Source organism: Bacillus rossius, chromosome 14, assembly GCF_032445375.1.
Source record: "Bacillus rossius redtenbacheri isolate Brsri chromosome 14, Brsri_v3, whole genome shotgun sequence".
Taxonomy (NCBI): domain Eukaryota; kingdom Metazoa; phylum Arthropoda; class Insecta; order Phasmatodea; family Bacillidae; genus Bacillus; species Bacillus rossius.
In genome coordinates, this window is record NC_086341.1 from 2,858,261 (window position 1) to 3,345,066 (window position 486,806).

Here is a 486,806-nt window from a genome sequence, read left to right on the forward strand (position 1 = left end):
AAGTGTCCAATGAAAAAAAGCATGTTGTGACTGACCTAACCTAACCTAACCTAACCCTTCGATTTTTTTAATTTCAATTTTTGAGAGAAATCCGAAGTTGCACGAACGTGGTAGGGAACCGAAACTACGTGAGTTGTAGGCTACCGCCCTCTAGATCCGCCCCTGCGAACAACCACAAACGACATGAACATAACGTTTATAGCCCGCGTATTTTTTACCACCTCCCACACTGTCATGCATGCCTAATAAATATCACAGTCAAAGTTACTCGCCTTGGCCGACACCTCTCGCCGTTATGTTCGCCTGGTAGATCGGGCAGCGAGAGGTCTCTTCAACCCCTGGAATACTCCCTCACGCCCCTTCAGATAATCTCAAATCAACTCGACGAGTCGACGGTAGGTGGTGGTGACGGCTGGAGTCGCATTTTTCTCCTCTTGTATTAGGAGATCATGATTTCGAAAGAGGTTCCTGCCAAGCGTCTACCATAAGCATCAAGTTTATATACAGCAACGACAAGCAGTCATGGAAAAAAACATATTATTTGAATATAAATTATTTAATCGATTCACGTGAGAAAAACGTATGAAAACTCACTTTCTTTCCTGTTATACGTGCCTTAGTTGCTCCTGATATCTTGAATTTTGTTCCATCCCATAATATGTTTCAGTTTATTCTCTCCGTAAATCTGAGATATTATTAATAATAATTGATGAATACATTTTATAAAATAGTGTACCATAAATCTTCATAATTTTAGACGCAGATGATTAGAGCATTATAAATTAATTATACCAATTGCAGTTTCTTAACAGTTTATTTAAAATAAAATTTACGAATGTAATGTGATAGCCAAATAATAGTCATTAAATTAACTTAATAAAAAATAAATACGGCATTCATACTGGGTGTAAAATACCTGAACCAAATATTACAATATTTGCCTCGACCCAGTGCTGAGCATAACGGAAAATGTTTAGTTTATAGGTTGGCATACGTGAACAACCTTACTATCGTATATACGTAGAGAGTCTTTCCAGTGCTACGAATCATAAAAACCGCATAAACACTGTTGAAACCAATATGGCGTCTTACAGTTCCCAACTCTCCAACTTAATATTTGAAAATTACAGTGTGGAGGACATTTCTTGAATTATATTATTTGCACCTTATCATGTAATAAGAATATATAGTTGAGAATGGAATCACAACTGAATAAAACTTACCAAATATAAGACGGCATGGTGTAAGGAGAAAGGAAAAAATGTATTTGTTAAGAGATAATAAATTTTATATCATTTAACATATTTTGTTTTAGGAGATGTCACTAGATAGCACAAATTTATTCCGGACAACGACGTAGATCGTTACTCCCATCTAACAACACATTTAAACTGTAATATTTTGTTTGCATATGTAAACTAGGTATTAAAATAAAATTTGCAATAAAATACTTATGATTAGACAATAATGTGCCGTGTTAATTTTTATTCATTTAAAGTGCATTAAAATTAAATAATAGGCCCTTGAATGTAGCAACTAATTGTACAATATTTAACACACTAAAATATGAACAAATGCAAAGTAAAAAAGTACAACATAATAGGTTTTTTTTGGAAACATTACAAGTAGGCTACAAATGGAGCACTTGATAGCGAAAGTGAACTCAAACAAATTGGATTGTTTCCAGGCACCAACTCAAAATTTTTTCTTTCCAATATATGGTGGTCGTAAAAGCAAATGCTTCATCAATAAATATATGGGTGTTTTCAATATGGCGTCTTAACTATTACGTAATGTCTTCAACAGCTGTTCAAAATTTATGTTTCGTAACTAAGGTGTGCACCCTCTACTCAAAGTGCTTTAGAGTGAAGTAACGTTTGATTGTAAACAATATTGTAAACATGACGGATTTTAGAAATTGGTTACTTTGTAAGAGTGCCGAAAATATGGGCACGATTACTTTACGTGGGGTGTATTCTAAGTATGCCTAAGGCGACCGCTTATCCGCCAAGGTTGTATTTCATATTCAACTGCTAACATAACCTATACGTTACAGTTATATAAGTATTTGCAAAAAGTCCATGAGTTACCATTAGATTCGTTAAGAATCTTTGCAAATTGAGTAATTTAGGAGCATTTTATTAACTTAATGTAAAATTAAAATTTTTTTTTTCTGATTTTGGGCGCTGCTAATGTTTTCAATCATAATGCAAAATTACGTTTTTAAATCCTCTCGCTCTCTCTCTGCCGGTAAAATTCTAGTTAAGCGGCTTTTCTGTAACATAAATATATAATACATTTTCTACAATAATATTTTAAAACACTACATACACTTGTCGGTTTTCCCTGAAGAGAATATTTCAAAATTCCAACTTTCTGAGAACTAAGTAGGGATGCGGCCGCTGGCATTTTGTTCTTTCATTGCGAAGCCAATCCTCATACATAAATTATGTGTATGTTTTGTATTTGGATTTTGTGACTCGGTGGAAGGCAAAAAAGTATGTGTGTTTCATGAACTTGAGAGCCGCCCGGATATGAGTCCCTACTCTACGTCCAAACCCAATCTGAAACCTTGTCAGGGATTTTTTTTTAGCAGTATGAAGGTGTGGAGCACCAATGTGTTACAGGCAATACCACATAACCTGACGTATCAAAGGAATTATTACATTTGATACACGTAAAAAATTTCCTTTTTGTACGTCAGGTTCCATATGCTCACTTAGCATGTGAGAGGCACCATGATCTATACCCGGTGTCGCCAAGGTTTTTAATTTTTGTAATTTACGATGATTTTAGAAAGGGACACTATTGGAATAGTAAATCAATATGCCTCCGTATTGCTAAAAATCATTCCTGTCGAGGGTCGATGCTTAGGTTTGACTGCACAGCAGGGACTCATTTACTCGGGCGACTGCTGCCAACCAAGAAACATACTTATCATATTTTTACCTTTTATTTACCGTGTCTTACAGAGAATATTATAAACGTTATGTACTATACGAAAAGGCGAGATGTATTGCATAGAAAAAATTTGAAACATTTTGGCTCCATTGAATGTGTGAAAATGTTAGATCAATCCTTTTGGAATATTCAAAAACTATTTTCTACAAATGTTTTACAGGATGTGCCAGAATTTCATGGGCTGTATTATAAGTTATCATAATGTATCAGCAATAAGCTGATGCATTAAGATCCTTAATTTCTATGTATGTACCCATGTAAAGTTGCATTTTCGCGAGAATTCCTTCACTACTGTTTTCCATGAGCCCGTAGTCTAAGCTGAAATGTATCACATACCCGCAATATTCTGGTTTCTGTTGTGAGACTGAAGAAAAAAAACAGTCTACCTACAGTGTTTTATCCCTAAATATAAACATTTAGTTCATTCATAACTCAGCAGGTAGAGAAGTGTTTGAGAAGCAGATTGCCACAGGTTTGCTATTATTATTGTGGTTGGAGGAATATAGAAATTTAGGAACACAATTTTGTGAGATAATTGAGAAACAAAAGCAGCAACCAACTAAACAAAGTTTATTAAGTAAATTTGTATATTTTCAGAAAACCTTTTCGATTTCAAGTTACCGTAGTTTTAAATTTAGTTAGCATTGTAGAAACGATACTTAACCTAAATAGATTTATTCTAGTGTGTTATATTGTATTCTTTGAAGATTGGAGTGGAAGGAAAGGGTAAAATGACGTAGATAAGTAAAGTATATTAAATTGTTAATAAGTCACTATACAAAACTATTAGTGAGTTTAATCGCAAAAGCTTCTTGACTAATAGAATTTGCTGCCAAGTCTCAGAAATATAAATTCATCTCAGCATCACGGATTGTATGTCGCCAGTGGCAGTGTGACTCGCATGTCTTCCCTCGTGGCAGGTCTGGGTTTAGGCCCAGACGGGTAATCCCCGGAACTTGGTGAGTGGAAGACATAGTCGCTGCCTTTGAAATTCCTAGAGGAATTCCTATTCTTCCCACCTCTGCTTTACAACCATCTCATATCGCTTGGTCGGCTCCGAGGGCAGGCCCGGGGGGGGGGGGGGGGGGGTGACACGCTGGTCCCTAAAGGCAGCTGGCTCCGGCTTGCGCTATCCTCCCAGGACTCTGAGTTGCGACCCCGCGTGGCGGGAGATTTATTATCGTCTTTCAACTGTGCCTATTGGATCCTTGTTACTTCCAATTGCTTTCTGAATTATTCATATATGATTAAATAATAATGTATGTTGGTATGTATGACTTTGATGATATCTGACACCGTTTGACCAATCACCATGAAAGTTGGCACATCAATTTTTTTTTTTTTTTTCGTGGAGAAGGTTTTTGTGCTATACATTTTTTTTGGTAACTCTCTACTAGACTGCGCTGCAGCGCATCAACTCCCTTCTGTGTCGTTCAACCGATTGCCATGGGTATATTCATTTCATTGACAGGAAATCGTAGGTCATAGACATACAAGCAGTGAGTGTGTGAAATTTCTCTGTGTCCGCCGTACGGTCATACAGTAAGGTTTGGAAACTTCCTATCTTTCTCCTTCACAAGACCAGTATGCTTGGTGGAGCTCTTGGCGGCTAGCGAACTAATGGAGCTAATAGCAGTTTAGTTTAGAACTTTGTCAGTAAGTGGCCTGGGCAACGCCGGGCACTGCAGCTAGTATACATTAAACAATGAGAGTTATAATTAGGGACCGGAAAAATTCGCGGGTTCAATGACCTGTAGGATGAACTCCATAGTTCTACGTACACTCGGTCAAATGCCACCCACACATTGGTTGCTGTCTTGTGAGACGTCCCAACGTAGCAACCTGTGATTCGATACAGTTTTGGTTGGGTGTTTCTCATTGGCCCAGAGTGATCCAGGTGAGTTGTGAGCCAATAGCAGAGGCAGCAACTGAGGTATAACTATTTGTATTTTAGCCTATCGCGAAATGAATTCGCGAATTTTTCCGGTCTCTAGTTATAATTGGTCGGTGAAAGCTCTCCTGAAGCTCACTCGAGCTGTGGGTGCTTGTCACGCAACACCACAAGGGGCGTGCCTGCGATGGCGGGTGTGTTGCAGCAAACTAAAGCAGTGGGAGAAGGAGCGGCGGGAGCGACTGAACGCTTGTTTCCGGGACCTGGCGAGCGCGCTGCCCGGCCACGACCCGGCGGTGACGCTCAGCAAGGTGCAGATCCTGCAGCGGGCGGCCGAGTGCATCCGGGCGCTTCGCGGCGAGAACCAGACGCTGGTGGACTCCGGCGCGGGCGACGCTGGCGGTGAGTTGCGCCCGTCCCGGTGGCGCCTGCTCCACTCCTCCCGTCCCGGTGGCGCCGGCTCCACTCCTCCGGTCCCGGTGGCGCCTGCTCCACTCCTCCGGTCCCGGTGGCGCCTGCTCCACTCCTCCGGTCCCGGTGGCGCCTGCTCCACTCCTCCGGTCCCGGTGGCGCCTGCTCCACTCCTCCGGTCCCGGTGGCGCCTGCTCCACTCCTCCGGTCCCGGTGGCGCCTGCTCCGCTCCTCCGGTCCCGGTGGCGCCTGCTCCGCTCCTCCGGTCCCGGTGGCGCCGGCTCCACTCCTCCGGTCCCGGTGGCGCCTGCTCCACTCCTCCGGTCCCGGTGGCGCCTGCTCCACTCCTCCGGTCCCGGTGGCGCCGGCTCCACTCCTCCGGTCCCGGTGGCGCCTGCTCCACTCCTCCGGTCCCGGTGGCGCCTGCTCCACTCCTCCGGTCCCGGTGGCGCCTGCTCCACTCCTCCGGTCCCGGTGGCGCCTGCTCCACTCTTCCGGTCCCGGTGGCGCCTGCTCCACTCTTCCGGTCCCGGTGGCGCCTGCTCCACTCCTCCGGTCCCGGTGGCGCCTGCTCCACTCCTCCGGTCCCGGTGGCGCCTGCTCCACTCCTCCGGTCCCGGTGGCGCCTGCTCCACTCCTCCGGTCCCGGTGGCGCCTGCTCCACTCCTCCGGTCCCGGTGGCGCCTGCTCCACTCCTCCGGTCCCGGTGGCGCCTGCTCAACTCCTCCGGTTCTGGTGGCGCCTGCTCCACTCCTCCAGTCTGGGTGCCGAAAAGTCTGTCGGTTCCATCCTTGTTTGCAATTAAGAACAATGTTTTATCTGTAGTTTGAAACATCTCAGTTGAATTTCCTTCACTTTACGGTTGAGGAACCCAAAAAAAAAAAAAATTGTGACTGTCTCCGTAAGTAAATAGGCTGTAATGTGGATTTATCTTGCAACTCAAATTTTCATTTGGCGGTCAGTCAGGCAAAATAGAGCCTTTATTTTTCACCCCTATGGAAGTGAAATTTCAAAATTGGAAGTTCTATCAAATTGGATTATTTTAGTTTTATGTCAAGTGAGGCTCTGCGCTGTCCAGAACCGCACAGGTTTTTTGATCTCACAAATAACACTTTCGGCTTGATCGGCAGTATTGTTGCTTGTCACATTTGATTGGAGCTTCGCTCGGTCGCACTTGTGCGGAGCTGAGAGACCGCAGCCAAGCATACGTGCGCGCGCCGTGTTGCAGCACGGCAGCTGCAGGCCCTGAGGCTGCGCTCGGACGGGCTCTTGCGCCGAGTGGAGCAGCTGGCGGGGCTGCTGCGAGATGCGGGCATCGCCGTCCCCTCGGCCGTCCCCGGCCGCGCCGAGCCGTTCCGCGAGCGCCAGCTCAAGTGGGACGGCAAGATCCGGCCCGAGGACGCCCCACTGCTCCAGGAGAGGGCCAAGAATAGTGAGTGCGCACTTTGTCTTCACTTCCGTACTTCCGTACTCCCGTACTTCCGTACTCCCGTACTCCCGTACTCCCCTACTCCCGTACTTCCGTACTCCCGTACTCCCGTACTACCGTACTTCCGTACTTCCATACTTCCATAGCCAGCGTACACGTTCTACCTGACCCTCTCAGATTTCAACTAATTTTTTTGTTTATGGTTTACCTGCGCGAAGCAAATGGAAAAATACTATTCCTTTAGATTTCTTAAGTGAGTGTTTTTTTTCCTTCAATTAATTTACAAAATTTATATTATAGAAAAAATATTTGTAATTTGGGAATGGTTGACGTTGGAAAAGCTCAAATTGGTCCCATTTTAAAGTTTTTTTAAATTTTTAATGGGCTCTCTAATGATATACAACTCTGTAGGGGTTGATTCATTAAAAAATACAAAAAAATTATGGAAGATTTTAAATTGGGTTTTTTCAAAAAAATTAAAGTTTTAAGAATTTTAAAAAATTCCCAACAATAAACAAACAAATAATTGAAATCTAATAGTGTCAGTTTGAATTTAAATTAAAACTGTGTTGATTTGACTTTTAACGACCCACTGACTCCATTCACTTTGTTGGAAAATTGTGGTCCCAATAAGCGGTTCAACTGTTATATCAGTCCCGAGACTATCGATGTGATGCTGTGTACAGATGTAACCAGGGGTGTAAATCCGTAGGATTCTCAAGGGGGCGGCCCATGGAAATTCGCAAGGGAAGCGAGAGATGTAAGAGTTTTTCACTTGGGATTTAACCGACACAAGTCATCTCTGGATAAGGTGCTTGCAGGTTGTATACTGTATAGTTTTGTATGTTATATATGCATGCAAGAAGCAGAAAACTTTAAAATATACTGACATGGCCGTGGCCTAACTGCCCTTATGCTAAGCGGGGGTTCGTGTCGATACATGTACTGAGATTAATTTGTGGGCGCCACCGTGCGAGGGGCACGGACCCGGGAGAGACTCTTTCAGGGCCGTGACGTCGCCCATGTGAGGCGTGATTTTAACCCCCTAAAGCCAATCCTACACTCGCTACTTGCCCGCTCTCAGCGTCGGGCACGCTCTTCACCTACGCAGTGGGCTCTTACGGCGTCCCACACGCCGTCACACTCAGGATGTTCAAATAAACAAATACAAATAAAATCGTATGCCCTGGTTTATTAATTGCTACTTCGCCTACACCTTTGATTATATCACACAACGCCTGCGGCACGAATCGGTTCACGTGGTGCGACCTGACCATGTGGTCACACTCTACAATTAGGCAATTAGCATAAAAAGGACCATAGTGGTCACACATACAATTAGGTAATTAGCATAAAAAGGACCACATGGTCACACTCTACAATTAGGTAATTAGCATAAAAAGGACCATAGTGGTCACACATACAATTATTTACAGTCCCCCCGACCGAGAGAAGCCCCGAGGAATTACAAACGAAAGATTCAAGATGATTAAGATTTAACAGAATTACGTAGCAGTGCAGGCAAGCGGTGAGGTCCCCGGGGTGCTGATGCGTCTGCTCTCGGTCGGTGCTGGCGAAGGACTGGGCTGAGCTCAGGGCTCCGCTATCCTAACATGGCGCCTTCGTGCCGAACCAATTACCGTTATACCTATTTACGATTACGCGCCACAGGAAGCGACAGGTAAAACATGGAACACTCTTAGTAATTATATTACACCTAATGCATGATAAAAACTATTAACTAAAATTACAACAATTTATTATTAACGGTAACCAGTCAGGCTTCGGTTCGCCTCGTGCATGTTCGGTACGTCTTTTCGTTGTTTATCCCTTAACTAAATATTAATTACTTAAAGTACATAATAAACACTCCCGGCCGATCTGCCGTCACACGCCACTTGGGGAAAATTAGAATTACAATGTTTATCTGTAGTTAAAGGCGTGTGGTGCACTGCTGCTACAGCGCCCTCTTGATGTCCGTGGCGCGCTATTCAAACACAACCACCCGACGGAGCGACTGCCACTACGGGAAGTGGGACGGGGGGTGAGGGGAAAGGTGGCGGAGGCTGACCAAGCTTCTGGGGCGCAGGCCCGGTCGACGTTAATACAGAAAGTAGTTTTGACTTTTACGTTTATCAACCCTGTATCACTGTCACGCACAAGGGGCCCCCCCTCACAGAGGGGCTTCTTAATTCCAGGTGCCCTTGCCCCCTTGCCCCCTCCTCCCCTCCTCCTGGGATCTATCCCCATGGATGCAACCAAGCAGCTAATAACTCCTTACTTTCCACTGACTGCTGACAAAGTGGTTTTTAGATGGTATGGTCATCACATTCTTGTATTTTTCGATAAATTACGTAAGAGATAATGTGTTACTAAATCACAGCACACCAAGGCGTACAGAATTCAAAGAGATTTTTTTTTTTGGCGTGGTGGTCACAGAGCGAGGGATATCCATTTTAAAAATAATCAAGTTACATTTTAGTTTCTTGGTCTTGTAAATTGTAGCAAACAATTAAATTTTAGTTGTGGTCCTGTTTCCTGATAATGCCAGTTTTCTAATTCTAAACTCAAAAATTTAAGTTTTGAAGAAATAGATACAAATCCAAGATGGAGTGGACTGGTCCACCTTAAGAGAGAATCTTTGGATGCTGGACGTCTGTCTGTATGAGGTGGATCAGCTGAATTGAAACGGACTTGCAGTAGTGCTGAAAGTTTGCTTGGACTTGAAAAGAGCAAACTTCCCCAAACAACTACACCAGGGGTGAAAAAACAGAATAAATGGTATTGATATTTAAAAATATGATATTAAGAATTTTTAAATCCAACAAATATGAGTAAGTGTTCCATGCAAAACTCTTTTAGTAAATAAAATGGAGTATGTAATTTTTCATGTAGAGTAATTATATTTATGTTTTTAGAATATTTAAGCGTTTATGAAACAATATCTAACATTCTCATAATATTTTTTTTAGTTTCAATGAAGTTTTGTCCCGCAGAAAAACTGGAAAACAAGAAGGTCCAGAAGTGGAAGAAAAAATCGGCATGCGACAGTCCCAGCACAGCTGTCGAGTCGAAGCAGGTGAGGACCAAAGGTTCGGCGCAGAGGCGAAAAATGTCCGGGAAATCGAGCACCTCGCGCTGCCCGTCCAAAGCCGACCGAATCCAGCCGCCGAGGAAGCAGGGCGGCCTTTGCGCGAGGGACGAGAATGCCCCGCCCACCTCCGCTGCGAGGGGGGGTGGCACGGTCGTCTGCACCGCGTCGGTCGCAAGCATTCCGGCCGACGTCGGGGCCTCGGGCGCCAGCCGCGGCAAGATGGTGGTGTCGGTCACCAGCTCCAACCTGCTGGCTGCCCCGGTGGCGAGTCCCGGCGTGGCGGCGCGTCCGGGCCCCACTCTGGTGCCCGGGACCATCATATTCACCAGCGGCAGCATCGTTCCCGTCCTGCCCGCCATCACGGGCCCCGCTCCCTACCTCGTCAGCGCCGACCACCGCCCGCCCGTCGTGGTGGTGCAGAAGAACGCCCCACAACCCACCCACAAGAGGGGCAAGACCTTCCCGCTGCTCATACCCAAGAGGAGGACGGACGCAGCGAGGGCGAAGTTCCCCAACAAGGTTGCCATCTCCGCCTCGGCCTCGAGCTTCCTGCCCCTGCAGGCACCGTCGCAGAGTGTCGCGGTGGTGGACGCACCTATGCCGCAGACAAACGCTGCTCGTGCGGCCTCCAGCAACGAGAAGCCTGCGGGGAGCATGAAGCGACGCCAGGTTCCCGCGACGCCGAAGGCTGCTCACAAGCGGGACGAATCGGTCAAAAAACGTGCTGATAGCAATGTTGACACAAGACAAGTATTAGAGACTTGTCAATCTGCTGATTGTGTCATGGCTAGTAAGAGCTCGGGGATTTCTGAGATTCTGGCAGCAAAGTCAGCTGAGCGAGATGAAAAAGCCATAGTAGCCTCTACGACACAGTCTGTCATAAATGATTCAAAAGTAACGAAAAATCCGAAGGAAAACGGGAAGAGAAGGAACGTACAAAAGTGTTCACGCCAAAATGTACACAACAGAAAAACCAAGAAGAGAATTTGTAAAGAAAATGCAAATGATGTCAAAGTTGAAAGCAAAAAGATGAGGTTTTCTGAGATGTCGGCTACTTGTGGGGAAAGTTCTGAAACTGTAAATGTTAAGCCAGCAAGGAGTGACAAAGTACCAGAGTCTGGTATAGCATTAGTTTCCGCTACTGATGCAGAAAAGATCATGTCTACCTCCAGCACAACACTTCCACACGTAGATAGCGGTAGCACGGTGTCCTCTGATAAGGTCAGTGATTCACTTCAATCATATTTCGACTCTGCAGAGTCAGAGAAATTGTCGCAGGTCGCTGGACAGCACGTCTGTATCCAAGATAGTATCGCTCTATCTGACAGTACCAGGGCACTTGGAAACACTGACTTGACCAGAGACCTTACAGAGACCAGTGTTAACGTTGTCTGTAATGTGGCTCAAGACGTCCACAATGGTGGCAGTCCTACAGTTAAAACTCCCTCTTCTGATACTCTGGTCAAAGCATCAATCAATTCTGAGGATCAAGCATTTTGTGAGGTAAACTCAGCAAGCAGTGCGATTCCCAGTCGTGTAGATATTGAGTTGCAAGAAAAGTTGAGTGTAATACCTGAGAACAGTGCAAATATTAGCCAGGTTGACTCGTCAAAAGATGAGCCAAACTCTAATGTTAGGGACAGCACACTAGAAATCTCAGAGGAATCACTTTCTGTTTGTGAGAGAGATGTAAATAGCAAACCACGTCATCATCTTGGCATAAATGACAGCTCAGTGATGCAGGGACAAAGCTACAGTACTCAAAGTCCCTCACATTCTCAGAAAGCACTTGACCAAGTGAATACAGCAGAGAACTGTTGTAAAGTGTCAACACAAAGTGAACCAGTTCTGTTTGATTCAGTAGCGGCACAAGAACAACCACAGTCTGCTCAGAATAGCAGCACTTCCTCAGGCGTGTCTTCTGGTCCGTCGTTAGGGTCTGTCTCGTCAGAAGGGCTGCAAAACAAAGTGTGTGTTGATGGGGTAGCTAAGAAAAATACATTTGCTACTTATACAATTGATGCATTGTGCAAAACCTCAGTTTCCGGAAGATCGGACACAAAGTCTGTTGAAAAAGATAGTCTTAAATGTGATTTAGTGTCGTCAGAAACCAAGATGACTTGTAACAGCGGTGTGGAAGGAAATGATTTGGTTGTAAATTCTGGTGCTAGGTTTATGGAATTCACTGAAAGCGTTACTGCAAGTAAACCTGATGGTGAAAGTGAACAAGAGCTTAAGGATAAAAACTTTCCTTCTAACGTCAGTGATAATCTTGCAAGATATTGGGACAATGCGTCTACATCACAGAACTCGTCTAGTTATGTAGTCGATGGTTTGTCTCAGCAAATGGTGCCTTCAGGTAAAGAAGGATCAGTATTTTCATCGGTAGACACAAACTTCCAGTCAGCCAGTTCCTGTGCAACGTTTGGAAGTAAAAGCTGTTCCGCACCCAACGAATCTAACAGTGATCCTGCGATGAATGAGCAGGACAATTTCGGAGAAAACCAACTGCTCAGCTCGAACAATCCCAAGCTGATGGAACAGACTCCAGACTGCAAGAAAGAAGTGTGCGTAAGCGAAGATTCCAAAGGAGGGTTCGTGGTAACTAGTTCAAGCATTGAACCACAGTCTGATGCCACCCAGAATTGCAGTGTTAGTGTGGCCTTGACAGACCAGGGACGAGACCGGCAGGTCCTTCCGGTGGCTGGGAAAAGTGCTCGTGATGATAGCAAGCCTGATGCGGCAAGTCCATCCGCAGAAGGAAAGGCACTCGGTCTCCGTACCGATGCAAGCGATTGTCTACCTGGTGCTTCCCCCAGCAATGTTCCTAGGACAGGGGAGGAGCTCTTGCAACCACCACGATGTTCAGCACTAGCGTCAGAGAAGTTGTATGGTGAACCATTGCATGTCAACTCGAGAGTTCCTGTTTGTGATACGTTGCACGTTGGCGTAGCAGCTTCCTACACGAACAGCAGTTCTGTGAGAGAGCATGTTGCTTTCACGCAGGTGCCAGACTTGAACGTGCGCTCGGAAATGCTTTCTCCTGCTGTGGGCCCGGCAGGAAGCGCTGCGTGCACTTCAACTCGCCATGGTGTTAGTCAAAACTCTTTAATTTCAAAACACATCGTCACAAGCGGTGTCAACACACATTCAGATTCTGGCTCCCAGTTGACGTTCTCCACGATCGACGGAAGGTGCAGGTCGTCGCTGCAGCACAGGCACGAGCCGCTAGCTTCGACAGCTGCGACAGCTGCGACAGCTGCGACGTTGACCTCGGTCGTTGACTCATCCTCTCAAAGCCAGACCCTGGCCTGCCCAGCAAGTGGCAACAAGTGCACCGTCCCGTCGCAACAGCAGAATGACACAGCTGCATCTGCTCAGACTTCTGTAGAAGCAGTCCACGCTTCTCAGCTACGGCCTCTCACGCCGTGTGCAGCGAGGAACATTTGCACTTTGTCTCCCCTTAAGCAGCAGGAGTCGGTGGTTTCACATCTTCCCTCGCTTACGTCTGTTCACACGCTTCCTCAGACACAGCCGTACGTAACGTGTGCGGTCAGCAGCGACATGCGTTACTCGTCATCGCAGCAGAAACTGGGCTCTGGAGTTTCAGCTACAATTCCTGCCGTGCCGGTTCACGCATTTGACCAGGCCGAGGCACAAGCGTCATTCTCTGTCGGTGGTGACAAGTCATCACCACAACAGAAACACGAACCAGTTGTTTCAATATCGCATACATTCACACCAATTCACACACAGTCGCTGACACAGCAACACGTGACTTTTTCAAATAGTGACAAGTTTGTGCCGACATTACAACAGAAGTACGAGTCTACAGCTTCAACATCTAATTCATTCACACCAGTTAACACGTTCGCCCAACTGCAACCACCGCAGCCAAATGTTAGGTTTTCTAGCGGTATATCAGTACAGCAGAGACATGAAGCATCTACATTCATGCCAATGCACAACACAATTCAAACACCTTCCAGTGTTAACAGTACCACCAGTAATTTGGCTTATTCCGAAAGAGAATTCTCAGCATCCACATTCACACCCGTTTCACAGATATTGTCCGACATTCGAACCCAGTCATCTGCATTTCCGAATGTGAACTGTACTTCAGCTAGCCACTCATGGCTTCCTACATCAGGTAATGATAAAAGTTGGTTTTCTATGAGCAAACTACCAAACTCGGTTTCTGTAGCACATCGAAAAACAGACATCACCAAAGAGACACCATCATCATCTGCTAACCTTTCTCTTCAAACAAACGAGTTTCCAAGCGACATTTTTGCATCTTTGCAAGTCCCATCTGGGGGACAGCATCCAGAATCAATTTCTCCAACAGCTGCTTTTCTGTTGGCTTTCCCGTTGGTGTCGAGCTCTAAAGTGTCGGACATGATCGATCCACAGGACGTAGATTGTGACAGTTTACACGGAGCATCATCTCTGCTCCAGATTGGCAACATCGATCACTATTCTGCTACCAAGAAAGATGCGTCCACAGTGTCATCTTCCTCGCAGCCTACAAACATTCAACCACCTGCGCTGAAGTATCCGTTGTCCGGCAAGGGTCGAGCTGGTGTTAATGTTGCAGAAACAGGTGACAAATGTTTCACCGACCGAGAGTTCTACCTTCCAAATCAGCCTTTGTTTGATCAAAATCACAAACAAAATATGGGGACTAAGAATGCAGCTGTGATGAAAAGCCCCATCATTTCCACCTCTGTTAGTAGTAACATGTCTGAAATGTGTGGTAGGCAGAACATTGTGAACCGAAGTGTTGGCACCCAGTTTAAATTGACTGACATGGGTGGAGCTAAATCTGTCATGTCCAGCGCCGTTTCAAAACAGTGCACACCGTCATCATTTCAGACGTCTTATAGCTCTGCAGTTTCTTCGGTTGCAAATGCAGTTTCAGTGACTTCGAGTCACAGGGCGAATGCATCAGCCGCTAGTGGTCGAGCAGACCTGAAACCAAACACATCTTTTGGTTCTCATCCTGTTTTCCCCAGCGCGGGGATGCCTTACGTGGCACCAGCGAGCTCACTTCCAGTTCAGTTTCACTCTCAAGACAAATCCAGAAACAATCATGGGGAAACGCCTTTTACCATCACCGGCAAGGAACAGAGTTTTGGAATCTCCGTTGATATGTCTGATTTGAAGTGGGGCCAACACAAGAGTCATAACTTCGAGAAGCAGAATACTGCCGGATCATTCAGCACCAGTAAACCTGACAGTTTTCTTAAAGATAGGATGTTGCAGGGGCATTCGTCAGTCAGCAGTTCAGAAACTGGGGACCTAAACTTGTACAAAGCTAACCTGTCTTTGCACAATAATGAGACCTTCAAGTATGAGCCATCGCAGGCGTGTTCCACCGCAACATCGATTCCTAATGCCGGCCAGGGTGTCCCTTCCTTGGTGAGCAACCCCCCGTACAACCAGAGCGTGTTTCCCGGGTATGGGTACGGGTCAGTTTCGTCACACTCTAGCGTGCCTTCTTACAGCGGGAATCAGGGGGTGCTGGGGGTGGTCTCCAGCTCGGGAAGTGTTGGTGTCCTCCCGTGGACCACGTCGGTGTCCGGTGTCGGGCACTGCAGCGGGGCAAGCACGTCGCAGAACGTCGTGGGGACGTTACATCATCACCCTCCCGCCTCGCAGTTCACGATGCCGCAAACCACTGCCATCACCGCCAACTGCCACAACCACTACGGGGCCAACCCGAACTATCTGCCGTCCAGTAAACACGCAGCTGTCACTAGTGTCGGACAAGGGACAGTTGGCAGCAATGCGAAAAATCTGGAAGGTGTTTCCACCAAGTTAACCAATTCTTTTGGTAGCAAATTTGTGAAAAGTTGCGAGCAGAAAGGGCTGGACAGCAGACACCAACAGGCGATGAGTCACGAGATGGGGATGTTCAGTTCTGGCCCAGACACATCGGTCATGAACTCTGAAACCACGGACACTTTCAAGTTCCCGCTGCTGCCCGACCAGCCCCCGGGGTACCAACAACACCCGCACCGTCCGCCGGTCAACTGGATGACCACGCCAGCCGTCACGACCAACCAGAGCAAACAGGCGTTCGGCATGTGTTCCTCAGAGGTGCCCAGCTCCTCGCAGCTTGACAGTCAACCCGCAAGGAGCAGCTCTTATTTCACGATGGCCAACCTGGACCCCACAGTCTTCACCCAGAGCACGTCTTCGTGTTACGGGAACACCGCACTGCCTCAGAACCTCCCGAGCCAGGCGAAGACCTCGTCAGAGAAGCAGCAAAACACATCTGCAGCCATTTCCTTTGCTAACGAAGCACCGAGCGATTCCGGTAGATCGGCCCTGCATAATTCCGGAATGCATGCTTCGCAGATTCAACAAAATGAATTCTATGCTGCACCGTGGACTCAAATAAAGCCACCTTTCCAAACTGAAACCGTCTCGGCAGATGTGAACAATTTATTTGTCCCTTGCACACTGCCAACTTTAGTCGGCGATTTGGCTCTGGGTACGGGCTGTGTATTGAGTACTGTGGAAGAGAACAATGCTGGTAAACCTTTCAGTAATTCAGATTTTAATGAGATTGGACAGCCTGCCAAAGAACAAAAACTAGAGATAAACAGGAGACAGATGAAGAACAGACAGGGTACCAAGGACACAGATCGTAAAAGCAAAGCTAACATTGACTGCAGCCACGAATTTGCCAGCGTCTCGCATGCGGGAGTGAGTAGTGTTGGTAGCTCCTTCTTGTCAGTGAGTCAGCTTGTGGATCCTTCCAAGTCTGCAGCAGACACTTCCGGATGTCACGCATCCATGCGAGGATTCAGTACAAGCAACGGCAGCCAGACCCTCTCGAGCGGGAAACATTTGCATCACCAAAATGCGAGTGCATGTGTTAAAAGAGAATCTCGTCCCCAAAGCACCCTCAGTGGCAAGGACGAGTCGAAGAAGATCGAGCATTCGTACAATTTGGCAGGCAACATGACGTACCATGTCGAAGAGTTGCAGCAGTCACTACCGTCACATGAGGCGAAGCGAGAAAATTCTAAAAGCGATGAGACGTCAGCTCGTAATACTTTGAGGCCTGCCACAGTGGATAATTTTCACTGGCTTTCTGCCGAAACTAGCTCGAGGAAGTCCAGAGCTGGTGGCCCTGACTTCAAAACGCAACTCGGCACCTATTCAGCAGAAGCGTTGATAGGAATCAGTCAAAATACTTCTGTAAATGTCAACGCCTCCCTTGGCTCTTCGCACAAAGTGATATCGCTGCCGCCACCGGTTGTGTCCGACAGGTTCGTTAACCAAAATAGTTACGTCAGTACTCACACTCAGAGGAAAGTGCAGTACGACAACAGTACCCTTCTCCCTGGCAGTTACATGCGACCTCTCAACCTGCCCATGTCCCAGAACTTCATCACGCAGCCTTCGTCTGTTGCCAGTCAGCAGGGTCAGCCGTCTGCCGCACTGCGATACCCCTTGGCGAGCGTGCCAGAGCCGCAAGTTTCGAGGCAGAAGATTGGGGGCGTCCGTCCAGCATCGTATTTTGCTGCCGGGGCGGACATCTCGCACGCCAACACAGTTCCCCCAGCGTACGTCCCGGACGTCGCAGGTAGCAGTTGCGAACACAAGGCGCCGGGCGAAAACAAACCCGTCTCCTTCCCCTCGTTCTTGTATTCAAAAGAGTCGAGCCCTCCCCGGAACGTGAAACAGAGTTTCACGTACTCTCACGCATCGTCTTCCGCCTCCGTCAACCAGCATTCTGGCCACGTGCGCTCGAAAACAGAGACTTCCAGTGCAGGCAGCAGCGAGGTCGGAGCGGATAAAACGACGAGTGCTCACGGCAGCGGCCGACAGGGCGGGGGCGGGATGATGCCGTCGCAGAACATCGCCGGCGGGAACTGCGCGCTGGGGAAGCAGCGCGGGAGGAGACGTGCGCCGGACGCAGCGTCCGTGTCGAGCGTCGGCAACCTGGTGGACCTGGGGTACCTCGGCATGCCCCCGGGGATAGGCTCGCCGATGCTGGGCGAGGAGGGCATGTACTTCCACGGCGGGCCGCCCGCCCTGTACCCGGGCATCCCCAACGCCCAGGGACCCTTCTACCCGCCCCCTCGTGCCGCCTTCGCCCCCAGCAGCGCGGCCGCCGCGTCGCCCAGCGCCGCCAACTCCGGAGGCACCACGCTGGCCAACTTCAACCTCAGCACCATATTCCCCGAGATCATGGACAAGGTAAGCAATATCTGTGTGTGTGAAACGTGTGTGCAAAGGTGGGAGAGAGTTAGCTGAAGAATTAATTTTGGTATTGATATGTACCTAAATTAAATCATAAATACTACTAAACTATCAAATATTATTTACAAACAATTGAGGTTTTTATTGCATTTGGTATTTAAGATGTAACTAAGCTAATGATAGCATATATATAAAAAAAATTAATAAGCAGAGCCCTAATAGACCACCGATAATGTGTTACCTGATTCTCCAGGCAACATTTATAATAACTGGCCATGCATTAGAAATAAGTATGTAGTTGAAACATAATTTTTTTTTAATAAACTTTTGGTTAGTACCATAAATTTATTATTAAATTAAAATTAATAAATATCCTAAAACAAAAGCAAGCTTAATTATGTACCCTATGCTGGAATAGGGAGTAGGGAAGGCTGATTGGTGTACGTTAAAAAAAGATAAGCTTTGGGATCACAATTCAATACTGAAAGATGTTCATGTGATCCACAAAGACATGCAAACATTCAATACGTAGCAGCAATAAGAAAGTTACTTAAGTCAAGCAAACATTATGATGCGCACAGCAACCAATAATCGGGTATAATAAACTGGAGGCTAATGCAATGTGGTGAAAACCTAGCATCAGAAAAAGATAAATATTACGTTGCCATTGCAAATATAGATAACAAGATAAATACTTCTAGGCGTTCCAGTTTAACGTTCAACATTCAATGCTGCAATATTCCCCGTAAAAAAGGTGACATTAAGTGAAGGGCCTTAAACACAAAATATAAGTGTTAGCAAATACAAATAAATACAGGGAATATGTTAACGAATATTGTTATAACTTATAAATATAATGAGCAAGAGTATACGACAGTCTCGGCCACAAGGGGCAAAAGTATCAAAAGATCCCACAAACAGTAACGTGAGCAAGTAACAGTAAAAATACTAGATTCATGTCTTAGATCATACTAGGGAAGAAAACCCTATTAACAAAAATTATGAGCCTCTTCGGGCGCTGCGTGGAGGCTGATCGTGGCAAAGTAGAAACACCTGTGTTTCCGTACCATGTGCGTCTCTGCCTGAGGATGGGAGCAGATAGCAGTTCCCGAAACGTCGCTTGTTTCTGTTTTGGTAAAACTATTGTGTTGTTTGTCTTTTCGTTTTGTCGTGTTTTTGTCTCGTTTCAACCGTTGTGCTGAATTATTTTGGGTTCAATATTTTTGTGTTGTCATCATTTGTGGGTTTTTTTTGTTCTCTTAGTACATTTTTCTTTGTTTTTCTTTGTTTGTTGACCATATTCCTGTTTCGGAATATTTTGTGGTGTTCATATCCTTGTTGACAACAGCAATTGTTTGCTTAATTTTGTATGTTTTTGTCTTTTTTGGGTAGGTATTTTTATTTATTTATTTTATTTATTAGTTTTTCTTCAACAGAAAAAGTTCTTAGCAATGGCGTATGTCCAAAAACTTACATCAAGTCAGAAACAATACAAGAGCGAGCAACAGTTAAACCAAACTAAATTTTGAGGTGACTGGCCGAAACAATTCAGGCAAAACAGAAATAAAAATTTTATTTACATGAGTAGGTGTGGCCACTGCATACCAACGAAACACAACGAAGAACATACTTTTGCCATGACTCACTGTCACACCCTCACACTGCAGCACAGGAAGTTATTAACTGTACTTCAGAATGAGAGTGAGCCAAATGACTCAAGCATATTTAAAGAACTAAAGCGCAACCAAAGCGGATGCACCAATCACAAAAAAAAAGGAGGGGAGGCGGTCAGCAGGGAGAGGAGAAAATACCCTAAAATTAAAAATGCGCGAGGAAAAGTCGATATTCTTCCATTCTTTTGTGCTAACCCGGTGCAACATTCTCTTGTTTACTCACAGTTAACCAGCAGATACTTAAATAATTGTAAAGATTTGCCTTTGAAAATACATGTTGATTGACATGATCTGGCTTGATAGTCATAAAAAAAAAAAAACAAAGCAAGTATTTGAAAAATAAATCTGTGCTGAATATCAGCCTATATCTGATACCAGTGTTCGGCGGAGGTGAAATTCTGTAAGATTTCTTGGGGAAAGGGGGGGGGGTGGCCTTGCTCGGTCGCCCTCTTGGGGATTACTACCGTGGTATTGGTTATAGAAACAGTCCTAGTGATGAGTGATATGCAGAGTGCTGTTTTAGGCATGGGCGTCGCAAGGATATATTTTTTGGGGGGGGACTGAAATTGATTTAGTTGTTGAGGAGTATCCATCCCCTGGGAAAAAAGCAGGGGGTGGGTGGGTGGGGTGTCCTTCCCCGGGAAAATTTGGGGTTTGAAGGTGCAAAAGAGTGGTTTTTAGGCATTTTTCTTTCCTAAATATTCTAATTATAGTTGGTTGCAATATATAATTTATTTTTTATAAAAAATATTTTCAGAGAACAAATTTGTAAAAATACAGTGCTCACATTACCACAATTGGACTAAATGCACCATGCGCAAATGGGTTATATCACAGAAATCATATTAATAATATAACTACGAAACTAAATATATTATTGGAGGGGATGAAATTGAAGACTTATTATTGGGGGGGACATGTCCCCCCCGTCCCCCCCGGTTGCGACGCCCATGGTTTTAGGCTAGCCTGACCTCGAAGTACAGTCGTGCGGTTGTTTGCCAAAACTCGACCATGCCGGTACACTCCTGTTTGCAGCAGGCTTCATCAGTGTCCGCTGCAGCGTTCCCCTTCAAGCAGCCTGCCCGGCAGCCGCTGATGGGAGCGTGTGCCGCTGGCACGCCAGGCTTCCCGCGCGCCCCGCCGACCAACATCAACGCCTTCCCACACGCCAACACTGCAGCAGCCAGGCCCCAGTGGCTGTAGCGCGCGTCGCGAGACCGGCAACTGATGATGGGAGCGCTCCTCAGTCAACATCCACGCCTAACCTCACGTGAACACCGCTGCGACCAAGTCCCAGTGGCTATAAGCACGCGTCGAGAAAGACCAGCTTGTTGATGCTGTACTCTTACCGTCGTACACCTTCGTGTGGGTCCGTACCGCTGTGAATAGCCGTGTGTTGCCGAGATGAGCAGGAGATATCGTGAAACGCGAGACCGGGGCGTAGCAAGGATTTTACTCCGAGGAGGGGTATTTTTGACAGTCGCCCAAAATTCATAGTAGTCATGATATTTTAGACCAATATTTTAATATGGCATCCTAAAGCCAGTGATACTTCACACATGGGCCTATCTAGGGCAAACATGAACCAAAAAAACAAAGTATTTGAAGAGTTACTACAAAATCGAAGATTATTGATGTTCCAACCATGGAATGTTACGGAGGTTACACCCCAACTAACCCTTTTTCCTCTCTGGGGCAGAGATGCAAATTGGTGTTTGTGTGTGTGTGCGCGCCTCTAGGAACGGTATTCCAAGTCGTATTTGTATAGTAGCGAATAAGCACTGCCTTGTTGGAGTACAACCATAACCTAACTCGCTGTATTCCAGAACGTGTCCGAACCGAATCCCAGTACGGGAACAGATCTGCAATCGTTTTAATAAACGGTGCCCTGCGCGAGGCTACGAACTGGTTCCATGCGCATTCTAGCGGACGTTTCGCAGCCATCGATACAGTTTCTACAGAAATATTTCCAGAGATAGTAGCACCATCCAACAAAAATAGAATGGCCATTCTAATATCAAGTACTTTTAAAGTTGTGGTTATTTCTTGTCATGACCATTAAAGTGTACATCCCTTGATGATCAGAAAAATGACTTACGTACAAATTAATGGTGCCAGACATGGGCCCGCCATCTGGAAGAAAAAATGAGTTCTGCACAAGCGTGGAATTTGGGCAACAGATCGCCAACGGATCGGACACCGAAATCAGTTCCGTAGAAATGAGGTACTGGCCGTGTCCATTCGTGCGTTAGGAGTACGTTTATGGTACAGGTGTAGCATATTTAACACCGAAACCTTAACTTTTGTCTCTTGGAATACCGGTGTACGTCTCCCAGTGTTGCCATTGTTAACTCCTGCCGACTCTCAGGTGAAGTTTAACATAATTTTGGGAAAACGTTTGGAACGTCATATTGTAGGTTCCAACAACTTATATAAGGGCTGTGCTACTTGTCACACTTTTGCATGGACACGTCATTCTTTTTAATTTGGCGGACTGATAGTTTTATAAAGGAGTGTTTCACAGCTAGTCATTTGCAGAAGTGTGAAATAGAAGATGGGGAACCAGTTATTTCGCACTTTATTCTCCCTGCAGGGTCTGGAGTCCGAACAGTGAAGTGTAGAAGAGAGAATGCTCTCTACCCGTTTGCTTTACTTTGTGATGTGGTCTTACGACATATGCCGCACGGTGTTAAAACAAGTGTGTATTGCAGGCTTTCACGGCCTTAATCTTGGCTCTGAGTGGGTTCTCGGCTTCGGAGATGCTTCCTGCAATGCAGCACTACCACCGCAGCCAAGATAGTTCGTTAGTTAAAACTGATCCCTCGACGGTAGTGCCGTGTCTGTGTGCAGAACCAAGTTCCGTCTCGCGTCTCCTTTGAAGGTGCATGTTTACTCTCCAGTGTTCATTGCTGGAGATGTTGTGCCATCTCGCCTGCTGGAAACTATGGATAGTTTATTTATGATGGGTAACATCTGGGAATCCTTCTTTTTCACAGAGAAGAGAGCCAAACGCCCGATCGTGCATCTTCAGGTTTTTTTTTTCCATTGTAAATAAATATGGCGGTGTTGAGAAAAGGATACTAATGGTCAATTAGGTTAGGTTAGCTACATTATAAATATGTACTTTAAAACATTGTGGACGGTTGATTTGGTTAGGATAGCTACATTAAAGATACTGTGAAATCAGGTAAACTTCGGGTTTGGCTCTCTCGTCTGTGAAATGTAGGCCAGTAACATCTTAGCTCTCGGTGTATGTAATTCTGTGCATGCGACGGAAGTATTTGAATGGAAATGTGCAATGGTGCTGCCATCCGTGGTTTGTAGAACGTAACCTCAGATTACAAGACCTACGGTGAGCAAGTTTATTTTGTTTAATGCTGCAAAGTATTCGCTGATAGATGCAAGACTTGAGGATGTGTAAAGTAAAGACTGATATTGGACCAGTTGGATGCTAGACAAATGTTAAATAAAGCTCCTTTTGCCAGTGATCGAAGGTTTATATAGCTTGGGTAGGAAAGTTTCATCGAAACTTCGAAAGTATGACAACGTAGCAGCAATGACCTGTACAATTGTTATAAAATATTTGTTGAGTGGTTTTGTCTACATCAATACTGCCAATAGTCTTTGTTTCACAATGCAAATAACTTTGTGTTGACCAGTGCTGAACCACGCGCTGAACAAGCGTTAACAGATTTTTTTGTAAATTTTTTTTGTAAATTACTGTAAATAAGGTAACATCAAATGTTTAATTTTGCAATTGTACATCCATTTATTTGAAGTTGTATTTTGATGTGTTTTTTGGTACCTGAGCATTAAACAATGCAACAATGAAGTATTTACTATCAAATTAATTTTTTATTGAAATTACCCTCACAGTGTGTATTGAAATAAGAGACAAGTTGCAGTACAAACTCGGAGTTCACTAGATGTGTGATTGTCCAAAAAATAATGTACATATGTACTGATGTGTGCTAATATTTTCCTTAAGGCCCCCGTCTACACGGGCGCGCACAGGGTGTGCAGAGCTTCAGGAAAAATAATGTGAATTCAAAACTACTCAAGATATCCGAGAGGGGTCTATTTACGAAAAGTATTCGAGTCCACTGAGGGCCGAAAAGTACTTTTGATTTAGGGTTTAGAAGAGTTAAAATGGCTAAAACGCATGTTTTCAAAGTAATTTTTAGGTGTGAAACAACCAGTACAGATTTTTGAAAGCACTTAAGGGACTTGCATTATAACTTTATCTTTATTTCTCGGCCATATAATGATACGTTAGCCGCTCAAATTTCACAGTTATCCCGTGACGACGAGAAGACTGCGCGCCAGTCCAGAGGAGACACCGCGCTGGAAGCACCAGCGAGCGTCGCGCTTATCATCCCGCCTCGCCGACACACATACACCCCTGACGAGGCGGGCCCCTTAAGGCAGTCGCTGTGTGTTGCCCAGACTAGACCACACAGATGGCATAACTTGCCTGAATGGGACACCCAAACCCAACACTTCTAGCAGAGACGTCAGGGGTAACCTGGCCAGCGGAAACCTCTGCCTACTCTACCGGCAAACCACAAAGCCCTTTACAACATATTGTCTCATACTGTCTCAACAATTCACTCGACAAAGTCACAGTAGGTTCTGGGAACAAGTTATCCTTACTGTACTCGCTCTGAACCTTTAAGCCTATCAGCCGGCAGTTAGTCTGCAACATCCAATCACATCACGTCCTTGAAGTCGCCTTGAATTGTGAGCTGTCTCGTGTTTTTACTGCACAGTTTGGATTTATTCGCCTAAAGCATACTCAACAACTTTCGAAATACTAAATCCAGTAAAATTAAAAAAAGAACAAAAAGTTTAATCATTTTACATCAAGTTTAGAAACATTCATAAATTTATTTAGCTCAAAATTTAGTTTCATTGATTTTCAGGAACATCAAAACTGAATATTTGCAAGAAAATAATTTCCAGTTTCATAATACTAAATCCAAATAAATAACAAAAAACTTAATAACAAGTAATTTATTATGATATCAAATGTCAGTTTACATAGGTACACATTACATACAAAGTGTAAAATTATGTATTTAGTGCTAATTGTCCAAAGTAATTAATACTATACAGTTTGATATCACTGCCAATAAACTATTTACTATTTTACTCTTATTAAATAGAATTTTTTTTATAAACAATGGTACATATTTGCAATATTGGTAAAACACCAGGCACTTAAATATTATTTCTGTAAACATGACCAATTTACAATCAATATTTCTAAGTTTTTTATACTTTTTATTACAAACTTATTCATCCAGATTACAATTACCATTCTTTAATAAAATGTATCACCCCCCTTCCCATATTTATTTTACTTTATGTGGAGAAACATTATATTTTGTGCAATTAACTTGAAAAGTATTATTCAATTTTATTTATTTGAGATCATACCCACATCTTTACTATTCTCAATTATTATCTTTTGTTCAATAAATAATACTAATAATTTCTCTTTCTGTAGCAAATTAGAAGTTTAACTTCTGTCGCGCGTGGACTCAACGCACACACATTTTTAATTTTAAAATGCTCTTGAGTAAATCATTAAGCACAGTGATTGACTGCACAGAAATAAAACTCTAGTACTAACCATCATCAGACAACATTAGAGCAACACACCGTTTTACAGATATTTATAAAAGACTAGTAGTATGATATTGTAGATTTACAATTACAGATTACAATAAAACCAAATAAAAAATTAGCAAAATCACTTTCAGTCGCTGATGATCCAGTTTATTGAGCTTTTGTCCACAATAAATATATAACACAATAATGCAAGCAAGAAAAGCATTATTAAAGTTATAGCATCTTGAGGGGCAGGGGGGAATACATACAAAGTGGTAAAAAACTTACGCACTAATTATCAGCGAAAAACTTGTCCGATAGCTCCCAATATCGATGGTTGCGACTGACTAATAAACAACTTCGGTGTAGTACTATATAATTCAATAACAAACAGAACCTCAAGTTCCATACCCTGTACAGCAATGGCACTATTTTTTAATTAAAACAAAACAGCCTTTTAGTTAATTAGGTAACATAAACTACTGTTAACCCTTATTTCTCAGAAGAGTCGGGAAAAAAATCACAATAGCGTAAATAATGGTTGAGGAACTTTGGTAATGGAGGAACGTCTGATACTTATGAATTTTTTTTGTATGTCATTTGAGCGAGAATGATGCGCATACTCATGATTTAAATGCCTACTTCACTTCCCAAATGTATATAACAGTTTGCCTTTAATAAGAAATTAACAATTTTCATAATGCAGTATGTCCTGCTAAAACATTTGTCTTCTACAGTGTTGTTGTACAACAACTTTGTTCAGTTTTGGAGACACAAATTTACATAATGCCAACCCATCTGCCCTGTAACATGAACTAAACATGTAAGCATACAATTTCAACCTCTCCTCTTTTGTTCATTGGCATAAGAAGTTACACTGCCTCTCTGTCCGGCCCCAGAATTTCTTCTTTTAATTATTCTCATCAGCACAGTGAGCACTCACGGAGCTTCAAACCTCATCTGTTGCAGATTCCAGAACCTGACAGCATTTCGTTCTTCCATCCGAGACGTTTTCACGTTTGATATTTCGCGGTGAAACTTCAGTTGCTTAATACGGCATGCAGTTTTTCTGTGCAATCATGACCATAAGGGTTCTACCGAATAAAAACGGAAACATACATCACACCAGACAGGCTGTTGCAACCGCCATTTCTCCGGACAGAAGGTGTGTGTGTTAACATCTACAGCCACAAGAGATCGAGAAAATATTCACATGTTTGGTTTATTTTTTTTGTCAGATGACTATTATTCGGGGCAAGATTATTTAGTGAACTGCAATAAAACCGAAACAACACCGAAAAGTATGCCAAAACACAGAAATTAAAGTAAACCCACCCTTTTAGCACTGAAATGCAAGTTATTACATGGAATTAAGTTACTTAACCAAAATTTATTAAAATCATAACAAAATGATCTTTTAATGTTTGAAATTCAAGGAATGTCTTTCTGCTGGACTAAAATTGTACCAAAAATGGTTTCATTGTATATCTCTCAGTAAATCACCTTTAAAACAAATGCTCGCTAATCTATTTTTATTGTTCTGAATTTATCTGTTTTAGACCAATTTATTATAAATTATAAATATAAATTGTTTGGCTAGCTCTTGCATAGTCAACTTTTTTTTTTTTTAATGTACTTTTAATGAACAGTTTTTGTTTAATGAATAACTTTACCTAACAAAAAAAAAATTTTTCCTCATAATCGTTGCACCCCTACTTTTCAAACTTGATTTTAGTATAAAATGTGTGAAAATTATGCAAGAAAACACGGTACTAATATCTGCAGTTCCTACAACACTATTTTCTTTGCAGAGGATCCCCTTATCCTTCAACAAAAGACCAACTAAAGTAATTATACTAATAATATACATATATAAAAATATATTTTTAATTTTTTATTTAATAATTGTACCATGCCTACAAACAGCAAATGATTAGCCTTAATTGTTTGGCACCACATTGATACAATAAATAAACACACAAAGACAAAAAAAAACAATCCAAACAAGGTTACATAAAACAAAAACTGACATAAACAGCAAAGAACAGTACACAAATCAGCCAAAATTAAAACTATACAAAAAAAATAAGGCAAAGTATAAAAAATAAAAAGAAGCTAGAATAGTGAATTAATGTGATCTATTAATTTCTTAAGAGATAATTTTTTATTTATTAAAGGAATTAAACTGTTATACGTACTTATTAAAATTTTTTGACTATCCTATAAACTTTGTTATTTGATTAATTTAATGAACATAACAAAGGTTGATATAGACAGTTAAAGGAATGTATTTTAATACCTGTACTTTCAAGAAGATGATTAGAGGTTAGGTTATTTTAATAACTTTTCTTTATAAATATCTAAAATATCTCTTCTAGACAACAGGGTGTCAAGACGTGAGTGTAAATCTACATTATTATAAAAATTCATATTTTGACGTACAATCTTTATTTATTTATAATTTTTTTTTTTTTTTTTCAATTTTGTCTCTGTCAGTTTTGCCAATTGTATTCCATATCATTGATCCATATTCGAGTTTAGTTCTAATTAATGATATATAAATACTGAGACAGGAATCAATATTAGAAGCACTGAATGTAATAAATTTAATGAGAGCAAGAGTTATATTCACATCAGTAAAATTTTGAATATGATAATGAAATAGTAATTTACAGTCTATCAAAATCCCAAAATCTCTAATAACATTATCTTTCTTTATAGTTTAATTTAACTTTTTGTAATTTAAAATAATAGGATGGTATTTTCTAGTGTAAGTTATGGTAGTTAGCTTATTGTAGTTGAGTTCCAATAAATTAGCATTATATCATCTGACAATTGAATTTATGACTCTCTACAGTAAGTGACAGTCACTAACAGAGGTAATAGAGTTAGAAATTTTGAGGTCATCTGCAAATAGAACATCTGAAGAACGGCCGAGTTCATTAGTGACAGCATTAATGAAAATAATACAGGAAAGCACCAGTACAACGAACTTCAGTTAAACGAACACTTCACTTAACCGAACTCATTGTTTGGTCCCGCCAAAAACGTATATAATAACCTTGAATTTTATTTCATCTTAACGAATTTTACGACGGTCCGTTTCTTCCTGAAACAAAAATATTCACTTGAACGAACAACCTTGAGGCAAATTTTGAAAAAAATTACCATCCAAAAACTTGTACTTTATTTTTAATTTTCTTATTCAAACGTAACAGCGTGTACGTAAACAAAAACAATAACGGAACTAGTATGTGTGCGCATGTACTGTCGACATGAGTAGATTAATTCTCGTGTTTTGAAATAATAATGGGATGGTATTACGTCCGTTGTACGATACAAATAGTACATATTCTCGGACTTTTCGTTTGTTGGCTACTTACATCACGATAATTTTTGTACGGTACTTTGGCTAACCTGTGCTGTTTTAATTTATTTCTTGAAATTCATTTTTTTCACCATATTGTTTTTGTCGTGTCTACAGACGTGAAATTTTTTTCCTTTTTTCAATAGTGTTGTGTTCTTCAGTGCCGGTTGTGGGAAGCCTACAACTCACGTAGTTTCGGTTCCCTGCAAGAATTTCCGAAGATTTCCGAAGTTTTGCGTTTCGGTATTAACGCCACTTCAGCCGCTAAATCAATGAAAACAAGCATGTTGTGACTAACCTAACCCAACCCTTCGATTTTTTTAATTTCAATTTTTGAGTGAAATCCAAAGTTGCACGAACGTGGTAGGAAACCGAAACTACGTGAGTTGTAGGCTACCGGCCGGTTGTAGAAATGAAGCGTGTATCTGGGGGATAAAAAAAAGAACGCAATTCTTCAAAACTTTCGACCTAAGACCTAACTATTCAAAAGAATGGCCATGCTTGTCTTCAAATGTTTTGGAACACCACGCGTTTTGTAATGTATGCACGTTTGACTTTTCGATTGCACATGGTGGAAGGGATGACTGTAGAGGGCACATTGAATTAAAGAAACAGGCGGAACATTTTATAGTTATGACGAGCAATAAATCCATATCGTAGTTTTTTCGCTACATCTGAAAAAACGAAAGTAACGAACGCAGAGTTATTGTTTTCAAGTTCTTTTGTTTGTCTTCTGTTGTTTGTTTATAAGACAGTTCTTATCCAACCAGGATAAAAGAAGCAAATAAAAATATAATTGTTCAAAAGTATAACTTTGAATACTTTGAATTGAAGGTTGAAAATTTCCTGTAAAATTAATGACATTTCTTACATATTCAGATGATTGTATTGTTCAAATAGTTTTTTTCTTCGATTCATTAATTTTCATTGTATTCATATACATAGGCCTACATTTTTAATTTTTTTTGCATATTATTGTCCTTTGTTTTCTCTTGTGTGTGTCATAATTCCTCAGGAAAAATTTATTGTGCATGATTTACGCGTACTTTTTTAATATAATTGTCATTACTGATGGGTGTGATTTGAGGTTGGCAGCTCTGCCTACAATGTGTCTCCTGACCATAGACAAAGCATCAGCAGAGAGTATGTGAACAGGTTCTTCAAGCGGCCATAGACTAATGACTGAGATACTGAACCTTAAAACACTTAAGGTGTTTCATGTGTTTATCGATATAGTACATATTTATAACAATGCTTATGTTTCAGTATAAAGAACTTCAGTATAACAAACTTAACTATTTTTTGGTCCCTTCATGTTCTTTATAGTGAAGCTTTCCTGTAAGTAGAAAGGGAGACAAGAGTTCCATCTTGAGGTTCACCTGAGCAAGCAAAAAATAAATCTGAAATAAAATAGTTAATTGAAATAAAACTTTCCATTCTTTAAGTTACTAGAAAACCAGATTAGATATTTATCAGTTAACCCGAAGTTGGATAGTTTACAAAGTAATATGTTGTAGTTAACAGTATCAAAATACTTTTGCCAGATCAAAATAGTAACAAGAATCCACCTGACTACGAGAAATATCTTTAGCATAAATAGGATTTAGAAAAGTTAGCAAATTAGTAATGGTAGTTTGGCCACTTCGAAAGCCATGTTGACCGTTAGAAATTTTTTTTTGACACTGAATTCAAGATATATGTAAATAATTTTTATCAAACACTTTAGCAAATGTGTTTAAAATTAATATAGGCCTATAATTACAAACATTAAATTTTCTACCTTTCTTGATAAGGAACAATTACCACAAAATCACAGTATGTCATTATAATATCATTTAGAGATGATACTCTCGTATATGGCCAGTCATTACAGAGCTACATTCTCAAAAATAAACATTAAATCCCAGTTGGGGCAAACTTCACTAACAAAATATGTCTTAAAACACGGGCCAAGACCATTTCATAAAGCTGTGGTTATTTGAGTGGGGGTTGTTAAAACAGTTAATTTTCTTTTTGTAGATCATCTTGGATAATGTCAAAATGTAATTTATACTAGGAATACTCAAATTTAGCTATTAAGCTCATTATTGTTTTTGTGTAACAAAGCCGGCCTTCATTAAACTTATCTATCAAATGAAATGAAGCTTGATGATTCAAAAAACGATTTTCAGAAGTGAACGTACCTTTATAGGACTATAACATTTATATTGAGTGACACAGCTTATAAAAAATATTATTTTATATAATATATAAAAATCTAAAGAGAACTTCAGACACATTAACCTAATGGAACAAGGACTACGTTACTTAATTATTCACACACACTTTTTCAAGAAAATGAACATCTCTCCACAAAATGGCTATGATTTTCTCTGGCAGTAAAAAAGTGTGAATGTCCGGTTAGAAAAAAAAATTTAATTTTCTTTCCGGGAACAGGCCACGTGTCTTCCCCTGTGCTTTGGCGTAGTGATGAGTGTCGACAGACAAGCGTCCCGCGCACGGGAACTCACGCCGCGCTGCTCAGAGGTTCACACGCCCAGGCGCGCGGCACCACATAGTCCCACGCAGTGTCCTGCCACAAGTCACAGCGCTCGTCACAACCTGCAGTCTTGAAAGCACTCACAGAAAAAATTATCACCATACACAGTCAAATAGCGTATATTCTGGGCAGGGCCGCAACTAGAGTCTCTGGCACCCGGGGCATGAATGGATTCATGCCCCCCCCCCCACCCCCCCTCTTTTTTTGCTCATACCAAACCGATAAAGCGGGAGGTCTGGGGGCCCTCCCACGGAAAAATGGTGCTATTTAAGCATTTTCCATACCTACATGTAACAGTTTCTGTGCTACTGTAACTTCCATGCATGAACCCACTATGTCCATAAAGTAGTCTGTATGATCACTAGACTTGTTTATCAAATATGTTGAGACGTAATATTGTAAATCAGATTAGACATTCCTGGCATGCAAGTTAAAAAACGTTTTACCAGTTACCAGTTGTAGTAGGAATTACAATGCAAGCGATTTCGGCGCCCCCACAGCTTTGCGCCCGGGGCGTATGCCCCGCTTGCCAACCCCCCCTCCCCTCCCCCCCTCTGATTCTGGGAGTATGACACAAGTGTACTGCAGTTTTTGAAGTTTAAAACTGCAAATCGTGTTACTTGTTACAGTACGTCACTGTTGCATGAAAAACCACACACCTGGCAGTAGTACTTATGCTGCTGTTGCGTGAAGGAGTATGGTGAAGAGCTAAATTTAGAATTAATTAATTAGCTAAAGCGCCTAAATCGCACCCTTGTAGCTATGCTTAAAACCTCAAGAGTGTTAATGTCCTGTTTACAGTGTAACATACACTCCAAGTCCTAGATTAACGGACTGGTAACGTTTTTTGGAAATTTACCGTTAAGCAAATAGTCAGTTGATTAAATCAAGTTTCCCTGTAAGGAACAATTTTAATGTCCCAGGTTACATTCCTAGACCTTAAAAAAAAAAGTTAAACATGCAAAGTAAAAACTTTACAGCCGATTAGGGACATGCCGGGCAGCGTGACGGGAAGACGGAATGATGCGTCGCAGCACAGCCAAAAAATTTGAAACCTCGTCAGCTTCGGTAAATATGCTTCAGAATCAATATTAAAACTTTTTTTTAAAAAATACAGGTTGGAACTTCGTATAGCAATTAAAATGACATTATTTTGAAGAAGTATTAAGAAAAAATTTATTGCACAGATACTGAATAAAGCACCACATTTTCATAAATAAAGACAATTTTATGAAAATCAAATTGAAAGACAACTACCACCATACCAATAGCTATACTATTTCAAACAGAACTGTACACACACCGTTTCACAGTGTGTGTATGACAATGTATGAAACACCATCTGCGAAGAAAAAAAAATGTGTTCAAACTCTGTCATACCGGAGTATGACATTTCCCCCCCTCAAATTACAATCACTGAGGATTTTTCCATGAATATTCCATGTTTTAAAGGGAATGCCCTGATTTTCCCTAACCAATTTCAACGTCCCTGACTTTCCACAATTTGGACACGCCTAAAAGAAGCGCGAAATCGCGATGCCTCGACGGCGTACTGACCAAAGTCCGCTTGCAGTTGATGCGGGCGTACCACTCGATGCAGTAGGCGGTGACGATGATGCCGTTGCCAGAGAACATCATCAGCCAGACCAGCAGGTTTCCCCCGCCTGCCACGTCTCTCGGCATGAACACCATGCCCGCTGCAACACGAGCGACCAATCAACAAACAATATTCTGCTCTTTCCTCAATAGCTATTCGCTTCCTTCACTGCGCAACTATTTCCGATCGACGCCCAAGTGTTCAGCACAAGTTTATATTTCACCATCCTGCATGTCAACAGCAGCTTTCAGGGATAGTTTACCTCGCTCCTACATGCAGGTAGAAATAAAAGGGGTCGTCCTACATGCAGGCAGAAATGACAGGGGTCGTCCTATATGCAGGCAGAAATGACAGGGGTCGTCCTACATGCAGGTAGAAATAAAAGGGGTCGTCCTAAATGCAGGCAGAAATGACAGGGGTCGTCCTACATGCAGGCAGAAATGAAAGGGGTCGTCCTACATGCAGGCAGAAATGAAAGGGGTCATCCTACATGCAGGTAGAAATAAAAGGGGTCGTCCTACACGCAGGCAGAAATGACAGGGGTCGTCCTACACGCAGGTGGAAATAAAAGGGGTCATCCTACATGCAGGCAAAAATGAAAGGGGTCGTCCTACACGCAGGCAGAAATGAAAGGGGTCGTCCTACATGCAGGCGGAAGTGAAAGGGGTCGTCCTACACGCAGGCGGAAGTGAAAGGGGTCGTCCTACACGCAGGCGGAAGTGAAAGGGGTCGTCCTACACGCAGGCGGAAGTGAAAGGGGTCGTCCTACACGCAGGCGGAAGTGAAAGGGGTCGTCCTACACGCAGGCGGAAGTGAAAGGGGTCGTCCTACACGCAGGCAGAAGTGAAAGGGGTCGTCCTACACGCAGGCGGAAGTGAAAGGGGTCGTCCTACACGCAGGCAGAAGTGAAAGGGGTCGTCCTACACGCAGGCAGAAGTGAAAGGGGTCGTCCTACACGCAGGCGGAAGTGAAAGGGGTCGTCCTACATGCAGGCGGAAATGAAAGGGGTCGTCCTACACGCAGGCAGAAGTGAAAGGGGTCGTCCTACACGCAGGCAGAAGTGAAAGGGGTCGTCCTACACGCAGGCGGAAGTGAAAGGGGTCGTCCTACACGCAGGCGGAAGTGAAAGGGGTCGTCCTACACGCAGGCGGAAATGAAAGGGGTCGTCCTATACGCAGGCGGAAGTGAAAGGGGTCGTCCTACACGCAGGCGGAAGTGAAAGGGGTCGTCCTACACGCAGGCGGAAGTGAAAGGGGTCGTCCTACACGCAGGCGGAAGTGAAAGGGGTCGTCCTACACGCAGGCAGAAGTGAAAGGGGTCGTCCTACACGCAGGCGGAAGTGAAAGGGGTCGTCCTACACGCAGGCGGAAGTGAAAGGGGTCGTCCTACACGCAGGCAGAAGGGAAAGGGGTCATCCTACACGCAGGCGGAAGTTAAAGGGGTCGTCCTACACGCAGGCAGAAGTGAAAGGGGTCGTCCTAAACGCAGGCAGAAATGAAAGGGGTCATCCTACATGCAGGTAGAAATAAAAGGGGTCGTCCTACACGCAGGCAGAAATGACAGGGGTCGTCCTACACGCAGGTGGAAATAAAAGGGGTCATCCTACATGCAGGCAAAAATGAAAGGGGTCGTCCTACACGCAGGCAGAAATGAAAGGGGTCGTCCTACATGCAGGCGGAAGTGAAAGGGGTCGTCCTACACGCAGGCGGAAGTGAAAGGGGTCGTCCTACACGCAGGCGGAAGTGAAAGGGGTCGTCCTACACGCAGGCGGAAGTGAAAGGGGTCGTCCTACATGCAGGCGGAAGTGAAAGGGGTCGTCCTACACGCAGGCAGAAGTGAAAGGGGTCGTCCTACACGCAGGCAGAAGTGAAAGGGGTCGTCCTACACGCAGGCGGAAGTGAAAGGGGTCGTCCTACATGCAGGCGGAAATGAAAGGGGTCGTCCTACACGCAGGCAGAAGTGAAAGGGGTCGTCCTACACGCAGGCGGAAGTGAAAGGGGTCGTCCTACACGCAGGCAGAAGTGAAAGGGGTCGTCCTACACGCAGGCGGAAATGAAAGGGGTCGTCCTACACGCAGGCGGAAGTGAAAGGGGTCGTCCTACACGCAGGCGGAAGTGAAAGGGGTCGTCCTACACGCAGGCGGAAGTGAAAGGGGTCGTCCTACACGCAGGCGGAAGTGAAAGGGGTCGTCCTACACGCAGGCAGAAGTGAAAGGGGTCGTCCTACACGCAGGCAGAAGTGAAAGGGGTCGTCCTACACGCAGGCAGAAGTGAAAGGGGTCATCCTACACGCAGGCGGAAGTGAAAGGGGTCGTCCTACACGCAGGCAGAAGTGAAAGGGGTCGTCCTACACGCAGGCAGAAGTGAAAGGGGTCGTCCTACACGCAGGCAGAAGTGAAAGGGGTCGTCCTACACGCAGGCGGAAGTGAAAGGGGTCGTCCTACATGCAGACAGAAGTGAAAGGGGTCGTCCTACACGCAGGCAGAAGTGAAAGGGGTCGTCATACACGCAGGCGGAAGTGAAAGGGGTCGTCCTACACGCAGGCAGAAGTGAAAGGGGTCGTCCTACACGCAGGCGGAAGTGAAAGGGGTCGTCCTACACGCAGGCGGAAATGAAAGAGGTCGCCCTACACGCAGGCGGAAATGAAAGAGGTCGTCCTACACGCAGGCAGAAATGAAAGGGGTCGTCCTACATGCAGGCGGAAGTGAAAGGGGTCGTCCTACATGCAGGTGGAAATGAAAGAGGTCGTCCTACACGCAGGCGGAAGTGAAAGGGGTCGTCCTACACGCAGGCGGAAGTGAAAGGGGTCGTCCTACACGCAGGCGGAAGTGAAAGGGGTCATCCTACATGCAGGCAGAAGTGAAAGGGGTCGTCCTACACGCAGGCGGAAGTGAAAGGGGTCGTCCTACACGCAAGCAGAAGTGAAAGGGGTCGTCCTACACGCAGGCGGAAGTGAAAGGGGTCATCCTACACGCAGGTGGAAATGAAAGAGGTCGTCCTACACGCAGGCGGAAGTGAAAGGGGTCGTCCTACACGCAGGCGGAAGTGAAAGGGGTCGTCCTACACGCAGGCAGAAGTGAAAGGGGTCGTCCTACACGCAGGCAGAAGTGAAAGGGGTCGTCCTACACGCAGGCGGAAGTGAAAGGGGTCGTCCTACACGCAGGCAGAAGTGAAAGGGGTCGTCCTACACGCAGGCAGAAGTGAAAGAGGTCGTCCTACACGCAGGCGGAAGTGAAAGGGGTCGTCCTACATGCAGGCGGAAATGAAAGGGGTCGTCCTACACGCAGGCAGAAGTGAAAGGGGTCGTCCTACACGCAGGCAGAAGTGAAAGGGGTCGTCCTACACGCAGGCGGAAGTGAAAGGGGTCGTCCTACATGCAGGCGGAAATGAAAGGGGTCGTCCTACACGCAGGCAGAAGTGAAAGGGGTCGTCCTACACGCAGGCAGAAGTGAAAGGGGTCGTCCTACACGCAGGCGGAAGTGAAAGGGGTCGTCCTACACGCAGGCGGAAGTGAAAGGGGTCGTCCTACACGCAGGCGGAAATGAAAGGGGTCGTCCTATACGCAGGCGGAAGTGAAAGGGGTCGTCCTACACGCAGGCGGAAGTGAAAGGGGTCGTCCTACACGCAGGCGGAAGTGAAAGGGGTCGTCCTACACGCAGGCGGAAGTGAAAGGGGTCGTCCTACACGCAGGCAGAAGTGAAAGGGGTCGTCCTACACGCAGGCGGAAGTGAAAGGGGTCGTCCTACACGCAGGCAGAAGTGAAAGGGGTCGTCCTACACGCAGGCGGAAGTGAAAGGGGTCGTCCTACACGCAGGCGGAAGTGAAAGGGGTCGTCCTACACGCAGGCAGAAGTGAAAGGGGTAATCCTACACGCAGGCGGAAGTGAAAGGGGTCGTCCTACACGCAGGCAGAAGTGAAAGGGGTCGTCCTAAACGCAGGCAGAAATGAAAGGGGTCATCCTACATGCAGGTAGAAATAAAAGGGGTCGTCCTACACGCAGGCAGAAATGACAGGGGTCGTCCTACACGCAGGTGGAAATAAAAGGGGTCATCCTACATGCAGGCAAAAATGAAAGGGGTCGTCCTACACGCAGGCAGAAATGAAAGGGGTCGTCCTACATGCAGGCGGAAGTGAAAGGGGTCGTCCTACACGCAGGCGGAAGTGAAAGGGGTCGTCCTACACGCAGGCGGAAGTGAAAGGGGTCGTCCTACACGCAGGCGGAAGTGAAAGGGGTCGTCCTACATGCAGGCGGAAGTGAAAGGGGTCGTCCTACACGCAGGCAGAAGTGAAAGGGGTCGTCCTACACGCAGGCAGAAGTGAAAGGGGTCGTCCTACATGCAGGCGGAAGTGAAAGGGGTCGTCCTACATGCAGGCGGAAATGAAAGGGGTCGTCCTACACGCAGGCGGAAGTGAAAGGGGTCGTCCTACACGCAGGCGGAAGTGAAAGGGGTCGTCCTACATGCAGGCGGAAATGAAAGGGGTCGTCCTACACGCAGGCGGAAGTGAAAGGGGTCGTCCTACACGCAGGCGGAAGTGAAAGGGGTCGTCCTACACGCAGGCGGAAGTGAAAGGGGTCGTCCTACACGCAGGCGGAAGTGAAAGGGGTCGTCCTACACGCAGGCAGAAGTGAAAGGGGTCGTCCTACACGCAGGCAGAAGTGAAAGGGGTCGTCCTACACGCAGGCAGAAGTGAAAGGGGTCATCCTACACGCAGGCGGAAGTGAAAGGGGTCGTCCTACACGCAGGCAGAAGTGAAAGGGGTCGTCCTACACGCAGGCAGAAGTGAAAGGGGTCGTCCTACACGCAGGCAGAAGTGAAAGGGGTCGTCCTACACGCAGGCGGAAGTGAAAGGGGTCGTCCTACACGCAGGCAGAAGTGAAAGGGGTCGTCCTACACGCAGGCAGAAGTGAAAGGGGTCGTCATACACGCAGGCGGAAGTGAAAGGGGTCGTCCTACACGCAGGCAGAAGTGAAAGGGGTCGTCCTACACGCAGGCGTAAATGAAAGAGGTCGCCCTACACGCAGGCGGAAATGAAAGAGGTCGTCCTACACTCAGGCAGAAATGAAAGGGGTCGTCCTACACGCAGGCGGAAGTGAAAGGGGTCGTCCTACATGCAGGTGGAAATGAAAGAGGTCGTCCTACACGCAGGCGGAAGTGAAAGGGGTCGTCCTACACGCAGGCGGAAATGAAAGAAGTCGTCCTACACGCAGGCGGAAGTGAAAGGGGTCGTCCTACACGCAGGCGGAAGTGAAAGGGGTCATCCTACACGCAGGCAGAAGTGAAAGGGGTCGTCCTACACGCAGGCGGAAGTGAAAGGGGTCGTCCTACACGCAGGCAGAAGTGAAAGGGGTCGTCCTACACGCAGGCGGAAGTGAAAGGGGTCATCCTACACGCAGGCAGAAGTGAAAGGGGTCGTCCTACACGCAGGCGGAAGTGAAAGGGGTCGTCCTACACGCAGGCGGAAGTGAAAGGGGTCGTCCTACACGCAGGCAGAAGTGAAAGGGGTCGTCCTACACGCAGGTGGAAATGAAAGAGGTCGTCCTACACGCAGGCGGAAGTGAAAGGGGTCGTCCTAAACGCAGGCGGAAGTGAAAGGGGTCGTCCTACACGCAGGCAGAAGTGAAAGGGGTCGTCCTACACGCAGGCGGAAGTGAAAGGGGTCGTCCTACACGCAGGCAGAAGTGAAAGGGGTCGTCCTACACGCAGGCAGAAGTGAAAGAGGTCGTCCTACACGCAGGCAGAAGTGAAAGGGGTCGTCCTACACGCAGGCGGAAGTGAAAGGGGTCGTCCTACACGCAGGCGGAAGTGAAAGGGGTCGTCCTACACGCAGGTGGAAATGAAAGAGGTCGTCCTACACGCAGGCGGAAGTGAAAGGGGTCGTCCTACACGCAGGTGGAAATGAAAGAGGTCGTCCTACACGCAGGCGGAAGTGAAAGGGGTCGTCCTACACGCAGGCGGAAGTGAAAGGGGTCGTCCTACACGCAGGCAGAAGTGAAAGGGGTCGTCCTACACGCAGGCGGAAGTGAAAGGGGTCATCCTACACGCAGGCAGAAGTGAAAGGGGTCGTCCTACACGCAGGCGGAAGTGAAAGGGGTCGTCCTACGAGCAGGCAGAAGTGAAAGGGGTCGTCCTACACGCAGGCGGAAGTGAAAGGGGTCGTCCTACACGCAGGCGGAAGTGAAAGGGGTCATCCTACACGCAGGCAGAAGTGAAAGGGGTCGTCCTACACGCAGGCGGAAGTGAAAGGGGTCGTCCTACACGCAGGCGGAAGTGAAAGGGGTCGTCCTACACGCAGGCAGAAGTGAAAGGGGTCGTCCTACACGCAGGCAGAAGTGAAAGGGGTCGTCCTACACGCAGGTGGAAATGAAAGAGGTCGTCCTACACGCAGGCGGAAGTGAAAGGGGTCGTCCTACGAGCAGGCAGAAGTGAAAGGGGCCGTCCCGCGTCCGGGCCGGGGAGGGGAGACTCACTGCCGAAGCCGGCGAAGGCGAGCAGCAGCGCGGGGCAGAGGAAGCGGAAGGTGAGCGCCAGGATGTACTCGTGCACGAGCGCGGACACCAGGAACACGCCCACCGTGGGCAGCGCGCCGCCCCGCGCCCCTAGGAGCGCACGCAGGTCCCGGTACAGGTACGTGTGCAGCCAGTCGTGCACCACGATGTTCCACGTGCGGAAGTAGTCCGCGTACGAGGTGCAGTTCCACCAGTCCTGCCAACACACGCCTGCCGGTTACAACTGCAGTCACACACACAACAAAGAAAATACTGTGTTTGCTCGCGTAAAGGCCCCGCCCGCGTATACGCCCCCCTCCTTGTTTTGTAAACATTTTTGAGAAAAAATTTAAAAACGTGTTTTTCTGGGTTTATCTGAGGGCAGGGCAGCTTGGCATGCATCAAACGGTAAGCCATGTATTGTGAGCGGCGGGAGGTGATTTTGTAAGCGGCAGTGATACAGAGACTGGTAATATAGTTTGTCCACTCTCAGTAGGACTGTCGTGAGGTGTGACAGACGTACGCAGTTAGTCGTATCTCAAATGACATAAAGATAAAGAAAGCTGGACTCGCGCACCTGTGTTGATGTGCAGTGTTGTCAGAGAAGAAGGGAAGTGAAGGAGGAAGGGAAGTGGATGGGGCAGGTACCAACGTAGTCAGCAAGCGCTGCTGGCCGACAGTCCTTTGTCTGGTTGGCTGTCTAGCTGGCAGGAGGGAGGTTAAGCCACACCTCTGCCTCTCTCCCTCCCTCCTGCCACGTTGCTGCCTCCCCCACCCTCCCTCATTAGAACAAAGATGCACGACTTGCCAGTCGTTCCGCCAGCTGTTTCATTTAATCAAAATTTAATTGGCATTTAAATAAGTTGTGGCGGTATTTCATTTTGCTTTTATTAAATGTTATTTTTTCAAACATGAAAAAAAGAAAAATTGATTTTTTCCTCCAAATTCGCATATAGGCCCCCTCCCCTTTTTGGAGTCGAAAATTTGGAAAAAAAAGGAAGGGGGGGGGGGGGGGCCTTTACGCGAGTAAATACGGTACATATATTTAAACACTATTTGCAAGTATCTTCCACTGCCACTTTCATCAGTGTGAGTTTATTTGCCTGCCAGCAACAGAAAAAGGGAAAACAAAGAACAAAAGCTGTCATTCACAAAGCAGACACATAAGGTAAAGAATGTGGAAATATATGAAGAGAGCAGGGAGGTTGTATATAGAAATAGTGTGTTATGGATATACATATACACACAGTCATGAGGACTGCCGAAGTGAAAACTTTTTTGCAATTTTTACGAAAAAACATCACACAAAAAATTTGTTTCATCACGTTAGTAAAATAACTCCTAAATTACTATAAAATACGCATTGCATAGTAATTGTAGGTATTAAAAAAATAAATAATGATGTTCTTAATTTTTAGGTTATGCATATAGCTACAGACTCCGTTTTCTTCGTTATTCAAACTATATACCTTTACGAGAATATTAATATATTTTATACTCAACTTTTTTACCGCACAGTAATCGTATACTTACAGGAAAGCACCAGTACAACGAACTTCAGTTAAACGAACACTTCACTTAACCGAACTCATTGTTTGGTCCCGCCAAAAACGTATATAATAACCTTGAATTTTATTTCATCTTAACGAATTTTACGACTGTCTGTTTTTTCCTGAAACAAAAATATTCACTTGAACGAACAAACTTGAGGCAAATTTTGAAAAAAATTACCATCCAAAAACTTGTACTTTATTTTTAATTTTCTTATTCAAACGTAACAGCGTGTACGTAAACAAAAACATAACCTACTACAGAGCTGCCAACCATCACGGATTTTCTGTAATTATTACGGATTTAACACCGAATTACGGAATTACGGAACATCGCTGGTTTATTACGGAAACAAGGCTTTGTGCTGCACGGTAACGGAAAAAATTCCGTTTCTGCTGCGCTGTTTCGTGAACGCAGTTCGAATACATCACGTGTTTGCGCATGTAGCATGTACTGTCGAAATAAGTAGATAATTCTCGTGTTTTGAAATAATAATGGGATGGTATTACGTCCGTTGTACGATACAACTAGTACATATTCTCTGACTTTTCGTTTGTTGGCTACTTACATCACGATAATGTTTGTACGGTACTTTGGCTAACCTGTGTTGTTTTAATTTATTTTTTGATAGTCATTTTTTTTTTCATCATAGTGTTTTTGTCGTGTCTACAGACGTGAAATTTTTTACGTTTTTCAATAGTGTTGTGTTCTTCAGTGCTGGTTGTAGAAATGAAGCGTGTGACAAAACAAAAGTGTATCTGGGGGAGAAATAAAAGAACGCAATTCTTCAAAACTTTCGACCTAAGACCTAACTATTCAAAAGAATGGCCATGCTTGTCTTCAAATGTTTTGGAACACCACGCTATTTTAATGTATGCACGTGTGACTTTTCGATTGCACATGGTGGAAGGGATGACTGTAGACGGCATATTGAATCAAAGAAACATGCGGATCTTTTTATAGTCATGAAGAGCAATAAATCCATATCATAGTTTTTTCGCTACATCTGAAGAAACGAAAGTAACGAACGCAGAGTTATTGTTTACAAGTTCTTTTGTTTGTCTTCTGTTGTTTGTTTATAAGACAGTTCTTATCCAACCAGGATAAAAGAAGCAAATAAAAAGACAGTTGTTCAAAAGTATAACTTTGAATACTTTGAATTGCAAGGTTGAAAATGATTGTATAGTTTAAATAGTTTTTTTTTTCTTTGATTCATTAATTTTCATTGTATTCTTATACATAGGCCTATATTTTTCATTTTTTTTTTGCATATTCTTGTCCTTGTTTTATCTTGTGTGTGTCATAATTCCTCAGGAAAAATTTATCTTGCATGATTTACGCATACTTTTTCATATAATTGTCATTACCGATGGGTGTGATTTGAGGTTGGCAGCTCTGCCTACAACGTGTCTACTGACCATAGATAAAGCATCAGCAGAGAGTATGTGAACAGGTTCTTCAAGCGGCCATAGACTAATGACAGATACTGAACCTTAGTACACTTAAGGTGTTTCATGTTTTTATCGGTATACATATTTATAACAATGGTTATGTTTCAGTATAAAGAACTTCAGTATAACAAACTCAACTATTTTTTGGTCCCTTCATGTTCTTTATAGTGAAGCTTTCCTGTAACGATTTAAAAGCGCAATAAGGAACAGGTATAGTGTTATCGTTAACACGTCACGTGACCATGTCGGTGATGACTTGCGTGAATTTACTCCCTATCCAAACCTTCCCATAGGAGTTTTCACCTCAGAAACAACTGGAAAAGGGCATCGCAGTGCATGCCGGGCAGTAGCTGATGTGGAGACCGGTTCAACTGCTCAACACTAATGTGAATCCGAGCAGGGCCGGTGCAAGGAATATTGGCGCTCTAGGCGAAAAACATTAATCCCCCCCCCCCCGCCCATAGCCCGGATACCCCAAAAAAAAAATTTCCTTGCCTCAAAATACATCACCGTAAGCCTAAGATTTTGTCAACAATCAAATGTAAGCAGGCTTGTTTTTTTTTTTTTTTTTTTACTTTTTTTACTTATTACAAAACATAAGCAGGTCACTGTGGACTTTAAATAATTACTTATATCAATATGAACATTCCAAACTGTTACAAAAATCCATTTTCATCTAGTTTCAATAATCGTTAAACGTATTGTATGAGCTGTTGTGTGTCGTGCTGCGCCGCCCCCAGCTACTTGGCGCCCTGGGCGGCCGCCTGGTTCGCCCGTGCGGACGCGCCGGCCCTGAGAACCGGGGCACGAGTGCGAGCGCACCTTGTAGAACATGCGGTCGGCGAAGCGCAGGGCCTCCGCCGCGGCGTTGAGCCAGCAGTGCAGCAGGCAGTAGAAGCCGCACAGGAAGACCACGGTGGCGGGCACCATCGCGCCGAAGGCCCACACCAGCAGCGTCTCCGCCGACACCGGCCGGCGCCCGAACCGCCCGAACGTGGGCACGAAGCAGTGCTTGAAGATGAACCAGACGTAGAACACCACGCCGAGCATGTCGAGCAGGTGGCGTGCCACCTTGCGCCAGTCCGTGCTTTCCGTCCTGCGAGAACACACACGCCACACACGCCATTTCACAGTCGGCACGGGTCTGGGAGGCGCGGAAACAGTGTGTTTCTAATGGCTTGAGACCCGGAAATTTCGCGGATTCATTTACTCGCAAGCTAGAATGCAAAACCTTCACACTCTCGCCCTGTGTCCATGATTGGCCCGCAGTTGTCTGGACACGCCCCCTCTACGACCGTGAGCCAACGGTGCCCAGCTGGGAGAGAAGTGAGCGAATCAGGTGGCGCCAAATAACAAGGATAGAAATATTCTCGCTAAGAAATCAACCAAATGGGGAAAGTAAACATGGGTCGAGCACGCCCACAACTTTGAATTCTATCCTGAGGCCAGAGGTATCCGCAAAATTTCCGGGTCTCTACTAATGGCTAGAGACCTGCAAAATTCGCGGTTTCGACGGCCTTCAGGACAGACTGACTGTACGCACCCCTGTGCGCTCGGGCAAATAAACGCAAGTTCGTCGGCTTGCCGACTTGTGAGTCGTCTCAGCTGGTTTTGTCTGCGTGATTCGATTCTTCTTTGGTCGAGGGTTTATGACTGGTCGAGATTCATCCAGGTGAACAGTAAGCCAATAGCAAAATCATCTAAGAGGTATATGTGTGTGTATTGAATTCTAGCCTATCACCGAATGAATCCGCGAATTTTGCAGGTCTCTACTAATGGCTCACGGCTGGGGCCAAGACTACGTGGTGAATTGCGATAAAAAACGAAATAACTCCGGAACACATGTCATAACTCCGTATAACACAAAATGCAAGTTAAATCACGGAACTAAGTAACATTTAACCAAAAATTAATTAAAATCATAAAACAAAAAAAAATATATTTTAATTTCTTAAAATCAAACATAGTCATTATTTCCAGATAAAATTTGTACCAAAGTGAATGGGTCAGAAAAATTAATTACATTTTTTTTTATTGTGCCTTTCTTACTGAATCACTTTCAAACCACAAATGCTCACTAATTTAATTTTTTTATTGTTCGGAATGCATCAGTTTTAGAACAATTTAAAACCCAATTTATTTCACCGAAAAAAAGGCAGCATATAAATTTTACTACTACTTTGCTGGAGTTAGTATTACAAAACTTATGGCATGTTTCACACCAACATTATTACATTTCAGACAGCATTGCTGAAAACACATGCCAGGTTTTTTCACAGAAAATATTATTATTTTTTTTTTATAATTTCTTTAGTATGTCAAGAATTGCACACTTACTGTAAACATTAATATTATTTGATTTTCTCACACGGTGGTTGGCCGGTTCTTGCACGCTCGGCTCAGGCGGAACGTGACAATGAATCATGCTTTTTCGTGCGTGCAGCCGGCGTTCATTGATTTATAAGATGTTATCACGTCAAAAAAAAATTCCAAAAATGTATAAATATATACATAATGTCCATAAAAGAATGTCCAGTTATAAATTTTAATAGTATCAGCTGTAAGAATTGTAGAATTTTGCTTCAAAGTCACAATTAAAGAGTAACTCAAAACAGTTTTAGATAAGCGCATGCGCAAATACTGCTTTGTTGTTCTCTCGCTTGCAGAAATTATGTAAAATGGGAACTCCTTAGCGTAAAACATTTTGTGCTCTGCAATTTTCTACGAGTCAATCTGTAATTTAAGGATGGTGCCTCTCCACATTGGGATCTCTTTGTACGATAGTGGTTGAACGTTAAAGTCCCTGACCGTTTGATTGGTCGTAATGGTCGAGATGACAAGAGCTCTATTTCGCTGACTTCCACATTCCCCTTACTAACATAAAGACATGCAATTTATCCTTTGGGGCTTTATAAAAAGATTGTGTACACATTCCGGCGCTACCTAATGATTTGCCAGGGTTGAGACACAGAATTGAAGAGGCTATTGCTTCCGTTACTCCGGACTCGTTAACCAAAGTGTGGGGAGAATGGGACTTTAGGTTGGATGTGTGCCGTGTAACTAAAGGTGCACATATTGAACATATGTCAGAAAAACTAGGTTAGTTTACCTTCAATCTGATGTAAAATTTGTTGCAAATACTCTAAATTAAACTGTTATGATGTACTAACGAAAATGGGACATTCTTTTATGGATAGAGACCGGAAAAATTCACGTTTTCGATGTCCTCTAGGATAGACTCCACAACCCCCTACACACTCGGGCAAATGCCACCTGCTCATTGGCTACTGACTCGTGACACCTGTCGACTGGGATGCTTGCGATTCGATACTTTTTTGGTTGAAGGTTTTCCATTGGCTCAAAGTCCTTCAGATAAACTGTAAGCCAATCACAGAAGCAATATAAAGGTACAGTTGTTTGGATTCTAGAATATCGTGAAATGAATCCGCAAATTTTTCCGGTCTCTATTTATGCAACATCATATGTTTAATTAATCCAAAGATGTGAGCTTATGGAGTTGAAAGCAGTTCGCTCTCGGGCGTACCTGGGGTAGCTGTCACGGTAGACGAGCGTCGGGGCGAACAGGAAGTACAGGTAGCAGGAGAAGGGCGGGCAGGGGGAGGCGTCGGGATCCGCGTGGGGCTTGAACGCCAGCGCGCGCGGCGCGTTGCCTCGCACGAACGCGTACATCTTCATCAGCATCCGCACCTGCGGGCATCACACGACACGTCCTCCGCACTGGGTCCAGCCGGGGGCACCCGGCCGCTAGCACAGACACACCAACACTTGCGCTTTGATGATGCTTACTTCCCAGGTATTACGTTATACAGGGTGTTCGTGAAAGACCACACTTTTTTTTTTTGGATCAGAGAGAGAATATATTTCTAAGACAGGAAGTGGAAGTCTTTGCCGATTTTTGATCTGACCCATAGGTAATTAGTAATTAATTAAAATAGTTAACCAATGATGAGCACGCTCTGAGAGAGAGAGAAAGAAAGAGAGAAAGAAAGAGAGAGAGAAAGAGAGAGAGAAAGAGAGAAAGAGAGAAAGAGAGAGAAGAGAGAAAGAGAGAGAGAGAGAGAGAGAGAGAGAAAGAGAGAGAGAAAGAAGCGCGAGGTACTACTGCTTACTGTCTCTCACGGCGCGCCTAGAGTATAAGGGGGCAAGCAGCAGTAAGCGAGCAATGTGTGTGAGTGTGTGTGTGAGTAAATGTATGTGCATATTCTTTAATTCTTAAACAAATTAGATTTTAACTTCCTGCTAAAATAATTGAAAACTTTATTTGATCATTGTAACTAAAAATGTTTTCTCTTCTTTCTCTTAGAGCGCGCTCATCATTGGTTAACTATTTTAATTAATTACTAATTACCTATGGTTCAGATAAAATATCGGCAAAGACTTTCTGTCTCAGAAATTTATTCTCTATCTGATCAAAAAAAAAAAAAAGTGCCGTCTTTCACGGACACCTATATAATTTATTATCGTACAAATGGCAGGCACAACTGGCTGACGATTTATTACAAGAAGATAATTTTCCGAGTCCTGTGTCTCCAGGTTTTGACGAGTACAAAATATTGACATGCAATGAGAAGTTTATGTACCGTCGAATTATAAGGACTACTCCAGAGGTCTTTCATGATGCTTAGTCATGATGTCCCAATGGATCAACTCACTTCATCACACTCAAAACACATTGTGCTCAGTGTGCAAGCATCACAAACATTCCTGTAGGCGCTCTACTTTACACTACCTTGTATTTGCTCTAGAAAAATACTTCCAAAAACACAATATCACTGTTTGAAAACACACACATTTTAACTAAAAAAAAAACTGCCTGAATTATTAGTTATGCAACAGATGGTCAGTTATAGTACTACATGTTAACTTCTTGCAAAATGGATAACATTTCAACTGACGTTTGGTATAAAGTTTGGTTATTACTTCACAGATGAACGCAGAGCAAGTATTCCCAGTCACAGTCTGGGAAACACTGGGCACAGCTATCGAAAGCTTCACGCCATAAAATGTCAAGATCTTTGCAACCTTTCAACCAATGTACAATTTCTATCACCGTTCAAATTCACAAAGACCAAACACAAAATAAATCTTATAGCTTCCAGGGACGCAAATATTTAGGATTCGCAAGCGTAGCCCGCATAAATTTACAAAGAAGGTTGGTGAAGGGGGGAGGGGGCACACAGACCGAGAGTTTTGCACGGGGGTTTTAACAGACACAAGTCATCTCTGGACAGGGTGCTTGTATGTTGAATACTGTGTGTATGTTCGCCTATGTACAAGCAATAAACAGAAAATTTTAAAACAGACAGAAAATTTTCCATAAAATGTTAATGTTTATCAACCCCGTTTCACGGTCATGATTTTGCAAGTGCAAGCGGGCACCCCCTCAGTGATTCCAGGAGGGGCCCTTGGCAACCCTCTTCCCGGGGGGTTGTGCCCATGTTCACAAGTTATATACGTAAAAACAGAATCAAAAACGAAAATGAAAATTTAAAATATAAAAATTTATGTCAGTTGGAACAAAACCCATGTTTTTTATTTTTAAACATCCTGACACAAATTGGGTAAATGTATAATATTTTATTAAAAAGTGTGAAGAGAGAGCGAGTGGATTACCACTATAATCAGAAGAGTTGGGATGGAAGAGAAAGAGTGGAAGGGAGAGGAGGTAAGGGAGAGGAGGTAAGGGAGAGAGGGGAAGGAAGAGGGTGGAAGGGAGAGGGTGGAAAGGAGAGGGGGAGAGAGGGTGGAAGGGAAAGGGGGAAGGATGAGGGTGGAAAGGAGAGGGGGAGAGAGGGTGGAAGGGAAAGGGGGAAGGGAGAGGGTGGAAGGGAGAGGGGGAAGAAAGAGGAGGAAGGGAGAGGGGGAAGGGAGGGGGGGAGGGAGAGGGAGGAAGGGAGAGGGGGAAGGATAGGGTGGAAGGGAGAGAGGGGAAGGGAGAGGGTGGAAGGGAGAGAGGGGTAGGGAGATGGGGGAGGGGAGAGGGGGGAGGGGGGGAGGGAGAGGGGGAAGGGAGATGGGGGAAGGGAGAGGGTGGAAGGGAGAGGGGGGAAGGGAGGGGGGAGGGAGAGGGGGGAGGGAGAGGGGGGAGGGGAGAGGGGGAAGGGAGATGGGGGAGGGGAGAGGGTGGAAGGGAGAGGGGAGATGAGTGGACGCACCTGCTCCGTGAGGACCACGAAGCTGAGGGCGGGGCGCAGCTCCCAGAGCAGCAGGAAGCGCACGGACAACCACACGAACAGTGCCACGTACAGCAGGAACACCACCAGCCAGCCGTGGTCCCAGCACTTCTGCGCCGCCGCTGCCAACACACACACACACGTCACACGGCCGTCGCACGGCTTGGATAGAAGGAACAGAAGAGAGTTTACTAGCGGTATTCATGTATAAAAATTTTTTAGCCTCCATTAATGATTTTGATAATTTCTCATACTAAAGATAAATGAAAGAAAAATAAATAAGTTACATGAAATTTTAAAGTGCCTAAAAATTTCATTTAGTTTATATAAAAATACTGTACTATGAAAAATACTAATAATTCAAATAAAGCATCATAAAACCATCCAATTTCTAGGATAACTTACATGTAAGATGGCCATTAAGTAAGGATGCCTTACATAACATGATCGTCTCAACTATAGGGCAACATCGAATAAAGAAATACTTTGTTTCCAAGAAGGTTCATTCAAATACAGACAACTGCTTACTAGTGATGTGCACCATTGCATTTCATACATGCAATAACAGTAAGCGGAAACTACACTACACTGCAGATACTATATTGTGCTCAGGCCATATTTCTGTACAAGCAAGAGAGGTTTTTTTATTGTCCGCCACTTGCAGAGATCACCAAGCCTTATACTATTACCGCGGGGGGGGGGGGGGGGGGGAAGTAATGGTTTTCTCCAGTGACGAGGTGGAAAAACAGTTGACAGCCAAGGTTAACTTTAGGTACATGTTGTGGAAAACAACGAACTGTCACAGCTGATACATACCTTGCGTAAATATTACTCTATGTGAAGCTGCATTTCATTGCAAAACACAAATTTTTATCATTGACTAGCTGCCCGACCCGGCTTCGCACGGTTGTATCAATGGGGGGAAAAAATGAGACCAAATCTCTTATTTACAGATATAACAAATTAAATAAAATTATAATTAATTAATTTTGACAAAAACTTAATACAACTATACACGCAACGTTGTCATGGAGACTAAGTACCCACTGTTTCCCGGGCTTAAACACCAATCAACATTGATAATCAGTTTATTTATTATTAATTATAAATTATTAAGACCATTAATCGAAATAAAAACTATCCTATCTCTAAAGTTGGAAAAAAATTACACATAAACGCCAATTTTCATCGAAATCGGTTGACTTGGCGAAGAGTTCACTGGAAACAAACATCAGGACACTGGATTTATATATATATATTAAGATTTTCTTTTCTGAAGCTACACATGAAATGCATTCAAATGGAAAAATATTTTGTGACTTTTGAGACTCTTGGGGGATGCAGCTACCCTGAAAGAGAGGAGAGACTCACAACCGGGGGGTAGAGACGCCCGCCGGCCAGCCCACGCCCTGAAGCCCGGGTACACAGCCATGGAGGCCAGCGTCATGGCGGACCAGATACACGCCCCCTTGTCCAGCTTCGAGAAGTTCCAGCTGATCAGCTCAAACTCCAGGTTCACCCTGCGACAACACATACACACACACACACACAACTACCAACAGCAGCACCAAACTGTAATAATAAAAAAAAAATTCTTGTACTATAGTTATGTTCTGTCCAAGTTAAAATTAAGAGTAAATTGTCACAAAGTAAAGAGTTCAAATTTGATCAAATATGAAGTTCGGTAAATCTAAATAAAGTCCTGAAATCAATTCAGTTAAATTGTTTGATGTGAAGACAGTCAACTTGCAGTAACCTTCATTATTATCTGATCTCTAGAAGACATGCCTCGTCTGGGATATTTTTCCGTTACTCCTTCCATCATGGCTTCATTGATGGCCTTGCCCAAGTGGCAAAAAAAATATCAATAGGTAATCCTTCAAACATTACATCGCCACAACACAATAAAAAAAAAAAGTCTGCATGCCAATGTATATGTCTGAAAGAATTGAAAAAAAAAAAAAAAAAAAATTATATTTACAACCTTGCTCTTAAGTTATAGTTTAACAAGGATATATACTATATAATATAGTTGGAGAATGAATTTGGTCTGCATGCCCGAATCTTAGACACAAGTATAAAAAATATATCGTCGGACTCGCATGACTCATCATTAGGTGCTCGTCATACAGCAAGCGGTGACATTGCCGCAATATACGCGTGTCTCTGTGGTAAGCAGGAGCGAAGACGTGGGATGTGAGTGCGATGCCAACTCATGCACAGACGCCAGAAGCCGGTCGCACGGACCAGGAGGAGCCGGGAGGCGCGACTCACGTGCCGGTGGCGACCAGCTCGCGGGCGGCCGTGTGCACCAGCACGGCGATGAGCACCGCGCAGAAGATGTTGTAGATGGTGCGCACGTGCTTCACCTCGAACAGGTCCGTGAGCAGCGAGCTCCTGGGGGCGAAGTGCTTCTCCGACGCCGGCCCGCCCCCCTTGCTGCGCACGCAAACACACACACACACACACACACGCTACCAGGACGCACGGCACGACTGCGTGTGCGCAACTCGCAGGAACTCATTCGCCACGGCAGTGTGAGCAGTCAACTAGGCCTTTTCTGACATCCAAGTTTATATATAAAAAAAAAAAAAACACAGATTCAGATTTTTTCTGAAGATACATTTCAAAATTGAGACTAACGTACCTTTATTTTTACACTTCACCTCCAGCTTTTTGGACAAGGAAATTTTTATTAAAATACTGTCATCCTTGTTAAAAAATTCACTAGATAGAAGCACCATCAGTTACACATATCTGTTCCCTTACAAAATTACTCGACTACCAAATGCCATGTACCGAAAGCTGAGATGTTAGACATCAAAAAAAAACTTTAAACTAAGCTAAGTGTCCTCATGATGCCGACAACAAAGTAGTCTGGAAGAGACCAAACGCGTGTTTCCCTCTGACAAAGCAGGCTGAGTGCCCCCTCATGCAAGAGGACGAGGATGGCGCGCGGGAAGATGTCGGAAGCGTGTTTAACTCGATGACGTGCGATGAAGACGCTGGAAAGGAGAGAGAGAGAGAGAGAGAGAGAGAGCGACACTCACACCCTGTTCCTGTACTTGGGGCTGTCATGGCTGTCGTGACTGTGGTAGCTGTCGTGGGCGGGCAGCCCCGCCCTCCCCACGTCGGCCAGGAACTGGCCGGTGACCCGCGACAGCGACGCCTCCAGTTGCTCCAGCGCGCTCGCCTGGAGAGCCTGCACACGCGCACGGCGTACTGACTGCGACAAGTCCCCCCGCGCCTCACGAGGCGAATACTGCCGTGCAGTGGCATAGCCAGGATTTGTGTATGGGGGGGTGTTAAGAAGCATGGGGCCCCCCTCCCCCGTATTAAAGCTGGGGGGTCCGGGGGTCCTCCCCCGGGAAAATTTGGATTTTAAGGTGTAAAATAGTGCTGTTTTAGCAGTTTTCGGTACTTAAATTTAAATATTGTAATGGTAAAAATTTTATTAATTTTAATATGAAATTTGTTTGAGCGACGAATAAGAAATTAATTAAAGATTTGGTGCTAAGGAAGGGGGGGCGGGGGGGGGGCGGGGGGTAAAACCCCTAAAAACCCCCCCTGGCTACGCCCCTGGTGCCATGCATTCCAATGAACTGGACTAACTTCTGGAAACTATATTACACAAATTGAACTTAAACGAAGCCTGGTACGCAAGCATTCTGATAGCAAACCTAACACGATACACATCATTCCATATCTTTGTACCTTGAGATTTTTTAAATAAAACATCTTTTTTGCTAATTTATTAACCGTACCTAAGTAAACAATAAATGATCACATCAGTGCAATCGGCAATGTTTGTGAGTTTCATTTCAGGTTTTGGTGGGGACAGAACCACTTTACCCACTCGTTTCCTTTATTCTTTCAATTTTTTTTGGTGGGAATGATAGATTTATATTAATATTTAAGAAGGGATTATCCCCCAACCCCTCCCCTTGAGTATGCCCCTGACTGCAATGCACACTATTTAATGGAGTTCAGTTTGCAAACCCAATGACTTTTTGATTTCATCCAAGTAATATATTTTTTTAAGTATTTTATAAGTATATTTATAGTGAGGAAGAAATTCTCGGAACTGGTTTCAACATCGATTCATTAAATGTGTGTGTGTGACAAGAACTAATCAAACATCCATGGACTTACCTGGATATTTTTCTTTAACGTTTCCAGAGGCATTTCAGCGTGCCGAGCTGCCTCTCCGTTGGTCTCCGGAGGTGCGCTCATTTCTGCAACCAGCAAGTCAGTTTGGCGCAAGTTACGCCACGACAAGAACGTCCGGACTCTCTCCGAGCGCCTCCGCACTCTCTCCGAGCGCCTCCGCACTCTCTCCGAGCGCCTCCGCACTCTCTCCGCGCGCCTCCGCACTCTCTTCACTGCTCAAAGTCACAGCTCCGAGGAAACGTTGCAACTACCGTCGTGGATGGAGGACTGCATGCTTCGTACCCTCTTACTGAATTAAAAAAAATATATTAATGAACTTTTAAGGACACCTTTGCTTTATAACCTTTGTCACTATCAATATATATATAACAATTTGCAATATCACAAATATCAGTTCTTACAGATAAGCCCTTATTGTCCAGAATTATCTCTGGAACACATATCTAACCAAAGCAGTGTATCTCTGAAATTTGTAGCCCTAAACTTTACTCTGGCCACTAATTACATTTACTTAACATGTTCAAAGTAAGACAGCAAAATGCTCCTTTTTTAAGTTTAAAGGTGAAATATCAAATATGGAAAACCAATTCATAAGTTTTTTATTACATAAAATGTAAACACATGGTCCGAAATTCACCGTTTCTAATGCGCAAAGTGTTGTTTGCAGCCAAGTAAGAAACAAAAGAACATTAAAATACCCGCATTTGTACATTACTTGTACGCTACCAGCATTTATTAAGGAGAATTTAGGGATACTTAGTGAAAATGAAGGACTTTTAAGGACACTACTTATTTAATTAAAAAGATGAATTAAGGACTTTTTAAGAATATTAAGGAGGCATATACCCTGGACTAACTTTCTCATTACACATTTCAAGCAGAGACCAGTAAAAAAAAAGCAGGGAAAGGGTAAACCCCATAATGCAGTACAAAACACTAAAACACCAAAGAAATAGAAGGATGAAAACACGGCATCGCCAAAATTTAAAAAAAAAAAAAAAAAAAATCAGGGGAAAAGTCACAAGGGGCTGTATGTATAGTAGCACAGAAGCCATTGCAGTTCTAGTGTCAAGGAAGAAAACAGTTCTCCTCAGGGCAACAATGAAACAGGGAGCGACAGAGAGACAGACGTGTCAGGGCAAATGTTATCATTTGCCCTTCACATCTGACCTTCCATCAGCCTCGGAGCTTCCCTATCAACACACTCTCTGTCACATCTCCAATACAATGCTTCAATCTTCCACGCCAATCCTATTAACAGTTGACTTCAGATCAATAAAAACAATCAAATCTTTTTATGAAGGTTTATTGTTTCAATGTATAGAAACTTTCCAACGCCGATGTGAGAAAATTATACTAAGAGGAATAAAACTGGATTTGAGTATGAATTTTTGCCCGGGCAAAATTTTTATTTTTATTTTTTTATTTTACTTCTTTATGCATGTATTGAAAAAATGATTTAAATGAATTTTTATGATGTGTGCACCCTGCAACAAAATTTTCACACGATGGAAAAAAAATACTACATACAAATAAAATTAAGTGTGTTTTTAAATTGATTGATATTGGAAACTGGTCAAATTATATAAGTGAGGTTATGTTCCTGTATGTATAATTTATTTGCATTAAGAATTATTTCATTATTATTTAATAAATAATTAAAATTAATAAATTAGAATAAATAGCATATTTATTGATTTGATTTATTAATTAAATATTTTTATTTGATTGAATTTATACCTACTTTACTAACCGTATTTATATCACTCGATTACCTTTATTATTTAATTTCTATTATTTACATACAAAATTAGTTGGGTTTTATTACGCCAAGTAAGTACAACTTCTAAGTACACGCACCCATTTGTTGACGTGACAACGTCTAATAAATTGATGAATGCCGGCTGCACGCACAAAAAAGTGTCCCGTTATGCACATTGTCCCATTTCACTGTGTCCCATTACGCTCATTTTATATTGCTCTTTGCTAACCTGAACCTCCTAGCATTGTGACCGAGTCCGTGGCGTAATTCTGTTTTCATGCATTTCATTGTAACATTTTCATTGCTCTTTGCTAACCCGTTCCTCCTAGCATTGCTGCAGAGTCCGTGGCGCAAATATATTATTTTTGACTGCATCTTGGTGTTGGGTAAGCCATTTTCCTTCACATCATCCTTGAAACAGTCCCATTCGTTTCCTACTTTTCCTATCATCGTCCTATCCTTAACAGAATAACACAGATTGGAAGAAGTTAAATAGCAAACATGTATAAAAGTTATAGTTAAAATAATTTCTTTGTTAAAGTAATAAACATATTTGAATTAATGAGTGCAAATAAAAGTAAATTTATAAATTAAATTGTAGATTTCATTTCACTCCTTCTTCGTATCCATACAAAATAGTGATAATTCAATAAAAATGATTCAATTTTATTCATAACAGTATGCGATCATTTCATCAATATTTTGTTATGACGTTGTCATGTTTAATAACTATCGTCCGTAAACCGACTTTACAGACAACCAATTTTTTTCTCTAATTTTTTCAAACATTAACAACATAATATATAAATGTTGTCACACTTAACAACTACCATAAATTAAAATTAAATAATGGACAGTGTCGGACTAATATAAAATCCAGTGCAGAAAAAGTAATTGCCGAGTTGCTTTCATTTTATCACAGGACTTTACTTCCTCGTCCTCTGAGTGGAATGAATGTCACCTGACGTATATGATAACTTTCATTTTTCTACAGATATGTGATTTCTTACTCTCGAGTTCATCGTTAGGTTCCAAACAGAAAATAAATGTACTTGGATAATTTTGTAGGGTAGACATCAATTTGCATTAATGTTTAACTTTTAAGTATCGACATCAACAGGGCTGGCTCAAGGCCCGGGCAGGCCAGGACTCCGTCCCGAGATTAGCGACTAGCGAAGCCCCGAGTCGGCCCTTTACATTCATATTTTCCTGGTTTGTCCAGTTTTCTGTGAAAAAATATGAACACTAACGGGCAAGAACGTTTTCATGATTTGGTATTAGGAAAAGTTTCAAAGTTTTTATTGCCTCATATGATGACGTGACTTCATAGGAATTTTTTCGATAGTCTTTCTTTAAAACCAGCCTGAGCAAACCCACTGTCAAAAATTTTAGTTCACTCAGGTTAGCTTAAATTTGAAAAAAAAAAAAGTTAACTTTTCAAATTTTATAGAGAAATTTTACGCCCCCTTTACGCTACCCCCTTCTTCCCCCCCAGGGCCACCAATAAGGTCCTTCTCCAAAATATTGTGCCTTGCAGGGCCCAGGGCTCTGCAGAGTTGTGGTTTTAAACAATGAAAAGATTGGAAGAAATGTTTACATTTGTTGTCATTGTATTATTCTCTTTATGACTTTTCCAATATTTATTTTATTTATTTACAATTGTGAAATGCACACCAACATCCCTTACTGAGGGTGCTAGTTTGTACACGATGAATACAAAGAACAACAACATTGGTAAAAGAATTATAACACCAAATACAAGCACAATAAAAAACACAAACACGACAAATAAACAAATGACACTGACACAAATAAACAGTCTAACAACCAAACAAATAGGACAAACCTTGGAACAAAACTAAAGGTTGTTTTTAAATGGTGTTCAATCTGGTACATAGTACTTACATTTATTTGCTACGACACTACTTTGAACACATCTAAATCTTTCTTGGAAGGGGCCATGGAGTCCCCCACCCCCACCAGGGCAGTCAAGAGAGGGGGAACAGCATGAGAAATTGGGTTGGGGGGGGGGGGACCAATATCCCTGGGCCTGGGGATATTTTGGGTTTACTTTACTGTGACAGGACGAAATTTACGAGTCTAGAGTAGTATATAGTGTATACACACACACACACACACACACACACATATATATATATATATATGTATAATATGTTGTTTTTGTGGGGTTTGAAAAGTTGTACATTAAATAATAGGGAAGTGATACGATAAAATTGTTTATCCCCGAACCATCAGTTTCTCATGATGGCCTAACCAATTATGAAATTTGCACTTAAATAATTTTCTTTAATTCATGTATCTTTTGACTATAAAGTCATCGTAATGATTTGACGTGTTCATTCTGGCCTCTTCCTGGATAAAAGAATAGTTATCAACAAAAAAATATATATCATACAAGCAAATGTAAGCTTTATAACTTGTAAATACTTATGTTGTGTAGTGACAGTTAAACAACGAACAAGTTGTCAGAAGGAGCGAACAAGAATGGACTAAGTCGCGGGTTGTTGTTTCACGGTGAAATCACCTACACAAATGCATACACATGTGGCTTTTACCAAACACAAGATTGCAACGTAAACTTACCTTTATTTCTATAGATTATTCTACAGCTGTCATTTTCAAGAAGCTCTGAGTTATTTCCAGCGCTATATTCACGTAGCATGGCCTGCAAGTACACGCGCACTCGATGACCCGGCTGCTCAACAACTGATATGATAAGAAATGTACCACAATTCCCGACTTGCACGGAAGGTCACCTCCCTGAACCATTACTGTTGAGCGCTCGGTGTCCGTGTTGTTATCACAAAGTGTTTAAGTGGTCACGTGACTCAGTCCTGCTCGCGTCTACACGAGTACCTTGCTTTGTTAGGTGCGCAATTATACTTCCTTTTATCATACAGAATAATAGTGTTGGCTAAAATGTATTTATATGCCATTAAAAAACGTACTATCATCTGTACGACAAAAATAGATTATTGCCATAAAGCCGAGAAAGATATTTTTTTTTTTAAATTTTAAATGTTCGTTATTTTTAGCTGTTTTGAATCTGCATTTTGTTTGCTGTGTATTTATTTGGCAATGTTAGGTAAAAAATATATATATATTTATTTTCGTTAGGCGAATCATAAACTTTATTACGAAATTTAAAAATAGGTCGTTTTCCGAAGGTAGATTAGTTTTCCAATTATTGAAATGATTACACAAAACAAAAAGGTTTTGTAGGAGTAGCTCAGCTGAAAGATAACACATTTTTATAAGTTTCCATCGCGAATGGGTATGGTTATTGAGTCAACACGGCGATGCTGAAGTAATTACGACATGTAGGCAGAGTAGGTATTAAAATCATAGTAAAAAAAGTAGAAAAAATACATTTAATAATTATGCTATTTTCTTTTACGCAATATTTTTGTACGCGGTGACTTCTACAGTCCGCTATATTTTGTTGATATCATCCTTAGGTACAAATAGTTAAATTTTCTCCCCAAAAGGCATTTTTCTAAATAATTATTGGGCAATTATTTAACTTAAGTTTAAAACATCTAGTAAACAATAATAATACTCATCCCTCAAGGTTTATGCACGATGGAATAAAAATTCCCATCAGACCAAGAGTACCAACTGTCCCTCCCTCGTTGATTTATGCCCGGCTGCCAAACTGCTCTAGGTAGAGAAGGGTTCGGCCAGATTGGCCCGGGAGGAACCAGCTCGAATACGTAATTATTCAAAGCCTGTTTAGCAGAATGTCTGTTTTACTAGCACAGGGACTCTTTACATGGGGCTGGCCCGGCTCCGCCTGCGACAGTCTGAAGCTTTGCGCGGCAACGCGAGTATTGTTCACCTACTCCACCACTGACGCACTGTCCTGCACAAACTATATGCAACACTGAAAATCTAACTCTAAACCCATATATATGTACAAACTAAGCGGGAAAGAGAGATGATTGTTCCTTGGTAAAGCGTGCAGTCCTATCATCCTCTCCCCATCCCATGCTAATGTGCCGGTAATTCGCAGTCTATCCTGTCGCTGTCCGCGTGCGCGATTGGCCCGTGCCTGCTGCTTGACCTATTGAGATAACGACACGCTGCCCGACCGAGCTCGCTCCCAGACCAGGACACTGCCCCCAGCAGTGGTGTAGCCAGGATTTGTGTATGGGGGGTGTTAAGAAGCATGACCCCCCCTCCCCCCCGTATCAAAGCAGGGGGTCCGGGGGTCCTCCCCCGGGAAAATTTGGATTTTAAGGTGTAAAATAGTGTTATTTTAGCAGTTTTTGGTACTTTAATTTAAATATTGCAAAGGTAAAATTTTTATTAATTTTAATATGAAATTTGTTTGAGTGATGAATAAGAAATTAATTAAAGATTTGGTGCTAAGGAACCCCTAAACCCCCCTCTCCTGGCCACCAGTAGTCTGGAAAGCCATTGCCGCTCCCCACGTCACAGCGCCGGCGTCCACTTACGCGCTGCCCGCCTCGGCATCCTGCGTGGCACATCTGTCCGCCGTGAAGGCCTGTCGGCGACTTACTCTATGGCCGCTCCAAGCTCCGCTGTAGGTACAGTCTTCCTAAGTTATTGTCTATGTCCTTGGTTTTGAAACTTCGGTAGAGACAATATCTAAATTTAGTTTGCCGTCTTTAATGTCAGCATTATTATGCTATAAAACATCGTTTACCGCGACAAGTGTGAGTACCTGTTAGCTGTCTGTAGCATGAGGAGTGTACTCACCTTTGCAGAACCCATGGAGTGACCGCGCCGTTTCAGGAAAGTTTTCTTCTCAAATATTTTTGGCAGGTGAAATTCACTTCTTTAAAAAAACAGCTTAAGAAACTAACGTAATGTGACCTAAATTTTATATTGTTCGGACTGCAACCTCTAAATTACTTACTTTAATTAAATTAATATTTAAACAAGGTTTTATATTTACAGATTGTGCATTAAATGTCAATTAAAACTTAAGATTTTATTGAACTTGGGTCCTTGGAGGCATTCTCTACTAGTTTCATTTGTGGTAAATTCTTTGTTAGTAAGAGTAAGAAATAGATGGTCTTAAAGGATGAGCTGGCATTTGAATGCCAATTGCGTGGTAATTCTTGAGAGGATGCCAAGGTGGCCATGTTGTGCAAAACATTGCTAACACCCCTTCAAAGTAATGTCCCTTTTGTTAGTGATGATGTAAAAACCTGTAACCCTAATGACGAGTTTAATGTTTGTGCCATTAAGATTCTTTTGTTACAAGAACTGGTTTCCATTCTGAATGACGAAAAGTTTGCAGTAACACTGCCCAGATGCAAAACCCTGTTTGCGACATTTGGACAGACGTGTCCTCCAGTGTTTGCTTCAGTTGCTGTTACCTCAGTTTTCGGAGGTACAAATTGGCTCATTACAGAACATTATAGTAGAAATAAGAAATTGTTTGAAGTCGTTAATAGTTCGGAAACTGAGTTTTCCCTTTTGCGTGACTTGATGCCTGTAACCTCTGTGTTTGAAGTTTGTGACTAACTTTCTGCGCTGGTGTTGCCCACTTCCACATCTCAAAATCCAATCCTTGTACCTGTTCCAGGTCCTTCTAAAGTGAATTTTCACACTGTGCCCAATTTTTCGTATTGTGCTGTTTCCTTGCCTAACCTAGCCAACATAACCTAAACTAAGTCAAACCAATACACGAGTTTGTATCCTCATGTTGTTTTTAGTTCACCGTCAGGTATGCCACAAGCAGTAGAGTAGGCCTACTCCAAATTTTATCTTCCCAATGTTTTTGGCCAGCTTACTCATCCTTTTGAAAAGATGCTAAAAGATTTCCCGGTCACTGATGGTCTACATGTACCAAAATGTTTAGATTTCCTCAAACTTACTGTTAAATTGCGGCAAAACAACACTATTCAAAAAAACACAACTGTCAGAGGTTATTTATTTTTGAATTTTACCGCATGTGCTTTCGTTCTCAGAATGTCGAATTTGCTGACCATCACAGAAATATGCAATCCACTCATTTTTCAGATAATCAGCAGCCTAAATATTTTTCTAATTCATGTAATACAACACAATTTAACTTTAACTATGATAATCGCAAGCCATCCTGGCAAAAACAGCCCAAGACGTCAGGAAATTTGGATAGTTCCCCTCAAGGTACATTTTGCTAATTTTGTAAATGAAACAATCATGTTGTCAGTAATTGCAGAATTTTACAGCAATAAATGCCCTATGCAGGGACTCAAAGTGAGGGGTTTTCCCTGGAAACCTAACAAGTAACTCACAATATAGTGCTCAGTTTCTTCAACAAATCAAATCCACTCTTTGCTTTCAAAAATATTTTGAAATTCAAACTCCCTGGAACATTTAAAACAAGTAACGGAAAGTCAGGACGAAATTCCAACCAGTGTCTTACATCATATGATCTTTGTTAAGAATGTAAAAAGAGTATTGAATAACACCAAACTATAAAGAATCTAGCAGAATATTATTTAGAGAGTAACAATGCATTTTATAAGCTTCTAAATGATTCCATGCACAAAGTTTGGGATAAAATTATGTTAGCGAGTTGGAGAGCCGATTTGAATACTCTTCTGTTCAGAATTAGTGAATCTCTCTGTAGTACACGATACCCTTTTGGTTAGTCCTGATAGAAATTTTTAGCTGGCTGTTGAAAGCATGGTATTACCTTGTGTCCTACTGCAATTTCCTCCCCTACACTCATGTGAATAGTTGTGAATTTAACATTTTTCTTATCAAAATACTTTAAATTTTGTGACGAGTCTGTTGTGTTGTTTATGTCTTCCATTTTTTTAAAAAAAACTAACTCGCTATGGAATTTTTCATTGACATTACCCTTTTATCTAGATTGACCTGTCATTTTCACCATAATTGGTAGTGGGGTTTATCAGTAATACCTCACATTGTGAGCTTGCAAGTCCTTTCTTTAGAACCTTTGGTTTCGGTTAGTTCTTCCCTACATTTTAATTTAACTCTATCTTCAGTACACATTCCCAAATTTAATTATAATCTGCATTTTCTCAACTTAGTTTATTTATTTATTTAGCAAAATGGACACCACATTTTAAATTTTGGTATATATGTTTTTTGTAATTTGTATTTGCCATAAATTTATATGAATTTTCATTGTATGCAATGTCATGACACTATATTATAATAATTGTAACTTCACTGCAACATCAGTGTAGCTAATTTTGTTATTTACGAATTATCTTCAAACTATTTTTATCCAAACTCAAGAATTCTATGGCCAAAGAACTTTACAAAATGTTTTATTGTTAAGAAAACATCTAAATAATAGATTTTTTGTTTGGGTTCATATAATAATCGTTTCTTTGCGGAAGCGCCTTGCACTGTAGGTTGTATCTATGTCCTTCTTGGCAAGGTCAGAACGACCTTCTTGTAACCTCGCCATGATGTAGTTTCTCAGTTTGGTTCACAGTCTTTAATTTCAGCATTATTACGCTATAAAACATTGTTTACCGCCGCAAGTGCGGTCCCTGTTACCGGCCACGCAGTTAACTACGTGAATACATATTAGCTGTCTGGAGTATGGGAAGTGTCCTCACCTTCCATGCATTAGCTAGTTCATGTCATACAATTTTTTTATGGAATTCCAATTTAAAATCACACTAAAAACAGTGTGTACTTTGTGCACGTGTTATAACTTATCACTTAACTAATTCTGCATGCAAATTATTAATAGAAATAAAATAGTAAATAGTCTGTGAATTTTTTATCTTTATTTCATGACAAACAGTACAAAATTGTAATGGTGTTATGTCCAAAAAAACTGCATTAAATCATAAACAAATAAATGTTTTTAATGATCGTACTAGTATTTAATATCAATGACTAAAATACATTATTTAAAAGCACATATACAGTATAATTTTTATTTGTTTGCAGTATTTTTTTTCATCCCGTGAAAATTTAGTTGCATGCTGTGCGTGCATATTAAAGATTCACTCATACTTTAGGCATTATTGCAAAAATATTACTTAAAAAACTAATATTCACACACTCGCACTACTGACAAAAGTGGCACCAGAAAATCTCTTTCACGTGCCGTATAAAGTTAATAATTTATTTTCAAGTGTCGTGTATTTGAATTGTAATTTCGACAAAATTATGTCATTATAAAAAGTATGTGGTTGCATTAGGTTCAGAGTTACATTATTTTTGGGTAAATACAATGTCAATAGTTAATCCATTCATCTGAACAAAAAAAAAAAAAAAGTATTATCGAACAGGACTGCAGGGGCATAATACAGTGAAACCTCTATTTAACAAATCTCAAGGGACCAAAATTTGTTGTGTTTGTTGTAAAGGGGTTTGTTAAATGGAGGTTTTGCACGATATATTTCTAGTCATCATAAAGCTTCACATAAATGGCTAGAACTGTCTTTCTGACTGTTTAATACAATATGAGGAATTAAACATGAAAAAGTACATAGAATACACTTGTTTAATGGCCAACCATTTGATGCTTCGAAATTATCAATTCCCATCCCCAGTGCTTCCTGGCATGCCTTTGTTGATGTTTGATGCCCTAGCCTCCATTAACCAGTCTAAATCATCATTCTTACATACTTTTACACGTTTTCGATTTATCCCCGGTTGAATAATATGGTCGAAAGTGTAGACGCCGGGATGTCGAAACGTTTAGCTATATAATTTTTTTTACAACTTCATCAACTGCATTTAAAATTTCTTATTTTATTTTAACGTCAATCTGTTGCCGCTTTTTAGGATTAGAATTCATTTTGCAGTAGTAACGTGTTGATTTCTGTAACTACGTGTGGAATAAATAAACAACAGTGAAAACTGAAAAAAAATGGGAATTGTACTACACCATAGTTAAAAATATTTGCGTGTGCGCATCTTTAACCATAGAAACGCAAAATATACTAGTTGTTCGTCTTGCCAGAGCGATGGTACGAGAGGTTTCCGCCACTAGCACTAACTGTACCCGCCATTTTGAACAAAGTGTGGCATGTATACACGACGTGTGTTATCCATGATGATTTGTTTATTTATTGTCTTCCGCGATGGTGCATATTATTTTAAGGTTATACGCACGAATTTTTAAGCAGTGAATGAAAAAAAAAAATTAGTAGATGTCTTGTAGGAGATATTTATTTTTGCGTGTTTTTCAAAAGCAGCAGTTCGTTGTAAAGGGAATTTCACTATTTCAGAACAAATAAAATTCGGTATTTAGAGGTTAAAACAGCATTGATCTTATGGCGGTTCGGCGGGACCAAAATTTTATTTCGTTGTATGGGGTTTTTCGTTAAATAGAATATTCGTTAATGGAGGTTTTACTGTATGAATCTTTGACACAAGTAACAACCTATCCTTAAACACGTACACAACAGATAAATAAAACCAGAGGAAACAATTCACAGTGGATCATGTATTTCAACACAACAAATCATACATTGAATGCCCAATACTACACACAACTTTGTGCGAGCACCAGGAATGTTAAAGTTTGTAAGATTTTGCCGAAATAAATCACACCACTGTAGCATATAAAGAATACAAAAAAATACCGCAGTGAATAATTAAAAACTCAAACACGGGGACTCGAGGCGAGTCCGTCGCTAGTCTCCCTTGGCCTTGGTGTCCTCCCGGAAGTGCAGGAAGACGAAGCTGAAGAGGAACACGCCCAGCATCATGCTGAACGCGCTCATGTAGTACGGGTACGCACTCGGGATGAAGCGCTCGTACTCAGTGTGCTTCAGCGGCCGCACCGACACCTGCGACCACACATTCGACTGGGAACTCCCTCTCGGACAAGCCACGTACCCCTTCGCCTCGGGCAATCTTTCTGTTTACTTCGTCGCCTTCACCACTATCGAGCGGTAATTTCTAATTTGTTATATCGCGCAAGACCTCCGGAAAATAATTGTTAATGAACAAAAATAACTTAGTTTGTGAGTTAAATTCTTACAAATGAGCACATACTGTCCATAATTATTTCTGGAAAACATACCAAACCCAAGCATAGTGTACCGTGTTTTATCGCATAATCGTCGCACATTTTAAACTAAAATCAAGTTTGAAAAGTAGGGGTGCGACGTTTAAGCCGAAAAAAAATGCTATGGAAAGTATGTTTGTCAAAAAAAGTTGAGTATGCAAAAGCATGCCAAACAATTAAAATTAATAAGTCATGCAACAAAAACCTTTCTTAAACTTGAAATAGAAAAACAAAATCTGTGACCCGAATGTGAGCACACACCACAAAAGAGTGCGGGACATCAGATGCAGTTAACTCTGCACTCGACAGATCGCGCGTTGCATGCGATCGGTGAGATATCAATATTGATATTCGACTACTTGCGCACGCCCTATACAGGAAGCAACATAACTAAACATGAATGATGCAAACTAACGCTAGCTACATTTTTGTAAGCAGTACACCACAGCGATACAGACAAACAGATGGAGGTTATAACATTTAAAAACATATTTAAAAGAAAATTTACACATCAGTCAACTTCGTATTTCCGTTAACTAAACAATTAAGTGTTAATGTCCGAATAAATATTAGATTTCTACTTTAAAATACATAATTTTATACGGAAAGAATACCTACACAGAGCGCTCGGAATCCAATAGCAGGACCAAAAACATCACGCGACGTTTACGCGAGAGGTTTTTCTATCCAAATTTTGACGTTATTAAAATATTGGTCCGACGATTATGCGATAAAACGTGGTATGTATTGCTACACTTTGTAACATTTCACTTTTCGGCCACAATTCACTACTGTCAAGTGCAGCTGCTGAAGAAAGAAATTACTACAGTAAAACCTCAGTATAACAAACTTGAAGGGATTGATTTCGGGTGTGTTTGTTATAGTGAGGTTTCTTTATAACGAAGTGAATTCTAAACTAAAAGTGATATGTATACAAAAAATAAATTAAAAAGAATTGAATTTACGACGCTAAGGGCCGCTTGCAGAGTAAGAAAGTAAATCCAAGCCAAAACTTTGACCATTAAATGAAATGGAGAAATACTTTATTTTCCATCAAAATGACAACTATGCAAGCCTGTATAATTTTTTTAAACTAAGACAAACATTTTTGCTGCCCTAACCAACACCATAGGCTACAGAATTTTTATTTTTGTGCTAAAATATATTGCATTCTTTTTTAATCCATTATTGTAAACAAAAAATAATTATAAAACCAAAGATGCTAAAATTCGTCGTAATCATCGCATATGGTTTTGTCCATCCATAACCTAATTTGTATGTAAACAAAAGTATATCATCAAAGCTAACCTCCAAACAATAAAATACACTAAGTAGAATTTATTTTACCACAATTAGAAAACAACTCGTAGACTCCCACGAATTTTAGATAAGTAAAACCTCCACAGAATCTAAAATAAATATCGGCATTCATGTCAAAACAAACGAACAAACGAACCATAGATAACGTATTTCCACAGAAACAGATGTACTTTTGTAGGTGGGATTTGTGACAAATTTTCTTGGCGAAGTTCGGAAAATCGATTAATCGAAGTGAATTTTTTTTCCCGCTAGTGGTGGTGCAATGTGTTTGCTTCGAAGTGCGATTCAGTACGTCAATAGTTCTATGGTCAAAGTCAGCCAATATAAGATGCGGGAATATTTGTGTTTGTTTACCGAAACGTAATATTAACGAAGCAAATTGTATAAATATGAAAATTCTAAGGAAATTTTTTGAAAATTTTTAATTGTTATATGGCGTTTTGGTGGGACCAAACAACTGATTCGTTATAATGAGGATTTCGTTATAAAGGAGTTCGTTGTAAGAGGTTTTTCTGTACATTCCAAGATATAAAAAACATTTTGGTATTGAAACTAGTATCATGTGTAGGGGCAGGCAATTTTCGCGAAAAAACCCGAACGTCTATTAGACTGCAACAAGGTATACCCGCACCAGCGGTTTCTTCCCTGTGATTGGCGGCCGTCTGCGAGAGGTCGTCACCTTGTTTTACCGAGCCACTCAGGACGCGTTTGATTCCGCACTGACTTCATGTGATTGGTGTTGTCACAATCGACATGTACCTGAAAGAAACTCGCCCAGTCACGAAACACATACAATGCTACAGTGTTTTAACTTTCAGCTGGTCTGGGAATTTTTTCGCGAAATATGTATGGCCCTAGTCATGTGTTGTAAATCTGTGACGATAACGTGAGGCAAAAACGTCACTAATAACGTTACAAACTCCTAAATTTTCGTCACTTTTTTGTGGATTCTACTCTTCACTGTTTTTTCTGGGGTCCCTAATGATCACAGCAGGTAGATGGCATACCTGGGTGGTGCTGAAGAGGCGGGTGTAGCCTATCCTGTTGTAGTCGACCTTGAACTGGTAGACGCCGTACACGTCCGGGATCTTGAAGCGCGCCTCGTACTTGCCGCCCGGCTTGCGCTGCAGCGTCGTGCGCACGAACGGGTCGATGCGCACAAACTCCAACTGCACGTCGTCAGCGCTGTACGGCACCCACTTGCCGCCCGACAGCATCTCTATCTCGACGGTGTACACCTGCGCAGAGGACCACCAGCCTGGCTCGCGCAAGGCCGCGACTCCAACGCATCACACCAGCCGGTCAGATCACCCAAGTAAAAAGATTCTCCAATTTTTTTAGACAGCCGCAACATGTACTTTCTCTGTATCCATGCCACCAAAATCTCTTCTGTTACTACACTGTTAGAAATTAAAGACAAATTTTTATGGACTTTCTGATGAGGAATTCAACTCAAGTATCTGAATCTTTGTTGAAACTACGCCGTACTTGGAGTTTCTATTTACGAGTTTCGTTCCAAACGAATGTGGGCAAAATAAATGTGTTCTTACTTCAGACCTAACCAAGTTTTGAAGCTTTCGTTAATATACCTTTGGATTCGTGTCAAAAGTAAGTTAAATCGTTGCCCGTAAATTCAAGTTTATGAAGATGCCTGGATAATTTGTAACCAGCATTCTTCGTAGATTGCGGCGATTTTTAACAGTGTAACCCTGCCCAAAACTTGATAGAGAAAATCAAAATATTTTATTCACAAATTCAACACGAAGTCTTAAAAATAAAGGCATTTAAGAAAGAAAAGAAAGAAAGAAAAAACACTGAAATGTAAAACCAAATTATGGCAGTCACTATTACAACTCTATTGCTGAAACAAGAAAACCTAAATAAAACAGCAGCTGGGCGAGAGCGGTGGTAGGGTGCAGGTTCGGGACACGCCTTGTGATTGGCCGCTTGGTTTAGTTAGTCGCTGTGGCCGCGCAGTGTGTCGTACAGCGGTAAAATCCCCTGTAAAGAGCAGCGGTCTGCCGACCCCTGGTCTAACCAACGCAGACTCTGCGCTACTTCGTTCAGTGTGTTCGGTAATCTGGCACTGATTTCAGCCGAACTTATACAGCGGGTCTGCAAGCATTAGCACCTCTGGTTTAACAAATTATCATTGTGATATAAGTGTCCTCATGCAACCACATTAAAACTTAATAATGTAGCGGGCTTGAATTATTTAGTTAATTTTCTAACCGTTTTTCACTCTGGAACTAGTTTCTTGTGGGCACAGGTTGGGTCACTTTGATGCTCGGGTGTGGGCCTTTGCTGAGCTGGAAAGAATGATGGGTCGTGCTAACGTGGCATGATGAAGCCACAGTGTGGCCAGCAGTGCCAGGTTAACATGTACACCAGCCCCTCAAAGTAACGCTGTTCGATTAGCGCTGTTTTGGAGTAAAGACGCCAATTAATTAGGACATTATTTGAAGTAGCGCGGTCATATATTCTAAGTAGCGCTCTTTCTCGTCCACATAATTTATTTTATTTTCATACGTGCACAATGTAACAAACAAAATGCAACAAATTAAAAATAAGACGGCACTTGTGTAACATAAACATTATGACGAAAAAAAAAAAATTACCTTTTTATGTAATGGTTATTCACTTCCATCGCATATTTTTAAAGCCTAATTAAAATTGCACAGTAAATAATATTTCGTAAATACATTTTCCGATGCCAACGTGTGTGTTTAGCTAATGTTTATACATACTACGCCGTCTTGCAACTCAGTAGCAGCTCTAGTGAGAAATGTCGGAAGCTTTCGGTGCTAGTTCACATCTTGCATGACAGGCTGCGCTGACTCCTAGTCGTGCGTACACAAAGTTACATTTTTTTTTAGAATCGATTTCAATATAAACTAATTACGCTATTGTTTTAAGATAGCATTTTGTTAATAGAAACGTAAAATTTTTTCTTCTCTATTCTGAAACATTCAAACAGAGTTTATGTTAAAAATACTATTATTTTTAACTAAAAATGTGACGTATACACATGCTTCGTAAGGGAATATGAGGTTAATACGCTATGTACAGTTCAATTATGCCGCCTGTGATTTAAATATAGTTTTATTTTAGGTTATTTGAACTTTAAATGCAATTTATACATTTATATATTTCGTAAATTGTATTTAGATGTGTTAACAGTACATAAATACGTACATTTAAACGAAATAAATGTCATATAAGGAATAGTAAACAAACGGATTTCAGTGGCTGGAGAACCAATTATTATGAATAACATGCACTCTTATGGCAAAAACGTATTTGATTAGCGCTGTTTTGATTAGTGCTCTATTTTCCTGGAACGAATTAGAGCGTTACTTCGAGGGGCTGGTGTACTTTTTTTTTACATTCTTAATAGGCAAAGTTACCCATTAAAATTTTTTTGCCACACAATACCGCTCCAGCTACATAATGAGATGTGAAGCAGATGTGCTACCAAGGGGCTTAGTGACTTGTTTGTAGACGGATTATAGTAGAGTGAGTGGGGTGCTGTTAAGTCATATTAAACATATAAACACCATTCATGAAGATACACTAGTGTGACTGGAAATAGTGTCAGGATTAACTCTTTGAAGGGCAGAAATTTTGATCGAAAAAATACCTGTGAAGGGCGGAAATGGCGAGCAAAAAAATACCTGACAGGGGCAGAGAAAAAAAAATTCACGAATTAATTTCAACTGACTTATATTTAAATATTTATTACTTTTTATGTATACTACTGTGAAACATTCTTAAAATAACTTGTAAACAATCATAATCTATGATCATGAAAAGTGGTTAGACAACTAACCACAGCCCCACTAGGCAATCAAATGTAACAAACAGTACAGTAATGTTTTGTTTATAACCAACACTTTTCCAAGTAACTTTATCCTTCCATAACAGTTAAGCTATTTACTGTGATAACTTCTAAAACATTCCTTTCCTGCTCTAAGGCATAGGGGCACTTTACATACAGTGCACATCCACACAGTACGAACTGGTTTCTTCCTAGAACTGCAGACTGCACATCTCCTTGATGTTGAATGAACCGGTTGGTGCCCGCTGCTTTCATGGCGAATACTCTTGTCTACAAATGGTTTATGTGTCTTGATTGCGACTGGAGACATTCCTTTGCTTCCAGATGGAGTGGATGCTATCACAGCAACTATTCTTGGAGCTAGCAACCCTTTGTAAACCTCCCGACGAAAATCTTTGTTTGTAAATTGTTCTACAGGAAGTTCCTTGTGCATTATAAATGCGTTCGTAACACAACAGTCGATGAAATGAAAAAACAACCTCATCCACCACTTCTTACTTTTCCTGTTGATCGCATAATCTGATTTGAGTCTATCAAAGTTATCGACAAAATTCATGTGTGAGTTGTAGTCTTTCAAAACCTGAGGGCACTTGATGGTTGTTACAGTTCCATCTTTCATTTTGCGGTTGACAGAAGAAACATCCAGTGGATCATGGCATGTTGAAATCAAGTTCACTGCCTTGTTGTCCTTCCATCTGTACACAGCCACTCCATCTTCACTAACACGACAATCAAATTCACCCCTTTCAAGTTGTTTCTCATCCTTCAGTGCAGGTAGGTGTTTTCTTCTAGGGTTTATTGTTCCACACGCATATATTTCACTTTTTGACTTCAGGTTGCTGAACAGATCATAAGAAGAAAAATAATTGTCCATGAAAACAATGTGATGACAACCTTCGAGACCACTTAACAAATTTTGAACAACTTTTGCACCTAACCCTACTTCTGTTGCCCCTAATGTCTTTCCTGTGTAAATGTCAAACTTCAAATTGTAGGATGACTCATCGCACAACATCCATGACTTATAGCCCCGTTTTATAGGCTTATCTCGCATATACTGCTTGAGGGACGACCGCCCCTTGAACTTTACCATCGACTCATCAACTGCCAGTTTCTGGTGAGGTTGGTAACATTCAAAAAATTTTTTCGAAAGATGATCCAGCAAAGGCCGAAGCTTGTATAATTTGTCATAGCTTACACTATTTCTGTCTGGAGCTACGGTGTTGTCATTTAGATGCAGATGGCTCAAAAGGAAGCTAAATCTTTTCACAGTCATTAGTTTAGAAATGTAATTCTCACCGAGGTCAGGTTCAGAACTCCAATAGTCTCTATAGCTTGGTTTTTTGGTTATGCCCATGTATAAATTTATCCCAATAAATGTCCTGATTTCACATGCATCAGTAGGGACAAATTGTTTTCCTGTTTGGGTAGCATAAAGGTTTGTCTGAAATACAATATGGTTGATAAGCGTTTCATCAAAATACTCACAAAAGAGGTCCAATGGCTTGATATTTGCTTTGTTCTTTATTCTTGCTGCTACACCACTTTCTTTTGTGAAGGGAGGCACTGGAAGAACACGAGTATCTTGGGTCCATGTAACTGCGAAGCTGGATGAAGCTGTACGAGAGAGTACTTTAGAAACATTTGGCACATCACTGTCACTTTGTTCAGATTCACTGCTGCTTGACACTGTGTTGAAAACTTTTTCTTTGTTCAAATTCTTATTTATGTAAGTAGGATCAGATGAACTGTCATCGGAGTCTATGACACTATCTTCTTCTGAAGGTATTTCTTCAAACAGTAAACGGTAAATTTCATCCTCCGATAAACCTTTTTGCCGAGGCATATTAGATCTGTTATTTATGCTGAAGTTCTGGGAGGGCAGTGGTTAGCAGCACTAACCACATGCAAATACGCTGTCTGGAATAGAAACGAACATTTGTAAGTGCCCAAATACTATTAAAACATTTATATAAACACATTAAATATAAAAGCAAACACTTACCACACATATAATAGTAAAATTCCTAGTAAAAAGCACTATAATACGTAGCAACGCAAGAAACAATGGCGAGTCTGAGTAAAGTGGTGGCTCGAGTAATAAACAGGACATATAAATGTGGCGCGGTACTGTTCCTGCCATCTGTTGGGTCGCAGGACAACTACAACGTGTGGTTAGAGAGAATCGCCGCGACCCGTAAAAGGGAGCACACGAAAATAATGTGGTTAGAGGAAGTAACCACCGCCCACATAACGACTTTATTTTTGTGGTTAGCTACAGTAACCACCACCCATAAAACAGTATCATATTGGTGGTTAGTTGAGGTGACCCGCACCCTTCAAAGAGTTAACCTAAAACAGAGGTCAGAGTTTTAAGAAACAGAACCAAACCAAGAACTAAGGGGAAGAGGGAGCTGAGTCAAAACACTGATAATGCACAAATATAAAAAATTCACGGCAGACTTTTTTTTTTTTAAATCTATGACGAGGCTCTAATTTAAATCATGCCTTAAGAGGCCACTCCAGTGTTTCAGGGGCACTACGCAACCCGCGTTAACCTCATAAGATTCAATGTTATTTTCATTTTGCTTATAACTAATTAACTAATATAGATTTTGAAATGATGCTTGCTTGATATGTAAGACAACGATGCTCTTATCAAAGCCCCTTTCTTCAAAAACGTGCATAAATTATGGTTTTATACTAATCTTTACTAATATGCATAAGTGTGTTGTCTAGGTTTGAACCATAATTTATGCACGTTTTTGAAGAAAGGGGCTTTGATAAGAGCATCGTCGTCTTACACATCAAACAAGCATCATTTCGAAATCTATATTAGTTAATAAGTTATAAGCAAAATGAAAATAACATTTAATCTTATGAGGTTAACACGGGTTGCGTGGTGCCCCTGAAACACTGGAGTGGCCTCTTAATTCCCTTGATTGTTACTTAAAATCCCTCGTAAGTGCAGGACAACTCACCACGTCCTCCATGATGGTGTAGGCCTGGGGCGGGGCGGCTTCCCCCGCCCGGTGGTGCGACACGGACCTGACGCGCAGCACGCCGTGCTCCTTGAAGACCCACTGGCTGAGAGCGGTCGCCACCGGCTGGTTGCCCGACACCCCGTGCCGCTTGCCGCCCTGCAAGCACGGCCGCCGTCACCCTGTGCTCCCCCCACGGCCCCCCCCCCGAGATCCCCCAGACACACCCGGGCTCACCAGGGCCTTCTGCACGGGCGACGTGAAGGCCTCGTCCGAGAAGAAGTAGAGCGAGCCGGAGAACACGACGCGGGCGTTGTTCCGGGCCTGCAGCGCGGCTATCAGCAGCGTGTTCTTGCCGACCGCGTGCGGGAACTGGAACACGCGTCACTCCGGCTGCAATATTCCTCGTGAAACGCACACATACAACATGAAATGTGAAAAACTCATAAACCGAATTTTACACCCCACTACCTGCAACATTCATCGGGATAATTTGAAGTGTTTGTAAATGCGCAACTGAACAGCCGTAGCCTCAGCCGGGCACGATCGCGACGCGTCACGACATGAAGCCACGAAATTTAATTACAACAGTATAATAATGAACAAAAATGATTTCAATGATGCTTGAAATAACTATACACAAGTTTGCACCACACTACAAATAATGAATTCCAGCAAACATCTCCACAACAGCTGATAATATAAGTTAGTTTCAAAAACCCAACATACCAGTAGCAGTAAAAAAAAATTATTACGAAAATTAACCGTTGAAGAATACAAAAATAATTTCAACAGCACTTCAGTTGAAACACTGTACAATTATAATGTAAGCAAAATGGCAATATATATTTAGTTGAACTTGATGTAAGTTTTTGGACATACGCTTGGCAATGGCGTATGTCCAAAAACTTACATCAAGTCATGCACTCCCATTGCACAAATCTTTCAAAGATAATAGTTAGTTGAACGTATATCCTAAAAAGTTTCAAGTTTTCTATTGAACTACACGAGGCTTGTCTGTATTCGAAGCAGTCTCGCACCACCGAGGTCATCTCGGTTGTGGACCCGGGGGAAGGGACGCTCACCTCCTTGACGGGCTCGTCCGGGACGTAGGAGTAGGCGGAGCTGTCAGCCGTCAGCACCTGCAGCACCAGGGGGTTGTCCCGGTCCGCCACCAGGCCCGTGCCCTGGTACAGCAGCGGGGGCACAGTCCTGGGCCCCGCTATTACCGGCGCGTCTATCAGCTGGGACGGCTCCGCCACTATCAGCGTGTGCTGCGACCAGGGTCATCGGGGTACTCTCAACGTCCAGCCCGACTTTCGAGCTCGAAAAAATTTAGAGTACTTCACCGTTTGCACTAGGAATATAATGAAACACTCGTGAAACAGATTTAATACAAATCTCGAGTAAATAGGATTACGTACCTGGTAATCGTGAAGCTAGTACAATACAGTTCAGTAGAAAATGTGATTAGTTCCTGCAGAACTGATTAAAAAGGTATTTGTTACAATTTTAAGTACAATCTAAGTACTTACGTATTTCACAACACATGAAACAATTATTTTCCTGCCGTTTCATTACTATACATACTATATTTATGATTTTTATTCTTGCTTGGACATATATTTGTGTTCATTTACCGCATTGTCATCATAATTTTGTTTACTTTGATCTATACAAAAACAGAACAAAATATAACGATTATGCAAACACCATAGGCCTACTCTAAATTTTGTAGAACTCGCTACAGTAACAACAATAGTAGTGAAATCTCTTTTTCAAAAACATAATTGGCATGAAAATGAAACCACAGAGACTTGTCTCCAGCGATACTGAGTCCGAACGAGGGCGCGACATGCAAAACGTAACGCTGCTCTCCGGGTTCGGAGCTCACCTTGCCCAGGTCGCTGACGTCGTAGTTGAGATGGTCGATGACAGACGCCCCCTCCTCGTCCACCTCGAAGCCCACCTCCGAGGCCAGCTCCCGCAGAATGTCCCCGGAGCTGGAGCTCCCGGCCACCAGCACGTTGCCTGCGCACGCACAAGCCTGCCGTCACACGGCATCCCGCGGCCGTCCAGTGGGGCGGATCCTAGGTACTAGGTACCGGGCGACATCTCGGGGGACAGACGTGAACCCGGTCCGAGGACATCATCGTGACTGAGGGTCGGCATCAAGTCTCCTCAACACAAGTCAACGCTTGGAGACCCGAGGACTATCAACAACTTAAAACACCTTTCAAGACAATTACATCAACATTTAAAATATCTGTCAAAAGGAATTCAATCTTAAATAAGAATAAGTTTTCCAGAATACAGATCTGTGATGAAATATCTGAGTATTTCATTAAAAAAAAAAAAGTAAAATGTAATAGAACAAGCATAACAAAATAATATAATCTCAATTTTTTTTGAAGCAATTTCTTTTAGATGGAATTAAATAGCAAAGTTGGAAACAAACACCATATTTGCATTGCATGCATAAATCATAAATCCTGTGATGGTGGCTTATTCTCAGAACTTCATTAAGTATTAAGTATAAATATCACCTCCTCCATCGATGAACTCAGTTATGGTTTCCACGCTGACGGCTCCTCCGAACTCTTCCACAGACGGGGCGAAAATTACGAGATGCTCGTACAGGAACTCTCCGTACTTTGAGAGCAACAGATTGGCATCGTCAGCAGACTTGAAAGTAAGCGTGTATCCTCGTTCTAAAACATTAAGTAGAAGAAGTATGTCAACAAACTTATCATTCTGATGATGCCACACACAAAATATTATTACGAAATTAAACTAACATTATTACTCACAGCATGAAAACACTTGTTGTAAATGGAAACTAACTGGAAAAAAAATATGTATGTTATTATTCTTAATAGTTATTATTGCTGCTAATGGGTAAAAACCCCGGTGGCAAGAATTACCTCTACTTTCCTATTACTCTTCTCTCCTGAACTCAGCCACACTATAGCCAATACATACTCCTAATCCAACACATTCCAACACCCTATCGTTCTTTTAACCATAGCATTTTTTACCCCTTTCTGTATTTCTTCATTCCTTAAAGACCTTGATGTTCTACGTCCTACTTCTAAGCTCCCCATCGCAAGATTGTTGTCAGGTGTCCTTTCAAAGATAGTTTTTTTACGATCGCTGATGTTCAAGATAATGATAGATGACTGCGGCGAGGAACAAAATGCAGGAGGGAATTGAACACCACCATTCACAGGATATAGGTTCTTGCAATATTATTAGGATAAAACAATACCATTTTTTTTTTAAGTTTTTTTTTTTTGGTAGTTCTAAAACAGTCTCTCTCTTATAAAAAAAAATTTACATATTTTTCTTTCTTTCAGAAAAGTTATTCTATAATTCCATTAATGGTATTGTGATTCTTAAGGTAGTTTACCAGTAGTACACAGTTTCATTAAGTAGTTAGGTTGTAACATCGTGAGAAAAATTGATTAGCTACATTAAAAATACAATGTGACATTGTGTTAACAGTAAGTTATACGAAAAAAAAAATCAAAATAATCATTTAGAAAAATTATAAGTGTGATGTAGGGTCAGATACAGAAATACATAAAGTTTTCAAACAAAGAAAAACTGTGTATAACATAATCGTACGTACAGGTAAAACTTAAAAATTAGTACACGTCACCGGCTACACGTACTCAAGTGGTAAGCAGACAAATGACCGTCTAATTACGTTTTATTACCTACCTTGTAATGATTTGAAGAACATAGAATGAGTTTCTCTGATGGCTAGGTTGTCTAACAAAACTAAAGTATTGCCACCAGCGTTAATTAATAAAACATTATTTAATATTAAAGTTACCACACTCCATGATACACACCACAACGTTTCCATTTTGAAATGCATAGAATTGGAGCAAAGGGAGACCTAAGATTCACATCAAGTTCTGCCATTCCCGATTACATCCGAATATTCACCTTCGGCCAACTTCGGGATTTGTTTTTATTTTTGTGCAGGAAAATTAATTCCAATATTAAAAATGGTCGGTTAGGTTAACTACATTAAAACACTTTAAAACACTATGGATGGTTAGTTAGGTTATTATAGCTATATTAAAATTAACAGAGAAATATAAATATATATATAAATAGACCCGAGGTTGGCCGAAGGTGAATATTCGGGTGTGTTCGAGCAGAGTAAGAACTTGATGGACATATTAGGCTTCCTTAAAAACCCATTAGTACATTTATAATAAAACAGACCGGAGTAAATTGAACTCCAGTAGGAAACATACTACAACTCTTATACATAAATTTATTGCTTATTGTTTTATCAATTTTTTTTAAAAGTTTGATTTGCAAGGTTCAATTTACGCAAATAAATCAGAACGATATATAATTTTTAGAACATTGTTAGGAAAGAAGTTTCTCTATGTAGGGCATTATTGTATTGGATTGGTCAAATGCGCCTAGGTCATGATGCGCTTGCCTTTCAGCTGGCTGGTTTAATTTTTTGTGTTTGTGTGGGTTATGTAAACTTTATTTTATTTTAGGTCGAAATGAATGATGTACAACAAATGTTATATTTAACGTTTTATATTTTATCAGTTCATATGCTGCATGGAATTTCGAAATGTTCCACATTATGGAAACTGAACACAGAAGAAGGGAAAATTGTAAGCACGAATCAGTTTCCGAACTTGGTTTCTCTTCCCGGAATGAATTTAGAGCACCAAAGTTTGGAAGACGAAATATTTGATATTATTACTTCGACTGTGCATCACGGAAAGTCGTGGACGAAAAGGAGCTCAGATGATTATTGTACGGATTGTCAATCGCCAAATTATAACGACCAGTGAGTGCTCATTTTTTTGAATTATGTTAAACTCGCAATTGGGCTTTCACCTGGTGGCAAGGAGTCCTCCCATTTTTCTCACATTCCCCCTCCCTTTTTAGACGTGTCCTGTTATCCCTTACATCTCACGCCCAGCATTTCTTCCTCCAGCCCATTCCAATCTCTCCCTGTCCTCACTTGGAAAGCATGCCTCCCATTTTCCACTCGCCTGCATTCCTTATGAAGCTACCACTTGAGACCTCTCTTCCCTCGATATCTACCTCTGTGCACCTTAGTTCCCAGTTTCAGCTACCCTATCACTTTATCACCTTATACAGTGTGACCAAGCTTTCCATCCTTCTTATCCCTTGTAATGCTTCCCACCTCAACTTGAACATTACAGCTTCCTCACTTGTCCTTCCCTTCTCCACCATGTAGCCATCACCCACCTCGCTGCTCTATGCTTCATTTGTTTTCTCCTAGTACAAGTTGGTAATTATCAGGCGTCGCGGCTTTTTACAACGGAAAGAATAAAATTGGAAAACGTGGTTTTCACACACTTCATACTTTCCTAAATTTACTCTTATGGGAAGGTTTCTTAATTCCTATTAGTTTGTAATAAAAAAAAATAGTTTATAGCTTATATACTATGCCAGGATCAGATGTCGTGGCTTCGGGGAATGAAAAGTAAATAGAAACGGAAAATGTTATTTTCAAGTACTAAAAACATCCCTAAATTTACCCTGAAAACATGGTTTCTTAATTCCTACTGGTTCGTGAAAAATGACAGTTTAAAGTTTACATTGCAATACCTGTGTTTTCACATTGCCACGACCAGTCATTGTTTACCAACAATCGTGAATCTCTTTGTTTAGCACAACTGTAGCCAACTATGGAGAATTAAAAATACACTAATTCTTCTGTTTCATATTTTGAAGTTTAATCTTAGATCCTGAAGGCATGATCCTGTGGTGGAACGTGATGCTTGCCGTTTTAATTCAGTACGTCCAAAGATTGTGTACCTACATATAAAAAAATATTGTCAGATAATGGTGAATTATGATCGTAAGTCGAATAAAAAGGATTGTTTTTGAAACCTACAATCACAATTATTTCTGATTTCTCGATTTATTTTAAGTGCGAGATCTTTCGACGTACGACGAGTTGTGCCCGGCAGGCAAGGCCCCGCGAACAAGACGGGGGCCGGGGCCGACGACCGCCCCGAGGGGGAGCCCCCGGAGCCGGACGGCAGCGAAGAGTCCCTGGACTGCGGCAGGCCCGCCAACTTCACCTACTACGACAGCCTGGTGGGGGTGGCCAACAGGCAGAGCCACCCGCGGGTGCCCGAGCCCCACGCGGCCCTGCTCTTCAGGAAGAAGGGCTCCAAGTCCTCGGAGCTGGATGTCGACCTGCTGGAGCGGAGGCTTAAGAAGACCAAGAGAGAGGTGAGGGCTGCAGCCGTGGGATGTGCCTTAAGAACGTAGCGATGGTAGCGGTGCGTAGTGGAGCGACAGCCCAGGTGAAACTTGGAAAAAGACTCGAAGGGGAGAAGGGAAACACATTTATTCTGAAAAAATTTACTGTCGACATTTCCTACGCGCGAAACAGGGGTTGTCACGGTCAGGAATCAGATGCAGGTTACAACGATGGAAGGTCAACGGTGTTGACCCCTGTACCACCATGGTAATGCAAATCTGTTGTCATTAATTAGTCCAGAATTAATTATAATTGGGTTGAAAGGATCATCATCAAATGCTTCCTTCATGCCTGCTACCAGGACAGCAAATAAAATGACTACATCTTCCTCTATCCCTTTTACCATTCCTCCTTCACTTTGTTCCAATCTTCTCCTCTCTCCTGCACTCCAACTATCTGCTCTTTCCACCGCCTCCTTGGGGCCTTCTTCCTGTGTACTTCAACTCCATCGTTTTCCTGGGCAGCCTGTCTTTTTTTCCACTCCCTGTAAGGGTAATGGCATTTATTCATTATTAGTTTCTGGCGATCCTGTTTGAATTCTATACAGTTTTGTGTTCAGTGTTGTGACCAATAGGAGCCTCCGCCCTGAGGCAGGTCGATGCCAGGTCGACTGTAGCGTTAGTTAGCATAGTGGGTCTGAATGTCTCGAACCTGAACTGTGCAAGTATGCTCTCAAGGCGTTTGGTTACGCATCTCTTCGATAATGAGGTAATTAGACACGGACACACACGTTAGAAGTCAGAGCAGTTGCGAAGGAAGCTTAACTATAAAAAAAAACTGTTGATAAAAGAATTTATGAATACACTGTTTCTGTATTTTTTTTCTGTATTTAGTTTTTAAACTGTATTTTCAGGAGATTGAAAATTGTTAAAATGTGTTTTCAGAGTAATTATTAGGCATGAAATATCCGGTACAGAATCGTCAAAGCACACGAGGGATTTGCATTACACATTTTATCTCCATTTCTCTACCGTATAATATTTCGTTTGACTTTCGTAGTTGCCCTATGCATGATAAGAAGACTTCTCCTTGTGCTGATAGGTGATACCGTGCTAGAAGCATCAGCGAGCATCGCACTTATCGTCCCGCCTCACTAACACTATGCAGGAGTCTGAAGGAACCATCTCAACATATGTGTGGAGTGAGTTTGGAATACCATGAAAAATTGAATTTGGTGATGGATGGACTGCTTTGGAACGTGTATCCTCTCTACAGCCAGTCCAGCATTTTACGTTTACGTCATCCTGCTTTGTAACGCTCTTTTGCTCCTCGGAGGAAATTAACAACGAACCACTGAAATCACTTCTGCAAAGCTGTCCGGAACTTTGACCCGCCATCAGGCTGAACGCATCACTGCGGCAATCGGCGACAGAGTTCACGCCTCGACAAAGCCCCTACCCTCTTGTTGCTGCTGTCACCACTTGACACTCATTCCTCACGATAAGGTGATAACTGATAAGGCATTCCTAAAGATTAGGTGAGTAGGCATTCCTCTCGATAAGGCAATAAGGCATTCATCAGGGTAAGGTGATAATGCATTCCTCTCAGTAAGGTAATAAAGACCATAAGGCATTCTTCATAATAAGGTGATAAGGCATTCATCATAATAAGGTGATAAGGCATTCCTCACGATAAGGTAAAAAGGCAATATTCACAATAAGGCTAAAATGCATTTCTTATGATAAGATGATAATATATTCCTCTCGGTAAGGTGATAAAGGCTATAAGGCATTCCTCATAATACGGTGATAAGGCATTCCTTACGATAAGATGAAAAAGCAATATTCACGATAAGGCCAAAATGCATTCCTTATGATAAGGTGATAAGGCATTCCTCTCGGTAAGGGGAAAAGGCGTGCTGTTTCCTCCCCCAACGCACATGCATTGCAGTGGTGTGTGTGGTGTCTGATGACATCACCGTGGAAGAGACGCTCAGCCCGAGCTCGCCGCTGGCTGACCGGTTGCTCCTGACGGGAGGTGTGGCGTGCCAGCGTGCCGTGCGAGCCGTGCCGTGCCGTGTGGTTGCAGAAGCCCAAGTCGGTGCAGCTGTACAACCAGCTGGGCAACTTCTGGAGGATCAAGGGCAACGCTCACAAGTCCATCGAGTGCTTCAGGCGGGCCCTGGCGGTGTCCCCTCACAACGCAGAAGTGAGTCATCGCAGTTCATCTGGGTCATTTATTTATTTTATTTATTTATTTATTAATATTGTAACATGCCCACCAACAGCCGAGGGCTTTAGCGGTGGGCACGACACATATATACAAGGACAACAAATAAACAATACAAACAAACAAGTACACACACAATTTTTACATTCCCCGATTTTAAACTGACATCCATTTTGTACCACTTTTTTGGGTTATGAAAGATGCATAGTTGTGCTGAATACAAGCATAAATTATTTGAAACGGAAGTAAAGCTTTTAATACCGTGATTTTTTTTTAAAAAAAGCTTAGAGATAGTATGTCCTAAATTTCTGTTTTATCTTTGTTATTGTGTTGTGTTATATTTTATTTAGTTATAAATTGTGTCATGCACACACAAATAGTCTTAAGACTCTAGGAGAGTGCATACATAGAGAAAAAAAAATTACAAACCATAGAAATGGTACAAACACACAGACCCAAAATAACCCCCTTCTACCATAAATGGTTGAAAGATAACATAAGTAATAAAAAATAAAGACAGTAAAAACAGTGTATAACAAACACTAGACAACACACAAAAGGACAGTACGAACACAAAATAAATTTCTTAAGGCTGGTGTTGCAAGTATTCATTTAATCTGACCTAGTTCTGAGCAGTGTCTAAACGTAAATGTGATGTTACGTCGCAGAGGAAGGAAAACCCTGCAGCGAGGTTTCCTCGGCCACAGTGAAGCCGATGGACAGACAGTTGAGACGGCAGCAGGGTGTCCACAGTTAGTACTTTCGTACTAGATCCAGTACTTTTTATAAGTTTTTTTAGTGGTCTGGTACATTTACGCTCAGATCTAGTACTTTTTTCTTTAATATAATAATATTACAGTAACTCCAATATGTTTTATTATTAAGCGTAATTATTTTTAAAAACTATGGAATGTATATGTGTGTGTGGTGTGACATTTAAATTAGAGCATTGTAATGTCATGATAACTTCCTAAATTGTTAAAACCATAAAAAATTATAATTTAGTATGCACTTTTTTTTTAAATCTAGTACTTTTTTCTCGCCTAAGTTGGTACGAAATATTTTTTTCCTTGTGGACACCCTGGGCGGCAGGTTGCGAGTGTAAGTGCGGCGGGGGGGTGGGATCGCAGGTGCTCCTGAACCTGGCCAGGGTGCTGTTCAACCTGCAGTACCTGGACGACGCCATCTACCTCACCCGGCGCTCCCTGGAGGTGCAGCCGCCCGACAAGAGTGCCTGGCAGCAGTACTTCACCCTCGGGCAGATATTCAAGGTGGCTCTTCCCCTGTCTCTCTCCCCGTGCTCGTGAGCCCAGACGGCAGTCCTTGAAGTGCTTCCCGTCAGTGGCGTAGCCAGGATTTGTGTTTGGGAGGGTGTTAAGAAGCATGCCCCCCCCCTTCCAGTATTAAAGCGGGGGGTCCGGGGGTCCTCCCCCAGGAAAATTTGGATTTTTAAGGTGTAAAATGGTGCTATTTTAGCAGTTTTCGGTACCTAAATTTAAATATTGTAATGGTAAAATATTTTAATTAATTTTAATATGTAATTTGTTTGAGTGATGAATAAGAAATTAATTAAAGATTTGGTGCTAGGGGGGGGGGGGGAGTTTGAACCCCTAAAAACCCCCCCTGGTTACGCCCCTGCTTCCCATTCAGTCTGGAAATCATAGTCATATATCACCTAAGCCCGCATGCTTGGAAGACTTGTTTTTGTCTGATTTTATAGATATTATCTTTTAAAGATTTTGTGCAATGGGAGTGCACGACTTGATGTAAGCTTTTGGACATACGCCATTGCCAAGCACATGTATGTCTGTAGAAGAAAACTTTCTTCTACAGACGTACATGTGCTTAGCAATAGTGTATGTCCAAAAGCTTACATCAAGTGATTTTATGGATGTCGAGGTTTTTATTTTTTTGTCAATTACTTATCAACAAGCATGCATAACTTCCTTTCCGAATCGAGTGCTCCGTGTCTGCTTCTTCTACATGGCTGACATTTGGTAGAACATTCCTATAATTGTGACGGGGCAGATGCTGGTTTTTGTCGATGCCCTTGACGTAAATACCGTGCTGCCGCTATTGTGATACCCACGCAGTGTAATAAAAGTACTTGACATTTATTGGTACTCGCACAGTTGAGACCATGCCAGTAGTTATTCTCGTAACATTATGTGCTCACAGTAAGTAGCCCAATAACGACAAAACACTTGAAATCAGAAGTAGACTCTCTGATAATAAAAATATTTAAATTTCAAACAATGCCTCAATAACAGTGGATAAAAATGGGGAAAAATAAATTATTAGTGCTATAATTGTTGCATTACTGAACAAAAATAATATGTTAGGTACTTAAAATTTGTGTTAGGATTTTTTTAAAATTATCATTCTGTTTTCGAACTTGTAAAATGGTGTATTCAAAATGTCAGTCACGTGTACAACTTACTTATAAAGTACGTATGGCGAGGAGAATAATGGTAGAACCGTCCAGCCAAGAAGAGAAGAGCTGTTAGCGGGAGGTGTCGCAACTCAGTAGCTGATGCTGCTAGCTTGTGGAGGAGCGGGTCTCGTTGCCCTCGGAGGCTACAGCTGAGAGCTCGGCTCCGGAAACAGTCGGCGCTGTCTCGTGTGCGTCACTTATGCCACTCTTAAGTAACGTAGTTCGCTGCGTAACCCTCTGTAGAGGACGTGACTGATGGAACTGGTGATGTCTTTGGAATGCGTAACTAGGGGAGTCATCTCACAGTATGGTACTGGTATTACCTGCTCCTCCACTGTACCTCTGGCTGAACGAGAGATAGGTTAGTGATACGCACTGTACAGTAAAATACACATAGGCTTGAACTATGTAATGAGCATGCACTAGGCTTTCATTCAAGGTAAAACAGTGTGATTTTGAATATATGAATATAATAAGTACAAAGCATTTTTAGTTTCGATTGTTTGAAAAAAGGACCACAGTGCATAATGAAATGTCATGAGTAAAGACCTGGCAACAAGCGAGCTTCGGTAGTTGGTGAATTGTTGGCCACAAATGTGGCACTTTATTATGTAGCTGGCGCTATCTATAAAGCAGCACAAACATTGCTAGATTTATGATTTAGTTTTCAAACTTAAGCTTTTGATGGATAAAACTACATTTTCCTTATACTTTTGTATGTACATATATCAATTATTTACATAAGTGAATGAAACTTGCATAGAAGGATGATAATAAAAATCATTAAGTCGTTTTTAGCATAATAAACGACGATTGAATATCATTTATATATCCACGACACCTGCTGTGATTAAATTCAAATAACCACTTCAAGATGGAATGTCATAAACAGGGTTGGAAAAAAACCAGGTTTTTTTTATTACATTAGTTATTTTGGTTCTCAGCATGTTCAATTCCAAGCCATACAACATCCCGCTTTCTTCCACGCATGTCGAACCAGAAAAGATATAAAAACAAAGAACTGAAGTCCGGCAAATATGCTCATCTGACATGGACTTAACCACAGAAAGGGTATTTCCCCACAGAACGAGGATTTCCCCACAGAATAGGAATTATATATATATATATATTAATTTTACAGGAGGAATTTGACTGGATGTGATTTATATCTTGATTTTTTTTTGTTCCTGTAAATCACAAGAAACATTAATGAACAAACTTTTGTTGTTGTTGTTAGAGTGGAAATATACGTTTCAGAAAAAAATATATATTCTATTTAAAAAAACACACAAAAAACATTTTTTTTTAAGTAGTGTAAACCATGTTTTGAACTAGCCGACCCTGGTCGCGAGCACGTCGGCGGGCCAGGCCCAGGAGGGTGTCGGGTGTCGTGTGTCGGCAGGCGTACGGCCACCAGCAGGAGGCGGCGCTGCACCTGAGGCACGCCCTCGCGCTCAAGCCGGACTTTGAGCCGGCCGCCGAGGCCCTCAAGGACGTGTCCTCCGTCGCGGACACCACCATCCACGTCTACACCGTGCTGATCATCGTCTGCCTGGTGAGCCTCGCCGGCACGCGCCATCCGGCAGGAGTCCTTCCGCGGACGTGGGAACGGAAGTCGCAAGGGAACGGAAACGTTTCACTGCGGTTAGGATGGCACAAGTCTGAGTTCGCGAAGCCAGGGGGGAAAACGTTAATATGTATTAACTGTATAAATGACTTTTAACGAGATGGGCAGCGTTTCAATAAAAATTTCCTCGTCGGAAATCAGGTCCGAAGCCGGATTTTGGTATTTTTCCAAGCCTTTTTTCGCTTTTATCTGAGCTGTTTGATTTTTTGACGTGATAACGTCTTATAAATCGATGAACGCCGGCTGCACGCACGAAAAATTGTCACGTTCCGCCTGAGCCGAGCGTGCAAGAACCGGCCAACCACAGTGCGAGAAAATCTTCTACAATATCAAACAGGTCAAGGCGGGCTGTTTAACTAATTGTTCGTGATTATATTTAAACAAATTATTTAAATTATATTTGTAAAAACTGTAAATAATATTTGAAAATTAAAAAGTATGCAATTTTTCATCAATGTTTTCTTATGACGTTATCGCGTAAGATTATCGTCCTTAAACCGACTTTACAGATAACTCCCTTTTTTTAATTCAAAATTTTTCTCTGCGAATTTAATGATTTGATAGTAGACATAAGCTGCTCTGGCAGCAAATTCTAACAGCAGGTGCGGAAACTACATGTAATTCGCGTCAAGAATTTGTGACTATTTATCACGCTCTGCATTATTTTAAAGAATTCTATGTCAAATTTTGTCAGTGTTTCATATTATAGGTGTATTTTCAACATGACAATACATGAATTTGCTCATTACCGAGGTTAGATGTTGCACATGTCTGGCGAGAACTGAAAGACTTTCTCACTTTTTTAATAAAACTATTTATTCATAAATTTAATTTATTCATAAAAGGTTTTTAAATCTAAATACATATGGTTCCCAGATAACAGGTTTGTAAAGTATTTATTTATTTACATATTTGTGAGTAGACACCTGAAAACGTTTGGTAAGGATAAGCTCAAAAAAAAAAAAAAAAAAAATGTGTTGCTTTGAAGTAAAATCATGATTGTGTTCATATTTTATATGAATTCCTACACATAGGATGTTTATGTTTGATGTGTTCGGCTGGCACACGTAGCTAAGAAATTATGTTCAAAGTATTCAGTAGTATGAAAAGTGAAAAAGGTAATTGTGGATTTTAAAGTTATGGCAGGCACTTTCATTTTTCAATGATATCGGCAGAATATTAACAAGCTTATCGTGAATCTGCGGAAACGCCGATTCAACTAAATATCGGCAAAACTGGCTTCTGCAGATTGGTATCAGCACAGCAGTAAGGAGACTGAGGGGAGGGAGTGAAGTGTTCCAAGCGACTGCCACGAGAGGGCGTAGCAGGGCAGTAACTGGTCCTTGCACGCAGGTGCGCGGGACGGAGAAGGTCTGGAGGCATGGGTTGTCCTGGGAGCAGGACTGTTCTCCGTCCGAGGACGTGGGTTACGTAGGGACGAGATTTCATGGACAATTTTTATTTTTCAAACAGGACATTCCGGTGTTATTGTTTTTATTTTTTTATTTATATATATTCATTAAATTTATTCATTAAAAATATTCATATTTGTTCGTTAACAAAACTGAAATATTCCTTAATACTTATTCTTCCAAAACAGTCTTACTTTGATTGAAAACTGGTGCACTTATATGTACAGTAAAATCATTATTCATTAGTAGTAAGCATGTCTAGAACAGAACCACTCTGGAAAAAAAAAAAAAAAAATCGGAAATTTTTGTGTGTTTGAAACGTGTGCCCTTCATTAATGTAAAAACGTGTTGCTAATGTTACATGCAAGATCAAACAATGAAATTTTTTTTTTCCAAATCCATTGGTCACACATTTTAGTACCAAATTCGTGCAAAATAAATTACATTCAATGATTTAACGATTATAAAACATTAATTTTTGTCAAAAGGCTGATTGATTTAATGTTATTTTTTTGTTAAATTTTGGTGGCATATGGTGTATTAGGGTTATATGTTATATTGGCATGCTTTGCAGTGTTATTTAGTTTTTATCGCAATGCACTGATGGGTGCACCAATGTGAGCGGCTGTGCAGCACATACAGCCAATGAGCAGGCGGCATGGTGTCAGCGTGTGAGCTGACAGGGCGAGTGATGGGAAGCACGAACGGGCTGACGCCCAAGGAAAAAAACTGTCAGGCCACAAGGCCTGGAGGAAAGAAATTGAAGTTCCCCCAAAATACCAATATTACTTTTGAATAAATGAACAGTAAAAATTTATATAACTCAAATAATATTTAAACTCCAGTAAATAAAAATATATATTAGTGTCAGAAATGAATTTGAGTGCCACAGTTTCAAACACGTGTCAGTTCTTTATGGTGGAGTTGCGCAGTTGAAGAATCAACATCAGTCCTTTCAGCCTGCGTGTCACTCTCCTGTCACAAGTTAAGGGCTGCGACGTGTGTGTACAGAATGTGCTTGGCTCATGGATTTTACTGACCTGTCGTACAGCACGCCAGTGTTTCGATTGGTGACGGTTGTACTCAGGGCCAATGCTAGGTAAATTGGCGCCCTAGGCGAAAGACCTTAATTTCCCCCCCCCCCCCCCTCTTTGGACAGGAAACCCCCAAAAAAATTTTCCTTGCCTCAAAATACATAATGTAAGCCTAAGTTTTTTTCAACAATCAAATGTTAGCATGCTTTTTTTTTTTTTTTTTAAACTTTTTTTACTAATTACAAATCATAAACAGGTCACCATTGACTTTAAATAATTACTTATATCAATATAAACATTCCAAACTGTTTCAAAAAATCCATTTTCATCCAGTTTCAATAATCGTTAAACATATGATATGAGCTGTTATGTGTCGTGCTGCGCCGCCCCCGGCTACTTGGCGCCCTGGGCGGTCGCCTGGTTCGCCTGTGTGGACGCGCCGGCCCTGTTTGTACTCGGGACGGTGGTGGGGGGATAGTTACGTAGTCTGTTGCAGTCGTAACTTCGGCAAGGGCGGAGATGATGTCGGAAGCGAAGGACGGACAGTGAATGCGCCGTGCCGTGGGATGGTCGGAGTGCCGAGTGTAACCAGGGGTGTGCTCCTCGGGGCTGCCGGTAGGCGCTGGGGGTGCTGCTGATAGTCCTGTCCTCGACGGACCCGGCGCTGGAGCCCGGCTGCTGCGAGGCCAGGACCCAGCGCCACTCGAGCCGCGCCGCGGCCGTGCGCGGCCTGAAGCCGGGCGTCTCCCCGCGCGCGCGGCGCTGCGCCGGGGGCGTGTCTGCCATCTGCGGCTGAGGCGCGCGCCGGGACGAGACCACGCGACGGCACTGAGCCGACACCCGCAGTGCGAGCTGCACCCATAGGCGTAGCTGTGTTCATAATGTTGGGGGGGGACAAATAATGGTTTTGAGATGTCACGTAAACCCATTCCCCCTCCTACTGAGACGGGGGGGTTGTCCGGGGGGGTCCTCCACTGGAAAAATTTTGATTTTAAAAGTGCAAAACAGCGCTTTTCAAGCGGTTTTTCGTATCCAACCATCGGATACGTCTATGTTAAAATTATTATTATTATTGTTTCCGTAAGATGAAATTTGATGAGTGAAGAAATCACAAATAAAGTTGGGCAGAATAATATTATAAAATAAAAAAAATATCACGGTCTAGAAAGTTGGGGGGGGGACAGTCCCCTCCGGCCCCCAAAAAGTTCAGGGGGACCCGGCCCCCCTGTCCCCCCCGGTTCCTACGCCCCCGGGTTGTACCGTGGAATTAAGTAGCAGTTAACCAGAACTCAGTTCAGTTTTAATGTTTAAGATTCAAGGAAATTTATTTTTCATTCAAGAAAATTGTACCAAAATTTATATGGATCAGAAAAATTTAATTGAATTTATTTTTATCCTGAATGCATTTGCTTTAGAGCAATTTAATAAGAATTATTTTACCGTTAAAAAACGATGCATAAAATTTTGACCCGTATTTTGGTGGAATAGGTAAGTATTACAAAACAGCTTATATAAAAATAAAAAAACAATAACACCAAAATCCTCTTGTTTTAAAAACTTAAGTTGGACTGAAAATGAAACCTTAAAGAATCTTGTCTCTACTAATAATGTAGTCATACCACTCCACGCAAGCCATGCATGTATCTTTTACAAGTGTTACAAGTGTATGGTTAGTACAATAGACCCGCCAAGTTAAATAAAATAGTTCTGGCTGTGTTGGAGGGCTAACATGTAAAAAGTTTTGGCATTCTTTATATAAGTAGAGACAAGATTTTATGGTGTAATGAAAAAGCCAATTTTTTTCATTAAAAAATAATGGATTTTGTCTTTATCATCACTAAATTAATTAAAAAATTAAATTGCAATGTTAAAAGCCTTGGGACGTTTCTCTATAGGTCTTTTTAGTCATGTCTGTAGGATAACAGCTATAGACTACTTAATCTATACATAGAATGTAATTTTTTTAATACTTTGTACATAACAGTTTAGGTTATTAAATTAAATGTTTTTATTAGACAAAATGAGGTATTTGAGGTGAATTTTGCTGTATTGTGTTTTGCCTAGCATTTCAGTTATGCGGTTTGTAGACTTCCATTTGGGTGTTATTTTCATAAGTGAAACTTCTTTGGCCACATTGTGGGTAAAATTTCAAGGCCGAATTTTAATGCAACGTTTTCATGAAACATTGTGGAACATTTCTGATGCGAAAAGGACAGAGAATAGGTACTCATCCAAAGAGATATAGAGAGAGCACTGTGCAATATACGTAGCAGGGCTCATTTTCATTCTCCTTCTCTTCCTTTGTGCGATGATTTGTTCCCCTCCCAAAAAAAGAAAATATAGTACCGAGAGAGATAGAGAACTAAAGAGTAAGCCAGTGTGTGCGCATGCGCTTGTTTCAGAAAATAGATATAAGTATTCTATACAGTCAGCTGTGAATGCTTTGAATTTTATCAGCACGCTCGCGTTCCTCCTCGTTCAACCAGCAGCGTAGAGCGCGCTGTTGCGACAGTCCCTGCATTTCCCTCGTAGACAGCGCTACTGGTCCATATTTCAATCAGAGATTTGGCGTGTTCCAAATTGCAGAATTGTTTGAAGGAACATGAACACGCACAGTTTTTTCTTTGTGGTATATTTCAGCAGCAAGTAATATTTATTTAGTAAATGGTCTTGTTTTTCTCCTCTGCCACTGTACACCTTATGAATTATGATATACTTAAGTCAAGGTTTTAATCGCCAAAAACGTCTCGCCTCCATCATGTGCACCGAGTTACACACTTTTTTTTCCTTCAATGAGACATGAATGGTTGACATGTGAATATTTCTGTTATATCATAAAATTTGTACAATAGCATGTATTTATATATTTTTTATGGTAAGCATTGTAAATGAGAGGGTGCCATTTCGTTTTATTTAAATACTATTTGACCGAGGTTTGTTGAGTAGTGACCTTCTGTAGATTTAATACACAGTTTCACTAACTATAAATTTATTTTTAGTGTCAGGGAAGTCAGGCGAATGTGTAACTGACCTTGGACTGTAAAGTGTGTGTACATGCATGTGCTAAACAGTTACTGAGCGTGAATCGGATGCTGGCGTCTGTCCTAAAATTGCTGCAGCCGCTGTTCTCTCCTACTCTTTACAAGTAGTTCAGCACTAACAGATTGTGCCCAATAGGGATACGTGGAAAGTTCACGAATTCAGGCAACCTGTTCATAAATAAAGCGTGTTGATTTTATAAGGTGATATCTAGTGCATGGAATTGTTTCTCTATGAACCTGAGTGCTTTAATATTGTAATTACATCTTATGTATTATTTTAAAAATGACTATATAAAAAATATGATAAAAGAAACAAAGTTTGTGGTTGTTAAATTTTAGTGAAATTTTTAAAGCAAAAACTGTTGTGCACTAGACAAGATGAGTTTATAGTGTAGATAACTTGGTAATTAAATAAAGGCCAGTATGAAAAAAAAAAATAAAGCTACGAGTTGTATGATCAGCGTTAAATGATAAACAAATTGGATTTGAATACATGTGTTAACGAAGAAAGCATCAATGATCAGTTCACTTTCAAAAGATCAAACTGTGTGGATAATTTACCTGAAACTTTTTTCAGTCAATCTTTGAAAGAAAGAAAGAAAAAAAAAAAAAAAAAAAAGAGGATTCAATACACACTCCTTGAGTTACATGGCAAATGTTGAAGTGGTATTCACTCTCGTCCCACACTTTATGCAGTGTGTCTGAAGGACTCTGTCGCTGTGATACGCTGGCCCCACAGAAAGAAATCACACGGTCTGGTGATCGTAGTGGCCATGTTTGTTTAGGTGTTCCCTTTGTGTTGCACAACAGTTGAACTCCCTTTCAGCCAACTGAAGCAAGCACCAACTTTTCTGCTGCTTGTAGCAGAGGCAACCAGTGTACTGATCATTTGTGCTCACCTTGTATATAGTGTCCTTGACCCCCTAGCAGTTCCAGTTGTGAGAGTCAACCAGTGCCCGTGGAAGTATGTAGGGTTCACTTCTGCTCGTCATGCCTTAAGGCTGTCCCCTGTATACCATCTTGGGCTCTTTATCGAATGGTTAGGAGACAAGTCGTATGCATCCCTCAGCTTCTAGTGACCGAAGAAGCAGGACAACACTGTAAAGAGGAGTATCTTCACCCTCCCATGTTCATTGCAACATTCTTTTGCTTTGACAGTTTTTTTTAAACCATAATTCTTCTAATTGGCACTTTGTTTAAAAAAAAAAAAGGCCAAGGCCACTACTGACCAAAGTGGCACCAGAAAAAAAAAAAAAGTATTTTCTTAATATCTGTGAGCTTTACTATTAATTTCTACTGCAACAAAGAAAAATATTTCAGTAAACTCATCAAAAAGTTTGTTGCATTATATTCAGCGTTTCATTAATTTACAGTATTGGTCCGAAAATAGGCCGACCTTTTTTGCCTGTTTTTTCAACCTTGAAATCTAGTTGGCCTATAATGGAGCACTAGACAAAATAGTACAATTTTAAACATACATTTCAAAGAGAATCACTTATCGCATAAAAATGTTATCAGATATACAATTCATTGACCTAAAATTACGCTGTACTTACGTGGTAAGTAAGTGGAGTAATTTTGCCATCTTAGAAATTTAGTAAACACACTTAACCCTAATCCTAATGTATAAAATTTTAAGTTCACAGATAGCACATACATAGCTTTTAAAGGCTCGGTCTGGTTATTTTTGAACTGTATTTAACAGGCTGCGGTAATTTTATTGGCTTGTAAAATGTGTTTACAGTAAACAATTAGTAAAAACAGCAATTTTGCGGTAAGGATTTACCATAGTATGCTTTATTTACTCTTCTACCGCAGGAGAATCAAAATGGCACCAGTGTTGGCAACTTGTAGTTGCAACACGAATAAACAAATCCCGGTACATACCAAGAACAATAAAACCTATTTGCAATATTAGATGTTTTATGGTCGATTCATACACATTTTACATGAAACCATTTTGGGTTGTTTACGTCAAAATTAAACGTACCGGACACCGGTAAATGTTTTTACGTCACAATTTCTATGAATTCAGAAAATGTAGCCATTGCCGTGTAAAATGTTGTCACCACTACAAAACAATGTGAAGATAAATGGAAACACAGCTCAAATATTTTGGTAAGTAAGAATAACACATTTTGTCAGTTCAATAAATACTAACTTAGTTGAAGTGTAAAGGTGGGTCTACACTATATAACAAAAACATGTTATATTTGTAACATGTTATACAACAAGTTATACAACTTGTTTCATAACATGTTACATAACAAGTTATATAATAAGTTATATAACAAGTAATACAACTTGTTTCATAACATGTTACATGTTTTTAAATATGTATACCAGTGTGGACAAACGGCCAACATGTTATACAACAAGTTATTTAACTTCCTTTGATCTTTACCGACACTGCATGGGAAACATATAACTTGTTTTATAACACTTATTTTGTTATAAAACATGGTGTTATATAACATTTTTCTTCACGTTTTCATAACAAGTTATATAACTTTGTTGTGTAACTTGTAATATAATTTTCATTCTTTTCATTTTGTAACATGTTGTATAACTTTGTAATATAACATTTTATAACTTGTTTTGTTACACAGTGTAGACCCACCTTTACTGTGGTAATATGCTGCTGATAATCATTTTAGTTAGTTAAAATTAATTTTTCCCTGATTTTGAGTGTGCTGTAGAAGGGGTCGGCCTATTTTTGGACCAATACGGTAGTGTAAATACGGAAGTGACTCATCTGTGAGTAAAGAATGTCTAAGGTCTGTATGGGTGGTTGAAAGCTTGAAACATGTGAAGTACATATAGCAGATGTAGGATTTGTTGCTCACAAGGAGACATGAGGGAGGGGAGGGGTTTGCATTTAGCAAGTCTGGGTATACACAACTTCAACAATATCCAGTCCTTTTCACAACTATATAATGTACATATTTACTAAAAAGAAAACAGTGTTAACATCATAAATAATGGAAATTCTACATGTACAACATTAAATAACTTTTCACATATATCATTACAGAGTTGCATAAACAGAGATAACATTCTTAATAAAGTCAATTCTTCGACATTAGTATATGCTGTCGGTAAACCATTACAAAATATTTCAACTGCCCGTAGTCTCACACACACAAACACGCGCTACACTAAACACGCTTAAAGGAAAAAAAATGAACCTGGAATGATTTCTGTATAAGTATTTCAACACATTACGCTTTGGCATAACAATGAACAGTACAGTCTCATCACTCAGCTGCTTTGGGTATTTTTGCCAGTAGAGATGACGAATCACAAGCTATCTGGTGTCACTGCTAAAGCCCACGGGCAGAGTAGAGTTGTTCCGTCAGACACCAACAACTTGGTGAGTTTCAACTCTCCTCTTTGACAACCACCAACAAACTTAGCTCTTTTTCCCCCCGTTTTGAGCTGCATAAAAAAACTGTCATATACTTTTTCAACCACTAATATTAGCACAGTTAAGATTGTCGTGTTAAAATGAGTTATGGTTAGAGACAAGATTTTATGGTTTTATTTTTAAGACGATTTCATAATCAAAACAGGAGATTTCAATGTTACATTTATGTAATGTTTTTATTAATTAAAAAAAAGTTATATGATTCAAATATGAAACTTAAATTTTTTTAAATAATTATTTCACCATAATATTCTTATTTTGATTGACACCTGAAGCATTTGTATCAGAACTACTCAGAAGAATAAATCTGAAAATATTTGTGTGTTTGAAACATGTGCATCATTAATGTGAAAACATGTTACTGATGCTAGTGATGCAAGATACAAAACAATATTATATTAATTTTTTCCCCAATCCATTTAGGTCATACAATCTGCTACAAAATTCATGATAGTTAAATTTTTGTGATTTAACATTTGGCAAATTGCCAATTGATTTCATGTTTTCAGTTACATTTCGGTGCAAAATGGTGCTTTAACTTGCATTTTGCTGTTACATGTTGTACTGGCATGCTCTGCTGTGTTATTTCGGTTCCATCACAATTCACCATAAAATCTTGCCCCTAGTTAAGATAAATAATTTGAGAGTACAACAAAACTGTAGAAACCATCTAGAAAGAACAATATGAAAAAGCTAAGGGTAGGTGTCGAAACAGCTTCGGTTAACATCTTGCTAATGTAAATACACACTGTTTCCTACAAAATGAGGCGTTTCGGCAGCTGTGCCAGAGGAATGTAACCTTGTGTGGCTGGCCGTAACAACTCCGGACTTGTCTCGCTCTCTCTCACAAACTCCCTTAACAAGAAACCAGTGCAAACTGCGTTCGAAGCGGCACGATCGGAGCCACTCCGCTCCTTCATATCGCTCGAGTCATTAAATGGAAGGCGTTATCGTTTGAAGAAAAACTGAAAATAATATCTGAAGTTGATGCGGATCCACTGGTAACGAGTGAATAACGGTAAAAAAAACAAACTTTGGAATGCCGCCTTTTACTTTGAACGAAATCATGACGAAGCATGACCAACTTTTGGCCACTAGCGTTTCGTCAAACGTGCAAAAGTGTTTGCCAACGAACAATTTTTTTTTAACCACTAGTACCAGTTGCGACAAGGCTTTACCAAAACGACAGACAACAGAACTTGGCAACACATCTATTTCCTGAAGTCGAGGTGTTGCAGCAAGTTCTAACAGCAGCTGAATAGGTACTATCACTACTGACCAACTTCGCGTAGCCAACACGCCTAAGGCGATAGTATGTGGCATTGAACACCTGTGATACACGCAATGGTGGTGAAACAAATTATGCAGCATTTTTTTTCGGGTGTCACGACTCGACGTGATCAGCGGATGAAGCAGTTTGTGCTGACACAAGCCAAGTACAAACGGATCAGACACGTGCCCCAGTCTTGCGGAGGTCCGTGCTGCTTGTGAAACTTCGCCGGAACGACACAGCAACACAACTGAGGATGCAAAGACTCAAACACAACAGAAACAACACCAAACTGGTCCGTGCTCGCACACACTACGTACCGACCACAAGCACTACCCACTAGGACTACAGTTAACTGTTCGTGACGCGGGACGAGAGCTAACGAGGACAGTCACAAACACATCGCAAACGTTGGTACACCTGGGGCCGGCCTCAGAACTGCACCCAGCTCGAGTTGGCTGCAGTGTCGGCTGGCGCACTGCAACACAAATCGTAACACACCGAGTGCTCAACTCAAAACAACTCTCCAAAAGTATTTACAATTTACACTATACTAATCACTACGTTAAGGGATTAAATTTGCCACACTTTGTACTAGCCGAATTACTGCACTATTTGCGCCCACAACACAAGTAAAAAATTTGTTTAATTACGATATCTTTATGAGCTCTTAACCATGACAAACTTAAAACTAACATTTCTATGCCAACACCAGTATCAAAGTAAACTTTTCCCCTCACATATTTTATATCATTTATTTCTGCACCTTCAAACATTACATTTACATTAAAACTAAACTATATTTTGGGCATTCCTGAGATTAAATAAACAAAAATACAATTTTAACTTTAGATAACAAGCACCATGCATGTGTACACACACATATATAAAACTTGTGCATATATACATAGTATGTGCATATGAAGATTTTATGTTGGAAAGTACTGTAAAACAAAAAAATAAAAAATTGTTCCTATTAGTCCAGCGAGTTGAGGTGCTACAAAGGAAACTCATTACAAAGTACATTGTGCTTCGCTTAAAAGAATTTTTCACTACAAGATGTTAAGCTCTGTCGTCTCGACCATTACGACCAAACTAACGGTTAGGGACTTTGACATTCAACCACTCTCGTAGAAAGAGATTCCAATGGGGAGGAACTCCATCCTGGTGCCGTTTTACACATGACAACAGTTCAGTGCTGTATGAAAGCGGGCACACGAACGAGCTTCACCTGAGCTGGGCCTCGACGCCGGCGAAGTCGCCCCAGGACTCGGCCGCGGGGGGCTGGTGGGCGGGCGACGACGAGGGCGTGGCCTTGCTGGGGGCGGGGGGCCCCGCCAGCCTCCCAGCGCCCGGGGGAGGGGGCAGCAGTCCCCCGGCCTGCGCGGGGCCTTTCGCCCGCGGCTTGCTGGCCACCTCGCTGCCGTCCTTCTTCTGTCAACACACGCACGGGGGCGTTGCCACAACGCCGAAATACCATAACACAGAATGTCAAAATTGACCACAACGCCGAAATACCATAACGCTGAATGTCAAAATTGACCACAACGCCGAAATACCATAACGCCGAAATACCATAACGCCAAATGTCAAAATTGACCACAACGCCGAAATACCACAACACAGAATGTCCAAATTGACCACAACGCCGAAATACCATATCGCCGAATGTAAAAATTGACCACAACGCCGAAATACCATAACGCCGAATGTCAAAATTGACCACAACGCCGAAATACCATAATGCCGAATGTCAAAATTGACCACAACGCCGAAATACCATAACACCGAATGTCAAAATTGACCACAACACCGAAATACCATAACGCCGAATGTCAAAATTGACCACAACGCCGAAATACCATAACGCCGAATGTCAAAATTGACCACAACGCCGACAGCTAGAAAACTGCTGTGTACCACAATGCCTAAATAACTGAATGAATTTGTGTGTGTTTCTTAAATGTACCTTAACGCCGAAATACCACAATCAAACCTAACCTTACCTAACCTAGCGTAATATAACCTAACCTAACTTAACCTATCCTAGTCTAACCTAACCTAGTCTAACCTAACCTACCCCTTGTGGCAGTCCTACAATGACATTTTTCGGCATTAGTGTATTTCGGCGTTGTTGTACACAGCAGTTTTCTAGCTGTCGGCGTTGTGGTCAATTTGGCATTTCGGCGTCGTGGTGCGTCCCCACAGGCACGTTACACTCGTTCTGCACATCACCCAACACACCAGAGACTTCATGCAATCACAAGAATACAGAAAGCAGTCACTTAAAAATTTTGCGTCTAAAATGTTCCTTCTCGTGGCTAAGAAGCCTAGTATAGAATGTTGGCCTGAAGTATAATTAGTAAATTTTTTTGGTTAATATAATTGATTAATTTTTAGTTTGTAATTTGTGAATTTCGACAATTTTGGAATTACTTAAGTTGTTCCCCAAATAGTGGTGTTATATTCTAATTTGGATCTTACCAAGGAAATATAAAGACACAAGACTGAGTTGGTACCTATTAGATGGAAAATATGTAGTGTTTTTGAACGAAGCAAGTGTTCTATTGGCATTGGCTGTTATGGAATCAATGTGATGATTAAAAAGTAATTTGGAATGTATGATACCAAGGTCTTTTACCAATTTTATCTTGGTATGAGTATGATTTACAAATTAAAAATTAAAATTAATGGTGTGAAATTTTCTGGTAAATGCCATAATAGTTAAGGTTGACTAGATTCAGTTTGCACCAAGCAGCAATAGCATTTATGTCAATCTGGAATAAATAACAATCCTGGCAGAATGATATTTTTCTATGAATATTTAAGTCATCAGCAAACAAAGGACCTTGAGAATTTTTAATTACCTATACACTATCATGAATAAAAATGTTAACTAGTAAAGGCGATAATGTACCACCTTGTGGGACACCCGAACAAGCTACACGTCCGACCGAATTAAAATTATTGATTGAAACAAAAAAAGTCCATTCTTTGAGGTAACTATCAAATAAATTTACGTATTCATCAGTTAATCCGAACTTATAATTTTTCAAGTAATTTATTGTGGTTAATTGTATTGAATGCTTTAGCAAGGTCAAAATAACAAGTGTCAACTTGATCTCTGGTTATTACTTCTGGAAAAATTTGATTTAAAAAGGAAAGAAGTCTGGTTGTAGTTGATTTTCCGTTATGGAAACGATGTTGGTTATCAGAAAGCTTATTTTTTTTATAATTGAAGCTAAGATTATTATTGATTTTATCAAATACCTTGCATAAAATTCTTGCCTTATACAGTTATACACAGGAAAATATGGCATCATCCACTAAACACTATAAATAAACATGCATTATGGGTAAATAATTTGCATAAAGGAAAAAAAATGAGAAAAACATAACAATAGATATTCAAATATGTAACATCAGAAATGTTAGAAAATTGAGGACAACACAACATAACACCAAGCAATTCGAAAATCATCTAAATTGCAAGGGTATACTAGTTACAATTTTACTATCCCAGTAAATAGCAAAAGGAACAGTTTACCAGTATTTAAAAAAAAAAAAAAAAAAAAAAAAAACCACAGTAAAAACAAATTTATATTTCCTACTCTATGAAGGAATTCTTTAGTTTGATAGAAAATAGAGAAGTAGAACTATAGTTTAGTTGGCATTTATTTTATGTTATAGTATCTGTTACATATATTGTTCAATGTGCTAAAATTTCTTTTGTGAAAAAAGTTACCTAGAGTTAAATTTTTCTAAGCATGTTCTATGCATTGTAATTTAAGGAGGTAAACATGTTCGTAATTTTTTTTTTAATTATGTAAATAGCAGGGCCATCGAGAGGAAGGGGGTGGGGGTGTGTGTTAGTTTCAAGATTTGTAATGCTTGGGTGTGCCCTGATAGGACAATAATCACAAATCTACAGTTAACATAATCTATAATATATCTTAAAAGTTATGCAACATGTGCACATAACAATTTAATCGGCACATGCTGAAAGGGCCTCAGTCCCAGCAACCCAGTTTTGAGAAAAACTAATAAATCAGTCTCTAAGCAAACCTTTTAGCGTAAATTAAGAATTTCCCTGGTTAACATTAGCCTACCCGTGCGTGTGACTCAATCCCTTTTAGAATACATAGTTGAAGCTATCCTATAACATGCGATTCTCATGCTTAACTCACTTTGCCATTTTTTTCTGTGACCGAGGCCATTTTAGCATGTGCCAACTCAATTACAGTTATGTAGGGAGTTTTTTTTATTGACGTGACGTCTTATAAATCAATGAACGCCGGCTGCACGCGCGAAAAATTGTAACGTTCCGCCCGAGCCGAGCGTGCAAAAACCGGCCAATCCACCGTGCGAGAAAATCTTCTGTAATATCAAAACAGGTTAAGGGGCCCGCCTCGTCAGGGGTGTATGTGTGTTAGTGAGGCGGGATGATAAGCGCGACGCTCGCTGGTATTTCCAGCGCGGTATAGCCTCTAAGCGCAAGGCTTTGAACTGGCGCGCAGTCTTCTCGTCGTCACAGGATAACTGTGAAATTTGAGCGGTGACCGTAACATTATATGGCGGAGAAATGAAGATAAACATGTTATGCAAGCCCCTTAAGTGCTTTCAAGAATCTGTACTGATTGTTTTATGCCTAAAAATTACTCTGGAAACACGCATTTTAAGCATTTTAACGCTTCTAAAAATACAGTTTAAAAACTTAATCCGAAATTAAAAGTACTTTTCGGCCCTCAACAAACTCTTAAATGCTATTCGTAAATAGGCCCCACTAGGATATCTTGAGTAGTTTTGAAATCGCGTTGTTTTTCCTGAAGCTCTGCACACCGTATGTGTGCCCAGGTAGGCGGGCCCCTTAAGGCGCGGACTTTTTTAACTAATTGTTCGTGATTTTTATTTAAACAAATTATTTTAATTAAATTTGCAAAAAACTGTAAACTTTATTTGAAAAATTAAAAAAGTATGCAATGTTTTCTTATGACGTTATCACCACGTAAACCGACCTTACAGACAACCCCCCCCGGGTCCACGGGCTGGGGCGATGGCTCACCGTGATCTTCATGTTGATCTTGATGGTCTCGCCCTCCTTGAAGCGCAGGTCCAGCCCCTGCTTGGGACCCTCCTCCTTCTCCTTCTCGATCTCCTCCGACTTCTTGAGCCACTTGAAGTGGTCCTGCAGCGCCACGTTCAGGTCGAAGCTGTCCGAGCGGTCCGAGAAGCCCACCCCGATGAAGGCGGACCTGCCTGCGGGACAGAGCACCCTCCGTCTCACGGGACACCAAGTCCGTTCATCATTCAATACAGTTGGCGTCCTTTCCCTTATTTGCACGTTTCTCTCCACGTACCCAGAGCACCTGCCATCTCCAGCGACTTGTGTGTGTGTGACACATTTCTCATCAAATACAGTTGGCATGTCTGCTACCCCTAGATTATTTATTTTTATTTTAGCTTTGTAAGCCCGGAACGTTTTATTTAATCATTGGTATTTTTTATGTTTAATTTAGTTTTGTTTCTAATTTTCAAATATTTTAATTGGCCATTAGAGGCGGGCCGAAAGCCATCGTGTTAGTCAGCTTTAGAAAGTTTTGTATTAATTAATTAAGATTTTTAAAATTTGTTTTACTATTAGTAGTTTTATTTATTGCCTGGTTTATTTCAGTATTACGTCAAGTATTTTGAATTGGCATTTTAGACATTATAAATGGACTTTAGTTCCTCGAGTCGCCGCTAGAAATGCAACAGCGCTCGTGCGGACGAGGCGGGAAGTTGGTTTTCCGCGGCCGTGGAGGCCGGTCGGCCTGGCTCCGGTTGTCATGGCGTCACGACGTGTATGCAGTGTGCAGTACTTATTTTTTGGCAAAAGGCGTAAACTTTTAAATTTAACAAGCATGAAGCTTGGTGGATTGGACTGGGAAGTTATCAGTGGTATTGATTTTTTGAAGAAGCTACGTTTTTGTGATGTACGAGGGCGATGCACGCCACACACCGCTCAGCTGTCCGTCCCATTTGGCCGGTTGGGCGTGACCTTCACCGCAAACGGACGTTTGCTTGAGCATTTGCAAGTTTATGCAAATATACGGTAAACGCTTTTCAGAAGAGGATACATATCGAGTAAGTGCCCCTTGCATGTTTTTGGCACAGGTGTGGGAAATATACGTACATTTTTTTTCAAGTTGACTTGTAATGTTGCGACAGTCTCAACCTTAAATGTAAAAAGAACTTAAAAGTGATTTTTAAAGTTTACCAGTGGAAACAGGTATTCTTGTTGCGTTTAATAAGCCTTCCCAACTTTAGTGTGCACAGACCTTTTTAAATGGAATCACACGGCCGTGTACTTGAACTGGAACTTATATATATATTTTTGGTGTTCTGTAATAATAATATACCAGGCTTAATTTTAAGAAATATATTTTTAGTAGGCTTTTGTAACATGTTTATATTGCCGGAGCTGGAATTTACTTCACATGGGAGCTCCCGACGTATTTATTTGTAAATTTAATATTTTAGTTAAGTTTTGCTTGACCCCAGCAAAGGTTTGAAAATGTTCCTAATTATTTTTTTTGGTAACGTATTTAATCTTTAAATTTTATGCTCAAATATTTTATAGTTGTATAAATGTACGTTCCGGATAGGGAATAAAGGAAATCTATTGTAGGAGGTAATGATATTTATATGGAGTGTGGCAACGCAGTTGGACTAAATATAATCTCATCTGCTATATAAGGAAATTATGTATTGCCTGATACGTTATTGTAATTGGATCAACTTATTTATGCGACGTGCTTTACGTATTGTAATGTTTTTCTCAGAACACGTCATCAAAGTTAATAATTTTTTTTAAGGAAAATAAATTTTAGATGCTTATCTTTATTTCGGTTGTAGTTTTTCTTATCTGTACCAAACTGACCCTCTCTCTTATTTTCTGCTGTAAAGAATTTTTTAAAGCTTTTGAATTAATTTTGATATTAACATTTAGTAATATTTTCTTTAAGTCTGCCCCCCCATTCTGATTTGTGGGTTTTAGACGTGGTTTTGGCTCTGGAACTGTTAGTATTTTAGGCAGAGAAATTTTTCTGCATTTAGATAATTTTTGTTTATACACGTTAGTACCCAGCTGGGGGCGGGTATTGTGACCTTTGGCTGAAAGTGATGAGCAAAAGTTACACCATTTCCCTGATTTACACGTTTTGCTCTATGTACTGGCACAGATCACACATCTACGTACCATTATATCTGAAGTGCAATTTTTTTTACATACATTCCAACCAAAACTTTTAAAATTAAAACATCTATTATCTTGAAAAATACTTTTTTTTTTCTAAAAAAAAAAGTTTAATAATAGTGTAAAGAATCAAAAAGCCAATTTTTATTACTACTGAAGAGACCTGAGAATAAATAAGAGTTAAAACAAATCGAAAACTTGCGCCCCTGAAAAAGTCAGAGGTACGGAAATGTAACATAGCATAGTAACTGTAAACTAATAGACAAAGCTTAAGATATCAGAGATACAATAAAGTTAGACCACGACATGCAAGTTGTGATCCTTATATTCACAGAATCACAAATGCATAATTTTTAAGGTGAAATTGAAGAATGGTGGCTTTTCTGAAGAAGATATAAAAATTCAGAATCTGCAACACCCTAATTCCAAGAGAGCGAGCGGAGAGAATGCCTGCAACTCCTTCAACCTGGTTTCAAATATTGACCCACAGTTAAGGCCGGTGTACATTCGCAACGGCACACACACAGCACAGACACGCGCTAAGTTTATGCTAAATAATTCAAGTTTTAATTTTATTACAAGATTCTGTTGCGTGCATCCACAGCATTTACTTCTATGTTTCTCAAGTCTTTCAAATGTAGAAGCAATGGCTATTAGTGATGAAGAAAGTTGCATTTGATTTGGAAATACACCATTTATAAAGGTATCCCATTAGATAGCTTATGCAGTGAAGCAGCCATCACCATGTTGTGCTTTGAATATTTAAAATTTAGCTGCATACACATTTACAAAGCGTGAAAATAGTAAATAGAAACAATAGAAAAACAATTATTTTGGCGCTCTATTTACTATGCTCTGATAAATAGGTACTTTAGAAATCAGTAGTCAGATATTGGACACCTCAATTGTAGAAAGGCTGTTTTCCGTGCGACAATGTGACGTCATTCACGTGAGGACAATTGACAGGTTAGGACTATTGTGGACGGGTCTTTATGATGTGCATATTTTTGAATTTGATATTGTAATGCAATGTTTAATAAATAATGACTTTAAAAAAAAATACGTGCCTTTTTACTGTGCATCCAAACCCAAGCGTCCACCCTTGACAGGAATTTTTTTAGCAGTATGGAGGCATGATGCACATAAGCTGTTGTATAAAATCAATTGTCATTGCGTGTATCAAACGTAATAATTCCTTTTATACGTCAGGTTATGTGCTATTGCATGTAACAAGTCGGCGGTTTGTTTGCACAGTAGAGAGACACCTAATTTTTTTTAAAAGTTGTTATTTAGGTTACATTTTGTTAAAATATCCAAATCAAAAATATATATGTTCTTACATATGGAAAACCACAGGATTGGCAATACAATTAAAGCACAACATGGAAACCCCCACTTCACTGCGACAGCTATCTAATGTGACCTACAAACTGTAATCCCACAGAAACCAGTAGAACTAAGAATCGCTGTTTAGTGTTCGAAAAAGGTATTTCCCGAATTTTATTATTTTATTTAAGAAAAAGCCGCGACACGAGAATATTACCTAAAGGCATTAATGCAAATATTTCAAAACAAATAGAAAATTTTATGACTTCCAAAATATCTAAACTTGGTGTTAACTGGTTGGTAGAAATTACAACTTGATCGGTAAATATGTAGTTGGGCGGTATTTGCGAAAAAAAAAGTTTAAAATCCGAAAATACTTTTATTCTATGCTCTTTATCTTCCTCTTTTCATTTAACCCGGCGGAGATAAGAAATTCCAAATACTTTAGGAGATATCGCTGTTCTTATTTTGCAATACAAGACCTGTGCAATAATTCGACCGTCACATTTTTTTATTTTGCCGTGTGTTCGTGAATGCTTAATTAATTAAAGTGGTCGATTAGGTCAGGTCAGTTACATTATAAATACTTTCAAACTAAGCAGACATTAAAAATAATGTGAATTAATTTTAATGGTTGTTTAGTTTTAAAGTATTTATAACGTAACTGACCTGACCAAACAAACCGGGACAAAGGATGAACAGTAGGAACTCACGTATTTTTTTTTTTTACTTATTACTTGCGCAACAATATCCAAATAACAAATAAAACATTAAAATTTGAAATGTTAAAAACTCACATAAGTTAGAGGCGGGTACAATTCCTTTGCCATTAGTAGAAAATGATATAGTCATTCGCGAATAAAAAAAAATTCATACTCGTAAACAAGAAACAATTGTGCAAGCCGCATGAATGCACAGGTATTGTGATGGAAATGAGGAAGTTAAAGAGCATAGAATAAAAGTATTTTCGGAATTTTAATTTTTTTTTTTAACAAATATCGCCCAAATATGAAAATTAAAAAATTTGATATCTACTAAAGTATTTGGAATTTCTTATCTCTGCCGGGTTTAATGAAAAGAGGAAGTAAAAGAGCATATAATAAAAGTATTTTCATATTTTTAACATTTTTTTTCGCAAATACCACCCAACTACATATTTACCCTTGATCTTTTGTTCATCAAGAACAATCTATGCACTGACTTTAAATGGTGAACAAAAGGTTAACAAAGAGTGGCTATTCCAAAAAAAAATTTTTTTTTCCTGACAAACATTTGCTAAAGATTCTGCAAACGAAAGTTTTACAATCTTTACAACAATTTCAGGCATTAAATCTGACCTAATCCAACCAACCTTTAATCACTAGTTATTATTATTATTATTAATAGCTTTTCTTCCCACAAGGTAATACCCAGTATTTTAAATGTTGCTAACCTAATTCTGTTTCACAGAATTTCAGAAGTAATTAACTAACCTAACCATCCACTGAAACTGACAGTAATACTTTAAAGGATAGGCTTTATGAATGTAGGGGTGGTAATGACATCAGCCCCACCATGTTGATGGCATCAATAGTATGATGGTATCGTAATGTATATTAGTCCCGAATATCCTTTCACGACTAGTCTCTCACAGAATGGAGTTCTGAAATAAAAGGTTTCTCCGGTTAAGGTTGTAATGGTACATAAAGGTCACATCTTTACTGATCAGAAACAGATATTTTAATGTTGTAAGTGTATTAAAAAAACACCCTTTGCAAAATAATTACGCAACGATTTCAGTACTCAAAAGTTCCCGTGAAAGAATTCTAATACATATTTCCAAAAAAAGCCTCCACTTTCAGCAGTTACCAGTATATTCATTAAATTTATACAACTAATAACGACTACAAACTAATATGTACCATTGTCATCTTGAATCCTTAAAACAAAATAACGAGAAGAATCTGTAACAGATTCAACGGCCACCCCTGGATATGTGTCAATCGGGCATTTCGCGAACAGCTCGCCGGAGTTCTTGTCCTCCAGTTTTATAACACAGTCCTTTCCCTTGGCGACCAACCGCATCCTGCCCGTCCAATGGGGGTCCGCCAAGTTCCAGTCGGCTGCCCTGCGAACACACACAATTCATTCCGTGTGCGAGTTCAGCGTGAAAGTACAAAGAGCTCCAGCTAAGCTAATGGATGGACGGAAGTTCGGTTGCGTCTGTACGTGATAACTCTCTCGTGATAGGCCCAGCTATCACAATCCGCCCACGCAAGACAGCTGCTGCGTTATCGGGCATAACTGTCACCACAGCCCCTCAAACCCGACAATCTCTTTATGGTTACCAGCCACTTCCACGTCACACGATTTATGCGTTCACTAACATGAAATCTACCTACCTGTAGCCCCTGTTTGTTGTACGTGGAGGAATTTTAAACACAAAAACTTCAGATTTCACTAATAACACACTCTCGTATTCAGCCATCTTTAAACTAAATGTTATTCTTCTTCTTTACATATACGACACGACCTTGGCTTCTTGTCATATGGCAAGAATCGTCAAATTCTCTGAACACATCGAAAGGTCTTTGGGCTGGTGAATCCGGGGATGGCCACGTCTGCACGTGAATCGATTGACACAATTTTTCTTTTTAGCTAATGGTCTGCGCCATGTTGGAAAGACAACAAAAGCATTGGCTGAAGTGAAGCATTTTGATTGTGAAAACGATTTTAAATTACTGTGTTTCATGAAAGTGACCATGTTTAAAGAAAGAGATTTAAATTCATACTTACTAAAAATCATCATAGGTATATGAGGCCAATCACCATTTCCATAAAGTTTTGGGGGCGACAATATGTCGATAGCGAGGGAAAAAAGGAACTTCAACTATGGATTAGCAAACCGTATCCTGACACTTCCTAACATCATGGTTAAGTCCTACATATTCTTGTCACAAACATGTCCTGGAGCACGTATTTTACAATGCACGTTGATTGCAAGTTTGTGAGGAGTTAATGAGTATGCCAGGCGCCAGCTGAGAGCGTACTCCGAGGAGATCACGCCAGTAACGAACCACTCCCCACCCATTGTGCGAGTAGGGGACCAGGTATTCGCACGTGTACACCCGCTATCAGCTGCCCCCCGCAACTACTGCACTGGGGTAGCCCCACTGTGGGGAGGTCCCTACACCTTACAACGGGGGTTAGGTAGGACCACCTACTTGGTACGCCTAGGAGGCAGAAGAGTGAATAAGGTGCACCGGGACGACCTGTGGCTCGCCACCTTACCAGAGGAGAGGATCCCGGGGGAAGAGACCCCGCCGACCCCTGACGCTGACTCGACGCGAGAGGAAAACAGCGAACCGGACCAGACCCCGGCCCGACGCCGACCCAGGCAGGGACAAGCCCGCTCAAGCACCTTCACAAACGCGGCAGTAACCGCTGCGGAACCAAGCACTGACGATTCCTCAAGGACACCGTACACGGAGAAGGGACACAGAGAAGTGAGTGCGGAGGCACCCAGCAGGCTGACAAGTGGGGTAGGGAGTTACCACAGCCAACTGGCAGACGCCACCCATCCTGTCCACGAAGATGGACCCGAGGATGAGTCAGGACAACACCCACGCCGACACAGACACCAGCCAGGCCCCTCTGGAGGAATGTGTACTGGCAACCCCTCAAGGGTAAATCGACTCACCAGCGAACAGCTCCACAAGAGATCAAGGTGCGGCACGACATGGCGAACCACAGGCAACAATGGCATGGCAGGACAGGGGTTCGAGCCTCTTAAACACCCTACCTCGACAACTTCCACAATGTAGCGACACATGGGCGCTGACAATAACAGAGGTGTCACATACCCCAGGGGAGTTTGAAGCGAACGACGACTCCGGCCCGACACCATTGATAACAGGGCCAGATGAGGGTGACCAGAAGGTACCCGAGCACTCAACACACGACCTGCCCGGCATTCCGGAGCGGGAAAGAAGACAGTACCAGTCAACACCGCAACAACGCCCAACGGAAGGAGGAGCCTTCATGCATGTACACCCTGACCTGAAAGAAGCCCCAGGCGGACGACCCCAACGAGCCCACAGACCTCCAGGGTACCTGGCAGACTACGAACTGGGAGCAGAATGCCGGACCTATCAGCTTCAGCCACCAAGCACACCACCAGAGTAGACCTGTTGCCGGAGCTAGGGGTGCCACCATGCGGCGGGGCCAATCGCGGGTAACGCCGGGCTTCTCCAGGGGGGCCGTTTGTCGTCGTCCCGCCGAAGGCCGTAAAGCCCGGCCTCCACCCGCCAGTACTGAACCCTGCTAGCAGAACGCACCCCTAGCCCACCCCCATGCACGGAGATGTGGAGATGATCGGAAGTTCTCCTCTGCCCTTCGCCGCGTAAACCCGTGCTTCACGAGAGCTGCGGCCATGCCATCGTGAACCATATACGCAGCCGCGGATGGGACAGAGTGAGCGTGCGAGTAGTGAATGTGCAAGTAGTGAACAGTGACTCCAGTGAACCAGTGCTTGGTGAGTATTGTTTTCCTGCCGACATAAGCAAAACCACCCATTCACCGCTAGTTGTGGTCCGTACATGTGCACCACCGCCGACGACCCTAGTGGGACACGCGGGGGCGAAACACGCACGACCCACAACGACGAGCTAGCCTGGCGCCTTCCGGGAACACTCAAGCCATAATTCCCCACTAGGATCCACCGGGTCTCGTGCTCTAGACTGCAGGTGACGGCAAGCAGGTTAGAATGGTTTAGTCAAATATAAACAAATCTCCGCCATGTAGGTATGTGAAAATCAGAAAATATGGAGGAAAAAGTGTTTTACGTCAGACTGCCAGTGCTTCATCTATATTCTTTCCTCTAGTATCACCCACTTAAAACACACAACATGTACCCGTATGTAGTTACACTCTATGCCACCAGGTTCGCTGATTTTACTTTTCTTGCGTATTTTACAATTTTTACCAATGTCCCATATTCTCACTATTACAATATTTAAATTTAGTATTATCGAAGTTCTTATTCATTAGATTTTCGTGTTATTTTTAATTAACAACAGGCCAGTCATAAACTCTGATAAACTCAAATATGTTTTTCATATCTGATATCGACGTATAATTGGTAATTTTATCGCTCAATTGTCAAAAATGAACTAGGTTATTTTTATCAGTTGATTGTTAACAAGGGAAAAGAGAATTTTATTTCGGTGGAAGCTGTTGGAAGCATTGTCACCAATTTGTATTTTGTAGGAAGTTTAAATTCTGTTTTGCTTTATATATTTATTTAAATAAATAGGTTAATAAAAATGTGATATTAACATGTTTGTTTTGATATTGTTATATGAAAATTTAATGAGGATTTGATGATAAAAACTAATCTATGTATGCAATAAACCGCGCAAGCAAAATGACTCTGCAAAATTTATCACAGGAGTCGCGAGGGCATGTGAGCAAGGGGTATATGGTTCATGGGTAATGAGAGATTTTTTTGATTGTTTACCTTCATATTTTTTTATGTACCTCATTTGTATTTTGATTTTTCTTTTTCTGTAGCGATCTATTGGATGCCACTCTAGAGGCTGTTCGAGTTGTGACCTTATTTATCTTTATTCGCTGTAAAATAAAATGGGTAAAATCGGCCTGCTTGTGTTGACAAATCCATTGAAAATCACTAGACTATTACCTTCTATCTGCGAGCATGTCAGAGGGACGTTGTACGTCCAGTACTTGCCGCTAGGGTGTGGCAAGAAACTGTCTTACCCGCAGTCCTTGGAGGACAATGTCAAGATACTACATTATAGTAGTGTAATTAACGAAGTATACAGTCACACTGCTACACTTCAAGATCTAGATGTTCGGGTTTTAATGCATTCCTTAAAGCATCCAGAGTCAGGAAACATTCGTACGAAAAAGCCTATTGAAGTTGTAATATTTGATCAAGTTTTCTCGAAGGATGAAATTAATAGGTTTGTAAAAGATTGTGTGTCAACTTCAACTGTTGATTGCAATGTTGTCACGAATGAATTGAACTCTACGCTATTACCTTCTGCGTTAAATTTTGAATCAACGGAAGACTTCAAAACCTACGATAACGTAGTTCTGGGTGGTACGTTTGACGGGCTTCATAATGGCCACAAAATATTGCTGAGTGAAGCAGTTTTGAGATGTAACAAGAGGATAACAGTTGGCGTGACAGATATGGCTATGATCAAGTCTAAGGTACTCTGGGAGTTGATAGAACCGTGCAGCCAGCGAATCAGTTCGGTTGAAGATTTCCTGCAAGATGTTGACCCCAGCCTCCACTACAGTGTTGTTCCCATCGATGATCCATTTGGGCCAACTAAGGAAGACCCTTCATTTGAGGTGAGGTATGTTGGGTAAACGTTCCGTCCCACGTATTCAAGTTGACTCCTTGGACCTGTATGCATCATTGAATTTAATTAACTACATATTATGTTTGCAATTGGACTTTCACCCGGTGGCCTTTTCACTCACTTCTCCCCCTCCCCTCCCTCATCTTTCCCTAGAATTCTCTTCAGATCCTTTGCATCTTTCACCCCTAGCATCTCTTCATCCAGCCCATTCCACTCCCTTACTGTTCTGCCAAGAAAAGTGTTCCAACCCATTTCCGTTCGCCTCCAGTCCCTCTGGAGCTTCCTCCCGTGATCTCTCTGCCCTTCATGCCCACCTCTGTGTATCCTCGTCCCTAGCCACCTCTCTCCCTTTATCACCTTATACAGTCTTACTAACCTTTCCACCCTTCACCTCCCTTGTAATGTGTTCCACCCTAGCTCATTAATCATCTCAGTCGGACTATGCCTTATCAAACTATTCCCCTCTTGCGGTTCCCTTTTCTACCACTTACATGTTGCTTTAATGTTTTAATTTAATACGCCGAAGAATCAGTCTCATTAGAAGTTCTAGGAATAAATATTTTATCAATAGAATGATACGTCATGAAAGGGTGAATGGTGGAATGATAGATTTGCTGGGTAACAGAAAAAAAAATGTAAGTATGGCGTATGTGTTGGACTGGTGGAATAGTGTAATTGTCAAGTTGTTGAAGTAACTAAGTATAAAAACTTCATTTCCTATCGCAAGCCAAAGTACGAGAACACTGGGAGTGTTCACTAAAGGTGGGATTCCTTTGACGCGGCCGGTGACTTTGACCGCGATTGCAGTCGCAGGTTGCCGGGACGGTGTGTTTCATCTGAAACGACCGATGACCGCCATTCGTCAGCGTTTCAGGTGCGTTTCCATTTGTGATAGCATGAATGACACTTAATAATAAATAATAGTTTAAAAAACTACTAAAACACGCTTTATATAGAAAATAAATTTTAATAAATTTGAATTAAAAATAGTGTAAATTTTTTTTATAAATATAAATTAATAATAGTGTAAATAAGAAAATAATGTATTTTATTTAAAAAAAAGTGTGGGGTGCTTTTTAAGATAATATCGAAATGATAAATCCTTCTACTCATATCTGTCAATAAAATATTTATATGTATTGACATCATGTACCCCATGCTTTTTTTTAAATAAAATACATTATTTTCTTATTTACACTATTATTAATTTATATTTATAAAAAAAAATTTACAGTATTCTTAATTCAAATTTATTAAAATTTATTTTCTACTTTTTAGTTTGGTTTATTTATAAAAGTGTTTTTTTTCCCCCTCAATTTCTTCCAGGTAAAAATCCTTAAACTGTAAGTTTTTCTCTCTATCCAAATATGTTTTTTGATATATCATCTGTCAAACTTATCCATATTTTCCGTGTTTGATGTCTTTTATTTAATTTTTACTGACCTTGGCATAGTTTGGAGTATTTGTAACTGCTTGGTGTAGATTTGCAGGTTGGTGTTCGAGTGGAATATCAAAAACCTGCCTATCAGGTGTAGCTATTGAGGTTATGCATATGGTGTTTGATTTCCCATCTGCTGTTGGTTTCACAGCAAAATCGAACCTCAATTTTTCCATGTTTCGTGAAATATTTGCAGAAAATGATGTTTTATAATAATGTTTCACTCTTGGTTAATTGGTAAAATGAAACAAAGACGTAATTGTTTCTGTATTTAACTCTAGAAACAACATTTAAAGCCCTTATTTCAGGGTTTTTTTCCTTCATATTTTTACAAATATAGATAATATTCTCTTCAAGAAAGTATATTGTTCACAATAATCATAACCCACTCTCACTTTTCATGTAATTAAATGTCACAATATTTAGTAGGCTTTGTTTATATCGCGCCAAAGACAAACTGAAAGAAAAGAGTTCGCACATATGCGAAATGGTTTTCTTTACATATATAAATTGTTTCATTTTACCAATAAATTGACAAAAATTTTATTTTGCAAATAAATTAATGGAATAATCTTATCAAATTAGTGTATTGTCATCGGTCCTCGATCAATCTACAAAGTTTCAATGAAATCTGGCCGTTTAAAGTGGGTCAAAATCGCTCCCAAAGGAGTCGGTTACAAACATACAAACAAACATACAAACAAACATACATACAAACAAACATACAGGTGAAGCTAATATAAAGCGTGTAAAAAAACAGATTACTTATAATATGCCTGTTGGAGGAAGAAGACAGCGATGTGTAAAAAAACAGATTACTTATAATATGCCTGTTGAAGGAAGAAGACAGCGATATTTTGTTTACGAAAATGTCGGCCATTTTTCACGAAAGAATGAAAGACAATAATTAGCGTTAGTGAAAGATGACTTGAAGAAAAACTCAACCAATTGTATCCCATACCCAATGACATCAGCCGGAAAGCGGGTTTTGACACTCGGGTATGTAATTAATTTATCACGAGTAAAATTACAATCAATAAATAATTAAAGATAAACATTTTATTCAAAGCAAGGATAGGAAAAATTATAAAAATATATTAAAAAATTAACTGATTGAAGAGTATTACTTATATAATTGCGTTACAACAATTACTGTGTCGATGCATTCAAAAATATCATGTTGCCATTCGACAGTAAACAGTAATGACACACAAGAATACATGTCCACTTGTCGGTGCGACCGCGACCAGACTGCTCCCAGGAGCAGCGTGGTTGGTCGCACTGCACTGCCGCAGGTCGAATACGCCTCGAAGGAATATGACATGTTAAGAACTATTCTGTCGAATACAGTCGCCTGGTCGCAGTCACGTCAAAGGAATTCGACCTTAATTTTGCACGAGCTTTCAGTGAATGCTCCCTGGCATGTTCCCAGGGTACCAGAATATTTTTTTTTTCGACTCTTGCGTGTTGTTGCTTGCCCGTAGAGGGGTTACACACTACACAAGACACCGCGATGTGTGTGGGGCGCAGATGATCGTGGTGAGCGCGGAGACGCAGAGGGGCGGGCTGAAGGTGAACGAGCTGAGAGCGCGGCTCGGCCTGCCGCGGCTCGACGTGCACACGGTGCAGCTGCTGGAGACGGACCGTCCGGCCGAGGAGGAGGAGGAGAAGAAGCTGAGCTCCAGCAACCGCCGGCTGAGGCTGCTCGGCACGCGCCTCAGGACGCCGCCCGTGAGTGCCCCTCCTCCAGGGCGGCGTTCCCCAGCTTCCGGCTCTCAGCGCCGCGTCTTTTGGAGCCCGTCTAGAATAGTCCGAACCTGTGCGTGGTCCGTGTACTTACCCGAATGTGAGTGATGTCACATTGCCTCACCGAAAACTACCCTGTCCACAATTGCGATGTCCGATGTCCGAATGTATTGATATATAAAGTTGTCACCAGAGCGCAGTAAATGTGCCAAACCAAATGATTTTGTTTATTGTTTTGATGCTTTGTAGTTTGAGATTGAACTTATGAAAGTTATGTAAGTTACAAGTGACTAACAACACTTTCCATTTCCTTCCATAACAAAAAACAAACACCACGTTTACAAACGGAAACCGGAAATTCAAATATCGTGAGTGTTCTGTTCTTTTCCTTTGTCGGAAGTACACAGGTTGGGACAAAAAGTTCAAATTGACGAATGTCTTACGGACCAGGCAGGTTCGGACCTTCGCCCACTTGACGCGTGACGTCAGAGGGTCACGTGGACCAATCAGCGACGAGTGTCCTTCGGACACAGTTTAGGACATTGCTAGTGTAGACGGGCCATTAGAAACACGTCATTCCAGCCAGTTATTCAATTTTTTTAAAAATCAGCACTTTGATGAAAAACATAGTGAGCGAGTCTTTCAGCTCAGGCCAGAGACGTGCAACGTCTAACCTCTGTAACGAGCCAAGTCATTTGTACTCATGTTGCAAATACACTTATGATACTAAACTCCGACACCAAATTTAACGTAGAATTCTTTAAAATAATGCATAGCGTGATAAATATATACCCCGAATTGTGTTTTCAACTACATTTCTGGACGCTAATCTCGCGTAGTTTCTGCACCCGCCACAGGAACAGCCATGGTGACTATTGAGTCATTGATTTGCAGAGTGAAATTATAAACTGTTTAATGAAATGACTCCAATGCAAGCTAAAAAGGACTTGAAAAAAAAAACTAAACCCTGGCTTTGAACCTGATTTTGTGCAAGGAATTCTATTAAAAGTATGCCCATGTTAAAAATTCATTAAACAGTTAATAATATAAAGTTTCCCTTTGGCTTTGTGAACTTTGGTTCGCGCCATACACAATAGGTAGCAGCACCGTCTGCTACACGTTTTCGTTCCTTTACTTCCGTCGTATTCATGGGAAAACTCCCACCAAATGCCGTATACCTTAAAGCTGAGATGTTAAAGTCATCTGTTATAAGTAGAGACCTGCAAAATTCGCGGATTCATTCGGTGATAGGCTAGAATTCAAACACATATACCTCTTAGATAATTTTGCTATTGGCTTACTGTTCATCTGGACGAATCTCAACCAGTTATAAACCCCCAACCAAAGAAGGATCGAATCACAGACAAACCAGCTGAGACGACTTACAAGTGGGCAGCCAATGAACTTGCGTTATTTTCCCGAGTGTACAGGGGTATGTGCAGTCTATCCTGAAGGCCATCTAAATAGCGAATTTTGCAGGTCTCTAGTTATAAGGAAGTAAAACATAAAGCAGAAGTATCACCATTGATTTAAATACCAGAGTATAATATATAGGTTTGTTACTTTGGTTTTGTAGATTAGATAGCATAACTTGGGTATATAACGTAACTGGGACAAAAATTTGAACCAGTAAAAAAAAAAATTTGCAAGGAAACTCTTTATACCAGAGATTGAAATGATCCTATACATGATGCGAATGGATATGAAAGGATGTGGGCAGTTTTGTTTGTTTGTTTGGATTCACGTCGCACGCTTGTGCACAGAAGCCTATGTTGGGATCACGGCGGGCTCAGAACCACTTGGGTACCAGCTCGGGCTCACAGCCAGTGTGTGTGTCCTATCCGTAGGGACACCTGTATTTCGCGATTTCACTTCGTGTCAAGGTATTTCACAAAAACACTGTAGCTTCTTTCTAAGGGTCATGGCGAATTGTGAGGGTGCATCAGTACGGTGACCACATTCTCATCGGCCCCGGTCAAGAGCGGGACGACACCTCTCACCGACCTCAGCCAATAACCACAGGAGGAAAGCTACAGTATTTTGTGAAATACCTTGACACGAAATGTATTCGCGAAATAAGGCGTCCCTAGGCACGGTGTAGTCCGTAAGGGGGCGTGCAAGGTCTCGGTGGCGCAGTGGAGTCGTGTTGCAGCCGCGACCAGACCTGCCCGCCCGGCCGTACGTGGTGGGGCTGACGGGCGGCATCGCGAGCGGCAAGTCGTCGCTGAGCGGTCACCTGCGGGCGCTGGGGGCAGGCGTGGTGGAGTGCGACGCCCTCGCGCACGGCCTGTACGCGCCCGGCCGGCCGCTGCACGGTGCCCTGGCGGCAGCGTTCGGCCGCGGCGTCCTGGGGCCGGGCGGCGAGGTGGACCGCAAGGCCCTGGGAGCAGTCGTGTTCCGGGACCAGGTGAGCGCAGCGAGGGGTCCGGACCCGCCGACTTGTACGATCCTGCCGTGATTCGTACGGGTGATTGCGATTCTTACGTTTTTTTACGGGGGAGCGGCATCAATTTTACGCGTTACGTTTCTCTGCCGGCCTGAAATCCTACATCGACTCACCGGGTTAGCGTTTTCAATCTCGTGCCGTAAAATAGTGTACTTGCATCGGTAAATACCACGTATACAGTTTTTTGTACCGTTTTTTAGTTAAGAACAGTGCTGTAAATGTCGAGTACAGTACCGCAGTTTTGTGATGGTTTTTACGGCGAGAAGAAAGGAAGTGCCGATTTTTAACGTGCTGCAAGATTGTTTCGACCGCATTTTAGTGGTAACACAACTGGTGCGTGTAACCGACGTGAAATGCCGCGACCTGTTTACGTAACTTTTCGGAAAAATTTTAAAATCTCGCTGATGAGCAGCTTTGCGAGTCGGCAGGTCTGTGGGGTGGCGACGCGGGGCGCGTGTCCCCAGGGGCAGCTGGCGCGGCTGAACGTGCTGGTGTGGCCCGAGCTGAGGACGGCGGCGCGGCGGCGGGCGGAGGAGCTGAGCGGCGCGGGGCACCGCGTGGTTGTGGTGGAGGCCGCGGTGCTGCTACAGGCGGGCTGGGAGGCCGACTGCCACGAGGTGTGGGGCTGCATCGTGTCCCCGGAGGAGGTGGGTGGCCCTGCCGTGCACATTGTTACTTTTGAATATATATACTGTATAGAAGTCGCGAGTGGATAGGATTTACTCTACGTTTTTCAGGAGCGCATGATGAGCAGCTTGGGAACTTCACCGCTGCATTGCGCTGCCGTAACGCCCCGTATCGTCTTAAGTTGTTATTTGCACGTTAAGAGTGCAGCACTGTCGCCCGCTGTCATTCCCCTGCACCCCCTCACCTATCATTCACTGCAGCTCAAGGTCGTTCAACGGGAGGGGAAGGAGTGTTTGAAGAGTTCGACACTTGCCCGCTAGGGACCACCACAAGTCGATGCCCTAGAGATGGTGGCGATTGCAGCGGTGAATTAACCAACTACCTCAAAACCGTATTAGAAATTTTAACCTGGGCTGGCGACTTCTATACAGTATATATATTCAAAGTTATTACTAAACATATCTTTAAAACTGAGAACCATCAAGTATAAATAATGCATAGAGACCGGAAAAATTCGCGGATTCATTTCGCGATAGTCTAGAATCCAAAAACGTTTGCCTTTATACCGCATCAGTGATTGGGCCACAGTTTATCTGAATGACACTCGGGCCAATGAAAAACCTTCAACTAAAGAAGTATTGAATCACTAGCGTCCCAGCTAAACAGGTGTCACGAGTCAGTAGCCAATGAGCTGGTGTAATTTCCCCGCGTGCATAGAGGATCATGGAGTCTGTCCTACAGGTCATTGAAATCGCGAATTTTTCCGGTCCCTAATAATGCATGTTGTTATTGCCCTATAAATATATATCTTTTTATGTTAACGGCTTGTCGACAGCAAGTGATAGTCATAGCAGATCATATTGGCAAGGAATCGGCTTTGTACTGAAATAATGAACCATTCCAGTATTTACCTAGAGTAATGGAAAACATAATCAGGATGGCCATACAGTAATTTTAACCTGGTTCCTCTGGAAGACAATTCCAATTATTTTTTGTTTGTATTGTGGCCTTTACTAATTAATACAAAACCTATTGAAAAATAATGTTTATTTAGTAAAAATTAAGAATATATTCTTGTAAATAAATTTAAATAAGATTTACTAAAATACTAGTATTTTTAATTATTTTTCAATCAGATTGTTATAATACTGAATATCACCAAACTCAAAATGCATCAGTGCATAAAGGATGTGTTTAGCTTTCAAAAGTAATTAAAAACACAAATTTTAGAAGGTGTATGGAAAGTACTTTATAAATAGCAAATAGTTTTTTGTGAATACTACTGGAAATAGAGTCCTTTATCGTAACTGTTGCATGTTTCTAACTTAAATTTGTAAAATCTGCATAAATAAATAAAATCCAATGAAATTTATTTGCACTTCTACTTTAAGGGGAAATTTTCCAATAAAAATGTGATGAGTACTTTATAGAGATTTATTTGTATATATTTTTGTTAGGTAGAATTACGAAATAAATGGAATATAATTACTATGTTTACCTCTTTTTTATTATATGATACAGTATGTCCATAAAAGAATGTCCCAATTTCAATGATATATTATAAAAGTTTAAATTGAACTATTAACAAATCATACATTAAAATTTATGGTAAACTAACCTAGTTTTTCTTTCAAATGTTCAATATGTGCACCTTTAATTAATTTTCACACATCCAACCTAAGGTCCCATTCTTCCCACACTTGGATTAATGAGTCCAGAGTAATGGAAGCAATAGCCTCTTCAATTCTGTGTCTCAACCCTGGCAAATCATTAGGTAGACACGATCTTCTATAAAGCCCCAAAGGCAAAAAATTGCATGGCGTTGTGTCAGGGGAAGGTGGAGGCCAGCGGAAAAGAGTTCTGTTGTCTCGACCATTACAACGTCAGGGACTGGATGTTCAACCACTTTTGCACATAGAGATTCCAATGTGGAGGGGCTCCATCCTATTGCCAACTAAAGTTTAAGGGTTCATATTCTACTAGTTGGGGAAAGATTCAATTTTTCAGCATATCCAGATAAGCAAATGAGAAAACCACAAAGCAGTACTCTCGCACGCGCTTATCTAAGACTGTTAGAGTTATTGTGACCATGAACCAACACTACAACGCTTACATTTGATGCTATTAAAATTCATAAGTGGGACATTCTTTTATGGACATACTGTATTTGAAAGAGTAATTATAGTAAACTAGCGACCCGCCCCGGCTTCGCACGGGTGCAATGCTGATACTAAATATACTAATTATAAATACAGTTAACTCCCTATTATCCGCGGGCGGATGATCCGCGGTGCGCATGCTACGAAAAAATACAGCACATATGTAATTCTGTATTTTATTACAAGTGAGCAAATTTGAACTCTACTGACGAGTGTATTGTGTGAAGTATACAGTAAAACGCCACAGGCCTTCTCGGAAATCACTCAGTAAGCTGGCATGCGTTGTTATTTTTGTTTCTGTCGCACTTTGTTTCTAGTCTTATAGTTGAACACTTTTATGTTTACATTATTGAAATGTATTGTATGTTAATTACTCAGTAAAATACAAAAAATTTAGCATCATTTAAAATTTTTTACTTTAATTGTAACTTTTATTGTACATAAATGTTTAGATTTTTAAGTTGAAATTAATGTTTCCATTTTGGTTTCCCATTTTCGGCTCTTTTGCGGATTATTTGCTATTTTCACTATCCGCGGTGGCCCTGCCACTTAATTTCGCGCATAATCGGGAGTTTAGGTACTGTATAGACTAAAAAGTAAAAACAAAAGATACCTATTCTATTCAGTTCTTTTTTGAACTTAAATACCTTACCTTAAACTACGATTTTCGATAATTAAATAAAAAAATATTTTACTTACTATTCGTTCGACTTAAAACAAAAGATAATCAACTATTAATCAACAACATGATCCATCTCGTAGGGTTCAGCCAGCATTTGCAATGCAAGCGCAAAAAAAAAAAGTTTTATTTACGACATCATATTAAAAACCTCTAAAATTATCAATGTTTCTGTATTATATTATGCATGTATTATACATATAAACCTTCCTCTTGAATCACTCTATCTATTTAAAAAAAAAGCGTCAAAATCCTTTGCGTAGTTTTAAAGATCTAAGCATACATAGGGACAGACCAGGGGCGCAATAACAGGGGGGGGGGGGGGGGGGGTAGATATTTTGCACCCCTCCTCCTCTGAAACCTTGAAATGGGGGCAAAGAAAGTGCTGTGTAATCAATTTTTAGATAATAAAACTGCTTAAATAGCACCATTTTCCACCTTGAAATACAAATATTCCCGGGGGAGGTCCCCCGGACCCCCTGCTTCAATAGGGGGGATCGATGATTCTTTATAAAAAGGTATGTTGCCCCCCCCCCCCCCCTTTTGAAAATTTAGTTGTTGTGCCCCTGGGACAGACAGACGGCGAGAAGCGACTTTGTTTTATAATATGTAGTGATATTTGATCTGCAGTCCGCTGAGACACCCTCGTACTCTTGTCGCGTGGCGCTGACGGGTCCTGTGAGTTGTGAGTGTTGAGTGTTGTTTGTGGGGTCGCAGGCAGTGCGCCGGCTGAGGGAGCGTGACGGCCTGACGGAGGAGGAGGCGTGCCGGAGGCTGGCTGCACAGCCGAGCAACACGGAGGTGGTGGCACGCTCGCACGTGGTGTTCAGCCCCGCCTGGTCCGTGGCCTTCACGCGAACACAGGCGCAGCGGGCCTGGGCGCAGCTGCTCCGAGAGCAGCCGTCCCTCGCTAGCCCGCCTCCCGGGGGGAGAACAACAACAACACAACAGTAGAAGAAACGTTAAAACGTTAAAAAAGGAAAGGAAAATATCTGTCCGAATTCTGCTGGAAAGTCGGGGAACATTGTTACGAGCGGGGAAAGCTGGTTCGGTTAATCAACGATGTTCCCACGACTAATGGCATAGTTGGGGAAGGGGAAGAGGGGTAGCGAGAAGGCGCGTAGCGGTAACGAAGGGATGCGCGCTATTTGCCAAGCGCGCAGTCTCCCTCGTGACAATATTATTTGAAATCTGGGGGGGAAAGACTTTTTATAAATCTTGTTCAGTAGAGACAAGATTTTATGATTTTATTTTCAGGCCAATTTCCTTTTTAAAACGGAATGTTTTCCGTTTTTTTTTTATATGAAGTGTGCTGATTAAAAATGACACCATATTACTGAACAAATATGATACTTAAATGTTCCACGGTACTGATTTATTTCCAAAACAGTGTTGTCGTTTAGACTGATACGGGATGCACTTTTTTCAATATAATGATTGGTAATACGCTTATCTAATTTTTGGAATAAATAAATTAAATCTGTTGAAGTATTTCTTTTTTTGAAAAATTGTCTAAGGTCATTATGTAAAAATGTGCAACTAATTACAGTTGCAAGATTTAAAAAAAAAGTAAACTTTTCCAAGTTCTTTTTATTAAATTGTGGTACAAAGTCATGCTAAATAAATTTTTTTAATATAATATTTAAAAGTTTAGGTATTCTGTCATTACAGTTAAGTGTTAATTGAAAATGCTGATAAGTTTCATGATTTTAATTGCATTTCTGTGCTTTGTGGTGTATGGACATGCTTTTCGGTTTTATCGTAGTTCACCGTTTATCCTTGTCCCTACCAGGGACGTCGGAACGTTTTCATGAGTGGGGGGGCAAAAAGATGTATCACACTTACCTCAGACCTAGAGCGGGGGGGTCCGGAGGCCCTCCCCTGGAAAAATTTGGAATTTTAGATGCAAAATTGTGCTATTTAATGAGTTACCGAACCACAATATTAAATATACCATTCCAAGAATTTGATGACGTAGTATGTATTAAATACTACTCTGACAGTAGATGCAGTACAATTTAAATAAAATACCATCTAGGAATTTGCAATCATTTTACAGTATATTGACATTCATAAATTTGATTTTATAATCAATGTGATCACCAATGCAACGTTTGTAACTACTGGTTGAGAACAATACTACTAGGACCAAACATTTATTCTGGGAAAAGGAGGGGGGGCGAAATGCTACTCTCGCCCCCCCATGCACAACAGCACGGGGGCGACTCGCCCCTGCTCCCCCCCACCCCCCTGTTTCGACGTCCCTGGTCCCTACTTATAAGTGGATTACAAACAAAAACCTACAATTTTTTTTAAGATTGTACTGAGGAAATATATTTAAAAATGAGGTATACTAAAATTACATATAGTAATGATACTACAGACTTTGAAAAGGTTAGTAAATGAAAACCCAAAAAAATAAATGTGTCGGAGGTATCAGGGGTGGAAAAGCCACTATGTTCAACATGATGGCTGCCCTGTGGTCAGTTTAAGTTTATTTTTGTTGTGTTTTTTAATATCCCTGTCTTGAAATATGTACCACTATTGTTATATATTTATTTTATTGTATTGATTACCACTGTGGCTATTTAAAAGGAGTATTGACATTGTGATGATGATTTTAGGACTTAATGCTAAATCTGTCTGTTGCAACTACAGTGGTGGGTACATAGTATTCATATCGTAAGGGTGTTATTTTTTAAAAACAATCATTACTGTGTGTGCTCAAATAGAAGACTGTCTCCCATGCAATAATAATAGTGCCAAAAACTTTGCTTTGTTCCCAACTGTTCCTGAAAGGCACTTTGATATTTTGTGTAAATTTTATTTTATGCTGTTTTATTGTATGTGAATTTGGGAAAAACAGTTCCAAGCGAGGGGTGAAATGTGTAATTATTTTTCAGTTAAGGCACGGGTAACAATAATTTAAGACGGTTTCGGTTCAAGTTTATCTGTGTTTGTGGATACTTGGGGAAAGTGTGTCATATAATTGTTGCATGCAGAATAGAAAAATAGTTGTTTATACAGAGAAGTTTGTAAACTACATTGTGAAGGTTGATTGTTTTTAATTTTACTGTACTAACATATAAAATAGGTCAATTTTACCATTTGAAATATTCCAAATGCAATGGGAAAAATAATTGTATAACATTTATTTTATGTTTTTATGGGTATTAATTACCTGATGTTACTGTTTCTAAGATGTTACGTTACTGATGATTGTTATGTGCCGCCCTTAGAACTATCATGTAAGGCTGTGGTAATAAATAATTTTAATTATTGTTACATAAAGCAAGCATGTTTCATTTTGTTTAATTTTAATCTTCTGGAAAGAGTGCTCAGAGCACTTGTTTCCTGCCATAGGCAATCCGGGTTCAATTCCCGGTTTGATCAAACGTAGTTTTTCCGCAGGTGGCAGACATGGTAGATGCCGTGGGTTGATTGGTTTTGTCGAGGCACTTGTCTCATACCTTCCATCTATCTCCAACGACTAGAGGTTCGTAAAAATGATTTTATTAATTACAAAAGAAATCCTCACTTAAATAACACCTCTGAAAATCTTAGACGTGAAAATAAAGGTGTTGCAGTAAAACCATATATATATGTTAGTAAAATATTACATATAATAAAATTGATGAGTACGCTCTGAAAAGGTAATTATGCAGCACTCATGAATGTTGGGTATAGTATGTCTATGGTGGGAGCAGATATCTATTGTTATTGAATGGCTCAGTTACTTTGACTTATAATGTTCGTGTAGGGATTTGTTTATTGTTGTTCGTTACAGATTTGTATTTCTTTATCATGTGGGGTTTTAGATACTGTTTATCATGTAGAAATTTATAAATAATATTGTTCATGTGGAGTTGTATACACTTTACAACTGGTAATTAGGTATGTATGTGTTTTATATACATTCTAAGGTTTTGTGTATGTCTGTGTGTATGTGTATACAAACATGCACGTAGATACACACACACACACACGTGTCATGAGATATGTAGGTCAGGTCCGTTGCTGACTCTGCAAGGCTACGCCTCGCGTTATCATTACTCAAGGCCGCAGGAACCGGCAGAGGACGTGCTTCGTGTTATCATTTAGCAGTTCAACATTATTCAGCAGTTGACAGTCTAGGTTTCAGAACAAAAATAATGTTGTGGTGATAGTTTAACTTTAATCCTCAATCTTGTCTAAATTGTTTTTTAATACATTGTTTTAACTGCTTAAACAAAGAAAGTTTTAAATTGAATGAGGAAGATTTTTTTGTTTCGCTTTGTGATAAAGAAGTGCTATGGTTCATCTTCAACTATTGCAGCGAAAACATGGCGAAACATTATACACAGGAGACTTTTTTTTTGGAAGTTGGAAATAAAATTAAGTGCAAACATTGTAATAAATTTTGATGTGCATTTTTTCGCACTTTATATTTGATTTTTTAAACACAGGCTTTAGAGTCGAATTTTGGTTTTTTTTTTTGTCCCTAAAGACTAACAATTTTGCTGTTTTGGCGCTAATTGAAGTTGTTTTTGGTGTTATATCGCGATTTGTGAAATTTCCTTGTGCCTACCGATGACCTCGGTGTTTATAATGATCTCTCGGAAAGGGTTGGGTTGTTGGGGTGCAGGAGCGGAAGGTAAAGTGGAGGGGGAAAACAGGCGATGACCCTGCCGCGAAGACGAGATGAGACGAGACGAGACCCTGTGTTGCTCCCGACGAGCTGGCTAATTAATATGCCGTCTTAATTAGCAGTGGCGCGCGCTGATCAGTCAACAGTGCCAGGCGCTGTGCGTCAGCCTGCAAGTAATACTCTCAGTAGTTGACGTGGAGTCGTGCAAGAGAGAGAGAAAGTCACGATTATTAACGTTTACTAGCAACACGCAATCCTGTTGGACGTTATAATTGGATGGATTTCCTTTCTCCCCCTACCCCTTCCCCTTCCAAGCGTGTTGCTGGCCCGGGAGGGGGGGGGGAGGGGGGTGGTGGTTAATGAGAGAGAGTGCAAGGAAAATCTTTATATTTATTTATTGTTTTTCTTACGACCAAGCTCTGAAAATAATTTGTACAGTTCTAAAGCAACGAAACAGGCTTTTAGTAATTTTTCCAAAAAACATCCTTTGTTCAGGAGTTTGTTGATAGGGAGCCGAGACCCTCTGTATATAACATGGATGCCAACCTTGCTTGGACTTCAATGGAGATGAAACCTTGTTTGGCGATTCATCTGCATTTACCTTCCGTAATGACAGTTTCTTTTTCAGAGAAGGGCATACCTACAGCTGAAACCCGCTCCCCACCTTCATTATTTTTCCCAGGACAGCTGCAGTAAATGCTTGGTTTTAATAATTTAATTAATTTGTTACTTTATGGTGATGTTTGGGCTGAATATATATTGGTGCACCATTTTCTGTGTTGTTTTCTTTTGGGGCTACAGCCTTGCCCCGATTTACAAATCGGCGAAGCGGGAATTTTGCCAGAGCGCCAGTTTTAGAGGAGGGATGATTTGATGCGGAAAAAATAATTTTTTTGATGCTCAAAAATGTTAGGTGTTAGACCAAATACTTTAGAAATAGCTTTTAAACTAGTTTAAAATATACTGTATACTATAACTTGTGTTTTACTATGGTAGTTATTACAGTCGTGTAAAACTGCAACAACCAAGTATCTAATTTCTTTGGTTTTAATGCTAATTATAAATTGTCAAAAGAAGCCCTGGGAAAAAAAAAAATCATCTGTTTTTATGACCAAGTGTGATGTTTTTTCGTTGGTTTCGTGTGGCGGTTTTGTATTCTTAGCATAATTTATAAACCTGGTCAAAGTAGCTGTGTCGCCAGACATGGATAAACAAGAGAGGACAGACAAGGCTTATGCCCTGGGACCCACATTTGGGGTGGAGGGGGGGAGTGGCAGAGTAATTTTTACTATAGATCAGGGGTTCTCAACATTTTAGCAACTGCATACCATCTGACATTTTTAGAAACATAGGTGTACCACTAGGCCTACTTAATATTTTAGTTTCAGATATTAATAAATAAGCTATGGTTATTTTTTTTTTTAATTTAGGAAGAAAAATAAAATGTCTATTGGAAACTGGCAGTTTTACTTATAACACAACTCTGAAAACAAGCAATTATATACATTAATTCAAATTGAACAAAATTGCAAACAAAAAAAATTTAGACAATTATTTCAGATTGTGTCAAAAAATCAAGATTTATATATAAAAAAAAATTTAGCGGGAAAGTTATTTGTTTGTCCATGGAACTTAACTTGACAGCATTTGATTGCGTACCACCTGCAACATTGCCATGAACCACTTACCACCGGTTGACAGACCCTGCTATAGATATTTACTTGAATATTGTAGTGTTGTTATAAAAAACAACAATGTTAGAGGACAGATGAACTGAATTATTATTATTATTTATTTTTTATTATTATTATTATTATTATTGAAAGATACATACGTGTATATTGTCATAATTATATTAAAATAATATGTATTTTTGCATATTACATAGTTGCGATGTAGGTATTTTAAAAAAAGACTGAAAATAAATCAATTTTTTTACCATTTAAGTTGAATCAAAAATATTTGGTGTATTGGAATTAATGTGTGGTGGTGATATGATGCGTTCTCGGGAAAGGTTTTGGTTTGTTTGGTTTGAAAAAAAAAAACTGCCAAGATGAGTTCTATTGCGGGTGGAAACTAGTCCAGTTACGTTTCTGGTGCCAGATAGCGCCGCATAATTGTTGTTACTACTGTAGCTCACATGCTACACGCGCTCATACACGATTAAACTGTTGCTGCATAAAAAAAAAAGCCCTACGGCACGCATCCAAGTTAAGCAGGACCAGATGTAAAGCGACACGGCGCGACGACTTCGTAAAGTATTTTAATTACGTTATTTCTTCCCAAATTCTTGAAATCAAGTTTTCGGGAAACTCCTCCGAAGATGCATTTTTATAAAATAGGTCTTTCCTGTATTGAACTGCGTCCATCTCCATGCTCAAAAATTAAAAAAGAAAGAAGAAAAAAAGCCGTTAACTAGCCGGTTATAAAAACACCACGGCATGCTTTTGTTGACAATATAATTAAACTCGCGCATGCGCAGAACGCTGCAGCCACCAGACGGTCTGCTCGCGAGTCGCGACAAGTTGGAGCAGTCGCGTCGCCTCCTTTCCGGTCGCCACAGTTTTGTAGCGTCGTACCGCGTCTGATCCCGTGTGCGTCGCTCTTGTGTTGATACGTGAAGGTCAACTGCCGTCAGACAAAGTGTCACGTGGGGTCGTGCCCCGTTCAGTGCGCGCCCAGCAGTTAGGCCCCGTTCAACAACGGCACGAAAACGGTAGCGGATCTTCCGGAACATTCCACCGTCGCGTCTGCTGCTTCCACAATGCAAGGGAACGCGACATCTGACAACCAAGGAGTTCGAATTTCAAGGTAAGATACAATTAATTTAATTTTAAAAATAAATATATTATGCTACCAGATTATGACAGAAATTACATAAACTACTAAGTAACAATAGAACACTATATATTCTTGTACTTGAAACTTTTTTTTTACGTATTTAGAACTTAAACAAACATGGCTGCCGCCACAGCCGAGTCGCACGGAGCAACAATTACTACCGAGCTAGTCCATGCTGGTCCGTCTCCGTTTCCGCGCCATTGTTGAACGAGCCTTAGGAGAGGGGGAGGTTGGGCGTGGCCAAACAGAATTGCACGTGTCGATTCAAAGTGTCCTGACGAGAGTTCAGTCTGCCTCCCGGGGCAGGCACCGAGGACGTTAAGAAAGATTTTGAAACAATTTGAAGATGTGAACATATTAAAAAAAAAAAAAAAAACTGGTCGGTGATTGCTAGAGACCGGAAAAATTCACGATTTCAATGACTTGTAGGTTATACTCCATGATCCTCTATGCACGCGGGAAAATTACATCTCATTGGCTTACTGACTCGTGACACCTGTTAAACTGGGACGCCAGTGATTCTATGCATCGTTTGTTGAAGGTTTTTCCATTGGCCGAGTGTCATTCTGATTAACTGTGGCCCAATCACTGATGCGGTAAAAGGGCAAACGTTTTAGGATACTAGACTATCACGAAATGAATCCGCGATTTTTTTTCCGGTCTCTAGTGATTGCGATACACCAAAGGGCACCACACACTGGCGAGCCACTAGTGCGTGGGATATCACTAGAGACCGGAAAAATTCGCGAGTTCATTTCGCAATAGGCTAAAATACAAATAGTTATACCTCAATGCAACCTCTGTTATTGGCTCACAACTCACCTGGATGACTCTGGGCCAATGAGAAACACCCAGCCAAAGCTGTATCGAATCACAGGCTGCTACGTTGGGACGTCTCACAACACAGCAGCCAATGAGTGGGTGACATTTGACCGAGTGTGCGTAGAACTATGGAGTTCATCCTGCAGGTCATTGAACCCGCGAATTTTTCCGGTCCCTAGATATCACGGGCCAAGCCAGGTCCCGCACTTCTACCTGTCCGGCTCGGCTCGGCTCGGCTCGGCTCGGCTCGGCTCGTCTCGTGTATGGCGCATGGACGCATCGGGCTCGTGCCTCGACACGTGTCAGCTGCTGAGCTGACGCGAAGCCAGTTGGGCGCGCATGTTCGCGAACCATTGCTGACTCAAAAATATTCACGAGCCCTGATTTTTAGACAGCAAAATTATCGAGGAGTACCCGCGTCTGTGGCATGTTCTGAGTGCGGACTGTTCCCAAAAGGTTAAAGAGGCTTTAATAGTCATGAGGGCTATCATTCCTAATAAAATTAAAAAAAGCCGTATAAGTGAATCTCTCCCTGGTTAGTAACCAATTCTTTGCGCACGTTTCCCTTTTCTTCCGCTCGTTGTTCATAGATGCACCAAACTTATCTAACACCGTTACCGCCGCTGCAGCTTGCTTCGAAAGACTCATCTCGCAGCTTCGGTTGTGAGCCATACCCGTACAAGTGTGTGGTGAAAGATCGTCGAATTCGGCTCGGCGGAAGACTGCCTCGCGATGGCTCGTTTGTGTCCGTACACGAAGACAATACTGCTTCAAGTATTTTAAAACGTGCCGTAATTGGTGCAAAGCTTCTTTTTTTTCTAACATCCGATGGGCTTTATAAAAAGACATTTACATAACATAATAATTTTATTGCCAAAAGTTAAGCAGGTTCTTACTTATTTTTCTACATAATCGTCAAGGGCCAGCGCCTGGATACCCCACTATTCGCACATCTTGCGGTAAGTCTGGACACGGGAGCTAGTGCGCCTCCCTACTAGGCCACCCGCCTCACAGCGGCGTCATGAGGGGGAGTGAGAGAGCCAGGCGCTGGCCCTGTATCTCTATTCACTGGCGGCTGACTTCTTGGAAGAAGGCATGGAGAAGCTTGTGTCACAATACGACAAATGCCTCAACCATTTTGCCAATTATGTAGAGAAATAAGTAAGACCCTGCTGAACTTTTGGTAGTAAAGTTATTATGTGATTTTAATTTTTCTTTTCTATATAGCCCATCGGAGGTTGAAAAAAAAACCCAGCTATTTTATGTATTTTTTAAACAAAATCATTGAGCGATTGGCTTGATAACTATGTGTTAAAAACAATTAAAATAAAAACAATAATATAAAATCTTTAAAAATTTTTTTTCTCAAGCAAAATCATTACTTAAATTTCTATGTGTGAACTGAGTTTTTGTGTGACAATCGATTTTCTTTTAAGATATAATTTATAAAGAAAACTTACAAATAAACAATGATGATAAAATGGTTGTTCTGGACCTCCTCCTTTACAAAATCCTGGCTACGGCACTGCACAGAACCAGTACCTCAGTGCAGACGGACATCTTGAAAGACTGTAGCCACGCAGACGGTTGTGTGATTTTATTAATTAGCTGTAACGTATTGCCAGGCTAGCAAACACTATTTTAAGACTCCAAGTTTAATGAATAACCTGTTACAAGCATGCTACCTTAAAGGTTGGATAACTTTTACCTCAAGCAGTTCTCTGAAAGCCGCTTACTTTGTTGCCGAACAAGAAGCGAAGTTCGTTGGTTTTTGAAAGTAGTGGCTACCGCAGAAGACAGCGCGGCGCGTAATTCGATCCTCTTTTAACACAAACATTGTCACCGAAGTTTCCTCGCGATAAATAAGAGCTGGTGCAAAGAATGCGGCCCGCTAATTACCGGCGGGAAGTTAGTTCGGGAAAGAGAAGCGCCGCTCTAATTATTAATTAAACGTCGGCCAGGGGAAAGAGTTGCGGTGCGGAAGCCTCGCCGCGAGGTGCAACAAAATGGCGCAGGCGCGCTGCAGCGCATTCTGGCGAGCGACGCCGTAACTTGATGTGGCGTCTAGCCCGGTGATGGGGGAGGGGGGGGGGAAGGGGAACCGGGGGATCGAAGTTCTCGAAGCGGCCGCCAGAGTCGCTGATTGCGCCCCCCCCCCGCGCGCGCCCCGGGCACCCGGGTGAGTCATTATCCGCTCCCCAGAGGGGAAGAGAAGTTTCGCAAACGAGGCCAGACTTTCGGGAGCGGCGCGGCAACTTTGCGGACGCTAATTTCGAACTTAAACTTTGTTCCGTGCCGTCGCAGGAGCGACGCAGGCTGTTCGACCTCCTCCCCACCTCCCCACCCCCGCGCCGTAATGCATCCAGTTGCTTTGGGAAGCCGCCGGCTACAGCGAGGCGCAGACGTCACACGCTGTCTTAATTGAACTGACGCCTCGCCCCTCTGATCACTAAACACACACACACACACACACATTTCCACACGGCTCACAGAGACTCTGCGCCGCACGTTTTCTGAAATGTAGCGTCACGTCACTGAAGCACTGCAATGTTTCCGCAACATGAAATGTGTCTGATTTTTTTTTTTTTTGCTATCATTGTTAAGGTTATGTCACGTTCCAGGTAGCTAATTATTTTATTTTTACGTTTAAAACGGTTAAATTTGTAGACGTTTTTTGTGTGGCTAAACTTGAACAAAATTTAAAAAAATATATATTTTTTTTATATACAGTGCATAATTTTTGCATGATTAGCAGGCAAATTTGAATTTTTTACATTATGGTGTATTATGGATAAGGAGAACCAAATTGAATGAATAACTAAAAAATTTTGGTTTTAAAGGTAATTCTGGTGGCTTCTGCGTGGTATGCTTTACAATTATTTCAGAAAAAATTTATTAATTTTACTTACTCTTAAAAAACATAAATATGCTGATTATTTTCAAAGGCCTGGTAAAATTAATTAATCGTGGGTAACAAACAAATTAAGATTGAGTGTAAATACAAAAAGAAAATGACGCCCTTAATTACGCAATTAATTAAAACTACATGTAAAAGAATACTTGAGACTTAGGGCGTCTCATTAAAAAATGAAATTTACAGTGTGCATACGTGCTTCAAGTCTACATTGTCATCCAACGAACACGTGACATGATTACTGCTCTACCTAACACAGACTCTGAAAAGTACAGTTTGTCCATAAAAGAATGTCCCTATTATACATTTTAATAGTATCAACTGTAAGCGTTGGAAAGTGTTGGCTCAAGGTCACAATTAAATACTAACTCAAACAGTTTTGGATAAGCGCATGTGCGAATACTGCTTTGTTTTTTTCTCGCTTGCAGCGCCACCTATGTTGAGGGAGAAACTTTAAACTTTATTTGGCAACGAGATGGAACTCCTCCCCATTGGAATATCTTTGTACGAGTCTCGCTGAGCGGTTTAACGTCCAAGTCCCTAACCCCTGAGACGATCAAGCTCTTTTTTCACCTGACATTACGCCACGCGATTTTTTTTTTTTCCTTTGGGGCTTTATAAAAGATCGTGTCTGCGTTCCGGCGCTACCTAATGGTTTGCCAGAGTTGAGACACAGAATGGAAGAGGCTATTGCTTCCATTACTCCGGACATGTTAACCGAAGTGTGGGAAGAACTGGACTTAAGGTTGGATGTGTGCCGTATAACTGAAGGTGCGAATTTTGAACATTTGTACGCAAAACTAGGTTAGTTTACCTTCAATTTGATTTATGATTTGTTGTAAATAGTATAAATTAAAATGTTATAATGTACCGTTGAAACTGGGACATTTCCTTTACGGACATCCTGTACTTAAGCCAGCTTCCATCACTGTCCGAAGCAGTGTACGTTCAATGTTCCCCGCTCCCCGTCTCTTATAATTATTGTAATCTCTCAAAAGAGAGTGAGACTACGTGTTTTATATTTATTCGAGTTGACGTCTTGGATTCCGAACGAGCGTAGTTCTGTACAAATGTTTAAATGGCGGATAAATGAATAATGGTTTAACTTGGGGTGAACTTCGACTGGCATGGGGGTCGTTATCAACTGTGTGTACTTTTCACGGGCAGTTCTGAGCGATCCAACATGCCTGCAGCATGTTGTTTTGACTGTTTTAAACTGTTTTAAAGACGCCGGGAACACCTCAACATCGATCCCCGAATACTTCACGAGTGCTTGTCACGTTAATTTGTACACTCTAAAATACACTTGTCACCTCGATGAAAAATAATCAATTTTCAAAAAATAAATTAACCAAAAATATAACCATTTTTTAAAAATTAATATTGAAAAATCTGAACATTATAACAAATTTATTCGCAATATTTGACCCATCAACAAAAAATTATTAACATAAAAAGCAATTATTAAGAACAATAATCGGATTAAGAATAATACATATATATTTTTTAATAATAAATAATTAGAGACCGGAAAAATTCGCGGATTCATTTCGTGATAGTCTAGAATCCAAAAACGTTTGCCTTTTTACTGCATCAGTGATTGGGTCACAGTTTATCTGAATGATACTCGGCCAATGAAAAACCTTTAACAAAAGAAGTATCGAACCACGACCATCCCCGGTCTCTATAAATAATGATTGTAGCATTCAAGATGGTATAGACAAAAAAAATTACACCCACGAAGGTATCTACCTGCCCTTCCAATTTATTTATCTGGTCGGTCATGAATCAGTAACCTGGTTTCAGACGAAACCTGCGAGGCTATGCTTGTAAGTAGCCTGTGTGCGTCCAACACACAGCCTGCACGAGACACATACCGACACAAGACGTGACACTGGTTCCGCGGTGGCCGCTGTCTTCGGTCGACGGACTCTGGGTTCAAATCCCGGTCAAGGCGCGGACACAGGTGGAATTCTTGGTTATCGTTTAGTGCGACTTGTGAGCCACCCCCCGATACGCCTGCCAGAGAGCCCGGTGAAAAGAAAATAAATAAATAAATAAAGCCGTTTTATGATAACTCCGCCCGTTGCTTTCACGCAAGTGGTTGCTTATTTTTTCTCTTTATTCGCGATTGGCAAGTTTCGCATAGGCTACGTCTGTCCTAGACAGAATCAGGTGGAAACTAACTGGTGTTTGATGTTTGTGATTGGCGCAGTAATTGCCTCTGCTGATCGCGAAGCAAAATAAATGAAAAAAGAAAAAAAAAGAAGCAGTTCGTAGCAGCTTCGCTGATCAAACACGTCGAGCGCTGGATGCATAGAGAGCACTGGAACAGTCACGTCACTGAATGCTTTTACCTCTGACTACCTCAAACTCAAACTAAGTCCGCGGATCTTGATCCAGCCGTATTCCTCTTAAGGGGTATTGAGCCCTAAATTAAAAGTGCTCAGATTAAGCTCTTGTTACATAAAATTGTTCCTCACATTAAAAATGTGAGTTCCCGTAACAAAGAATTTTTTTTAATTATTGTATTTTTTTGAACTTTTTAATTTAAATAGAATCATGATTTGCAGAAACTCCAGCATGTCACAAGTACAATATTTTTTTTTTCAAATACCTTGTTTTTTTTTTAAATTAATGATAAAGTATGTGAAATGCTATGAGGTATTTTTATTTTAATTGGTGCTTTAAAAATGCAAAATATTAAGTTTTAATTTCCAATGCGATTACATTGTTTTTAAAGTTGAGCTTTAACAACTTCAACAATCAATTAAAATGATTTACGTATCAAACAGATGTTTTCCTTACAAATAAATTTCCTTTTTTTTCATTTGACACATTTCTGCTTCTCACACTAAGGTTCTATCTAGGTCACTGTTTTAATGAACACCTCGCTTTCGATCCGCAAATGGTTCACGAATGCTTGTCACGTTAATTTGGACACTCTAAAATACACTTTTGGTATCGTTCTTAAACATGTGATTGTAGGATAAATTTAACGTAAAATATGGTATCACTCCAAACAGATTTTTAAAAAGTGAAATGCATATAAAGTGTGCTTATCTTTGCGTGATAAATAATTTATCATACAATTGTAGAGGTTAATTAGTTCCATTAACTCTCAAAAAGAATTACGCTGTAATCCCTGAGGTATCCATATCTTATAGCACAAATAAAATGTCAAAAATCACAAATTAATATTTAAAAAAATAAAACTTTTTTTATCTTCTTGGCACCTCAACAAAAAATAAATAAATTTTCAAAAATAAATTAACCAAAAAATAAAACAAATTTCAAAAATAAACAATGAAATATCTGATTTAATTTGTTTCTTAATTTGACTATTAGTACATTTAGAATTTTCTAAGGCCATAAAATAGTGCCTTTTGACAGTATATTTACAGTTGTATGCATTCTGAATGAAATAAATAATAAGTTCTAAATATTATTTATTATTTAACAGGAGGAAAAAATTGAGCAGCCGATCACTATGAATAACAAAGGATTCCATTAATTATGTACAATGGTCAAACGGAGCCACGTAACATTAAATTACATTTAAAAATTTGATGACAAAAATAGTAGAATACAGGACGGCGTCTTTCGGTTGCATTCGCTAAGAAGTGAGAATTTATTAGTTTCAGATGATGCTATTGACGAAAGACAACAGAGTATATGTATTTCCAAATTTCTCATTCCAAATTTTAGTTTACAAAATAAATATTTTAAAGTATGTATTAAAATGTTTTATTGAAACTTTCGGGCTCTTTGGGTATATCTGGCAACAGAGCACACCAAAAACAAGGACAGCGCTATTAGCTAGAGATCAGAAAAATTGGCGATTTCAGTGACCTGTAGGATAGACTCCATGATCCTCTATGCACTCGGGCAAATTGCACCTGCTCATTGGCTACTGACTCGTGACACTTGTTAATTGGGATGCTAGTGATTCGATACTTCTTAAGTTGAAGTTGGCCCAGAGTAAACCCTGGCCCAATCACTGAAGCAGCAAAAAGGGCAAACATATTTGGATTCTAGCCTATCGCGAAATGAATACGTGAATTTTTCAGGTCTCTGCTAATAGTTAGGGACTTGAAAAATTCGCGGGTTCAATGACCTCCAGGCTAGACTCCAATATCCTCTACACACTCGGACAAACGTCGCCTGTTCATTGGCTGCTGACTTGTGAGGCGTCTCAATTGGGAGACTGGTGATTCGATACTGCTTTGACTGAGGGTCTATAATTGGCCCACAAACCTCCAGGTTAACAGCGAACCAATGGCAGAAGTGGCATTAAAATACAATTATTTGCATTCTAGCATATCGCGAAATGAATCCGCAAATTTTTCCGGTCTCTACTAATAGCGTATAATCATTGGACAGAGAGAGTAAATGGTCATTAATCTGCACAATGCAAACTAAGGCTGGGACCCGCTCTACGAGGCGGTTCACTTGGCTTCTGTGGCAGGAGGTTGTTTAGGCGTGGTGGACGGACTAGCTTCTCAGAGGAGGCAGGCGTCCAGGAAGTGGCTCCGACGTGCCTCGTTTCCGGTCCAGACTTCCGGCGCGACCCAGCCAATCGCAGTGCGGCCAACACAACCGCCTGCCCGACGGCTGGCGGCTACACGACAGCTCTTCGTCTGGATCCGAGAACTCCACATGACTAGAGACCTGAAAAATTCGCAGGTTCATTTCGTGTTTTGCTAAAATTCAAATAATTATACCTTAGTGCTGCTTTCTGCAATTGGTTTACTGTTAATCTGGAGGACTGAGGGCCAATTAGAGACCCTCACTGATAGAAGTGTCGAATCACAGGCCACCCAGTCGAGACGTCTCACAAGTCAGCAGCCAATGAACAGTTGGCATTTGCCCGAGTGTGTAGAGGATATTGGAGTCTATCCTGAAGGTCATTGAACCCGCGAATTTTTCCGGTCTCTACACATGACAGGCCAGATATGTGTGTGTATATATATTTAATTTCATCACTCGAGGAGTTCAAATAAGACAATAACGTACATACTGGTCCTGGAATACACAATGTCCATAACAGAATGTCCCAGTCATAAATTTTAATAGTATTAACTGCAAGCGTTGTAGAGTTTTGATTCAATATCACGATTAAAGAGTAACTCAAACCGTTTCAGACTAGCGCATGCGCTTGTGCTGCTTTGTTGTTTTCTCGCTCGCAGCGCCACCCACGCTACATGGCGACTCCTGAGCGTAAAGCGTTTTGTGTTCTGGAATTTGCTAAGAGTGAACACCATTCGATATTTTCCTTTGGGGCTTCATAAAAGATCGTGTCTACGTTCCACCGCTAACTAATGATTTGCCAGAGTTGAGACACAGAATTGAAGAGGCTATTGCTTCCGTTATTCCCGATTTGTTAACCAAAGTGTGTGAAAAATTATACACGCGGGAAAATTACATCTGCTCATTGGCTTGCTGACTCGTGACACCTGTTTAACTGGGACGTTAATGATTCGATACTTCTTTTGTTGAAGGTTTTTTTTTTACATTGGCCGAGTGTCATTCAGATAAACTGTGGACCAATCACTGATGCGGTAAAAAGGGCAAACGTTTTTTGGATTATAGACTATCGCGAAATGAATCCGCGAATTTTTACGGTCTCTATTAATGACTAGGGGTACGGACTTTTCACGGATTCGTTTGGCGTCAGGCTAAAATTCTAAATACTATGTTTGCTCTTTCATAATCGGGACGTTCTGATTCGCTTACTTCCCTGCAAGCCTTACATCATTGGCTCACGGTCACAGATGGGTGTGTCCAGGGCCGGTGCAAGGTAAATTGGCGCCTTAGGTGAAAAACCTTAATGCCCCCCCCCCCCCCCGGGCCAGACACCCAAAAAAAATTGTCCTTGCCTCAAAATACATCACGTAAGCCTAAGATTTTGTCAACAATCAAATGTAAGCAGCTTGTGTTTTTTTTTTTTTTTTTAACTTATTACAAATCATAAACAGGTCACCGTGGACTTTAAATAATTACTTATATCAATATAAACATTCCAGACTGTTACAAAAATCCATTTTCATCTAGTTTCAATAATCGTTAAACATATTATATCAGCTGCTATGTGTCGTGCTGCGCCGCCCCCAGCTACTTGGCGCCCTGGGCGGTCGCCTAGTTCGCCTGTACGGACGCGCCGGCCCTGGGTGTGTCCAAATAACTGCGGTCCAATCATGAACACAGTTCTAGAGTATAGAGACATGCATTCTAGCTTGCGACCAAATGAATCCGCGGAAAGACGCAGTGCTTGTCCCGGGGGGGGGCTCGGAGGTCGGCCACCCCGGGACCGCACGGCAGACCACGTGGCCGAACCAGCGAGACCGTTGCTGGCAGAGGCGACCGAGGGGCTTTACTGCCGCCGCCCGCCTGCATGCGTATGTCCTGCTGAGCGTCGGCGTTCCTGGGGCGACTCGCCGCACCCCGGACCAGTCCTGCCAACTGCCTGCGCTCCCGTCGCCTCAGCGACACACGTCAGGCGGTCCGACTACAGACGAGGCGGCCGTGTGTTTACAAATGTGTCAGCTGTACCTGCATTGGAGGTTAAATAAGAAAAAAAAAAAAGAAGACGTGAACTCATATCATTACAAGATAACCTGCAAAATTCGCGGATTCATTTTGCGATAGGCTAGAATCCAAATACGTTTGCACCTTTTGCTGTTTCAGTGATTGGGCCACGGTTTACCTGAAGGACTCTGAGCCAATTAAAAACCTTCATACATAGAAGTATCGAATCACGGAACATCCTAGTTAACAGTACTTATACGTCAGTAGCCAATGAGAAGGCGTAATTTGCCCGAGTGCATAGAATATTATGGAGTCTAGGTCATTGAAATCGTGAATTTTTCAGGTATCTAATCATTACATTTGTATTATGAAGATTCGTTTTGAACTTCATAACATATTAACCAGTAATACATATTTTGATCTGATTTTCTTCCGAACGGCTTAACTACAGTCGTTAATAAAGGAAGGCCAGAACAGCTGATACAAATACAAACAAAAGTTCGCCATGTTGGTATGTGAAAATCACTAAATCAGAAAAAAAGTGGGGGAAAAATCGGTCTCACGTCTGACGGCTAATCATCCAATCTGTAATTTTTTCCTGATATTTTCCTAGTGAATCTCGTGGCGGCCCCGCGAACTAACGGCACTAGTAGTAGTGGAACCCATCATGAACACTGAGTGAAATGGGAGTTTCGTATAAAATATATTATTCGTAATTACGTCTAAATTATTGAAACTTTTTCCCGTATTACTATTTTTTTTCATTCGCTTGGTAAATAAAATAACCAATCTGTACCAATGCCTTTTTTTTTTCCCTCAGAATTTGTTAGTTAAGTTGAAGTGAAGTTTCGGGAATATGTTTTAGAGAATTATCAAGTCAGGGTCGCGACGCAGTAATGACAGAAGAGTGTTGAGTGTGCAGGAGGCAGGGCAGCTGATACAACACCGCCCGTCTGGCCGACAGACGGCGCAGCTAGGGACAGATCAACCAGCCATACACAAGACCACAGAGCAAGGAAGGTAAAAGAGTGGCAACTCAGTGCTATAACTAACGTTTTTTTATTTTATCGGGAAATCCAGCGAACTGTGCGGTATTTATAACCAACCTAACAAACTAAAAGTCGTTAACTTTTCGAAAGAAAATGTTGGCAACCTTGATTTTTTTTTGTGGTCGTTCGTTGCTTGGAAATATCCGCCGTAAATGTTTCAAGATCATCTATTTCCCAACACGGAACAACAGAAACACTTAAACATAACTTTAGTTTCAATTGCGAAAAAAAAAAAATACACACTAGCACACGTATGTACAGGTGCACACGGCTGCCATGCTTATTTCGTTGCTACCAAGATAATTCAACACTGTCAAGAATTATTCCAAAGTATAATAGTTTGGAATTGTAATCAATGCGCCATTCCGTTAATACACCATTCCATAAATTCTGAACAAACAAATTTTGTAAAAATAACTTTTTGTTTTTAAATATTTAAAACATTATGTTTAAGGAATGTTTATGTTTTCTTTATTTTTAAACATAATTTTTTTTAGCGGCTATGTTCCGCGTGTACAGTTGCGCCCCTCTGTCGCCAGTTACACGGACAAGGTCGTGACGAGGACTGTACATCGACGGCCAGTGGCTGGATTTGTGGAGGTGACTGTCCCTGGTGCGGCGTGGAGGGGGAATTGGGGGGGGGGGGGGACATGGCATACAAGCTTAGCTGCTCGCTCCCTTTCCAAAATTGGCGCCTTAAAAACACAAAGCCTAAAAATAGCTAAATATCGTACAACTTTTTTTAATCAAAGTATTTTATTTTTATCACACTATGCTTACTTTCCGCGCGGTTGAACCCGCCGACTATTTGAGTGGCTAAACTGTCACAAAATGAAAAATATATAAATATTTCCCATACGTTTTGCATAATTAACTGGAAGAGTTGCATTTTTAATTTTTTGTGCAGTATGGATAAGGAGTATGAAATGTGTTACACAATTGGAACTTTCTTTTTAGGTTTTAAGCTCAATTTTTACTTGCTGCTATGTGATATTGTTTAAATTATTTCAGAAATAAAATATGTATTTATTTTTTACATGGCCTATAGAGATCGTCAGAAATTTTTATGATCTTGAAATAATTTAAAATCATAACCACGCAGCAGCAACCAGCACTGCCTTTAAACCACAAAAATTTCAGTTATTTCTCTTGTTCATACTGTACAAAAATGTAAAAAATTCAACTTCGTCAGCTAATTATGCAAAAAAAGTATATTCAACACACACACACACACACAGTTGAAGTTCGGCCACTCAGAAGGTCTGCAAGTTGAACCGTGTTGAACATAAAAAAAAATACTGACCTGGAACGGATCGTTACCACAACGCCGAAATACCACAACGCCGAACGTACAATAACGCCGAATACCATACCGCCGAATGCCAAATTGACCGCACCGCCGACAGCTAGAAAACTGCTGTGTACCACAACGCCGAAATAACAACTGAATGAATTTGTGCGTGTTTCTCAAATGTACCTTAACGCCGAAATACCACAATCAAACCTAACCTTACCTAACCTAACATAACCTAGCGTAATATAACCTAACCTAACCTAGCCTATCCTAGCCTAGCCTAACCTAACCTAACCTAGTCTAACCTAACCTAGTCTAACCTAACCTAACCTTTGTGGCAATCCTGCAATGACATTTTTCAGCGTTAATGTATTTTGGTGTTGTGGTAATTCGGCGTTGTGGTACACAGCAGTTTTCTCGCTGTCGGCGTTGTAGTCAATTTGGCATTCGGCGTTATGGTTTTCGGCGTTATTGTACGTTCGGCGTTGTGGAGCGTCCCCTGCGACGAGACACGCACCGAGTTCCCGCTTGTTTGCCGTCGATCAGCGGATATTCCGACAGAACAAACAGCAGGGTAAATTGTTAGCAGACGCAGGTCCCTCGTGCGTTGCTCCGGATGGTAGGGGGCAGAAAAAGGGACGGATGGTTGACGAAGAGGGGGGAGGGGATACGCACAACACGTGAGCGGAACGCGGGCAGAAACAGAATCGCAAAGAGGAAATGAAGTGTAAGTAAACGATACGTTACAAACACACGAGAGGCTAGAACAAACACGAAGCGAAACGAGAGGGTGAAAAAAAAAATCCGCTGTCGGGGTATTCCCCTCGGGGTAGCTTTTCAAACAGCTGTCCGCCACTCAGAGCCGTAATTAAAGCTTTCTAACTGCGGTGGCTAGGCGTGCCGTTGTTCTGGGAAGGGGGGGGGGGGAAGTTTGTGGTGTGTCCGGTGATCCTCTCCCGAGAAATTTAAAAAAAAAAACTTTTAATTGTTAGTTTTTTTATAAAACCTTTTTCAGACTGTTTTCACCACAAATCACAAAATAATAGCTAACATTCTCTATTTACCCTAAAAGATCCATTGTTAATTATTTTAATTAACAGTCAATACATTTTATTTTCCTGCGCTAAATAAGACTCAATTAATAATGAATATAAAAAAAATATGCCGTGCTTGCGAAATTTTATTTTACAGTTGTTTGTAAACTATTGATGTTTTTACTTGGAAATGGTGTGGCTTAATACTTAGTTGGACAGTTCAGGGGCGGCAACTGCCACCCCTGGCCACCCCTGGCCACCCCTGGCCACCCCCTGGCCACCCCTGGCCACCCCTAGTACTGCTGACGGGGCACAGAACACGCAGTCTTACAGAGGCACAGCCACCAGCGAAAAGCCGTCCCTCCCCCTTTACAACAACTTCAACAAGCGCGGTAACATTAACAAGCAACACTTGTTGAACCTACTTTAAGGTTTGTGAACCTCGAATTAAAATCCCAGAGAATAGGCTACCTCAAATATTCACCTCGAAACCGAATCTCTAGGTGTCTAAGGTCAAAAAAATAAAAGAATATACAAAAAAAAATATTAACTATGTTGTTGAAACATTCAACCCTTTAAATGTTTATTTCACAAACTATGTTTCCAGAATTTTATTTAATTACTTGCTAAAAATGCAATATCTTGGGGAATAAGTAACACGATATATATGAAGGAAAAATGTTTACCTAGAAAACTTAAGAGTTTATCAGTGTTGAATTTTTTTTAATTACTTAATTTCTCTATTATTTTTCTTCGAATATTTTCCCTCGAATATCGAATTCTAAGGATTTTATGGTATTTGAAGATTTTATTAGCCCATCTCTATTTGTAAATTAATTGTTATTGTGTTGTCATGATATTTAATTTGTATGTACATCACGTTATTTTTTTTATAATTCCATCATGTCACATAGAATTCTACGTGGGATATACATGAGCTACACATGACAATTAAAAACTGGAAAAATTCGCGATCTTAATGACGCTCGTATAAACTCCACAGTCCTCTACACATTCATGTGAATGTCACCTGTTCATTGGCTGCTGACTTGTGCGACGTCTCAACCGGTAGCAGGCACTAGGCTGAAAGTCATTTGACAGAAATTTCTGTCTAGTGCCTTTCGGCCTAATACCTTTTGGTCTAGTGCCTTTCGACTTAATGCTTTTCGGTCTAGTGCCTTTCGGCTAAATTACTTTTAGCTTAGTGCATTTAGGCTTAGTGCCTTTCGGTCTAGTGCCTTTCGACTTAATGCTTTTCTGTTTAGTGCCTTTCGGCTAAATTACTTTCAGCTTATTGCATTTAGGCTTAGTGCCTTTCGGTCTAGTGACTTCCGGCTGAATGACTTTCGGCCTAGTGCCTTTCGACTTAATGCTTTTCGGTCTAGTGCATTTCGGCTAAATGACTTTCAGCCTAGTGATTTTCGGTCTACTGCTGCGTCCCCGTCTTAACTGGGTAGCCTGTGATTCGACACTTCTCTGGTTGAGCGTATCTCATTAGCTCTGGGTCTGGGCCAAGGGACCCCTAATAACAGGAGCAGGAGTGTCAGCCCATGTCGCGAAGTGAATTCGCGAATGTGTCAGGTGCCTGACGAGTGATGACTAGAGACCGGAAAAAATTCGCGTATTCATTTCACGATATGCTAGACTCCAAACAACTGTACCTTTATATTGCTTCTGCGATTGGCTTACAGTTTATCTGAAGGACTTTGAGCCAATGGAAAACCTTCAACCTAAAAAAAAAAAAGTATCGAATCGCAAGCGTCCCAGTTGACAGGTGTCACGAGTCAGTAGCCAATGAGCAAGTGGCATTTGCCTGAGTGTGTAGGGGATTGTGGAGTCTATCCTAGAGGCCATCGAAAGCGCGAATTTTTCCAGTCTCTGCTGATGACGGTCGACCAGCGTGGCCCGTGGAGGGTTGGGGGGGGGGGGGGTGTGACGTCAGTTGCTGCGCCCCAGCTGTGTCACCCGGGTCTTGTTTGAGGAGCTGTGCCCCTCGCAGCAGCCGGCAGGGCCACCAACTGTAGCGGCTGAAACCACTACCGAGGGACACCACCATCAGGCAAGTGTCCGGGATCCTTTCTGAGTTTTTAAGTTTTATATTTCATTTCCTTTTTTTTTTTAATTGACTAAAATTCACCCAATTAAACAGGAAAAATTATCACTCACAAAAGCAAGCTTGTATGTTTATTTATTTATTTAATTACATCTCTCTGTTGACCCCTATACATGTATGTAATACAATTGGGGTATAGAGAACGTCAAAAATTGCACATATATAAGTTATAACAAAGATTACAAATTGATAAAAACAAATACGACATATTAACAAATCATAATCACGATACAAACATGATACAAAAAAGACAACATACTACACCATATTGAATAACAACTACCTATATAATATAAATGATTTTTAAAAGAACTACATGAATTAAAATATTCATTGATATTATAAAAACAATTCTTATATAATAATTTCTATACATTAACCTTAAAATGCGTGAGTGCATCTAGTCAGTTTAATCTACGTGCGGTATTTTGACTAGTGTAAACATTTTAAACATTGTAACAACTGACATATCAATAAAAATAACTTAAGAAACATTACATAAGTTTTTTATAAGGTTTAACTACAAGCTAAAGTATAACATTGTTTCAGTTTCTCCTGCTTTATTCTCAGCCGGTTTCAAAAATAAACAAATAAAATTTGATCCTGTTAATTTAACTGGTAGAAACATTAGAAGATGTCAATTAATAGCGTGTTTAGAAAATATTTATAAATGCTGCAGTACAAGATTACAAAAAATTAAGTATAGTAAGATACATATTTACATAAGGGTTTTTAATGTTAATTGGCGTTGTTACATTTTTATGCATTATTTGTCGAATCGGGTGCATTCGAAAATTTAAATATTTTAGTACTTCTGATACATAGATAGAGACCGGAAAAATTCGTGGATTCATTTCACGATATACTAGAATCCAAACTAATGTACATTTATATTGCTTCTATGATTGGCTTACAGTTTATCTGATGGACTTTTAGCCAATGGGAAACCTTCAACCAAAAAAGTAGGGAATCGCAAGCGTCCCAGTTGACAAGTGTCACGAGTTAATAGCCAATGAGCTAGTGGCATTTGCCTGAGTATGTAGAGGGTTGTGGAGTCTATCCTAGAGGTCATCGAAAGCACGAATTATTCCAGCTCTATACATAGGTGATGCATATGTGTATATTTGTCCCCTCAGCTGTGGTAGAGAGCTCCCGAAGCATCGGACAAGCGCACAGACACGTCAACACTTCCACGAGCACACTTGGACCATCTGCATACAAAGTGATGCAGTGTGAAAAATAAATTACAGAAACAACAGAAAATCCGACGGAGAGCCATCAACGTTCAAGGGAAGGATTTAAATACAAATGATCGATTCCTCTTGCTGATACGTAGAGACCTGAAAAATTCGCGGGTTCAATAACCTTCAGGATAGACTCCAATATCCTCTAGACACTCGGGCAAATGCCAACTGTTCATTGGCTGCTGACTTGTGAGTCGTCTCGACTGGGTGGTCTGTGATTCGACACTTCTATGAGTGAGGGTCTCTAATTGGACCTCAGTTCTCCAGATTAACAGTGAACCAATTACAGAAGCAGCACTACGGTATAATTATTTGAATTTTAGCAAAACACGAAATGAACCCGCGAATTTTTCAGGTCTCTACTGATATGGCGCTGCAATTTTTTTTTGTAAGTGGACCAGAAAATTTCACGTTTGTATATTTGTACATTTACAAGAAAACTACTGTATCACTATAAAATAGTGTTCGAAGTAATACTGAGTTCGGATTCTTACCCGGGCATCATTTTTGCTTTGTGTTATCCCAGTACCGACAATTGTTAAAATTTTTTTTTAGACCGTTCCCTGAATAGATTTCCAGAGTTAATGCGTACTTTGATTGATAAGCATAATAAAACAAAATAAAGTCAAATTAATGAATATTTGAATATCTTTCTCAAGGTTAAAAAAAATATATGCTTGAACGAAACATGAGTTAAAATATAAAATCACGTGGAATTTTTTTTTAAGAAATTCTCAGTATTATATCGAGAAACGTATTTAGTGCATACACAAATAACCATAGCTATATCTTGTACAAAGTTAAAATATATTTCATGTAGTGTTACCAACTTTTCTTTGGCAACTAGTTTCGAAAGGAATCTCATTTAAAAGTAGAGAAAATATTTTTTTCTGCGTGAGGTTGGTAACACGTCTTCACGGCGGGACGGTGGCGAGGATGCAGAACTCGGTAATCCACATCTTGGCGCAGAGCGGACCCGCGCCTGGCCGCGATAACTCGTATATAGTCACTTTCGTGATCATCAGGGGACGTACCAAGCGCGCTGGTGTGCCAAATGAAACTCTATGGTAGCGAAACTATCCTGGCATACATTTTGTACATCTTAAATGTTCATAAGAAATAATCGCAAATTTAAGAAGTACTTGAGAATATTAGAAAAAGGCGAATCCAATATTTATTGCGATTGTGCTGCCGTAAAAAAAAAAATTGGTTGTCTGTAAAGTCGGTTTACGGACGATAGTTTAACGTGACAACGTCATAACAAAACATTGATGAAATGATTGCATACTTTTATGAATAAAATTGAAACATTTTTATTGAATTATCACTATTTTGTATGGATACAAAGAAGGATTGATAAATTTACTTTTATTTGCACTCATTAATTCAAATATGTTTATTACTTTAACGAAGAGATTATTATAACTATAACTTTTATACATGTTTGCTATGTGCGTTACGGGACACTTTTTTTGTGCGTGCAGCCAGCGTTCATCGATTTATTAGACGTTGTCACGTCAAAAGTGTATCGAGTGTTGCGAAACGTCCGGTAGGAATGCGTTTAAAATAGGGTGACCAAATCATAAGGTTGAAAAAACGGGACACATCCAAGGAGGGTTTGGGGGCGATACAATCCAGCTACAGGGGGGTGCGAGGGGCCTGCATCGAGACGTAATCATTGAAACATGCTCTTTTTTTTGCCAATCAGAGACCTATAATTTACCTATGAATATGTAATTTAATTTAAATTGTGAGGCGTATAATAAATAAAAACAACAATTTTGCAGTGAATACTTATTTATTATAAGTATTGTGACACACTTCAAAACATAATTAAACAAGGTAACTAAAATGGGCGAGTTCAACTGTCGAGGAGAGGGGAAGACGGTCCGAGGAGAGGCGCGACAAAAGTGTATCATCAACCCAACGTAAATACGGGACATTTAGGCGTCCCGGGAGACTTTTTCGGGACCCCGTGTACGATCGTTAAAAAACGGGACAATCCCGTTTTTACGGGACGTTTGGTCACCCTTGTTTAAAACCAGTTATAGCCTCGCGCAGGGGTACCGTTTTACTGAAACGGTTGCCGATCTGTTGCCTTCACCGGGGTCCCAACGAGGCAGGTGCTCTTGCAGTACATACCGCCCTAAGTGACTTGCCCTAAAGTCATTCGACCTAAAATGAATTTCGGCTGAATGCCTGTTAGGTCGAATGACTTTTAGGGAAACTGACTTTTAGGGCAACTGACTGTTAGGTCAAGTGACGTTTAGGAGATATGACTAGGGACACCTGTATTTCGCGAATACATTTCGTGTCAAGGTATGTCACAAAACACTGTAACTTTTTTCTTAGAGTAATGGCGAATCGTGTGCGTGCAGCAGTACGGTATCCACATTCCCATTGGCCCCGCCAAGTGCGGGAAAACAACCTCTCGCCGACCACAGCCGATAACTACAAGAAAATAAACTACGGTGTTTTGCGATGTACCTAGACACGAAATGTATTCGCGAAATACAGGTGTCCCTAGACATGACTTTTAGGGCAAATGACTTTTAGGGCAACTGACTTTTAGGGCAACTGACTGTTAGGTCAAGTGACGTTTAGGAGATATGACTTTTAGGTCAAGTGACGCGCACCGACTGGGCCGCGCCCGCCGCTAGAGGGACATGTCGAGGAGGAGGGGGGGGGGGGACGTTGTGCTGACGTCACACGGAGGGCGACTATATCTCCGCGGGCCAGGCCTGCGGTGTGCGGGGAGGGTGGTGTGTGTGGGGAGGGGGAGACTTCAGGCCCCCGCTGGGAAGATATGGCACGAGCCCTCCAGGTTCACAACCAGGTATCTCGTTCCCGAGCCCGTCTTCCCTCCTGTCCTGACGGCGACGAGGGGCGGAGATAACAGCGGGTCTGGACGTCGCGGTCCGGCGCACAGAGTGCGTGTTCGGCGTCCAGAAGGAGGGGGGCTAAGGGCGTCTCTGACAGCTGCGCCAGAAGAAGAAGAAGAAGAAGAAGAAGAAGAAGAAAATAAAGCCGTCTGCGTGTTTCAGGCTCTCGCTCTCAGACGTGGACCCCTCGTTCTTTCCACGTCGCGTAACCGGAGAAAAAAGCGCTGTTGTGTACGCGCATCTGCGTGCGAAAATTTGCGGCTCTCCGCTCCGCAAGATTTGTCGCACGTCAGTACCTGGTACCTGGTACCCGGTGCCACGTAGTCTGCCTTGGGGCGTAGAGACAAGAAGAGAAGCCTGCCCGAAATCTGCGAACCGAAACTGTCGATGTAGTTGGACAGCGTTGAAATGCCTCGTGTCCAAGGGCGTAGGAACCGGGGGGGACAGGGGGGGACATGTCCCCCTGAAATTTTTGGGTGGAGGTGACTGTCCCCCCCCAACTTTCTAGACCGTGATATTTTTATTTTATAATATTATTCAGCCCAACTTTATTTGTAATTTCTTCACTCATAAAATTTTATCTTAAGGAAACAATAATAATTTTAACATCGATGTATCCAATGGTTAGATACTAAAACTGCTTAAAAAAGTGCTATTTTTAACTTTTAAAATCAAAATTTTCCGGTGGAGGACCCCCGGACCCCCCGTCTTAGTAAGACATCAAAATCATTATTTGTCCCCCCCCCCAACTGTATGAACACAGCTACGCCAATGCTCGTGTCCCTGCCTGTCTGAGAACCTCCCACTCAGTAACCTGGTCTAATCGGGAGTTCTGTACTCACCCTTGGCTCTGTCGGATGCAAGCATCGTCGGATTTGCACGAGTCCTTCGCAGCTGGTCTCGAGAAGGAAACAACAGCATGGTTGGGAGACCAAGCAGTTTCCCGCAAGCATTTAGGCCGGTATTCCAAGACCCAAATACAAGGGTTTAGCTGTTGAATACGTTACACCTTAATTCTAACTTTGAAAGATTTGTGCAATGGGAGTGCATGACTTGTTGTAAGCTTTTGGACATACGCCATTGCTAAGCACATGTATGCCTGTAGAAGAAAACTAAAAAAATACCCAAAAGACAAAAACACAAATTAAGCAAAGAATTACACAATTACACAATTTTATTGGCTTCACTTGTAACTATGTGATAAAATCTAGATAGCCGATTTTAACCTGCTTATAATTGTTGCATCGATTTCAAACTTTACAAGTATATGTAATCCGGATGACAATACAATAATTTTATGACTATAACCTGTACTGTAGAGAGATGGGCAAAAAAACACTACTTTCGAGCTATGTGCAATAACCCTGCTTTTTGTGTATCCATGAGGCCGGGGCACTGGGAAATTTGCCCGAAGTCGACTATCCCTGTCAAGTTGTTTTTTTTGGGGGGGGGGGGGGGATGCCACAAAATTTGCCCCCGATTTTTTTTTAAAGTCGGGAAAATTGAAGTACATTGATTTCGACGTACTTCCGATAACTTCGGGCAACATCGCCCCCCCCCCCCTTCCCCATTGCGGGTGGTGGTCATTTTTCCCCCAAATTTTCGGAACATTGAAAATTGATTTTGTGGTACATTTTTGGGAATTTATAAAAAAAAATTTCAATATAAACTAAAAAGTAAAAATAAAATAAAATAATATTTAAAAAACTTAAAAAATTACATGCTTTCAACGTTTCATGAACTAAAAAGAAAAAAAACCTTAATTTTAAGTAATTTGTTCAACCGCGATAGAATTGAACTACGACTCTGTATCAAGATATTTTTTTAAGAAGTTTAAAATAAGGATCAAGTAATAAACAAAACAATTAATTTTAATGAAATATACGCGTAGGGTACTCTCTTATTTCATTTTAATAATGACTATCCTAACAAATATACTTTTGTGATAGAAAATTAAAAACAACTTAGGCTATATCAAGTACCACGCACTTTTTTTCATTGAAATCAATTGTTAAGTTTATAACTTGATTCTTATTTTAAACTTATTAAAACAATTACATTATACAGATGCATAGTTCATTCGGTCATTTTTGAACAAATTACTTAAGTTTAAAGAATTTTTTTTTGCTTTACAGTTCATAAAACGATGAAAGCATTTTATTTTAGTTTTTTTAAATATTATTTTCTTTTATTTTTCAAACTAAAAGTGGCAAGTCAATTGATAGCTTTTAGTTTTTCGCTAAGTTATAATAGTAGCAGTGGTTTTAACGGCACATATCACCTAGAATTGAAAACCGTGAAAACTACGCAAAACATTTGTAAAAAAAAATCATATAAACGAATCTAATCAGTGGGAGAGTGAATTTCTTACTTTCGGAAATTTAATTTATTAGTACTAAGCAGAACTGCCAATCTACACAGACATACGATAAGGAAATTGATACAATTATTAAATATTTCAAACTAAAACGCGATTGTTTTAAAAATTTGCAAATAGGGAGGAAGTTTAATTTTAAACATTCTATGCATATAATCAAATTAAAAGATAGCGAAAATATCAGAGACGACAAAACATTAATTAAAGTTAAATACAAAACGTGTGTGTTTCACATAATTTAAAAAATGCTATCTCAGAAAATGAAAACAATAGAAAGGGGGGGGGATGTGATTCTATCACTAAAACGAGAGTTATAAACTCGGCGTACTTAAACTATATTTAAAATTAATCATTACTTTTTACAACAGTAATAGGCGCGGTGGTAGAGTGGTTAGAACGTTAACACCTCCTCTCCCCCCCCCCCCCCCAGGGCGACCGGGGTTCGATTTATGGGGGATTCGAACCCGGATTTTCCAAGTAGGTCACGTGGCGGACGATGCCGTGGCCTATGGGTTTTCTCCGGGTGCTCCCGTTTCCCACACCAATTCATACCCCACCCCATCTCCCCTCATGCACAGGACAGCCGGCTCCTAGGAGTGTCAGTCAGCCCCATTCCATCCATGCGGACCCTGCCTCAGACGAGACACTATGTGTCGACGTTCGAGGTACTTTTTACAACACTACAAGTTTCAACCTTATAAATATAGGTTTTTTTTGTTATGAATGAAATCTTAGATAGTCAACTTTTTTTTTTTTTTTAGTTAAAAGTCCTGGAATTATTCACAAAAATGTCTGGCAGTGGTGCAGTATCAGCAACATCCTGAAGTTGTCACGAGACAAGCAACGGGTTATAAGCTAGTTGTACTACAACATGATATAATTTATGTTGGGGGGGGGGGGGTAATTAGGCCTTTCCATCTTGCAATTTCAAATGTTTTGGTACCGCTTGCAATAAATATTTCGAGCTTTTTTTTTTGACATAGCATAGGACTTATCTTTGACTACTTGTCGAAGTCAGCACTTGTCATTTCAGTAGGCGTCACCCGAGGGACGTAATAAGTAGAGACCTGCAAAATTCGCGGTTTCTATGGCCTTCAGGATAGACTGCACATACCCCTGTACACTCGGGCAAATAACGCAAGTTCACTGGCTGCCGACTTGTTTAAGTCGTCTCAGCTGGTTTGTCTGTGATTCGATCCTTTTTTTTGGTTGAGGGTTTATGACTGGTTGAGATACGTCCAGATGAACAGTAAGCCAATAGCAAAAATATCTAAGAGGTATGTGTGTTTGAATTCTAGCATATCACCGAATGAATCCGCGAATTTTGCAGGTCTCTAGTAATAAGTTGTTTCCTCGCGGCCCTTACAGACAAGAGCCTGTTGGTACATGTGTGGTCGCAACAAGGTGTAGAGGCTCTGGGAAGTATTATTTACGTCTTGACCTGCAAAAAAATTGGGATGAATAGTTCAAATTAAGTATTATAGCAAAAAGATAGAGAGATTAAAGATGGCGAGGCCTAATCCCCCTTAACAATCCGGGTAGCATCAACCTGGCAACAGTGGATGCCAACTGCTCTCTACATGTCATAGATACTGTAATATGAACGTGGCACGGACTACAGTTGTGGACTGCGCAGTGCCCCCACTTTGGAGAACATTACTGATTTAATTCTGGACGAACCCTAAAATATTAAAATTAAAAAAAATTGGTTGTCTATAAAGTAGGTTTACGGACGATAGTTTAACGTGACAACGTCATAAAAAACATTGATGAAATGATTGCATACTTGTATGAATAAAATTTAATCATTTTAATTTTAATAATAAAATAATAAATACTTGAAATTATACTAGTAATCAGATTTTTAAAATGCAGGAATAATTATCCTTTATTGCTGAAATTTTTGTTGTAATAAGCAATGAAATCCACATTAACTTTTCACTTCACTTTATAAACAGTCGACGAAACAGTTCACGTGTAGATGTAAGTTGTGTGCTGCCGCTGTCTTTCTTCTCCTCGGACGCATAGTTCAATCGAGTGGAAGAGAGATAGATGCGGCGCAAGCGTACAATGAGCGTAACGGGGCACAGCGTAACGGAACAATGTGCGTAACGGGACACAGCGTAACGGGAAAATGTACGTAACGTGACACGGCGTAATGGAACAATGTGCGTAACGGGACACTTTTTCGTGCATGCAGCCGGCGTTCATCGATTTATTAGTTGTCACGTGAAAAATATACTGGAAATTGTATTTGTTGGTGCTGTGTAATGTCCGGAGCGACTGAAACCAGCGTAAGCGGAGTGCTTGCCCGTGAGAAGCTTCAGAAGTGGCTTGACTGTGCGGATTACATATAAGTATTTGCCTTTATAACGTCACACAATTATGATATTCCCTCGCTTGTTCTTCTTCTCTTGAAACTCCTTGCGTCTATAACTTTTCTGTTTTCAGTGGCAGTGACGATGATGATGATGATTAGGATAGGATTATGTACTTGAAGACTAAGAATATGTAACAGTGAATGTATTTGTTCCTAACAGTTTTTAATGTTTTTTAATAACTAAAGTTCTACTTATATTTAAAAAATTATGTGTTACTCCTGTAATCGACACATTAGACAATCATTAAATTATAAATTTATGCGTACTGAATTCTGATTGTTTTTTATTTGCTCATTCAGTGACAAGGATATGTTCAAAATTATAACAAACTAGCTGAAGTACCCGGCGTTGCCCAGGATAAACACATCATAATGTAAGGAACATCACTATCGAGTTTCAAGTCTGTAGAACATTAATTTAAAAATAGAAAATTTTTATTTCAAAGTCTCATTGATTGCACGATCTCGGTGCATCAAGGCTACGCATCAGCAAAACCGGGACGCCAATCTTCAGCTTCATTCTGTGGGAAGGCAGGTAACCCCTAGGCAAGACGTGACGGACGCACCAAACGATAGCGCGTTACGAATTCAAGGCAACGACATCTATTGACGAAGTTATAAACTAATCTGTTGTTAGTGCCTTTAGTTCGTCAGCAGCCGCTTGCTACACTAAGCGCACGGGTTTCACCACAGTGAAAATAGGAAGTTGCCAGACCTTACTATATGACCGTGTGGCGGTAATAGAGAAATGACACAAAGTCACTATTTGTGTGTCTATGACCTTCTTCCTATGATTTTCTACTACAAAACTGAATTTACACCTTTTCACTCCCTTTGGGGATGAAATTTCATAATTATATGTAGTATAGGATGTAACTATCTAGGCTATATGCAAAAAAAATAAATCAGGTTGCTCCTTTGCTGCGTGAAAGGACAAACGGACAAACACAATTTCGCATTTATAATATTAGAAGGTTAATAAAGATCAGGAAAGGATTTTCACGGCCATTTTCTGCATTTTTCTTGGCTTCTGGGTGTGGGCCGCGTCAAGGCAATTGTCTTGCGACTTTTCGGCAGCCATTGCAGCTGCCGTCATCAGGTGGTCTTAAGTCTACCTTTGGTCTACCTGACGACGGCAGCTGAAATGACTGCACCCAGGAGCCAGGAAAAGGCAGTATATTGGAAGGGACAGCCTCACCCGAGGACAGAGGTGTGCCGTGTCGGCGGGAGGGCGCATAGTCGGACTTACCTCGCGAGGACACTTCGTAATTCTTTTTTTGCATATAGATATTAACATAGACTACATATAATTATGAAATTTCATCCCCAAGGGAGTGAAAAGGTGTAAATTCAGTTTTGTAGTAGAAAATCATAGGAAGTAGGTCATAGACACACAAATTGTGCCTTTGTGTCATTTCTCTATTACCGCCACACGGTCATATAGTAAGGTCTGGCAACTTCCTATTTTCTCTGTGGTGAAACCCGTAAACGATTAGTGAAGGTCACGGCTGCTAGCGAACCAAAGGCGCTAATAACAGTTTAGTTTAGAACGTTTTGGATGAAAAAAAAAAGTCTGTTTTAAATGCCGGAAATCTCAATGCTAACTTCTCCAATGCTACCAATTAGAAAATCTAGTCAATGTGAGTGTTACATATACTGGAAAGTTATGTATGAATGGAAAAAAGAAATAAAACACCATTGATGTTTGTTCTTCTGAAATAATAAATTTGTAATTATTAAGGTGAGTAATTTTTTATAAAAGGGAAAATAATAATAATAAAAACAACTACATTTTGACAAGGTTTTCTGACATTGTGATCTAACAGTTCACCATTTAAACAAATGATTAGGTTAGGTTTATGTGTTACAAATCCTCGCGAGGATACTTCGCCGCGGACACGCGCCCCCTTCACCGCGTGGCCGGGAAGCCTACCATTCACGCCGAGTACTCGACATGCCCGAACATTACCGAGTACCTGCCTTCGGGTGACTTCGGGATTCTTTTGTTTAGATATGTGTAGCTAACCTATGTCCTAACCGATCATCCTAATTTTAAAGAACGTTAAATTGACCTATAACCTATCATAACCCGCCGTCCACACAACCTAACCCAACTGACCATTTTCATTTTCTATATCACAGATTTGTAACACATAAACCTAACCTAATCAATCATTTGTTTAAATGGTGAACTATTAGATCACAATGTCAGAAAAACCTTGTCAAAAAGTAGTTGTTTTTATTATTATCTTATTATTATCTTGACTTAAAAGAACAAGCAAACATAAATGACATCTATTTAGGTGATCAAATAGTCTCAATAACATACATACTATTTCAGTGATAGTTATCTGTAAGCGGACATATATTCCTAGAGAGCCAAAAATCTAAGTAAAGGTATTTCATACTAGTAATGTCTCGATTCAGGTAACCTTACGTCTAGTTCAGTTGTTTGGAGACACTTCAAACTCTGCAGCACTGGACATCTGGATAGCGGTAACCAGAGACAAGGAATTTACGTTGGATTATTGGTAAACTTTATGATCTCTAACGGTGCAATGATGTTCTTCAAGAGACGTCCGCAAACATGATAGGTAGTGATACGGACTTTTCGCGGATTCATTTGGTTGCAAGCTAGAATGCATGTCTATATACTCTAGAACTGTGTTAATGATTGGACCGCAGTTATTTGGACACACCCCTCTGTGACCGTGAACCAATGATGTAAGGCTTGCAGGGAAGTAAGTGAATCAGAACGTACCGATTATGAAAGAGCAAACATAATATTTAGAATTTTAGCCTGACGCCAAATGAATTCGCGAAAAGTCTGTACCTCTAATGATAGGTAGTAATGTCGCTGTACCAGCAAGTAGCAAACTGAGCCTGCCGTCTGGGTTAGAGGCTATACTTCCTACTGATGCTACAGGATATAAAAATTAAATTTTACAAAAACTGCGTTCAGGTAGTTCTTTGGAAAAAAAAATCATTATATTGTTCTCCTAGATTTAGGCCGCGGACCCTTGGTTCGATGCTCGGTTCTGGCATACGAGGTATACGACCACGAGGCTCGCAGTAGCTGTGATGACAGTATTACAGTTTGCGGCACACCGTGTCGCGATGTTGTCTCATCGAGCAAACAGTCTGAGCACACATTGTTCTCCTCTGCACGTCAGATAGCGGCAGCTAGTTACAGGGTTTTTTTTTGACGTGACAACGTCTAATAAATCGATGAACGCTGGCTACACGCACGAAAAAGTGTCCTGTAACGCACATTTCCCCGTTACGCTGTGTCCCGTTACGCTCATTGTACGCTTGCGCCGCATCTATCTCTCTTCCACTCGATTGGAACAACCATCGATTTGACTTTTTCGAGGCACATTATTAAACTTGAAACACTCCCATTCGTTTCCTACTTTTCCTATCATCGTCCTATCCTTAACAGAATAACACAGATTGGAAGAAGTTAAATAGCAAACATGTATAAAAGTTATAGTGTAAATAATATCTTCGTTAAAGTAATAAACATATTGGAATTAATGAGTGCAAATAAAAGCAAATTTATCAATTAAATTGTAGATTTCATTTCACTCCTTCTTTGTATCCATACAAAATAGTGATAATACAATAAAAATGACTCAATTTTATTCATAAAAGTATGCAATCATTACATCAATGTTTTGTTATGACGTTGTCACGTTAAACCATCATCCGTAAACCGACTTTACAGACAACCAATTTTTTTTTTTTCGTTTTTTAATTGACATATCGCTGGACCTTGTTGGTGGCGAATGCCAGGCGGGATCAGAACGTGTCTGCCTAGCCACAGGTCGCCTGCGTCACAGCTGGTCCTGATAGGCCAATCATCGGCGGCGCTAATTGCCGCAACAATACCCACGCTCGATTTGTTTTTTCCCCTCAGAAAATAATAAGTATTCTCTAACAGCAAGTCATGCTTCGTTTTGCAAGTATTTCTGATTTCATCCAGCTTTGAGGTCGTTGTCCGTTCCAAGCCGACACGTTTGTGAATACTGCTGTTAAAAAAAAGGGGGGGGGGGAGGTTTGTTTGTCTGTAAAGTCAGTTTACGGTCTATAATTTTACGTGATACGAACGTCATAAGAAAACATTGCTGCAAAATTACATTCTTTTTAATTTTCAAATATTATTTACAGTTTTTGCAAATTTAATTTAAAAAAATTGTTTTAATATAATCACGAACAATTAGTTAAAAAGCCCGCTTGAACCTGTTTGATATTATAGAAGATTTTTCTCGCACGGTGGTTGGCCGGTTCTTACACGCGGTACGTGGCAACTTTTCGTGCGCGCAGCCGGCGTTCATCGATTTATAAGACGTTATCACGTCAAAAAAACATTAGCGTGTTGTATTATTCTCAAATCAATTATGAGGCGTAAAATGATAGATCATGACTAGAGACCTGAAAAATTCTTGGATTCATTTCGTGACAGGCCATAATCCAAATACGTGTTCCCTTTGTTGCTTCAGCGATTGGGCCACAAGTTGTCTGAAGGGGGGGGGGGGGGGGAGCTGAATTGTTGCCCCTTGGAAGGGCAACCCTTCAGGATTTTTCTGACAGTAGTGTTATTGAAAGGTTGTCTGAATTTTTGCCCCTTGGATGGGCAGTCCTTCAGGATTTTTCTGACAGTGGTTAGGTTGGGTTAGATTAGGTTAGGTTAGGTTAGGTTAGGTTAGGTCACTTTACAAACTAACCACTGTCAAAAAAATCCTGAAGGGCTGGCTGCCCTTCCAAGGGGCAACAATTCAGACAACCTTTCAAAAACACCACTGTTAAAGATATCCTGATGGGCTGCCCTTCCAAGGGGCAACAATTCAGTCGCCCCGTCTGAAGGATTCTGGGCCAATGGAAAACTTTCAACAAAAGAAGTACCAAATTTCGAGCATCCCATTTAACAGGTGTCACGAGTCAGTAGCCAATGAGCAGGTGTAATTTGCCCGAGGGTATAGAGGATCATGGAGTCTATCCTGTAGGCCAGGGTTTCCCAACCGGTGGTACGTCTACCACTTGTCTTTATTCTCGGGTTGGTAGTCACTTCGGCTGAGGATTCGCCACCGCTTAAAACACGTAAACTATGAAAGCTACAGAGTTGAAGCGAATATATCATAGTTGAGACCTGTAAAATTCGCGATTTCAAATCCCTAAAGGATAGACTCCATGATCCTCTATGCACTCGTGCAAATTACATCTGCTGATTGGTTACCAACTCGTAACACCTGTTGACTGGAATGATCGTGATTCGCTAATTCTTCTGTTAAAGATTTTTCATTGGCCCAGAGTCCTTCAGATAAACTGTGGCCCAATCACTGAAGTAAAATAATGTCAAAATTATTTGGACTCTATCGTATCGCGAAATGAATCCGCGAATTTTACAGGTCTCTAATCATAGTAGAACAGACTTTGGTCGTAGTAGTTACGTATGATTCGCCCGGTTTACATTTGCAGTGATGACGTAATGAGTGTTGGTGGAGAGCATCGAACTGAAGTCAGTGAGAGCTGTGACTCGGAAAGAAATGGATTGATATGCGTGATTTGAAACTTTTAAGTTGCTCGTGAGTGAGCACTGAGTGATGCTGGTTGAGTGGAATATCTACAAAGTTACTAACTTTGGTTTTGGAGCCATTAATCGCAAAATGCCTAAGCGAAAGCATGTAATCTTGGAGAAGAGAAAGAAAACAAGCGAAAGCGCAGGTGAGTGTGTTAAATATGGAAGCAGGTGAGTATTGTATGTAATGGAAGCAGGTAAGTGTGGTATGTAATGGAAGCAGGTGAGTGTGGTATGTAATGGATGCAGGTAAGTATGGTATGTAATGGAAGCAGGTGAGTGTGGTATGTAATGGATGCAGGTAAGTATGGTATGTAATGGAAGCAGGTGAGTGTGGTATGTAATGGAAGCAGGTGAGTGTGGTATGTAATGGATGCAGGTAAGTATGGTATGTAATTGAAGCAGGTGAGTGTGGTATGTAATGGATGCAGGTAAGTATGGTATGTAATGGAAGCAGGTGAGTGTGGTATGTAATGGAAGCAGGCAAGTGTGGTATGTAATGGAAGCAGGTGAGTGTGTTAAATATGGAAGCAGGTGAGTATTGTATGTAATGGAAGCAGGTAAGTGTGTTAAATATGGAAGCAGGTGAGTATTGTATGTAATGGAAGCAGGTAAGTGTGGTATGTAATGGAAGCAGGTGAGTGTGGTATGTAATGGATGCAGGTAAGTATGGTATGTAATGGAAGCAGGTGAGTGTGGTATGTAATGGAAGCAGGCAAGTGTGGTATGTAATGGAAGCAGGTGAGTGTGTTAAATATGGAAGCAGGTGAGTATTGTATGTAATGGAAGCAGGTGAGTGTGTTAATTATGGAAGCAGGTGAGTATTGTATGTAATGGAAGCAGGTAAGTGTGTTAAATATGGAAGCAGGTGAGTATTGTATGTAATGGAAGCAGGTAAGTGTGGTATGTAATGGAAGCAGGTGAGTGTGGTATGTAATGGATGCAGGTAAGTATGGTATGTAATGGAAGCAGGTGAGTGTGGTATGTAATGGATGCAGGCAAGTGTGGTATGTAATGGAAGCAGGTGAGTGTGTTAAATATGGAAGCAGGTGAGTATTGTATGTAATGGAAGCAGGTGAGTGTGTTAAATATGGAAGCAGGTGAGTATTGTATGTAATGGAAGCAGGTAAGTGTGGTATGTAATGGAAGCAGGTGAGTGTGGTATGTAATGGATGCAGGTAAGTATGGTATGTAATGGAAGCAGGTGAGTGTGGTATGTAATGGAAGCAGGCAAGTGTGGTATGTAATGGAAGCAGGTGAGTGTGGTATGTAATGGAAGCAGGCAAGTGTGGTATGTAATGGAAGCAGGTGAGTGTGGTATGTAATGGAAGCAGGCAAGTGTGGTATGTAATGGAAGCAGGCAAGTGTGGTATGTAATGGAAGCAGGTGAGTGTGGTATGTAATGGAAGCAGGCAAGTGTGGTATGTAATGGAAGCAGGTGAGTGTGGTATGTAATGGAAGCAGGTGAGTGTGGTATGTAATGGAAGCAGGCAAGTGTGGTATGTAATGGAAGCAGGTGAGTGTGGTATGTAATGGAAGCAGGTGAGTGTGGTATGTAATGGAAGCAGGTGAGTGTGGTATGTAATGGAAGCAGGCAAGTATGGTATGTAATGGAAGCAGGTGAGTGTGGTATGTAATGGATGCAGGTGAGTGTGGTATGTAATGGATGCAGGTAAGTATGGTATGTAATGGAAGCAGGTGAGTGTGGTATGTAATGGAAGCAGGCAAGTGTGGTATGTAATGGATGCAGGTAAGTATGGTATGTAATGGAAGCAGGTGAGTGTGGTATGTAATGGAAGCAGGCAAGTGTGGTATGTAATGGAAGCAGGTGAGTGTGGTATGTAATGGAAGAAGGTAAGTGTGGTATGCAATGGAGCAGCCGAGGGAAGAGTCAGGGGCAACTCGAGGCTCGAAGCGACTGGAAGCAGCTCATTGCTCGGTGAAGCACGTGGCTGTGCTCTGATGCTGAGTCAGTGGAGCCGTGTCGCCATTCTCCCGGCCCGTTGAGTCAGACGTTCATCGCATTTATACGTTAAAAAATAAAGCAACATCAATTTTGGTTAAATTATATTATATATTTTTCATACAAAACATTTCCCGTTAAAGTGAGATGGAAATTCATCAAACAAACCCTTAGGTGGCTGTAGTACAAAATACAGCCTACCCAGGATTTTTTTTTCTCAGTCGAATTTATTCGTGAAAAATACCTGCTACTAGGAAAAACAAAATTGGGTGCGTGTACTTAGGTACGCGCGTGAGAAGTTATACTTCTTTGACATCATTAAAAAAATGTTTTTAATTGCATGCATATAATTCTCCATGGTAGCGTTATTCTCCATGGTAGCGTTAAACGTTTAACGCAATCTTGTTGGAAGTCGCATTAGAAGTAGGTATAACTTCAATAATAATTTTTATATATTTATTTGGAATATGACGATTGGAGTGATGCGTCTCCTTCATATTCCCGCCACCTCATGGGTTTTCGCCACTGAACCAGGGCTGTTCGACTCGAACCGCTGCGCTCCCAGACAGCTGCCGACGGCCACCGGAAACAAACGAAGGCACCGCCTGACCTCGGCGGCCTTGGTGTGGGGAGGGGTAGGAGGGGCGGCAGCGTGGGTTCCCCCTCCACCGGGGCAGCGCGCATGCGCACGGCTCGCCGTCTTCACTCGCCCGCCGCCCGGCAGATGTCGCCAGGCTAGCGTGGTGCGCGGTGGCTCCGTGCGGCGCGGTGCTTGTGTGGGAGTGTGCAGTCTGCAGTCTGCCAGACAGAGCGAGTGTTCTGCTACCAGTCACCCTGCGATCGTGCGAGGCTTGCTGCACCCCCAGGTACTACACACCTCACAGTCCGTATCAAGGCGTAGCGGCCTTGCTGCAGTGCACCCACTTCCTTCCTTTTGTTATTTTATTTCATCAAATATTGTTCCCACGTAACAACAGTAAGAAAACGCTTCTTATTGGCCGAATACGGGAAATCTTCTAATATGTAGATGCTTACTACAAACGCGTGGTTGTACCTAGTCTAATTACATTTACTTGTATTTTTCACTGTAGGCACGTATGATGTGTTGTGCTTGCGAATCCAACAATTTGAGCGTGTCTGTGCCTTTTGTTAATATAGGAATATAACCTGGACGTAACTCTTGTTTTCTTCACGTCACCTTTTCTTTCCACGTGTTTTGTTAGCCAGGTATGTAGTGTTATTCTGAACGAGCAGCTCAAATAATAATGAGGCGATGATGGTTTATTGACAAGTTCGCAGAAGTCGGCGGAAAAGGAAAACTTTGGCACGTGCAAACGAACTCTGGACTCCAGCATGCTACTCGGGATTGTTTTTGCAAAACAATCGTAGTCACATGCTCCACGTGTGCGTGATCTGGTCATTTTGCTTTTTGAATGGACGATAACATGCTTCCGTAACTCAAAAGTCAGGATAGAATAAGCCAAATCACACATGCTTTAAGCATAGCTAAAACTTACTTTTTTTTTTAGAATCTAGAGATCATGACTTTAGGTATAGTGTTACTACCGCGAAATACACCCAGGTATCTTGTAAGCATGATATGTACGATTTATGTGTTTCTTTGTTTTGGTTAGGTTTGTACAGTGAAGTGTGTGATTTGGGGTCAGAACGTTTGTCCCACTTTCATTCACTGTTCGCGGTAAACTGTTTGTCACATGCTTACTCAGATCTAGGTGAAGAACACTTTTTTTTTCCCCATGCGTGGCTAGCAGTCTAGGGCCACATCTTGATTTATGAGCCTTTCATACCTGGCTCATGACCAATTTTGCGTATTTCGTCCAACTGTTAAGTACTCAGTACTCTTAGTAGTAGATCATACGTATAACACACTAAACAATAGATTATGCATGTCGGACTTCTAGTTTTTACGTAAACTCAGTGGCGTCACTAAGCATGTATGGCTTCTCAGGCTTAACTAGGAACCGGCCACGATTTTGAAGTTTTTCAATCCTACGTTTGATATCGTCAGATATCAACTTGAATATGAACAACTTACGCTTATAGTCCGTTAAATATACGTTACACATACTGAGATGTCTAGCTAAATACACCAGCGATGCTGGATACAACACAGCGTCACTTTTATCGTCCAAAATTTACTCAGGCCATTTTATAAGCGTTTTACTTAGTCACTGTTCAATTAACCTTAACCTTAAAAACACTAACGCGGTGATGTTATCAAAATTAAATTCAACAATGTAAAAATACAAAATTTAATAAACCAAAAAGAGTTATGACAATCACAAATTTAAAATGATTAATTAGAGACCCGTGAATTTCGCGGATTCAATGACCTCCAGGATAGACTCCAATATCCTCTACACACTCGGGCAAATGCCAACTGTTCATTGGCTGTTGACTTGTGAGTCGACTCGACTGGGTGGCCTGTGATTCGACACTTCTATGAGTGAGGGTCTCTAATTGGACCTCAGTCCTCCAGATTAACAGAGAACCAATGACAGAAGCAGCACTAAGGTATAATTATTTGAATTTGACCATAACACGAAATGAATCCGCGAAATTCACGGGTCTCTAATAATTATTTTTGGCATGCTAAAATTATATACAAAATGTCTAATTAAAAGCTTATGCCAAACGTAAACATAGCTATTGTGCATGGACTAAAAATGCATATTGCAAAACAAACATGTACCAATTCAATGTTTATGTTATAAGTTGTGGACCAACACACTTATTATTAAAATGTTAAGTAGTGTCTGTTATGCCCTATTTTCGGATGTCTGTGCGTCCACCCCGCACAATAGGCATTTTCTCAAAGTTTTTAAAAACCCGTTCTCCGCCCAATCTGTATTGTTATTAAAAAATTTTTGCCACTCAATCAAATAACCCTACTGTTGGTAAATTTCAAAATAAAATAAAATAACTTTTAGTAGGGGAAAATATTCTGAAGACTTAGGCGGCAAAAAAAAAAAATAATCAAGTAGATTTGACTATTCACATTGTAAAAAATTACTTTTCTAACTTAGCAAGTTATTTGAAAATATAGCTAATTAAACCAAATAACTGAGTCCTTGTTATTTCATGTAGTCTGTAAACATATAAAGTTCACATCTCTGCAGGTGTGTTTTAGTATCATTCATCAGGTTCTACTTTCACTTCTATCTTCTTTGGTCGAGGTCCGTCAACATGGGGTGGGATTAATTTATGATTTATTTACCGGTCACAAAAGAAAGATTTCAGCTGTCATGGAATGTTAGATACGGGTATTGTTCTCTATAGGAATACACACAGGTGCATAAAGTTCGGTTATAGACAAGGGAGTGTGATGCTAAAAGGCGAAGGAAATACAGCTTTAGCGCCATATTGAAAATACACTCTTTTTCATACGAAAGCACTGAGTGGATTTTAATGACAGCCATAATGTGTAGAGAAGTTTTCCAACAGTTTCCTAACAACGGTACGGTTTGTTTCGATTCTTTTTGGGTCACCCGGCGTTGCGTTTTTTTTTAACCGCGCAAAGTTTTTTTTTCATAATCGTTACCAATTTACGCCCGAATCAGGTAGTATTAAAATTATTCTTCTTAAACTTAATAATTTATATTAGGTAATTAAAATATACACAGTGTAATTGTCACAGTAGTACAGAGTACTGAAACTGTGCGGATTAAGTTTGTTTACGTTTTGCATTACCGTCGCCTAGCGACAACAACGTCATAAGTGCTGTATTTACAGTTTGTTTACAAACTGTGTTTTGTTTTTAAACCGTATTTAATGACTTTTGAGAGACGTTGACTCTATAAATTTTATTTAACTTGTTATTTTATGAACATTTTCGGTCGTTAGTTTCAGTTTCTTGTTTGAATTCTCGGCCGGCGCTTCGTGATTGGCTGAGGCTTGCCGGCGCCGAGGATGATGGGTAATGGAAGGTTCTCCACCGCTTGGTCCGGTGAGCCTGCCCGTCAGGAAGTGGTGGCAGGGATAGTTTGAAGTGTAATTCGCGTGTGCGGGCGCGATCGCGGTATTGTTGGACCGCGACACTCGCGCCGACATTTTGTGGTAAAAATCGTAGCGAAATTCTACCGCAAACGCGTACAGTGAACTCTTCTGAAACTGGTCCAGAGACGGCACCAGGTAGGTCATGTTGGAAAGGTCCGTTGTCGCAAATAGTAGTATAGTATGGTATAGTAGTTTTATTGTCCAAGTCGACTACAAAAATATACAATTATATTTTACATGTAGTATAGGACTCGTCAAGAATATTAAACATTATGATTACACATTTAAGTACAATCATATACACATAAACAAAAATATTAGTAAAAAACAAATAATCTACATCATATAATAATACCTAATAATACATTTTTAGCATAGTTTTGCTTCCATAAAATCATTAATAGAATAAAAACTGAATTCCAACAGCAAATCTTTCAATTTTTTTTTTTAATGCACAAAGTTGGTTTTCTAGTTCCTAGTGACGCCAACGCATTTTAGGCCATATTGCACTGCAGTAACAGTTCTTTATTGCTCATTACACGGCCAGTAATGCAAGTTATTAAATTTAATTTTTATTTCGTGCCCTGTGGCTTTATTATTAATGATATCAACATATATACATATGCAGACAAACTTGAACACCCAAGGCCAGTAGTCCAGATTGTACTGTTTTGTGTACCGATTTTGAACTAGTCTGAAACTTTCATATACCCGACATATTTAGTTATTCGAAAACTGAGAGATTTAAAGTGAAACACAAACGTTTGGTAGTTAACTGTGGCATTTATTTTCCAACATAATTTTTGTTATCATTGTGCTCTCCACCCACGATTACAGAGGCACCGTGTAGTTGTTTTACTATCCACAATTTATTGTATTTTCAATTTTACACATATTATTATTATGTTTTTAGATTGATGAAAAGAGGTTCGTTAAAGACACACATATACCACCTTTTCACTGCTGCATATATATACATATATATACATATATATACTCATACATATAAAAAAACACAATATTCTTCACTACATTCTAAACTAACTATGTTGTGGAGTAATTATGCCATCACTAATAAATATGAGTTTTGTAAGAATCCAACAATGAATGCATAATCAATGAATGAAGACTCATTATTAGGAGATAAGATTGAAACTATTTAAAATAAGACGAGATTTTAAAATAACAAGTAAACGTAATTATACATTTACAAATGTTTACAATCGTCAAACTACCGCATGTAATTTGAAGTGACTAGATGCACTCACATATTGTTAACAAAGTGTAAAAAAAAAAATGGGAAGTAAATTATTATTATTATTATTGTAAACTAAAAAAAAAAAACTGTTAGAATTGTTTATGAATGCACCAAGTTGTGTTCGCGATTCAGGTACTATTTTCGAAAGCCGGCCTTTTTTGCAAAGCGAGCAGGCCTGATCGCTGAAAGCAGCCGTTTGCGGGAGAAGTCAACTGCGTTTGACGTGAACCAATCCGAGCTCGCGTTATCTCGCCCGCCTCTCTCGTTACTGGCGCAAGTCACGTGACACCCCCGGCTCGTGCGCGCGGCCGCTGTGACCGTGGGACTGTCTGGAGGTGGGAGCCTTCATTTCACAGACGAGAGAGCCACGGCCCGAAGTTCCCCCAAGTTCACGCTCGCTTTTTTTTTCTTCCCCGTTCTATCTCATTGTATTAACCGGCGTGGCATTAAATATTGCGGACGATTAGGATAGGTTAGATACATTATAAATAGGTACTTTAAAACATTGCGGATGGTTGGTTAAATTAGGTAGGTATAGCTACATTAAAAATACTGTAAAATCATTTTATTGTTGCTTAGCAAATAACTTTTTAATGTGTAGCTATCCAGGGCTAGGAAACCGTTTACATGATTTCACAGAATCTTTAATGTAGCCATCCTAACCAAATCAACCGTCCACAATGTTTTTAAAGTATTTATAATGTAGCTAAACCTAACCTATCATGAGTTGTCCAAAATAAACATTCACGGACACACGGCACAAACGAAAAATATGGCGGCGTACAAATAAAATACCGTTGCCTTGTTTATGGTCTTTCCTTTTAATCAACACCGCCATATTTATTTACAATGAACAATAAAATAAAAAAAACAACCGAAGATGCACGATCGGGCGCTTGGCTCTCTCGTCTGTGAAAAGAAGGCTACCCATCTGGCTGCCTCATAGCCGCTGCTTCGCGCTCTGACGTACAATATATAAATCACCCTTTGTTCAGCCCGGGCAACGCCGGGTACTGCAGCTATAAAACAAACTCATGCTGGTCACTCACAGTCACCAAAAATATTCCCTGATTTTTCCCTGATTTCCCTGATTAAAAATTCAAAATTTCCCTGATATTTACAATTACAAAAAAAAAACATACTTTTAATGAAATAATATAATATTATGGAAAGAGATTGCTCACATTTTAGCACCCTGCTGTATTTTATTCATTATATACATACGGAAGTTCGTTAAATAACATAATACATTTTAAATATGTCACTTTACATTATAGCGTCCCTTTCAACGACCTGCAGTCTGTGTTTTGTTTTATGTCACGTGACACGGGCGGCGGATGAACTCGCTCGCTCGGTCGCAGACGAGAATAAAAAAGAAATTACGGGCGAGATGAAAACGCGAGCGCCTCAAACGCAGTTTCAAATCCTGCGAGAATCGTTTATACCAAGCTTCAACCATGTGGTAAGCCCCCAACTCCCAGATCTGACAAAGCTGTTCATCCATTCATTTAACGCCTTCTGATTTTTTCATCTGACACTTAACGTGTGGTTCTGTGTATAAATCAAGTTCTTCGTGACATTGCATGTTTTGCCATTCCTAACTGTGTATTTACACAAACCTGAAAAAAAAAAAACTTTTTTTTTATAAACATTGATGGATAAGGCTGGTAGAATTTTTTTTTTAGAAAAATGCGTGTATTCCTCTCAACGAAACAGTTAAGATTTTCTAAACCAGAAACATGTTTTAAATTAGGGTGCGAGAAATTTTTATCGTTGCACGACAGTCTCGCGTGTGGTGGAATAGCGGCTTTTATTTTTTCGCGAGAACGTTTCGGTATTTGCTGTTGTGTTGGAACTATTGAAGCTTTGTCGCGATCAGATGAGTTTCTCTCGGGAACACCAATCACAGCCGCTCTGTGCGGACACAACGTACTATCTGATCTACTGTTGTACTTGCAGCGGCGCTACGAACGTCTACAGTCCGGATGGCGTGTTGTCTGTAAGGACCACCCGTCAAGACATTATATGGGGTTCTGGGTCTAATGATGGAATACGTAAATGCCTACCAAGGTCCAAACTAAAAAAAAAAAAAACACATTTATGAAAAAAAATTCCAAATGTTTGTAGTTATATGAATAGAGACCAGAAAAATTCGCGGATTCATTTCGTGATAGACTAGAATCCAAAATCGTTTGCCTCTTTACTGCATCGGTGATTGGGCCACAGTTTATCTGAACGACACTTGGCCAATGAAAAACCTTTTAACAAAAGAAGTATCGAATCACTAGCGTCACAGTTAACAGGTTACACGAGTCAGTAGCCAATGAGCAGACGTTATTTTCCCGCCTGCATAGAGGATCATGGAGTCTATCGTACAGGTAATTGAAATCGCGAATTTTTCCGGTCTCTACATATGAATAAGGGCAACTGGTAACGCAAAATGAGACGCGAAATTTAGTGACGTGAGGGAATACACTCGCAACATCTCGGGAGAGGTGACGGAGCAAAGCCGGTCATCACCACGTCACCCTACACTGTAAATGTTTTTTTTTTTTTTGTAAATGGAACAGAAATATTCACGTAAAATTACAATTTATTTGTAAATGAGTACATTCACATTACAACAACTGTTTCACAACAAACTAGTGTTCGCAATAATACTGGGTCCGGGAATTTATGCTCTATTGTTTTTTCCCGCCGTACCTCCAATAGTTAACGTTATTTGTAAACCGTTCTCTGAATAGCATTCCAGTATTAACTGAGCACATAATAAGCATATTAAAACAAAAAAAAAGTTTAAATATTCGATTATCTTTTCCATGATTTAATAAAAATAAACTTTAATGAAACAACAGTTAAAATTAAAAAAAAAATGCGCCAAGAAATACTCATTTCCGTAAGAAATACTCATTTTTATTTGGAACCGTGTATTTATCTATGCAAAAAATAACCACAGTCATGTGCTGTGCACGATTACAATATACTAGCTGCCCGACACGGCTTCGCACGGTTGTATTAATTTGGGGGGGGGGGGGGAAATTGAGACCAAATCTCTTGTTTACAGTTATAATAAATGAAATAAAATGAAAATTCATTAATTTTGACAAAAACTTAATACAATGCTTTGTAATGTACCGAAGAAAAAACGAATAGCAGCGATGGTTTCCCGACTCTCGAGCACGCAACGTTGTCATGGAGACGAAGTACCCACTGCTTCCCGGGCTTAAACACCAATCAACATTGATAATCAGTTTATTATTAATTATAAATTATTAAGACCATTAATCGAAATTAAAACTATCCTATCTCTCAAGTTGGAAAAAATTACACATAGATGCTAATTTTTAGAGACCTGAAAAATTCGCGGATTCATTTCGTGATAGTCTAGAATCAAAAACGTTTGACTTTTTACTGCATCAGTGATTGGGCCACAGTTTATCGGAATGACACTTAGCCAATGAAAAACCTTCAACAAAAGATGCATAGAATCATTGGCGTCCCAGTTAACAGGGTGTCACGAGTCAGTAGCCAATGAGCAGATGTAATTTTCCCGCGTGCATACGGGTTCATGGAGTCCATCCTACAGGTCATCGAAATCGCGAATTTTTCCGGTCTCTACTAATTTTCATCGAAATCGGTTGACTTGGTGAAGAGTTCACTGGAAACAAACATCAGGACACTGGATTTTATATACATATATAAGATTTCTTGTAGTATAACAAACAATTTCTTGGCAACTGGTTCCCGAAGGAATCTTTTGTAAAATGTTTCCTCCCCCCCCCCCCCCCCTTCCCGTGTAGAGCGAGTCCTGGCTTAGGCGCACCGTACCTGTGTAGGAAAACATTTGTGTTGGTGAACTGCAGAGCAATGTTACACACCCTTTATTTTATAGATGATGGGTAGGGACACTATTATTGGCGAATAAATATGAATGCCTATTAGACTGCAACAAGTCATACACACACCAAGCGGTTTCTTCCTTGTGATTGGCGGATGTCTGCCTGCAAGAGAAGTCGTTGCCTTGGCGGACCGTCTGCGAGAGGTCGTTCGTTGCCTTGTTTGACCCGAGCCACTCAGGACGTGTTTACTTTCCGCACTGACTCGCTGTGATCGGTGTTGTAACAATCGATACTGACCTGAAATGAAACTCACCCGATCACGAGACAACAGACGATGCTAGAGTGTCTTTAACTTTCAGCTAGTCTCGTGAAAAACGCATGCCCCTAATGATGGGTGTTGATGGTCCCACATGATTACATGCGCTTTGTTATTCAAAAACTTTACGAGAATGTCTCCGGTGGATTTAAATTATGCCTACTTGCTGGATCTTGTTCTTTATTTTCCGACATTCTACAATATTGCAATAGAAGGATACCGCTAGCCCGCCAGGAAGCGACTGACGAAGACGCGCGTGATTCCCATTGACGCGGCGGGACTACTTGCGCGCGGCCGTGCGCTACCAGATCCCAGGAAATAACGCACGCGCTACTGGCATGCGTCACTTGGCGCTACTGCTCGCGCTCGACGCATTCCTCAGATCGAACAAAACAGTTGAATCGTGTGGGACCACATATAGATAGAGACCGGAAAAATTCGCGAATTCATTTCGCGGTTTGCTAAAATACAAATAGTTACACCTCAGTGCTGCCTCTGCTATTGGCTCACAACTCACCTGGATGTCTCTGGGCCAGTGAGAAACTTCCGACCAAGGCTTTATACGAATCACAGGCTGCTACGTTGGGACGTCTCACAAGCCAATGAGTGGGTGAAATTTGACCGTGTGTACGTAGAACTATGGAGTTCATCCTACAGGTCATTGAACCCGCGAATTTTTCCTGTCCCTACCTATAGAGGTATGTTACTGGTCCCCAATGCGCAGCGCATGCGCCGGATTCAGGGGGGGTGGGGGGTGTGGTGCTGTGTCGCGGCAGCGGGGGCGAAGAAGACATCTGACCTTCACAGCGGAGGCGGCAGCTCTGTCGCTGCATTTTCCGTTTCCTGTCCCCCCCCCCTCCCCTTGTGCCGGCGGCTTACTTCCTGTTCCCCGGCGCAGTGCGGCGGACTGGCTCCACTGGCTAGTGTAGCGCTTCCTTCGTCAGCAGGGACGGGTGGCGGACATTATGTCACTAGAGACCGGAAAAAATCGCTGATTCATTTAGTGATAGACTAGAATCCAAAAACGTTTGCCTTTTTACTGCATCAGTGATTGGGTCGCAGTTTATCTGAATGATACTCGGACAATGGAAAACCTTCAACAAAAGAAGTATCGAATCACTAGCGTCACAGTTAACAGCTGTCACGAGTCAGTAGCCAATGAGTAAATGTAATTTTCCCGCGTGCATAGAGGATCATAGAGTCTATCCTAGAGGTCATTGAAATCACGAATTCTTCCCGTCTCTACTCATCGGTAGAGACCTGAAAAATTCGCGGGTTCATTTCGTGTTTTGTTAAAATTCAAATAATTATAGCTTAGTGCTGCTTCTGCCATTGGTTCACAGTTAATCTGGAGGACTGAGGGGCCAATTAGAGACCCTCACTCATAGAAGTGTCGAATCACAGGCCACCCAGTCGAGACGACTCAAGTCAGCAGCCAATGAACAGTTTGTTTTTGCCCGAGTGTGCAGAGGATATTGGAGTCTATCCTGAAACTCATCAGACTGCAAAACTTCGTGCTCTTGCATTTGGTCTGGAACCCGGGACTCAATTGGGTTCAGGCTATAAAATCCATATCAAACCGTGTTGTGATTCTCTGTGGACTGAAAAATTCGGGGATTGTGATTGGGGCCACAGTTTACCTGAAGGACTCTGGGCCAATGAAAAACCTTCAACAAAAGACGTATTGAATCGCGAAAATCCAGCTAACAGGTGTCTCGAGTCAGTAAGTCAACGACCAGGTGTAATTTTCCCCCGTGCATATAGAGGAGCTTGGAGTCTATCCTGTAGGTAATCTAAACGTGAATTTTTTTCCGGTCTCTGCACGTGGTGTGTGACGTAGCTCTGGTTGCGATGAGTAACGTCCGAAATGCGTGTGTTCACGCTTGGACGGAGGTTGCGGCAGACACCGTCACAAAGTCATCGACAGCTTGGAATAGGGACATGCATATTTCGCGAAAAGATTCCGAGACAAGCTGAAAGTCAAAACAACGTAGCACCGTCCGTGTTCCGTGATTGGGTGGGTTTCTTTCAGGTAACTTACATGTCGACTGTTACAACACCGATCACATGAAGTCAGTGCGGAATCAAACGCGTCCTGAGTGGCTCGGGTAAAACAAGGCGACGACTTCTCTCGCAAACGGCCGCCAATCACAAGGAAGGAAAACCGTTGGTGCGGGTTATACCTTTTTCAGTCATAGGCGTGCCCAGACATTTCCATTAGGGGGGGGGGGGGCTGCTAAATTTTTATCAGAAGCTGAATTTAGAATGTTAAATAGCCTAAATAAATTCACTCATTGCCGTGTTTATATTTTTGCGCAGTATCAACAAGATATGTTTACTAGTTAATATTTATATCCGTATAATATTAACAATCTTGAAAATATGTTTTTTTTCCATTGACAATTTTAAAAGGGTACTTACACATTTTCCCCCCCTCGAATTTTCCAATAGCTTGGTCCAGATCTACCTTGATGAAATGAACTTCTTTTTAGTGAATGCAAACACGGCAATTCAGACAACAGGAACTTAAACAAACCTCTTAAAAAAATTTTTTTTTTTGCTTGGTCATTTTAAGGGACCTTGTGTTTTAAATAAACTAAGGCGGCTGTATTTCCAGTACGATAAAATGTTTAAAAATATTGTTAATTAGCACGCTGCAACACTGAAAAACAGTTTGAGTGTCACAGTGCCAGGAATATACGAATATTAACGAACGTATTAAAGAAAATGCCGATCTGAGTGATTACATTAGGGGGGGGGGATGGCCCACCTGCCCCCCCCCCCTCTGTAGGCACGCCTATGGTTGCAGTGTGGTAGACGTTCAGGGGTTTTTTTTCTCGCGAAAAATGCCTGCCCCTAGCAGTGGCGGATACAGAAAAATCTCAAGGGGGGGGGGGCAGGTCTACCCCTTCCACACACTCCCTTGTTACGTCACCTTGGTTGCTTGGATGCAGCCAGAGATCTTTTTCCAAGCTCTGTCCGTTTCATTTACGTCTCGCCTGAATATTTGCTATTGTTGGTGCATAATTGTGTGCTATATGTAGTTAAAATGGCCAATTGTGCAGCATACAAACGTCAAAATCACTACAGAAAAACTAAAGATTCTAGTCACATGCAAAGCTTAATAAAACTTTATTCAAACTGTTTCCAAGACATGAAGTCGTTAAAGGTAAGTGTATGAATGTGTATTGTATAACATCGGCGGCCGGGCGCGCGCCCTCCCCTTGCCAAGAACCATGCTTGGTGCTGGGCTGCCCTTGGTCAAGGGGGAGGGGGGGGGGAGCGCGCACCCCCTGCGCCCCCTCTATAAATCCGCCACTGGCCGCTAGCTTGGAGGTTCCTTGCTCGACCTCCGTGGCTCGCCTGCGCCTCGCTCTGTCCCAGGACGAGCGCACGGTGGCCGGGGGGCGTGTTAGCGCGGGGCGGGTAACGGGACCGCGAGTCAGGTTATGTAAACCAGCCGCCTGCAGCCTCGCGGGGTCCGCGCGAGGCGCAGGCCACTGACCCAGCGCCCGTCGACGAGACACTCTGCCGCGCCGCGCCGCTCCACAGGGGCCGCGCACATCCCGCGCAGATGATCCCTAGAGTCCCGGGAATAATTCGCGATTTCAATGACCTGTAGGTAGGGACCGGAAAAATTCGCGGGTTCAATGACCTGCAGGATGAACTCCATAGTTCTACGTACACTCGGTCAAATGTCACCCACTCATTGGCTGCTGTCTTGTGGAGACGTCCCAACGTAGCAGCCTGAAAGCTTTCGTCGGGCGTTTCTCATTGGCCCAGAATCATCCAGGTGAGTTGTGAGCCAATAGCAGAGGCAGCACTGAGGTATAACTATTTGTATATCAGCCTATCGCGAAATGAATTCGGGAATTTTTTCGGTCTCTACCTGTAGGATATACTCCATGATCAGAGACCTGCAAAATTCGCGGATTCATTCGGCGATAGGCTAGAATTAAAACACACAAACCTCTAAGATGATTTTGCTATTGGCTTACTGTTCATCTGGACGAATCTCAACCAGTTAGTTATAAAAAAGTGACGGGAAAAATTCGCGGGTTCGATGACCTCCATGCTAGACTCCACGATCCTGTGCACACTCGGGCAAACGTCGCCTGTTCATTGGCTGCTGACTTGTGAGGCGTCTCAATTGGGGAGACTCGTGATTCGATACTGCTTTGACTGAGGGTCTATAATTGGCCCACAGTCCTCCAGGTTAACAGCGAACAAATGGCATAAGTTTGCATAAAAAATACAATTATTTGCATTCTAGCATATAGCGAAATGAATCCGCGAATTTTTCCTGTCTCTAGTTATAAAACCTTCAACCAAAAGAGGATCGAATCACAGACAAACCAGCTGAGACGACTTACAAGTCGGCAGCCAATGAACTTGCGTTATTTGACCGAATGTACAGGGGTATGTGCAGTCCATCCTGAAGGCCATCGAAACCGCGAATTTTGCAAGTCTCTATCCATGATCCTCTATGCACGCGGGAAAATTACATCTCCTCATTGGTAGGGGCATGCTTTGCATATTTCGCGAAAAGATCCCGAGACTAGCTGAAAGTTAAAAAAAACTGTATCATCGTCTGTGTCTAGTGATCGGGTGAGTTTCTTTCTTTCAGGTCAATATCGATTGTTACGACACCAGTCACAGTGAGTCAGTGCGGAAGCAAACACGTCCTGAGTGGCCCGGGTCAAACAAGGCAACGACTTCCCTCGCAGACGTCCGCCAATCACAAGGTAGAAACCTCTTGTGCGGGTATAACTTGTTGCATTCTAATAGGCGTTCAGACGTATTCGCGAAAAATGCCTGCCCTTACTAATTATTTATTATATTTCTTGTTACTACTGCAACAAAAATTCAAAAGATCAATAGACACAAAAATACCAGAGTTATCCGCAGTTTTTAGATTTATCTCTTCACAGTAAGTTACTACTATCGTTAGAAATGCTGATTCAACGACAAAAATTTGGGGTGAAGTTTGTTTACAAAATACTGTACTACTTTGTGGTATTCTAATTGGCAGAAATATATATATATTTTTTACATGGCGCATTTATAGAGACCTGCAAAATTCGCGGTTTCGATGGCCTTTAGGATAGACTGCACATTCCGCTGTACGCTCGGGCAAATAACGCAAGTTCATTGGCTGCTGACTTGTAAGTCGTCTCAGCTGGTTTGCCTGTGATTCGATCCTTCTTTGGTTGAGGGTTTATAATTGGTTGAGATTTGTCCAGATGAACAGTAAGCCGATAGCAAAATCATCTAAAAGGTATATTTATTTGAATTTTAGCCTATCGCTGAAAGAATCTGCGAATTTTTCCGGTCTCCACTGATGCTGTAAAAAGGCAACGTATTTTGATTCTAGCATATCGCGAAATGAATTCGTGAATTTTTCCGGTCTCTATTCATAAAGCACTAAAATATTTTCACGATTCATATTTATGAGATTTCAAGGGAAAACCTATTTAATAATTGAAGGGAAATTTTACTGGGGAATTTTTTCCTACAAGTTTCGTTCCCGTTATTCGACGGGGAACTTTTGTAACGTATTTATTTCTGCTTGGCGGGCCTTTTAAACTGAAACAGAGTGTAAAAAAAAATTATGCGAAACCTGCGAAGCCTGTTTGAAACACAAAGGGGGAGCTCGCGGCGCACACGCTTGCCAACTGCGCGGGGAAAGGCACAGACTTCCCGACGCTGTGGCTCCCTTTGTGGCCGGCAGCGCCTGGCGCTCCTGCGAGGAACAAGTGTCTTAATGCGGCCAGTTCGTTACTCTGCCGTCTGGGATTTCAACCCCCTCCACCTCCCCGTTTGAAACACCTGCTAACATCACCTCATGTAATTCCCCCCCCCCTCTTTTTTGTATTTTTATTTTATTTTTAAATCTGCCTGAGGCTGCCGCTGGTCACGTACATGCAAAGGCCACTTCCTGAACGGCCTGCTGGCATCGCGCATAGAGGGCGTGATTGAGTTTGTTTGTTTGTTTGTCTCCATCAAGTACTGCCGGACAGAATCCAACAATTATTCCACCGTTACAAAGCTACATTACTCCAGATGGACACGCGCCACGTTTCATTAATTAATAAAAAAAATATGGTTATGTTATAATATATAGAAATACTAGTTAGTTGTATGTAAGGCGCCTAAGCCGCCCATTGGAGGAAAAAAAATGATAATAACAAACACTTTCATTTAATGTACACGAAATATTAATGGATGATTTGATTTTGACGTGATAACGTCTTATAAATCGATGAACGCCGGCTGCACGTACGAAAAAGCATGACTTATTTTGTCACGTTGCTCAGGTTTTGGCAGGCTTTTCAAAAGCATCAGTTTCATGAATTTTATTTATGATTTCAATTTCATCGTTTTAAATTAACACTTAATTAAAATTAATTTGATTAAAGTTTATTTCTAAAAAAAATTGCCCATAATTATTTTTAAACAAATAATTCACGTTAAACTTGCAAAAATTGAAAAAATCATATAATGGATGAATTTAATTAAGTGTATTGATTCGTACTTAATTACACGTATTTTCATCTAGCTCAACGCCAATTTTAAAAAAAATCACAAGTTATCCAATTTTAATTAACAATGTATCAATACGTACTTTTTCATCAATGTTTTCTTATGAGTTACGACGTTATCACGTAAAATTATCGTCCGTAAACCGACTTTACAGACAACCCCCCCCCCCTTTTTTTTAAATATTGTGCAAATAAAAATAATTAACAGAAAAATTGGTTTTTAATAGAGAACCTCGTGAAAAACTACATTGCGTGTTAATTGTTTCTTATCATTCAATAATTAGAGACCGGAAAAATTCGCGGATTCATTTCGCGATAGGCTAGAATCCAAAAACGTTTGCCTTTTTACTGCATCAGTGATTGGGCCACAGTTTAACTGAATGACACTCGGCCAGTGAAAAACCTTCAACAAAAGAAGTATCGAATCACTAGCGTCCCAGTTAACAGGTGTCACGAGTCAGTAGCCAATGAGCAGCTGTAATTTTCCCGCGTGCATATAGGATCACGGAGTATATCCTACAGGTCATTGAAATCGCGAATTTTTCCGGTCTCTAGCAATAATCTATCTACCTGGCTGTGATTTCGATTCAGTATACGCAAGGATGGCGACCGTATTGGCAGTGCCATTCGTGTGATGCTGCTCAGTTGAATAGAGTTTGCAACAACATTAGCATGTTGCAATTCAAATGCGCATTTAACATCTATTCGCGATCAATTTAGCCCTACCGTTAGCGCTGGAAAAATTTTACACAAGCGGTTGGTAGATCCATTTTTGCAAGTGGAGGCCAACAACTTGAATTATATCTAGAGACCGGAAAAATTCGCGATTTCAATGACCTGTAGGATATACTCCGTGATCCTATATGCACGCGGGAAAATTACAGCTGCTCATTGGCTACTGACTCGTGACACCTGTTAACTGGGACGCTAGTGATTCGATACTTCTTTTGTTGAAGGTTTTTCACTGGCCGAGTGTCATTCAGTTAAACTGTGGCCCAATCACTGATGCAGTAAAAAGGCAAACGTTTTTGGATTCTAGCCTATCGCGAAATGAATCCGCGAATTTTTCCGGTCTCTAATTATATCAAACAAGATATACGCCTAAACGTGGCTAACTAAGCCACCTCTTGCTACTTTATCACAGAGGAATGCTGAAACTATCGGTCTCGTCAAAAAAAAAATGACGCATGTTATCTTTGCGCCACATACTCCGCAGCAATGCAACACTGTAATCGCACGAAAACAGAATTAATACATCGTTTAAGTCAGTTAGTGATACAGTGATGAGCGTGTGTATCCTACCTATATGTATATATACAAACATACATAAAACTTAAACCGGATAGCCACGGCTCGCTACTTTATCACAGAGGAATGCTGAAACTATTGGCCTCGTCAAAATATGACACGCATGTTATCTTTGCGCCACATACTCGGCATCAATGCAACACTGTAATCGCACGAAAACAGAATTAATACATCGTTTAAGTCAGTTAGTGAGTCAGTGATGAGCGTGTATGTATACATACATACATAAAACTAAAATCGGATAAAAACGACGATACTGACTGCATTCGTGACTTACGCTGACTGATCCGTTACAGATATAACAATAACCGAAGTCAAAATGTATTGGCGAAAAATTAATATCATCACGAAATTACCTTACTTAATCACATGTTAGAATCCTCTGTCGGCAGTGCAATGATCTGGAATACTTTCATACTGTCATTAAGAGTAGGAGAAGCTGCAAGGTTTTAAGAAACATTTTTGACACGAAAAGGGTTCGCACAAATCATTTTTCCGTTTCCACTCTCTGATCTCTTGTTGATGTCGCGTGGTCGGTTTAATGATTGTAGCAGGATTATCCCTTAGACTAGAGGTTATCTCGGTGAAGACATATAAACACACACCTTTCACCAAAGTAGGAGTTGTAGTTCGCGTAAAACATTACGTAAAGTTTCTACACTTCAAACATTTAGCGATTTATAAGTAGGGACCGGAAAAATTCGCGGGTTCAATGACCTGTAGGATGAACTCCATAGTTCTACGTACACTCGGTCAAATGTGACCCACTCATTGGCTGCTGTCTTGTGAGACGTCCCAACGTAGCAGCCTGTGATTCGATACAGCTTTGGTTGGGTGTTTCTCATTGGCCCAGAGTCATCTAGGTGAGTTGTGAGCCAATAACAAAGGCTGCATTGAGGTATAACTATTTGTATTTTAGGCTATTGTGAAATGAACTCGCGAATTTTTTCCGGTCTCTAATTATAAGGTTTGCGGATTGGGTGCGCTGGTGACATCAACAAAATAAGTTTTTTGCCGTTCACGCCGAACAAATCTGAACGGACCGTTGTTGATAGCTAGAGACCTGCAAAATTCGCGGTTTCGATTGCCTTCAGGATAGACTGCACATACCCCTGTACACTCGGGCAAATAACGCAAGTTCATTGGCTGCCGACTTGTAAGTCGTCTCAGCTGGTTTGTCTGTGATTCGATCCTTCCTTTGTTGAGGGTTTATAACTAGAGACCGGAAAAATTCGCGATATCAATGACCTGTAGGATATACTCCATGATCCTCTATGCACGCGGGGAAATTACATCTGCTCTTTGGCCATTGGCTTCTGACTCGTGACACCTGTTAACTGGGACGCTAGTGATTCGATACTTCTTTTGTTGAAGGTTTTTCCATTGGCCGAGTGTCATTCAGATAAACTGTGGCCCAATCACTGGTGTGGTAAAAAGGCAAACGTTTTTGTATTCTAGCATATCACGAAATGAATTCGCGAATTTTTCCTGTCTCTATTTATAACTGGTTGAGATTCGTCCAGATGAACAGTAAGCCAATAGCAAAATTATCTAAGAGGTATATGTGTTTGAATTCTAGCCTATCACCGAATGAATCCGCGAATTTTTCCGGTCTCTATTGATAGCTTGTTATTCTTTGCGCGTCGCTGGAAGTTGAACTCGGGCTGTGGAATCTCCGGTCGTGCTTCCTGTAGTAGTGCGTGTGTGTTGGGGGGGGGGTGGAGGGGGGTTGTCCGCATGTGCTCTCCGCGCACAGCTGACAGCCCCATCACTCCAGCCCCCGCATGTCACGTGACACGCCAGCCTTTGTGCGCCGCGGCACACTGGGGGTAGGAAGGGGGTGGTTTATAACAGTCGCCGTGTGCGGCCTGGGGTGGCGGGTGGGAACTGAATCATTGTTTTCGTTTCAGTAACCGGATTCCCGCCCGCGTCGCATTGGCAAAATGTTTTTGTCGGATTATACATATTTTTTTTTTGTGTGTGTGAGAAGCTGTGTCGCCCGTGAATAAAAGGGATTTTCGCCGCTCGCTCGCCGTGTGTTGGGAGCCATGACGGGCGAGTGTGTTTGACAAGGCTCTTCGTGGCATCACACATGCTGACACCCTGATGTACTCTGTTGTACCCTGGTGTACTGTTGTACCCTGGTGTACTGTTGTACCCTGGTGTACCTTGGTGTACTCTGATGTACCCTGGTGTACTGCGATGTTCCCTGGTGTACTCTGATGTACTCTGTTATACCCTGATGTACTCTGGTGTACTCTGATGTACTCTGATGTACTCATGCGGCACGCAGAGCTTCAGAAGAAGAAAAACCCATCCGATTCGAAAACTTCTCGAGATATCAGACTGGCGTCTGTTTACGTAAAGCATTCAAGAAGCGGACGAGTAGTTCTGTTTCCGTACTTTCGTTTTTAAAACTGTTAATTTAGGAGAGTGAAAATGGCTGAAACGTGTGGGTTTTCAGAGTAATTTTTCACACACGGAACGCCCGGTTGCAGATTCTTGAAAGCACCCAAGGGACGTGCAGAATCCCGACAACACCTCATATCGCCAGCACATATTAATTACACTATTTCAGATAATTTTTAATAAATCATCTCAAGTTGGATAGTACGTGAAAAAAAAGACCAGTTTTTTTTTTAAATATTCGACGGTATACATGCATGTACGTATCTTTCAATACAAATAATTCAGTTCATCTGACCTTATATGTATATAATATGTATATATGTGTGTGTGTTTTCTAATACTACAATAATCAAGTAAATATCTATAGTAATAATTATTAAAGCCTGTCCCTAACCCCCCCCCCCCTTCATTGTGCCTGGGGTACAAGTCCCGTCTGCCCCTTCTAGTTAGGCCCCAGCTGAAGACTAGCAACTATTCAACTCGCGGTGTTCGACGACGGTCCAGCGGCAACTGTAGAGAGACAGAGAGAGAGAGAGAGAGAGAGAGAGAGAGAGAGATAGAGATAGATGTTGAAGCTTGTTTGCCGGTCGCGCCGCCAGACAGCGCCACTGCTCGCGGCAGGTATAGAAACTAGGCTCCAGAGAGTTGTTGTTCTCGTCCGTGCGCGCGCCGTGGGAGGACCCATCTGCATGCCACGCCTGTGACGTCACTCGCCAGAGCCGGGGGTACCGTTGCTGCTGGTCCCGCCACTCCGCGGTGTCAAGTGCCGTGAGGTACCGTCCCCTACCTTTGAATATATATACCAGAGGTGCCCACCCCCCCAAACACTATGACTCACCCCCCCCCCCCCAACCTAATGATGCGCCCCCCCCCCCGACATTTTTATGCCATTTTCTCAATGATTTACTCAATTATTTTATAATATTATACTTTTTTAGTATTATATTTTATCACATTTTGCATTAATTAAAACTGATTTTCTAATAATAATAATAATTTTGGTCATATCAGGTAATATTTCCATCCTGAACCGACAGATGCCAAACTGCTTTTGTTGAGGAAAGTGTGGGGTTGCCAATTTGATTTACAAGATCCCTTTCAATTATCAAAGCACCAGAAACGTATTTTCCATTAGAAGCTATAATTATGTAAATAATACATACATTTTTCTCGTCTTTTAACCACCCCCCCCCCCCCTGAAATTTTAATGACGCAATCTGCGTATCTGCGTCGTTACCCCCCCCTTGTGGGCACCCCTGTATATACTGTATAGAAGTCGCGAGTGGATAGGATTTACTCTACGTTTTTCAGGAGCGTATGATGAGCAGCTTGGGAACTCCACCGCTGCAGTGCGCTGCCGTAACGCCCTGTATCGTCTTAGTTTGTTATTTACACGTTAGAGCGCAGCACTGTCGCCCGCTGTCATTCCCCCGCACCTCCAATCCATCATTCACTGAAGCTCGAGGTCGTTCAACGGGAGGGGGAAGGGGGTATTTGAAGAGTTGCGACACTTGTCCGCTAGGGACCACCACAATTCGATGCCCTGGAGATGGTGGCGATTGCGGCGGTGAATTAACCAACTACCTCAAAACCGTATTAGAAATTTTAACCTGGGCTGGCGACTTCTATACTGTATATATATTCAAAGCCCCTACGAGCAGCACAGCTTCTAGCTTCTAGCTTCGGCACGTAGTTCCGCCCGTGCGCCGGCGTGAAATGTTCAAACTAATAACTAGATACCGGAAAAATTCGCGGATTCATTTCTTGATGGTCTGGAATCCAAAAAACGTTTGCCCTTTTTTACCGCATCAGTGATTGGGCCACAGTTTATCTGAATGACAACTCGGCCAGTGAAAAAACCTTTAACAAAAGAAGTATCGAATCACTAGCGTCCCAATTAATAGGTGACACGAGTCAGTAAGCCAATGAGCAGATGTAATTTCGCCGCGTGCATAGAGGATCATGGAGTATATCCTACAGGTCATTGAAATCGCGAATTTTTCCGGTCTCTACTAATACAGTTTGATTCAGAATTAAACCAGAAAGCACTTCCGAGTTCATGCTACACGTGGACAAACTGCATTAACGCATTATGATCTACTCTAACACTTTGTTAAATGCGAGGCATTTTTACGTGTGGCTTAATTTCAAGTAAATTATTGTAAATTGTTCCGTCAAAGAGAACACGAAAGTATAATGAATTTTTTTTGTCTAATCATGACGACTTAAAAAGACGTCAAATCGATAATTTAGGACAGTTTGGAGTTTGAATTTCACATCCGTTAGATGAGAATATATAAGTATATGTACACACATACACACAAAGAACTTTTGCCCTAAAGCGGCGTGCTTAAACATCGTCTTGGCCATGGTTGTGGGGTGGGAGTTGAGTCCTGAGAATGCAGTAGTAGCAGAGGTAGAGCATTCCTGAGGCCTGACGGGCCATCCATGACGACCCTGCCCGAGGCAGCGCATCTTGAAGATAAGAGTGTTGTTCTAGCAAGGGAGAGGGGGGTGGGGGGTGGTTGTGGTTGTTTGAATGGAGAGGGGAGGCCGAGATTGTCACTACAGATTGCCGCGTCAACACCACCACGACATGGCCAGTCTCTTGTCTTGCGCTACGAGCTGGCTCTCTAGCTTTGAATATATACACTGTATAGAAGTCGCCAGCCCAGGTTAAAATTTCTAATACGGTTTTGAGGTAGTTGGTTAATTCACCGCTGCAATCGCCACCATCTCTAGGGCATCGACTTGTGGTGGTCCCTGGCGGACAAGTGTCGAACTCTTCAAACACCCTTTCCCCCTTCCCTAGAGCGACGTTGAGCTGCAGTGAATGATGGATGAGGGGTGCGGGGAATGACAGCGGGCGACAGTGCTGCGCTCTAACGTGTAAATAACAACTAAGACGATACAGGGCGTTACGGCAGCGCACTGCAGCGGTGAAGTTCCCAAGCTGCTCGTCATACGCTTCTGAAAAACGTAGAGTAAATCCTATCCACTCGCGACTTCTATACAGTATATATATATTCAAAGCTCACTAGCCATGCGTCTCCAGGGTCGCCAAACACAAGAGACAGGGGATTACAGCAATGCTTTCGCGATTGTAAAAAACAAAATTTCAGTAAAAAAAATAAATTGTTTGATTTTGGCTGCCACGCGTTTCACAAGGGAAACTTCACTCTTCAGTGATCCACTGGAACGACATAACTAAATAGTATACACAATATACAGGTTCACAGTTGTGACAAACATGGCGACGAGAAACCCTCCAAGTAGTCTTACTGTCGTCTGACTCACTACTTTATTCGTTATTCCCTTTCCTCCTCCTTCATCAGCCACCTACCATCCCTCTCCTAGTGTTATGCTTTTCGTTACGCTCCGATAAAACATCGCTTGTACTCACCCTATCGATTGTAAATAAGTTTTATTTCAAGAAAATGAAACTAGAAATTTTGAGGATATTACTGTGTACACATTTAATTAAAAAAAAAAAAAAATAGCAGAGCTGAGAAAATTTTCATTTCAAGTAACTTAAAACATTCACACAAAATTTAAATATATACAGGGCGTGTCTTGAGTTCTACCGACAAACTTAGGCTAAAGGTTTTCACCACAACAAAATAAGTTGAGTAATCTGTACGACTCATGGTCTAAACTGCCTCCTAAGGCTGATATGCGTCTTTTGTGAATAATAGAGAGAGAGTTTAAGATAGAACACTTAGCGTCTGGATTATGTTTAATTGGCCGAGGTTCTACAACCACCACGATTGTTTTCGCTTCATCAAAACTGTTGCATTGAAATAATTGTGGGTAACACCTATATTTACCACGTTTTTGTGGCGTGTTACCCCTAATTTGTTTCTATGAAATAATTTTGATACAGCCACAATATTCGCGTTAGTTGTAGAACTTTGTTGAATTTAAACATAATACATACTGTCTTTATTATTTACAATAAAAATGTTGTCCGTTCAGCCCCTTCTTCAAAGACGTATTACCAAACTTGTAAGCACTTTAAACCATACATTGTGTTAAGGTTTTTAACTTATTTTTTTTTCGGTTTGAATCTGCACCCGGAGTTTTTTTTATATATAATTCCGACCCACTCTAAATCCCTACTATTATAAATGCGAAAGTATGTTTTGTCTGATTGTCCTTCTTTCACGCAGCGCCGGAGCAACGAACGGATCGACATGATTTTTTTTGCATTTATATAGTTTATGGGTCGGAGGGTAACATAGACTATATTTCATTATGGAATTCCATCCCTAAGGGAGTGAAAAAGGGGTAGATTCTGTTTTATAGTAGAAAATCATAGGGTGTAGGTCATCGGCACACTAAAAGTGCCTTTGTGTCATTTATCAATGTCCGCCACACGGTCATATAGTAAGGTGTGGCAACTTCCTATCCTTCTCCTTGGCGAAACCCATCCGCTTAGTGAAGCTCGCGGCTGCTAGGGAACTAAATGCGCTAACAACAGTTTAGTTTAGAACTTCGTTAAAAAAAATGTCGTTGCCTTTAATTTTGTAACGCGCTAGCAGTTGGTTGCGTCTGTCACGTCTTGCCTAGGGTTTATCTGCCGTCCCACATAATGAGGCTGAAGATTGGCGTCCCGGTTTTTCTAATGTACCGATATTGTGCAATAAACGGGACTTTAAATTAAAACTTCACAATTTTTTTCCCAGTTTATGTCATACAGACTTGAAACTCGGCAGTGATGTTCCTTGTATTATGATTAGAGACCGGAAAAATTCGCGATATCAATGACCTGTATGATATACTCCATGATCCTCTATGCACGCGGGAAAATTACATTTGCTCATTGGCTACTGACTCGTGACAGCTGTTATCTGGGATGCTCGTGATTCGATACTTCTTTTGTTAAAGGTTTTTCATTGGTCCAGAGTACTTCAGATAAACTGTGGCCCAATCACTGATGCAGTAAAAAGGCAAACGTTTTTGGATTCTATACTAACACGAAATGAATCCCCGAATTTTTCAGGTCTTTAGTTATGATGTGATTAGCCCGGGCAACGCCGGGTAACTTCAGCTAGCAGTTTGTTCGTGTGTGTATGTGTATAATTTAGAGCAAAGTCATTCCTGTGAGTAGCACTACTGCGGTGTGGTGAGGTAGTTACAGTCGCCCGGCTGTGAGGGCGTGCACAGCTGGCCGGCGGCCGGAAGTAGGTCACGCCTTGGCCCGGACAGCTGTCCCTACACTCGCCGCGCGCGCCCTTGGGTGGCGGGACAGCTGTCCGGGCGCCCAGTTGGCCTGTTCAGACAGCGCCACCGCGAGTCCCATAACTAGAGACCTGTAAAATTCGCGGATGCATTTCGCGATAGGATAGAGTCCAAATACTTTCGACATTATTTTGCTTCAGTGATTGGGCCACAGTTTATCTGAAGGACTCTGGGCCAATGAAAAATCTTTAACAGAAGAATTAGCGAATCACGATCATTCCAGTCAACAGGTGTTACGAGTCGGTAACCAATCAGCAGATGTAATTTGCACGAGTGCATAGAGGATCATGGAGTATTTGAAATCGCGAATTTTACAGGTCTCTACCCATCACCAAAGGGCAGGCAGTCTTCGAGAAAAAAAAATTCTGAACTAACTATTAGATCGCAACAAGATTTACCCGCACCAGCGGGTTCTTCCTTACGATTGTCGGCCGTCTGCGAGATGAGTACAGACCGGAAAAAAATCGCGGATTCATTTCGTGATAGACCAGAATCCAAAAATGTTTGCCTCTTTACCGCGTCAGTGATTGGGCCACAGTTTATCTGAATGACACTCGGCCAATGAAAAACCTTCAACAAAAGGTGTCACGAGTCAGTAGCCAATGAGCAGGTGTAATTTTCCCGCGTGCATAGATGATCATGGAGTCTATCCTACAGGTCATTGAAATCGCGAATTTTTTTCTGTCTCTAAAGATGAGTCGTTTGCCGTTATTTGACCGAGCCACCCGGGACGCGTTATTTCTGCACGGAATTAATGTGATTGGTGCCGTGACAATCAACATGCACCTGAACTAAACCCACCCAATCACGAAACACAGACGATGCCACAGTGTTTTTAAACTTTCAGCTGGTCTCGGAATCTTTTTCCGCGAGAAATGCAAGCCCCTACCCATCATTAGTAGAGACCTGAAAAATTCGCGGGTTCATTTGGTATTTTGCTAAAATTCATATAATTATACCTTACTGCTGCTTGTGCCATTGGTCCACTGTTAATCTGGAGGACTGAGGGCCAATTAGAAAACCTCACTCATAGAAGTGTCGAATCACAGACCACCCAGTCGAGACGTCTCACAAGTCAGCAGCCAATGAACAGTTGGCATTTGCCCGAGTGTCTAGAGGATATTGGAGTCTATCCTGTTGATGGTTATTGTACCCGCCAATTTTTCCGGTCTCTAATCATTAGTAAGTAAACCTTCGGAATAGACTACACAGTTTTCTGTGCACGTGGGCAAATGACCGTCTGTTCATTGGATTGTGACTTGTGAGTGGTGTCAACTGGCTTGCCTGTCGTTCAAGAGTCTCTCACTGGCGCAGAGTCGTCCAGATGAAGAATAGTTGAGCCAGTAGAAAATGCAGCTTAAAATGTACACGTGTTCGAATTTTAGCTTTCAGCGAAATGAATCCGCGAATTTGTCCGACCTTTGTTAATGATTGGAGACCCGGGGTCACAATACCTCGGCAACATTCACGCGGCGAACTCTGTCGGCAAATATTCCCATGCCAAATGCGTCCATAAAATGCAGTATATGAAATGCGCTAAAAAAAAAAAAACAAAAAAAAAACAGCGTAGCCATATAGAAATATATTATTTCCTGTTGGTAGTTGAACAGTTAACATTTAATTGTTTTTGGAACCAGGTCTGATTAATTTTATTTTAGGCACAAGGAGATGTGTTAAGAGACATAAAATAATTCCGCTGTTATCTATGCGAAGAATTAAAAATAAACGTAATACCCAAACGTGAAACGAAATCTCGGTTTTTCACCATAAAGATTTACCAAGTAAACATTTCAGGTAAATGTTTTTGAAGGTTATTGTTTTTTTTTGAAGGTTTCCTGTTTGCTTTCCTATGTACAGCACGACACGACAAAATTAATATATGTATATATATATATATATATATAATGAAGGTTATTGTTTTTTTAAGGTTTCCTGTTTGCTTTCTGACGTACGGCACGACACGACGAAATTAATATATATGTGTGTGTGTATGTATGTATATATATATGATCTAATTCTGCGGGTCTTCGGGGCGCGTGGTTCTTGTGTTGACGTCACGGTGACCTTGTTTTTCATTGGCTGCTGAATGTCGTGCCCGTCGTGTCGCGTCTGTCGTGGCATCGTGACTCCAGTTCTAGACCACGTTCTTCCGACCAGGCTTTCAGTAAGCCAAGGTACTATTGGCTATCAAACAATCCATAAATGTACACTTTGGGCTAATCATTAGTTAGCTTATGCGGCGTTCTTTCCCGTTGACACGTTCCTGTACAAGATGCGAGAGACCGCGAGAGTTTTGGCCCGTAGGGGGGGGGGGAGCCTGGGACGAGAGAGAGACACGTGACGTCACGGGGTCACGCGCACCAATCAGAGAGCCGCGGTGTGGCGGAGGGGCGGGCGGAAGTGGACCAGCGGGTAACGGTCGTCGTGTGTCGACGCACTTGAGGGAGACGCCTCGTATCGACGGCTGTGAGGTTGCAACTCCCCAGCGTGCTCGAGGATAAGGTCGACACTTGCTGGCGCACCAGGTGCGACCACGCCTCTACGTGCTAGAGGATAAGGGCGACACTTGCTGGCGCACCAGGTGCGACATAGCCCCTACGTGCTAGAGGATAAGGGCGACACTTGCTGGCGCACCAGGTGCGACATAGCCCCTACGTGCTAGAGGATAAGGGCGACACTTGCTGGCGCACCAGGTGCGACCTCGCCCCTACGTGCTCGAGGATAAGGACGACACTTGCTGGCGCACCAGGTGCGACACCTCCCCTACGTGCTCGAGGCTGAGAGTGGCGCCAATTCTGTGCTGCAGGTCGCTCCGCTGGTTTCAGCGTTCTTGTTTTGCGGTTGGTACGACTGCTGTTGATCGCGGAAACGATCCCTGACAACCTCCAGTCTCCAGAATACGGTCCACAGATGAAACTGGACAGCCACATTCTGCCAGCATTCCGACATCGACGGTCTCTAAGGGCCTTGCTGCCTACGGACGTTAAGACCAAATAACCTAACCTCCGTGCAAACATACCTTCGATGTAGTCAGCTTGGTTACACCTTTGAATATATATATACTGTATAGAAGTCGCCAGCCCAGGTTAAAATTTCTAATACGGTTTTGAGGTAGTTGGTTAATTCACCGCCGCAATCGCCACCATCTCTAGGGCATCGACTTGTGGTGGTCCCTAGCGGACAAGTGTCGAACTCTTCAAACACCCCTTCACCCCTTTCGTTGAACGACCTTGAGCTGCAGTGAATGATAGGTGGGGGTTGCGGGGAATGACAGCGGGCGTCAGTGCTGCACTCTAACGTGTAAATAACAACTAAGACGATACAGGGCGTTACGGCAGCGCACTGCTGCGGTGAAGTTCCCAAGCTGCTCATCATACGCTTCTGAAAAACGTAGAGTAAATCCTATCCACTCGCGACTTCTATACAATATATATATTCAAAGGTTACACCTGGGCCTGTAAGGTCCACTTCCCTGGCCACACGCGGGTTTTTCGCTAATATTTTACAAGCTGCCCACTATCGTAAGAACAAATCACACACGAGGAATATTTTACTGGAATATATGTGGTTTAAAGTAATGTGCATAAACTTGAAGAAAAAAAATACTAAACAGTAATAACTACCGTCCACAAGTTTATCTAGGGGAAGATTTCCTCACATTATACAAGCTAACTAAGAATACAATTATTATGATATTTCTTGTTCTCGTTTGTTTTGCTGTTTGCTACCTCCCAGGTGGCAGCACTGTAGTTCTGTTGGCCGCGCTCATTCGCAGTATTCGTTCGGAGAGCGTCTTGTTTGCTTGGGCGGTAGGCTGCGCAGTGTTGCCAAGTGTTTGTTATGATCCGCCGCACATACGGCGGGCAGACTTGTGGTGCGGTTTTACAAATTACTCTCATGAATTACGCGATAAACAAATCAGCTTGGTCCGTCGTTGTTACTGTAATATTTCCTGTGGTAAACTTCAGCGAATCGTGGTTTTTTCGATAGTGCAGTTTTTTACCGCGAATTTTTTACTTTTTTTTCTTTACTGTGCTGACCGTTCGGTAGACTGCCAGACGGCAAAGAGTAGGGACATCGGAAGATGAACCACCCCAGAATTTCGAGTGACTTCGGAAGTCGACGAACGGAAATGTGTCACAAAGATGGCGTACCCACGTGTAGCAACATAAACCCGTGGAACGACACAGACAAGGGACCTCGCAAAGTCCAAGGGCCACTACTGACTGTAAGATGCTCTGGGCTGTTTGTCGCACACACGCAGCCAGGGGCGCAAATCTGCGGGGCTCGGCGCGGGTCCGGGAGTTCTTCTGCGCGAGGGGCCTAACCGACACATCATCTCTCGACGGCGTGCCCGTACGGTGTGAACTGCCCTTATTTTGGTCTACACGCATGCCGTATGGACAGGAAAAAAATCGCGATTTCAATGACCTGTAGTATAGACTCCATGATCCTCTACGCACGCGAGAAAATTACATTTGCTCATTGGCTACTGACTCGTGTTACCTGTTAACTGGGACGCTAGTGATTCGATACTTCTTTTATTGAAGGTTTTTCATTGGCCGAGTATCATTCAGACAAAACTGGCGCCCAATAACTGATGCGGTAAAAGGGCAAACGATTTTGGATTCTGGACTATCGCGAAATGAATCCGCGAATTTTTCCGGTCTCTACGCATGCGATAAGAAAAGCCAAAAAACTTTAACCCGCGCGGAAAATTTTTCCATGAAACATAGCTTTGACGGTTACGTTTGTCAACGTTGTCTCTCCCAGTCGCGATTTTTCAAGAGCAAGCAGGTCCCTCAGTGAAGGGCTTTGTTGATTTCCGCCCCGGGGGGTTTGATGGGGGGGGGAGGGGTGTCGCAACTCCCCTCCCCCAACTGCGGGGGAATCTACGGCCCATGCGCGCAGCCAGTGGCGGATCCAGAGGTTCATCTCGGAGGGGCACTCTAGGATTTCAGAATAGCCAGAAAAAAAAATGTCTTAAAATGACTAAATTTGTATTTAATCCACTCACACTACACATAACATCCAACCACCAGATTTTAAGATTCTACAAGAAATTCATTAATTATATTAAAATATTTAATTGGTTTCAGAAACAATCATTTTTGTCGGCAATATTAATGTAGCAGACAACTGGTTTTTCGGGGGAGGGGGGGGGGGCACTTGCCCCTTGTGGCCCCCCCCCCCTTGGATCCGCCCCATGCGCGCAGCCATAGTGTGAAGAATACCGCGTCACTTGGCATTCCTTTCTAGAAATAGGCGCGTGTGTCGAAATGTGCGGGCGGCCTTGGAGCGCAGGTTCCCACGCAGAGAGTGAAGGCGCGAGATAAATCATCGTTGCCTAGCGGGAAACTGGCCAAACGGCCGGGTTGTAAATCAATCGGAGCCTCTCTTCAAGGAACCACAGAAAAAAAATAATCATCAGCCATCTCGCCAACTTCCGAGCAACAATACCTCGCTCGCGAGCGAGTCAGCCGAGTTTTTCGGTGCGAACTAACAGATTCAATGGCACCTCTGATCTGAATAGTCTCCCAAATTCCAGGTACTACTCTGTTTGATAAGCAAAATTTTTAGAATTTCTACAGGCTTGTTTTTTTCTTCTTTTGTTTCTAGGTCCTTCTAGCCTTTTTAGAGTTGCTAAACATAAAAAAAAACTTAAGACCATTATGCTTTTACTAGTTGGTGACGTATAATGTTCATTGTGAACATTGAAATAAAAAAAAAAGTAAATATTTGTACATCTGCAGCCGATGTGTGTTCTTGCTTCTGCATTTGTTTCCAATTCAATGAATCTCCATAAATAATTTCTCAGTTGGTTTGGAAGGTTTGAAAAGCGTAATTCTGAAATATTACACATGCGAACATAGAGTTGTTTTTTTCCCCCCAAGTCCGGGAGTAATGGATTGTGCCACCTCGCGATGGGCGCCGCAGCCATTCACACGCCCTGGCGAGCCGTGCTGTGACAGGTCCGGAATTAGCCGCGCGACCGTGTAACAAGATGTGTCGCCGCGGACTGGAACAGCGCGCGTCAGCCGTCTGCGGGCTGAAAACACGGGAGCTGTGTGCTTGTTCGGCTCCGCGCCGCTTGTAGAATACCCCGTGGAATAAGGGGGGGGGGGAGGGGACAGGACAGACAGAGACAGCCGTCCGCTGTTATAAACCAATTGTCCTGGGGAGGGCGTGAATATGTCGGCATGTTATTGCACCAGAGACAACCAATATCGTTCCGTGGAGAAACACAAAAAAAAAAAAAAAAAAAAAAAAAAATTGTGAAAATCACATTGTCACAAAGTTACCACTGCAAAATGAGTTTTCAGATTTTGGCATCCATCTCCGATTATTTTCCCCCCCGTGAATATATTTGCGGTGAGGAATAAAACAGTCAGGAAGTTTTTAAATTTCGCAAGAAACAGGTTTCTGCAACGGAACAGGATAATTCCGCTAGGTAATACGAAACCAATACTTATTATTGAGCATGCTTGGTTTATTTTCACAAGCTGTGTACAGTCGGTGATAAAAGGCCCTGCCACACTGTCGAATATAATGTCCCCAGTATATTTGACAATATAGTTGGGGGGTAGTATTGGACGGAAAATGACTTCCAATTTTCTCCTTCAAATAAATTTGTACAGATAACCTCAAATGTGTCTAAAATCATGACACACCAGGAACGTTTATAATTTTTTTCCCTAGCTGTCTCCAACTTGTCAGTTTTAATCTCAATTTGGAAATTAAATAATACATGACATTGCTGTATGGAATTGTTGAACTTGTTATGCTATTTTTACATTAAAATTTTTTTTTGAGTATGTATAAATTTAATTCTCAACAATATTATTTACATAATGAAATAAAATTCAGCGATTTTTTTTAAGTTATAGAAATATAATTTCCTTTTTTTACACATATAATTTTTTTCGCATACAACGTTCATATTAACATCATTTTAGTTAGTTCACATTTATAACACCTTTAATCGCCCATGTTGTTCTTAACCATTTTAAAGAATTGTTGTGAACAAAACTGATGTCATTTACTTTTTCGGGCGCGATTTTTATTGGCCGATCGCTTCCAACATCTAGCTTATTTTATAACCCGTCCTTACGAGACCGGAAAAATTCGCGGATTCATTTCGCGATAGTCTAGAATCCAAAAACGTTTGCCTTTTTACCGCATCAGTGATTGGGCCACAGTTCATCTGAATGACACTCGGCCAATGGAAAAACCTTCAACAAAAGAAGTATCGATTCACTGGCGTCCCAGTTAAACAGGTGTCACGAGTCAGTAGCCAATGAGCAGATGTAATTTTCCCGCGTGCGTAGAGGATCATGGAGCATATCCTACAGGTCATTGAAATCGCGAATTTTTCCGGTCTTTAAGCATAGCAGAACATAAGCATAGCAGAACATAAGCGATTGCATAACAGAACACAAGCGAAGGGATAGCAGATCAAGCACACGACTGCGCGAAATCGGTTCGCAACTGAAATCTTGGCTGTTAATTTCAGACAAAGAAATTTCGCGATGTATCTGACATCTCTGTCGGTAGTGTTAGTAAAAAACGGTATACAATTGCAACACACAATACTCTTCTACATGGCTATTGCGCCATACGTCCGTGACAGAGATAATACATATTCATTTCCCTGCTGTGCACACGACCATGCGATGCTTAGTTGTTAATCATAATCAGCGGGTTCGGAAACACGGCGGTCCAATCTGGTGCGTGCGACCTCTATTACTGTTATTTTTCCAATGTTGCGCCCAGCTTACAGAGTGCAGACGTGCTGTCGGGGCACTGCTAGTACTGCCACTGTTGCCAAATATAATAAGTAGAGACCGGAAAATTTCGCGAATTCATTTCGCGATAGGCTAATATACAAATAGTTATACCTCAGTGCTGCCTCTGCTATTGGCTCACAACTCACCTAGATGATTCTGGGCCAATGAGAAACGCCCGACGAAAGCTTTATCGAATCACAGGCTGCTACGTTGGGACGTCTTACAATACAGCAGCCAATGAGTGGGTGACATTTGACCGAGTGTACGTAGAACTATGGAGTTCATCCTGCAGGTCATTGAACCCGCGAATTTTTCCAGTCCCTAGTAATAAGTAGAGACCGGAAAAATTCGCGGGTTAAATTACCTTCAGTATATACTCCAATATTCTCTACACACTCGGGCAAATGCCACCTGTACATTGGCCGCTGACTTGTGAGTCGTCTCGACTGGGTGGTCTATGATTCGACACTTCTATGAGTGAGGGTCTCTAATTGCCCCTCAGTCCTCCAGATTAACAGTGGACCAATGGCACAAGCAGCACTAAGGTATAATTATTTGAATTTTAGCATTACACAAAATGAATTTGCAAATTTTTCAGGTCTCTAGTAATGAGAAATGGAAATTGAAGGCATTGGATATTATTTATTTATTTATCAAGTGCATATCACAATTTTTGTATGAATTAGCATCAATGAATGCATGTGAATGGTTTCTTGTCTTAAGTTTAAAAAAATAGAGGCGATTTATTAACAGGTTTATGAGCGTGACAGTAGGCACAATGGGCCTTAAGACATTATAAATTACTAAAATGGATTGTTAGAATGCTTGTCCTGCTCTCAGAATTCCAAATGAGTGCAATCCCCGCAAACTTGTTCGTAACGTGTCAGAGCAGAAGTTTTTTAAACACAATAACTTAAATAAATAAAGTAATTTTTCGGACATTCTTAGTTCAGTATTTATGGAATGGCGTATTAACGGACTGGCTTACAGAGTATAGGTAGGGACAGGCATTTTTTTCGAATAAATCTGAACGCCTATTAGACTGCAACAAGTTATACTCACACCAGCGGTTTCTTCCTTGTGATTGGCGGACGTCTGCGAGGGAAGTCGTTGCCATGTTTGACCTGAGCCACTCAGGACGCGTTTGCTTCCGCACTGACTCGCTGTGATTGGTGTTGTAACAATCGATATTGACCTGAAAAGAAACTCGCCCAATCACGAGACACAGACGATACAGTGTTTTAACTTTCAGGCTAGCCTCGGAATCTTTTCGCGAAAAACGCATGCCCCTAAGTATATGTAATGGCAGAATTTTATGCGTTGGAATAATTTTTGACAAGGTTGAATTATCTCGGTAGCAATGAAAATAAGCAGGGCTGCCATGTGCACATTGAAACTGAAGTTATGATTTTCAACACTCATACTTTTGCTGCTATGCAGTTTTTAACTTTCGAAACCAAAATATAAAGCCATTTAACATAGCGTTTTAGGTTGTTACGTATTGCAATAATAATTAATCTAAAAAATTTATAGATAATATACCCAGCAACGAACGACCACAGGTAAATTTTTTTTTTCAAAGTTGCGAACATTTACTTTTGAAACGTTAACGACGTGGAGGTTTGTTAGGTTGGTTGTGGATACCGCACAGTTGGCTGTTTGCCGGAGAAAATAAGAGCGTTAGTTAGTTGTAGCATTGAGCTGCGAGGGAAGCCTTCTTTTCACAGATGAGAGCCAAACGCCCGATCGTTAGAGACCGGAAAATTTCGCGGATTCATTTCGCGATATGCAAGAATGCAAATAATTGTATTTTTATGAAACTTCTGTCATCGGTTCGCTGTTAACCTGGAGGACTGTGGGCCAATTATAGACCCTCAGTCAAAGCAGTATCGAATCACGAGTCTCCCAATTGAGACGCCTCACAAGTCAGCAGCCAATGAACAGGCGACGTTTGCCCGAGTGTGCACAAGGTTCGTGGAGTCTAGCCTGGAGGTCATTGAACCCGCGAATTTTTCCAGTCCCTACCAATCGTGCATCTTCAGTTTTTTTTTTGTTCATTGTAACTCATGATAACTAATGGTCAATTAGGTTAGGTTAGCTACATTATAAATACTTTAAAACATTGTGGACGGTTGATTTGGTTGGGATAGCTACATTAAAGATACTGTGAAATCAAAATTTTTAAAAAAAAGGCGAGCATGAACTTCGGGGAACTTCGGGTGTGGCTCTCTCGTCTGTGAAGTGATGGCTTCCCGAGCTGCGACTCTTTGTCTTCGTCGCTCTGTGCACCTGGGAGCCGCGAGCCAGGGTCTTCGCCCTCTGGGCTTCAGGCCGCGCTGGAGAGGGAGTGGGAGGGGGTGTAGCGGGAGAGGGTCGGTAATTGGCCGCGCGATGCGTCAGCAAGTCTGCGCCAGGGCCGTTCCGAAACCTCATCATCTTCGGGAGCAAGCTGGAGTGGGGAGTCGGGGACGCACCACAACGCCGAAATGCCAAATTGACCACGACAGCTAGAAAACTGCTGTGTACCACAACGCCGAATTACCACAACGCCGAAAAATGTCATTGCAGGACTGCCACAAAGGTTAGGTTAGGTTAGACTAGGTTAGGTTAGGCTAGGTTAGGATAAGCTAGGTTGAGTTAGGTTAGGTTATATTAAGCTAGGTTAGGTTAGGTAAGGTTAGGTTTGATTGTGGTATTTCGGCGTTAAGGTACATTTAAGAAACACACACAAATTCATTCAGTTGTTATTTCGGCGTTGTGGTACACAGCAGTTTTCTTGCTGTCGGCGTTGTGGTCAATTTTGACATTCGGCTTTATGGTATTTTGGCATTGTGGTCAATTTTGACATTCGGCGTTATGGTATTTCGGCGTTGTGGTCAATTTTGACATTCGGCGTTATGGTATTTCGGCGTTGTGGTCAATTTTGACATTCGGCGTTATGGTATTTCGGCGTTGTGGTCAATTTTGACATTCGGCGTTATGGTATTTCGGCGTTGTGGTCAATTTTGACATTCGGCGTTATGGTATTTCGGCGTTGTGGTCAATTTTGACATTCGGCGTTATGGTATTCGGCGTTGTGGTCAATTTTGACATTCGGCGTTATGGTATTTCGGCGTTGTGGTCAATTTTGACATTCGGCGTTGTGGTATTTCGGCGTTGTGGTCAATTTTGACATTCGGCGTTATGGTATTTCGGCGTTGTGGTCAATTTTGACATTCGGCGTTGTGGTATTTCGGCGTTGTGGTCAATTTTGACATTCGGCGTTGTGGTATTTCGGCGTTGTGGTCAATTTTGACATTCGGCGTTGTGGTATTCGGCGTTGTGGTCAATTTTGACATTCGGCGTTGTGGTATTTCGGCGTTGTGGTCAATTTTGACATTCGGCGTTGTGGTATTTCGGCGTTGTGGTCAATTTTGACATTCGGCGTTGTGGTATTTCGGCGTTGTGGTCAATTTTGACATTCGGCGTTATGGTATTTCGGCGTTGTGGTCAATTTTGACATTCGGCGTTGTGGTATTTCGGCGTTGTGGTCAATTTTGACATTCGGCGTTGTGGTATTTCGGCGTTGTGGTCAATTTTGACATTCGGCGTTGTGGTATTTCGGCGTTGTGGTCAATTTTGACATTCGGCGTTGTGGTAACGACCCTGGAGAGTCCAGTCTGCACACGGGTCAGTCAAAATTTTTAAGGATAGGACGATGATAGGAAAATTAGGAAACGAATGGGAGTGTTTCAAGTTTAATTTGCCTCAAAAAAGTCAAATCGATGGTTGTTCCAATCGAGTGGAAGAGAGATAGATGCGGCGCAAGCGTACAATGAGCTTAACGGGACACAGCGTAACGGGACAGTGTGCGTAACGGGACATTTTTTCGTGCGTGCAGACGGCGTTCATCGTTTTATTAGACGTTGTCACGTCAAAAAAAAACAACCTTTAGTACTCGCAAGCAGCCTCTCTACACGGGTGTTGTTGCTCCATGAAGGTGGTAGGGGTAGGTGGAGGGAGGGGGTGCCGCGTTGTTTCGTTTCGTTCCCCACCCGCGTCGCCCAATTTGCGGGCGTTTTGACTGTCAACACTCGGCCGGCGACCCGGCCTAATGGCGCGCGGATAATTAACAGCAGCGGAGATCCGGGCGACTCCGCCCCCCCCCCCCCCCCTTCCTGCACGGTCACATGGTCGGTCGCGCGCGGACGGCGGACAGAATGTGTGTCTGCGTCGCTCGACCTGCGCTGAAGCTAGCCGCGTCGCGCTACCGGAGTTCTCATGTGTGCCATCTCAGCTCCCAGTACACGGGCATTTTGTTGCAGCACGTCTGCTGCACCCTGGTGTACTGGCCCGATATTTTTTTTTGGAAAACGCTAAGTTGGCAATGATTGGTGAACACCTTTTTGTAAAACATTATCCGTCCATCCAGATATTAAATTAGTTTTAGATTTAAGATTTTTGAATATTTTATTTACGTAAATATTTTAAATCATTCTAAGTAATTATTACTTTAATTTTAAGATTATAGTCAATATTAATCTATAGAGACCGGAAAAATTCGCGGATTCATTTCGTGATAGTCTAGAATCCAAAAAACGTTTTGCCTTTTTACCGCATCAGTGATTGGGCCAACAGTTTACCTGAATGACACTCGGCCAACGGAAAAACCTTCAACAAAAGAAGTATCGAACCACGAGCATCCCAGTTAACAGGTGTCACGAGTCAGTAGCAAATGGGCAGGTGTGATTTCCCCGCGTGCATAGAGGATCATGGAGTCTGTCCTATAGGTCATTGAAATCGCGAATTTTTCCGGTCTCTAATGTCGGGTCTGTGCGCTCAGCCCTCCTGGCAATAGGTGCGCCGTGTGTTGTGCCGCGCTCGGTGCTCGGTGCGGGCTGGGTTCTGGCTGTCGCCCGTCGCTCTAGTCGCGGCCTGCGATAAGAGTTATCTCCGCGAGCCGGGAGATACGCGAGCTGCCTGTCGCCGGAAAACCCCGCGTCACTACGAGGGCCCAGTCCAGGACTGTGGCCCGGGTTCCGAGACACAAACACAATGGTTCAGCTACCCCGACCGCGTTCCTGGCGCACGATGGCTAGAGACCGGAAAATTACGCGATTTCAATCTGTAGGATATACTCCATGATCTTCTATGCACGCGGGGAAATTACATCTGCTCATTGTCTACTGATTCGCGACACCTGTTTAACTGGGACGCTAGTGATTCGATACTTCTTTTGTTGAAAGTTTTTCATTGGCCGAGTGTCATTCAGATAAACTGTGGCCCAATCAATGATGCAGTAAAAGGGCAAACGTTTTTGGATTCTAGACTATCACGAAATGAATCCGCGAATTTTTCAGGTCTCTAACGATAGGTATAGCCCGTCCCACTCTTAGATTGCAGTGCACGGCTTATGGCGCGCGCTGTTGCCAAATCTATAATACATTACGAATTTCAGGAGATGCGTGTCTTTGTAATTCCGATCGATCAAGAAGCATTTTAAGAAATCATATCGTAATTTATAATATTTTATACTATTACACATATAAATTTGTAATAATGCCACTTTTATGTAAATTTCAAATAAAAACTACCTATTGTAGACGAAAATTTCTTATAGTTTTCTTTTATGTTCTAAAATTCCCATATATATATAATATATAAATGTGATATATAATATATAAATGTGATATATACATCGCATTTTCATGGGCTCGATAAATGCCGTATTTTTGGACAAGTCATGTCCAAAATGATAAATAAAATACGGTAATGGAAATTCTCGGTCCAGTAAGTTGTGAGAAAAATCCGAACAATTGGTTCTAAATGGGGAAGATTTTTTGAAAAACAGAAAAATCGCAACAACTCCCATAATATTAATAATATCGAATCCGTTTTAACGTATGATAACTCGGAGTACCTTATGCCGAAAAATGTTTTCTAAATAAATTTTTGATACGACCAGCCATAACTGCATGGGTTCGAAAAAATTTTTCACCGGACAAAAAAACGTAACTGCCTTAGTAGACACCTTATCAAATCTGTTTAAATTGTTTGTAAATATCATAATTATTTTCCAAAACTTTTTCTAAAACAATGTTTGATAAGATGCTTGGTGTTGAGAAGGATAGAAAAATAATTCAAAATTTTGTACCATGATCGCTATTAAATTCCTTCGTATTTATTTCATACATTTTACATATTATGTTCAAGAATCGATTAAAATATTTTTGTTGACTAAGGAAGCCATGTATTTGAAATTGCTTGTAGGACAGAACCCCACTTATCTAAACACACGACCCTGTTTCCTCTTACGACGGCAGCGCGCGCTCTTGTACTGATAAGGCACATCTTTAACCAGCTATTTCCACGGAAACTGTAGAAGCAATTGAGATGGAGCTGCTTTTAAAAACTAATTCAATTCATTGTGAACATTTTCACGCTTTCGTACCCCATCTATCTTTAATAGAAAAAAATTTTTCCTGCTGGTCAACTTTTTGATGTGTCAGTTTGTGAGAAAATGCATTTCAATTTATTAAAAAAATTATTTAAGTGAAACCTGTACAGTTTTTGTCTTAACACTTGTTCGGTGGCGTCCTGAGGCATTTATTTATTAATAAAAAAAATCTGAATGAAATACACATGTAGGTTTTTTGTTTTTTGATGTGAAACATATCGGAATACTTCAAAACAGTTCGCAACGAAAAAGTTATGTTTTTTAATATTTTCGGACACTTAAAATATTTCTAAGTATTCAAAATAAGCATTGCCTGATGCGTATTTCGATGCTATACAATATGAAAAAAAAGCTTGGTATAAAAATTAAAATTTTAATTTCGTTTGATATTTGGCAACTACGCACGAAGAAACAAGGACAGTGCTAACGGCAATCGGCGTGTGTTAGAGAGAGAGAGAGTAAGAGAGAGAGAGAGAGAGAGTAAGAGAGAGAGAGAGTAAGAGAGAGAGAGTAAGAGAGAGAGAGTAAGAGAGAGAGAGAGTAAGAGAGAGAGAGAGAGAATGCGCCCATTTACTTCCACACTGCAATCTAAGAGTGGGATGCTCTATAGGGCAGGCATTTTTCGCGAATAAATCTGAACGCCAATTAGACTGCAACAAGGTATACCCAAACAAGCGGTATCTTCCTTGTGATTGGCGGACGTATGCGAGGGAAGTCGTTGCCTTTTTTGACCTGAGCCACTCAGGACGCGTTTGCTTCCGCATTGACTCGCTGTGATAGGTGTTGTAACAATCGATATTGACCTGCAAAGAAACTCGCCCAATCACGAGACACAGACGACGCTACAGTGTTTTAACTTTCAGCTAGTCTCGGAATCTTTTCGCGAAATATGCATGCCCCTACTTATAAATCGATAAACGACGGCTGCACGCACGAAAAAGCATTCTCATTGTCACGTTCCGCCTGAGCCGAGCGTGCAAGAACCGGCCAAACACCGTGCGAGAAAATCTTCTATAATATCAAACAGGTTAAGGCGGGCTTTTAAAAGCAGCAATTTAAAAAAAAAAGATCTATTTGTCCAATTTCGTCATTTCAAATTAACAATTTATTTACATTGATTTGATTTAAGTTTATTTCTGTAACTAATTGTTCGTGATTTTATTTAAACAAATTATTTAAATTAAATTTGCAAAAACTGTAAATAATATTTGAAAAATAAAAAGTATTCAATTTTTCATGGATGTTTTCTTATGACGTTATCACGTAAAATTATCGTCCGTAAACCGACTTTACAGACAACCCCCCTTTTCTTTCTTTTAAAATTGAGCTGTAGAAAAAAAATTATAATATAATTATACAGTGGTTTAACTGGACGGGAATACGTGGCACACGATCGCTACCAGCTGTGCGTGGTTGTCGAGTGGCTGTGTGGCTGTGTGTTGTCTCCCTGGAGGCCTGGAGGTACCGTCGGGCTACGGTGCTGGACAGCCCTGAGTGGGTCGATACCTGCGGCGGGCTTGCCGCGGAGCGAGGCGGCGCGCAGGGGTGACCAAGCTGTGCTGCAGTCGCGCCGACAACCCCCGCTGGCTCGCGCGGCCGTGAGGTAGGCGACCTTAGGGGTCGTCAGGCCAGGTCCTCCTCCCCATCCCCTCCCCTCTCAGGTGTGACCGGCGGGGTGCACTGTCACAACTTGTGCTGGTGTGCCTGTACGTAAGGGGCGTGCGTGGAGACCGGAAAAATTCGTGGGTTCATTTCGCGTTAGTCTAGAATCCAAAAAACGTTTGCCTTTTTACAGCATCAGTAGAGACCTGTAAAATTCGCGATTTCCAATCCCTAGAGGATGGACTCCATGACCCTCTATGCACTCGTGCAAATTACATCTGCTGATTGGTTACCGACTCGTAACACCTGTTGACTGGAATGATCGTGATTCGCTAATTCTTCTGTTAAAGATTTTTCATTGGCCCAGAGTCCTTCACATAAACTGTGGCCCAATCACTGAAACAAAATAATGTCAAAAGTATTTGGACTCTATCCTATCGCGAAATGAATCCGCGAATTTTACAGGTCTCTAAGCATCAGTGATTGGGCCACAGTTTATCTGAATGACACTCGGCCAATGGAAAAACTTTCAACAAAATAAGTATCTAATCACTAACGTCCCAGTTAACAGGTGTCACGAGTCAGTGGCCAATGGGCAGATGTAATTCATGGTTTGAATTTCTTTCAGAAAATATTAATTAGTTTCACCTGGCATTTCAAAATTCTCAAATTTGTTACGATTTTGACAGCCAAGAAACATGAAATGAGTGTTTGTGATAGAAATGCAAACCTTATCACGGAGTAGCCAGTGGCATTGCAGTTAAACCTAAAAAGATTCAGTTCTGCAATAAATTAAATTCTCCTTTATTTGTACAAAACCAAAAACGTTAAACATGTAAACTTTGGCAGATAATTATGCAAAACGTTTTCGTTGTAGGTATATATTTTTAATTTCGTGAAAGTCAAACAATTGAAAAAGTCTAAAAGTTGATCAGTGATTAATATAAATATAAAATCATGACCTGAAAAGGGAGGCACCCCCTTAAGAGGCCACTCCAGTGTTTCAGGGGCACTACGCAACCTGCGTTAACCTCATAAGATTCAATGCTATTTTCATTTTGCTTATAACTAATTAACTAATATAGATTTCGAAATGATGCTGGCTTGATATGTAAGACAACGATGCTCTTATCAAAGCCCCTTTCTTCAAAAACGTGCATAAATTATGGTTTTATACTAATCTTTACTAATATCCATAAGTGTATTGTCTAGGTTTGAACCATAATTTATGCACGTTTTTGAAGAAAGGGGCTTTGATAAGAGCATCGTTGTCTTACATATCAAGCAAGCATCATTTTGAAATCTATATTAGTTAATAAGTTATAAGCAAAATGAAAATAGCATTGAATGTTATGAGGTTAACGCGGGTTGCGTAGTGCCCCTGAAACACTGGAGTGGCCTCTTAATCGCGGTAATTCAGCGGAACAGCCCGGCCAAGTAAGGCCATAGCTTCTCCTGCAGACGGCCGCCGGTCACGATGAAGGAAAGGCGGGAGCGGACGGGAAGCCTACGATTCACGCCGAGTATTCGACATACCCGAACATTACCGAATACTTACTTGCCTTCGGGTGTCTACGGAATTCTTTTGTTTAGGTGAAAAAAAAAAACGCCTGTTTTAAATGCCGGACATAAACAAATAAAGGTAGGAAGTTTCATAACAATAATACAAATTGAGCCATTAAAACCAAGACTAATATTTGAGTAAATATACGAACATTCTTATCTTTTTACATTCGTCTAGCAATGTCATCAAATTAAAATGCGATGTAATTAAGTTAAGATTTATTTGTTGTTTGGATATTGTTGCGCAAGTAATAAGTAAAAAAAATACGCGAGTTCCTACTGTTCATCATTTGTCCCGGTTTGTTAGGTCAGGTCAGTTACATTATAAATTCTTTAAAACTAAAAAACCATTAAAAATAATTCATATCATTTTTAATGTCCGCTTAGTTTGAAAGTATTTATAATGTAACTGACCTGACCTAATTGACCATTTTAATTAATTAGGCATTGACGAACACACGGCAAAATTTAAAAAATGCGTTTTTTCACCTAAACAAAAGAATTCCGAAGTCACCGGAAGTCAGGTATTTGGTAATCTTCTGGCATGTCGAATACTCGGCGTGAATCGTAGGCTTCCCGGGAGAGCGGACACGTCCTTCTGCGATAAGCTCTGCCTCGTAGCCACTGGCGACCCAAGCGTGTGTTTTGAGCGATACCTGCGCGCTCTAGTCGTTATGCAATTCCCCAGGTATTGTTTTTTCCCTGCTGAGACCAATTGTCCGTTATCGCAGTGAAGGTCAACGCAAGAGCTGACAGAAGCGCCGTCTGCTGGCCCGCGTGGCATTGTGGTGGTGGTACTTGAGTTGAGGCTAGGCTGGCGTGAAAGGCAGGGCCGGCGCGTCCGTACAGGCGAACTAGGCAACCGCCTAGGGCGCCAAGTAGCTGGGGGCGGCGCAGCACGACACATATCAGCTGATATAACATGTTTAACGATTATTGAAACTAGATGAAAGTGGATTTTTGTAACGTTTGGAATGTTTATATTGATATAAGTAATTATTTCAAGTCCACGGTGACCTGTTAATGATTTGTAATAAGTAAAAAAGTAAAAAAAAAAAAAACACAAGCCTGCTTACATTCGATTGTTGACAAAATCTTAGGCTTACATGATGTATTTTGAGAAAGGAAAATTATTTTTGGGGTGTTTGGGCGGGGGGTTATTTATTAAGGTTTTTCACCTAGGGCGCCAATTTACCTTGCACCGGCCCTGGTGAAAGGATACCCGGGAAAAAAAAATCTTGGCGCTACACATCGGTGACAGCAAAAACTTTACTGTCATTTACAAAAAAAAAAAGTTTTGTTGAGACTAGTACTTTTTAAACACGTTGAATTTTTTTTTTTTTTGTTGGCCGCAAACCCGTGTGTTGTTACTTCTTTGCGCCAGAAGATGGCGGCGCGGGCGCCGGAAAGGAGCCAACCGGCGCGGCCGGAAAGCCGGCCGCGATAGCGACTCGCGATTGGCCGGCGAGCTGCGACTGCGGCGCGGCGACCGCGGGTGTAATCGGCAACACTGTTTAACGACGTAGCTCCGGAGGAACTGCGCGCGCCCGCAGATAGCCGGGCATCGGGGGCAGGGGGGGCGTGGTAGCTCCCCGCTGAACGGCCGTGTCAACACAACCCTGCGCGCCTCTTGCCCGGGTCCCCCGCAGAGCTCCAGGAAGAACAACTACTCAACATATCCGAGCGCGGTCTGCTCACGACAAGCATACAAGAGTTCGCTGAGGCCCGTTAAGTACTTTCGATTTCGGATTAAGTGTTTAAACTGTAGTTTCAGAAGCGTTAAAAATATGGCTAAAACGCATGTTTTCAGAGGAAATTTCAGGCGTGAAACAACCGGTACAGATTCTTAAAAGCAGTTAAGGGACTTGAATTACACCTTTATTTTAATTTCTCCGCCATATCATGTTACGGTCAACGCTCAAGTTTCACAGTTGTCCTGATTTATTATCTGAATAGGATTAGAAATCAATGTAATATCACACATACCTTTAATTATAGAACAAAAAAATAAGATCAAAAGAATCAGCATTAACTTATTTTATAAAAAAAAAATATATTTCTATTGCCACTAACACACTGAAATATGGGCCTACAATAGTAGCCGTAGTTCTTTCTGACTTTAAAACTTATCTATGGTTTGTTTTACTATAGTAATCATGCTTTTGATAGTGGAATTTGACTTGAACACTATTCTTAGTCGGTGTTTGTTTCCCAGACGTCTATTTTTTTTCCCCGAGAGACCATGAACATAGGGATTAATTAATGTGCCACTTGATTTATCTGTAGTTTTTTAAATGATTTGCAATTTGTTTGACTTCAAGTGTTTTTTTTATGATGTCGGGTGGGTAGCCATTTGCTAGAAGTTCATACTTTAAATGTCTGACATCAGCTGAGGCAGTCTTGTTTTCTGTGAATTTTTTTTATCTTAATTTTTTTTTTCCCCCGAAATTTTTCCGTGACAATCTGTGCAAAACTACAATGGCGTATGTCCAAAAAACTGCATCAAATCAGGACGTACCATATATTCTTCGGTACACATATAACGCACTATAATTTCCGTAAATTTCGTACCATAATTTCGCAATCATCGGGTAGAAAATAAAGTAATTTAAAAAAAACAAAAGTGTTGTCAATTTTGTAACCCGACCAGTGTCCTTGTTAGCGACGCTTGTAATCCCGAACGTTATCTTACGAAACAGGGATAAACAAAAAGCCGTTTGGCGCGCGCAACCAGCCCACTTGGAGGCAGACACGCGTTCTCTCGTCGTCGTGAATAATTCAGGACCGCGCGCCTGCCTACACGGCTGTTGTGCGCTTCTTGCCGGGAACTCGCACCTCCTTGTGTGTGTGGGGAGGGGTATGCTGCTGGCTGTGCGCCTGCAGCAAAGTTTCCCCAACTGTGCAAGAATGTACGACACTTTGTGCACGAGCTGACGTATCACGCCGCCGACCTGCAAGGTGTTTTTTTTTTTCCTTCCCCCGAGCTGATGCGTTCGAAGCTCCGCGGGAGAAAACTTGGGCAGGCGGGCTGGCGGCGAAACAAACGAAACTTCTGGTGGTTACGTTCCGCAACTTTCATACTCGAGCCCTTGGAAAGGTCGCGCGTTGATGCAGCGAAGGAACGCGAGCGATAACCTCCCTTCGACGACGATGCTGAAGACGACCTCGGCAACTCTTCGGGCTCGCTGATCGATAACGGTGGAGGGGCCCGGGGTGAAGTGGGCTTCTGGGCTGAAGTGTTTTCGAGCTGGCTCTCGGAAACAAGGCACATGCCGAAGGAGCTAGTCGCCGGATATAAATTGTGCGCGTGCAATATTTTCCCTACTTGTTTGTTGAGCGATACTCACACAAACAGTGTTTTGTACACAAGAAAGTGGCGTATACGCAGAGACCGGAAAAATTCGCGGATTCATTTCGCGATAGTCTTAGAATACAAAAATCGTTTGCCTTTTTACCGCATCAGTGATTGGGTCACAGTTTATCTGAATGACACTCGCCCAATGGAAAAACCTTCAACAAAAGAAGTATCGAATCATTAACGTCCCAGTTAACAGGTGTCACGAGTCAGTAGCCAATGAGCAGATGTAATTTTCCCGCGTGCGTAGAGGATCATGGAGCATATCCTACAGGTCATTGAAATCGCGATTTTTTCCGGTCTCTACGTATACGTTATTATTATCTCTGGTAAACAACTGAGACAGGTCGGGGCGAACCCTCGCGTAGATCACAGCAACACCGTTAGAAGTCACAGTAAACTAACGAAGATTTCACCCGAAAACTTCGATTTCTCTTGGAAACAATGTGGCATTCCATCTTCCGAGTTCTGTTTTTTTCTCTCTCGGGAGAAACAGTATTAAACACATACACACACGTAGAAGTAACAGTGTTTCTGCAGGAGTCTAAACATGTTGTCGATTGCTTTGATTTTACACCAATATTATTCCCGTGGATTCATGTTTAAAGTAAGTTAACTTGGTTTCCGTGAATTTAAGAAGACAACGATATAGTTACAATAATTCGTAATTTTAAGGTGAAAATGGTTAACAGTGAAATATAAATAAATAAAATGTTGTAAATAAGGCAAACGTAATGTAGCCTAACAAACATTCAAAGTGTCCTGTAATAAGTTATATCCGTAGGCATATCGTTTTGAATGATCACCAATCAATCATCAATGATCCATCATCAATAACATTCCTCACCAACCATCAGTCACCGTGTATGATGCTTTTACGACAAGAAAAATGAAGGCGCCAACAAGGAGTGTAGAAGTAAACAGAGATTTCACTCCCAGGTTAAATATATTTATTTCCACCTTTGAAACGGTCACTAATGATTCTATCAGTACCAACCACACAGCATAAAACCAAACAAATTTAGTTTTGTCCCGAACGACATTAGGATCTAATTAGTTTACAGAATTCTTCGTGTTCAGAATCTAGGGCCGTTTTAATACGTTTATACGTTTTAATAAAATATTGTCTAATTTGTATTTCCGTGTCGTGATATTCATGACATTAAAATTAAGGATCTCCATAAGAATTTGTTAGAGACGAAAGGTGGTGTTTGCTGATGCTCTAAAATAATGTTAGGTTAACCTAGTTGTTTCACAATACTTAACCATTTTCGGGTTCTTGAACCGCTGCATTAATTAACACAAATGCCCACCTAATGCAATACACACAAAACTGGCTCTACTGAAAGTGATAGCTATAAATACCGCAAATACGCAAAAAGGAATGTACCTACTATTACCTGACTTGCGCCTTCAAGAAAGATCTGATACGGCACACAAAAATAAATTAACATAAATGTTGGTATTTGAACACAAAAGTTTACCGAGGTCTCCCGACTCCTTTGCATTTATGCACTACACATTATTAATATAGCATGGCATTGTGTCAGGTGAACGTGGAGGCCAGCGGAACAGAGCTCTGTCGTCTCGACCATTACGACCAATCAAACGGTCAGGGACTTGGACGGTCAACCACTCTCGAACAAAGAGATTCCAAAATTGGGGGAGGGGCACAATACTGTTGCCAAATGAAGTTCACATGTTCACCCTCTTCTAATTACGCCCAGGTGTCGCCATTTTGCGTGGGTGGTGCTGCAAGCGAGAAAACAACAAAGCAGTATTCGCGCGTGTTTGAGTTACTTTTTGACGTGACAACGTCTAATAAATCGATGAACGCCGGCTGCACGCACGAAAAAAGATGACTCATAGTCCCGTTACGCTCATTGTACGCTTGCGCCGCATCTATCTCTCTTCCACTCGATTGGAACAACCATCGATTTGACTTTTTCGAGGCACATTAAACTTGAAACACTCCCATTCGTTTCCTACTTTTCCTATCATCGTCCTATCCTTAACAGAATAACACAGATTGGAAGAAGTTAAATAGCAAACACGTATAAAAGTTATAGTTAAAATAATCTGTTCGTTAAAGTAATAAACATATATGAATTAATGAGTGCAAATAAAAGTAAATTTATCAATTAAATTGTAGATTTCATTTCAATTCCTTCTTTGTATCCATACAAAATAGTGATAATTCAATAAAAATGATTCAATTTTATTCATAAAAGTATGCTATCATTTCATCAATGTTTTGTTATGACGTTGTCACTTTAAACTATCGTCCGTAAACCGACTTTATATAGACAACCAATTTTTTTTAAAATTGTGACCTTGAACCAACACTCTACAACGCTTACAGTTGACACTACTAAAATTTATTACCGGGGACGTTCTGCCGTGGACATGCAGTAATGATATTGGTGCGAACGAGTTTGTGTTCGACAAGCGTAAGCAACGTGCAATTACAACCGGGAAGTAATTGTTCCTGGCTGGAGGCAGACGCGATTAACGAACGCATCCGCCACGCTACCTCGGCCAATTGGGCTGGAATGTTCGTTTGATCGCGATCACTTCACACGTGACGCCCGAGTTTGACTCGTAGCCTGTCGTCCGTAGCGGCTCGAGCAGATAACTCGACTGCCAGCCCCGCGCTGATTGTCGCAGCTAATTGAGCCGACGCTGAAGTGTCGACAAGGGAAGAGCCCCACCAACTCCCTGCTTGATCAGGGTAGCCCCCTACGTAGAGACCGGACAAATTCGCGGATTCATTTCGTGATAGTCTAGAATCCAAAAAAACGTTTGCCTCTTAACCGCATCAGTGATTGGCCCACAGTTTATATGAATGATACCCGGCCAATGAAAAACATTTAACAAAAGAAGTATCGAACCACGAGCATCCCAGTTAACAGGTGTCACGGGTCAGTAGCCAATGAGCAGGTGTAATTTTCTCGCGTGCATAGAGGATCATGGAGTCTGTCCTATAGGTCATTGAAATCGCGAATTTTTCCGGTCTCTACCCATACGCCTCGCATGTTAAGGCCAGCTGCTCACCTTCCCCGAAACAACATGGAGGGCTGGACAACTCACACAATTAAAGTAAAAAAAATTAATTTAATTACCCTCGAAAAAACTAAATTAATGCAAAACAGATCAAGTCTCAGTCACCAAGTTCCGCAGCTTTTAAATTAGAAACACTCATCTACAATCCCCTAGCCAAAAAAACTTAATTTTTTTCGGTGATTTCCGTCAATATGGCGGACCCGCGTCTGGCGCCATTTTGCTCGTATGTGGTTTGTTTTTTTCTTAATGATGATAAATATTAGGTCTGCTCAAAGATTTGGCCAAAACGCTCATATATATATATATATATATTGTCGCGGGTTGAAATTTTGCAGGGTTGTTGAAATCAAATTTAGGGACTTTACTGACGGGACTCTGGGCTGGCTGCTCTGTTCACTCGTCAGCGCAAGTGGCGTGACCATGTAATTGGGGCACGGGGCCGGCGCGGCGCGCTGCGGGCTTGCAGAATTTTGTTTGTTTGTTTGGCCGCGCGCTGGCGCAGCCACGGGCCGCAGTTACTGGGGCGCGCTGTCGTAACAAGCCGCGCGGTGTGGCCTGCACATCGGGGTAGAGGGGGGGTAGTCTTCCCAGATGTTCTAGTTAGTTGTTTAGTAAATTTGACTTCAATAACGAGCTTTTGTTATGGTAGGCGCGGCAGGGCGCGCGAATTTAAGCGCAAGTGATTGGTGACTCGGGGCTCACTCAGGCGGAGGCTATGCGTCTCACCTGTGGTCACGAGTTGTTAGTTCGTTCGTGATGTAGGAATTCAAGCTTTCGGGCGGAAGCTATGGCCGACGCCAGAGGCCACGAGTCGTTTAATTTAAGTTAGGTCATAATGTAGTCATCTTCAAGCTTTCGGGCGGAGGCAATGGCCCTTGTCACTAGTCGTTTAGTTATAATTTTTTTTAAATGTAATGTTCGTTCGGATTTTAAGGGCAGGAGAGGCCCCTACGTTAGTTTTAAGTAATCGATCAAGAAAGGCTTTTCGGAAAATGTGAGTATGGACTTATCTTTGTTTTAATTTTAAGTATTAATTATGATTTGAGGTATTCGGAAGGACTAGGGAAGTGTTTAGTGAAGTTCTCTCATTCTCTCTCTTGTAAGGTCGTTCAATCGTTAAGGAAGTAAAGAGATTATTGTTTTAAATTGTAATCCCGCTATTTAAATGTTCTTTAAAATGATGTTGAGTATTTGACTTTAAGAATAAAATAATTTTAATTTAGTATTATGTTATTTTGCAAAATCTCCTTAGTTCAGCTCTCACCAGACATCCTGTACGGGATGACGAACCTATGATCCTAGGTACAGTAAAGTATTTTATGAAGTTAAGACTAGTTGATGCCAAGCGAGTTGTTTCTATGTAAAGAGCTACGATTCTCGCCCCCCCCTCTGAAGGTGGATCGTGACAGAAATGGCGGTGGCACCGGCTAGGTGCACGTGACAGAAATGGTAGAGTTCGCCGGATAGGTTCTATTTCTGGAGAGAGAGAGAGAGGTAGATTTTTATGTTTATTATTAAGTTAGTTTCAGCTTCTGATAGCAGGTTATTAAGAGTTTACTTGAGGAGAGGATTACGGAATTTTAGTCTATAGTGGAGGAAGTCTTTGAGATTTTTTTTTTGACGTAACAGATGTTTATTTGAGGATACTTGTAAGGATAAAGTTTATAGTGATAAGTTGTTTTAAGTCGTTGAATTTATTGTAGATTTATATCGGGGATTATTACGTGAGGAGAATACGTTATAAGTTAAATGCTTATTAGAGATAATGCAAGTGGTTTAATTTAATTGAAGTTCATTTTAAGATTGTAGGTTAAGAGAATTATAATTTAAAATAAAGTTTTTTGTCGTAAATAGGAATTATTTTCAAGTGAAGTTTGTTTTGTTTTCGTGCGCGTAGGAGACGAGACGTACGAATTAAATCAGTCGAGGGAAGGATAAACGTTAGAAAGGAATTAAAGAGAAAACGAGAGTTTATGTAAAAGAGAGTTATAGAATTTATAGTGATGTTTTGTTTTAATTAGAAAAATGTTGAGAGTTGTTTCAGAACGACACGTCAGTGGACGTGGCAGAATGAACACGTGACGGGGAGGTGCTGAGACCTAGCGGAGAACGGAGGAACCGCAAGCGAGGGTTGGCGCACCTGATGGAATTCGGTGACGTCACGGGCTCATACGGAGACGTGGACGGCCGTGACCTTGTTTTGATCAGCTGTACGGTAACTTAGCGATAAGAAAATAGACTATTGGTTAAATAAATTTAAATTTAAGTGTGTTTTAGGAGAAGAGGAACTTTCAGTATGTAAGTAATTTAATTTAAGAAGTGTATGATGTATAGGCTAGAAGTGTTTCGTTGTAAGTTGTTTATGTTTTTGTTAGTTAAATTCTACCTCGGTTTTAAAAATATTTTTTTGGGATTTGTAAACATTATTAAGGAGGTACACTATAAAATCGATAAGCATTGAGAAAACTGGGAAGGCTAGATTTTGTGTGTAGAGGGAATTTACTCCAAAAGAACAGAGAGACAAAATTAATGTTTTCATTAGGGCGAGGGACCCTAAGGTGAGGCGTTGTGTCCCTGGGAAGAAAGGGAATTGTAGCGCAGACCATAGGAGATGGGCTGACTACGGAATTAAGGGTCAGGAGAATCCTGAGAGTTGTGAGTAGTTTGGGGCAGGAGTTCCCCATGGTAGTACCGAAGTGGCTATCCTGTATGGGATAGGGTACCATTTCAATGAAGTTTGTTGGTGGGGTTAGAGCCCCCTGTGTAGTGGGCCTATAGCAGATAGGCACTACAGTGAAATTTTTGGTTATTTTGTGAGGTAAATTCCCTGGAGGTTAAGTAAGATTGGATTCAGTTAGGAAGGAGGGAAATGAGAAACATTGCTGTAGAGAGTTAGTGTACTTGCCTAATGTGAAATTGAATTTTACTAAATTAATTTAGGAGAAAGTTTTGTTCGGTAAATAAATAATAATGGAAGATAGCTAGATAATTAATTAATTTTTTTGAGTAAGGTGTTTTAAGTAATGAAATAAAATAATGTGAAGAAGTTTGAATAATTGGGGAGGAATTTCTTTAAGAGTGTAGATAATTGTTTTTGAATTTATTGAGATATTCAGCCAGTGGAGTTTGAGTATGAGAGATACAGTGAGATTTCAAGGAAATTGGTTGTTTATTAATTAGGACGAATGAGATTTTATGATTAAGAGTCAGTAAGCATAGTTAAAATTTACGACATAATATTTGTTGACAGTTTACAGTTATTAAGGAGAAAACAGAGTAATCTATTTATTTTTATTTTAAGGGTTTGAAGATAAGATTATGAATTTTTTTTTTGAAAGTTTCTTGGGCATGTTTGAATAATTTTTATTTGGATTTTAAGAAATTACAGAGAAAATTTAATTGATTTACATTAGTTTGGAAGTATGGTGGTTTAGTGTTCGATTAGCCCTAACTTGATGGTCGGATCCCAAAAGAATGCCGTAAAACCGATAGCCAATTGAGAGGAATGCGGTAGGCGCTTGTGTAGAGAGGGGTTGTGGGAAAACTCCTTGGGACTGATGGCAGATCAGGGGCCCTAAATAGTGTGTGATGCTGTAAAACCAGTGCAGAGAAAGCCTGGTATGCTTAAATTTTTGGGCACAGGTTATGTAAACCTGGGGTTCCATGGGATTTAGTCATGTTAGCTGCTGTGAGACATTAAGATTTCCAGGCTCCATAGTAAATTCAATGTAAATTTTTGTTTTCTTAAAATAATAAATTTGTTTTTAATTTTTTTTGAGATATTTGATTTGTAACAGTGAATACAGACCCCGAGGAATAAGAGTTGTCATGCTGTGAGAGGAGAAGGTGGTAGGCCTAAAAGGGTACAGGCACCACAGAGGTTATGTGCATTGCATAATTTAAATATAAGGAAACTTGAGAATTTGAAATTTTGTTGTTGGTTTGTACACCCATAAGAAGAGTATAGGCAGAATTTTTATTGTTATGAGATGTCTAATTTAATTGAAAAGAAGAAAGTTTAAAGATGCAAGGTAACATTATTATTGTAATAATTGAAAGAGATTAAGAGGTAGAGAGAAATAGGCAGTTTTTGTTTGTAAGTACTAAAGTTTACATATAGAAATTTAGTAACTAAGAATGAATAATAAGTTAAGTCTAGTGTAAAAGTTTTTTTTAAGTTTGTTAAGTTAAGAGTCACAAGTAAATTTTTTTTAGAGAGAATGTCTTTGATAGGAAGTATTAGAAACTTATGGGAATTTTAGGGTAACATAAATAATGTAGGTAATGAATAATAAATAGATGGTAGGTCTTAAGTTAGGATTAACATTTGAAGCAGAATTTAATTAAGAAGAAGGAAAATAAATAGGCCTAATGAAAAGAACAAAAAAGGATTTTATGGTAAAGCATTTTTTTTAAGTAATAAACAATGAATAATAATGTTGTTTCAGGGTAATGTGTACTAATAATACAATTTTTTTTAGGACCAAAGAACAGGAATTATGTAATTTAAATTAACATGTATTTTTGAAACTGTTACAGATTCCTTAAGATGAGCTGAGCAGCAGTCCAGTTTACAAGATGACAAGAGTTCGAGAGACAAGATACAAGATCACTGAAACAAGAGCCAAGACTGAAGATTCAAGAGAAGAGAAAGCTGGCAGCCATGGACTTACAAGTGGAGATTAATAAGGTCATGTAAAGTTTTATTTTTTTTTATGGAAGACAGTAACTGGAGTTTTTTTTTTGTTATAAACATTATTTACAGAACTTTTTAGGTTATAGTAATGTAATGGAACTAGTGAGTTGTGGTAGCTGTCAAAAAGAACTAATACCTTAAGTTTAATTTTTAAAGTTAATTTTCTTAATTTACAGAGGGATTAGTAGTTTTTTTTAAACCTTATTTAGGTTGGAATTTAAAGATAATAGTTTATTATAAATGTGTACGAACAGTTCAAGTTCACAGTACTGATAGGTAGGTCAGATGATCTTATTGATTTTGATGATTTGTTGTTTTGAGTTGATTTTTAAGTGTTGTGAATTAGACAATGAAATAGTTCTGAAAACTTAAATTATTTCAAGCTAAGAAATAGTAAAGTTAATTGTAACTCAAAGGACACCAGAATTTAATTTTTTTTTGAATTAGTAATGTTTGAAAATTTTATACTTTACAAGAAAGGTTATAAACAAACAGATCGGATGGAACAAGGATGCAGTAAATCACAATTTCATTTAGAATTATTGATTTGCTTTTGAGGTTATGAAGGAAAAGTAGCTATAATTTAAAAATTTGAATAAAAATGGTTTTTTTTTATTTGTTTGAAATAGAAAGTTTAAAAGTTAATTAGTCATGATCTAGGTGGGTGATGGGGTGGGAATTGGCCACTCTTTTTCCCTATAACCTCCCTAACATGGCCTTCTATTACATCTAACAGAAGAAAAAAAAAGAAGAAAAAGAAGACTTAGTATTAGTTAGAATGTTTTTTCATGAAGATACCTGATGAACTTTTTTTTTTATTGTTGGGAAGAATAGTAGCAAGATTAATCAGATGTTTTACTCAGAAGAAGAAGAAGAAGAAGATAAAGCAGTTTTATGACTCGACAAGCCAGAGATTGGTGTTTCCCCTCTGCGCTTCTATTGACTACGTTGTTTACTCTCATGGGATAGCTGGTTCGGCACCATGGAGAGAGATTGGTGGGCATTGTGGTTGCCCCCAGAAGAAAAGAAGAGTAGAAGAGGTTATGGGTGGGTCATGTGAACTGACCTTCAACCCAGTTACTTCGTGGGGACTATTTGCTGTATAGAGAAGATCAAGACTCAAGAGTTAGGGAAAATCATTGGAGGTCATGTTTCCCTTCCTTAAGTTTTTCCTATCAAATTATTTGCCTGATTAGATTATGCTAAGGGTGGGATACTTTATGTTAGCAGTTGAATTAATTAATTTTATTTTTTTGTGTGTTTGCATCCTTGCCCATCGATTGCAGTTTAGTAGTTAGTTTTGTATTTGTCAGGCGTGATGGTAATGCCTGTTGATGATGTTTCAGAATTGTAATCTGTTCGTGATGAGGATGGCACAACTCCGAAGCAGATGTGGGGAGAAGTTGTGAGCTGCCCTGGAAGCCAGTCCAGTAGCTGTTGGAGTTGAGTGGTGTTTGCTGATGGCCAGCCCAGGGAGCTACTCTTCTCGACAACACTGACTTCGAGGAGTTGCACCAACCTTCACGAGATAAGAGTTTAATTAATTGAAACACTGTAAGGACACTTAATTTTTTTTTGAAGAACGAAAGAAGTATGGTAATAAACGGAAACTGAAAAAAAAAAAAAATAATTATCAAGAATTTGCACATTGTTTAACGAATACTGAGAAACTAAGAACAGTAATTTAATTTGTAAAGAGAGCTTCACTAACAGAACAATTTTTTTAGAATTGAGAACTCGAGCCTCTGAAGGTTCCTGTGAGAACAAACCAGATAAAAGTTTTACATTTAATTTTATGAATACTTGTTGTTTTAAAATAAATCTTATGCAGAATCTAGATGTATGTTCAGACAGCAAGGAACTAAGAAAATTATTATTTTTGTGAAATGAGGAATTTATAGTTATGGTTTAATGGAAAAAGACAATTTGTAATTTTGAGGTAGCTCGATGGGGCTCGAGCTCTGTGAGGGGAGGGTTATGTCGCGGGTTGAAATTTTGCAGGGTTGTTGAAATCAAATTTAGGGACTTTACTGACGGGACTCTGGGCTGGCTGCTCTGTTCACTCGTCAGCGCAAGTGGCGTGACCATGTAATTGGGGCACGGGGCCGGCGCGGCGCGCTGCGGGCTTGCAGAATTTTGTTTGTTTGTTTGGCCGCGCGCTGGCGCAGCCACGGGCCGCAGTTACTGGGGCGCGCTGTCGTAACAAGCCGCGCGGTGTGGCCTGCACATCGGGGTAGAGGGGGGGTAGTCTTCCCAGATGTTCTAGTTAGTTGTTTAGTAAATTTGACTTCAATAACGAGCTTTTGTTATGGTAGGCGCGGCAGGGCGCGCGAATTTAAGCGCAAGTGATTGGTGACTCGGGGCTCACTCAGGCGGAGGCTATGCGTCTCACCTGTGGTCACGAGTTGTTAGTTCGTTCGTGATGTAGGAATTCAAGCTTTCGGGCGGAAGCTATGGCCGACGCCAGAGGCCACGAGTCGTTTAATTTAAGTTAGGTCATAATGTAGTCATCTTCAAGCTTTCGGGCGGAGGCAATGGCCCTTGTCACTAGTCGTTTAGTTATAATTTTTTTAAAATGTAATGTTCGTTCGGATTTTAAGGGCAGGAGAGGCCCCTACGTTAGTTTTAAGTAATCGATCAAGAAAGGCTTTTCGGAAAATGTGAGTATGGACTTATCTTTGTTTTAATTTTAAGTATTAATTATGATTTGAGGTATTCGGAAGGACTAGGGAAGTGTTTAGTGAAGTTCTCTCATTCTCTCTCTTGTAAGGTCGTTCAATCGTTAAGGAAGTAAAGAGATTATTGTTTTAAATTGTAATCCCGCTATTTAAATGTTCTTTAAAATGATGTTGAGTATTTGACTTTAAGAATAAAATAATTTTAATTTAGTATTATGTTATTTTGCAAAATCTCCTTAGTTCAGCTCTCACCAGACATCCTGTACGGGATGACGAACCTATGATCCTAGGTACAGTAAAGTATTTTATGAAGTTAAGACTAGTTGATGCCAAGCGAGTTGTTTCTATGTAAAGAGCTACGATTCTCGCCCCCCCCTCTGAAGGTGGATCGTGACAGAAATGGCGGTGGCACCGGCTAGGTGCACGTGACAATATGTATATATGATCACATAGAGAAGCATAAATCTGTAGGATTCACTGGGGAAAAAAAAGGGGGGGGGGGTTAAGACTGCATGATATATTTTATGCGCGTGGGTTTTACCCGACACAAGTCATCTCTGGACAGGGTGCTCGCATGTCGCACACTGCCCATGTGTTGGCGTAAATGCATGCGATAAGCAGCAGGAAACTGTAAAGTATACTGAAAGTTTTCCTCAGAAGATAGTTTTGACGTGTACGTTTACCACCCCCCCCCCCCCCCCCCCCCCCCCGTACCAATGACACGCTTTTGCGAGGCCAGGCCCGTCGTTGACAGATCTACGCCCATTCATCACATAAATTAACTAAAATGATAAATTAAATTTTAATGCCACGCTTCTTGATTATTTATCAAAATTATTGTCACGACAAATCATAAATAATACACCTGTTTATAATGATAGCAGCAGAATACCCGGCGTTGCACGGGCTAAACGTATCATTAGAGACCTGAAAAATTCGCGGATTCATTTCGTGATAGTCTAGAATCAAAAACGTTTGCCTTTTTACTGCATCACTGATTGGGCCACAGTTTATCTGAATGACACTTAGCCAATGAAAAAAAACCTTTTAACAAAAGATATATCGATTCACTAGCGTCCCAGGTAACAGGTGTCACGAGTCAATGGCCAATGGGCAGGTGCAGTTTTCCCGCGTGCATAGAGGATCATGGAGTCCATCCTACAGGTAATCGAAATCGCGAAATTTTCCAGTCTCTACGTATCATGATATAAGGAACATCAATACCGTCTTTCCAGTCGGTAGGACATAAATTTTAAAAACGGGAAATTTCTATTTAAAAGTCCCATTGATTGCACAATCTCGGTGCATCAAGGCTACGCATCAGCAAAACCGGGACGCCAATCCTCAGCTTCATTCTGTGGGAAGGCAGGTAACCCCTAGGCAAGACGTGACGGACGCACCAAACGATAGCGCGTTACGAATTCAAGGCAACGACATCTATTGACGAAGCACTAAACTCAACTCTTAATAGGGCCTTTAGGGGTCGTTACCACAACGCCGAAATACCATAACGCCGAATGTCAAAATTGACCACAACGCCGACAGCTAGAAAACTGATGTGTACAATAACGCCGAAATAACAACTGAATGAATGTGTGTGTTTATTAAATGTACTTTAACGCAGAAATATAACAATCAAACATAACCCTGCCTAACCTAACCTTACCTAGCGTAATATAACCTAACCTAACCTAACTTAACCTAACTCTACCTAGCCTAACCTAACCTAGTCTAACCTAACCTAGTCTAACCTAACCTAGTCTAACCTAACCTAGTCTAACCTAACCTAGTCTAACCTAACCTAACTTAACCTAACCTTTGTGGCAGTCCTGCAATGACATTTTTCGGCGTTAGTGTATTTCGGCGTTGTGGTACACAGCAGTTTTCTAGCTGTCGGCGTTGTGGTCAATTTGGCAATTCGGCGTTGTGGTGCGTCCCCGGCCTTTAGTTCGCGAGCCTCACTAAGTGGATGGGTTTCGCCAAGAAGGATAGGAAGTTGCCGGATCTTAACAATATGACCTTTTTGGCGGACATAGAGAAATTACACATACTCACTGTTTGTGTCGGTGACCTACCTCTACGGAATTTACCCCCCCCCCCCCCTTTTTAATAGCCTTGGGGATAGAATTTCATACATTTATGTAGTGCATGTCACTCTCTGGCCCATACAATATCTATACGCAAGAAAAAAAAATTGGTTGTCTGTGATGTCGGTTTACGGACGATAGTTTAACGTGACAACGTCGTAACAAAACATTGATGAAATGATTGCATACTTTTATGAATAAAATTGAATAATTTTTATTGATTTATCACTATTTGGTATGGATACAAAGAATGAGTGAAATGAAATCTACAATTTAATTGATAAATTTACTTTTATTTCCACTCATTAATTCAAATATGTTTATTACTTTATCGAAGAGATTATTTTAACTATAACTTTTATACATGTTTGCTATTTAACTTCTTCCAATCTGTGTTATTCTGTTAAGGATAGGACGATGATAGGAAAAGTAGGAAACGAATGGGAGTGTTTCAAGTTTAATGTGCCTCGAAAAAGTCAAAATCGATGGTTGTTCCAATCGAGTGGAACAGAGATAGATGCGGCGCAAGCGTACAATGAGCGTAACGGGACAATGTTCGTAACGGGACACTTTCGTGCGTGCAGCCTGCGTTCATCGATTTATTAGACGTCACGTCAAAAAAAATCACGTTATATGTTGCTACGTTATAGAAGAACAGACGAACACTTTTTCGCATATTTATGATATTGTAGGGATTGTGCGGTTATAATTGTGTGTGTGCCGGCTGAGGGCTTAAGCCCATTGGCGACGCAGGGCAGCTGGGCCCACGTGGCCGGATGTACGGCTGTGTGAGCCGCTGAGTGCTAGGCTCAGCCCCGTGTGGGGGGGGGGGGGGGGGGAGGGGAAGGGCAGGGTGGAAGGGCTGACAGCCACTACGTGCTGTAGGCGGCTTTGATCAACACCGCCCCCCTGAGCCGACTGAGCTTCCTGTCCGCCCGGCAGGTGTCAGCATGTCCGCGAGTCCTCGACTCCTCTTCACGTACTTCCTTGGTCAGGACGAACCCACACGAGACACCTACGGCTGGAGAATTAACTTCCTTGAAATCACTGTGCCTGTGTTAGCACGGAGGTAACAAAGCTAAGAGAGTTGGTGTGTGTAAGTATGTGCAGGGTGTGGGGTGGGTTTTAAAACTTAACTCTTTAAGCTACGACACTTTTGGAAACGTCTTATAAATCGATGAACGCCGGCTGCCACGCACGAAAAAAAGCATGACTCATCGTCACGTTCCGCCTGAGAGCCGAGCGTGCAAGAACCGGCCAGCCACCGTGCGGGAAAAAATCTTCCGTAATATCAAACAGGTTTAAGGTCTGCAATTTTTTCATCAATGTTTTCTTATGACGTTATCACGTAAAATTATCGTCTGTAAACCGACTTTACAGACAAACCCCACCCCCATTTTTTTTAAATTTTTATTCAGAGCCGCAATTAACTTGTCTATCAACTGTTCCCCGCTTGACGGTTGAGTTTTTGGGACATTCTGTGTATTGAGAATGAAATTTTGCAGCTCGAAGCTTGTGTCAGTAACGAGCAGGCTCCGGGGATGGTGTTTACCATAGAGTAAGTAAAGGGAGAGGCGCCACTCCCGTAGTAATGATCGTTCGCTTGAATTTGTAAACAAAACCCTTGCGATCATACCATTTCTTTGCAACTTGACAACGAAAAAAATTACAGCCAAATGCAGTATCGGCCTACTTTCACTAAAATGAACTTAAAATTAATTTGAAACTATTTATAATTAGAATAGAAGTAGTTTATAGTACTGTAACAGCAACTTAGATTTAACACAAATTAATAACAAACTGGACATGTAATAAACTAAAGAGATCAAAACTTGTAATCTATTTTTACCCGATGTTGGTGAAACATGGTATGATTAGAGACCGGAAAAATTCGCGGATTCATTTCGCGATAGTCTAGAATCCAAAAACGTTTGCCTTTTTACCGCATCAGTGATTACTGATCAGGCCACCATTTATCTGAATGACACTCGGCCAATGGAAAAACCTCCAACAAAAGAAGTATCGAATCACGAGCATCCCAGATAACAGCTGTCACGAGTCAGTAGCCAATGAGCAGATGTAATGTGCCCGCGTGCATAGAGGATCATGGAGCATATCCTACAGGTCATTGAAATCGCGAATTTTTCCGGTCTCTAGGGATGATCCAATTTTTGAAGGGTTCAGTTCGTCCTATCTACTGTCACCCCCCCCCCCCCCCCCTGGTGTTTACCTCCACGAGGCCCTGATGTCCTGCCGTGTGAGGGAGGGAGGGGGTAAAGGACAGCTCGTGCTGTTGGCGTGCCTGGATCGATACCGCCCCTGAGTGCTTCCTGTCTGCCCGCAAGTGTCGGCGCGCTGTCGTGTCCGCTGGACTCGTTCCGTCGCATGACGACTGCCAGGGGCGCAACAACAGGGGGGGGGGGCAAGGGTATTTTGCCCCCCCCCCCCCTTATCAGAAAACTTGAAGTGGTGGCAATCGGGGGCAAAGAAAGTGATGTGTAATCAATTTTTAGATAATAAAACTGCTTAAATAGCACCATTTTCCACCTTGAAATACAAATTTTCCCGGGGAGGACCCCCGGACCCCACACTTCAATAGGGGGGATCGATGATTCTTTATACAAAGGTATATTGCCCCCCTTTTGGAAATTTAGTTGTTGCGCCCCTGACGACTCCCCCTTAGCATCGATGGACCCGAAAAAAAAATCCACTTAGACGCACACGTACGACGGAAAAAAAAAATCAACTTTCTTTAAAAAAATTAAACATCAGAGGTAAGAAGCTAGAGAGTTGGTGTTTGTGATGATAATAATATTTGAAGTAAATAAAAAAAATTACTTTTCCCCTAATTTCATTTCTCTTCTAGATACCAACAGATTTCTGGTCATAGCGAGTTAAACACTAATTATGTGCCTGTGTTCAGCAATCCTCACTTCATGATGGCATTTTTCACGACTCTTTAATTTCAAGCTAACCAGCTTGCTAACCAGAGTTTAGGACAGATACACAACGGAAACACGTGCCGTCATAAAACATTATCAACATTTAGTAGAGTTCTACTGTGAGCTACAGAAATGGTCAGATTGAGTAGAACGTTGAGTGATCTATCATCTTATCAGCATAACTCAGGGGTACCAATTGGAAAGGTCGAGAGCTTAGCCAGAAGAATGAAAGCGCAAGGCTTATCATAGGTCGATTGTTTCGTGAGTAACTCAGGATCAGTGCAGAATATGGTTGAAGAATTTGGTTGCTTCTCCGAGGTTCTGAAATCCCAGAGGATTGAAGGGCAAAGGGATGATTGTAGGGTATGTATACTAGAGACCGTAAAAATTCGCGGATTCATTTCGCGATAGTCTAGAATCCAAAAACGTTTGCCTTTTTACCGTATTAGTGATTGGACCACAGTTTATCTGAATGACACTCGGCCAATGGAAAAACCTTCAACAAAAGAAGTATCGAATCATTAACGTTCCAGTTAAACAGGTGTCACGAGTCAGTAGCCAATGACCAGCTTTAATTTTCCCGCGTGCATAGTGGATCATGGAGTACCTATATCCTACAGGTCATTGAAATCGCGAATTTTTCCGGTCTCTAGTATGTACACTCGGGTTTTGAGCAGATAGAGCACACACAGGGATTTACTGCAAGCCGATTCAGGAATGCGGCGAGACAGGTAGAGCATCTACACAGGAGGCGGTGTTGAGAGCTGAGTACGGTAGTTATGCAGTAGATGGCCATGCAGTATGTTGAATGTTGCAATGAAACGTTGGTGAAGCTTCAAGCATGGAAATGTTCCTTCATTTCTCATGGTGCGAAATTAGCTGTTTTCATCTGGTCATGTTTCTCTCCTATTATGGAAGATAATAGCTGTGCTCACTGTGTTCTTTTTGTGTACATATGCGAGTCAATGGTGTTATTTGTTTGCGCTAGTGATGAACTTACTTGTGTTCCAAACTGTGTGATATATGATTTGTGGATCTTTGAAAAGCTTGTCATACAACTGCTAACTTTTGGATACAAAAGGAGATAAACTTAAAATAATTGATAAATGTTGTTTGGTTCTGAATATTGTGCCCTGCCTGACGCTACTAGTGACATTGGTTGATGTATATAGCTTTTATGGGCTTATATGCGAGTGGGACTCCCTCAGGACCTAGTAAACAAGAGAGCGAAGCTTGCAGTGAGTGCTTGGGTTGAGCGGGACCGACCTGTGCTTTTATTTATGTCATGTAACCACTAAAACATAAAACTTATATCCCGGTAGTTTTAGAGGCCGCTGGATGCTACCGCTAGAGTGTCTATAGAGTGTCACAGAGTGAAAAGTCTTTGGTAATCACAAGACATGTAAAATAAAGCATTAATTTGAGTTTCAGAATAGCATGGTAGCTTGCCAACTGAGCTTGGAAAAGTTGTGTGTGAGTGTGTATATTTGGGGGGGGGGGGGGGGGGGGGGAAGGGGTGGGGGAGGCAAAATAAGATTTGATATCTTTGAACAATTTTTGTAGCGGGGTGTGAGAATTTTTACTATATATTATGAATGTTGCTGAAGCAAAGATTTAGAACGATGTAAAAATTTTTTTACCTATCAATCAATATGGAAAACTGGACTTGTTTAACAGAAAACTGTCTCATATAATTTTTTAATAAAATGTAAATTTTTGATTTTTCTGGTGGTGTTTTTTTTTATGTATATATTTCAATACAAATGAAAGGAGCCCGAGAGGGGACGGGGTGAGAGACATACTCCCCCCCCCCCCTCACGGGGGATGTTGGGAAGGTACCTGGTTATTGTAACCGGGGTGGTAATGCGAGTGTGTGACGTCAGGAGGCGGCTTGCAGGAGGCACGCGACGCGACACGGCAGCGCGCTCTCGGCGATGGGGACAGGAATAACTGCGCGAGTGCAGTTTATTACCCCCCCACCCACCCCCCACCCCCACGCAGCCCTCCTGCCTCTGCCAAGGTCTCCGCTCGGCGCTGGACGTGCGTGGCCTAGAGACCAGAGTTCAGTGACCTTTAGGTAGGGACACCTGTATTCCGCGATTACATTTCATGTCAAGGTATTTCACAAAACAATGTAGCTTTTTCTAAGAGTCATGGCAAATTGTGAGGGTGCAGCAATACGGTGACCACATTCTCATTGGCCCCGTCAAGAGCGGGACGACACCTCTCACCGACCTCAGCCAATAACCACAGGAGAACAGCTATAGGTAGAGACCGGAAAAATTCGCATTTCAATGACCTGTAGGAGAGACTCCATGATCCTCTGTGCACTGCGGGAAAATTACACCTTCTCATTGGCTTACTGACTCGTGTCGCCTGTTAACTGGGACGCTAGTGATACTATACTTCTTTTGTTGAAGGTTTTTCCATTGGCCAAGTGTCATTCAGAAAAAAAAAACTGTGGCCCAATGACTGATGCGGTAAAAAGGCAAACGTTTTTTGGATTCTAGACTATCACGAAATGAATCCGCGAATTTTTCAGGTCTCTACTTATAACTAACTGATCTCGAAATTTTTTTCGCGAAATATGCATGGCCCTAGTGATGCTAGATATGTAGCTGCAACACCAAACTGTATCCCCTGATTTTGTCATCATTCGTTTTTTTTTTATTGCCTCCCACTATGGAAGCAATTTTAAAGACGTGTTCACGTCAGAAAGAAAGAAAAGGAAGTGTCCAGTGCAGTTCCTGTCCGGCGGCTGACTCGGGGCAGAGTGAGGCGGGCGGTTGGCGGTTATGCGACCCAGACGTGTGTGTGTGTGTGCCGCGAGGGCTGGACACGTGCTGCGATAAGATAAGATAAGCGCGGCGCGGCGCCTGGTCTGTCGTCGCCCCTTATCGCCGCTCGCGCCACTTCCTGCTACCTCGTAACCACCTCGCCGCCACGTGGCTAAAGCTGGGTTTACGATTGATTTACTTAAGAATTATAACTTAACATCGAGCACACGATTAAGTCAAAACTACATTTTCCAGTTTATGATTGACATAGAAGTCGTTAATTCCAACCAATCACAGCACAAAACACATTGTCGGCCATTTTTCGAAACGGGAGAAGCAGGTTTGAAATTGAAATATGTTCTTGACAAATGGGATATCTATTTTTCTAAATGGATGATGATTACAAATTACAAATATACGAATTCTAACCCAAAATACTGCCTCGCTCGGTCCAATACCAAGACATAAACTTCCTGCTGAAAGGTTCCGGTTTGTTGTAATTGGTTGCTTCCCTTAAGTCTTAATGAAAAATATAAAATATAACCATTTCTGTTAAGTCTTAAGTCATCATATGGTTCGCACACGACCCGTCAAAATTCACACACGACAATCATAAACCATTCCACTAGTTTACATAGAGTCATATGGTAAGTACACGACTAAGTCTTAAGCCTTAATTCTTAATTTTCAATAGTAAACCCACCTTTACACCCCCCAAGGGTGGCGAGCTCCGAGGCCTGGTTTAAGTGGGGGACGCACTACAACGCCGAAATACCACAACGCCGAACGTACAATAACGCCGAAACCCATAACGCCGAACGTACAATAACGCCGAAACCCATAACGCCGAATGCCAAATTGATCGCAACGCCGACAGCTAGAAAACTGCTGTGTACCACAACGCCGAAATATATTAACCCCGAAAAATGTCATTGCAGGACTGCCACAAAGGTTAGGTTAGGTAAGGTTAGCATGCAAATTTATTTAGTTGTTTTTCATTTTGCTCCTGTGCCCCCCCCCCCTCCCCGCAGCAACATTTTTCGGCGTTACTGTATTTCGGCGTTGTGTTACACAGCAGTTTTCTAGCTGTCGGCGTTGCGGTCAATTTGGCATTCGGTGTTATGGTATTCGGCGTTGTGGTATTTCGGCGTTGTGGTAACGACCCGTTCAAGTGTTGGACGGTTTACAAGTAACTTTTTTTAACAACTGGAGGTACTGGGACAACACAGAGCACTGTTACTAGAGACCGGAAAAAATTTCGTGGATTCATTTCGCGATAGTCTAGAATCCAAAAAAAAAAGTTTGCCTTTTTTACCGCATCAGTGATTGGGCCACACACAGTTTATCTGAACGACACTCGGCCAATTGGAAAAAACCCTTCAACAAAAGAAGTATAGAATCACTAGCGTCCCAGTTAACAGGTGTCACGAGTCAGTAAGCCAATGAGCAGATGTAATTTTCCCGCGTGCGTAGAGGATCATGGAGCATGTCCTACAGGTCATCGAAATCGCGAATTTTTCCGGTCTCCAATGATTACCATTCACACGAATTCCAACCCAGTGTTTCTGCGAACACTATTTTGTAGGCGACACGGTTGTTTTCATGTAAATGTACAAAATATCTGTAATTTTGTATGGATATTTCTGTTCCATTACAAAAAAAGAAGTGTATACTTATGTACGAGCGTCAGAAGTTATACTTACTTGGCGTAACAAACTATTTGCATGTAGATAGTTAACAGAAATAAATTAATAAAGGGACTGGTGTAATAACATAAATACAGTTGGTAAAGTATAAATTCATAAAATAAAAAAATTAAAATTTATATTCAGTATTCAAACTTAATATAAACTTGTGTATATAATTAATTATTTAATTAAGTAAAATAATTGAGATGTATTTGATTTAATAATGAAAAATTTATTAATTTTATGTACTTTATATAAAATAATGTAATAATGTATAATGCAAATAAATTATATATATACATACGGGACTTATATAAAGACATTGAAAAATACACAATATTCACAACATTTTTTTTTTCAATGATAGGGACCGATATTCTATATCAATCTTCTCTAAAGTATAAGATTTAAAAGCATATGTATATAAATATAATTTTTTATTTGTGCGTACAAGCCTTTTTTTTTCTTGTCCTGTGTAAATTTCTTCGTGAAAAATGCGCGCGCATGGTTGCAATTCACTCTCATCGTTTTCCCGTAACGCGCGTGAAGAAGCGCGACGTGAAGAACTGGCGGCCGAGAGAGACGCCCCCCCCCCCCGCCCCCCCGGGTGTGCTTTTCAGCTTCACGCTTTCTCCGCGCCGACACCCGCAGCTCCCTCCCCTCCCCTCGGCTCCCTCGCTCACGAAACAAATGAAAGAGAAAATAACACCGCTTGATTGCCGGCGCCTAGGGGACATCTTCCCAATTTTCTCTGTCGTCGCATCCGGGGATCTTTCTCCGCGTGGCGCTGCCCTCTTTCCATTTACTACGTGTTTTCTCTATGCACAGTCGAGCCTCGATTAGCGGTTTCTTTCCTGTGTTCGGTGGCTGTGCGCAAGAGAAGACATTTCCGTGTATTAGGTCGGGGCCAATTCAGGAAGCTTTTTTGCTTCGCGCCGGATCACTGTTACCGGCGCGTGCCGACTGCTGACTCGTGCCTGTGGCGGGATCGCGGACGAAGCCACGGTGCGTTACTTGGTGTAAGCTTTTGGACATACGCCATTGCTAAGCACATGCATGTCTGTAGAAGAAAACTACAAAAAACTCAAAAGACAAAAAACACAAATTAAGCAAAAAAAATTGCTGTTGTCAACAGGATATAAACACCACATAATATTCCATAACAGGAATATGGTCAACAAACAAAGAAAAACCAAAGAAAATGGACTAACAGAACGAAACCGCCCCCACAAAAGTGCGTTAACAACAGAGATGGTCTGTAAACAATTTCCCGCGGGGAAAAAAAAAACAACCCGCCTGTAAAATTGTGCTGTGTTGGGAACTGAGGAAGTGTTGGCAGCCGGGTGTCAGTCAGGATGCACCGGCTGGGCGACAGTTGTCGGCGATGCAGGTACGAGTAGCACCTCGCTTCTCTGCAGGCCCCCGCCTACCCGGGCACACACGCGGTGCACAGAGCTTCAGGAAAAACAACGCGATTTCCAAACTGCTCGAGATATCCGAGCGGGGTCTGCTTACGAAAAGAATTTTAAGAGTTCGCTGAGGGCCGAAAACTACTTTTGATTTCGGATTCAAGCTTTTAAACTGTATTTTTAGAAGAGTTAAAATGGCTGAAAAGCGTGTTTTCAGAGTAATTTTTAGTCGTAAAACAATCGGTACAGATTCTTGGAAGCACTTGAGGGACTTGCATTTGGGCACGTGGCAGTGGCCCGAGGATGCCGGGGACTGTGGAGTCTATCCTAGAGGTAAATAATGTTCGCAGGCTTTCACGACCGTTGTCTGAAGTAGCTTGGCTTCTGGGTTGTAGCCGTGAACCTTGGCAAATAATTCACCGACGTTTTCGGTCGACATTTCAGTCGCCATCATCAAGGAGCACTTTTACTTCTCCGTGATGATGGCGACTTAAATGTCGACCAAAACGTCGGTGAATTATTTGTGGGGACCGGAAAAATTCGCGGATTCATTTTGTGGTAGTCTAGAATCCAAAAACGTTTTTTTCCCCCCTTTTTACAGCATCAGTGATTGGGCCACAGTTTATCTGAATGACACTCGGCCAGTGAAAAACCTTTAACAAAAGAAGTATCGAATCACTAGCGTCCCAGTTAACAGGTGTCACGAGTCAGTAGCCAATGAGCAGATGTAATTTTCCCGCGTGCGTAGAGGATCATGGAGCATATCCTACAGGTCATTGAAATCGCGAATTTTTTCGGTCTCTAATTATTTGCCAAGGTTTACGGCTACAACCCAGAAGCCAAGCTATGCTTCATCCTGGAGGTCGTTTGAAACAGCGAGTTTTTTTCCCGGTCCCCCGCGTGTAGCAGCTACGGGAAGCTCTTCGGGACATGACGCAGTCGCGGTGCAGGGGGCGCGCGCGGCGGGAGGAGCCTGTGTACAGTTGGCAGGCCTGCAGCTGCGCTGGGAGGATGAGGTAACGGGTCTGCCGTCTTCAGCAGAGTGGTTCTTCTACCTCTCACCGGGGACGGACGTCCCTGACTGCAATAGGCGCCTGCCGTCACCTTCCCTCTCCCCCCTGACCCACTCTGCCAGGAGGCCCGCAGCACGGCGCGGCGCGGCGTCTCCCGACGATCACTAAAAGGTAGGGACACCTATATTTCGCGAATACATTTAGTGTCAAGGTATTTCACAAAATACTGTAGCTTTTCTCCTGTGGTTATTGGCTGAGGTCGGCGAGAGGTGTCGTCCCGCTCTTGACGGGGCCAATGAGAATGTGGTCACCGTACTGCTGCACCCTCACAATTTGCCATTACTCTTAGAAAAAGCTACAGTGTTTTGTGAAATACCTTGACATGAAATGAAATCGCGAAATACAGGTGTCCATACTAAAAGGTAGAGACCGGAAAAATTCGCGATTTCAACGACCTGTAGGACAGACTCCATGATCCTCTATGCACGCGGGGAAAATTACATCTGCTCATTGGCTACTGACTCGTGACACCTGTTTAACTGGGACGCTAGTGAATCGATACTTCTTTTGTAAAAGGATTTTCACTGGCCGAGTGTCATTCAGATAAACTATTGGCCCAATCAATGATGCGGTAAAAAGGCAAACTTTTTTTGGATTCTAGACTATCACGAAATGAATCCGCGAATTTTTCCGGTCTCTACGAAAAGGAAAAGGAAAAGACAGACGCCATCTCGGTTCCAACAGTTTCCATGCCATAACAATTTGTTCGTCGTGTTGTACTGCAAATTTTCCTTCGATAAACGAAAATCCCTTGCGAAGAAATTTTCTGACATCATAAAATAGTGCCCGTTGACATTATATCAAATTCAAAATTACACACCAATGACTAGAGACCGGAAAAATTCGCGGGTTCAATGACCTTCAGGATAGACTCCAATATCTTCTAGACACTCGGGCAAATGCCAACTGTTCATTGGCTGCTGACTTGTGAGTCGTCTCGACTGGGTGGCCTGTGATTCGATACTTATATGAGTGAGGGTCTCTAATTGGCCCTCAGTCCTCCAGATTAACAGTAAACCAATTGCAGAATCAGCATTAAAGTATAATTATTTGAATTTTAGCAAAACACGAAATGAACCCGCGAATTTTTCAGGTCTCTACCAATGACTTCACAGGGGAAACCATTCGTATAAGCCAGTCGCTGTAATCAACTCTAGGCACTTCATTTAATTACGTGTGCACTATGTTTTTTTACGGAAGGGGCGAAGGGGGAAGGTGCTTGGCTAGAGTTCGGACGAAATCAACGGAACAGTGAGCTGTGCACAACGACGAAAGCACTGTCCATAATAATTATTGTTTATTTTCATCTTTGGTTCCGTTTGTCCGACGTCAGCTGATTCAGCCTTGTTTTCTGTGAATATTTTATCTTCATATATATTTTTTATTTATTTATTTATTTGGATTTTCCGAATTTTTCAATGAAAACGGTGCAAAACTGCAATGGCGTATGTCCTAAAAAATTCCGCTTAAATCGAAATTTTCCATTGCATGAATAATTCAAAGAACGTGATGATGTAAGGTTTCAAAGTTTGACACAAAAACAAATAAATTAGTTTTTACTTTCCAGACTGGCTACGTTTGGTTGCGTAACAATGTGTTGTGCTTGAGAATGTTTAGTAGTCAGTTCCGGATGCTACGTTTGTTGGTGTTTATTTTAGACAACAATGTGCATGGTTACGTTGCCACGCGCAGACGAGACTGGGGAAGTCAGGGAAATGAGGGAAATGAGGGAAATCAGCTGGAGCGGCAGAGACGAGGACCGCTGTATCGGAACGCGCGCAGATAGGTCACGCGCTGTTTGTCCGTGAGGATGTTTGTTTATCGCCCGGTGCTGGAGAAAGTCTCGGCGGATCCGGTCTCGACCCGAGAGCTGCGCCGCGGCGAGTCGCTCGAACTACACACACACGTACACACACTCTCATACGGGGACGCACCACAACGCCGAACGTACAATAACGCCGAAAACCATAACGCCGAATTGCCAAATTGACTACAACGCCGACAGCTAGAAAACTGCTGTGTACCACAACGGCGAATTACCACAACGCCGAAAAATGTCATTGCAGGACTGCCACAAAGGTTAGGTTAGGTAAGGTTAGGTTAGGTTAGGCTAGGTTAGGTTAGGTTAGGTTAGGCTAGCCTAGGTTAGGTTAGGTTGTGGTATTTCGGCGTTGAGATACATTTAAGAAACACACACAGATTCATTCTGTTTCTCATTTTGCTCCTGTGCCCCCCCCCCCCCCCCCCCCCCTCCACGCAGCAACATTTTTTCGGCGTTGTGGTACACAGCAGTTTTCTAGCTGTCGGCGTTGCGGTCAATTTGGCATTCGGCGTTATTGTACGTTCGGCGTTGTGGTATTTCGGCGTTGTGGTAACGACCCCACTCACACTCACCATCATACACTCACACACCTTCATACACACTCACACTCACACACCTTCATACACACTCACACACCTTCATACACACTCTCTCACAGACTCACACACTCACTCACTCATACACTCTCACACTCACTCCTGTGCCTTGACTGCTCTGAGTCGCTTCTCCGCGCTGTCAAGTGTGTGAGCGTGTGAACCGTCTGGCGTCCAGGATCTCCATTGTTCCCCCTCCCCTGCGCATCTCGAGGCGTCGCGAGTCTAGAGCGGTACAGTCCGCTCCAAGAGAGCATCAAGGCCCGCCCACAATCGCACTCAGGGGCGCGCGACTGTACACGCGGAACTTGGCTACTAAAAAAAAAAAAAAGTTGTGCAGTTTTGGAAATGCCAACATCAAAAAATTAAGTTTTAAACATAAAAAAACATAAAATTTTCTTAAACATAATAAAAAAAAAAAAATTTTTACAAACATTCTCAGTTCAGAAATAATGAAATGTTGAATTAACGGAGTGGTAGTATTGAGTATGATTGCAAAAAAAAAATTATATTTTGGAATAATGTTTTTTCAATGTTGAATTATCTTGGTTGCAATGTAAACAAACGTTCATATATGCCAAAAAATAAATAAATACAAAACAACCATAGCAACGTGCTGAACGAATTTAAATGCCTGACGGACGTTGATTTTGAGAATGAGAAACCATAGAAATTTTTTTTTTTTCCCCGCAGTTAAAGAGTGAGGGCAAAGAGACGCGTGGATAAACACCGGGACATTAATTTCTTCGTGAAGAAAGCTGCGGTAACTGCTGACCGGACTATGGGCGCGAGAGCCGGTCTGTGGACGAGTTGCCCCCCGCTTGGTGTGGGGGGGGGGGGGGGGAGGGGTCGAGGCTGGGCTGACCTTTGGCCCCGCGACGGGATCCTCGTCTGCCGGCGGGGCGACACCCGGGGAAAGCGAAGCTCAAGGCCGCCCGGGTCGCTCTTCCCCTCTCCCCCCCCTGTTCAGCACTCCGCCACGGAGTCGGTCTGCGGTTGTGTTTCTTTTTTTATAAATGTTCCGACATGCGCACCTTTATAGTTACACTGCACAAGATATACGAGTGGGTTCTGTTATACGAAAAGCATTCAACAATAGCCCAGGGTGGTTGAGTAGATCTGTTTCGTATTTATTTTAAAACTACGTATATTTCTAGAAGAGTGAAAATATCCGAAACGAGTGTTTTCAATAAATTTTTTAGGCTTGGAACTTCAAAGGACTTGCATTACTTCTTTTATCTTCATTTCTCCGCCATGCACTTAGAGGTGGGTCGAAAAGTATCAACCTGATACTTTGGCACTGATACGCGCCTGTATCAGGAACGGCAAACGAGTACACTTGAAAAGTATCAGAGACTTTAGTATCAGTTCAGAATTCAGCTGGAACAACACCACGGCCAATGTGCGCAGAACCCGATCGCAGATGACGGTCACTTGGGCGGAGCTTGTGAAAGGGGAGGGAGCAGGAACGACGAATAAGGGATAAAGAAGGGAAAGAATGTAGGGGAGGAAGCGCAGGGGAAGGCGTTGAAGCATTGAAGGAGAGGCGCAAAGCGATATTGTTACAAGCAGGGCTGCCACTCATGGGTTTTTCCACCCAGATCTGGGTTTTTCCAATGGTGTTTGGGTTTCTGGGTTTTTAAATAATGAATTCCAACAATTCTAGGTTTTTTATAATTTTAATTATTTTTATACCTAAAACAATAATAAAGGTAGTAGCTACTGTATCTGTTGCAATATCTGTTTGATAAATGCAAACAAGTCTATGTGTTTCACACACAAAAATACATATAAACACAAAACTAGTTTTCAAGAAGCTAAGTCGAATATTAAATTAGACACATTCTTCAAAGAGGCTTTCAGAACAAAACCAATGCAACAATTAACCTTCAAACCAATCTTGTAGAATCAGACTCTGAATGATGCAGTTTTATAAAAACAATTACCGGTTTAAAGGATGCAGTGATGGTGTTTGTTGTTTTGTCATGTATATATTTGTAGGTTTTTTTATGATATGTACTGGTCCAAGAATTACTTATACAGCCATTTTGCTGCAGTGTAATTTTCTTGTATTGGTTGTATTTAACCGTTTTCAGTCTTGTAAGGTAATTAATTGTTTTATATTAAAACCAGTTATGTTTATATTTTTGAATTAGTACGCAAACATTTTCAACGATAGCATTTTAGACGCATCTGGGTTTTTTACCCATGTGTCTGGGTTTTTTTGTAGGTTATCTAGGTTTTTCATGAATATCAGAGTGGCAGCCCTGGTTACAAGTCGTTTTGTTTATTCTCCTACTTCAAAGTACGCTCAGTGCGCAGTGCGTGCACCGTCTCGTTCAATAATAAAACTAATGAAAATTTAATATTAAAAAGTACATTAATACAAGATATAATATTTATATTTGTGCACCTAACAGCTATGAAAATGCAAATAAATTCTCAGTTGACACTAATAACAGATGTAATCAACATATGGACTTTCTTTTTTCGAAAACAATTAGTAACTAGTGTTTTTATACATTAAAAATGCACGATTTTATCAAAAATAAAAAATAAAAAACAGATAGGTACATTAGTGAGCATACTATATCAATGTTTACGTTTCAAATGTTTCTTCAGATTAGTCGATGATTTATAACTCAGTTTTTGTTTACACAAATTACAATTAGCAAACTCATTATTTTCCGTGAAAAAATTCCACACAAATGAAGTCTTTTTCGTGCACTTATCCATTCCTTATTTCACTATAAAGATACTAACTACAAAGCATGACAGCCCGCAACAATGTACATGGTGATACACGGCCAGGACGAACTGCAGTGAATGTTGAACTGATTGATACTGGCTGTATCAGGCGGGCATGAGAGTAAAGAGGTAGAGAATTACCGGGCGTGATAAATAATGTATCAGATTCTCCTTCCGGTCGCACGGTCTGCGTACGCGGAGCTTTGTTGCCTCCTGGGACCGTCTGATACAGAAGTATCAGAGACTTGTACCTAGGTACATTACTGTATCAGTATCAGGTTGGGACTGATACCGAAAATTGCTGTCCCAACCCACCTCTACATGCACTGTTATAGTTATCGCTCGAATCTAATAGTTACGTGCGAGAAGACTGCTAGCTAGTTCACAGCCTTGCCCTTAGAGGCGATACCACGCTAGAAGTACCAGCGAGCGTCGACCTTATCAACCCGCCTCATTTACCCAAAATGCACACCTAACTATATGGGCCTCTTTAACATTTGCACCTTAAATTAACGAATAATGCTGGTTAAAACTGTCCAGTGATTGTCATAAATTCGAAATTTTCGTTAATTTACAGGGACTGAGTTTACTTGGCATAGAAGAAAAATTGACTAGAATCAGTGGCGTAACAATCGGCCATGTTGTTCCAACAGAGTGCTGGTCATTTGGATACAATGAGCAACATTTTCCGACATGTTTAACGGTGTAGATGATTGGCTGGTATGTTGATGTGTGTTACTCTTAATCTGTTACAATTATACTTGCAGACAAATAGCTATATAAATTATGGAATTAAAGGTGAGACTAAAACTGTGGTTTATTTTGTTGCAGGTCTGTACATCTGATCTCCTCGTTTTTGTTCATCACAACTACCTTGCGGGGAAATAAAACTACTTTCTTCGCTACAGGTAGTATCTTGATTTTTTTTTATTATTTGCTCGCAGAAAACAACTCCACAAAGAGTTTATACAGCTAAAATAAGGTTTTGTTATTTCAGCCAAATATCTCTTCTCTGTTTTTAGAGAGAGAAACCATACAACGAGAACAAAATAATTTGGTTGATGCAAAAACATTTTAAATTTATGCTTAGCAAATATTTTATTAATGTCAAGCAACCTTTGTTTTTTTCAACAACACATTTATTCGGGTATAGTCTTCATTACATCTCCCCATATTATTCCTAATCCTGCCAGAAAAAAAAGGCATTGTGCCTTATGATCTCCCCAATCACGTTTGTTTTATTTTTCTCTGCCTTTCACGCGGCCAGTCTTCCCGGCTTGTATCCCTTAGCTTCCCGAGTTTCCTGTTCTTGTTTATCCATAGCCGGCCGTGCGAAGCGACGTCTACAAACCAACCTGTGTTGTATGGACGTGTGCATGTGAGTATGTGATTTTGTCCGACGATAACTATCGAACAATTGATTTGATTTGAACAACATTGGGTAGGTAGGCATGTAGGTCCTATACAATTTACGATTTCGTTTATGGTCTGTTTCTTTTAAAGGGCTTGTTGAAAAATCGGAGTCAAGTGGGAGGGGAGTAAAAATTTTCAAAATGACTTAGATACAGGTTGAGTGTGGTATCCTATGAAATTTATCTGCACATGTGAAAACCCTTTTGTTTTACCATAGCTTTATGGTTTTTGGTCATATTAGCTCAACATACAGTCAAAATTTCATTTAGTATGATATCGATGCAAGATGGGGTTAAAATCTATTAAGTCAAACAACATTTTGGTTATGTAGAATCATAAAATTAAAAAATATATATTTTAAAAATAACTCCAGATAATAAAGAATGCTAATTGAAGTACAAAATGCACAACTAGATGTCGCTAGAAGAAAGAAAAAAAAACATGTCAAATGCTGAATCGTGCTGACGAAAACACGCCGAAGTTGCCGAAGGTGGTCAGACGAGCGTGTGTGGTGCTGAGCGTGGTTCTGCTGAGCGTGTATGGTACTGAGCGTGTGTGGTGATGAGCGTAGTTATGCTGAGCGTGTGTGGTGCTGAAGGTAGTTCTGCTGAGCGTGTATGGTACTGAGCGTGTGTGGTTATGAGCATGAATATGCTGAGCGTTGTTCTTCTGAGCGTGTGTGGTGCTGAGCGTAGTTCTGCTGAGCGTGTGTGGTGCTGAGCGTAGTTCTGCTGAGCGTGTGTGGTACTGAGCGTAGTTCTGCTGAGCGTGTGGTGCTGAGCGTGAATATACTGAGCGTAGTTCTGCTGAGTGTGTGGTGCTGAGCGTAGTTCTGCTGAGCGTGTGGTGCTGAGCGTGTGTGGTGCTGAGCGTGTGTGGTGCTGAGCGTGTGTGGTGCTGAGCGTGTGTGGTGCTGAGCGTGTGTGGTGCTGAGCGTAGTTCTGCTTAGCGCGTGTGGTACTGAGCGTGTGTGGTGCTGAGCGTGTGTGGTGCTGAGCGTGTGTGGTGCTGAGCGTGTGTGGTGATGAGCGTGTGTGGTGCTGAGCGTGTGTGGTGCTGAGCGTGTGTGGTGCTGAGCGTAGTTCTGCTGAGCGCGTGTGGTGCTGAGCGCGTGTGGTGCTGAGCGTGTGTGGTGCTGAGCGTGTGTGGTGCTGAGCGTGTGTGGTGCTGAGCGTGTGTGGTGCTGAGCGTGTGTGGTGATGAGCGTGTGTGGTGCTGAGCGTGTGTGGTGCTGAGCGTGTGTGGTGCTGAGCGTGTGTGGTGATGAGCGTGTGTGGTGCTGAGCGTGTGTGGTGCTGAGCGTGTGTGGTGATGAGCGTGTGTGGTGCTGAGCGTGTGTGGTGCTGAGCGTGTGTGGTGCTGAGCGTGTGTGGTGCTGAGCGTAGTTCTGCTGAGTGCGTGTGGTACTGAGCGCGTGTGGTACTGAGCGTGTGTGGTGCTGAGCGTGTGTGGTGCTGAGCGTGTGTGGTGCTGAGCGCGTGTGGTGATGAGCGCGTGTGGTGCTGAGCGCGTGTGGCGCTGAGCGTGTGTGGTGCTGAGCGTGTGTGGTGCTGAGCGTGTGTGGCGCTGAGCGTGTGTGGTGCTGAGCGTGTGTGGTGCTGAGCGTGTGTGGTGTTGAGCGTGTGTGGTGCTGAGCGTGTGTGGTGCTGAGCGTGTGTGGTGCTGAGGGTGTGGTGATGAGCGTGTGTGGTGCTGAGCGTGTGTGGTGCTGAGCGTGTGTGGTGCTGAGCGTGTGTGGCGCTGAGCGTGTGTGGTGCTGAGCGTGTGTGGTGCTGAGCGTGTGTGGTGCTGAGCGTGTGTGGTGCTGAGCGTGTGTGGTGCTGAGCGTGTGTGGCGCTGAGCGTGTGTGGTGCTGAGCGTGTGTGGTGCTGAGCGTGTGTGGTGCTGCGCGTGTGTGGTGCTGAGCGTGTGTGGCGCTGAGCGTGTGTGGTGCTGAGCGTGTGTGGTGCTGAGCGTGTGTGGCGCTGAGCGTGTGTGGTGCTGAGCGTGTGTGGTGCTGAGCGTGTGTGGTGCTGAGCGTGTGTGGCGCTGAGCGTGTGTGGTGCTGAGCGTGTGTGGCGCTGAGCGTGTGTGGTGCTGAGCGTGTGTGGTGCTGAGCGTGTGTGGCGCTGAGCGTGTGTGGTGCTGAGCGTGTGTGGTGCTGAGCGTGTGTGGCGCTGAGCGTGTGTGGTGCTGAGCGTGTGTGGCGCTGAGCGTGGTGGTCACGAGGAAGCCCTACCACCCCCACCCCTTGGACCGAAACCTCGCCTGGTGAATACTTGATGGCGCCGGCGCCTGAATAGTGTTACGACGCCCCGCTGGCCTCCCTCCCTCCCTCTCTCCCTCCCTCACTCCCTCCCTCCCTCCCTCCCTCCCTCCCTCCCTCCCTCCCTCCCTCTCTCCCTCCCTCACTCACTCCCTCCCTCCCTCCCTCCCTCCCTCTCTCCCTCCCTCACTCACTCCCTCCCTCCCTCACTCACTCACTCACTCACTCACTCACTCACTCCCTCGCTCACTCACTCGCTCGCTCAGTTCCGACTGCGGGGCCAGCAGGGATATCACTTTGGACACGGAGTAACTGGAACAAGCCGTTCTTCAAACGAATGATGCAATGGTGGAATTTTGATTTAACACAATTATTTTTTTATACATACGCCACTGCAGTTCCGCGCTTTTTTGTCATGGGAAAAAAAAACTTTTAAAGAACGCAAATCAAGAAGTAAAAAAGAGAAAACGCAAAAACCCATAGAGAACAAGCCTGAATCAGCTCAGGTCACACAGATGAACCCAAAGATGAACCTGAACATGTGTTATGGACAACACAACCACGTCAGCACAGACGAACACATTCAGACTTGAATACGTGTCAGACAGCACAAGAATCCCGCGGGAGGAGTTTAGTCATGACAAATTAATAAGCTAGGGCCATGCATATTTCGCGCAAAGATTCCGAGACTAGTTATAAGTAGAGACCCGTGAATTTCGCGGATTCATTTCGTGTTATGTTAAAATTCAAATAATTATACCTTAGTGCTGCTTCTGTCATTGGTTCTCTGTTAATCTGGAGGACTGAGGGCCAATTAGAGACCCTCACTCATAGAAATGTCGAATCACAGGCCACCCAGTCGAGACGACTCACAAGTCACCAGCCAATGAACAGTTGGCGTTTGCCCGAGTGTGTAGATGATATTGGAGTCTATCCTGGAGGTCATTGAATCCGCGAAATTCACGGGTCTCTAGTTATAAGTTAAAACACTGTAGCACCGTCTGTGTTTCGTGATTGGGTGAATTTCTTTCAGGCACATGTTGATACAACACCAATCAGAGTAATTCAGTGCGAAAGCAAACGCGTCCTGAGTGGCTCAGTCAAAAAAAGGCAACGACTTCTCTCGCTAGACGGTCGCCAATCAGAAGGAAGGAACCGCTGGTGCGGGTATATACCTTGTTGCAGTCTAACGGGTGGTCAGATTTATTCGCGATAAATTCCTGCCCCTATTAATAATAGCACAGACGAACACAGTGGCTAACTACGACGAGACAGTTTCACAATAACAGTAAATGCAAGTAGACAAGAAAAACAGTGGAAAAAACGCAGCAAATATACGAACACAACGCTGAAGATAAACAATTATTGTGGACATCATTATCACGCCAAAAATCCTTTAAAAAAAAAAAAAAAAAATTCCAACAACAAGTGGAAAGAATCTGAAAGCAAACCGCTGGCGAAGTGGTCCTACTAGCCTCAAGGGTGTCGCGTCGCCAGCCGATGGCCATCTGAAGGGGGGGGGGGGGGCAAGTTGTGGGAAAAGTCTGTATTTTTTTTTGCATTTGGCTACATTTTTTTGAATCTCTAGGACTCTTGGGGGGAGGGGGGGCAACTGCCCCCCTACCCCCCCCCCCTGGCGTCGCCCTTGACTAGCCCAAACCCCTCCCCCCTGCCCAGCGAAATGAAATTCTGCGAGCGCTCTTTGGGCTCTAGTTCCTCACGAGCCGGACCCTCCATGGCCTTCGTTCTCATCCTGGAACTTATGAAATATTAATATGTATGTAAAAGCAATTCCGCTTCCTTATTGCGCATGCGCTCGGCACATAACGCCGCGAATGCCTCCTCGCTTCGCGCGAAATTACCGGCCGAGAGGAGAAAAAAAAAAACGAAACACTAGGTGAAAAAAAATAAAAACAATTTCCCGAAATGAAGGAATAGCGTGCAGGTCTGCACGAACCCAAGTGTCTTAATGTAAATGTGTGCTAATTGCCCGTGGAAGGGGAAATTTTTTCCCCCCCTCCTTCATTTTCCGGCCGAAATTGCCCGCATGAAGACACAGAGGGCATTCCTGGTTGAACCCCGAGCAGCGATCTGTAGCAGCAGGCAGCCGCGCGCGTGTTCATTCGGACGGTCTGGCGGTACAAGGTAACAAGACGATATGTTTTTATCCCTTTTTGCAGGAGAACAATTTTTGACGTTGAAACGTCTAATAAATCGATGAACGCCGTGTCCCGTTACGCACGTTGTCCCGTTACGCACATTGTCCCGTTACGCACATTGTCCCGTTACGCTGTGTCCCGTTACGCTCATTGTACGCTTGCGCCGCATTTATAATTTCATCAATGTTTTGTTATGACGTCACGTTAAACTATCGTCCGTAAACATACTTTACAGACAACCAATTTTTTTTTATTAAGTTACGTATTTATGTAAAATTCACAACTTAGTATTAGTATAAAATGCCGACATTGTACGCAATTGGGTGATAGCTAAAATCAGAATTCTTAGGTTTTTTTTTATAATGTGAGATATTTCCTTTTCGATAACATGAAATGAAAATTGTTTGAAATCTGACCTGTTGCCTTTTTTTTTACCGCCAAACCGTACATTTGTAGTCGGTGGTTCGAAACCATCTTCCCCCGAGCAACACTTCTTCCTGGACCATCCTTCTTGTCCTGTGCCGAACCTGCCTGCTTAATGCTTGCAATAATTTAACCCCGCATTAATGATCCCAGGGTTTTATCTGTGTCCGTGCGTGTTTTACCTGGGCCCAGATAAGCTAGTTATAGTCTAGATCTAAGGTGGGGGAGTTAGTCATGGCATCAATGACCGCCATGGTTGGCCAATCCCCGAACAAAGCACAAAGGCATTTTTCGCGAATAAATCTAATCGCCTATAAGTATAGAGACCGGAAAAATTCGCGGTTTCAATGACCTATAGGATAGACTCCATGATCCTCTACGCACGCGGGAAAATTACATCTGCTCATTGGCTTACTGACTCGTGACACCTGTTAACTGGGATGCTCGTGGTTCGATACTTCTTTTGTTAAAGGTTTTTCATTGGCCGAGTGTCATTCAGATAAACTGTGGCCCAATCACTAATGCTGTAAAAAGGCAAACGTTTTTGGATTCTAGACTATCACGAAATGAATACGCGAATTTTTCCGGTCTCTACCTATAAGACTCCAACGAGTTATACTTACACCAGCGGTTTCTTCCTTGTGATTGGCGGAACTCTGCGAGAGAAGTCGTTGCCTTATTTGACCTGAGCCACTCAGGACGTGTTTGACTCGCTGTGATTGGTGTCGTAACAATCGATATTGATCTGAAATTAAACTCGCCCAATCACGAGACAAGACAATGCTACAGTGTTATAACTTTCAGCTAGTCTCGGAATTTTTTCGTGAAAACATACATGCCCCTACACACGGTGCATCCACCCCTTTCTGCATGCCCAGACCCCTCCGAAACAAACACACTTAGTGTTTGTTAGGTTGAGAACATAAAAAAAACATATTCGGGAAATGGTTAAAACAAGTTTGGGTCTCTATTTTCCCCTTGTTTGTAGGTAACTAACTTCCGCCAAATTCAGAGGCTTACAATTCAGAAAATACCATCTAGGTATTAGAGAAATAGTTTGTTTGACTCTTTCGGTTTGTAAGATCTTTTTTGACTTGCTCTTCTCGCAGAACATGTTTCCCAGTTGATAAAATACTTGTCATCCAGAACGAGATAATTAATTATAACTTACAGCAATTCTTCGATCGTTTCGCTGTTAGCAGAAAGGGGCCAACTCTATCGACTCTGGCCCGTGGAAGTAGTGGGGGGGGGGGGGGGGGGGGGGTCGACAGGAGCGAGTATCGATCTCTCGACCAGGCGAACAGACGCACTCCCGATATCGGGCCCAGCCTTTGGCGGCGAGATCAAAGGCGCGCCCACGGGCGTTAGTCAGCTGTTCAATATTTCACAACCGCCCGCGGAGAGAGAAGTTCACAGCGGTGACTGCACGAGATGTAGCGCTGCGCATCGGAATTATTACAGCTTTGATATCCGAGCGACTGTACTGGAATCCCGGTAACCTCTTTTATGACATGACAATGTAGCGTCAGCTGCGTTATCGCGAGAGTGTATTAAATACGCCTGTTTTGTATTACGAGACTCAACGAAGCGTAAAAATATATAATTTTTAAATAAGTATTAAAAAAGAGTGTTTACAAGAGAAGGACATTTTTAAATATCATTCACTTATTTACTTTTTTTTTTACAATATTTACACAATCACTAGAGACTGGAAAAATTCGCTGATTCATTTCGTGATAGGCTAGAATCCAAAAACGTTTGCCTTTTTACCGTATCAGTGATTGGGCCACAGTTTATCTGAATGACACTCGGCCAGTGAAAAACCTTTAACAAAAGAAGTATCGAATCACTAGCGTCCCAGCTAAACAGGTGTCACGAGTCAGTAGCCAATGAGCAAATGTAAATTTTTTCCGCGTGCATAGAGGATCATGGAGTCTATCCTACAAGTAATTGAAATCGCGAATTTTTCCGGTCTCTAACAATTACACAAATGTTTTCAGAAATTTTACATTCAACAAAAGCAAGCTTGTACGTGAGTTACAATAGCTACTTTGAGCTAACAATATCGACATGATAAAAAAAAATACTTAAAGTAGTACAGTAAATTGCAAAAATACAAAAAAAAATGTATTGCAGTGCGCGTTTGAATAGACATTTACTCTTTTTTTTCCTTTCCAATATAACATTTCTGTCATTAGCTCTGTTCTTGTTTCGTTGTTATCTGTTGCCAGAGCAAAAAAAAAAAAACTTTATACACAACTTTGTAGTTAATGAAATATATAAATAATATAACTGAACGATTGTGTTTGTAAAGTAAAATTTGGAATCAGATTTTTGGAATTATATTATCATGTTTTTTATATTACAATACTAATGTGTAGAGACCAGAAAAATTCGCGGATTCATTTCGAGATATGCTAGAACGCAAATAATTGTATTTTTATGCAATTTCTGCCATTGGTTCGCTGTTAACCTGGAGGACTGTGAGCCAATTATAGACGCTCAGTCAAAGCAGTATCGAATCACGAGTCTCCCAGTTGAGACACCTCACAAGTCGGCAGCCAATGAACAGGCGACGTTTGCCCGAGTGTGCACAGGATCGTGGAGTCTAGCCTGGAGGTCATTGAACCCGCAAATTTTTCCAGCCCCTACGAGTGAGTAGGGACTGGAAAAATTCGCTGTTTGAATGACCTCTAGTATGGACTCCACGATCTTCTATGTAGGCGGGAATATTACACCAGCATTCATTGGCTCACAGTCCTTCAGGCAAACTGTGTTCCAATCGCCGAAGCGGCAATAAGTTACACGCACTTGGATTCTAGCCTATCGCGAAATGAACCCGCGTAATTTTCCTGTCCCTACCAATGAGTAGGGGCAGGCATTCTTCGCGAATAAATCTGAAGGCCGATTAGACTGCAACAAGCTATACTCACACCAAGCGGTTTCTTCCTTGTGATTGGCGGACGTCTGCTTGGGAAGTCGTTGCCTTGTTTGACCCGAGCCACTCAGGACGTGTTTGACACGCTGTGATTGGTGTCGTAACAATCGATATTGACCTGAAAGAAACTCGCCCAATCACCACGAGACACAGACGACGCTACAGTGTTTTAACTTTCAGCTGGTCTCGGAGTATTTTCGCGAAATCTTCATGCCCCTAGTAATTCCTGCTTTAAAAAAAAAAATAATTAATGATATTACTAGAGACCTGCAAAATTCGCGGATTCATTCGGTGATAGGCTAGGATTCAAACACATATACCTCTTAGATAATTTTGCTATTGGCTTACTGTTCATCTGGACGAATCTCAACCAGTTATAAACCCTCAACCAAAGAAAAATCGAATCACAGACAAACCAGCTGAGACGGACTTACAAGTCAACAACCAATGAACTTGGCGTTATTTGCCCGAGTGTAGGTACAGGGGTATGTGCAGTCTATCCTGAAGGCCATCGAAACCGCGAATTTTGCAGGTCTCTAGATATTACTTATAACATGGCCCTACCAATGAGTCACGTGATGTCCCGGACCGGCCTCCCGGGATGGCGAAGAGTGGGGGGTGGGGGGGGGGGACATGGCGGGTGGAGACGACCGCCGATGAGAGGTGTGACGGCGCGACCTTTGTCGTGCGACGAGGAGTGAAAGTTCGCGGCTGCGACCCCGCGGGTTTCTCCCGCGCGACGCGACGCGACTCTGGCGAGTTGGTTGACAGGGGGGGGGGGGGATTGGGGCACGACCTCCGCTAACACACTTCGTGCCTCCGCCGCGGGTGGCCAGGGGGGGGGGGGGGGGGGCAGAGCCGGGAAAGTGTTTCCAAACTCCGCGTCAAGCGCTTTCCTGACATTTAATTTCATATACCCTTCCGCCCTCCCGCCACCCCTCCCTTCCCTTTCCATCACAAACCTCCTTCATGCATTTCACATTCCATCCGCGCCGCTTCACCTAGTCCCACACAGTGTGGACCCGGGGCGCGTGTTACAAGTCGTACTTCCTTGGCGTCATAACAAAATAAATTGTAACTAGAGACCGAAAAAATTCGCGGATTCATTTCGCGATAGTCTAGAATCCAAATACGTTTGCCTTTTTACCGCATCAGTGATTGGGCCACAGTTTATCTGAATGAAACTCGGCCAATGGAAAAACCTCCAACTAAAGAAGTATCGAATCACTAGCGTCCCAGTTAGCAGGTGACACGAGTCAGTAGCCAATGGGCAGGTGTAATTTTCCCGCGTGCGTAGAGGATCATGGAGTCTATCCTACAGGTAATTGAAATCGCGAATTTTTTCGGTCTCTAATAATTACACGCAGAGAGAAGGAAAAACTCGCATTAGAAGTTAGTTGTACTTTCATGATACTTACTTGGCGTAATAAAAAAAATTCTAACTTGAATTTTACATGCAAATAATTAATAGAAATTTAAAATAATAAAAGGACTCTAGTGATATTATAAATAAGTTGAACAATAAAAAAATACAATTGTTACATTTTTTTAAAATAAGTACTCAGTATTTAACATTTATATAAACACAAGTATAAAATTAACGATTATATACTTCTACATTTTTTTTCCATACTCTCACAACTCGTTAATTCACACTCTCAACTCTGAAGTTTGGATCCGACGTTATCAATAGAAACGCGACCAGTAGGATTATGCATCATACTTGAACTATTGTGAACACATTATTAATACATAGATACCTGAAAAATTCGCGGATTCATTTCGTGATAATCTAGAATCAAAAATTTTGCCTTTTTTACCGCATCAGTGATTGGGCTACAGTTTTTCTGAATGACACTCGGCCAATGAAAAACTTTCAACAAAAGAAGTATCGAATCATCAACGTCCCAGTTAAACAGGTGACACGAGTCAGTAGCCAATGAGCAGGTGTTATTTTCCTGCGTGCATAGAGGATCATGGAGTATATCCTACAGGTAATCGAAATCGCGAATTTTTCCGGTCTCTAATAATACATTCTTGGATCCCGTTGAAGACACGGACTTCAAAGAAAGGTCTATTTTCAACTGTAGATTACGCGTGTTTCAAATTTTAGAGTACCCTAAAAATTTCTCATCTTTCTTATCTGTAAATATTTGTATTTCTTAATTCGCGTGGCGGTCACGAGCCCGTGTTTGTTTTCTGTTTAAAATAAATATTTTTTTTATAACTCTTTCAAAAGTTATGATGGCGCCGCGAGAGGAGAGCGACACACAGTTTTGTTTCAGAAGTTTGTTTCGTGAGCCACATCGCGCGCCTTCAGTGTTTCTCATTTGAAAAACGAATTGGCGTAATGATTTTTTTTTTTTAATTTTTAAATTATTTTAAGTTTCGACGCTCTTTCGGCTTCGAGTTCGAAGCTCGGACCTCAAGACACTCGATGCCGACGCTGACTGCGTAGAAGGAAGACCCGGAGTTTCTGTTTCGTTGACTGTACAAATTGTGAAAATAATTGAATTGTTTATTCCCAGAAAGATTTTTATCGGTGATGGAATGTTTTTTTTTCTTCTTTCTTCTCGGCAGTGAAAATGGAAACGTGTAGGTATTGTAGGGGCAGGTATTTTTCGCGAAAAGATCTGAACACTTATTAGACTGCAACAAGGTATACCCGCACCTGTGTTTTCTTCCTTGTGATTGGCGGCCTTCTACGAGAAAAATCGTTGCCTTATTTGATCGAGCCACTCAGGACGCGTTTGCTACCGCACTGAATCGCTGTGATTGGTGTCGTTACAATCGATATGTACCTGGGAGAAAATCGCCCAATCACGAAACACAGACGATCCTACAGTGTTTCAACTTTCATCTAGTCTCGAAATCTTTTCGCGAAATCTGCAGGTCCCTGGGTATTGGCTACCGAACATAGGGCACAAAGAGTGTGTCCGACGTTGCTGCGGCTTTGTGCGGGTCTTGGGCTCGACCCCTGCCGCCCCCTGGAACTGGAACTGGAACTGGTTATCCTGGAGTGGCTGACCTCCCTCCCTCCCTCCCTCTCTTCATAGCAGAGGAGTGCTCCTCACTCACTGAACATGCATACAGTGACGAGTTTTTTTCTTACGAGTAGAATGTCTTCCAGTCAAATGGCTTGTCCAAATTAAAAAAAACATATATAATTGCCAATCAATAAACTATTTTTACCGCATTCCTGATGCCTTGAAAGAAAAAATTAAAAAAAAACTAAGTACGATATCTACAAGAAAACTAAGAATTTGAGCCCCAACGAATATGTGCAATGGTTCAAGGCGATCAATCAACATACTCGACAGACTACTTATTTTTTGGCGACCATTCTCACAGGCCCAGCAGCCGGCCAGCCGGCACATTACAATGAACCCCCCGCGGACTCGCCGATAAGTTTCACACGGCTCCAGTTCGCCGTATGAACTTCATTTGCGCTGACCATTAATAAGACTCAGGGACAAACATTCTCAGTGTTTTTTTTTTTTTTGCAATTATTGAAACTCGAGGTTATGGTTTTCAACACTCATACTTTGTGGCATTGTAGTTTTTTTTTTTTTTGTAATTTTTGAAACAAAATATAAAGCATTTTACATAGTGTTTGGGTATGTTGCGTATTACGAAATTGATAGTACTTAATATACCTAGCAACGAACGACCACGAAAAAAAAATCAAGGTTGCCAACATTTACTTTGGAAAATTTAACCACTGTTAGTTAGGTTGTTATGTTGCTTATAAATAATAATAATAATAATAATAATTTATTTCCCCTTTTTTCACACTTTGTTAACAATGTTCACTTAATTAACCAGGAAATTTAGCACTCACGAAAGCAAGCTTGTATGTGAGTGCATCTAAGTCACTTCAAATTACATGCGGTATTTTGACGATTGTTAACATTTGAAAATGTATAATAACTGAGAAAAAAATATATGAAATATAACCTTAGAAACTTTACATTAGTTAAATAAAGATGAAAGTTAAAAAAAAAAATGATTAAAAATAAAAATAATTTTTAACAAAAAAATATAAATTATAACATTTTTACATGAATAAATGAAAATATAGTTAAATAAAAATTAGTATTTATGTAAAGTACAGGTACAAAGTTATCACATTATGTAAAACTTACCTAAATATACTAAAGCGATCTCTTCATCGGTTAAATTATGCAGCCAAATATTAACATGCCGCACAGTGGGGCAGATTTCCGAAGAAACCGCATGGAGTTAGAGACTGTGTGGTCTCCCCTTGCTCCGCGCACCGGGACACGCGGGGCTGACGGGGTAGCTTCTGCCCCCCCCCCCCCCGGGGTCGTCCCTCTGATGAGTGGGGCGCCTCTCCCCCCTCCCTCTAGGCGTCGTTACCGCGGCCGGCGCCCAGATGGCGCTGCCGTGCGGCGAGCAGTGATGAGTCTCCAGTCAGCAGTCGCTGACGACCCTTCCCTGCCCTCACGCCATTGCCTCTCCCCCCACCCCTCCTCCTTAGTGGCCGCAGACATTCCTCAACACATCGCCCCGGCTGACCCGCACTTTGGCCGACAAAGCCGAGCGAGATCATCTATACTTAGAGACCGGAAAAAAAATCGCGATTTCAATGATCTGTAGGTAGGGAAAAACCTGTATTTCGCGAATACATTTCGTGTCAAGGTATTTCACGAAATACTGTAGCTTTTCTCCTGTGGTTATTGGCTGAGGTCGGGGAGAGGTGTCGTCCCGCTCTTGACGGGGCCAATGAGAATGTGGTCACACTGTACTGCTGCACCCTCACAATTTGCCATGACTAGGGATAGGAAAAATTCGCGGGTTCAATGACCTGCAGGATGAACTCCATAGTTTTACGTACACTCGGTCAAATGCCACCCACCCATTGTCTGCCGTCTTGTGAGACGTCCCAACGTAGCAGCCAGTGATTCGATAAAGCTTTGGTCGGGCGTTTCTAATTGGCCCAGAGTCATCCAGGTGAGTTGTGAGCCAATAGCAGAGGCAGCACTGAGGTGTAACTATTTGTATTTTAGCCTGTCGCGAATTGAACCCGCGAATTTTTCCTATCCCTAGCCATGACTCTTAGAAAACGCTACAGTGTTTTGTGAAATACCTTGACATGAAATGAAATCGCGAAATACAGGTGTCCCTACCTGTAGGATATACTCCATGATCCTCTATGCACGCGGGGAAAATTACATCTGCTCATTGGCTTACTGACTCGTGACACCTGTTTAGCTGGGACGCTAGTGATTCGATTCTTCTTTTGTTTAAGGTTTTTTTTTCCATTGGCCGAGTGTCGTTCGGATAAACTGTGGCCCAATCACTGATGCGGTAAAAAGGGCAAACGTTTTTTGGATTCTAGACTATCACGAAATGAATCCGCGAATTTTTCAGGTCTCTAGTCATTTCTGACGAAAAGGGCCGAGAGGAAATGGAATCAGCAGCTTGCTGAGGACCATGCCTGGCCAGAGTGAGGCACACGGCACGGAGTCGGCGTGACGCTAGGCCCCCTGTGGGGTTGGGGAGGGGAGGGTAGAGACGCTACGACGCTACGACGCTACGACGCCACGACGCCACGACGCCCCAGGGAGGCGGGGAAGAGATTGCCTACGCGCCGCGTGGCAGTTTGTACACGAGGGGGCGCGAGGCAGCGGCTGTAGCTTCGCCTGTGTCACCGGAACATGGGCGATAGCGGCAGTTGGCAACACCTTTGAATACATATACTGTATAGAAGTCGGGAGTGGATAGGATTTACTCTACGTTTTTCAGGAGCGCATGATGAGCAGCTTGGGAACTCCACCGCTGCAGTGCGCTGTCGTAGCGCCCCGTATCGTCTTAGTTGTTATTTACACGTTAGAGCTCAGCGCTGTCGCCTGCTGTCATTCCCCGCACCCCTAATCCATCATTCACTGCAGCTCAACGTCGTTCAACGGGAGGCTGGGGAAGGGGGTGTTTGAAGAGTTCGACACTTGTCCGCTAGGGACCACCACAAGTCGATGCCCTGGAGATGGTGGCGATTTCGGCGGTGAATTAACCAACTACCTCAAAACCGTATTAGAAATTTTAACCTGGGCTGGCGACTTCTATACAGTGTATATATTCAAAGGCAACACTGAACCGGCGAGCAGGACTGTACCGGCGACCAGACGGCGCACTGTCTCTTGATGCCGAGGGCGCGGGTTCGAGTCCTTTCTGCAGCAGCGAACACACGCGAACTGCTGGAGACGTTGCCACATCTCACCATCCATTCAATTCAATCAACTCAGTTCTAGAGAGACCGATAAAAAAATTCGCGGATTCCTTTCGAGACAGGCTGGAATCCAAACTCGTTTAGCTTAATGCTGCGGTCAGTGATTGGACCGCAAATTCACCTGAAGGACTCTGAGCCAGTGGCAAACACTCAACAAAAGAAGTATCGAATCATAAGAATCGCAGTAAACAGGTGTCCCGAGTCGGTAGCCAATGACCAGGTGATAGTTGCCCGAGTGCATAGAGAATGGTGGAGTCTATCCTAGTGGTCATTGAAACCGCGAATTTTTCCTTAGTTCAATATGTTTCATTACGATAACAACGCACTTCAAATATCTGCTTTCATCAAATTTGTATAATTCGCTGATATATAGTCATTTCACACAATACTTTTTTATTAATTATAATGAAACATTTATCATAAAAATACACATTTTTAATAGGCTATGTGTTGTCAGAAATCACGCATGTACTTATTTATTTATTTATTTGTTTTGTCTTTGATAATACGAGAAATAAGTATTTGTACATTTTGCAAACTTCATACTGCGTATTTAAAATATACAAAAAATGCTGATACAACCAAAACTCTTTTATCAAAATTAAATTACAACAAAAATAGTGATTAATATTGCAAAAGCACATCTCGCTTACTCTTTCAAACTATAAACGCGCGATTAAAAATTCACAGCTGGGCACTGAAAACAACGCAATTAAAAGGCCGAGAAAACCAACTGTATTCAACAATAAAATAACCCCTTATTTACAATAACGACGTCACCCGTGCAGATGGCAGCACTGACAACTGGCGCGGACATGATCGCAAAACATTTCTCAAGTTTGTTTGAAAAAAATATATATTTGTTAGCAGGAAGTTTTAGTACGATGTTGATAAAGAAAAAAAAAAACAGTCATCTGACCCAACAAATTGCAATGAATTCATAATATATATTAACTAATTCCTAACAAACTTACTAAACTTGTGTTTAGTATATTTGTGGAATATTAAGCCACTGGCTAATTTAAGACAGTTTATCTCATTTTAAATTATTTTATTTGATTCAAGTGTTGACAATCAAAAAAAAAATAGAGTTTTTTTACTCCAAAATATAAGTAGGCCTACGTGGTTAATTTAAGACCATTTATCTAAGATTAAATTAGTTTAATTGACACAAGTCTTGACAAACTAAAAAAAAAAGTTGTTTTTTTACTCGAAAATATAAGTAGACCTACGTGGCTAATTAAAGACCACATTTATCTAAGCTAAAATTAGTTTCATTGATTCAAGTGTTGAGAATCTAAATAAGAGTTTTTTTACTCCAAAATACAAGTAGGCCTACGTGACTTTTTCTTTGGAAAAAAAAAAATTGGTTATTTCACGAAGTGGCAGTATGTATCACTAGCCTTTGCATAACATGTAACGTTTCAATAATGGTTAGAATTTTACTTCAACGAATGATAAAGCAGAATAGTCTGTCTCACCCGCCCCCCCTCTTCCTCAGAGAAATTATCGTTGACAGTGTTTTTTTTATCGACGCGAGCTGACGGGCGCTGGCTTGTAATCGGAGCCGCAGCGACGCGTCCGGTCCTGGACATGGCACGCTCCGTGTCAGCATTCCCGCTCCGTCCTGTTTCCCCGCCGCCGGCCTCGCGACACGGGACACAGGACACAGGACACAGGACACAGGACACAGGACACAGGACACAGTCTTCCCGACGGGCCTAGCCTTGCTCCGGACCAACCACGGCGCTCGGCGCTCGGATGTTCATGGAAGTTTTAGTTGCAAACAGCGCTTACAGACCGAAGCCTGTCGGTAAATCTGTGGTTGCAACGAGGTATGGAAGGTCTGGGAGGTATGACTTATGCCTTGTCATGCCAAAAATTGGGATAAGTAGTTGTTTATTGAGAATAGATGGAAAAAAAAATCCCAGACGGCGCGGCGGGGGCCTAATCCCTCTTAAAACTTAATTTTTTTTTAATGTTTTATTTTTCAACCGCACAGCTTTTTTAGTGCCTGTTTAGTCGCGTCCCGCCGTGTGTGGTTTAGCTGAATCCTGATCAAAGGAGGGAGTAGTCCCTTGACAGCTCTGTCTTAATATTACTTGCTGGATCTGTAAGCCGACTCCCAATCCAACCCTAAAAGGGCGCACATTTGTGAGGAGTGGTGGAGGATGCCGACCAAAGGTTGGAACATAGCTGTGTGTGTGCTCCGAGCGTTCCCTAGCCCGATGCGGAGTCGACGTGGCGAGCGACGACACAGCTCCGGCACTGGCCTGGACACGTAATTCACGTTCACGCCTCATAAAATTTGCACCAATACTCCCCCAGGCGCATATGATCCCGCTAGGGTGTGGTCCTGGTTAGGAGAAAAGATGGGTCTTTTACACGCCTGACACTGTTGCCAGTGCCCGACATGGGTTCCGAGAACCGGGCAGCCTGGACAGCTGGCAGAGGTTGGATAGAACCTCCACCGGACCACGGGTTCACTGGGTGACTGAGGGGTCTCAGATCGGGGTAGCCGCCTGCAGCGCTGATAAGGTCATAAGGGCTAAGAACACAGCCAACTGTCTGGTCAGCTGAGCGAGGTGCGGGGCTGAGGCGGTGACTATGCTGGGTTGGTGGTCCCAGCCTCTGCTCTAATACCTTCCCGATCAAATAATCCCTAACAGTTCTGTTTAAATGTATTGCTCTGGAATGTATAAACGAACTGGAATGATTCCCACCCTACCCTGATAGGGCGCACATGTGGCAGGGGACCGTGAGAATACCGGCCGTAGGTCAGAACAATCTGCCCGGACATGGTTTTTTTTGTCTTCACAGATAAGGGGTCGTCTATTAATCACGTGATGTTTTTTTTAGCAAATTTTTAACCCTCCCTCCCCCCTATTGATTTGTGGTGAGGTTTTAGACTACCCCTCCCCCCCCCCCCCCAATAAATCACGTGTATTTTTTTAGTACAAAATATTTTTAAAAATTTCAGAATATTATCTTTAAATATAGGTATAATCTAATTTAATTCTGGAAAATTAAGCGCAGCATGTATATTCGGCGCCAAAATCACAGTCTTACTGGCGACTGGCAAGCCGAGCCGGGCGGGGATATTGTTGCCTGGCTACGGCGAGTCAAGGTCACGCGTCGCTTTTCGGTTTAGTAGAAATCGCGCGAAAAAGTAAATACACGTGATATCTCTCTACACCCTTCCTCCTCTCCCCTTGTGATATTTCGTGATTTTTCCCGAACAACCCCCCCCCCCCCTCTTTTTTTTTCGAGCCTCACGTGATTAATGGACGATCCCTAAGGAAAACGACACTGAGCAAAAAAAAAAAAAAAAAAGAAATTGGGTGCGTGTACTGTACGCGCGTTAGAAGTTACACGTACTTGACGTAATAAAAAAAAGTTTATCTTAATTTTGCATGCAAATAATTAATCTAAATAAAAAAATACAAAATAACTTTAGTGACATTATGAATACGAATACTAGTAAAGTATAAATTCAATAAAATTAAAATAAAATTAATATAATTTCTCAAAATTCGATATTAATATGAACACGTAAAAATATTTTTAATTCAGTAGAATAATCGAGATATAATTTAATTATTTATTAAATAATAATGTAATAAATTATAGTTAATCATTTACATAAATTATACATACGGGAACTTAACATCACTTAAATAAATGCACTGAAAAACACACTTGAAAAAGTTTATGAATACAATTTACATCACCAATATTAAAAAAATATATATCTATTTTAAATTTTTTGGACCAGAAAAAGACTTGAAAGAATACTAAAACCCGGCTTTGGACTTGCTTTTTGACAAGGAATTTTTTTATATACTGCCCATATTGTTAAAATTCCTATTGGTTTGAAAGAAATTACCGTTTATAGGTTACATTTGGTAGCCTGTGCATTAGCGTAGCAATTTGATACTGTGGCTCTCGATATATAAGTAAGTTGATATTTTGTATTTGTATTTTATGCAACTGTAGATGAGAATAAAAATTTTAAAAATACGTGTGACCCACATTGTATCCATTCTCAAGCGTTACTCCTTAACAGGGATTTTTTCCAGCACTATAAGGAGCGAGGCGCCGACATGTTACATGCGATAGTACATTACCTGACGTAAAAAAGGAATTGTTTTATGTATGTAACATAATATTTCGTAATTTAATTAACATATATAATATGTAATACATAAAATAATATAATTATAGATGTAAAGAGATAAAAACGTTCAAAACGCAAATAGAAGAACGTCTTTAGTGCCCAAAAATCTTTTTTTCGAGATGTTATGGTTTTATTTACCTAAAAGCAGCAACGTCTCAAGACAGATTTTTTTAAAAAAATCATAATATTGTTAAACGAAGGTAATATACGTGATGGGTGGTTGGACTTCATTTTTACATAAGCATGGGATGTACTGATTTAGAGTTACAGTCGTGTATTTACGGGAGAGAGAAAAAAATACATGAATTAAAATGAAGAAAGAGGTGGGCAAAAAGTTAACCGTGTTGTGTCTTTTTTTTTTTTTGGCTGTGACTGGAAAACGACTAATTAGGAGAACTAAATCCATATCTACTGCTGCTGTTTTAACACTTTCTTCATTATACGTTTTCCCACTTATTACATTTTTTTTATTTCCTGGTCCCTTGGACTATACGACGTATCCAAATGCCTCCCCTCCCACTTTTTCCCGTCTAATTCTACTAAATGTTTTAAAAACCTTTTACACACTCAATATGTAATTTGGAATCTTAGTAATGCGTACTCAAACTGAAACCAACATTACCTACACAGTCAGTCGCACCTGTGTTTCCGTGCCATGTGCGTCTCTGCCTGAGGACGGGAGCAGATATCAGTTCCCGAAACGTCGCTTGTTTCTGTTTTGGTAAAACTATTGTGTTCGTTTCGTCTTTTCGTTTTGTCGTGTTTTTGTCTCGTTTCAACTGTTGTGCTGAATTATTTTGGGTTCAATATTTTTGTGTTGTCATCATTTGTGTTTTTTTTTTATCGTTCTATTCTGTTTTGGAAAACTATCGTGTTTGTTTCGTCTTTTCGTTTTGTCGTGTTTTTTTTTCGTTTCAACCGTTGTGCTGAATTTTTTTGGTTTCAATATTTCTGTGTCGTCATCATCTGTGTTTTTTTTTTTTTTTTTTCGTTCTCTTAGTACATTTTTCTTTGTTTTTCTTTGTTTGTTGACCATATTCCTGTTACGGAATATTTTGTGGTGTTTATATACTTGTTGACAACAGCAATTTTTTTGCTTAATTTTGTGTTTCTTTGTCTTTTTTGGGTATTTTTTATTTATTTATTTATTTTTTAGTTTTTCGTCAACAGAAAAAGTTCTTAGCAATGGCGTATATTCAAAAACTTACATCAAGTCATTACCTACACAGTTTTTGATCGCCATATCTCTGGATAAACGAGAACTGAACAATCCTCAGTTGGAAATAGTCCCAAGGAGGGAGCGCACGCAGATGTGTGTTGAGCCGGCATGGGTGTGAGCTGGCAGGGGTGTGAGCCGGCAGGGGTGTGAGCCGGCAGGGGTGTGAGCCGGCAGGGGTGTGAGCCGGCAGGGGTGTGAGCCGGCAGGGGTGTGAGCCGGCAGGGGTGTGAGCCGGCAGGGGTGTGAGCCGGCAGGGGTGTGAGCCGGCAGGGGTGTGAGCCGGCAGGGGTGTGAGCCGGCAGGGGTGTGAGCCGGCAGGGGTGTGAGCCGGCAGGGGTGTGAGCCGGCCGGCAGAGAGCAGTCCCTTGTCGCCGCCGCCAGCTATCAGTTCCCGATACCGCGATCGCCCCAGCAGCTGGGCGCAGTCCCGCCGAGTCTTCCTCGCTCGAGTAGTGCTTCAGATCGACGCGACAGATGGCGTTACTGCATATCCGCAGCCAGCCAGTTCTTCTGTACAGTCACAGACAAGCGCGGCTCCAGAGGAAGTGCGCCCCTTCCGAGCCCAAATTTTACTTCTTATTTATTTGTAGGGAATACTAATGTTAACTTAAATAAGTACTTTCATTAATGTGCTAAACTCTTCTTTCAATCAAAATTTGTACGAAAATACTAAATTTCAGTGTTTCAGACCGTATATATTTTGTGAATATCCCAAAGGGCAATTTCATGATTATTGACTGCATCCTCCTGTGTGCGAGAGCCCTGCGCGAGAGGTCTTCCCGGAGCCGCCATTGGTCATAGAGAGCGTTTATGCATATAATTAAAAAAATAATTGAAACTTTTACTACCGAATTAAATGTACAAAATTAATAATAAATAGTAGTAAACAACATTAACCATCTCTTAATATTATCATTTATTAAACGTGTTTTTTTTACGTAAGTGTGTTACCACTTGATCTATTCTGTAATAACGGAAGAAAAATGAAATCAGCGGGTAGGGCCTATAATGTATAATTTAAAAAACCCTTTCAGCGTTCTTAAACTGTATCGAGCATCTTGACAATAAACAATTCACACTATTGTTAATTGAAATTTGTTAAAAAAAATTTCGTTTGGTTTTCTATATAAAGCGTGTTTTTTAGTTTTTTAAACTATTATTTATTTAAAACCTTTTTTAATAACATTTGAATAAATAATATTGTAATAATGTCGAATAAGCTCCATAGGTTTAAGGTTTGTTTGTAGGAAGTATTTACAAACTGATTTTAGTTAAAGCAAAAACGAATGTACAAACATGCCTGTATACTTAGTGTTATAATATGTGTTTTTTTAAAATGATTCAGGGTATAATTTTTGTAATGCTATAGAAGTATAATCTGTAACACGTGCGGTAAACTAAGGTCATTAACTGTTTAGTGAATTTTAACGAGTTGGGCAGTATTTTAATAAAATTCCTTGTCGAAAATCAGGTCCAAAGCATGGGATTAAGTTTTTTTTGTTCAAGTTTGTAAAATTTAATTTTAAAATAATTTCCGGTTGTTTCATGCTGCTATCTGCGCGTGATGGTGGCAACCAACGTTTACGAGTGAGGCAGCGATTTCTAACGGCGGGCGCAGAAAGTACGTGTGTGATTCGCGCCGAGAAATTTTGTCACTTGAAAAGCGTATATTTTATTTATCAGTAGGCATACTTATGACACACTGCATTATTTAAAAAATTTCTACATTAAAATTTCGCGTACAATTTTCGTTTTGAATTTGCTGGCGAATTTATTGGCACATTGATTTTTTTCTATCTTAATTATTTCCACGTAATTTACCTGTGCTGTCCAGGCGTGTAACATCGGACAGCTGGCTGGTTCTCCTGGTGTTTATGTATTCGTCTTTGTTGTCCTTTTTTTTTTGCGTTTTTTTTTATATGATGACCACCAGTGCAAGACGGCAATGGCTCGTGTTCATGGAATCAGTTGAAACCCATCTTCCCCGAAGCAAGACTGGTTCAAAGAAGGCAGAGGCGCTACTACACTAGACGCGCCCGTGGCGAACGTCTATCTAACACCCCCCCCCCCCCCCCCCCACCACCACCACCACCAGCCAGGGCGAGTGAGATTAAATTTCCAAACTGCAAAAGAAGAATTCTTTCGGGGGGGAAACGACGGATAGTAATTTTTTTTTTTTTTTTAGAGGGCGGTATTGTTTCTTCCAATAAAGTAGGAATGGCACGTGCGGAAATCATCGGTAATAATAATAAAAAAAAACCTGGATGTCGGTGGATGCGTATGAAAGGTGTAAGCCTTGTTTTCGAGCGCGGACACAATGGGGGTAGTGCTCCCTGTGTTTGCCAGGGTCCCCTCCCACCCCGGGGGCGGCAAACAGCCCTGACGAAAGGGCCGCCAGGGAGAGTGATAAAGAGTGTGTGCAGTTCCGAGGGGGAAGGGGCGTGGCGGGTGGGGTGTGAGAGAGGGGGGTGACACCGTGGACAATAACGAGCTGGAATAACGATCGCTCGCGTTAGCGAAGGGCGGCCGGCCATTGTTCGGTGCGACAGGCGAGTCCATCCTTCTGTCGGCGCCCGAGTCCTTCCGCGTCCCCTGCCCCCTTGTCTGGCAGGCATCGACCCTGCAGTAGGGGAACCACACGCAACTTAGAAACACACAACTTAGAAACCTCGAAAAAAAATCCACGTAACTTAGAACTGTCATAAGTTAGAACAATCATAACTTAGAAACAAACAACGCAGAATCACACGACTTAGAAACGTCGTCACTTAGAAAGTCGTAACTTATAACTATCACAACTTAGAAACACACAACTTAGAAACCTCGAAAAAAAATCCACGTAACTTAGAACTGTCATAAGTTAGAACAATCATAACTTAGAAACAAACAACGCAGAATCACACGACTTAGAAACGTCGTCACTTAGAAAGTCGTAACTTATAACTATCACAACTTAGAAACACACAACTTAGAAACCTCGAAAAAAAATCCACGTAACTTAGAACTGTCATAAGTTAGAACAATCATAACTTAGAAACAAACGCAGAATCACACGACTTAGAAACGTCGTCACTTAGAAAGTCGTAACTTATAACTATCACAACTTAGAAACACACAACTTAGAAACCTCGAAAAAAAATCCACGTAACTTAGAACTGTCATAAGTTCGAACAATCGTGACTTAGAAACAAACATCGCAGAATCACACGACTTAGAAACGTCGTCACTTATAAAGTCTTAACTTATAACTATCACAACTTACACACAATTTAGAAACACACGACTTAGAACTGTCATAACTTAGAAAATTCTATCTTGTGTGTTTCTAAGTCGTGTGTTTCTAAGTTGCGACAGCACCCCCTGCAGTAGTAGCAGTAGCAGCGGCCGATCGCTCCGGGGAAGACTACGATCCTGCCTGCTCGCGAGTTCAACCAAGTTACTATGAGGCTGATCAGGGAATTTTTCTTTTTTGTTTTAAGTGAAACTTCTTTGCTTTTGGGCCTACAATTTTCGAGCGTTACGAAAAATTCCGATCGCACGAGGGGGAATAATTACGGGAACCGGTAGAGGAGGAGAGTGCGTCAGCGGCGACGCCACTCCAACGCATGCGCTAGCGGTCGAATGGGGTTTGACAAGGGGAGGGGGGTGATATGTACGTAGCGGAGCATGCTGTATGCTAGTTGTAACGGCCGGATGAGGAGACGGCAGGGGAGGGGTAGATATGTCGCAGCAGTGACGTTACGGAATTCTCGTGAAGCTGCTTGTGTTTGTCTAGTCTAGTCATGGTTAGAGACCGGAAAAATTCGCGGATTCATTTCACGACAGCCTAAAATTCGTACAGTTACACCTCAGTGCTGCCTCTGCTATTGGCTCACATATCACCTGGATGACTCTGGGCCAGTGAGAAAACTCTCAACCGACTATGTATCGAATCACAGGCCGCTACATTGGGACACCTTCACAAGACAGCAGCCAATGAGAGGGTGACATTTGACCGAGTGTACGTAGAACTATAAAGTTCATCCTACAGGTCATTGAACCCGCGAATTTTTCCGGTCCCTAGTCGTGGCGCCAATCGCCGCCGCGGCTGGCCAATCCCCCGCACAGAGCACGCGATACACGGCTGATCCCCAGCATAAAGCTGAGGCCGTCTCAGAGGGTTGACTTGACCACACTACGGTGTTTATGCGCCACAGCCACCGCACCCGAGCGAACAGGAGACAGGAGATCGCACTTCTATCCTGAGGGAACGGGTGCCAACTCTGACGATGTGTGACACACGTATATGCTCCTGGATCTCGGTTCAGAATCCGAATCAGGAAATGAAGAATATTCAGTTAGTGTGTTACTTAGAGAATAATAAAAGGATCTGGTTAGTTGCATACGTAACACAAAGAACATTTTCTCGGGGTAGTTCTACACATTAGTGAGTGATCTAACTGAGGAGCAGTTTTTTAAGAACTATTTTAGACTAAGCAGGTCCCAGTTTTAAAAACTTCGCAATATTATTACTGCTGATATCAGTAAGATGATTACAAACTGGCGAAAACCAATAGGTTCGCAAGATAAACTTGCTGTTGGTTCAATGTAAGAAGTCAAATATACGTGCACGACAAAATGTTACTTAAAGATTTTACATCATATGTAGACATGATAAATTGCTGTCAGTATACATTTTTGATGAATTTTCTTTCTCACAATCTCGATTCTTTTAACTAAATTAAATTTTTCGTGTTTATATTAACATTTAAACCTGAGTATATATTTATTACTCTTAATTTGATGGGATTTATATTTTACTAATTGAATTTATAACAATACTCTAGCCGAGTAACCAAAGCGGTGAGTTAACAAAAAAAAATGGATAGTATATAAACCTTCTCCGTAAAAAAAAAAATACTCCGATGTGCCAACTTAACTTCGCCACTAATAAAGACGATAAATAAATATATAAATAGGTACATGGCGATCGGTCAAACGGTGTCGGCGTTTATCGACGTCATACAGACCAAGTCTATTATATATATATATATATATAAAACCCAGAGAATTGACATTTTAAATTAATCATAAATAAGCAGAAATATCCTTATGATGTGGTTAACTTCATTGGAATTATAAACAGGCGTGTAAGTACGCGGCGATGTATCACAGTTGTAGGAGCGGTGTTGTCGGGGTTTGTCCTTCCGCAAAGACCTCGGGCGCGGACAAAGCGGATCTAATCGCCGGGAGTTCTTATTCGGAATTTATCCGAGGGGGGGGGGGGCGGTCTCGTCATCACGTGACGCCAGTGGAGTTGGGAAGTGTGGAGTGCGGGCCTTGGCGAGGGAGGGGGGGGGAGGAGGAAGTTGCGGCGGGCTTGTTCTTTGAAGCTGCGCAGACCTGCGGCTGCTGCTGACAGCTCCCTCTTCCCTGTCCCCCACTTCCCTGCCGGGGGTCGCAACCCTTCACTGGGCCCGCCTCGCCCTTTGCGGCGGCCATCTTGTCCGACCCCCCACCGCACGGGCGGGAAGTCTGCCGTGCGCGCCCCGGCGCAGATGTGAGCGGGAAAATAACTCCCGAGGTAGCGAGTACAGTCTTGGCCACGTTAGTATACTTGCCAAGTCGAAATGAGGAACAACGACCCCCCTAACCACTCCTTTCCCTATCTGCATAGCAGAAATTTTTTTTTGAAGTTTTTCAACGCTAATTTCTTGCATATGTGTTGGTGTCATGTTTGTTTAGCTATAGTCACTACACGTTTTCCGAACGAGTTATTTTCAAGTTATTGAACAAATTTATAGCATATTGGCCTTTATACAGTTACGATTTGTTTTGCTATCCAATTTATAACCAGTTGACTTCTACTTCAGAACGGACACTCTCTCCACTCTCTCCATGGGTTGAATATAATCACTTGTTTTCCTGAAGAAATTTTTTTTGTACTTCTCTTTAGCAATACAGACTTACGTAATTTAAGATGGGTGGATGTATGTTTCACAATAACTTATTTTATGCAGATTTGTAGGTACTGTTAAAAAAAATGGGTGCGTGTACTTAATGTACGTGCGTTAGAAGTTATACTTAACTTGGCGTTGTAAAATAATTACAATTTTGCATGCTAATAATTATTAGAAATTAAAAAAAAAGATAGAGAAATGTTATAAATTCGGTTGGTAAAATATAAATGCCATCAAATTAAGAGTATTAAATAAATACTCAGTTTTCAATGGTAATATGAACACAAATTATTTGATTTAGTAAAATAATCGAAATGGATTTTAACTAATAATGAAAATGTTTAAATATGTTGAATGTTTATTCTATTGTATTAATTTCAATTATTTATTCAATTATAATGTAACAATTTATTATTTGTAATGAAAATAAATTATACATACGAAGAGTGTATTAATACACTTGAAAAGTTTATAAACATTATTTATGTCACTAATATCCACAATGAATAAATGTTTCGAATTATATGGACCAGTATTCAATATCAATAACTAAAGTGTATGGTTTGAAAGCACACGAATAATTTTTATTAGTATGCATCTTTTTTCCCCCCCGCAAAAACAGTGCAAAACTGCAATGGCTTATGTTTCAAGAAACTGCATTCAATCATAATTCCCCCAGTGGACGAATCGTTTAAAAGAACGTGTGCTTGACTTGATGTAAGCTTTTGGACATACGCCATTGCTAAGCACATGTATGTCTGTAGAAGAAAACTACAAAAAACACAAAAGACAAATCACAAATTAAGCAAAAAAAAAATTGCTGTTGTCAACAGGATATAAACATCACATAATATTCCATAACAGGAATATGGTCAGCAACCAAAAAAAAAAAAAAAAAAAATGGACTAACAGATCGAAAAAAAAAACCACAGATGATTACAGCACAAAAATATTGAACCATAAAAAAACAAAAATTCAGCACAACAGTTGAAACGAGACAAAAACACAGCAAAACGAAAAGACGAAACAAACACAGTAGTTTTTCAAAAAAACAGAAGAGAACGAAAAAAAAAAAAAAAAACCCAAATGATGACAGCACAAAAATATTAAACCCAAAAAATTCAGCACAACAGTTGAAACGAGAAAAAAAAAACAGGACAAAACGAAAAGACGAAACAAACACGATAGTGCTCATTTCCCCCGCTGAAACTTGACGCGCGCGGTGGCCGTCAGCGAGGGGCGAGTCGAACAGGGCAGTTCCGAGTCGTGTCCACTCTTGAGCCGGCGACTTACCAACAGAATATCGATGTATATATATTACCCCCCTCCCCCCCCCCCCCAACTCCTCCAGCGGTATGTTATAAAGGAACTGCGAGTGGCTCCATTTGCCCGAACGACCCACCAAACGAAAAAAAAAAAAAAAAATACTTTTTATTCGGCTACTTTTTTTTCCTCTCTCTCTCCTCTTCTGGAAAAAACTTTTTACATCCCTCGGTTTTATAACACCCCCTATTTTCCCCCCTTCTTTCCGTCTCTCTCAAAAAAAAATATATATATCCCAGGCATTTCTCGACCGCCGTAAGTTCTTTTTTATTTTCAAATCCAGGTCGTCCTTCTTCCCTTAACTCGGCGCCACCCTCTTGGGCCGGTACTTGCGCGGGCGTTACCTCCGGGACAGAGCTGCCGCCTGGCGGCCGGAGAGACAACCACGGCAGCCGCGGGGGACTTCTGCAGCTGCATCTGGCGGCTGTGCCCGGCTCGTTATGGCGTTTTTTTTTTTTTGGACCAGGAGTAAAGAATAAGGGCTGTAACAGCCCTCGAGGGATCGAAGAAGTCCGTGTAACATCCCCCCTCCCCCCTTTCCCGATGGCTAGGGCGGGGTTCATTCGCGGAGTTCTTGGCCTCGCCCGGGGGAAGTAGACGTGTCCGTAGAACAAGGGGAGGCGGATGGACGTAGAAGCGCGACCCTTGCAGCGGGAACTGACGCCATGTTCGCATGCGACGCGTGATTGGTAGAGACCGGAAAAATTCGCGGATTCATTTTGTGATAGACTAGAATCCAAAAACGTTTGCCTCTTTACCGCATCAGTTATTGGGCCACAGTTTATCTGAATGATACTCGGCCAATAAAAACCTTTAAACAAATGAAGTATCGAACCACGAGCATCCCAGTTAACAGGTGTCACGAGTCAGTAGCCAATGAGCGAATGTAATTTCCCCACGTGCATAGATGATCATGGAGTCTATCCTGTAGGTCATTGAAATCGCGAATTTTTCCGGTCTCTAATGATTGGTCAAAAACGAACTCGCGCGGAAAGTTCAACTGTTAGCTTCATAATAACAATTTTTAACTACTCGACGACCATTTGCTTTAGCAGAAGAAATTTAAACTATGCAAAAAAAAATTAACGTTCGGTAATAAAATTTCATGTTCCATATAAATGAGAAGGCGATGCAGAAAATATATGTGGCTACCAAAATAAAAGTCTATTTAATTTTTCACTTTATTTTTATTTGCCTGATAATAGCTTATGTATTATTTCTAGAGACCGGAAAAATTCGCGATTTCAATGACCTGTAGGATAGACTCCATGATCCTCTATGCACGCGGGAAAATTACATCTGCTCATTGGCTGCTGACTCGTGTAAACTGTTAACTGTGACGCTAGTGATTCGATACTTCTTTTGTTAAAGGTTTTTCATTGGCCAAGTGTCATTCAGATAAACTGTGGCCCAATAACTGATGCTGTAAAGAGGCAAACGTTTTTGGATTCTAGTCTATCACGAAATGAATTCGCAAATTTTTCCGGTCTCCAATTATTTCTTAACAATCAGTGTAGCTTTGTTAGTAATATACATATTACTAAAGCTGCTATCTAGCGGGTGGGCCTCAAACTACTTCAGCCTCGGCAATCAGAGCCATGTTATTCCGGACGAAGCCCGGCCTAACCTCACCACCTCCTCCTCCTATAGCTGAACCCGTGAGGGTGTGCTTGGAGCACAGCTACCTTCCAGGCATGCATCGATACGATGGATGCCTTGAGAATCTTTGGCCTTGGATGTTAACCAATCCGCCTTATGAATTGTTAAAACCATTCCGTGGCCCTTTACAAAGAATGACGTATCCATTCTGTTTTCACCGCCGCGCCTGCAGCCAGAATAAAACTTTGTAAAATGTTATTAATTCCCAGAGACCGGAAAAATTCCCGGGTTCAATGACCTGCAGGATGAACTCCATAGTTCTACGTACACTCGGTCAAATGTCACCCACTCATTGGCTGCTGTCTTGTGAGACGTCCCAAAGTAGCAGCCTGTGATTCGATAAAGCTTTTTTGGGTGTTTCTCATTGGCCCAGAGTCATACAGGTGAGTTGTGAACCAATAGCAGAGGCATGACTGAGGTATAACTATTTGTATTTTAGCCTATCGCGAAATGAATTCGCGAATTTTTCCGGTCTCTATTAATTCATATGGCTAGGGGCAGGCATTTTTCGCGAAAAAAATCTGAACGCCTATTAGACTGCAACAAGGTATAACCGTACCAGTGGTCTCTTCCTTGTGATTGGCGGCCGTCTGCGAGAGGAGTCATTCCCGTATTTGACCGAGCCACTCAGGAAGCGTTTGCTTCCCCACTGAATTACTGTGATTGGTGTTGTAACATTCGACATCCGTCTGAAAGAAATTCACCCAATCACGAGACACAGACGACGCTACTGTGTTTTAACTTATAACTAGAGACCGGAAAAATTCGCGGATTCCTTTCGCGATAGGCTAGAATCCAAAAACGTTTGCCTTTTTACCGCATCAGTGATTGGGCAACAGTTTATCTGAATGACACTCGGCCAACAAAAGAAATATCGAATCACTAGCGTCCCAGTTAACAGGTTACACGAGTCAGTATCCAATGAGCAGATGTTATTTACCCGCGTGCATAGAGGATCATGGAGTCTATCCTACAGGTCATCGAAATCGCGAATTTTTCCGGTCTCTACTTATAACTAATCTCGGAATATTTTCGCAAAATACGCATGCCCCTGCCTATGGCTATCAGAGCCAGTCGGATGGCCCTCATGAAAGTTGGTGCTAACTCGCTCTGCCGACGAAACGGAATCGCATCTGTGGTTGGTTTGCGCCAGTCAACCGTTCACAGAACACAAACCCGCTGAAGTTTTGTTTTCTGTTGGCCACTGTTTCGCATAATAGCTGTTTAAACTCAAGTCCAAACAATTCTGTCACGACTCTGAATTTTTTTTCCGAGGATGTGCTAAATGCAATACGTAACGGAACAGGACGTGAATAGCAAACAGCATTTAGATGATAAATCTCTTGAAAGAGAACACATAGTTTTTTTTTGCTGGTCTTTTTTATTTTACGGACGTATGAGATGACTTGCAAATGGCTTGGCTACTCCATGGCGTTAACGGACCCACGCAACGGGTTGTTCGCAGTTCCGGCTTTAGTCGGTGGGTCGCTTCTTAAAAAGACGCGACCCTGAATATTAAGTGCCAGTGCATCCTTAAAAAGAAACTGGCTATAATTCACTCTGCTGTCGCGATTGTACGGCTGCGACATCATTGACAGCTTTAGTCTTTAATAGCTTTCCACTCACGTTTAACGATATTACATATGCGTTGTAAAAGAAAAAAAAAACATCAATAAAAAACCCATAAATCGTGTAAATACACGTGCTAATGGTTAGGATTCTTTTATTTAACTTTTGCTGTCCACCTGGATCCATTGAAAAAAAATCTGTGAAAATCTGAGTAGTTTGGAAAATAGTTGAAAATCAAGTGTTGTGAGAAATCCAAATGTATATTTGTATTTAGTTAAGACTTGAATTACTTTTTTAAAATGTGAAGACGCTCAATTGAATGAAGTGGTATTTCATTGGGTGGTCTGTGTTGTGGGACAGGGAAGGGGGGTGGTTGGGAAAGAAAAACACCCTTTCGCCAGGAGACACTGAGGGATGGAGACATGAATCACCGTCACCCCTCCCCTCCCCCCCCCCCCCCCGGCTGTGGGAGCTTTGAAGGCCTCGTGTGTGCGGACATGCCTTCCAGCCCTTCCAGCCCTTCCGAGCTTCCGCTATCCGCCCTCTGTGTTTCTAAGCCGGGTGTTTCTAAGTTATGGACAGTTATGAGTTTAGACTTTCGAAATTATAACGTTTCTAATTTGTATTTTTCTGAGTTACGTGTTTCTAAGTTATGACAGTTCTAATTTGCGTGTTTGTAAGGTACGTGTTGTTAAGTAATGACAGTTTTAAGTTGGGATAGTTCTAAGTTATGATGTTTTTAAGGACTGCGTTTGTAAGTTACGCGTTTCTAAGTTATGTGTTTTGAAGGTATGATAGTTATAATTTATCACATTTATAATTTGCTTTTTCGGCATTGTGTGTTTTTAAGTTACGTATTTCTAAGTTATGATCGTTCTAACTTATGACAGTTCCAATTTGTGTGGTTTCATTCAAGAATTCTAAGTTATGACTGTTCTAAGTCGTGATTTTCTAAGTTACGTCAGCGTGCCTTCAGGTGGGGCCTTTTTTCTCCTTATTACTGTTTGTTAAGGGCTATTCATGTAAATGTAACACTACACCTCTCGTGCATTTGTTGTTCTTTAACAAATATGTTCAGCCGAGTGTGATGTAATTGCTGTAAAAATGTCGCGCAAGTGATAACAATTACAAAAAACTGGCGCACACATTTTACACCCATAACATAACACTTAGTAAAAATATTTGTGACATAACATAGATGAAAGAGATGGTTAGTGTTAAGCTTACATAAATACACCTAGTATGCGAGACTCCACCTTAAGGCAAGTTATTTCCTAAATTAAGTGGCGTATATAGTGGCGTATTAAAGACTGGAAAAACTTAATTCCTCTAATTTTCACTCATCCAAACTCATCTAGCCATAGGTTAACTTGTATGGAGTGGATTGATTTTAAAAAAAGACTGCAAATTCTGAAATCCAAGATAGTATTCAAAATGAGATTGACAAGTGGAGGAATATTCTCAAAATGATAATTGATGTCATACTTTTTTTGTGCAAAAAATAATTTACCACTTTGAGGAACACGTAAGAAAGAAGTAATTGGAGAGTCTTAGTAATGGAGTGTTTCTAATAATAATAATAATAATAATAAAAGGGGGGGGGGGTTGTCTGTAAAGTCGATTTACGGACGATAATTTTACGTGTTAACGTCATAAGATTAAATTGCTGCCTTTTAAAAAGCCCGCCTTAACCTGTTTGAGGTCATAGAAGATTTTCTCGCACGGTGGTTGGCCTTTTATTGCACGCTCGGCTCAGGCGGAACGTGACAGTGAGTCATGCTTTTTCGGTGCGTGCAGCCGGCGTTCATCGATTTGTAAGACGTTATCACGTCAAAAAAAAAAAAACAGTTACTTGATGGTGTGAATGTTAACTAGGTCCCCGACGAGACAACTGCCGTGGTTCGTTGGGCCGCTGTGCTCGGAACAACATCCGCGGCGCCGGCGCGCCCCCCTGGAGTGTGTCGCTACCTTTGAATATATATACTGTATAGAAGTCGCCAGCCCAGGTTAAAATTTCTAATACGGTTTTGAGGTAGTTGGTTAATTCACCGCCGCAATCGCCACCATCGCTAGGGCATCGACTTGTGTTGGTCCCTAGCGGACAAGTGTCGAACTCTTCAAACACCCCTTCCCCCTCCTGTTGAACGATCTTGAGCTGCAGTGAATGATAGATGGGGTGGTGTGGTGCGGGGAAATGACAGCGGGCGACAGTGCTGCGCTATAACGTGTAAATAACAAACTAAGACGATACGGGGCGTTACGGCAGCGCACTGCAGTGGTGAAGTTCCCAAGCTGCTCATCATACGCTCCTGAAAAACGTAGAGTAAATCCTATCCACTCGCGACTTCTATACAGTGTATATATATTCAAAAGTTCGCTACAGACACACTTGCCGCCGTCTGGGGTCTTGGGCTAGGTGACTGCTGTCCTTCCCGTGTCTCGTGTGTGTGTGTGTGTGTGTTCTCCTCTGTGTTCCTCGAGGATGTTTCTCCTCCTTGTTGTCTGCCCGCGGCCTCTTCTCTCTCTCTCTCTCTCTCTCTCTCTCTCTCTTCTCTCGTCCTTGTGATCGCTTCATCTTGTGCCCGGGCCCGGCTGTTGCACATAACCTCCCCCCACTCCCCACACCACCACCCCCGGGGTCTTATCTGTCAGCCCCTCTTCCTTCGTCTTCGTCTTGGCCTCCCGGGGAACAAAAGAGTTTCGCAATTATTAAGTAAATCAATTTATCTGCTGTCAGCCTCGCTGTTCCTCTATGGTAACTTCACATTCCCAACCCTCCCCCACCCTTTTCCTTTTCCCCCCTCCCCCCCCTCCACAAATCCCTCAGTTCTTTGCAATCTGTTCTTTGAGGAAGTTATATGCCGGATAGCTCTCTTTTAATGTCAATTTAAAGAAGCCTATCGCCCGCGTAACATTTTTTTTTTATCTTTCGCGTTTCATTTTATGGACGGAAGTTGGCGGTTATCTTCTATATTGCGTTTTTTTTTCTCTTCCTTCCTTCCCCCTTGAACTGAAAAAAAAAAAGGGCTTTCACCAGCATAAAAATTTAGTACGGTCAGTGTAGAAACAATTTACGACGTCAGGTTTTGTTCATGGTTTTTGGGTTTTCTTCGTCGGAAAATTCCACGCTTGTTGCAATAACCTGTTACACATTTTATTGGTGAGATGATAAAGTCTTAATATTATTAATACTAAAGTAAAATAGATTGTAACATCCCATCGTTACAGCTCAGTTAATGACCAGTATTGACATATATAAAACATTTTATATATATACTTAACATCTATGTAGGTATTTGTATTTATTTTTAAAAAATGGGGTGTTGTCTGTAAAGTCGGTTTATGGACGTTAATTTTACGTGATAACGCCATAAGAAAACATTGATGAAAAATTGCATACTTTTTAATTTTCAAATATTATTAACAGTTTTAGCAAATTTAATTTAAATATATATTTTTAAATATAATCACGAACAATTAGTTAAAAAAAAGGCCTTAACCTGTTTGATGTTATAGAAGATTTTCTCGCACGGTGGTTTGGCCGGTTCTTGCACGCTCGGCTCAGGCGGAACGTGACAATTTTTCTTGCGTTCAGCCGGCGGCGTTCATCGATTTATAAGACGTTATCACGTAAAAAAATAGTTTTTTTTAAAGCTTTAAACCTATAATTTTATTGCGTCTGAAGTTAGATGTCGGTGTTGTAAGGGGAACGCACCACAACGCTGAAAACCATAACGCCGAATGCCAAATTGACTACAACGCCAAAAGCTAGAAAACTGCCGTGTACCACAACGCCGAAATACATTAACGCCTAAAAATATCATTGCAGGACTGCCACAAAGGTTAGGTTAGGCTAGTTTAGGTTAGGTTAGGTTAGGCTAGTCTAGGTTAGGTTAGGTTGTGGTACATTTTTCGTCGTTACTGTATTTCGGCGTTGTGGTAAACAGCAGTTTTTTTAGCTGCCGGCGTTGCGGTCAATTTGGCATTCGGCGTTATGATATTCGGCGTTATTGTACGTTCGGCGTTGTGGTAACGACCCTGTTGTAAGTACTCGGTAAAAGTCAAAACCTATGCGTACTCCAGACCGATGGCCGTGTCCACCAAGCTGCACCTCTAGAGGACCAATCAGGCGCAGCCACTGGGGGGCGGTGGGGGCTGCAGCGGGCCCAGGAAGAGGCCCCAGCAGGTCTGATGGCCGGACGCGCGGCGAGGCCGTGCCAACAAAGACTGCGCGGATCGCGCTGTAAAAAGCAGCCATTGGGAAAGCCGCAGGTAAACGTAAACTTCCATCCGGCTCGTTGGTCCGCCAGATGTACTTACTTTCCCCATTGTTCGCTCGACCCCGGGGGATCCGCCCCCCACACCCCCCCCCCCTGCCTCGAAACATCATCAGGGTCTATCCCATGCAGGTTTTTTTTTCTTCCTAACGTAACAAAAAAACTAAGTGTGTTTGCTTGAGAGGGGTCTGGGTTAGTGAAGACTCTAGGTGCGTCGCAGGTCGATGCCTTTAACGCCTGGTCATGGGTTTCAGCCTTGCATCGTGTGCTTTGTTCGGGGATTGGCCAGCTAAGGCAGCGATTTATGCCGTGACTTAACTCCCCTAGACTACAACTAGTTAAGTTTGGTCCAGGTAACACCTGCACAGACACGGGTTAAATACTGCAGGTTCGGTACAGGACAGGAAGGACGGTTCAGGGAAGAAGAGTTGCTTCAGGAACAAGAGAGTTTCAACCATGCTGGATCTCGGGAGCTACTAGGGTTTTGTTCGCATATCTCGGTTGGCACCATCAGCTGCGCATGCGCCCTTTGGCTTCCTTCAGTCAGCCTGCCAGTCAGCTCGTGTTATCGAAACTACGGAGAGGAAGACGGCGTTGAGCGCGTACTAATAATACTTATAGTTAGAGACCGGAAAAATTCGCGATTTCAATGACCTGTAGGATAATATGCTCCGTGATCCTCTACGCACGCGGGAAAATTACATCTGCTTATTGGCTTACTGACTCGCGACACCTGTTAACTGTGACGCTAGTGATTCGATACTTCTTTAGTTGAAGGTTTTTCCATTGGCCGAGTGTCATTCAGATAAACTGTAGCCCAATCACTGATGCGGTAAAAATGGCAAACGTTTTTGGATTCTAGACCATCGCGAAATGAATCCGCGAATTTTTCCGGTCTCTACTTCTAGTAAGTAAAGTTACATTAGTTAATGGGTGGGCTGGCGCACCGGATCTCGCTCCAGAAGGGACGGACGCTGTAACACTCGCCGCGAGCATCAGGGTGTGTTCTCCTCGCGGTGTTCAGTGACCGTGCAGACCCTGGGAGGGGGGGGGGGGTGTTGCATGGAGCCTGAGGCGTGATTGCGAGCACGTTCTCCACGCTGCACGGGAACACAGACCGACATGCGGAGTGTGTGTGTGTTCCGTTATGATCTGCGGCACTTGTGAGCCACGGTATAGTTCAGTGACGTCAAAGGGCCAGCAACCCCCTGAATAACTAACATGTGCGTTCAATAATTTAATGTGTGAGTTAAATAAACTATTTTTGTTTGTTTCAGTGATGTATACATATTTATTTCTAAATTGAATTTTTGTTTCTGTGATTTGTTCAATAATTAATTCCATTTGAACACGGGAGTGAAATACGTTTGTATCGTCACTGTTGCAATGCTTATGTTTTGCCATTGCAAACATAACTGTGTTAAAAGAAAATCGTGACAGTAAAATTTCATATTATTTAATACTTATTATAGTTAAATATCCATCGCTAACCTCTTGTTCGTTTTTTTCACACCGCCAGCTGATACACGCGTGGTGTGTGACGTAGAAGCGGTGTGTGTGTACACTCACTAAAGATCACGGTACGTACCGTCGCAACGTCATCTACAATCAAGAGTTTTACGGAAAAATGGCTGTGTTCACTCGTTCACATCCAAAGATTGCGTTACATCACAGAGAAAAAAGGTTTGTTTGAATCAAACAAATATTTGTTTGTATATGGCGAAACAAATATTTACTTGCTGTAACAAAATATTTTGTTAGCTTAAACCAAACTCGGTAAGTAACGAAAATAATTTGTTACACCTAACCAAATATACAGTTGAGTTGAAAATAACTTTTTTTTTTGGGTCAACAGAATCTTTCCTACTACAAAATATTTGTTTGAATTAACAAATTATAATATTTATTTCGCCATATACGAACAAATATTTTGTTGAGGCAAACGAATCATTTTTCTCAGTGGCATACCTTCGCAACGTCATCTACTATCGGAGTTTTAACGAACGTGGGTGCGTGTTCACTGATCACGCAGCTTCTTGTTGCGGCGATGTTCTGCGCGCCCTCACGTCGCTCACCGCGTCTCACGTCAGGGCCCCCACATGGCCGGTGCTACCGTTGCCATGGCAACGGGGCCCATGGGTCCAGGGGGCCTGCGAAGGAAATAAAAAAAAAAACTCAAAAAACAAAAAAAAGTACAGAACGTGTCTGGATCTAAAACTGTGAGTAACAAAAACCACCACCAATTGACGTGACACCATGTGTTGACGGTGCAGATCACTGTACACTCGTTTATTTGAAAATTATTCAAAATAAATTTACGTTGACAATCGAAACACTGACTTCAAACTAGTTTTAATGTGTTTTAAAAATGATTGTGAAAAGGTTAAAACAAATAGATATAACTAAAACAATGTACATAAAGGGGAAAAAAAAACATTTTTTTTATCTCTGTTAGAGAAAAAAAAAGGGGGGGGGGGGGGCATCATGACTTCTAGCTTTGAATATATATACTGTATAGAAGTCGCGAGTGGATAGGATTTACTCTACGTTTTTCAGAAGCGCATGATGAGCAGCTTGGGAACTTCACCGCTGCAGTGCGCTGCCGTAACGCCCTGTATCGTCTTAGTTGTTATTTACACGTTAGAGCGCAGCGCTGTCGCCCGCTGTCATTCCCCGCACCAACCACGTATCATTCACTGCAGCTCAAGCTCGTTCACCGAGAGGGGGAAGGGGTGTTTGAAGAGTTCGACACTTGCCCGCTAGGGACCACCACAAGTCGATGCCCTAGAGATGGTGGCGATTGCGGCGGTGAATTAACCAACTACCTCAAAACCGTATTAGAAATTTTAACCTGGGCTGGCGACTTCTATACAGTATATATATTCAAAGCTTCTAGCAACGGGCCCCACAGAATGATGTGGGGGGGAGGGGACCTGTCTCACGTCGCCGAGTGCGTGACCACAACCAGCGCCTCGCGACGGAAGACCCCGTGCAAGCCGTCGATGCTGGCTTCGGCAGCCGGCGGGTCACGGTTTACGGGAGGCTCCTCGGATCGATAGCCGTTTTTGCGATAAAGTATTTTGCGGAAGGGGCTATCGAGGAAGGGGGGTTTTCCCGTGAGTTGTAAAAAATTTTTTTTTTTTTTGCACGTTAAGGGAACCTTCCCGGGGTGATAAAATTTTATTTTACGTACGTATGTTTGTGTTTTTTTTTTTTTGGCTCGAAGACGTTTCTCTCGAGTTTCCGAAATAAGACGGGGGGGGGGGGGGGCGCATAACTTCCCACGCAGCCAATCACGGGACCGCTCCTGTCGGCTCCGGACACGAAAATCTAACGGAGAATTCTTAATAATAATAATAATAATAATAATAATAATAATAATGCCGCGTGTGAACATATATCCAAATTGGTGTTTTTTTTTTCAACTAAATTTCTGTACGCGAATCACACGTAGTTTTCACACCTGCCGCTGTAATTCTTCATTCGACACGCATAGCGAAATTTTAAACTAGGCCTATATAATGAAGCGGCTCTGATAAAAGCGAAAAACGACTTGAAAAAAATACTAAACCCCGGCTTTAGACCTAATTTTCGTAAATTTTTTTTAAAATTAAAATACTACCCATTTTTGAAAAAAATACATTAAAAAATTAGTTGGCTTTGTGAATTTTAGTTCGCGCCACCGCCACAGACGGCAGCACCGTGGTTATAATTACCTTTCCATGCGACTTCCGTTCCACTAACGAAATTACTCCTACCATACAATGCCGTATGCCGAGACTTAAGATGTTAGACATGAAAATTATGTCTAAAGACACACGTACGTACTTTTCACAAACCAGCTTAAGTTGTTGTTGGCCGAGTCAAGTGTGGAACGAGCCAATCACCGCCGCAGACACGAACAGCGAGCCACTTCCATTTCTCAACGGGAAGCCTTCTTTTCACAGACGAGAGAGCCAAACGCCCGATCGTGCATCTTCGGTTTTTTTTTGTTTGTTCATTGTAAAAGGTTAGGTTAGCTACATTATAAATACTTTAAAACATAGTGGACGGTTGATTTTGTTAGGATAGCTACATTAAAGATACTGTGAAATCATGTAAACGGTTTCCTAGCCCTGCGTAGCTACATGTTAAAAAATTTATTTGCTAAGCAACCATAAAATGATTTTACAGCATTTTTAATGTAGCCATACATTACCTAAAATATAACCAACCATCCACAATGTTTTAAAGTATTTATAATGTAGCTAAACTATCCTAATCGACCGCAAAATTTAATGCCACACCGGTTTATACAATGAGATAGAACGAAAAAATAAAAGCGAGCATGAACTTCGGGGAACTTCGGGGAACTTCGGGTGCGGCTCTCTCGTCCGTGAAATGAAGGCTTCCATTCCTCAACGGCCAACTAACGGCCAGACCTGCGTGTGTGTCCGGATGCGGGGAGATGTTAACTTAATTGGAGGATAACGTTTCGTCCCGCTCGCGCGCGCGTTGTTTATAAAGTGTCCACAAAAGCTGCGGAAACGACGAGGCAAGTAAGTGTGTGCCGCGGACAAGGGAGGAAACAAGCTCGTAATTAGCAAACGCGAAGCTTCGAGAACTCTCTTCGTGTGTGCTCGCAAAATTCCGCATCGGGGCCATTTACAAAGAGCACACGCGGGGTTAGACATGCAAAAAAAAAAAGATTCTTCCGGCACTCGACAGTGATGTGTAAACTTGTAGCCTCGGTAACGAGCAAACTGATGTGTGTTCTCACGTTTGTTCAATGTTGCACATGAACCTGTAGTACCAGAGATTCGGAGACGAATAAAATATTCCTCTTTTCAAGTACACGTCACAATTTAAATACGCGAATCACCATTTACTTTCTTCGCCCGCCGCTGGAACTCGCTGTTTGAATCCGTGAACGTTGCTGGCCAGCATCACGCGCAGATAGCAACACGAAACAGAAGGAAGTTTTAAAACTAATAGAAACGGCTCCCGTATAAGCGAAAAAGACTTGAAAAAAAAAATTACATCCCGGCTTTTGACCTGATTTTCGACAAGGAATTTTTATTAAAATCCTGTCAATATAGTCAAAATCAATCAAACAGTTAATGCCATAACGTTTCATTACACGTTATAAGTTATAATTTTATGACCCTTCTAAAATATTAACATGTAAAATATTAAAACACATACTATAACACTAAGTATATGTTTGTATGTTTGTGTTTGCTTAAACGACTAACCTTATTCTGTAAATAACTACTGCAAACCAACCTTAACCTTATGGAGTTGATACAACATTATTATTATAAGCGTTATTACGTCCATCAAACGTAATAATTCCTTTTTTGTACGTCAGGTTACGTGTTATCGCACGTAACAAGTCGACGCTTTGCGCCTCTATGCTGCTAAAACAAATCCCTGTTGAGTTTGTATGCACAGTAGTGAATCCTATAAATTTTTGATTTATTAACGTTCCATTGCGTCACAATATCTAAATGCAAAACATACACGTTCTTACATATGGAAAACCAGAGGATCGGCATTGAAATTAAAGTACAACATAGCGACGGCCGCTTCACTACATGGGTTATCTAATGTGCCCTATAAACGGTAATTTCTCATATACAGTAGGAATTTAGAAACTACGTTTTCAGGGTAAATGAACGCCTTTAGTATTAAAAAAAAATTGGTTGTCTGTAAAGTCGGTTTACGGACGATAGTTTAACGTGACAACGTCATAACAAAACATTGATGAAATGATTGCATACTTTTATGAATAAAAATGAATCATTTTTATTTAATTATCACTATTTTGTATGGATACAAAGCAGGAGCGAAATGAAATCTACAATTTAATTGATAAATTTTCTTTTATTTGCACCCATTAATTCAAATATGTTTATTAATTTAACGAAGAGATTATTTTAACTAAAACTTTTATACATGTTTACTATTTAACTTCTTCCAATCTGTGTTATTCTGTTAAGGATAGGACGATGATAGGAAAAGTAGGAAACAAATGGGAGTGTTTCAAGGATGATGTGCCTCGAAAAAGTCAAATCGATGGTTGTTCAAATCGAGTGGAAGAGAGATAGATGCGGCGCAAGCGTACGACGAGCGTAACGGGACACAGCGTAACGGGACAATGTGCGCAACGGGACACTTTTTCGTGCGTGCAGCCCGGCGTTCATCGATTTATTAGACGCTGTCACGTCGAAAACCATTGTAACGGTAGCATAAATCGGCCCGGCACTCGGATGCGGGGGGACTGACGTGATCTCTCGGCACGGCGGCCGGGCTGAGCCTGTGTACGGAGGGAGCGTGACTGCCGAGCGTGGCGGAGCGTGTGCGCGGCGTGTGTGTGCTCGGGCCCGGGGGTTGTCTCGACGTGTTGGTCCGGAGCGCTGTTTGTGCCGCTCTGCCCACCCGAGTGTGCCGCGTGTGCCGTGCGTGTGCCGTGTGTGTGCAGAGGACACACACGTGGCGTGCTCTGTGAACACACACTCGCGGGAAAACACAGTCTCTATTTGCGGACGTCCCCAACGAAGAAAACACCTGAAACAAAACGAACATTTCTTTTTTAATTTCAAATAACTGCATCTTATAAGTGAAAACTACGTCATGTTCCAAAATCCGAGTTCCGTGCTCTGCTGGAAAGATAAACAGGAAAGTGTAAATAATAAGTGTGTGTGTGTATGTGTGTGTGTGTGTATATATATATATATATATATATATATATACCTATATATATATACCTATATATTTATATATAATTATTCTTGTGGCTTAGTGCTCAATGCAAAGGAAATCACTACGAAGCAGCGTTCTTAATAAATTATGAATAAATTATTTTAACAGTTTATACGGGCGACAACTTCTCTTGTGTCTAGCGTATGTTATCCTTTGTTTGCATTCACTCTCTTTTTCCAATGCACCATTTCTGTATTTTTTTTTTTTTTTGGTTGGTGTGCTCAGGACACAGCTTTATAGTTTTAACGAATTTTTTTTTTAAAATTATCAATTGCTCTCTCGTATTACGGTTTTTCAGTAATGAATTATTACTGCTTTAGACGCGCAACCACGGAATTAAGGATATTTATTTATTTATTAATTACAGACAGATAAACTTAACGATACGTTTGTGTTTTGTGTGATGAATCTCGGCCATATTTTCTTAGTGGGCTTTTGACTGATTATCTGGCACATTAATTTTGGTATAATCCAGTTTTGTTAGATTCAGTCCATCTTACTAAGCGACTATATATCCACGTGGGTCTTCTCATATTCGTGACACATTTCTGTTCAGCGTCTTCCGTTCCCCGAAGACGGGGTTAACAAGGGAAAAAAACAAGAGTTGTAATCTTTGCAGATGAAAGGAAAGAATTTAAAACCTGAGGCTGATGGCTATGAGACCAAAACTAACAGCATATTCTACGTGGAAGGAAGGAACGACAGGAGTTCCTGAGGTCATAGTCATAGGCGTGCCTACAGGGGCCAGGTGGGCCATGCCCCCCCCCTACCCCCCTAATGTAATCACTCAGATCGGCATTTTCTCTAATGCGTTCGTTAATATTCGTATATTCCTGGCACTGTGACACTCAAACTGTGTTTCAGTGTTGCAGCGTGCTAATTAACAATATTTTTAAACATTTTATCGTTCTGGAAATACAGCCGCCTTAGTTTATTTGAAACATGAGGTCCCTTAAAATAGCCAAGCAAAAAAAAAAATATTTGAAGAGGTTTGTTAAAGTTCTGTTGTCTGAATTGCTGTGTTTGCTTTCACTAAAAAGAAGTTCATTTCAAGGTAGATCTGGACCAAGCTATTGGAAATTCGAGGGGGGGGGGGGGGGGGGAAATGTGTAAGTACACTTTAAACTTTGTCTATGGAAAAAAAACATATTTTCAAGATTGTTAAAATTATATGGATATAAATATTAACTAGTAAACATATCTCGTTGATACTGCACAAAAATATCAACAAGCCAATGAGTGAATATATTTAGGCTATTTAACATTCTAAATTCAGCTTCTGATTTTAAAAAAATTAGCAGCCCCCCCCCCCCCCCCCCCTAATGGAAATGTCTGGGCACACCTATGGTCATAGTCGACGAGACTAAAACTAATATCTTGCATTCTTCGCAGAATGAAGTATAGACAACATTTCCTCGCTGTCGCCAAATGATTCATCCCGTGAGCTAAGATGTTTAAACATAAAACAATTCGCGGTAGACAGGGGCCTAAGCTAGGGGGGGGGGGGGTTAGGGGTTCAAACCTCCCCCCACCCTTAGCACCAAATCTTTAATTAATTTCTTATTCATCACTCAAACTCAAACAAATTTCATATTAAAATTAATAAAATTTTTACCACTACAATATTTAAATTTAAGAACCGAAAACTGCTAAAATAGCACTATTTTACACCTTAAAAATCCAATTTTTCCCGGGGGAGGACCCCTGGACCCCCCGCTTTAATACGGTGGGGGGGGGGGGGGGCTCATGCTTCTTAAAACCTCCCATACACAAATCCTAGCTACGCCACTGGCGGTACAGATAATCGTTTCTTGTAGAGTCTGCGGAAAGGAATGAACTTCGGAAACCCAGGAAGTGAACGTGATGAGACTCGCGCAGTCGAGCCGTTGCGGCGGTCTGTCTCCGCGACATCGACAGTGTCCCTGGCCGATGGAGCATGGTGGCGGCCACGTGGCCGGAACAGAGGAGCCTCCACTTCCGGCGCCGGGCCAAGCCTCTGGAACAGCCAATCAACAGCGCTCCAGTTGGCGCGCTCGCTTTCCCCGGGCGATTCGTTAGGCAAATGACAGTTGGAAAGTCGTCTCGGGCGTCCACTATGCATTGATGTGGCGTGGATCGTAGCGGAAAGCTGTTCGATTTAGTTTACCTCGTTCGATCCGTCACGTCTTTTTTTTTTGTGTTTTTTTTGTCTGCACTGGGATATTGGACGAGCCACGTTGCACAAAAAAATACAGGAACTCAATAAATTAATGACCCAATAACAGTGGTATACTATAACTTTTTAATTTAGACTATATACAACAAATCATAGATCAGATTGAAGGTAAACTAACCTATTTTTTTTCTTACAAATGTCTTATTTGTGCACCTGTAGCTACACATGCAACTTAAATTCCAATTCTTTCCATAATTTGGCTAACAAGTCCGGAGTAATGGAAGCAATAGCCTTTTGAATTCCGTGTCTCAACTCTTGGCGAAATCCTTAGGTAGCGGCGGAACTATAATTTATAAAGACCCAAAAGGAAAAAAAAAATCGCATGGCGATATGTCAGGTGAACGTGGAAGCCAGCGAAAAAGATCTCTTGTCATCTCGACCATAACAACCAATCCTAACGGTCAGGGACTTGGACTTTCAACCACTCTCGTACAAAGAGATTCCAATGGGAAGGGCCCCCATCCTGTTGCCAGATAAATGTACTGGTTCACACTCTACTGCTGATTGGGGAAAGAGCCATTCTTTCGCGCTGCAAGCGAAAAAAAACAACAAAGCGATTATGTAAAACGGTGTGAGCTACTGTTTAATTGTGACACTGAACCATCACTCTACAAAGCTGACAGTTGTTAATATTAAATTTTAGAAGTGGAAAATCATTTTATGGACATACGGTACAGTAATACAACGACAAACAATTGAATAAGCAAATAAACAAATATTTATTCTAATCTTCCCATTACTGATCCGCCACTGTTTCCGAGCGAGTATTAGCTGTCAGCAATCCCCCTGTGTTAAAAATGAAATAAAGTAAAATAAAATGCACTGAACATTATTTGCAGTTACTTTTATTATATATTTTATTATAACAAATATCCATTAAGAGGATATGGATGATGTATTCTATTTGTCACAAGCTGAAGTACCCGGCGTTGCCCGGGCTAAACACATCCACTACCGAGTTTCAAGCCTGTGGGACATACTTTTTTTTAAAAAAAAAGAAGGAAATATTGAATTTAAAGTCCTATTGATTGCTCATCAAGGCTACGAATCAGCAAAAGCGGGACGCCAATCCTCTGCTTCATTTCGTGGGAAGGCAAGAAGTGGCCGACGCACCAAACGATAGCGCGTTACGAATTCAAGTCAACGCCATCTATTGACGCAGTTCTAAACTAAACTGAACTGTTATTAGCACCTTTAGTTTGCTAGCAGCCGCGAGCTTCACTAAGCGGATAGGTTTCGCCAAGGTAAAGGATAGGAATTTTCCAGACCTCAACTATATGACAGTTTTGTGGACATAGAGAAATGACCCAAATTCACAGTTTGTGTGTCTATGTATTACCACCTCATATGACAATAAAACTATTCGAACTAAAAAAAAAAAAAAAAAATCACGTATCTTCGTTGTTCCGTTGCTGCGTGGAAGGACAAACGCACAAACACATTTTCGCGTGTATAATATTCGAAGCTTTCAGTCACGCTCGTCCGGCGAACGAAAGGTCGAGAGTGTATTATTACAACCCCGTGGCGGGTCTTGCGTTCATTTATTAGCCTGGAGCCGGTGGCAGGTCTAATCTTGGCGGGCCCGCGATGTTTAACCTCTACTTGCATGACCGCGCGACGCGACATGCTGCCTCTGCTCCGCTTCATTTCAGCGCGGGCAGACCTCAGCAGTGGGGGAAGCCTAAGATGCACATAAAGTTCTGCCATTCCAGATTACACCCGAACAATTCACCTTCGGCCAACCTCGGGTTTATTTAAATATATTTATATATATATTTATATTTCTCTGCTTATTTTAACGTAGCTATACTAACCTAACTAACCGTCCATAGTGTTTTAATGTAGCTAACCTAACCGACCACTTTTAATATTTGAATTCATTTTTTCCTGCGCAAAAAATAAAACAGATCCCGAAGTTGGCCGAAGGTGAATTGTTCGGGCGTAATCGGGAATGGCAGAACTTTGTGTGCATCTTAGGTCTCCCTCAGCAGTGGCACGTCGAACTGGACACGACGATGACCCGTCGCGTCTGTCCGTCTGTCCGTCACCTGTCCGTCGTCTGTCCGTCACCTGTCCGTCGTCTGTCCGTCACCAGGCCGAGTGGTTCACGATGACCGCACGTCCGTCATAATGTTTGTCCACTTGGCTGCCGCCAAACAACCATGAAGGTGTAAATTTTCGAGGAAATTTATCTCTTACCCGTTCACCAGTTTGCTGACCATGTGCGCCAAGCATTTATAAATGATAAAACAAACTCTAAAAATATGTATTTAAATATATTTGAGTTTACCTTACTTTTGTGTCCCAGTCAATTATTGTTCGTATAAAATTGAAAACGTGTTCATAGGCAAGTTAAGAACATAATACGGAAGCAGATTAACAAACAAACAAACTAAAAAAAAAACTTTAAAATAAAGGTAATGCCTTTCAGACATTTTTGAGGTTATAACTTCATCCGTCCGTCCGTATAAAGGTAGAGCTTGGCAAGGTTTTGCCTGACGGATGGAACTGTTGCTGCCATCTGATTGGCTGAATGTCACGTGATCGACGGTCGGATGAGACGGATTGTTGTGAGTAACTTCGTGACTGGATAGGAAGTCAGGGAACGGAAAATGTGTAACCACGGTGCTGCCATCTGTGGCGGATGGTGCGAACCAAAGTTTGCTTATATTCATCACGTTCTGCATTATTTTAAAGAATTATTCTACGTTAAATTTCTTGTCCGAGTTCAGTATTATAAGTGTATGTGAAACATGAGACAACTGGAATTTTTTTTTCGTTACCCTGGTTAATGGATGTCACACATCACTCGCGAGTACTGAAATACTAGCTAACATTAATTTTTTTAAATATTTTTATATGTCACATGCCCACCAACAGTTGGGACACTTTTACCGCGGGAAACGACGGGAAGCCTACGATTCACTCGTCCTTCTGGACATACCCGAATACTCACGCTGGCAAGCCTTCTTTCAACAGACGAGAGAGCCAAACGTCCGATCGTGCATCTTCGTTTTTTTTTTTGTTAATTGTAAATAAATATAGAACTCATGATAACTAATGGTCAATTAGGTTAGGTTAGCTACATTATACATACTTTAAAACTTTGTGGACGGTTGATTTGGTTAGGATAGCTACATTAAAGATGCTGTGAAATCATGTAAACTGTTTCCCCCAAATAAATACACCTGTTGTGGTACGAAAAAAAAAAAAGCGAGCATGAACTTCGGGTTTGGCTCTCTCGTCAGTGAAAAGAAGGCTTGCCAACGTGAGTATTCGGGTATGTCCAGAAGGACGAGTGAATCGTAGGCTTCCCGGACCCATGGATACGTAGCGCAGTGTGTTCACGGCAAATACGTAGGCAGGCAGGCACCACCGGAAGAGTAGCACCACAACAGGTAGCACTACCGCTAAGTCAAAATACACACGCAGCCATCACCCCATACTTGCATGCTACCACACAAAGGACAAACAAACACTAAAATAACTAATATGATTGCAAATAGCAGAAAATCACAATCACTATTAATACTTAACAACATAGAAGAAACACATCACCATTTTTTTATTATTTATTATGCACGGATTATAAAATATTATCCGTAGTAAGTGGGTTAATACACTTACATTTTAAAGAAGTTGTGTCACTTCAAATTAATATATTGGTAGTGATTTATTAAATATAACTGAACCAGCTATCAAAACAATTGAGTTTATTATAATTGGGGAATAGTCTATAAATAATATATTTATTGTTATGGACTGTACACAAAGGATGGTAATCGCTGTTGAATTGGGGAACTATCATTACAGTATGATCTAAAAAAAAAAGGAAGGTTGTAGTTATTGTATTGAGAAGTGTATTTTTGACACACGAAACATTTTTATACGTTTTCCCTGTGAATATGGGCGTATGTCCGTTGATGTCAGAGCTTAGCTTCGTGTAAAGAATTTTTCAATTGTTTGTGAATTTCCTGCCGGGATTTGTATGTGTTGTGATGTAAAAAGTATGCCTATCTGCTGTCAGTGTGGACGTTCGAGTTTTTTAAGGGAATTTTTTTACAGTCGATATACAGTTGGTAACGGAAGTGAGTAGGTAACGGAGTTAACGGGTGTAACGTATGTAACGTTTGTAACGAATATTGCTTGGTAGCGCAGGGTTAAAGAAAATTGAGGTTTGGAGTAGAGTAACGAACATATAAAGGAGTAAGAAAAATGTTAAACTATTTTACAGGGTTTGCATACTTTCGCAACTAGCATTTGTATCCGGCGTTGGCAGTAGAATTGTGAAAAATTGTGTAGACATTTCCAGTAGGGTTATGTATCACATTTGAGCTGTTTTAAACCTTCTAATTAATTTCTGAATTCCGTTGAAGACATGGACAGACATTAGTAAATAAAGTTTTTTTTCAAGACATAATTACGTGTGTTTAAAATATCAGAGTAGGGGAATAACTTCCAATTCCTAATATGTGAATTCACTCTTCTAACAGGTCACTTTTAGCTTATTATGCATCTGCTGTGCAACACAACATTTTATTAACTACATCCGTCATTAACCAACCCAGCTTATTGTAACGAGAATGTAAGCTCGACGAGATTAACTTTACGAAACACTCTATCATTCTGTTTTAATGGTTTAAACAATTCGGCCGGGGTTTAAAACTTGAGTGGTACAAGCTGCTCATTTTTTTGACGTGACAACGTCTAATAAAACGATGAACGCCGGCTGCACGCACGAAAAAGTGTCTCGTTACACATGTCCCGTTACGATGTGTCCCGTTACGTTCATTGTACGCTTGCGCCGCATCTATCTCTCTTCCACTCGTTTGGAACAACCATCGATTTGACTTTTTCGAGGCACATTAAACTTGAAACACTCCCATTCGTTTCTTACTTTTCCTATCATCGCCCTATCCTTAACAGAATAACACAGATTGGAAGAAGTTAAATAGTAAAACATGTATAAAAGTTATATTTAAAAAAATCTGTTCGTTAAAGTAATAAACATATTTGAATTAATGAGTGCAAAAATATTAAATTTATCAATTAAATTGTAGATTTCATTTCACTCCTTCTTTGCATCCATACAAAATAGTGATAATTCAATAAAAATTATTTTATTTTATTCATAAAAATATGCAGTCATTTCATCAATGTTTTGTTATGACGTTGTCACGTCAAACTATCGTCCGTAAACCGACTTTACAGACAACCAATTTTTTTTTAAAAGAGAGTGCAGGAGAGAGTTGCGGATTGTAAAACAAGGGGAAGGAAGTGTAGCTCGCGCAGTTTTACGTCCGGCGCGTTCCAGCAGAGAGATCGCGCGGTGAATCCCGGTCTGGAGCCACTCGCACTGACGGGCCTCCGCTCCCACAAGTCCGCTTGCGTGGCGCTCACGATAATACCGTCCGTCCATTACCCGCCTTTCTTCATTACTATTTATGAGGCGCTCCGCTCCTTCGCCGCTCCTCGAGGAGGAAGAGGAGGGAAAGAGGGAGCGGCGAAGGAGGCGAGAAGAGAGGCTCGATAAAAATGAAGACAAGTTCAGCGGAGACCGTCCATTCGCCCGGGAAGCACTTTACCCCGCGCGAGCACTTTGCGCGCTCCAGCCTCTTTATTCGCTCAGAAGTTGGCAGCATTTACATATATCACATCCCGCCCTCGCTCATTGGCCGCCGGTCGCCGTGACCCGAGGAGGGGCGCGATGATCGCGTCTCCAGCAGTCTCCTGACACTGTCTCCCCGCTGCTGTGGGGGCTGCACAGACTGCTACCTGGGGGGCTGCACAGACAGCTACTGGGGGGCTGTACATACAGCTACTGGGGGGGCTTCACAGACAGCTACTGGGGGGCTGTACATACAGCTACTGGGGGGGCTGCACAGACAGCTACTGGGGGGCTGTACATACAGCTACTGGGGGGGCTGCACAGACAGCTACTGGGGGGGCTGCACAGACAGCTACTGGGGGGCTGTACATACAGCTACTGGGGGGGCTTCACAGACAGCTACTGGGGGGCTGTACATACAGCTACTGGGGGGGCTGCACATAACAGCTACTGGGGGGGCTGCACAGACAGCTACTGGGGGGCTGTACATACAGCTACTGGGGGGGCTTCACAGACAGCTACTGGGGGGCTGTACATACAGCTACTGGGGGGGCTGCACAGACAGCTACTGGGGGGCTGTACATACAGCTACTGGGGGGGCTGCACAGACAGCTACTGGGGGGCTGTACATACAGCTACTGAGGGGGCTGCACAGACAGCTACTGGGGGGCTGTTCAGACAGCTACTGGGGGGCTGCACAGACAGCTATGGGGGGGGCCTGCGCAGACAGCTACTGGGAGGCTGTTCAGACTGCTACTGGAGGGCTGCACAGACAGCTACTGGGGGGCTGTTCAGACAGCTACTGGGGGGCTGTTTAGACAGCTACTGGGGGGCTGCACAGACAGGTACTGGAGGGCTGTACATACAGCTACTGGGGGTCTGTACAGACAGCTACTGGGGGGCTGCACAGACAGCTATGGGGGGGGGGGGGCTGCGCAGACAGCTACTGGGAGGCTGCGCAGACAGCTACTGGGAGGCTGTTCAGACTGCTACTGGAGGGCTGCACAGACAGCTACTGGGGGGCTGTTCAGACAGCTACTGGGGGGCTGTTCAGACAGCTACTGGGGGGCTGTTCAGACAGCTACTGGGGGGCTGCACAGACAGGTACTGGGGGGGGGCTGCACAGACAGCTAATGGGGGCTGCACATACAGCTACTGGGGGGCTGTTCAGACAGCTATGGGGGGGGGGCTGCGCAGACAGCTACTGGGGGGCTGTTCAGACTGCTACTGGAGGGCTGCACAGACAGCTACTGGGGGGCTGTTCAGACAGCTATGGGGGGGCCTGCGAAGACAGCTACTGGGGGGGGGGGGCTGCTCAGACAGCTACTGGGGGGCTGCACAGACAGGTACTGGGGGGGGGCTGCACAGACAGCTAATGGGGGCTGCACATACAGCTACTGGGGGGCTGTTCAGACAGCATGGGGGGGCTGCGCAGACAGCTACTGGGGGGCTGTTCAGACTGCTACTGGAGGGCTGCACAGACAGCTACCTGGGGGCTGCAAAAACAGCTAATTGGGGGGGGGGGCTGCATAGACAGCTTCTGGGGGCTGCGCTTACAGCTAATGGGGGGCTGCACATACAGCTAATTGGGGGGCTGCGCATACAGCTACTGGGGGGCTGCACATACAGCTATTGGAGGGCTTCACATACAGCAACCTGGGGGCTGCAAAAACAGCTAATTGGGGGGGGAGCTGCACAGACAGCTTCTGGGGGCTGCGCATACAGCTAATGGGGGGCTGCACAGACAACTAATTGGGGGGCTGCGCATACAGCTACTGGGGGGCTGCACATACAGCTACTGGGGGGGGGGGGGCTTTACAGACAGCTACTAGGGTGATGCACATACATCTACTGTGGGACTGCACAGACAGGTACTGGGGGTTACACAGACTACTATACCACATATCGACACCAGCTTAATCTGACATCGCCTGGGAGTGCTGCGTTATGCAATTATGCATCCCTCAAAAACTCTACTGTTATGCTTGTAGCCTAACGCCACGTATCATGGGGCTTGCTAAAAAAAAAGTACAAAACAAACAAACAAACAAACAAGAAAGCTAGTTAATATTGCATTGTCATCCAGTTCTGAATGTGTTCATAGTTTCACGTTGTTGCTTGCGTTGGCAGACATTCTGCACTTTGGTATTATGAAGGTCATGAGGATGAACCTGAAGTGGCGGGTTATACCTCTTTTTTTATGACAAAAAAATAAGGGATCAAGGCTAAGCATGCTACGTAAAATTTATTCCCAAACATCCTCATTCCCTGTTCGAATTACAAATATGTTAAAGCCACACATGTGATCAGCGCTACGTGAACTTGAGGTTGTCCCCTGACAGCAAGACACTGGGTTTTGATGGGTCGAAGGCTCGTTCACACGAGGCGCGGAAACGGGATAATATTACGGAATTAAACTTTGCCATTAAATTTAGTTTCGCGTACAAATAGCGTATAGCTATTCTTAAATGAGCCTTTCACAAACAATATTTTGAACAACCAAAATGATATGCGGTGACATCCAAATACTTGGGGTGAAACCATTGTTACGAACGCAGACAGGACCAGAACGCGATGCCAGGTTCGGATCTGGCTGGCGGCCCCGCACGGCTACTGACGTCACGCGCTATGTCACGTGCCAGCCACTGACGTGAGGCATGCCACGCGCGCCTGGCCGGATCACAAGGGTCGTCGCTACCCTCCTCCTCCCTTCCTCCCTCGTTCCCCGCGCAAAGTCTTGCTGAGCGGTTCTTGGGAATACCTACTTCGGGCCGCCGCGCGTAGTGGCGCGAATTGACGCCGCTCTTCTGTACTGTTCGGGCGTCGGTATTGGCGTGGCTGGTTGCATAACTCCTTGGGATTTCCGCCGGTGCTACCTGCGCTGGTTGCCTATCCGTCAGGGATGCAGCGTGTTCGCCAGCAGGAGTTTCTGATCTGGCTATGGTCAGTCACACAACAACAAATTCTCTAGCTCGTCGGGAAGTTAGTTTAAAATCGATTGCTAAATTTAAAAAAAAATGAAATTTATTAAGTCAAAGCAAAAAAAAAAACGTAAAAAAACCTAATTGATTACCTGACATATTAACAAATTCAATTAGAGTACTTGAAACTAGACAGAAAAAATTTTTACGCATTACCACTATTGGTAGTGGCCATTCAATATTTGCGTTTACCGCCGAAAGGCAGTCTTTCAAGTCGTGAATGATGTAGGAAATTATTTATAATATTATTGAAACTAATTTGTCTGTTTCAGAAAATATTATTTTTCATTTACTGATAGAATGCAATGATTAGTTGTTCTGTTAATTTTTACGATATGTAGCTTAATCTCTCTCTCTCTCTCTCTCTCGTATGCAGTGTTTTTAAAAAGCTGGTTTAACAAACAATTACATTATTTTTTTTTAAAATCTCAGTGAAGTTATAATTCCGTTTAGATACAATTAAGAAAAAATAAATAAATATGGAAGTCTATTCATTGCTATAAAGTGAGCATTGTTTTTCTCCATTGTATGGCGGTTGCCTAGCTGAGATTCAAGGGTCAAGAGGGCTTGGCGAGTGTGGTTCCTAACTAGCATTTTTTTCTCTCTTTCGGAACTCGCCCGTGTGTTCCCACGTGGGTTGAGACCACCCCCTGCGTGGGAACTGCCAGTTCCCACGGGACCCTCCCACGCATTCCGCGTGGCGTCTTGGCTACCGTCAGTTCCTTTCGAAACAGCCTGTCCCGAGACGTGGTAGCTGTTTCCGTACCCGTCTGTGCCGGGAATACTTTTGTCAGAATGTTTTATCAATGCCCAAGCCAGACAATTGTTGATGTACTGACGTATTATAACATGCAATAAATAAATGTAAATATACATATATGTATTAACACACACACACACACACCCTATACCCTGCCTGGTGCGTGCGGTGTGTAACTGTTTAAAGCTGGTGAATGATATTGTCACGTCTCACTTGACTATCGTTTCATGTTTCGTATAAAGTGGTACTGCATGAAGGATGAATAGTTTTGGAGCGGCTTTGTTTTGCATCTAATGGTAAACTGGCGACAGTCAAGAACATTTGATTCATCTCTCATTTATGGCCTTTTTTTTAAATTTAAATCCAAATATGAGTAGATATATTTGATGTGAAACACATACATACTTAGTTTGCGAGTGAATATCAAAAGCACGTGCATCATGATCTTCGTCTCACAAGACAGACTTACACTTGTAGTTTCAACTGTAAGAAAGGATCAGGTGCACGCACTAGTCTGATAGAAATACAACTATCAGCCACTCCATACTTCAACGTCTGGCCAAAAATTTTAACTGCTTTAATAAAAAAACCCACCCGTTCAAGTGCGTTAGGACATTTCACAGCTAAACAGCTAAACGGGACTTTGGGATTTTCTCGCTAGAAACAGTGGCAAAACTGAACAACCCTGTTTTTTTTGTTTTTTTTTAAAGCCTGCCATTCCTTTTCACTTTTCATTTGTTTCGTTCGCCGTGGATAACCGCTGGGAGCGTTATGACTTCTGTCTCGTCGTTGTTGTTTGGACACGCAACAGCGGTGGAGGTAATACTGATTGCCGGTAGCTCAGACGTCTCTTTTTTCCAAGCTGCGATGCGCCCTCTCCTCCCCCAGTGTTGCCAGCCTTTGCAATCACAATCCGAGTACTTTCGTGTATAAGTCCTCAGTTCTGGTGTCATTCAGGTACACACACTTACACAAAAAAAATTATGAAAACAAAAATATTGCCGTCTTCTTTAATATAAATGTTATATACACTGTTCTGTTAAATCTAATAATTGAACGACATCATAAAATTTTATAGTTTAAATGCAATATTGGCTCTACTGCTAAGGCTTATTACGTAGGATTTTAAAATGCGTCGTTGGATGGTTTACAAGGGGGGAAAGGAGGGGATAACGTAAACGTTGAATATTAACTCTATTCCAGCCACATGTAAAAAAAAAATGTATTTTCAGGTTAAAGGTTGTTACACAATTATTTTAAATATTACCTGTAACATAAATACAGCGACGTAAATTTGTGTGGCGCTTTAATAGCGTAGCCAAGACTATTTTCAGTGAGAGATATCCTTGATCTTGATGTCGGCCGCCTTTGACAGTAGCTGCAACTTGATCCTGTGGTTCTCTGGATGTATGTGGCATAGCTTGGCTGTTTTCGAAAAGGCAGGGATTTTTAATTGTCAGGGCAAATACTGTTTTCCAGCCTAATTGGTTTTCCACTCGGAAGTGAATGATTTTTTTTGACGTGATGACGTCTTGTTAATCGATGAACGCCGGCTGCACGCACGAAAAAATGTCACGTTCCGCCCGAGCCGAGCGTGCAAAGAACCGGCCAAACCACCGTGCGAGAAAATCTTCTATAATATCAAACAGGTTGAGGCGGATTTTTTCAAACTAATTGTTCGTGATTGTATTTAAACAAATTATTTAAATTAAATTTTGCAAAAAAAAAATATGTAAATAATATGTGAAAATTAAAAAAAAGTATGCAATTTTTCATCAATGTTTATCTTAAGACGTTATCACGTAAAATTATCGTCCGTAAACCGACTTTACAGACAACCCTCTTTCCCCCCCCCCCCCCCCCCTTAAATTCTGGTACATTTGCGTGGCGGAGCGGATCTTTTCGGGTGCCGGGATACAGAAATACTCGCAGAGACCTGCAAAATTCGCGGTTTTGATGGCCTTCAGGATAGACTGCACATACCCCTGTACACTCGGGCAAACAACGCAAGTTCATTGGCTGCCGACTTGTTTAAGTCGTCTCAGCTGGTTTGTCTTGTGATTCGATCCTTCTTTGGGTGAGGGTTCATAACTGGTTGAGATTCGTCCAGATGAACAGTAAGCCGATATAAAAATTATCTAAGAGGTATACGTGTTTGAATTCTAGCCTATTAACGAACGAATCCGCGAATTTTGCAGGTCTCTTAAGAAATAGTAATCGGGGTACGACTGGCAACGCTGGGAACGGCCGGTGTTTGGGAGAGGGGGGTGGGAGGAGGGAGCTCTGGGCGGCCGTGACCCTTGCAGCTCGTCTTCCAGCAGACACGCCGCTACTCGGGCCTCAAGGTCGCCAGTCCGTCCCGGTACCGCGGCCTCGCCCCCCCCCCCCCTGCTTCCACCATTCCCTGCCCATGCAGGCGCTGCGGCGAGGCTCATCCTTGGATCGCACCGCATACACTCTCTCCCCTCTCCCTTGTATTCTTTCCTGAGCCATCAGCGCCGTCCTTGTCTCCGCTAGCTCCGTTGCCAGGCGCGCGCGCGTTTCAAAACACAGCTTCGTGATTTACTGTAAAACTAGCTGCAGTACCCGGCGTTGGCCCGGGGCTAAACACATGGAGCTTTATTGTCTGCGAGTCAAAGCAGACAGGATAGCGCTATATGACAGAGGTGTTGGACATAGAGAAATGTCACACAATTACTGTTTGTATGTTTATAACCTATGATTTTTTTGTTTACCCATGGCGATCGGTTATTTATTATTTGTTATTAATTATAAATTATTAAGAGCATTAATCGAAATAAAAACTATCCTATCTCTCAAGTTGGAAAAATTATACATAAATGCCAATTTTCATCGAAATCGGTTGACTTGGTGAAGAGTTCACTGGAAACAAATATCAGGACACTGGATTTATATAGGCCTATACCTATTAAGATTGAAAAAAATTTACTTTAAGTTAAAAGAGAAAAAAAAATTTCTTAAGTAAAAAAAAAAGATTGGAATGGAGTGCTTCAGAAGTACATTGTATTTCATCCCGTATTCTAAGGAAACGTAACAGAAATTCGCCATCTTGGTTTCAACTGTTATTTTGCCTTCAAATGTTTTTTTTTTACTGTTGCGTTGTTATTTAAAAATAAATTCTATTGTTCTGTAATAAAACTATCAATAGGCACTAGTTTGTGGCCACAGAAATAAAATTATAAGTGTACCAAAACTTATTATGACTATCAATATGTAGTATATACGAAATAAGAGGTTGAATGTTTGCAGGCCTGGTGGCACGGGTGTGACAACGGCGAGGTGCATATTGCCAGCCCCCCCCCCCCCCTTACCCCATCTCCGCCGATCTCGATTAAATTTTGTCAGTGGTTTGTGCTAGTTTGTGCCGCAAATTTTTAGAGTTTGTGCTAGTCTGGTTAATGAGTGAGATTAATAAATTAAAGCGCCATTGCTCTGCTCTGCGAGAGACTGTAGTCGTGAGCACACACTCGTCACGCGAGCCGGGGGTAGCAGCGGCTCTGTGTCGGTGGTAGATCGTCTCCGCGTGTCCGGCTGCATTTCTAAATAAAATAACAAAATTAAAAAAAAAATCGGCTGTAGTTGTGATTAAAAGTTGTATAACTACTTAAATACATTTATTGAAAATATGTTTAAGTACAACTGTGAGAAACATTTTTCCTGAGAGAAATTGTTTTGTGTAACATATCCAATTTATTGTATTTTAACAAAAAAATAATTGACCATTTGAATGTGTTAATGATTTAAAAATGTACAGTTACTTATATCTATATATATATATATATTTAATTTTTAATATATTCATTATAAAACTTTGACATATCTATATACACGATAAGGAACATTGTCCACATGAGCTGTTATACCGTTTTTAACGTAAAATTTTTAAATATAAGTAAGCAGTTAAATATGTTTTTGTTTGATGTGAAACTGTACCATAACAAAAAATATATACTATATGAATTAGAAAATATTAACTATTAAACTTTTATATACACTGGATATGCAATAAGGAACAGTCCAACTGATTATGTAACACAATTGAACTGAACATAAAATTGGGTTCTAACGCAAAGAGCTGATTGATGTCAGTGATGCAACAAAAAATAACGATGAAAACGGTTTTTTCAGGAAACGGTGTCGTACAGCCACAAAAAATGAAGTACAGAAACAGCTAAGAAAAACTAGGCCTAAAGCATGCTATCAAACAACATACAAAAAGAGACAGATGGAATAGAACAATGTTGCATAATTTTTCGGGACCTTGAATATGTATATTCTTGAGGCGAAACACTCAATGTAACAAAGGAGTTGTCTTATGATACTGGTAAACAATGGTGCTACTACAATGTTTTTTTATCTTTACTAAATAAGTACGCCAGATATTCACTTTTTAGTTTGATTCAATATACAGTTACTAAAACTGGCAGAGTTGTGATAATAGAATGCTTTTCGTTGAGTTTAAGAAAGCAGACTATCATCATGATACTTGGAGCGTCAGCCCTGCGCCGAATTCCAGTTTAATTACTAATGACAAAGAATTTTGCGTGACCGTACTGACTTCAACCGCCATACACGTTTGAAACAGAAGCAAGTGGACTGATTACTAGAGAACTGCAAAATTCGCGTATTCATTCGGTGATAGCCTAGAATTCAAACACACATACCTGTTAGATAATTTTGCTATTGGCTTACTGTTCATCTGGACGAATCTCAACCAGTTATAAACCCTCAACCAAGGAAGGATCGAATCACAGACAAACCAGCTGAGACGACTTACAAGTCGGCAGCCAATGAACTTGCGTTATTTGCCCGAGTGTACAGAGGGGTATGTGCAGTCTATCCTGAAGGCCAACGAAACAGCGAATTTTGCAGGTCTCTACTGATTACTTGTTAAGGTATAAGTCGAGGTTTGAACTGTATCAACATTAAAAATTTCCTATTTGCGAAGTTTTAACTTCGTTACAGTCAGGTTTGAGGCTGTTTTAGTCGATGTCTTGCCGCGAAACCGCACGACCTGAGGACATCATGCCATCAGTAGAGACCGGAAAAATTCGTGGGTCCAATTACCTTCAGTATAGACTCCAATATCCTCTAAGACACTCGGGAAAATGCCACCTGTACATTGGCCGCTGACTTGTGAGTCGTCTCGACTGGGTGGTCTGTGATTCGACACTTCTACCAGTGAGGGTCTCTGATTGGCCCTCAGTCCTCAAGATTAACAGTGAACCAATGACACAAGCAGCACTGAGGTATACTTATTTGAATTTCAGCATGACACGAAATTAATTCGCGAATTTTTCAGGTCTCTAGCCATCAGGTAAATTCTCAAGAGCGTTATGTAGCTCTCCTTGATGGCCGCTCATCTTATCAACTAGAGACTCCTCTAAGTGCAGTTAGATTAGATACTTGCATGACCTCCAAGTCCCTGACTGCTTGCTATTGCCACAGTGGCGAGTGCGCGGTCTAGCGAACACAGCAGGTGCTGTGCAACAGAGAACCCTCTTGTAAAGTGATCACCCACTCTCGTCCAGAAATAAAAAAAAAAAGAGGTAAGTTTTTAAATGGTTAAAACTATTGAAGTGGTCGGGGAAGTGCCTATTCGCTTTTTGTAAAACTCACGTTAAAATATTTGAGATTAGTAACTGATAAATATAACCACAGAAAACATTAATAATGTGTAGAGACCTGCAAAATTTTCGGTTTCTATGGCCTTCAGGATAGACTGCGCATACCCCTGTACACTCGGGCAAATAACGCAAGTTCATTGGCTAACGACTTGTAAGTCTTCTCAGCTGGTTTGTCTGTGATTCGATCCTTCTTTGGTTGAGGGTTTATAACTGGTTGAGATTCGTCCAGATGAACAGTAAGCCAATAGCAAAATTATCTAAGAGGTATATGTGTTTGAATTCTAGCCTATCACCGAATGAATCCGCGAATTTTGCAGGTCTCTATTAATGTCGTGTCTTGGTTTCAAGTTGTAAGAATCGTTGTACTAGCTTAAACCATCAACGATTTCGGAAACAATTCTGATGAAGAGGGTGTGTAATAATAATTTTGAAGTGAAAACGTATATTAGCTTGTTACAATGACATCCGGTGGAACTTTCTTGTGTGACAAAAAATACTGTCAGATTTGAATCGCTCATAACCACCAGACTAATAATGCGTCAACATTGGTTGAGCCCACTGCGGATAGATCATGTATGTACGTGTTCGTCGCGCAGCATATGTTTGTTTCGCCTGTTACGTCATCGTACCAGTGTAGGCGCATGTAGTCACTTTCGTAAACACTAGGGGACACACCAAATGTATTGGTGTGACAAATGAAACTTTATGATAGTCAAACTAGCATGGAATATAGTTGTTGAACTAAAATAGTCATAGTAAAAAAAATTGGTTGTCTGTAAAGTCGGTTTACGGACGATAGTTTAACGTGACAACGTCATAACAAAACATTGATGAAATGATATCATACTTTTATGAATAAAATTGAATCATTTTTATTTAATTATCACTATTTTGTATGGATACAAAGAAGGAGTGAAATGAAATCTACAATTTAACTGATAAATTTACTTTTATTTGCACTCATTAATTCAAATATGTTTATTACTTTAACGAAGGGATTATTTTAACTATTCTCCGTTCACTCTTAGCTGAGTTTTGAAATAAACAAACACCGTCGTATCACTGTGCCGCGTCAGCAAGTGATAGGCTGAATTCTTCTTGCGCGCCAAGCACTAGTTGCAACACACACACTTCAGTACAGTCGGTGATAATAAAATAACGGAGAAGTAATATAACATGAAACACCGTAGCACTTTGTTCAGCGTAGGTGGTTCATTTGCAAATAAAAACTATGCACTTTACGACTAATAGCCGTCTTCACAAAATCACCACAAGTTTTGATAACAGGATACTCACGTTTCCTTTTCTTCCCGGGAGATGTTAATGTCCCAGTGTCCTGTATTTCTTTCCTTGCACGAAACACCCGTAAATTCCGCAGTTAAACTCGCGATATCGTTCACACGACAATCCGGATATTTGCCTGAAAATGTTTTAAAAACATTCAACACAATAGTTTTCTGTGCACTTTTCAAAGGCTTTCCCGTTCTGTGCTTTACAAAACTCGGTCCGGCGTCAGCCATAACAAACCGTGCGCACGTGAATCCAAAATACAACTGTTGTGGCGGGCATCAACTGTACACACGGCGTCTGCTAACATAATTGTAAGTAAATACTTGCTGACACATTAAACTGTATTGGATATTAATGGTGAAACGCTATAATGCTATATAACAACAATTGTTATAAAAAAAGGCAGTGTAAAAATACTTACAAATGGTACGTAACCAAAGGACTATTTCTTGCGCACGAATAATGTGCGCGGCGGCCGGCAGCCAATGAAAATGTTTGTTTACAAGAGGCTTTGTTTATTCCAAAACTCAGGCAAGAGTGAACGGAGAATATAACTTTTATACATGTTTGCTATTTAACTTCTTCCAATCTGTGTTATTCTTGTTAAGGATAAGGACGATGATAAGGAAAAGTAGGAAACGAATGGGAGTGTTTCAAGTTTAACGTGCCTCGAAAAAGTCGAATCGATGGTTGTTTCAATCGAGTGGAAGAGAGATAGATGGCGGCGCAAGCGTACGATGAGCGTAACGGGACAATGTGCGTAACGGGACAATGTGCGTAAGGGGACACAGATTTTTGTGCGTGCAGCCGGCGTTCGTCGATTTATTAGACGTTGTCACGTCAAAAAAAAAAAAATCCCGAAGATGCACTGTCGGACGTTCGGCTCTCTCGTCTGTGAAATGAAGGCTTCCCGTATTCCGCGCGCGCGGCGATGCGCTCACCGCCGGGACCTGGATGGTCGGCCGTGCGAGTCGCGGACAGACCTTGGCTCGTACAGGCTCGTACTGGCTCGTACTGGCCTGACGGCGGGAGAAGACACTCTCTCGAGGTCCGAGGACGACCCGCCAGGCCGGGGACAGGTTCCGCCGGGGACCTTTCAGCCAGTCCCCCGGGTGTGATGTCATCCGCCAGCCCGCTCGCTCGTGCGCGAATACACCGGGTGTGATGTCGTCGTGCTGCATCGGAAAGGAATGCGCCGAGGACGACAACATATCGGTTCCCATTTCAGGCTCACAAGTAAACTGTAGGCGATCGCAGTAAATTTACGGATTTTTCCCAATCGAGAATGCACCTTTAATAATCAAAGATCTCTTCGTAATTTCAAGTAACTAGGTCTTAGTAGAAACTACGCCCTATTCCGACTTTCGAGTTTCGTGCACAGCTACACGGAAGGATAAGAGCGTTTTTCGCTGTAGAATTGACTTTTTTTTTTAATGTTTGGTTAATTTACCAATATTACTCTTGTTGATTCCTGTTCAAAGTAAGTAAACTAATCACTCGGGAATTTACGAAGATCCGTGGATGATTTTTAACCAGTACCTGTTGTTCGCAAATAACGTGAATTGCAAGCATTGCAAGCATTGGACAAACTTGCTACACCGTGGTTTGCACATCCTTGCGTCCAGAACAGGCGCACGGTAACTTTACTGATTTCAAGAGTCGGAAACCACAACTCCCACACTCATAATGGTGTGTTTTAAGTGTATGTGTATTTTATGATTAAAAATATGGAATATATCTTATGATGCTCTGGTTGAATTGAACCAGGAATATGTATTTCGAACAATTCTCATTCCAAATTTGAAATTGCGAAGATAAGTTTTTTTACCGATACATTAAACCAATTTCCATTGCATCACAAAGTTGTGTCTGAAGCTTGGGGATCGTCCATTAATCACGTGAGGCTCTAAAAGGGGGGGGGGGGGGGTGTCGGGAAAAATCACGAAATATCACAAGGGGGGAGGGGGGGGGGGTGTAGAGAGATATCACGTGTATTTATTTTTTCGCGCGATTTCTACTAAACCGAAAAGCGACGCGTGACCTTGACTCGCCGTAGCCAGCAACAATATCCCCGCCCGGCTCGGCTTGCCAGTCGCCGGTAAGACTGTGATTTTGGCGCCGAATATACATGCGTAAATCACACATAAGCCTTTCCTTTATTATTTTTATGCCAGTGAGAATAAACCTGCAACCTTAATGTGTGTCTGGACATTTTTATCACTGTGCTTAATTTTCCAGAATTAAATTAGATTATACCTATATTTAAAGATAATATTCTTAAATTTAAAAAAAAAAAATATTATGTACCAAAAAAATACACGTGATTTATTGGGGGGGGGGGAGGGGTAGTCTGAAACCTCACCACAAATCACTAGGGGGGAGGGGGGGTTAAAAATTTGCTAAAAAAAACATCACGTGATTAATGGACGACCCCTCGGGCGCTCTATGGCGTGCATCAGGAAACAGGGCACATCGAGACGAGGACGGCGCTAATGGTAGGAATCTTGCATTGGAAAGAGATGGTAAATGCCGATCCGAACGCACACCGCAATCCGAGGATAAGATGCGCTGTAGCATCGGGTCTGTTGCAGTGTGAACCAGGCAGCGCGAATGAACGAGTACCCGACCTCCGTAGCGCAGTCGGATGCACAGCGGCTTTACGGTGCGAGTCCCGGGTTTGGCATGGGTGTTACATATACATGCTGATATTTGATTACGATTGGATAACGGTATTTGAGCAACGACCAATTTACCCTTTGGCTGTTGGCGTGTAAGCTGCAGGTCACAGAGCAAAAAAAAAAAAAAAAAAAAAACAGTTCTCTCTCTCGCTCGCGCTGAATACGTGATGTGCGGCGGAGCCGACCGTCAGCCCGGATGATGACGAGGCCCTGTCAATGAATAAACTTGCAGCGGTCTCCTCTTTCCCTCCCCCCCCTCTCTCTCTTTCTCTCTCTATCTACTGTCCGCCCGCGCACCGCCGCGAACAAGGTCCTACTGCACGAGGCTCATTCTGGCTCTCCCGCCGAACACTCGCCAGCACGAGTCGGGCCAGTTTCGGTCCAGCATCGCCAGGAGTGTGGGGGGACACACTCCCCCTCCCTGCGGTCAATTTCCCCCCGGCGGTCTACTACCCTCCCTGCGGTCTACTTCCCCCTGTGGCCTACTCCCCTCCCTGTGGTCTACTCCCCTCCATGTGATCTACTTCCCCCCTGAGGTCTACTTCCCCCCTGTGGTATATTCCCTCCCTGCGGTCTACTCCCCTCCCTATGCGGTCTACTACCCTCCTCCTGCGGTCTACTCCCGAGATGAGGCGGTTCCCAGCGCCTCTGCAAGGTCCGGCACGTGTTCCCTGACCCCCCGCCTCCGTGTCGTAACTGGTACGCCACTGTTCTGGGAGCTTCGAGTGTTGGAGTCGACCCTTGGTGACGCGACACCTCTGCGCGGCGCGGGAACATCCCGGAGGGGCGTACACACGGTGACGTCAGCCTCCGAGGTGCGAGTGGAGCGAAGAGGGCGAGCGACGGGCCTCGCGTGCGGTGACCGCTGCATCCTGGGACTGTGTTGTGTGTGCGACGGACAAGTGAGAGTGGTGCGAGGCGGTGTGTTGGGACAGAGGTGCGAGGTGAGAGACAACCCAGTACAGAGAACCACAGTCGAGCCGAGCTCCAGCGGGGACTGAACGACCAGAGTGATTAATCTGTGGGGACACACACACACACACACACACACACACACACATATATATATAATCACTAGTGTAAATAGTAGTTGAAAAAAAATACAACTGCATTAAATTAATTGGGCTATAAATTTTGAACCGGTTATCCCACTCGTAACCAATCGATTATTTTTCTCTCTTTCGAAAACCGATACATCGATTACAGAACACTTTTTTTTCCATTGATTTGGCTCTTCACTACACTGGCACTTGCTGCTGCACACATCTCAACTGTACTTGGCGGACGGTGTACCAGCACGGTGCGATCCACAGCTCTTAAGGGGCCTCCCTAGTAAAAATGTTTAGCGCGGTGGGCCACTGGCCACGTGCTACTGCCAGTGGTTGGGCGGGGCGATATACCTGAGCTTGTCGCCTGCGCCGTGGTGGAGGGGGGAGAGGGCGTTTTAGCGAGGGGGGCGGAATAATGGGAGGGTTGTCATTGTGTGGAGTCCATTTACTACTTATACCTGCGTTATCTGCGAACAAGATCGTGGCAAGAAAGGTGACTGTTTTTCCCTTTCGCTACATTCAACCAAAAGGATAATGTTCTCGCATTGCCTTGCTTGCTTCCTGACAGTGTTTATTAACTCGAAACATTATATTAGTGTTGCGATCCAGTCCATATCCATGAAATGCAAACAATCGTCAATTCTGTTTAAAACATGTATTTTTATTTTTTAATTAACGTTCTACATAATTAAGAGATTTACATACACTACAAAAAATGCTGTCACCAACAATCGATGTGTTAGCTTGTGTTTTCAGGGGGGAAAAAATGCAAAAATTATATCATTTAAAAAATTTCCAACATTATACTTTCGAACTGACATTTGTGTGACGAATGGTTTTGCACGAACAGATGTGCTTTCATTCATAAAAGTATTCCGCACCGCGACGAGAAATCACGTCCTACTAATAATTGAGTAATAAAACTGGGAATAAAATGATGAAAATAATATTATTTATTTTTACTCTTAGACACAAATCAACTTTTTAAATCACAATAACGACAAATAAATTTTTAACTTACTTCCTGAAGAAAAAGTGCATGTCAAACTCACTTTTAAATTCTGTAAAGAAAAAAAATGTCAGGAACAAACAAGTGTTCCCACCAACGACACATCGTCAACTTTGTATTCTAGGGTTCACGTCGTATTTAGTTACACTAAATATTACTGCATATTATTATTTTCTGGCTCTTATTACATGTTTAGCATTTTATTTTATTTTTGCATATTTTTTTAATGACTTTAACGTTGCATAATAAGATGAATAAGTATATACGAATGAACTGGAATCCCGTTTCGAGTTACATACAGACTGTTCACTACGAGCAGTGTAAATTTCTTAGCTGTTGCAACAGCGGCCTACAGGTGGATTCAGACTGCAGGCTTAGTCAGTCACGCTGAATCCACCTGAGTTCAGATTTTATCGAAGACAAGTGCGGGTGGTATGGAAGAACTCAGTGTGCACTGACTGTTGTGCTCAAGGTGTCAGTGAAATGTATAGCTGGAATCACGGGCGAAAATTTGTAGGATTCCCATGAGGCCCACGGGATAACGTGAAGATTTTGCAAATGCAAGCGGGCCCCCTCAGACGGACTTTTTTATTTCAGGGAGGTTCGGGCCACCCTGAGATTCTCCCCTCCTCCCGGAATCTACGCATGCAGCTGGAATTAATTTTTTAGCCAAGTACGTCATTTGGTGCTGTATTTAGGCTGTCAAAGAAGATACGAAATATGGCTGCTTTGATAATTGACGATAACTCCTTTTTATTGTGGAATAGTACCCATCTACAAAGAAATCCCTAAATATACCACCACTACTGTTGGGGATTTTCTATACAAACTATCAAAATAATTTTGGTTTCGTCACTGTCACTAGCTGTTATTGTATCATACGAAAACATGTATGTTTTGTGTATTAATTTACGGTATTCATCTCTGTCAAAAAAAAATCTTTTTCGATAATAGAGTGTAAGCAAGGTAGAATACAATGGCTAATTTTAAAATAAAAATGGAATAAAGTATTTTTTGCTTGCAGTAGTTCAAATTTTTGAATTAATTTAGTTGTTTATTTAAAAAAAAACCTTCTAAAATCAAAGAAACTACCTACTTCCTAAATAGATAAATAGTGCTTTAAGATCACACGCTTTCATAAATATTTAAACGCCAACATTTAAAATGTAGATTTCACATAATGATAAAATCTTATCTATTTTCATGGTCACCTCACGCCTAATGGAAATAATACACAACAATTCGTCATATATGTTTTTTATGCTTTTAATAACTACTCTACACATAAGCAAATTTCAATATACATAAAACTGAGGAACTCTGCATTACATTTTTAATCTGTGTACGACACTAACAGAAATTGAAGCATAAAACAACATTTTTATTTTTTAATTAATAAGTATTTCATCAACGTGAGCTTTGCTTTCATCTCAATGAAGCCACTCTACATAGAGGAAGTGCACATGTATTCAGTCTTAACATTAGACCCTCCGGATCACAGAGTAAACGAATGAATGGAATTCATAACATTACGCAGGGTTTTAAGACATATTTTCCCTTCTACTCAATCGCAACATCTCACTTAGCGCGTAAAATGGTTTCAGTAAACATAACATAAAAAAATTTCGCCCCATGTACAGTAGAGGAAACTAAAATGTTTGTAACACTGTAAACTAATTGTATTGTCATTTCTGTAGTCGCTCGAAGCGGCAAACTATGTATCGTTGTTCAATAAAACGAAATATTAAAACAAACAAACAATAATATTACGTTCAGACAATTCGTTACGTGAAATGAATGTAATAAAATACACAAAACAGTTACACATACCATTTCCAAAACACAATCCCATAAAAATCATAATATTACATGTCGACTTAAAATTATTATTATTCACCATGATAATTTCTTGCGGGTAGCCAGCAACAAAGGGACACAATTTTTATTCATTTAATTAACTTTGACAAAACTTGTAAAAGCTGGCATGAGCAAAGTAAGCTGATTCACAATTTTATTTTGCGTCAAAATATTAAACATCAACTAGTAATGAATTAAGAGTATGCTTCGCTTGGTAGAACACCGAATATAGTCATCTCCAGGTATTAAACTGAATTTTGAAAGAGGGACTCAAGTTTCTGAAGAAGTTGTTAACTTTCCTGATGATCCATCGACAGTTCGTAAACGGTCTCATCGTCGGGATGTCGAGCTTGGGACCTTTTTCCTCACCATAGTCCCGTGGTCTGTTCTACCATTCGCACAGCTATCCCAACATATACAAGTAGCCGAGTGATACTACTCCCGTTGCTTCTATCATGGAGCTCGCCCGCAGTCGTACTTCCCTATCCAGCCTGCGTAATACACGCGTCCTACCTGCTAGCCGCCAAGAACGCGTCCATTTGTGAAAAAGCCTCACCCGCCAACAATACTAACTCATTAATTATAATATGCAAAACATAAAAACATTACATATGCGATAAAACAAAATTTGCTGCTGTCATAAGCCGAAGAAAAAGAATCAATTTGAAATATAACATAGACAGATAAATCTAAAATAGAGTTATCGATAGTAATGTTTCAATGAACAGAATAATATATGTCATATTACACTAAATACGTGTTCTTACTGACAACCCAATTTAAAAATAAATTAAATTACTTTTTTTTCTTTTTCAACCATAACCGCATAGAAGAAACAATACTTTTGATACAATGTTTTGCATAACTATACGACAGGACTAAAAGTACATTGTACGTAATAAGTATTTGCTTATAGGAATTAATGCTGCAGAATATACGAATAGATTCAAATGCATAGAATTTAATATATTGTCAAATTTATTTGGAAATATGCATGTAACAAAAGATTGAATTTGAAATGAATTATATGTTTTTAACTACAAATATAATTTTATCATATCTCACTTTCATTCAAACTTAAGATTGTCATTTTCAACAACAAAATAGCCACAACTACACTTAAAAATATTTTAACTTGATACTTATATTGTATAACTTTTGATGAAATTAAATGTTAAGAGGTTCATTTAAGTTTGTAAGGAAACATAAATACAACGTTCAAAATAAATAACAAAAATTTTGTGTAGTTAGGAGCTCCGCATCATGCAAATAAAGGAAAGTTAAACTTTTCAGTATACGGCTGCAATAATTATAGAGGAAAATGTTATTAATTCTTTACTTTTAATTCCCGTTTGGAGAAAATAAATCGAAAAGTGCTATACCGAAAGTATAAAGTTGAAGTTCAATATCGCTTGTCAAGTAAGTTCAAGAACAAAATTAAAAAAAGAAAATTTGTTTTCTTGAATCTACTTTTTTCAGAAAAGTATACATACATACAATATTATTATATTATAAAAATAAAATTTTTTAGTCCTTAAGTATAAATTACTGAAATATTTTTTAGTTAGTTAATTTTTTCATGCGAAGAAATATTTAATTGTTAAAATCACGAGAACATAATTTATTATATTTATGTATTCCAAAAGCTTATGTTAAAGATCGACTATATGCTATTCAATTTGCCCAAAAATTTTACTGAAATAGGAGAGCATTACAAAAACACAATTTAACTAATGTAGGTATTATAACAATAAGTTGTGTTCATAAACTATATTAATGGGAAACAAATATTTATCATTTAATGATATGCAACTATTTTCCTTTGAGGTAAAAATTGAGGTATATTTAATGTAATAAGTAAATCCTCTCATAAAATTTACTAAAACTAATATTCTTCATGTCCGTCATATTATGATTCCAAACAGTTTAAATCAACTGAAACATGAAATAAAATAGTAAGGTTAACCATGAGGTGTGGAAGAAATTAGAGATTGCTTTGTAAAATGTTTTAAAAATTTCTCATGAAATATTGTGATTATTATGTTCGTACATAATGTAAAAAAAATTCAATACATGAAATTCAACACATACTTTGTATTGCAAGTTATTAAACATATATTTTAAAAACACATGTGCGTATCTAAGTCGAATTGTTATGTAATACATGATGAACATTACCGATACAAATTATCTTACAAATAACTTTCACCCAAAGATAAGGCCGCGGACAAATTATACACACTGGTCGCACGAGGAGCTGAAATAAGTCATATAAGAAAGCCGGCCGGAGTAATTCTTTTCAAGCCAAAGCTAAAAGTAATGGATGTTGTTTGTCTAAAGCAGGCAGTGAAATGACATACAAGTTTACAGAATAGCCATATAAGATCTTTGACGCTTCTTATCCCGTCAGTGGACTGTACGCGAAGAACCAACTGCATCATGGCCCACCGCCAGTTTTATACTTACGTATGAATACACTTGTAAACGTTGGTTTGTATACTTATGTATGTTGCCGACATCGATAGGTATTCTTTGGCAGCTCGATGTGGATTCATTCGAACACGTTTGCGCTAAACACGACATATTTTTACATGAGAGTGACATCGCGCACTGAAAAAAGTTGCAGGTCTGTAACGCAACAGTGATACAAATATTACATAGTTCGAACATTTTCTGGAGCACGACATTCACTTTGGGTAATGCTAAGCTACTTGATAGGTACCCTTTACCCGCTTTAAAAGTGATAACTTAAAAAAAAGTGTACATGAAAGCAGACTCAGCCATATGTTTATTGCTGTTGTATTTGTCATAAACCTACCCTACGTTCAATACGGCCTGTAAGTAGAACCATGTTTTTTTTACGACTTGTGTACAAGCTGTGGTTGTAAAGCGAATTTATATTCTTAGTTAACTAACGTCTATCATAACATATTTGAAATAAGGCTACCTTAATTTTTTTTCTAGATTGCTGTATTGTTATATATATATAAGTATTACTTCAACGGAAATATGTGGTAATAAAAATAAATGAAAAAAGCATGAAAGGTTAAGGATTATTTTTTTTCAGCAACAAATAATTTATGGTTTAACTGCTTTGTGTACTATATAAAAACAGAACAAGCTTTCAAAATTTCACAATTTCTTTGATCATCCGTTACATATAGGTAGTTATGTTTTGTTTTAACTCATAAATATTTAAGTTGATACTTATTCAGGCCCTTTAATTGGGCGTGACGGACCATGTGCCAAATATGTAACAATTATAAGTAGGTGAAGTATTAAAAAATAAAGAACTTGAATGCAAAATAATGCATCTATCAAAAATAATTTTTTAAGGTTCTTTCGTGGATGTTGTAATGTGTGGGCAATATTTACTTAATTTTGGTTTTTGGATAAATTAATTGTGGTTTAAATTTTTTTAATAATTTTGTATAATTGCTGTAAAAAATTTATTTCCTGCCCTTATTAATTAATTGAGCTGTAGAAATAAGTTTATCTGAAAATTTACGTCATCTTTATTAAACATTGCCACTAATTATACTTTTTAACTTCAAAATGGTTTTTGAATTTTGTAATTAATAACGTACCATCCATAACTACATATGTGAGCGATCGGTCACTGACCTCATCTTCAATCCTCCTCGTGATTCCTGCGCCAGGAGGAACATTTACATAATTCTGACTAGCTTATTTAATATAGAACTTCCCTAGTTTTTATTTTTTATTTATCATTCAATGAACATTTTTAAAACAGTGCAGACAATCAGATATCTATCTAATCAAAAAGCATAGCAAAATGACATTTAGTTTTCAAAATACGATTTTTCTTTTAATTTAAGATACATTTTATATAAAACCTACATTTTTAAGTATCAAAACTTTTGTAAATAGTTAACCATTTGGTTAATACCAGTATAAAATTTTTCCCCGGCGTTGTAAGATGTGTAAAATCATTTTGGAAAACTAAAAAAATTTTTAAAAAATATTGGGTAGAATAATTATTGTTTCTTGAATTTTTATTAAAAATAAAAGGAAAAACAATGAAGTGTATTTTCATGTTAAAAATTAAATATAAATTTTGTCGAATTAGCTAGCGAGTCTGTAAAGCCACCAATAAATAGTTTGTAGGACAACTTTCAATGTATTGATTGATTAGTTTCAATACTTTATTTCGTAATACATGATCTAGTATGGTAAGCTTTAGGATATTTGTAGTTTAAACAAAAGCAATGTTTTAGAGATACACGAATATAGTCACAGAGTAAGTCGAGCACATGGTACTGAGGCGAGGCACACTAAAAGCAATTCTGAGAATTTCTTTCTGTCAGGGGATTATCTTTTACCGGTGCCGGTTGTGGGTTGTCTCCCTTTCACGCACGCACGCACGCACGCACACACAGGTAGCCTGCCTCCCCTCCGGCCACGTGTTCCTCCACCCGGCTACCTGAGCTGTGTGGCCTGCGAGCTGGCTTCGCCGAGCGGCAGCACGAGACGGTGGAAAACTTTCAGGATTTGCGGAAATTGTGGAAAAGATATCTCGGAATTCAAAGCGATGACTATATGTTTTAAATACATGAATTTCTTCAGAAAAAAATTATCTTTTTTTCTAGACTTGTACTTTCTTTCTGTCATTCTCCTAAGCAGTATAAAATGGCCCCAAAGTTGGACAAGTTGGTGATTTTTTATTTCATATTTTGATAGAAAAAAACAAAAATGTAAAAGTATACAGACAATTCGTGTATTATCTTCTCGTGGGTGAAAAATTTTCAGATTCGTAGTGTCGATTAATAAAGTCCCATCATTATTTTAAAAACATAGTGTTCCGCTAACTTCTGATGCTACTAGGGAGGCCCCTTAAGGCCCTGGGTTCGTGGCCGCCGAGAGAGAGGGGGGGGGGGAAGATCGGAGGAGGGGGGTGGGTTTGTCGTCCCCCTCCCCCGGATTTAAGAAGGGGCCTGCCTGCAATTACACAAGCGTGACTGTGGAACGGGTTCGATGTCAAAATTATGTCTTATGGAAAACTTTCGGAATATTTTAAAGTTTTTTTTTTAAGTGAAACTTCTTTGTTGAGGGGGGCAACAATTTACGAGCGTTACGAAAATTCCAATCGCGCGCGGGGAATATTAAGGCACGTGGTGGGGGAACCGGTAAGAGCACGAGAATGCGTCAGCGGCGACGCCGCAACGGATGCACTGTCTGACGAATGGGAAGACGGCAATGTTGGCATAGGTACGTAGCGGAGCATGCTGTATGCTAGTTGTAACGGCCAGAAAGTGGAGACTGCAAGGTAGAGGCAGAAATGACGGCAGCAGTGATGCTACGGAATTATCGTAACGCTGCGCCTGTGTTTGTATACTCCTCAGTTTTCGTTATTGGATGACGATTGACGCTTCAAATTGATTTATTTTTTACTTTCATTTAAAGAATCTAACATCTACAATTTATTTATTCGAGGGAAAAGAGTTATTCATTTGTGCAACTGAGTTTATATAATTACCGTTCATTTTTACGTGGGTAGTTTTCTCGAAAAATGAAAATAATTTATCTCTATCTACACCTAAAAAAAAGCAAGAAGTTTCACTTCTTTCGTTCGTGTACTCCATGCTCACATTTTTTTTTTTGCTTATTGCTAGAGACCGGAAAAATTCGTAGATTCATTTCGTGATAGTCTAGAATCCAAAAAAAAACGTTTGCCTTTTTACTGCAATCAGTGATTGGGCCACAGTTTATCTGAATGACACTCGGCCAATGGAAAAACCTTCAACAAAAGAAATATCTAATCACTAGCGTTCCAGCTAAACAGGTGTCCTACAGGTCCTTGAAATCGCGAATTTTTCTGGTCTCTACGTATTGCCTGCATGTAGACTTAGACAAGGGAAGTATACAACATACAAGCTCCCTGTCCAGATACGACATGTCGGACAACCTTACATGCAGAACTCTCGGGTCGCGCGAAATTTCCTTGGATCTCTCTCTCCCCACCCCTCCCTTGTGTACCCTGCAGATTTGTGCCCTTGGCTCAAAGGTTGACGCGGAGGTGGACTCAAACCGGCGGCTTGCACTGTCTGTAAAAAAATTGCCGTTCGACCGTGTGGTGTTTTTCTTCCAGTAAAAAGCCGGCAGAAGCTATAAGTAGAGACCAGAAAAATTTCGCGATTTCAATGACCTATAGGATAGACTCCATGATCCTCTATGCACACGAGAAAATTAACATCTGCTCATTGGCTACTGACTCGTGACACCTGTTAACTGGGATGCTCGTGGTTCGATACTTCTTTTGTTGAAGGTTTTTCATTGGCCGAGTGTCATTCAGATAAACTGTGGTCCAATCACTGATGCGGTAAAAAAGGCAAACGTTTTTGGATTCTAGACTATCAAGAAATGAATCCGCGAATTTTTCCGGTCTCTAGCCATAAGCCACGCTTGCTACATCGTTAGCAGAGGACACCCCCACTTCTTTGCTCCTGGTACGTTGAGGACACAAAAGGCCACTGCTTGGCCACGGATTTTCCGGTCTCGGGCAGCAAGACCTACAGCGGCGAATTGGAACGGTTTATGCTCCGGCGGTGTTTGCTCCTGACATTCTAATTTCCCCCGTGCGAAGTGCGCACGTATGTAGGTGTGTGGGCCCGGAGTGCGTGTTTATTGTCAATTACCGCCGCTTCGGCCGCGCTCGGCTGTGGTCCAATTTTCGCCGGCTGCGCGATTAAACAAGCCGAGAAACACAAGTGCGCTTCCTCTCTCTCTCTCTCTCTCTCGCGCTTCCCCCCCCCCCCCCGCACTGTCCTCCCTACGGGCGCAGAGCGGGGGTCTGATCCCGCTCTGACGCAGAGGCTACGGTCTGTTCCCGTTCTGACGCAGAGGCTACGGTCTGTTCCCGTTCTGACGCAGAGGCTAGGGTCTGTTCCCGTTCTGACGCAGAGGCTAGGGTCTGTTCCCGTTCTGACGCAGAGGCTAGGGTCTTTTCCCGTTCTGACGCAGAGGCTAGGGTCTGTTACCGTTCTGACGCAGAGGCTAGGGTCTGTTCCCGTTCTGACGCAGAGGCTAGGGTCTGTTCCCGTTCTGACGCAGAGGCTAGGGTCTGTTACCGTTCTGACGCAGAGGCTAGGGTCTGTTCCCGTTCTGACGCAGAGGCTAGGATCTGTTACCGTTCTGACGCAGAGGCTAGGATCTGTTTCCGTTCTGACGCAGAGGCTAGGATCTGTTACCGTTCTGACGCACAGGCTAGGGTCTGTTCCCGTTCTGACGCAGAGGCTAGGGTCTGTTCCCGTTCTGACGCAGAGGCTAGGGTCTGTTCCCGTTCTGACGCAGAGGCTAGGATCTGTTACCGTTCTGACGCAGAGGCTAGGATCTGTTACCATTCTGACGCACAGGCTAGGGTCTGATACCGCTCTGACGCAGAGGCTAGGGTCTGATCCCGCTGACTAAGAGGCTAGGGTCCGGCATTCTTCGCGCAGAAACCCTAGTGCTCGTTGGTCCACGTTCATGCGTGCCGGCGACAGCGGCTTCTTACGTGAAGTCGACGGTTAGGTACGTCCGCGAGAAAAGCCATTGATTCACCCAGTCAGTCTGCCTGACCATACAGGATGAGTTTGCTTTCGCATTACATTTACGTTATTGCACTGTTATTGTAATTCTACAAGGATAGTCTTTGCCATCGATAAAACTCGTAAAATTACAAGGCACAACTTTGTACCATCTGCAGTTTTACAAAACTCTGCGTTTCAATTTTACTAGTGATATTTGTTGTCTACAGAGTTTCCAAGGTTTTAAAAGTATAACAATTTATTTCACATCCAACATAAATTGTTGGCTGTTATGACATGCTTATTTCTTTTATATACATCGCGTTAAATGGGTATGCTAGGAGTGATTTATTTTACTTTACTTATTTTATAAATAGCATAGGCCTATATATCAAAATTACCTAAAATTAAGTATTCGTTTCTCCTGGGCCATTGCGGAGGTGTGGTATAGTAGTATGTCACGGAGGTGTGGTATAGTAGACTATCACGGAGGTGTGGTATAGTAGACTGTCACGGAGGTGTGGTATAGTAGACTGTCACGGAGGTGTGGTATAGTAGACTGCCACGGAGGTGTGGTATAGTAGACTGTCATGGAGGTGTGGTATAGTAGACTGTCACGGAGGTGTGGTATAGTAGACTGTCACGGAGGTGTGGTATAGTAGACTGCCACGGAGGTGTGGTATAGTAGACTGTCATGGAGGTGTGGTATAGTAGACTGTCACGGAGGTGTGGTATAGTAGACTGTCACGGAGGTGTGGTATAGTAGACTGTCACGGAGGTGTGCTACAGTAGACTGTCATGGAGGTGTTTTGCTGCGCTGTAAGCCCTCGCCCCTCTTGCAACACCGCCGCCTGCCGGCTGCTTCATTACTTAGTGGCAGTTAGCATGCCTTGAGAACAGCCCCGTGTGTGCAATAGCTCGGTCGCAGTCTATTGCGGCCTGTGACCTTTCCTGCGCTATCGATCACCCGAGCACCCGCTTCAACAATTCTTGGTATATTCGTGTCAAGATAAAGTTCCTGTTTTTTCTTCTTTTCCCTTTCGACAACTGCTTCAGCGAACATTTCGACAGATGAATATTCTAGCATAATACTCCAAGCAAACACAGATACACGTAGCACCACCATACGTTAGTAATGCATCCGTATAATTGTTTTGTTAATATTATTATAAGAATATGTGTTTTAACTGTCAAACTCTGAATATTCGCTGACTCACTCGTCGTAGAAGGATTTTTCAGTACTCGTCAGAGATGTGCAAACACATTGGAAACAAGCCAAAACAAGGCGGCCAAAGAATTAAAAAAAAAAAAAAAACATAGCACATAGAAAGGAATTAGTAAAAATATATATATTGCCGCACTGACGGACACTGTGGGTTTACAACGACGAAACAGTAGCAACAACCACAGTAAATAAAGACCAAAAAAACGACCTTAAACAACACAAGGACATACCAAATAACCCATCGATGACGTTAAACACATAAAATAGATAAACAACGACATCACAGATATGCAAAGGCGAACCCAACGACGTGACTGAACAGATATCCCAGAGACAACACGACACGACAGCACTGACGACCACCGCAGGATTCCTAAGACAACAGTCGCGACGTTTCGGGAACTGAGGTCTTTTCCCGTCCCCGGGCACAAACCGTCTGAGTTTGTATTCTTTGGAATAGCGACCAGTTGCAGTTTCTCTATGGAGTGCGTGATCCACCGGACCTTTAGCTCCCGCCTATGGGATGGACATTGTGTAATGCTGACTTGAAGAAGGCTTGAAGTAACTTGGCTTCTGGGTTGTAGCCGTGGGTGTACTTGGCGAATAATTCACCGACGTTTCGGTCGACATTGCAGTCTCCATCATCAGGGAGAAGTTACCTACTGACCTACCTTGAGTAGGTAAACTGCTCCCTGATGATGGCGGCTGCAATGTCGACTGAAATGTCGGTGAATTATTGGCCAAGGACGCGGCTACAACCCACAGAAGCCAAGCTACTTCAGACAATGGCCGTGAAAGCCTGCGAACATTATTGAAGAAGTCTTGTTGCCTGATTGAATGTGCTCAACCTTATTGGATACTCCGCTAACCGTCCGCCTTAATACAGATGGTCAGTCAGCAGAGCAGCCAGTAAAAGTTTTAAAAGGATTTTTTTTTTTCATTTTAATGTAAATTTTTATTCGGATTTTATTCATTAATTATTTTTATTCGTCATTTATGATTGAAGACATTGGAAAAAAAAGGTTATGTGTGTATATGTATGTATGTATACATGCACACTTTCGACCCTCTCTTGAGGCTCTGTCCGGCTCTTCCAAAATATGGAACTACTCGAAAGAGTAAACTTTTCTTAACACGTTTTTACTAGCTCGCTTTCTTGAATTCGCCCAATTTTTTCGGTTCTTTATGCGTCCATTATTTTGTTTATCTGAAATTATTGTAGTTATATATTTTTCGGATATTTATTGCTGCACATAGACGAGCAGTCCTCTGATTGGCCGTACGCCCGAGAGCCTATGTCCAAAACAACATCCCAAGTCACACGTCGTGTCTACGGCAGTTCAAATACGAATTGCCATACGCTTGTTCAACTGGATGTCAGTGTGTTTAACGAGTTGTGTTTCAGTGCTACCCGGAGCTGTAGCACTGACTCACAAAAGGCGTGGACGTATGCGGCGCGACTTGTTCGAATTTCACTGCTCTAAACATTTTTGAAAACTCCTTTTTGAAGTAAAAACTTCTATGGGAAGGTTTGGATTGGGAGTAAATTCATGTAAGTCGTCATCGACATGGTCACGTGACGTGTTAACGATAACACTATATCTGTTCCTATTAGTGTTCAAATTGTGTTTTTGTTCAATTTTTTATTTTAAATCTCAAGAATATGATTACTGTGCAGTAAAAAATTGGTATGAAATATATTAATATTCTCATATTGATATATAGTTTGAATAACGAAGAAAACTGAGTCTTTGTAGCAATATAACTTAAAAATTAAGAAAATCATTATTTATTTTTTTAATACCAGCAATTACTATGCAATGCGTATATTATAGTAATTTAGGAGTTATTTTACTAACGTGATAAAACAAATTTGTTGTGTGATAATATATTTTTTTTGTAAAAATTGCGCAAAAGTCTCCGATTTTTATCAAAAAATATTTTCTTATGTTAAACAATTATATTTTACAAAGTTAGTATTTCTTATTTCAAATTATATTTGTATTTTCTTAATTCTATTATTAATATTAATAATATTTACTTTGATTTACAAGTTTTAAATTAAGATCAAACAATTATTTTGGATATCCAAAAATAACAACTGTTTGTTTATAGTTTTATGTTTTCATTTCTGTCGGCAGTCCTCATGACTGCTTTGAATTTTTTTTTTCTGAAGCACAGATGAGCAAGCGATGTAGTCCGGTCAATTTAGACATCCGAAGTTACAATAATTCGCACCCAGCTGAAAATTGGTAGGATTGTTCCAAACACCATTATAAATGAAATTTGAAAAGTCCTCATCGATCCGACACCTGGAAAATAATTTACTCGGGTTCAAAGGTCACAAAAACGGGTTTTTCGCGATTTTCAGCAAAACGGTAAGTTTTATCATAAAATTAGCCCAGACAAAATATGTAGATAAGATAATTAGGTATCTATAAAAAATGTCTAAATACTTTTTTTTCCTAAGAGCCACCGTTTTTGAGATACAACGATTAAAAAAGTTGAAAGAGTTGTAATCGTCATAATATGCACACGTTTTCCACGCCATCTTTGAGGTAGTGTACTTAGCGCGTTTTTTTTTTTAAATGTGGTTTCCCCGGTAGGCCTATCCCACTGATCTTTAGTGATTCTGTTCGATTTGTAACTATTGAATAATTAAAGATATTGGCGAGGGTTGAAAATGATAAAAGCGGTGTAAATTAAAAAAAAAAATAACGAGACAGTGCAGTAGCCGCGGACGGACGCGGGAAGCCTTCATTTCACAGACGAGAAAGCCACACCCGAAGTTCCCCGAAGGTTGCTTGGCAAATAACTTTTTTAACATGTAGCTATCCAGGGCTAGGAAACAGTTTACATGATTTCACAGTAGGTATCTTTAATGTAGCTATCCTAACCAAATCAACCGTCCTCATAATGTTTTAAAGTATTTATAATGTAGCTAACATAACCTAATTGAACCATTAGTTATCATGAAGTTGTCCAAAATAAATAAACCCCGAAGATGCACGATCGGTAGAGACCGGAAAAATTCGCGATTTCAATGACCTATAGGATATACTCCATGATTAGAGACATGCAAAATTCGCGGATTCATTTCGCGATAGGCTAGCATCAAAACAACTATACCTTCGTACCGCTGCTGCGATTGGCCCACATTTTATTCGGGCAACTGTGAGCCAATGGGAAACACTAAACCAAGAAAGTGCCGAATTACGGACAGCCTAGTTGAGACGTCTCACGCGTCAGTAGCCAATGAAAAGGTGTCATTTCCGCGAGTATTTAAAGGACTGTGGAGTCTATCCTAGAGGTCAATGAATCCGCGAATTTTGCAGGTCTCTATCCATGATCCTCTATGCACGCGAGAAAATTACACCTGCTCATTGGCTACTGACTCGTGACAGCTGTTAACTGGGACGCTCGTGATTCGATACTTCTTTTGTTAATGGTTTTTTCATTGGCCGAGTATCATTCAGATAAACTGTGGCCCAATCACTGATGCAGTAAAAAGGCAAACGTTTTTGGATTCTAGACTATCGCGAAATGAATCCGCGAATTTTTCCGGTCTCTAACGATCGGGCGTTTGGCTCTCTCGTCTGTGAAAATAAGGCTTTCCCCGACGGTAGCAGCCAGGCGCTGGGCGCGAGAGAGTGTGTGACGTGAGCACACCTGTGTTTGGCCAATCAGAAGCGGCGCTGCATTAGCGGGGAGCCGCTCAAAGGCACTCCCCGAGCGGAATTAGCGATCGGCGTCTGCGCGACGCGCGGCTAATGCACTCTCCCCTCTTCGCTCCCCCTCCAGCACCACGGCTGACGTCAGACCACGGCGGACAGCTGGCGTGTGGTCTACCCCCCTCCCCCCTCCATCCACCCACCGACCAGGCGGGAGGGGGTCGTTATAGATGTTCGGCTCCGTGGCTGACACAGGGGCGTAGCCAGGGTGGGGTTTTAGGGGTTAAACCGTTAAACCCCCCCCCCCCCCCCTTAGCACCAAAACTTTAATTAATTTCGTATTCATCACTCAAACAAATTTCATATTAAAATTAATAATATTTTTACCATTACAATATTTAAATTTAAGTACCGAAAACTGCTAAAATAGCTCTATTTTACACCTTAAAATCCAAATTTTCCCGGGTGAGGACCCCCGGATCACCCGCTTTAATACGTTGGCGGAAGGGGGGGGGGGGGGGGAGAGCCATGCTTCTTAACACCACCCATACACAAATCCTGGCTACGCCACTGGCCGCTGACATCATCACGTTCCCGGCTGATCCAAAAAATGGAACCACCCGAAAGAGTAAAACTATTCTTGACAACGTGTTTATGAGCTCGCTTTCTCGAATTTCCACAATTTTTTTTTTTGACGTGACAAAGTCTAATAAATCGATGAACGCCGGGCTGCACGCACGAAAAAAAAGTGTCCCGTAACGCACATTATCCCGTTACGCTCATTGTACGCTTGCGCCGCATCAATCTCTCTTCCACTCGATTGGAACAGCCGTCGATTTGACTTTTTCGAGGCACATTAAACTTGAAACGACTCCCATTCGTTTCCTACTTTTCCGTACAAAATAGTGATAAATTCAATAAAAATGGTTCAATTTTTATTCATAAAAGTATGCAATCATTTCATCAGTGTTTTGTTATGACGTTGTCACGTTAAACTATCTTCCGTAAACCGACTTTACAGACAACCAATTTTTTTTTTTTTCGGTTCTCTATGCATCCATTATTTTGTTCATCTGAAAATTATTGTAGTAATATATTTTTCGAATCTTTATTGTTGTACACATTAGTACGCATTATAAAACAAAATAAAGCTCAATGATAGAATATTCGTTTATCTTTTCCAGGGGGTTAGAATGAAACGTAATTTAAAATATATATATTATTATGCGCTAATTTTCGTAAAAAAATACTCTTTTTTTTTGTTTAAAAAATTTATGTGTGCAAAAATAACCATAGCCGTGGTTTCTTGTGGTATTTATTACAAACTGTGTCTTGGCATTATCTTTGAAACATTTGTGCAATGGGAGTGCATGACTTGATAATAGCTTTTGGACATACGCCATTGTTAAGCACATGTATGTCTGTAGAAGAAAACTACAAAAAAACACAAATGACAAAAACACAAATTAAGCAAAAATATCTTGACAACAGCAATTTTTTTTGCTTAATTTGTGTTTTTGTCGTTTGTGTTTTTTTTGTAGTTTTCTTCTACAGACATACATGTGCTTAGCAATGGCGTCTGTCCAAAAGCTATTATCAAGTGTGTCTTGGCAACTGGGTTTCCAAAATAATCTTTCCGAAAAAAATTGCAGACATACTTTTTTTTTTATTTCTGTGTAACATCGGCGGAATGGTTGTGCAGATGGTTAGCTTGTGGCCGTGGCACAGCGAGGCTGGAGGGGGTACCTGGGCGCCCCCATCTGTCGATGGCGAGTGTCGGGTTGCCATTATCCCGGGCGGGTAATGCTGTTACCGGATCGCTGCCCCCCCCCCCTCTCTCTCTGTCACCAGTGCCGGGGGTCATTACTGCCAGCGAGGGACTTCCCCGGGAGACAGTCGTGTTCCCGCGTCCTGCGCGCTCTTTTCCAACCCCACTCCCAGTCCTGTCCGCCTTCACCGCCAGCTGATCCCTCCAGTCTTGGTGCTAGAAGCTTTTACTCGATGAAAACGTTAATCGTGGTAATACTGGACAATTTTCTTTCCGTAAGTGCGTCTGCCTACCCGGGCACACACGCGGTGCGCAGAGCTTCAGGAAAAAAAAAAAAAAACAACGCGGTTTAAAAACTACTCTAAATATCCGATTGGGGTCTGCTTACGAAAAGCATTTTAAGAGTTATCCGAGGGCCGAAAAGTAATTTTGATTTAGGATTAAGTTTTTAAAACTGTATTTTTTTTAGAAGAGCTAAAATGGCTGAAACCGCTCAGAGGAGACACCGCGCTAGAAGCACCAGCGAGCTTCGCGCTTATCATCCCGCCTCACCGACACAGATACGCCCCTGACAAAAGGGTCCGCCCAGTCAGGGGTGTATCTGTGTCAGCGAGGCGGGACTGGCTGGTGCTTCTAGCGCGGTGTCTTCTCTGGACTGGCGCGCAGTCTTCTCCCAGTGCATGTGAGCGGTGACCGTAACATTGTGTGGCGGAGTATGAAGTTAAAGGTGTAATGCAAGTCCGTTAAGTGCTTCCAACAGACTGTACAGATTGTTTTACGCCTAAAAAAAACTCTGAAAACATGCGATTTAGCCATTTTAACTCTTCTAAAAATACAGTTTAAAAACTTAATCCGAAATCAAAAGTAGTTTTCGGGCCTCAGCGAACTCTTAAAATGCTTTTCGTAAGCAGACCCCAATGGGATATTTAAAGTAGTTTGGAAATATCGTTGTTTTTCCTGAAGCTCTGCGCACCGCGTGTGTGCCCGGGTAGGCGGGAGCCTTAACGCCTCAACCGCCCCCCTTTTTCATTTTCCGCCTCGTCATATCTCCCACACGCACGTTTCGTCATTGACGTCTGTCTCTGCACACCGCTTGTTTTCTCGCTTCCGAAACTTCTGAAACTTTCGCGTCATTTCTGGAGAATGGTGAGAGGATTCAAGTAATCCTTTTTTGCCACTTCGCTTTTTCACAGCTTCTCAATTTTTTTATCACTCCTTCTCTCACCCCTTTTCCACCTCAGAACCCTTTGTCGCTTTGGTGCGTTCTTATTCGTCACTCCTTTCCTTATTTCGCGACTAAGTGACGCTGTCCCGGTGTTGCCACATCTCTTTCCGCCGCCAGACACTGTTGCCGTGGAGCCCGAGAGACGTAGACACAGCGCGTTGTCTGCACTGCGACCAGAAACATTCACGTAAAACTACAGATATTTGTACTTTTGCACTTTTACATGAAAACAACTGCTTCACTACGAAATAGTGTTCGCAGTAATACTGTGTTCGCATTTTTACCCGCGAATTTATGCTACCTACAGTAGTTAAAGTTATTTGCAAACCGTTCCCTTAGTAACTTTCCAGAATTTACTGCGCACGAAATAAGCATAATACAACAAACTAAAGTATTCGATTATCAGCGTCCGTTTTTGACGTGGTAACGTCTTATAAATCGATGAACGCCGGCTGCACGCACGAAAAAGCATGACTCATTATCACGTTCCGCCTGAGCCGAGCGTGCGAGAACCGGCCAACCACCGTGCGAGAAAATCTTCTATAATATAAAACAGGTTAAGGCGGGCTTTTTAAAAGCAGCAATTTAAAAATTTTGATTTATTTGTCCAATTTCGTCAGTTTGTTTCTATAACTAATTGTTCGTGATTATATTTAAACAAATTGTTTAAATTAAATTTGCAAAAACTGTAAATAATATTTGAAAATTTAAAAGTATGCAAATTTTCCATCAATGTTTTCTTATGACGTTATCACGTAAAATAATCGTCCGTAAACCGACTTCTTAAATATTATGCTTAAATGAAACATCAACTAAGGTATAAACTAATGTGCCAATATTCGAAATAAATAAATTAGCGATGTGTTGTTCTAAGTTGCAAAATCTTTCTTGTAGTATCACAAACTATTTCCTGGAAACTGTTTTCCGAAGGAATCTTTTGTGATGGTACAGATTTATTTTTCCTGTGTGGACGGGGCAGTCCCACAGAACACAATTCTTGTAGCCTGTAAGTAGAGACCGGAAAAATTCGCGGATATATTTCGTGATAGGCTAGAATCCAAACACGTTTGCCTTTTTACCGCATCAGTGATTGGGCCACAGTTTATCTGAAGTAGTCTGGACCAATGAAAAACCTTTAACAAAAGAAGTATCGAATCACTAGCGTCCCAGTTAACAGGTGTCACGAGTCAGTAGCCAATGAGAAAATGTAATTTCCCCGCGTGCATAGACGATCATGGAGTATATCCTACAGGTCATTGAAATCGCGAATTTTTCCGGTCTCTACCTGTAAGGCGTTTCCTTGCTTGGGAACCAACCCCGGCAACCATGTGACTCCCTGATCACAGCCTTATTGACAACTGCGTTGAATACACGCTGATTTCGGTTTGGTTGCTGGCTCGAAGCTAAAGCACGGCCGGCATCCTGACTGTGGAAGCTGCTGCTGTATCTCGCGGTGCGTCCAACGGGACAGTGCAAGAGTGGCGCCAGTTTGGGAGGCTTCAGCTGCATTCACAATTTTTTTTAAAAAAAGGGGCGTTGCCTGTAAAGTCGGTTTACGGACGATAATTTTACGTGATAAAACGTCATAAGAAAACATTGATGGAAAAATTTGCATCCTTTTTTAATTTTCAAATATTATTTACAGTTTTTTGCAAATTTAATTTAAATAATTTGTTTAAATATAATCACGAACAATTAGTTAAAATGCCCGCCTTAACCTGTCGCACCCACTAACCAGACTAAGCCATGTAAAAGCACTCAAGAAAAAGTCGTGTAAGTACGTCGTGAAATGGCTATTAACATCGTCAAGGAAATCTATCAGTCTTTACAACGAAAAATATTTCAGTTGTATAAAAAAAAAGTTTATCAAGTTTTGTTTGTCAATTCGGTTAGTATATTCGGCGCTACACGCCCGTGCTTGTATGAAAAGCCGATCGAAGCGCTACATCAGTTTACGCACATTTCCAGTCTCGTATTTTTTTTATTACGTCGGTACGATTTAAAAAAAAAAAATTCATAAGCTTTTGATATACGTGAGCCGTTTGTAAAGGCGCTAATACCTCGTGGCAGTGCTGTGCCAGAAACACACATTTCAACAGTTATTTAAAAGTTGTGAAATTAACATTTTTCAGCTGTGTGGCACACAGTCAAACAGTGATGCATATGTACTGGTTAAATAATGCGTAAACAAAATCCCCCGACAGTTACTAACTGAAGGATTTAAATGTCTGGCAGTCTTTAAAGAGACCGTAAACGAGTGGCTCGTAAAAAAAAAGTAAACCCACTATATAATTTCACAATTTCACATGGTCAAAACGTTAAAGCAAAGCATATCCAAACAGAAAATCGTCATCACAAAAAAAAAATCCTTCCTGAAAGTTCATCATGGTTTTGTGCTGCAGCTAATAGAAGGATATAAAATTTTCCGCGAAAATGGGCAATACTATTGTAAACGTTGTGACATTTCCCGCAGTATTAATGATAATAATTTTTTTTGTACTTTGACTACAATTCACTTGATTAAACAGGAAAATTTGGCACTCACAAAAGCAAGCTTGTGTGTGAGTGCTTTTAGTCACTTTTATCTGCATACGGTATTCTGACTAATGTATACATTTTGAAAATTGTAACAATAGACGACTAAATAAATAAAAATAACTTAATAAAACGCACATAAGATTTTATAAAGTTTAAATTAAAAAAAAATCAATTAATTTAAATATTGGAATAAGTGTAACATTGTTTCAGAAAAAAAATGTATAAAAATTAATATTTAAAGGAAAAGTAAAAGTACATAAATTACTACCGTATATAAAACCTTTCTTAAATATTAGATAAATTTTCTCACCAGTTAAATTATTCAGCCGAAGGGTGTCATAATTTTTTATTCCAATTTGTTTTTAAATTTTTCAGGAAGAATAACTACATTGTTTGGAAGCGTAAATTCTAAAGATCTCTCTGAAATTGATTTATAAAATAGAGGAATACATAAATTTATGTTCTGTCTATGCTGTGTAGTATAATTAGGAGCTACATTATTTAACTGATTTTTCCTTCGATAAATACTTGTTATTGCAGGTATTTTATACAATATTTTAATATCAAATACTATTTAAAGTTTAAAAAGTTATTTGTAAATATAAGTATTTTTTTAATGACTCGTAGAATAGGTTTTGGAACTGTAATAAGTTGTTTAATTGACGTTTTGCTCATTTCACCCCAGGCCAGAATGCCATACTGTAGAGCAGACTGAAAAATAGCTAAGTAGACCATTCTTATTCATTCGGAGATAATAAATATATCTTAATTTAACAAATTTATACACGATTTTTCGAATTTTGTTTGTAATATAAGAAACATGTTTTTTCCTATTTTAAATAATTTTAGAAAACTTTATCTCAGTATTTTATCTCCTGTACTCCTTCTATGACCCTACATTTTCGCAGTTAACGCTTATTTAATTACATACTTGAAATATAAGTTCAGGTTTGATAGGCTTACCAGGAAATGTTGGCAGAGAAAGTAATGTATTTTGTTTCATTTATATTTAGAGAAAGAAAACTATCATCCAATATACCTTTACATTTTTTTTCAAGTTTGTTACTGACCATTCCAAATACAGATGGCCACTTTGCATTGCTGACTGGGAATATTTAAACCAGCGAAGACACAGTTGATAAAGTCAGTTGATAAATCCTATGGGGCAATTATTATTAAAACTGGCCATGGCTTCACTTACTGTTTGTTGCGAAGTACTGCTGAAGAGGAAGATGGTACAGCGCGCAGTGCAGGCGTGGCTAATGGAAGGTGACCTCGACAGACTTGTGTGCTGAAGAGTGAGTTACAGGACCATCTGAAGCCCCTATCACACGATCGAAGTTTCCGTGCAAGGTGTCTAGAGCAGGCGTGGATGGTTCTATGGAAGAATTAGCAGAGCGCTGGTCCTTTTCATGGAATTTTTTTTTTTTTTGTAATCGATCGTGGAAGGTTTCGTAGACGGTGTAAATTTTGGTCCAATCAGGATGAAGTGGTAGTGTGCCGCTAGTGTTAAAAAAAAAAAACGGTAAATTTTTATTTTTGAGGGATTGAAGTTATCTTGGTTATCGGTTTGAAACTCCCACGAAAAAAAAAAAAAGGTGCAAAAACTTGCAGTGGCGTTGTGTCCAAGGAACTGTATTAAGTCAAATGGGGCTGTCAGTCTGTGTATCTCCTCTCGGAGCAGAACACGTGGAGAAGTCTCCCGCTCGAGAGAGAGAGAGAGAGAGAGAGAGAGAGAGAGAGAGAGAGAGAGAGAGAGAGAGAGAGTCCGCGCAGTTGGCAGTCCTGTCGGCAGGCGGAAGCGAGGCTCAAAGCAGCTGTGGTTGTTTGCAAAGGACAGCCGTCCCGGGAGATAGACACACACACACACATACATGTACACCTGGCCTCGCTTAAGAGAGTCAGGTTTTTTTCCCCCTTGTCCGCCGGCGGCCGCGAGATGAAAGCCAGGGGCTCGCCTGGTCCATCTCCCGTCTTCCCCCGAGTGTCTGGGGCGGCTCGTGTGGTGACCCACTTCGCAGAGAGACGCAACTCTTCTCCCTCGACCATCCTTCTTGTCCTGTACCGAACCTCGCCTGCTCGCGATGATTCAACCAACCCAACCCGGGGACGCACCACAACGCCGAAATACACTATCGCCGAAAAATGTCATTGCAGGACTGCCACAAAGGTTAGGTTAGGTTAGACTAGGTTAGGTTAGACTAGGTTAGGCTAAGTTAGAATAGGCTAGGTTAAGTTAGGTTAGGTTATATTACGCTAGGTTAGGTTATGTTAGGTAAGGTTAGGTTTGATTGTGGTATTTCGGCGTTAAGGTACATTTATGAAACACACACAAATTCATTCAGTTGTTATTTCGGCGTTGTGGTACACAGCAGTTTTCTAGCTGTCGGGCGTTGTGGTCAATTTTGACATTCGGTGTTATGGTATTTCGGCGTTGTGGTTAACGACCCATTTAACCCCAGCACGAATGAGCCCAGGGTTTTGCTTATCTATTCCAGTTGTAAGGGGAGTTGGTCATGTTTTCAATCGCTGCCGTGGCTGGCCAATCCCTGAACATAGCACACTGTGCATGCTACCTTTCCTGCACGGCTGAAACCCAGCGTGACTAGGTGTAAGTATATGCTTCGGCCTGGGACGCACCTAGAGTCTTCCCTGACCCAGACCCCTCTCGAACAAACACACTTAGCCTTAGTTAGGTTAGGGAGAAAAATATTTTTGGCTTCAGCTGTCTTCCTCGCGCAAGGCACTAGCCCACTGGGCACAACACGTGCACACGATAAACACCTAGACTTCGTTGAGTGCGCGTACCTAGTTCGCTCTTATCATTAAAATGTGTGCACATACATTTAAAACAAACGTTTTCTGTCCCTACACAGATTTTTTTTTTTTTTTACAGAAGATGCCTTGGTAAACAGTCGCCAATAAATAGTATGCAACACTACAAAAATCATATTGTAAATTTGTAGAACACGTTGATTTGGTAACTTTTGCACGTGTGAAATTCATTTGTGGAAACCTAACTGAATACTTCTTGTCACGCTCACTAAAACTGGGGTATAATTGTAAATTTGTATTTATGTTTTATACAAGCATATCTTTTTCTTAAATCGTGGAAAACATAATCGGATGTTCAACAATTTGACTTTATTCTACTCTGCTTATTACTGTGCGCAGTTAATATTGGAAATATTCAGGAAACGGTTTACAAATAACTTTAACTTATGTAAGTACTGGGACAACATAAAGTATACATGCCCAGTTTAACAGCGTTGCAGTTGCTTTCATACAAAAGTACATTAAAAAATATCTGTAATTTTTACATAATCCTTTCAGTTCCATGTACGAAAACGTTTTACAGTGGAATATAAATTTGTATAATGGATATTTTCATTATAGGTATGTAATACCTAAACCTGTTTGAATCATTGCCGGATTTTTGTGTAAGAGCTTTAACAAGTTTTGAGTTTTTTTTAAATTGATTTTTGTTGGCAGCTCTTGTCTCTCTACATCGGTTTTTCATTCAAATTGAAGGATAAATACTGTTAATAAAAGTATATGACCGTGAGCTGAGATGAAACATTTGTTCATGCTCCAAAAAAAAAAAAAAAGAGGCGAAGATAAATTTAGAAATTAATTTGTGTGGAGTTAGATAATGCGCTTTACCGTTCGTTTGGTCCTTTGTTGGTGATTATTGTCGGCACGTCTCCCCGCTCCCCCCCCCCCCCCCCACTCCCCCACCACAGTCCTCGCCAGCGGGAACAAAGGGCGGGTGGTGGAATGCGCCCTCGTTAGCCCCTCCCCCTCCCACCACCCCCTCATCATGAACACACACCCGGCAGACTCCCAGCCGCCCAAGTGTCAGCAGTTCGTAAATGGAACAGAAATATTCATGTAAAATTACAGATATTTGTAAAGTTGCTCACTTGCATGGAAACAAACTGTAACTCTGCAAAAACAATGTCCGCAGTAATACTGGGTTCGGATTCCTATCCGGGCATTAGTGCTTTGTGTTGTCCCAGTACCTTCAATAGTTAGTAATTTTTTTTTTGTAAACGGTTCCCTGAATAAGCTTTCCAGTGTTAACTGCGCGCATTAATAAGCATAATAAAACAAAATAAAGTACAATTGTTTAATATATATATATTTAATAATTTATATTCCAGGGCTTTTTAAAAAAATGTATATTGCGCCAATTTTCTAATGCGTGACAAGAAATATTCGATATTGTTTCAAAAAAAAAATATATATATATATATATATATATATATATATTTATGAAAAAATAAAAATAGCTATGTTTTGTATATACAAAGTTACAATATCTTTCTTGTGGTATTACGAGCTATTTCTTCGCAACTGATACCCAAAGGAATCTTTCGTAGAAGTACAGAACATTTTTTTTAATGTGCAGCGATCATTCAGACTTCGACCGCTGAATTTTAACCGCCATTTTAACTCTTCTAAAAAAACTTAATCCGAAATCAAAAGTAGTTTTTGGCCCTCAGCGAATAATTCTTAAATGCTTTCCATAAACAGGCCAGGCCCCACTCGGATATCTGGAGTAGTTTTGAAAATCGTGTTGTTTTTTTCCTGGAGCTCTGCGCACCGCGTGTGTGCCCGGGTAGGCGGGGGCCTTAATGACTGCAAATAAGTATAGTCCTTCGAAATCTACCCATGATGCCACGCGACTATGAGCACTAACGAGCGCGGCCCAGGCTTTGGCAAGAAGTGTCGATGTCGGTCCAGAGCGGAGGCCAGGCTGTCTCCGTCTTCTTGCTGTCCCTCTTTCTCTCTGCTTTCCTTCCCTTCTCCTTCTCCGGGAAGCCTTCATTTCACAGACGAGAGAGCCACACCCGAAGTTCACGCTCGCTTTTTTTCCCCGTTCCATCTCATTGTATAAACCGGCGTGGCATTAAATTTTGCGGTCGATTAGGATAGGTTAGCTACATTATAAATACTTTAAAACATCATTGGATGGTTGGTTATATTAGGTAAGTATAGCTACATTAAAAAATACTGTAAAATCATTTTATGGTTGTTTAGCAAATAACTTTTTTAATATGTAGCTATCCAGGGCTAGGAAACAGTTTACATGATTTCACAGTATCTTTAATGTAGCTATCCTAACCAAATCAACCGTCCACAATGTTTTAAAGTATTTATAATGTAGCTAACCTAACCTAATTGACCATTAGTTATCATGAGTTACAATGAACAAAAAAAAAAAAACCCGAAGATGCACGATCGGAAGTTTGGCTCTCTCGTCTGTGAAAAGAAGGCTTCCCTTCTTCTCCAACCCCCAAAATCCTCCCAGCATCCTTCCTCTCTCTCTCTCTCTCTCTGTCTCTCTCTCTCTCCCCCCCCCCCCCCCCCCCCCCCCCGAACACCCAACTTCCGGAACAGCTCTAGTCGCGTGACTCTGGGGTCGAAGCGAGGCATCACTCATTGGGGCGGTTATGGATTATTGAGCCGCACAACGCCGAAACGATCCTTCTTCTTTTTTCTTTCTTTCTTTCTTTTCCACCCGCGTCACGTCAGATGATATTCCGGCGCGAAGAAAGAAATAAAGAGCAGCGCACGATTTAAAAGTTTCCCCGTTATCGGCAAATCTATCGCCTAACTTCGATGCCGTAAATGACTCCAGCTCTCTAAGGATATTCTTGCCTAAGGGTTAAGTACCATATTCCTGCGCGGTTGTTTTTTTTTATACTAAAGCGCTCGTGTGTCGTTATAAGTCGTTGGTTTTATTTAATTTTCAATTATTCTGGTGTGTTCACTGTTTGAAGACGTTTAAGTGAAGGGTGAAGAGGTTTAGTGTTTTGGTAGAAGGCATTTTTGATTATTCATTCTTAGTATAATACATGCAGTTTGGTCGATTAAGTAATAAATCAGGAGTTTTTTTGTTTATAAAATTTTTATTTAATTTAATATCTTCATTCCAAAGAACCGTCATATTTTTTGGTGTTTCTAAACTTGTTATAGAAGTGTTTATCATTAGCGACTGGACAAATTTGCTTTTTCAATGTCTTTCATGATAGACTATAGTAGAGTTTTCTGCAGATTTCAGGTAGATAACTCCAGTTCATTGACTGCCGACTTGTGAGTAGTTTCGACACGTCTTTGGTTGAGGGTTTTTCATTGGCCCAGAGTCGTCCAAATAAACAATATACCAATAACAAAAAACAGCGTAAAGATATTTGTAATTTAAGTTTAGAATATCGCGAAATTATTCCACGAATTTTTCATGTCTCTATTTATCTTATAATTATATGGGTAGGGGCAAGTATTATTCACGAAACTACCTAGAGGTTAGTTCTGTGTTTATAACACCGTACCTTACAGAGTGTTTCGTGATAGATGGAGTTATTTTCAGGTACCTGTCTACTGCCGTCAGACCAATCACAGCATTTTTGTGCGGAAGAAAACGCGTCCTGAATGGCCCAGCCGAACCAGGCAATGTCCTCTCTTGCAGACATCCAATCACAAGGTAGAAACCTCTGGTGCGGACATACCTTGTTGCAGTCTAGCATGAGTTAAAATATTTTCGCGAAACTTACCTCCCTTAAGTTTGGGTTGGCAAATTTCATTACATGTTTAGAAACGTTAGCAAAAAGACGTGTTTTTAATGTGTAACATAGCTATCGGTATACGGAATTTGGTAGGAAAGATTTCGTGACTGGATCGGAAGTCGCGTGGAACGGAAATGTGTAACCACGGTGCTGCCATCTGTGGCGGATGGCGCGAACCAAAGTTCACAAAAAGACAAAGGGAAACTTTATAGTGTTAACGGTTTTATGAATTCTAACAAGATGGGCAGTATTTTAATAAAATTCCTTGTCGAGAATCAGGTACAAAGCCGCGGTTGAGTATTTTTCAAGCGTGTTTTTCGCTTTTGCTTGAGCAGTTTCGTTATTTAGTTAATAATTTAGGTCTGCTAGTCAAAATTATCCAGAAGTCCACGTTTTCTAGCGGCAGGTGCTGGAACTACGTGTGATTAGCGTCCAGAAATGTAGTTGAAAACACAATGTGCGTATATATATTTTTTTTATCAAGTTCGGCATTATTTTAAAGAGTTAAATTTTTTATCTCGTTTCCGAGTTTCGTATGATAAGCGTATTTGCAACATGAGAACACACGTACTTGCTTGTTACCGAGGTAAGATGTTACACATCACTGGTGAGTAACTGGAAATCTTGCTCACACTTTTTTGAAGTGAAAACTTCTTTAGCCGGAGTTGAGCGACATTTGGTAGGGGCAAAACTTACATATGGATTCGCGTCACCGACATGCTAGTGACGTGTTGCGCCAGACTGGCGAATCGCAGCGGCCTGTGTACATGTATACGCATATATACACTGATAATACATTGTATATACCCGACTGTATCATGTGCGTGTTGGGACTCTTTTTTTTGATGGGTAAAATCTTGTGAGTTCGCATCACCGACATGGCTGTAGTAGCAGTAAGTGAAGTTAATTTGACCACGTGAATACATGACCTAGGTATGACATCACTGGTAAGTCATAGCTAATTAGGTAATGAATTTTTACGTAATTTTTACATACCACTGACATCTGTTGTGACAAAAAAATGATTTAAGGATAAATGATATCATGCTGACATCGTGCTGATATAATACCAAAATCATTTTCTTACGTACATTTGACGTAGAAATGATATCATATTTCACATTTAAAAACAAAGTTTTAAGTTTTCACTTCTTTTGATAGTCCCCATGACTGACTATTTTTTTTTTAGTTTGCCTACTTTTTTTTTCCCCCTGCTACGGTTTGTATCCCCGGATTGCGCCCTTCGAGGCGGGCCAGCGATGCGTGTTGACACGTGGTCGGTTCTCAGTTCTCGTGCATGTTCCACGCAGCGCGCAGCCGCAGTTTCGCGCGGCGACCGCGAGACAGCGACCGGCGCGCCGCGAATAAAACAGTTTTTTACGACCAATCAGGCGCGATGCATAGGTCACGTCATCGTCATCAAATTTGCTGACGCGACAATCTTTCCTATTAGAAAGTCCCCCCCCCCCCCCACAACCCGTTGAGTTGCGAGCGAGAAGTTACTGCAATGAACATGAGTATTCGGTTTTCAAATGCTAGTAAAGATGGTGGAATTTTTTTTTTTTTGCTGAATTCGTTTTGGTAATTTTTTAAATACTTTTCCGCAAAGTGTTTTAATTTTCGAATGAATATTAAAAAAATTCAATTTTTTTTCAGAACAGGTTCATTGAAACAATGCTTTGAAGCATTGATAGCTGTCGTTCATGGTTGCTTGTGTGATTGCAATCTGAAAAAAAAAAGTTGGTGGGGGGTTGTGGTGCTAGAGTTCTGCGCGTGGGTTTTAACCGACACAAGTCATATGTGGGCCTGCATGCATGCAAACGAGCAGAGAAAACTTCAAAAATATACGGAAAACAACGTTCCATAAAACATAGTTTTGGCGTTTACGTTTATCAACGTTTCACAGTCGCGATTCTGATGTTCAGCGAGGGGCTTCTTAGTTCCAGTGGAGCCCGTGCGGCGGGGGGGGGGGGGGGGGGGGTGGAACTACGCCCATGGCAAGGTGAAGCCTTCATTTCACAGACGAGAGAGCCACACCCGAAGGTCCCCGAAGTTCATGCTCGCTTTTTTTTCCCCGTTCTATTTCATTGTATAAACCAGTGTTGCATTAAATTTTGCGGTCGATTAGGATAGGTTAGCTACATTATAAATAATTTAAAACATTTTGGATGGTTGGTTATATTGGGTAAGTATAGCTACATTGAAAATAACTGTAAAATCATTTTATGGTTGCTTAGCAAATAACTTTTTAATATGTAGCTATCCAGGGCTAGGAAACCGTTACCATGATTTCACAGTATCTTTAATGTAGCTATCCTAACCAAACCAACCGTCCACAATGTTTTAAAGTATTTATAATGTAGCTAACCTAACCTAACTGACCATCAGTTATCATGTTACAATGAAAACAAAAAAAAAAGGAAGATGCACGATCGGGCGTTTGGCACTCTCGTCTGTGAAAAGAAGGCTTCTCCCCATGTCAATAGGCATGAGTGTCTGGTACAGTGTGATTTTCGCAGCCAGTGCAGCCTCCCGCGTCGCCATCTGTGGATCTGCGAATGAAGTAACGTGATCGAAAATTCGTGGTGATGGAATTTATTGAAAGAAAAAAAAAGTCGATTGCGTACGGTTTAGTTCACCTCGAACGGAGGCAATAAACAACTATCAGTCTCGCATATGTAGAGCTCATATAATAATAATAATAATAATAAACGCTTCAAGACTTGTTTATTGCCGGGATGCCAGATACAATTTCGGAACGCTGAAAGGGTTTAACACACATTACCGTTAAAAAAAAATCTAACAAACAATACTATTAAATAATAATCTAAGTTTTTTTACTATTTGTGATTTAATTCACACATTTATTTACATGATTAACATTTCAATTGTTATTTAAATATAAGGATTAATGCTCTCTTGTATGAATTTACAGAAGAAGTGGCTAGCTACAGTAGCACAAACACTACTTGGGCCGCATATCGGCTGTTGGATTCGCCACCCGCTGATCAGGTGATCTCAGCCTCAGGGGTGGGGAGGGGGGGTGTAGAGGGAGAGTTTAACGGGATTAACAACCCTCCCCCCCCCCCCCCCCCTCGGCAGGCGGCAGTGCGTGCGAACCGGAGGCTGGATAAACGGGTTTAGGCGGTGCGTCGCAGGCCCCATTTGGGACGAATTAATCAATCCTGACCGTCACAGGGAACAGTTGTTGCCGCTCACAGAAACAGGTGCGCTCCATCAATGACAACATTCCTTAAATGTACGAAACATCCGTTAAAGAAACATTTGCTTCGCCCTTCCTGATTACTTCTGGAAACAGAACGCCAGCGTTAAAAAAAAAGGGGGGGGGGGGTTGTCTGTAAAGTCGTTTTACGGGCGATAATTTTACGTGATAACGTCATAAGAAAACATTGATGAAAAATTGCATACATTTTAAATTTCAAATATTATTTACAGTTTTTGCAAATTTAATTTAAGTAACTTGTTTAAATATAATCACGAACAATTAGGTATAGAAATAAACTGAAATCAAATCAATGTCAATACATTGTTAATTTGAAATGAATAAATTGGACAAATAAATCAAAAATTTTAATTGCTGCTTTTAAAAAGCCCGCCTTAACCTGTTTGATATCATAGAAGATGTTCTCGCACGGTGGTTAGCCGGTTCTTGCACGCTCGGCTCAGGCGGAACGTGACAATGAGTCATGCTTTTTCGTGCGTGCAGCCGGCGTTCATCGATTTATCAGTAGAGACCGTAAGAATTCGCGATTTCAAAGACCATGATCCTCTATGCACGCGGTAAAATTACATTTGCTCATTGGCTACTGACTCGTGTCACCTGTTAACTGGGACGCTAGTGATTCGATACTTCTTTTGTTGAAGGTTTTTCACTAGCCGAGTGTCATTCAGATAAACTGTGGCCCAATCACTGACGCAGTAAAAAGGCAAACGTTTTTTGATTGTAGCCTATCACGAAATGAATCCGCGAAATTTTTCAGGTCTCTACTTATAAATCGATGAACGCCGGCTGCACGCACGAAAAAAAAAAGCGTGACTCATTGTCACGTTCCGCCTGAGCCGAGCGTGTGCAAGAACCGGGCCGACCACCGTGCGAGAAAAAAATCTTCTATGATAACAAAACAGTTAAAACGGGCTATTTTTTTTTTTAAACAGCAATTTTAATCTTATGACGTTATCACGTAAAAATTTATCGTCCGTAAAACAGACTTTATACAGACAAACACCTCCCCCCCCCCCCTTTTTTTTCCCTAAACAAATATCCCTTTTTTGCATTCACTTCGCATCTGGGCACGTCTGATTTTTAGCGTGCATATAAGTACAGTACGTACGCGCGCGGCACACTCAGGTAGAGAGTCACCGCAACGTTCCCCCGTTTGCACGCGGACTTGCTGGGGGCTGTGTGTGTAGTTGGGTGTAACAACACATTTAACCATCTCCCCCCACCCCCTTTCCCTCCCCGACACGTGGAATGTGGATGTGCGCGTATAGTGACGAGAGCCTAGCTACCTACATCTCACTGTGTCCCAAGGGCCCGGTGGTGTGGTGGAGGGGATAGAGGATGTACCAGGTGCGCGGGAGTTGTGGCGACAACGCAATGTCGTCGTGGAAACGCGCGGCGGGGGACCTGGTGACCACCACCATCGCCTCCTCCTCGTAGAGCAGACACGGGCCGGTGTGTGTCTCCAAGGACCCGCCGGGGCCCGCTGCTCCGCCCGCAACTGGACCCGCGGGACACAGCCCCAGCCTCGTCCCGTTCCTCAGGCGCCCCTCCAGGGGGTCCTCCCCGAGCCCAGACACATTTCTTCAGGCGCGCCACCACAGGAAAAAAAATGACCAGAGTGAATTATTTTACGACGAGAGCGCACTGTGCAACGAAATTTTTCACAGGTTGAAATAAAAAAATAGGCTACGTACAAACAAAAATTATATATATATGTGTGTGTGTGTGTGTTTGTGCTTTTAAGCTTTAGTGACTGATATTGAATAATGGTTCGTATCACAAAGGAACTTGTATATATTATATTATATGACCTCTGCATGAAATAAAATCATATTACTTTGAGTGCTTTACTTAATTCACAGCCATACATTTATATAAAAGTTTTACACTTTGAAAAGTAACGCAAACTTTAATAATTTAAACTATTTTTATATTTCCAGTATATATTGTATATATTGTGAATATGAGAGATAGTTTATAACTTGTTCAAGTGTAAGGTTATGTTCCCGTATGTATAATTTATTTGCGTAATAATCCTGGACAATATGGGGATCATCTGTAATAATTAAAAAAAAGGAAGTATTTTTTTTTCCATTAACTATTTAACATTGTTATTTTCCTGAGGTAGTTTGTGTGTTTTGATACGTAGTGGTGAAGGAGATGAAGAAAAGGAGTCCTTAAAAAACTTCTTAATTTTTTGAATGCTCAAGAGGGTATGGAATCACGGATACACACGTTATATCCTCCTCTTACTTTGAAAAAAACGTCAGTAACTTTTGAACAATACGGTCGGTCTTTTCTGAAACCAAACATTCGAGTAATTAGCTAACATATATAGGTATAGGGTTTCCCAAAATTAACGCAAGACTTGAACATTGCGCCATTTGTGCACAATTTTATACCAAAAACTTCTGTTTTTTTTTTAAAATCACAATTACTTCTTGCGTGAATTATGCTATTCCACACATAACTTTATACCGTATACTTTATGATGCAATGAAAATATACCATTTTTAATTAAAAACCCGAGTTTTGCATTAAGATTATTTCTTGCGTGAATTATGCTAATCCATTCATAACTTTATACCGTATATTTAATGATACAATAAAAAAAAAATACAAAATTCTAATTTAAAAAAAACAACTGTGTTTTGTATCGCAATTACTTCTTGCGTGAATTGTGCTATTCCATACATATTTATGAATCAATAAAAAAACAAACATTTTTTTAAAAATTAAAAAAAAAACGGTTTTATTTTTCTATGAGAATTACTTCTTGCGTTATATTTCGGGACATCCACGTGTGCGGCAGGACTCCCAGGAGGCTACTGTGGTCTGGAAGGAGTGTCGCGAGGGAAGCGCCATGGAGCCGCACCCCGGGGGGGGGGGGGGGAGGGATGCTGGGCTGGACCAGCGCTAACCCCGGTGATCCCGCCCGCCGCTAATTGCTCACTCACACCCTCCCTCCCTCCCCTCTCCTCTCCTCCTCGTCCTGTCCTCCGGCGAATGACCGCAACACCCGGGACGAAGAAGACCACCAGGAACGACCATTCCGCGGGAAACCACGTAACTTAGAAAGTCACAACTTAGAACTGTCATAACTTAGGAAACTTGGAAAAAATCCACGTAACTTAGAAACACACAACTTAGAAAGATCATAACTTAGAAACACACAACGCAGAACCACACAACTTAGAAACGCCATAACGTAGAAACTCATAACATAGAACTATCACAACTTAGAACACACACCACTTAGAACTGTCATAACTTAGAAACACGTAACTTAGAAACACGCAACGCAGAACCACACAACTTAGAAACGTCATAACGTAGAAAGTCACAACTTAGAAACACACAACTTAGAACTGTCATAACTTAGAAAAACTTTACTTAGAAACACTCAACGCAGAACCACACAACTTAGGAACGTCATAACGTAGAAAGTCACAACTTAGAACTGTCATAACTTAGAAAAACTTAACTTAGAAACACTCAACGCAGAACCACACAACTTAGAAACGTCATAACGTAGAAAGTAATAACATAGAACTGTCATAACTTAGACAATTTTAAGTTATGTTTTTCTAAGTTGTGTGTTTCTAAGTTATGACAGCACCCCCCATTCCGCGATGATCTAGGAGCCAGAAGAACGGCGAGGAACAAAGAAAATATACGATTGCTCCACACGTGATTATCTGAACAAGTTTGTTTCCCCTTGGACAGTGATCGAAACAAGTGAGAGACAGCGACAATTGTTGTGCGTACTGCGTGCACTTTCAGTTTGATGACACGAGCTTTCTTTTGTTGCAGGTGAGGTGCTGGTGCCACTAGTTACTGCTTCTCAGCGAGTGGTCTCAGGTAGGAAGCCTGGAAGCTGATGATTATATTCGTGAGATATTTCTATTAGTGTACTTTAGTGCTTTCTGCTACTTAAAATGAGCTCTATGTAAATACAGAGTTCAGATAGTATGCAATTTTTTTTTTAAATTGAATCCATAAGTCTGTTAGTACTCAAGTACTTGGTACCAAGTGCTGGTACCAGTGAATGGAAATTGTTTATAAAAGCAACACCATCCCAATTGCTCATATAGTTTTCGTGTCCATATGTTTTAAGACTTGTCTAGCCTTCGTCAACTTTGGTCAGCGCTAGCGATAGTGATTAAAAGTATGTGTGTTATTATTACTTTCTTTACCAAGTTCAGTTTACAATTATCGTATGAATTCGTACCAATGAATGCGCGTGAAAAGTTTCTTGTTGTAAGTTGGAATTAAAAAAATGTGGCGATTTATTATAAATTTATAAGCGTTATTGTGTGAATAATTATAAATTACGATATGAGTTATTAAAATGCTTCCTGTGCAATCAGAATTCAAAAGAAACACATCTCCTGAAATTCGTGATGTGTCGAGATATTTGGCGAGAGTGTGCGCCGTAAGTCGTGTACTGCAGTCTGTGCTCCATAGCTGGACACAGACGCAACAGGTCGCAGGTTGCAGTGGAGCGAAACACAGAAAATGTTACGTTATCATTGCAGTTTTCCATCGAAAGGTGGTGTGACCTTTAGGCATCCGCCTCTGATCCAGTTATGTTTGTTGCGCACGTATGTCTACGGGAGACACTGCACTGAGAGAAAGATTCGTTTGCCTCCACAGAATATTTGTTTCTATATGGCGAAATAAATATATTTTGTAGTAGGAAAGATTCTGTTGACCCAACAAAATGATTTTGTCAAATAAAAACGTATATTTGGTTAGGTGTAACAAATCATTTTTTTTTACTTAACGAGTTTCGTTAAACTAAAAAAAAAAAAAATATATTTTGTTCCACCAAGTAAATATTTGTTTCGCCACATATAAACAAATATTTGTTTGATTCAAACAAACCTTTTTCTCTGTGATGCCGTATGTGAACAAAGCTCGAAGTCGTGGCAACACTGCAAAGGTGACGGCCATGTGCAATCTTTCAGAGATCCACCCACGAGTAATGCAAGTGAAACGACACGAGCTCCTGGGAAGAGCCACGGCGGTAGGGATAGGAGGGGAGGGGGGCGGGGGACTGCGCCACTCTGCTCGGGGACTGGAGTGCCCTGTAATCGAGTTACGTGGAAGAATGTGTCTGTCTCACTCACTCACTCACTCACTCTCTCACTCACTCACTCGGCCCAGCTGGCGAGCCATAGGCGGTCCCTCGGTGCGGCTTCCACAGCGCACACTACACCATGTTGCGATGTTGCGACCAGCAAGCCATTAGGGACTGCCGGGAGACGGACTCTGTGCTGTGACGAGGAACCTGTAACCCGCCTTCCGTCCAACATGGAAGGGGGGTCGCGTCCCCGACACACTAAGGGTAGATAATTAAAAAAATCCTGCGACTGACTTTTAAAGATTGAAACGGTAATTTAAAATTGAAATACACAGAGAAAAAGGTTTGTTCGAATCAAACAAATATTTGTTTATATGTGGCGAAACAAATATTTACTTGGAGGAACAAAATATTTTGTTAGTTTAACCAAACTCGTTAAGTAACAAAAATGATTTGTTACACCTAACCAAATATACATTTGATTTGACAAAATCATTTTGTTGGGTCAACAGAATATTTCCTACTACAAAATATTCTTTTGAATTAACAAAATATATTTATTTCGCCATATAGAAACAAATATTCTGTGGAGGCAAACAAATCTTTCTCTCAGTGTAATTAAAAAAAATACAGAATAACCAAAAATAAAAATTTTAATGTGGCCTGGTGGCCACAACGTGAATAATTGCAAGACTGAATGCCAAGCAGACCCACAGAAGAGAGAAAGACCCAAGATCGACGAAATTAGAGAGAACGGAGATACGGATAACGCTTGGAAGAGTTCTCGTCGGAATTCTGACGGAGTAATGAGGTTTGAGGAAGGGAGATCATCGCGAACTTCAAGATAACGCAGGAAGAGAGCTGGAATGAAGATTAAAGAAAGATAATGGATGATAACTTATTAAAGATCACCAGCAAGGCCATCGAAGATATATTAAGAAGAAAATAAAGGATTAATCCACAGTAATAATAATAATACGGATCTTGACAGCCGATGAACCAGACAGTAGATCGGAATAAACACTGACAACCTCGAAATGCCCCAGAAAGACGGGGTATCGATACTTTCAATTTATTTTAAAGTAACCATAGAATATTTTCAAAAATTGTTTAAACATCTATATGTTTGATGTGTAAACATCTTAGCTCTCGGTTTACAGCATTTGGTAGAAGTACTTTCGTGAGGAATGGAAGAAGATGACCGGAAATGTGACACAAAGATTGCGTGTAGTATCATAAACTCGTATATAGTAATTTTTGGTAACATTAGGGTGCACACCAAAAGTATTGTTGTGCCAAATGAAACTTTACAATAGTGAAACTATTAAATTATTAATTAACTATTAATTAAACTTCACGGTGGTCTGGCTCAAGAGTCGCCATTTTGTGTAGGCGGCGCCGCCAAGCGAGAGGAAACAACAAAGCAATATTCGCGCATGCGCTTATCTTAAGCTGTATGAGTTACTCTTTAATTGTGACCTTAAACCAACATACTAGAACGCTTACAGTTGATACCATTAAAATTTATCACTGGGACATTATTTTATGGACATACTGTACAATTAAAAAAATAAACGTTATTTTGGCCTCTAAGAACCCCTATTATCAGATCTACGACTATGTCTAAAAATAGATTCCATGTAACCACGACTCCGGTATGGTTTTAGCATACTAATAATTTTTTACTCCGTGAGTCCCGGAGGTCGCCACCAGACGGAGTGGCGATAGTGCAGCTGTAGGGGAGCACACACGATGTATTGTTGCAGGTAAATGGCCTGTTTATGCGCCGGCACATATTGGAAATTGCTTTTCCAAGTCTTCGCAGAGCGGGGAACAGATTCGCTTGGAGATTATTTGCTCAGCGAATATTCGCCAACTTATTTACAATTCTATTGATAAATTAAACTGACTGCGCTGTAATTTGTTTTCGGTCTGTTATCACTTATCAGTTTGGAGTGTTCGGTATACGTGTTTGAAAACTTAAGTCAGACGAAAGAAACGACAAACAGTTGTGGACAAATACCTAACTTAACCCATTTCTCTTTTTATTCCTCTCTATATATTGCTGAGTGTGGTTTACTTATTTTTAGATGCAGTGTACACTCGACCAAGCAAATAAACGCCATAGAAAATATAGTTAAGGCCACCACAATATTCCTTCGGCCTGTGGTTATTAGAATCACTCTGAAGTGGAAAACAAAACAAATCAAAACATTGCAATGTCATCTCTCTCTGTGGTTGGATGGAATCCTCTGATCATAGCGTAGTGGTAGTATCTTCGACCAAGACAATATCCGAACGAGATGATTATCGTTGGTTTATTGTTGGTTTATTATTGGTGGAACCTGTCTCGTCTGCAGACGTCTGGGAGTGAATCCTTCCCGACTCTATGGAAGAAAGAGAAACCTTTGGCGATTATGTTTAAAAAGGAAAATGTGTAAATATGCATTATTCAGATGGAAAAAAACCCGAGTAAGTACGAGCGTAGCGAAATTAGATTCCTCGTTTCCCTGAACAAACTGGAAAAAGAAACTGTGGATAAACTCACCATCAACTTCAAACAGACTCGCAGACTTTACAAACTCTTAATATAAACAAAAATTATTCCAACATGGGAAGATATACAGGTATATTTTTTAAGTGTAAGAATTTTTATACTAATCTACAGTAGGGTGTCTAGTGGTCGCAGCAGTCACGAAGCATCTCCGAAATAAACAGTAACGTCTCTGTGAAGTCCAGCAGCCTCTTGCCAGCTTGCCCAATCGGAGAATGTCCGTTTGAATCACGTGGAAAATAATCTCCGAGGAAATTTTTTTAGCTTTGCAACTTAAAAAAGTCAGCATATGCTGCGAATATTAAGACGTATATCGTATCGCATTTGGACGTGCTAAAAGTTTTACTGCAATATCCAATCACCACGTGCATCATCAAAACAAAAATGGTAACAAAATTTGTATCAAACGTTCTTGAATAGGTAATGCTTGTAATTAGCTAACCGGGTACTAGTAGAAACTCTGTGTTAGGCTGGTGTCGCTATGCGTTTAACTTCCGCAGGTTTTTTTTTATTTGTTGCTGAATATTCTTGGTCGCCCCCCCCCCCCCTTTTTTTTGTTTGGGAGTGCACAATCCAAGTCTTATAAGAATATTCACTTGGAAAAATCAATCAAAATCGGGAAACAGTGAACAATCGATGTAGATTGTATAGGAAATAACAGAGTAGAAACTGGCAAACCTTTCTTTTTCGTTCACTGCGAGGAACCCGTTCAAGGGGCAGGGGGAAGGGAAGGGGGAATACGTGTATAGTTTTTTTTTCTTAACTTGCTGCTGCCCTTTGGTTCTTGCCGGAGGCAGTAGGGACCAGGTCAGGAAGCAATCAATCTGCAACCTCCTCCCCCTCCCCCCCCCCCTCAGGTGTCCCGGCTCGCTGCTCTGCGACTAATTTCGCAGATGTATGATGGAGGGAGGAGGGAGGGAGGGGCAGCCACCCCCCCTCCCCCCCACACTACACGTCCCGCGGGGGAGTTAATTAAGTGCGCTCCAGACGGGACCCCTGGCTTCGTTAATCCGCCGGAGGGAAAACACCCTCTAACCTGCCCGGGACTCTGCCCCCCCCCCCCTCTTGTCGTCCCCGGGAGATGAGGGACTGCAGGAGGCCCCTGTCCGCGCCAGATACGCCTGCCTTTCTTTGCGCGCGCGGCTCAGGGAGTTGCCGAGGGACTCGGGCCGTTGTTGCACGACACGGCAGTGAAGGGGTCTAGGCTGCAAGAACGCGCTACAACCTGTAGCTAGGGGTACGGACTTTTCGCGGATTCGTTTGGCGTCAGGCTGAAATTCTAAATATTTATGTTTGCTCTTTCATAATCGGGCACGTTCTGATTCGCTTACTTCCCTGAAACCCTTATACATCATTGGCTCACGGTCACAGAGGGGTGTGTCCAAATAACAGCGGTCCAATCATTAACACAGTTCTAGAGTATAGAGACGTGCATTCTAGCTTGCGACCAAGTGAATCCGCGAAAAAGTCCGCATCACTACCTGTAGCCTAACCGTATTCCCTAGCGCGCGACGACATAGCCAGTCCCTCATCTTTATGAAACGGATTTTGGTGTCCTGTCGCCCGAATTCCGCGCATGCGCGTGGCCCACTTTTCCGGTGACTTCGTCCAGATGGCGGACACGCGTCTGGCGCCGTTGACTCGTATGTAGTCACTTTCGTGATCATCGGAGGACGTACCAGGAGTGTAGGTGTGCCAAGTGAAACTTAGTAGACAGCGAAACTATCCTGGAATACATTTTGCACATTTTTATGGCCATGGCAAGAAATAATCCCAACTTAAAAAAAAACTACTTGAGAGAATAAAATAATTGTACAATTTAATTCGAGCGACGGTGCTGCTTTTTTTTTCTAGTATTTTTTTTTACCGCAGGCAGTTGTAAAGATGGTTTTTCGGAACGTCCGTTGGGATTCGTTGAAACCAGTTGCTAGCCTCGCGCAGGGCACAGATTATTACAACCGGGCTTGCCGATTTGCTTCCTCACTGGGGATTCGGTTTGCACACGTTATGGAATACGGCTCGTGATTTAAGATTACAGTTGTGTCCCAATAAGGTAGTGCTTATCCATTAACTTACCGGAACGTCTTGGAATATCGTATTTAAGTATCCGCCCCTTAATCAAAATTCAATTGAACTTAATAATGTTACCCCGGCTTTAAATTGAATTTAATATACAGTGCGTATTTATATAAGTGTTTAGGTTATAAATACTCGCTTAAGTGTGTTTACGTAAGTTCTGAAAATTGCTTCAAGAACATAAGATTATAAAAGGCACCGTGAACAAACATTTTCGGCTGTTGCGAGTTTGATTTAGAGTATTTACAAGAAATCACACATCAACTTGTAGGCAAACTAACCTAGTTTTTTTTTTTTTTTTTTTTTTTACAAATGTTCAATATGAGCACTTTTAGTCATACGGCACTTATCCAACCTAAAGTTAAGTTTTTCACACACTTTGGTTAACAAGTCCGGGGTAATGGAAGCAATAGTATCTTCAATTGTGTCTCAACTCTGGGAAATCATTAGGTAGCGGCGGAACGTAGACACGATCTTTTATACAGCCCTGAAAGGAAAAAAAAATAGAATGGCGTTATGTCAGGTGAACGTGGAGGCCAGCGGAAAAGAGCTATGTCGTCTCGACCATTACAACCAATCCAACGGTCAAGGACTTCGACGTTCAACCACTCTCGTGCAAAGAGATTTCACTGAGTAGGGGCTCCATCCTGTTGCCAAATAAGGTTTACAGGTTCACCCTCTACTGATTGGGGAAATAGCCATTCTTTCGCGATGCACGAAAGAAAAGCAACATGCGCTTGTCTAAAAACTGTCGGAGTTACTCTTTAATAGTGACCTTGAACCAATACTCTGCAACGTTTACAGTTTATAAAATTAAAAAATTACAATTGGGACGTTATTTCACGGACATGCTGCAGAATGATCGTCTCCGGGCCGGAAACTCGTGCGACGCGACGCCTCGATGCAGATCACGGAACGATGGCGCGCAGCACCGTGCGGGTCGTGCAGGGACCCGGTGTCACGGGCGCGCCAGGGGGGGGGGGGGGGTGTCCCCAGGGCGGTACCGCCCCATATCCGAGGTTCGCCGGCCGCGATATTAGCCGTGAAATTGCCGGGCGGCGGGAATAGACTGCTCTCGCGGTAAGGAAAGGGCGGGTCTGCCCATCCTCTGAAGTATGAGGGGAGGTGAGGTGCTGGCGGGGTTGCCACTGCACGGTGTCTCTGTCTTCGCGCGTAGCGATCACAGGCGATCGTGTCGTGATGCAATATCACTAGAGCCACGGAATTTTCGCGGATTCGTTTAGTCGCAAGCTAGAATGCAAACCTCTACACTGTCGCACTGTGTTCATGATTGGACCGCAGTTATCTGGACACGCCCCTCTACGACCGCGAGCCAAGGATGTCACGCTAGGAGAGAAGTAAGCGAATCAGGTAGTGCCAAATAACAAGGATAAAAATGTTTTCACTAAGAAATCAACCAATGGGAAAGTTAACATGGGTCGAGCACACCTATAACTTTGAATTCTATCCTGAGGCCAGAGGAATCCGCGAAATTTCCGGGACTCTAAATATCACTAAAGACCGGAAAAATTCGCGAATTCATTTCGCGGTAGGCCAAAAATACAAATAGTTATACCTCAGTGCTGCCTCTGCTATTCGTTCACAACTCACCTGGATGACTCTGGGCCAATGAGAAACACCCGACCAAAGCTTTATATCGAATCACAGGCTGCTACGCTGGAACGTCTCAAAAGACAGCAGCCAATGAGTGGGTGACATTTGACCTAGTGTACGTAGAACTGTGGAGTTCATCCTGCAGGTCATTGAACCCGCGAATTTTTCCGGTCCCTAAATATCACGAAGTGAAACAAATGCGAGCGAGTCTCTCAGTACTCACCAGTAGAGACCGGAAAAATTCGCGGATTCATTTCGCGATAGTCTAGAATCCAAAAAACGTTTGCCTTTTTCACCGCATCAGTGATTGGGCCACAGTTTATCTGAATGACCACTCGGCCAATGGAAAAACCTTCAACAAAAGAAGTATCGAATCACTAGCGTCCCAGTTAACAGGTGTCACGAGTCAGTAGCCAATGACCAGATGTTATTTCCCCGCATGCATAGAGGATCATGGAGCATATCCTTACAGGTCATTGAAATCGCTAATTTTTCCGGTCTCTATACTCACCAGTTGTTTTTAACATAAAGATAGCAGGCCTTCACGGCCATTGTCTGCATTTTCTGGGCTTCTGGGTGTAGGCCGTGCCAGGTAATTGTCTTTCGACGTTTCGGCATTCATTTCACCTGCCATCATCAGGTAGACTGAGACTGACTTAGTCTACCTGATGATGGCAGGTGAAATGATTGCCGAAATTTTATGAAAATGGTTTTACTAAAATTTAAGTTTATATAAACATGAAATCATTTGTGTTTCTTCTTTCTTTTAAAATATATCGGAAATAAAGTCTTTTTCGCACTATCACACTCTAAGTTCTTGCCGCAGCCTTTGATATTTTGGTTCTATTCATTACCAGAAAATCGATTCATCTCACTACAACACGACATGTGGTCTTGCATGTGCGGCGGTCACTACAAGAGCTTTTCATAGTGATGCACACATGCGTACAAGTGAATTTTTGATTTGGCGACTTACGGGGCCCGCCTCGTCAGGGGCGTATCTGTGTCGGTGAGGCGGGATGATAAGCGCGACGCTCGCTGGTGCTTCTAGCGCGGTGTCTCCTCTGGACTGGCGCGCAGTCTTCTCCCAGTGCAGTGAGCGGTGACCGTAACATTATATGGCCTAGAAATGAAGATAAAGGTGTAATGCTAAGGCACTTGGGTGTTTACAATGATCTCTATCGGGCGTTTCATGACAAAAAATTATTCTGAAAACACGAGCTTAAAAACGAATTACGGAAACAGAACTATTCTTCCACCCTCAGTGCATTATTAAATGTTTTTATTAAGCAGACACCAGTCGGATATCTTGCTCAGTTTTCAAATCTAAGGCAGTTTAGATTGTGCACTAACAAACCTAGTATGTTATAACTTTATTTTTTTGGTAATATTTTCTGTATAATAATATCCAGGGTGACCTAATTAGGTTGTGTTAATTTCCTTTGCCCTCTTTTTCTTTTCTTTGGGTACACGAATGAGTTTCCCTGCTCAATCATTTCATATCTGAACGAGGATTTGTGACAATGTGCCTCGATTTCGTGAGTGAACGGTAATAATGTATAATTACTTGTGGGACTGCCGAATACCGCTCTAAACTTCATTATAAAAAAATTATTATTTTGCCATCAAGATGGATGAATATGGCAAAGTTTGCACGCAGCAACTCCCTTGCGTCTCACCTCCGCGGTCGGGAGGGGGTTGAACGCGGTGGCCATGTCACGTGGTGTATTATTTTGGGTGGTTCCGTGGATAGGCATACTGAAAGCAATCATTGAGAATTTATTTCAGTCTCAAGGGTATCGTTCTCGTTTGCCGTTATCTTCCTCCCCACGCACACCCGACCTGCCCCACCCCCCCTTTTCCATCCAGGGGTTCCCCCCCCCCCACTCCGGGCTGGCTCCACCGAGCTGCATCACGAGACTGGTGGGAAACTGATAGTATTTCCAGAAACAGCGGAAAAGAAATCTCGGAATTTAAAGCGACGACTTTAGGTTTTTATTAAATCAATTTCTCCAAAATATTTTTTTTTACCTTTCTGCCTATATTTCTACATTCTTTCTTTCATTCTCCCAAAAACAGTACAAAAATTGTCCCAAAATTTGGACACTTGATAATTTTCATTTCATGTTTTGATACACAAAATGAAACATTTAAAACCATACGCACAATTGCTGTAGTTTCTTTTAGTGGGATAAAAATTTTCAGATTCGCAGTGTCGATAAATAATGTGCTATCAGGTTCCAAAAAAAAAATATATATATATAGTGTTCACTAACTTTTGATGCTGCTACGTAGGCCGCTTTAAGTTGCCCATTGAAGTGTTGTGCTGTTTCGCTTGCAAAGCAGTGTTGTTGAACAGGCAAGAAGTATCACTGGATGTATATTTTGCGGTAGGAGCGCGGCGGGGAAGGGAGGAGAAATGGGGAGACGATACTAGCTCCCTCTTTTAAGGGATTTAATATTTTTTTTAACTTAAGTCGGCTTGTAGCGCGGGAGAAACTTTGTACGGTTTCAGGAAGAACGACGGCATACACATATATAAAAAGTACACCCCTGGGTTTCCTGCGCAGAGACGCTGGCTACAAAGAGGGAAAGAAGGAGAGCTGTTGGTAATCGGCTTACCTCGCTAAAAAAAAAACCCCGCGCCCTGGATGACGCAAAGGCACGGGGGTTAGGAGGGGGGAGGGAAGCAGGGTATAAGGGCTAGACTCGCTCGACAGAGACCACAAGGGCCTGGCCGGACTTTCAGGGCGCCACTAAGCCCGGTATTCCAACACAAAAAAAAAAGAAATAATGTTTTAAGGTGTTGAATACGCTACACCTGTACCCTTAACCGTATTCCCTCTAGACCATTTCCACGGCCAGTCCATTACTTTTATTGGGAACGGATTTTCATGTCCTATCCGTTGCCGGATCTATTGCCCCGAATTTCTGCGCATGCGCTGAGCTCACTTTTTTTTCCCCGGGTGATTTTCGTTCAGATGGCGGCGCTATTAACTCGTATACATTAATTTTTTGTGATCATCGGCGAACGTACCAAGCGTGTTGGTATGCCATATGAAACTTTTATGAGAGCGAAACTATCCTGGAATACATTTTGTACACTTTAATGGTCATGACTAGAGACCGGAAAAATTCGCGATTTCAATGACCTGTAGGATAGACTCCATGATCCTCTATGCACGCGGGAAAGTTACGTCTGCTCATTTGCTACTGACTCGTGTCACCTGTTAATTGGGACACTAGTGATTCGATACTTCTTTTGTTGAAAGTTTATTATTGGCCGAGTGTCATTCAGATAAACTGTGGCCCAATCACTGATGCGGTATAAAGGCAAACGTATTTTGATTCTAGCCTATCGCGAAATGAATCCGCGAATTTTTCCGGTCTCTAGTCATGACAAGAAGAAAATATGTTACTTTTAAGGTACACTTGAGAAAAATTAACTTCCGACCATTGTAACCAGTTTCTAATAGCCTCGCGCCGGGCACCGTTTAATAAAACGGTTTTGCCGATTTGTTTCCTTACTCGATTGAGGATTAGGTTCGGACGCGTTCTGGAACACGGGGCCCCGCGAGTCAGGGTACGGTCGTGTCCCGACAAGGGACAGTGCTGATTGGCCACCGTGCCGGAACGTCATGGAACACCCGCCCTGAGACTGCTGTGAGGGCCTCTTGCTGCTCCGAGAAGTGACTCCTCCCCCCCCCCCCTCCAACCAGCATGCCGTGCGGCAGGGGGTGTGAGCGCCGACCGAAACTAACCGCGGCTAGTGGGGAACCAACTGGAGTTCAACCCGACATTACCGCGCCGCTGACAGCGCGAACCATCGCGAGTCGCGTTAGCCGCCAGTGCTAGTGCGGACAGCACAGTCTGCGACCAGTGCGTCGCGGAACTGACACTGTCACCATCTGCCGGTAGCGAGCAGCCCGGTCCGCCTGCCTGTCTCTGTGCATGTCCGTGCCTGACCGTGCCTGACTGCGTCTGTGCCTGTCTGTGCATGTCTGTGCCTGTCTGTGCATGTCTGTGCCTGTCTGTGGCTGTTTGTGCCTGTCTGCCGGTCTGTGTCTGTCTGTGCCTGACTGTGCTGGTCTGTGCTTGTCTATGCCTGTATGTGCCTGTCTGCCGGTCTGTGTCTGTCTGTGCCTGTCTGTGCCTGTCTGTGGCATCGAACCAGTCAGTCATTAAGTTACAGGCCGCGTAATGCCGCCCATCACCTCTTGGCATGTGTCTGTGTTTACGTTTTCGACGTGTTTGAGGTGTCTACGGTTCTGGTGTCTGTGATAAGGGGGTGGCTGTCCGGCCTTGACGGCTGTGTTCGCGGCACGGACTGGGCTGCCGCACGCACCTAGTGTGTGCGATCCCGTGAGCGCGTTACCTCCACACGGCTGGTCTCCCGGCGAGCGCGCTAGTGTCGCCCCTGGCGGCGGCGAGCGGAACCAACAAACACACGCGCGGATGTGTATTTGAACAGTACAAAGCGGTGATTATTTTTTTAAAATTAATTAATATTTTTTTTTATTTATCATGTTTTTTATCTTTCATACAACAGTTAGGGACATAAAGATATTCACACATATAAATGAAACATACAAAGCACGCAATTAAAATTATACATACGGTGACAATACATGTGTGTGACAACATAACACATGGACCAACACACACACGAACAAAGTTCATAGCAACAATGCTTTTCTTTTTTACAGCTTTCATGAAATTATGACTAGATTACAAACATATTTTTTTTACGATAACACAAAACTAAATAATATATTATAACTAGCTGACCCGGCAAACGTTGTTTTGCCATATAAATTATTTCTAGGGAATTTCTAGCTGCTGTACCCGGCGTTGCCTGGGCTGAACACAGGGCGAAGGGTACCTTTTTCGAAATAAGATGTAGTTAGTAATTGTCTTCTTAATTTGAATGTCAACTGTGCAAAATAATTTATATCACTTTTAGATCCCGACAGACGTTCTGCCAGTGTATAGTTATTTACCCATATATATCTAAAAATTGGTAGTCTGTATGTAGTCTAGACTCTATAAAGCACTATAGAAAAAAAGCTTGAAAATAAGAGATTACTAATATTGAAAAGATTCCATTATCTAGCTAATGCTCGGCATGCATTGCAATGCCTCATTCAGTTTTGCTTTGTAATATGTTTGAAGTAGTTACACATATACAAATCATCTATCCATCTCTATAAATATATATTTATCTCTATCTACATCTATATATATCAATGTATCTCTCTATCTATATTTATATCTTTATATCTACATATATACATATATACCTCCCACTATATCTTCTATATATAAAACTCTATATAGCTCATCTATATATCTCTTTATCTAACCCATTTCATTCTCTTTACCTCGCTCTATCTCAACTTATCTCTCCGTCTCTATCTCACTCTATATATATCACTATATCTCTGTCTCTCTTTTATATTTAAATAAATTGTGTCATGCGTGCGCACTTATACAACAAAAACAGACGAAGTGCCGCTAATAATATGAAAAAAAAAAACATATTTTTTGAAACGATATGTGCTCCAACTATTGCAAAATAGTTATACCGTCTCAGAAACCTTCACGGGCATGCGCGTAATAACTCACCAAAATTTCATCGCAATCGGATGAATGGTATATGAACACATACGGCACAAACAAACGAAAATTAAAGACATGACAAACGCATCAAACGATGGTGCGTTTAAAATTCAAGGCAACTAACTCTATTTATTGACGAAGTTAAGAACAAAACTGTTATGAGCGCCTTTATTTTGCTAGCCGCTGCTAGCTCCACTAAGCGGGCTGGTCTCACCAAGGAGAAAAATATGAATTTTCCAGACCTTTCTATGTGTATGATCGTGTGGCAGACATAAAGAAATGATACTCACTCACTATTTGTATGTCTATGACCTATAATTTTTTCTGTTATAAAATGAAATTATCACTTTTTCACTCCCTAAGGGGTGGAATTTCATATAAATATGTGGTCTATGTGTTAATCCAGGTAATGAGCTCGCTGTAGGCGGGGAAGGTTGATCAAGTGTTAATTGATCAGCTATCGACCGGGGTTGAAAAATATAAAATTATATTAAAAATTATGGGTTGGTGATATAAGGGTGAAAATTTAGGATTGTATGTATTTTTGTATGTTGTATCATAAAAAAATAGAAATTAAAAATTTTGTCTAAAAAATAAAAAAAAAAATTAGGGGTGGACTACCCTTAACATTTAGGGGGATGAAAAATAGATGTTGGCCGATTCTCATAGATACCGGATAAGCACAAAAAATTTCATCAAAATCGGTCAAGCCGTTTCGGAGGAGTATGGCAACGAAAACTGTGACACGAGAATTTTATATATAAGATAGATTTAAATTATATTTATGTTTGGTTTTATTTCCAGTTAAAGGCTCAAGTTCGTGACAGTAAATGTTATGATTTTTATATACCTATTTATTATTATTGTATATTATGTTTTACACAATGATTTCAAAATAAAAAAAAATCATCATCCGCGTATGTTTGTGTTCTCTGTCATAATTTATGGATTAGTACGTAATATGCCGAAAGTTTTCATGTTAGATGGTTTGTTCGTATTTTATGTCTAATTGTCAAACATATTTTCTTACAGTGACTGGAGTAACATTTTATTTCCCCGGGATAACATATTTCCGTTTAGTTGTAGCAATTGGCAGCGCAAATCATCTTTTAAGGCCCCCACGCACGATCATTTGGACTGACCAGTCCGAACTGCCACGTGTGTGCGAACAGCGTCTCGCCAGTCCAAACTGTCAGTCCATCAGCTGAGTGTCGCGGCAGTCATCTTTGTTTGTACTCTTTGCTTACTTTTCATTTTTTTTCTTTTTTTTCTCCCCTAACCAAAACCGCAACTTCAATAGCAACAACTAAAGTTTCTTCTTCCGTATTCCACGATAGAGCGATTCATTCATCAGCAACAGCAACCACAAGGGCTGATAGTATTTGGAGAAGGCTTCAGTTCAGTCCAATCTGAACTGGAAGCTGGATTGATCGTGTGTGTGTGTGTGTGGGGGGGGGGGGGGGGGGAGGTTGTTTTTAAAGTAACGATGTTCCCCAACACAGTGGTCGACACTAGGGAAATCCGCTATGGTTCATGTCGAATCTCGGGCAAGTTGGCCAGAGACGCTCGTGGATGTTTGTCTAAGGCAGTTTCGGAAATAAGGAAAATGGAAAAAAAAGGGGGGGGGGGAGCGGATCGATGCCCGCTAGTTGATCAATAGATCGATAAGCATTCACAAGCGTCGCGCCGAGTCGTTAGAAGTGGCTACGAGCGGACAGCCCGCCATCTTAGACCGTTACTTTCATTATTACTCGCCGTCTCTGTTCAGTACGTAATAATAAGAACATTTTGATGAACAATAAGTTCGAAAAAAAATGGTTTGTTCCCAGTGCCTCGCAGTAGAATAGTTATCAAAACAACATGTATCGATGACACGACCAAGTTTACAATTCAAAAGAGATTAACCTCCATCATTTTGTGTTTTGAACAGTATTTAGCCGTAGCTTGCCGATCGAGTTGATTTAAACAATCAAAAGCGATAGAAACGATTAAAGTGGCGTAAAACATTAAGGGTGAGGATATTAAGACATGGCATGTAAGTTACATCACGTTGCAACATGACACGTGGTAAATTGTGAACCGCACAGAGATGTATTCTTCAATAATAAGTGATGGACCGTGGTAAGGGGAGACAGGGGTGGTATAACCCATCCTGATGTTATTTAAACAATTGGCAAAATATCAGTGAAGTCTGTGTGTTATTGTGAGGGAAACCACTGTAAGCCCATTTCAGTGTTTTGGTTCAATAGTAATAAATACACGTGTCTTAAAGTTATGTTCTTTTCCTATTTATTTTGTCACAACTTCCCCGCAGAAAAAAAATTCCTGAATCCGTCACTGTCAATCAGTTTTTTTTTTTTTTTTAACTTTTAATTTGAGTCGAGGTAACGTGGAAATACACGAGTAAACATTAATACTTTTTTTGGGCAGATGTTGTATATTCATTGTTGGTCTACGCACGTGTCTGACCGTAAGTAGTAAACTATCAGCAGTCCTGACCTGGACTTGGTCGCGCGGTGTCAGCGCGCGTCGCTGTGACTCAAGTAGTGCGCTGAGTAGCGCGATCATACTCAGCCCGGTGTTCCGAAGGGAAGCCTTCTTTTCACAGACGAGATAGCCAAAACCCGAAGTTTCCCCGAAGTTCATGTTTTTTTCCCCGTATCTTTAATGTAGCTATCCTAACCAAATCAACCGTCCACAATGTTTTAAAGTATTTATAATGTAGCTAACGTAACCTAATTGACCATTAGTATCCTTTTGTCAACACCGCCATATTTATTTACAATGAACAAAAAAAAAAAAAAAACAACCGATGATGCACGATCGGGAGTTTGGCTCTCTCGTCTGTGAAATGAAGGCTTCCCACAGGTAAGTCACGGATAGGACACCAAAATCCGTTACCTAAGAACAAGGGACTGGCCGTAGGGATGGTCTGGGAATACGGTACAGGCGTACCATATTAATCAATTGTGCCCTTGTGTTTATTGTCTCATCGTGGTCGCGGGAGACGGCGTGGAGCTGATTTGCGAGGACAGGGGGGGGGGGGGGGAGACAGTACCAGCTCGCGGCAGGGGACGCACCACAACGCCGAAATACACTAACGCCGAAAAAATGTCATTGCAGGGCTGCTACAAAGGTTAGGTTAGGTTAGACTAGGTTAGGTTAGGCTAGGCTAGGATAGCAAAGGTTAAGTTTGGTTAGGTTATATTACGCTAGGTTATTTTAGGTTAGGTAAGGTTAGGTTTGATTGTGGTATTTCGGCGTTAAGGTACATTTAAGAAACACACACAAATTAATTCAGTTGTTATTTCGGCGTTGTGGTACACAGCAGTTTTCTAGCTGTCGGGCGTTGTGTGGTCAATTTTGACATTCGGCGTTTTGGTAACGACCCGACGCGGCAACGTCCGTCACGTTTCCGCGCCCGGAGGGAAGGGAGTTGAGCGCGCTCAGCAGGGAGCGAGTGTACCAGACCCTGGCGCCCTCGCCGCTACCTTTAACAAATCACATCGGGCGGCTCATGCTAGTTCAGCGCTCCCCCCCCCCCCCCTGGTGTGTTTGCACAATGCCTCCCTCTCCTCCCCCCTCCATTCATTCAACCCGGGGGGCTATTGTTTCGCCCGCCGACCGCTAGGGGCGCGGCGAGCGCTCATCCCCGGCGCATACGCAGCTCGCAGATAAGGCGAGCACACACACGCACACACGCCCGCCATCTTGGGATTTATCAGGCACAGAGCTGAAGTTTGCTTTGCAACGTGCGTGTGTGTAGCTTTTTATAGCGCACGGCCTCTGGGGCATGTTGAGAGTGTGACTTAATACGTAGGCCTGATGCATTAGAGTTGCCCGTTAGTTTTTGCAGACTTCACTCTATCCCGGGCGAACAGCGACAGTTGTGCTTCGGTGAAAAATTCACTGATTCATGATCGGCTACGTGAAACCCCTGTTTTGTTTTGTTTTGTTTTGTTTGTTTGTGTTACAATATTCAGTTTTCGGAAGTCTTTAACGTTCATTGGAATTCGCGTCAAAAAAGAGTGACGGCTTAGGTTTTTATTAATTAAGCTCTCTCTGTAAGCAGCAAGTACAATGTACTTGTACAATGTCTAACGGGTTAGCCTGTGGTTCGACACTTATTTGACTGACCGTTCCTCATTGGCCCAGAATCTTCCATACGAAACTGTGAGCCAGTGGCAGAAGCAGAAAATTTTTTTTATGAATTTTACTTAATCAACAAGTGAATTTTTCCTGTCTCTTTCTAGAGTCATTGCGGGAAAATAAGTTTATAGTAAATTATAAAACATATTACATGGCGGGGAAAAACTTAACTGTTCAAACTTAAAAAAGGTTTTTCGCCACCCTTGTATGTAATTTTTTTTACATACTAATGTAGTAGTCGTTCGCTTGCATCTGTATCGGCTGCTCTTGTATGTTCTGAATAGCTACCGTAATGTTTTATTTTCGATAGTTAATTCAAACATAGTATTTTTGTCAATTATAATCGGTTTGCTTTGGTTTGCTAGTGGTGTGAATGGCCGTCAACATCCCGAATACACCGGTGTGACTAGGTCGCGAAGTGGTGTTCGAGTCCACATCCTGGGGTGACTTTCAGAGTAGTCATTTCTGAGGCGAGAATCTACTCCCTGTTTCATCCGCGGTCGACAACACAATTGCGCCCAGTCAAACATTCCCCTCCGTTCTGCAGGGGAATAATTTAGAAAAAAGTAGCACCTAAAATATTTTATTGCGACACTGCAGGTAATATAATGTTAATTTTCTTATTCATTGCGAATTAGATTTTCTAAATTCATGTTTGTCATGATATCGAGCACTAAAATCTTTGCTAGAATATAAATTACGCACAGTTATTAACGTAGTGTATTTGAAATACACGTCAAAACAAGAGTTCCCGGAAATGAATTTTTTTTTTTACCGCTGGAGACGCTTCCGCGCAGCTTATGTACTCTGGATCTCTTGTATGTGGAATGCCATATTGGCATGTACTCTGGATCTCTCGTATGTGGAATGCCATATTGGCATGTACTCTGGATCTCTTGTATGGTGAATGCCATATTGGCATGTACTCTGGATCTCTCGTATGTATAATGCCATATTGGCATGTACTCTGGATCTCTCGTATGTGGAATGCCATATTGGCGATTGCGCACACGGTTCTACGTATCATCCTGGGAAGTTGCGAACGAGTTAACTCTGTCCTGTTCTAAGAGATATTAACACAATGTTCCGGCAATTATTCTCTAAATAATTACTTCGTTGAATAACCAGATGCGTTTGGGCCGCCGGGTTTAGGTTGGGGTTGCGGGGGAGGGTGAAAGAGGAGTAAGACCGCGCGATGCCCCGGTAGGTGTTGGTGGTGGGGGGTAAATGAGGGGAGGGGAGGGGAGGCAGTCGTTATGGGCAGGACTCGCGCGAGTAAACATTAGCAGCGCGGAGAGAGTTAATGCGGCCATTTAAATGCGGTTTTTAAACAGCGGCGCGAGTTCGCAGCGGTCCGCAGTCCCATTGGCGCGGCTGTGGGGGAGGGGGGAGTGGCTGCCCGTTACGCCCGTCAGTAGCATACCTTCCTCGCGCTGCTGTCTTCTGCTGTCTTCTGCTGTCTTCTGCTGTCTTCAGGGCGGCCCGTGATCAGCTCACGCCGTGTTGTTTTTTAGCACCCAAACAGTTAATATTTCATTAAAAATCTTGGATGGGTTATTATAAATACAACGTATGCACGCATTTCATGCTCTTTCGCAAAATTAAGTCATTGGTATGTCGGAAAATAATCTTCAGCACTTATTTCCTATTTATTTACATTATTAGCGAAAATTTTTACTGCACTAGATTTCCCATGAAATATATATATATATATATATATACATATATATATATATATATATATATACACATACACATACATATATTTATGTCTCCATGAAAAAAAACCATTCAGTGGTGCCAACTATCGACATGAAAGTTGGCACCACTGAATGTTTTTTTTTTCATGGAGAAGTTTTTTGGTGTGATTCATTTTGCTGTAACTCGCCACTAGACGGCGCTGCAGCCAATCAACTTCTGTACCGCTGAACCGATCGACATGTAAAAATTTTTTAACGTTCAAATTAACTAAAAATTACCATCTACATCTGATTTCGAAAAAAAAAAAATCAGTTCCCTTCAACCTGTGTTCAGCCCGGGTGACGCCGGGTGCTGCAGTTGGTAGCATATAGAAGCAAGCGTGTGTGTTTAGTGCTTTTATGACGATGTGCGGTTGGTATGCGTGCGTGCGGTTGTGTATGTAGATAATCGAATATTCTGTAATTGGACTTTATTTTGTTTTATTATGCTCATTGTTGTGCTCAGTTAATAACTACTGGAGTAACTGGGACAAAACAAAGCATAAATTCCCGGTAAAGATTCCGAACCCTGTATTTCTGCGAGAACACTTGTTTTGTAGTGATGCAGTTGTTTACACGCAAATTATGTACCAATATACAAATACCTGTAATTTTTACATGATTTAAATCTGTTCCATTTATAACTTAAATAATTGGTTGTCTGTAAAGTCGGTTTACGGACGATAGTTTAACGGCACAACGTCATAACAAAACATTGAAGAAATGATTGCATAGTTTTATGAACAAAATTGAATAATTTTTATTGAATTATCACGCTTTTGTATGGATAAAAATGAGTGAAATGAAATCTACAATTTAATTGATAAATTTACTTTTATTTGCACTCATTAATTCAAACATGTTTATTACTTTAACGAAGAGATTATTTTAACTATAACTTTTATACATGTTTGCTATTTAACTTCTTCCAATCTGTGTTATTCTAACGGGACAATGAGTCATCCTTTTTCGTGCGTGCAGCCGGCGTTCATCGATTTATTAGACGTTGTCACGTCAAACAAAATACGTACAATGCTCATTTGTAGTGAGCTGTGAGCTCAAATGTCATTCAATTGTCTCTGCGTCACAGCGTTTTGGTCCAGCAGGCGATGTCCGAGTGAACAAACGTGCTCAGTGCACAGGTTCTGCGAAGGGCTAGCAAAAGTTAAATAACTTCCTGGTAGAGACCGGAAAAATTTGCGAATTCATTTAGCGATAGGCTAAAATACAAATAGTTATACCTCAGTGCTGCCTCTGCTATTGGCTCACAACTCACCTGGATGACTCTGGGCCAATGAGAAACACCCGACCAAAGCTTTATACGAATCACAGGCTGCTACTGTTGGACGTCTCACAAGACAGCAGCCAATGAGTGGGTGACATTTGACCGAGTGCACGTAAAACTATGGAGTTCATCCTGCAGGTCATTGAACCCGCGAATTTTTCCGGTCCCTACTTCCTGGGTTTAAACACGTGTTTTCATGCGCGTGGGCGAAAGAAATATGTCCACGTTTGGGGCACGATTCACATTAAGAATCGTTAAACCTCGTTCGTCGGAACGTTCCCGGATACCACACAAAACCCCATTATGTCGCTCTCGACGCGATTACGGCTTGTGCCGATATCGGGAAACAATGAAATTTGACCCTACTCCGTTTCCCGAACTCAATAATCACTTTACCATTGAACGCACAGATACTGCTGTTTGGTTTTGAAAAAAAAAAACAACGAGATTAGGCCATTTTAATTAGTGGATGGCAATGTTGTAATCACGTAATTAGTTTTCCTTGTAATTCACCAATCATGGCGAAGCTAAAGTTTGCACACATTTTGAGATATGTTTTTAAAATTGAATTCTGCATCCCAGTAACAGTAAGGAGGGTGCAATTTGTGATCATTAATTTTCTTGGATCAATTGCTGTACGCATTCAAAATAAAGTGAAGCCACATAGAAATATTGTTTTTTTTATAATCTCCTGTTGAAGCTGACATTGTAATGAACGCTGTCTTGAGAGACTTGCTCTTATTGAAGGTGGGTTGCTGCAGTAACTTATAAAGTAACTGCAGTTACTTACTAAGTTACTACAGTATCTTACTTATATACGTACAATGTGGTGCTTCGGGGTTGATGGTTGGTGGGCCTGTGAACTAGTGGCCGCCTTCACTCTTGCAAACAGACTGTGACTGCCTCACGTAGTCGCCGACGGATTGTACAGTCAAGCCCAAGATTTAATTTAGTTGCGTTTTTTTTTGTTTACAAAACATCCGATGACTTTTCCATATCGAGGAAGCAAGCGTGATCTTTGACTGAGGGTCTATAATTGGCCCACATTCCTCCAGGTTAACAGCGAACCAATGGCAGAAGTTGCATAAAAATACAATTATTTGCAATTTAGCATATCGCGAAATTAATCCGCGAATTTTTCCGGTCTCTAGTGATGGCAAGAGAAATTTTTAGAAATATATCGTTGCAATCTCTGCATACTCCAAATATTTTTTTACAATTTTTAAACGTATGTACTCATTTGGTTTCGGCTGTTTTAAACGTGTTGTTGATTCTCTTTTAAAAATCAACCCGTCTCAAATAGCTCATTCCCTCCGCCATCGCTGTAGATGCACACATCTAGTGGGTTTGTGCGAGGAACCAGGGTACTCGGCGGTCCAGCGGAAGATTTGCTCTCCGGCGGGTGATGGATGATCAGGGGAAGTGGTCTGGTTAAGGGTTGGTGGGCCGGGAGGGGGGATGCTACCCCTGGCTACCACGCTCGTGAGATTAGCAACGCCGCCATTCCGGACATTAATCTCCTAGGGCCGAGACTCGCGCCTGCGGCTGCTCGGGCAGGCAACCCGCCCGACACTTCCGTGTGGCGGGACTGCATACACGAAGTAGTGCAGGGGCGCCGCTTTCAGCTGGATATGGGATACACACACACCAACACACACACACACACATATATATTTTTGCGAACATAATCCCACCAGCAATTGGTTAGAATTTTTTTATAATCATGTATGTTCAGTAAGGAATGGCGCGATGGCTGTTTTATTTTCTTTGAGAAGCCATTGCCGAGGGGAAAGATGACAGTTGTGCATATTGCAGTCACGTTGCAGTCATGTTGCACTCTGGTGATCGGGTCGAGTCTCGTAAAATCACCCGACTGAGCTCTGAATATCTGCTGACGTCGTGGTCACCGCTAAAGCTTTTTTTAAACCGCGCCTGTAGTCAGCCGGTGTGTGTCACGCCAAGAATATTTTCCAGCGACACAAATTCCGGAGAGTTCTACAATGGGTAACTGTGGTTCCTGGGTTCTACCCTGAGTGGATTTTAATGTTATTGAATGGGGCCCTGTTTCCTACACGCTATCATTTCATCATCTATCGGATGGTACCGACTTTATTTAAGATGCAAATATTCCAATGACAGTCGCATCTTTAAAAAATGGTCGAGAAATATCATTCGTGTGTTTTAGTTCCCCAAAAGGCTAACGTTACTTATTTCACACAATTTTACACCGAATGGAATTTTGATTGACTTAAAGCCTTATTCATGTTGGATTACAGTTTTACTAGCAAAGGGTGCATACACGAGACTTGGCTCCAACTATCTCCGTCGTGCTGTAGCCAACACCGGACTCGAACCCAGCACATCACTCCCCTCCGTCCCACTTCCCCCACTCCAATGGGCAGCCTTTCCTCACCTACCAGTGCCCCCTCCACCATTCCTCCTCCCTTCCCCTTTTTTTAGGTCGACAGTAGCGCCTCTTGTGGCATAGATTTAGTGGGGTATAAATAGGGCCGCCCGACCGGTCTTCCTCGCAGTCCTCGCTCACTAGGAGTAAGGCTGTCCATCTGCGTAGGCACGCTCTTTGGGATCATTTAGCTAGGTATATCTAGGTCGTCTGTTTGCTCGTGGAAACCGCACATGATTAACATGGGTCCCAGTTATGAATTATTCTTCGGTGTGAAGCTTGCTTACTCTGATGCACTCAGGCAGTGGCGTGAGCTCCGCCTCTGACTGCGTGTTGCGGGATTGTCGGCGTTTGAACTTTCTATCAGGCCGTGGGTGGTTGTAGGTCTTCCCTTCATTTGTTTAGATGCGTTTTCAGTCGCTTTACACTGACTTAGTGTTGTTTCTAATTCACTTAATCGGGTCCGTTTCATCCGTCATTGTGTGCCTACGTTCGATGTTAGATATTGATGGTTAATGATAGATAGAATCCTTAGTAATGATGTAATGGTGTATGCGTACACTCAGTTGGAGTAAAATTTACGTATTTAAATGTTGCTATTATAACATTTATATCGCAAGGTTTAACGTATATTCTTTTGAGAGGTGTTTTATGGGGTTCTGCTATACACGTCCTAGGGTTGATAATACTAATGTACCTGAGATTACGTAAGGGTGGATACGTAACATAGTTTTCTTATCCTGTGTTGTAATGAAGTTTTTGGTCGAGTTAATAAGACGTCCATTAATTTTGGATATGCACCTAAAGGCGAAACAATTCAAGTAAGACGATTCATTGTTACGTTTGTTGTTCAAAAAAATATCGTCATAACTATTCTTCATGTACCTAAGACTATATCTCTAAAAAACTTAATAGATGTGGTCACTATAAGCGTGTAAGATGATATAAAAAATACATGATTAAAGTTACATATATATGTCACGTTTTTAATCTTTCATTTCATAAAAAGATTACCTTAAATTCTTCAAAACAAACAGAGTACTGTATGCTAAACTAGCCTTCGCTAGTATTTTGCTCTGGTCACGTGTTATTTGTTCGCCCAGCTAATGTAATCAATCCGGGTGGTCCGGGGATTGGTTACAAGATCTGCGCTACTCTGCTGTCCGCAGCAGTAATCTGTTTGTTTCTTCTTTTTCATGGCTACATCGGATCGTGGAGACGGTGTTGGATGGGTTTATAGGCTTCATAAGCCTGAACTCATCCAATACCTATCGGAGAACGACGTGAGTACTGACGGTGCGGAAACCGTAACGGAGTTGCGAGCCCGTCTGGTCGCGCATTTACGCGCGTCCATAGTTGAAACGTCTGGCAACCCAGCCGGTGCCTTCTCTCCCAAGGTTCCCGCAGTAAGTGAGTTTACAGATCCGTATGCTCCCAAACTGTTCTTTTCTACATTAAAATGTCTACCATTGCTGGATAGCAACCATCCTAAAAAGGTGTTAGATTTCTTTTTAGAGGCGGATCGCCTACACAAGTTGCAATTGATTTCACAAGATATCTTCCTAAAGGGATTATTAACGAAATGCGCAGGGGTTTACGTAAATACTTTAACGGAGGCGATAGTGCAGAGGCAATCATATGCTGAATTTAAACATTCAGTCCTTCAGGCTGTTTGTCCTCCTCTTGTCATGGAACAGTGTAAACGAGATTATGTATTACGTTTACAGTCACCAGTTGAAAGTGTGTCTCAGTTTATAGATAGTGTGATAGCTTATGCCTTGGTTCTGGGGTTTCATTTTAAGGAAAGTGAACTCGTGGAGTTGATAATGGGCAACGTTTCGCCGGTCGCCATTAGTTTGTCAAGTATGTTGTCTCTTCCTCATTCTTTTGAGGAGTTACGTAAATGGGCGATTGCTGTTGACACTCGCATTCATGCTCAAAGCAGATTCACATGCGGTAACGAGTTCAATACATCATATAGTAAGGATGAGCATAAGAACGTTACACCAAAACGCCTTACATCCAATCTTAACACTAATGTTGTTGTCACCCAGAAGGGGCCTCCACCTATGGCTAATGTAAGTCCTCCTGTAGCCCAGACTACGGCGCGCAGTCCGGCGGCAGACACACCGCGTCATCAGGTACAGTCGGGGACACAATATTCTCACCGCCGGTGCGCGAACTGCACTCAATTCGGCCATGCTGTAACCGATTGTCAAGCTCCTAGGGTAGACTTTCACAACAGAACTTGTTTTAAGTGTAAAAAGGAGGGACACTACCGGGCTGCGTGTCCGGAAAACCGGTTTTGACGGGGCGTAAAAGAGGTCGTCGCCGTCGGTTCCTTCGTAAAGCCTCTTGTCAAAATCCGTGTTTACATTATGTACAAGTTAAACTCAAAGACTTTTTTTTTCCCGCATTAATTGATACGGGCGCTACCCGATCTGTGGTGAGTCAACAATTTGTGAATGCTCTCATGAAAATGAAATGCTTTTCGTCTACGTCTTTTATACAGCAACCTATAAATATGTGTGTGGCTAACGGTAACGTTATTTCGTCAGACAAGTCTGTGATTTTACACATAAAATTGAAACACTTTTCCTGGTCATGGAGTTTTGCTGTGGTGGATGGCATATCTCCTGAATTCATTATCGGTCTGGATTTTTTAAGTCATGCCCGAGCTGTGATTGATTTGAGTCATCATGAATTATGTTTTGACTTCGCGCCCACTTACAAAATTCCGTTGCACGCCAGACAGCAAGAGGACACCGTGTTTGTATGTCCTGATGTAGACAGTGAAATACCGAGATGTAAACTAGATGAAGTGATCGCCCAGTATCCCGACGTTATTACTAAAAGGATTGGGAAGTGCGATGTCCTTCCATACCGGTTTTACCTACGTGATGAAATACCAGTCCGCAGTAAGTGCTATCAAGCGTCTCCGCCTAAGTTACAGGCCATGCGTGAAATTATTGATAAACTTATTAAGGAGAATGTTATTGTGCCTTCGACTTCCGACTTCAGCACTCCTACTTTCCTTGTACGCAAGAAAGACGGTGTAAGTTGGCGCCTTGCTCATAATTATATTCCGCTCAATAAGAAAATAGTTTACCAGGATGTCTACCCTCTTCCGACAGTAGAGTGCGCTCTTCAGCATTTAGGTAAAGCAAAATATTTTTCTACAATAGATTTAAACAACAGCTTTCACCAGATTTTACTTCACCCTGCTTGTAGAAGATATACTGCCTTCTCCACTCCTTTCGGGCACTTTGAATTTAATAGATTACCCATGGGAGTCACATTTGGAAGTCAAGCCATGAGTAGAGTCATTGATCACATCCTGGCAGATATAAAATACAAATTCGTATTCAACTATATTGATGATATTATTATTTATAGCAACTCCATGAAAGAGCATATCACCCATGTTACTGAAGTTTTAAATAGATTAAGAGCGGCCAACCTCACGATAAATCCAAAAAAGGTGGAATGGGGTAAAACTTCAGTTATGTTTTTGGGCTACGTTTTGCACCAGGGTGAATTGCATATGAATCCGGATAAAATAGCACCTATCATTCATTTTCCCAGACCAATTAATATTAAGGGTGTTCAACGTTTTTTAGGGCTAATTGGTTATTATGCTAGGTTTATTCAAAATTATGCTACAGTGTGTGCTCCTTTAAACCATTTAAGAAAAAAGAATGTCAGCTTTACATGGGGTGACGAACAAGAGGAGGCCTTTCAAAAGTTAAAAAACCTAATAACGTCACCACCGGTCTTGATACTTCCTGACTTCAGTAAAACTTTCGCTGTCCAGGTGGATGCCTCTAGTGTAGCGGTAGGGGCAGTTCTGGGACATGTTGAGCAGGGTAATTTGAGACCGATAGCATTTGCCAGTAGGACACTGTCGGAGACTGAACGTCAGTTCGGTGTATATGAGAAAGAAGCCCTAGCCTGTCTTTTTGCCTTAGAAAAATTTGAGTCATATGTGGATAATCGAGAATTTGACCTATACACAGATAACCAAGCCCTAAGCTGGTTATTCAATCATCCCCATCAGTTAGGTAAACTAGGCAGATGGATCCTACGCCTATCCAAATTTCGGTTTAATATTCATCATATACCTGGTAAAGATAATATTGTTGCCGACACGCTTTCACGCATGTTCAACCCCGATGAATTTGAAATTAAAAAAGAAAATAATAGTATTATGGCTCAGATACACGCCTTTCAGTTATTCCCAGAATCATATTTAAACATCCGTCAATATCAAGATGAAGATTCCCTATGTCTAGCGATTAGGAAGGATTTGCATAGTAAGAGAAATGTTCCATATATCATCGACCAAGGCTTAATATATTTTACGGGTAAGATAGGAAAGGCAAAAAAGGCAGTTGTTCCCAAGGCGTTACGTCCTATGATCATGTGTTATTTCCATGCTTCTGCCATAGGATGCCATCTAGGCATCGAGAAAACCATCCAACGTATTTCAAAACATTTTTTCTGGCCCGAAATGAAACAAGATATTAGAGGATATGTTAGAACTTGTGTTGATTGTCAAATGTCGAAGCCTCCCCACAATGCCAAAAAAGGCCTTTATGTCGCCGACCCTCCCATTGCTCCTTGGCACTGTATTCACGTTGATATTTTCGGCCCGTTGTCTCGTTCAAAAAAAGGAAACATATGTGTGCTAGTGGTTATTGATATATTCACTAAATTTGTAATATTACTGCCCCTTCGCAATATGAAAGCAGAAACCATAGTTAAGAGTTTGACAGATAATGTGTTTAAGTTATTCGGACCTCCAAACATAATAGTGTCTGATAATGCCCCATACTTTCAGTCCTCTGTGTACAAGAATTTTACCTTTCAGTGGTCGGTCAAACCTGTGTATAGTTCGCCATATTTCCCTCAGGGCAATATGGTGGAGCGTGTTAATAAGGTCTTGAAAGGAATCCTTACATCTTTTTACCGGGTTGATCAGACTCTGTGGGATTCCGATTTGGCATTTATAAACATTGGGCTTAATTCATCGATTCATTCAGCGACAGGTTTCCCTCCCTGTGTACCTTTCTTAGGTAGAGACTTGTCCCATCCACTCCTAAACCAATGGGGTCTTCCTCCCATCGACTCCAGCTTAGATGCCAGTTCGCTTAATCGAGTGTTGGATACTGTTTCCTGTAACTTGGAAAAAGCGCGCCACGATGTAGCCATGTCATATAATAGAGACAGATCTGATCATACGTATAAAGTAGGTGATTTGGTACTTGTAAGATGTTACAAACTTCCTAATCTTGCTTCTCAGATAAATTCTAAACTTATACCCCCCTATGAGGGACCGTTCATTGTGGAGCGATTCCTCGGGGTTAATACAGTCCTTTTAAAATGTGTTGATAATCCTAGGAAATTTCGTAAGGCCCATGTAGCTCAATTAAAATTCTTTTTTCAAAAGTAAGGTACGGTGTGAGTAGGCTGTAGAATTAGGTTGTTTAGTTTTTAAGGTTCTGTTATGTTGTGTGCCCAGTTGTTCTCTCTCCTCCCCCTTGTTTCAGTTGATCGCGATCGTCCTTGTCTGTGTCCTTCGTCCTTCCCTTGTGCTGCTACTCTGGAATCATGTCGCGTTGGATCTTGCGGTGGGTTCGAGCGGAGCCTTCTGCCCGGACTTGGGCTACATCCTCTCGGAGCGTACCTCGTCTGCCTGCAGTTGAAAATATCCGATCGTCGCCTGCTCAGTGTTGGTGTCGTGAGTAGACACCAGTGGAACCTCATCTCTGGACCTCGCCGTGCTTCGACTAAACAACGCATCTCGGGGGCATCTGCAAGAGTTGTGCCACCCGCATATACTTCGGCCTGAAGAGGGGTATTGTGGGACGGTTTGGTCGTTTTGGTACCCTCACCCCGGCCGGTCTTAGCCTTGGATAGTGTCTAGTGTCTCAGCCATCAACAAGTATTAAACATTCTCTTCTACATTCTACTGTCAACACTCTTTTAGAGACCTGTCCGTGCTTTTTTGAGACTTAACATTTTCGCTGGCAAGAGGAACTTATGGAGGGGGAAGTTGTAGCCAACACCGGACTCGAACCCAGCACATCACTCCCCTCCGTCCCACTTCCCCCACTCCAATGGGCAGCCTTTCCTCACCTACCAGTGCCCCCTCCACCATTCCTCCTCCCTTCCCCTTTTTTTAGGTCGACAGTAGCGCCTCTTGTGGCATAGATTTAGTGGGGTATAAATAGGGCCGCCCGACCGGTCTTCCTCGCAGTCCTCGCTCACTAGGAGTAAGGCTGTCCATCTGCGTAGGCACGCTCTTTGGGATCATTTAGCTAGGTATATCTAGGTCGTCTGTTTGCTCGTGGAAACCGCACATGATTAACATGGGTCCCAGTTATGAATTATTCTTCGGTGTGAAGCTTGCTTACTCTGATGCACTCAGGCAGTGGCGTGAGCTCCGCCTCTGACTGCGTGTTGCGGGATTGTCGGCGTTTGAACTTTCTATCAGGCCGTGGGTGGTTGTAGGTCTTCCCTTCATTTGTTTAGATGCGTTTTCAGTCGCTTTACACTGACTTAGTGTTGTTTCTAATTCACTTAATCGGGTCCGTTTCATCCGTCATTGTGTGCCTACGTTCGATGTTAGATATTGATGGTTAATGATAGATAGAATCCTTAGTAATGATGTAATGGTGTATGCGTACACTCAGTTGGAGTAAAATTTACGTATTTAAATGTTGCTATTATAACATTTATATCGCAAGGTTTAACGTATATTCTTTTGAGAGGTGTTTTATGGGGTTCTGCTATACACGTCCTAGGGTTGATAATACTAATGTACCTGAGATTACGTAAGGGTGGATACGTAACATAGTTTTCTTATCCTGTGTTGTAATGAAGTTTTTGGTCGAGTTAATAAGACGTCCATTAATTTTGGATATGCACCTAAAGGCGAAACAATTCAAGTAAGACGATTCATTGTTACGTTTGTTGTTCAAAAAAATATCGTCATAACTATTCTTCATGTACCTAAGACTATATCTCTAAAAAACTTAATAGATGTGGTCACTATAAGCGTGTAAGATGATATAAAAAATACATGATTAAAGTTACATATATATGTCACGTTTTTAATCTTTCATTTCATAAAAAGATTACCTTAAATTCTTCAAAACAAACAGAGTACTGTATGCTAAACTAGCCTTCGCTAGTATTTTGCTCTGGTCACGTGTTATTTGTTCGCCCAGCTAATGTAATCAATCCGGGTGGTCCGGGGATTGGTTACAGTGCAAATTACTCTATTTTCTTGTAGATGCTCTATGTGGTACTATGTTGATATACCGTGTCAGAAGTTTCGAAATATTTTTGCATGCTTGTGTTAGTCACGAAGGGCAATGAGGTTTAATTTTTTCACAGGTACAAAGTTTACACCGTGAGAAATTATAGTTAATTTACGGAACTTCAAACTAAGAAGGAAACTTATAATGAAACGAAGTGTTTTTTGAAGTTCGAGACGGATGTATCTTTGTATAAATGACGCAGGATTGCATTTTTCTAATTCTGTGCTCCGTGTTTAGCAATGCAAGCAACGTGAACAAGGATTACATGCGAGTGGAAGGAAAAAACAAATATTGTTTCTGCTAAACGTATGTAGTTATTACATGTTTTGTTATCACTGCACATGAACTCTCGCGATATGGTCGGCAGTCTTTCCAGTGAGATGAGCCAAATATGAAGTAAACAGATTCTCCAATTCTTTAGAGCTGAAACGATAAAAAAAAAAAGTGAGATAAAATACAAAATATTTCATTACCAATTCCAACATAAAGTCTTAAAGGTTAATTAGGGAAAAAAACACGTACGTAAATGTAAAACAAATTACTGTAGTCATTATTCGATCTCTACTGTTAAACAAGAAATCCTAAATTATTTTAACTAATTAATTATTAAAATAAAACAGCAGCTGGGTGAGAGCGGTGGTAGGGTGCAGCGCGCAGGTTTGGGACACGCCTTGTGATTGGCCGCTTGGTTTAGTAGGCGCCGCGGCAGTGAAGAGAGCTGCAGAGCCGCTACATCCTGCTAAAAGAGTTGCAGTCTGCCGACCCCTGGCCTGGCTGAACATTTGTGACAGCGTAGAACGTCTTCCCACGAAAGTTAAACATCTCCGCACAATGTCTTAGACTTTATACTAATTACCGGGGAAAAAAAATAATTCGTGGCTGTAAGGGTTCTAGCACGGCAAGTGTTTTCCTTGGAGCGCTTCAGAAAGCCCTAGAAGAGGATTTACGATCCTTTCTTCTTTCACGGAATAATTAATTGCGTCTGTAGTGCCTCTATTCACCTCGTAAAGAGAGCAGGAAAAAAAAAACGGATGTTTCGATAAAGTTTGCAGTTAAGGCAATTTGGAGAACCCAGAGTAAGTGTTTTGTTTTGATTTTTGTGTTAATTCCTTTATTATTTAAGGGAGTATGCCCGGTTACAGGTTATTTCATACTTACGTTCCAACGATTAAACTTTCTGATTTTTTGAGTGGCTGAACTTTCACAAAATGAAAATTTTATATCGTATAATTTTTTTTTCAATTAGCTGGCAAAGATGAAATTTTAACGTTTTTGTGCAGTATGAACAAAGCGAATGAAATGTTATATAAAACTGAAACTTTTCAGACTTAAAGTAAATTTTACTTGTTTGCTTTGTGATATGGTTTATTTTATTTCAGAAAAAAATATTTAATTCTAACTAGTGTTTTAAATTCCTTAGAATCGTTATGTTTTTAAATAGCAAAATTAAATAAGTTTCTTGTGAAAGTATTAAAACATATCACGCAGTTGCCACCTGCATTGCCTTTAAACCCCTAGATTTTCATTTATTTATTCCATTTGGTTCTCATTATCGATACTGCACAAAAATGTCAAAAATTCACATTTGTCAGGTTATTATGCATAAAAGTGAGCACAAGTTTTTTTTTAAATCTTGGTGACGTTCTGCCACTCAAAAGTGTACAAGTTTAACCACGTTAAATTTAAATATAAAATAACGACATGAAACGGAACATACTGCCTTAAGTTAGAGCGACTAGACCCGTATTGCACATTTTATTTATTTAATTATATTTATTTATACACAAAGAATATTCCGCACTAGGCCGGTTCACAATTTTGTTTGGTGTTTTTTTACATATTACAAAAAATAACACATCATGTCAACACTAAATATTAAATAGAAAACCATTGAAGAAACTTAATAACTAACATAATAAAAAAGTAATGCTAGCCGTTCCATAAATAAAATAACTAATTTCACATTCGTAAAATAAAAGCATACTTAAGAGTTTATTTGTATACATTACACAGCATGTTATGACTTGTCTTTGGTAATACTGACTGGGTAGTGACACACTTGCAGTGATAATGCGGCAGGGTTCCAGCTGACTGTGTCTTGTGAAGCAGTGCGCGATAACGTGTTTTGAAAACAGCGTTTGTTCTTGAAAACAGTCTCAATGATTGGGTAACATAATGTCCATAGTTGATTGTTATCCATATTGAACATGATCGGGTGAGGTAGATGGAATATTAAACTAAAAGTCTTTCAAGAATGAAGGGAGAATAAAGACGAAGGAAAAAACAACTCTGGCTGGTGCAGTTGAGGACAAAGAGGAACAGCGGAAATGAATAATAATAAGCTTGCTACTGAACGAAGTTGTTCGCTGTGATGAAGGATGTTATGGCTGATACGTAGATATGAAGCTGAAGAGACTGATAAGGACATTGTGTGAGATATAGCGGGACATATAAATCTTTATTGGAAATATGAATATTTTAATTCGCTTATAATAGCGTTTGTAATCCCGTGTGTGTTTATAGCTGTGATTAGCGCATATTTATAGAATTTATAATATAAGAAGATATAATAATTATAAAATACATTGTAGCTCTAATAGCCCTAGTATATACCAACATTATTATTTTAAATAAATGTCAGCATGTGACAGAATAATGTAAAATCATATGTAATATCCTAGTATGCCCACACCAGGAATAAGATGTAGGGGAAAACAAGAGTTAAGAGGATTTGTGAATATAAATAATTGCACATGGTTGGGTGGTACGTATTTTGAAATTTTGTTATTGCTTTCCTGTTCTGTAAAGATTGTCTCAATATTCATTATAAAAGGATGACGTTTATCGTGAAAAAATCTGAACGCTCATTAGACTGCAATAAGTTAACCGTACGCCAGCTTTTTCTTCCTTGTGGCTGGAAGCCGTCTTCAAGAGAAGACATCGCCTTATTTGGACGGGCACACGCCTCCGCACAAAAATGGCTGTGATTGGTGTTCCGACAGCATGCGTGAACCTAAAACAGACTCAACCACTCACGAAACACCGACGATGGTACAGTGTTATGATACGCAGCTAGACTCGTAATTTTTTTTTTCGCGGAAAATAGGTAGCCTTTCTTATCCATGATACATTGATAGAGACCTGCAAAATTCGCGGATTCATTTCGTGATATGCTACAATTCAAATAATTATACCACTGATTCGCTGTTAATCTGGATTAATGAGGGCCAATTAGAGACCCTCACTCATAGAAGTGTCGAATCACAGACACTCGGTCGAGACGTCTCACAAGTCAGCAGCCAATGAACAGGTGGCCGAGTGTGTAGAGTGTAGTAGAGTCTATCCTGGAGGTCATTGATACCCGCGAATTTTGCAGGTCTCTATAAGGTTCCTTAGAAGCATCATGGTTTACTTTCTGTCCGTGCAACCAAACATGTGGCGGACACACTGGAAGCGACCGGTCGGCTAGCTCCTCCTCCCCCCCCCCCCCCCCCCCGCCACCAGAAAATGGTAGTCCGCGCTCCATTTGTGCCGAGGAAACGTGACGGACGTTGCCAGGTGGGTGGGTCTCTCGTTCCGTCTCGAATTACGTCATCGATATCCCATCCATACGGGCTGTCTGCGGAGAGATACACTCGTGTATCACTCCGCTCAACCCTAGCATACCCGTCAGCACCAGCGAGGGAGGCTAGGGACTAGAATCACTTCCCTTGTCTTCCCCCACCCCCCTGTCTCTGATAGTAGATACGCCGTTTCGGTTTTGCGGTAAAAAATAATAATAATAATAAACAACTGACGAATTTTTTTTTCCAGTTGAATCAGAACTCTCGCTTGTAGCAATAAAAAAAAAAGTGCAATTCACAAATTTGAACGAGAATCGTTTTCTTGTTTGAATTCAATCTGTTTTAAGAGTGTAGTAGTGGGTTATCGTCACGGTGCGCAGCAAGGGACGCTTCCCTCCCTGGTCCCTCGGCTCTCACTGCAGGATCACGCAGGATCACGCAGGATCTCGCAGACGTGATGGACCCGAGGCACGGCATGTCACGTGACGGGTGGTTGCAGTTTGCCCCCCCCCCCCCCCCGCCCCACTCGCCTGCGCCTCTTGTTAAACCCGTAAGAAAGTTCGCACTCGAAATCTAATTTTTATTGACTGAACAGACATGTCTGAAGGATGCTACGTATCTTCTTGATTGGAGAAAGTTCTCAAATTGGGTTATAAAAAAAAATCGGTTGTCTGTAAAGTCGGTTTACGGACGATAGTTTAACGTGACAACGTAATAACAAAACATTGATGTAATGATTGCATACTTTTATGAATAAAATTGAATCATTTTTATTTTGATAATAAAAGGATAAATACTTGAAATTATACTAGTAATCAGATTTTTAAAATGCAAGAATAATTAACCTTTATTGCCGAAATTGTTGTTGTAATAAGCAATGAAAACCACATTAACTTTTCACTTCACTTTATAAACAGTCGACGAAACAGTTCACGTGTAGATGACTTGTAATTAATTTTAAAAACTGGCGTTTAGCTATAAAGTTTAAATATAATTATGAACAAGTTTTCATATAAATAAACTGTAATCAAATATCTATCATCAATTATATGAATCACCATAATTTTTTGGTCAATTGTAACATAACCTATCATTACTGCACTCGCCGACAGCGTAACGGAACACAGCATAACGGAATAATGAGCGTAACGGGACACGGAATAACGGAACATTGCGTAACGGGACACTTTTTCGTGCGTGCAGCCGGCGTTCATCGATTTATTGACGTTGTCACGTCAAAAACAAATGTATCGACAGAGTCCACGTAAAACCACATATTCGTGGTTATAAATAGCCTCTGGTTAAATCTGTACGATGGTTTGCACTGTAAATTTAATATTCATCGATAGAGAAAACACGTATGAATGACTCTTCGTACCTGCATAATTCGAGAACCGTCGCATAGCGGACAACACTCCGTGGCAAAAAACTAGTTGCCAAGAAATAGTTTGTAATACTACAACACATGGCTATGGTTATTTTTGCATATATTAAATACGTTTTCGGGATAATTCGAAGTATTTATTACCAACGATTATTTCACAATTCTATATTTAAATTGGTGTTTCATTCGAGAATATATTTTTTTAAACCATGGTAAAGATAATAGAATATTCTTTAATTGTACTTAATTTTGTTTTATTGTGCTTATTAATGTGTGCAGTCAGTACAGTTTACAAATAACTTCAACTAGTGAAGGCACTGGGACAACACAGAGCATAAATCCCCGGTTGAGAATCCGAACCCAGTATACCTGCCAAAACTATTTTTAGCGATACATTTGTTTTCATGTAAAGTTACACATTTACAAAAATATCTGTAGTTTTACATGAATATTTCCGTTCCATTAACAATTTTTTTTCTGGGAACCTAAAATTTAACTTTCAGCTTATCTATTTGGCTTTCATCCATTATGACCTCAATTTGCTTATCCAATTAATTCAATTGTAAATATATATTGTTGCGATTTACCGCGGGTTCGGAAAGGATAGCCCAATTATTACACTACACAGTTTTATTGATGGCCCCTACTTATGTCACTTACAATTAATCTTATAAAATGGCAAAAAATCAATTGCACTTAAAAAAAATAATGTTGCTTCCCCAGTCACTCGTTTTCACACACCGCACACCTCGCTGGGCCGCACCTCTGGCGCAACTCTCGCCGCAGCACCCCTAGTGGATCTCCGCCGTGGGACTCCGTCGCCGCCGACGCACTTGCCTTCGCCGAGGATCCGCTCGATGCCTCGCTCGGAATTTCGCTCGGGACTCCGCCGCGCCCGCGACGCTATCGCCCGGAACTGAACTCTTTGCCCTGGAACCTTCGTCCAGGGACTTCGCCACTCTATCGCCCGGAAACTCCGCCGCGGGAAAACTCCCGACTTCACTGAACTGACTCACTCACTGCCCTGGAACCTTCGTCCAAGGACTTCGCCACTCTGCTGCACCCGTGGCACTATCGCCCCGGAAACTCTGCCGCGGGAACGCTCCCAGTTCCCAGCTGAACTCCGACTGACTCGCTTTCCGAGGCCGCCGTCCTCGTTTTATATTTCAGCCGCAATTTCCAGAACTCACGAGCGCGGCCGGGGCCAGTCGCGTCATTCCGCGCCGACCCGACGGCAGAAATCTCTCAAAACACGTGTCAGCGGCTAGCGTAACTCCGCAGCTGTCAAGTGTCAGTTAAGAGTCAAAGGCAGGGCGCCGCACGGGGAGTGGTGGGAAGGAGGGGGAAAGCGACAATCCTTGTAATCTTCCAGTCGCGCGCGGCGCATATCATGTTGCGGCAACCGCCAGCCAGCTCTGAACCTGCACGTATCGCGGCCTTGCTCACGTTCGTAACAATATATTTTTTCCCCCAGATGAATTAAAAAAGGTACCTTTTTTTTTAATTGCATGATTACATGTGTAACATCGTTGTTTATTCGAGAGTCACTGACGGTATGCGATACAGGTGATCGCTCATTGGCCCGGTAGAGTGCTCATGATAACTAATTGTCAATTAGGTTAAGTTAGCTACATTATAAATACTTTAAAACATTGTGGACGGTTGATTTGGTTAGGATAGCTACTACATTAAAGATACTGTGAAATCATGTAAACGGTTTCCTAGCCCTGGATAAATACATATATAAAAAGTTATTTGCTAAGCAACCATAAAATTATTTTACAGTATTCTTAATGTAACTATACTTACCTAATATAACCAACCATCCAACGATGTTTTAAAGTAATTATAATATAGCTAACCTATCCTAATCGACCGCAAAATTTAATGCCACGTCGGTTTATACAATGAGATAGAACGGAAAAAAAAGCGAGCATGAACTTCGGGGAACTTCGGGTGTGGCTATCTCGTCTGTGAAATGCTGTACGCGCGCGGAGGCGTTGAGTCCGAGCTAACCCGCGCCCCCACCCCTCCCCTAACCCTGGAGAGAGGGGCCAGTACATTGTCAACTGGAGCGGACGTGCAGCTGTCTGGGAACACCAACACCCCCGGTACCTCCGAGTGGCGCCGAAGGGGGTGGAACAGGGTGCGGGCTTTTTCCCGAGTTCATCCCCGTCGCCGCTGTCGGGTCGCAGCTACCCGCCCCCGCTACCCCGCGCATGTCGTGGGTCCGGGGGGTGGGGGTGGTAGCGCGGTCGCCGAGGTCAACTCGCGCGCCGGTCGATGCGATTTTAATTGAACGTCCATCAGCCGAGGCTCCCGGAGGTAAAGCAATTGTCAAATACCGCTGACCCCTTTCCCCCCCTTCACAACCCCCCCCTCTCGTCAAACCCCTCTCCTCTTGGCGGTAACTCATCAGCCATCACAGTCGAATAAACACGCCCCAGCTGCGTTCCCCCCCCCCTCCCCTTCATCACTCCATCCCGGACCGGTCCTCGGTTGTGTCGGGCCAGCGGGCCCGCGCTAGTAGAAGTATCAGGTCGGTTCGGGGCCACTCGGTCCGGTCGCGACCGCGTTGTCGTCGGGAAACCGTTAAAAATGGAAACATATTACGACGTGTATCCGATTTTGCATTGGCGCTATGCCTCCATTTAAATTTTGTTGAAGTTACCGTGTTGGTTGTAGTAGATATCGCAAAAGTTGGAGTCAGATATTAAGTAAACAGATTTTTCCAAAAAAAGTTTTTAGACAGCTGTAACATGTATTTTATCTGTATCTTCGTGGAATTTTAAGACGTTAAAAAAAACGAGATAATATCGAATATATTTTATTACCAAATTCAACATAAAGTCTTGATAAAATAAAGTTTACTTAGAAAAAAACTCGTAATAGTAAAAAAAAATAGTAATTAGTATAGTTATATTGGTGATACAAGAAAACCTAAATTATTGTAATTAATTAATTATTAAAATAAAAGAGCAGCTGGACGAGAGAGGTGGTATGGTGCAGCGCGCAGGTTCAGGACATGCCTTGTGATTGGCCGCTTGGTTCAGTAGGCGCTGCGGCAGTGGAGTGAGCTGCAGAGATGCTATCTGCCGACCCCCGGAGCAGGCCAGTAACTAGCGACCGGAAAAATTCGCGGGTTCAATGACCTCTAGGATGAACATTATAGTTCTGCGTACACTCGGTCAAATGTCACCCTATCATTGGCTGCTGTCTTGTGAAGGTGTCCCAATGTAGCGGCCTGTGATTCGATACAGCTTCGGTTGAGTGTTGCTCATTGGCCCAGAGTCGTCCAGGGTGAGTTGTGAGCCAATAGCAGAGGCAGCACTGAGGTATAACTATTTGAATTTCAGGCTGTCGTGAAATGAATCCGCGAATTTTTCCGGTCTCTCGATGACCTCCGTCAGGTGTCTCGGGGGACAGGAGTGCGGAGTGTGATCCACCAGGCGTCGGGACGGGCTCCAAGGCCTCGTCACTGGAAAGAGGAGAGGGGGGAGGGGCGCTGGCCGTGGGGCAGCCAGTGGCGTGCGCGGCTGTCGGCCAGCTTGTCGCTGGTTGGCGGAGCATAAGGTCTTATTCTAGACGAGGAGGGGGGGGGGGGGAGTTCAGTGTACTACACGTACCGATATGGCGGCCGTTTGTTTACCTGTATTGGAGTTCAAATTGGAGAAATATTGTCAATTTTTTAACGTAACATTTGTATTATGAAGATTATTTTTTTGGACTTTTAACATACATAAACATGTTAACCTTTAAAATTTTGATCTAATTTTCTTTTCAGAAAATGCTTAACTACAGTCGTTAATAAAAGAAGGCTGGAACAGCTGATACTAATATACCTAAACAAACGTTCGCCATATGTATTGGTATGTTAGGTAATAAAAAGGGGGGAAAAAAATAAACGGCTTGTAGTCTGACGACTAATGCTTAGAGACCTGAAAAATTCGCGGATTCATTTTGCGATAGGCTGGAATCAAAATACGTGTGCCTTTTTACCGCATCAGTGATTGGGCCACAGTTTTTTTCTGAATGACACTGGGCCAATGGAAAAACCTTCAAGAAAAAAAAAGTATCGAATCACTAGCGTCCCAGTTAACAGGTGTCACGAGTCAGTAAGCCAATGAGCATATGTAATTTCCCCGCGTGCATAGAGGATCATGGAGTATATCCTACAGGTCATTGAAATCGCGAATTTTTCCGGTCTCTACGGTAATGCTCCTCCATCCGTATCCGCTCCTGATCTCGGGCCAGGAGAGCCGTGGTGTCTCGATGACGTCATAGCCCCGGCGACGGCGCTGGCCTGGCGTCCTTATCGCGCCTCGCCGTGATCGATGCCTCTAGCTAGGGTGGGACGGAGAGGGGGGATGTGCAACGACCAATCACGGGAGCACGCGACCCGCGTCACCTCCCCGCTACCGGCTAGAGCGCTGCCTCGGGCGTGCAAGACCGCCCGCGACACTGGCGGCGTGTGCCGTAACCTCCGGGTGACATCCCGGACGGTATTCATCGCACCGCACGTGTGCGCGTCAGTTGGTGGCGTGCAAAGAACAAGGATTTACGGATGTCATTTAACTACAAGAATTATTATTAAACAATGTGAAATATTTCAGTCGCGCGATTTTTCTCTTGTTTCATAGCTGGGACTGTTACGGAGAGCCAAACCTATGAAGTTTAACGTAAACAATATTTGAGGTTAGGAACTGTTACGGCAGTATTTAAATATTTGATATTATTTAGCTGAGGCAATACACAGGTATTGCAATATTGAAAAAAAAAAAATTTAAAATTAATTTTTAAATTAAATAATCACCACAGTTCAAATGCATGAAATAAAAATACAACATAAAAAGTATTTTTAATTTATCAGCGAAACAATTTTTTTTTTGGTATATATTTAACTGGCACTGTCCCAATGATTTCCGTTCTGGGCTCTAAACATAAAACCACAAAATGTGGTTAAACCAATAATCAGACAAGATTATGATACGAGATAATGCATGGACTTCAATGGAGCAAGTGGCCACCGGCCATCAGAGCCGCCATTGAGTGGCGTGGCGGGCTCTCAACACGTCAGCAGTGCCTCGCCGCACGAGGATCCTAGAGCTACAAAGCCATCTCGCCTCGCAGAGGATCAGCGCTCCAGTTTGCACCCCTCCTGGAGTCCTCTGTCCGGCTAACCCAGCCCCTTCCCCCACCGCTCGCTTCCGCCGCGTCTGTTCGCCGCACGTCTCTGCTTCCTCGTGGCGGAGTTCCGCGTCAGCAGGCGCCAGTCCCGGGCCTCACGCGTCATCGCGCCTCGCAGAGGATCAGCGCTCCAGTTCGCACCCCTGCTGGAGTCCTCTGTCCGGCTAACCCAGCCCCTTCCCCCACCGCTCGCTTCCGCCGCGTCTGTTCGCCGCACATCTCTGCTTCCTCGTGGCGGAGTTCCGCGTCAGCAGGCGCCAGTCCCGGGCCTCACGCGTCATCGCGCCTCGCAGAGGATCAGCGCTCCAGTTCGCACCCCTCCTGGAGTCCTCTGTCCGGCTAACCCAGCCCCTTCCCCCACCGCTCGCTTCCGCCGCGTCTGTTCGCCGCACGTCTCTGCTTCCTCGTGGCGGAGTTCCGCGTCAGCAGGCGCCAGTCCCGGGCCTCACGCGTCATCGCGCCTCGCAGAGGATCAGCGCTCCAGTTCGCACCCCTCCTGGAGTCCTCTGTCCGGCTAACCCAGCCCCTTCCCCCACCGCTCGCTTCCGCCGCGTCTGTTCGCCGCACGTCTCTGCTTCCTCGTGGCGGAGTTCCGCGTCAGCAGGCGCCAGTCCCGGGCCTCACGCGTCATCGCGCCTCGCAGAGGATAAGCGCTCCAGTTCGCACCCCTCCTGGAGTCCTCTGTCCGGCTAACCCAGCCCCTTCCCCCACCGCTCGCTTCCGCCGCGTCTGTTCGCCGCACGTCTCTGCTTCCTCGTGGCGGAGTTCCGCGTCAGCAGGCGCCAGTCCCGGGCCTCACGCGTCATCGCGCCTCGCAGAGGATCAGCGCTCCAGTTCGCACCCCTCCTGGAGTCCTCTGTCCGGCTAACCCAGCCCCTTCCCCCACCGCTCGCTTCCGCCGCGTCTGTTCGCCGCACGTCTCTGCTTCCTCGTGGCGGAGTTCCGCGTCAGCAGGCGCCAGTCCCGGGCCTCACGCGTCATCGCGCCTCGCAGAGGATCAGCGCTCCAGTTCGCACCCCTCCTGGAGTCCTCTGTCCGGCTAACCCAGCCCCTTCCCCCACCGCTCGCTTCCGCCGCGTCTGTTCGCCGCACGTCTCTGCTTCCTCGTGGCGGAGTTCCGCGTCAGCAGGCGCCAGTCCCGGGCCTCACGCGTCATCGCGCCTCGCAGAGGATCAGCGCTCCAGTTCGCACTCCTCCTGGAGTCCTCTGTCCGGCCAACCCATCCGCTTCCCCCGTCGCTCGCTTCCGCCGCGTCTGTTCGCCGCACGTCTCTGCTTCCTCGTGGCGGAGTTCCACGTCAGCAGGCGCCAGTCCCGGGCCTCACGCGTAACCGGGATTTGTCCACTTTCCGAGGGGCGCAAATTAAAAATTTGACGGGAATGCATGTCAACACACTGTGTGTCGTGAACGTGACCAGGATTAAATCTCACCCTTCTAGCATCTGTTATGGGAATGATTTCCTCTTAATTTGGGACAAAACAAATTTATCCATAGATAAATTTGTTTTGTCTCAAATTAAGAGAAAATTTGTTGTCGCGTTGATCTCCTTGTGCTTGCTTTCTCACACAGTTCTGCGGGATTTGAAGCTAGAGTACGCAGGAACTTTGTTCTGTGGTCGAACCATTTATCAAACAGAGGACCCATTCTTTCTGGTATAGCTCAGAGATCGACTCTTTGCCTTCTCTTTTTTCTTGTTTTTTTTTTATCTGCCACTCATTGAATTGGAACTTCTGTTTTGACGACTTCTGGTTTGCATGTATGATCTGTTTAAAAAATAATGTTGTGCCTTTATGTCACTAACTGTTCTCTACACATTTCTCTCTTCTCTTGATTACAAGGCCAAGTCGTATTCTTCTTTATTCTATATTGAAATCCTTTGAACGGAACACACGGCTTGCTTTTCTACGACTCTGTTATAGTCAATTGTATGCATATTAATCCATCCACCTAGCAGCAGTGTTGGTAATGAGGATAACAAAGGTTTTCGGTTGAAGTTCATGTGGGGTGAGTTACATGGGATTGGGAGCAACAATATCACGGGGTGGGAAGGGGTGTCAAGAAACAAAATCACAGGGTGCAACTTTCCCACATTTTGTGCAAGAGTGCAATTTTCCAGTGCGCAATTTTCATGCATCCAACATAGGAACTCAAAACAGATATTATTCAAAAGTCTTATCGCCTTTACTGTCCAATATTCATACAATTGCGGTATTAAAGTGAAATAATTTCTGTTTTTATTGTATGTTTGACGATAGTATCCAAGTGAATTAAGACTTAAACATATAAAATGTATGTAACACAGTTTTGTGATATTCCATTAGGAACTCGAAATAAAATGTTAAGAATATTTTAATATGCTCATTGTCCACATTTCATGCAGATCTTTGAAAACATTCAATTTTTCACACAGCGATCTCTTCATTTCCGTCCTGCGATAATACGCAACGGGGAGTTTTAATGGACCACATTTCTGTGTACCGCCCGCTCATGGCTCCTGCTGACGTGGAACGCCCCTCCGCGCCGCACCCTCTCTCGCCCCGCCTCACCCCCCCCCCCCCCCTAGTCAACCCTCGCGCGACAAAAATATTTGCGCTCCAATAAATTCTCCCTTCCGCCGGCGTCGTTCATTTTCCCAGCCGTCTTCTCTCGCCCTGCCGCCGACGCGCGCAATCTTTTAATTTCGTCAAAACAATAATTGAGACGAGATTAGAATTCTTTGTGCGCTGCCCCGGTGTCTCGACGAGGCGTGCGTGATGGAGGCTGGCTGCGTTCCCCCCTCCCCCGCGTCAGGCCAGGGGCGCCCCACCCCACTACCCCCTCCACCTTATCCCGGTGGTCCTGCGCGACCAACATATCATCTCCCTGCGTCCGGCATTCGGCAGGAGCGATTTTTTTCTCTCCTAAAAATGGAACGGAAGTCGCGTGGAACGGAAAATCGCAACCACTGCGCTGACGCCTGCGGCGGATGGCGCGAACCAAAGTTCACAAAGCCAAAGGGAAACTTTATGGTGGATATTTTTTTAACAAGATGGGCAGTATTTTAATAAAATTCCTTGTCGTAAATCAGGTCCAAATCCGGGATTTTGTATTTTTTTTTAAGTTTTTTTTCTCGCCTTTATCGGAGCCGTTTTACTATATATATTTTTTAAATTTCAGTCTTCTAATCAGATGATTCAGTAGTCGACGCGGCTGCTCTGGCAGCGAATTCTAGCGGCGGGTGCGGAAACTACGTGTGATTCGCGTCGTGAAATGTAGTTGAAAATACAGTCTGCGTATGTTTATCACGCTCGGCATTACTTTTAAAGAGTTCTACGTTTAAATTTGTGTCCGATTTTCGTGTTATAAGTGTATTTGCAACATGAACGTCGAATATATTTAGCCTAACAATTTTGTTGTGTGTCTGCAGTATGATGAACACTGCGATATCTCTCCACATTTAGGCGTTAACTAAGGGTTGTCAAAATTTAAATGCCATGATTATAATGTATTATTTAAGTCATTATTTATATTTATAACTATATATTACAACATAAAGTATTAAAGGATAGTTGTACTATAAAATTCTATTTTTTTAATACCTGTGCGCGGCGTAAATTCTTCGATGTTCACAAAAGCAATATATCCGGATTAATCACGCGGGTCCGCCATATTTTCGATTTTACTGAGACTCTCACAGATGGCAGCACCGTGTTTAAACATTTTCGTTCCATTCACGAAATTAATCCTACTAAAAATTGGGTAGTACTAGATATGTGCGCGCGTTAGAAATCATACTTACTTGGCGTAATTAAAAACTAACTTGAATCTTGCATATAAATAATTAATAGAAATGAAATAATAAGGGGACTAGAGTGGTATTATAAATACGGTTGGTAAGGTGTAAATTCAATCAAACTAAAAATTGAAAGAAATACTCAGTATCCAATATTTTAATATAAGCACGGTATAAAATTATTTTATTTAGTAAAATAATCAAAATAATTTTTAATTAATTATGAACATCAATAAAAATGCTTCTTTATTAAATTTATAATTTTAATTATAGTGTATTAATTTACACTGAAAATACGGGAACATACACTCACTTGTATAAACACACTGGAAAAAGTTCACAAATACAATTCCTTTCACTAACATCCAACAATAAATAAATGTATTTTTTTTTAATTATTTGGACTAGTAATTCAATGCCACTCACTAAGGTATACGCTTTAAAAGCACACATGTAATATTTTTTATTTGTAAGTAACTTTTTTTAAAATCTTGTCAATTTTTTTGCGTGTTGCATGCGCATCGTAAAAAATATTCTTTCTCATAATACTTTTTTGACGTGACAACGTCTAATAAATCGATGAACGTCGGCTGCACGCACGAAAAAGTGTCCCGTTACGCACATTGTCTCGTTTCGCTGTGTTCCGTTACGCTCATTTTATATTGCTCTATGCTAACCTGAACCTCCTAGCATTGCGACCGAGTCCGTGGCGTAATTATGTTTTTATGCATTTCAGTGTAATATTTTCATTGCTCTTTGCTAACCCGTTCCTCCTAGCATTCCTGCAGAGTCCGTGGCGCAAATATATTAATTTTGACTGCATCTTGGTGTTGGGTAAGCCATTTTCCTTCACATCATCCTTGAAACACTCCCATTCGTTTCCTACTTTTCCTATCATCGTCCTTATCCTTAACAGAATAACACAGATTGGAAGAAGTTAAATAGCAAACATGTATAAAAGTTATAGTTAAAATAATCTCTTGGTTAAAGTAATAAACATATTTGAATTAATGAGTGCAAATAAAAGTAAATTTATCATTTAAATTGTAGATTTCATTTCACTCTTTTTTTGTATCCATACAAAATAGTGATAATTCAATAAAAATTATTCAATTTTATTCATAAAAGTATGCAATCATTTCATCAATGTTTTGTTATGACGTTGTCACGTTAAACAATCGTCCGTAAACCGACTTTACAGACAACCAATTTTTTTTTCTTCACGACGCTCCTAACGAAGTGGAACTTGAAAAAAAAAAGTATTCGAGATACGTTTGAAACACTTGTCGCGGTCGTTGGGAAGACTTGCCACCCCGCGCTCGTCACATCTGATCATCATCTGCCGCTGCAGCTGCAGCTGCGTGTGGCGTGGACCCCTCGCCGGCTCAGAGTGGCCGAGGCTAACTCAAGGGAGAGCCAGTCATTAAATGCACCTGAAAATAAAAATAATAAACAAATATAAATCTTAACTAAAAAAAGGGGGGGGGGTAGTATGTAAAGTCGTTTTACGGACGATAATTCTACGTGATAACGTCATAAGGAAATCATTGATAAAAAATTACATACTTTTTAATTTTCAAATACTTATTATTTACAGTTTTTTTGCAAATTTAATTTAAATAATTTATTTGAATATAATCACGAACAATTAGTTTAAAAAAGCCCCGCTTTAACCTGTTTTGATATTATAGAAGATTTTCTCGCACGGTGGTTGGCAGGTTCTTGCACGCTCGGCTCGGGCGGAACGTGACAATTTTTTCGTGCGTGCAGCCGGCGTTCATCGATTTACAAGACGTTATCACGTCAAAAAAAATTAATATTGTAGTCGGGAGGCTACTGATTATTCAGGAGGGGCAAGGTAGGCCACGCTAGAATAAACAATAGGTCTACTGTTGCACCGACGTTACCTGCGCCGTCGAGTGCGATAACGAATTCACATGGTGTCCACAGCGCGCAGCAGCCTGCTCGCGCTGAAAGACAGACTGGAACTGTCGCTTGTTTCCTCCTCGCCAGCCTGCTAGCCAGCGCGGAGGAGGGGTGATAATCCCCCTTGGCATCCGGGCTAACGGGACTCCTGGAGGGTGCGCTGCATTCTACCCCCAGGGGTGTACACACCCCGACGGGGACAGCTCCTGCTGACAGCTGCGTGGTAGGCGATTAGCGCGACTGATGTGTAGGCGATATGTACCGACACAAATACCTATTGTGTAACCGCGCATGCTGGCACAAACATCTACAATATTATAAAGAATATCCAGATCAATAATAATAGGTAGGGACCGGAAAAATTCGCGATTTCAATGACCTGTAGGATATGCTCCATGATCCTCTATGTACGCGGGAAAATTACATCTGCTCATTGTCTGCTGACTCATGACACCTGTTAACTGGGATGCTAGTGATTAGATACTTCTTTTGTTGAAGGTTTTCATTGGCCGAGTATCATTCAGATAAACTGTGGCCCAATCACTTACGCTGTAAAAAGGCAAACGTTTTTGGATTCTAGACTATCGCGAAATGAATTCGCGAATTTTTCCGGTCTCTAATAATAGGGTAGGGTGGGAGTAGCATTCCAGTTCGCTTTTCACATACATTCCAGAGCTTTTTTGTAAAACAGAACTGTTGGGGATCGCTCCCTGTTGTTTGATCGGGAGGGTGTTGGAGCTTCGGCAATGACCAGCGGCTGGGGGAGCTAACCAATGCAATTGGTAGAGATCGGAAAAATTAGCAGATTCATTCGGCGATAGGCTAGAATTAAAACACATATACCTACCTTTTAGATGATTCTGCTATTGGCTTACTGTTCATCTGGACGAATCTCAAACAATTAAAAAAAAAAACCTCAACCAAAGAAGGATCGAATCACAGAAAAACCAGCTGACACGACGCACAAGTCGGCAAGCCAATGATGAACTTGCGTTAATTGCCCGAGTGTACAGGGGTATGTGCAGTCTGTCCTGAAGTTAATCGAAACCGCGAATTTCTCTGGCCCTTAGCAATTGGTAGACACCTGAAAAATTCGCGAATTCATTTCTTGTCATGCTAAAATTCAAATAATTATACCTTAGTGCTGCTTGTGCCATTGGTTCACTGTTAATCTGGAGGACTGAGGGCCAATTAGAGACCCTCACTCATAGAAGTGTCGAATCACAGACCACCCAGTCGAGACGTCTCACAAGTCAGCGGCCAATGGAACAGTTGGCATTTGCCCGAGTGTGTAGAGGATATTGGAGTCCATCCTGAAGGTCATTGAACCCGCGAATTTTTCCGGTCTCTAGCTATTGGACAAGAACCCATCAGCACAGTCTCTGCTCGTCGGGGCAGCGGCCACGTGGACGGACGGACGGACGGACGGACGGACAGCGGACACCCGCCGGGAGTTCGTTCCCGGCCGCCGCGAGCTGCTAGCGTTTGGCAGTTTGGCAGGTGACGTGTTAGAATATGTGTCGGGTGAGGGTGGGGTAGAAACATCCCCCACGAACAGTTCCGGCTCCTAGTCCGATGACGTCTCCGCCTCCGTCATGTCGGCAGACCTGTCTGTACGTGCCTCGTCCGTCGGCAGGGGCGGCGAACCCTTTCCGTCATCTTCCTCCTCGCCATCGTCCGTATCGGGCCTGTCAACCAATATGTTAGGATCTTCCCATGACGTATAATCAATCTCTTCTGCTGCGTTCATCATCCTTGCATGTTTATAATAAATATTATTATCTCTGGTGTCTATCGTTTTAACACCAACCACAAGGTCACTTTCGTCATCGTGCCCGCGGCTCGCGGGCGGATGTGGCAGTTCGATCGGCGTGTCGCTCCGGCCCCTTGTGTTTGGTGGGGGGGGGGGGGTGTAGGTGGTGTGTTCCGAAAATAGCCCGCTCGAGGTCGCGAAGGTCGCCCTGTCCGCGGCGTTTCGCCACGCGACGCGCTCACACATCGACACTGGCATAAGAGCTGTAGTGGATTACTAGCCTCGTGCACGATGAGTATTTGATCCTCAATTTGTATGCGTTACCAAAAAAAAACGCTTTCAAAACTTACTTTTATTTATAAAAAAAAGAATCTTAAACAACAATTTCATTATTTATAACTCCAAAAAAATGACAAAATTTAAATTCCCTATTTCCCCCCTGTTTTATATTAAAATGTCATGTTCTATATAAATGTGTAGAGTGTGCAGTATTTCCGGTACGCCACACCACAGAATATGTGGCTAACAAAATAGAGTGAATTAATTTTGACTGGTTTGTTTGCCTGATAATAGCTGGTGAATTACATCTTACCGTCAATGTAGCTGTGTTAGTAATAATGATATATTATAACAGTTTGATTTAATTTATTTGCAACAAATCAAAGATCAAACTGAAGTTAAAATGACATAGTTTATCTCGCAAATGTTCCATTTGTGCACATTTAGTTATACGGCACATATCCAACCTGAAGTCAAATGCTTCACACACTTTTGTTGATAAGTCCGGAAGCAATTGCTTCTTCAGTTCTGTGTCTCAACTCTGGCGGAACGCAGACACGATCTTTTATAAAGCCCCAAAAGGAAAAATAAAATCACGTAGCGTTATATCAGTTGAAAAAGAGCTCTGTCGTCTCAAACACTAAGAACAATCCAGGAGTCAGAGACTTGGGACGTTCAACCACTCTCGTACGAAGAGATTTCAATGGCTCACCCTCTACTAATTGAGGAAAGAGCCATTCTTTCGCGCTGCAAGCGAAAGAAAGAAAATAATAATAAAGCAATTTCCGTGCATGCGCTTGGCTAAAACGGTTTTGAGTTACTCTTTAAATGTTGACCTTGAACCAGCACTCTACAACGCTTACAGCTGATACTATCAACCGGGACATTATATTGCGGACGTACTGTTATTATGAAAGCAACTGTCTAGACTCTAGAGGGTGGGCCCAAAACTGCCTCCGTAAACAAGGGTGTCGGTCTCGGCAATTCTCCCCCCTCCCCTTTGCGTGGACTCGCATTGGCGCGCGCTCGTCCAATCACAGCGCTTCCCGCGGTAGGCCAGCGGCTCCGAGGAGTCTTCGTGCCGCGAACGCAGTCTTGTTACCCATTAAAACTTGGGCGATTGTTTCGTCGGTTTCCCCTCCCCCCTTTCTCCCCCAGCCAGGGTGGTTGGAGGGTGGGGCATGCCTGTTCCTCCAAGTTTCCCCTTCGCCCCGCAGGACTCCTGGCCAGGCAGAGAGGGTTGCGTGCCTCGCCTCTTCAGGAGGCAATCTGGTGCGCGATAAGCCCTACAACCCCCCACCCCCTACCACTCCTGTACAACTGCCTTCAGTGTGGAACGACCTGTCCACACGGTTCCGAATACCTTCCATGAAATTCCGGAATAGAGCATGTTACACTTGGCGTAAGTTTTCTTTTAAAAGAATTCCTGCCCAAAAAAAAATCAAACCATTTTATTTTATTTTTGAAGTTATACTTCTTTAGGTGCGTTATGGGTAGAGACCGGACAAATTCGCGGATTAATTTCGTGATAGGCTAAAATTCAAACATGTGAAAAATTATGCTGGTTCTGCTATTGGCTCGCAGTTTAACTGGATCTCTCTGGGCAAATGACAGACTATTGACCAAAGAAGCCTCGAATCACAAGCTACCCAGTGGAGACGCCTCACAAGTTAGCACCCAATGAACACGCGTGTTTGCTCGAGAAGTGCAGAGGATAATGGATGCTATCCTAGAGGTCATTAAATCCGCGAATTTTTCAGGTCTATAGTTATGGGGGGGGGAAAAAAAATATTATGAGAGTGAATTCTTACGATGCTCGCGCACCATGCAACGAAATTTTCACAGGAAGATGGCGGACCCACACGTAAGAACATAAACCCGTATGTAGTCACGCTCATAAAAATCAGGGGACGTACCAAACGTATTTTTGTGCCAAATGAAACTTTATTGCAGTTAAAATACTATGGAATATATTCGGTGAAATAAAATAAGTGATAGCAAAGAGTAATTTTAACTTTTGGATAAACCTAAGGATACTGGTGTTACAATAAGTATAATACGTATTATACATTTCAGTTTCCTGTCAGACTTAGTAGCGCAAAGGTTATATTGTGCGGTTAATCAGCTAAAGGAGTGTGGGTCAAAACTAGGAAGATAATTTTTTGTTCCACTTTTGCAAAATTAAAATTGCTGGATTATACAAAATGTGCTTTAAGCAAATATGCCTATATATGAATGCATTTTATGTGTTTATCGTATTGCTAAAACACTCGTATTATTTTATTTTTATGTTAATATCGAATTCTGAGCACTTGAGTAATAAATTTTTGTTACAGAAATTTAAAAAAAATAGCTCAGTGTCTTAAATAAAATAACAATTTTAATTTCTAACGAGCGTACGGAAGTGTACACACACATTTTTTTTTTCTTTTAGTTTGAACTCTTACAAAAAAAACAGTCATCGCGTCCCTTTAACGATTTCTCCACGACACCTACGTGAAGAGGAATGTTAAAAAGTTGGTATTTGTAGCCTACAGGTTCGAACAGGTATCAGTTTTCCTTTGCCAACGGCGCTGCCGGGGGGGGGGGGGGGGGGGGGGGTGGGAGGGGGACACACGCCCGTCCTGCACCTTTATCCTCCGTGGAGCGCGAGGCCGGACGAGTTGCAGCCCCGGCTCCTTGCCGGCAGTTTTAATCCCAGACTTGAATATTTGATGTCGACCTGGGCGGCTCGCCGCGTGTGTGTGGAGGGGAGGGGAGGGGCTCAGATGGCGGGTTGGCGTTGAGCCGCGAGGATCGATCCTTCACGGAAATGACTTCCCGCAGAGACGCGCCGGCCTCCAGGGAGGCAGCACGTGGCGTCTGTTCGGCCCAAGTCGCTGAATCCCCGGCGGGCCGCAGTGAGGAATTATCCCTATCGAAAACTTGGACGCAGCATGAACACCTGAGTGTAAATACAACAAAAGGAAAATAACAACAAAAAAAACGGACGTTACTACAAATTTAAAAAAAAAAATGACAGGGAAGTGTATAAATACACAAAATTTAAAAACAAAAGTGTGCGTTTACTTTATGTACGCGCGTTAGAATTTCTACAGAATGGGCCACAATTCGCAAAAGGGGTTATAACTGTTTTTATTTATCATTAGTTTCCATATATTATCACGGATTGTATTCTACATGTAAGTGCAAACAATAATCTCATTATTGGATTTTAATGTTTGTGAGAAATCAATGGAAACTAATGATAAATGAAAACGTTATTCACAGTTATAACTCCTTTATGACTTTTGGCCCATTCTGTAAGTACTGGGCGTAATAAAAAAATTACTTTATTTTTGCATTAAAAGAACTAATAATAAAAATTAGCAAAAGTTTTGGAGTGATATAAATAATGTTAAAAATTCTATCGAATTAAAAAAAATTATACTCAGTATTCAATATGTAATGTGTTTAAAATTAATTATTTAATTAATTAAAATAACCCAGATGAATATTAATTAATAATGAAAGCAATAAATATGCGGATTTCTATTTATTTATTTTAATTAATTTTTAAATAATAATGAAATGATTTATAATGCAAATGAATTATACATACGGGAACATAACCTCACTTATATAATTACACGTGGGAATGCACTTAAAAATTTCACAAATTCAAATTCATATCACTAATATTTTTTTTAAAATATATGAACCAGTATTCATTACCAAACACTAAGGTAGGGCCTATATGATTTAAAATCACACATATTATTTTGTATTATTCTATGTAGCCTTTATTTTTGTCCTGCGAAAATGTTGTTGAATGGTGCGCGTGCATCGTAAAAATTCACTCTCGCTTTTTTTTTTTGTGACGAGCCTAAAGAAGTTTAACTACAAAAACATATATATCGAAAAACAAGCAATTCGAGTAAAATATATAGGGAATTTTTTTAAATTTCGGCCCTTATTTTTGTTTTGATATTTTTTATTCTCTCATTACTTTCTTGGTTCAGATCATTTACATAATACGTAAATAGTTGAATGCTGTTTCTCCGAAGGAGAAATCCGCGCGCGCGACGCCGCAGCGCCGGTCAGCAGCGAGGTCGACTCTCGATCGCCCGGGTCGATTCCTCGATACTCGACGCTCGACTGGCGAGGCGGGAGCCAGTCAGGACGCGCGCATCCATCTTCACCAGACCTCCCCCCCCCCCATCCCCTCCCTCGCTCGATCCTTCTTCCAGCCGCTCTTTTCAATTTCCGCGCGCGTCACGGCCGCGATTCCTCCAGCCGCGGGCGCAATTCCGCGCGCCGCCGCCGCCGGATGAATAATTGACGAGCCGGCAACACCGCGGCCGCGCGACTGCAGCGACCCTGGCGGCGGCGGGCTGCAGCCGCGAGACACCTCGTAGATACCCGTCAAGTCGCAGGGTCTCCACAGTTAGTACTTTCGTACTAGATCTAGTACTTTTATAACTTTATTAGTGCTTTAGTACAGATACAGTACATTTTTCTTTAATATAATAATATTATTGTAACTCAAATATGTTTTATTATTAAGCGTAATTATTTTTTAAAAAACTATGGAATGTATGTGTGTGTGGTGTGATATTTAAGTTTGAAAATTGCAATGTCATAATAACTTACTAAATTGTTAAAAACCATAACAAATTATAATTTAGTACTTCTTTTTCTAATCTAGTACTTTTTTCTCGCCTAAGTTGGTACGAAATATTTTTTCCTTGTGGAGACCCTGGTCAGTCGTCGACCCCGCGCCGGGGGGAGTAGCCGCAGTAGGGAAGCCTTCATTTCACAGACGAGGGAGCCACACCCGAAGTTCCCCGAAGTTCATGCTCGCTTATTTTCCCCCCGTACCACAACAGGTGTATTTATTTGGGGGAAACAGTTTACATGATTTCACAGTATCTTTAATGTAGCTATCCTAACCTAATTGACCATTAGTAGAGACCTGCAAAATTCGCGGGGTTTCGATGGCCTTCAGGATGGACTGCACATACCCCTGGACACTCGGGCAAATAACGCAAGTTCATTGGCTGCCGACTTGTAAGTCGTCTCAGCTGGTTTGTCTGTGATTCGATCCTTCTTTGGTTGAGGGTTTATAACTGGTTGAGATTCGTCCAGATATGAACAGTAAGCCAATAGCAAAATTATCTAAGAGGTATATGTGTTTGAATTCTAGCCTATCACCGAATGAATCCGTGAATTTTGCAGGTCTCTAACCATTAGTTATCATTAGTTGTATATTTATTTACAATGAACAAAAAAAAAACCGAAGATGCACGATCGGGCATTGGCTCTCTCGTCTGTGAAAAGAAGGCTTCCCGTGTCCACGTACCGTCCTCCCCTCCCCTTGACCAATCCGGGCCGCACCGACTGCTAAACTAATGACATTTCTTGAAAAAATTATCAGTCCGTGAAGTTTCCAGTGTAGGTGTTATTGGGTGGGGCTCAATGAATTACTCCAAGGAAAATTTTCACCTACCGCAGAGTAACACACACGAGTTTTAATGAAAACTGATGAAACGGAATATTAAAAAAAAAAAACACAAATATAAACAAACACACACACACAAACACACATAAACGCGCGCACACAAAAATTGACTAGCCAAAAAAAAATGTATAAAAAGGAAGGATATGTTATAATGCTGGTTACTCTGTAAATCTTGGTTAATACACACAAAACAGCATCTTTAAAAAAAACACAACCTATAACACGTAATTATTATAAATACTTATTTAAATCGCGATACACGAAAACAATAAACACGCACTTTCCCAATAACTGGGGGAATATATATGTATATATATAATTTTTTTTTTCGGGTTCACGCGAGAAATAATGGTAGTCACTGTGTGTGTGCGTCAGTGCCAGAAAACCTGCTAACTGAGCAGATATGCCGTGTTGAACTTTGAACTTGAATAGCGTAGCGTGAAGAGGATTCTCAGAACAGTTGCGCCATCGAGTTGCGAGCGCCGAGCGAAGTTCACAGTGAACTTTGGTGTGAACCGGGTTGGTTCACGGACAGTGATCTCCGATCCACACTGCGCCAGCGGACATGGCCAGCATTTTCACTGACTTGATGCACGTAAATTTAATCAGACTTAAATATTAGAGGATTATTTCCAAATTTCAGATCATATATAATACACTTATGGAAAAAAATATATTACTATAGTGTTACAATTTCGTCTCACGCGAAATGCTCATATTTTAAATAAATGAAATGCTTGTTATTTTATTATTTTATTTAATCATTATTACATTATATATTTAAAAAAAATGCATTCTTTTTGTTCAAAATGTAGTCATATTTTTGACGGTTTCGTTATGTATTAACCTTTTAATCCGGGTATGTGTTTTCAGTCTCGTTATTAAAATTCCAAAGAAGAGGCAATGACTATATGTGCTGCTATCTTGTGGCAATTCCATGAGCCATTTGCTCGCAGTGTCACAATCGATTGTAGCGACTTGCCCACCAATATAAATGCATCTAGCTATTCCTTCGACAACGCTGCAGCCCGTTGTCTCGGATTGTAAATGCACGAACTCCAGGTCGAGCGAACGAAGATCGTGTAAGCCCCGGTATGACGTGTTGGCGCAACTTTAGAGACAGGAATGAAACTCAGATATTTCTTTGGGCCGAGATCTTTGGATCGCTGATCGAGGAGCACAAATGGCGCTGACCCGCCACAAGAGGAACTGGCACCTGGGTGTCCACAAGGAAAAAATATTTCGTACCAACTTAGGCGAGAAAAAAGTACTAGATTTGAACAAAAAAAAGTACTAAATTATAATTTGTTACGGTTTTAACAATTCAGGAAGTTATTTTGATATTGCAATGCTCTAAATTAAATATATCTCACCAAACACACACATACATTCCATAGTTTTTAAAAATAATTACGCTTAGTAATAAAACATATTGGAGTTACTGTAATAATATTATATTAAAGAAAAAAAGTACTAGATCTGTACTTCACTAAAAAAACTTATAACAGTACTAGATCCAGTAGGAAAGTACTAACTGCGGACACCCTGACTGGCACGCAGCACACCTGACCGTGTCCTCGGAACCACGTGACGTCACCACTTGCCGTTATTTACCCTGAGACTCGCGCTGTACTCGAACTGTACAGACACCTTCACTCCCGAGCCAGCTCGTACACGCGCCAACTCACCGTTCCACCTTCGCTGGCTTTACTCAGCAACTTTTCAAAGAATTGGCAAATCTTTGAAATTTTTTTTTTTTTACCGATCCGCACAAGATTTGAACACTTTCAACTGTTGAACTTAAGAAATTTCGGAATATGAAAACCTTCCAAAAAAAAAAAAAATAATAATATTTTATAACCGCCACAGAAATAAAGAGTAAACGCGTCTGCATACTCCGAACATAATTTCCGGGGTCCATAAACAAAACGTTCGGTAAAATGATGAATTGATAAGCGCCGTACATCAGAGCAGGTCGCGTGACGGGTAAAACCCCGACCAAATTCACCCCCCCCCCCCCCAACTCCCCCCCCCTTATCCGTGGCCCCCCCCCCAACGAGGGTCAGAAAGTAATCACCAACTACAGTTTCAGATAAACACGTGACAAATGCAAAACGCGAAACACCCGCGCCGCTCGATTATCTCTTTGCAGTCCCCGCATGGACGTTTCGGCATTGGAATTGTTTCGAGCGATAATTCTCTCCGGCCGTTATTCGGCCCGGCGCGGGACGCTACGGACAGGAGTGTCTGCGCCTGAGCAGGACCGCCCGACCGCCTAGCAGCCGGGGAATGCACTGGATTTTGAAATATTTTTTTGACGTGACAACGTCTAATAAATCGATGAACGCCGGCTGCACGCACGATAAAGTGTCCCGTTACGCACATTGCTCCGTTACGCTGTGTTCCGTTACGCTAATTGTTCCGTTACGCTGTGTCCCGTTACGCTCATTGTACGCTTGCGCCACACCGACAGAAGTGAAAACTTAAAACTATCACGTCAAGAAAAATCAGCCTTCGTATATTCATAAAATATTATATTAGTTGCTTTTCTGACGTTACCTTGGCATTATGGCGTTATTTCCTCACTCAGGTCTCAAAGGAGGGGAGGAATTTGAAAAAACCCGAACTTATCTCGAACGACTCAACATATCCTTCTTACACCACACTTTTCTTGCTCTCGATATCTCTTGTTAGAACCTGTATCGAGTAATCTCGATGTAGAGATATCTCTGTGCATGTGTAGAGTTAGCTTCGTGGTGTGTGTACGTGTGTGTGAACTGGCGCTAACAGCCACTGACGTGTTGTTTGCAGGTGACGCGCGACAGAGGTCGTCCCCCGGGTGAGAGTGCTTGCTCGAGACTCGGTGAGTACACTTGTCACGCACTTCCCTCCCTCCCTCTCGCCCTTGTCAAGCATGCGAGCGTTGGCAGTGAGGTTGTGTTCTTATGTCGACACTGAATAGTGTCAGTCTTTCGTTACGTATCTTGACTGAAATGTGACTCTTTTAAGTATAAGTACTAATGGTTTACGCATACTTCTCCATTGTTGCATTGACAACAGTGTTTGGTAAAAAAAAAACCTTCATGTTTGTGTGTTCGTGAATACTGTTGTTAGTGACACTGGGTAAAATGGGTACCGCTGATACTATTTTGTTTTCCGGGGTAGCTACTCCTGGATGTTAAAGTGGAAGATGGCGCAGCCTTTTTTTTTTCTTTATCTAATTGTTGTGCAATTTTGGTTAGAAGCCCAAGGTGTAGTGTTTTCATTGTGGAAACAGCTTTAATTTATTTTTATTTTTATGGAAGTGACCGTTTTTAACGACAAGAGATTCTAATTTTTTTTTAAATTTACCATCATTAGACGTGGTCAAGCACCATTTCCGCAAAAAAATGACGATAGAGATTTTTAAAAAGGTGACTTCAGCTACGTCTTCTGACAATAAATTACTAACTCCATGATTTCAGCATCAACAAATATTGAAAGACAAGTTACGTAACGCGTGTTTTGATTACAATCCCACGTTCAAACATTTACGTTAAGGATCGAATGTGAGCTACTGGCAGGTAAGTGCATTCCTCACAAGAGCTTCGCCTTGTAATAATACCCTCGCTGTACTTAACTCGTCAAGGTCCTCGGGGAAGTGTGGTCAGTCGACCCCCCGGGTCGTCGGCAAGTGCAGAACGTGGCGGACGTCGCGGTGACTTCTGCGGGGGTTTTCTCGGGGCGCTCCCGTCCCGACCCCTGGCTTCCGGGTTCTCCGGACCCGCTAGTTCCACTTCCGGTCCTGGGGTCGGAACACGAGATCTTCATCTGCATCTTATCTATCGACAAATTTAAGTCTACGGAAAGATTTTCCCGTCTCTCTCTTTTTTTTTACAATTAAAAATATAACACACGTGTACTAAAAATATTGTTATTTGGTATAGGCTCTGTATTAGTGAAATGTTAAGTCCGTTTGTGCCGGCGGCAGTTAGAAGACATTTATGAATGTGACGTCATCGCTAAACAAGAGTCTTCCCTCCTTCCTCCCCTCCTTCTTATTGCCCCCTCCCTGGTGGTCTGTGCTGCCTCCCCTCCATTTTCCCCCCTACTAATTGGTAAATACTTGTACTGATCCCCGAGGTTGGTACGTATTAGTAGAATTGCTTGTGCGAGGACTGGTGAATTATTCCTGGGCGCCGCGCTGGCAGGAAGGGCAGCAGAGATCGGGGTTGCCGCTGCCAGCGGGTCGCAGTGTTGCCACAGAGCCGGGTTAACTCGGAGGAGGGGGGGGGGGGTGTCGCGTCAATAAAATGTCGCCGCGCTGCGACAGACCAGCCGCAGGAAGCGTATTTGTGGGTATTACCTCCTCCCCTCGCCCCTCTACAACCCTCCACTGGCCGATCTGCCCGACTGGCAAAATTACGCGAGCCTGTTGCCGGCGGCGGGAGCATGTTTTTGGGGACCAGGGGGGTTGGGGGGTTTTAAAGCCTCTTTTCGTCCCCCGCGGAGCAAATGCCGAAATGTAGCGAGGGCGATATGACCCTCCCTCTCTCCCTTCCCCCCACCATTTTCACGGCTCGCCGGCTTGACCGCTTGAACTCTGACCTGAGGCCTCGAACTGACCTGCGGCCCAGCCTCCACTCTGCCCCTTTACCCCCCCCCCCCCCCTCTACGCTACAGCAACCTGTCGTGACCAGGGCCGGTGCAAGGTAAATTTGCGCCCTGGGCGAAAAACCTTAATGCCCCCCCCCCCCCCCTCCGCGGCCGGACACCCCAAAAAAAATTTCCTTTGCCTAAAAATACATCACGTAAGCCTAAACTTTTGTCAACAATCAAATGTAAGCAGGCTTGTTTTTTTTTTTACTTTTTTACTTATTACAAATCATAAACAGGTCACCGTGGACTTTAAATAATTACTTATATCAATATAAACATTCCAAACTGTTACAAAAATTCAATTTTAATCTAGTTTCAATAATCGTTAAACATGTTATATGAGCTGTTATGTGTCGTGCTGCGCCGCCCCCAGCTACTTGGCGCCCTGGGCGGTCGCCTAGTTCGCCTGTGTGGACGCGACGGCCCTGGTCGTGACGTCACTAGCATCTGCTCGGCCGTGTACTCAGTTCTGCGTACTGAGAGGACTGTGAACGTGAAGTTAGTTTATAGTTCAAGGTTCGGTCTCACACGACATGTGGATTATTTTTCTTAAAGAAACATTTTTTCCTTCATTTACTTTATTTTGAGAGCTATTTCTAAAAAAAATTTTTACTCGATACCTCCTTTTTGCATTTGTTGTTCCGCAACAAATATTCTGAACAGATGTAACCACTTTGTGCAGTACCGTTGGTGTGAAAAGGCGAGCACGTCTTCGTAATTAATTATCGTCACTTGTGCGACTTTTTACACACCCACGATATTACACTAATATATGCTGAAAATATTTGTGACAGAGCAATAAATGCCGGAAAAGTATCGTGTTACAATTTAATAGATATTCCTTAAGACAAAGTAGGTCATGTCGGGAAAAAAATATAAATTTGTCGTGTAAGACCGAGACTTAAGGGGGATAAGGACCCGGCCATGTTGGATTTTTTAATGTTTTTACTTTAATTCTAATTTGAACTATTTATCCCAATTTTGGGCATGTCAAGGCATAAGTCATGTCTTCCAGACATTTTATACCTCGTCGCAACCACATATTCACTAACAGGCTCTAGTCTGTGAGCGTTGCAAGGAAATGACACGTCGTTTCTCTCGAGCGACTGCATCTGTCTCGATGATCACAGCAGTTCACGAGTGTTGACTTCGACCGACTGACGGCCAAAGCTGAGTCTCGCCGTGTCGAACCAGAAAAAAAAATGGTTGTCTGTAAAGTCGGTTTACGGACGATATTTTAACGTGACAACGTCATAACAAAACATTGATGAAATGATTGCATAGTTTTAGGAATAAAATTGAGTTATCACTATTTTGTATGGATACAAAGAAGTAGTGAAATGAAATCTACAATTTAATTGATAAATTTACTTTTATTTGCACTCATTAGTTCAAATATGTTTATTACTTTAACGAGGAGATTATTTTAACTGTAACTTTTATACATGTTTGCTATTTAACTTCTTCCGATCTGCGTTATTCTGTTAAGGATAGGACGATGATAGGAAATGTTATGTAGGAAACGAATAAGAGTGTTTCAAGTTTAATGTGCCTCGAAAAAGTCAAATCGATGGTTGTTCCAATCGATTGGAAGAGAGATAGATGCGGCGCAAGCGTACAATGAGCGTAACGGGACAATGAGCGTAACGGGACAATGTGCGTAGCGGGACAATTTTTTCGTGCGTGCAGCCGGCGTTCATCGATTTTATTAGACGTTGCCACGTCAAAAAAATTCAGCTTGTAAGCTTCGCTGGAAACGGTATCAAATCATTTGAAGGCTGACAAGATGGCGGGAGGTTGGTGCTAGGGCAGAACCAGGCCTATGGCTGTGCAGACTCGAGGCTGGACGTCTCCCGTGGGCCAGGCAGGTGTCGAAGAGACACTCGATGTCTCTCCAGATGTTACATGCATCTCGCGACAGAAATTTGCCAGTAAACGCAAAACGCGATGTTCGCATAATGAGACACCCATATAGATTTTGTTGGATAAGGAACGGAATCGCAGTAACACATCGTCTAGAGCGTGGCTGAACCTTAACGTATGCAGTGAATGGTTTCTTGGGGGAGGGAAGTTTGTGTGGGGGGGGGGGGGAGGGGGGGGGGGGTAGAGCCGGTCGACTTCGTGAGTTTCGCTAATTAAAGGAATTTGTGGCGCAGGCAACGAAGAGCTCACACCTCTCTTCGTATCCGCATTTATTTCGTTACAATTCATGCATTTAATCATTGAAATTCGTTTCTTTAAAATAACATTTTTTTTCGTTATAAAAGGGTTCTTTCGATGCTTTTTTGATGTTTTTCTATTTCATTTTACTATTTTAGGTACATTAGAGTACAAATCATTTTATTTCTATTGTATCATGAGATATTGTTTGCTGCATTAGCTTTCCGACTCATTCTGGTAAATGTGGATTTATTTCATTTTCATTGGTATCGTTTAAGATTATTTCGGTTATTTCACATTAATATGTTCAAGTAGATAACGTCACAACTGGCACAGATGTGCGCTTAGCAGACGGAATTTTTTTTATATACATGGTACGAAGCAATCACCAGTCTTTTTTTTTTAAAAAAAATCAGAACTTTCATACAACAATAAACACATCAGTGGATGGTTTCATCGCCCACAAAAAACCAAACGTTAAATTTTTTCCTTTACCGAACCACCTAACATGGCTTCTTAATAATTCCTGATTTTTTTTTAATTAGTTTACTCGAAGCTTGCTAAAAACCATAGTGGTATATTTTTCCCAGGGATGTGAGAGTTGCTTCGCAAATTAAATACAACGTAGGCTTGAAATTATTATGTTTATAGTAACAATAACGAAATACTTATTCCATTTTTCCATCTAGCTTGTCGGTTGGTTATGCTTTGCGAGCAACACGGCCACGGAGAAGGAGGGGTGGAGGGGGGGGGGGGAGGATTACCCACCACATGCAGATACAGTCAAAACTTACGAAAAAGATGGATTGTTGTTGTTCGACCCGGAAGCTATACGAGGAGAAAAGAAGGTGTCTTGCACGCTTGGATATCGTCGCGCGCAGCTTGCGATGTCCCCCGCCCCCCTGGGGTCACGGTGCGCCGCGCCGCCGCCGGGGGCAGTAGCCGGGAGGCGGCGGGGTCGACGCGGCCCCCGGACCGGACCAGCGCCCCCGGCTCCGGGCACACTCCGGGCACACTCCGGCACACTCCGGCAGACAATAGCGCGTCTCGCTCCCCGCGCGGTACAGTCGCTGCCGCGGGCAACTGGGCCGTCGCTTCTCTCCGCGTGGCCAGCACCTACCCCCTCCCCTCCTCTACCTCCTTCTCCTTTCCCCTTCCCCCTTCACAAGGGTTTGGCCGAAATAGTCGAAACCGCTTCAGTTATAACGAGGCATTTCATCTGGCCTCAGATCAACAAGTCAAGCAACGGGACGTGCGAACTCCTCCAGCCATGTATTTGCAATCGTGTTTGTAAGATCGGAAATTTGCAATGTTACAGAATCGGTTACATTTTTAATGAGAAAAAAAAACAGTTTTTCCCCAGTTTAGCAGCGTGTTTATTCGTGTGTTTCACGTGTTATTCGTATCCAGTCCTCACTTCTTGTAAAAATTTGGTTGTTGATTGTTAACTCGGTTTCAGTTCTCTAGCGGAAGTTATTCTTTGCTGGTCAAAGATGTTTCACATATCGTGATAATCGATAGGTACACATTCCTTCTCTTGGAGGTTATGGTCTAGCTCATTCTATTTATAGGATTAGTTATTTTCAAACGAATCACGAGGGTTTCCGTAAATCGTTAGAGGCCGCCGTGGTATTTTTTTTTGTCAATATCGACCAACACTAATATTTTGTGTTGAAAAATTATAATTTTTTTTTTTGTTGTTGTCCACGGAGTGGTTTACCAATGACAGAACATCCGCTGACACTGCTTCCGTCGTTTAACCAGCAACGGGTGTTGTTGTGTCCGGGATTCCGGGAGGATAGACATATCGACAAGATTATTTCTTTGTATTATTTTTATTGTATTTATTTCATTTAATCATACGTTCGAAGACATTTATAAATATGGTACGTAGTTCTAATGATTCAGTGGAAAGGGTACATGTGCACTTAGCCGGCTGATGCGTAGCGAATGTTTGTAACCTGAAAACGTCAGCGGGCATGTACACAGAACTGTTTGTGGGACTCTGTATGCTGGATCCGAGGATGATTATGCGTGTGCGTCGCTGCTGATTCCTGGAAGCCGGAGTGCCTCGAGACCGGACAGACTAGGGCGCTGCTGACGGTGGACTGATGCGAGAGATGCTGGGGAACAGCAGCAGAGGAGGCTAGGCTCTCGGAGGGAGCGGATGTCTAGAATGTAATTATGGTTGTAGCTGACTTGAAGTGTAGAGTTGGGAGCAGGAGTAAAAGAGATCTTCCACAGATTCATGGAGTTCCTTCTTGGGGTACCTATCCCTTAATTTTGGCTATCAGCGTGCGTACCGCTCGGCTCTCGAACCCACCTAGGCCCTACTGCACAGTAATAGGCAGGCGGGCGCAACAGTGTGGATTCTTATTGCGATTGTTCGTTTCACCTGGTGTACCATCCGCTCTTTGAAAAAAAAAAAAAAAAAACATGTCTAAACTTCCTTCCGGAACGTCCCTCGTACTTCTTGCAGCATTATCATCTAAAGCCTTAAAAATGTTAAGGAAATTCGGGCTGTCCTGATCAGTTTTGACGTGACAACGTCTAGTAAATCGACGAACGCCGGCTGCACGCACGAAAAAGTGTCCCGTTACGCTTTGTCCCGTTACGCTCATTGTCACGTTAAACTATCGTCCGTAAACCGACTTTACAGACAAACCAATTTTCTTCGACATATGTAGCTGTATCTGCACCTGAGCATTCATAATTATACCGCCATATTGGTCCTGTGCTGGCTAAAGAATCTCGTGTCACATCCTTCTCGGCAGGGCCGCCATCTTCTCCCGTGCGATACCAGACACAGGCAGGGTGCAGGCGCCTACCTGCATCACGGGGGGGGGGGGATGGGGGGGGGGGATGACGTATCGCCGGACGAGGTTCCGCGGGACTGGCAGAGTGCTGGCGGCGGCGGACGGATCAAATATTTAAGCCGCATTGTTTACTGCGGCCGGCGGGGGAGTTTACGACGGACGGCGGCGGGGTCGAGAGTTTACCGGCGCCGGCGACCAGAGCCCGGGGCGGGGTCCGTGGAGGCTTCAGACGTTCCTCCCATGCGCGGGCCGCCGTGCTGTGCTGCCACGTCACAGGCTGAAATCGGAGCTTGCAAAGCGGTATTTTAAACGGAATATTTGAGTTCTTCATTAATTTTTTTTCAAACAATTTCTCGTGTAATCTAAAGATTTTTTTAAAAAATACCAAGTTAAAACAAGGCTTTGATTTATCTGGGAAATTACACAATATGTAGGAATTGTACACATTAATTTTTTTTTAATGGAACATCCTTGGAATCCCAATTTGGTGCGATATCACTTGTAAAATTGCAAGGCAGAGCTTTGTAAATTTACAAATGGTACAAATTATTATTATAATACAAGTTATATCTTTGGCATCAGAGTTTCCAAGAACTATCCATGTATAAGAAAAAAACCTCTTTACAGTGTATACGCATCAATTGTCACATGAAACATAGCAACCCTGCAACATTGTGCAGTGAGTTTTTGGCCAGGGGGGAGAAAATCTTACTGCCTAGACCGAGACCTATATCTTTGATTTAGTTTCCGGCCCACCCGCTATCATCAGGCACAGTGCAACCCTCAAAATTTGTTGTAATTAATCGTTTAATATTGTGAGAAATTAAAAAAAAATGAAATAAAAAAACAGTACAGTGGGTATCGAATCCCATCCGTCAGGTTATGCCCTTCACCACTTCCCCGCGTCAATGACTTGATAATACTGTAAAACATATTCCCAAAACATCACTTCAACTTAGATAACAAATTCGGAAAAAATATTTATGGCACTGGTACAGATTAGGCATTTACCAAGCACCCAAACGAACGAAAAAAATTAGTAATCTAGGAAAAACTTTTGAAAAATTAAAACGGAATTAGGAATAATATATTATAAACGAAACTCCCATTTAGCACAGTGTTCATGATGGGTTCCACTACTACTACTAGCGCCGTTAGTTCGCAGGCCGCCGCGAGCTTCACTGAGCGGAGACACGCCGTGGCAAAGGATGGAGGGGAAGACTTCTTTTCACAGACGAGAGAGCCAAACTCCCGATCGCGCATCTTCGGTTTTTTTTTTTTTTTTGTTCATTGTAAATAAATATGGCGGTGTTGATAAAAGGATACTAATGGTCAATTAGGTTAGGTTAGCTACATTATAAATACTTTAAAACATTGTGGACGGTTGATTTGGTTAGGATAGCTACATTAAAGATACGGAAAAAAAAAAAACATGAACTTCGGGGAACTTGGGTTTTGCCTCTCGTCTGTGAAATTAATGCTTCCCGAGGATGTGAAGTTGCCAGACCCTGCGCGAGAGTCTGTGAGAGTCATGACCGTGGTTCCTACTGCGGGAGTCGCACTCATACACCTCCCTCCTTGTCCTGTGTGCGGAGACCGGGCCCCGGGTGCTAGCTGCACGACGTCATTGTGTGCACGAGTGCCGCAGGGTGACTGTACGCAGGGGGGCTGGGCCTGACACGCACTCTCGCACGTCCCTGGACGGGTGACGGAGTGACGGAGTGACGGAGCGACGGAGTGACGGAGTGACGGGCTACCTGCGGGCTCCGGCGGCGGGGAATTGGAGTGCATCGCGCCCGGGTATCGATTGCCAGAGGCGAGGCGAGAGCACTCCAGACGCCTGGCCGCGTGTCACGTGACACAGAGAACAGCCGGCAGCGGAGACCGCGCACCGACTAGCGATGCGCGGCACGCATTTCAAAATGAAATTGTGCTTAAATAAGTAAATTGTAGTAGAAAAACATCAAAAAGCATCAAAAGAACCCATTTATAACGAAATTAGTGTACTTGAATAGAAACGAATTCCAATGATCGAATACATAAATTTTAACGTTATAAATCAATGTAAAGGAGTCAATGTGTGGAAATGTTATCTAATTGAACTTTATAGCAGTAGTAGTGTTTGGTTAAACCGGGTCTAGTGTCCAGTCGAAGCAAGTTAAAATGTATAAAAAATAGTATATTTACAAATGTTATTAAAATTTATAAAAAAATGAACATAACAACAATTTTACTAACATTGTAATTTAATATTTTTTCCCTGATTTTTTTTTCGTGGTAATAATTACGGCTTTTCAATATGGCGCACGTGACGTCATAAAAATAAAATAAAAACTGTGGGAACTTTTAGAAAACATAAATGGTGGAATCCAAGTCGGCGGGGAATTTCTAGAAAGCAAAACGGCTTAAGGTTCTAGAAAATAAAAATGGCGGAATCCAAGATGGCGTCCGGGTTCGAGGTCATCCAAGATGGCCGCCGGTCTGTTGACGTACTTCGCGCTCCGCTGTTGACTCTTTATTTCATCCGTAATGGCGGCACAGAGTACACAGTGGTAAGTTAAGTTACCCGTGTACCTGCATTTTTATTATGATTCCTGGGAACACTTTTTCAGTTGTTGCTCTTCTGAATACATTATACGCAACTGTGTGCCTTGTAATACCACTCAGATTCAAACTGTTTTAAATACTGATATATATCCGGAAGGAAAAAAAAAAAAAAAAACGATGTCGACAATGAAAGTTTCCACATCGCTCTACAACTGTAGTCTCGATCCCACACGCCGAGTTGATTGCTTTATTAAGGAATTCTCCTGGAAAAAATCTATTCGGATCGCTCTCTTTCTCACCTGATCTTTACTAGACATAAGGCGAGGACAATTATTTTACCTATGTTAGATAATATACGGCAAACAGAAAATCTAAGATAAAACTATTTAAAAAATTAGGAAAAATTAAAAAAAAAATTGGTTGTCTCTAAAGTCGGTTAACGGACGATAGTTTAACGCGACAACGTCATAACAAAACATTGATGAATTGATAGTTTAGTTAAAGTACTAACTTTAAAAGCTACTTTTGAAAAGCCCGCCTTAACTTATTTAATATAATAGTAGATTCATAGGCCAATCGAGTGGAAGAGAGATAGATGCGGCGCAAGCGTACAATGAGCGCAAAGGGACACAGCGTAACGGGGCAATGTGCGTAACGGGACACTTTTTCGTGCGTGCAGCCGGCGTTCATCGATTTATTAGACGTTTTCACGCCAAAAAATCGTATGAAAACGATTTTTTAAATCGCTTTGTACTGGCACGTAGCACCGCAGTTGTTGCAGCGAGTGTAGCCGATCCCGTGTTCGCTCCTGGATTCCAGGTTCTTAAATAAGCAACGCGTTCCTTTTATGTCGCCCGCCCTTCTTTTCTCTCCAGTTGTTTTCCTTTTACGTCGGCCCGACTGCTCCACTGCCCCCCCCCCCCCCCCCCCCACGCCCCCTGGCCAATGGGGAAGCGTCGTGTCGTCTGGACGGCTTCCCGCCGGAACTTCCGTAGTTCCCGGGATTGATGGCTTTGTTTTTCTTTCCTCCCGAGTCGCGAGGCAGAGACGTATTCTCCCGCATCGCTCCATCAAAATGTTTCATCGTTTTTCCGAACGGCCCTTCGAACTTGAAAGCTTCAGAAATAAAAAAAAAAACGATAAATAAACTTACCCGAGTTTTCTTGATATCTAATCTTTCACTCGAAATTCAAAATAAATAAATTGCGAGGATATAACTAGAATATTCTTGAGAATTTTTTTTTTTGATGTGGCAAATATACCAAAACGAATTTTTTTTTCAGGATAAAGGATAAATCAAACGTCAAGTTCCTCGTCACAGTGAATTTCTCCGCCTTTAGAATCAAAATGCGCACAAAATTTTTACATTATAATTATTTTTAAAAATATTTTTTTTTGTCATACCATGGCATGTATATAGTATTTTTTTTTTAATTTGCTTGCTGTGTTGCCGTTACAAATACCTTTACAGATCCAGTTTGTACACTGTAGAATATGTTTAATTATTTACGAGAAATGCCGCTTAGAAACTCTGCGGGAATCTTCGCGTATTCACGTACAACACACGGCCGTGTCTACGACACAGCCACGGGAAGCCTTCTTTTCCCAAACGAGAGAGCCAAAACCCGTAGTTCACGGTTTTTTCCCCCCCCCCCCGTATCTTCAATGTAGCTATCCTAACCAAATCAACCGTCCACAATGTTTTATTAAAGTATTTATAATGTAGCTAACCTAACCTAATTGATCATTAGTAGGCTATCCTTTCATCAACACCGCCATGTTTATTTACAATGAACCAAAAAAAAAAAAACCACAAAGATGCATGATCGGGAGTTTGGCTCTCTCGTCTGTGAAAAGAAGAATTCCCCACACAGCCACACCCCATTTGTCGGTTGTCGGTTGGAAAGCCCGCGAACTGACTAGTAGTTGAAGGCCAGTGCAGGAGGCGAGGGTATCTGAGGAGGCCCGCCAGCGAGGCGCCCTTGCAGCCGGCCGTGTCGCCAATTAGCCGCCGACACCGCGCCCGGAGTGGCCGGTGATTAACTACCCCCCACCCTCCCCACCGCCGCGCCCCACCCCTAGAGCTTGCGGCCGTCCGCGCACACCGCCGGGGTAGCGCGCCTCCCATGATGGGAAGCCTACAACTCACGTAGTTTCGGTTCCCTGCAAGAATTTCTCTTTCCGAAGTTTTGCGTTTTGGTATTAACGCCACTTCAGCCGCTAAATCAGAAGTTTCCAATGAAAACAAGCATGTTGTGACCGACCTAACCTAACCTAACCTAACCCAACCCTTCGATTTTTTTTTAATTTCAATTTTTGAGAGAAATACGAAGTTGCACGAACGTGGTAGGGAACCGAAACTACATGAGTTGTAGGCTACCGTCCTATAATGCTGTTTTTTCCCCCCTAACCTAAGTTAAAACTAAGTGTGTAAGGGAGGGGTCTAGGTAGGGAAGACTCTAAGTGCGTCTCAGGGCAAGCCCTATACGCTCTAAACATGCGGGTTTTTAACCATGTTGAGAAGGTCACGTGCATCATGTGCTAGGAGGGGATTGGCCAGCCATGGCAGACGTTTTCGCCATGACTAACTCCCCTCACTCTTAATTCTAGACTAAAACTAGATAAGTTGGGTCCAGGTAAAACCTCCATAGACAGAGGGAAAACCCTGGGCACATACATGCGGGATGCAAAGGTCATGCATTATTACAAGCAGGTGGACAAAAGAGCGTTCTCAGATTTTCCCCTGTGCATCCACGGACTTCCCCTACCACGAGTGGGAAAGGAGGGGTGGCAAAAAAACCCGTCACGCCTGAGCCCGTCTCACACGAACACCAACGGCGTACTTGTGCATTTAATTTCATCTTTGACCACAGCGGCAACTAAATTGCGCCTCAGAATTTTTAAATTAGTTTTCCAGATTTAAAGTCTACGTCCCTCATGGCATAGCATTATTGTTATTGTCCTCGCGTCCATAGAGTAGGGGGCGGGGGTGAAGGTCCGAGCCCGTGAACGAGTCACACTGTCGCGCGGGAAACTAACCTGTCCGTAAACTGCGACGTCCGATCTCAGAATCTACCCGATTTACAAAGTAGTCACCGGAGCGCAGTGAATACAGAGCGCCAAAATAATTGATTTTTCGATTGTTCGTGTTTAGTGTTTTCATGGTTTGTAAATTTTTTTTTTTTGGGTATTTAGTTAACCTGTGAAATTTGTGGGGGTTAAATATATATTTTTTTAATTCTGTAAGGCAGAAGTAAATTTAAATAAATGTCCGTTAGTTTCTGTTTACTTTTTTTTAAGTGGAACCGGAATTAGCATATAATCACGAGTGTTGTTTTTCTATGCTACCTAAGGACACACATTGGGACAATAAAGTTCAAGATGATCGATGTATTCGGATCAGGGAGATTCGGACCATCAGCCCACACCACCCCATGACGTCAGAGGGTCACGTGGACCAATCAGCGATCAGTGTCCGTCGGACAAAATTGAGGACATTGCAGTTGTAGACTAGCCACACGTTCCAGTTCAATCCGATCCGATGTGGTAGATGCAGGATGAAAATGGCAGATTGTGTAGTCTGATTTAGGATGGTCGGACACACTCCCCCACCCGACTAGTCGACTTAGGACAGACCCCCCCCCCCCTCCCTTTCCTTCCTGGATCGGATAGCGCGTAGCGCAGTCAGGCTTCGGTTCCGATTAGTGGTTTGTTTTCTTTCCAACGGACTGCAAGTTGTCGAACGAGTTTTCTCTTCATGTTTTATTTCGCCAGTGAAATGGCTGAAAACGAATGTAGAGAACAAACACTTCATTTAACTGTTGGACTGCCTATGGCACACCAGCCATTATTACATTTAAATGGAAATAGCTGGAACCATGCTTATAACGGTCTTCCTAACATATGCTAAAAACTTGTGTATGTGTGTTAGTGGGAGGAGGGGGGCTTTTTAAGGTACAACAATGTTGTAACAGCAACCCCATTTTTTTTCCTCGACAAGAACGGTTCCATTACAAGGGTGTGATCAGGTCGGTAGTCACTGTGTGTCTGGCTTGTGACGAGATCGGAAAAAAGGAATAGCAGAGTGTTGACAACGATCTCCTATCATATCGGATTCGGATTGGAAGGTGTGTAGGGATCTTAAGGGCTGGGCGAACCGAATTGCAGTACAGACCATCCGTTTCGTTGGGAATCCAACCAATTCATAGTTTTCGAAAAAAAGTGAGAATTGATTGGTTAATTGGTTTATTGATTAATTGATTGATTGGCAAGTCTCGACACGTTTGTGCTGAATATGGAATACGCTAGTTTTTTCCAAGTAACAGTCGCTGAGCTTCTTGAAATATTATCTGCCCACATTGATAGGTGAAGTCACGCCAACATTTTAGTTCTTCACTATCGAAAGCAGATAAATTTTACGTGGACACCCCCCGCTTACGAATTGTGAACACCCATTTTTTTTTTTTTTTTTTTTGGTCACGCCAACGTAGACCCCCGTCGAGTCTCCCGTGAACCCCTAGGGGTCCACCTGGACGGGTCGTTACCACAACGCCGAACGTACAATAACGCCGAATACCATAACGCCGAGTGCCAAATTGACTACAACGCCAACAGCAAGAAAACTGCTGTGTACCACAACGCCGAAATACAGTAACGCCGATTAATGTTGCTGCTTGGAAGGGATTGGTGGGAGGGGGGGGGGGGGGCACAGGAAAAAAATGAAAAACAACTGAATGAATTTGTGTGTGTTTCTTAAATGTATCTTAACGCCGAAATACCACAACCTAACCTCACCTCACCTAACCTAACCTTTGTGGCAGTCCTGCAATGACATTTTTCGGCGTTAATGTATTTCGGCGATGTGGTAATTCGGGCGTTGTGGTACACAGCAGTTTTCTAGTTGTCGGCGTTGTAGTCAATTTGGCATTCGGCGTTATTGTACGTTCGGCGTTGTGGTATTTCGGCGTTGTGGTATTTCGGCGTTGTGGTATTTCGGCGTTGTGATAACGACCCCCACCTGGACCATTTTGGGAACTAAGGCTCTAAAACTTTCGCGTACAAAACCATCCATACATATAGACGAATCGTCTTCGGACCGCGAGACCGGGGCCCATGAACACTGGCAGGTAGTACAGACCAGTCTTATCCGAACCTCGTGAGCTTCTTCGATGTCAGCTAATTATTATTCAATCGAACCAAAGTAACATGTTTGACTTTTACAAGAAGACCAAGAATCAGCTCTTTCAGCGGTACGTGGACCGTCGTATCGTTCCAGATTATTTCGGCGATTTCACATTAATATACGTACAGTAAGGTAACATTTTCACACATTTCAGTTCTTTCCTTTGATTTATTCCGTTACAATTCAAGCATTTAATCATTGAAATTCGATTCGATGAAAATACTCTTATTTCATTACAAATGGGTAGAGACCTGCAAAATTCGCGGATTTATTCGGTGATAGGCTAGAATTCAAACACATATACCTCTTAGATAATTTTTCTGTTGGCTTACTGTTCATCTGGACGAATCTCAACCAGTTATAAACCCTCAACCAAAGAAGGATCGAATCACAGACAAACCAGCTGAGACGACTTACAAGTTGGCAGCCAATGAACTTGCGTTATTTGCCCGAGTGTACAGTGGTATGTGCAGTCTATCCTGAAGGCCATCGAAACCGCGAATTTTGCAGGTCTCTACAATTGGGTTCTTTTGATGCTTTTCCGTGTAATTTTACTTCATTTTATTTATTCAATTTCATTTGGGTACAAATCATTTCATTGGTATTGTATCAAGTGATTTTGTTTGTTGTATTAGGTTTCCGATTCATTTCGGTATACGTGGATGCCTTCAACCTCTGTCTCCGTGCGGTCCTGTGTACACCGCTTTCCCGCGGCTTCCGTCTACCTGCATCCCGGGGCAGATGAGCAGATAACTTACCCTCTTGCCAATTTTAATGTTAAAGTTACTTCCCCCCCCCCACCCCCGGTGTTGCGTGGGAGTTGCTTTCATTCGTAACGAAAAGGAAGAAAAAATATACCACCGTTCTCAACGTAATAAAAATCTTCATTGCGCAAATTTATCTACCGGAAGCAGACAAAAAGGAGTCAGATGAAGATAAATAATTTCTCGTTTTTTTTTTTGGGCGAACATTTTCATAAACGGAGGGAAATTAGCATAGAAATTGGGATCTTAACTTTCTTTTATTTTTTTTCCTCTCTCTCTTCTCTCCGTGTGTACTTCCAGGAGAATATAAATTGCTTATGGTTCTCTGTAAAGGAATTTCTTAATTTATTATCTTTTGGAATTTTTTTTTATCACGACGATGGTACGGACTGCAAATGTTTCTGCCCGTAAATATCTTTTAACATTTTTTTTTGGTCCCCTCAGTGGAAATAACAATTTAGATGTATACATTTTGCTTATGATATTTAAATAATCGCAATATGAGTAAAATCGTCTTTCTCATAATAAATTTTGGTCGTCTGGAATTTTTCTTCAAATCACACTTCTTATAAAAACAATAAAAAGACAGAATAATGAAATGTAAAGGGAGTGAATAACTTTGTTATAGTTTTTAGGTATTATATTGGACATGGTATTTATTTAAAAAATTTTACCGGTATGAATTTTCGTTGGTCAACGTATTTTTTTTTTTTTAACGAAGTACAGTTAATTTTTTTTTGTCAACGTGATGAGAGTACCATGTCAGAATGTATTGTCATCTGTCTTGAAGCGTGAGTGATGATGGGAAATTCAATGTGTGTACGCAAATATTAATTACTGTTCAATTAAAAAAATATAATATCGACAGGATATTGCTATAACACATTTTAGCTATATGTGTTAAACTAGATTTCTAACTATTACCTAGAGTAAAGTAATTAGGGGCAGAAACACATACGACTGAGTTTTGGGATTGTAATAGTCATAGGGTGCGCTTCATGAACCAGAGGGTGGGTCACTTGCATCACTCCAGTGTGTCAACAGCTGTCAGGAGAAAGTCACGCGCTACTTTTGGTCGAGTAATGCGCAGTGGCGGTCAGAAAAGTACGAAGATACCGCGAATTAGCTCCGTTAACCAACAACTGAAAATTATGTTTGTCTAAATCTGTGCTCATCGTAATAACGACACTTTGTACTGTCTTTTTTCCCCTCTGTAGACTTGTGGTAGTCCTTCCCGATGTGTGTTTGTCTGCTAGGGGCGCCAATGCTAGCAGACTCTGAAGCTGCGGTCTCTATGCTCGCGATGTTCGCTACGCGAGCAGAATACAGCCAGCTGCAACCCAGGTGTCACCGGCTGCACAAAGCCGTGTTCGCTAGGGAAGTCTAAGATGTACATCAAGTTCTGTCCCTGCCCGATTGCACCCGAACAATTCACCTTCGGCCAACCTCGGGTTTATTTATATATATTTATATTTCTCAGTTTATTTTAATGTAGCTATACTAACCTAACTAACCGTCCGTAGTGTTTTAAAGTGTTTTAATGTAGCTAACCTAACGGACCACTTTTAATATTTGAATTCATTTTTTCCTGCGCAAAAATAAAACAAATCCCGAAGTTGGCCGAAGGTGAATTGTTCGGGTGTAATCGGGAAGGGACAGAACTTGATGTACATCTTAGGCTTCTCGTGTTCGCTATGTTGGCGACGTCGCCAGGTGTTTGGTTCCCGGCTTTTTTTTCTAAAACATCCGTGACTTCGCACATGCGCAAATAAACAAAAAAAATCTGCTTTCACGTGGAATTGTGCTGTGCTTAGATTTTTATGAAGTTTTATTTCTCTCGGTATTGTGCTTTGGATAGTCACGCCGACGGAAAAGTTCATTGAAGAGGTACGAAAATATGCATGTTCATGGAATAAATCAATTGGAAGAATATAGAAGGCAGGATATGCAGGGACAATGCCTGGTATTTGATTTCAAAGGGAATGCTATCAAACTGAGTTGTGTTTGTCCTGAAAGAATCCATTATTTTGGCTTCATCCTCACGCACAATTTGCTTTATGAAATAATATATTTTTTAATTAACTTTATGAATCCATTTATTTTTGCGTCTTCATGCTGTGGGAGCCAGTAGGATATTACAATCGTCGGAACCATCACTGGAATCCCACGGCAGGCGTCTCCCTGACATCGCGAACTGCACTATCCTGTCTGGTCGCCTGGCGCAGCGAACATAGAATGCATAGAATACATAGCGGACATTATCGGTGCGGCCTCACCTCCAGTGTGTGGTTTTATTTGCTCGAGATATTTTTGCTGGCAGACATGTTTGGCACTAGAAAACGCTCATTACACTCTTAGGGTTTTTTATAATGAGAAATTAGGTTATTTTAATAAATGCAAAGTGACTTAATTAAAATTAATTCATATTCTCATGAATTAGTTTTAAAGTGCAAACTTGAAAAAGTAAAAGCTTGGAAAAGCGGCTGGCGCCAAACGAAAAAAAAAAAAAAAACAGGTGATTTTTTAATTGTGGTTTTAATAACTGGGTAAGTTCACCTGGGGAAGGAAGCAATACATTCATTTATATTTTTAACAGCATTAAAGGATGCAGTTGATTAACTTGGCGAGTCTGCTGCCTTTGGAGGAGGGCCTCATTAGCACACAGCGCCATTTCCCTCGTAGCCAGTACGCCTTTCTACATTAGAAGTGGAAAATAGCTCAGCCGACCACTTAAAGTACAAGCGTAAGGAGATTTTGCTTCGTGCGAACAGAATTCCGTGCCATTCAAACTTAATTTAAAAAAAAAATGAAAGTACAGTTCGGTAGGAAATTAACTGAATAGAATCACGTACGTTACATCATCATTTCAACGTTCGTGAGTGGATTCAGTTGGTTTTTCTACAGAACTGCACTGCTGCATGTTGTGTACGGTTGTGCATTGCATCCATCCCGCGTAAATTGCCTGATGTGAGTTATCCTTGGATCGTGTAGGAGCTCATCTTAAACATTACAGCCACAACAGGCGGCGAGTTAAATGCTCAAAAATTATACCAGAGGCGCAAATCTCAAGGGGGGGGGGGGGGGTTTAGTTTTTTGCGTGGGTTTTACCCGACGTAACTCCAGTAAGTTTTGTATAAAACATAGTTTTCACGTTTTCTTTTGATAATCTCGTTTCGCAGTCACGATTTTGCAAGCTCAAGCGGGCCCCTTCAGTGTTTCCAGGGGGGGGGGGGGGACCCCCAACCGGGACCAACGCCCATGACTACGACTGTGTTTCACACGTTGTAAGACATATATTTTTTTGACGTGATAACGTCTTATAAATGGATGAACGCTGGCTGCACTCACGAAAATAATTTGTCACGTTCCGCCTGAGCCGAGCGTGGAAGAACCGGCCAACCCACCGTGGCGAGAAAAATCTTCTATAATATCGAACAGGTTTAAGGCGGGCTTTTTTAAAAACTAATTGTTCGTGATTATATTTAAACAGATTATTTAAATTAAATTTGCAAAAAAAAAACCTGTAAATTATATTTGAAAATTAAAAAAAAAGTATGCAATTTTTTAATCAATGTTTTTCTTATGACGTTATCACGTAAAATTATCGTCCGTAAACCAACTTTACAGACAAACCCCTTTTTTTACCTTGGTCTCGGCAACCGTACAGTTTCTGTTCTAGTCAGCTGTCAGTGATGAGCTGGTCGCTACGAGCTGGGAGCTGGCGGGCAGTTAGGGGGGGGGGGGGGGGTGTACTCGCACGGGTCGTTACCACAACGCCGAAATAACACAACGCCGAACGTACAATATCGCCGAATACCATAACGCCGAAATGCCAAAATTGACCGCAACTCCCGACAGACAGAAAACTGCTGTGTAACACAACGCCGAAATACAGTAACGCCGAAAAAAAATGCTGCTGCGGCGGGGGGGGGGGGGGGGGGGGGGGGGCACAGGAGCAAAATGAAAAAAAAACAACTGAATGAATTTTGTGTGCTAACCTTACCTATAACCTAACCTTTGTGGCATTCCTGCAATGACATATTTTTCGGGGTTATAATGTATTTCGGCGTTGTGGTACACAGCAGTTTTCTAGCTGTCGGCGTTGCGGTCAATTTGGCATTCGGCGTTATTGTACGTTCGGCGTTGTGGTATTTCGGCGTTGTGGTAACGACCCCCCAACACCCCATGACGGTGAAGGGGAGGTTGTGTGTGGACTCGCACGAGGCCGTGTGTTGGAAGCGGCGGCAGTGCTGGGCAGGGGTCGGGCAGGGGGCAGGGGGAGTGTCCGGTACCTCAAGGACGGATGCAGAGCGGCTGCCCCGGCGAGCGAGTGGTTATCGACTCAGCACAGAGAGGGCGTGTCCCGCGCGGCGACCGGTCATTACCCCCCCCCCCCTCACCACCTCCCTTCTTTTCTCACCACGCTTGGTCAAGGGGAGGGGGTGGGGGGAAAATCCTCTTAGCAGCCGGCCCCGCGAACCCTTTTAATAGCGCCACTTTATCGCGACCGCAGCCGCGAGGGGTGGGGGAAAAGAGTAATAATTGTGAGGGTTACGGACTGGCCGTAACCCTGTTTCACGCGAATTCGCGGCTCGCTATCTGCGCTATCGGCCGGGGGGTCCGCTGATCCGCGCGCTCTGGAAGCTAAGCCCGTGACAAGTGTTCCTGCCCGCGCCCGGCTTCCCCCCTGACCCTCCCCTCCTGGGAGTGGCCTGCTTTTCACAGACGAGAGAGCCATACGCCCGATCTCGCATCTTCGGTGTTTCATTGTAAATAAATATCATCCAGACCATCCTCTTGTCTCCTGTAAATTCCTACACCTAATGCATGCCAAATTGCATCCCGCATGAATGTGCCCAGGGTTTTCCCTGTGTCTATGCAGGGTTTTACCTGGGCCCAACCTATCTCTAAAGTTAGTCATGGCGCCAATCGTTGCCGTGGCTGGCCAATCCCCCTCCTAGCACATGATGCATGCGACCCTCTCCTTGCATGGCTAATCCCAGCATGACTAGGCGTATAGGCTTCGGCCTGAGACGCACCTAGGTCCCTCCCTAACCCGGACCCCTCCAAAATACACTTAGTTTTAGTTAGGTTAGGAAAAAAAATAAGAAAAATCGTAAATAAATATGGCGGTGTTGATAAAAGGATACTAATGGTCAATTAGGCTAGGTTAGCTACATTATAAATACTTTAAAACATTTGTGGACGGTTGATTTGGTTAGGATAGCTGCATTAAAGATACGGAAAAAAAAAGCTTGAACTTCGGGGAACTTCGGGTTTTGGCTGTCTCGTCTGTGAAAAGAAGGCTGCCCCTGTCGGCCTGCCACCCGTCTCGTCTCAGGCAAGCGGCCGAGCAACACAACTGTGCCGGTATTCTGTGTTACTTACTTTATACTTGAAATATATTGTATACAAGTAGAGGTCAAGATTACACGGTGAATAGAGACTAATACCGAAATAACAGAGTGATTAAGTCAATAACACAATGCATAACGCCGAAATGGAAGTCAGTTAACGACAACATAACACCGAAATGCAGCTAAATCCACCTCAGTCACCTCATTATAGCTATTAAAATATATAATTCCTTTTCATAAAACTTGAATTTTTAAGTTTTTATTTAAAAACCTAAAATGTTATTTACAAAGTAGAAAATTTAATTTTATTCTATCTCTGTTTTTTTTTTTTTCAAAGTAAAGTTAATAACAGCAGTATAAGTTGTTTATAAACAGTCATGGGTAGAGGGCCATAGAAAAACATCACAATAAAATGTACATGTTTAAAGATTTTGGATTTTGCATATATATTTTTTATTACTAAATGATTTAGTTGCAGAAATTTGTTCAGCTTACCTTCATCAGTATTTTATGCAGTAGTATTGTTTATTGTACTCACATGTAGTGTCTTACCAAGAATTGTTGAAGCAGTTTATTAATATAATTGTACTTGATATACACTTATTATTACACGTGTGTTTTAATTTTTTAACGACGATAAAGACGAAATACCCTATTTTTAATGACGAAATTTGCATTTTTTACAACACCATAAAAACTTGGCTCTGTATGTAAGTGAAGGGTTGGTTTTGTAAACTTCCAGTTATCTCAACAACCACTCGCCGATTTACACTCGCGGGGGTGGCGGTAGATTACCCCTTGATCCACCATTGGTTATAAGAGGGTTTCGTATGGATTAGTATCAATGAATGTGTGAATTGTTTCTAGTTTTTTTTGTTAAAAAAGTGATATAATAGATTTTTATAAAATACTTAATGGATTCTTAACATGCTTCTCCTGCACTCAGAACTTATTGGTAACGTGTTAGGAGATCTGGCAACAGCGCGCGCCGTAAGCCGTGTACTGCAACCAAGCGTGAAACGGTCTGTAGTAATTAATATGAATATCTTGTTTCTCGACGCTAAGTGTTGAATTCACGACAAAATGAGGTGTATCCAACTGGATTCTTGAAATGCGTTGAAACGTTATTTTTATAATCTCTATTTTTATTTTTGACGTGACAACGTCTAATAAAACGATGAACGCCGACTGCACGCACGAAAAAAGTGTCCCGTAATGCACATTGTCCCGTTGCGCTCATTGTACGCTTGCGCCGCATCTATATCTCTTCCACTCGATTGGAACAACCACCGATTTGACTTTTTCGAGGCACATTAAACTTGAAACACTCCCATTCGTTTCCTAATTTTCCTATCATCGTCCCATCCTTAACAGAATAACACAGACTGGAAGAAGTTAAATATCAAACACCTATAAAAGTTATAGTTAAAATAATCTCTTCGTTAAAGTAATCAACATATTTGAATTAATAAGTGCAAATAAAAGTAAATTTATCAATATTAAATTGTAGATTTCTTTGACTCCTTCTTTGTATCCATACACAATAGTGATAATTCAATTAAAAATTATTCAATTTTATTCATAAAAGTATGCAATCATTTCATCATTGTTTTGTTATGACGTTGTCACGTTAAACTATCGTCCGTAAACCGACTTTACAGACAACCAATTTTTTTTCTTCAAAACTTGATGACTGTCCGCCTCTCGCTCGGTAAGAGTGCCATGCTGCTACCCGGAGTGAAGCGAGAGCTGGGGCCGCCGGAGGCAAACAGCGCGGCTCCGGGAAGGAACCTCTTGCTCCGGGCGCCCGAGTGCCGGAGCTTCCGGCCCGCTTCCCCCCCTTCCCCTTCTACTCCTCCGCTGCCGCCCTGCCCGGAGTAGTGCCGGATGTTTGCAGGCCGCACATCACACACACGCGCGGGTCGAGCTACTGCCGTGCCTGAAAACATTCACCACGTTCCGGCGTGGCCTCTGCTCTCACAGGCCGGGGACTAACCACGCGACGGCGATGCTCGTGCCAGCAGGAATAGAGCCATCTGCAGTTCGAACACGTGCAAAACGGACTATGTTTTTAAAGTATTTATAATGCAGCTAACCTATCCTAATCGACCTCAAAAATTTAATGCCACGCCGGTTTATACAATGAGATAGAACGAACGGGGAAAAAATAAAGCGAGCATTAACTTCGGGGAACTTCGGGTGTGTCTCTCTCGTCTGTGAAATGAAGGCTTCCCGTCATTGACCTGCCTCGAGGAAAGCTCTGGCCACGGGCCGTGTCTATGATCTGTCGTCTGCGCGCTGCAGTTGCGTCAAGCGTTTAAGAGGCCACTCCAGTGTTTCGGGGGCACTACGCAACCCGCGTCTAACCTCATAACATTCAATTATATTTTCATTTTGCTTATAACTAATTAACTAATATAGATTTCGAAATGATGCTTGCTTGATATGTAATACAAGATGCTCTTATCAAAGCCCCTTTCTTCAAAAACGTGCATAAATTATGGTTTTATACTAATCTTTACTAACATGCATAAGTGTATTGTCTAGGTTTGAACCATAATTTATGCACGTTTTCGAAGAAAGGGGCTTTGATAAGAGCATCGTTGTCTTACATATCAAGCAAGCATCATTTCGAAATCTATATTAGTTAATAAGTTATAAGCAAAATGAAAATAGCATTGAATCTTATGAGGTTAACGCGGGTTGCGTAGTGCCCCTGAAACACTGGAGTGGCCTCTTGAGGGGGCTCGCCATTTCAGGTGCGTGTCTGTGTCGGCGAGGCGGGATGATGAGCGCCTGAACTGGCGCGCAGTCTTCTCGTCGTGTAATAATGTTCGCAGTCTTCCCACGGCCATTTGTCTGAAGTAGCCCGGCTTCTGGGTTGTAGCCGCGACCTCGGCGAATAATCAACCCACGTTTCGGTCGACAGGTAGGTATCTGCTCCCTGATGACGGCGACTCGCAATGTCGACCCGAAACCGTCGGTGAATTATTCCGCCGAGGACGCGGCTACAACCCAGAAGCCAAGCTGCTTCTCGTCGTGTTATAGGGCAGCTATGAAGTTTGAGCGGTTGACTGTAGCATTGTGTGGCGGGTAGATGAAGATAAAGTTGTAGCGCAAGGCCCTCGGGTGCTTCCAAGAATCTCTACCAGGGGTTTCGTGTCTGGAAATAACCCTGGAAACACGCGTTTTTGGCCCTTTTTCACTCTCTTAAAAATACAGTTTAAAAAAGAAATACGACGTGTTTTTTTTTTTTTTTTAATTTCTTTCCATAAACAGACCCAACTCTGATATCTCTGACAGTTTTCAAATCGCCTGTTCCCCCCCCCCCCCCCCCCCCCCCTCACCCTGAAGATCTGAACACAACCCGTATGTGTGCTCAAGTAGGCAGGGTCCTTAACATAACATTCTAAACGTTAAGTTAATACTTTAAATGATTCTTGCAATGGAGAATTTAAATTAAATTAAATTATTTGTGCATTTGCCATTCAAGGTTTGCAATGTTTTTTATGGAAAAATTTCAAGCATGCAAAATAAAAAAATAATTTATATACCCACAGATAACAAGTCGTAATCAGCAGATTTTAAACTTTGAATATCACACAGCACAAAATATTCTGTTGAAGAAATTTAGTCATGAAAAAAAAATAACAAGAGACGAACACGGTGGGCCAAGCACGACTGGACAGTTTCAACCAGAAAGCAGTAAATAAACACAGACAACATCAGTCTGTTTGTGCCTGTTGACGGGAACAGACGCCAGTTCCCGAAACGTCGCAACTGTTTGTGGCCGGCAGGGCCACATTTTTACTTGTAATTTATTTTTGTTGCTGGTCTCTAGTTTTATATGGTTTTTTATTTCACGTATTTTTACGCCTTTTTTTAATTAATGTTAATTTATCTGTAAATTTTTTTAATTATATTTGTTTCTGTTAATTAGTTATACGCCGTTTGGTAGCTATCGATTATGAGTTTAAGAACATCGATTGTGTTTCACGTAAATACCACTTGGCGAGCGCCCGGCGGTTGGCTGATGACGTCAGACATTCGGCTTGCCGGGAGTGAAAATCAGCTGGGGCCGCGTGGAGTGTGTGGCCAGCGACCGTCGAGGACAGAGCTATGTGACGGTGCGGACTGTTGTGCCGGACGGCAACGGGCGACGAAGAGTATTGTGATGGAGGCTCCACGCTGGGTGAAGGGGCAATGGATTGCCCTGTGATACAGAAGAAATCAAGGTAAAGAGAGGCCGCGATTTTGATTTTTACCCTCGTGGTGCTGCACTGGTTTTTGGCAAACCTAGTGAACTGTGTATTTTCCCATACTAAATTTTATTTGGACGGAACTTTTATTAGCCTGTTTGGTGAAGAGGCCCATTTGTTTCACACGTTGTTCCAGTGTGGGATTTTTTAAAAAGGTCGCCCGTTTGCCTGTAGTTGTAATAAAAGTATAAGTTTGGAAGAAACGAACATTTTGCAATTTGTTTTTGAGACTTTGTCTTCGGAATTTGCATACTTAAAGTTGCATTTAGCTAATATAATCAGCTTGTGCAGTATTATAAAATGTATGCGATCGGTATTGGACTACATGCGCAGCCTGATGTTGGTTGGTGCGGCCATTCTACGTTTTTATGAAATCATTGGCAAGTTAATAAAGAAGTAAGACTTTGTTTGAAGTAGATGATAAATACTTCTGTGGTAACATAGTTATGTTACGTGAAGAGTTTTTGCTACATTTCCCTTAAAAATAAGATAATTTTTTTTTTTGATCATCGTTCACGCCTTTGTGAATTCGTACCTATGGCCCGGCGTGGCATTAGACTCTGGAGTTGGTGAGGAAGGTCAGGAAGCCAGCGCACGCCTAGGATATTAACTTTGTTTTTTGGCAAGTCTTTAGCAACGAACATCTGAAGAAAGACTAAACCGTTGATTGAGAGTTTAAGAACTTTATTTAAATAAATTTTTTGTACTTCAGTATTATTATTGTAGAATTTTTTTATATATTTGTATTGTTTGTCTTGTTTGATTTTTGGTATTAGGGCAGTCAGTAAATTTTGATATTTTATAGTGGCCACGCCTCACGCCCTTATATATTTTTATACTTGTTGTTATCAGTATTTATATTTTTACGATTTTTTAAAGGTTATTGTTAGTATCGCAAATGGGGATAAGATGCTGCCATTATTAACGTCAGCTTTTGTAACTAAGCTTGTATGGTTATGTATAGTAAATACTATTTTTGCAAATTTCTATTTTTTAATAACATACGTCCAAAGTCTTGCCTCTTGTTTGTTTAATGGTTACTCTGCTTTTATATCCTTTGAAGTTTTTGGCCTGACCCCTGGGCAGTGGTGTGGGGAATTTATATTGTTTAGCTTTTTAATATTTATTTTTTCCCTTCGCGCCCAGAGTGAGTCGGGGACGCAACCCCTCTTCCAATTAAGGAGGAAGAAGGGTTACATGTTTCATCATATGAATCCTACTGAGTTCGTATGTGCTGTCGCCGCTGTGTTGTCCACAATGCCCTTTTAGTACCATCGTTGGGTTCGCCTGTTCGCTGTGTTGTTCAAGGTTGTTGTCTACCTGCATTCACTGTTTTCGTTGAAACTGTCTCCGTGTTGTTAGCCAACTGTGTTCGCCCGTGCTGTTATTTTTTTTTCGTGACTCAGTTCCTCCCGCTAATATATTCTACGCTGTCCGATGTTTTAAGTTTGGCATCAGCTGTTTTAGGCTCGTTGCCTCTGTGGGTTGTTATTTGGCCATCTCGATGTTATTCCCTGACAAACCGAGCCAACCTGCGATGGCGTATGTCCAAATAATTGTATCACATCAAGATAGTTGCAGAAGAGTAAAAGCAGAAAACACTGCGCTTGTCTGAGGATTGTCTTGAGGTGGAACATGAAGGCCGCTCCTGGTCCCAGGTAACACGATCCCCCTCTCAAGACCCTGATCGCTCGATGGAAGTTTCCTAGGGGGGGGGGTGGGGGGGGGGGTGGGGGGGGGGGGGTGTCCTTCCATGGCTGCTGGTGTGGACGGTTCTGAGAAAGAAAGAATCAGCAGAGCGCTGGCAATTTTCATGGAAGTTTTCAAATCGGACCAGGTAGAATTTCCGTGTAAGGTTTCATAGAAGGTGGAAAATTTACCCAACCAGAACGAATTGGTGTTGAAAAAAACGGTAACTTATTTTGGAAGGGCTGAAGTTATCTTTGATCGGTGAACATGTAGTCTGTTGAAGCAGTTACATAGTATTATGATACAATTACGAGGAACGACCATTTTTGTACAATACCAAAAAATTATTAACTATCAAAATAAAAAACCTTTCGCCACTCTCAGTTACACGTGTGATAGTTTTTTCTTCTTCTCATGGAAACACGTTGATATGGCGGCTTGGCTAGAAGCTGCTAGCTGAGTCTGTGTAAAACCTTCCTTCGAGTGATACTGACTTCGACCCCCCTTTCCTTTCCCCTCTCCCTTGCAGTATCGTCGATTCCCGGAGAGATATTCTGGGGATAAGGGGTTTTATTTAAGGCGGCGGCTGGCGATCCAGCCGAGGGGCGTATCTGCAGAAGAAACACTCCCGGGCGCGGCGGGCATCAGATATTCGAGGCGGCCGAGGGGCAACTCTTCCCCCCCCACCCCCTCCACTCCCCCTCACCCACCCCTCCCGGAGAGGAAATTCAATTACCAACAGTTGCGAGTTGGTGCGAGGCTGGTGGGTGGGGATAGGAGGGGGGAGGGAAGGGTGTTGTTCAGCCCGGGACCAAGTCGCCTGCTGCTTTGATCTCGAGACGAGCGAAGGCACGCACTCCGCGCCGGATAGAGGGGAGCGGAGGGGGTGCGCCACACCCTCGCTGATGAATACAAATTGCACAGCGCTTTCTCTCTCTCTAGCAGGGGGCGGTGTATGGGGTTCCTGCTCGCCCCTACACCCCCCCCCCCCCCCTTTTACCCAATCCTCACTGACCGCGAGCCCCTAGCGAGGACCGGCAAGAGGCTTAAGTTAGACAAATGAACGCGCTCTCGTGCGGTCGTGCATTATTCAGCCCCCCGTCCCACCACTACAGCTTCTTGTAAACCCCATGTCCTCCAGGAAGGAAGACCTGTTCCGCGCCCTACTTGTTGGTTCGCAACTGCGCTGCGACTGCCCGAGCACGCCAGTGGCTGGCTGGCGCGCGCCTTTGTGCGTGCCTCCGGGGGGAACTTCCCCCGTCACCGCGGGTCCATTCGGGGACAGCCACTCGCGGTGACCTCTGAGAGGCAAGTTCGAGGCAAGTTCGGGACCAGTACGATGTCATGACGAGGCTAGTACGAGGCAACTTCGAAGCCAGTACGAGGCCAGTACGAGGCAACTTCGAGGCAACTTCGAGGCCAGTACGAGGCCAGTTCGAGGCAAGTTCGAGGCCAGTACGAGGCCAGTACTAAGAGTACCAAGCCAATACGAGACCAGCACCGGGGGAGATATTAGGCATCAACTATTAGAATTAAAATAACATTTTAATGTCTACTCTATATCAGTATGCTTTTTCGGTATGACAGACATGCAATTTGAATTTAGCTTGTTTGATTCGTGCAGTATTTCCTGACACAATTCACAGTATTTATAAGTGTAAATACGTCATTCAAAAATGTATCTTATCGGTAGTTCTGAAAATGTACTCAACTAATTTGAAGCGTAGAACTTAAAGGGGTTTTGTTGGGCTGATGGCGAAGTGAAAAAATAAGGGGGTGGGGAAATTGAGAAACTTTCTTATCTAAGCACTCCTTCAGTCTCTCAGATATTTTCCCTTAATTTCCATTAACTTTGAAACGCGTGGCTTCAATTTCTTTCCACCCTTGTTTCCTTGATCTGAATTTCAAATTGCCTACAGCGGCAGTAGTACAGACAGCATTAAACTCAGAAGCGATTTAAAAATTAATTTACTTGAGAAGACTCGTCACATTCCATCCAAACAAAAGGCACTCTTTGATGTCGCCAGAGTCGTTACTTAGACCCTCCCAAGAAGGATGGCGCGGAAAATTACAGAAATTTTTATTAATCACTTTTATATGGAGTGATTTATAACATTTAGAATATTTGTAACCGCGTTGAAATATTTCACAAAGCTGAGCGAATCTAACGGGGCTTCTTTTTTTTGGGTTGTTTTAACAAGAAAACTTTTAATTTTGTATTTACAACCTTTTTCTTATAAATACTACGGACGTGATCTTAAAAATACCATACTTTATTTTATGTAGTGAATTTGCGTGAACATTATTTTACCATCCTTTTTCTTTTAGATATTAGATTTTCCACATGGCAATTAGTTCACAGGTTTTATTCTTCAGTTATAGTTGATAATTTTTCAAACCCCCCTTCCCCTCTTTACAACCCAGTTTTTTCTTCTGTTTCAACATCCTCACTTCGTTTGTTTTCCATTTTATTTGGGTGGGGGAAGCATATCGTGTTCTCGCGTGTAGCGACGGACTCCCAGGCTTCACATAAACTATTTTATTTTCTGTTTCTCTGGCGTTTCTTCAGTGACGCCGAGAGCGAACTGAGTTCGCACACTAACTTTTCACTTTTTACTTTCTCCCGCGGTTATTTCATTTTGTCCCGAGCAATCTTTCTGGCTCTCGAGAAAATATTTCTCTCTCTCTCTCTCTCTCTGCTCGTGAGGACGCAGTCTTGCTTGTTGCTCTTTTCGTTCCTGGTCTTTTCTTTCATTTCACTCGTCGAGAAACGTTAACTGCTCGGGAAACGAGGCGAGTGTTTTTTCTCCCGCGGTCTCATCCATCAGGAGCGGCCCGAGGCTGCTGCAACCCGTCATTGCACGGCGGCTGTGCGGGTAGTCTAGCTCGGAACTGGCAGGCGCCGCGGGAGACTGAAGTCCTTGTGGGTGTCGCCTGCTGCTCAAGAACTAAATGTACCTATGTCCAGGAATTCGAGTTGTTTTACTGCCTCTCCTCTCTATTAGCCCTGCTAGAAAACACAAATAGCATAAAAATCACGATTATTTAATGAACTCTGCTCCATCCTGTTCGTATTATATTGTTCTATGCTTACTCAAACTTCTTTTTAAAAAAAATCAAGTTCGAAATGCGCTCCTTTAACAGTGAGCAACACTGCTTCTCGGTGCTTATTACAGGTCAGGGGTTGTTCAGGCGAGTCGCTATAACTGTGGGTTATTCATCGAAACTAACTAGTGTATGTATGTGTGTTTTAAGACTACTTTGCTTGTGTCTGATTCAACTAAATACTTTTGCTTCTTGCAATTAAATGACAGAAATTTTAAATAATTTAAAGTTCTTAAGGGCTCCGCCTACCCGGGCGCACATACGGTGTGCAGAGCTTCAGGAAAAACAACGCGATTTCAAAACTACTCAAGATATCCGAGTGGGGTCTGTTTACGAGAAGCATTTAAGAGTTCGGTTAGGGCCGAAAAAGTTCTTTGGATTTCGGATTAAATTTTTTAACTGTATTTTTAGAAGAGTGAAAATGGCTAAAAGGCGTGATTCCGGAGTAATTTTTAGGCATAAAATAACCAGTACAGATTCTTCAAAGCACTTAAGGGACTTGCATTACACCTTTAACTTCATTTGTACGCCATATAGTGTTACGGTCACCGCTCATACGCACGACGAGAAGACTGCGCGCCAGTCCAGAGGAGACACCGCGCTAGAAGCACCAGCGAGCGTCGCGCTTATCATCCCGCCTCACTAACACACATACACCCCTGACTTGACGGGCTCCTTAAGTGTGAAGGCGAGAGAATGTGGCAGAGGGAGAAAGTGCGTCTTTGTGTATTGGTCACGAGACGTTTCGTGTTAATTTTCTACATTAAAAACATTTAAGGGCACGAGAGAAACATAACCTTACCTGTTTACCACGTGGAAACATCGTCTAGTGACATCACAAGTCATAGATAAGCTACTGCTGCGTGCTGTTTAAGACAGTACCATTCAAGCAGAATCACGAGGGTTCCTTTCAAAAACAGCTTCAAACTCCAGGGGTTCCGACCGAGATCTTGGCAAGAAGAAGAAGAATACAACAGGAAGACTCGCCTGTGTATCGATTGTTTGGATTGCAGCGAGGAACATTCTGGAACTTTCGGTAACCGTCCCAGACTTTCTGTTTCATCTCAGAGAGTTTGAGAGGCAATAGGAGGAAGAGAGGGGGGGGGGGATTTAGGATGTAAATACTCGGGGTTTTCAGCAGTTCAGGATGGAGCGGCAAGGACCATCAAGACGATACAAGCATGAATCAGTGACATCATAGAGAGAGAGAGAGAGAGAGAGAGAGAGAGAGAGATGGGCACGAGAGTATGAAGGTTGGGAAGCCTAAGATGTCCATCAAGTTCTGTCCCTGCCCGATTACTCCCGAACAATTCACCTTCGGCCAACTTCGGGATTTGTTTTATTTTTGCGTAGGAAAAATTGAATTCAAATATTAAAAATGGTCGGTTAGGTTAGCTACATTAAAACACTTTAAAACACTAAGGACGGTTAGTTAGGTTAGTATAGCTACATTAAAATAAACAGAGAAATATAAATATATATATATATATAAATAAACCCGAGGTTGGCCGAAGGTGAATTGTTCGGGTGTAATCGGGCAGGGACAGAACTTGATGGACATCTTAGGCTTCCCATGAAGGTTATTGGAGGGCTAAGTATAATTTTTGTGTTTGTTATTTTCTTTAATAGCGAGTAATTTTTCTATGTTTGATATGTTTGCTGTTGCACAAGGTTACTTGTAAATTTCACTAATGTTTTCTGACATCTTTTTTGCCGTTGTATTTTGTGTGTGATGCACCTGGTAAAGTAAATGTTATTTTTTTTGGTGGCCATATTTGTTTCAGATTAGTGAAATAACTTTACTCTCCAAAGCATTGGAAATATTTGTAATTGTATATAGTGTTATTTTTTTTAGAGATTTATGAACTTATCGCTAAAAAATATTTCGTATAAAGTAACTTGTGATATATATCTTAACAGTTGAAAATGTTTCAAATCAATTCTTGTAATTAAATATATATAATAAACTTAATGTTACTGAAAAAATAATGTACACCAGAACATATTTTTTGGTATTGTTTATGGAATGTTATATATTTATAATTAAATAAAATGACTAGAACGTACCGGTTTTGTCTTGTTAATGTTCTGCCATATTCCAAAAAATTTCAGCATTTAGGTTATTTCATTTGATTTTTTTTTAACATGCAGGTTAGGCCCCACCTGCGCAAGCACGTGTGTACCTTGTGAGTCGGTAAGAGTTGGTGCTTGCAGCGAGAGGTTGGGACCAGATGGAACCTGCTTCATTTGTGGAGGCGGAAAAGTGAAAAGTTGGGAGATTGTGAAATGGGAGAGTGTGAAATGGGAGAGTGTGAAATGGGAGAGTGTGAAATGGGAGAATGTGAAATGGGAGAGTTTGAAATGGGAGAGTGTGTAATGGGAGAATGTGAAGTTGTGAGAGTGTAAAGGTGGGAGATTGTGAAATGGGAGAGTGTGAAATGGGAGAGTGTGTAATGGGAGAATGTGAAGTTTTGAGAGTGTAAAGGTGGGAGATTGTGAAATGGGAGAGTGTAAAATGGGAGAGTGAGAAGTTGTGAGAGCGTTAAATGGGAGAGTGTGAAGTTGAGAAAGTGTAAAGGTGGTAGAGTGCGAAGGCGGGAGAGTGTGGAGGCGGGAGAGTGTGGAGGCGGGAGAATGTGAAGTTGTGAGAGTGTGAGGGTGGAAGAGTGTGGAGGCGGGAGAGTGTGGAGGCGGGAGAGTGTGCAGGCGGGAGAGTGTGCAGGCGGGAGAGTGTGCAGGCGGGAGAGTGTGGAGGCGGGAGAGTGTGGAGGCGGGAGAGAGTGCTAGGGCGGGAGAGAGCGAGCCACTGAAGTGTAGCTGACGGCGCGGTGCGGTGCGGTGTGTGTTGCAGCCGGCCGCGATGGGCAGCTGACCCTCGACCCGCCGTGACCCGCGCCATGTCGGCCACACGCGTGCTCGCCAGGACCTGCTGCCGCCGCTCCGTGCTGCTCAAGGCCGCGCTGCTGGTCTTCACGGCCTGGCTCACCGTCGCCTTCATGATGTACCTGGAGGAGCGCGGCGCCGCCCCAGGTAGTCACCCGTCACCAATAACACACTACACTTTCTGTTCCGACTTGTGTATGTGGTCTGAGCATGTTTAGTGTCGTGTATAGACTCTGAACATTTCAAACTTCCCGCCCTGCAGGGCACTGTGGGTTGGTCACTCTGGAGTGTCCGGGAAGTAGGTTGGTGCACCTGCGCACAGGATGACGACAGTCTGATAATCAACACTTTCACTACCATTTCCGTCAATCAAAAAAAAAGGGAAAAATTTGGCACTCACGAAAGCAAAACAAGCGCGTGTGAGTGCGCGTCTGGTCACGTGCGACATTTCGACTGATGTAAACATTTTGTTAAATATTGAAGCAATGGACAAAAATATTTCTTTATACTCTTTGGTTGCTTTGTTACCCTCCCCCCTTTTTTTTTGTCTAACTGAAAACTTTGAATATATATACTGTATAGAAGTCGCGAGTGGATAGGATTTACTCTACGTTTTTCAGGAGCGTATGATGAGCAGCTTGGGAACTTCACCGCTGCAGTGCGCTGCCGTAACGCCCTGTATTGTCTTAGGTTGTTATTTACACGTTAGAGCGCAGCGCTGTCGCCCGCTTTCATTTTTCGCACCCCCCCCCCCTCTAACATTCACTGTAGCTCAAGGTCGTTCAACGGGAGTTTGTGAATCACAAAACTGTAGGGATGAGAGGTGGAGGTAGAGGGTGGGTGGAGGACAACGCGTGTTTGAGGGAGGGTGGGGGAAGAGGTGTTTGAAGAGTTCGACACTTGCCCGGCTAGGGACCACCACAAGTCGATGCCCTAGAGATGGTGGCGATTGCGGCGGTGAATTAATCAAACTACCTCAAAACCGTATTAGAAAATTTAACCTGGGCTGGCGACTTCTATACAGTATGTATATATTCAAAGCTGAAAGTGCAACTCCAGTGGCAACATGCGGAGTGTCGGGCGATGAAGCGACACGGGCTGCGCAGGTGCCGGCGACGAGGAGGCGGCGGCTCCGGCTGCTCCGGCGGCGGCGCTGCGGCGGGAGGAGGCGGCCGCCCCCGCCCGGGAGTCGCGGCCCGCCCCCGGGGGCGCCGGCCCGGAGGACGGCGTGGGCGGAGTGCTGGTGCCCCCCAGGGACGCCGAGAGAGACGACCCCGCAGCAGCGCCGCGCTACGGCGAGATGGGCAAGGCCGTGGTGCTGCCGGCCAACCTCAGCGCCGAGGTCAAGAAGCTGGTGGACGACGGCTGGCAGAAGAACGCCTTCAACCAGTACGTGAGCGACCTCATCTCCGTGCACCGCAAGCTGCCGGACCCGCGCGACCCCTGGTGAGTCTTTACTCTCTACCTCTCCCTCTACCTCTACCTCTACCTCTCCCTCTACCTCTACCTCTCTCTACCTCTCTCTACCTCTCTCTCTACCTCTCTCTCTGCCTCTCTCTACCTCTCTCTACCTCTACCTCTACCTCTCCCTCTACCTCTCTCTACCTCTCCCTCTACCTCTCCCTCTACCTCTCCCTCTACCTCTCTCTACCTCTCCCTCTCCCTCTACCTCTACCTCTACCTCTACCTCTCCCTCTACCTCTCTCTACCTCTCCCTCTACCTCTCTCTACCTCTCCCTCTACCTCTACCTCTACCTCTACCTCTCCCTCTCCCTCTACATCTCTCTACCTCTCCCTCTACCTCTATCTCTCTCTCTACCTCTCTCTACCTCTCTCTCTACCTCTCTCTACCTCTCTCTACCTCTCTCTACCTCTCTCTACCTCTCTCTACCTCTCTCTCTACCTCTCTCTACCTCTCTCTACCTCTCTCTACCTCTCTCTCTACCTCTACCTCTCTCTCTACCTCTACCTCTCTCTCTATACCTCTCTCTCTACCTCTCTCTCTACCTCTCTCTACCTCTCTCTCTACCTCTCTCTCTATCTCTATACCTCTCTCTCTACCTCTCTCTACCTCTCTCTACCTCTCTCTACCTCTCTCTACCTCTCTCTCTCTACCTCTCTCTACCTCTCTCTACCTCTCTCTACCTCTCTCTGCCTCTCTCTACCTCTCCCTCTATCTCTACCTCTCTCTCTCTGCCTCTCTATCTCTACCTCTCTCTCTCTCTCTACCTCTCTCTATCCATCCATTCATCCATTCATCTCTTCTAGGGTCCATAACCGGGGAACTCCGATCCCGAAGGTACTTGTGATACACTAGAAGAACCGGGAGTTTTAATTTTTAATTCTTCGATAATTAATGTTTCGATTGATTTAGGTACATGTGGTTGTTGGTTGTATTTCATTTCTATTTTGCAGATAATTTCGTTAGTTTTGCATTGATATATATGCAGGTAAGGTAAAATTTTCAATTTATTTATTTCTGTTCTTTTTCCGTTCTGATTTGTATCGGTACAAATTCAAACATTCAATTCATTTAAGTTCGATTCAGTTAAAAATAGTTTAATTTTTTCATAAAGAATTGGTTTTCTTTTTTGATTCTGTCCCGGTACTTTTCGGTATTCGACGTCCGACGGCATAAAATATGGTCTGTATAGCGCGCTAAGCTTCCTCTCCCCCGGTTGGGCGGTCATTGGGGCGAGTCAGTGTGCAGTCTGTGCTCGGACTGCCGCGTGATAGTGTCTGTGGCTGTTGCGACAATTCCTTTTGAACGTTATGAAAAGAATAATTGCTATTTTAATTAAATAATTCCGTGATTTTACATGCTTTAAAACAATTATTTGTGTAATTTTTTTTCTCTCTCTCCAAAGTTAAAAAAAAATTCGAGAGTAAGGCTGCGAACAAAGTGTCCACGTTAGTAGATACTGTTTTTGCAATTAAAAAAATAATTGTAGCACAAATGTTTATCTTTTTTTTTTAACTTTTGGTCACTTAAACTTGCTTGATCGTTCAAAAACCAACATATTGCTACTTCAATCATCGACTGCGGCACCATTAATAATAATAATAATAATAATAATAATAATAAAAAAGGCTACACCTAGTTACGAACGTACCGAGAATCTCGGTTCCGTTGAAGACCAGTGCCGTAATTTTCTGTTCTGAAATTTTGTTACGGTTCCGAATACCCTACTTTCCCTCGTCATGTTCCTGGTCTCGTGGCCGCCGGGACAGCTGAGGGGACTGTCGGCCCTTGTACAGGTCTGTCCACGGTTACCTTTAGCCACTGGGATGAGCGGAGACTTAGCGGATGTTAAGGTGGGAGCTCACACGCCATGGCGGTTGTTTTCGCTTTTCATTTTCTCATCATTACTACTAGTTAAAGGGGCTATTTACATACATTCAACACCGTACTTAGTTTGCATTTGTTGTGTTGTCACGAATGTATTTCGCAGATATTTCCTAAGTGTGTATAATGGCGCGCAAATTTTTGCATTTCCCATCACTTGCGCACATTTTTACACCCATCATGTAACGCTTAGTAAACATATGTAAAAAAAATTTTTTTGAAAGAACAACAAATGCACACCAGGTATAATGTTGAATGTATGAAAATAGCCCTTAACTAGTAGTATTGACAAGGAGAAAAATATATTTGCGTGTGACCCTCGCCTTAATAGTATGAGATTATCATCTGTGGCATGTTTGTCGTCTAGCGTTGGTTCTGTTACTATCTGCTGTCATTGTAGGACCAGTACAGCATTTACTGAAGGCATACCTTAAACACAAAATAAAAATACTTGCAAGCTAAATCTCGTAAGCTTAATTATATTGGTAGGTTGATGCCTTCATTTTGAGGGGTGGGTCAGTTATACGGCACGCAATTTACTGTTTTTTTTTTCATAGACCAGGTCTATTTTATGAGGCATTGGGGTACGTTTCTCTAGTTTGGTGGTAAACATGATTACAAGTGATTTGTTTGATTTTTTTTTGGACATCATCAACCCCCAAATATTCACAGGCCCCTCTATTCCTCCACACAAGGCTTTTCCTTTTTGTTAATTTTTCAAGGTTATTTGTTTTTTTTATTGTTACTACTTGATGCTCCGTTTATTACTGAACTGTACTGTACGTCCTAGAACGCAGTTTAAGAAACGCTAACCTCAGATATGAGCTAAGCGCTGCACTTATAACGAGGTCCGCTCTTGTGAGCTCGTCACCCGGTGATGCGGCGCTCCTGTCCTGTGGCGGCATGCTCATTCATGAGCCGGGTCTTCATCGCAACTTGATGAGCAGACAGATGAGCTACGTGGAGCTGCACCTGGGTCTCAGTAACGGAACGCGTACATCTGCATGTGACACTACCTTGTCCGTTCATTTTCAGCGCCGTGTGATCTTCGGTTCTTTTAAGCCACTTTTTTTTTTTTCTCTGACGGAACCCGTTTGAACTCTGAAGGACTGTTTTAAATTAGGCTTCCCTTGTAGGTTGCCCCTTTTTGTCATTCGGCGGAGCTCCGCCAGCGCATGCAGTACCTACGGCGTGAAAAAAAAAAGTTGGGGGGGGGGGGGGGCGCAAGGGAAAAATCGCCTCTCCCACTTCTACCAAATTACATCTCCCCTGCCCTTGGGGAAATTTTTTTTTCCCCTAATTTTCAGGGGGAATTGGTTTTTGTCCCTTCCGTACGGCGATGTAAATTTCATTACGCCAGTTTCCATACAATAACCAAGGGTATTATCGGCACAGAAATGAACGTGCCGTGACCTACCGCAGTACCAATGATACTTAACAAGTCCGGATAGTACAATTGGTTTGTTCCGCGTGGAACATTTCGCATTCTGAATTTTCGTTGAAATAACATGTAGAAATGTTATTCATAAAACAAATTCAGGTTTACTACTTTGTTTTCAAATAATAACCACAAATTAGCCAAATTAATTTCGTTAGTGCCTTTTTAACTATTAACTAATTATTCTTTACTCACTTTAATATTTATTCTACACATTTAAAAAGAATGAGTCGGTGTACTTAGGCACGCACGTTAGTTGGCATAATTAACAACATGAGGCTGGGCGGTGAATTACAGGGAATATGTTCTTAGCCCTGACTCTCATCCATAACTTTGTGGATTGACATTACAAAATAACAGCTTTCCGAGTCTTTCAAGCAATCGAAATTTCACTGTTCTTAAAGTATTCATGATTTAGGGTTCTTCGGTAAGAAACTACGTATTAATCCCTCCCCGCTTACACATCTATGGACGGGCCGTGTTCCGAGATGTTCGTAAGGTAGCGAATAAGGCTGCCTTGTTGGAACACCACCGTAACCTAACTCACAGATCGTATTCCAGAACTTGTCCGGACCGAATACCAGTAAGGAAACAAATCGGCAACAGTTTAATCAACGGTGCTGCGCGCGAGGCTAGAAACTGGTTTCAGCGAATACTAGCGGACGTTTCTCAACCATCGATGCAAATTTTACGGCAAAAATACTATATATAATACACAAAAATAGAACCGCATTTCTAATTTTCTCGAGTACTTTTTAAGTTGCTATTATTTATTTTTTTATGACCACTAAAGTGTACAAATATATTCCAGGATAGTTTCGCTACAATAAAGTTTCGTTTGGCTTACAAATATGCTTTGTACGTCCTCCGGATGATCAAAAAAATGACTATACACGCGTTAATGACGCCAGACGCGGGTTCGCTGTCTGGACGGAATCAAAGAAAAATTGAGATGTGCGCATGCGCGGAATATGGGCAACAGATCGCTAACTGAACAGGACACAAAAATCCGTTCCCTAAAAATGATGTACAAGCCGTGGAATGGTCTAGGAATACGGTTAGAGTAAAGGTGTAGCGCATTAGACACCTAAACCCTAATTTTTTTTTTTTTTGTCGGAACACCGGCCTACAGTAGCGACACGAACCGGGCAAGGCTGGTGGCTAACACGCCCTAAGCTGATAGGCGAAATGACGAAGAACATGAAATGTGTCCGCTCTCTCGGACTGGCCGGGACAGTGAGCTCAAATCTGCGGCTCATTAGCGACATAATGACAAGGATAATATAGCTCTTGTTTCCCTCTTGGCTTAGAACGTTTTTGGACCGTGTCTTGGAGTTATACTGTGAGGCAAACTCACCTCAGCTTCAGATTTCGGTGGTTGTGCCGACTAATTAATACAGACTGGAAAAATTCGCGGATTCATTTCGTGATAGTCTAGAATCCAAAAAAGAAAACGTTTGCCTTTTTACTCCATCAGTGATTGGGCCACAGTTTATCTGAATGACCACTCGGCCAATGAAAAACCTTTAACAAAAGAAGTATCGAACCACGAGCATCCCAGTTAACAGGCGACACGAGTCAGTAGCCAATGAGCAGATGTAATTTTCCCGCGTGCATAGAGGATCATGGAGTCTATCCTATAGGTAATTGAAATCGCGAATTTTATCCCGGTCTCGACTAATGAAGTGGTATGCTTATCCCACCTCCACACAACTCTAGGACCTCTTAGCAACCCGGATAAACTCATTTAGCGTCGATTGAATCGTTCTGCGGCGGTGTCTACGGGGAAGTGGGGGGTAGGGGGTGGGAGGGACAGCTCAGTTTCCCCGCTGCTGATTGGCTCGAGAGACAGTCCGGAGACAAGGCGGGCCATGCAACCACGGCTCGCGCGAGCGATGCCACGTGGTTCGGCGCCCAGGGCCGGCGCGTCCATATTGGCGAACTAGGCAACCGCCTATGGCGCCAAGTAGCTGGGGGCGGCGCAGCACGACACACAACAGCTCATATAACATGTTTAACGATTATTGAAACTAGATGAAAATGGAATTCTTGTAACAGTTTGGAATGTTTATATTGAATATAAGTAATTATTTATAAAGTCCACGGTGACCTGTTTATGATTTGTAATAAGTAAAAAAGTAAAAAAAAAAAAGAACACAAGCCTGCTTACATTTGATTGTTGACAAAAGTTTAGGCTTACGTGATGTATTTTTAGGCAAAGGAAATTTTTCTTGGGGTGTCCGGCCGCGGAGGGGGGAGGGAGGGGGGAATTAAGGTTTTTCGCCTAGGGCGCCAATTGACCTTGCACCGGCCCTGTCGGCGCCCTTCCCTCGCGTATGGACGAGCAATCGGTTGCTCGTCTCACGACCCCCCGCCCCCAAGGAGCCATCACCCATTCCGTTCCCAGTTCAGCGCCGACCCCTCTCGCCGTGTGTGAGCCGCCAATTCCAACTTGCTGCCTTTTCTGCTCGGGACAAATTCGCCCGTTCCCCCTTTTGTCTCTGTCTCGACGTATCAACAGACGAGAAGCCGATCCGCTCCTCGCTCTCCTCTTCCCCTCCCTCTTCTCCCCCTCGTTCTTTTGTTCCAATTCCCTTTTATCTGTATTCGACGAGCGTCCTTTATCCGCCCCCCTTTCTCCCGCGGCGACTTCACTCGCATCCTGGCTTCGCCAACTCTCTCTCTCTCTTCCTTCATCCTCTTCCCACAGCGACCTCCGAGGGAAAAGATTTCCACGTCAGCCCTTTTTTTTCTTTTCACCTCGCAAAGGAAACGTTTCTCCCTCTCCCCCAACCTACCAACAGACCGCTCCAAAATTTCGCTGAAGCCCTTCTCGTCTCGTCGGAACTCTCTACTGAACCTATCAGTCCACGACCCGCCCCCCCCCCCCCCCTCCTTTTCACGGGCCCATTTTTTTTTTTTTCATTAGTTTCGGCCGCCGTGAATTCCGAGACTCAACGACGGTTCTTCTACCTCCCCCATCCCCTCTCCCCCCTAGCCTCTTTTCGCCTGGTCCATCGGCCGGTCTTCTCCGGACATTATTTGCAGTCGGCGGTGGCCCCACGTGCTCCTGATGGCTCTTCTCAGCCGGCCAGGTCCTCTGGGGTCGAGGGCGGTCCTCCAGTAGAGCCAACCTCTTCGGTCTATACGTCTCTTTTTTTTTCTTTTTTTTTTTCAAATTTTCAATCACACTATTCACATGAAAAATGAATGATACTTAGAGACCGGAAAAATTCGCGGATTCATTGACCTCTAGGATAGCCTCCATTATCCTCTGCATTTCTCAAGTAAACAAACGTGTTCATTGGGTGCTAAATTGTGAGGCGTCTCCGCTGGGTAGTACTTGTGATTCGACGTGCTTCTTTGGTCAATAGTCTGTCATTGGCCCAGAGAGCTCCGGTTAAAACTGCTAACCAATAGCAGAACCAGCAGAATTGTACACGTGTTTGAATTTCAGCCTATCACGAAATGAATCCGCGAATTTTTCCGGTCTCTAATAATACAGCGACCGGAAAAATTCGCAATTTCAATGACCTGTAGGATATGCTCCATGATCCTCTATGCACGCGGGAAAATTACACCTGCTCATTGGCTACTGACTCGTGACACCTGTTAACTGGGACGCTAGTGATTCGATACTTCTTTTGTTGAAGGTTTTTCATTGGCCGAGTGTCATTCAGATAAACTGTGGCCGAATCACTGATGCGGTAAAAAGGGCAAACGTTTTTGGATTCTAGCCTATCACGAAATGAATTCGCGAATTTTTCCGGTCTCTAATGATACTTATAACATAAGGCTAATTGCCCAATTCAATTACTCTTTTCCGCGCGAATAAATAAATTTGTTGATACTTTGAATAAAAAATAAACGTAATATGGTGGCGTCAATCTTAAACCGTTACGAAAACTGAGAGGCGTTAAGAAACACAAGGTAGCTTCACGAGAACTCAGTAGCATCACTGCTGGCGCCATTTATACCTCTCCCCTGCCGACTCTCCTGATCCGGCCGTTACATCTAGCGTACAGCATGCTCTAGCTACGTACATATCCCCCCCTCCACTCCTTGTCCTCTTCCCGTTCTAACCGCTAGAGCATTGCGTTGGAGTGGCGTCGCCGCTGACGCACTATTCTCTACCGGTTTCCCGCACCACGTACCTGACTACTCCCCTCGTGCAAGGAATTTCCGTAACGCTTAAAAAAATTGTAGCCCCCCCCCCCCCTCGGTCCAAAGGAAATAAGTCTCTCTTGAAGAACGACTGACATCCCCTGGGATGCACTCCTCCAGTGGACCGGGTCGTTACCACAACGCCGAAATACCACAATCAAACCTAACCTAACCTAACCTAACCTAGCGCAATATAACCTACCAACCTAACTTAACTTAGCCTATCCTAGCCCAACCTAACCTAACCTAGTCTAACCTAACTTAGTCTAACCTAACCTAGTCCAACCTAACCAAGTCTAACCTAACCTAGTCTAACCTAACCTAACCTTTGTGGCAGTCCTGCAATGACATTTTTCGGCGTTAGTGTATTTCGGCGTTGTTGTAATTCGGCGTTGTGGTACACAGCAGTTTTCTAGCTGTCGGCGTTGTGGTCAATTTGGCATTTCGGCGTTGTGGCGCGTCCCCCTCCAAGGACCTCGAGACTGAAGGTGCCCGGACACAGGCCCTCCCCCGCTCCCCCCTTCACCACTCCGCCCCGTCCCGCCCCGCCCCGTCCCGCCTCTGTGACCCGCCGCCATCAATACTGACGTCACGAGCACGCGGCGCGGGTCCTTCGACGCCCCCCAGAGCGCCGCTAATTTCATTTTTTCCCCCTTCCCACTCCCTCACCGGCCGGTGAATACATTTCCCCCTCCCAGCAGCACCCGGCCGGTGACAGACCCACTAATATTCTTCTTGCCCCCGGGTCCGACCGCCGTCTCTTTGTCCTCCGCTTCGCCCTGACGTCACAGCCCGCGGGGCGATATATATATATACACACACATACATACATATATATAGGTTGAGGCGTTAAATGGGGCTATAACGTCGACCTGAGTCGGAAGTGGCAGTCATAGTTTCCAAAAAAAAAAACTAAAAATAATTTTGCAGAATTAAACAAAAGAAATCGTTGTAAGGCATCTGAAAAAGGAAAGACTTAAAAAAATATGGCAGACCGACATTCAGTATTACTGTGAGGCAAATCGATTTCACGAATAAACATCACCAGCATTCATTGGAATTGGGGCACTAGAGCTAAAAAATTGCAAAGTGCCGCAGCACATAGGCTATATACCATAAAAACTATAGGAATAAAAACTGGTATGCTAGGGGTGATCAGAGCCGTAAATTTTATGATATAAAGCGTTACGCGGATACTAGCAAATATAAAAATTTTAATTTGCAATCAAGACTAGAAGGCCCAAAAAATGGTAAATGAAAAATACGATAAAAGGCAAATGCAATGAAAGTAATTGAAGTTCACATTACACTCGCAAATGTCCTTGCGTGTATAAATTTAACCTAGACATATTAGTAACAAAGCCTAAGATTACTTAAAATTTTAAAAAAAATTTTAAAAAGTTTTCTTCGGAACTGAAAGACTCGTGAACAACGAATAAGTTCATCATGATGGGCGTTGAAAATAATGATTAATAAGTTCAGTACTTCTTAAGCCACACGACTATTTCTCGCAAAAGTATGTCTATAATCATTCACTTTTAGCGTGCATCAAAAACACTCTAAACATTAATTTTGCACGCCGATATGTCCATGTGGAACATGAGCGGACGTCTCCACACTCGTGTACAACTCCGTCGTAGAACACAACTATTGCGTGACCAAAACTTACTTGCCAGTCCCGAAGTCAATTTTATGTTCGTAGCATGTCCGCTGAGGCTAGGGATTAGCGAACGTCGCTACCTCAATGCAAACTATATTGACTGCTACAGCTTGCAACACTTTAAACGAGTTCCAGTCACAGCTAAGGCGGAAAAAAATACCTAATGATTTACAAAGAGATTCGTGTCCAACCATACTATAGCGAAGTAAAATTTTTTTTAGAAAAGTCAAGAGCTTTTTTTGATGGCTTCCCAAACACTTAAAATGACCGTAGAATCAAAAGGCAGTTCAAAAGTAGCCCCAGTAACAGTCAAAATGGCTCAATTCACAAAGTGAGGTGCCACCATCCAACATCCAACTTACTTTAGAACCCGTCCTGTATGGACAATCTTTCATGGAAACTCAAGTCGTCCAACTTGTCAAGCAGACATGACTGCGCTGGTGACGTCATAACGCTCCAAGTTTATTTGACACAACTAGAGACCGGAAAAATTCGCTGATTCATTTCGTGATAGTCCAGAATCCAAAAAAGTTTGCCTTTTTTAACTGCATCAGTGATTGGGCCACAGTTTATCTGAATGACACTCGGCCAATGAAAAAACTTTCAACGAAAGAAGTACCGAATCACTTAAGCGTCCCAGCTAACAGGTGTCACGAGTCAGTAAGCCAATGGGCAGGTGTGATTTCCCCGAGTGCACAGAGGATCATGGAGTACATCATACATGTCATTATTGATATCGCGAATTTTTCCGGTCTCTAGACACAACATATTTGGAGGTGTTGGAAGCGGAAGTCTGAAGGTGTGACAGGGCCTCCAGGGCGGAGTGACGGCGACCACGGACACGGGCTCTGGTCAGCAGGAGTCGAGGCCGCTCCGTGAAGTCCAGCAGTTGCGTGCTGAGCTGAGCGATGTCAGAGCACGCGGCTGTACCCAGACGCACTCCGCGTCAACACGCGAGCTAGAACAGACCAACTGCACAGACTCAGTTGTCGGCCAGTGAACTTGTGGCAAGGAATTTGCGTGGGTTTTTTTTGTACAGCCGTATTCTGGTCGCCAAAAAAAAAACCCGCGATTCATGCAGTCCTCAAGGAAAGTCTTCGTCCTTAAAAAAAAATCTTTCGAAATAAAAGTTTTTTTGTACGTTTGTAACAATTGTGTGTTAGTCAACACCGAGCTTCCTCATTACGCGGAAATAAGTTTTAATTTAGAAAGTAACATTCATTCACTTTTTACTTTTTTTTTTTTTCAAAAAAAAAAGAATTGCGCCCTTGTATAGCGACGCTGTATTTTAAAGCTTTCCTTGCTATCTCTCAGGGATAAAACTTTTTTTTCTTTGGTGCGGGGGGGGGGGGGGAGGGCTTATTTACCTGACGGAAACACTCGGAACTTTTTAATTTAACTATACACTTGGTGGGGTTTCGGCCGCGGGTGGGAAGGGGGGGGGGGGGGGGGTAACTCGGGCTGATCCGAACTCAGCAACCGTTGTCTCCCGCGCGGATAATTTTAATTTATTCAGCCTCCCCTCCCCCCCCCCCCAACCTTCCTGTCTTCCGGCGGGTGTTTTCCGAAGAACACAGGATATACCCGCAAATAAAATAAAAAATACGTGGGTCGTTGGGGGTGAGGGGGGGGAGGAGATGGGAACTTTGTTAATCGCTCCAGCGCCTCACGTAATCCCATCAGCTCGCCGCTGCTCTTCACTCCTTTTTAACTTCTTAAAAAGTCTGGTTGCCAGCATCCCGGAGATACTTGAACACATTCCTGGCAGCGCGGAGCGGGAGTGGAAGGAAACAGCGTGATCCCGGTGTAAGCCTGACAGCTCTCAGTGGTGGAGCCGGATCTCCAGCCAGGCCACGCGTGACGCAGTAGAGCCGCACGCAGTTGTCTGCAGAGCAACAGGGGCCACTGGCTCTGCTCGTGTGAAACAAGAGGTGGCTCCATACGGGCACGCACCACAACGCCGAAATACCACAACGCCGAACGTACAATAACGCCGAAAACCATAACGCCGAAATGCCAAATTGACTACTAACGCCGACAGCTAGAAAACTGCTGTGTACCACAACGCCGAAAAATGTCATTGCAGGACTGCCACAAAGGTTAGGTAAGGTTAGGTTAGGCTAGGTTAGGCTAGCCTAGGTTAAGTTAGGTACACAAATTCATTCAGTTGTTTTTCATTTTGCTCCTGTGGTTTCCCCCCCCCCCTTCCCCGCAGCAACATTTTTCGGCGTTACTGTATTTCGGCGTTGTGGTACACAGAATTTTTCTAGCTGTCGGCGTTGCGGTCAATTTGGCATTCGGCGTTATTGTACGTTCGGCGTTGTGGTATTTCGGCGTTGTGGCAATGACCCGTCTCTGTTGTGGCCGCGTGACAACTTCCACCCAGTCTTTGATGTGTAACATCCGAGCTCTCGGCTTTTGGTAGGAGTGATTTCGTGAATGGAACGTTAGTAGCATGGAACGCTTCAATCAAGATTCCATGTCGAACAAAATGCCTTCTATTGACAGTCATTTGATTTTGCGTTAGTTGTGTTACAACGTATGGGAGACTTTTTATATATCAAAAACAATACGGAAGAAATAATATGCACGTGTTTCGAGCTAGAGTGGTTTTACGCCGTCCAGAAAATTCAAAAATGAAATGATTATGCTTAAAAGCAATAGTTACAGATGAAGCCCGCTGTGGCGCTAAGGGCGCGTTTGCACGGGACCCAGAAATACTTCAGGTGAACATGATCGACTTTTGAGAGCGGTTATTCACAAGTCTCAACATGTTTCGTTCGAGGCCATTTCCCGTTCAACCTAAACAGGTCGGCAAAGTAGGTCAGAATGACATCTCTTCTACACAAGCCTCTGATTGGCTGTTGAGCGTTGTGAAAAAAACGCTAGATGGAGAATGTTCGTAGGCACAAGTTCGTGTAATATTTTACCGGCTGCAATTGAAAAATTTTCACAGGTAAATATTCCATTGTTTTAAAAATTGATGCTGACGATGATTCTCAAACGGAAAATAAATAGATATGATCTGCAACACATTCATTCGACGACAGTAGACGATAGGTTAATGAGTCGAACACACTTGATACCGACTGCCGTGTGACCGCACACTAGAGACCTGAAAAATTCGCGGGTTCATTTAGTGTTATGCTAAAATTCAAATAATTATACCTTAGTGCTGATTCTGTCATTGGTTCACTGTTAATCTGGAGGACTGAGGGCCAATTAGAGACCCTCACTGATAGAAGTGTCGAATCACAGACCACCCAGTCGAGACGACTCACAAGTCAGCAGCCAATGAACAGTTGGCATTTGCCCGAGTGTGCAGAGGATATTGGAGTCTATCCTGGAGGTCATTGAACCCGCGAATTATTCCCGTTCTCTACCGCACGCTGTCGTGCTTGTAAACAAGTTTTTTCTGAAGCTGCAGTAGTTCGGCGTCCAGTGTAAGCGCGCCCTAAGCCGCGACGGTGTAGCGCGAGCCGGCAGATAACACCCCCTCCCCCCTATGCCACATGGGGCTGCGAGTGCTCCAGAGCGGAAGTTAATTGGTCGGAAGTCGCGGCCACGCGGTGTCGTCGGGGGGGGGGGGGGGGGGGTCGTTGCCGCCGGCCCTGCCGCTGCAGTTAATTAAACTAGAATTTCTGAACGGTCCCCTAACCACGCGGCACAGTGATGAGGGGAGGACAGGTGCGCCGCTCTGGGGAATAGCGAACCTGCCAATTTAAATACATGTGTGGCCCCCCCGGGGGTGCAAAATAAAAAAGAGGGTTGGTTTGGTAGGGGCGGGTAATCTGGACCTCGGTCCAATTAAACACCGCCCTCCCCCCTCCTGTACGCCCCCTAGTCACACACCCCTCGAGCGAAATTTAATTTCATCCACGCGGAAACGCGCGATTAACCCCCCCCCCCTCCTACACCCTCCCCAACTATCTAGTCTTCTTTCTTTTCTGTCCGTCAGGGTGTCACTATCCAGCTGAAGCACTCTAAGCCCGACACGTTGAATTGTTAATAGTTTTTTTTTAAATTATTTAAATCCATTGTTTATTCATTGAAATTTATTTACAGAACTTTAACTGTAAATATCCACTGGTTCGTACATGAAATTGGGAACTGACGGGAAATATGGCATGCTTTGACGTGATTGAAGTTCCGCTCTACCTCATCGTCGCTATGTTGAAACACGCTTTTAGAAGTGGTGCTTGATTACGTGTGATGATGGTACGTAGTAGGTTTCAATTACATTTTTTCCCCTTCTTTTAAACACGGTCATATTTCCCTACGTCACTGTTTCCGCGAGGCAACACTACACTCGAGGCAATGTCGCGTGTTGTCCGTACAGCAGGCGACTCCACGCAGCATCCACGCAGTGCAGATCAGTTAATACTATACATTGTCCGCACACTTAGGAAATCATACTTATAAGGCTGAAACATTTTAAAACACATACTATAACACTTACTATATGCAGATTTGTTTTTTTTTTTTTTGCTCGAACGACTGAAATAAGTCTGTAAATACTTCCCACAAAAACCTTAACCTTATTGAGCTGATTCAACATTATTACATTATTATGTTATTATATGAATTAAAAAAATCAATAAAACACCAGTGACGAGATTTGAACCACGCCCCTTGAAGTTTCCCAGCGCACGCTCTATCGCTGTGATACTAAACCTATTACAAATTTAGTTTTAGAATATGTATTATAATCACATTTTCACGAAATTACGCCTACAAAATGACGTATACCAAGAGCTAAAATGTTTACACATAAAAAAAATAGTTTTTCTTTTTTGCGATATCAGTGACTTAGTAATAGTTTACTTTTGTTTCCATTTGCAAAATAAGTTATTAAAGCCTTATATTTTTTTATTTTTGAAGTCGTCTGTTTACCACATTCGATCATTATTTACCAATACAAAATCTTTAAATTCATACGTCAAACATCACAGAAGAAACTTAGACAGTATTTACACGTTGTAGAAATGTTTTACCTAATTAATTTTGTACGGAAACATTTATTGATGATTACCGCAGTATCTGTTGCATAAAGGTATGCAAACCCATCTAATAAACTTTTCAAATAAATCTTCTTTAATCTGTTTTTTCGGGAATATTTTTGCACTTCCAGCTTCAGACAAGAGAAGTTCTTCCAGCAACTGACTGTTATTTATCGCGGGCCTCGGAAACTTGTGTGCGCGCTGCCCACTGAGAGAAATGAACGTCTTCAAGTAAACGACAAAAATTTTCTCCCGTGGTCGCTTTAGAAATTTTTTTTTGTCGCTCCCCTGTTACTCATTTAATTATATTTAAAAAATGTCCCTTCCAGATCTTATCTCCTTTATTTCACCAGCAACCGCCGAAGAAGGCACCGCGTAGCTGTTCATCGCCGGAAAAACTTGGTTGTTTAAGCTTACAATCGCGAGTTAGTTTTCCATCAGACCTCCGCCGTTATAAACTCGTGAATTAATTATAAAGTACTTATTAATCCCGCAGAAAAGTTGGCAGCCGGTAGGGTAACTTTTAAATTAAACCCGAAAAGAAAAAAAAAAACAAATGTGTCCGTTTCACCCCCACTTTTTTTTTTTAAAGCGAAGTTCTCCTTCGTTCTTCACAACTCCTACATCGTGCGACAGCCAGGCCGCCTGGTGGCCATGTAGCGAACTGCACTGTCTTGAGCGTTCTTTCAGACCACGTGTCGTCTGACGATCTCAGAAACACAGAGGATGCGCTCGTCTTTGGATCAGAATAAGAGTGCACCACAAAGAATGTTTTAAACGTTGTTTTTTTTTTCTCCGCTTAAATCGCGTGTCCCTACTGTTTTACAGAATATACATTGGCGTAGATATGTTCATAATGTTGGGGGGGACAAATAATGATTTTCATGTCATGTAAACCCATTCCCCTCTTACTAAGAGGGTCCTCCACCGGAAAATTTTGATTTTAAAAGTTCAAAATAGCGCTTTTTAAGCAGTTTTTGTTTCTAACCATTGGATACATCGATGTTAAAATTATTATTGTTTATTTAAGATAAAATTTGATGAGTGAAGAAATTACAAATAAAGTTGGGCAGAATAATATTATAAAATAAAAATATCACGGTCTAGAAAGTTGGGGGGGACAGTCCCCTCCACCCGAAATGTTCAGGGGGACACGTCCCCCCTGTCCCCCCTGTCCCCCCCGGTTCCTACGCCCCTGAGAATATAGCAAGGTGGGGACATTAAAGAAAGCACATTCGCTCCTGAATTCCAGCTGCAGAAATCACACGTGAATGTTAGTTACCCTAGACGCAAGCACGAGAAGTAAAAACAGATATATATGACGTGTGTAAGTGTTGTTGACGGGAATGTCCACTAGTACGACGATGCTGGTGTGGAAGCGCCGAGTCCAGAGACTCGCCGGCAGCCTGTTGAACGCTTCTCTTGGGGGGGGGGGGGGGGGGAGGTCGCAGCTCGCCTGGCGTTAGGCCAGACACCGCCGTCGTGGTGGTCGACCCTCGCTTGTTCGTTTTGACTGTGTTCCCGTCGATCGACTCGATAAGTTTTGTCAGTTTCCCATTATAGATGACACCTCTCCTGTGCCGTTCCAGTTCCGTCCAGGTGACGGTTTAAGTCCCGTTCGCCGTCGCACAGAAGGGAAACTGACGCAACTGACGCGACCTGACGCTAGAAAGGTTGTGCCCACGAGAGGGCCCAGTTCAGGTTTTGTTCCTTTTGCGACGGGTGATTTCGGGCGGACTCTAGTAAATGTCGAGGTACCCGGATCCGTGGGACGACACGTGACGTCACGCTCTGGACACGTGGTGGAGGGGGTTGTAAAGGGGGGAAGGGGAAGGGGGGATGCGTGACCTGGTGGCGTGACGCCCTGCAGCACTCCCCCTCCCCCTACACCTCCCCTACAGAGCCGGGGGCAGGGATTTACGAGCCGGCAGGACGCCGCTTGCTCGTGGCACGGAGTGTAATTGAGGGGCTCACCCCCTCCCCTCCTGCTCCCCTCTGTACCGACCGCCCTCTTCCGCTTAATTACGAGAGATCAATGCCCCGCCCCTCGGCCCTGCCCCTGGTAGTGGCGGGCAGAGGGGTAAGAGGGGTGACGAATGCGCCGCGCCGCCACTCCTGACGCGTCCAGATACCGGCGTCGCTTCTTGTGTTCCTCGCCGGTCGATGTCTCGCCGCCGTCTCTGCGTCTGTCTCCGGCGCGCACAACCACCCAGCATATCCGTGTGGGGGCCTGCTTACGAAGAGCATTTTAAGAGTTCGCTGAGGACCGAAAAGTACTTTTAATTTCGGATTAAGTTTTTAAACTGTATTTTTAGAAGCGTTAAAATGCCTAAAACGCGTGTTTTCAGAGTAATTTTTAGGCATAAAACAATCAGTACAGATTCTTGAAAGCACTTAAGGGGCTTGCATTACACCTTTATCTTCATTTCCCCGTAATATAAAAATACGGTCACCGCACAAATTTCACAGTTATCAATTGACGACGAGAAGACTGCGCGCCAGTCCAGAGGAGACACCGCGCTAGAAGCACCAGCGAGCGTCGCGCTTATCATCCCGCCTCGCCGACACACATACACCCCTGACGAGGCGGGCCACTTAAGGGGCCCGAACTCAAGAGCCCACGTCTCTCTGTGCCGCTGCAGCCTGTGGCGCCTGCCACGGGGCAAGACGCAACCCGCAACACTGGCGTGCAAGACACGGCGGCCTACAGTTGCTGTGCTGTCATTTGATGTGGAGGGATTATCAGAGTATCAGGCCGACAGTGTGAAGTAGCGCTGTAAACCCCCATCCACGCCTGTCTCAACCCGAGCAAACTGCGGGTTCTCTTCTAGGAATGTACGAAACCACGTTGCACATACTTGAGGTCAGAAATTTCCCACCATTCCTTTCGCCAATTGTTTACTAACATAATATTGCGCTGCGTCTAATTGTAACCTGACATGTACGTATTTATAAATATATTAGTACGAAATGCTCCCGTACTTAATAGTTAGCACAAAACTATATCACTGTTTTGATCGAAAATAAAATAACCTTTGTCAACAGTGCTTCAAGTACGGCAGAATATCAGGGTCAGAACTTTGGGCATCGTTTGAGTTGGTGATTTATACCTTTTTTTTCTCTCTTTGAATAGGAAAGACAAATACATTAAAACTTTAATATAAGTTCTATCCTTGTGAAAGTACAAAAAAAATAGCCAGTCATGGGGACTGTCAACAGACTTTGTTTTTAAATGTGTAATATGACATCATTTATACGTCAAATGTACATAAGAAAATGATTTTGGTATTATATAAGTACGATGTCAGCATGAAATTATTTTTAGTCACAACAGATGTCAGTGTTATGTAAAAATTACGTAAAATTTCATTACCTAGCCATGACTTACCAGTGATGTCAGACCTACGTCATGTATTCACGTGGTCAAATTAACTTCACTTACTGCTGCTACAGCCATGTCGGTGATGCGAACACACAAGATTTTACCCATCCAAAAAAGAGTCCCAACACGCACATGATACAGTCGAGTATATATACAATGTATTAGTGTATATATGCGTATACATTTACACAGGCCACTGCGATTCGCCAGTCTGGCGCAACACCGTCACTAGCATGTCGGTGACGCGAACCCATAAGTAGAGACCCGGAAAATTCGCGGGTTCAATGACCTCCAGGATAGACTCCAATATCCTCTAGACACTCGGGCAAATGCCAACTGTACATTGGCTGCTGACTTGTGAGTCGTCTCGACTGGGTGGCTTGTGATTCGACACTTCTATGAGTGAGGGTCTCTAATTGCCCCTCAGTCCTCCAGATTAACAGCGGACCACTGACAGAAGCAGCACTAAGGTATAATTATTTGAATTTTAGCATAACACGAAATGAACCCGCGAATTTTCCGGGTCTCTACCTATAAGTTTTGCCCCTACTAAAAATAGCTCAACGCGGCTATAGAAGTTTTCACTTCAAAATTTTTTTTTTCTGTGTATTTCGGCCACGTTCGACATAATCTCTATAGTTCGGGTTTACATCCGCCTCCCTATTGATTCGAGCGCACAAGAGCCCAGACGTAAATAGCTGCAAGGAAATGTTCCGGGGGGTCAGCGGAGGCGACTGGCATTTGGGGCGGTGTCGCCCTCCGGGGAGTCGGCGCTAATTGCCCGCGGCGTCGTTCGAAGCTCATTAGGGCGTCGTCGCGCCTCGTCAGGTCCGGCGCCGAGCGTCCGTCCCGCCGTCCAGCTCCGTCGAGGCCGGAGGGGGTTGCGACGTCACCGGAGCCGCGGCCATGTCTTGTTTGTGACGTGAGCTTCCATCGGATATCCTTAGAGACCGGAAAAAATTCGCGGATTCATTTCGTGATAGTCTAGAATCCAAAAACGTTTGCCTTTTACCCGCATCATTGATTGGGCCACAGTTTATCTGAATGACACTCGGCCAATGAAAAACCTTCAAGAAAAAAAAAAGTATCGAACCACGAGCATCCCAGTTAACAGGTGTCACGAGTCAGTAGCCAATGAGCAGGTGTAATTTTCCCGAGTGCATAGAGGATCATGGAGTATATCCTACAGGTCATCGAAATCGCGAATTTTTCCCGGTCTCTAGATACCCTGCTTGCAGGACGGGGGATCGAGTAAGCCGTATGTCGTATGCATGAAGTATCGTGCCCGGCGAAAACGGAAATTACATCCGTTTCCCGTCTCAACGATTCTTTGAAATGGCCAAGAGCAAACGGCCGATTAAACAACTAAAATAATGTTAATATGAATGTCGTAGGCGAAATCATTTTATGTGTAAAAATTAAATATTACGCTTGTGTAAAATTTAAAAAAATATATCACCCATCATTAGGGGGCATGGCATTTTTCGCGAATAAATCTGAACGCCTATTTGACTGCAACAAGGTATACCCGTACCAGCGGTTTCTTCCTTGTGATTGGCGGCCGTCTGCGAGAGGAGTCGTTCCCGTATTTGACCTGAGTCACTCAGGACCTATTTGCTTCCGCAATGACTCACTGTGATTGGTGTCGTAACAATCGATATTGACCTGAAAGAAACTCACCCGATCACGAGACACAAGCGATGCTACAGTGTTTTAATTTTCAGCTAGTCTCGGGATTTTTTTCCGCGAAATATGCAGAGCCCTACCCATCATTTATGTCGTTATTTAATGAAATTTTTGTGATTTAAATTTATACATTAAAAAAAATTTAAATGCACAGATATTATTGCTTTCAACACTGTTTAGTTTCAAATTTAAAAATTAAAATTTAAATGTTTGAGATAAAAAAAAAAACTTCTATATGTGACATGATTTAAGAAATATTTGAGTTTGTCTGTCCAAATGTATTTGATGGAGGAAATCGGAAGCCTTTTCTTTGTCATGGTGCTACCCCTCCAAATCTTATTGTCAAATAAATCGGAGACGAGAATATTTGACAAGTGTGGCAGGGTCGTGATGGATCGCGGACGTGACCTTTGACCCCCGTGGGATGCGCGCTTCGCCCAACTGGCAGTCGCCTCCCCACTTCTCTCCTCCCCCTCTTTTACCACGACTCCTGCCACTTGCGGGAGCAGCGCTGCGAACGGAGGAAAGACGAAACGAGTGAAAGAAACGCGAAAGCAGTTTCCATCCAGTTCATTACTCATTCTTCCTAGAGCAGCGCCTCTCTCTCTCTCTCTCTCTCTCTCTCTCTCTCTCTCTCTGTTTGTGTGTGGTGTGCCTTCCTTGTTATTATGCCGAAGGGAGAGAGAGGAAATGAAGATCAGGTTGGCTAGCCGGGAGAGGGGGAAAAGCCGTGTTGTTCGCGTCTCTCGTTGCCTCGTGTTTGAAGTGAGTAATTCTGAAGATAATCTCGTCACATCTGCAATTCTCTCTTTGGGTTCACACCTCGAGGTCTGTAGAACACACAAAAAAAACACGATCATCAGGCACGGATGATGATTAAATTCTGACGAAAATACACGTTAAAAAAATCTTTTAAAGTTTCTATGTTGTTAGATTTATTGAATCGGTTGCGTTTTCACGTGTTACTGTTTCAAATCCTAAAAATACGTAACTTATATACAGGTTAGTAACGTGACAAAATAAGTTGAAAACCTCAATTCGACTTAATGGTATAAGTGTTTTAACAAGTCTGGTATACGTCTTTGAATTTTGGGCTGAAAAACATCTAATTGTTTAATTTAAATATTCAAAATGAGACAGTGGGCGTGTGGAATATGTATGTATAATTGAATGATTTTCTACAATAACTGCAATTTTTGTGGCTGTTCCGAAATTATTTCATTGAAATATTTAGGAGAAAAAAAACTGTAATTTTCCACATACATTTGTGACGTATTACCACCACAAATTATTTCATTGAAATAATATTACTATAGCCACAACATTTGCGGTGGTTGTAGAGTTTCCTTCAATTAGACATAATACAGACGCCTAGTGTTCCATCAAAAATACTTGCTCTATTATTTACATTTAAAAAATATATATGTTCAACTCCAGCTTCAAAGACGTGTATACCCACCAGCTTTCGGAAGCACCTGAGTCCGTAAGTATAGTATTGAGATTTGCAACTAATATTGTCGTTTTAAACCTGCTGTCGGAAGTTTTTCAGTCGAATTCAGACTCACCACTTGTTCGAGTTCGTTGGGGAGGAGGGGTAAGTGTTCTCAACTAGAATAAAAATTAAAAAAAAGAAATTGGTTGTCTAAAGTCGGTTTACGGACGATAGTTTAACGTTACAACGTCATAAAAAAACATTGATGAAATGATTACATACTTCATGAAAAAAAATTGAATCATTTTTATTTTAATGATAAAATAATAAATACTTGAAATTATACTAGTAATCAGATTTTTAAAATGCAAGAATAATTAACCTTTATTGCCGCAATTGTTGTAATTAGCAATAAAAACCACATTAACTTTTCACTTCACTTTATTAACAGTCGAATGGAAGAGAGATAGATGCGGTGCAAGCGTACAATGAGCGTAACGGGACACAGCGCAACGGGACACTTTCTCGTGCGTGCATCCGGCGTTCATCGATTTATTAGACGTTGTCACGTCGATGTTTGAAATGGTAGTAGGTATTCATTTGTAAACTGTAGAGTAATTGGTGCGTTCAGGGCTTTTCAACGGTGTCTGAGCGTTCGCCCGTTTGTGCTGAAACCGCGGGGGATAAACAAGCAACTCGTGGGAATGAACCACGTGACGAAAGTGCGGGCAGATAAGAAGCTGCGCGGGTCGTTGAGCGAGCGGAAACGGGTCGCTGTTGTGTCCACTCCGGGTGGGAGGGAGACAGGCCCTCCCCAGGGGCGCATCTTCCACCCGCGGCTTATCGCGCCGGTGTTGAACCTTCGCTCGCTTCCACCCCTCCCCTCCCACCTCTATCTCACCCCGCGGCGGCGTGCGGTCGCGGCTTCCTGATTGGTCGGCGGCTCGCGGCAATTAGCTCTCGTCTTGGACCCCCCCTCCTTCCCTCCCTCCCCGCTCATAACCGAGTCACCTGCGGGGATGTTCAGTCCTGCGGAGAGAGAGGGGGGGCAGGGGACGGAGTGGCCTTAATGAGGGTCGTTACAGGCGCCGCCCGGGAGATAGCCCCCTTCCCACCCCCCCCCCCCCCTGTGCGAGTTTGTGACCGCCGCACGCCGATTACGCCCTTATCCTGTTAGTTAGGACCGCGCGAAGTTTCCCCCCCCCCCTGCTGCGCGTCACGGCTCGTACCGGGCGATACGGTCCACATTCCCCTGTCGCTCCAGGGGCTCTCTCGGCCTTAGCGACGCGGCGCCCGCAGGATGTGCAGGGAACTTACAGTACTTGAAATTCTGGATAAGTTGGGACCTGAAAAATTCGCGGATTCATTTCGTGTTATGCTAATATTCAAATAATTATACCTTAGTGCTGCTTCTGTCATTGGTTCACTGTTAATCTGGAGGACTGAGGGCCAATTAGAGACCCTCACTCGTAGAAGTGTCGAATCACAGGCCACCCAGTCGAGACGTCTCACAAGTCAGCAGCCAATGAAAAGTTGGCATTTGCTTGAGTGTGTAGAGGATATTGGAATCCATCCTAAAGGTCGTTGAACCCGCGAATTTTTCCGGTCTCCATGGATAAGTTGGGACGACAAAAAAAATTCGCAACTAGGATAGACTCCACTACCCTATATGCACTCGGGGGCAAATCACACCTGCTCATTGGCTACTGACTCTTGACACCTGTTAACTGGGATGCTCGTGATTCGATACTTATTCTGTTGAAGTTTTTTTTTTCAATTGTCCCAGAGTCCTCCAGATTAACTGTGGCCCAATCAGTGATGCAGCAAAAAGGCAAACGTAATTTTTATTCTAGCCTGTCCCGAAATGAATCCGCGAATGTTTCAGGTTTATTTGGATAAGAGATGGAAACTAACGAGTTGTAGTAATTTGAGGAAGAACGTCATCACCCAGACTGTGACAGGTTATTTAAATGGTTGCCTTTTGCTAACATGAACTTGGTGCCTCGCTTAATTATACAATTTTACATTTGATAAGTAGTTGGACACTTTCCTATTTGGCCTTTATAAGCATAAAAAACAGGCACTTTCCTACGAACAGTGTAAGGATTTTTATAATGTTTTTTTTTTCCTGATTATAAGTAAATAAAAGTGTTTGTGAAGTTGAAGTAAAACTTTATTTAAAGGTCCTGAAAAAGTCCTGAAATAGGTTTAGCAAGTACTTGTAGACATACTGCCCTTTCACACTCCCGTCTATTTCAAGGAAGAAGTCGTTGGCGCAAAGATAATGTGTTGCAGTATAGTGAGAATGCCGTAGTCACGCTGTTGTGAAGTAGGTGGTCCAGTACACCCATGATATCATGTTTTATGAGAATTTTTTTTTATAATTATCAATTAAAATATTCTCACACCGAAATCTCAGGGCATAGTGTAATTTTTTATATCTCCAACGTTTACACATAGAAATTTAAGTATTTTGCTCGAGAAAAGAAAACTGAACATATTATAATTTTGTTTATAATTAATTTTTTTTAAATTATATTTCATTAAGTCAATTGTTTGATAATTTTAAGTCACGCACATACAAATTTTGTTAAATAAATTCATTACACATGCGAAGTTTGTACGAAAGATATGCTTACAGTAACACGTGTGCGGACCAGGCTTCTTAAATATACAGTTCCAGCCATGTGTCCAGCTGTAATGGGTAGAGACCGGAAAAATACGCGGATTCATTTCGTGATAGGCTGAAATTCAAACATGTGTACAGTTCTGCTGGTTCTGCTATTGGCTCGCAGTTTAACTGGATATATGTGGGCCAGTGAGAGACCATCGACCAAAGAAGCGTCGAATCACAAGCTACCCAGTGGAGACGCCTTACAAGTTAGCACCCAATGAACACGCGTGTTTACTTGAGAAATGCAGAGGATAATGGAGGCTATCCTAGAGGTCATTGAATCCGCGAATTTTTTAGGTCTCTAGTAATGGGTAGAGACCGAAAAAATTCGCGGATTCATTTAGTGATAGGCTAGAATCCAAAAAAGGTTTGCCTTTTTACAGCATAAGTGATTGGGCCACAGTTTATCTTAAGTACTCTGGACCACTGAAAAATCTTTAACAAAAGAAGTATCGAATCACGAGCATCCCAGATAACAGCTGTCACGATTCAGTAGCCAATGAGCGAATGTAATTTTCCCGCGTGCGTAGAGGATCATGGAGTATATATCATACAGGTCATTGATACCGCGAATTTGTCCGGTGTCTAGCTATGGATTACAATAATCCTCCTAAAATAATCTGTCTGTCATCTCATGTAGCTGAGTTTTCTCTAATTTTCTTATATTTTTTTCTTAGCTTGTTTTTTTTTTTTTTTTTTTTTTTTTTAAATCCTGTTAAGGGAAGAGAGGGTGTAGCTATCAGCCGGCTACGTCACTGCCAGTGAGCGTTCAGATGTTTTTTTTTTCCTCTCCCCTCCGCGGGAGACACCTGTCTCTGCTAACAAGTTCCCCGCCGTCACCGGGCTCAGGAGGAAGTTCCGTCCGGACACCCCAGGGGGAGCTCAGTCGCCGAGTGGCTTCGACAGCGGGGGTCGTTAGCCCGCGCCGCTGAGGGGGGGGGGTTCTGGGGGGGGGGCGCTCATTAGCGAGAGCCGAGCATCCCGCCTCGACGCCTCCAGTCCGCGCCGTCGTCGTCCATTATGTGCACGACGCGCTGTCGACGGCGCGAGCACCTGCCATCATACCCCTCCCACGCCGCAGCATTTTTTTTGGTTATAAATTAAAAAAAAAAATACTTTTTTTTTGATGATAATTACTAGAGACCGGATAAATTCTCGCGATTTCAACAATGACCTGTAGGATATGCTCCATGATCCTCTATGCACGCGGGAAAATTACATCTGCCCATTGGCCTAATGACTCGTGACACCTGTTAACTGGGACGCTAGTGATTAGAGACAGGAAAAATTCGCGAATTCATTTCGTGATATGCTAAAATCCAAAAACTTTTGCCTTTTTACCACACCAGTGATTGGCCCACAGTTTATCTGAATGATACTCGACCAATGAAAAAACCTTCAACAAAAGAAGTATCGAATCACTAGCGTCCCAGTTAAAACAGGTGTCGCGAGTCAGTAGCCAATGAGCTGATGTAATTTCCCGGCGTGCATAGAGGATCATGGAGTATATCCTGCAGGTCATTGAAATCGCGAATATTTCCGGTCTCTATTAATGATTCGATACTTCTTTTGTTGAAGATTTTTCCGTTGGCAGAGTGTCATTGAGATAAACTGTGGCCGAATCACTGATGCGGTAAAAAGGCAAACGTTTTTGGATTCTAGACTATCGCGAAATGAATCCGCGAATTTGTCCGTCCTCTAGTCACAGAGATACAAACGGCGAGTGTGTCCATGCAGCTCGCGGACAGTGTGTACGGCAGCGGCGCGGTGTTGCAGGTGCAAGGAGCCGGGCCGCCACCTGAAGGACCTGCCGCAGACCTCGGTGATCATCTGCTTCCACAACGAGGCGTGGTCCGTGCTGCTGCGCACAGTGCACTCCGTCATCGACCGCTCGCCGCCGCACCTGCTCAAGGAGATCATCCTCGTAGACGACTACTCCGACCTGCGTGAGTGCCCTGCTCCCTTCCTCCTCCTCAGCGGCACTGCGGCGAGATGGCCTAGCCACCATGGGAAGGTCCCAGCCCCTCTGGGATGGGCTAGCCCCCCTCCCCCCCGGGAAGGCCCCCAGCCCCCTGGGAAGGCCCCCAGCCATCATGGGAAGACCCCCAGCCATGATGGGAAGGCCTCAGCCACCATGGGAAGGCCCCCAGCACCCTGGGAAGGCCCTCAGCCATCATGGGAAGGCCCCCAGCCATGATGGGAAGGCCTCAGCCACCATGGGAAGGCCCCCAGCCCCCTGGGAAGGCCCTCAGCCATCATGGGAAGGCCCCCAGCCATGATGGGAAGGCCTCAGCCACCATGGGAAGGCCCCCAGCCCCCTGGGAAGGCCCCCAGCCATCATGGGAAGGCCCCCAGCCATGATGGGAAGGCCTCAGCCATCATGGGAAGGCCCCCAGCCATGATGGGAAGGCCTCAGCCACCATGGGAAGGCCCCCAGCCCCCTGGGAAGGCCCCCAGCTATCATGGGAAGGCCCCCAGCCATGATGGGAAGGCCTCAGCCACCATGGGAAGGCCCCCAGCCATGATGGGAAGGCCTCAGCCACCATGGGAAGGCCCCCAGCCCCATGGGAAGGCCCTCAGCCATCATGGGAAGGCCTCAGCCACCATGGGAAGGCCCCCAGCCATGATGGGAAGGCCTCAGCCACCATGGGAAGGCCCCCAGCCCCCTGGGAAGGCCCTCAGCCATCATGGGAAGGCCCCCAGCCATGATGGGAAGGCCTCAGCCACCATGTGAAGGCCCCCAGCCCCCTGGGAAGGCCCTCAGCCATCATGGGAAGGCCCCCAGCCATGATGGGAAGGCCTCAGCCACCATGGGAAGGCCCCCAGCCCCCTGGGAAGGCCCTCAGCCATCATGGGAAGGCCCCCAGCCATGATGGGAAGGCCTCAGCCACCATGTGAAGGCCCCCAGCCCCCTGGGAAGGCCCTCAGCCATCATGGGAAGGCCCCCAGCCATGATGGGAAGGCCTCAGCCACCATGGGAAGGCCCCCAGCCCCCTGGGAAGGCCCTCAGCCATCATGGGAAGGCCCTCAGCCACCATGGGAAGGCCCCCAGCCCCCTGGGAAGGCCCTCAGCCATCATGGGAAGGCCCCCAGCCATGATGGGAAGGCCTCAGCCACCATGGGAAGGCCCCCAGCCCCCTGGGAAGGCCCTCAGCCATCATGGGAAGGCCCCCAGCCATGATGGGAAGGCCTCAGCCACCATGGGAAGGCCCCCAGCCCCCTGGGAAGGCCCTCAGCCATCATGGGAAGGCCTCAGCCACCATGGGAAGGCCCCCAGCCATCATGGGAAGGCCCCCAACCCCCTGGGAAGGCCCTCAGTCCCCCTAGGAAGGGACCCCTCCCCCACGAGCCATTGGTGAAGGGGGCAGTAGCTACCCGGCCCCCGAGAAACTCATCTCCAGGGACAGGACTACTGGTGTATTGCGACTAAACCGAGATAACGCCGAAAAACCCAAGTCAATACACCATATTATAACACCGAATTTCGTGTTAATACGCCACGAAGCACTGAAATTAAACCAATAAGCATTTTAAATTAAAATCTAATGACAAATACGTAATCTTTTAAAAATAATTTCAATGAAACTAATTTATTTAGCACGAAGTCTGTACCACATTTTATTCGAAATAAAAAAAAAAGGAAAAGGTTTACGCTACTAAATTTTAATCTTGCAACTGTTATTAGTTAAGTCATTTTTACATTACGACGTTAGTACATTTTTCAAACACAATGATACTTAGCAGATTTATTTTGTTTGTTCCGAATGGTTATAGACAGAGACCGGAAAAATTCGCGATTTCGATGACCTGTAGAATAGACTCCATGATCCTCTATGCACGCGGGAAAATTACATCTGCTCATTGGCTGCTGACTCGTGACGCCTGTTTAACTGGGACGCTAGTGATTCGGTACTTCTTTTGTTGAAGGTTTTTTTTTCATTGGCCGAGTGTCATTCAGATTAAACTGTGGCCCAATCACTGATGCGGTAAAAGGGCAAACGTTTTTTTAGATTCTAGACTATCGCGAAACGAATCCGCGAATTTTTCCGGTCTCTAACCATTCGTGCAAGATGTCATTGTTAGAGACCTGCAAAATTCGCGTATTCATTGACCTCTAGGATAGACTCCACAGTCCTTTAAATACTCGCGGATATGACACCTGTTCATTGGCTACTGACGCGTGAGACGTCTCAACTAGGCTGTCCGTAATTCGGCACTTTCTTGGTTAAGTGTTTTTCCATTGGCTCACAGTTCCCCGGATAAAATGTGGGCCAATCGGAGAAGCGGTACGAAGGTATAGTTGTTTTGATGCTAGCCTATCACGAAATGAATCCGCGAATTTTGCATGTCTCTAATCATTAGAGACCGGAAAATTTCTCGATATCAATGACCTGTAGGATAGACTCCATGATCCTCTATGCACGCGGGGAAATTACACCTGCTCTTTGGCTACTGACTCGTGACACCTGTTAACTGGGACGCCAGTGATTCGATACTTCTTTTGTTGAAGGTTTTTCATTGGCCGAGTGTCATTCAGATAAACTGTGGGCCAATCGCTGATGCGGTAAAAAGGCAAACGTTTTTGGAATCTAGACTATCACGAAATGAATCTGCGATTTTTTTTTCGGCCTCTAGTCATTAGGTAATGTTTTCTTGAGAAGTAAAAGGGAATGGAACTGTCGTCTCTTGCACAGTTTTAGCCAAGATAACCTTACTTAATAAGTGCATATGTTTCCGTAGTAAACAAATAGCTCTCCACAATTCCGTGACGGGATGTAACAAACCAGTAATAATCACGGAAGATCCGTTCCAGTCGACGGAAACGGGACGAGTACCCTTCCCCGGCAGACACCTCGTCTTGACAGGCGATGAAGAGACGCCGATTATTACCCTTAATCGTTTCAATTGGACCCCCATCCCCCCCCTCCCCCGCCCGCAGCCCTAGCCGCGGCTCCGGGAGGAAATCAATTAAGACGCGTCGTGCTCGAGCTGGAGTGTCCAATCAGAGCCGGCGGAGCACCCCCCCCCCCCCCTTGCTCCTCGAGAGTGTCTGGAGTAGCTGTGGCTTCGAGCTGACAAGTGACGGTGCTGCGAGCCAGGGTACATCCGGCGGGCACAACGACTTAGAGACATGCAACATTCGCGGATTCATTTCGTGATAGGCTAGCATCAAAACAACTATACCTTCGTACCGCTTCTCCGATCGGCCCACATTTTATCCGGGGAACTGTGAGCCAATGGGAAAACACTTAACCAAGAAAGTGCCGAATTACGGACAGCCTAGTTGAGACGTCTCACGCGTCAGTAGCCAATGAACAGGTGTCATTTCCGCGAATATTTAAAGGACTGTGGAGTCTATCCTGGAGGTCAATGGATCCGAGAATTTTGCAGGTCTCTACTAATGATGTTCTGCACGCTTTGACTCGAGATCAAGATCAAAGATCAGGCGGAAGGACTCGTCACGCCAGGAGAGGAATAATGACTCTGCCGGTCGACGGAGTGGAGGGAGTTTTGCGCCGCTTGTTTCAATCAGGAGGGGCAGCGTATCTCCGCGAGGCGGCACGGGGCGCGCCACCGTCGCTGCTGACGCTGCCGGCCCTGCACGTCCAGACGCCCTGATTGCTCACGTGCCGGGCGCTACGTGCCGAGCCTCGCTGATGGTCAGCACGTGCCCGCCTCCCCCCCCCCCCCCACCCCCCACACCACCTCGCCCGAGCCGCGGCCCGTCACGCGCTGTAGCCGTAGAGACCGGGGAAAAATTCGCGGATTCGTTTCGCGATAGGCTAAAATACAAATCGTTATACCTCAGTGCTGCCTCTGCTATTCGTTCACAACTCACTTGGATGACTCTGGGCCAATGAGAAACACCCATCCAAAGCTGTATCGAATCACAGGCTGCTACGCTGGAACGTCTCACAAGACAGCAGCCAATTAGAGGGTGGCATTTGACCGAGCGTACGTAGAACTATGGAGTTCATCCTACAGGTCATTGAACCCGCGAATTTTTCCGGTCCCTACGCATCAGTGATTGGGCCACAGTTTATCTGAATGACACTCGGCCAGTGGAAAAACCTTGCAGCAAAAGAAGTAGGTACCGAAGTAACTTGGTTTCTGGGTTGTGGCCGTGTCCTTGGCGAATAATTCACCGACGTTTCGGTCGACATTCCAGTCGCCATCATCAGGGAACAGGTTACCTACTACACGGCTACGACCCAGAAGCCAAGCCATACTTCAGACAATGGCCGTGAAAGCCTGCGAACATTATTGAAAGAAGTATCGAATGATTAAGTCCCGGTTAACATGTGTCACGAGTCAGTAGCCAATGAGCAAATGTAATTTCCCCGCGTGCATAGAGGATCATGGAGCATATCCTACAGGTAATTGAAATCGCGAATTTTCTCCGGTCTCTGGCAATGAGTAGAGGCCGGAAAAATTCGCGGATTCATTTCACGACAGCCTAAAATTCATATAGTTGTACCTCAGTGCTGCCTCTGCTATTGGCTCACAGCTCACCTGGATGACTCTGGGCCAGTGAGAAACACTCGACCGAAGCTGTGTCGAATCATAGGCCACTACATTGGGACACCTACACATGACAGCAGCCAATGAGAGAGTGACATTTGACCGAGTGTATACAGAACTATAAAGTTCATCCTAGAGGTCATTGAACCCGCGAATTTTTCCGGTCCATAGCAATAAGTCCTGTTTTATTAATTATTTTCATCTCTTTTTAAAAACAGTATGCATCTTAGTTTTTAACATTAATTTAACTTGTGATAGTTGTTAAGTGTTCAAATAATATTTTAGTTTTTCTGTAAGGCAAACATAAATGCTAATTAACAAAATTCCAATTACAGTGCGAAAAAACAAACCGAAGTGAAACTAAAAAAGGCTGTAGTATTTATTTTATATTTCTTTTAAAAAATCAAAACAACTAAAAACTAAAACTAATTTAACACTGCCAAAAAAAAAAAACATAAACACCAATATTAAAAATAAATAAAAAGAACAGGGGAGAGATTATTATACAAGTCAAACTGTTATCCAAGGAAGTAACTCGTGAGGTGCGCTGTCTTCCGTGGCAACCAGCCAATCAGATGGCGGGACTCGGGTGGTTCTTAGAGGTGGCCCACGTGCCGGGGAGGGGTTGTGGAAGGAGGGGGGGGGATCGGCGATACTCCCCCCCCCCCTCCCTCTCACTCCTCACGGCATGGGCTCGTGACGGAATATCGTGTTCCTGGGTTTTGTAGGGAACTTCCGATCTCGCGCGGGGAACGTATTTCCCTCTCCCCCCCTCCTCTTCACCCAGCGGCGGCCGGCGAGCCCAGATTGAATCGCGCGGGACGTGAGGCGCTGGGCGAATGGGCGCGCGGCACGTGACACGCCGCACGCCAATCACAGGGCTGCTACCCCCACCCCGCGGGGGAGCTCGCCGGTCGACTTGGCGGGGACAGGGGGGCGCAAGTCTATAGGCCGAATCACGACACTAAATTACTGCGCGGCTTACATAGGGCCGATATAGGGAAAATAAATCGTAACTGTAATAATTACTGAGCATGAATTAGAAAAAAAAATAATTGTATCTTACGTGAAACTTAATTTTATTACTATTTAAGCACTGATTTACTATAATTATTCCATAATTATAACTTTTATCTAAACTGTGATTAATTGTAAATAACGTACTGTTTTTTAAGTTTTTAAGTTTTTTAACTTCCAAAATCCTCGTGGTTTCCGTTTTAAGGTATAAAATAAGATCGGTTGTTATAACATTGAGTTGCGACTGTTTATCTCACGAGGACAGCTGCTGTCGCTGCGAAGGCCACAGCCACACACATCCCTGCATCCCTCAGGCAGAAGCAGCCACAATATAGAGGACGCATTTCCGAGGCCCGCTCCACAGCTACACGCAGTCGGAGTGCCGAGCTCTTCCGCTTACGTCGCTCCGTGCGGCGAATACAAGCTTCGGTGTTAGCCATGTTTGTTTACGTTATAAATACGTTAAAAATTGTTTCAAGTACAAGCATACCTAGATATCGGAAAAAATTCGCGGGTTCATTTCGCGATAGTCTAGAATCCAAAAACGTTTGCCTTTTTTACCGCATCAGTGATCGGGCCACAGTTTATATGAATGACACTCGGCCAATGGGAAAACCCTTCAACATAAGAACTATCGAATCATTAACGTCCCAGTTTAACAGGCGTCACGAGTCAGTAGCCAATGAGCAGGTGTAATTTTCCCGCGTGCATAGAGGATCATGGAGTATATCCTACAGGTCATTGAAATCGCGAATTTTTCCGGTCTCTAATGGTCACAAGTGGGCCTTCGGCATATAGCTATGTGAACAAAAATATGCATCTTTTTTTTTTTTTTTTTTTTTTTTTTTTTTGTTAGGTCTCATGAAAATGACGTGTTTGTTAAAGAGTGCACGGGGTTGAACAAATGTTCCACGTGATCGCCGCTGGACGGTTGGAGCCGGGGATACACGAGCCTTGCCGAGCGCGAACGGCGACCAGGAAGGAACTTGCCTTCCTCTCGTCGCCCGTGTCCAATCACCCCGCACCCCGTCTCCAGGGTTTTGCTAGGGGCGGGCAGAAGGGGGGTAGTTCGCCCTCGCGCTGATAAACATCCCCCTCGCTCCCCTCCCACCCTGTTCGCGCTACATCGCGCCGTGCGTGGGGAAGAAAAAATCGCACTCCAATTCCCCCCCGGGTGTGTGCGTGTGTGTGTGTGTGTGAGGGTCGGGGGAGGGACGCCGCGCCGTGCAGAAATGAATAACTTTTTTTTTTTTTTTACGTTCTCCGCCTTTACGCTCATTCTTCCCCCCCCCCCCCCCCCCCTGGTCATCTCTTTTCGGAATGATAAATTGCGCCCGGGGCCCGTGTGCGGAGGTCGTCGGAAGGCGGTGCGATGCAGGGAGGCGGCGAGGGAAGGAGGCCCCCCACACACACCCCCCACCTGGTGGCCCGTGTTGCAGCGCACGTGAAGCAGCAGCTGGAGGACTACATGGCGGGCTACCCCAAGGTGAAGATAGTGCGCGCCACCAAGCGGGAGGGGCTGATCCGCGCCCGCCTCATCGGCGCCAAGTACGCCACGGCGCCCGTGCTCACCTACCTCGACTCGCACTGCGAGTGCACCACAGGTACGTGCGCTCACGCACTCTCTCACTCACACACACACACTCACACACACTCCCACTCTCACACTCACTCACACTCGCACACTTACATGCACACGATTAACACACACTCACTCATACTCTCTCTCTCTCTCATTCTCTCTCCTGCCCCATTCTCTGTACATTGCAAGGTGGAGATATGCCTCCCCTCCCCGATACTTGAAGCTTTTCACATTTTCTCCTGGTTCTTAATATTATTTTCCCAAAGTATCACTAAAGTATTATTTCACTGCAGTGCTAAAGATAATAGAACATTTTTAAAATCGTAAATAAAATGTACTAAATATTTCAATTTGTAACTGTACTAAAATATTGTATTAGAAAATTTAAATTTGATCACTGCACATTGCCCACACAAACTGTCATTGGGAGGCGATGTTTTATTTTTATAATTTACTTGACGTCCATCCCAATTATGATGATGTTCTTGTAGAAATCAGCTTTCTGCAGAACGGTAATAGCAATGGAGTGCCCTCGTATGTAACTGGACTCATTGCATTACTGAGACATTGACGCGCAGACCAAAAGTTTTCTGCTAATCAAGTTCCAAGCACAACTTGCGTGCATAGGCTTTCAAAAAATTGTGCCTTTAACTAAATCGTGCTTACAAAGTGCCTTAAACATTTTTTTTATTTGCTTGCTGTGGTAAATTGCACCGGGCTAGTCCAACTAGTGTAAGCCCAGCGTACCAGGCAGTTTTATGAAAGGACGTGAATTAGGTCATGCAGGCGATTGCTACATACAAAAAAAAATATGTTTGTGTTAATGCACCTTGTGCACTATCAAAAAAAAATCACGCACACTGTTTGTTTGAGGCGAGAGTCAGAGCCAGTGTTGGGAGTCACTGGTAAAAGGGATATCAGCCTTATGCATTACCTTGCGCTACTACGTAGCTGGAAGCCTCGCTGTGCTTGCCACAGCACCGCCCCTGTGACGCCTTCATGTCCCGCGGAGAGCAGAAGCACGCGTCCGTCCGCAACCAGCCACAGCACAGCTCTCTCTCTCTCTCTCTCTCTCTCTCTCCAGGGTGTCCACAAGGAATAAAATATTTCGTACCAACTTAGGCGAGAAAAAAGTACTAGATTTGAAAAAAAAAAAAGTACTAAATTACAATTTGTTATGGTTTTAACAATTTAGGAAGTTATTATGACATTTCAATGCTCTAACTTAAATATCACACCACACACACACACACACACATACATTCCATAGTTTTTAAAAATAATTACGCTTGATAATAAAACATATTGGAGTTACTGTAATATTATTATATATATTAAAGAAAAAAAAAGTACTAGATCTGAGCATAAATGTACTAGACCACTAAAAAAACTTACGGAAGTACTAGATCTAGTAGGAAAGTACTAACTGTGGACACCCTGCCTCTCTCTCGACCGCACGGTGCACGAGTCGAAGTGCAGCCCGCATGACGTCACTCGCCTCCTCGGTCGCGCTCCCGAGCGGCCGTAGCATGCACCAGTGGACTCATCTAGCAAATAACTAAAGGCTAAAAATTAATTTAACGTTAAAACAAAGCATTTAAAAAAAATTCGTTTAAATGAAAATACTTTAAAGCAATATAAATCTAAAATACGTTCATAAACAAATGTAAAGGGGGGAATGGCTTTTACCGTTGAATCCGCACAATTGGAAAGTGCATAAAATGGCTGCACGGCCACAGTGGATGGCTTGCATGCATGTCTCTTGCTGCACATGTGATTAGTTGGAAGAAGCCAAGAGGGGGGGGGGGGGGGGTGTTAGGGAAGGTAAGGAGAGTAGCATCAGACACGATGGCACAGTCCTGGACGATGTCTACTCTACAGTAGAGGCACTTACTTATCCTACTGTATTTATAGTATTGAAATAGATTCAGAATTTTGTCTCATTTGTTTATCTGATTATTTAACTAGTCATTTTAATGTACGGTACTTAAATATTGTTCACATGCTCTACTGTGTAACTTAGTGTGAATTTTGGAATACCTTGAGATTGCAGCATTTTTTTTTTTTGTTGAACTGTTTAAAACAGAAGGTTAGGTGCAAACCACCTGTAAATGTTGTTTTTGAATGTACAAAACATACTAATTGCCATTTGTTTGTGTTTATTTTCTAGATTTTGTGAGTTCTGTGCCCTGGAAGGTTATCTGAAGTTAGAGTTCGCGATGCCTGCGGCTAAAGCTTTGTTGTTTTGTCGATTGTGTGCTTGTGGTCTTGTTCACTGTGAGTTCTTTGAAGTTGTTGCTGGAGAGGTGTTTTACATTCAGGTTCCTGATAGCTGCTTTACAAAATGTGATCTCGTAACTTACGTACATGCCTCACAAGAATGATTGATAAACGTGAATATTGTTATGTTTTATATAGTTATTACAAATTATTTTATTTAAAGGTGTTGTTATGAGTATCGGGGAAAATCAATGTATTAGCAAATGAAATATTTCATTTTAGATAAAACTTTGCTTCCGCGGCCTGCGTCTCTCTCTGTCTACTTCACTTCGCTAAAATATATTTTCACCGACAACTGTCTCCATTATTTTACTGGAGTAAAGGTCTGTAGTAAAGATTATTAATTTTATAATTCATGCATAACATATTTGTTAATTGTTAGCAAGAGTTTAATTTGGTATTGGAGTAAACACTTAAAAGATATTTCTAAGAGTTAAGGTTACGAAAACATTAATGATATTGCCTTGTAGCATAACACTTCATGTTAAACAGTAATCCATCATGTGTCAAGTTTGGTGCATTTTTTTTTAACATGAATGAAGTTTTTATGGTTGGTAATAAACACCAGTCTACTTTTGTTGTCACTATTAATTTTTTTTCAATTAATATTTAATGTACTTCACAATTTCCATAAGTGGGTAGGAAATTTTTTTTAAAAATAAATCTTATATAGTTTGCCCGGATAAAAAATATGCTCATAATTCGTGGAGTGTATCTCTATTGTTTTCATATTTTTTGTGTTAGGTTATTTATCTGTTTGCTTTCTTTGTAGAAGGGCATTTGTCAACGTAATTAGTTTATGTTTTGTGTGGTTTGGGTTTGAAATTTTTTATAGTGTAATGAAAACCTGGAATTTTAAGAATTTTGATGGATTTAGCAAAAATGATGACTTTTCCACTAACTGCTTGATCATGACATAGCATACTTAATTTTTTTTTAAAATTTCTGCGATTGCTTAAACTTGACTCTGAATTGAAGTAGACTATGAAAAAATAACAAACGTGGGCTGAAACTTTGCTCAGCTAAAAAAATTTGGAACATCATTAGTCAAAACACTCCAGTACACATGTGACCAACTTGTGAGTTTGATCAAGTTTGTTTTGTCATGAAAGAGTTTCAGTGTTGTCAGATGGAAAATACATTTTTGTATTAAAAAAAAATTTGTTGGCGAGAACAGCCTACTGATAGAGCCATGTGACAAAATACGCTAATTCTGAGGTTATGGCTGCGTTTTATTTGTAAGAATGTATGATGTAAATATTTGTTGTGTGAAAGAAACAGATTAAGTCCCTAGTCATATGAGGTAACATTCTTCAAAAAAATACAAATTAATATAATTTATATGCTTTTCAGTGGCAAGAAAAACACTAAAAAGTAATTTAAAAATCTGTAAGCTTACAAAAACATATTCTGAAATCCGGAAATTTCACGTAACTGGTACGGAAATCTGGCAACACTGTAGAGTACGATGATCGCACTTGCCTCCGTGTCTGCCCCAGCCGTGTTGTTGTGTTCGTGCAAGCTTGTGTCAGGTGTCTTGTGTCCGGTGTCTCGTGTGCGTGGTCGCGGTGGCATGCATGTCGGGTTCGCAGGGTGGCTGGAGCCGCTTCTCGACCGCATAGCTCGCGACTCCACGACCGTGGTGTGCCCCGTCATAGACGTCATAGACGACACCACTCTCGAGTTCCACTGGCGGGACTCGGGGGGCGTGAACGTCGGTGGCTTCGACTGGAACCTTCAGGTAACCTCCAGGTGGCGCACTGTGTTATTCTCTCTGTCCCGCGCACGCGCGCGTCTTCCCTGCGTCTCCTCGCTCTCGTGAGCCGTCACTGGCGGGACCACCGAGACGAACTGCATGTTTCTGGATTGTTTATAAGGTTGTTTCGCGTTACTGATAAGTAGAGACCGGAAAAATTCGTGATTTCAATGACCTGTAGGATATACTCCATGATCCTCTATGCACACGAGAAAATTACTTTTGCTCATTGGCGACTGACTCGCAACACATGTTAACTGGAACGCTCGTGATTCAATACTTTTTTCTGTTGAAAGTTTTTCATTGGCCGAGTATCATTCAGATAAACTGTGGCCCAATCACTGATGCAGTAAAAAGGCAAACATATTTTGATTCTAGCCTATCACGAAATGAATCCGCGAATTTTTCAGGTCTCTACTAATAAGGACTTTCATCGGGCACAGTCCATGCACTTCGTCTGCTTCCTGTCTCTAAGGCAGAGGTGGCAATGGTATTAGTGGTTATTAGAAAGTTTGTTTTAAATTTTTATAACTTTTCTTTCTGAGTTAGATTCATCAAATTGTTTTTGCTGTATCTTTTAGCGGATATAACTAGCCGTTCCCAGCCAGATTGCAAAAATCGAGGTGGTGAATACTGCTTTCTAGAATGCCAGTTTGTATGTTTTCTTCTAACCTCAACCGACCAACACGGCTTTTAAGTTAAGCGAAGCGGGAGGTAGGCACCAGGCGGTTGTTGCGTGCTTCACCACCTGCGTACTTGCCAGCGAAGCCGCAAGCGTCCGCCCGGCCAGCGCCGCGCTGGGGTGGAGTGGGGGAGTGTAGGGAGGACGCGCGTGGGCGCGGGGCAGCGAGGGGGGGGGGGGGTAGAACGGAGCGTGTAGCGGGTGAGCCGTGCAGGCTGGCTGGAGCCACTGCTGGACCGCGTGGCACGCAATTGGACCACGGTGGTCTGCCCTGTCATCGAAACCATCAGCGATGAGACGCTGGAGTACATGTACTCCCCCGTGTACGCCGTCGGAGGCTTCGACTGGACGCTCACGGTACGTCTACCTTCCTACCTACCTGTTGCACCACGAGCTGTCCCGAGTTTCAAACCACGTCGCCGCTGTCGTCCCGACAAGCACTGTGTTGGCGCTGGACAGTGATAACACACAAGATGGCACGACTTGGTCCTGTGCTGTGTCAGTGCAACAGAAATGTGTCTTCTGACTTAGCAGCGACCACTGAACCAACAGTGCTGATTCGCACATTTTCAGGATTTCGAAATCTGGCTTCTGGCCAGGTCTGCAGTGACAGCATGTGTTTCATTCATCCCAAACATTCATGCAGTGAACAACGGCATTATCACTGCCTGTGCCCAACATCATGTTTGAGCATGCGTTGTCTAATTTTTTGAGGAAATTATGTAATATTTAAGTGTTGCAATCAAATAATTTAAAATTGTGAAATTGAAATAGGTAGCTATTAAATATTTCCACAGTCCATATCATTAATTTGCTATTAATTTTGCACCAATAAAAGGCTATCATCAAATTTTTTTTAAATTTAAGACCCTTTTAACTTTTTTTAAACATCAGCAAAAAAAATCACAACAAGTTTTTTTCCCCTTCCAAATACTATAATAACAGCTTTATTTATTGCTTTGATTTTTACCAGTGGATCATTCAAGACCCATTTAAGGGAAAGGCGCAAATTTTGTATTGCAGCTATTAACTTCTCAACATTTAATGATCTACTATAAATGTAAAAATAAAAAAAAAGCTATTTGTCAAATTACTTAAATAAAGTTTTTTTTAATGTTTTCTTCAAAAATTACCTATTTAGTTCATTGTATGTTTGTCTGCATTGTTATAAATAAATATATATTTTTTTTAACCTTTTAGTGAATAATATTATTGCGATATAGCTTATTCTTGTTCTTGTTTTTGTGGAACTGAAAGTAATTCAGGGATCCAGGAACCATAGTGGTTCAGTGCTCAGATCGCTAGTCCGAACTACAAGGTAACCAGGGTTCGAACCCTGGTGGGGGTACTCCTGGGACATTGCCTTGGGTCAGTGAGTTTTCCTCAGGTTGCCATTCTTTCTGTCAGTGCTTCATTATCATCTCGTATTTAGGGTCAGGAGTAAATGGTGACTTGTGATAAAACCAAAATAACATTTCAAAGCATGTCAGTTGAGCATATAACATCAAAATGCAAGTTAATACGCCATGGCACACTGAAAGTTATCTTAAACTATGAAATTAATCATCAATTTCAAAACTTAACTCAAATTACAAAAAAAAAATTAATCTTTTACTACGGTAAATTTGTACCAACATAAATTTACTAGATGGAATAGAAAAAAAATTATATTTTGTAGTATGATCTGGCATCTCATATTCATAACACATTTTGCATCAATGATGTTTGCATGTGTTTCAAACACATACAAATTTGCTGGTTTTTTTTTATCAAAATTAGTTCTGTTCTTGACGTGTTTATTGCTAATGATTTTGCTGACTGACTGCATAATGTGTCAGTCAAAAAGAGACGATTTTGATGAAATATGTATGAAGGATATGTTATAGTTTCGTACATATTTGTTGAAAAATATACTTTATTTATGGTTTAATGCAGTATGTGGTTAACACTGAAATGTCCTGTTTTAAAACCGAAATTGACCTGATCATAAGGTCACGGCAGAAACGTCCAAGTCGCGACCCGTGAGCCTGCTAATTGTGCTGCCAGCGGTCCTGGGACAGGACGTGAGACTTCCCGCCTCGCGGCAGCCCCTGACCGTCGCTAGCTGAGCCGTGTCTCTGTAGCCGCCGCGCTGGCTGTGTGCAGTTCAACTGGCACGCGGTGCCGGAGCGCGAGCGCAAGAAGCACCAGAGCCCGGCGGAGCCCGTGTGGAGCCCCACGATGGCGGGCGGCCTCTTCAGCATCGACAAGGCCTTCTTCGAGCGGCTGGGGACCTACGACAGCGGCTTCGACATCTGGGGCGGCGAGAACCTGGAGCTGTCCTTCAAGGTGCGTCTCGCGTCTGCGGCTCCCTCGGAGCCGGAGGCTAACGATACGCATTCTACCTCGGAGCAAGAGGCTAACGATACGCATGCTGCCTCGGAGCCGGAGGCATGGGTTACAGCTACGTTACGTTTTCACGCTTTTCTGTGGACCAGCAAAAAAGGGGGCATAAATTAAGGATATTACAAAAATCTGATCTTAAATGAGAGAAACCTAAAACTTTTACTAGGCCCGTGTGAATACTAGTTTTTTTGATGCGAAGCAATTATCAAATCAAATGTTTAAAATATATTCGCAAAGTCGAATCGAATTCCGAACATTGTTCTCGCTGAAGCTGTATTACACCTTATGTACAAAATAAAGTAAAAAAAAAAAAATTATCATTTAAAATTTGTAATGTTTGAACTGATTAAATGATTAACCATCGTTCAGTAAAAATTATAAAAATACCATGCATTCATTAAAGCAAATGGAGTGCATTGTTCTTCTTTTTACTTTTTTTAAGTAAACAACTTTATTCAAGCAAAACATATACATCCCAAAAAAAATTTTTTTTTTATTAAATCTTAGGCTTTCAAATTTTTTAAAGCTTTAGATGTTTTAAATGAATAGCAAATTTCCTGGCGAAGTATAATTGAATGTTGACAAGAGATTATGATTGATTTGCCTAGTCGAAGCTTCACACAGGCTTACGATTTACTTAACAAATGTGTAAAAATATTATGTTGTTGCAATTTGCGAGCGTTTGTCTTTCTTGTTTAGCTGTTACTCACGTAAGTGCATATCAAAAACTTAACTTTTTAATTTTGAATTTACTCTGTACTCTTCATCTTCACTGCTAAAAACCAAATGTCTGGGAGGAGATCAACAAGAAACAAAAAATAAAAAATAAAAAAAAAATACCAGAAGGAATAACACTGATGTAACATTGCATGGAACTACATACTAAGAGAAAAAAAAATTGTTGTGAATCAAGAACAATCATTTAGTTTGGCAAAGTGACTTAATGAAATAACCCAAATGTTCTGGGGGAGGGGGGGAGACAGCATTGTTAACTTAAGACATTCCTTGGGACATGTGAGATAAAACGTAAATTAGAAAAACTTTTTAAAAAATTGTTCTGCTGTGTTCAAAATTAAAATTCTTAACTAAAACTGCTCCTCTTGGCTGTACTTGCTAACATGTCACGCTTCATGACAAGGGTCGTGGGTTCGAGTCTTACTTATAAATTTATTTATTTATTTATTTATTTATTTATTTATTTATTTATTTATTTATTTATTTATATATACTCAAACAAAATTCAGCTCTAGGCCTGTTTTAAATTTTTTTGTGTTTTTTACATTTTCCAAAAAGAAAAATATCAGGTTAACACTAAATATTAAATCACGCTATAGAAAACTATTAAAGGAACTTAATAACTAACATATTAAAATAAAGTAATTCTAGCCCTTCTATTAATAAAATAAATCAGTTCACATTTGTAAAAAAAAACCTACTTAAAAGTTTATTCCTATAAATTACACAGCATGTTATGACTTGTCTTTGGTAATACTGACTGGGTAGTGACGCACTTGCAGTGCGCTGTCTCTGATAATGCGACGGAGTTCCAGCTGACTGTGTCTTGTGAAGCAGTGAGCGATAACGTGTTTTGCAAACAGCGATGGACGTTGGGGAAATAATGGTTTGTTACTTAGAAGAGCGACATCAACAGCCCATTCCCTACTTCATGATTGACCCACTTGTGTGATAACCTGCACACTATAGTACACGCAGAAGTAATTCATTAAAGCAAGAATCACACTCTCAAGTTGTAGACCCACAATTATTCTGTGTGTTATATATATTTTTTTTCGCTACGTGTATGTTAGATTAAAATTTTAAAAATCTTTAAAAAAAAAAATTCACATACCTACACTGAAATACTGGTATTTGACAGTAACTTTACCGTGAAAGAAGAATTTAATTTTTGCTTAATTTTATGTAAACTTAGCCTTTATGTTTACATTGAAATCGTTGCTTCACAGTCAGGGGTGTAGCCAGGGGGTGGTTTTAGGGGTTCAAACCCCCCCCCCCCACCCCCCCCCCCTTAGCACCAAATCATTAATTAATTTCTTATTCATCACTCAAACAAATTTCATATTAAAAATTAATAAAAATTTTTACCATTATAATATTTAAATTTAAGTACCGAAAAATGCTAAAATAGCACTATTTTACACCTTAAAATCCAAAATTTTTTCCGGGGAAGGACCCCTGGACACCCCCTGCTTTAATACGGGGGGGGGGGGGGGGGGAGCATGCTCCTTAACACCCCTCCCATACACAAATCCTGGCTACGCCACTGTTCACAGTATGGCTCATCAAAGATACAGCCTGAGTGAGATGTGCGTGTCCTGGTTTCTCCGCGGCGTTTCTTTGGTCGACGTAATCATCGTGACACAGTACCCTGTTTTAAAATCCTGCTTTTCCCCACCCTTTTCCCCAGATCACCGAACTTCGATTTTGGTACAAATATTTTACCGTAATATGCCCCTGAATATTCTACTGGTTGTTTCAGGAATGTTATAGGTACATTTAAAGGTCTTTCTTTAATCTGGCAAATTCGGGACCACTGCCGTGCTGGTTTGGCAGTCTTGCTGGATCATCAAATTTGAATATAGATTAAACGTGAATGCCAAAAAAAAAAGAATTAATATTAGGCATCTGTGAACACTATTTTTTTTTTAATTGAATTATTACAATATTCACAAATATTAAATATGTTTTCTAATTGAATTTTAGCATACAATGATTTTTTTTTTTTTTTCACTTCACACAGGAGTCAAAGAAAAATTGATAGAAAATACAGTTTAAAAAAAAAAATAGAGGCCTCTGAGATTGGTGTCCGTGCCTGTGCCGTGTCCCCAGACGTGGATGTGCGGGGGCACGCTGGAGATAGTCCCGTGCTCGCACGTGGGGCACATCTTCCGCAAGCGGTCGCCGTACAAGTGGCGGTCCGGGGTGAACGTGCTCAAGCGCAACACGGTGCGGCTGGCCGAGGTGTGGCTGGACGACTACGCCAAGTACTACTACCAGCGCGTGGGCAACGACCTGGTGAGCAGCGTGCGGCTTTCTTTCCCATCGTCGTCCGAAGCGAACGCCGCAATCCAAACGTTCGAAAATGTGTTCGAAGCCGAACCGAATAGCGAATGTTGGTCTCGGCGAAGCCATATCACGACACATAATTTATAAAATACATGATTTGAAGTAAAAAAAAAAAAAAAAAAAATAGCTCAGCATTTTTTAATGTTCCACCTGATTAAGTAACAAAACCAATTAGGGCTTATGTATGACGTCACGTATTAGAAATTATAAAATTATCATGATGTGTAATGTTAATATTAAATATTCACGAAAGCAAATGGAGTACCTACCTTCTTTTGAATTTTTTTTTTTTTAAGTAGCCAACTTTTTTAACACATATACAAAAAATAATATTTACAATGTTCTATTTCTTTGCAACAAACACAAAGCTTTTGCATCAAATCTGAAAGCTTCAAATGAAACAAATGGAAAAATTTCCTGGCGAATTAATTCAAATTGAATATTAAAAAAGAGCTTCGATTGATTTTTCTAAGTGGAAGCTTTACCACAGGCCTCGTAGGAGGCTGTTGTCGGTGGGAGGAAGACATGTTGGCAAACCGACGAGCTAACAGCTTGCATCTTGTTACATTTAAATAACACGGAAGAATTGAAAATGTTCCTCTCTGAAGAGAATAACCATAAAATTTATGTTATTGTTCATGCACTCCATTTACAAACTGTGAAAGTAATATTTATAATTTTTTTTTAAAGTTTCCCTACCAAATTTGTATGTGTTAGAATTTATTTCTCTAAAACATACCATACAGATTACTTGCGTATTCATTTATAAAATAAGAGTGCTAAAGAAATACAAAAATTTTAAATATAGAAGCATGGCTAGAGGATAATTTTTCAGTTACTGCATGTGTTCCAACAGACTAATCAATCATCAAGGGTGTGGTTACATGAAACAAGAACTACTTCAGGTGAACTGGTTTAAGTGAACATGTTTACAAACGTCAATGTGTACGTTTACATGGCAGTTGGTATAAAATTTGTTCAACTCCTAAACCGATCGTCTGCTGTCATCGAATGAATGTGTTGCGGATCTTATTTATTTGAGCAAGTGTACCTCTGTTAGAGAATTACCATCAGTATCAATTTTAAAACAATAAAATATATATTGGTTAATTTTTTTTTGTTGCAGTCGGAGAAATATTACATTACACAAACTAGTGCCCAGGAACATTTTACATCTTTTGTATTTCACAAAGGACTGTTTGTGCTCTCTACACTCAACAGCCAATCAGAGGCTTGTGTAGAAGAGATGTCGTTCACAACTACTTGGCCAACATGTTTGGGTTGAATGAGAAATGGCCTCGAACAAAACATGTTCAGAACATCTGTAACCACACGCAAAAGTGGAATATGTTTACCTGAATATTATCTTTGAAAGATTTGTGCGATGGGAGTGCATGACTTATTGTAAGCTTTTGGACAAACGCCATTGCTAAGAACATGTATGTCTGTAGAAGAAAACTACAAAAAACCAGAAGACAAAAAACACGAAGTAAGCAAAAATTGCTGTTGTCAACAGGATATATACACCACATAATATTCCATAACAGGAATATGGTAAACAAACAAAGAAAAACAAAGAAAAATGGACTAAGAGAACGAAAAAAAAAAAAAAAAAAACCACAAATGATGAATTGAACCCCAAAAAAATTCAGCACAACAGTTGAAACGAGACAAAACCACAACTTTTGTGTGTTTAGTCGCTTGGTTTTTTGTAGTTTTCTTCTACAGACATACACGTGCTTAGCAATGGCGTTTGTCCAAAAGCTTACTTACATCAAGTCATGTTTACCTGAAGTTGTCTAGGGTCCCGTGTAACCGCGCACTACGTTAATTTAAAGTCTCTGTGTTTAGATTTTATTGACCAATAAGTTTACTCTGGGCTGATTGTTTCCAAATCGCTGTGACCAAGATACGCAGTATGACCATACAGGAAGCACAGTTTTGCTTTCGTGGCGTTGGTGAAATCTGACTTGATGTAACCCTCAAACCCTGGGGATGGGTTCGCAGGGCGACTACGGAGACGTGTCCTCCCGTAAGGCCCTGCGTAAGAAGCTGGGGTGCAAGTCGTTCAAGTGGTACCTGGAAAACATCTACCCGGAGCTGTTTGTGCCGGGCGACGCTGTGGCGTCGGGAGAGGTAAGGTGTCCCCCTCGCGTCTTTTCAAAGTTTTGGATTTGCTCGTGGGCCTTTGGGTTTCGATCGACTCGCTGTCTCATTGCTGCAGACAGTTTAAACTCCTGTAGTACAAGGTATGCAGTCTTACAAAAAAACCTCGATTTGGGAAAATTTTTGTTCAAGGATGCCAAAGATTGCTACAAGGATTCATATGCCTTCTTAAATTCCTTAACAGTTCTTAACTTGTCTTTTATTTAATACGGACCTTTAAAAGTCCTGAAATTTGTCCAGGAATACTTAAAATCTCATTAACAAAGACTGATCGCATACAAGTAACGGATAGATGTGGGTCTTTTTAACGTTCTTTTGTTTTCGACTTGGCAGCAAAAAAAAAAAACGCTGTTCACATGCGCGGTACAATCGGCAAATTTATGGCTACGTGATTGAATCTTATAAATATAAAATTGTTTTGAATTTTTTTTTTGTATCTCACCTATAAACTTCAAAAGGCATTTTGCTGTCTTGCTTTGAACTTATGAAGTAAATGTAATTAGAGATAAAATTAAAATTTAGGTCTACAGATTTCAGATGGACACTTTGGGTAAGATATGTGTTCCAGAGTTAATTATGAACATTAAGAGTTCATCTGTAAGATTTAAACTATACAACAATTTTTTTTTGTGCATCAATTGTTTAACATTGTTTTTTTCTTGAGGGAGATGGTGATATTGCAAATAGTTATCTAATGTAGTTTTCAAATAGAGGTGCAGGTTTTGAAGTAAAGGGGTCTTTAAAAACACCTAAAATTTTATTTTACAAGAGGTTTCGAGCCATGGCTTCACAAATAAAAAAAACTTATTTCTCTTGTTTGGCACATGATGTGATAAAGTGTTTAATGCCCTAAGTTATAATTGTTTTTCCAGGTAAAACACAGCTTACTCTGGAGTGAGTACGCAGTGTGTTGTGAACATCCAAGGATTCGTAACACGCTGAACTTGCCATGATGTATGTAGTGTGTAAGCATTGTACGAAGGTCCCTGAATTGTGTGCACCGAAAGTGTACAGCATTGCTTGCCCAGGATTTGTAGATTTATGAAACATTTCAAGAAATGTGCATTTATTATCTTTTTCCTCTGGGTGCATTTATAATCATTTCCTCGGTTTAGTTTTGCTGTCAAGGAACTAACTGAAGAAAATTTTTTATTGATCTATAGCCATTTTCACAAAGCTTAGTGGATTAAATTTTACACTTAAAATCACAGCGGAAAATTTTGCAGCGTTATTTCACACGGTTAAACTTTTTGAAAATAATTCATGGACATTTGTAATTAATATTACGTATTGTCACCAATATCCCAAAAGTAATGGCAGATAGTTCTTCTTTTCATAACTCCAACTAACTATCATCAAGTATGTACATCATTTCAACGTTTTTAAAAGTTTTTGTAAATTGAGAGTGCACCCAGATGCGGTCGTCGTATCCAAGCGTTCCTCTCACATACGTCCAAGTGCTCAGAGCCAGCTGTGAACCCCGTGACTTACATTTCCTGTCGTAGGTGCGCAGCTTGGAGAATATTGTTTCATGTGATGGAAAACATGGATTTTAATTTGAGGCACTTTTGTAATGTACAGTCGAACCTCGTTTATCCGGACCAACTGGGAACAAAGGCAATCTGAACGGTCGGAAATCCAAATGATCCAGGTAATACGGGTAAACAGGAAAATAAAAATTATTGATAAGCAGTCTTGCTATTGACTACGATAAAAAAAAAACTGTGTATTGTAACAAAATTATATAGTATACGAGCCCTATATCATTCACAAAGTCATTAAAAAAATATAAAAATAACTTTTCACGTCATTTATTAACAAATATATAGTTAACTTTTTGGCTGTTACAAACATGTTTGGCGTTTGAACGAAGCACGGTCAAGTACACTATCTTTCGCTAAACGTCTTTGTTTGCGAGGATGTCGAATCTGATCCAGATTATCCAGGGATCTGGATCGACGAGGGGCCGGACGAAGCCAGGTTTGACTGTAACTTGTTCTAGAAGCTGTGTGTGGTCTTGTGTGCACATCTGCGCAGCGTGTGTGTTGTTGTTGTCTCGCTGTGTCGGAGTGTCGTGCGTGAGGCTCTTGGGCGGTGTTGTGTCGATGTGCCGTGCCGTGCCATGCTAAACGGCGGAGGGTTGGCAGGTGCGCAGCCTGGGCGCGGGGGGCAAGACGTGCCTGGACTCGCCGGCGCGCAAGGCTGACCTCCACAAGGCCGTGGGGCTGTACCCCTGCCACAAGCAAGGAGGGAACCAGGTTTGACCGCCCCTCCCGACCCCTCGTGACCCCTCTCCCCTGCTGCTGCACCCCGCACCGAGCACCCGGGAAGGGCACGCCTCGCCGGTCCGCAGCCTCGCATGTGCCTGGGCCTCGCCGCCCGCCCCCAACATCGCCACCGCGTGCCCCGACAGAAGGGCCCCTTAACTCGTCCGTCTGTAGTGCTGGCAGGCTGTCTAAACCAGGGCCTTAGCCAGGCAGTCCAGTATAACCATTATATCAATTCACATTGAAATCTCATGCAATAGTGGACTCTTAAAACACCACCGTTTATACATTCGTCTTGTGAAAAGAAAAAAAAATGGAAATTTTTATTTTAATTTTGATTCTGATTTGAATTTTTTTTATTACTCATGTTTTTTTTTAAGAAAATTGTTTGTTAATTCCATTAAAATGACTTACTAAGATACGATGTTATTAAATACATGAAAAACACACGTGTCAAAAAAATCTGCGTGTAAAACTAGCATCAGATGTAGATGTAGACTGCTTGGTAAAACAATTCCCGATGCTTTTTTTGTGTACGAGCCAAGTCGGGCTGTTACGGAAAGGAACGCATCCTCTTAAGGATTAAAAATAATTAATCCTTTCAAAATAATACCTCTGTAACCTTATGCATGTATAGGTTGCTTAATTTTCTAATTACGTTTTTTTCCCCTTAAATTCTGGAAGGGATGCGTCCTGACTCGAAGGACCCCCCCCCCATTTCTAAAACCTTCCTGGCTATGTCCCTGTTTAAACATAGTAATTTTCTTGATTTAATATAACTAGTGAAAAAGTTGTTTTTGAAAATAACCTTCTCCAGCATGTGGAATCAAACCCAAAATTTTTTTTAATTGCGAGGGATTATATTTTTACATGACACGACATAGAATAAACTTTTGTCGAACTCACCCTGTGGCTTTGTTTCGGTCGGTCGGCGGGCTCACACCTGGATGTGTTTTGGAATGTTGATTGCTTTTTTTTTTTTTTTTTCACCTTGCTTCAGTGGTCAGATATTTTGCACTTTTTCTTTTTCTGCCCCTGCCCCTGTGTGGAACTAGATCCGCAATGAGTGGTCGACTATTTGCGTGGACTCGGCGTGTAAGCCGGAGGACATGCACAAGCCGGTGGGCGTCTGGCCGTGCCACAAGCAGGGCGGCAACCAGGTGGGTGTTCTCAGGGTGCTCCCGGCCTCGGCCGAGTGGCGGGGCCCTCTCGCCAACCCGCAACTAGACTTTATGGTCTTGTGTTCAATCAGTTCATAACTTTGAGGTTATAGACTTACAGAGTAACAGATGCAAACTTAAACAAAGACAATTTTTTTTCCCCCCTATTCATTTTTTGCATACATTGTCGTATATATTTCATTCATTTGTTGCATACATTTTTTGTACAATCTTCATGCTCAATAAGTGCAGTTCATTGGATTTTTTTTTTTTTAACAGATTTCTTTATGAAACGAGACTTGTCATTTTGTTTGTTCATTTCTTTTAAGTAGTTTACTAACTGCACAGCGTTGGGTAGCAGTTTTTGAGTTCTTGCTACTTGGTTAAGTTACATTTTTGGTAATGAATTTAAGCTTTAATAGAGTAATTTAAGTTACCAGTGGTTTACTATTAGTTATATCTATTTATTTATTTAACTCCGTAGTTGCTCTCCCAAGAAGCAGGCTTACATCAGAAATAAAATAAACCAGTCTGTAGCTAACATAAACAATAATTCCAATTCATTACAAAAAAAAATATTCAATTAGTGAATGAATCGTAACTGAAGATTACTTTTAAGAGATCAATATTTTACATTCCAAATTACTTTTTTAAGATTGTAATTGGTTGTTATAGAATATTTTTAGACTATGTTGTGGTAAATATACGTGTTATGATATAAACTTCAAAAGTTGGTTAAAATTACATGTATGTGAAAAGAATGGATTTGTTATTCTTCATTTTATCAACATAATATATTTTTTGTTCTTTGTGCATTACTCACTTATATCCAAGTAACCAGGTAAACATGTTCATGAAAGGTGGCGCTAGGATTTATTATTTTATTTTATTTATTATGCATTTTGAGTACCAGACAAAATGTTGAAGGACCTAAACTGGCTAACACTATACATAGACATCAACTACTTCACATTACCGCTGACAAACATACATCTAAATTGGTCATCATATGTAATCATTCTCAATAAAACTTACGTTTCTTTATCGGTGGAGTTGGAATTCTTTCCTTTTGGTAATTAACATGATTACCAATCAGGGCCGAATTTAGTCGCCCCGGGGCCCACAAACGGAGACTTCGGAAAAAATTTTTTTAAATTCCGACAAGTAAACACTAGTAAACATCTTTTCCTTTGATATTCTTTTTTCGCTGTTTTACCTTTACCTACAGTACTACTTTGTACATACATGATTAAGTATATTATTGTTAAATATTAACAGAAATATTCATTAACACTAAAATTTAATTTCATATAATTCTTGTCTCCGATTATATTTATTTATGTTTTTTAAATACCAAGAGAATCTACTTGATTTCACAATAAATTATTTATTGGAAAACTCGACTGGAAAAAATTGTTCATTTTATTTGGAAAATAATTTGGGGCCAGGGGGCCTCCGCTCCTCTGTTGCCCTGAGGCCTCCAGACCTCTAAGTCCGGCCCTGTTACCAATGAAAAGTTATACCTAACAAAGAACTTCCTGAAACACCAACTAAGAGAATATGAACTTTATTGCAAAACATTTTTTTTATTTCTGTTAGATGTTCGTAGCTCTTCAGATAACTATAGACTCTCTTGTTAGCTTCCTCCTATTTGGACATGTCTCTCAGCCACGTACCACTTCATCTTCTATCACTCCTCTTATAGCTGTGCTCTGTGATGTACTTTGTTTTAATATTCCTTTTCCTACGAGTTCTCAAAACTCAAAATTAATCAAACTAACCATATAACATTAAATTATGTTGAATAAATCGTAACCAAGAAAATATTGCATTACTGTCAACTGTAACAAAAACTTTGGCTTTAAATGTTAACACTGACATTCAATCACCCAGCATGACTGTGGTTCTAAAACTTGCCGGATTAGAGCCTTTATTTTATCTACTCTTCTCCATGGTAACACTGTCATTTTGGCCTTGATATTATTATTTTATAAGCACGTTACTATTTTACATTTTGATTTCACTTCTGACGAGGTTTGTAGTGCGCTCTTCTGAGGTAAGTCGTCTGTGGCGTGGTGCATGTTGGGATCTACTAACAAGTATGTTGCACAACCTGTTAACATTGCTGCATGGTAGCTTCGGGGCTGGCTCATCTGACAGTCCCAGAAGTGTGCTCTTCAAACACAGCACTAACAGTCTCTTTACTTACTAAACATGTAAATGCTGCTATGATAATGTAACTCCTTGTAGTTTGGTGCATATGTGAAGTTTTGTATGTCTGTTGAATCTTTTGTTTCCACTTTTGTAGAGGTCGTATGTAGTACACCTCTAGTCAAAAAAAATGCATCTCTCTTAATTTTTCTATATTCTGCATTTTTGTTACAAATAATTTGCATGATCAAGTGTTGAATAAAAAAGTGTACTCTGTTTACGAAAGTGTTTGTCTGGAATGCAAGTTTTTTTTCCACAAAAAAAAAGTGCAATAATTTTTTTTAGTTATTGTTTGCTAGTATCAAGAGTATTGTAAATTGACCTCAAGTTAAGAAACAATTTTTGTCAACAATTTTAATCCTGTATGAGTGTTTTTATTTAAGTAGAGGGTCAAATGAAACCAAAAAAAAACTTAAAAACAATTTTCTTTTCTGAATCCGAAAAAAAAAAAAACTGATATAAAGTCACAGGTAATGAAGCAAATTTTTTAGTCACAAATCATTAAAATAAGTTGTATGTATGTTACATGTATGTATTTAATAATTTATTTTTCTAGTATGGTATAGGTATTAACGAAATCAGTATTAATAAAACATGTATTTAAACACCACAAACACTACCCTTTTTTGTGAGTTTTAAAATACCTAGCTTGTTTAAAGTGGTTTCCAGTTAGAAAAAAAAGTTTTGATTCTAGACCAGGGGTCTCCAAACACTTTAGCCTAAAGGGCCACACTTGCTCCTTCATAGAGTCCCGGTGGCAGGGACCTGGCTAGCCCATCATACCAACGCAACCAACCGGCCGGGCTGGATACCGGGCATTGTTCGCTACCACGGGCCGGATTGGTGGTGTTCACGGGCCGTAGTTTGGAGACCCGCGCTCTAGACAAGGGGTCGGCAGACCGCAACTCGCGGGCCGCATGCGGCTCTTTTCATTGGATGTTACGGCTCTACAACTCACTGCTCTGCCACAGCACAAGAAAAAAAATGCTGAACAAAATAAAACCGGCATAGTCACAACACTCTTCAGATGCAGTCGATGGATATAAAAAAAACAAACAAGAAACTGTGAAGCAGCAAGTTCACAGATTTCAACAGCCGTTTGGAAAAGTACAATACGAGAGAAATAAAATTTTGATATTTCCCCCCACCCCTTTTCTGTAAGTGGACGGCTGCAAAACAAATACCTAAAATAGAGCAAAATCATATTTGATAGTTGGAACAACAGTCTTCCGGAAACCTATGACACAACAAAATAACTAGCATTTGATATTCTAAAAATCTTTGGCTCTGTCAAATCATGTGAACAAACAGTCTCTTCAGTGAATCAAATAAAAATAAAAAATTAATTAAGAAGTACAGTAGATTAATTGACAACATACGATAATGCCTAATTTGAAACTAAGTATACTTACTTGCCGGACACAGCTAAGATTTTGAAAGAGATGCAAGATCACCGTTCCAACTAAGTAATAAATTTTACAAAGCCCAAGTGCTTTTTATTTATTTCAATCATTAACTAAAATAATTTAGGTTTTCTTGTTTTATCAGAAGAGCTCTACTAATGACTACCATATTTTTTTTTTCATTAATGTGTTTAAGACTTTTTGTAAAATTTGTGAATAAAACATCAAGAATATTTCATTTTATTATCATTTAAAAATTCCACGTATATACAGAGGAAATATTGGAGAATCTGTTTACTTAATATTTGGCTCATCTCTAACTCGGAGGTCTGCCGACCCCTGGAGCTTATAAATCTGAAAGATGTGTTCGTTGCTTCTCACCTGTAGAGGTGGCAGCACTTGCTCCCTCGGCAGGCCCCTTGCGGTGCGGGGAGGGGATCGCGAACTGACCGCTTGCCCGTGTGCCCCGCAGTACTGGATGCTCAGCAAGTCGGGCGAGATACGGCGAGACGAGGCGTGTCTCGACTACGCGGGCCAAGACGTCATCCTCTACCCCTGCCACGGCACCAAGGGAAACCAGTTCTGGCAGTACAAGCCAGAGGTGAGAGTCCACACTATTTACATTCTTTAAAATAAGCGCATGCGTTTCTCTTCTGCTCACGTAAGAACGATAATGTAATTTTAAGAAGCGGGCAAAAAAAAATACTTGATAATAGTAATTCTTAATCGAGAGACTACAAATGACCCGATTGCAGTTTGAGGCCTACATTTTCCCCTTTTAACCAGGAGAAAAATTATTGTGGAGTGTCATGACATAGGTATTTGATGGTATATTTTTTTAGAACGCACATATTTTGTTGTAACTTTCAAAGTATACGTAAATAAATAAATAAATAAAAATTAACTGGAGAATTTATTATTTATTTACATTTTTACAATTTCATGCTTCATGTCTAATAAAGATGTTGAAAATAGGTTAGGTGTCTTCCCTCATACTAACTATCCATTTATTTATTTTCACTAGCAACAAATACCATAAAGCTCGACACAGGACACTATCTGGGAATTTTGGGAACCACTGCATCCAGAGCTCGTAGCCAGAGTTGTTTGGCAACTAACTTTGCAGCTTGTTAAAATTTCGTAAACTGATTTTTAGTTGTTTTTTTTTTCCTGCATGTTTACGTTCTAAAATGTAAACAAGTGATATTCTTTCATACAAAGCACTCTAGAATCTTTGCTCCTACACGCTAACTAGACGTCGACACCTTTTTTTTTTTGTCTCCTTTGTTTTTCTCTATGTAAATAACACGGAAAACATAACTTAACCTAATTCACAGGCTTGAGAATTACTGAACAGCATTACTGTTAAACCTAAACTGTATGTAAATAAATTAGAAAAATATGTAATTATTAACAAAATTAATAAAGATATAAATAAATCAAAAATAATAAGGAATAAAATTAGACTTCAAAGGAAAAATATTTTCCTTGGAAAACTTTGTGTCTGGGAGGAATAATGATGTAAATAAATTAAACATAATTAGGAACAAAATTAGACTTGAAAGGAAAACAGTTTGTCCTCCAAGGCAGTTGATGTGTGTCAGGGAGGGGGGAGCTGAATTGTTGCCCCTTGGAAGGGCAGCCCTTCAGGATTTTTCTGACAGTGGTTAGGTTAGGTTAGGTTAGGTTAGTTAGGTTAGGTTAGGTCACTTTACAAACTAACCACTGTCAGAAAAATCCTGATGGGCTGCCCATCCAAGGGGCAACAATTCAGACAACCTTTCAAAAACACCACTGTCAGAAAAATCCTGATGGGCTGGCCTTCCAAGGGGCAACAATTCGGTCGCCCCTCACAAAGGACGGAGGACAGAGGGCGCGCGGGCTAGACAGAGACGGGGCCGGCCGTGTGTTGCAGGCGCTGCTGATCCAGCACGGCAGCAGCAAGAAGTGCCTGGCCATCTCCGAGGGCAAGCAGAAGCTGCTGATGGAGGAGTGCGACGCCGGCAACTCCCGGCAGCAGTGGAAGTTCGCCAACTTCAACGCCTCCAAGCTGGCGTAGAGGAGGGGGGCGGCCGGCCGTCGGGACTCGCCCCCAGCTCTCGTGAGGCCCCTGTTCGCACTCTTTTTAAACACGCTCATTCAGCGGCGGATCCAGGATTTCGGTTTGGGAGGGGGCTTGACCCGGCTGAGGCTAGGCTTTATCAAGGCAAACACTGAAACAATAGTGGACCCAGATGCGTTTGGAGGGGGCTCGAGCACCTTAGCCCCCCCCCCCCCCCCCCTCTATGGATCCGCTACTGCACTCATTCCTTGTTTCATTTAATAGTTCAGAAAAAAAAATTTTCGTACTCATCACTGCTGACATTTTCACCTTTTCTCGACATGCGTGCCTACAGGACCGGACTCGTATCATTGCTACGGCATTGTCCTGAATATAAATCGCGTAAGTTTAAAATTTTGGAGGGAAAAATTTTTTTTTACTCATTTCAAAAATACAAAAAAAAAAAAAAATTAAAATACTTTTTTCACAATTGCAATTCGTATAGGCGCACTGTTATGTTACATATTATTTCTAAAAATAATTAACATAAATTTACGTAAAATTTAGCAAGAAAGTATACTTGAAATTAAATTGGCCAGCGCAGTTCGTGGCATTTAAAATTATTTGTGAATGCTCTGATAGTGAGTAAACACATTAGTTCTCTTAGCTTTTATCTTTGTTTTCTATGATATTTTGAAAACAGTGAGCTAGAAAACAAACTTAACTTCACCATCCCACGGTGTTCACGAGTGATATCGGTGTCCGTTCTCTCTGCTCGCAGGTCAAACGAGTATGTTCTGCTTTGTGCCATGGATGGGGATGACAGATGACAAGTGGACAGGTGTGGCCTCTTCGCTGCTCTTCTGGCACGCAGCGCGAGAAACCCCCCACCCCCCTCCACCTCGAGCTGACGCACGCGTGCGTCACGCAACCACCTGCACTACCAACTTTACAGACATGATGTGTCGGACAGATCTCGCCAGATTCGTCCGCAGACGAGTTTGTTTTCTGTTGGGGATGACGCTGGTATTTGTACTTAAAAAAAACTGTAACCACCCCCCTCCCCTGCCCTAGAGTGATAACTTTGATGTTAATCTTGTCAGCTCCTATTTCAGTGTTGGTGGTGTTGCCACCACAAAGTGATTCACTGCGGTACGCTACGTACTTAAGACTGACACATATCATCGTGACTAGACGGTAATAAGCACAAACAATTTTTTTTTTTTTTTTAAAAAATCAGATGTGTACCTTCCTGCAATTGAAAATGTTCCAGCGCGTGTGATACAGATGTACTAAATATAGATCATATGAACTGCTTTTTTGGCAGAACATTGTTATAAATGTAGTGAGTGCTCCTGTGTTATTAAGTTCCACTGTAAGTTATATAGTACTTCTTTGTTAGTGTTGGGCGTTGTGTTATTGAGGCAAGCTGAGTTATGGAGCTACTCAGAATGAAATTATTAATTATGTTGTGATTTTTTTTTCTTTGCTCTCCATAAACCCTATTTCAATGGTAAGTTTTGTTGTATTTTATAATTTACTTAGATTTTAATTGTTAATAGATTTTTTTCTGTTATTAATTATCTTGTTGCATAAAAAAAACATGTATGTTTGGATTTTCAGAGCGTAATTTTATGAAGCATTACAATGGTTTAGCTTGAATCCACTACAGATTCCAAAATCGTAGTAGCTTCCACGTCTTTTCGAGCAGTTGTTATGCCGTCGGTTGAGGGCACACGATGTTGAATGAACACAAGCGTAGTTTGTAGTACAACTCCTCATCAACTGGCCAGTATATACTATTTTTATTGTTCACAAATGCACGGTGTTGACAGAAAATGCAAGAACCGTAGTCGGATGGCTTGCCGTGTTCTGGCTTGGCTGTCTGTGATGCTCCCTAACACGTAACCCTTTGGTGCTGCCTTTTTGGCACGAGACGTGTGTGCGATGGAAACGATACCATTCGAGTAACTTACAAATAGCCTGCAACTTCGATGGGCGCTCTTCATTCTCGGAAGAGCCGGAAGCTGTCAACTTAGACCGCTAGATCAAGGTCATTTTACTAGATCCTAAACTTTCTCGTCCAAAGGAAACCCATCATATCAGATGTTGAACGTTTTTTTTAAGGGGATATTCATTAAACAACATATCTTCATTTAATGTGTCAAAAAAAAACATTGTTTTAGTTTAGATAGGTTTATAGTAATATTAAATTCATATTTTCACTGTAGTTTTTTTTAATCGCCAATTTAAAAAAAAATTATTATCTTTGAATCACTATAAGAAAAAGTTCTTTACAATTGATTGATTTGGATTATCATTGTTAGTGTAATATATTTTTGTTAATTTTTTATTAATGCAAATTTTATAGATATTGTGTGAAATATTATTCTTTGTTACTCTGCTATGTAATCATCCAATTTCTTAACAGTATAATCATATGCTGACCTGCCTATATTATCAGTGGCAGCATTTGGGAATAACATCATTATTATTACTTAAGAGGCTATCACATATTTAAATTTAACCTTTCAGAGTTCCAAATGAAAAATTAAATAATGCAGCTGAAACGTATGTAGTTGCATTAGTACTCACATATCACAATATCAATGATCTTGCAAAGAACATTAAGTATATCTGAACGTCTTAAAACTGTTCTTACACCAAATATTTAAATGAGTTTGAAAAAAAATGTTGTTGAATGTAATTATTACAATATTGCAGCATTGTTAATTGGGATGTGTTAATAATGATTATATTACAAACACTGCTCAAGTACAAATTCCCCCCCCCCCCCCCCTTTTTCTTTTTACTATAAAAAATGTAATATTAGCCTGTATAAATAGTTTTGCTCATGACGGTAGAAAACTGTCCTTAAAACATGATTTTCAGGAACATTTTTTTTTTATGTGTAGCATGTTGTGGTCCAGTATTGGAGTGTGAATCATATAGGCGGGTACATAAAGATATCTAAACATCAATTGCAGCATAAATGTTTTTCATGACTATAGAACATTTTGGTACCTACATTAATAGTCATTAGTCTCATGTAACAGATGCGTTAAGCACTCATCAGTTTCAAAAATAAAAACGAAAACTTTTTTTTTTTTTTTTTTTTTTTACTGATTAGACTTGCTACGTATTTCACACTACCATCCTAGTAATAATATGGTAATACTTGATTGAATTTTATTGTAATTTGCATTTATGTCACTAAATTACCACTATAATTAAAAGAAAATATTGAATTTCAGTATTATCAAATTAGTAAAATGATGTTTTACATTAATAGATAGTTTCTACAAATAGGTTTAATTACAAATGTCTCTGTGACTCTTTGATCACTGAAGCTCTACAATTTTTGTAATAGTTCTGACCAGTAACATTAATCATGCATTCACCCTGTCATGATGTGGTGTGATAGGAATTAAGAACCGTGAGTTTTTGTTGAAGCACGGCTGGGTTCGGATTGCATGACGGAATGAACAGATCTGCAGTAGTATCTGACGCCTTGAAAATAATGACCAGTGCTCGTCTCTGCAACTCGTTAATGAGGCCTGCGTGTGGGGCCACGCCCCCACGTCTCCGCTGTCTCCTTCGGAGCTCTGAAGCTGCCCCGCGCTGCGAGACACAAGCGCTCGCTCGGACACGTCCCAGAGAGACGTCTTCGGTGTCTCGTGCACCCGCCCCTTGAAGTAGCGCTCTGACTCGTTACAGGAAAACAGAATGATTATCAAAACAGTCAAAAACTTTTTTTTTCCTGTAAGAGTCTACGTTAATCAAAATAACTTGTTTTTCCAATCAGGAAGGTGTGCCTGCTGACTACCATGTTAATCAAGACACTGCTCCTGTTAAAATTAATTTGTAGTACAAGTACATTTGAAGTAAACTTCAATAAGTGTTGAATAACATTTTGAAACTAAACTACTTGAAATAATAATTTTAAAAAAATAAATAAAAATTAAATAACTTGGGTTAACATTCGTAAGTAAGAGCTAACAACTTCTTGAGTTACAAAATAATCACGTTATTAATATAGGAGATGTATTTCAGTTCTAATAAGATTTTAAAGAGCATAAACTTAAAGTTTTTATATTATTAGAAAGATCGTTTAACCTGTTCACTTAATTCCCAATATTTTTGTTTACTAAATGTGTGTCTGCCATGAATTTCCACTAGCGAATTTGTCACTAGCACATCCTCATAGAAGTGAGGTAAACTAGCCCTGAAATCTTCTAGCTTCACTCTCCACAGATGCTGCTGACAGGCCGGATGTTGGCTGAACACACGAGTGTCGTCGAAGATAAATACACAATGAAGGAAGCGAATTGCCATCAAAGAAAGAGCAAAATATTGTTTGTTGATTCACCACATTACTAATTTGTTGCGTTGTATTTAATGCTACACAAGTGCTATTGCCATTGTGCATGCACAGAAATAAAAATTCACGTAAAAGAAAACAGCGCTACTTACAATCATGCCGTAATTTATTGGCGTCTTTCTTCTAAACTGCACAAATCGAACAGCGACACTTAGAGGGGCGGATGTGTCTCGTAACCATTTAATGAGCACGATATTAACTCATCAAGTGGTCATTTTCATGTGCAAATATTCTGGCCCAATGCTGCATTTTATTTGCTGCTCAACATTCCTTGATTGGCATAATGTTCCATGATTCCATATTATAAAGAAAAAAAAATTCACCAAAGTCAAGTTTCCATATTCTGGTTGGTATCAGTTAAACAATTTGAAATACTATTTTCCGATTAAAATTTAGCATATCAGCTGCCATAAGTCATATCCTGAAGGATTTGTGATGCTATGAACTAAACAGCTTACCTAATTGAAATATTGATTCTAAAACTGATTGCCACTGGCTGTTATGGCATTAATAAAAAGAAAAGTAAAAATTTTAAAATTCTTACGTCAATTCATCCTTTATTTTTTCCGGCAGGTGAGGTTAAGTGTAGCACGTCTAAAGAATCATTACTAAAGTGAATGTTTTGTTTGGTTAGGTTACTAAAGTGTTCTATAGTTAAATTTGTTCTTCAGGATAACATAAAAGTGAATAACTACTATAATTATTGGTTCATTAGCTCAATATTTTTAATTATAAACCAACCAGTGTTATGTTAAATAACACCGGCCAGTAGTATGATTTCGGAAGGCTTCATTTGAACAGTTTACGGATTGCATGAGTTAGTACATATCAAGGACACAAATATTGTGATTATTCCAAACTTATGGTCTGCAAAAAAAAAAAAAAATGGTAAAAATAACTTTGTTGATTGTGCCCAAACACTGTGTAGTATTCCATAGAAATAAAAAATTTCATTTCAAAAGCTTCCTTTCAAAATACTGTTTGCTGTAAAACCATGTACTTGATACATAAAACCACAATTGTTGACTGATGTTTACATGTAGTATGTTGTTATTTCAAGATTTGTAAAATTTATTTAAACATGTACTGTACATATTTAGTAGTGTTATGACCTCAAAGAGAATACCCTCAAGTTGTGGAAATAATTTATGGTTAAAATAGTGTAATGAACGAGTTTCATATCATGGTAAAGTTGTCAGATAAGCATTTCTGTAAAATAGTGTGTATTTATTTTTCGTCCAAAATATGCCTTTGTGAACGTATTTATGGCAAATGCATTTTTCTTTGTGTGTGATGATCGTTAAATAATGTTTTTTTTTTTTGTTTATAAGTTCTGTTAAATGTTAAGAACATAACCAACTGGTTGTTTTACTAAATAAGCACTTTTAACACTTTATTCCCACTTATACCAGGTACCACAGCTTTGAAAGATTGAAACTATTCTTAGCTGGTGAGCACCGTTACAGAATACAAAAAAAAAAAATTCACTTGAGTGTGCATGTATGTGTTTTTCTTTTAATAGTGGTTCTGGAAATGTAATAGTTATTGTGTTATCGTTGATTTTTTAGCTGGGTGTTGTTCATTATTCTATTAAAGCTCCCGTGATCTTATCGTCGAGACAGATGGAAGTGCGAAGCAAAGCAGGCGTTCGTACCAGCAGTTGTTCCCTCGATGGTTGAGTCACGCGGCTATAGACTGTCCATGCAATAGCCCGTCTGCTCCAGAGCTGCTACAGGCTCGTTCCACTTGGCTTCTGACAGACAAGCCGTCCAGGGATTCGGTCGCCATACATCCCACGTCTGGCTAGGCCTGTGCGAAACTTCGAATAAGGGAATCAATCGAAGCTCTTTTCAAAATATGATTCGACTCTGGCTGGGAAATTTGCTATTAGTTTTATTTGAAGCTTCGGTTGTGATGCGAAGCTTTGTGTTTGTTGCTTTTGAACATCAAAAGCCCCAGATTCCCCCCATGAAATATATTTGTGATGGTTACTTAAAAAAAAAAAAAAAAGAACTCTGCTTTTATGAATGTTCAAAATTAGTACTATTCATGGTTATTGTATAATTTTTATTGAATGATGTTGCATATAGGGCCCAATTGCTCAATCACTTAATCAGTTCAAACATTACAAACATTAAACGACTATTTTTTTTTTTTTACTTAAATCCTGCATTTTGTAAAAATAAGTGAAATACAGATTTGCAGAGAACCATATCCGCAATCTTATTCAACTTCGTGAATTTTTTGAACATCCTATTTGATATTCGCTTTGCACCAAAAAAACTATCATTCGCACAGGTCTATACCTGGCGGCAATCCAAACCTGGCTATCAGAGGCGTACGCAACGGGGAATTGGGGGATATATCTCCCCCTGAAATCCTAAATATATATCGTTCCCACCAAAAAAAGGAATGAATTTGAAAATAAAACAGGGGGAAAAGTGGGTCTATATCCCCCCCTCCCCGCCAATTCTCCCCGCGAAAATGAAATTCTATGTACGCTCCAGCTAGCTATTGTCCTCTTTCATCGCTTCTTAACACTCCCTGGAACCATTTCCTCAATCCATTTTCTTCACATGATAAAACCATTTCTACCACAGACTGTTGATTCTCTCTAGAATCAAATGTTTCCTTTAACATATCAGTTTCTTTGTGGCATGGAAGGCATGTTGTTTGCAGTTGTAGTTTTACAGAAACAGGAGTTGTGATTTAGGGCATTTTGAACAGTTCATTATTTTAACCTGTTAGCCCCATTTAATAGACTATTTCATGTTTATTGATCTGGGATAGTACATCTAACCTAAATGGTATTAGCCGGGGCACGATTCTTATTGAGTTGCAATAGCAGGGCAGAATTATTTTTCCCTTTCGAAAGCTTGCAGATGTCAGCCAATTACAGTTTGTGGCAGATAGTTGTTAGTGTTATTTTTGTTGGATTTTTTTTTTTTGGTCGCTGTGTGAACGGATGAAGTGGTGTGCTCGTTAAAACATGTTTTTAGGTGGGAAAAGTGTATGACGACTTGTGCCTTACATACAGTGTAAACTTGATGTCTGTGAATAAACCTTCTGTACGAAATGTTTGTGTTCTTTCATTGAGAGACCCATGGTGTACGTTTCTAGACATTGGTGCATAACAGCTTTGAATTCTGCATGGTGCTTGGTTTGTGGCTAGTTAAATAGCCCCTTAGATGTTGAGTGTAGCTTTGGGCTAAAGAAAATGCTAAGATATCTTATCTCAGATGCGTTCGGTATTGTATATATGTATCAGTGTCTAGTTAATGATTAGGTAACAGAGTTTAGGTAGTTACAGTTTTTTTTTAAGTTTATACTTTGCAGTTATGCCTCTTTTATTCAAATTTTAATGTTCAGTGAAGGTTTTCTTGCTGTCTTTTGTATTTTTTATTATGACTAGGAAAGTAGTTTTTGTTAGTTTTTTAGTGCAATATATTTTATTGGTCTCATTGTAAATAGTTCTCTTCAAGTCTGGTGTAATCTGCTTTTTCTGTATAAGTGACTTGTTTTTTGTTTTTTTTTTTTGCAGTGTGCCATATCCAAAACAAAGTCCTGTAGACTGTGTTTAGTTATTTTCTGGCAGCATATATGGCAGAGCTTCAAAGTGTCTATAAATATATGTTGTTCAGAAGTGTATTCAGCAGGTCACGCAGGCAGTAATATTTACTTCAATTATTAATGTGACACCACAATAGGCTGTAAGTATGAGCATGTTCATGGAACAATAAACCCAGCCAAACTTTACCTCGGAGCAGTGTTGCTAGCTATGTCACACACAATTCGGGTACACTCACTTCCACAAACTGGCACTTTCGAATACAAGAAGCTCTCAGTACAGGTGTCATACAGGTACATAAGCAAAAAACGTATGAAAACAAAATATTGCTGTCTTCTTTAATACAAATATCATATAAACTGTTCTGGTTAAATCTCATAATAGCATTATTGGTTTTACTGCTAAGGCCCGTGCATAGGATTTTAAAATGCTTTGGTTGATTGTGTGTGTGTGTGTGTGGGGGGGGGGAGGGGGGGATGAATAATTCTACAATTCCAGCCACACGTGAAAAATGGTATTTTCAGGTTATAGGTTGATGTAAGATTCTTGTAAATATTACCTGTAATATTAATGTGGCTACTTAAATCTGAGTTGTGCTGTTTTCCACCCTAATTGGTTTTCCATTCCAAGTGAATATTGTTGAATATTTTTTGACTACTAATTTTTTATTTTTCCTTAATTCAGGTACATTTGCGTACCTGAGTAAATCTTCTTGGGTACCGGGTACGCCCGATAACAATGTCACTTTCTTAAAGATGTTTTAAGACAGGCCCAACGGCAAACAGTCGAGCTTCCTGTGGGTTCCCTGGGTTCGGGCGTCGTGGAAGCGCTTGATCGGGATCACAACCATCAGCGTGGGTTGGCCACCATGGCAGGCTGTTCCACACCCTGCCCTCATCCTCACCTCTAGCTCCATCACTGACCAGCCGCAAGTCGGCGTGAGGTTCTATTCCACTCTCGCACAGACTGGCGCCAACAATCATCGTTGCCATCCATCACCGTTCCTGTTGCTCTCCCACCCAGGCCCAGCAACAAGACATCTCGACAGTTTCACTGTCGCTGGAGGGAAGGTCATGCAAGGAATGTAGGGAATAAGAATACTGCATCCTTGCTGACACCTTACATTTGTATGTAATCTCACAGTAAAATAGTTGCGCAAAACATGTCAGGGACAAATGTAATTAACAAAATTAGAAGCGTGCAAGCAATACATTATTACTACATACTGTTGAGTGGATGCAAATGTGTTACAACACGTACAAAAATATATAAATCACTATTCTGAGTATTATTGAAACATCAGTCGTTTTGTAACCACACCAATTCTTCATCAAAGAACAGTAAGTCCTCGATTAACAGACACTGTTTTGTATACTTTAATTTGTTAAACAGCTGCCAAACTGACGTTTCCGCATTGCAACTAACGAACGGGTGGGTTTGGTACTTCTTGAAAAGCGTGTATATGTACTCGTACCCAAGCACTACACTGCGTACCCACTGACTAATTCTTGCATGCATGCATAATAGTTATCGAAGGATGTCACAACTGTTTTAAAAGAGTGTGTATCTTTTCTTTCATCAGCTGCAACTTAAAAAAAAAAACACATTCAGCAGTGACAATAAACATAAATTAAGAAACAAATTACAAACTTATTTGGTTAAATGGTCTACTTTTGACAAGAATAATTGAAATTTTCATCAGCTACTGAATTTACTGTTTCAGAAGAAATCGTTTTAGCAAGCTGTTCTAGATATCTCGAATCAATAATTTGTGTTCTTTACCCATGAATTATTACTCTATGAAAGTTTAAGTATGGGTAATTAAGTATAATTATTTTTATTCTTATGAAAGTCAAAATAAACATTATAAAGTAAATCAATAAATGAGGCACAAGTGTAAGAATAATATTTCTGACATTTGATGTCTTTAAGACTAATAGTGGAGCCCTAAAAATTGAGTTTTGCATATATTTTTTTTAATATCGGAGGGCAAGACGCGGCTATAATGTTTACGATGCACATGAAAAAGTAAATGACAGTTACGTCACCCCCTTCCACCGGCCGTGAGTCCCATTGTAACGAAGGGAAACTGTGCAGGTTGTTTACTGACTTGCCGGACGTGGGAGTAATGAATGACCTACAGCATGGATTCAGGAGAGGGTTCTCATGTGAAACACAGATGGCAGGTTGGCTGGAGGATCTGGTGGAAGTGGTGGATAGGGGGAAGAAGATGAATGCAATCAGGAGCGTAGCCAGGGGGGTGTTTTAGGGGTTCTAACCCCCCCCCCCCCCCTTAGCATCATTTTTTTCTTATCTGAAAGCAGGTTAGCTAAAAGCCTGGGTGTCTTACTGCTATCACCGGCCACTGCACTGGAGGGGAAGAGTAAGCGAGCCCTACCGATTCTCCTTCCCTTCCCCTACCCCTGTCGGGAGCAGAAGCTATAAGGTTGTGACGCTGTGACGGGTCCCAAGTTTTCAAATATCTTACACCTATTGTATTTAACCAGCGCGGTAATTATAAGAAGGTGGTGACTGGGTAACTCTTCAAGCTAAAGCTAATTGTTTCCAGGAATAGGCCAGTTCTGCCGAAACCCAACCATTTTTATTCCTTTTTTTTTTTTGTATTGTCGAGCTTCGAGCATGATTTATGATTTTGAGTGGACGTGGACAAGGCACTTGGATTGATTAAAATATCTTTAATTAATTTCTTACTTCATGACTCAAACAATTTTTTTATTAAAAAATTAATAATATTTTTACCATTACAATATTTAAAGTCAAGTACCAAAAACTGCTCAAATAGCACTATTTTACACCTTAAAATCCAAATTTTTCCTGACCTCCCGCTTTAATAGGTGGGGGGACCATGCTTCTTAACCCCCCCCCCCCCCCCTCCCCCATACACAAATCCTGGCTACGCTACTGAATGCAATTTTCATAGACTTTGAAAAGGTATTCGATAGAGCACCTCACAAGAGGCTAATGGAGAAGGTAGAGGTGTTGGTGGAGGATGAGAGGGTGGTTAGTTGAGTAGGAGACGTCCTGGCGGATAGAAGGCAGAGGGCGAGGAAAGGTCTGAAGAGGGGGAAGTGACATCAGGAGTTCCGCAAGGGATTGTGTTGGAGTTGGAGCCCCTGTTGTTCACGATAATGGTGAATGATATCGGAGAGGCCAGGATGAGAGTATTTGTTGATGAGGTGGTGGGGGAAGGGGTTCATCTGCAGGTGAGCAGACTGGAACAATGGACGGAGCAGAATGGGATACTGCTGAATGTTGAAAAGCCGAAGATCGTCAGGTTCACAAGGAAGAGGAAGGTAAAGAGGGAAGTGAAAGTGTGGAAGGGGCAGGAGATAAAGGAGGCCCTACAAAATAATCTGGGATATGCAAAACAGGTTCAGCAGGTGGTAAGGAAGGGTAGGAGGGTGCTGGGACTGCTTGGTAGGACTCTGCAGGGGCCTGGTAGGAGGGTAGGGGAGAAGACATACTCCACATTGGACAGGCCAGTGATGGAGTATGGGGCTGTGATCTGGGACCCCTAACTAGTGCCT

The 486,806-nt window shown here is 42.0% G+C and overlaps 7 protein-coding genes and 1 long non-coding RNA gene across 17 annotated transcripts; 5 read left to right on the top strand and 3 right to left on the bottom strand.

The window, feature by feature from the left end:
* Window positions 1-1,866: 1,866 nt before the first annotated feature.
* Window positions 1,867-23,526, top strand: LOC134538977 (uncharacterized). Of its 2 annotated transcripts, none has more exons than XM_063380631.1 (5): window positions 1,867-2,012; window positions 5,058-5,254; window positions 6,492-6,695; window positions 9,689-18,003; window positions 20,715-23,526. In XM_063380631.1, exons 1-5 carry the CDS (start codon window positions 1,984-1,986, stop codon window positions 20,880-20,882), a joined length of 8,913 nt encoding a protein of 2,970 aa, XP_063236701.1. In that variant the 5' UTR covers window positions 1,867-1,983; the 3' UTR covers window positions 20,883-23,526. The 2 variants fall into 2 exon arrangements, with proteins under 2 accessions (XP_063236701.1, XP_063236702.1); XM_063380632.1 differs by having other exon boundaries at window positions 1,873-2,012; window positions 20,718-23,526.
* A 1,157-nt stretch (window positions 23,527-24,683) lies between these two features.
* Window positions 24,684-57,353, bottom strand: LOC134538978 (sterol O-acyltransferase 2). The gene is made up of 11 exons (XM_063380633.1): window positions 57,014-57,353; window positions 52,630-52,712; window positions 51,528-51,679; window positions 50,752-50,916; window positions 49,849-49,997; window positions 48,460-48,599; window positions 45,828-45,991; window positions 43,106-43,379; window positions 39,264-39,498; window positions 32,756-32,895; window positions 24,684-31,231 (listed from the first exon to the last, which is right to left on the bottom strand). The coding sequence occupies exons 1-11, from the start codon at window positions 57,090-57,092 to the stop codon at window positions 31,166-31,168; spliced, it is 1,647 nt and encodes a 548-aa protein (XP_063236703.1). The 5' UTR covers window positions 57,093-57,353; the 3' UTR covers window positions 24,684-31,165.
* Window positions 57,354-63,813: 6,460 nt separating this feature from the next.
* Window positions 63,814-76,488, bottom strand: LOC134539018 (dolichyl-diphosphooligosaccharide--protein glycosyltransferase 48 kDa subunit). Its single transcript, XM_063380685.1, has 8 exons — window positions 76,263-76,488; window positions 75,086-75,250; window positions 74,434-74,570; window positions 73,625-73,813; window positions 72,777-72,911; window positions 72,540-72,698; window positions 66,728-66,958; window positions 63,814-64,179 (listed from the first exon to the last, which is right to left on the bottom strand). The coding sequence occupies exons 1-8, from the start codon at window positions 76,420-76,422 to the stop codon at window positions 64,024-64,026; spliced, it is 1,332 nt and encodes a 443-aa protein (XP_063236755.1). The 5' UTR covers window positions 76,423-76,488; the 3' UTR covers window positions 63,814-64,023.
* Window positions 76,489-76,956: 468 nt separating this feature from the next.
* LOC134539019 (uncharacterized) lies at window positions 76,957-90,983 on the top strand. The gene is made up of 6 exons (XM_063380686.1): window positions 76,957-77,370; window positions 78,527-78,794; window positions 80,854-80,973; window positions 82,125-82,265; window positions 84,831-84,983; window positions 88,121-90,983. Exons 1-6 carry the CDS (start codon window positions 77,075-77,077, stop codon window positions 88,295-88,297), a joined length of 1,155 nt encoding a protein of 384 aa, XP_063236756.1. The 5' UTR covers window positions 76,957-77,074; the 3' UTR covers window positions 88,298-90,983.
* A 2,476-nt stretch (window positions 90,984-93,459) lies between these two features.
* Window positions 93,460-106,354, bottom strand: LOC134539020 (NECAP-like protein CG9132). Its single transcript, XM_063380687.1, has 5 exons — window positions 106,181-106,354; window positions 105,701-105,906; window positions 100,302-100,495; window positions 96,471-96,673; window positions 93,460-95,717 (listed from the first exon to the last, which is right to left on the bottom strand). The coding sequence occupies exons 1-5, from the start codon at window positions 106,264-106,266 to the stop codon at window positions 95,672-95,674; spliced, it is 735 nt and encodes a 244-aa protein (XP_063236757.1). The 5' UTR covers window positions 106,267-106,354; the 3' UTR covers window positions 93,460-95,671.
* Window positions 106,355-108,812: 2,458 nt separating this feature from the next.
* LOC134538979 (bifunctional coenzyme A synthase) lies at window positions 108,813-122,556 on the top strand. Of its 5 annotated transcripts, none has more exons than XM_063380636.1 (6): window positions 108,813-108,918; window positions 109,350-110,159; window positions 113,139-113,339; window positions 115,507-115,761; window positions 116,265-116,447; window positions 119,983-122,556. In XM_063380636.1, the coding sequence occupies exons 2-6, from the start codon at window positions 109,422-109,424 to the stop codon at window positions 120,217-120,219; spliced, it is 1,614 nt and encodes a 537-aa protein (XP_063236706.1). In that variant the 5' UTR covers window positions 108,813-108,918; window positions 109,350-109,421; the 3' UTR covers window positions 120,220-122,556. The 5 variants fall into 5 exon arrangements, with proteins under 5 accessions (XP_063236706.1, XP_063236707.1, XP_063236705.1 ...); XM_063380635.1 differs by lacking the exon at window positions 108,813-108,918 and adding an exon at window positions 108,928-109,242; XM_063380637.1 differs by lacking the exon at window positions 108,813-108,918 and having other exon boundaries at window positions 108,927-110,159; window positions 116,271-116,447.
* Window positions 122,557-126,453: 3,897 nt separating this feature from the next.
* Window positions 126,454-482,766, top strand: LOC134539021 (putative polypeptide N-acetylgalactosaminyltransferase 9). Of its 5 annotated transcripts, XM_063380689.1 has the most exons (15): window positions 159,617-159,777; window positions 331,170-331,217; window positions 387,383-387,434; window positions 419,940-420,118; window positions 421,078-421,417; window positions 446,530-446,699; window positions 453,732-453,896; window positions 457,747-457,895; window positions 460,738-460,920; window positions 463,825-464,010; window positions 466,069-466,197; window positions 468,375-468,485; window positions 473,741-473,869; window positions 475,184-475,369; window positions 476,091-482,766. In XM_063380689.1, exons 4-14 carry the CDS (start codon window positions 419,986-419,988, stop codon window positions 475,325-475,327), a joined length of 1,839 nt encoding a protein of 612 aa, XP_063236759.1. In that variant the 5' UTR covers window positions 159,617-159,777; window positions 331,170-331,217; window positions 387,383-387,434; window positions 419,940-419,985; the 3' UTR covers window positions 475,328-475,369; window positions 476,091-482,766. The 5 variants fall into 5 exon arrangements, with proteins under 5 accessions (XP_063236761.1, XP_063236763.1, XP_063236759.1 ...); XM_063380691.1 differs by lacking the exons at window positions 159,617-159,777; window positions 331,170-331,217 and adding an exon at window positions 126,454-126,703; XM_063380693.1 differs by lacking the exons at window positions 331,170-331,217; window positions 468,375-468,485 and adding an exon at window positions 469,550-469,654 and having other exon boundaries at window positions 159,616-159,777.
* On the top strand, window positions 202,396-213,970 carry LOC134538980 (uncharacterized). The gene is made up of 2 exons (XR_010076248.1): window positions 202,396-209,945; window positions 212,187-213,970. It is a non-coding gene; the product is annotated as an uncharacterized LOC134538980 (long non-coding RNA).
* Window positions 482,767-486,806: the final 4,040 nt, after the last annotated feature.

Bases quoted from the DNA above. Each gene is read 5' to 3' on its own strand.
- LOC134539019 (XM_063380686.1), top strand. From the start codon at position 77,075: ATGAATGATGTACAACAAATGTTATATTTAACGTTTTATATTTTATCA. The intron at 77,371-78,526 runs GTGAGTGCTCAT...TGTGCCCGGCAG, and splicing joins TCGCCAAATTATAACGACCA to GCAAGGCCCCGCGAACAAGA. The intron at 82,266-84,830 runs GTGGCTCTTCCC...GTGTGTCGGCAG, and splicing joins CCCTCGGGCAGATATTCAAG to GCGTACGGCCACCAGCAGGA.
- LOC134539018 (XM_063380685.1), bottom strand. From the start codon at position 76,422: ATGCATTTCAAAATGGAAACGTTGTGGTGTGTATCATGGAGTGTGGTA. The intron at 74,571-75,085 runs GTGATATTTATA...GTGCGTGCGCAG, and splicing joins TGAGTTCATCGATGGAGGAG to GCAACGTGCTGGTGGCCGGG. The intron at 64,180-66,727 runs GTATGCCATCTA...GTGTGGTCGCAG, and splicing joins GCCTCTTCAGCACCACCCAG to GTGTCGGTGCGGCCGCTGAA.
- LOC134539021 (XM_063380691.1), top strand. From the start codon at position 419,986: ATGTCGGCCACACGCGTGCTCGCCAGGACCTGCTGCCGCCGCTCCGTG. The intron at 464,011-466,068 runs GTGAGCAGCGTG...ATGGGTTCGCAG, and splicing joins AGCGCGTGGGCAACGACCTG to GGCGACTACGGAGACGTGTC. The intron at 466,198-468,374 runs GTAAGGTGTCCC...GAGGGTTGGCAG, and splicing joins ACGCTGTGGCGTCGGGAGAG to GTGCGCAGCCTGGGCGCGGG.
- LOC134538979 (XM_063380636.1), top strand. From the start codon at position 109,422: ATGGGTAAAATCGGCCTGCTTGTGTTGACAAATCCATTGAAAATCACT. The intron at 113,340-115,506 runs GTGAGTGCCCCT...GTCGTGTTGCAG, and splicing joins CGCGCCTCAGGACGCCGCCC to CCGCGACCAGACCTGCCCGC. The intron at 115,762-116,264 runs GTGAGCGCAGCG...GCGTGTCCCCAG, and splicing joins CAGTCGTGTTCCGGGACCAG to GGGCAGCTGGCGCGGCTGAA.
- LOC134539020 (XM_063380687.1), bottom strand. From the start codon at position 106,266: ATGGCTGAATACGAGAGTGTGTTATTAGTGAAATCTGAAGTTTTTGTG. The intron at 96,674-100,301 runs GTGAGCCATCGC...GTGTGTTGACAG, and splicing joins AGATCAACATGAAGATCACG to AAGAAGGACGGCAGCGAGGT. The intron at 95,718-96,470 runs GTGAAGCTCGTT...TTTGTGTTGCAG, and splicing joins GGCGTCGAGGCCCAGCTCAG to TGCGCCAGCCGACACTGCAG.
- LOC134538977 (XM_063380631.1), top strand. From the start codon at position 1,984: ATGCCTAAGGCGACCGCTTATCCGCCAAG. The intron at 2,013-5,057 runs GTTGTATTTCAT...GGTGTGTTGCAG, and splicing joins GCGACCGCTTATCCGCCAAG to CAAACTAAAGCAGTGGGAGA. The intron at 18,004-20,714 runs GTAAGCAATATC...TCCTGTTTGCAG, and splicing joins TCCCCGAGATCATGGACAAG to CAGGCTTCATCAGTGTCCGC.
- LOC134538978 (XM_063380633.1), bottom strand. From the start codon at position 57,092: ATGCTACGTGAATATAGCGCTGGAAATAACTCAGAGCTTCTTGAAAAT. The intron at 51,680-52,629 runs GTAAGTCCATGG...GCGCGTGTGCAG, and splicing joins CGTTAAAGAAAAATATCCAG to GCTCTCCAGGCGAGCGCGCT. The intron at 45,992-48,459 runs GTGCGTCCACTC...TGATGCCCGCAG, and splicing joins TCGTGGTCCTCACGGAGCAG to GTGCGGATGCTGATGAAGAT.